The sequence below is a fragment of the Symphalangus syndactylus genome, chromosome 17, assembly GCF_028878055.3.
Source record: "Symphalangus syndactylus isolate Jambi chromosome 17, NHGRI_mSymSyn1-v2.1_pri, whole genome shotgun sequence".
Classification (NCBI taxonomy): Eukaryota; Metazoa; Chordata; class Mammalia; order Primates; family Hylobatidae; genus Symphalangus; species Symphalangus syndactylus.
The window spans coordinates 91,859,602-92,429,289 of record NC_072439.2 but is presented as its reverse complement, the minus strand read 5'-3'; the positions used below and the strand labels follow the sequence as shown (position 1 = coordinate 92,429,289).

Genomic DNA, 569,688 nt, shown 5'->3' with positions numbered 1-569,688 from the left:
AGTTAAGCCCCATATGGCTACTGTGAATGAATGAGAGATGGGAGGCAGTGGATAAACTCTTCCTTTTTCTAAAGTTCAGGGGTAATAAATACACTTTCTGCATGGTTCTTCCAAGGCACCTAGCACAATGGTTGTCCACTGTGGTGATTATCATGATAATTTGCTCTTAGATTGGCTTTCTTTTTGCTTTTTAAAAATCTTTTCCACCTTCACTTTTATCCCTTGGGATCACTTCCAAAAACAAACTATCTTTAGTAAGCCATTATTTCACACCTGATTTGGGAGGGAACTAGTCTTACCTGTCTAGTAACAGAAGAGACTGTAGACAGCGTACTATTAAGATGGGATTCTATAACTAACACACTCATCAGTCGGACAGCAGTAAGGACCGTGTTGCTGTTAGGAAGTGTGCGGTGCCAACCCCTGCATGCCATACTATTATCTTCACTAAGAGTTTTACCAGTGGAACCGGGATAAGGTACAGACAGAATGTGAAGCTTTAGCTTCTGAGGTAGTTTTAAGTGGTGGCATTTAAGTCATAAAGAGGTGACAATAATTTTATACATTGTGATTTGACCAGATTTTATTTACAGCTTCAAATCCAAGATTAAAGCAACAGACTCAGGTAATTACACTGTGAAAATAAGAAAGCCTCCATGGCAATATTTAAAAAGACCCTTTTTGGGAGGCCAAGGCGAGCAGATCACGAGGTCAAGAGATCAAGACCATCCTGGCCAACATGGTGAAACCCTGTCTCTACTAAAAATACAAAAACTAACTGGGTGTGGTTGTGTGCACCTGTAGTCCTAGCTACTCAGGAGGCTGAGGCAGGAGAATCACTTGAACCTGGGAGTCAGAGGTTGCAGTGAGATCGCACCACTGCACTCCAGCCTGGTGACAGAGAGAGATTCTGTCTCAAAAACAACAACAACAACAAAAGACCCTCATCTCTTGCAGCTACAAGGCAGAGGCCCAAGTTCTAATTAATTACAAAGGTAGCAAAGCTACAGAGGAAACTAATTGTATAACCTTCAAAGTTCTCTTATGTCAAAGACAAGGTGTGGATAGAAAAAGAATGAGACTGCAGTGGGGACATTTGACTGGATAAGCGCAGAACCTTAGACCTCTAGATTCTCCTGAGCCCTTTGGCCTAGAAGAAGCCATTTCCTCTCACTTGTAACAGAAGAGATGCCTCCAGTTCCCTGGGTTCTTGCACAGACAACTGAGGGACTTGTCTTGAAAGATCATCTTTGTTTCCATCAAGAATGCCTCTGCTTCCCTTCATTGCCTCCACGCTAATAAATACATTCAGCCTGAGCAGGTACATAAGGTATATTCTAGGAGAAAGTACACAAGAAAGAGAGAAAAGACTGATCAAGCAAATGAGATAAAATGTTAACATTAGGTGACTCTAGGGAAAAGTTATATGAATATTCTTTTAATTATTTCTTATTTTTACAACTTTTTAAGTTGAAAATTATTTCCAAATGTTTTAAATTTAAAATTATTTCCAAATATTTTAAGTTTAAAATTATTTCCAAATAAGTTTTAAGTTTAAAATTATTTCCAAATAAGTTTTAAAATTAAAATTATTTCCAAATGTTTTAAGTTTAAAATTATTTCCAAATAAGTTTTAAGTTTAAAATTATTTCCAAATTTTAAAAAAAGTACACATTTTTCAAACTTCATTTTAAACAAATGAAGAAAAGAAAGGCATTTCCTCAAGAGGCCCCTCAACGAAGGAGAGCAAGAGTTCAACATACTTTCTTTGATTAATTTAAAGGGATTTAAAAGTTTGAGGAGTTCACCCTCCTATCCCCGACCATATTTTAGGAATAAGTCTTACATGATTAGTTGCATAAGTTGCTCTTTCTATCTAATGAAACCATGTCTTTAGACATGCCAGAGCAGGAGGTTGTGAAATTGGTATGAGCTGGTTCAAAAGTAATAGAATTCTTTCTTGCATTCTACACAAGAAAGATAAAAAAAAAAATATGCCCAAGGACCAAGTTGTTCCTTAAGGCTTTGATTCTCTTTTTGACCTGTAAAAAATAGCTGAATTTAAAGAAGCAACATAATACCCATGAAGTCAAATTTTCTAAAATCATTGAAATGGAAGATGTTATTGAAATGTTCAAAATTAATCCAATCTTCTAGGTTTAGCTAAAAATTATTAGGAAAGTATTTTTGTTTCTTAAGCTTTTGATATATAACAGGAAAAGCAATTTTTAAAATCTAAGATTGTTTCATTGTGTCACCTGATCAATTATTTTCACCCATTTCTGTAATTAACACCAAATTACAAATGGTAAAAGTTTCCATTAATATATAATGTCATCCTTTTGGAAAGATTTAGGATATATAGTTGTTTATTTCTCTAAGCTGACCACTGCTTTTCTGCCTTTTCATTGCAAAATCAGCATCCTACTTGTAATGTGAAACAAAACAGGCTTTTTAAACTATTTTTTTTTTTCTGGGACAAGTCTCCTCAGGCTTGGCATACAGAAATGAAAATATATCTCCCATTGCAGAGAAGGCAATTCCTTGAGAAAGCTTCAACAGCTCTTCTTTTCTTCCTCTCACTTTCCAGAAGCAGTTTAAGACTTACATGCTTAATCATTTCAGGCCTTCATAATAAATAAACTATATGAGCAAGTTAAAAGTTGTAAGTTTTGCTAAAAATATCAGGTGATCCTTATCCTAAGGTGGACAGGCTGCGTTTATCCTTCAGTTCATATTTTCACTGCCTAAACTTTATTTTAAGCTTCTAACTTTACATAGAAATAAATGGTGTGGTCTAGACAGGAGAATAAACTTGTCCGAAGCAGAGCCAGGCCTCATGTCTCAGTCCAACCTTATTTGCACCATATTTAGAAAGAAACCTGTTTTGTTTACTCCAGATTTACCCTACTGGTGATGTCAGCTTGAACATGACCAAGAAGGCTCTAATTCTTTGAGCTGATGATATACTTGGCTGACTGTGTATCCGTTTTAAGCGAAACAGGATTGCTCCCATGTGAAGTCTATCTGGTTCTGCAGAGTTCAAATTACTTGTAACTTTTTGGTTGCTTGATGCTTGACTTTGGCTCATATCTTTTACATACACTGTTTTCACTTTTTAAAAATGGGTTTTTTTTTTTTTTTTTACTCTTTCAAGCATGAAATCTACCATTTTCTATATTTATTATTGTCATCAATCTTACTCAGAAGCCAAAACTGTGAACTGCTCCTATTTGTATAGGTCCTCACTTTGGGTTGACAACACACACACACACACACACACAAAATGTTACCAGAATCTGAACACTAAATCCCAAATCCTGATTTATAAGAAACACCCCCAGGCTCAAGAACAAAGACACCGGGATTTACGAAGTTTATATATACAGTAGTTTCCCATTTTCCATGGATTCACTTTCCAAGGTTTCAGTTACCCTACGTCAATCGTGGCCCCAAAATATTACAGTATTTTGGGAGAGAAAGAAAGTCATATTATATGCATATAAATGTTATTATAATAATTGTTCTATTTTATTATCAGTTATTGCTATTAATCTCTTACTGTGCCTACTTTATAAATTAAACTTTATCATAGGTATATATGTATATATAAGAAAAAAAAAACATGGTTTATATAGGGTTTAGTACTATCCAGGGTTTCAGGCATCTACTGAGGATCTTGGAACATATCTCTCACAGATAAGGGAGACTTATTTTTCTGGTGTTAGTAGCCATTTGTCTTAGTCTGTTTTGTACTCCTATAAAATAATACTTGAGACTGAGTAATTTGTAAAGAAAAGAGATGCATTTAGCTCACAGTTCTGCAGGCTGAGAAGTTCAAGGGCATGGCTCTGGAGTTTGACAAAGGCTTTTGTACTATGTCACTACACATTGAAGAAGGTCAAAAAGTAAGCAGATACATGTGAAGACGGGAAAACATGAGGGGCATCCTGGCTTTATAACAACCCACTCTCCATTCCCTCTAGAACCAATCCAGTCTTGACAAAGCAAGAACTCACTCACTACCTCCAGAACAGCACCAAGTGATTTATGAGGGATCTTGCTCTGTAATCAAAACACCCCCTACTAGGCCCCACCTCCCAATACCTCCCAACTGGGAATCAAATTTCAACGTGAGTTTTGGTGGGGATAAATAAATGGTATTCATTACTTGTTCTGCTCACCTATACAATTATGCATCACTTAACAACATGGATACATACTGAGAAATGCATCCTTTGACTAGTTCATCACTGGCAAACATGATAGATTGTACTTACACAAACCTGGGTGGTATAGCCTACTGCACATCTAGGTTATGTAGTATAGCCTATTTCCCTTAGGCTATAAAACTGTACAGTGTGAGGCCAGGCGCGGTGGCTCACGCCTGGAATCTCAGCACTTTGGGAGGTTGAGGCAGATCACTTGAGGTCAGGAGTTCGAGACCAGCCTGACCAATATGGAGAAACCCCATCTCTACTAAAAATACAAAAAATTAGTGGGGCATGGTGGCACACACCTGTAATCCCAGCTACTCCAGAGGCTGAGGCGGGAGAATTGCTTGAACCCGGGAGACAGAGGTTGCGGTGAGCCCAGATTGCACCACTGCACTCCAGCCTGGGCAACAGAGTGAGACTCTGTCTCAAAAAACAAAAACAAACAAACAAAAACTGTACAACGTGTTACTGCACTCAATACTGTAGGTGACTATAACACAATGATAAGTATATACTACTGTAAACTTTATAAACACTGTACAGTTGGGCTATACATTTATTTTTAAAAATATTTCATTTTTCTACAATAATAAATTGACCTTAGATTACTGTAACTTCTTTATGAACTTTTTTGTTTTTGTAACTCTTTGACACTTTCATAATAAATAATACTTAGCTTAAAACACAATCAATGTATAGCTATACAAAAGTATTTTCTTTCCTTATGTTCTTATGTATAAGTTTTTTCTGTCTTTCAAATTTTTTTAACTTTTCAAATATTTTTGTTAACTAAGACAAGAACACACACCTTAGTATAGGCCTTCATGGGGTGAGTATCATTACTATCATTGTCTTCCATCTCCACCCTGAAATGTCTTTACGGACAATAACAGGCATGGGGCTATCATCTCCTATGACAAGAATGCCTTCTTCTGAAATAGTTCTTCAAGGAAGGTTATGTCTGAGGATATATTCATATATATTATACATATATATACACACACACACATATAAGGATGTGTGCATATATATATATGCACACACATACATATACAAACACATACATATATATGTATATATGTAGAAGGAGTACACTCTAAAATAGCAATTAAAAAGTGTACTATACTAAGGTGTGTGTTCTTGTCTTAGTTAACAAAATTCACCAATACATAACTTGCAACATAGTCACTTGTTATCATTACCAAGTTTTATATACTGCACATAATTGTCTGTGATAGACTTTTATCTGACTGGAAGCACAGTAAGTTCCTTTATATCAGGATCACTACCAACATGTGAATAATGTGTTGCACTAAAGTCCTTACAACAGCTACCGCGTCACTAGGTAATAGAAATTTCTCAGCTCCATTATAATTTATGGAACCACCTTTATATATGTGGTCCATTGTTGACCAAAATGTCATTACCAAGTGTGCAATTCTATTTTAAATAGAAATTAGATCATCCAGTGTGCACCGTCCTGCAACATGCTTTTTCATGTAATAATAAACTTTGAATATCTTCCCATAGTAATATAGAGAGATCTATTTATTTTATATGCTGCATATCACTCCACTAGATAAATATAACATTCTATTTCCTTAAATTTGAAAAGGGTACTTACTTTTTAAAAATCCACAAAACAAATTTTTTAGTTGGTGAAAAAGTAAAAGATTTACAGAAGTCCATAAAATCAGGAGAAACTGCCCCCTACCCTAATCCTATTCTCTGGCGGTAATTGCTGTTAATAGCTTGATGTGTCATTCCAAAATTTTTATACAAGCACTCTAATTTAAATATATTAATATATTACTGTTGAGAATTCAGATCTAAGTTTAATCATTTTTTATGTGTATAATTTCTTTTTTATTTATATAATGAGATAATCTCCTTGCCTCTGGTATTCCATAATTTCTCCATGCTCTAAGTTAATCAGTGTTACTATTACTTTTTCCATTTGATAATAATAGTTTTTGTAAAACATAGAAGTAATACTTCATAGCGATTCTGAAAATTTAACAGCAATTTTTTATTATTGTCTCTCTCTCAAATTTTCTATGTAATCTCCTTCTGAGATATCTCCAAATAAAGGTATGTTAGACCATCTCACTCTGGTCTTCATGTCTCTTAACTTCTTTTTCACATTTTCCCATTGTTTCTCTTCGCTGTGTTTTGAATTGTCTATCGAGATCTATTTTCTAGATTTTTCTTCAGCTGTGTTTAATCTCTTATTTAACCATTCACTGGGTTTTAAATTGTATTCATTTTATATTAAATTCCATTTATAATGTTTTAAATTTTATCTACTTTTTATTTTAGACGTGTGTTTTTTGGTTGAGCATGGTGTCTTATACCTGTAATCTCAGCACTTTGGGAGGCTGAGGTTAGAGGATCCCTTGAGCCCAGGAGTTCAAGATCAGCCTGGGCAACATAGTGAGAACATGCTGCTATAGAAAGTAAAAAAGTTAGTTTGGCATGGTGGAGTGTACCTGTGATCCCAGCTACTCCAGAGGCAGAGGTGGGAGGATTGCTTGAGTTGGGATATAGAGGATGCAGTGAGCCGTGATCACGTCATTGCACTCTAGCCTGGGAGACAGAGCAAGACCCTGTCTCATATAAAAATAATAATAATTCTTAAAAAGAAGTGTTTTTTAGTTTCCTTTGTTATTACTTATACTATTTCACTTGTCCAAGCCTGTCTTTTTTATAGAAACATATTAACATATATTCTAAATATTCTGTCATATATTTTATATTCCAGTACCTGATGTAATTGCAGGCCTGACTTGTGTGGGTTTCTCTTCCCTATTGAGTCTCACTAATCGTGCCTATTTGTGTGTGTGTGTGTGTGTGTGTGTGTGTGTTTTACTTTAGGCTACAGATTTGTATTCTAAGAATATTCATATTCCAAGAAACTGTAGGAAGTTTTGAGGTCTAGGTTGAAATTGTATTTGTTTCAGAGAATTAGTGTTTGCTTTGATAGGTGACTGGGGGCACTGTCAGCCTGGGAGCATTTTGAACTAACTCTGTGCTTATGCTATGTTAGATCATGCAGATGTGTTAATCTGAATTATGTATTCACATGACAGCCAACTTGTATTTGTGAATGTTCAGGTAAATTTGTTTTCTTTCCTCAACATTCTGTTAAAGTCAAATAACGCAAGTTTTTCTTGCTACTAATTTCTGCAAATTGAGTTTTTTTTCTCACTCACACTTTTGTTAAAGATATAATCATTTTAAGTGCCAGCTTTATGTTGATGTCCCTATTTGGGTTTCCATGTAAACATCAAGAGATCTTTCTATGCAGTCTTCAAAATCTCTCTGGATAAAAGTTGTCCTTGAGCTTGCCTTTCTTTCTTTCTTTCTTTCTTTCTTTCTTTCTTTCTTTCTTTCTTTCTTTCTTTCTTCTTTCTTTCTTTTCTTTGTTTCTTTCTTTGTTTCTTTCTTTCTTTTCTTTCTTTCTCTCTTTCTTCCTTCCTTCCTCTTTCTCTTTCTTCTTTCTTCTTTCCATCCATCCTTCTTTCTTTTCTTTCTTTTCTTTCCTTTCTTTCCTTTCTTCCTTTCTTTCTTCTTTCTTTCTTTCTTTTCCTTCTTGTATCACTCTGTCTCCCAGGCTGGAATACAGTGGCACAAACACAGCTCACTGCAGCCTCAACTTCCTGGGCTTAAGAAATCCTCCTGCTTCAGCCTCCCAAGTAACAAGGACCACAGGCATGCCACAATGCCTGGCTAATTAAAAAAATTGTAGTGCCGGGCGCGGTGGCTCACGCTTGTAATCCCAGCACTTTGGGAGGCCGAGGCGGGCGGATCACGAGGTCAGGAGATCGAGACCACGGTGAAACCCCGTCTCTACTAAAAATACAAAAAATTAGCCGGGCGTGGTGGCGGGCACCTGTAGTCCCAGCTACTTGGAGAGGCTGAGGCGGGAGAATGGCGAGAACCCGGGAGGCGGAGCTTGCAGTGAGCCAGGATCGCGCCACTGCACTCCAGCCTGGGCGACAGAGCAACACTCCGTCTCAAAAAAAAAAAAAAAAAAAAAAAAAAAAAAATTGTAGAGACAAAGTCTTGCCATGTTGCTTAGGCTGGTCTTGAACACCTGGGCTGAAGCAATCCTCCAGTCTCAGCCTCTCAAAGTGCTGGAATTACAGGTGTGAGCCACAGTGCCTAGCCTGTCACTGAGCTTTCTTATCTCCTGTGTCTCCTACCCTGACTTTGGTTAGGCCTTTGATGAATTCTTACCTTATTGCAAATTTACCTAAAATTTGCATTTTAAAAGTCATTGTATGGCCAGGTGCTGTAGCTCATGCCTGTAATCTCAACACTTTGGGAGGCTGAAGTGTGAGAATTGCTTGAGTCCAGGAGTTCAAAACTAGCCTTGGCAAGACCCCACTTCTTTAAAAACAAATTTTAAAAAGGTGGGTGTGGTGGAGTACACCTATAGTCCCAGCAACTTGGGACGTTTTGGCAGGAGGATTGCTTAAGCCCAGGAATTTGAGGCTGCAATGAGCTATGATCATGCTGATGCACTCCAGCCTGGGAAACAGAGTGAGACCCTGTCTAAGACAAACAAACAAAATACTATTGTATATTTGCTTTTATTGGGAGAATCGTTAAATGTATATCTAGTTGGCTGCAAATAAAAAACCAAATTGTTTCAAACCTAGATTAGTTGGAAGTTAACGTATTCATGTATTCAATAAAGATTTACTGACTTTCCATATCATACCACATACTATTCTAGGAACTGGAGCTACAGAAGTGAATGAAAACAAAGGCTCTAACTTCATGAATCTTGACAATTCTAATGGAAAACAAATAGACAATAAAGGGTTACTTTTCCAAATCATTTACATTCAAATCTCAGCCTATCCTGAACTTTGCATGAACCCTAATGGGAGAAAGAGGGACAACAAAATAGTAAGGGAGTTGGATGTGGTAGCTTTCTTAGGGAAAAACAAAACAAAACAAACAACAACAACAAAAAAACAGAGATGAGCCAAAAAGTTAGTGATGGAAGCAATAATTCTAAAAAAAGCTTTTATTCATTTGAATAATTTTAGCCTAAGTTGTCCCACCTCTTCATTTTACCAATGAGAAGAAAAGACCAGCTAGATTACATAATTTGCTGTATTTTTTAATTAAGCAGTCAACAATCTCATTGATGGTATGCTTATATTACTCAGAACATTTTCTCCATGAGTTTGAATGGTGTATAATTAATTTCTCAAAGCTGTCTCAACTTTCTGTCTATTGCTTCATTATCCAAATACTTTAATATTCATTCTTTCTTAAAAGGATATAATACGATTATATATGTTACTCTCTCTATGTCTACTTAAATTTAGCTCTGTTACTACTATTTATAAAAATGTTTACAAAAATGGATTTCGATCGCAACTGTCAATTATAATTTAAGGTATAAAGGATACAAAATATACTAAGTATGCAGATAAAAAATCTGTTGAGTTTGAAATAATCTTGAATCAACAAAGTAGCCTGTCGTAGTTTATTTTCATATAGATAAAAAAGCATACAAAAATATTATCTTCCCTCCTTTATTGATTCAACATTCAACTAACCAACCACAGTATTAGAGATACAAAGATGTAAATTAGACAATATTTCATATTCCTAACAGCACACATTCTAATGCAGATTACCATAATGCAGGATAAATGCCATGACAGCAATATATAAAATCATTGCATGAGATGAGGTTGAAGTGACTCATTCAGTCCTGAAGGATATGGATAAGAAAGTCTCACAATGCTTCATGATGCATGTGACTATTGCACTGAAACATTTTTAAAAAAGAAAGTAAGGAAGGTCTTCTAGCATGTTTGGAAAGCAATGACATGCCGATGAGACAGGAGAAATACTAGTTTTAGAGGGATTTGAATGTCGTAGCAAGAAATTTTAAGTTTATTCTGTGTAGAAAGGGTAGCAAAACTTAACGATATGTCAGGCAGAGAAGATCACATGTGCAAAGTCTGGAAATGATGAAAGAGCAGATATTGTTGACACCAAGAAGCAGTTTTATATGAATAGACAGTGAAGTGTTTAGGGAGTGGATTTTTATGTATGTGAGGCTTGAAAAGTAAGTGGAAGTCAATTTAAAATGATTATATATAACTTGCTAAAGAGTATGGAATTTGTCCTGGAAAAAATTGCAAGCCAAAGAATATTTTTTACAAAGTGGGGTTGACATGATAATCATTTTTAGCTGATGCATGTAATGCACCAAGATCAACCTCTGCCCATCTGACTTCAGTATGATTGTGACACATAGTTCCCTGCACTTCATGTGTCCCCTATCAAGAGTCAACTTTAAAGACTCCCTCTTCTGCGTTTTGCAAGGCCAAGAAAGCTGCTCTGACATTTTCAGATACAACCTCTAAGTATAGGGGTATTAATAATGCTGAAGGAAACCCTCAACTAACACAGCAGAGGAGTTGGTGAATTGTTGTCCCCAGGGACTTTCATCCACTTTGGGGACAGTTCTGAGGTGCATTCAATCTGGTTCACCACAATTATAAAGCACCTATTAACTTCTTTATTGGCTTTTCCTTCTTCTCTGTATTACTATTCATGCTCATTTTCAATTGCTGTATGGGATTACAAGGTGTTTATTTTAGGGTCTGCTCTCAGAGAAAGTCGAACTGAGAGAATTGCAATGAAAATGGCCCTAGGAATTAGACTCTCAGGATGGAATTTGGAATTGGATCGCTCACCAATCAGATGGCCACAAGAGCTCCATTGTTGGAGATAAGAGAATGGTAATTACCCCTGACATGCTAAGACTCTACGGTGGATTCGGATAATGAAGACACGCTGACTTATGCAACAACTCCAGTCCTTGAAAGATATGAGAGTATTACCAATTTTAAGTATTATGGAGTTGGCTGACTTTTGTACATTTCTCTATAAGCCTTTAGAAAAGATAAAGGCATGATCAGGTCAGCCAAAAACCAACTCAGGAAATACTGTGAAAGCTGGAAGACCTTCCCACAGCATTTAAAGGCATCTTCACTTCTTGAACACAAAGGGTAGACTGATCTTAAAATCAAGTTCAGGATTTAATTATTAGCATGACAGAATTGTAAAAGAAACTAAATCCAAAACTATACTGAATTCCATATGCTAAAATCAAAGCTGTGATGGGAAAGAAATTTGACCTTGAAATTTGGGAATAAAATATTTGGATATATGTATTTAAGAACATAAGCTCCTAGACTCCACTGAGAAGAAGTGACCTCATTCTTCTTGCTGGAAAAGAGTATCTTTTCTCTTTCCTGGAGGCAATACGAATACCTTATATGAGGTGATGATCTTGCGAGATGGTACTTTTCTCCCAAAAATCTGTCTCTGTCTTTTTTGATGCCTGTAGACCAATAACGAGGGTCAGGTTAAACATAGGCTAGAAAGGATATACAATCTTTGCCCAGATAGTAGATAGCTCTCTTTCCAAAAGTGTTTCAAGTTCTAACTAAGTAACCTGTACAAAAAGAAACCAGGAGAGCATATGAGGGAATGGACTCTGACAGTGTTAGGCCAGGGTGGAAAGTTTGAATGTCAGGCAGCATACAGAAATGGCTACTGATACAGGAGAACTCCTCCATGATCAGGATTTAACATTATGGCAACGTTATGGCAAGGACACACAGGTATGGCCCTGAAATATTGCTGGAAAATTGTTCTTTAGATCTGGGGCATAATGAAAACGGCATAGAGTAAATGAGGTAGAAATTCAAGAATTGTTTTATCAGAATTCTGTGAAAGAAGTCAGAAGTCATGGGAAGTAGGCAAGTTATAATGGATTTAACTTGTGAAACTAGAGAGTTGATCAGTTGCCCTGTGTTCCCTGATGAGGCACACCACTGTCTTCATTAAGATGATAGGAATCCATACGTGAGGAAACTTGGACTTTATTGCGAATTTTATTGCTGATCATCCTCTCTCAGTCAAAGCTGACTATAGAAAGTAGTGCACGGACCTGGGAACCTGAGTTTCAATGGGGTTGATCAGATTCCAAAATAGGAAAGGCCAGATATTAGCACTAATCATCTAAGGCAAACTGAATTTAACTACAAAGTTGGTGTGGCAACCAGGGTGTTTAGAACATTAGAAATCTGTGGTGATGACTAACTCAGCCTGGTAAGGTAGTTGAACTATAACTGTATTAGCAGGAATTCAAATATAGGCAATCAGAAAGCCAATGTCAGCAACTGCAAAGGAGAACAGCGATCCTTCACAGTTTCTTTATATGGGACAATCTTGAGAACCAGAACTCATCAATTAAAAGGGAGGCTAAGTCTTGGAGAAAGGACCCTGCAGTGTCAGCACATGTACATAGAATAACTACTTCCCCACAGAAACCTGTATCCATTTAGAAGGTAACAGTTCACTGGAGAAGAGAAAATCTCCATATCTTTCTAGGGAAGTTTGATATAGAGTCTGAACTAACATTGGATCTAAGAGATGGACTCTGAAACACATTGTGTGTCCCCCAACCCCACCAGCAGGATGAGGACTTTTGAAGGCCATGTGATGAATGAAATTATGGTCCAAATATATCTCACTACAGGTGCAACAGGTCTGAGGGCACATACTCTGGTCATTTCCCTGATCCCAAGTGCATAATTGAGATGAATATATTAAGAAGCTGGTAGAACCCTCATTGTGACTGTGGAATAAACAATATTATATTTAAAAGGCCAAGTGAAAGCTCCTAAAACTCTTCCCTGAAACTACCAAGACAGTAAGTCGGTATCAGTATCACATCCCAAGAGGAATTCTAGAGGTCAGTGTCATCACCAAAGATATAAAGTATGCTGGAGTGATGATCTCCCACTCAGTTCAGCAATGTAGTGCCTGCAAATTCAGGTGAATCATGGCAGATAACAGAGAAATAAGGTCACTGTCATGAAATTGTGGGACTAAATGCAGCTATGGATCCTTACTGGAATAGATAAAAATGGCTACTCATACTTGTTTTTTAGCTATAGATCTGGAGAACGTATTCTCAATCCTCATTAATAAAGGAAAAATTGTTTTACATGAGACAGAGGGTAGTACAAATGTATTACTTTCACCTTGAACTGTATCAGTTCTCTTGCTTTCTATCATAATATCTGGTAGAAACTCTGATCATATTTAAATTCTGCATAATGTTGTGCTAGTCCACTGTATTAATCCACCATGCTACTGGAACATGGTAAGGAGAAAGTTGCAAGTACTTTTGAAATTTTTCTGTAAATTTTAACATTACAAAAATTTATGGCTCCAGAAAACTAATTTCATTTCTTATTATATATGTAACTCTTTATAAACATATATTTTAGTACAATTTGAGAGGTAAGATTTTCTTATAAATTTCTAAATGTTTATTCTAGACCTATTATTAAATAGGCTCCAAACTCTCTATGATTTGCAAACATCTTCTCAGATATGTTAAATTCATGTGTGGTCTATTACATTGTCTATATTCTATTTTGCACATCTATTTTATCCAGTACTGCATATTTTAATTTATAAAAATATATTTAAATGTATGTCAATTGTTTTGCTTTTAATACTCTTTGATATTCATTACTTGTTTGTTTATATTTCCAGAGGATGTTTGTTGTCTCATTACAGAGTTCCTAGAACTCTCTTCTAGAAGTTTAATTATTATATTTTTATTTTCCCATGTTAATTTATACAGTTACTACAAGAAGTGAAATTTAAGTAGTGAAATGGTACACATAGTAGTAGTAGCAGTGAAATTGTATTAACTGTATAAATTAATATGGGAAAACTGAAATATTTATAATAATTAAGCTTCTTATCCATAATAAAAGTTTCAGCACTTATTTAATATATTCAATAATTTGTTACTATTTTATATGAAATATGCATATTTATCATTGGGTTAACCACTGACTATTCTGTATTATCACTTTTATGAATGCAATTCACATTAATTAATAATTTAATAAGAAATATCAATTGATAAGGCAAGCCAGAAAATAAACCTTGGACAAAATGTACTTTGTAAGTCTGAACTTCATAAACTTAGATGTATTTTAGTCTTTGTATAAGGAGCAAAACAATAATAGTGAGATTTCTTGTCATCACATAGAGAAACAATTGAAAAGTAATGGTATTTAACCTGGATAGACTAGAAGTGGTAAGCTTTATTCCATTGGAAAGATTTTCACGTGGATAAAATTCATAAATATGTGGTTATAAGAAACACAATTACACTATGAATAGAAACTTCAAGGTAACAGATACTGACAAAATATTTTAATAAAATCATTTAAAGATAGCATAGGCTAGCCCTAGAAGATTATGAGTTATTCCCTGACCTAGAAGTTGTGCAAGGAGAGGCTGAAATCACCAGAAAAGGTATTTGTGAAACAAATGAGTTGTTAGAAAGTGATATTTGAATATCTTTCCATGATAAGTCTTTGATGATTTGGAACCTATGGTGTAGTTCATTTATTATTCACTTTGGTGCTCTCCTAATCCCACACACAACATTTATGGTTGAAATAAAATATGGTAGATCTTCATTTCCATGACAGAATGAATTCAGCCTTCGTTCACTAGGCATTTTGTTGGCAGATGTAAAATGCACCTGTAATATAGGAGATCCTTTGAGGACTCAGCCTTTATTTAAATTCCTTCAGGGTTCATTTTAAAGCTAATGGTTTCAGTAGACGTTTTATGGATTTGAATCACATTGTTAAATGCTTTAATACAAGTTGAAAAACCCAACTTTACTTTCTTTTGCATGTGAGCAGAATAAATCTCCCAAGACAAAAACCGAGAAGGATGACTGACCTAACTCAGCTTTTGTGCCTTTATTTGATGAGGAAGTCCAAAGTGCCATGAGATTGATTAAATCAAATAAATAGATTGGTGTTGATACTTTGGGTGATTTGTTCATTTCTCTTTGTTTTGTTCCCCTTCTAAGCACTGCCAAGTCTACTGCCATGCAGATACATGTGACTGTTTGCTGGTAGATTATCACTTTTTAGAAACTAACTTAAACTAGTTCCTCATTTAAAGAAATGAATGTTAAGTCTAATGTAAATACCTAACAGCCCACTCCTGTTTGTGTTTCGGTTGGGTGGTTTAAGTGGTTTATGAATTTTGTTTTCGTCACATACAAAATCAGCTGATTCTCATTTTCAGTTTCTGGCTCAAAACTAATAACTTATTCCTCTGAACACATATAGAACATTTTGACTGTCTTGGCATAGATTTCAAGAAAACATTTCTCTCTACAATTACCATATATCTATACATTTCTGAGCCTTTCTCTAGGTGGTACAGTGAGCAGAACCAAACACACATCAGCTTCTGCTCAGTAAGTTTGGGCATCTGCTGAACCCCTACTGTACTTACTCCGGGACCTAAGATGGCTTTTAGGGATAAAGAATGAATTCAATTTCTTGCATAAAGTTGCTTACAATGTAATGGGGGAGAAAAGAAGGAAGCATAATTCATGATCACTCATGAATCTAAGTGGCACAAGCCAGAGATTAAGTGCCATAAGATTTACTGAATGAGAGTTAGCACTTTTGATTTATGAGCTCATAAGTTGAACAGGTTTTGAAGCAGGAAAAAAAAAAAGAGAGAAAAAGAAAATTGAGGCCCAATAATAGATAAGTAGTGTGCTTTAACTGAAGCAAATGGACTAATGAATTTTAATAGGCCTAGGGTTTTGTCTAATGTAAGGTGAATATTGCCCTTTATAACAATTATTTTTATAACTAAATTAGGCCATCCATAAAGGCTTGGTTTTTCAGGGACACTGGAAGCGTATATCACTGTAAAATCTCCAGGGAGGTGTGACCTAATACTGCATATAATTGAGACACTCCTGTTTCCTTCAGGGAGTAAATCAGTTGATTTTCAACTCTTTTATTCAACTCTAATTTAAGTGTCCTCTTTCTAAATGGTAATTTGACCCAGAACATCTTTGAAATGTCTGAGACATTTAGTAATTCCTTAAGGGGCTTTTATACCTGTGAGCCGTGATGAATTCAGAAGGTAGAACAAGTTGATGACTTTGGAAAAAAATGTATTTGGTGTGGTAGGATTCACTTCCAGGAAACCACAGCATAAAATCTAAAGGTCAGGAAGAGAGAAAGTAGCAACAAGATTGCCAAACACCATTTCCTTTTGTGTTAAATACAGGAAAATGTCTGGGTATGTGTCATAAGAGATGCTTTTACAAATCACATCAGAAAGGCACAGGATATTCTTGAAAGAGGACTGAGTAGGAATTGGGAGAGGTGAAAGTCAGTTCTGGCTTTGACAGAAATTTCCTCTATGAGTCTAATTAAATCACTTATCCTGGAGTTCAAGATTTCTCCTGCACCTCTCTAATGAAAGGATTGGGGAAAATCACTTTAAGATCATTTCTGATTTTGATAGTGTTATCTTACCTTATCATACATTTGATCCTTTAATATTTGTATGAGTGAGAATGAAGATGGAGGTCTGATTTGGGTTGCAGGCTTGAAAAGTTTTGAAGCTATTCTAGTAGAGAACTGAGCAAAGCCAAATCATAAGGAGAACTGCATCAGGAGCAGAGCTGAGAAGACAGAAATAGGGCACCTGGCCATAAAACAGTGCCTAACAATCTAGTGTTACAAGAAATGGAATAAATTAATAAGTAACATAGTTTAAGGTTTTGCATTAAATTTGACGCTCTGTTTGAAAATCTTGAAGTGGCAGCTGCATTTGCAAAATCATAAGCCTAAAAATGACCACTAGGAAATTAGCTGAACAAATACTATAAAGTTTTTAAAAAGAATGGAGTAATTGTTCTGATTCTAATGGTAAAAATTAGGTTGATTATATTTAAATGAAGGCCTAGAAAATTGATTTAGAAACTGGAAATATAGGGGTTGGATAAGGCTTTTTAAAATATCTGGCTGACACATTCATTTTATAAATAAAGAAACTGAGGCCCTAGAGACATTTGTCTAAGGCAGTAACTAGCTAGGTAGATAGATAGTCTGTTTTCATGCTGCTGATAAAGACATACCTGAAACTGGGCAATTTACAAAAGAAAGACGTTTATTGGACTTTCAGTTCCACACGGCTGGGGAGACCTCGCAATCATGGAGGAAGGCAAAGAACAGCAAGTCACATCTTACATGGAGACCTTGTTCAGGGAGACCCCGTTTTTAAAGCCATCAGATCTAATGAGACCTATTCACTATCACGAGAACAGGACGGGAAAGACCCACCCCCATGATTCAATTATCTCCCACTGGGTTCCTCCCATGACACGTGGGAATTGTGGGAGTTACAGTTCAAGATGAGATTTGTGTGGGGACACAGCCAAACCATATCAGATAGATAGATAGATAGATAGATAGATAGATAGACAGATAGATAGATAGATAACAGATAGATAGGTGATAGATGACAGATGATAGATAGATAGATAGATAGATAGATAGATAGATAGATAGATAATCATTTTCAAAATATATTACAGAGAGTTAAATAGGTCATCATGTTTTATACTGGAGAAAAGTAAGGCCCAGTCATGTTGATAGATGCAGGAGGCAGATTAAGGAGGAGGATTTCTGGAGAATCTCCCACTGCCTGTGTGCTGGGAGAACAGGGCAGAGCCACGGGAAGTTAGCTCCTGTGCAGTGGGGAGAAGCCTGGCCTCTTCAGTTCCGGTGTGGCGGCCTGGTATTCAATCTGTGAGGTGGGGGCCTGTTAGCAGTATCCCCTCTCACTTTGCTGAGAATGTTTCTTTTTTCCTTTTCGCCCAATAAATTCCATTCCCCTCACCTTTTAATGTGTAAGCATTCCTAATCCTTCCTGGTTGTGTGACAAGAACCTGGTTTAGCTGAACTAAGGAGCAAAATTCTGCAACAATGTCATGTGGCAAAGCTGTCACGGGGATTATGACAGAGCTTTCTAGGGCAGACTACCTTCCCAAGAATTCCTTAGACAAGTATCAGCATCTACCTTCTCTTTAAGAACATGAAGCAGCTGAACTGTGACTGCCCTTAGCTCTATAATGGACCCTCTCTGTTTTCTACCAAGCTCCAATGAAAATTTTATAAATTTCAACTTTAAAAAAAATCAAAGATCAAATGTTTAAAATATACTCTTTGTGACAAATAACAGGTGATGAGATGTCATATTTTTTCAAAAAGAAAGATGGCAAGGATATAGGTCCAAATCAAGAGAGTGCTTAGCTTTGAGTGATGAAACTATATCATTTGTATTATTTCTTTCCTTAAAAATGAACTGCATTTTATGAATTTACTCCAAATGTATATTGTGCATGTATGCATGCATGTGTGTTGGAAAATGAACAGCTCATAGTACTTAGAGGAGCTACTGTTTTCATTAGGTGCCCCAGGGTTTTGGTGTTGAACCCCATGTGATCCTCTAGGCCCTACAGCCTCACCTCCTTCAGGAGACTGTTCAATAGCCTGAGCAGCAGAATTGTCAGGAGAAATCTTGTCCACAACCATGTATATTTGACAAACTGAAAGAGAAGGCCAGGGAAACATTTAGCTGCAGAAAAACAAAATCGGAAACATGATTTCTTTGATTTAAATATTAGTGATTACAGATATTTTCTTCCTGATTTGAAATTAAATAAATGCAAATATATTATAAACTCTGAAGTGTTAGCTAAATTCCAGGAGTTTTTAGCAGGTTAGCTCTTCTAAAGTTATCTGTTTTTTCAGAAAGATATTCCTGTAGTTGGAAAAACCTTACCTCATAGGACTAATAGGTTCAGAAATATGAAGTCAGTGGCAAGACTAGAAGAGCAAAAATTTTGCAATTGGGCTTTGAGTTATATTCTGAAAATTGAACTTCACCATACAGAGATAGAAACACTAATTTTGGAGAGATAATTCAGGAATGTGTCACGAATGTAGTATTGGGGATTGGTTTGCAGCCTGATTAAGACTTCATCAGGAATAAAAATGAGAAGGGGCCTCCTAAAAGGAAAGAGCAGCACGTGGCGAGGAAAAGATATTTAAGAAGCCTGATGCATTTGAAGGGCAGTGGGGAGAGGGGTTGCAGATGGTCATGTCTGCGGAGGTAAGCTGGGGCAAGAAGAAATTCATCTGCTGAGGTGTTTGGATTTTATCTTATAAGCAATGGGGTGTCAAAAGGGGTTTATAAGCATGAGAAAAGATCAAATTTGCTCCACAGGAAGACAGCCTTGGAGAAAGAGTGGAAGACCTGGTGAGAGAAAATAAGTATCTGAAAGCATATTGTTTTTGCAATAGTCCAAGTGAGAAATGTTGATTTTACCTAAGTAAATAAATAAAAGTAAAAATATTCAAGAATGCAATTCTTGACATAGAATCAAATTCTGTGTCCTTTGGATTTGGATATAGAGACATAGAAGAACAAAGGATGATCTTTAATTTTCCAGTTTGAGATTTAAGTAAATATTGTATCATTATGCAAAGCTGAGATGACTTTTTATCAACAATCACATCTGCAAGATATTTGCTCATTTTCTTTTATCAGTTTTGATTTACTTATCTTTATTCTATGTCGGTACCAACAGACCTATGGGACTGTAGCTATCTCCGCCCTCAGGAAAATTTCAATCTACTTGAGGAGATAGATATGGATATAGCCACAAAAGACAGAATATATTGAGGATTTTTAAATTAGTATAAAGGACTCTGTGAGTGCCAAGAAGAAAGACATTGATTCTGACTGCTCATGCACTTGACCTGTTTGTCTGCCACTAAATTGTGAACTCCTTGAGGTCAGGAGCTGGCTGTTGTTGAGCCTTAAACCTGTGAACTTAGCATAGCATCTGACCCTTAGCTGACTTTCAGAAAACCTTCTTTTGTAAAGAAATTAACAGAGAAGGCCATTGTCCATAAAACTTCCCTAAAGTGTACTTGATAATCCCAATTACTTTTCTTATAACCTAGTAGAGAAGCAAGGTAAGTGAAAAGTAATTTGGCCAAATACCTCATCAAAATAATATGAATAATATGAAGTTAATGTAAAAACAATCCAGGAAAGAAATGTGTTTTTGTATGGATACATCTTCTGTGAACTAAACAAACTGGTTTAACTGGGCATGTCTCTAGGGCCTTACATCAATTGGTTTGAGTCAGATATTTTGGGGGCAGGGACTTGCCTCCCCTTTTTTTATCATTTTGTTTTGTTTCGTGGGTGATCTTGATATATGCTATTTTGTTAAAAACCAGAGCCCAATATAATAACTTGGTAGGTGGGTCAGAATCACTTTCTCACTTAAAAACAAAAACACAAAGATTTACTTTCTTTATCTTCCTGGCCAGTTACTATCTAGGATATGTCTTCTTAGGTTCTGGTGATGATTCTGCCTCTTATCAACTTTAGACAAACAATCACATCCCTAGTAGTTTTTCATATAAAAACAAATTCCCTATCTATTTATGACATCTGTTATATTTTTACATTAGCTCGCATATTTAAAAAGCTCTAAAAAACTTTACGGAACAGAGCACTTCATTTTTAAAACTTAGATACCCTCAGATACATTTGCTTAGCAATCAAAAACTGGATTGCTTTTGGAAATTTAAGCTTTCTGTAAATTTTCTCTGCCCTGTTTTTGAGCTGAATCATGGCACGTAAACACATACTAGAGACGTCGGTTGCATGTGTCTGTCAACATTGCTTAATCCTGCCAAAGCCTTTCCACAGGCTCTAACCACAAACCCAGAGTAGCCGAATAGCAGTCACTGCCTCTCCAGCCATCTTTCAGAAGAAAGTTCATAATAATTAATTTCCTCATTAATATTTTTAATATCTTTAGTTATTTTGCCATTTTTTACTTATCAAGAGTCTTGAAACTGAAGTCACACATTTCAGTAGTGAAGGTTGCTCGTGAAGACAGGCTGCCAAATCCTTGGATTATAGTGACCTGACTGCATGAGCATCTAAGCAAGCAACTGACACACTCTGTTTGGCTAAGTATGGCTCAGAAGCATTGAAATGTGAACAAGCTGAGTTGTGAAAAATGCTACTCTCAGAGTTCTATGGCTCAACTTCAATTGTTCAAAATGATCAACTTCTGAGCAGGCATTGAAAAAGCCAGTGAAATTCTTTAGACTTCTAATTTAAGTTTCTGTTAAGACCTATGTTTTCACTGGGCTTGATTCTCCTTTTTTCTTTTTCTTTTTTTTTTCCATCAACTTTTATTTTACATTCTGGGTTAACATTCCATGCTCATGGGTTGGAAGAACCAATATCGTGAAAATGGCTATACTGCCCAAGGTAATTTATAGATTCAATGCCATCCCCATCAAGCTACCAATGACTTTCTTCACAGAATTGGAAAAAACTACCTTAAAGTTCATATAGAACCAAAAAAGAGCCCGCATCGCCAAGTCAATCCTAAGCCAAAAGAACAAAGCTGGAGGCATCACACTACCTGACTTCAAACTATACTACAAGGCTACAGTAACCAAAACAGCATGGTACTGGTACCACAACAGAGACATAGATCAATGGAACAGAACAGAGCCCTCAGAAATAATGCTGCATATCTACAACTATCTGATCTTTGACAAACCTGACAAAAACAAGAAATAGGGAAAGGATGCCCTATTTAATAAATGGTGCTTGGAAAACTGGCTAGCCATATGTAGAAAGCTGAAACTGGATCCCTTCCTTACACCTTATACAAAAATTCATTCAAGATGGATTAAAGACTTACATGTTAGACCTAAAACCATTAAAATCCTACAAGAAAACCTAGGCAATACCATTCAGGACATAGGCGTGGGCAAGGACTTCATGTCTAAAACAACAAAAGCAATGGCAACAAAAGCCAAAATTGAAAAATGGGATCTAATTAAACTAAAGAGGTTCTGCACAGCAAAAGAAACTACCATCAGAGTGAACAGGCAACCCACAAAATGGGAGAAAATTTTCCCAACCTACTCATCTGACAAAGGGCTAATATCCAGAATCTACAGTGAACTCAAACAAATTTCCAAGAAAAAAACAAACAACCCCATCAAAAAGTGGGTGAAGGACATGAACAGACACTTCTCAAAAGAAGACATTTATGCAGCCAAAAAACACATGAAAAAATGCTCATCATCACTGGCCATGAGAGAAATGCAAATCAAAACCACAATGAGATACCATCTCACACCAGTTAGAATGGCCATCATTAAAAAGTCAGGAAACAACAGGTGCTGGAGAGGATGTGGAGAAATAGGAACACTTTTACACTGTTGGTGGGACTGTAAACTAGTTCAACCATTGTGGAAGTCAGTGTGGCGATTCCTCAGGGATCTAGAACTAGAAATACCATTTGACCCAGCCATCCTATTACTGAGTATATACCCAAAGGACAATAAATCATGCTGCTATAAAGACACATGCACACATATGTTTATTGTGGCACTATTCACAATAGCAAAGACTTGGAACCAACCCAAATGTCCAACAACGATAGACTGGATTAAGAAAATGTGGCACATATACACCATGGAATACTATGAGCCATAAAAAATGATGAGTTCATGTCCTTTGTAGGGACATGGATGAAACCGGAAAACATCATTCTCAGTAAACTATCGCAAGGACAAAAAACCAAACACTGCATGTTCTCACTCATAGGTGGGAACTGAACAATGAGAACTCATGGACACAGGAAGGGGAACATCACACTCCGGGGACTGTTGTGGAGTGGGGGGAGGGGGGAGGGACAGCATTAGGAGATATACCTAATGCTAAACGACGAGTTAATGGGTGCAGCAAACCAGCATGGCACATGGATATATATGCAACAAACCTGCACATTGTGCACATGTACCCTAAAACCTAAAGTATAATAATAAAACAAAATAAAACAAAATAAAATAAAATGTAAGCAGAATATATATATAAAAAAATTCTGGGTTACACCTGCAGGATGTGCAGATTTGTTACACAGGTAAACATGTGCCATGGTGGTTTGCCACACCGATCAACCCATCACCTAGGTATTCTCCTTTTGAAGCTAAGGTAGTTTCGGTTCAAACAAGAAAGAGAGCTCTCTCCCTGATTATTCCTGCCTTTCCTATCCTAGCCCAATAGGTGTACATTTGTCCTGAGTCATTCTTGATATCTTTTGGATGCAAAGAGTAATTACTCTACCCCACTTCACAATATCTGAAATAAAAGATATCAAGCAAACATTTCTCTATATACAATCATCATACCCTTAGAAAACAGAAAGATTGCCTTAGGTTTAATAAATTTTGAGGGATGATCATTCTTGAAATACTGTGATATTTACATTATCAAAAATACAATTATCTTTGTAGTGATAGTGGTAGCAGTTGCAGCAGTATTATTGATTTTTAATCAAGTAAATAGTTTATATTCAGGTGGATAATTCCTTATTAAGGCAAATATTGCATTAAAAGTCCGAGTTTAAAAGTAAGTTTGTAAAATTATGAAGCTACCACAATTTCAAAACTGCTGGTATGTTATTTAGAATATTGTACAATCACCTAATTAAGGATAAACACCTGAAGGAGTTACTGTATCTTCCTCAAATTTTTTATTCTCTGCAAAGTGTCATTATCATTATCATCCCTTGAATTTGGAACTATTTAGTAGTGTATAAGTATTAATTGATAAATGCTCATTTAATATTCATGAAAATTATGTTAACTAGACATTATTATCCTTATTTTAGAGTTGGAGAACTAAAGCTCAAAGAGAACATGTGACTTACCCAATATAATGAACTATTAAGCAGTGGAGGCAGGACTAGGACATTCTATTTCTGACTTGAGAACATTTATTAAGAAGAACTTATCCAAAGCAAATAAAATTGCACAAGGGAAAAATAGGTAAATAGCATCAAGCAAAACCATCCACTTTGACCTGGTCGACTGATGCCTAAGCTGCCAAGACCATTTATTACACAGTCACTATCTATCTGTCTGTCTATCTATCTATCTATATAGAGACAAATCTATCTATCTATATAGATAGATATATAGTGATATATAGATAATAGATATATATATATAGTGATATATAGATATATAGTGATATATATATGTGCGTATATATATATATGTATATATATATATATATATATCATGAGACTCTGCAGCTCTTTATAACACTAAGGCCATTTCAACCTTACATTGTTTTACTTATGAACTTGCAGTTTTCATTCCAGGGTGAGGAACTCTTACATAGCAATCTAATGTCCCAGAATGACAGAGAAATAGCATATTGGGACCAAAGGTAGAAGGAAGAGTGCAAATTTTGTATCATGAGGAATCTCAGTATGTTATTGTTGGGAGAGGTTGTTATACAGATATTTACCCAACATCACACAAAAAGTTGTCAATAGTGCCAGGGCTTCTAATCAGATCTCCAGTCTCGGTATAGTGCTCTTTCCATTATCCTAGTATATAACTGAAACCTCCATATTATATTGATCTATAGTACCCTCAATTGTAAGACTTAGATTAAAAACAAGTTTTCTCACTTCAAACTGTGATGAGAAAAAGAAACCTCCCAGGAGAATCAGGATTGAAATTACAATTCTTTTTTCTGATTTTTATTTTTTTATAAAAAGTCATTGAAAAAATAGTTTTTTTACCATATGATTACCAACGTAAATACATCATGTATTGAAAGTGTCAATGCCCAAAAATGCTGTCTTTAAGGAAAAAAGACTACTGTGATAACACAAAGAATAAACTTACATTAACTGACAATTAGTAATTGTATCCATCACCATATTTATATTATTACAATTGGTTGCAACTACTTGGATAAAGTGAGGTCCCTGGTTTACACATTCATTATGGTTCATTATTATCAGTAAGTAAATAATAAGCTTGAATTCCACTGATTTGTTTGGAAAGCATTGATTTTATGAGTACCTTTCTAATGGAGCCCTAATCTCAATCCATCAACAATTACTGAACACCCACTTTTGGCAAAGAACAGGAACTGAAAAGAGGTAAAATTCATAAGCCCCACCCTTAAATAACTTAATAATGAAGCTGAATTAAATGGCATAGTAATACATAGTCCAGTAAATAATACTACATGATGGTACATAATATAATAATATAGACAGTTTAGGTCAATCGTATGAACTATAGGAGCTCAGAAAAGAAAGAGTCTGCTGCGAACTAAATAGAGAAAGGCTGTGAGAAAATGTCACTTTAATAAAAATCTACTAAATACAATAATATTTTATCTATGAGAATAAATTCTAAGATTTCAGTGAGAACTTGAACTTGGGCATCTGATTCCTAGTTTAGTGTTATTTCTATGATAACATTTACAGTTTTATCAGACATAAAATTACCAAAACTTTTAGGATTTTATTCTCTCAAAAATCTTTTCCTCTCCACTTTTCTCTCAATATTATTTTGTGTCTCCAGAAAGAAATTATTTTTCCTTCAGTAAACTACATTTTGTTTGCAGAGAATATTTGGGGACCATAAACATTTGAATTAAAGTTTGGAATCCTTATTAATTCCTTCATGTCACATCAACATTTTCTCCCCTAGGAAAGAATGGAGGCTACCACTTTGAAGCTGGTATTACTCCTAATGGTAGATTTGTCCTTTTCACTGCCAATCATTAGTTCAGCCATTTGCGTTTTTGTAGTGAGGGGGTACAACCTTCAGCACTAGCTCACTTCTTAATAATTATAACAGTTCTTATAGAAAATAACCTCTACAGATGTCTTCAGTGGAGATCCCCTAGGCTCATTCGATAGTCAAAGTCATAGGAGTCCTATAGGAATCTGGAAGTCCTAAGAGTTATAGGAGTCAAAGTTATTGGAGTCATGGAGAGGTCTCTAACGATCCCAGAGTTATCATTTGGAGAAGTCATTCTGATTTTAGTTGGATGAGTACACCCCTTTTTTAGAGATAACACAGTTTCCTTACCAAACAGCAAAATTTCCAAGGACAGGGATTATCTCTGCACACTTCTCGTCCGCTTGTATGTACAACGAAAAATACAGGACTTTGTATTAAGCACACTAAATGAGAGGCAATAGAGTAAACAGCAACTAAGAGCACAGACTTTAAATTAAGGCCCATTGCTACCCCTAACCAGACATAAATCATTAGTAATTGACTGCGTGGAAAGGCAGAGACAGTACGATGCCGTGGTAAGAAGATAGCCTGAGGAACCAGACTATCAGCATTTCAGTCACAACTCCACCACTTACTAGCTGAGACTTTGAGCAATTACTTAACCTTTCTTGTGCCTTTCTACTGCCTCACCTTAAAGTTGGGACTAATAATAATGCATACTCAATGGGGTTTTATTGCAGATTCAATGAGTTAATATAATATTATATTTATATTTATTTTATTATAAATATATTTATTAATATTATATTTATATTATTAAATATAATAAAACATGGCCTGACAAATAATAAACATCAGATATGTATTTTTATTGTTACTAGATTATTTGGCCACCCCACCTTTTTATTTTTAAAATGGAAAGACAGATAATATACCTATCTCATAAGATTAATATTATTACAATTAAAGAAAATAAATGTAGGTAAAGCACTTGGTACGGTGCCAGCACATAGTGGGTCAGTATATTTTATCTATAACTATGATTTTTAATAATTATATGAGGTATTGATTTTATTAAAATATGATATTTTAAAATACAACTGTTTGCCTGATGAATTTAAGTGTCTGGTTAAATAACACGCATGTCATTGAGCTCACTGTTCTCTAAAGGTCATTGGCCTCTTTCTGTAACTAAATCTGAGTCGTGGCCATCAGAGCTCCTTCTGGTAATTCTCTCTTCTGAGTGGCAAATTAGCCCGAAGTGTTATTCAGGAGATTAACTATTCTTTAATAATACACTTGGGCAAGAAATAAAAAGTTTACATTAGTCTCAAAAGATTGTCCTTACATATGTTGCCTTTCTGTTTTAAAGAATGACTCTTCTGGGTGACAGATTCATCAGGGAAAGTTCAATGAAGTCATTACTTTGTAGTGGAAATAGGTTAGGAAGTAATCCAGCAGGAAGGAAAGTGTAACAACTTGTGTGACAGGAAAGCCTGTTGGGATAAATTTGCAGGAAAAACTCCTGTTTTCTTTCAAAGGTCTTTGGGCCCTGGCAAAAAATGTCTAGAAGTAGGCTTCTGATGGCCGTGCTTCTATTTCCCCATCAGCCTTTAGGAGTAGACTTGTTCTATACAGAAATGTCCTCGGGTAGGAGGCAAAGACAAAACACAGTCTCTTGGGCTGCTTTCTGGAGTGAAAGCGCAAGGCTTTTCCAGATACTGGAAATGCTTCTATCCTGCCATAAACAGGAAATATTCAAATTTAGCCTAAGAAAAAGAACAAACTAGTTATTGCAATGTGGCTATCTCATCTAAAGAGATGACGCTTGTGCGTACAACGGGGAGTAGAACAAGAGAGAAGCAATCTAACTTGTTCTAAAAGGATTTTTGCCACTTCACTGGATTGGACACACTTGAAACCAAACAGCTGTCATGGCTTTTTGACAGCAGAGGTCAGGCAAAGAAATATAAACACTGTGTTTAGGATGTTCTAACGGCTATTATTTCTTATTATATGATTAAATGTGTGTCTAATTCATTCAGAGATCTTTAAACCAATGACAAATAATCACAGATTATACTTTTAAGTCTGTGTAAATGGATGAATTGCTGTGTTGGATTTACTGTTCCAAAAAGTTGATGAGAAGTTCTACCATTCTACCAAGAATATTAATTAGACTTTGGCAATTTTCATAAAAATACTTCCTCATGTCTCCTCCATCTATATGATTGCCTCTTGAATTAGAAAATAACTATTTTCTCCAACTTGAGTGAAATGTCCTAATGTTTCCAGTGAATTAGGTAGGCTTATGTTAACTAGAAGCTTATATGTGTGTAAATTTCAAATGTGACTTTTCCAGGTAATAAGTTAATTCCGGTACATTGACTAGTGGTACCTTAATAGGTGGATAATTTGTCTACATAGTGTTAATAACAGATCGAGATTGGCCAAAATGTGGAGCTTCATTTAACATACCCTGTTAGGTCTAACAAGTATTAATCTTTTGAGTTATTATAACTGGGACTATATATTTAGCTAGTTACTAAAGCATACTTAGACCTAATTCCCCTTCTACTTCATGGCAGAAATCAGAGAAGAGATGCTTCTCAAATGAAAGAATCAACTGATTATATCCCTGCAACAATCATCAGAGCACTTTTTAAGGAAGTTGAACATATTCTAACATCAAATGTACAGGTGGAAAAATTGAATAGATTCAACCCTATAATTTTAATACTCTTCACAAGTAGAATGGAATCTTATCTTCTTGTTTCCGAAGCAACTCTGGGAAATTACAATACTAAAATACTAATCTGAAATTGTCACCACCGACCACAGACATCAGAGTTCCCCATGAATCCCAACACATTAATAGGGGAACTGTTTGGCCTTTATATTGGCCTGTGTCAGTAATATGGCTAATACTGAATAGTTTGATTGATTACTTCAACACAATGTTTCATATTAAATGTAGAGATTTGGGTATTTTCCCCCTTTCTCTGAACCTATAAATTTTTATGTCCTTAATGAAAATTTGACATAAATAAAACAGGAATGTGTACTGTATTTCATAACAAAGGGGCTTACACGACCAAACTTTATTAAAAGGAATGCTTTCTCAAATAACATCCTTCCAACCACAAAGATGTATGCAAACATAGTCAGAGTTGTATCTTATGACAGGCAGAAAAATAAACTCGAGAACAAAGAAATACGTCTTCCTTCTTTAATCATTCAGTTAACCAGTGGAAAATAAACCTAAGCATACTTTTAGTCTTCATTGTGAGAATCAAATTCTTTACATTTTGATTCTTCATTGCTCCCTTGCCTCCTTCTTTTCTCTGTTTATGAACTCTCAAAGGATTAGTAATACCAATCTGACTGAAGAAGACGACCCAACCAAATGTCAAAATGTATTTATCTGTACAAGACTGAAGGGAAATCACCAAGTTGATAGCTTAGACAGAAAAACACAGCTGTTCCATCTTTCCAGCAGTCTAAGAAATATGAGTGTCCCCAAAAACAAACAAAATATGCTAAGGCATGTTTCCAATGAGTACTAAGTCTTCTTGGATAAAATGAAATGAAGTTAATATGAATCCTGTTTAACTATAAATTTATTAATTGAAGACCAGAAGGATTACTTAGTTATTACTATTCACCAAGCCTGTTCCTTAGGAGGATCTTTCCATTCAAAATACTTTAAGTGAAGGAACTACTGCATAGCAATGTTGGAATTCCAACAACACACTGTAGGGGGACTGGTATATGGCTAGTGTTTAGTAAGTATGTTGGATTAAATCATATTATTTAGCTCAATGTTCTGTTTTTTAATACATTGTCTGACCATAACAGGTCACTGTTGCTTAGTTATGAATGACAACAAAAATTACTACCATCCAATACCATTTGCATTTATTGTACATTCTAGGACCAGCATATAATCATTCTTGGGTACTGCTAAGATAAAATCAGTCCCAAAGGTAGAACAGAATCTCCTTGATCATAAAAGCTTGCTGCATACTTTGTTCCTAATACATAACTGTTCCGGTCTTACCATTTTCAGTCATTGAAATGTGTCAAAGCTCCTATTTGGTCTCCAGCATAAGAAGACCTCCACCATTTAAGGACGAGAAATGTGGTAAATAATCAAAAATAGTCTCACCATTCCATCTTATATACAGGTGGGGGTCAAAGAAATTCAAGAAGATAAATGAAAGCCAAGTGTCTAGCAAACACTCTGCAATGGGTGAACATCACGGTGGACTCACTCTGGGAGGAGAACAAATATGCAGAGCTCATGCTTGGCTTCGCAAGCATGGCAGAGTGTTCTTTCATAGGTTTGCTGTCTTTCTGGTTGTATGGTGCAGAATAGCAGAAGCTCCCGGTGACAACATCTCACTGTTACAGGCCCCCTTAGCCAAGCTTTCTTAGCCGAGAGTGGCCAAGAGGATAGTTTTAGGAAAGACAGTGTGGATGTGCATTGTTATCTTTGTCAAATAGGATGTCCCAGGTATGAAAGAAAGTTTTATTGAGAAAAGACAAAAATATTTTACTGAAACATATTCATCAGAAGAATAAATTCTGGGGAACTATCATATAGCATGGTGACTATAATTATAATGTGCTGTGTATTTGAAATGCTAAGAAAAATTCTACATGCTCTCATCACACACAAAAAATGATTATATGAGGTGAGGAATATGTTAATTAGCTTGAAGCCAAGCTAATTAACATAATCATTCCACACTGTGTGCATATATCAAAACATCACATTTTACCTCATACATTTTTTATTTGTCAATGAAAATAAATACACAATAATAGTAAGTAATTTTAAAGTCCTCCTCTCCCAAAACAACATATTTTAATTGGCTTGATATACTAATTATAAATACCTATTAAGTACCCGCGATATATCTGACATGGTGTTAATAATTATAGTATATACAATTTCTCAATTATAGCAACAATTCTATAGGATTCAAATGAGGAAAACAAGGCTTAGAGGGAAGTAACTTGTCCTAGTTTTACACCTAGCGAGTTAGCAAGTAGTAGGTACGTTTTCCATTTTAAATGGACTATTGAAATAGCGCCTCTCAGATGGTAATCCTGCCCCAGTTTCTTACTCTTGTCCTGTCTTCCAACACACACACACACACACACACACACACACACACACACACACACACACCCCTCCTTTTCTGTCATTATCACCAGAGTGATCACACTATAGCAGAGATACGGCTATGAACTCATTATTATTAAAAAGAAAACAGTGACCTACACTGCAACTCTTCTGCTAAATAACCATCTATGGCTTCCTACTGTTCATGGGACAGAGTGCTCTGTTTGGTACCAAGGTGCTTCATAATGTAATCCTCACACATGAACCCTTTCCTTTTCATGTATTTCATGAATCTACCAAACTTACTTTCCCTATATATCCTCAGAAGTTTCTCACATCAGGGCTTTGCTCATATGGTTTTCTAGATTTGAAGCACTCTTCACCCAATTTTAAAACGGGCATTCAAAGCCATTTATCTTTTAAGACTCAGTGGAAATGTGACTGTACTTAAGACGTAAAAGGGTTTAAGAAAGATTCAAATATTATCTTCCTTAACCCTTAAAAGATAAAGATAAATCCTCAAAGTGAACACCAAGAAAAGTTAGTGATGTTGGCCCCTGTGGATAAAAACAAACAAACAAACACACAACAAACTAAGTTACATCACAGGGTACAAATAGTAAAATCTAAAAACTGAAAAAACATAAATCCTGATTTGAGGCTTCCATTTGTCTATTTTGTTGATCATTTCTGATAAGTATAACAGTGTTGAAATAAATGTATGTGTTCTTTGAAAATTTCCATGTCTATAGATTTTTATTGGCTATTTCACTTCTTTACTCCTTCTCAGGCTTTTATCTATAGTTAAGACATCCCAGCAAATCACTAAAACTGTTTCTAGATATGTAAAATTGTATAATAATTCTTCTATGTATGCCTAACATAGTTTGTTGTGTGGATCAAATTCATTAATTCATCCAGTATACTTTTATAGCATATTTAAACATGTCAGGATTATGCTGTGAAGAAAAAAATACGCTTGAGACACTTTGTACATTATTCAATTCTTCACAATATAATCAGCAGTCGAGGTGAAAGCCCTTTGAAAACTCTAAAATCTTTCACTGTGTAAGGCATTGTTAAAATTGTGTAATGAATACTTAAAGATATATCATTCACCTTTGAGGTCAATGCCACACAACCTCCATCTGCTATCCAACAATTGTCCTTTAGAGAGAATTGTGTTAAAAAAAAAAAAAGAAAAAGAATCTGTGGAAAAAGACTCAGTGCTTATTAGTGTTATTTGGCCTTTCTTAAGTTTTTATAAACTGGTTTAGTCCTAGTTTCAACAGTGAGATTTCTCCAAAAATATAATTAGTAACATATTATTAGTAGTCAACATCTTTTAGATTTTGTAAACTATTAAATCACTGTTTAACTGTAACTACAGTTGTAGTTAAAATGTGATGGATCTAGATCCACCTATGATTTTCCTGGAGGATAGCTTTCCATGGTAATGCTGGGAGGCAAAAAGGTTCTTAACATATTAGAACGAGAAAATATTGGCATCTGACTTTCCGTAGTGCTGTCAATCACTGTAGGGTACAACCTAAACCTGTTCACTAGTGTTTGCATTCAGATTTAAGTATTGGCATTACAGGTGAGGCAATAGGCTAATCAATAGAGCTTCTTTTGTGGTTATTAATTTAATATTGGTTCATGCCCATGCTGGAGTCTGCCCTTACACACATTTACTGGCAAGTGTATATTTAGACAGCACTTTTTTTGCTTCTCATTGTTTTAGGGATGTTTCATTTTCAGGTTCTTTCAGGATAACCATTATATGACTCATCCAATGGACAATTAATCACCATGTTTTCATTTTCTGTTCTTTGCTTTCTGTGGCACTTTCAGATCACGAATCCCTCATGGCAGCTGGTATTCTTAGGAAACAGTTTAATTTCAATGTTGGAATGAAATCAAAACAAAAATATTCTTATGACGACAAATCTGAGCCTACTCAAGGAAGTTTTGATTAACAAAAATGAAAAAGTATACATTTTAAGATTCACTTTAAATTTTTGAAAAATTTTCCAGTTTTTGGCAGAAGAGGCACATCTTGTTTTATTTCATTTCACTTTATTGTGCTTGGCAGATGCTGTGTTTTTTACAAATTGAAAGTTTGTAACAACTCTGTGTGGAACAAGGCTATCTGTGCATCAGCACCATTCTTCTAACAGCAGGTGCTCAATTTTTTGCTTCTGTGTCACATATTGGTGACTCTACCAATATATCAAACTTTTTCATAATCATGATCTCTATTACGGTGATCTGTGATCAGTGATCTTTGGTGTTTTTGTTTTGGGGCACCGTGAACCACACCCATATAAGACTGAAGTAATCGATAAATGGTGTGTGTGTTCTGACTGCTCCACCAACTGGCCATTCTCTGATCTGTTTTCTTCCACTTCAGCCTCCCTATTCCCTGAGACATCCCAATATTAAAATTGGGCCAGGCCGGGCACTGTGGCTCATGCCTGTAATCCCATCACTTTGGGAGGCCAAGGCGGGCGGATCACTTGAGGTCAGGAGTTTGAGAGCAGCCTGGCCAACATGGCAAAACCGTGTCTCTATTAAAAATACAAAAATTAGCTTGGTATGGTCCCAGCTACTCAGGAGGCTGAGGCAGGAGAATCGCTTGAACCTGGGAGGCGGAAGTTGCAGTGAGCCAAGATCGCGCTACTGCACTCCAGCCTGGGTGATAGAGTGAGACTCCACCTCAAAATTAAATAAATTAAAAAAACAAACAAACAAAATAGAGCCAAATAATAACCCTAAAACGGCCTCTAAGTGTTCACATGAATGGAAGAGTCACATGCCTCTCACTTTCAATCAAAAAATAGAAACGATTACGTGAGGGGAAGCCATGTTGAAAGCTGAAATAGGCCCAAAGCTAGGTCTCTTGTTCCAAACAGTTAGCCAAATTATGATTGCAAAGGAAAATTACTGAAGGCTGTTAAAAGTCCCATTCCAGTGAACATACAAATAAAAAAGTAAATCTGCCTTATTGCTGGTATCGAGAAAATTAGAGAGGTCTGGATAAAGGATCAAAGAAGTCACAACATTCCCTTAAACCAAAGCCTAATCCAGAACAAGACCATACTATGATCCATGATACTATAAACTGAGGTGAGAAGGCTAAAGAAGAAAAGTCAGAAGCTGGCAAAAGTTTGGTTCATGAGATTTAAGCAAAGAAGTCATTTTCATAACATGAACGTGCAAGGTGAGGCAGCAAGTGCTGATATAGAAGTTGCAGCAAGTTACCCAAAAGATCTCGCTAAGATAGCTGATAAAGGTGGCTACATACTAAACAACACATTTTATTTTTTGTTTTGAGGTTTCAACTTAATATTTATTACACATTCATTGCAGATAACTGCTAAGCCCTCAAAACACACAGCTTAGTATCACACAATTTCATCTTCAAGGACTACAGAAATACACCAACTGTATATAAACAATCTTGTGGAAATATGTAGGAGAGAACAGTAATTTGAGTGAGAAAAATATGGCACTAAAGGGTTTGGGATGGATATGTTGCACAAGCAAAAAGTTCAGAGGCTTGAAAATATGGTCAACCATTAATCTCGGGCCGGGCGCGTGGCTCACGCTTGTAATCCCAGCACTTTGGGAGGCCGAGGCGGGCGGATCACGAGGTCAGGAGATCGAGACCACGGTGAAACCCCGTCTCTACCAAAAATACAAAAAATTAGCCGGGCGTGGTGGCGGGCGCCTGTAGTCCCAGCTACTCGGAGAGGCTGAGGCAGGAGAATGGCATGAACCCGGGAGGCGGAGCTTGCAGTGAGCCGAGATCGCGCCACTGCACTCCAGCCTGGGCGACAGAGCAAGACTCCGTCTCAAAAAAAAAAAAAAAAAAAAAAAAAAAAAAAAAAAAAAAAAAAAACCATTAATCTCGTATTTCACCCAGTAACCCTAGCCCTTAGTCACCATGCCCTCCATCATCTTTTTACCTCTGCCTCTTCTATTTTTGCCACTTGTCCCTTGCAGCTCTGTCAACTCCCTTACCTCTAGTTTATTCTTCTTCCCATTTACTACAGCTTAACGTTTGTGGGGGAGTATTGCACCAAGCTATTTCAAAAGCAGGAAAAGTCCAACTGCTCCAATAAGTTTACAAATAGAAATTTATACTAACAGGGACGCTTTCAAAATCTTAAATTACATAAGTGTTATTTATGTTAGCACGAAATTTTTTTAAACCTAAATACTTGACAATAGGACACTGTTGGATAATTTAACATCTTCATAAGAAATTATTAAACCATTAAAATTTGTTTTTCAAGAAATATTTCATAATAAGGTAGATAACATATGCTTTTCTAACATGGAATTATATGTCACTGCAGCTGAAGCAAAACATCCTGTTCACTGGGTAAAAGGCACACATGGACCTGCTTTATGTGTTTTTACTTCAGTGCAATTAAAAAAATACTGTAATTGTAATTTCAGAACTTCAGAATTTCACTAGGTACCAGTGTTCTTTCCTTTTTTCATATGGGAAAAGAAAATTCCTTTGAAAACCATTTGAAGCTTGGACAAAAATTCCACACCTATATTCCTCAGGATCACTTTGCAGAGTCTTCAAGACTCAGATACAGCGAAGCTTCAACTTAACCTTTCAGAGGAGACATTCTATTGATAGTTTGCATGGTCTCGTCAGCCAAGAGAATGTTGGTGGCAATCGCAGTGCAGGAGTGAAGAAGCTGTTTCTTTACACAATAGTTATCCCATACTCCTATTTCTGCTGCTACCGTTGGCTCACCTATGTTGAGGTCCACATCCACAAGCTGACTGATTCCGAATATTCTGCTTGAATTTCAACTAACGTTCTTGAAGGTCAAAAGCAGAATTCTGAGCAAGAACCTTGGGAATAATTGAGCCATGCATCAGTAAATGCTTGAACTCCAAGCTATGCACTGCCCTTTACACTGGGCTTATATTTAATCTGCCATTGCTTATATTCTGCCATTGCCACTTCCACGGCACCAGCACCTGGAACTACACAGCCATCATTAATAGCTCTTCTGATAGCCCTGAAGCCATCTCTGATGGCATCTTTGATTTGAGAGAGTGTGTGCTTATTTGGTCCTTTGATCAATAATGTGACAGAGTGAGGATTGTTACATTTCTCAGTAAAGGTGAACTTCTCTTCTCTCAATGTATACTCATGCACAAAAACTGCACGTCCCAAGCAGTCAGGATTTAGGTCATCAAAATAAATCAGACCTACCCTGACAAAAGCAAGAGTCAACCTCTCCATATTTCTACTTTTCGCTCTGCGTAGAGCTACTATGCCTTCTTTTGCAAGAACATCTAAGGAAAAGAGATTAATTCCCTTTTGATAATAACAACAAATCCTTCATCTGAATCACCACAGATTTTCCTTTTCAGTTCTACTATTTTTTTTAACTCTATGTTCAATGAAGTTTCTTTCTGATTTTATGATTTTTTTCTCTCTCTTCTTCACTCTTGTGAATAAAAAAGGCCAGAATTTACCTCCTTTTTTCTTATTCTAATGACACACTACACTTGAGGATGTATGCATCTTCCACCCTTTTCTTCATCTCAGGATGCCGTGCTCCATGGTCCAAAACAGGCCTCTAATTAAGCTTGTATCAGCCTCAGGTTTATGTTTCATCTCCATGATCTCAAATATGCAGAGATCAATAGGTTCATCTTGTTTGTTAATAGCCAAAATGGAGTCCAATACAGCCTATTTTAAGACGTCTGCAAGTTCAGCATGAGCTTTAGTACAAAGAGATGTTCTGGCCACATCTCTTAAGCGTTTCTATGTGCATCTCTCTGCTTACTTTGACTTGTTCCAAGAACTGAAGGGCCCTTACCTTTGCAACCTCAAATCCTTCAGTGATTATTCTGGGATGAAGGCCTTCAGAAATGTAGAGGTTGGCCTGTTTCAGTAGCTCTCTAATTATTAGGACATGGTAAGTCATACCATCACCGGTTATATCATCCTGAGCTGTTGCTACTTTTGCTATTAAGTTGTGGGGTGGAGGGATGGGGGAGGGATAGCATTAGGAGATACACCTAATGCTAAATGACGAGTTAATGGGTGTAGCACACCCACATGGCACACGGATACATATGTAACAAACCTGCACATTGTGCACATGTACCCTAAAACTTAAAGTACAATAATAAAAAAAAGAATGCATTTAATAGCATTTGCATTTCATGAATTTGCATTTTGTGAAGTGGCACATGGCCGTCTTTAGTACGCTTGATGTGTCCAGCACAGAAACAGGCATCCTCGTGATGCCCTTGGATCCCAGGTTGGTCCTCAGTATGTCCTGTAGCCCCTGCACCACACTGATGTTGAACACTAAAACCACCTGCACTTGGGCCACCTCAGCCTTGGGGTTCTGGGTCTTCCTGGCAGCCATGGCTGCTCAAGAGGAGGAAGAGCAAAAGACCTGTGCTGAGATCCCAGAGCCAGTATAGGCTGTAGAAGACCCGGATAGTGCCTCCCACTATCCGGGTCTTCTGCAAATTTTGAGTATACTTAAAACAACCTCATGTTGGGAGAAGACGCCATCTAGAACTTTCATAAAGAGCGGAAGTCAATTCCTAGTTTCAAAGCTGCCAAGGATAAGCTGACTCTCTTGTTAGGGGCTAATGCAGATGGTAACTTTAAGTTGAAGCCAAATCTCATTTGCCATTCTTAAAATCCTGGGTCCGTTAGAATTATGCTAAATCTGCTCCGAAGATGTGACTCTATTGCTGCAACTTCATGATAGAACTTGAATGGGTGAAGAGTTTCTTCTTATGAATGAGCCAAAAAAGGTGTTTTGTTTTTTAAAGATGGAATCTACTCCTGGTGGACATGCTGTAAATATTTTGAAATGACAGCAAAGGATTTAGAATATTATATAAACTTAGTTGATAAAGCAGTGGCAGGGTTTGGAGGACTAACTTCAATTCTGAGAGAAGTTTTACAGCATCACACACTACAGAGACATCTTTTGGGACAAGAGTGTTCTTGAGTTAATTGATAGAACAAACTTCATTATTGCTTTAAGAAATCCTCACAGCCTCCCCAACCTTCAGCAACCACCACTCTGATCAGTCAGCAACCATTAACGTCGACGTAAAATCCTACACCAGCAAAAAGATCAGGACCTGCTGAAGGCCCAGGTGATGGTTAGCATTTTTTAGCCAGAGTATTTTTATTTAAGGGGTATGTACATTGTTTTGTTGACATAATACTATTGCACACTTAATAGAATATAGTATATCATAAACATAATGTTTATATGCACAAGAAAACCCAAAATTTTGTGTGGCTCACTTTATTGCAAAATTCACTTTATTGTGGTGGTCTGGAACTGAATTGCTAATATCTCTAAGGTACACCTGTGTTGGAAAATCATTTGAAAGCCATGTTTTAGTAGAGAGCACCATTGGAATAGTAAGCCAGAAAGGTCTATAGGAATTGCCTCCATCCGATCTTTGTACCTCAGAGATAGAGGAAATGAAGTCTATGGAATCAATTCAATTTGGCTATGGTGACTCCTCAACTTAGCAGCAAAGCCCAAGACCCCAGTGCTATTTCAGCACACTTCACTGTCTCACACAAAGTGGGTTCTTAAAACCTTACTTTGTGAATGAAAAGCACATTCTCATCTGATAACATGCTTCTGACACTGTGGTTGGAAAAGTACGAGTGCACACAAGGAAAAGAATGACTTTTCAGATTCTCTAGATTCTTTTCTGATAGTTTAGCTATTACATATAGATAATCTGAAACATTAAAAGAAACAAAGAATATAATTCATCCAGGGAGTAGATTCTGCCAGACTCTTGAAAAATGAATTTAAGATAAGTTCTGAAGAATGATTATGAAGTGTCAAGCAATTGGCAGTAGTAGGAAGAGCATCCCAGGCAGAGAGAATAGTGTAAGCAAAATCCTTAAAGTAGGAAATCTCCCGGCACTTTTTCAAATGTGAAATAAAACCACTATGGTTGGAATATAGTGAGTGAAGCAAAAGTTGATGTTGAAAAAGTGGATAAACATCAGCCTATTCAGGCCTTATGGACCACGCTGAGGAATTATATTTTACCTTTTATTGTTATAGAAAAACTTTAAAACATCTTAAGCCAAGAAAGGGGATGATATAAACTTTAGAAAAGATTCTTCTCAGTTCCATATGCATTATTTGTAAGAAAAAGAGAATAATGGAGGTGAGATCATCAGGCAGGAGGTTTATTGTGATAAGCCAAGAGAATACTAGTGATTATTTGAAGACTGGAAAGGTAGCAGGGGAGTTGGAGAGGAATGCACAGACTTGAAGTTAATTTTGGAAGTAGAACTAACAGATTTTGAACAAGCTTCTCTGGTTAGACTAAAATGTTTGTTCAAAATTATATAATTGAGTAATATTGCTTATTTGATTATATAATTTGATATACCTCTTTTTTTGATTCCTTCTTCACTTACATAGACCAGAAACTGTCAGATCCTCACAAACTGTCAGAGAAGCTATTAGCTAGGCTTTATTTTGTCCCCAGGGCACACATCTTTAGTCAGTGTCTATAAAATCCGTCTTTTCCACATTCAGATTCTGATTTATCCACTCAACAGTTGTGAGAACATGGACAAGTCATAAAACTCTTTAAACTCATTTCCATGAGGAAAAGAAAACACTTCCCACTAGTCTCCCCCCATCTTAATTTGGTATTTGCTGTGAGGCTTAGTAAGATAATAGGGACATCATAGTTTCCAAAAAAATTAAAAGCCCTTTTATCACACTTCTCCCTTAAACACACACACACACAAACACACACATACACACATTTAAAACCACGAAAGAGATGTTTTAAGACACAAATATACAAGGACAATATTGGAAGAGACTTTTCTTTCAACCTTACCAGTCTAAGGAGAAAGACTAACATCATATCGAGAATTCAAGCGAGTATCCTTACGGGTAGCAAGCCAAGCCAAGCACTCAGAGAATTTAATCCACTTCTGGATCTGATTCATTAGACAAAATGGGCTGGGAGCGGTGGCTCACACCTGTAATCCCAGCAATTTGGGAGGCCAAGGCAGGTGGATCACGAGGTCAAGAGATCGAGACAATCCTGACCAACATGGTGAAACACCATCTCTGCTAAAAATACAAACATTAGCTGGCCATGGTGGTGCGTGCCTGTAGTCCCAGCTACTCGGGAGGCTGAGGCAAAAGAATCGCTTGAACCAGGGGGCGGAGGTTGCAGTGAGCCAAGGTCGTGCCACTGCACTCCAGCCCGGTGACAGAGTGAGACTCCATCTCATAAAAAAAAAAAAAAAAAGGAAATGACAACTGCCAAGGATGGACAAATACCTGAAGGTCACCTCTAATATAAAAGATATAGACAAAAATAAACAGAATAAAAAACAACTTGGACGGAACAGAGCTTGTGTGAACAGCAAACAGAAAGAACTTTAGTAAAACTATAATTTTAAAGTTCAGAGAAATAAGAAAAACATTTCAGCCGGCCATGAAACAAGAAGTGCTATAACAAAATCAAAGTACAAAAACATGTAATAGTAGAGGTGAGGAACTCAATAGAAAATTTGAAAAAAAACAGGTTCAGGAAATGATGAAAAGAGAACAGCAAGTTGAGAAAATATAACATGGGAAAAAATATTAAGAAAAACGGCGTGAGTTCAGGAGGTCCAACATATAAGTGAGAGGACCTCTAGAAACAGAACAAAAAAAGAAAGAAAAGGAAATTACTTATAAAATATAAATAAATATAGTATATAGTATATAAATAAAGTATATATTTCCAGAAACAATTTCCTGAAAAATACACTATTAACTGATATAAGTGGAATAAAACACATCCAAATTGAGGAAATACGGGAACATAGGATGCAAAGAGAAAAATCTTACAGCCTTCCAGGGAAGAGAAAATAAAATTAGATATCACATATAAGATTGAGATTCAAAGTGTCTCTGTAGTTCTCAGAGAAACAATGCTTGAGAAATGCCTTCAAAATTTTAAGCTAAATAATGAGAAACCTAAAATTTTAATCTAGACTAATTAAAAATTAAATCTGGTAATATATTGAAAACATTTTAGTTTAGTTCACAACATAAAGTTCATGAACCATTGCTCAAAAAGCTTCTGATTTTGCCTTTAACTTCAATACAGGATCTAAGGGATCTAGCAACAGAGACAAGTTAGGGGAATCCTCAGGGTCATGCTGAAGGGCAGTTCCAGATGACAGTGAAACAGACGTAAAGAGCAACCAGTTAGATTAAGCAGTGTGAACCAAGAAACAGACACGCTAACGGCTATTACTACTAAGAATCCTTCAGCTCTGGGATACCTGGCTCAGGTTACTATCAACCTGGACCACATGCTAACGAAGTCCCCACTCTTGCTTCTAGGCACTCTTGTCAGCTGAGGACATTCACTCTACCATACTGAAATTTTCTGAGAGCTGGAAGTTGGTCATGGTGAGCCTAGAAGAAAAAACAAATCAAACCATCCCACTCTCGAACCATATTCATGCCAGATATCCAGTATTCGGCTCATTTTACAGATCTGTCAGATGCCAGACTGTGGAGCTTTCTGTATCTCCTGGGGCTCATTCACTACCTTTCCCATTTAATTCTCCAAAAGAAATTCTTATAACTTCAAAAGGAAGCTGAAAAATATACTATGATCTAAAGACTCTACCTAAACTATTTTCTACTAGGATCCTTGTTCTGATGACAATGTGGCTTTTCTTACACTCTTTGGTGTTTCCCACTCAATTTTTCTATGTATAGATTTCCATATTTATTTATATATAAATAATTGAAAAATAATTTTAAAATCAGTAAGAAAAAGAGACGCAAGATGTGTGATGCTTAGCATAGTGCCTGATACATAGTGAAGTTTCAATGTATCACAAGTGCAATTGTTCAAATTTTATGTAGTCCTTAAATTTCTTGGATTTCCATGAAAGCTCCTGTTTGCCTGCTCACACCAGTGCCTAAAGGCTGAATGAGTAGTGACCTTTTCTTGGCGTTTCCAACTCCCCTCTAGACCTTCAGTTTTTCCGTTCTTATAATATTGGATGAGGTCTAGTTTTTATATTAAATCCCTTATTCACATGATACCCACAGTGGCTCTGTTTCCCTGACCAATAAAGTTGTGATAATGTGCTCTAAGGTCTCTTCCAAATCTGACATTCTATGATTCTCTTAGTTCCGTCCCATATGATATTATATGATTTACGTATATCTCAGTAAATAGCAAGAAGCAGATTCAGGCCCATTCATTCGTTTTCAGCAGACAACAAGGAAGTTCAGCCTACTATAAATTTTCCTGTACTTCCCAGAACACCAAGAACTGAGTTCTCAGATTTCAAATATATAACCAATAAAAGAGTTTACAATGACTGCATATGAATTAAATAGACACACAGGCTTACCTGCATAATAGTATATATTTACAGCACATGTGCTTAAAATAAGTTAAATAAGAAATAACAACCCCTTCTATTCATGCTGCTTAAGTATACAAAGATAAAATGCAAACTAAAGATTTGTACAATAACTAAGGCCAAGCTGTCTCCACCCATCGACTCCTTCCCATTAATCCTCAATTGTTGCAAAAATATTTAGCTTGTACCCGAAGAAGAACAATATCTCAGAAACTATTCCAAGACAATAAATCAAGAAAGCTGGCTTGTTCACATTTTTTCTTTCTTTTTTTTTTTTTTTTTTTTTTTTTGCCATTCTTGAGGTAAACCTCCCACAGAGAAAGTTATGCCATGCAATGGATGCAGCATAATGAATGAAAATATATTTGTCACCCATGGATTCTTTTCTGTGGCACAGTTCCAATCCACAATCCTGGACAGAAAAAAAGGTTGTGCTCATGTGTGTGTTTGTGTGTATGTGTGTTGTATGGTTTCTTAACTTTATAATTGCAGCTGTTCAAACATTTATCATTTTATGCTACAAAATAAGGAATTCACGGGAGTACAGAAAAGCAGCATATTCTTCCATCAGTTTAGCATTTGTTCTGGGATTTAAACAAAATAAATCAAGAATGCATGTGGTTTTCATGTAAACTAGTCTGGCTCCTCCAAATAAATTCCAAAATTATTCATTCTTTGCAACCTTCTTCTGCTGAAAGCCTTACCAATCCACCTTTACATGCCACTTTAGTTATGAAAGTTATTTTACAGTTTAAAGATGCTTTTATATACATAAAATAGGGCAGCAGAATATAGGAGGAAGAGACACTGCCTTTGGAGTCCGAAGATCCTTACCATCTGTGCAAAAAAGTGGGTGGGACAGTGGAGGTGGGAGCCTCCACTATTTTGAACCTCAAGTTTCTTGGAAAATTTCTGTCAGACTTAGATGAGATCATTCATGTGAAGGTGATTTGTGAAAGGTCTAGAATGAGACAAAGAAAGAGTATCAAATCAAGAGGCATGCAGTCAATTTGCATTTTATAGATGAGGATCAGCCATTAAACAATCCACTAAAAATTAAACAGAGGCATGTCAAAACAAGAAATACAAAGTCTTGACTCCAAGTGCAATATTCTCTCCACTCCACCTCACTGCCCCTTGTTGTTTTCCTCTCCTTTTCCTGAAATCTTTTTCTCCCCAGTATAGACTACATCATCTAAAGTAGAAATGATAAAAAAGAGCATGTGATTGGAATTTAAACTTTCTGAGTCTAAATCTGAGCTTGCTCTCTCTCTCACTTGTTTTGTGACTTTTGAGTATATTAACTTCTCTTTGCCTCAATTTTACCATCAGTAAAATTAAGATAAAATTGACATCAACATCGTAGTGCTGATTTGAAGATTATATGAGCCAGCAAATGTAAAGTACTTAGAATAATGACTGGTAGGTAGAAAATATTCAACAAATGTTAACTGTTTTTATGTAAACGATCCCATAGTGTCACCATGTTAATGTGATCTATTGTGCTGGATTTGCCATAATAGTCAAAGCAACATCACTCATACCTGGTACCCTTAAAAGCATTGGTGAATAATGCATTGCATTATTGGTGAATAATAATGCCAAAAGCATTGGCAGGAATAATATGAGCAGGATTTATTTGTGTATTTATTGTCAGAACCTGAGCAGAATATCTTAAAAGAAGTTCCAGCTTCAAAATGTACAACATCATTTAATGCTATTGCTGGAAAGTCCAGAATATATAGAACAACCATATTTGAATAAAGGCATGCTGTTTTAGTCCATTTTCTGTTGCTAAACTGAATACCTGTAATTTGTAAAGGAAAGGAATTTACTTCATAGAGTTCTGAGGGTGGGAAGTCCACGGGCAAGGAACTGCATCTGGTGAAGGGCTTCTTGCTGGTAGGACTCTGCAGCATTCCAAAACAATGCAGGGCATCACATGGTGAGGAGCCAAGTTTGCTAAATGGGCTTTTATAACAGATACACTCTTGTGATAACCCATTAATTCATTAATCCGTGAATGGATTGATCTATTCATGAAGGCAGAGTGCACATAACTCAACAACCTCTTAAAGGCCCCACCTCTTAATACTGGTACATTGGGGAATAAGTTTCAACATGAGTTTCAGAGGTGACAAGCTCAAACCATAGCAATGTACATTACTTATTTCTTTTTGATTAAAACTGTAGAATCTTTGAAAGGGCTAGGAATGACTACAAAATATACAAGATGAACTATTTTCTATGCTTAGACAGAATTATTTGGAAGCTAATTAGCAGAAGCCTCCTTTAATATATCTATAGTAAGTGGGGTACACCAGAAACACAATTCCTAAAATGTCAGGATGTAAAGGGAATCTGGGGTCACCCCTCTCCCTATTCCACTCAATAAATAACTTTCCTCTCTAGCATTTCATATAAGCAATCTGCTAGCCATTATTTAATGTTTTGAGAGACTGAAAAATTCTCAACTAACATGGAAGCCACCTTACCACCTGATAATTTAGACTTTAGAATGTTTTTCTTTACTTTGAACACAATTTTGTTTCATAGTAACTTCCATACAGGAACTAATTCCTAGTGCAAAAAGAATGATAATATTCTATAAACAATAAGGACTACGAAAAAGTACTATAAAAATAAGTTGTGGCTGGGCACAGTGGCTCATGCTGGGAATCCCAGCACTTTGGGAGGCTGAGACAGCAAGATCACTTAAGAATCTTCCAGGACTTTGAGATCAGCCTAGGCAACATAGTGAGACCACATCTCTACAAAAAATGAAAAAAAAAAAAAAAATAGCCAGGCATGGTGGCACACGCCTGTAGGCCAACCTACTTGAGAGACTGAAGTGGGAGGATTGCTTGAGCCCAGGAGGTTGAGGTTGCAATGACCTGTGATCACACTACTGTACTCTAGCCTGGGTGACAGAGTGAGACCCTGTCTTAAAAAAAGAAAAACAAGTTATTGGTAAGCATTCTAAAATAAGCTATATTTAGGTATCATGAGATGGCTCTGACCATAATACTCCTGAAATTAGACATCTCAAGCTTCTGGTCACTTTCTATCGGTTTTCACACTAAGTATGATTCATTCCCACCCTCATTTTTTGGCCAGCTACCATAGGTGAGGCGTCCATAGGACCAACTCACACTTCATCTCTGAGCCCACAGTACGTTTTGAGTAGACATTTACTCCCTAGTGATCATTCATCTATGGATGAAATATTTGCTTCTATTTTACTCCACTCTGACCTACCTTTTCATTACTATTCACACTATTTCTGGACAAATTTAGCTAAGTGTCACTTTCAAAAACAAAGTTTTTATGGCATAAGAGGGTCTTGCAGCACAGAGAAAGTTGTAAGGTGACACTTCAGTGAGAAAGATTTGATAACAAAGTAAGCCTCATTCAGTACTGGCCCCATGAACATGTTCTCGTGCTTCTTAGCTCAGTAACTTCCACCTTATCTTTAGGTATGTTGTGTCTCTCTTTTTCTTGAGTTGAATGCATAGTTGATTTACTTTCAATCACTTTTATTTTTTAATTAATGTATTTACGGCAACATAATTTCTTCTAAATATTGTGTTGGCCTAATCTTATATATTTTCATATATGCTGCTATTGTATGTTCAGCAAATAATCAACATGTCTCAGAGCTATGGCCAGCATAGCTGGCACACCATGTAATTGCCTGTAATTGTAGTCTTCAATCCCTCTTTAACCAAAGTTTTGCTTTTCAGCTGTCTTCTTTTTATATTTTCCAAGTGGATTGTCTTCATCTATCTACCCTTTTGCTGTTAATTTCTTACTATCATCACATTATAGTCAACAAATCTGATCTCTATTATTTTTCACTTTTTAAAATTTACTAAAATTTTGTATTTCTGTGAGTTGCAAAAATATCTACTTTTTTTTTGACTGGCTCTGCCTTCTAGTTTAGAAATTTAGTATTCAGCTGTGTTCATTCTGCTATTTTAGCCCATCTGTTTTTTGTTTCTGCATTTGTATTTTTATTTTTGAAGTCTTATTTTTCTTTTCAAAACAATCTGATCATTTTTATGAATGTGGTATCCTCAAAAAAATTTAAAGGACAATAATTATATCTAGTGTTTTTCTGGTTCCTAACTTAAGACTTAGAGTTTAATTATTTGCTTTTTTTGATGTACAACTTTCTTAGTTATTCATATTTGAAATCCTAATTGGCAAATATTGGCCAATGAAGAATTTTTCACCCCAATTTACATTTTTATTGCTGTAAAGATAAATCTGTACATGTAAATCATAACTCTTTGTGGCTATTAAGAAAAGGCTGGTCAGACTGAAGGTCTATTGGGAAGCTTATACCTATGGGTGTTGCCATGTCTGCATTTAAAATCTGAAACTACTGCAGCTATCTTGCAACCATGGGGACAAATCCAAGACACCAAAGATGTCAGAATGAAAAGGTTAAAAGGCTCTAGTTTTTAATGTTATTGCTGTCACTGAATAAACGACCCTTGAGATGTCCTATCTATGGATTTGTTATTAGTTATTGTAGTTTTAACACTTTTATATAGACTGTAAATTACCTTTTCCATAATTACAGCCAAATCATCCGAATTTATATACCACCTTCGCTTTCCAAAAATTAATCAAAGCTGTCTTTTAAAATAACATATCATACCATACCACTCTCCTGCTGACATTTCTCCAGTTGCTTCTCATCTTATTTACAATAAATATAAACTCTTTGTCTGGCTTTAAAAAGCTTTCATAATCTAGGTCCTTCTTCCCCCTATGACCTACTCTTTACCATCACCCCCCTAGCATTCTTTTAGATCCCCAAACATTTTAAGCCCTTGCACTGCTTTTCTGTCTCTCGGGAAAGTTTTCTTTCTGATATCTAAACAGCTAGTTCCTTCTTATTTACCTGTCGATTAAGAGATCAGTTTCTCAAAGAGCTCTTCCATAACTACCCAGATTAGAGCAGCCACCAAGTCGTTTTTCTATCACATGAACTTATCTATTATTTACATTGCATTTATCATAATCTGACATATTTCTTTTTAACAAATGGGTATTTACATTACATGCCTAGAATGGCATAATACATCCTCAGCAAATAGTTGTTGAAAAAATAAATGAATGTGCTATTTATTGTTCAGAAACTTTTCACTGCTCTGATAAAATGGTATTTTTGTCCAAGTACTCACACTGCTGTGGATGTATTTTTGTATCTATTACATCATTTCAGTAGAATTTAGGAAAAAGAGGTAGAAAAATACATATACTTAGCAATCATTTAACAGGAACAGAGACAACTTTCTAAAATGTAATCATCTTTTCCTTTGAGCTTTTCAGCGACGTGAATAACACTGTTCATCTAATAAAATAATAAGATTTTTTTACACTTAAATTTTTATAGTCTCAATTCCTAAATGGAAGCAGGGAGCCAGAAAGGAAGATCATACATGAAGCACACATACAGAAGGTTCCCATTTAGTCCTTCTTGCTTTAGAATTATTCATTTGCTTTAAATAGATACAAAAAAAAATAGGCAGTTTCAAAAGCCCGGGTACTGACTAGAAGAAAACATGTTAATGAGAATGCAACCTGGTTCTCAAGTTTTCTCACTTGAGACATGAGTATAGGTCAGTAGTTCCCAGATTTTGCATAGGATAGATAGTTATACTTTTTAAATTTAAGAACTCATTTTTATTTTGCCCAATTAAGACGTTTATAAATACTCTTAATTATTGTTTTAAAATAAAGAACATTATGACATCAAAGATTGAGGAGAATATAATCTCAAAATAAAGAATACCTCTTTGAATGAAATACTTTTAGCTTTATGAAAAATTTACTTCATTGTTCCTATTTTTCTTATTTTGCCATGGGCCAGTGGAAAACTTGCCACCAGTTCCAGGTGTAGTAAGAAATTCCTGTGACTTAAGGCTCAATTGCACACTTCACGACCTCGAAAAAATGTCCTTAACCTTCTAGAGACTCAGTTTGTTTTATCTCTTTCTACTTACATTAGTACAGAAGGGTGAAGACTGAGTGAAATAGTAATACTTGAAAACACTTTGTAAGCTGTAAATATCTCTGTGCAAGAAATAAATATTTTCCTTAAGTCATTCAGATTTTTCCAATTTGACAACATTCATCCCTCTTTCTAGATTCCTTTTCAATCTCAGCTAAATATTTCACCTTTCACATTTCCATCGCAGTGTTCCCCATCTGTGTCCTTAGTATCTCCCCCCTAACGTGTGTGTTTCTCCCATTAAAACCTGTCTGGCCTGCCCTGCTTATATATGCATAGTGAAAAAGGTTTATAATCTACATAGTCCCTCTGCCATGTTGTTAGGGGACTTGACAGTAGAGGCAAGGAGGCTATTGCCATAATCTGACAGAAAGGATGACATTTACAGCACAATTAAGTGGTGAGCATTGTTGATTCTGGATTTAATTATAGATCGGATTATGAATTTGATGTAGGTATGAGAGAGAAGAGTCAAGGATGATTCTAGCTGTAATCCAAAAAAGCAGCTGTGACCAGTCTAAGTCAATTTAAAGGTTTAGTTTGCGAACATTAAAGACCATGGCCCATGACATAGCCTCAGGAGGTCCTGAGAACATGTGCCTCAGGGTTGAGTGGTTTACCCTTGGTTTTACACCTTTTCGGTGGACAGAAGTTACAGGCAAAGACATAAAAGAGTACACTTAAGGTAAACATTGGTTTGGCCCAGAAAGACATGACTTCTCAAAGTGGGGGCTTCCAGGTCATGAGTGGATTTGGTTGGAAGAGTTAGGCATTGCCTACAGAATTTGAAGTCAGCATAAAAAATTTCTTAAGGGAAGCCATGGTTCTTGTCATATAGATGAGGTTCTGGTAGCAGGCTTCAAAGAGAATAGATAGTAAATATCTCTGATCAGACCTTAAATGGTATCAGGCTTTCCTCTCCAGAAAAGATCTAGTAAGGGAAAAAGCTTTTCTACAGAATGCAAATTTTCCCCACAAGAGATAGCTTTGCAGGACCATTTCAAAATATGTCAAACAAATATATTTTGGGGTAAAACACTATGATTTCCTTCAGAGCCTGCAATCTGTCCTGTGACACTATACCAGAGTCAGGTTGGTATTTGGTAACTTATTGCTATAAAGAGCCAGTTTTGTCAGTCTTAAGAGCTCTGTTATTAATGCTGGTCAGTTGTGCCCAGATTCCAAAAGGAGAAAGGTTTAATGAAGCACGTCTGATCCCCTCCCACACCTTCCATTTATGCCCTGAATTAGTTGCTCAGGTTTCTTTGGGATCCCTTTGGTGAAGAGGGGAGTCCATTTAGTCTGTTGGGGGCTCAGAATTTTATTTTGGTTTACATAGCCCTTTTCACACAGAAAACTACAAGCTGCTATAAACTGAGAAGGGAAAACTAAGCTTTAGAAGAAAGATCAAGTTTGGTTTTGAACATATTAAGTTTGAGAGATCTATCAGACACTCAAGTAGCGTTGTAGGCATTTGGAAACTGGAATTTGGAGTATATGGGAGAGATGCAGAGTGGAGATATAAATTTGGGAATCATTGGCCTACAGGTGGTTTTAAAAGTCATGAGGCTGGAGGATATCACCATGAAAGTGAGGCAGACCCAGAAGAAAATAGGTGCAATGTCTGATCTGGGCACGCTCCTGTTCCAACACCAGAGAGGAAAGTAAAGGAAACTGACAAGAAGTAGTCACTGATGTCCAAGGCACTCCAGGAGGGTGTAGTGCAGAAAGCCAATTGAAAACTTCTCCAGAAACATGAGGTTAGAACATCTCGATGGCCTCTGTAATTCAGGCAAGCTGAGTCTCAGTACCCATTCAGCCATACCAAGTGTAAAACCAGTCACTTAACACTGGCTTGCCAAGAATTGAGGGTAAACGGCAAAGCTATCTACATGAACAAACCACACATATGCACACTAAAACAAATTAGAATTTAAAAATACCACCCTTTCCCCACAGACTTGAAATTTGAAGAATATTGACTTGAATATTCCAAAGCATAAGAAGAGAAGGTAGAACGGAAATGTAACATGGTGCTGGGCTTTCACATGGGCACCGTTGCAAGGTGATCAGAGGAAGCATCACTGGCCCCCTAAGTAGAGGTGGTGAATAAGCTAAATGACTGTTGGCAATCTAATTCATGCTTTGTCACTGGTCCAATTGGGTGGCATATCAGTCTAGTGAATCAAGCCTCAAGTACCTTATTGATGTGTCACACTATAAATCAACTTAATAAGAAATTTGCAGGTATGTTCAAATGTTAAAGTAATATTTTGCTTTCCTAGAGGACCTTTTCCCATTTTGAAGAGACTTGCTTATGCCATCTTTTCATGGAGATCAGGTTCAAATTTTCAGAAACTCAACTGAGACCAAACTGTTAGAGAACATACTGATCAAATGATATGAGGCCCATGCAACCATAAAGCTGTAAATAAATGACAACATCAATGTTAACAGTGAGAAGGGAAAATAAAATCTAGGGCAAACACCCACCATATTTCAACAACTCTTTCTTAGACCTCAGTCTAAGTGCCAGCAAAATCTTGCTCTGAGACACGTAGTTGTAGTTTTTCGTGTTTGCCCTATTGCTGTCTGACGCTATTGCCACATCTGACCTTTATACCTTAACTTCCATGTTAAGAACTTGCTATAAACCTCCCTCACTGCTGGCTGGCAATGCCCTCCAGTGGCCATTGTCGAAAAAGAGCCTGAAAAGAAGGTCCCAATTCTAGAACGGACTACGAGAATATGAAGAGCTAACTCACGCTGATAAACTGTTGTAGGGTGTTTTAGCATTCATCAGTTTTCCTATCTTTTTACTTTTTTATTTTTTCTGAAAACCTATCTTTCTTGATAGTCTTTCCAAATGTTCTTTCTTTCTTGACTTCCTTCTAAACACATAAATCTTCATCCTATATCAATGCCAACTTGACACGGATGTATATGTTTAGAAGGAATTTATGGCATAAAGGGCAAGCAAGTGCAGACGGTGTGAGTGCTATTTTAAGCTTTCATGGATCCTAGGACAAAGCAGATTATTTGAAGAAGCTTTTAATCCTGGAAAATAAATGCAAAAACAGCATTCACCACATTCTTTTCCTAAAATATGTTGCCTAGTGACCAAATTGAATCAATTGTCAATTGATCCAGTAGGAATCTCAATGGATGGTCTGTTTGACAACCCTTCGTGAGGAAAAATAAGGATGAGCTTGTGAGGCTCTGTCTACCCAGGGGAAAGAAGTGTGTGGCAAGAAGAAATGCGAGAGAATTAGTGGAACGGAAGACAGGAAAAAGCTATGTCTGAAAAATAAGACAGGAATAGAAAGGTTCAATTTAATTTGTTAAAAAAATTCATGTAAGATATTGAAGAATATTGAAAACATACAGCAATAATAAAAGAAATATTTTTATTTCCAGGCTTTATTATAATTAATGTGCTTATTTTGAAGACAGCCATCCGACAGGGAAGCAAATATTAGTATCATCATCCTCATACCTTTGAGAAAATTGATTCAAATAAAGTTAAAGAATTTGAGCAAAGTAACAGATGGTCTGGGTCCAAAATTCATTCTCTTAGGAAAGAACATTATGAAAAAAGAAAATTAAAATGTACGAAGGAAAACATTGAAGTTTGAAAATAAGTAGTAAAGACATTAATTTAAACATTAACGTACCCATATATATTAGCTCAAGGTACCATAACAAAACACCACAGCCTGGGTGGCTTAATATGAACTTTATTTTCTCACTGTCCTGAAGGGTAGACATCTCAGTCAAGATGCCAGCTGATTCTGTTCCTGGTAAAGGAACTCTTCCTAGCTTGTGGCTAATGGACTTCTCGCTGCATTCTCACGTGGCCTTTTCCCTTTGTCAGAACTAAGAAAGAGAGAGAGCCCTGGTGTCTCTTCCTCTTTTCCTGAGGACACCAGCTCTACCAGATTACGGCCACACCCTTGTGACCTCACTCAACCTTAATTACCTCTCTGAAGGACCTGTCTCCAAATACAGTCACACTGGCAGTCAAGGGTTCCATTTATGAATTTTGAGGAACACAGTTCAGGTTATAGTACCGTATTTTACCCTAGCTAAATGAAATAAAAAGCTAAACGTGATACCAAAAATATTCTTTAATCCAATTTGTATAATACAATTAAATTTCATTCAACAGAGGGGACGTAATCAACAACAAATTCAGCACTCATTGGAAGAACAAATTAGATGTCTAAAAAGACTGTTGGCAAAAGATGACCAATCCTTAGCTCAAAGCTTCAGAAACTAGGCTTCTGGAAGCAGTCTTCAAACATGACACCAGAAAGGCCCTAAGGGCTAGACTAAACTACAATAACCTGAATAGAGTGTCTTGATCTCATCTTTCCCAAATGTGAATTCTTCATTTCCACCCCAATACCATCCCTTTCTAGTGAAAGTTTTCATCTTTTTATCCAAAACAGACACTAAGACAAATATTCAGGTTTTCCCAAGAAATGCTGGTAGGGGAGTAGGGAGGGAATGGGGAAGCAAAATAGGAAATGGAAGAATTCTAGCACAGGGGGCATTATGAAGTCATGTACCACTATTGGTAACTGGAGCTAAATCTTTCTGGGGAACCCTAGAACTCTAGTGGGACAGAGTTTATGGGTATATTATCGAGTGAGAGGAAAGTGAAGTATTGATCTGTCAGCTTCCTTTATGTCATTTGTCGAGGGTTGTTTCTGGAGCAATAACTGTTGCACTTCTAGTTTTCCCTGAGTGCAGACCCAATATGCTCCTACAGTCAGAAAAACACAAATCCACAGGCAAATAGCTGCATGTGTTCACAGTAAGATTTGAAACAAGACCATGTTTTCTAAATTGTTATCATCACGGAGATCTCCAAGCTATTTCCAAGTCTTGTTGTTTCTCTATCCTCAATATTTCTGGAATACAGCCGATTTCAATATCCATAATCCTACTATGTTAGGCATATCACCATCATTTGTCTAGACTTTTGAATATGTTTCTAGCTGGTCTTCATCCTTTCAGTATGCTTTCCTCCAGTTTATTCTACACATGGAAGCTTGACTATCGTTATAAAATCTAAATGGGATTATGTAATTTCCCTGCTTAAAACACTGTAATGTTACCCCAATGTCATCTGGATAAATCCACACTTGTTATCATACTTTGGACTTCTTAGCATGGTTCAGGAGGTTTATTTCAAGCATCAACCTCCCCTACACACAGACACATACGCACACCACTTGACATTCCTCACAGTGAGTGTCTATCGTGGCTGTAAACCTGTTCCTGCCCAAGGAAGTGGATCTTTGTAACCCTTCTCATGCTTCCTATTGCTCAGGGTAAGTAACTCAAATGAGAACTGAAATGCAGGCATATGATTCCCCTAGATGACCTTTATCTAGAATAATATAAGCTATCTCAACACACCAATATCTTTATATATAGTATTGTTTCTTGTGACATTGGTAGCCAATTCCTAACTTTCTTCACTGAACCCTGGCCAAAAAATGACTTTCCAATCCATTATTTTTTTCAAATCGGAGAGGAATTTCTGCAGAATCTTCCCAGACAAGCTTCTGTTGGTGAAGGGTTACATTTTGAGGGCAGTCTCTGATTCGGAAATGTATTTAAAACTAGGTTACAGGAAAACAAATAAAACTAGTTGGAATTGAGAAGGTTGTGGGTTAGTCACACCTCAAAAAAAAAATAACAATCTCTGCTTCTCATTTCTGGCTAGACACTGGACCTCCAATGCCTCCTATGAGACTACATACAGTGGGCGTGTTATGGGTGGCTGAAGCACAGCCCAGTACTGTTGTAATAACAGCCTCTTATGTAAGGGAGAAATTGCCGAGATTGCAGCTTTTGGTTTGAGTAAAACAGAAAAGGAGAAAATTGACCCACATGTGCCAATAAAAAAGAATATCATTTAAATAAAAGACCCGTATTAACCATTTAAAAATGTCAGGAATTAGGGAGTAGGGGAGCACACATTACCCTTTATGAACTCTGAAAAAAATCATATTGCACATAAATCAGCCCCTGGTTATTTCTAAAAATTCATTTCCTTCCTTTCTTCCTTCCTTCCTTCCGTTCTTTTCTTTCCTTCCTTACTTTTATCCTTTCTTTCTTTCTTTCTTTCTTTCATGTTTCAGACATACTTATTCCTACAGGGGCAGAAGCTCCTCATGTGCCAAAATATTGTTGATATTCACTGCAAGAATGTCTTAAAAATTATTTTTAAACTATAATTTCTAATATAGTTTGCTGCTGTACTGAACGCCTGAGATGTCTCCGTTCTTATGCTATAAGTATACAGTTGCAAAAGAATTGCAATTCAATTTTCAATTTCAGACAGTTTTTATTTAAGGCATGCAAAGAGATCCATAGTGATTTTTTTTGTTTGTTTGTTTGTTTGTTTTTGGAAGAAACTGCATAAGAATTATTATGTTGCAGGCATCCACCACGAGGTGGAGCAAGATAAAATTTTTTTCAAGCTCTTTTCCACACACAGCCTGCATCAAAAAGAAATAGGGCCAAAAACACACGTTTTTCCTTTCCTGAATTATTATTTTTTCTTTCTGGCTGTTTCCTGGTAATTCCAGTACATTCAGCTCAGTAAAGGTGGTAGCTGTTAGATTTCAGGTGCTGCAATTTTGTTTTCTTCATATCCTCCTGCAATTCTGGTATGCTTTAGTTTAAGGCTGTGCAGGTCAGAAATTAATCTAAGGTTTTCTTCCTTATTATGGTTTAAAAAAAAATGCACTCTTAGGAGAAGTACACTTTGTCAAAGATTTTAGTGTAAATACTTGCTGCCAGAGAGCGAGAGAAGCCCCAGCTCATGTCCTGGTCATGCAAGTTAGTTGTTGAGACTGGGTCACTAGGGAAAAACTGGCAGGATTTTCTAACTCAGCATAGTATCCAAGACCAGGGAGCCAGAGGTGAAGACTAACCCAAGTCCAGGGAAAACTCAGGGGCTAAAAGTACTTGATATCTCATACATTTCCATATCAGAGATCTGAAGCAGGCCACATGCAGGGTTTCAGCTGCCAAAACTGGAGAATTAGTGGAGTAGGTAGAGTATTAAGCGAAGAGGAGCCTAGGAGGCTGGGAACTGCCACAAGATTGATTCTACCATCGATCGTAAGCTTGAGCAGCTAAAGACATAAGGTCACGCAGACATTATCAGTCTCAGATTCACGAACGCCACAATTTGAAGTGTTTTAGAAGCTATATAATCGAGTTGTTTTAAACCAGGTTACGAGATTATGGCTTCAGAGAGTTTACTCAGAGAAGTGAGGGTAGCAGCAAGAGGGCTGAATAAGGCAGGCTCTGGCACTTCCTCCAGTTCAACTAAGGTAATTTGCTTTTCTTACTATGTTCCCATGAAAGAGTTCTCTTGAGAAAAATGTATTATTATATGTACCTAATTATATTTATTTTATTATATATATAATTATATGTATGTTTTTGTGTAATATCAAAGAAGAAAGATCATACTGGGATGTACAAATACAGGAAGGTACCACGCTTTGACGTTCAGTATGCTACCTGGTGAAACTACTCTCCTCAGAAGGAAATTGACTCTCCAAAAAGCGTATGATGAAACAGTGGCAGTGAAATAGATTTTGATGACTCTTGAAAACAAACCTTACCTCCCCAGGTACATCAAATAAAAAAGAACATAGAATGAAAGAGGTAATGACCCCAAAGCCAAATATTGGCCCACTTGTTACCCAAGGATAGCCTGCTCCTCTCCAACTTACACGTTAGAGCGCTTCAGACTTTCAAAGAATTTTACATCTGCTGTGGTATCAGAAACCCGTAACTCTTCGTTGGTTCTTATTTACCTTACTCTGCCTTTGGTTATCATGTTTATTAGGTATGTCCTATCACCCTCACAAGTTTGTATGTCTCATTTACATTTATGTATTTTTCTGCTTACTCCTAGCACAGTTCCTGGTTCACAGTAGATCCCATGAACTTTTGTAGAATAAAATTATATACACACATATTTTTGTACCTACTATATGCCTGTACATCCACAAAAAATATGTGTATATAATTGGTTTGGGTGAAGAATTATAATGTGAGGCAAAGCTTGTCCTTTAGCCTTCAGCAGCAAGAGTCAATTCTTTTAATCTCCTAAAGCTGGATTATCTAATATACCTGATCTAAATGTTTACTTGCATGTAGGCATAAGGCATCTATTCCTGGAACAAACTAGATTCATAAGCTTCGTGAGGGCAGTAGCTTTGCCTGGAGCACTTCACTGACATTTACTCACAGAAGGAAACCATCCCAGCATCAGAATGGACTGAGCAAGCTGTAGGTGTTGAAAATAAAGACTCCATTTGGGAAACCCACACAGCACGCACCAACAAAAATCCCCACAGCTTGTTTTAAGCTAAATGCACAGATGTGTGTGGGGAATTCCTTAAATAACAGGGACAGGTTGTAAGTTTAGACTATGATATCACAACAAAGTGCTATGGGGGTGTGGATAGGAAAAGAAACTAAACCAGAAGCACAGGATGTTTTAAGTTGGAATTATGAGAGTAGGAGGAACTGGATACCCAACATTTAGAGACTATCACACTCTTTGACTTGGCATTTGAATAGATAGACAAATGTGCGTGTGCACGTGTACACACACACAACCTATATTATGTTCCTTTTCAGTCGTCAGGCAAAATAAGCAAAGAAACAAAAAACCCAAAACCCCAAAACCAAAACCAAGCTGGATTGATTCAGATTTTCAATGCAAAAAAAAATAAATAAATAAGGAAGCAGCCACAAAGCATATGCAATTGGAAATTAAATAATGTACAATGTACTCCTCTTCCTTCGCTTTTTCTTTCAGAGGAAAGGTTAATATATAATGCTCTGTCTGGAAATATATATATTCATCTGGGAACTAAAGGAAGGAAATAAGATCCTCACCTCTCACCGTTCCTCCTCTTGGCCCCAATTACATAATTTGTAAAGCTTGTCACTGCAATCTTAGGCTTTGCCGAGTTAAGAGTTTCTGGTTCCCAGAAAAGTAAACACTTCTTCCAGAGGCCACGATAAGGTTTATCATAAACTTGAAACTATATCTACCACCTGCTCTTTTGGCTCTTAAAACAATGGATCAGCCAGCAAAGAAAGAAATTTATGTAATAAAGACCCAATCAATTTGGATTATCATGAGGAGTGATGTTTTCTGCTATTTAATGTAGGCAGGGATGATAGTATTTGGAACTGCCATGCCAATTGGCATTGATCAATTGGCATTGATCCATTGATAATAGTCAATGAACAATAGCAGCAACCACAGCTCAGAAAGATAACTAAGAACTTAGAACTTACCAGACAAGTGACACAGACCAGCCAACTGCTGGCTGAGGATAAGGGAGATCTAGAATAAGAAGTAGAGAAGGAAAATGATGGGTATCAGTTACAGCCTCAATGCTGAATGGAGCAGCAGAGACTTGAATATACATCAATAACTATCTTACCTTAAATCTTCACATCTAAGTGACTTTAAGTGGCCAATGTCTAGAAGGAGACCTGGAGACAGAGTGGACAAAAGTAAAGGCATCAGGTTCTCATAAAAATGAGACTCCATATTGGTACTTGCAGTCAGATATAATAGAATAATGAGAAATCAGAGTGATGTACTGGGTGATGTCGATAAAAAGAGTCAAACTCTGTAAAAGATGTAAAGAGGTTTATTCTAGGCCAAATATCAGTAATCAAGGCCTGAGGCACAGTTTCAAGATGTCCTGAGAACATGATGTACCCAAGGTGGTTGGGTTACAGCTTGATTCTATACATTTTAAGGGGACAGAAATTACAAGCAGATATCAACCAATACATGTAAGGTGTACACTGGTTCAGTCCAGAAAGGTGGGAAAACTTGAAGTGGGGGCTTCCAGGTCATAGGTGTATTCAAAGATTTTCTAATTCTAAGATAAGGGGTTGTTGGGACCAAGGTTCTTATTATATAGATGAAGCTTGCTACCAGCTTTTTAGGGCCATTAAAAAATATGCCAAAGAAATATATTTTGGAATAAGGTACTTCAATTTCTTTCAAGGCTTGCTGTCTAACATGTGATGCTATGCTAGAGCCACGTTGAAATTTGGTATCTTATTGCTACAAGGAGTCTGTTTTGTCAGTAGTAAGATCTCTGTTTTAATGTTAATGCTAGTCAGTTGTGTCTGAATTCCAAAGGGAAGAGGGTATAATGAATGAGGCATATCTGGCCCACCTTCCCATCATGGCCTAGATTAGTTTCTCAGGTTTACTTTGGAGTGCCCTTGGCTGAGAGGAGGGATCCATTCAGTCTGTTGGAGGGCTCAGAATTTTATTTTTGGTTTACAGTTGGCTCTATCAGGTACCGTTTATGAACCATTTTAGATTATTTTGGTCCCATCTGCTTCTTGTTGCAGTTGTAGCCATGTGGCTGCTAACTTCACACATGTATCATTTGACAGTGCCTTGTCTCACATCCATACTGTACTCTTCCTGCCTCCCATGTTGGGCCTCCCTTATCGATACTGAAGATGGAAGCTGTGAATTTCCACTTGGGCCCACATATCTGCAACTGAGAAGTGTTGGGGATTTAAAAACTTACAGGGGAAGCATTTGCCCAATAGGAGCAGAGGCTTGGGAGTTTAAACAATTTCCTTTTTCTCCGGGAAGAGACTGTGTTGATACACAGTTTGTACAGCTTTTGAGAAGATAGTCCCATGGGACTGACCAATCAGTGAACCTTGTGGTAGACTACTGGATAATAAATCTTCATATTAACTCTCCCACCTTGTTGTTTGTTTTCCCCTTGTCCATCATTGTTACTTCCTGGAATCCCTCGCCCTAGTAAAGCAATAGAGGAGACATCTTTCACATTCATCTCAGGTTCCCAAGAAAACCAGGTTAAGACACATGGACAGTGCTTTTAGTGAGTTTCCGCAGACAACAGTTAGAAGATTAGCCCATATCACCTGAAAACAGAGCTTTGAAGCCTTTAACAAGGCCACTCTTCTTGAAAACTGTTTTTCACTTTTGGTGTGCTGAAGTCCACGATTACATTAACCAAAGAAAAGTTCCTCCTTCAATTTATTTTAGAAAAATCTGCACTGAAATTACATCTGATACAGCTCCACAAAGAAGTTCCTAACACGGCTCTACCAGTTGTCCTAGTTTTAAAGCTACTTTTAAAATTTCCTATATTGAAGAGAAAATAAGATAAAGGAGCAGAGGCAGATTCAGGAGAGGAAGGAAGATGAGAGGGAGGCTACTCTTTACTGAATAGCCTAAAGGTTTGCGTGTTACATGAAACAGGGTTATTCCCTCCTTTCTGAGTCACCTGGTCAGGTAAGTACTTAAGTTACTTCAGTAGCTCTCAGACTAGATCATCACCACCATCATAGCAACAGCAACAACAACAACAGCAACAAACCCTTTAGGCCAATGGAAGAAACAAAAGAGAGTCTGTCATAGGAAAGACCCCACGAAACCTAAATTCCGTATAGATAAGATTAGTATTGTCATCATTCTCAGCCTAGAACTTCTTGGCTTCTCTCTGTGGGCTCTCCACAGGGAGGCAATAGGAGATTTCAGGAGCTATGAGATTTGAGATTGTAGAAGAGGCAGAGAATTTCAGAAGATATATATTTTGTCCTGTCTTTACCAACTTCCTTCTTGGTCTATAAACAGGTCACTTAACTGCTCTGAGCCTCAGATTCTTCATGCAGAGAATTAAAATAATAGTGACTCCTGTAATACATCCCCAAAGAGATGTTGTGAAGATCTGCAAGATAGTGTTTGTGAAAGCACTTTAACTATGAAGAGCAAGATAAATATTAGTTGCTATTAATATTATCCTCTTTCATCCTATCAAGGCATTTTCTTAGTTGAAGAGGTGTTTATTCCTCATTATATACCGCCATGTAAATTACAAATATATAATAGCCTCCTTGAGCTGTCAATAACTAGGTTGAAGTAAAAAGTTCATCTTCTGCAGATTTGCAAAATAAAAATATTTCTATAATACATTTTCACCACAGGATCTTAAGATTACCAAAGCCTTGTAAGATATCTCTAGCCCATTGAGAATAGACCTCTTTAATTGTTGGCTATTTCTTCAAGTACTAACTTCTTTATTAAATATACACACAATTGGCCGGGCGCGGTGGCTCACGCTTGTAATCCCAGCACTTTGGGAGGCCGAGGCGGGCGGATCACGAGGTCAGGAGATCGAGACCACGGTGAAACCCCGTCTCTACTAAAAAAAAAAATACAAAAAAATTAGCCGGGCGTGGTGGCGGGCGCCTATAGTCCCAGCTACTCGGAGAGGCTGAGGCAGGAGAATGGCGTGAACCCGGGAGGCGGAGCTTGCAGTGAGCCGAGATTGCGCCACTGCACTTCAGCCTGGGTGACAGAGCAAGACTCTGTCTCAAGAAAAAAAAAAAAAAATAAAAATAAATAAATAAATAAATAAATAAATAAATAAATATACACACAAAAGAGTGCACACACATTCTAATCCAGAGATGGAGTATAGCTGATTTTGAGCAAATATTTTTAACCTCTCTATATACCAACCTTGATTAGCTTGACAATATGAGTGAAAGACGTCTTGGTAGAGATTGGAAAGAGATGATGTTAGAGTGGGTATTCGGTGAAAAAATGTAGTAGAAACACTGGTCCCTCTCAAAACCTTTTCTTTCCTTTTCTTTTCCTTCCTTTTTTCTTTTCTTTTCTCCTTCCTCCCTTCCTCCCTCCTTCCCTTCCTCCCTTCATTCGTTCCTTTCCTTCCCTCCCTTCCTTCCTTCTTCTTTTCTCCTTCCTTCCTTCCTTTATTCCCTCCTTCCTTTCTTTCTCTTTTTTTTGACAGGGTCTCACTCTTTTGCCCAGACTGGAGTTCAGTGGTATAATCATAGCTCACTGTAGTCTCAAATTCCTGGGCTCAAGCAGTCCTCCTGTATCAGCCTCCCCAAGAGCTAGGACTACAGGCACTAGCCAGCACACATAGCTAATTTTTAAGTTTTTTGTAGAGACAGGGTCTCACTATGTTTGCCAGGCTCATCTCAAACCCCAAGCTTCAAGCAATCCTCCCATTCTGCCCTCCCAAGTGCTGGGATTACAGGCATGAGCCATCCAGCTCTGTCTCTCTCTCATGACGTTTTTGAAAGCACCCCAGAAAGTAACCATTTTTAAAACCTAAAGTACTTTTTTTTTTTTTTTTTTGAGATGGAGTTTCACTCTTGTAGGCCAGGCTGGGGTGCAATGGCATGATCTGGGCTTACTGCAACTTCTACCTCCCAGGTTCAAGTGATTTTCCTGCCTCAGCCTCCCAAGTAGCCTCCCAAGTAGGGATTACAGGCAAGCACCACTACACCTAGCTAATTGTTGTACTTTTATTAGAGATGGGGTTTCACAATGTTGGCCAGGCTGGTCTTGAACTCCTGATCTCAGGTGATCCACTTGACTCTGCCTCCCAAAGTGCTGGGATTACAGGCATGAACCACCGCACCTGGCCCAAAGTACCTATCTTTCAACAGGAATTTTAAACAATATTTTAATGCAATCAAAATATATACTTAAATAACTTTTTAAAGACTTGACATGTGTTTATCCTTAACCATGTTTCCATTGAAGGGGAGGGAAAATTGGCTTTCCTCCACTCTCCTATGTTCTTTGGCTGGGCTACAAATTAAATTGACATAAGACAGATTAACAGGAGAAAAACCATATTCAATTACATGCATATGCACGAGAGTCCCACAAAAATATGAGACTCCAAGAAAGGCCAGATGATTGAAGCTTATATAGCATGTTGAGCTACAAAAATAAATAGGGGATTGGGGCTTCTGGGGTTTGTAGAGACAAGTTATGGGGGAAGGTAAGGGGAGGGTATGTATTGTGAATAACAGTTGTCTTGATATACAGATAAAATGTCTCTCAGATAATAACAGTTATTTCAGAGCAGGCTTCTTCCTGATACAGATACTTTTACTAATATAGATGTCCTTTATTGAAGTACATTTCCTTTATAAAAGGCCAGCTTTTCATAGTTTCTCCTATGCCTGCAATTCCTCAAAATAACATGCTGAAAATGTGCCAAAGTAGTTTATTTTGGGGTAGCATATTCTGGCCTCCTATAATCATGTTTTGAGGTGGTGTGTCCTGAGCCTCAACTCTGTTTTAGAAAATAAAATAGCATGAGGCACAGAAGAACGGGGGAAAGAGATACAAACAGGTTTCAGTTATACTGACAATACTTCCACACAACTAAACCTGATAGATATTTTTGCAGACTTCAATTTACTTGTCTTATAATTAGCAATACCTTTAAAAAAAAAAAGTGTCCAGTTCTTTGGTTTTTGGAATACCACATTTTCCTGGATTTTTTTTCCTACTCCTATGTTTCTTTTATCTTAATCTTCTTGAATTTTTTCTTCCTTTATTTAACCTGTAAAAAGTGGATTAAGTTATGATCTGGTTTGGAGCATTCTTTTTCTTCCAACTGCGTACTTTTTAAGTGATCTCATTTTTATCCTGGGTTCTGTTAGCACTGAATTAAGATGATTCCCAGTATGCACATGAATCCAGAGCTTTCCTCTGAACTCTAGAATCTTAAAATTAGCTGCCAACTTGACATGTCTACTTGGATGTTTAAAACCTACTCCAAGCTCAACTTATCCAACACTGGACTAACAATTTTTCCAACCAGATCAAAACAAAACCACAACTTAACTTAAGCAATGTTTTATCAGCGTTATCAATGTTCCTTATCCTGGTGGGAATGTAACATCACTTATTCAGTTGTGCAACAGAAACAGGATTTATCATTTCATTCATTAATTTGACCTCCCGAGTGGCAGACAATGTTTTATATATTTAGAATAACATTATCAAAGAAAACATATAAAGATCACATCCACGTGAGGGGAAACAATTTTCTTTTGTCATATTTATCTATCTAACCATTATCTTTCAAGTCCTAACATTTTAACTATCTAATGTTTTCTTAAATCCACACAGTCTCTCAAAACATGAACATCAGCTAATCTAAGCTATTTCAACTCTCATTGGTACCACAGGAGTGAAATAGCCTCCTGTCTGGTCTTTCTTCTCGACTCTTGTTCCTCTTCATAACCATTCTTTTTTTGTGTGGCCAGAACAATTTTTACAAAATAGTAATTTCATCATGCCCTTTTCGTGTTTAAAAATCCTTTCTTAGCTCTCCATTACCCTTAAACTGAGGACCAAATTATTTTACACAGGCTGTAAGGCTCTGCATGGTCTGAGCCACTATGAATATGTCCAGACAATTTTTCTTTTTTCATTCTTTCTGCTCTAGCCACACCAACCTTTTATCATTTCCTTGAGAATACCGTTTCTCCCACTACAGCTTTTGTACATGCTGTTCCTCCTGTCAGAAAGGCAGGTAATCTCCATTCCCACCCTTCTTAAACAGTTAACTCATTGTCATTAATAATTGAAGTCCATTGTTACATGGTCAAGGAGTTCGTCTCTGAGTCCCTATACTAGTTATATTTAATTTCATAAGACTATATAGTTCATCTGAAGTACCTGAAATAACCATAATTCACGTTATAACATATCAAAATGAGAAGGAAGGGGAATATGGTTTTGATAATGATAGAGAAGACTATCAGTCTAATCTTAGTCTTGCAGATAACGACTATAAACTTTAGAAAAAATTAAGAAAAAATAATTGAAGGCACTGAAGAGTGACAAAAAATAGATAAACTGGAGGTGATTATACCCTTGAAAGAAGGGAAATGTTTTGGGTGAACTTTGTATTGATGCAGCTTTCTGCCTGAGAGAATGCCCCAGTCTGCACAGCAGAGTAGAGTTAAAAAAGTATGCACGAAGCTGTGGTTTGTAAACAAATAATATGCATAAACAAAATGAGAATATCAAAAAAGAGAAACTGTGAAGAGCCTAAGAGAACTTCTGAAACTGAAGAATACAATAACTGAATTGAAAAATTTATTAGAGACTTGAAGCAAGAATCATCGAACTCAAAAATAAGGACTTTTGAAATCACTGAGGCAGAGGAGAAAAAAGAGAATGAATAAAAATAAAGAGAGACTGGGTATTTATGGAACATCATTAAGTGGAAGAACATACATTTGGAAGTACTAGAAGGAGATGAAAGAGAAAGAGAAAGAGAACCTTCAAGAAACAGTGGCGAATAATTTCCAAATCTGAGGAAATAAATGAACATGAAAATTCAAAAAGCTCAATAAACTCCAGTTAAGATAAATCTAAAGAGACCTACGCCAAGATACGTCATAATCAAACTGTTGAAAGTCACAGATAATCTTGAAAGCAGCAAGAGAAAAATGATTCATAATATGCATAGGAATGCCTGTTATATTTGTTTTTGTTTTTTAGAGGTATTTTACCTAAAACCATATTTAATGATATTATTATTATTTTATTTATTTTTATTTATTTATTTATTTTTATTATTATACTTTAGGTTTTAGGGTACATGTGCACAATGTGCAGGTTTGTTACATATGTATCCATGTGCCATGTTGTTTTGCTGCACCCATTAACTCGTCATTTAGCATTAGGTATATCTTATCAGCAAATTTCTCATCAGGAATCTTGCTGGCTAGTAGGGAGTTGGATAATCTATTATTTGAATTGAATGATAGAAGAGAGTAAAATAAATTAATCAAAAATAGGTAGGAAGAACAAAGACAAGAACACCAATAAATTGTATAAAAATAGAAGGAATTAGTAAAGGAATAATTGCTTATTGCAAAGAATAATATAATAAACCCATAGAAGAATTAAACTATAAAAAAGAACACACAAGTTAACAATATCAGAATCAAAAGAGGGGCTATCAACACAGATCCTAAGACACTAAAATTCTAATAATTCAATATAAAAGTAGCTTTATGCCAGCAACTTTAATAACTTCGATTAATTGGCCAAATTCCTTAGTAATGCAATTCAGCAAAAGTAGCAGAAAATGAAATAGAAAATCTACAAACCACTAAATTATTAAATATATTTAATTTATCAAAATTTTTCATGCACAAAATGCTTAGGGCCATATTTTTTCCAATGGTTTATCATAACAAATATTTATATATATAATATAGATATGTATTTAATATAGTAAACACACATAATAAAAGAATATATAATACATAACGATATATATCACATGTTATATATATCTTTATGTAATATATATTTTTATAATTATATATGAGATATAGAATATATAGAATATTTTCAAGATATAAACATAAAATATTATATATTTTATATTTGAGATATATATTCTGAATTTCAAATATCTATTCTTTATATGTTAAATATTTTATATATGTTGTTTGTATATATATCTTCATGTATAATATATAATATATGCCATGTAATATAGTATTATTATGTGTGTGTTATATAATACATTATAACTAAGTATAGTTTTCCTCATCAGATTTGTTTAACATTTGAAAATCAATTTATATGATTCACCGTATTAACTGAATACAGAATAAAATCCATATTGTTTTTTCTCAGTAAGTGAAATAAAGCATTTGATAATGTTCAACATCCATTCATGATATAAGCTCTCAGTAAACTGTGAAGTAAACATAACTTCATCCTATAAGGATGTGTGTGTGTGTGTACATAAATGTGTATGAACATTTGCACATACACTTGTGGTATTCCTAACCTGCCAAATACACTTATTGGAAAAATATCAAATGACCATCCTATTCTCTCCAACATTAGAAATAAAGCAAGACTGTTTACCTTCACTAATTCATTCATTAGTGTACTGAAGTTTCTTTTTAGTGTGATAAAGCAAGAAAAATAAACAAGTTAGAAAGATTGAAAAGAAAAAACTGTATTCACGGGGTGGAGCCAAGATGGCGGAATAAGAAAAGCTCCAGTCTCCAGCTCCCAGCCCCAGCGACACAGAAGACGGGTGATTTCTGCATTTCTGCTTGAGGTACCGGTTTCATCTCACTAGGGAGTGCCTAACAGTGGGTGCAGGACAGTCGGTGAAGCACACTGTGCGCGAGCCGAAGCAGGGCGAGGCATTGCCTCACTCGGGAAGCGCAAGGGGTCAGGGAGTTCCCTTTCCTAGTCAAAGAAAGGGGAAACAGACGGCACCTGGAATATCGGGTCAGTCCCATCCTAATACTGCGCTTTTCCAACGGGCCTGGAAAACGGCACACTAGGAGATTTTGTCCCGCACCTGGCTCGGAGGCTCCTATGCCCACGGAGTCTCACTGATTGCTAGCACAGCAGTCTGAGATCAAGCTGCAAGGCGGCAGCGAGGCTGGGGGAGGGGCGCCCGCCATTGCCCAGGCGTGCTTAGGTAAACAAAGCAGCCAGGAAGCTCGAACTGGGTGGAGCCCACCACAGCTCAAGGAGGCCTGCCTGCCTCTGTAGGCTCCACCTCTGGGGGCAGGGCACAGACAAACAAAAACCCAGCAAGAACCTCCACAGACTTAAATGTCCATGTCTGACTGACAGCTTTGAAGAGAGTAGTGGTTCTCCCAGCACACAGCTGGAGATCTGAGAACGGACAGACTGCCTCCTAAAGTGGGTCCCTCACCCCTGAGCAGCCTAACTGGGAGGCACCCCCCCAGTAGGGACAGACTGACACCTCATTCAACCGGGTACTCCTCTGAGACAAAACTTTCAGAGGAACTATCAGACAGCTGAATTTGTGGTCTCACGAAAATCCGCTGTTCTGCAGCCACCGCTGCTGACACCCAGCCAAACAGGGTCTGGAGTGGACCTCTAGTAAACTCCAACAGACCTGCAGCTGAGGGTCCTGTCTGGTAGAAGGAAAACTAACAAACAGAAAGGACATCCACACCAAAAATCCATCTGTACATCACCATCATCAAAGACAAAAAGTAGATAAAACCACAAAGATGGGGAAAAAACAGACCAAAAAAACTGGAAACTCTAAAAAAACAGAGCACCTCTCCTCCTCCAAAGGAACGCAGTTCCTCACCAGCAACGGAACAAAGCTGGATGGAGGATGACTTTGATGAGTTGAGAGAAGAAGGCTTCAGACGATCAAACTACTCTGAACTACGAGAGGAAATTCAAAACAATAGCAAAGAAGTTAAAAACTTTGAAAAAAAATTAGAAGAATGGATAACTAGAATAAACAATGGAGAGAAGGGCTTCAAGGAGCTGATGGAGCTGAAAGCCAAGTTTCGAGAACTACGCGAAGAATGCAGAAGCCTCAGTAGCAGATGCGATCAACTGGAAGAAAGGGTATCGCTGATGGAAGATGAAATGAATGAAATGAAGAGAGAAGGAAAGTTTAGAGAAAAAAGAATAAAAAGAAATGAACAAAGCCTCCAAGAAATTTGGGACTATGTGAAAAGACCAAACCTACGTCTGATTGGTGTACCTGAAAATGATGGGGAGAATGGAACCAAGTTGGAAAACACTCTGCAAGATATTATCCAGGAGAACTTCCCCAATCTAGCAAGGCAGGCCAGCATTCAGATTCAGGAAATACAGAGAACGCCACAAAGATACTCCTCGAGAAGGGCAACTCCAAGACACATAACTCTCAGATTCACCAAAGTTGAAATGAAGGAAAAAATGTTAAGGGCAGCCAGAGAGAAAGGTCGGGTTACCCACAAAGGGAAGCCCATCAGACTAACAGCTGATCTCTCAGCAGAAACTCTACAAGCCAGAAGAGAGTGGGGGCCGATATTCAACATTCTTAAAGAAAAGAATTTTCAACCTAGAATTTCCTATCCCGCCAAACTAAGCTTCATAAGTGAAGGAGAAATAAAATACTTTACAGACAAGCAAACGCTGAGTGATTTTGTCACCAGCAGGCCTGCCCTAAAAGAGCTCCTGAAGGAAGCACTAAACGTGGAAAGGAACAACCGGTACCAGCCACTGCAAAAACATGCCAAACTGTAAAGACCATCAAGGCTAGGAAGAAACTATAGCATCTAATGAGCAAAATAACCAACTAACATCATAATGACAGGATCAGATTCACACATAACAATATTCACGTTAAATGTAAATGGGCTAAATGCTCCAATCAAAAGACACAGACTGGCAAACTGGATAAGGAGTCAGGACCCATCAGTGTGCTGTATTCAGGAAACCCATCTCACGTGCAGAGACACACATAGACTCAAAATAAAGGGATGGAGGAAGATCTATCAAGCAACTGGAAAACAAAAAAAGGCAGGGGTTGCAATCCTAGTCTCTGATAAAATAGACTTTAAACCAACAAAGATCAAAAGAGACAAAGAAGGCCATTACATAATGGTAAAGGGATCAATTCAATAAGAAGAGCTAACTATCCTAAATATATATGCACCCAACACAGGAGCACCCAGATTCATAAAGCAAGTCCTCAGTGACCTACAAAGGGACTTAAACTCCCATACAATAATAATGGGAGATTTTAACACCCCACTGTCAGCATTAGACAGATCAACGAGACAGAAAGTTAACAAGGATATCCAGGAATTGAACTCAGCTCTACATAAAGTGGACCTAATAGACATCTACAGAACTCTCCACCCCAAGTCAACAGAATATACATTTTTTTCAGCACCACACCACACCTATTCCAAAATTGACCACATAGTTGGAAGTAAAGCTCTCCTCAGCAAATGTAAAAGAACAGAAATTATAACAAACTGTCTCTCAGACCACAGTGCAATCAAACTAGAACTCAGGATTAAGAAACTCAGTCAAAACCGCTCAACTACATGGAAACTGAACAACCTGCTCCTGAATGACTATTGGGTACATAATGAAATGAAGGCAGAAATAAAGATGTTCTTTGAAACCAATGAGAACAAAGACACAACATACCAGAATCTCTGGAACACGTTCAAAGCAGTGTGTAGAGGGAAATTTATAGCACTAAATGCCCACAAGAGAAAGCAGGAAAGATCCAAAATTGACACCCTAACATCACAATTAAAAGAACTAGAAAAGCGAGAGCAAACACATTCAGAAGCTAGCAGAAGGCTAGAAATAACTAAAATCAGAGCAGAACTGAAGGAAATAGAGACACAAAAAACCCTTCAAAAAATTAATGAATCCAGGAGCTGGTTTTTTGAAAAGATCAACAAAATTGATGGACCGCTAGCAAGACTAATAAAGAAGAAAAGAGAGAAGAATCAAATAGATGCAATAAAAAACGAAAAAGGGGATATCACCACCGATCCCACAGAAATACAATCTACCATCAGAGAATACTACAAACACCTCTATGCAAATAAACTAGAAAATCTAGAAGAAATGGATAAATTCCTCGACAAATACACCCTCCCAAGCCTAAACCAGGAAGAAGTTGAATCTCTGAATAGACCAATAACAGGTTCTGAAATTGTGGCAATAATCAATAGCTTACCAACCAAAAAGAGTCCAGGACCTGATGGATTCACAGCTGAATTCTACCAGAGGTACAAGGAGGAACTGGTACCATTCCTTCTGAAACTATTCCAATCGATAGAAAAAGAGGGAATCCTCCCTAACACATTTTACGAAGCCAGCATCGTCCTGATACCAAAACCTGGCAGAGACATAACCAAAAAAGAGAATTTCAGACCAATATCCTTGATGAACATTGATGCAAAAATCCTCAATAAAATACTGGCAAACCGAATCCAGCAGCACATCAAAAAGCTTATCCACCATGATCAAGTGGGCTTCATCCCTGGGATGCAAGGCTGGTTCAACATACGCAAATCAATAAATGTAATCCAGCATATAAACAGAACCAAAGACAAAAACCACATGATTATCTCAATAGATGCAGAAAAGGCCTTTGACAAAATTCAACAACCATTCATGCTAAAAACTCTCAATAAATTAGGTATTGATGGGACGTATCTCAATAAGAGCTATCTACGACAAACCCACAGCCAATATCATACTGAATGGGCAAAAACTGGAAGCATTCCCTCTGAAAACTGGAACAAGGCAGGGATGCCCTTTCTCACCGCTCCTATTCAACATAGTGCTGGAAGTTCTGGCCAGAGCAATCAGGCAGGAGAAGGAAATAAAGGGTATTCAATTAGGAGAAGAGGAAGTCAAATTGTCCCTGTTTGCAGATGACATGATTGTATATCTAGAAAACCCCATTGTCTCAGCCCAAAACCTCCTTAAGCTGATTAGCAACTTCAGCAAAGTCTCAGGATACAAAATTAATGTACAAAAATCACAAGCATTCTTGTACACCAATAACAGACAAACAGAGAGCCAAATCATGAGTGAACTCCCATTCACAATTGCTTCAAAGAGAATAAAATACCTAGGAATCCAACTTACAAGGGATGTGAAGGACCTTTTCAAGGAGAACTACAAACCACTGCTCAATGAAATAAAAGAGGATACAAACAAATGGAAGAACATTCCATGCTCATGGGTTGGAAGAATCAATATTGTGAAAATGGCCATACAGCCCAAGGTAATTTATAGATTCAATGCCATCCCCATCAAGCTACCAGTGACTTTCTTCACAGAATTGGAAAAAACTACTTTAAAGTTCATATGGAACCAAAAAAGAGCCCGCATCGCCAAGTCAATCCGAAGCCAAAAGAACAAAGCTGGAGGCATCACGCTACCTGACTTCAAACTATACTACAAGGCTACAGTAGCCAAAACAGCATGGTACTGGTACCACAACAGAGACATAGATCAATGGAACAGAACAGAGCCCTCAGAAATGATGCCGCATAGCTACAACTATCTGATCTTTGACAAACCTGACAAAAACAAGAAATGGGGAAAGGATTCCCTATTTAATAAATGGTGTTGGGAAAACTGGCTAGCCATATGTAGAAAGCTGAAACTGGATCCCTTCCTTACACCTTATACAAAAATTAATTCAAGATGGATTAAAGACTTATATGTTAGACCTAAAACCATTAAAATCCTACAAGAAAACCTAGGCAATACCATTCAGGACATAGGCGTGGGCAAGGACTTCATGTCTAAAACACCAAAAGCAATGGCAACAAAAGCCAAAATCGACAAATGGGATCTCATTAAACTAAAGAGCTTCTGCACAGCAAAAGAAACTATCATCAGAGTGAACAGACAACCTACACAATGGGAGAAAATTTTTGCAACCTACTCATCTGACAAAGGGCTAATATCCAGAATCTACAATGAACTCAAACAAATTTACAAGAAAAAAACAAACAACCCCATCAAAAAGTGGGCAGAGGACATGAACAGACACTTCTCAAAAGAAGACATTTATGCAGCCAAAAAACACATGAAGAAATGCTCATCATCACTGGCCATCAGAGAAATGCAAATCAAAACCACAGTGAGATACCATCTCACACCAGTTAGAATGGCCATCATTAAAAAATCTGGAAACGACAGGTGCTGGAGAGGATGTGGAGAAATAGGAACACTTTTACACTGTTGGTGGGACTGTAAACTAGTTCAACCATTGTGGAAGTCAGTGTGGCGAATCCTCAGGGATCTCGAACTAGAAATACCATTTGACCCAGCCATCCCATTACTGGGTATATACCCAAAGGACTATAAATCATTCTGCTATAAAGACACATGCACATGTATGTTTATTGCGGCACTATTCACAATAGCAAAGAGTTGGAACCCACCCAAATGTCCAACAACGATAGACTGGATTAAGAAAATGTGGCACATATACACCATGGAATACTATGCAGCCATAAAAAATGATGAGTTCGTGTCCTTTGTAGGGACATGGATGAAACTGGAAAACATCATTCTCAGTAAACTATCACAAGGACAAAAAACCAAACACCGCATGTTCTCACTCATAGGTGGGAATTGAACAATGAGAACTCATGGACACAGGAAGGGGAACGTCACACTCTGGGGACTGTTGTGGGGTGGGGGGAGGGGGGAGGGACAGCATTAGGAGATACACCTAATGCTAAATGACGAGTTAATGGGTGCAGGAAATCAACATGGCACATGGATACATATGTAACAAACCTGCACATTGTGCACATGTACCCTAAAACCCTAAAGTATAATAAAAAAATAAAATAAAATAAGTAAATAAAGATGTAAAAAAAAGAAAAAAAAAATCAGATTTTTAATATTGACTATAAAAAAAAAAAAAAAAAAGAAAAAAAAAAAAACAAAGAGTTGGATTTTTTCCTGAAAAGTTTTTTGGTGACATCTTGTTTTTGTTGCATGGATAAAATATTTGTTCATCTCTGTGGAAAAAAAAAATAAATAAATAAACTGTATTCACAGACAACGTGTTTGCTATTAAAAAATGCAGGCCATGTATTTTACAGAGTAATTATTAAATCTGATAAATGAGTTTAGCAAGGTTGAAAGATACAAAATCAATTTACTATAATCTATCATATTTCTATATTATAGTCACATGCAGTTAAAATTATAATTTTAAAGAAAGCCATTCCACTTACAATAGCACCAAATCAAAAAAAAAAAAAAGATTAGGGAAAAATTTAACATAAGATATACAAGGATCAGCAAATTTTAAAAGACCTGAATTTTAATATAAGCTATATCACAATCATGGTCGGGAAAATTCAATCATATTAAGATGTAGTTCTCACTAAATTCATTTACATATTCCACACAAGCTCAATCATCATAGCAGCAGGCCTTTAAATTGTCATTGACAAGGTGATTCTAAAATGTATATGAAAATGCAAAACTTAGAGCAGAAAAAATAAGTCTGAAAAAGAACAAAATTGGACAACTTACACAACCTAGTATCAAGATTCAGTATATATAAAGCTACCGTAGTCAAGACAGTATGACCTTAGTGTAAAGATAGACAAATTGATCAATAGAACAGTGAGCAGAGAAAGAGACAGACCCACACTTAACACAGTCAACTGATTTTCAGTTAAAACACCAAAACAATTCAATGAAGAAAGAACAATCTTTATGACAAGTGATGTTGAGACTACTAGACATGAACTGAGGGAAAAAACAAGCCTTGGCCTTGCCTTTATGCCACACACAAACATTGCTTCAAGATGGATAATAGAACTAAACCTAAAAACAAGCTAAGAATAAAAGCTTCCAGAAGAAGCTCTGACCCAGCACAGGCAAACTTTCATAGACAAGACCTAGAAGTTGTTAGTCATAAAAGAGAAAAAAAAGTGATAAATTAGATTGTATTTAAATTCAGCCTTCTGTTTATCAAAATATCACAATAAAAAATGAATAAGCAATCTACATATTAGCAAAAAATATAACAAGAATACCTCAGAGATATTGCAGGTTCACTTGCAGACCACCACAATATAGTGAATATTGCAATAAAGTGAGTTGTGAATTTGTTGGTTTCTTACATCACATAAAAGTAATGTTTACACCATACTGTAGGTTTTTCAGTGTGTAATAACATTGTGTCTAAAATAGCAGTACATATTGTAATTAAATATATTTTATTGCTAAAAATTGCTAATGATCATCTGAGCCTTAAATGAATCACAATCTTTTTGCTGGTGGAAGTGGTCTTGCCTCGATGTTAATGGCCACCAACTAATCAGGGTGGTGGTCGTTGAAGGTTTAGGTGGCTGTGGAAATTTTTTAAAATAAAACAACAATGAAGTTTTCCTCGATGTTTGACTCTTCCTGTCATTAAAGAGTTCTTTGAAGCATGCATTGCTGTTTGATAGCATTTTACTCATAGTGGAACTTCTTTCTATATTATACAGAGGAGGAGGCTGGAGGAGATGGTGTCTGTTTTGCACAGGGCAAGGGGATTGGTTTGACCAGGCGTGTCATTCATGTAGCTTGCGAAAAAGCTGGCCCTCCCACCCTAGCCTTTTAATATGCAAATACAGGGCATCATGAGGTTCTACACACGTAGGAATAAGTGGGGGCTGCCACGTTGCCAGGAACATGTGGCACAAGGGCAAGAAGGCTGTGGGAATCACCATGTTGGGTGGACCTAGTTTCTAACGGCTGGCATTTATATATTTATTATTGTATATTTAAGGTTGCCAGCCTGGCTCTAAGAGCTGGGGCTTTACAAGAAACTTTTCCAGAGATGATTTAAAAAATGAAAACTTCCCCAGGATCCCTTTTCCTCTGTATCTGCCTAAAATAATTTCTTAATAACTCTTACCACATTCCCACCTGTGGAGATACCACACTAACTGCTGTTAGGGGGGTTTGGACAATGACTCTTTCTGGCTACTTCCTGCTGAAAGGGGGCGTCGGATGGGGAACACCAGCTAGGGCTTCTCAATCTAAGGGTCCTCAGAAGAATGGCATGTCCATGTGTGGTTCAGTTGGCAGCACCTTTTGGAGTTTGATTGCTTCTAGGCAAGAAGAAATGATTTGAGTTATAGTATTGAATATACAGGGTCCAAATATTAATACAAGACATATAAGCAATAGAGGGCTTAATAAAGGGGTTAACCAATTCCATAAAGACTGGAATTCATCAAAGAGGGGTTGTAGCCACTCAGGGCGGAAGCTGGCATTTTCCCTGAGCCTGTGAAGAATTTTGATTTCATTAAGATTTTTTAGGTTTTCCTTTGTAGATTTTCCTTCACTTTACTAGAGGTGTTAATCCAAAAGCAGCATGTTTCATTTAAAAGTGCATTACTAAACCCAATAAAAAGTCCTAGCAGACTTAGTGATAGTAAAGCTTTCATGCTTCCTTTTTGTAACTATTATCCCAGTTATAAGGATAAAAATTAAGCAAATTACAACAGCAATGGAAACTCTTTTTCCAATATTTTAGTTAGAAGGTGCTACCCTATTGCAAATAGTACCCTATTGCAAATAGTAGAGTGAGTATAGCAATTTCCACAAGTGTGGTGTAGTAGATAATTTCCATTTAAAATTTTACTTGCTAAGATACAGAATTTTCCTTTGGGGATGTCTATGACGTTTCTTGGTTTTATTTTCCCAAACAAAGAAATCTTTGGGTTATGGGCGCCCTATTCACTTTCATTACCTGGCAGAATTTGCAAGGTAATTGCCCAGAACTAGCATACTTATTCACATTTTTATGTTACCCATCCCTTTTTCTTTTTTCCAAGCTGCAGAAGAGTACCGCTTGATTCACAGGAATAGGCAGGGTTAGTCTAAAATGTGGGCAAAAAGCTTAAAAACAATTCGACTAGGATTTAACGACAAATGTATGATAAGCTTTGGAGCATGATTTTTCTCTCTAGTTCTCATTTTTGGTAAAAACAATATATGAATAAACTTTAGTCCTATACTTGGCTTGATTATTTGCGTAAAGTTGAGCAAGCATGGTTATTTCTACATAGGCCTTTTGGATTGGGTTTGATGAAACTCTGTTCCACAAGAAATTTCAGAGAAGACTTTTAAAGCCAAGCCCAGCCATGGGTTTGTATCCTCAGATACTGTGAGTTGGGTGATCCTCTCCTCTTGAGGTCCCAAGGCAAACTCAGAGCTTCCAGACCTGTTAGAAAGTGGTATTTTTTACTAATCACAGGTTAGGAACCCTGTGTGGGGACTGTGTAGACAAGGTAGGAGGCCAGTTTTCCCCAAAGGGCTTTTATTGGCTCTGCCAGGTCAAGCTTGATTCCTTAAAGGGAAACACATCATTTCAGTTAAAGCCTTGCTAAAATAACCAGTTTTTTAAATTGTATGCTGTTGACAAAGGAAAATGGATTCTTATTGCACTGATGCAGACAACTATATTACCATAAGAGTACTTACAAGTAGTCTTCAAATTTTAGAGGAATCAGGCAGAGAAAAATAAACATGCTCTGAATTTTGTCCACAGGAGTATAGCTTATCAATTATTAAAGACTGTAAATGGTTTAAAATAAGTTTCCTTGACTCTGAAGAACAAAACAAGGATCAGCAATATTCCAAGCAAAAGTTAAAAAGTTGCTTAAACTTTCTGAGTACAATTCACTTAGTTAACTGTTGTTTTGCTTGATATTTGTGAACTTTTCAGTTCATTATGAGTCCCATACATTCTTTTTCTATTCCAGTGTTACCAATTTTAAAGCTATTAAAAACCTGCATTTGAGAACACCTGTTAAAGTTCTTAATATAACTTGATTATAAACTGTTTTTTGAGAAGGAAAAAAGCAAGATAACCCTTATCTGTGAATGACAAAATTTCCAGGATAGCTACAGTTAAAAATACAACTGACAAAGAAGTTTATTTATCTTCATGGTTTACAATAACTTTACCCTTAATTAGGATTGATAGCATATATTTAGACGTCAGAATTTTAGAAATCCCATACAATTTTTGAACATCTATTAGTATTATTCACCAAAATGTAACTTAAAGAAGATTGGACATCATTTTGGCAATCTCATGTAACTAACAATGCCAAAAAACCCTGTATACCTCTTTTCTGAATGTTTCAGGGGCCCTCTGAACCATTCAAAAAGCCAGGCCTTAGGAAGGGCAATTTCCAGACTGTCATAAATTATTTTGCCAAAATGATGAATCAAAAGGCAAAAACCTTTTATTAACCTTTACTATGACATAAAAATCCTGTTCAAAGCCAAATTTTACTCTTGCATTAGTTTATTAATGTTAATCCCAATGTTTAAATGAAACCTTATAGATCATTTCATTTTATTTTAACCAATTTGACCATAAGGTGGAATTTTTACTAACCTTTTATAACCCTTTTACAAAAGGGCAAATTAATTTCTTAAGACCTCCTTGCTACGCCTTCATTTTAATTTATGAAAAGACCATCTAGATGCTATAGGAGAAGAAAGTGGAGTGCTTCTGTGATGCATTTTATAACAAGGCAACCCAAAGCCAGTTGGCTCATTTTGTAATTAGCCCATCTCTGATGGGAGTCTCATCTCCCAGTGGGAGGTGGGGATGTTTATTTATCTTCCAGGTGGCCAAGAACATGCTTCTCTGATTTATAACTACTATTAGCCATCCCTTAAAGTATATTTCCTATCTAGTTGTTACACACCAAAACTCTCTTATAACGTGAAGTAATTTCTGATACCCCCAAAGCTTAAAACCGTTGCATAACACAATGCAAAACAGAGCAGAGCCTTTGATTTTGAGAGGGATCTGTCTGCTTTCAATTCTTGGGGTTTTGTGAGGAAAACAGAGTTTTTTTCCTCAAAACAGGGTCTGTGGCACCTCCTGTTTTTTTCCCAGGCGTTACATGCTGCCAGAAGTTATCTTAGGGCCTTTCATGCATGCATTAAGAGTGGTAAGACAAAAAAAATGGAGAAAAATAACTCAGGTGACAGAAGAAAAGAGCCTTTATCCAGAAAAACAAGATTCAAGAAGAGAAAAGCATAAAGGCCTTTTAAATATACCTGTAACTTGAATATCCATTTAGCGCTCTTTAAGAATATCTTTTTAAATCCCTTGTTACTTTAGCCACATCAAGCAGTTAAGATTTTCAGCTTTTGAACTTTACAACAAATAACCTCACAGGTGAAACCAAGGAGTCTTAATTAGGTTACGACTTAACCACTAGTGTACAAAGTATTTTTAAAGGAGTGACAGGCAGCTTTTGAAACGGTAGTTGCAAAATTGTGACATTGCAAAAAGCACCCAATATTATCTATACCTTAAGACCAACAAGTTCTTTTTCATTAATTATACATTTACAGAGAACATAAACGGTGATCCTTATTATCCCTTTTACCGGTTTGCACAGGGAGAGAGAAGAAGCCAAAGAGATTTGACTGAAAAAACTACATTGTTTCCAGCCCGCAAGCTGTCCTTGCCCATCCCTGGGCGTAGGCTGAACCAACTTTGGGAGGATCCTGGTTCACAGTGTACAGTCCAAAACAAAGATGAAAACAGCTGCTTCTCAAGATAACTTCCCTCTTGCCTGGGGACCAGACCAAGAAACTAGCCACAGGTTTAGAAACCATGGCCCAGGAGCCATGCAGCTGGAGGTTACAAGATTCTGACCCTCCCTAAACTGCTCTCAAGATTAGTGCTTAAGATATTCTGTAAACCATGCCCTTGATGATCAGTGGGCACCACCCAGATTGACAAACTGGCTTATCTGATTTAGCACCAGAAGACAGCCACTATTGTAAAATAGCAGAGAATAAAACAAAGTATTGCCATGCAGTTACAGATTATGTTCCCTAGGACATGAAATGAGATGGAGGCCTGTGGCCAATTTTGTTCCTGACCATTTTGTTGGGCTGGCTTGAACAGCAGGCTTGTGGGGTCCTGGGCCTGCATCCTAACCTAAGATACCCTTTCTTTGACAGAACCATACAGAAAGTCATGCAAAGCACCCAAGATTGTCTACAGCTTAAGACTAGCCAGTTCTTTTTCATTAATTATACATTTACAGAGAACATAAACGGTGATCCTTTTTATCCCTTTTACCAGTTTGCACAGGGAGAGAGAAGCCAAAAGCCCAAAGAGTAAGAAATATTTACTCTTTTGCCAGCCTATTAGGCTTCTGGGTTCCCTTCCCCCTAGCTCAACTCTATGGCAAGCATTTTAAGGTTTGGAAAATTAACTTTTCCCAGGTTGGAAGTACATTATAAAAGAGGTAGAAGCCATTTTAAACCACAAAAGAAGGAAAGCACCATTGAAAGGAGTTCCAGTGAGGGTTGTTAAGAGGTAATACCTCTCTTCCTTTTAGGAATGTGGTTCCCCTATTTCTTTGCCTTCCCTATTTTCTCTTTTCCCTTCTGGCCTACTATAGGGGACATATTGCTCATCTCCAAAAGTTTCTTCTTCTTGCATAGCTGCCTGTTTTAGCTGCAGTGAGGGTTTGACTCAGCAGCAACATAACATCCCTCCATGTGAGGTCAAATACCTGAGTTAAATGTTGGAAAGCTTCTATATGCCTATCAGCGTCGTTAGAAAATCAGCCTCAGTTTCCCTTTACTTGCCTAAGGTCCTGCAATGAGAAGGAAACTTGAAAAGGGGTCCCAAATAAGGAGAACCCTCAGATAACTTCCCTGAAAGTTACTTTTTTTAATTTTGGGGAACTATTTTCCCTAGGCCTGCCTGATATGGCTGTAAAAGAAAATAAGCCACTTTTTATTCAAAGTTTCAAAGTTGAAGGAGTCCCAGTGCTTCAAAATACACTCCAGGGGAGTTGCATGTTGAAGATGATCTGTTACCCATCTAGAAAGAGAAGTGAGAATAAAAGCGTCCTCTTCGTCTCTTTCCTTTCAGTATGTGATCCAGGATGGAGGTGAAAACAGTAGAGGGCGTCCCCACAACTATTTTCTCTCCATCGTTCCAGGATTCCCCCTGCACCCATTTAAATGTGCCAGCCATGACTGCAGGCATGACCCTCCAAGCCATGGCACCAGAGGAACTGATGCTTTCCTGGGGCAGGGGCAAGTACCCCTCAACCCCTTCTCCTTCACCCTTAGCGGCAACTCCCGCTTTTCTAGGGGGCAAGAACCCCCAATCGCTTATTTCCTCACCCTGACCTCTTATCTCTGTGCCCTGATGCCTTATTTCCGCACCCCAACCTCTTATATCTCTGTGCCCCAATCCCTTATTTCCGTGCCCCAACCCCTTCTCTGCTTTTCTGGAGGGCAAGAACCCCCCCACCCCTTCTCCGTGTCTCTACTTTTTTCTCTGGGCTTGCCTCCTTCACTATGGGCAAGCTTCCACCTTCCATTCCTCCTCCTTCTCCCTTAGCCTGTGTCCTTAAGAACTTAAAACCTCTTCAACTTTCACCTGACCTAAAATCTAACTGTCTTATTTTCTTCTGCATTGCCGCTTGACCCCAATACAAACTCAAGAGTAGTTCCAAATAGCCGGAAAATGGCACTTTCAATTTTTCCATACTATGAGAGCTAAATAATTCTTGTCGTAAAATGGGCAAATGGTCTGAGGTGCCTGACGTCCAGGCATTCTTTTACACATCTGTCCCTTCCCAGTCTCTGTGCCCAATGCAACTCATCCCAAATTTTCCTTCTTTCCCTCCCGCCTGTCCCCTCAGTCCCAACCCCAAGCGTCGCTGAGTCTTTCTAATCTTCCTTTTCTACAGACCCTTCTGACCTCTCCCCTCCTCGCCAGGCCAAGCTAGGCCCCAATTCTTCCTCAGCCTCCGCTCCTCCACCCTGTAATCTTTTTATCACCTCCCCTCCTCACACCTGGTCCGGTTTACAGTTTCATTCTGTAAGCCGCCTGCCCAGCAATTTACTCTTAAAAAGGTGGCTAGAGCAAAAGGCATAGTCAAGATTAATGCGCCTTTTTCTTTATCCCAAATCAGATAGCGTTTAGGCTCTTTTTCATCAAATATAAAAATCCAGCCCAGTTCATGACTCATTCGGCAGCGACCCTGAGACGCTTTACAGCCCTAAACCCTAAAAGGTCAAAAGGCCATCTTATTCTCAATATACATTTTATTACCCAATCTGCTCCCAACATTAAACAAAACTCCAAACATTAGAATCTGGCCCCCAAACCCCACAACAGGACTTAATTAACCTCACCTTCAAGGTGTACAATAATAGAAAAAAGTTGCAATTCCTTGCATCCACTGTGAGACAAACCCCAGCCACATCTCCAGCACACAAGAACTTCCAAATGCCTGAACCACAGCAGCCAGGCGTTCCTCCAGGCCTGCCTCCCCCAGGAGCTTGCTACATATGCCAGAAATCTGGCCACCGGGCCAAGGAATGCCCACAACCCGGGATTCCTCCTAAGCTGCGTCCCATCTTTGTAGGACCCCACTGAAAATCGGACTGTTAGACTCACCTGGCAGCCACTCCCAGAGCCCCTGGGACTCTGGCCCAAGGCTCTCTGACTCCTTCCCAGATCTTCTCAGCTTAGCAGCTGAAGACTGACACCGCCCAATCACCTCAGAAGCCTCCTGGACATCACAGATGCTCTGGGTAACTCTCACAGTGGAGAGTAAGTCCGTCCTCTTCTTAATCAATACGGAGGCTGCCCAGTCCACATTACCTTCTTTTCAAGGGCCTGTTTCCGTTGCCTCCATAACTGTTGTGGGTATTGACAGCCAGGCTTCTAAACCTCTTAAAACTCCCCAACTCTGGTGCCAATTTAGACAATCCTCAAGCACTCCTTTTTAATTATCCCCACCTGCCCAGTTCCCTTATTAGGCCGAGACACTTTAACTAAATTATCTGCTTCCCTGACTATTCCTAGGCTACAGCTGAACCTCATTGCCACCTTTTCCCCCAGTTCAAAGCCTCCTTCACAACTTCCTCTTGTATCCCCCCACCTTAACCCACAAATATAGGATACCTCTACTCCCTCCTTGGCGACCGATCATGCACCCCTTACCATCTCATTAAAACCTAATCACCCTTACCCCACTCAATGCCAATATCCCATCCTGCAGCATGCTTTAAAAAGATTAAAGCCTGTTATCACTTGCCTGCTACAGCATGGCCTTTTAAATCCTATAAACTCTCCTTACAAGTCCCCCATTTTACCTGTCCTAAAACCAGAGAAGCCTTACAAGTTAGTTCAGGATCTGCACCTTATCAACCAAATTGTTTTGCCTATCCACCCCGTGGTGCCAAACCCATATACTCTCCTCTCCTCAATACCTCCCTCCACAACCCATTATTCTGTTCTGGATCTCAAACATGCTTTCTTTACTATTCCTTTGCACCCTTAATCCCAGCCTCTCTTAGCTTTCACTTGGACTGACCCTGACACCCATTAGGCTCAGCAAATTACCTGGGCTGTACTGCCACAAAGCTTCACAGATAGCCCCCATTACTTCAGTCAAGCCCAAATTTCATCCTCATCTGTTACCTATCTCGGCATAATTCTCATAAAAACACACGTGCTCTCCTTGTCAATCGTGTCCGACTGATCTCTCAAACCCCAGCACCTTCTACAAAACAACAACTCCTTTCCTTCCTAGGCATGGTTAGCGAGGTCAGAATTCTTACACAAGTGCCAGGACCACACCCTGTAGCCTTTCTGTCCAAACAACTTGACCTTACTGTTTTAGCCTAGCCCTCGTGTCTGCGTGCAGTGGCTGCCACTGCATTAATAGTTTTAGAAGCCCTAAAAATCACAAACTATGCTCAACTCACTCTCTACAGTTCTTATAACTTCCAAAATCTATTTTCTTCCTCATACCTGATGCATATACTTTCTGCTCCCCGGCTCCTTCAGCTGTACTCACCCTTTATTAAGTCCCACAATTACCATTGTTCCTGGCCCAGACTTCAATCCAGCCTCCCACATTATTCCTGATACCACACCTGACCCTCATGACTGTATCTCTCTGATCCACCTGACATTCACCCCATGTCCACATATTTCCTTCTTTCCTATTCCTCACCCTGATCACGCTTGATTTATTGATGGCAGTTCCACCAGGCCTAATCGCCACACACCAGCAAAGGCAGGCTATGCTATAGTACAAGCCACTAGCCCGCCTCTTAGAACCTCTCATTTTCTTTCCATCGTGGAAATCTATCCTCAAGGAAATAACTTCTCAGTGTTCCATCTGCTATTCTACTACTCCTAAGGGATTATTCAGGCCCCCTCCTTTCCCTACACATCAAGCTCGAGGATTTGCCCCCACCCAGGACTGGCAAATTAGCTTTACTCAACATGCCCCGAGTCAGGAAACTAAAATACCTCTTAGTCTAGGTAGACACTTTCACTGGATAGGTAGAGGCCTTTCCTACAGAGTCTGAGAAGTCCACCACGGTCATTTCTTCCCTTCTGTCAGACATAATTCTTCAGTTTAGCCTTGTCATTCCCTTCTGTCAGACATAATTCCTCAGTTTAGCCTTCCCACCTCTATACAGTCTGATAACGGACCAATCTTTATTAGTCAAATCAGCCAAGCATTTTTTGAAGCTCCTAGTATTCAGTGACAGACTAATGGTCTATTAAAAACACACCTCACCAAGCTCAGCCACCAACTTAAAAAGGACTGGACAATACTTTTACCACTTTCCCTTCTCAGAAGTCAGACCTGTCCTCGGAATGCTACAAGGTACAGCCCATTTAAGCTCCTGTACAGACGCTTCTTTTTATTAGGCCCCAGTCTCATTCCAGACACCAGACCAACTTAGACTGTGCCCCAAAAAACTTGTCATCCCTACTCTCTTCTGTCTAGTCATACTCCTATTCACTGTTCTCAACTACTCATACATGCCCTGCTCTTGTTTACACTGCTGGTTTACACTGTTTCTCCAAGCCATCATAGCTGATATCTCCTGGTGCTATCCCCAAATCGCCACTCTAAACTCTTGAAGTAAATAAATAATCTTTGCTGACAGGACTATGCTGAACCTCCTTAGGCACTCTCTAATCAGATGTCCTGGGTCCTCCCAATTCTTAGACCTTTTATACCTGTTTTTCTCCTTCTCTTATTCCATTTAGTTTTTCAATTCATACAAAACCGTATCCAGGCCATCACCTATAATTCTAAATGTCAAATGTTTCTTCTAACAGTCCCACAATATCACCCCTTACCACAAAATCTTCCTTCAGCTTAATCTCTCCCACTCTAGGTTCCCATGCTGACCCAATCCCGCTCGAAGCAGCCCTGAGAAACATCGCCCATTATCTCTCCATACCACCCCCAAAAAATTTTCACTGCCTCAACACTTCAACACTATTTTATTTTTCATATTAATATAAGAAGGCAGGAATGTCAGGCCTCCGAGCCGAAGCCAAGCCATCGCATCCCCTGTGACTTGCATGTATAAGCCCAGATGGCCTGAAGTAAACTGAAGAATCACAAAACAAGTGAATATGCCCTGCCCCACCTTAACTGATGACATTCCACCACCAAAGAAGTGTAAATGGCCAGTCCTTGCCTTAAGTGATGACATTACCTTGTGAAATTCCTTCTCCTGGCTCATCCTGGCTCAAAAAGCACCCCCACTGAGCACCTTTTAACCCCCACTCCTGCCCGCCAGAGAACAAACTCCCATTGACTGTAATTTTCCTTTACCTACCCAAATCCTATAAAACAGCCCCACCCTTATCTCCCTTCACTGACTCTCTTTTCGGACTCAGCCCGCCTGCACCCAGGTGAAATAAACAGCCATGTTGCTCACACAAAGCCTGTTTGGTGGTCTCTTCACAGGGACGTGCATGAAACCATGTAATTGGGCAAGGCTGTTTAAGGGGGGAGGTGTGCTAGATTGAACTCTATCCTATTATGGTCCATGCTAAAGCATTTACCCATTAAAAAAAATGGTTCTGGTTAACTTCCGGACTTAAACCCCCCTTACTAATTAAGTACTGTCTTAATAAGAGACAAAATCAATGTCTTAAAGGAACGTAGCAACCGAATGGCCATCTTTCTGCCAGTGGGACAATATCCAGACTAAAATTTGGCTATGGAAGACATCTTACTCCTGACTGTTAAAAGCAGAAACTTCCTGTTCCTAGAAGAGGCCTAGGGCCTGATTTCTACTAGGTAGCTTAGAAATACCACATGCTTGCCAGAGAAACCATAAGGAGAGAGCTATTGTGTTACTGCCTACACTAATTTGAGATCTTTTCTAACATAACTGATCCCTGAACTGTAAAGATTCCTGCACATGGGCCGATCATGAGGTCAGGAGATCGAGACCACCCTGGCCAACTGGTGAAACCCGTCTCTACCAAAAATACAAAAAAATTAGCCAGGCTTGGTGGTGGACGCCTGTAGTCCCAGCTACTTGGGAGGCTGAGGCAGGAGAATCACTTGAACCCGGGAGGCGGAGGCTTCAGTGAGCCAAGATTGTGCCACTGCACTCCAGCCTGGAAGATAGAGTGAGACTCCATCTCAAAAAAAAAAAAAAAAAAAAAAAAAATCCTGCATATTAGACACACAGAGAGAGGGTAAAAGACAGCGATTGAAAGGGAAAGAAGGTTTGGCAACAGGATAGCTGGAAGAGAGCCTTGAGATTTAAGGGCAGATTTAAAGTTGAAATCTACTCCATACTCTCTAGTCTGATGATTGAATGTCCATTCCTGGCCAAGGCACCAAAATGATATGGCTCCAATGAGTGGAGGAACACCAGGGTTCTTGGTCCTCATGCCGGTTTAGATAAAACGTCATGGACACACGTGGAGTGGTTTTAAGGAGCAGAGAGTTTAACAGGCAGGAAGGAAGGGAGAAGGCAGAAGGAAGAACATCCCTCATACAGAGATGGGGTGGGCTCCAGAGCCAAAAGAGGAAGTCCCCAGAAGATTTATTCTTAAAAGCCCCAAACTGAAATTATTCCAAAAGTTCATGAAGAGTACAATTATTTTTTAAAATATGGTATATTTTTATACTAAAATACTATTAACTAATTAAAACAGAACAAACTACTGATGCATGCCACAATATGGATGAATCTCAAAGATACTATGCTGCACAAAAGACACAGAAAAGGAACATACTGTTTCTTTCTAAAGTTTTAGAGAAGGCAAAATTAGTCTTACAGTGTGTGTGTATATATATATATATATACACACACACATACATACATATTTATATATAGAGAGAGAGTTGGCTCTTGTGTCCAGAATTGGTGGGTTCTTGGTCTCGCTGCCTTCAAGAATGAAGCTGCAGACCTTCATAGTGAGTGTTACAGCTCATAAATTCCGGTGAGTGTTATAGCTCATAAAGGCAGCACGTCTGGAGTTGTTCATTCCTCCCAGTGTTCATGGTCCCGCTGGCTTCAGGAGTGAAGCTGCAGACCTTGCAGTGAGTGTTACAGCTCATAAAGGCTGCGTAGACCCAAAGAGTGAGCTGCAGCAAGATTTATTGCAAAGAGCAAAAGAACAAGGCTTCCACAGTGTGGAAGGTGACCCGAGTGGGTTGCTGCTGCTAGCCAGCAGCCAGTTTTTATTCCCTTATTTGGCCCCACCCACATCCTGCTGATTGGTTCATTTTACAGAGTGCTCATTGGTCCGTTTTACAGAGCGCTGATTGGTCTGTTTTGACAAAGAGCTGATTGGTGCATTTACAAACCTTTAGCTAGACACAGAGTGCTGATTGGTGCATTTACAATCCTTTAGCTACAAAGAAATGTTCTCCAAGTCCCCACCTGACCCGGGAGCCCAGCCAGCTTCACCTCTCAATGACACTGGGACATGTACATAATTAACTGAAAAGGGGGTTGAGGGAGTTTCTGGAATGATGGAAATATTCTATATCTTGATTAAGTTGGTGGTTACATGGGTATACATAATGATAAAGTATCAACAATATATACACATAGCATGTGTGAATTTTAATTTATGTAAGCTTACCAAAATAAATTTATATTTTTAATGCATCCAAAGAGAAAAAAACATATTACATAGAGGCACCAGCAGTACAGATGATTGCTGACTTCTTACCAGAAATCTCTGAAGTGTTAAACAAAAGAAAGCATAATTGTCAACCTTGAATTCTATACCCCATAAAAATATCATTAAAAATTAGATAAAATATTTTCAGAAAGAAAAAATCTGACATAATTGATTTTCAGTTTACCCACACTATAAAAACTTTTTAAATGTTTAAACAAAATTATTCAGGCTGAAAAGAAATTATATTAAATAAAACCCTTGGTAAGCAGGAAGGAATGAAGAACATCAATATGGATAAATATCCAGGTGAATATAAAACGAATTATATATAAAGTTGAAACCCTTTCTCCCCATTGATATTGGTTCCGATTCTCTGGAGAACATGACTAATATAGTAATCATTTGGTCATTGAAGACAAGATTTTAGACAGCAAAGTAAAGAGATGGCAGGATTTTTTCCATCTGCACTCTTGCTTACACTGTTAAACCATTAGTCATATTTCACTGTTTTACCTGTAAATTTTTTTATATTTTTTTAATATGTTTTATATGTTTCACTGTTTTACCTCAATTTCTATTTATATGTAAATGAATAAATTTTTTATTGTTTAATTCCATTTTTAGCAAATTTCTACTATGCGTAGCCAAAGATATTATATTTGAAACAGTGAAAAATAAATATACAATTGCTAAATTAAGTAAATAATACAAGCATAATCTTGCAAATGAACTAAAAAATCAATTCTGAGGAATCTGAATGTCTCTGAGTTGTCTAGTGAGGCAATTCATTCAGTCAAAAGAAGCTTTCAGCTTTTTCTAGGACCCTCAGAGTCATGTAGATATATTTGGAAGAACATGGTTTTTCTGATAATTAAAAATGACTTTTTTTATTCTTCCTGGTTTTATGCTTTAATGGTGACTAAAATAGCCTCAGATGCATCTTGAGTCAAACAGATGGAATTAAATTCCCATTTATTCTTCAAATCACCACTCTGATGTCATTGCCTCTGAGTAAACCTCTCTCACCACATCAGTTCTGGATCTTTTCCATACACGCTGGCTTCTCTTCTTGTATTTGTTACTATGTATTGTAATTCTTTCTTTTTCCCCATTTGTCTATCATTTCATCAGTGGATAGGCTACTTGAAAGATACATTCATGTTTTATACATCTTCATACTCACCACATCTAGCTTAGTGCCTGCTTGAGTAAATGTTTGTTGAATTACATTGAATTAAGTCAAATATGATGAAATAAAATCAAATAGTTTATATATTAGTGATGATATTGATCTTTTTTCAAATCTACTATTAGAGTTTCTTGGACTTACATGTTTATGTGCAGAGTAAATTATTTTTAATGAAAAGCAGTAGAGAGTTTTTTCAAGCTACTTCAAATAAAGTGAATTTATTTTAACAACATACATGTCAGTAAACAATTAACAAGTCTTAGAGGAACGCAGGAATATTTCCTGGAAGCCCTAAGAATGGAATTATCTACTGCCATCTAGCAGAAGCGGGAGTTCAGGACCTTTACTTCAGTAATTTACTATTCATATGAGCCTACCACTTTCAATTAAAAATAGAGATATTAAAAAAAAATAAAGCACAGGACCAGGTGTGGTGGCTCACCCCTGTAGTTCCAGCTACTCCAGAGGCTGAGGAGGGAGGATTGCTTGAGCCCAAGAGGTCAAATTTGCAGTGAGCTCTGATCTTACCATTGCACTCTAGCTTGGGTGACAGAGTGAGACCCTGTCTCAAAAAATAAAAAAAAAAAAGGAAGAAAGAAGGAAGGAAGAAAGAAAGAAAGAAAGAAAGAAAGAAAGAAAGAAAGAGAGAGGGAGGGAGGGAGAGAGGAAGGGAGGGAGTGACGGAGGGAGGGAGGGAGGGAGGAAGGAAGGAAAGAAGGAAGGAAGGAAGGAAGGAAGGAAGAAAGAGAGAGAGAGGGAGGGAGGGAGAGAGGAAGGGAGGGATTGACGGAGGGGGGGAGTGACAGAGGGAGGGAGGGAAGAAGGAAGGAAGGGAGAGGGAGGGAGGGAGGGAGGAAGGGAGGGAGTGACAGAGGGAGGGAGGGAGTGACAGAGGGAGGGAGGGAGGGAGGGAGGGAGGGAGGGAGGAAGGAAGGAAGGAAGGGATAAAGAGAGAGAGAAAGAAAGAAAAAGAGGGAAAGAGAGAGGAAGAAAGAAAAAGAAAGAAAGGAAGTAAAAAAGGAAGGAAGGAAGGAGAGAGAAAGAGAGAGAAAGAAAAGAAGGAAAGAGAAATCAAAGGACAAACATGCTGTTTGAAAATACTCATGTACTCACCACCCAGAATTTACAACCGATAATCTTGTCATATTTGGTTAAAGACTTTTTTTCTAAGGGAAACAAAATGCTACAGATAAAGTTGAAACCCTTTGCCCCAATTCCCAGTTTAATTGCTCTTCCTCTTTTTGAGAAGCAATCATTGATACAAATTGGGAATATTTTGTTTTCTATATTTTTTAATTACAAACACACATACACAACATATATCCATAATTCAAAAATGTTTCCTGTATTTTAAAATTGTTCAGAGGTATTATATTATAAATATTACTAATACAGTTGAACTTATTTTTACAAGAAAAATTTGTGTTTTCTCACTTTTTTTCTTCCAGCCTTTCCTGCCCTCTGTTGGATTGATAGAATTGTCTTTTTTGTCTGTACTGTCTGTATTTTCCCTCTTTTTTTTTTTTTTTTGAGACAGAGTCTCGCTCTGTGGCCCAAGCTGGAGTGCAGTGGCATGATCTCGGCTCACTGCAACCTCCGCCTCCCAGGTTCAAGCAATTCTCTGCCTCAGCCTCCCGAGTGGCTAGGATTACAGGTGCCTGCCACCATGTCTGGCTAATTTTTGTATTTTTAGTACAGACGGGGTTTCACCATCTTGGCCAGGCTGGTCTTGAACTCCTGACCTCATGATCCACCCCCCACTTTGGCCTCCCAAAGTGATGGGATTACAGGTGTGAGCCACCACACCTGGCCTATTTTCCCTCTTTTTCTATTGCTTTTTAGTTAAATATTTATGTTATTTTAGTGGTTTCTACTGTATTTTAATATACCTATTTGATTGATATTCGTCTGATAAACTAAATAATGTTTCTATCATTCTCCCAAACAACAAAAAAACCTGAGTTTAACAACCATCTTAATTTCTCCCCTCTGGCCTTCCATATTATTATCTAGTATTTTCATTCCACAAATACTAAATAATTATTATTTTTAAAATTTACATTGAATACTTGTTTGTTTTCAATACTTTTTCTTTACTCATGTTTGCTTCTTACATATTATTCCTTCCTTCTGGCTTTACTTTCTTTCTTGCTCAAGTGTATTTCCTTTTTGTAAATATCATGGATAGTGCTTTCATTCAGCGTTTGCATTTTAGAAATGTCTTTATTTTATCGACTGATGTGAATTATAGTTTAGCTGGGTATCTAATTTGGGGACAGATTTTCTTCCCTCAACACTTTAATAATATTATTCCAGAAGCTGACTTGGTTCAATTTTTGCTGGTAAGAAGTTCACTGATGGTCAAAGCTACTTACCTTTATATTATGATCCATTCTTTATCTTTTTTATTGGTTTGATTTCTCTTTTGTTTATTTTGAGCATTATAAACACATAAAAATACTTACCTCTCTCTTTCCTGTGGTTCCATGCATATGAATTTTCCCATTTGGCAAGTCTGTTGTTTGTCTACTTCTGATATTTGTAAGAACATCTTCAGGGGTCAGCTTCTTAGGGAGTCTTATGCAAATACTGAATACTGTAAGTTTCTCCAAGGGAGCATTTTATAGTTGCCTCTGCCTAGGTCCTAAGGTGTTTGCCAGTTCTAATTTTTATGTCAGTTTTTTTCCTTACGGTTTTTCCAAATATTTCAGATAGCGTAAACTTGAGCTCCACATAGGTAAAGGACAAGTGCCTAATTATTGCTCTTTTTTTTTGTAATTTTTAATTTTATTTACTTATTTTTAACTTATTTTAACTTCAGTGGTACATGTACGGGTTTGTTATGTAGGGAACTCATGTTGTGGAGGTTTGTTATACATATTATTTTGTCACCCAGGTATTAAGCCTACTACTCATTAGTTATTTTTCCTGTAAGATCTCAGTCTCTTACTGGTGACTTTGTTCATGCCTATGACCTCAGGTTTTGTTGGTAAGCGGGCAGGGATTTTCAGAGATTTTAGGGCCCCATGTATATACAAAGCAGCACTAAGTTTGGCTTCTCATTTGTACTAAGAGCCCAGCTACAATCCTCTTTATATGTGGGAACTGAAGTTTTGGCTAGTTTTTGCATGTAGCATTAAATGTTTAAGCTACTAATGCATATACCCCTACTCTCCCAGAGGCAGTGTGGCCTCTTGCTCATTGCTGTTGCTCTGGGCTTAGTTTTCATTTATGGCCTCTGAATATTTCTCTTTCTTGCTTTATCTTTTATTTAATAGTTTTAATTTATGTTAAACATACTAGCCAGCAATGCTATGTGTCCAGCATAAGAACAAGGACTTCTGTTCTATTAAGTCTGGCATTTAACTCAGAGGTCTGGAATTCCTGTTTGCTCAGTTTCTGATTCTTTTTAAGTGTCTTCTTATTTATGCTTCTCCTGCCAAAAGCTATTTTTTGTTCTATGTTTTCCTATTCAAATTCCAAAGGGAGATGATCTAATTGGCCTTTTCAACAGCCATTGCCCCTGTGAGCAGATATTTCATACTAGACTACTTTGTATGGTAGCAGCCAGTGAATGAATTTGCTGCTCTTGGACCAGTCCAAACTAGCGAACCCACTCAAAGAACAAACTAAGTCAGCTTTTCTTAGTAGAGGTGGTAGGTTGGGATTTGAAAAGGTGTCAGGGGTGGTAGGCACTGTCATTAACATATCTAATATATCTTGTAATGTAAGGTTTGAACTAATGGAATGAGTAATAGCTTAGATATCACTTAAGAAATAAGAGTGTGTGTCACATAATAGATATGTAAATAGTACATACATCGATGAAAGAATTACCTGTGTTTTCACATGGGCTCTTCATTAATTTGATTTGAGCAAAGTTCTCTGTCCCTCAATTTCCCAAATACAAAATAGTGAGAATAATATCAGTTCTGCCTACTTCACAAGTTGTTATGAGAACAGAATCATAAGGAGGTAGACTATGTGGAAATATTTTGAAACTATAAAGTGTTATATAAATGTGATTTATTGCTATTGCCATAACATAACATTTTAATTCAAAAAAAACACACATTTTAACTCACAAGACCATTTTGATAGTCTTATAATCTGTAATGACAAAATAATACAGCTTATTAATCATCAAACAGTTCTTGATCACATTTCATCATCACAGTATGTCAATGATATAAAAATATAAACAACCACTTAAGAAACATGTTTATTTGAAATGTTATGAGGGAGTCTTATTTGTGTGGAAAATTTATTATTTTACTTTACTTATTTTATTTTATTTGTGATGGAGTTTCCCTCTGTCGCCCAGGCTGGAATGAAGTGGTGTGATCTCGGCTCACTGCAACCTCCGCCCTCCTGATTCAAGCGATTCTTCTGCCTCCCTTCCCAAGTAGCTGGGATTACAGGCGTGCGCCACCATGCCTGGTGAATTTTTGTATTTTTAGTAGAGATGGGGTTTTGACATATTGGTCAGGCTGGTCTTGAACTCCTGACCTCATGTGATCCACCTGTCTTGGCCTCCCAAAGTGCTAGAATTATAAGCGTGAGCCACCGCGCCCAGCCTGTGTGGAAAATTTAGATGTTGAAGCCGGATTTATTTGGTTTTCAAATCCTGGTTCTGCCACTTGGTATCTGTTTTATCTTGAGCAAGTTAGTTTTTCTGAATTTTGGTTTTCTCATCTATGAAATGGGGATAATTATCCTGCCTCTTGTTATCTAAATGGTATAATATATGTGAGTGAGAGTAGGTGGATCCTACTACTTTTCATCACCCTTTCTTTCTCCAGCCAGTCCCCTGCGGCCTCCCACACACAATACTTTATAGCAATGTCAAGGGTAGATAGATTGAAAAGGACTATGTAGTAGGAAGAAATATTTATTTTTAAAGGAAATCAATGTCCGTAGACACAACTATTTATAAAGTACATAGTTGTGGCTTTTTTCATTGTTTTTTATCAATTAAGCCATGTGAAATGTGCTCCAAGAGATGAGTCACTGTCTGCAGTTCTTTAAACTTGATGGCCTGTCGCTACAGCCTGTCTCACACAATTAACGTAAATCCCTGAATAGATCAATGTAATTTTTTGAATCAAATATCTAACCTACAATTTTCCAGATTAAGTTTTGCATAATAAAACAATATAGTCTGTTACGGACATGCTATTGACTATGATTTTGTTATAATTCCAGAGGAAACAGTTGTGTTATCTTCATTACTTCTCTTTTAATTCTTCAAAAGACTGTATGTTTCACAAACATAGCTAATAGGATATGTTTTCAATTTGTTTTTCAAAATATGAAAATAATTATGGGCCGGGAGCAGTGTCTCACGCCTGTAATCCAGAACTTTGAGAGGCCCAGGCAGGTGGATCATTGAGGTCAGGAGTTTTGAGACCAGCCTGGCCAACCTGGCAAAACCCCGTCTCTACTGAAAATACAAAAATTAGCTGGACGTGGTGGCTCATGCCTGTAATTCCAGCTACTCAGGAGGCTGAGGCACGAGAATCGCTTGAGCCTGGGACGCAGAGTTTGCAGTAAGCCGAGATTATGCCACTGCACTCCAGCCTGGGCAACAGAGTGAGACTGTGTCTCAAGGAAACCAAAAAAAGGAAGTAATTATGCACTGTACTTGGAAAAGTTTTCTCTGTGCCTTTTGTGTGTAACCTTTTACTTTTCTGTTCTGGATTGTTGCTGAATTAATGATAATTGATTAATTAATTGATTTATGGCTCTGAGTAAAAAATTGAAATTCCTGAATAAAATATATTGAAAGCTCTTCCTAAGGGTAATTGATTTGATAAAATATAATTGGAAGCAGATTTCCTTTGAAATATTTTGACTTTAAACTTTTCTTTGTTTCTCTCAAGGGCAGGTTTTGTCTTCAGGCTGTGTGACTTGTGTTGAATATGGGCACTGTCATAATTGAGTGAACCTTTAATTGTAGACTTTGGGTGGCTTTCAAAAGGAAGAAAAATTTCTCCCTAATTATCTTGGACTAATTATCTCTGCATTAATGGTTTGACTGCTGTTATTCATTATATGGGAAGCATAAATAGAAGGTTAGAGCTAAGGAGAACAGTTGTAGGCAAGGTCTTTTCTCACTCTCTGAGACTTACTTTTCTGTAATGGATCCAAGAGGAGCTTGGGTTTTGATTATTGGACACTGAGCTTCTGATTCCCTGATCATGTAAAGTGATTTTATTAGTTGTTATGTATTTATATGATTCTATACTTTTCCTTTTCTGACCTTGCCTTCTCCCCTCCTAAGCACTACAACACTTTGACCCAGCCCTCTAGGACTTATGGTCAGTCAAATAAAACTTTTGACATCCCCTATCTCTCCTCTGTAACTTTCCTTCTTTTCTTATTCTAATATAAACTGGTTTGCCCTTGAAGATACTGTTTCTCCTCTAGCCCTCTCAGGTAGCGACTATTTTCTTCCCACACCCCTTGCACAATTGACACGGCAGCAAAATAAATATCGTGCTTTCCCATTCTGTTTCTAGACCATTGTCATTTCCTCCTCTACAAATTTTTCCAACTTTAAATTTGATATATATCATCTATATTGCCGCCTGAATGCAATCAGGAATTGCATCTCTGAATGCAAAAAATCAGTCATCTGCTATCCCTGATCCCTTCTCCTTATTTCATGAGTTGAAAACCTTGTTTACTGACATTATCTCATTAATGTTGCCTTAATTGTTGGTGATTGAAATATTCACATAGGTTATACTTCTGATACTTTGGCATCTCAATTTCTTGATCTCCTCCCTTATAATGGTCCTGTTTTCAGTCTACCTCACTCCCTCACTGCCACTATCTTACACTTAATGTTATGATGCTAAAGAATTTCAGCTTCTTCACGATCTCAGTTTCCAGCATCCCATTCACTCCATCAACTCACCTTCCTAGCACACTTGACCTAGTACTGTAATTCCAATAATCCTTTGACATGACCAGGCCTCCAATCTATTGTTAGGACCATGTTTCACAGTTATTTCTAAACTCTCTTAAGTCCTCACTGTGCTCTTATATGGCTTAAATTCCACAGCCAATCAACACAATCATGCCTTGGCATGCATTTTGAATTCCCATCCTGGTTAAACCCACCTCTCCACCTACTCACCACCTGCATATGTGCAGACAAATGTATTAGAGAAAAACACACAACCATTCAGACTGATCTCATATCAATTATATGGCCACTGTTCTCATTTAGACTCTCATTGTTCTTCAGAAATCGTAACACATTGCCCTAGAATACTCACTCTCCGACTTTTCTAGATGACTATTTTGTACCTGTCTCATATCTGATATCCACTACATCATCTTTCATACCCACTCTAGTCTGATTATCTTGATGATATTTTTAAATTTGGAAATCAACAGAAGAGACTGCGCTCTATCATCTTTCAGTTTACTTCAGTAGCCTCTCAACTTTGTTTTGGTTTTTCTCTAGTTATTCTCTACAAAATAGACAGAGTTATCTTGCTAAACTATAAGGTAGGCCATGTTACAACTCTGCTCAGATCCCACCAAGAGATCCCAAAGCTGGTTATCTTCTGTGTCCCCTAGATCCTTTTTATTCTTCTCTACCGTTTTATGTCATAGGACACTGCACTTTTTAGGTAGCATCTGTCAGAGTTTTTGATCTCTGGATTATGGTTGGATTCAACAGTGAGGACACTAGCCAGAGATTGGTGGGCAGGAGAGTAAGACCTAGGTATTCCCCTTGCTTCTATCTGGTCAAATGTTGGCTGTATCCCTCTGTGGAAGACCACAGCTGATGCCCCATTGCCCACTCCATGAAGACATCCCTGTTTTCTTGGAACTACTGCATCCTCTTGCCACTTTAGGCCTAGGGAAGTGATGTTTCCAACTATGCTATTACTGGGTACTATACTATCTCACATTGGGTTTCCCAAACTTTGTCCACACATCTGAAACAAAATTATTGAACTATTCTTACATACATGGTATATGTATGCCATATGTTTACTGTTTACTTCTGGGGCTACAGAGATACATTTGCCACTTCATGTGGAGCTAAATGAAAGGTCCTTACCGTGGCGTACAAGGACATACATTAGTGCCACCTCACTCTGATACCTCTGACTTCATTGCCTACTCTCCCACATGATCCATGTATACTCATCACAGGATTCCTTGCGTTGGATTTTTGATGTCTTACAGCTTTTACACTTGCTATTAAGTCTGTTTCTTCTCCCCCACCCTTAAGATCTTCACTCAAAAGCCACCTTTGGAGTGGGGCCTCCTAGGATTACGATTTAAAATTGAGAGCCCTTTGCCAGCACTCCTCACGCCATGTCTCTTCTTTATCTATCATGTAACAAGCTCTATATTTTACTTATTTAGTTTGTTTATTATCTGTCTCTTGCCACTAAAATGTAAGCTTGAATAGTGCAAGGAATTTGTCTGTTTTATTCACTGATGTGTTCCTGGTTTCTATAATAGTTCTTGGCCTTGAGTAGGTACTCAATATTGTTGAATGAGTGAATGAATACAAATACAGGAAAGGCTGGGTGCGGTGCTTCACGCCTGTAATCCCAGAACTTTGGGAGACCAAGGCGGGTGGATCACCTGAGGTCAGGAGTTGAGACAAGCCTGACCAACATGGAGAAACCCCGTCTGTACTAAAAATACAAGATTAGCTGGGCGTGGTGGCATATGCCTGTAATCTCAGCTACTTGGGAGGCTGAGGCAGGAGAATTGCTGGAACTCAGGAGGTGGAGGTTGCAGTGAGCCGAGATCACACCATTGCACTCCAGCCTGGGCAACAAGAGCAAAACTCCATCTCAAAAAAATAAAAAAATAAAAATAAAAATAAAAAACACAGGAAAAATGCTATAGGGGATTTAATAGAAAAGAAAATATTTTCTGCTGGAAGTATCAGAAAAATTGTGTTTGAACTGTACCTTGAGAGTGAACGTGTGAGGTGAGTAGGAGGGTTTTCCCAGCAGTAACAGCTTGACCACGGCCACAGTGATGGAAATGTACTCAAGAAATGCCAAGTCATTTATTTGAATTGGAACGTTGAGCGCATATCTGGAAGCGCAAAGAACTAAGGTTTTGAAGATCGGCTAAGGCTAGAGAATGGAATGTCCTAAATTTGGACTAAAACAAACCAAAACAAATGTATCTTTTAGGAAGTAAGGGGACACAATCTTGGAGAGTTAAAGTATCATGGTCAGTGTGACCGTGACACCAAATCAAGAAAGATTGATTTGGTGATGGACGTACAGAGTTTGAAGGGGAAAGAATGGAGTGATTAAGGGAAACTGAAAGCTGTTTTGAGAGATTATGAGCCCTGAACTGCAGCAGTGGTGATGAGCCTGGGAAGAAGGGCTGCAGGATGTGTCATTTTGCAGGAGTTTACTGACCCATACAGGACAATATACACTATTGAAGGCATTTGGAAGAGCCGATCTCTTAATCACCAACTGTACCTAAATCAACACAGTACATTATTTTATTTTTACAATATCATTTGTATTTTAAATAAAAAACGGATTGTTTTTTTCTCTCGGAATTCACTAGCCAGAGACACTCTGTGGTACACCGTAGGTAGAGAGTATTTATCAGAGCTTAGTGTCCTGTCCTTTTGGGCCTATTTAATAGCAAGATCACAAACAGAACACCTGCCAATGAGCATGGTGCTGATTCTAGCATCAGCTGTTATGCAGATAGAGAAGAGCAGGGGTGGAAGTCCTTAATGTGAGGGTAGCAGCCAGGCCAGGGACAGCACAGCTGGGGCTCTTTTCACCCCTACTCTGTCACAGACCATCTGTCCTGAAGTAACGCCAAGGGCCAAATTTAGTGGTGCTGGATGTGGTGTTGGAAGCCTCTGGATTCCAATATTGAAATTCATTTCATACAGTAATGAGCAAAAGACTAAAATGGTGCCTTTAATAAAACATTACATCTGTGATAGAGGGGAGATGAAACAAAGAAAGATGCAAGGTTTTATTACTTAGATCCTGATGAGAGTCGCCATGATAATTAGTTTATTTAAGAAAACATTAATAGAAAAATTGCCATGTACTAATCACTATGCTAAGTGCTCAGATTAGAGATTCAATAAATAATATTTCTTCATGGGAGCTTACAGAACAACAGGTAAAACAGATATGTAGCAATTTATAACTTAACACCAGAAGTATTAGGAATAATACAAGGGTAAGAAACACCTAATTCTGCCTGGGAAAAGTTTGAAGGGTTTAAAAACATTTGGGCTGAACTTGAATCATTGTAAAAGTTCTTATGTGGAGGGGGAAAGGAGCAGGCATTCCAAGCAGAAGTAACTTTGGCAAAGCACATTGGCCATAAAAGTACTTGGCATTTGCCACAAACAGAGTGGTCATGTACATGTAGCTTATATTCTTGGGAATTCTTGAGGAGAAGTAGGGGGAGAAAACTGTGACCTTTTGAGGAAGCAATTGACTCAGGAAGAGTAGAAAAGTGGGGGCATCTGAGATTTGGTTTGATTTTGTGCAACTCAACTAGCATTTTATGCACTTATAGGGAATTCCAGCCTCTTTAGATATCTGATTTTGCACTACCTGAAAGGGGTCATGGATTGTGCCTTGATACCCACAGAAACTTCACTATTTTTACACAGACTCCTAGAATATCAGAGATGGAAAGTCACATAGAGATCCTCGAATTGTATTGATGGATAACTATGTCATATGCCTTGCTTGAGGTCCCATAAGAAAGGAATTATAGTTTGGATTAGAACTCAGGTCTCTTAACTCCTGAGATGTTACTGTTTATACACTATCTAATTTCAAAACCAGCCTCTATTTATTTATTTATTTATTTATTTATTTTTGGTATAATGAAATATATGGACATATATCACAATAGGAAGCTTGCTATAGTTTGTATGAATAAGAGATAAGGGCATAAAGCTGTTCAGAAGACAAAAGGTAACATTTCTTTTCATTCTAATTTACGAACTAGTTACCTTGGACTTGAGATTCAAACTGGTTTAGAAAAATTGGAAGCACCAGAGTTAAACTATGAATAGATCTCCTGTAAACTTAATGTATTTTCTCAGAGTTACTTGTCTCAGAGAGTGACAGAAAACAGATAAGGAAAAACAGAAGTTAGCTATTTAGCTTTACAAGTAAGAAATGCATGTAACGAGAACTAGGTCTAACAGACAGGGGTATTTATGATTCCTTTCAGAAGCCTCTCACCTTTTAAATATTCTTCCCAATATTACTAGACCCCGGTGCTGGTGTGTATGTGTATATGGAGAGGGGAGGAGGTTATTTAAGCATTACTCAGTAAGTAAAAACTATATAGAATTATAACATCCTACAGAATTCCCAGTGCAACCCCATCCATTTGGGAGACTCAAAAGCCTGACATACAGAGAGGAGAAATCACTGGTTATTAATATATAACCATTTCAGTTCAGAGCTAAGACAAGAAACTGTATTTTTTTTTTTTTTTTTCAGATAAAGCAATTACTTTTCTTTGAAAGCTCTTGCTTACTTTTGCAGTGGCTGCTTTTTAAAGTAAACACATTTTCAATCTCTCTAGAGATGAGCCCAGGATAAAAGTTATATTTCGGTACCCAGACCCCAGACCAGAACATGGGTAACAAGCCCCATCCACCCTATCCTTCTCCAGCTTCCAGAGACCGCCTTTTATCTACAGCAGAGCAAAGGAGAGGGAAAATGAGAGAAAGAGAGGAATGCCAGAAGTTTACAGTATATAACTTTCCCCCATTCTGTAGTCTTTCAACAGGCAAAAGAAATGACCTAATCCGAACGCGACAGCTCTCATTTCAGTTGTGGTACAACTGCAGGCAGTTGATTATCGTGTTAAGAATGAAGTGACGACGGGTAAGGGCCAGGTCCGCTTTTCTGGACCTCAATTTATTCAACTGGAAAATAAATGTTTGTGTATGTTACTGCAGTGACTTTAAAACATGTTAACACATTCTTTGATATTCCTCCATCCGAGAGGTGGAGCTGAATTCCCCAGATCTTGAGAATGGGTTGGACTTAGAGAATCATTTCTAACAAATAGAATACTGCAGAAGTAATAATATATCGCTTTTCAGGCTAGGTCATAAAAAGCATCTTGGCCTTGCCCTCTTGGCTCACTTGCCCTAGGGTAAGCCAGCTGATGTGTTATGTGGATACTACAGCATCCCAACAGGGAGGTTCGTACGGCCAGAAACTGAGGCTTCCTACCAGCTTCCATGTACCTGCCCTTGGGAGTGGAGCTGTCAGATGACCACAGCCCTGACCAACAATTCGACAGCCTCTTCAATTAGTAACTGAGGAAGAGCCATCCAGCGAAGCGTCTCCCAAATTTCTGATCCATATATACTGTGAGGTAATAAATATCTGCTGTTTTAAGCTTCTATAGGGCAATTTATTAATAGCAATAAGGAATAAATACAGCCTTTTTCATACTTCTTACTTTTTCAGAGACTATGACTTTTTTTGTAGTCTCCAACCCTTAGAGTAATATGAAACTATACTAAATCTTTCACACTTGAAGTTTTTAGGTGTGAAAGATTGGACCATGTGCTCTGAGAAGTAGTCCAGAATTTAACAGGTTAAGGAATTCCCCTCAGACCTCTTCATTTCCTCCACATTTCTCTTATAATAAACAACTAACGACAATAATAATACCACTACCAAGCATGTGCTTTCCAAGTTTTTGAGATTAACATTTATTATATAATTATACCCTTACAACAATCCAGTGAGGTAGATATTATATTATTCCCATTTGATATATGAGGAAACTGAGAACTTGAGAGCAAAAGTATGCTATCGAAAAGTCACACAGTCAGTACAACTAGTATTCCAATTCATACCTTCTGACTCCAATTTAATATATCAAGAGCATAATAGAAATGACCAATCAACTTTATTCCCTGACACTCACTGCACATTATAGCTATAATGGCCCGATACTAGAAAGTTTTTACACATCTCGCTGCCCTTTTACATTACTGATATTTGTAAATGAGGGAAGAACATTTTTCTATTCTCCCTTTTTTTTTTTTTTTTTGAGATGGAGTTTCACTCTTGTTGCCCAGGCGTGCAGTGGCGCGATCTTGGCTCAGTGCAACCTCCCAAAGTGCTGGGATTACAGGTGTGAACCACCGAGCCCGGCCCCTTTTCCCTTTTGGTTGTTCTTAGAAGTCATTTGTATTTGCCCAAAACCATTTCATCATAAATACTTTGTCCTGTTTAAGATGACTGATGATATGGATGTCATAAATACTGGAGTTACGGCCTCCTTTGGCTACCCAGTTCAGTCACTACACTGATTATTTCTCTCATTTTATTATCTTTATTTTGTGTTCTAATATTTTATGTAATTTCATGATAAGATATGAAAATAAATGATTCAATTCCAGTATCTGGCAATGAGTTTTAAGTTTTGTATATTAAGAAAAGGATTACTTACAATATTAGGAGTTATTTTACCTTTTAAATATATACTTATAATATAACATCATTTATTTCTCATTGAAACGTATGCAAACTTAAGACAGTTATCCTATATGAGAGCACACATCTAGATCAATATGAAAGATTCAGTAGCCTGAGATGGACCCCAGGTATGTGTAATTTTTTAAAAGATGATATTAAATTCTAGTTAAGAACCACTTGCCCAAGGTATTTCAAAACACAACGCTAAATGATAAATTAATTGCAAGCATATGACACAGTTTTTGACAATAGAAAATTAATAAGTTATATATGTCTTTGAGTTTTAAATATACATTAGATTTTTTCTTTTTAAAAAAACAAAGCAATGAAGTATTAAAATTCCCATTACCTGGGTGAATTAAGTTAAAAACAGCTCATTATCTGATTTCAAAGTTCAGTTTGAACCTTTCTTCTTTCGTCCAATAAGCTCATTTCAAAGAGTCATTTTTTTCATTTAAATATTTTGAAATGATTAAACTGTTCAAGAGAAAAACTTTATGAATTATTTTCTAAGGGATTTTGAATGTGTCAGTAATCTCCTTGCTACACTAAGAATAATAGTTTTCTTTGTTCAACATTATAACTTAGTAACATAGACCAAGACTCATTAAGCACTAATCTTTGCCAAACCGAAGAGAGCCTTTTTTCATGATCAAGTGATTCCATACACATTAGAGAAGTCATATAAAAATTCAAATCTTTAATACAAGTATAGAATCCAAATGTAGAGAGAGCAGATGCACAGACTTCATAATACTCACAGCAGTTTTTGTCTCTCCCTTCATTTGAGCTTTAGCATGTTTATTTTGAATCCCCTATTTAGCTCTTCAGATAAATGGATCAAGGGATGCTTTCTAATGACTGCGTTACATGCTCTGCTGTGTTCTAAATGTCTTCACTTCCTCTGAGACTCCTTTGATATCCAAAATGAAATGGCTCATTTACAGATAGTTTGAGCATCACATTCTTAGGGAACTAACTAAAGCTACTGAATGGAAGGTAACCAAATACAGTAACTTTCAGATTTTTAAGCATGCTTTCTCTAAGCCAGAAGCTATGATTATTACTATGCATTCCTTCAACAACTTTTCTTTGGGGAACACTTACAAACAAGGTGTACTTTTCTGCATGCTGTTTTATCTTGATACTTTGGTAAACTGAGGTGGAGTGCTGGTAGCAAAGTCCTTTTTTTTTTTCATCAGCAAAGTATGTGACATATCTCAGTTTGAAGATTTCTTACCTCTTCAGGCTTCCGTAATACGTTATTCTCATCACATTTGTAGACAAAGACGGTGGCATGTGTTCACCACGTTCATTTCATTTTTCTCTTTCGAGACATAGGAAGACTACATTTTCTACCCTTTTTTATCATTAAAGCAGGACCTCAGAGCTAGTTCTGGCTAATGAATTGTAAGTGAAAGTAATGAGTGTCACATTTCAGATTAAGCATAGCACATTTCAGAAGCCACACATTTCAGATGGCAAAGCATAAAAAAATTAAGCTCTCAGCCGGGCGCGGTGGCTCACACCTGTAATTCAAGCACTTCGGGAGGCTGAGGCAGGCAGATCATGAGGTTGAGAGATCGAGACCATCCTGGCCAACATGGTGAAACCCCGTCTCTACTAAAAATACAAAAAATTAGCTGGGTGTGGTGACGCACACCTGTAGTCCCAGCTACTCTGGAGGCTGAGGCAGGAGAATCACTTGAACCCGAGAGGTGGAGGTTGCAGTGAGCTAAGATTGTGCCACTGCACTCCAGCCTGGCGACAGAGTGAGACTCCATCTCAAAAAAAAAAAAGGAAGCTCCTATGCTGGACATGTAGCATAAACAAGAAATACGTCTTATTATATGAAGCTACTGAAATATTGGGGTTCTTTGTTAGCATGGCATAGCATATCTTATTCTGATTAATACATATGATGACTACAGCAATCCCACCAGCTTCCAAATATCACTGATTGATACTTCATATATTATAAATGCATTCTACTAATCATCTATTCAACTGTTTCCTTGTGCTGAGGCAACTTCAAGGGCTAAACATGCCCTACGTTTTCATCTATTGCCTGCAAACACCTTGTTAAGAGGATGATTTGTAGTCCTTGGCTGCAGAAAATCAGAGCCTACAAGGGTAAAAGAGGAGTTAAAGAGAGATAAAAATTAATGGTTCTTGTTTTTTTGTGTGCATTAGAATCATCTGGGAAAGTTATTCCACGTGCAGATCCGCCCTACATCAGGGATCCTCATTTAGTTAATCTTGGATGGAGTCAAAAAACATGCATCTTAATATGAGCCCCAAATGGTTCCAATGTGGATACATTAAGGAATACACATCAAGAAGGCTTGGGCAAGCTCCTCATTGAGGCTCTTTTCCCTTACAACCTGAACAATAATACAGAAAATATGGGAAGGGTTTGAAAGAGTTCTCATAGGTAGTAGTTTTCCAACATTGACCTATGAAATGCTGTATTTAATTATCAAGGGCACAATGTAAAAATACAGACTTCTAGACAATGTCCAGCACCTAATGAATTGGTCTCTCTGGGGAAGGGCCTGCCCTGGGACCTTCACTGTAACATGTCCCTCAAGTTACTCTTAGATGCACGAAAGTTTTAAACCAATGCCATATAAATTGCTTATCCTTCTGTGCATATCTTTATGAGTAGTTCAATTTATTATTCATGACTTTTTCTGAACTGAAACATTAGTTTTCCCAGCCACTTCAAATCTTCAATCTGGGAGTGAATAAATTGTTACTAGAGTTCTTAATTGTTATAGGAGAAGGTAACTCTGAAATTCAGTTTTTATCGAGCTGCCAAAGAAAATTTGTTTTTCAAGGTAAATGGTGAATATATTTTTATTTTCCACCAAGAAAAATTCAAATAATTTATTTTGAAGGCAAAAAATATAGCATTATCATAGTCTAGAGGACATTTAAAAAATTCTATCTTTTAAATGCTTTAAGAAAGTTTATAATATTTAAAAATGAAGCCATGTAAAATTGTAATATGACAAGGTATGATGACATATCAGACCCTTAATGGAACATTTAATTAGCTGTGTGTGGGTTTACATTAACTGCTTTTTTTACTTGAATGTTTTATGGCCCAGATTAAATAATTCCATTGAGGTAGCTTTGTAATAGAATTACTTCCCCTTAAATCTTACGTGGATGCTTCTAGAATTGGCACTGGATCAAGTGTCAGAGTCTGGGTTGGAGACGCAACCCTATTGATAATTGGCTGAGTGTCACTAGGAAAGTCACTTAACCTGGATAATATGTTCCTGTTCTATACTGCTTTTGGACATTTTATAAGAGTTTAAAAAAGGTGAGGCATATGAAATAAATGTATAATATATCATTTAATGCCATCAACATCCAATGAGGTTCATAATGGTATCTTTATTTTAGCTAGTAGGAGATTGAGGCTCAGAGAGACCATGTTCAAACAGATAGGAGAGAAGTAAGACTCACATCCATTTCTATTTGATTTAAAACTCATGCAACTAAGTAGACAATATTTCTTATGCAATGAAATATCCATTTACCCTACAATCCTGTTATTTCTATTATGGATATGCATGGCCAATAAAAAAAATTTCTTTCTTATTATAATTTGCTTCATTGAAATGTATGGTATTGAACATCACATTCAATTTGGCATGTCAAGTCAAGAAATAATAATAAACCTCTGATCCTTTCTCCATACAGTAGAAGTATAGTCTATTATCTTTCTGACCACTGTATAACTAATACTGAAAACTAAGACTTTTACTGCTTCCACTACACTTACATTGTCCAAGGAAATTGATACTTGCCAAAATGTAGTTTTGAGAGCACAAAAATTATTTAGCTACTCATATAATATGAGCTCATATTTAATTTTCCATGCCTCTGCCAATAGTTCTTTCATTTCTTTGTCTTCACTAAAACAGAAAATAATTTATAAATGAAAAATTTAATTTCTCATTTTTTTCCAAAGATATTTTACAATTTGAGATGCTGTGTTAATACGGAATAACACTGATAGTGGGTCAGAGAATCTTCTCCCTCCTTGAGTTTTGGAGCCACTTACATTACCCATTATTAACAGATTTGGAGAGAAACTGCTATCTGTCTTCCAACTGAAGGTCCTTGAATACACATCAAGGATGGATCACTCTTTACAAGAAGGGATGTAATACAGGACAAGGCCTTTGGGTTGTGCTAAGTCATTTTCTGCTGAATATTTAGTTAGGGTGGCCTGTCATTTTCTAATTATAAGTTTCGTTGTGAGTTCACATTTACTCTAGAGGACCCTTGTTCCCCCATCTTTGGAGTAGGAATCGTCTAGGTTTTTGTTTGTTTGTTTGTTTGTTTCGACAGAGAAAGGATCTTCTGAGAACATTTTCAAGAGGGGTGGTGAGATAAAACTGCTTTCTTTCTTTCTCCACTGCCCATTCACTGTTACTGACTGGGAGACACCAACACTCATTGGGCCACAGCTCACTAACAGCCACAGCTAATGTATTAAAGGTGAATTCTCGTGTAAGGTATGATCTCTCGCTCTTTTGGTTCTGCTCATGTTCAGGAGTAGCAGACTTCGTGCTTCTAATTTTCTGACAGTAAATAGGCAAGAAACCCCTAAAGAGTAAATGGAAGGCTCCCGATTTTCGAGATTTTTCTTTTCTAATGGAGGGTTAGGTCAGATCAGCTCAACTGTAACAGCCCAGATGTCTGCACTTTGAGGAGAGAATAAATATGCTCCACTATGTCCTTACAGCCAACCTGTGTCTTCCAGTTCCGGTATTACCAGGGACACTTAAATTCCATTTGGAGATATGTTCTTTGGCTGAATACTTTAGTTATGAAATTACAAACTAGTTGCCCTCAGGCTGACTATGACCCACAGATAATTTGTTTGGCTCTTTGTTTTTTCCTTCTTAACTTTAAGCAATCCCATAATTGACGTTATACATAAAAATCTGAATTTTTTAGATTCTTTAGAAAAAAATGGACAATATGGCAACATTGGGGCTCAATTAGTGGCAAAAATCAAATGGAACTGAGTAGAAGCTACCCATTTTTTTTTTTTTTTTAAGATGGAGTCTTGCTCTGTAACCCAGGCTGGAGTGCAGTGGCAAAATCTCGGCTCACTGCAACCTCCACCTCCTAGGTTCAAGAGTTTCTCCTGCCTTAGCCTCTTGAGTAGCTGGGATTACAGGTGCCCACCACCATGCCTGGCTAATTTTGTATTTTTGTAGAGATGGGGTTTCACCATGTTTGCCAGGCTGCTCTTGAACAATTGACCTCAGTTGATCCACCAGTCTTGACTTCCCAAAGTGCTGGGATTATAGGCGTGAGCCACCACACCCGGCCTGAAGCTGACCCTTTTTAAGAAATATGTGTTCTTCAGTTACTTAGAGGGCCAATGATCTACCTGACTTGGAAATCAAATGCCATGTTCCCTATATGAGTTTATGAAAATGTTTACAGAAAAGAAATAACTATCTGTGCCTATGTCCCTATTCATGTCAGTTCTAGATGGACAGCATGTAAAATAGGCTGGTATCTGGCCACATTTTCTCTTTTCTCTTACCTTCTGATCCTTGTAGGCACTTGAATTTACTATCCCTTCTCAGAAGCCTGAATGGGACGAAGGCACCGATTTCTACACTACATCCCTTATAATACGGAATTTTTCATCTGTCAGTTCTAAAAATATGAGATTCTTGTAAACTTCCATTTCATTTAAGTCACATTCTCCCTCTCTTTGGGTTATTTTCCACATCTCTCCCATTACATATCAGAGAGAAACAAAAAAGGCACCTTAGTTTTTCTGGTACCTAAACCAAATCTCAATTTTCTGAAATGGAATACCCTCCAGATAAGAATACAACGATCATAGGAAGTAGAAGGGTGAGAGAGATGTAAAACTTTGTTAGTACAAATAAAATGACGTAAAAATAGAGTTTTATTGATGCTAACAATGTTAGGCAGTTTAGAGAACACTAGTTTACAGTGAGACAGAGAACGCCATGTATCCCTGGGTGGGTATGTTTGGTTCTTTGAGGAAAAATGTGCTGTAGGTTTTCTGTTGAGCTTCGTCCTACAGCTTCCACCAGAACCAGCTCCTTTCCATGCTGCTCCCTGGGAATGCATACACCCTGTAAGCATCATAGCCCAAATACACCTGACTGACTTACAACATGAGGTTGATCAACTCACCGAAAAGAAACACATTTAAATTCTTAGCTCAGTTTTAAACCATTGGACAAGATAGAGGATCAGACTTTAGGCAACTTTCACATACTGACCTTCTAGGGCCCAAGAAGAGTGTGCTCTTCTGAGGCCGTTAGAGGCAATAATTCTGGATTCAGGTCCTTCAGGTCTTTTGTCTCCTAGAAATAAATAGTTTTTAAAAATCAATAAAGGGGACAGAAATCTGATAGTCCATTAGATGATAAAAATGTCAGATTTTCCCACAGGTTCATGACATACAGAGGGTTGGTAGAGATAGTAGCCACCACCCACCACACACAGTAATTATAGGATATAAAAGTCATTGTTATTGGATAAGTCCGTGAAATGGTGAAGAGCAAGGGCTGAGATCTGGGGAGCAGGGGGTTCCAATCTGGTGCCATTTTGTATCCATTGAGTTTCTGACTCTTGGGGAACAGGCTTACAGAGGTGTGTCTCCCACTGGGGCTGGTTATGAATCTCTGCCCGGCTCTTGTTCCTAAGGTGATTCTCTCCTTCACAGTAGGTGACACAACAGCGGCAGGTGGCGGAGGACTTCCCTCGGTGCTTGGACATTGTGCCTGGGGCTGGAAGGCTACCTGCAGCCCTCTCTGAGCTCTGAAGTTCTGGGGGCTCTTTCAAACGACTTCTCCTCCTTTGAACGTGGTCCAGACTGATGTCAGATTGGGAAGAGCAGCTCTCATTCCAGCCAGAACTGGCACTCAGACTTCTCAGGGGAAGAGCCAGCCGCAAAGCTTTCCAGAATTTAGAGCCAGAATGTTTGGACTTTTCTCCCTTCCAGCTCACAAAAGACACAGACTCCTTGAGCTGAAGAATGCCTGGGTGCGGGTGCTCAAGGGGACGGTACTCAACCACAATGAGCTTAGTGGCAATGGAGTTCTGGCACATGACACCCAGTTTAAACTCCAGCATGCTGATGCTCTTCTCTGTCACATAGTCAGGGCTCAGGACAACAATCATCCTTCTGCTTCTCTGAATGAAATCAAAAACTGCTTCCACTGTATCTATAGGAAAATGGAAATATAAGACAATGTATAGTGAAAACTCATATATATTCCAGTTCATTATTGTCCATCCTCCAGAGGACAGGGAGTGAACAAACACTTGAGATGACAGAATCTCAGTGCTGAATAATTTACCCAGTCAAAAAAATCTACACCCCTCTTACCAATGGTTGCTAAGAATTTACTACCTTCAAGGATGGTATGGTAGTTGAGCTCAGTCTCTCTCTCCTACTGCAAAACCCTCATTGCAGTAGTCTCCTTCTTGAATAAGTCTTTCTTAAAACACACGCGCGCACACACACACACACACACACACACACACACACGGTGGGCAATTAAGTAACTACCCTCAAAATATTAGCCACCATCAAAAGCAAGTCATTTCAGCTCTGTTTACAAATAATTTCTTGTTTTGAAATCTTCTTCCTTGCAAATTTTATCTGGTGGTCAGATCTTGAGTCTTTAAATGTTTAAAATATTTGACAACTATATCATTGTAGTATTTTCTTCTTATGTCTGGATTTTTTCAGGATATTTCTCTTATTCCATAAATGACATGGCCTCATGTCTCCTTTGCATGTTTACCATTTTCCTCTGGCTAATGTTCAGTTTCTAGATGTGTCTCCTAGGAGTAGTATTATGAACAGGAGTGAACATAACGCTCCTGACATAGTCTGATCAGCAAAGAACAACGGGAATTATCACCTCCTAAGATTCTCAGTTATATCCTTTGATACTTAACATTTTTGGACACAACATCAGACAGTTCATAGTAGTTCATAGTATTTATCTTGTTATCAATTAAATTCTTTTTCTGTGTGTGTGGTGTGTGTGTGTGTGTGTGTGTGAAGAATTGGAATTAAAGGGGCAAAAACAATGACAATGGGTAAGAATTAGTCAAGTAGCTAAGACTTCTGGCAAACCATTCAATCCTAATGATATCAAAGTGGATTTGGACAGATCCCAAGGGCAAGTTCTTCAAATAAATGTAATGCTTAACTCACTGTGAGATTCAGGAGCTTAGAACATGCCATATCCTGAAGGAAAAAAATTCAGAATTGTAAATCCTAGCCATTTATAACTTTGAAAACATGTGCCAGAGTCACGCTGTGAGGGTGAACACCTCTGCTTTTGGTCCAGGGATGAAACAGTAATGGAGTGAGTTTTCAGCCTTTGAAGACAGACTGAAAGTTTGCATTGGTCATTGTGAACTTGACAGGGAATAAGGGAGCTGTGCTTTTTACAGATTATTGGTTTTTTTTTTTTTTTCAATCAGTGGATTTAACATGAATTTGAAGGGAAATTGGAGAGACATGTGCTCAAGTTATGAGAACTTTTTATTGGTTTAAGCAAGAGTGCAAAAATGTTTTTAGAGACATTTTGTTTCATTCATTCTTAAGAGATAAATTCTCACTTATCATTAAAACCCTTCTGTGTGTATGAGTGTGTGCACATGTGCATGTGTTTTAGTAACTCCTCAGTCCCCTCTAGTCCTACTCAGAATCTTAAGAGGCTGCCTCTCATAAATCAGAGAATACAAAAGTGGGAAGACCACTGCTTCTCCTGGCTCCTGAGAAATGTGAAATAACCTTAAGGCAACATGGCTAGCTTGTCAACAAAGAGAACTCATGCAAATTGTGTGTGTGTGTGTGTGTGTGTGTGTGTGTGATGTGATGTTTCACTTCAAAATAGTCACCTTAGGAAAATGTATGTTTTTGCCAATAGGAATATTGTTGTTTAAAATACAACACTGTTCCAGATCTTAAAAAATGTCTTTTGAGTCTGTTGTTCTTTTATCTTATTATTGGTACTCCATCCAGAAAGTAAGAAAGTTTAGATTTAAAAGAGGACAATGCTAAATGCAGATAAGAGTGGTGGAATTTTAGACATTGAGAAACAAATGTAGAAGATGCTTCTCAGAAAGGTCCTGGGCTATACCGAAGGATCTTCACTGAATCCTGTAAAGGAAGTTGCATACTTTATGGCATATTTTTAAAATACTTTCTATATTGTCAAAACTTCGTATTTGAGGATAGGAGCTATTATTTTTAATGCTGAAGTTTACTTGGAGGAGTAGTAATTTAGCTCATTTATTCTGTTTGGCTCAAAAAATGAGGTATGGCCATATAATAATGAGATTAGTTTTCTTGTGTGGTACTAAATTGGCTTTGAAGTCATGTTGTATGACTGAGAACTCTTCAATACTCAAGAATACTCTTGCCTGTAAAAGTCATAATTTCCATGGAGTTCACTTAGAAGAAAACTAGGATGGTAATTTTTTTTTCTCCTCTGGATGAGTTATTAGTAGATAAAAGAGCAGCAAACCTCTGTCTTTTTCATTTTCTCTATTAAAACTTGAAGTATAGAAAAAAAGAAATATTTAACTTGGAAGATGGATGTGGTTTCAAATATTGCTTTCTCCATTTATCTCTATTTTTATCATAATATCTTTTGAGTCCTAGTTCATCCATCTATAAAATGCATATGATAAAGTAAACTCGTAGGGCTGATAAACAAATTAGATGCCTACATATAAATTTCTAGCACACAGTACACATTGCATAAATCACTTTGATTAAATTATTGTTGCTCAATGTCTAGTGAACACAATAGTAAAATAATATATGGACTAATGTTTATTGAATCTGTATCAATTATTAATGCTAACTTTAAAATATCATCTTAATATGTGGATGTATAAGAGTAATAGGGTGTAAAAGTTCTGTCTATTCAGTTTTAAATAGATGTAGATTAAAATTACCACTAAAACACTCTATCTCCTAACTCATTACTAAGGTTACTTTATATTCCTTGGGTAGAAACAGAAATAAGATAGACTAGTTGCTAAATGCGTCTCTCATACCATACTGTGCATTTACTTGCATTAAAGAGCTAGTGACATCAGTATATAATGGAAAAAAATACCTTGAGAGTTTAAGGAAGGTTAATCACAGCCAGTTGGATCATATGCAAAATGCTGAAGCTGAATCTTCCAAAGAGTCACCAGTATGTTCTAGTAGGTCACTTAATATGTTCAGGGTTGGAAACAACTTCAGACTCAAAACCACTTATCCAATGCAAAAAACTCATATACAAAATATCAATGAAAATCTATCAAATAACCACTTATATACCTCTGGTAATGGCAGACCTAGTATTTCCAAAGATAGTGAATTATATTAATGTTGAACTCTGCTTTACAGCTATTTTCTAACTGAGCAGAAATCTGTTGCCTTGTAACTTCGATCCGTTGATCCTAAGCCTACACTTTTGGGGCTGGTTTGCAAGAGGAAAATTAATTCTTCAGTAGAAGAACTTTTACTAAGCTAACCAATTCTGAGCATGTTATGGGGCTCAGTAAAATGAACAAATAGGATTTTTTTTTTTTTTTTCTGAAGTCTCGCTCTGTCGCCAGGCTGGAGTCCAGTGGTGCAATCGCAGCTCACTGCAATCTCCGCCTCCCGGGTTCAAGCGATTCCCCTGCCTTAGCCTCCCGAGTAGCTGGGACTACAGGTGTGCACCACCATGCCCAGCTAATTTTTGGTATTTTAGTAGAGGCAGAGTTTCACCATGTTTGGCCAGGATGGTCTCGATCTCCTGACTTCTTGATCCATTCGCTTTAGCCTCCCAAAGTGCTGGGATTACAGCGTGAGCCACTGTGCCCGGCCAGGAATTTAAAGCAAAAAGGCATCCCCGTCACTATGGACTTGTATTATGAACTGAAAATAAAATATGTTTCCAAATACTCATCACTGATTTATTCAAAATTTGTGACCGAAGTGCATCTTTGATTCAAATGATCATCAATTAACTAAAGTCATGGCATTTTTATTTTATCTATTTCCAAAGCAACTACCATGTGGTTGCATTAAAGCCTATTAGACGAAAAAGATTCCTGTAAACTACCTAAGTTCCAAGTTGAATAAAAAAGAATAAGCTTGTTTTCCTTTACTTTAAAATAATCTTTCTCTCCTTTTTCTCTGTCTCTCTGTATCTTTCCGTCTTTCTGATGGTCTTTCTGTCTCTCTGCACACACACACATACACACATAAACACATATACACCCACAAAATATGTCCTAGTATTCTGGAGCAATTCATTTTACTTAAGAAACTTTTACTTACATGTAAAGAAAATGTTCTTGATAAGAAGTTCCCATTTTACTCAGATTTAGCTCAGAAAGAAACTTCACTAATGTAACTTATTATATTTCTTTGTGAGTACAATAATCAAGTCTTTGTTTTCATTTACGACCAAATGTAAAAATGAAGACATAAAACACATGCACAAAATAAAATTCAAAGCTGAAAATAAATGGTTTATTTTTAACATAAGTAAATTTACAAATCAAATGAAAAATGAAAAATACAAAAGTTCATGAATGAAATAAAAAAGACACTCTCAAAATATTAAAACCTATGGAAAGAAAATAAGTAATTAGCGAATGATGTTTTTGTTTCCCAATACAATGGAGTGATTTTTTATTAGAATCCTTGGGAATCATCTAAGTTACAATACAGAAGAGAATTAAATAAATTTCATATGATTTTGTAATTAGACACTCTATATATCACAGTTCTTTCTTAACCTGGGCATGGAAGGTCCCTATAGCATATATTTAAAACCATTATGTTTTTTCTAAAAATTTGAGACATGGTTCGTTCTTGTTCTCTAAATTAGAAGTATGTTTTCCCATTTCCCTCAAATGTTCTCTATTGGCCATGTTCTGGAACATTAAAAAAAAATCTTGAAATAAATTCTCTTGCAATGATACATATCACTTAACCTTGATATGCTTTATATTACAGCATTTGTAAAATTAAGTACCAAAGGCAGGAATATAAATAGAAAAAAACATCAAGGCATTTCTAGGGGTGCCCAACAGAATTTGGGATAAATATGGAATCCAAAAGTGCAAAAGGAATGCAGCATTGGCAAGAGAATGGTCCTTTGGTGACTAGACTATTCCCTGTTTGCCTAAAGCTTATGTAAGAATTGATATTCAAAGCTTATCTGGAATAAGCTCTTTTCTGGTCTAGTAAGTGAAGGGTTAATAGAGGGAGTAATTGTGGTTTCTAATAAGGAAAAATATTAAGAAGGCTAAAAAAAAGTAGATCCAAGAATGACCTACTTTTCTACTTTTTTCACCCAAGTGAAACTTTTTTCAATTTAAAATAATCAATAACACTTATAGAGGGAAATGATTTATTATGAACTTCAATAGTGATGAAGGGCACTTAAATATAGGATATAATTTTACATTTGTTCATCAACATTCATGTTACTGGGATAAGGGCTTTCTTAAATTATGAATTATTGTGTTTCACAGGATACCAAGATTCATTTACAGTTACATTTGTTTCCTTTATCACTCAACAGTTCAAATAGTTGAGCGCTGAGGTTAACATAGCTTAGTGTCTAAATGTGTCTGCTGGGAATATAGTAGGAAATCAATTAATGCCCGATGGCTGGCTACTGCTTAGCAGTGACCATGGAAGCTCTGTGTACAGCAGATTCCACTGCAACCTAGATAAACTGTAGCAATAGTTAAGTTATTTATATAAACTTAGGGAAGGCAAGAACTATGACAACTACCATTCTGTGAGCTGTGAATTAACAAATATTATTTACATAAAACACTGACACAAAAACATTAAAGTAAAAACATAATTTAAAAACTGGACAAGAGTTCCAGTGGTTTTCAATATTGTACCCATAGCTATTGAAAGTCATATACATACACATACACACACACAAATTATATATATATATATATTTCATGTGCATGTGGATTTATATACACAGATATATGTAATGTATGTATGTGGACATGTATATATATATAATTTGTGTTTGTGGAGATATAAGATATATATCTCATATACACATGTGTGTATATATATGTATAATCTACATGTAACATAGATATTTACCACTCTGTAAACTCTGCACTTAGTTTTCCAAGTCTTAAAAACAGCAAAATATTACTGAAAACAAACAAAACAACTTTCACTGACAGTGACTTCTCATACTGACTTATTTGGAGCACGTATATTTCCTGTACTAGTGAATAGGTGACAGGAAATACAGTTAATTCTCTTAGAATATTAATGCCAAAAGCAACTCTCAAGGCCACTGTCTGACCTCCACACTTTACAATGGAGCAACAAAAACAAGTGAGAAAAAAATCACTTTCCCAGTATTCACATTAGCAAAGTTAAGACTTAAAAGACAAATTGCCAAACATCCTTTTCTGTGCTCTTTTCACGAGTCAGAAAAATGCCCTAAAAGAGTCTTTCTGTTACCTCCCTCTCTATAGCACCATTAGGAGATTTCTTTCAGACTGAACCTAGTGTGAAGCCTCCTGCAAACTCTAAACGAGCAAGGCGACATAAGCAGATAGGGAGAAGGAATGAAAAATGTGGGTTGACCTGCAGATCATCAGGAATTGACTGGAGCAAAAACAAAAATTAAGAAATATTCTTCAAGTTTACATATATTTCATAAATTACCTGAGATGAGGACAAGGGTGGTATAGAAGACAAGTCCTTTACATCAATTAAAAGAAACATTTTCAGTTACACTGCTTTGTATCATCCTAAGTGGATGTCAGTCTTGCTGTGGTTATGTATTACACAGCCACATGAGGAAAAAAGTTCATTATCCTCAGCTAAAATGTAGGCCTTGATTATCTTTTCAACGGACGAGTAAAAATAAGATAAAAAGAAAACTATACTCGGAAACTCATGACCCTGTCAACAGTGACTTATTTTAAAGGCATATTTAAATTCATAGGAAAGGCTGCTCCATATGTTAAGATTTTAAAAAGAATAGAGACATATAAAAACAGGGATAGACAATGTAGAAAGGGAAATTCGCATTGAACAAGTCTTTGCCTGCAAAGAACATAGTGGCATCAGAGACTGGTGACAGAACGTTGATAATATCATTCTAAACTTCAGTATTGCCTGAGGAAGCAGAATAGTCAGCCACACAGTCACCCTAAATTTATCCCTATCGGGAGGCTTAGACCATTATTTTTGCCTATGAAACCATAAACTGCAAATGAAGACTGGGGGGACTCTTTCTTCCTTGAGCACCCCTTGTTCTTTTTACCCTTTTCATTATTCCTTTCATACATTTTTCAAAGATGAATACGAGAGGCCCTGCTCATCACTGCTAGACCGCCTGGGACTTTTCTTCACTGGCATGGCCACCTGCAGCTGCTTCCAGAACCTGCCCTGTGGATACTTGGATTTTTCCCCTTTCCATTTAATGACCGTGAGCACCGTCTTAGCCCTCTTCAGCTCTTTCACCTTCGTTTCCTTCACAGCTTTGTACTGTACTAAAATGACGTTGATGTTGCCCCGGGAGGCCATATTTTCTAGGCCAGCCTTGAGCTCCAGGAGGGCTTGGGTTCCCTGGAGCACGTAGTTGGGGCTTAGAACAACCAGGAGGCGTCTGCTTTTCTGAATGAAGCTCAAGGTCTCATCTGTGACAACTGGGAAAGAAAACAACCATGGGGATTAGTGTTGGCCAAAAACTCCCCAAAAGCATTGGGGCTTGAGGAGCAAATGTAGGGAACTTAGACTACCAGCCTAAGAATTGAGGTGAAACTTTTTACCAGCAAAAATGTGAACAACTTAATCCTTATACCTGCAAACTCTCTTGTTAAATACCACTGTCTTCAGGGAAAACAGAAACTATATGCACATATTTCTAAAAAGAATTCCAAACAGGCATGATGCCAAAAGGTAGTGTAGTGCTGTGACCTGGATCTTCAAAAACAATACTTGAGACACAAGGAGTAGACACATTATACTGAAAGCAGTTTCTTCAAAGTGTGTGGCATCTTACGGTCTAGCCACGTCAGCTCATGAGCCCTTTCTTCACCAAAGAAACCCATGCACCATGCATAAACTCTCTAGTACCAATGGACACTCAAAAAGATATACGTTATATAATCAAAATAATAGAATTTTATTTTTTGCTAGGACAGGACAACAAAGGTAGGGACCTTCATCTTCTGAAAGTCCCTCTCTATTGTTGGATACCTCTCTGACTCTAATATCACTATGTCCTTAGACTAGAAGCTTAACAAAATCTAGCCAGCTGAATGACATTTTGGCTGGTAACACATTCTCGGGTGGGCTTTCTACTTCTTTCTGCCCTGGAGCCTAAATTAATCGCTGGATCTTTCTCCTCAAACTCCGATCATTACTATAAAGCTATGTGTTTCGGCAGCTGCTAGATGATGTGTCTACTTGCACTAACAGACAAATGCTTTCTTCAAGGAAAAAAGAAGAAAAAGCAGGAAAAATGGAAATGCAATGTAATTTTATTCTGCTTTCAAGGGCCCTGATTAGTTCCTGTCACTAAATTCTTGGAACCAATCCATCTCCTCACAGTTGCTTACCGAGGATCGCATAGTCCTTTACCTGTGCTTCAGATGGTTGCCAACTCTAGGCAACTTACTAGAATTGTGGAAACTTATATCATGTCTTGCTATATTCCTTTATGAAGTCATTTTCCCCCTTAATCTTCACAGGTTCAGAGACAGTAGGGAAAGCCTTGCGATTAAAATCTAGCATGCACAGCCTGGGGGAGAATCCAGGAATGACTGTGTGTTCCACGCAGTGGCCCTGGAGGCTGAGCATGTGTAAGCATGGAAAGAGACCCAGAGTCAAAGAAGATTGGGTAAGAGCAGCAGGGAGAATAAAAAACGAAGCAAAAGCTAACTAACAAAAGCAAGATGCAAGAGTAATTATGTAGAATGTGAATTCTTCAAAGATTATCAACCCCTATTGGAGGGTCTTACCCAGTTCCGTGGTAGATAAGTATTTATTGAATGGCTGTATGAACAAATAAATGGGTGAATAAATGATTGGGGAAATTAAGTATTAAAATGAGTGGAATTTATCCTTTAACTGAATAATTAAGTCGTAACTTCCTAGAAAAGTTATACTGAAAGAAATGTCTTATCATGGACTTTTGGATGATGATTGGGAAGATAAAATAACTGATCCAACTAAATCAAAATGAGAATAAAATTTCACCTCTATCTCAATTATCCATGCAATATTTTAAAAAAACTGTTAAATGATGAATGTAGACAGGATTTTAGAGGAATAAAATGGTTTGTCTTGCTTATGATTAGATATATGACAAGCATTTCAACAGGATAAAGTTTAACAGTGGGTTTGGGAATGTAACATATATTTATTAAAAAGACACCAATGAAAAATTACTTTGTGTGTTACTGTGTGGATCTAAATAGGAGTTGTACTTTTAACACATTCAAGAATTTAAGCATTTCCTTTCTTTTTAAACCTTCTAGTTACACTGGCTATTATAAAATTTTAAAGTAACCCTCAAATGAATAAGCTGACAGGAAGAAGAAACAGACCCAAGGAAAAGGGGAATTTGAGTAGCACTATTTTGCTTGAAAAGAAAAGTGAGGGGGAAAAAAAAGAGCAAATACCATAGGAAAATACTGTAATTATTATCAGTGAATCACATAAGGAAAAATTCTACCCACGCTCTTCTGCCACTCAGTTTTAGTAAAACCAAGTAAACCTCTGTCTTTCTAAAACCAAAATAAAACTGCTTTAAAAAAAAATTCTCAGTCTTGTAAAACAATTCTAGACAACCCAATGTAGATTAGCCTAAACCGAAAAATCTAAATGTGAATAAACAGGATGTTTAAAGCTATGGCCCTTTAATAGAGCTCTAATCCACTGTGCCTCCACGCTTTTCTGACATGCATCTTTGAAAGATTGCAAGGGAAAATATTTTAATACCATAAACTGAGTTGAATAGTATACCTCTTCCAATGTAGTCTTATTTCTAGATGAGTCTGTTACATCAAAGAGCATCGGACATTAAATATCCAAAGATGCTGTGCCATGACTCTCTCCCATAATGCAAAACTAATGATTCTCTCTGCCTTTCAAGGTAGCATCATTTGTACTCATCTGAAATACCTACTTCCCCCAGGCAGACTGTCTCGGTCAAAGATGCACAGCTTGTATCCAAATTCATTCTCCAAAACTCCACGGAGGGTCAGTAATACAAATTCTTCTTCTTCAGCATTCCTTGCATAGGATACATAAATATCATACTCTTTCCCATCTAGCAAAAGGAATACAGATACAATGTAAATTAGGAGTTTCTCAATACCATCACATTTTTCTTCAATCTAACTTCTGCATATTAGACATTTTCATTATGTGACAAACTCCAGTGCGATTTTTTACTTGCAACAAGTCTCCAGGCAAAATGACTATTTGAAGATATAATTTTGAATGCTATCTGATATATCCTTAACTCTCATCTTATAGGTTGCTTTATAGTGGAAAAAGAGTGAGGTTCGTCCCATTCAATGCAAATGAACAAAGCCAGAAGGTAAATCGTAGGTACTGGCAATTAATACTGTACAGAAAATTTCAACTTCCTGTCCAAGCCTATCACTCATTAATATATTAAAATTACAAATTGAGCAAAACTTTGTGAAACTGCCTGAATTATTTATATCTGAAAAGAACTAAAATTAAAAATATAATTAGATTTAATGGACCAATCTTTCACAAAGTTGCTTAATTAGAAAAATCACGTCTCATTAAAAACTATCAATTCCGTGTTTCTTCCATAAGCCTACTGAATTAAAATGTTTATGGGGTGGACCTATGAATTTGTATGTTTGAATGCTCTATTCTTTTCACTAGGCAAATTTGCACTAGAGCTGTGCTTTTTAAATGTTAACATACACATGAATCACTTGGGAATGTGGTTTAAAGGTAGATTCTGAGTCAGTAGGGGCTAGGTCTAAGATTCATCTTCTAATAATCTACACGTGATGTTGCTGCTGGTTCACAGATCACTATCTGAGTACAAGGAGTGTGGATCAGCACTGTCCAATACAGCAGCCATGAGCCACGGGTCTATTGCTCACTCAAAATGTGGCTGGTTTGAATTGAGATGTGTTATAAGGATAAAGCAGGATACATTTTACATTTTGAACATTTTTAGTATCAAAAAAAGACTGTAAAATATCTCATTACCTCTTTAATATTAATTGCATGCTAAAAAATAGTATTATAAATATATTTAATCAATTCATTATTTTTACTTGTTTCTTTTTACTTTTACTAATGTGGTCACTGGGAAATTTTAAGTAGGTAAGTGGCTCGCATTATATTTCTATTTGGACAGTGTTAATTTAGACCGACTCATTAATTAATCCAAGAAAATAGAATAATAATCTTTGGAAAGATTTTTAATAGCAAGGGCTGAAATTAAAGTTAATCTGCTTAAATCTTCCAGTTAATCTAGGTTTTTCAAATCAACATGTTTTTTTTTTTTTCCAACATATGCTCTAAAAATGACAGTAGAAGAGGTTTATGTCAAATTTCTGTTACTTACCTAAAATGGTTTCATCTGTTCCAAAATGAGCCCGGTAAAATAGGACCATCTCTAGCCAGTAAACATGGTAAACAACAATGAGAATCACCACTAGCAGGATTGTGGCTCCAAAACCACAAGCCAGTTCCACTGTGTATCTTGGAGCTGGCACTGGAATGAACAACAAAGAAACAGAATTGATTTCTGTGTGGTGACCACAGTGACCCATCATCCCGGCAAATAGCTGGATAAGCCAAGCAGCTTAGCTATGCACCTGCCTATGTATGAACAATCAGAGATAACATTGTAGAGATTAGCACTATTTTAAAATACTAGACCGTGTTATATTTATCTTTTTGTTTCCAGCACCTGGCATAGAAGGTGTTTTTTATTTGAATAGTCTTTGATGATATATAAATTAAAACAGAATCATAACATCAGGAAGGGCTTAGAAGGTCATCTAATTCAAGTCACAATTTGACACCTAAATCTCCTTACAAATATTTTTGAAAATTATCATGCCATCCTCGGTCCATATCTTGGGATGGAGTTCTCATTGCTACCTGCAGAAGTCCACGGTATTGGTAGAATTTTAATTGTTCACGCAGCTGATCTGAGTAAAAATCTTAATATTTTTCTACTATAGTTTCATTCTCTTGTCTAGTGTAGTATGAAAAGAATTTAATTATCTTTCTTTTCTACTTGGAAATAGGCCTCAGAAACATTATTTTCACTGTGCAAAAGCAAAGGACATCCACCAAATGCTGAATATGCTTGGCTCTGGACGTTATTTCACATGTTCACAGTTCTTCAGTACATATTCTAAAGGTGAACTTGCAATATCTGGTTGTGAACAGATTTCTGCATTATCTACTTATTTTTTATATTTTAGGCACCTTTGCAGTTTCTTTGGAAGTATCAGAAATAGAGTGAGGTAATTCTCCATTACTTAAAAACCAGATCTTCACTCATTAGCCCTATAATCAAGGTCTGTCACAACCAAATTACTAACCACCTTCCTTCCTTTCTCATTTACCATTGCTTTTTCATCAAAAACATCAGGAAGATTTAATATGATGCCCTTTTCTCATTCTGTGACTTCTGGCTGGAAGTCCTTTCTCTTTTTAGTTTCCAAGTCTATGTTCGAATATCATTATTTTATATAAGCTTTTCTAGAATAAAATTTTTATTGCAACCTGGCCCTCCCTTGTAGAAATTTTTACTCTTCCCTTTGTTTATCATTTGATTACAGCATTACTTATTATATTGTAATTTGTCTACAGACCAGCTTGTTCCCTCCCTCTCATTAACTACACCTTTACAGCCTTTCAGGTAGAGATTATGTCTTTTTCTTCCATGATATCCCTAGAACGCCGAGTATCTCAATGAACATTTCCAGATATAAGATTCTACACTTCTGGGGTATTTAGAAGTCTATTACTAAATTATGTTTCACAATTTTATTTAGTTGCTTTATTAGTTTGTGATAATGAAGTTTAAGTGTTTGAAGGAGGAACGGTATATTTACCGGGTCTGAAGCAGGAGTGGCTTAAATTGTGTATTAGCCAATTTGATTATTATTTATTGACATCTACCATTTGCCAGAAGCTTCTGGGGGATACAATGATAAATAAGATGGAAAGGGTCTCTGCCCTTTTGTGGCTAATATTCTAATTCAGGGCAGTAAATATGTAAATAAATAAATCAGCTGGTTAATTTTAAATAGTGATTAGTGATATAAGAGAAATAAACCATGATAATGTGATAGAGGTGATTGAAGGGTGGGACTGGGGCAAGGGAGGTGTACTGCATAAAGTGGTGAGGGAAGGCTTCTGTAAGCGCCTAGAACATTGTAGATGTTAAATGTTTGTTGAGACACAGCTTAGAAGAATCTCATTCAAAGCTGGGATTGCTATAGAGGCTCCCTGACTCCAAAGTGCAGGGATCTTTGAACACCATCACGATGAAGCTCAATTATTGATCATACAACAGTTGAAATAAAATCATGTTTATGAACCTTGAGAGCTTGTTTGGAGGTTCCAGCAGGGGAGCACAGCTACTCTTATACCCTTGACAAAAGACCAGTCCCCCTCTATTGAGGATGGTCGTCCTCTTCCACTGAGCGCGCTGCTTCAGGAAGGAGTCACGTGAAGCAGTGAGGGAGGAAGGCGACACCTGCCTAGCCAGCCAGATCAGCTGAATCTACCCTGGTGATCAATGGGGTGACGGACGTTGCAGCCAGATCAGCTTCACATCCAGGAAATCACTTTTTAAAAAGGTATCTATTCAAAGCAGAAAATGGAAAGCAGCCTGGAGCTGAACCTGAAGTTCTCTTATTAAAGGGCAAATCATAGAGTTTTGATTTTATTATCCTAAACTGGGGATATTAATCCTGCCACAGGTATAGCCTGGGACTTAGCAGTGCAAAATTATTATCAGGTGCTCTTGTACTCCTTCCATGAATAATGGCACCTTAACATAAGAAAACTCCATCATAAATTCCAGAAGCTATGTTAGTGCAGTTGCGGAAAATTTACTAAGATCTATTTGGATAGCTGGCATGAAAATCATTGTGTCCTTGGTATTTCTGAGTATGTTATGTTAACAGTACAATAGGGTAATTTCCACTGTTCTTTTCATTATGTGCTCAGTTATTCGGCTCCCTCTGATTGAACATTTTGTGATGGGGGTGGAGGTTGCTGTTGGCTGCACGTACCTGAAATGGATTTTTTTTTAAATGCCAATAGAGAGCTTGCTTAATGACCGAGAGATCAGTTACCCTCATAAATTTCCCTCTGCCCCATTCGTTTTACTACCGCCCATTTTATTTCTAATGGGGCACTTTAATTCTGTTTTGTGTCATACAGTCATGTGTCATATTTACAGATTGTATTTTGTAGAGCTATCTTGATAACAAGGAGTCACTAATGCTACTTAACGTATCAAACTCTTAAATAATCTACTAGCTGGATTTTCTAAATAGCTTAAGTCACATGCAAGAAGTTCTCTACAGGGCTTTCAGGTAAAGCAGTGCTGGCTTACAGGGAAAGAGTGACCCTCAGACTACATTTGCTGACTGCCTAGCTGGACCCTCAGGTGTTTTGACAAAAAGATTTCACTCCGATGCCATGCCAGACTAAAGAATTTCCTATCAGAGGCCGGGCTCAGTGGCTCATGCCTGTAATCCCAACACTTTGGGAGGCCGAGGCTGGTGGATCACCTGAGGTCGGGAGTTTGAGACCAGCCTGACCAACCTGGAGAAACCCCGTCTCTACTGAAAATACAAAATTAGCTGGGTGTGGTGGCGCATGCCTGTAATCCCAGCTACTCGGGAGGCTGAGGCAGGAGAATCGCTTGAACCCGGGAGGCGGAGGTTGCGGTGAGCCGAGATTGCACCATTGCACTCCAGCCTGGGCAACAAGAGCGAAAACTCCGTCTCAAAAAAAAAAAAAAAGAGGAATTTCTTATCAGAAAGACGTGATGCAATATGACCAAATTGGACTCCTAAACTCCTTCTCTCATTGATTTTATTAATCATCTGATTCAGGATGTAGCCAAATTTAGCTACTTGATGGTTGTTACTCCTTGAATCAGAATTTTTTCCATCCTTTTTGTAGTTCAATGTAAATAACTGGCTTCAAAGCCCAAATTTCCAGGTAACCACCTTGGTTAGCTCTTGGTATTTTCCCTGTTTTGAGTTCTTGCTCTACAATCACGTTTCTCCTAGGAAATCTGAGTGATTTCCGCCATCTTTATTATTGCTGTTGGAGCCTTGCTATCCACTGCATGTCCCAACTAAATGCCAGCTGCTTGCACTTCCAAGTGTTCCCTGCCACAGAACCCACGGCTACTCCGTGCTAAATTGTTGGGACTGACGAATAATTTTTGGAACTGTGGTAATGACCATTCTCCTGAGTTGTAAACAAAGGGAATGCTTTATTAAAATTATGATAAACCAGAGACCTATGACTAAATTGACTAGCAGATGTTACTGATTTGGCTATTATAGTGTGTTAAAACACGTGCACTTTGGACTTCAGCTTCTGTTCTTAAAGGAGTAACTAGTACTGGACTAGCCTTCCTTCCATATCTAAAATATAGTTTGTAAAAAGTTGGACAACTGGTAAGACAGGAATGTGATCTGTGAGAGAAAAGACAAAAAAAAAAGGTAAACGTTACGATCACTCTGGCTTTTTGATTAAAGGCACCTTTTAAACTGTGGCACAGAGAGGGGAAAGCCAAAATGAGAAAGTGGTCACACTGAGCTAAAGAGATAGAAATGAGAGTTCAAGGCTGCTGTTGAGTCAGATTGCATTTATAGAGAAAAGAACTATTTAGAGATGGAACTCTAGAAATCTGCACAGGATTATCTCGAGTCTTTAGCCAAATACAAAGCTACACATATTTAGGGGAACACTTTAAAAGGTTGGGCAAAGAATAGCTAGGAACAGATCAACTCTTGGAGCACATGAAGGGCTGTGAGACAGATGAGTACAGGCCACTCAGAGTGAAGAGATTTTGTTTAGCTCCCCAATATTAATTAGAGACTCCAGGTATGACATGCTTTAGAAGTAGGTCCAATCTAACCCTACAGAAAAGGCTATTTTAGACCTGCTTTGACAAAGATAAGATGCTTTTTAAAAAGCAAGCAGTTATGCAAGTAATTTAATTACCCGCTAGAACAAAATGTAACACTGTCTCACAAAATTCAGAACTCAAAATTGTAACATCCATAATATCCAGCATATAATTTTTAAAAAGCTAGATAAAAAAGCAAAAAAGTCTATATTAGCTAATAAAAAGATAGCTAATCAAAACAGAATAAAAATTGACAAAAATGGTGGAATTATCAGATAAAGACCTAAAAATGAGTATTCTACGTGTATTTGTTCAATTTTTTTTAAACCATGAACATTGTGAACAGCAAATAAAAAATATCAATAGGGACCTTTCAATGAAGATATGGAAATTCAAAAGCTGAAAAATACAATTCTGAAATAAAGAAAATGCAATAGATTAGACAGCACAAAGAAAATGGCCAGCATACATTGGAAACTACACAAACACAGAGCGGGGAAAAGGATGAAAAAGGAAGAAATAAAAATAACGAGAAGTCCAGCAACCTGTGGGACACTACTAATTGGATAGAAGTGGTCTATCCTAATTTTAACTGGAGCACTAAAAGAAGAGAAAGAGTGAGGGGGAAAGCCAGACATATTTGAAGAGAAAATGGCTGAAAATTGTTCACATTAAAGGAAAAATATAAACACATAGAACTGAGAAGTTTAATAAACTCTAAGTAAGAAACACACACACACAAATGACACCACAGGCTATCATAATTTGATTTTCAAAATCAATAAAGAAAAGGTGATCTTAAAATCTGCCAAAGAAAAACATATAACAAATACATAAAGGGCACAAAAATAAACAAGAACAACAACAACAAAAACTGCCCCGTTTGCATTTTAAATAACATTCGCCAGGAGACAATGGAATACCTTAAAGGGCTGAAAGAAAAGAAATGGATACACTTTCAACATATCCTGTGAAAATATTGACAAAGGCACCAGAGAAACATAATGAGAAAGTAAAAATCTTTCCAATTAATTGTGCTGGAACAACTGGATATCGGTATGAACACAGAAATTAATAATCATTAAAGAAGAAGTTAGTAAAGCACATCTCATAAAAAATCAGAACCTCTGCTCATTAAAATACACCACGAAAAAACAAATTGTCCTGCAACAGACTGGGGAAAAGTATTTGCAAAGCATGTGTCTGACAAAGGACTGGTATCCAGGACAGATGAAGAACTGCTAAGATTCAATAATAAAATACAAACTATTTATAAAATGAACAAAATGTTTGAACAGTCACATCACAAAAGACATACAGATGGCCAATAAGCACATGAAGAATAAGTGCTCAGTATTTTGAGACATCAGGGAAATGAAGAATGAAACTACAATAAGATACCACCATATATTCACCTATAATTGCTAAAATGAGGAAGGCTGACAACACCAAATCCTTAAGATGTAAATATGTTGATGGTGGAATATAGAATGATATAGCCACTTGGGGAAAAAAAAAAGTCTAACAGTTTCTAATAGAACTAAGTCAGTAATTCCACTCATAGGTATTCATCTCAGAGAACTAAAAGCGGTAGTCCATTACGAAACTTGGATAAGAAAGTTCACAGAAGCTTTATTCAAAAGACCCCAAAACTGGTAACAGACCAAATGTTCACCACCCAGAGAATGAATAAACAAATCATTCTGCATTCTTAAACAAAACATAAACAAAACAAAACCACTCCATGGCAAACAAAAGGAGCAAATGCCTGATACACACAACAGCATGGGTGAATATCAAGAACATTTGCTGAGTGAAGGTACAGTTATACAATAGTGCATTCTGTATGGGTCCACATACACAGAGTTCTAGAATATTAAAAAAACTATTCTAAAAAAGGAAATAAAACCAGTTGTATTGTTTGGGGAGGTGGGGAAGGTGGGGAAGAAAGGATTGACTGATAAGGGGAAGAATGTTACTCTCTGGTGATGGTAATATTCTATATCTTAATAGGATATTAGGTAATGCATATATATGCGTGTGTCAAAAATTATCAAATGGTACACTTGAATTATGTAATTTGTTACTTTACACAAATTTTACCTAGAAAAGAAACCTACAAATAAATATTAAAATATTGATAATGATAAGGAGCTTAAATGTTTACTGATGTCTGCATCTACTTTGAAATGTATCAGAAAATAAGATGGATTGATGTACTGGCAGAAGAATGAATAGACATGTGATAAAGCAAAGATAACAAAATGTTAATGGTAGAATCTAGGTAGGTTGTATTACTGCTCACTGTGTAATTCCTTAAAATCTTCCATATATTTGAAAACTTCCTTAGTAAAGTTTTGAAATATAAAAATTAAAATGAAATAAGACATTTTCAGATTAAAACAAAGCTGAGAGAATTTGTCACCAGCAGATGTACCAGAAACATTAAATAGTTCTTCCGATTAAAATGTTAGCAAGAATAGATAGTGTCAGAAATAAAAAATAAGCAAATAAATTTAAAAAATTATCAGTTCTTAACTTCTTAGAAGACAGTTATTTAAAGCCAAACTTTCACAATACCTGGTGGTACATTGTAATTCATGCAAAACCAAAATGTATGATAGCACAACACAAAGGATGGGAGGGAAGAAATGGAAATATGCCATAGTAAGTTTCTCATAAAATATGTAAAGTGATTAATTCAAGATAAACTGATAAGTTTAGGAAAAATATTATAAACTCCAGAGGAAACAAAACAAAACAAGCCCCAAACAAAAAGGAAGAGCCAAAAGCTCAAAAAAGTGATAAAATAAAATACAATGAAAATACCAACTAGTCTAGAGGAGATAAAAATAAAGACAGGTAGACAACAAATAGCAAGATGGTAAACTTAAAGGCAGTCATATTAATAATTAAAGAAAAATAGATTAAACATTCAAGTTAAAAGGCGGAAATGATCAGATTGGATCCAATACCCAATAATATGCTGTAAATAAGATATATACATTAAGTATAAAGTATAAGTATAAAAGTATAAAGACGCTGCTAGGTAAAATAAAATAATGGAAAAAACATACACGAATTATAAGAAAGCTTGCAGTGAGCCGAGATCACACCACTGCACTCCAGCCTGGGCGACAGAGCAAGACTCCGTCCCCCTACCAAAAAAATAAACAAATTAAAAAAATAAAAAAAAGAAAGCTGGAATGGCTACATTCATATTAGACACAGAGTATTAACAGAAAAAAAACGGACATTTCACAATTTAAGAGTCAATTCATGAACAAAAGACATGTCGATCCTAAATAAGCATGTATTAAATATCACAGTTCCAAAATACATGAGACAAATACTGGCAGAACTGAAGAGAGAATTGGAAAAATCCATATTATATGTAAAGATTTCAACACCATTCTCTCTTTTAATAACTGAATAACAAAGTATATTGGAAAAATCAGAAGGATATTGAAGACATGAACAACACTGACACCAATTTTCTTAGTTGACATTTACTGGACACCACACTCGAAACTACAAAATATGTGTCTTTTTCAAATGCATATCAAACATTTACCAAGATAGGCAGTCTGCAAATACTTTTTTTTTAAGTACCAATAAGCTTAAAAAGAACAAAATCATGCAAAATATGTTCTTTGGACACATCAGAATTAAATAAAAGATTAGAAATTAGAATCAAGTGTGCAGCACTGTGGCAAAGCTCTCATTCCCCATTCCCTCGGTTTTCACAGATACCCTGGAAATTGAACCTGAAGGATAAGAAAAGGAAGGCTTGTACCAGTTCATATACACAGCCAGCACTGAGTCCAGAACTTGAACCCAGGTCTGTCTAGAACAAAAACCTATGTTTCTCCACTCCATAATGTAGTTCTCTCAGGTAGTTCTAAGATGGAGACACCTGCTCCCAGACTTTTTTCCTAATTTTTTACATTAGCTATACTTAAATGACAGTATGAAATGTTACAAATAACTTTATCAAGAGTGAACATAAAGCCAACTCTAAAATTCAAATGAATTTTCGTATATAATGTAGTAAAACGATCTGGAAAATTCCAAGCGTGTTTAAATTAAGTAACACATGTCAAAATAACCCTTAGGTCACAAAGAAATGAAGACAGAAATTAGAAAGTATTTTGAACTTAATAATAACAAAAACTCAACATTTCAACATTTGTTGGATTTAGTTAAAATAATCCTGTGAGGAAAATACATAGCTCAGAATACTTATATTGGAAAAGAAGAATTACTTAAAAATCAGTGATACAGCTTATATGTTAGGATGACTGACAAAAAGAAAATGAAGTGTCAAGTATGCAAAAAGAGGAAAATAAGTATATGAATAAAGTAAATAAAACAAAATATATAAACAACAGAGAAAAATCAATAAAAATATGTTCATTGAAAAAATTAGCAAAATTGATAAACCCTTATCTTGACTGATGAAGGACAAAAAAAGGCAAAACACCATTACTAATATCAGGAGTGACAGTGGAGCATCACTAAAAATCCTGCAGACATTAAAAGGATAATAGGAAATAATCTAAAGAAAAGTATGCCAACAATGTGACAACTTAGATGAAATGGAAAAAAATGCTTTGAAAGCCAAAACTGCCACAAGAAGAAAAAGAAAATCTCAGTAACTAAAAAGGACACTGAATTCATAATTAAAAGCTTTCCCAAAAAGAAAATAACAGGCCCAGATAGTTATATGAGTAATTATTTTGAGCAAGAAATAATAACCAGTTTTACTCATAGGCTTTCACATAATCACAAAAGAGGGAACATTATCCAGCTCATGTAATGAGACCAGCATAACCCTGACATTAGTCACAGCATTACAAGAAAAGAATACTACAAACCAATATCCTTCATGAACAAAGGTATGAACAAAATTTGGTGAAACCCCATCTCTACCGAAAAAAAAAAAAAAAATTCGCCAATGTGGTGGCGGGTGCCTGTAATCCCAGCTACTCAGGAGGCTGACGCAGGAGAATCATTTGAACCCAGGAGGTGGAGGTTGCAGTGAGTTGAGATCGTGCCACTGTATCCAGCCTGGGCAACCAGAGGGAAACTCCATCTCAAAAAAAAAAAAAAAATTCTTAACATGAACAAAATCTGTGACAAAATATTAGTAAATCAAATCCAGTAATACATAAAAAGGACAATAAATCATGACAATATGAGGGTTTATTCTAGGCATGCAAAATTGGATGAACATTTCAAAATCAGTAAGTATAAATCATCACACTGAGAGATTAAAAATAAAAACATATAATTCTCTCAACAGATCCAGTTAAGAATTCAACAAAACTCAACATACTCAAAAAAAAAAAAAAAAAAAAAAAAAATTCTCAGCAAACTAAAAACAAAAAAATGGCTCATGAAAATAAAGGTCATCTCCAAAAATCCTGTCTATAAAAACCTGAATGCTTGCCCTCTAAATTTGGAAACAATGCAGAGATGGCTGCTCTCAAAACTTCTACAGAACATGGTACTGGAGGTCCAAAAGAGTGAAATGGACAGTAAAAAGTGACTAAAGTTATGAAATTTAGAAAGGAAGAAGTAAAAATCTGTTTGATTATGGGTGACACAATCAAGCATATGGAAAATCCTAAGAAGCAAAACAAACAAATACCACCCTAAAGTTCAAAAGATCAAGATCAATATATAAAAATCAATTAATTGCATTTTCAATGAACAACTGGAAAATGAAAATTTAAAAAGTGCTATTACAGGCTATATCTGATTTCATGACTTATTTTAAATTTTAAAACTATGTTAACCACGATAAACTGGTATTGGACTAAAGACAGATAAACAGATGAACAGAGCAGGGAATGCAGAAATAGATCTGTATTCATAGAATTAATTTTTGGGCTGTTTTCTGAACAATTCAACAAATAAAGGAAAGATTTTTCAGTATGATATGAGAACAACTGGTTATCTATGTGGAAAAACAAAACACTAAACATTAACCCAATACCTCAGAGTGTTAAAAAAAAAAAAAAAAAAAAGGATCATAGGCCTAACTCTAAAAGAAAAATCTACCAATCTTCCAGAAGAAAACACAGAAGGATATCTTTCTAACCTGAATACCTTTCTCACTTTAGGCAAAGATTGCTAATACCGAATTTAGAAACCACTAAGCATAGAAGAAACTGATATAATAAATGCCATCAAAGTTTTAAAGATTCTGTTTAAAAGAAAATGAATTCACAAACTGGCTGATAATATTAACAATTCATATATCTGACACAGGACTTTTATTTGAGATATATATGCATCTGTGTCTATATCCTAACATACATTAAATTTAAAAACAAATGACCAGTAACAAAAATGAGCTAAACATTTTAACAGATACTTCACAAAAAGATATATTAGCTAATGACAAATAAGGCTATGAAAAATTGTCCAACATCATTAGTATCCAATAAATGCAAATTTAAAGCACAATGTAATAACACTATGCATCCATTAGTATGGCTAAAATTTGAAAGTTTGACAGCTCCAAAAGTTGGTGAGGTAATAGAGTGCCTGGAATTTGTGTGCACTGCTAGAGGACAGGTCAAATGGTACAATCTCTTTGGAAATAGGTTTGGCAGTTTCTCACAAAGTTAAACAGATACCTTGCCTTAGTCCTTATCACGCTGTTATTATAAAACAACGGGCTGGGCGTGGTGGCTCACACCTGTAATCCCAGCACTTTGGGAGGCTGAGGCAGGAGGATCACCTGAGGTCAAGAGTTCGAGACCAGCCTGGCCACCATGGTGAAATCCTGTCTCTAGCAAAAATACAAAAATTAGCCAGGTGTGGTGGCACACGCCTGTAGTCCCAGCTACTTGGGAGGCTGAGGCAGGAGAATTGCTTGAACCCAGGAGGCAGTGGTTGCAGTGAGCTGAGATCATGCCACTGCACTCCAGCCTAGGTGACAAGAGCAAAACTCTGTCTCAAAAATAAAAAATTAATAAAAATAAATACATAAAAGAAACTGCCTCCTCTTAATACTTAGCTTTAACTGACTATAATGAAATTTTGCTGTCAATAAGATCCATATCAGTATCTTTCTCTCATTCCAGGTGTTAGTCTTTTCTTGACATCCTTTTGAGGAAGTACATAGAATGCTTTGCTAATAAATTGAGAGTAGGCCCACACATGTAACGTATGAATGTGAACTCAGATACAACCTCTGAATTTCAGCATTAGCTGGCCCAGAATAGAAGCCAAGTGAGGAAAACCACAACTCCTCTGGTACCACTCGAAATACAAAGGTATGACCAAACGGTGATTTTATATCAGCTTTCAGCACAGATCATCTAGTCTAGAGGATCCACCTGTCACTTCACATTCCTGACGCTGTCCTTATTACACCATTTAGAGCAGGGGCTTCTGTAAAAGGCGAGCTACTCCAGTAGCTCTGGGAGGCAAACTTGTGCTTCACTCCTACATTACACACTGCTTTGATTGTTTTGATCCTATTCATTTGACAATAAGTTATTAACTTATGTCACCTTCCATAATTATTCCCCAGGATACATACCTCAGAAGACGATCCCCACAAAAAGCTCCATACTTAAGAAATCTGGAGTCGAATACATATGAAAACATCCTGCCACTATAATCCAATTTCCTGCAGATATTCCTATCAAATGTTCACATATTAAATACTCGAATGGGTCCTAAATAAACTAACTTGATTGATTTTTTTAAATCCAGACATAAATGATACTTATTTGATGATAAAAGCCTTTGTCTAATAACACCTATGAAAATCTTAAGGAAATAATGAGTTAATATTTATTGAGTATTTCATATATAGGTATATATGCCAATAACTGTGCTGAGCGCTTCAAAACAACCTTATGAGGCAGTGGCATTATTGTGTCTACTTTAAATATAAGGAAATTGAGGCTCGGAGACATTTACTTTTCACAGAGTTAGGATGCGCAGAAACCAGAATTTCAACACAGGTGGTCTGACTCTAGAGTATAATAATGCACTGCAGGACAATACTGCTTCTTAGCAGTGTTCCTGAGAACTCAGTTTGGGAAACTGCCTTACATCATGTCCTTCGGTCTTTCCTTTTCACACTGGCTTCTGAGGAACAGAAGCAATGAATTACCCTGAACTGATTCACTAATACTTCATACGAGGCATATACGTTTCAGGCCGTTGCTATTTACTTTTTAAATTGTAATGAAAGTTTGAGGTGAATCCTGTTTTAGCTTTAAAAAAGCATTAAGTCTCATTGTAAAATGTAACAATTATGTGCTATTTGATTCATTTTTGAATAAATATTACACACTCTATATACACTAGGAGCCAGGATGATTCTGAATGACCTGATGGCATGTGTGATAACTCATCAGTACTTTTCTCAAGACCATTGAAAACATCCTTAAAGGGATTTTCTGGGATTCTGTGTTAGGTGAGAGACACAAAGAAAATTTTAGACACAATCTGTTTAGGAGCAGCACTTCTCACAGGAAGGCTTTGTAATTTTCATTTATTGTAGAATAATATAGTACTATCAACATAGAAATCATGTTTATATCATTTAAAATCATAACTTAAATGATTGTCATTTTAGCAATTGTGACTACTGGTATATTATAAATCTGCATAAATATTGATACATGGTGTTTAAAATAATATTATAATTATGTATTTTTTTGAAAACAAGCATTTAATACCTTAATTAATTGCATACAATTAGATGACTGCTATTAATAATGTTTTACAACTACAGATAATGCTTCTAATAATATTAAAAGATAGATAATTCTCTTTCTGTTATTTGTTCTGGAAAAATTTCAAAAGTATTAGGTCAGATGATGCAATCTTTTTTATGATTCTTGAATTCTACCAAGAATGATTTTTAAAAGGGTCTTAATAATTCACCAACAATATGTGGCTCTATCAGTTTTTTCTATCTTTGGTAGCTTTCAATATTTTGTTTTTAATTTTTCATAATTGTACAGACACAAAATTGTGTCTCATTGGAATCATGAGAATTTTTTTAGCTACACATGGGCATGACGGTTCTAACAATTTCAGAAACAATATTTTGAGTATCTTACATAGGTGAAAACTTTCATATTTTTCATTTAAGTTTGCTTCGTTACTGTGGATTAGATGCCATCGGGCTGGGTGCTGGAGCTCTCCTGTTCTCGGTCCCTCCTTTTGTCCTTATTCACCACAACGTTAACTTGGAGCTGAGAGACTCATCACTGACCGCATCTATTACCTTTCTGCTTCACCGTGGCTGCTTTGGCAACTTCGCCTTTGGCACTTCTAGCATGACAGACATAGCTGCGCTTGAGATCCTCAGAGGTAACTTTCTTGATGCTCAAAATCTGAGTTCTTGTTTCATCTTCCGTTCTACTATGACTTATACTAGAAATAGAGGGAAGAAAATCAAAGCATTTGAGAGTGACTCCAGAGCTATGGACTGTGTGTGAATCAGACAAGTAAGCAACCACAGACCCCCACTGCAGGTGAGGGCGAGGAAGGTTGATAAGCTGAGCTACCTATAATGCAGTGATGACGAAGTATGAATGGTAAGGTTCTAACACTATACTATACCATCTACACTACACGCTATCCCACTGTCTAGACCAAATCCCAACGCTGGCTTCTTTTTATAGATCTCTCTTCAAAACAAAATGTCTCTTTTGCTTAAACTTCTGAGCCAGAATGCTGTATCAGTTTAGAGAGAAGCTTCTGGGGCCAGGTCCTTTTGGGTTTTTATCCAGGATTTGTCAATTCCTGGCTATATGCTTTGGGTGAGATAACCAATCTTTCCAGGTCTTAGGTTCCTCTTTTGGAAAAGAGGGAAGTTGTAATGCCCACACAGTGCATTACATGTATTAATTTATTCAGGAATTCTGAGGACTGAATATGCTAAGGCATGAATATTAGAATAATGCCTAATAAATATTCATGTAGGTATTATTGTTATCCCATAGGAATAGCCGATGCATTTCAGTGATTCCCAAAGCATGGATTCTGAACACAGCTAGAATACTGTGGTCAGAAATCTGAAATCTCATGGTTAAATCCTAACATATAAAAAGAGGAAGCTGTTATGAACAAGTAAACTTTGTAAAAATAAATATATCCAACTCTCAGTGAATCAGAGATCAAGTGTTTTGGGTCCAAGATCAAAATTTAAAATCCCTTTGAACTCCTTTGCTCATCGCAGAGAAAAATCTCTCTGCTACAGCTGACTGCCATCTAGGTTCTCTTTTTAGCTAGGCTTACTGTCAGGTATGAGAATTTGGTTAAGGGCTCTGATTGGTTTAGCTTAAGCTTAATGCCACTGCCATCCTATGAACACGGAGTACGTTTCAACAGCAGCAAGGTGGAACAATATGACTTTCCTTATTATTTATTCATTATTATTATGAGGATGGGATGCAAAGTGTTAAAAATTCCTAAAAAAGATCAATAATTCTCCCTGTGAGCCTCCAGCCACATTACTTTGTCATGTAGCTGACCAGCTGCAAATGTTTAATTGGTGCAGTGAGCCAATTGCTGTTTCATAATGGTATGCTTCATTTGCAGTGGAACCTTCTGTCTTCAAGGACGCACACTTTCCATTTTGTCAATGGTTTAAAAAATCAGGTTTATTTAGGACTAAAATGTTATTTTATTTTAAAAGTGAGTTATATTACTACCAATCTACCTTTAAGATAAAATTTAAATTACAAAAATATATTTAGTTAATATTAAAAATTACTAATTATAAATGTAACTGTAGGTTATATGAGTTAAGAAAGAGGAGGAGAGAGGAAATGCATGCTCGCTGCAATGCAAAAAAACAAAACATAATTGCCTAAGGCACAAATACATAGGGCCAGACACTGGGATTGAGAAAAGGAAAAACACAACTACACTGATAGGTTTCCACATACCCACAACCCTTGACTGTGACCTTTTTATTCATGTAAGATATGTATTCTCTCTACTTCCATGTGGGTATCATAAATGTGTGAATCTTGCTGGGCTTAAGACAATAGGGTGCATGTCCTGTGGACAATCTGATGAAGATGCTCAGCCTCAGAACATTCTAATTCAGTTCTCCACTGGTCATCAGGCAGCATCTGTTCCTTGCATTGCTAGTCCAGTAACCCTGGTTTGGGATGCAGCCACCAAAGATTTGAAAATCTTGCTGATTTTTGTTAGTGATAGGGAAAAATGAGAATTTTTATTTTCACTGACGAGAACACACATCAGAGATCATTAAGTTGAGAAACAAAGGTTAGTCACTCCCTTGCCGGCCCCCATGATACCTTTCGTTAATGGTTACATCAATAGTGATGTCATCAGGTTTTTTTCCATCAATGGTCCACCAAACTTCATTGCGAGAATCCATCAGAAAACTAAAATAGACCGTACAGGGAATGAGTAGCTCCTCTCCTGAAAACAAAACAAAACAAAAAGCAAACAAAAAACAAAGACGAAGTTAACCCATTAGTGTTTATCCTTCACAAGGCTATATTGGTTCTACTCTCTGGCTAATCAGAAGCCACAAGTTATGTGTACCTGAAACACTGCTTATGAGTAATTCTCTAGTAGACTCCCATAAGGTAATGTACCATACTTCATTCCAAAACAAACAGGCAAAACCAAATAAAGAAGGCCATCACTTTGTATAAAATTACCAGAGTGACCATTTTTAATATAATCTAAATACATTCTAAAATGATGATATTTGTTTAAAAAGTCTCTGACAAGGCTAGGCACAGTGTCTCACACCTGTAATCCCAGCACTTTGGAAGGCTGAGGCAGGTGGATCACTTGAGGTCAGGAGTTCAAGACCAGCCTGGCCAACATGGTGAAACCCCGTCTCTACTAAAAATACAAAAATTAGCCGGGCATGGTGGCGCCCGCCTGTAATCCCAGCTATTTGGGAGGCTGAGGCAGGAGAATTGCTTGAACCCAGGAGGTGGAGGTTGCAGCGAGCCAAGACTGTGCCACTGCACTCCAGCCTGGGCAACAGAGTGAGACTCCATCTCCAAAAAAAAAAAAAAAAAAAGTCTCTGACAATATCCTTTTTAGCCCTAGACCTCCACAGACTGCTCTTCTCCTTTGTTATTCTCCTCAAGAAGGGTGACTGAGGACTGGTTCTCCATATCTTTATCTTCAGTCCTTGGCCAGGAAAGATGGAGAAATACCATCACAGAGAGATCTGGCTGAGGAGGCCTACCTTGAAATGCTCCAGCTATCAGGGTGCACTCAATAAATTTTAAAATAACTTAAAAACAGAAAACTCTGTGCTATCCCTCTGAGATGGAACATGAGGTTAGGGAGATCCCTAGGCAGAAAATGGTAGTAACAGCAGCAGCAGCAACATACTTACTAAGAACTTTGTACAAGTTATTGCACTAAATATTTATATTTATTAATGGTCATATTTAATCTTACAAAAGCACCATGAGGTGTTTTTTAAAATCTGTTTCCCAAATGTAAAAGTTGAAGCTTAAGGATGCTAAATGATATTCCTAAGTTAAATCAGTAATAAGTGAAGGGCCAGGATTTGACCTAGACTGACCTTCCATCCCAGTTTGCCCAGAACAGTCCTGTTTTATGACTGCTTTCCTGGTTACTTATATTAATAGGTAGTGGCTATGTTTACTCACAGAAAGTGCCCTGGTTTAGATGATAAATTATATCATCACCCTAATTTGAACTTAGGCTTATTTGACTGAGTGGCCATACTCTATCTACCCTCCCAATGCAACGTACTTAAGTCTTTTCCCTCCAGTTTTCCGTACCTGTATGTCACTAAGAAAGATAAAGGGAACATGGATTCAACAACCCTTCTGTCAGCATAGTTTGACAGGTAGATAAATATATTTATGTTATTAATAAGGGTTTGCCCTGACAGCAGGAAGAGTATTTCATGTGACTATATAAAGCCATACCTAATCCTAGGAAATTCAGCCTCTTACTGTGTTCTCTGTGTTTCACAAAGCAAGTCATATTTTCAAACTTACCTTGATTTTTTTGGCATCGTTCTCCATCTATGTTGATCATTATTATCTTTTTTAGAGTAAAATCAAATTTCTATGTCAACATATATAACATACAAGATCAATTGTATCTTTATTATTGTTTGTTGCTATAAATTTATTCACACCAGGAAAAATGTCATATTTAAAATTCTCAAAATAGTTTTGGCACAAGTCAAATCTCATTTTGTTAAGTCCCTGAACTCTTTTAATTGATTTATTTTTTTTCATCAGCCTCTTCCCCAGCCACCCTGGCCCGCTCTCTCCAGAATGCTTTGCTGCCTGCCCTGATGCCACAGCTACTTTTACTCCTATTCATGTTAATTCTAGATAAACATTTAATGTTACAGCCTTTCCAGCCAATTGTGCTCTGCAGAAACCATGCAGCTTCTCTGCATGAAGACTTAGCATCCCTACTCCAAAGAGACTCCACACAATTTTTCTGATGTTTATTGGCAAGAGGAACCAAATAGAAATAGTAAGAAGGATGCACAAAATGCACCCTAAGATTGCCTATAATGGTCAGTGTTTTAAGGTCTATTAAGCTTTATGCCTCCGGTGCTCACCCAAACACTGGATGGCAAAGAGGTCCACATCTATGTTCCACATCCACGTTAAACTTATTGGCAAACCAATGGTGCTTGTGCAGAATCCAGTTCAAGTCGCCAGCTGCAAAAATGCACAGCAAGCACATGAGGACCCCGCTGCAGTTTGGGTAAGGAGCACCCTCAGAAACATCACCCTCAAGTTACTGCCACTTGACCAGCCTAGCAACTGCATGCATGTCAGACAAGTTGTACTGATGGCTTAAGGAAAGTGAGCTGAAGACTTCAAGGACCCTTTAGATAGGGCCCAGAGATACACATTGGGGCTGTATGTGTCTGGTACCCACTCCGTAAACGTTTTGATTTTTTTCATTCTCTGATACATATCCTACAATCATACTCCCTACCAAACACAAAACAGGCACTGCCTGAAATAAGAGGTGTGTCAAGTGGAGGATGCATTTTGACAGTTCCTGTGTTTGTCAGCTTTCCATTAACAACTACATACCTCTTTTTCCACCTTTTTTTTTTTTCCTTACTGAATAGCATCCTCTCAGTTGTTTTCACCCATTAACAACTGACTATTATCTTTAGCACATTTTAAACAGATGCTCTTTTATACCTCTGTGAAAGCTGTCAGAGTCAAAATGGAGTCACTTGTGCCACACTCTAATGAAAAACAGTTGGGAGGTCATATAAAAGGGGCCCTCACACACACATGCCTATTATAAAAACTAGTACAAGGACTCTGAGCCCACTTATCTTGCACAAAGGCCAGCACGATTCTTACACAAATAATATTTCTGTGAGGAAGTCTGACCACCAATGGTCAGTCAAGCTTGGACTGATGTTACCCTGTTATTGGTTCTTATAACCAAGGGTAATTATTTCAAAACAACTTTATGTAACCTTCCTCACTTTGCCTTTCAAAACTGTTATGTTCCTATGCTTTCTGGGTATGGCTATGGTTCCCGCATGGGATGCCATAGCACTCATATTCCTGGATTGCTATCTGCAGTTCGTTCCTGAATAAATCCTTTTCTTTTTGGAGAGCTATTGTTTTTGTTGTTATTTAGGTTAACACCTCTCATCGGGTTTGGACTGGATTTATTATAAGTGACACTACATAGAAAATGTTAAAATTTTCTATAGTTTCCTATTCACTTAACTGTGGGAGGCTTCGAGTCAAAAGAGCAACATGTTATCCCTTATTTGGTCAGTTATCAGTGATTTTTGTCTATAATGAAAAGTTATGGAAACTAAAAGAAGAACCAAAGAGCCGCAGTAAGCATTCAATAGTGTTCTGCATCAATGTCTACTAGTTTTATCAGTTGTTACCTATCATATTCACAGTCTTGCCTTCAAGATCCACCACTGACCTTTCATAATGGAGCAGGAGCTTGAAGGATGTCTAAATCTTGTGCTCATGTTGCAGCTTTGGCAAATCAAAGCCCTGTACAAGCTAAAGTTTGCATCAAACAGAAATCACTGATCAGGAGAGGAAGATGGCTAGCAGAGGGAGAAGGGAGCTGATACCGAGAGTGAAGCAAAAAATTCTTGAGTTGCCCACAGTATCAGTGAAGTAACTGATATCCAGAGCTGCCTTGGTTTCTGACATTTCAGTTTCAATTCATGTGTTTCTTTACAAAAGTCATCTGTTCCCTTGCATTAACAAAAAATGACATTTTATTCCTTGTACTTAAGAGAATCTAAGTGAAATTCAGAGACATAGCTGTAATTACCTGGTTCTTTCTCATAGACCACATGGTCATTAGGTGAATGGATCACAGGGGGCACTGCATTTTTTGGAGAGCCTGTGGTAGAGGAAATAAAAAAGGGAGATGATGTTAAATCACATAGCCTTATTAAAAATTCTGCTCTTCTCTGAACCTTGCCTAACTTCCTGGCATAGTTTGTCAGTTGTTTTAGAGAAGGCCTATAGTCCAAGATATACTCAATTACTGCACTTCATTCATTTAAAACAAGCAAAGCATAAAATAAAGGAAATACAGATTTGACGTCTGCTCCCAGTTCCTGACATGGGCTCCTAAATCCCTTGTGATTTCCTGTGTGATAGGGGTAATAGGAGCATCTTCTGTTTTAATATTGTTCTAGTCCCAAATTCCTATCACAAGAGTTTCTAAGACCTTTGGAATCTCTGCAGTAACGAGTGGATTTTATACGCTAATGAAATGATTGGTGGCTAGGGTTCCTATATAGCTTCTGGATGAGCGCTAGTAGCCAGAAAGACCGTAGATGATTAACACAATCTCCAGCCTCTCACCTATTCCTGGAAGTTTGGGATTGTGGCTGAAATTTCCAGTCCTTTTACTCAATAATGCCCGTGTGATGGAACCTCCATAAAAACCCTAAACGATGAGGTTCGGAGAGCTTCTGGGTTGGTAAGGACATCCACAAGCTGAGAGGGTGGAGCTCTGAACTCAGGACCCTTCCAGAACTCACCCTGTGTATCTCTTCATCTGGATGTTCATTTGAATCCTTTATAATATTTTCTATAATAACCAAGTAAGGGTAAGTAAAAGGTTTTCCTGAGTTTTGTGAGCAGTTATACCAAATCACAGAACCTGAGGAGGAAGGAGTAGGACACCTTCAGTTTGTAGCTACAACTCAGAGTTGTGGGTAACGTGGGAACCTATTGCTTGTGATTGGAATCTAAAGTAGGGGGTGGGGGAGTCTTTTAGGAAGGAGTCCTTCACCTGTGGGGTCTGTGCTAACTCTAGATAACTGGTGTCAAATTGAATTAAACTGTAGGACATGCAGTTAATGTCCTCGGAAAAGGTGAGAATTACTTGGTATAGAAAAGCCACACATTTAGTGACAAAAGTGTTTTGAGCATAGAAAAAAATAGTTTTTGCTTTACAAAGAAACAAATAAAATATACTAAATACCCTCCATGCTTAAGGTCGGATTGCTTAACAAAGCTTTCCAAAGCTTACATGAGATAGATGTCTTATGTTGCATAATACCTAATTGCTTTCATGCCTTAGTCGGTTGTTTCTTCTCTCTGTATTTCTTCACAACATTATCCAAACTGTCTAGTATGGAGGCTGGTTAAATAAGTGTTACATTCATGAGTAAATAAATGGAAAATTCACAATCATGATGTTAAGGCCGGCACATTAGTCTACTTGATGACTAGTTATCAGTTTGTTTATGAGATTGCTGCTCTTTATAATATTCAATACGCCTAAATTTTAAACAATAATACATTGAATAGAGTTTTTAGTGTTGTCTTCAAAATATGAGCTCCAAAGATTTAATAACCAAGTTCTAATCCTGATTTGGCCATATATTAACCATATAAATATACGAAAGCAAAGTTACTTGTTTTTTCCTAATTTTTGAAAAGCTAATTTTTCATAACTCTAAAATGAGGATAATTAAGACTCATATCTCAGTTTCATTATGAGAAATAAACTAAGTAATATATATTAAGGATATGCTACTGGCATATAATAAATACTCAATACTTTGCAGTTTTAAAACAACAAACTTGTGTTGCTTGAAATTTGAGAAAGAAGCCCCCAGTGCCCAGATCCGTCTGTGAATTTTTAAATCTGTTAATCAGAGTGACCAAGTATGCTTATTCCCAACTTCCCCAGAATGCATACTTTTAAGTACATATATTAGAAACAACTGCCAAGATGAATATAAGGTTACATTATTCATTTGACTTCTAAAATTTAGTCTGTTTTTTTCTTATGAATTAATCCCCAACTCAGCATTATTTAGAAAGGAAGCAGAAAAAGAAGAGAAGTGATTACAACATTGTTTGAATACTATTTGCACTATAGGAAAGCCTTTTTGCTGCTAACTTACACTAAATCATGTCAGACCAGTAGAAAAAGCCCTGAACCTCTAGAGACCTGGGATTTAGAATTACTTCTTCAAGTAACTCACTGAGTGTCTCTAAACAGGTTACTTCCTGTCAGTGAGCCTAATGTTTCCATCTGTTAAAAGATGGGGTATGACAAAACAATACCCGGAGATGCTATCTTTTTTTAATACAGTGGACACAGTGGTATTTAGGGTTCATCCCCAGAAGCCATATATCCTGACACTACTTCTCTATTTCTGGGTTTGCTAGGAGTTTGTCAATTCTGTCTAAGAATTACCCTTTCCACTTTCCTAGTTTCTCACCCCCTGTTCTCTTAGTGCAAAATAATGGTTGAACATTATTGCCAGCAAATACCTTCAGCAATAGCTACAGCAGTTTTAGTATATAGAAAAATAGAGTTTACTTAATCCAAGTAAAACACTCTTTTGACAAAAGTGTTGCACTATTGCTTGCCTGAAACTGCATTAATACGATATGAATTTTTTTTAAAATATTCTCAATCAATTTTAGTTCCAGAGCACAGATAAAGACACAGACCTTGTTCAAAGTCATGTTTCTAATAAGCGGCAGTGACAGAATTTGAATGCAGATCTGTCTGGTGCTCCTTCCCCTCCCCAAACTACCCTTACTTCATTCATTTATTCACATATTCATTCAGTTGACCAATAGTTATTGAATGCTTACGATGTGCATGGAATTGTTGGAGGCTCTACAGACAGTGCTGCAAACAAAAAACATGAATCTCTTTTCTTACACAATTTACATACTAGTGTGTAATAAACTATTAAAAACCATAACAAGATTATCACATGCTTGTTGTGTGTACTGGACACTAATCATGCTTACCTACTACCTTTACAGTCAGAGTCCTGGTGAGATGAAACGTACGTCCATTTTCTGGATATGTAACAACACATGTGTAATTTCCATTATTTGAAATTAAGGCAATGAGGAAACTCAAGTTCATACCTTCAGGTATTACATTATTAAAATTCTGTATTTTATAACAGCCCTAGAAAAAGTAAAAAAAAAAAAAAGTTTACTTTTTAGATACATGCATAGAAAATATACAAACACATGCACACTCACATCTAATTTTGCACAGAACACCGAAATATTCATGCTGCAGTTTTTATAAAACTATTTTGGTCAAGTATTTGACAAGATTTCTGCAAAGAATAAATGAAACGCCTGTCATTATCTTTTCTGATCATGAGAAATTAAAATTCTAAACTAAGATGTGACTTCAAAAACACAGGCTTCCTGTCTCAGGATCAAATTCTGGGCAACCTATGTTGATAGTTAAGCAAAGTTACATTTTGAAATAATGACTAAGGAAACTTGAGCAACTGCAAGACCTGCTATTTAGAAAGCAATTCTTTTTCCTTTTGTAATATTTCCTCACTGATTATATTAATTTGGGAATCCAGTCACTCCGTCTGATAATCTAGGCCCCAATTTAGATGTCTGGTTTTGGCATTTTTAATTGCCCTGTTGTTTCCCTGTATCAGATATTTCCAAACTGCTTTGTATTTTTCTTCTACTTTATCACTTTTTTTTTTTGAGATGGGGTCTCGTCACTCTGTGACCCAGGCTGGAGTGCAGTGGCGTGATCTCAGCTCACTGCAACCTCCGTCTTCTGGGTTCAAGCAATTCTCCTGCCTCAGTCTCCTGAGTAGCTGGGACTACAGGTGCGCGCCACCATTCCTGGCTAATTTTTGTAATTTTGGTAGAGATGGGGTTATACCATTCTGTCCAGGCTGGTCTTAAACTCCTGACCTCATGATCTGCCCGCCTGGGCCTCCCAAAGTGCTAGGATTACAGGCATGAGCTACCAACTGTATCCCATTTTTATAACTGAGTATCACAGATTTCAGAAACTAAAAATAAAATATCTTCATGGGCCTGATCAAGATCTAGGAATGTATTTCTGCTCCTAATTCACATTTGCATATAACTGTTGACATTTAAAATTGAGAAACTGAACTATCTCAGTCAACAACTATCTCATTCAACATAGCCAGAATCCTGTGTCAAATTCTCAGTCTCACTCTTTGGCTAAATTATTACTTTTTGCCATTTTTGAGAAAAAAAAATCAATACACTATCTGTGACAAAAATATATATTGAACATTTACTTTTAGAAAAGCTTTTGTTTTTCTTTTAAATATCAATAAGTCACCTATGACAAAAAGATTAGGTTATCTCTAAGGCTTTTTACATCTTTAAATTTCTGGGAGTCTACTACTAGCTTGTAACTTCAATTTTTTTTATTCACATATTTCGTCTTTAATGTTTGTATGATGAAGGTTTTCCTCAATTCTGGAGCATGTATTTTGAAATATGACAGTTACACTGAGGCACATTTTGTAATGCTTTGTCACAGGAAATGTGTATTTTAAGAATAGCATTGAACTTCCATTTCATGGAAAAGATCATCAAGAGGAAGCTACTATAAGCTCGGGTAACGTATTTCTTCAACGCAGCTTCTCCTGTAAGATAAGCAATACTTGTAGACACTTGTCACATCAGCAAACGATTTCAATATCCTTAGGTTATCACAGAGGATAAGGTCTCAAAGGCCTGTATTCTTATAAGTTATGTCAGATTTGGTTTGAATTGAGTTTATAGTATCAATAGAACTATTTTATTTTTGTGATACTTTTCCTTTAAACAGTTCAAAGCTATTTCCCCCTCATTTGTTAGCTTAGCTGTTCTTAAATCCCTGTGAAGTAGACAGGTCAGACTAAATACGCTGTAATTGTATAGACGGAAAAAATGAGACAGAGATATTCTAGATAACACAGTAGAGAGCTGAAATTCAGTTTTCCAGAAAGCTGAATAACGTTCTTTCATTAGCTTCTTAACTAAGAATGAACACCTCTCCTCAGCAGTGAGTTGAGGCTATAAAAATTATACTGAGACATGCACTTAACATATACTCTGTCTCGTCTGATCCTTATTCCAAACACGTAAAGTTTGTAATGCTTTTACCTCCGTTTTATAGATGAATGAACAAGGCCTAGAAATGTTAAGTAACTGTCAACGTCACACCACTAGACAGTGTTAAAGCTGGAATTTGAATTCAGATCTACTTGTTTCAAAGTCCTTGCTTTTAATTTCACCTGATACTGTCTCTTCATTCTATACAGTAGCCCTGAACCTGTGCCATCCCTGGAGCCAGCCTGAGTGAAAAGCGTGATGTGGCTCTATCACTTAAAACAGGCTAATTCCTGCAATCAGTGGTAAACTGAAGAGGCACACTTTTGAGGATGAGAAGTCAATTATTATTACTGAACTTGTCAACAGTATTTCCTTAAGAATGTGATGGAAGAAACTTTTTATAGCTGTCTCAAAGCTATTAGGCCTAAAACATTTTAGAAATAAAGGGAATATTTTACATTCTAATATGTGTGTGAGGGTAATTCAGGGCATTGTTACACTACGAATGTCTATTAACATTAACCTGCTGTGTGTCTGGTTAGCGCTGTCTTTCTTATGAGCAACTCTATCTCTAGACCCTTCACAACACATGTACCTGAGACACATAGGATAATTTTAAACATAATAAACTACTGCTAAAAATAAAACCTGAAAATGTTATAATGATTTCAAAACCATTTATTTGGAATCCAGGAGAAAACAAACATAAAAAAAGATTTAGATTCTCCAAGAACAGAAAACATGCTTTAAAATATAAGAAATGAGTTAACAGTAAGTGAATTTCCACAATGAAGCAAACACTTGTCTGACTAGAAGACAAACAATCCTAGTTGACCCATTAGTTCCTCATTCTGAATTCAAAAGAGAGAAGTTAAATAGAAGAGTGATTTTTCAACCATGCTATGGTTGCTGTGGCAACCGACCACAACATATAGGTAAAGAACAACACAAGAAATGACTTTAGGATCTTTCAACTGAAATGAATCATGTGGGGAGGAGAAGGGTGCGGTGGAGGAATGCCATGATGAAGTAAGAACAAGTGTTTCCATTCGACAAACCAACAATGTGTAAAGAACTTTGTGAAGGCACCAAAATGGAAATGATACAATTCTAACTTACAGTTATTCATGGTCTAATGGACGATTGCAACAAACACAATAAAAGGCATTTAGGGGCACGGGGAGTGTGAAATAAAAACAAAACAATTTAGAAAAACTTAATGAAGAAGAAAGATTTGGGCTGGTTCTTAAATGATAAGTAGAATATTAACATCTGTTGAGGAAGAAGGTAGACATGGGAAGTAGACACTTCAGGCACGGGAAAAAGTGTGAAGAACTCACCTGTATTGTCTTAATTTTTTTTCCCTCACTGTTAGTACTTAAACTACATTATTAGACTGTTCTGTTTTCATGCAGGGTTCCTCCTTTGGAAAATTAACTTGTATGAGGGCCAGTGGGGGGTAATAAGTTCCATATCTGCATGGTCAGAAACCTGCTCAATACTTGGTGCTTGGTAAATTCTCGACACATTAGTGTTGCCTGATCAAAGGTATGAATGAGAGAAGCCAAGACCCAAAAGGCATGGAGTTGAGGGCTCATCGAGTGTATAAGAGCTGATGAGTATTTGGAATATAAGACATTGGATGATGGGTTGTAGGATGGAAAGGGAAAGTAGATGTAAAGATACAAATAGTTTAATTGAGATACAAGGTTTGAACTGTTAGTAGCATCTACTGAAGTTTTTGCATTCAAGATAAAGTTGGTATAAAACATATACTTTGCTATGAAGTCTTAGAAGAGTTAGATAAACTAGTCACTTCCAATTAACAGAACTAAGTCATGCAATGATTACACCACAAATATTTACAAAGTTCCTCCTATGGGCCAGGCACTGGGTTAGGAGCTGGGTATACAATTGCCAGAAAAAAAACACAAATGGCACTTATTCTCTGGAATTTTACAGGGCAGGCTAATTCATTCAATTGCTTAATTGAATATTGGCTCAGTTTTATGCTGTGTGCTTGGTATTCAAAGGAAAGAGAAAGAGACAGGAAAAGAGTGGTCATGACTTAGTACAGAAAAAAGAGAAATACAATCACTGGAATAATAAACACAAGATATGAATGAAGTGCTATCAAACTACAGAGTAGGTGATTTATATGGCCTGAAGTGGCTTTAAGACTTCATAGCTATTTGAATTTGGCTTTGTTTTTAAGTCATGAATCTTGAGTCCTCAGAGGCCCTAAACCTTATGTCAAATATTATATGTATATGCATATATGTACACATATAGAATTACATGTGTATAGCTCTGAAAGAAAATACAATAAATACTCTCTCACACTAAAGGTTTAAAATCCAATCACTATATAGGAAGTGTAGGGAAAGAAAAGAGAGAAAGAACCAATCTAAGTTGTCAAATCAAATAGGAGCAGGCATTTGAAAAATAAGGCCTACTACACAGACCTTGAACTAACTTCTCAACAATATCTCTATGCCAACAAGAAGGCCAAGCCCGGCACTTTTTCAGAAATGTTCTTTCCTGACAGCACTTGGTCTGGAAAAGCAAATATCTTCCTATTTTCCAAGAGATAGTTATAAAAAATATTTGATCAATTCTGATTAATTTCACAATAAAAATGAAAAGTGGAGTTAATATATCAATTTTAATAATCAGTATGGGTACAAGGAAAACTAGCTTTGTGGAAAGTTACATCCAGAATGATATCTATTCTGATAAATAGCAGGTGAGAGTATTTCAGCAGCTATCGTAAATATAATCTACAAAACACCCAATAAAATGGTTCCTTTGATCCTTGGTGAGAAAATTGTCTATGCTTTAATAAGTATCTCTAAAAGATAAAATTTTAAATATCAAACTATAAGGGAGAGAGTTAATACAGAAATATGAAAGTTAGGATGGCCTGCCAAAGACTCTAAATTAATCTCATTAGTAACAAAAGCAACAACAAAAGGATTGCATTACCTGTGTCTTTACTTCTATATGTTTGGAGGTTCCTATGTGAATAAACAGGCAGTCTCCCATTTATACACATAGTATATTTCAGAATTTGTTTTATAAGCCAGCCATTTGAAATTCTGTAAATCACTTACAAACTATGGTTTGCTTTCCAGACTAGTTACAAAACCTGGGTTATTCAGCAAATATTTGCTGAACATCAGTTTAACTCACAGGAGTTAAATTAGAATACCTAATGTTGAATTAGAGAATTGTGAATTCTGGGTCCTAAATGAACTAAACTCTGCTATGCAGAAAAAAAAAGAGGAGAAAGAGATGGCATGTGGAGGAGGACCATCCAATCCTACCCCATTTCTTCAGCAATTCGGAAATGTAAACATTTGGTTTTCTGTTTCCTGTAATCTCAGTTTGTCTGAGACGCCTCTGATTTCTCAGGGCCCTCTATCCGCAGGTTCGCCTGTGTCCCACAGTCCAGTCCACACCCCAGTATGTGTTCAAAAGTCACCCTGCCCTTCCAAAATGTCCTCAGCTCCAAAAGTAAAGGCTGGACCACCCTCCTTACATCAGTTCTAGAGAGTACAGTTTTTGTAATCACAAAGAACTGGCCTGAAATCCCAGACTCTCCCATTAGTAGCTGCATTGTTTTGAGTAAATTATATATGAAAATGTAAAAGTGTGGTTTCCTGACACATTACATAGGGTAGACTCTTAGCTCCTAGTTCTGTGGCCTGGCCTTGGAAATATTTCTCAACCACGCTATACCTTGGTTCCTCAACTATAACATGGGGAAAACATGACAGCCTATGTCATAAGGATGTTGACAGAATTAAGTAAAATCAAGCATTTGGAACGACATGTGTGTTCAGTAAATGTTAGCTGTTATTGTTTATCTCTCTGAATTGCCATTTCCTAATCTGTCAAAATATGGTATCTCCCTTGCAGAGCTGGTGTTATATATGAACATAAAGCACACAGCAAGGTGCCGTGTGACTTCTGAAATGTAAGAAATATTAGTTTCCTCTTTCTTTCTTAAGATTAGCAGCTTTTATCTTTCAGATAACAGGAAAGCAAATTTCCTGAAACTTATTATTATGGATCTATCTTTTAATCCTCGTAGACGTATTTGCATTACTAAAAGAGAACATCTTTACCATGTCTCTTTAGTAATGCAAATAAGTCTACTATGAGGATTAAAAGATCCATAGAGGTAGGAACCAACAGATGTAGGAACATCTGTTGATAACAACTAAAAAAGAATCGCTGAAGAAGGGCCAAGACACCTGGGTAGATGCTTGGGGATGATTGTAAAAGGCAGAAAACAGAAGGCAAAGAGAGCACTGCTGTACGGAGACAGGAGGATGCAGTGACCAAGAACCTTTGTTTTGTTTCCAAGATGGCAGAAGTCTTAGGATTAAAGGTGTCAGTTGATTACCCAAAGGTAGAGGACCAGGAAGCAACATATCAGAAATCATTAGCAAACTTCTTAATCAAATAAGAGAAAACATTACTGGTTGTTGTCTTTTTTTTTTTTTTTTTTTTGAAATGGAGTCTCCCTCCATTGCCCAGGCTGGAGTGCAGTGGCACGATCCCGGCTCACTGCAACCTCCACCTCATAGGTTCAAGCTATTCTCCTGCCACAGCCTCCCAAGTAGCTGAGACTACAGCTGTGCACCACCACACCCGGCTAGTTTTTGTATTTTTAGTAGAGATGGGGTTTCACCATATTGGCCATGTTGTTTGTCTTTTTTAGTCACCTGCACATGGTTGGATATTGGCCATGGTAATTGTTTTACAGCTGTGACTTTTTCTGTCTCCTTCTCAGAATTTATGTCTCCATTTACCCATGAATAGTATCTCCAGAGTATGGCATTAGCTCAGTTCTCTTCTCACTTTATTTAGTCTTCTTAAGTGCTTCAACTATCACATGAATGCACCCAGTTCTCTGTCTTTAGCTCTGATTTTTCTCCTAAGCTCCAGACTCATAATCATGTAACCACTACCTGCTAGTCACTGCCACCCGCCAGCTAGATGTCTCACAGACATCAGCAACTAACTTAACATGGCATTACCTAACCCATTACTTACTCCCTAAACCTGCTTCTCCTCTGTTACTTCATACCTTGGTTAATAGTACCATGTCATCCTTTCATGAAAACCAGAAATCTGGAAATCATTGGAGACGCAGAGTAAGACATTACATAGCTTTGCCCTCAAGAAATATGCTGTCTTCTAGGATACATATCTCTCTCTCCTTAAAACCAACAGTAATTTCTCCTTGTCACTCTTATGAAACTTAGAAGTTAACATTTTGATAAGAGTAGAAATTCTTCGTATTTACAAACTTATTTGTATTAAATTATGAAGTCATTTGGGACTACACAGCTCTGGGCATATATTTTATTCATTATGGTGTTCCCTCAACCCCCTGGCATACTGCATTGATCACAGGTAATTTTCAGCTAGTATACAGATATTCCTCAACTTATGATGAAAGTTACATACCAATAAACCTATCCTAAGTCAAAAATGTGGTTAAGTCAAAAATGCATTTAATGCTCGCAATGCAGCAGACGGTCCCCAACTTATGATGGTTTTATTTATGATTTTTCGACTTTATGATAATGTGAAAGTGATAAAAATTCAGTAGAAACCATAGCCCCATCATAAATCATAAGAAGCTACTTGACATACCATGAGGTTTTATCCCAATAAGCCCATGATCAAGTTGAAAAATCTTAAGTCAAACCATTGTAAATCGAGGACCATCTGTAGTCATGAATGAATGACTAGAAAAAGTAAAGTAGTGAAAAATAATATTGAAACAGGTACAAATAAACAGGAATACATGAGAGAAATATGATTTCCAGCTGGAGGGAACAAGGAACAATTAATAAAGGTGGTACAATTTGGTCTGTTCTAAAGGGAGGGCATTCCAGGCAGAGGAAATGCATGAGGAAAAAGGAGACGAGAAAACGGCAGGATGTGTATGGGAATAAAACTAAAAAATCAAATAAGGTTCGAGATTAAAACCTTGATTGCAGGGTAAATAAACTTTCTTGTTTAACTGGAAGGTATATTACACTTACTGATGTAAAATTGTTAATATTATTTTTTAACCATCTTTTAGGTTTTTTACTATGAAAAATTACAATCAGAGAGAGGACAACGAGCTCCCGTATCTTTACCAGCCTCAACAAGTATTAATTGAGACTATGTCTTATTTCATGCACAGCTACTCACTGCACCCCAAGATTATTTTGAGGCAAATCACAGACATCATATAATTTTATTTCTAAACAATATTTGAGTATCTCCAAAAGAGAAGACTCCTTCTGCAAGCATAACTACAATACCATTATCCAGTTTAAAAAGTAATAATTTATTAGTAACATTAGTATTACATGTTCAAAATTCCCTGATCTTTTCATAATTTGCTTTATAGTTTTTTTCAAATGAGAAAGATCCAACTAAAGTTGATTCATTGCAATTGGTTGTTAAATCTCTTAAATTAGTCTCTGTATCTCTTTCTCTTCCTCACTCCTTTTCTACCTTCCTTCTCTCCCTCCCTCCATCCCTCTGTCATTTTATTGTAAAATAAAGCACATACAAAAAAACCATGCAAAACGCATCTAAGAGTTAATGAGTTATTATAAAGCAAAGGCCTTTGAAACCGTCAGTCAGGTCCAGGAACTTTGCCAGTCCCTCTTGAAGGCCTTCTTCATGGCCCATGTCAATCACACCTCCTTTACTACCCTCCAAAGTCGTCACTATCTATACTTTTATAGTAAAATCACTTCCTTGTTTTTATTTATATACTTTTCACCTATATATGCATGCTTAGATGCTACAGTGCTATCTACTTTTTAAATGTCTTATATGTTTCTTTTAATCTATACAGTCCCTCTTCATGATGTTCCTTTTCTTATAATTTATCTTTTGAAAAACCCAGCACATCTGGCCCATAGAGTTTCACATAGTCTGGATTTTATTGATGACGTATCCATGCTGCAGTTCAATATATTTCTATGTTATTTATACATCTCCTGCAAAATGACAGTGGGATCCAAAGGCTTAATCGGACTCAGGTTTAATTAATTTGGTAATATGAATCAATACATAATATTTTCTTCTTTTATCAGAAGAAACATGTCTGATGGTTTTTCATCTTGTGACGTTAGCAGTCATTAATGCTTAGATGCCTAGATTTGTTAATCTATTGACAGTTGCAAGGTGAGGATAATTCTAATTGTATCATTAAATTTTCATCTGTTTTATTAGAAACACTTCACAAAACACACCTCTCTACAACACTTCATTACCCTATGTTACATGTCTTCTAGGAAAAGCAGAATGAATACTTGATTATTCTCCTTTACCAGTTTTCAAGATAATAAACTGATTTCCTATCATCATCCAAATGTAACTCATTAAATTTTGTGAAATGCCATTATAAACTTATAAATTTAAACTGACTTCATAGGATTTAAACCATTGCAATTAGGTTCAAATTATTTCGGTTAAAATAGTTCATCTTTGGCCAACAGAAGACTCTTCAAGTTGACTCTCAAACTGTATCATTAACAACTTGAGCAGAGGCAGAATTTAAAATTTTTAGCTTTTGAAATTTACAACAAACTGTGTTTGTAGAATTTTTTGTTTCTCTCTGGAGTTCTGCCAACTTTTGCTGCTTATTTTTGAAGCATTAAGCACACAAGCTTTTGCTATTTTTATGTTTCCCTGACAAAGTGATCATTTTATTATTATGAAATGTCACCTTTTCTCTGGTAATCCTCACTGTCTACTTTATCTGATATACTTACGGCCATTCTAATTTTCTTATTGTATTTGTCATTTTTTTTAATTTTAATTTTTTCTCCCTTTCACCTTCTATTAGTCTTAAGGTATTATCTATTGTGTTTTTTATTCTGTGATCTTTCTCTTAAATTAACTTCATTTCTAAAATGATTTATTTTCTAAGTTTGTATGGAGTTACGTAATTATATATAATTTTTAGATGTTTCTAATTCATATTATTCTTTCACATCTTGAATCATTTTAAAATGTTCTTTAGCTCACTTAGGAAATAGTAGTTTTTTCTGAATTTTAAAATATAAAAGGATTTTCTAACTTCAGCAAGATACCTTTTCAAAACGGTGGTGTCTTGGTCTTAAGATGTCCTGGCTTTGTTCTCCTGATCCATTTTTAACCAGTCCTTCTCTTTCCTTCCCGTATATTGTCCTCATCCAGCTTACTTTTGATTCTACTCATAGTAGCTTCTCCTCAACGTGGCTGGTCATATTTCAGAGCTGTGAGGCACTACAACTTTTCCCACCCCTTCAGAGCTTCTTTTTATGGGTCTCTTGCACTACCCCTTAATAGAGAGCAAAACCCTCTCCCAATTTCAGCTCCTGTTCTCACATTGGCTCATCACACTTTCCAGTGAGTACCTGTTGGCTCTTTTGGTGTTCTCCTATTGTCAAGTCTGACAGACACTACATTACTTCCGTCTGCTTCCTTCCCACAAACAGTGATCCCATATGGGCTTAGGCTGTTGGTGGCTTGTCTCAGTTAACTTTATCAAAAGTGGTTCTTACGGATAACTTGTCACTGAGTTATGTTATAAATTCTGTCCGTGGGGTTTTGGCTTTGGTGTATGTGGAGACTTGAAGTGATACAAAAGCTATGTTGCTGCCTTCCAACACTTTTATATTTTGACGAAACATTTTCCAAATCCCTCGGATGTGGAAAAGGCCATAGATGTACAGTGCTCACAAATGAGGGCAAAGAAAAAAACACACATAAATAATAAAATGCAGTACTGATGAATCAAGGAATTGAAATTCACAAGAATTAATAGCTTATGACTTCACTAAGCAGGAACTAGAAGTGGGCAGCATTTCTTAAAATGTATTTCACATAAAGTTAACAGAAATAAGGTAGTTTTGGTGTTCTAGTTAGAATAATTTCAGAAATAGTGGCCTGAGACAAAGTACTGTGCACCACTTCCTTTAAAATGGTACAAAATGAGGATGTGGTGAAATATTTCCATAAAGTTATTACGGAATAGATCAGATAATCTGAAGAGAAATTCCTTTGCTTATACATATAACTCAGCAAATAAGTATTATCATTTTATAAGCCATTAGAGAGAATACAATGTAGTCTAATTTTCCTTACCATATACCAAGTGATGGTCGGTTTGACACTGGAAGGAAAATATCCATCTACATTTGGACAAGTGATCCTCTGAATGCCATATTCTATATACAGTTTATGCACTGGGAGTTTCATGGGGGAATTGAAACAGCTGTCTTTTTGAACAACTTCCAAGGGAAATGCAACTTTGCTGCAATATGTGGTGTTCCTGAAAAAAGAAATATACAATGAATGGGTAGTATTTGCATTTGATTTCATATAGCAACCACATTCAAATGAACTAAGTGAAGCCATGCTACATACTGAGACATCATTTATACACGTAAGTTCATGTAGGAGATAAAATGGTAGTGGAGGCATTTCCTACACGAATTGACATCATAGGATAAAAAAACAGGCACAATTAATTAACTACTATTAATGTACTAAAGTATTTATACTTTCAGATGTGATCCTAAATGTGTGTTTGTCAGTGTATATAAACAGTCATGTGTCACACGATGACATTTCCGTTAATGATGGATTACATACGTGATGGTGGTTTCATAAAATTATAATAGAGCTCAAGAATTTCTATTGTTTATTGATGTAATCATCATTGTAATGTCGTATGACAACATATTATTCACGTTCTTGGTGATGCTGGTATAAACAAACCTATTCGCCGTCAGACAAATAAAAGTGTATAGTAATGTCCTAGTCTTTCACATTCATTCACTGCTCACTCACCTACTCTCCCAGAGCAACGTCCAGTCCCACAAACTCTATTCATGATAAGTGCCCTACATAGGTGTACTCTGTTTTTCATCTTTTATATTGTATGTTAACTGTGTCTTTTCTACATTTACATAGATTAGGTACACAAATCCTTACCACTGTGTTATAATTGCCTATAGTATTCAGTACCACAACCTGCTATACAGGTTGGTAGCCTACGAGTAACAGACTATGCCATATAGCCTGGGTGTGTAGTAGGCTCTACCATCCAAGTTCATGTAACTACACTCTGTGATGGTCATACAACGACAAAAATCAGCTAACAAAACATTTCTCAGAACATATCCCCTGTTCTGCTGTTCAACATAGCAAAATATAACTGTGTATATGCGTAACACTTAAAACATTCTCGGTAATACTCAGTGCTGGTAAGGTAGAGGCATGAATGGCATATTTATGCAGAGTCAATAATGGTATAAGCAACCTTTGAGAAAAACTATGTTTTCAGGATCATAAAAAAGCCTTTGTTTTTGCCCTAGCAATCCTGTGTCTGGATATTTTATCACATGATAGAATGATAGAAAAGGAGGTTTAGAGACAGCAAATAGTCAAAAATGCCCATCCAGAGCCATATCAGCAAGGAAAACATTAAAATCAATAGAAGAAAATGTGACAAATGGAATATTATAAAGAAACCTGTGGTACAACCATTCCAAGTTGTCATGAGAATGTATACAAACAATCAGGCATGACGGAAAAAAACAAACACATAACAATCCCTTAGGATGACTGGGGAGTTGCATTTGTGCTATAAGGTTCACACACGTTGTTCCGTCTGCCTGGAGGGCTTACTTCCCCCACCCCCTCCATTTCACATGCAGGCCTTCTCTGTTATCTTTTCCCACCTCATATCTAAATTTGATCTGTCATTTATTGAGCACCTTGGACATTTCCTTGATTAAATTTGTTACAGTTCAAAACTAGGTGGTTATGTTATAGATATGTATGCTTATCCTCTGTAAAACATAAGTCCCACAACACTATTTATGTTTTTTATTACATAAATTGCATCTAGTACAGTGTCCTAACTTTCAGAAACTGCTAAATAAATATTTGTTATTAAATAAGTGGAATGGATGTAAAACTTGTGTCTAAATGTAGGAAAACATGAAAAGAACATACAGTAATAAAAACAACTTATTTTTTAGGGTGATGAGATAAGGAGTCTATGTGTAGCCATTTTTGTGATTTTTGTCTAAATAACATTTGGGAGGCATCACATCACATATATTTGGCTTATTTGGTACCAAAATGACTTATGAATAAAGACTAAATATAGTGGAAGGGGTGGGGTATGCATTCTCAAAGAGGGAGGGAGGGGTGTTAAAGATGACTCGTGACAATACTCAGAAGGTGGCAAGGGGGAGTGGTAGGCATGACCCCTACCTACAAATAACAAAACATCTGCCACGTGGAAGACAGATTCTATAGGTGGAAGTTATAGAAGGTAAATTTAAGTTTAAGGATATATTTTCTGATTTTAAAAAATATGAAGAACAGTGATTCGACCGACTTTTTTAGCTCCCCAAGTTGAACAGTATTGGCGTAAGAATATAAATAAAATACTGAAAGATGAAACTAACTTGATGACCTTAAAGACATTCAGGCCTATGGTTCTACATGTTTCAGTTTAAAGTCATTCTCAGATTAGACATTTCCTCAGTAAAACAGGAAACCTAGTAGTGCTCCTACCAGACAATTTCAATTCTAGATTTGCTCTAGGAACATGGAAGATAAGAGAAGTAAACTGAAGAGGTGACAATCTGGAAGTTGATAAATAACATTAAAGGTATATGCAGATCTTAACAGTCATGCAGCCCTACTCCTATGATGTAAAAGAAGATTAGAAAAGTTTGTGGAAGATCTACAGGCAGGTAGTAAGTAATTAAGGAAAAAGTAAAACTGATACTGAGGCACTAAGATACACAGTGGAGACCATAGTTAAACAGAAAGCCCCTGATGACTTCTTCCCACTGGGAAATGTTAACAGATGAACAGTTATCAAAGATAAAAAGGAACTCAACAAGCATGTGTGCCAACTCTCTTCCTATGTGGACGTAGATGCCACAGCTCTCAGACATGGACAGGACTTGCCTAAGGTCACCAGCTAAGTAGTGGCAGAGTGGAAGTGATGGCCTGGTGTCTCTGTCTTCTCCTAATGCTCTTTCCACTATAATCTGCTTTAACTTCTACCAAGTTGTATTAGAACATAAATAATGAGAACATGAGTATTTCAGGATCCTCAGAAACCCATATACCAGTCTAAAGTCCACTCCAATAAAATTCAAGTGTCCGATGAAAGCCTCAGAAGGGCCTTGAGAGGCTACAGGGATCTCCCTTACCTGCAACCCCCAAGAACACAGTGAACCAAAGGCTTTTCTGTGATAGAAAAGAGATCTTTTTTCACATAATCATAACATAGATTGCATTTACCAAAGCACAGTCATAGTTTTCCATCAGGGAGTAGTTACTTTCCATGAGAGAAAAAACATTTGTGATTATTTATTGTTATGGACTGAACTGTGTCACCCCACCCCAATTTATATGCTAAAGTCCTAATTCACTGTACATTAGAATGTGACTTTATTTGAAAACAGAACATTTAAAGACATAACTGAGCTCAAATGAGGTCATAAGGGGGGTCTTTAATCCCATATGACTAGCATTCTTATCAGAAAAAGAGATTAAGCCACAAACACACAGAGGAAAGACCATGTAAAGACAAGGAGAGAAGATGGCCATATACAAGCCAAGGAGAGAGGCATCAAGAATGAAATCAACCCTGCCAACACCCTGGTCTTGGACTTCTAGCCTCCAGAACTGTGAGAAGGTAATTTTGTTTGTTAAAGTCACCCACTCTGTGGTATTTTGTCATTGCAGCCCTAGCAAAGCAATACACCTGTTAAATAGTAGGAAGTCGTTAAAATAAAAAATAATAACCCAGGCGGGAGTTTAGAAAACAAAGCCAAGCCTGGCAGCTAAAAAGTGACTGTGAGTAAAAAGTAACCAAATAATTAACCCTGAAATGGGCTATTCTGTGGAGAGGCCTCAGTTTTTAGAAGTTGTTTTTTGTTGTTGTTGTTGTTTTTCCCAAAAACAACATTAATGCAGAAAAACGTAAAAGAGGAATACTGTAGAGTAAAATACACAATCTACAAAACTTTCAAGGGAAAAAGAGTGGATTGGACAGAAATTTGACAGTCATGGTAAATTGTTTGGATTATATCCTTAGATTGCCAGATATATGGTATTCTCTTGCTTCTTAGGGGAAATTTGGTGGAAGTTTAAAAAGCATTGTCATACATACCTGTCACGCCTCCCAAAAGAATATTTGGGAGAATATTATGACAGAGAAAATTCTAAGGAGGAAATTGTAACTGAAAAGGCAAACCTTGGGCAAATGGGAGAGAGGACTCCCAGTTCGCTCTAGGTCTTCTGATTTGGGGGCTAGATCTGTAGTGTCCACTAGAAATGATAATGTGAACCACATACGTAATTTTAGACATTTCAGTTGCCACACTCAAAAAGTAAAATAATATTTGGGAGGCATCACATCACACATATTTGGGAGGCATTGTGCATCACAAAATGCACCTGAGTTTCTCTTCTGTGCCAAGTACTTTGAAAGATGCCAAGAAAAACAGATACAAATGGGCTCTATCCCCTGCCCTGTTCAACGTCTGGAGAAATGGATGTCTCAGGTGAGGCATAAAGGCAGGCAGGAACCGGTGTCATGAGAAGGGATTAATAACAAGGCTCCACTTTTGGACAACTTTGATATGTCTCGGGGTCTGGGAAGAAACTACCTCTGGAGAACATTTTAAGGGCCACAACCAATTTCTCGGCATACCTCCTTCAGCCCCGTTCAGCTAAGCTGCAGAGAATGACCTCACTAAACTCTATTTAAATGCTTCCGACTTCTCCCCAGCTTCCTAGCACACGGATCGTCTGGATAAAAGCCCAGAAATGAAAGGGAAAAGAGAAAGCCGCTGCCAAGAATCAGGCTACCTTAACATGCAGGTATAATTGCCAGTGTCATTGAGGAGAGTGGGCCGGAACCACAGCACATCTTTCTCCTTACTGATGCGGTTCTCAGGGAGGCGGAAGTTAATTGGCTCCTCAAGGTCCCGGTCCTGCCTAGTCCAATACCAGATCAGAGTAAGGCCGGCTGAATGGGCTGTGCTGTAGTTAAATTTCAAGAAGTGTTCGAAGAGCGGGCACTTGATGCGAGCTGGCTCATCTTCAAACACTTGGATTTGCCTCATGGTATCCAGTCCCCAGTCATCGCAGCGTTCTGGAATAATCAAAAAGAAAGAAAGGGCAGGTGAGTCATTTTACAACAAAGGCCTCAAAATAACACACCTTCTCCTCAGTTCACCCAGTCTTTTCCAGAACCTCTTTCTCTGGTCGTCTTCCAGCCTCCCTCTAATAATTGCACACAGTAGGCACCTTTGGTGTGAAGAAACTGCTGTTCCCCACTATTTTTTATTTTCTTGAATAATATTTGAGTATCTCTTGAATAATGATTTGATCTGACAGCTTGACCCTGTTAAGCCCTGCAAGGTATGGGAGAAAGTTTCACCTAAAAAAGACATCATGTGTTTTTTCACTTTGTGGAACAGAGAATGGTTTAAGGAGGAAATTGTAACTGAAAAGACAACCCTTGGGCGAATGGGAGAGAGGACTCCCAGTTTGCTCTAGATCTTCTGATTTATGGGCTAGATCTGCAATGTCCAATAGAAATTATAATGCAACACACATACGTAATTTTAGACATCTCAGTTGCCACACTAAAAAAGTAAAACAAAGCAGATGAAATTAATTTTAATATTTTGTTAAGCCCAATATATCCAAAATATCAAAAAAAATGAGCTATTTTACATTTGCATTCTTTTTCTGTGGTACATCTTCAAAATTCAATGTATTTTTCACTTACATCTCAATCTGGACTAGCCACATATGTCTACTCTCTACTTTATTGGACAGCAGGACAGCAGACCTCAAGATATCAAGAGATCTCAGTAATACTCCTTGGTGGAATACTCATTCAGAACTAAGGATGCTACAGTTTCAATGACAGAGTCAAATAAAAAAGGAGCTTAGTTCTACAAGGTCACTCAATTCTTTAAATTCCTTCTGAGCTGTATACCCATTTTATATTTTTATCATCAAACATTATTTTTAACGATCACTTGAAAACTCTGGAATACAGAGTCTGCAAAAACAGCCCTAGTTTTCTCTTTCCCCTATATCCACATCCTCTGCAATTTGAAACTGTGAGTTTTCCAATCAAGAGTCTGTCTTACCACCCCTCCAATCTGCGCTGTCCTTGTGAGTAATGGCTTTTATAATTTATTCTTTATAATGAAAAGTAATCACTCATCTACTCAGAAAAAAAAAAAAAAAACCTTTTTTTAAAGAACTTTTTCCTTGATTTTAAGAAAATAAGAAAAGATTTATTTTCTTAAGAGTGATATCTGAATGGAGGGCTCTAGAAGTCACCACATGAAGGGTGAACAGAAGTCGGGGTGATGGAGTCCTGCGGGCCACAAAACCATCATCTTAAAGTAGTTTTTTCCTCATGTCCCTAACATACGCACATACACATGCTTATGTATATATGTTTTAACTCTGTAATATTCCCTACATTTCCATTGATATCTAAAACTTTTCATGCCAAGTATAATCAGAAAGGATATATTTAGTGTCATAAGTAATGCCATTTTGAAAGAAAAGAGTTACATCATTCTTTTAATTACATCCAATGGAATAGTGATTTGCCATACACCAATATCCAACCTAAAAACATGTAAAAAACCTTTCTTTTAACCATTATAAATTCCATAGTTTCTTTTTTTCCTTGAACTTACATTAATTCCACTATCTCCATGTATAAATTTACCTTAATGGAATATATTCTTATGTTTGATAGTTTATTTTTTATTTTTCATCATGTTATTCTTTTGTGTAATATGTAAAGTGCTAAGTGTTAAAAGATTTTTTGAAATGTCTTATAAATTTAAATAATATGTTTTCATTTTATAAGTAATTAATGATTATAAAATGTAAAGGTTGTACTGGAAATCATTTCTTAGTAATATAGAAGGGCTATTTTTGAATGAGAGATTTTAGGTACCAGTTGAAAACTGCTTGCTTACATGTAAGAACTGGGAAAATTTGTTTATAGTAAGGAACTAAAGGAGCTTAGTTCCACAAGGTCACTCAGTTCTTTAAATTCTTTCTGAGCTGTATACCCATTTTATATTTTTATCATCAAACATTATTTTTAACGATCATTTGAAAACTCTGGAATGCAGAGTCAGCAAAAACAGCCCGAGTTTTCCCTTTCCCTTATAGCCACATCCTCTGCAATTTGAAACTGTGAGTTTTCCAATCAAGAGTCTATCTTACCAGCCATCAAATCTGGGCTGTCCTTGTGAGTTATACTGGCAAACAAAATGCAGCAAAAGTGATTGTGTGCTGTGTGACAATCTAAGCCTAAGACTTAAAAGGTTTTGCTTTTTCTCTTGGAACTCTGTTGTCACCATGAGAACAAGTCCAGAAAAGCATATTAATAAATAAGAGACAACATAGAGGACAGCTGAGACACCCCAGCTGGCAGCTGGCCCAGCTCGAGAAGTATGGCTATCTGGCTTTCCACAACTGACCAAAGGTACAAGAGCAAGCCCAGCCTGGACGAGCTGAGCCACACAAGATACAGACTCAGAAGCAAAAATACAAGTGAAATAATAAAATGAAGTTTGGTCATTTAAATTTGTGCTTTTTTGCAAGGCACCATTTTTGTAGCAGTGGATAACTGGCAAAATAACTCACTTGCCATTATTCTAATTTTGATAAAAGCAAAGAATCTGAAGCTTTCTGACTTGCAAAAGGATTTGTCACATAAGTAATAAAGCTCTGGGAAATTTAACAACTAGTTTTTTCAAGACTCGACAAATGACTATTGTTGCTATGTTTTTAGCTAGAAGCAACTTTTAAAATTCCACATACAGAGAAATAATTGGAAAAATCACAGTGTTGTTCACATCAATGCACATTTGTAATACAATATATTTTTATAAAGTATCACATTCTTTGAACATATTTGCAAAGTTGCAGAGTTCGCTTATTCAGTTTATATAAAAGTATAACCAAAGTTTTAGCTGGACGTGGTGGCTCACGCCTGTAATCCCAACACTTTAGGAGGCCGAGGCGGGCAGATCACCTGAGGTCGGGAGTCAAGACCAGCCTAGCCAACATGGCAAAACCCCATCTCTACTAAAAATACAAAAATTAGCCAGGCATGGTGGTGGGCACCTTTAATTCCAGCTGCTCGGAATGCTGAGGCAGGAGACTTGCTTGAACCCAGGAGGCAGAGGTTGCAGTGAGCTGAGATCATGCCACTGCACTCCAGCCTGGGTGAGAGAGCAAGACTCTGTCTCAAAAAAAGAAAAGAAAAGAAAAAGAAAATAATGTTTAATACATAATCCCAAGTAGCTGCAAGAGCAGGAGAAAAGACAGTAGTGATACCAACATGGACAAGTGGTAACAGGCTTAGCACACCTAAAAAGACAAATCCTAAACCAGCGGCAGAGAACTGGAGAACAAACCAGTCTGTAGTTCAGGATGCTGAAAAGACCCAGGAATTATCAGCACCAAGATAAAGAGTCATTAGTGCTGTTTACCCAATATTTATGGGTTCTCCTCTCAGTATAAGATTGTACATTTCCACACCTCTGAAGTAAGGAGCGGCCATGTGCCTTACTTTGACCAAGAAGATGTAGTCAGTGCTACTTGTGGTGGATGTTTTAAGAGATAGGGTATATTTTACAAACTTCCCTTTTCTTCTGCCTTGGCAAATATGAAAGCACAGAGACACAGGCTCCCTTAGGCTGGGTCCTTTGATGGATGGCATACTACACAACTTTATTCTTTTAAGGCAGAGATAATTTGGATTTGCTTATTACCGATATCAATAATCTATCCTGGCACATGCAGTCGGGTATCTCAAAACCGAAGATATGGGAAGAAGGGTAAAAGAAAGAAGACAGAATGACAGCTATATAAAAAAGTTACATGCTTTGTTCCAAGCCCACTCTTCTAGTACTGAACAGTTTTCTTCACTCAGCTCCAAGGATGAGGGCAGTCGGGCAGTCAGACATTTACTCTCCACAGAAGAGAAGGAAAGAATCTTCTGTGGAAAATCTGGCCAGTTTAAGAAGAAAGATATCACAATCTTACCATCAGAAGCTCTTTAGAAAATTGTGCAGCCACATCATCCAACAGAAAAGCTCAAGTTTAACGAGCATCATGGCTTCACACTCACATTTAGAATTTCCAATCAGCTTCTTAATCACTTCTTAAATCTGAGCAGATCATCTGAGAAAAACCTCTACCACAAAATGTAATGTTAGAAAAAAAAAGTAAAAGAAACTTGGAGAAAATGAAATTATTCAAGGAAAAGTATACATTTAAAAAATACTATCAACATTCTCAGAGTGATAAGGAACCCGTTTCATCCATGATGCAGGAACAAATGCTATAACAAAGCAATATTCAGAGAAAAAAAGCCCACTAAAACAAAAAACTTTAATAGATTTTTTTAGATGTTAAATTTAAAGATTTCCTAAAAAGTAGAGTAGAAAGAAAAAGAAATAGAAAATGGATAAGGAAGTTAGAAGCCCTGTCCAGGAATCTCAAACTCGCAATAAGAGGACCCTCTGCACCGCACCTCTCAAAAAAAACCCCAAAATACAAAGAAAATTCTCAATTAAATAATTCACAGAAAAAAAAACCAAATCTGAGAACTGAAATATACAACCTTCTAAGGACCTATCAATTGCCCCAGAGTAATGAATAGAAATAGACTCACACCACATAAATATTTCAAAACAATTGCAGAGAAAGAGAGGATTCTGCAAACTTCCAGGGAGTAAGAAAGGAAAGGAAAAAAAAAAGTCACTTTACAAAATATTAGGAATGAGAATGGTTTGGGAACTCCCAAACAGAAGACTGGAAACTAGAAGATAATGAAGTGATGCATCTGAAGGAAAATTATTTCCAATCCAGAACCTAAACATAACAAAACAATCCAGTGTGAAGGTGACAAATGTAGACACATAAAGACTCCACAATTTATTTACCATGTCCTCCTTATGAGGGAGCTTCGGGGGATTTGTGCCACAAAAATGAGAGAATAAAACAATAATAGAGAAAACCTAGGATTGGGAATAGGGATTCTAATTCAAGAGAGAAAAGGGATCCTCAGAATGACAGTCAACAGATCCAAGGATAAAATTTATGCGCCAGGGCTTGGTAATGACCCAGTATAGGTAGTAGGGATTGGAAACCTCCAATAAGGGAAAAAATAATCGCAACTGAAAGATTATCTGATGACATTAACAGAGTGTGAAAAATGTGAAAAATTATGCTGAAAGGCAATTGAAAGCTATAAAAATGGTTACAAAAACATACAAATTAAAATAAGCATATGAAAAGCAATGTAGTTAATAACTTCAAAAACTAAGACAGGTAATAGAATTATAGTTCATAAATATGTGAAAACGTATTAATGAAATGATTATTGATTCAACCAAATATGAAATATAGAGAAGAATAGATAGAAGGGATAGCAGTTTCAGCGAGATTATCCTCATTTACTATAATGAAAAAAGTGAAAAGATAATGCCTGGGGTTGACTACACAAAAGATAACAATGTATACAAATAGGTTAGCAAAATATAGATGGGAAATATTAGAAGAGATAAATAAGATATCCAAGTTGTTGTCTCTGAGAAGGGTAATTAGTAAAAGTGAGGATAGTTAAGGCAGAAAGAATATAATTATTTTGATTTTTTTATATATTGACCTTAAAAATCTGTGCATAATTTGCTTTCAAATTAATTAAAATAATAATTAGAATAAAAGGAAGAAAGGAAAGAAGGAAGAAAATATCCACTAGGTAATACAGTTGGCAAACCCATTCTATGTCAAACCATCCTTATCATAACTACTTTCTGTTAGAAAAATTTTTGATTTTATATTTTATTTCCAAAAATTGTGTTGTTATGTATTGGCTTGACAGTCATTTCACTTTGAATGATAAAATATACAGAAAAAAAAGAAGAAGAAAACAGTTGGATACCAAATGGAGTCTGTAATTTCATTATACTGTTTGTTGTCTAGATAAAATAAGATGTCACTGCCTTTGGTATTTCCTATAGATATTATTTATGTGTTTTGCAAAAGCATCTCCCTCAAGACTGCATTTTTTGACTGCAATTAGATGATGGTAGAGGAAAGACTATCAAATGGAAATTAGTATCTTTCCTGTAACCCCACTGTACAATGTGTACCAATTCAGATCACTCCAACTTGGGCCACAGATCACATTCTGATGTCATGATTCACTTTTAATAGAAATGTTGGTAAATTGGAGAGAAAAAGGAAGGCCTGCTGAGGTTTAATAGTGCCCTTATTAAGGAGACATTCTGACACCACTAAAATAAGTGTCATGTTGGGCCCTGAAAATCTTTATAGCCCTGGGCAATAATTAATAGTAAGATAGATGATGAGTGACATGCAGATTTTTCTTCTGTACAGTAGGAGAATGCCAATTGGGAAAGAGGAGATAAAAAAGGAGAGCTAACATAACATTTTAACTGCAAGCATATACTCAGACAGACCAATTTAGGAGGAATTATAAAACGGATTTTTAGTGATCACAAGAACAGACTGTGGTAGAGACTGTTTATATGCTCATTAATTCTGTTTTCCTTGACTCATATGAAAACTACTTATCTTTGGTAATTGGGTTGGGGCCATGTGAATTTCCTCTGGCCAATGAAATGTGGGCAGAAATGCTGTAGATCCTGAAATCCCCAGCATAATCTCTCATGCTCTCTTTCCCTGAAATGGAGGCCCTGAAGTCCAGAAACTGTTGAAAAGGTAGCATCACAGGATGGGAGGAATCTGGATTCCTGCCACTGCTCAGAGCAGAGCTGTTCAGGAATGCCACTTGACTTTCAAGGGGCTGTGACATGAGTGAAAAATAAATCTCTATTGTGTTAAGCCACTGAGATTTGTGATAGCAACTAGTACTGCCTATCTTGATTAATAAAAAAAGGAAGGTAGAATTTTCCTTCCATAACATAAGTTAATAAATCAAGACCAGACACTTTTTTAAAAAGCATTTGTGCCTTATATACTAAAATTTGGATACAAGTCAATTACCCAGATTTCTGGCCCAATCCATAGGCTTAATATGTCTTCAATTAAATTCAATACATTTTTAAAGGGAAAGGAAATAATTATACCTGCCATGTATCTCCCTTACATGATGTTTCATGGACCAAATGAATATGTTTATAAAGTGAGTCAGCCTCCTGTACCACAGAACCTGAAAATATATGTATTAGTATTCATAAACATTATTATTATTGAGCTTTTTCTTTGGGATATTTGCCCATTTGAAATTAGTTCTGTGAGTTTTTAAGTTCTCTAGACAGGCACCTGAGCGCATTTTGTCAGAGCTTTTTTAATTATTCAATGAACAAATAAAAATAAAATCTATGGCAACAGGCTGGAGTGTCATGTAATACCAAATTAATTATATGATTCACTGCAGGCACCAGCCTCAGAAAAGACAGGAAAAGGCTGTTATGCAAATACATTTGTCTCTAATAACGGCAAATGGAATTTAGCAAATTACTAGCACAAGAATTCCTTTTTTGTTTAGAATGTCCCTTCTTATTCAGTTTACTCCACAGTGGAAGTCCTCTCTAAATTGGCCTCTCAACATGGGAGAACCACAAAGTCCTCATTCCTCTCAGCCAAAAGGGTTTCTTAAGGCTGAGACTTGGTGGCACAGAGGACTAATGAAAATGTGCAAAGCTTTGCAAAGCCAAGTCACTGGAAAATCCAACCCACGCTCCTGACAGCAATTAGCATTTATATAGCAGGGTATACATTTTAACTAATTAATCTCACAACACACTCTAGGGCTTTCATGCCCATTCCCACATTACATGCCAGGAAACGGAGACAGAGAGATTAATTGACTTACTTTTGCCTGAGTGGTAGCACAAAAAAAAAAGCTGCCTGACTATAGAGCTAGGATGTTTGTCCCAAATGTATCCTCACACATTCAAAGCAGAATATTTTCCACAGAAAAGCTCTTCATATATTTGTATTCATTAAATATTTATTGAGAAACTGCTATGCGCAAAGCACTATGCTAGGTGCTGGGGTTGACAGACATATAAGTATAAAAAATCAGGAAACTCAGGTATAGAAAAGAAAGAGCAAAGATTTGAATTTTGGAAGACATAAGGTGGAATTAGTTTCCATAGTTAATTATTTTTCATGTGCCACTTAGTTGCCATATGGCCTTGGACAAAATGCTTCTCTTAAACTAGTCTCTGCATGTACACCCTGTCTATCTTACGGTGCTGTGTGAGAGTTAAAAGTCCTAGCATGCAAAAGGAGCTCAGTACGTATTAGCTGAATCTGCGTCAGAAAATTCCCATCAGGAAATTGACAATCTTCACAAAAGAAAGACATAGAAATAGAGTTAACTGAATGAAATAAACCAATTGTCATAACAGGTTTCTAAACAGAAGCAGAATAATATTAAATCCTATATTATATTGTACTACATTTTATATTAATTATATTACTGTAAACAGGGTGGAGGGTGGAGGTGATAGTCTTGAGATTTGGCTGAGATCAGAACCAGTCCCCTTTACATTCCAAACTAGAAACCAGTGCAGATCAGGCCACTTAGAAACTGTCCCATCAGCGTGTTCTAGTAGTCCTATCTAAGCCTGAGGCTAGAGACTAAGTCAAACAGGAAAGCTGGTTTGACATTAATTTTGGTAGTTTTTGCTAAAGTTTGTTTTTCTAGTGGTATGCATGGCTCCTCAGGAAATATTAACCTGGGACTGAGATAAAGAGAGAACTGAAGGTGTGAGCAAACTGGTTAGGTTGGCTAGCAACATTAAACGAATGTCATGAAGACAAGGAGTGAATCAATACGTTTAAGTGTGAGCACATTTCTGAGGCAAACACAGGAGTTCCAGAGTCTAAAACATTAGCAGAAGCCCTGATAGAGAAGGCATATAACATTAGGGTTGAAGATAACAGACATAATTCCAAGGCAGACTTTGATACCTAGTGGCATTATTCCTTCATTTAAAAAAAACTATGTACTGAGCATTCCATCATGTGCCAAATACTAAAGTGGGTGCTTGGGATGCACTGGCAAACAAAACAAAGGTCTCATGGAGCTCACCTTCTAACACTGGGAGACTGACAATAAGCAATTGACATGCTAAATAAGAAAAATATGTAGAATGTTGAAAGGTGATGAGTCAAGGGAACAAAGAACAACATAGAATCTGGTAAGAGGAATCAGGAATGAAGGAGGGAGAGAGAAGGGAGAGACAGGAATATGCAATTTTAAAGAGAGTAGTAAGGGTAGGCTTTATGATCAATGAAGTCCCTCAACCATTTTGAACCTCACTTTCCACAACCAAAAAAGAAGCTCATAATAGTGTAAAATAGTTATAAAAATGAAATAAGCCTATGACATAAAACAGCACCACACATAAACTGAGAAGGTCTATACATGTATTGGTTATAATTAATCTATGAACTGTAATTTTTCTATGTGATCTTTGGCAAACCACTTCTCGTGTCAGACATCCGCATCTGTGGCATGGACTGCTAGACGTGCCCCATTTCCATGCCTCACACGCCCCTTCCCAATAGGGTGTGGGGATTTTCAGTTGGGCACATAGCCACTCAGTTTAAAAGTAACATTTCTCAGCTTGCCTCTCACCTGGATGTGGTCAGGTGACTAGGTTCTGGCTAATAGAAAAGGCTTGAAATTGTCATGTGGTAGATCCCAGAAATCTTCCTTGAGAGACACTGGCATGTTCCTATGGTTCCCATGCACCTCCTACCATCCCATTTCTTCTGTCCTGCTGCATGGGACATAGATATGATAGCTGGCGCTACATAATGAACCGTAAGAATGAGGACCACACCCTAAAGATGGTGAAATCTGAAAATGAAAGGAGGTGGGACCTTGAATAACTTGGGGAGTTGCCTTACCAGCCCTGAACTTTCTACCTCTACATTTTATGTGATAAATAAGTTTTTATATCCTCGTTACTTAGAGTGTGGTCCTCAACCCACCAGCATCATCAGTATTCCTTGCCACCTTGTCAGAACTGCAGATTTTCAGGACCCATCCTGATGTATTGAATCACAATCTGCATTTTAACAACCCCCAGGTAATCCCTATGCTCACTAAACTTGGAAAGGAATTAGTTTAAACAGCTGTTATTTTATATGTCTACTTATGGCTGATCATTGTCTTCACTGATAACAATGGTTTTATTTCCTCTGTTCAAATAAGTGGATAGATGAACAATTCCTGAGATTTTAACCACCTTATGAGTCTATGTCTCTTTGACTTATATTATATTCTTTTTGTTCCTCAATGAAAAATTATTTTAAATATCTAGACATTTTTCTAGCACTATCCTATAATATACCACTGGTTTCCAAAAATGTCTGCAAACACCATTCACCTAGAGTATAATTCATATTATAGTGGAAGATATTTGATATGGTTTGACTGTGTCCCCACCCAAATCTCATCTTGAATTGTAGCTCCCATAATTCCCAAATGTCGTGGGAGGGACATGGTGGGAGGTAATTGAATCACGGGGGTGGGTCTTTACTGTGCTGTTCTCGTAATATGAATACGTCTCACGCGATCTGACGGTTTTATAAAGGGGAGTTCCCCTGCACACACTCTCTCTTGCCTGCTGACATGTAAGACGTGACTTTGCTCCTCATTTGCCTTCTGCCATGATTGTGAGGGCTCCCCAGCCATGTGGAACTGTCAGTCAACTAAACCTCTTTCCTTTATAAATTACCCAGTCTCACTTTTGTCTTTATTAGCAGTGTGAGAGAAGACTAATACAATATTAAAACTTAGATATGTTTATTCAGGGTTGAGCTACCCAAACAACGTCTAGAAAATGTTTCTGAAAATCCACATTCACCTACTAAGTCATTAAGAGGAGAGCAAGAAGTCAGGAGTGGAGGAGGGAGAGCTGGAGTGTCTGTGAGCATCCATCATGCATCCTCATGTTGCCGGTACTGCACACAAACCCGTGTTCATCACTGGGCAAATGGCTGCTTTCCAGGACCAGATAATTAGACATACCTTACTCCCACCAACAAAAGGAAGTTTTCTTGATTGAATAATTTGAAAAAAAATAGAAAATAGCTCTGACAGATACAAGGGATGATAACATTTGTCAGATTAGGAAAGAATGCCAAATTCAAAAAAAGAGGGTTCAGTGAGGGAGAAATCCACAGGCCACGGTTTCAGTTTCATTAGAGTTTGCTCCTAGAATAATTTTTATTCCGAATAGTGTACTACTCCTGTTTATGGCACCAGGTATTTACACTGCCCTAAAGACTGTCATTTCATATCAATTTGAAGTGGCAGTCCCAGCCAGTTAAAAAATAAAAAGTATGGACAAATCGTTACAAAGTAAACCTGAAAACAAAGGATAAAAGAAGAAAAGAAAGAGGTAAAAAAGGAAAGTGAACGCCGACAGATGAAAACAACCAAACCTACGAAGTTTAAATTCAGAATTATAATAGGCAATACTTAAAGTTATAAAATCAAATCCAAAAGAGCTGGGGTCTTTCAGAGTCTCGCATTATTAAAGGATGAATATTTTAGCATCTGTGAGCAGTTTGCAGTCAATATCTGCCATGCTAGAGTTTCATTCTTAGTTTGTAAACACGAGCGTCTCTTTCTACAAAGTTTTCCGTGTGGGAGAGCACCTGAATAAAAAACCTGGGCTTTCTAGATAATGTTAAAGCTTCCTGGTCTAATGAAGCTGCTGAAGGTCTCCAGGCTCTTTCCAGGTCTCAAATCATTTCATAACTGGCTTTTGGATTACCAGCAAAAAGACCCTGAATTATCATGTGTTTATGTCCCAGAAGGTTCCAGCAGCCACCCTTCCTGCTGCTGTGCAGAATAAGGAAGGTAATACAGTAGCATTATCTAATAGCCACCTGTAACAAGCTCTGCTTCTCTCATCAAAGTGGCACCAGGGGATAGAAGGCTACATAATGAATTCTGGGCCGAGGCAGGGCAGATCATCTGAGGTCGAGTTCCAGACTAGTCTGGCCAACATGGCGAAACCCTGTCTCTACTAAAAATAGAAAAATTAGCTGAGTGTGGTGGCGCGTGCCTGTAATTCCAGCTACTTGGGAAGCTGAGGTAAGAGAATCACTTGACCCCGGGAGGCGAATGTTTCAGTGAGCCGAGATCGCACCACTGCACTCCAGCCTGGGAGACAGAGCGAGATTCCATCTCAAAACAAACAAACAAACAAACAAAAAGAATGAATTCTGAGTATGCTTCTTCTGTACCATGGTTCATGGTTTTCTTTAAAAAAAAAATTACTGTAATGAGCAACCTCATGCTGCTGAAGGGAATGATTTTTTTTTTTGCAGGGCTGTTGTGACAATAAATAAACAGGCTTGTGTCAAGTGTGACACAGTACACTGGGGAAACGCTAAGCAGTCATTCGCTAGTTTTTGTGTGTTTTTTTTTTTTTTTCCCCTCCAAGCAATCTTTTCGAATTCACGATTAAGATGTAAAAATCCAATGATTATTTTAATATAATAATCAAACAGCCTTTGCTCTCTTTATTCTTATTATTAGATAATATTTATTCAGGATCCTTTGAGTGCTGGGGGCTATGAAGAAAATCTAGAAAAAATATAGTCTCTGTGTTGAAATTTCCATTCAAGACTGACAGCACATGAAATAAAGTTATTTCACACATTATCATCAGAGTCCCAGAAAATACGGGCCTCAGGTCTAGTTGCAGCCCTGAATTCCAGTAAGATAGCTGAAAATACCCCCATTCCATAGATGAAGTGAATGCAGTCGAGAGAGGACAAAACACATGTCTGAGAGATGGGTAAACAATATATGATAGTGGTGGGGAGGGGCCAAACCAGGGCTCTAATATCCCAAAACAACTGCTTTCCCTAAAGGGAGCATGCAATGGTAAGTCTCCAACAACCCAATTCTAAACCTCGTTACCTCGTTCTGCCACTTCCTAGCCATGTGACTATGTGCAAATAAATTAAATATTCCCATGTGTAAACAAAAACTGGTTTGAAGATTAAATGAGGCAACACTGGTAAAGCGTTCAGCAGAGAGCTGGTCACGTAATCTTTGCTATTGTTATGATTATATTTCTCTCTTTTTCACTTCCAAGCTGAGTATAGCCCATTTCAAACTGAACTGTGCTCAACAAATGTTGTTGATGTCTAAGCTCTGGAGATTCACCTGTGACAAAGTGTTTGAGAGTGTTAGACTACAAGGGAGATTTTAAAACATTTTTAAAAATTCTTCTCATTCTGCAAACGACAAGATTTTACAAACTATACCCAGAAATATAACTTGAATAACATAAGAGTTTACTTGTAGCAACTATAAAATCATTCCTCTCCAATCCAAATTCTGTGTTCTACTACATTGTCCCAGTAAAATACATATTCCAAATAAATATCTGCACAGACATTCCCACTTGGCACTTTGAATGTAAATAGTACAACAGTACACTCCTCTTCAAAACAGAGGATAAAACGGGCTAAGAATCAGACTCGGGAAGACTGGAACAGACAATGTTAACACTGACCCAAAAAAGATAACTTTGCATGTGTTCTATATGGTCAAGTCATAAAATTCCTATTTTCACCCTTCTCATTTTACAAGTGAAAAAGCTGATATGTGGGTTTGTCCTTGAGGCTGAAAGCAAGCTAAGTGGCATCGCTGCCCATAAGTGTGGCACCTGGAAAGAAGAATCCTGGCCGGGCGCGGTGGCTCATGCCTGTAATCCCAGCACTTTGGGAGGCCGAGGCAGGTGGATTGACTGATCTCAGGAGTTTGCGACTGGCCTGGGCAACATGGTGAAACCCCATCTCTACTAAAATACACAAAATTAGCCTGGCATGGTGGCGGGCGCCTGTAGTCCCAGCTACTTGGGAGGGTGAGGCAGGAGAATTGCTTGAACCCGGGAGGTAGAGGTTGCAGTGAGCCAAGATCATGCCACTGCGCTCCAGCCTGGGCGACAGAGCAAGACTCCGTCTCACCAAAAAAAAAAAAAAAAAGAAGAAGAAGAGGAATCCTGTCCTCAGTTCCCATATAGGTAACAATACATGTCACAAAATATGAAGTTAGTGCCAATCCCATAGAGCTGTTGTCAGGGGTAAATAAGATGATACACGAAAATGCCACGTGGACTCTGACACAGTAAGAACTTCATATGTTTTAGCTACCATGATGTGGATTATTACAGATGAGAAAATTGAGATCTGGAAAGAGAATCAGCAGAGAAAGGAATTATTACGTGTGTTTGATTTTGAGTTTTTATTGCCTTTTACCAGAGCCAAGGGCAAGAAACGCAAAGCTTGGATTTGAGTTATAAAATGTAGAAAGCAGTCTGAGCATGAACTCTCTTCTTAATCAGCAAAGATACATCAGTAAACACCTTTCGACTCAACAGCATGATTGGAATTTAAAGCCCACCATGTATTTAATGGGTCTCTTACCTTTCAACACCATGTCTTACACTTCCCACTTGGGGGCTCAGAGAGACTCATTCAATAAAAGTACATCGGGGCCTTCAACTTTCAATTAGGAGCTTTCTAACTTCCCCGCCTCAAGATTTGCAGCCAATATTCCACGCAAAATTACAAAGTCAAAGGAAAGTGCATCTAGCAAACCTTGTCAGCAACCTCCCCAGCAATTCTCAGGAAACTGCCTGGAGTAAAAGAACACTTATGATCTTCATCACCTGCCAGGGGAAGAGACGCAGGCGACAATCCTGCCACTGTGTTTAACAGAGGCATCACCTGCGAAACGCCGGTGCAGTCTCATTCTGTCTTAATAATGTGTCAAGCATGTAGATTTTTCTTGAAGGCTGGTAGTGACAAGCATAAAACAAAAGATTCTGAGAGAAAATTGGGTGAAGCAAGCAACAAAAGCTGAAAGCATGAGAAATGGGGTTTGGAGAAATGTCTGGCAGTGAATATGATGGGGTGACAGGAAGAATTCAAGAGGTGGGGGTGCTGACTGGCTAGGTTTTTAGTGGTCACTCACCTAGAGAACAGTATCTCCTCCCAAGGAAAGAAGCACGGTCTTGGGAAGAGTAAAGCTAAGATAAAATCCTGGTCTAAGTTTCTGAACCCTGAAGTCCCCTATAACCCACTGTGCATCTTGGAAAACCACTGCATGTTAGAGCTGGAAGGCGGATTCAAAAATCATACAGCCCCATGACACATTATACAGATCAGGCTCTGACACCAGAGGGGCTAGGGAATGCCTGAGGTGAAAGACTGGGTTAGTGGCAGAGGCAGGATAAAAGTCTGTCTGATAACCATATCATGAACATTGCTTCTGCATATAAAACCAACTGCAAAAGTAAGAGTTTATGCTGGACTTATATCAATCTTTGTTTCTCTTTTCTCCCGGTATGTCAGGGGTTAAATTTTTATACGTACTTTTATGTTGCGCTTATTGACTTACTATAATGCTAAGGTTGAGAACATTTGCCTCATATATTTATTGGCAAAGAGAAAACTACAAACCAACTTCTCTGAAATCTAGTACAAAGGAAGAAAAACAAGAGAATATACTTTTCATATGTGAAGAAAACAAACATTCTAGAAAAATCAAATTTAGAAAAATAGATGAAAGATCAGGAAAATAACTCACAGACATTTGAAGAGGGCTTTTAGGAACTGCATGGTACAACTACAACTACACACACAAACATCTTGTGTGTGTGTGTGTGTGCACACACACACGTGTGCATGTGCCTCCAGGTATATATTCCAGGACAACACTGTCAAGTCCAAGACACTCATCCCTGAGGACTTTTGGACTCCCAGTGCTGCATGTGATTCCCTGCCTATTGGAAAAATGAATAACGAAGATGGTTGCTTAGAAAGATGTAGGCTGGGCGCGGTGGCTCACGCCTGTAATCCCAGCACTTTGGGAGGCCAAGGCGGGCGGATCACAAGGTCAAGAGATCAAGACCAACCTGGCCAACATGGTGAAACCCCGTCTCTACTAAAAATACAAAAATTTGCTGGGCATGGTGGCGCATGCCTGTAGTCCCAGCTACTCAGGAGGCTAAGGAAGGAGAATTGCTTGAACCCGGGAGGCAGAGGTTGCAGTGAGCCAAGATCGCACCACTGCACTCCAGCCTGGCAACAGAGTGAGACTCCATCTCAAAAAAATAAAAAAATAAAAAAAAAAAAAAAAAAGAAAGAAAGATGTAAGAGACCTTTTTATCTCCGTATGCTTTGAGGTAGGAAAATGTTTCAAATGCATCACTTAGAAATCATTGCCTTCTTTCTCCCACCACATCCCACCAAAGACTATAAATCCAACATTGTCGACATAATCCATAGTAATGTATAGTTTAGATGGAAGTTTTAGACATATTATATCCTTTGATCCCAGATGTAGAGGCTATTGCCCCATTTTGGGGTTTGAAAGAGAGGTTCAGAGAGTGAACCGGGAAGCTCACAGAGCTATTGGGCAGCAGTTTTTCTGATTCCAGAGTCAGTCCTCTATCCACTGACCTCAGGTTCTCAGGTCTTACTCAGCCCCTTGGTCTTTATTTTGGAGATTTTATATATAATTTCTTCCCTCAAACACTCCACCCAATTTGATGCTTCATGTTGACAAACATCTCAAACCATGTTTTCTTTTCCTTCTGTGCTATAGCAAACTCGCTGCTGATCCTTTCTTTGAATATAGGAATTCATCTTCAGACAGATCACTTTAAACTTCCTCATAGCTAAATATAGTTCCTGAGATACATCTTGTAGTGTACCCTATGGAGAACAAAGACATAAGGTCAGAAGACCTGATTTATTGTCCTAATTCTGCCAGTGTAACCACCATTATAATTATAACTGCCACCACCATAGAAACTACCAGTACCATTCACTTAATAGTGAATGTTTTCTATATGCCAGGTATTAAGTGCTTTACATTTATTATCATTTTCACTCTTCATAATGACTCTTTCAGATAGCTTTATTATTGCCCTCATTTAACAAATGAGGAGCATGAAGCATAGATAAGTTAAAAGATACCCACACAATTGCACAGCAAGTAAGTAGGAGACAGGGATTCTAATGCAGATCTATCACTCTCTAGAGTCTAAAATTTAATGCTGACCGTGACCAAGTAACTTTCCTGCTTTGGGATTCAGTTTTATCATGTATAAGAAGGTAAAACCAGATGATCTGTAACCCTGTCCATCTCTATAATGTGATGGGTTTATAATCAATGCTAACTTCCAGAGTATTTTCTAGCCTGACTCTGAAAAATATAAATCAAGCCAGTTGTTCAGAGAATAGAACGGAAGTGGGTGGGCACTCATTAATAGAAAGTGGAACAAAGTGAGTAAGCAAGTGAGACTCTTTCATGAAGAACATGACATCCTTGATTAGCACCTCCCAGCATCGGAAGGCACATATCACAGTCAAGAGGCAGCGGGGCAGATCACATCTGTCTAAATTAGAGAGTGTCATTATATAGTCCTGTTTCCAGTGGAGACTCCGAAGCTACCTTCATGCTTAACTTTCCCTCATGACACCCACTTTTAAAAAGCAGAGGAGTCAGAAATGTCAGGCTGTCCTCGAAGGCAGCTCCCTGGGGCATTAGCTGCCTCTGTCTTATTAAGTATAGTCAGGCATGACTCAGCTCCTCCATCAACTGTCTGGGAAGGAGAAGATTTCATGCTGGTAGAAAATCACCTTAAGCAGAACAATGGAAGGCATTTAAGGTAGACAATTAGAGTCAGGTTGCTTATTACTCAAAATCAAATCACCCTTTTCCTATTCTAGACAGGAGGGCATAATCACGGCCAATAGGGAAACAGGGCTGCCTTTGCTTAGAACACATCAGAGCCCCCTGTCACCTCCAGTTACAACTATCAGCCACTGAGACACCTCTTCTGTCTGGGTCACAAAGCAAGGTGAACTGTGGGTTATGGCATGTCCTTCAATCAATAAACTCTCAGTGAAAACTTACCACATGCAACAGTTTATGTTAGGCTCCAATAAGGGATAAAGATACAAGGAAGATATAGACTGTGCTCTCAAAGATCTCACTGTCAAGACTGGGTGGAGAGTCAGGCAAGCCACCACAACACAAAGCAAAATGAAGCAAATGCTAAAAGGAAAAAATAAAGATGCAACGTGTCATAGGAGGGCAGAAGGCACTTTTAATTCGGACTTCAAGATGGGTGGCACTCATCGGTGCCTTCACAGAAGAGATGGCATCTGATTTAAGTCTGGAAAAAATGCATAGAATGTGCACTGACTCCTCCTCCAAGGGGAGGAGTCCAGGCTGATGTGAGCCGTGATGAGTTAGTCCATCAGTCAGCCGTGGTTGGATCACAGGGTGTGGGATGATTTTGCAAAGCATGAGAATGGTAAAGGGTCAATGAGACTAGGGTCAATCGGGTAAGAACAAACTTTATCCTTGTAGCAACTGAGAGTCACTAATGGTACTTAATGAATAAAGTGACTTTTCTTGTTTTTTTTTTTGGGGGAGATGGAGTCTCACTCTGTCACCCAGGCTGGAGGGCAGTGATGCAATCTTGGCTCACTGCAACCTCAGCCTCCCGGGTTCAAGCAATTCTCCTACCTCACCCTCCCAAGTAGCTGGGACTACAGGCACACACCACTACGCCCAGCTAATTTTTTGTATTTTAGTAGAGACAGGGTTTCACCCTGTTGCCCAGGCTGGTCTCAAACTCCTGAGCTCAGGCAGTCCACCCGCCTCGGCCTCCCAAAGTGTTAGGATTATAGGGGTGAGCCACCATGCCCAGCCTAAAGTGACACATATTAATGGTAAGTATGAACAGAAGTAAAAGGCTGAGCAGTATACTTGTGCCCTGAAGCTGTCTGATGGGTCACACACATAGGCAACTCCACATGTGTCAAGAATGGAATTTCTTTACCCATTTGTTATTAAATGAAGTCAAATGAGACAATTACAGCAAACTAGCTGAGGGGGTGGGGAGATGCAGTGAGGCTAATGGCTTCTGATGTGGTCCTTTTGCTTTACAATTGTTAGAGTGCGCACTGTGACTTATCAAGTTGAGAAAGATTGCATTGCCTGGCACCGCTCCTTTTTCATCCCCTAATGCCCATCATCATCAAAGATAATATATGAGGCTGTAGACAGGGAAGCCACTTTGTTACAGTTTGTAGGACGTAATCATCCACAGTCTTTATTGTTACTCTCTTCGGGGCCTCAAAGTATTTTAGTAACCAGAAACCTCAATGAGTGACAACACTCTGTAGTATAGCACACTATCTATACATCCCTGTGGCACTCAGGACATTATTTCATGGGTTATAAATATTTGGATACCTGGATTCTCTTTCCAGCTACTCAAAGGCTCCTTGTTAACAGGGCAATGGTCATTTTCGTCTTCCTAAATCCCCACTGTGTCTGAAAAAACCTAGAAGTTCTATAAACATACTTAGTAGATCTAAGAGACTATAGGAGATCCAGTGATAGGCCTGGGAGCAAGATTTTTAAAATAACAAGAAAATTAAAAGTTAGCAAAGACAAGCCACAAATCAGCTATTCAATACAGAACTCATTTTCAGAATATATAGAGAACTCTCAAAAGTCAAAGAAAAATATCAGGAACTTAATTAAAAAGGGACAAAATATTTTAACAGACACTTCACCAAAGGAGATATACATATGACAAAATGGCCCAAATTATTAGTCATTATATAAATGTAAATTAAAAATCACACAAGATATTACTGCAAAACTATTAGAATTGTTAGCATTTTAAAAAATGGAAAATAGCAAGTGTTCATGAAATGTGCGGCAGCTGGACTCTCATTCATTGAAGACAGGAATACAGAATTGAGTATAGCCACCTTGGAAAACAGTTTGGCAGCCTCTCATTAGGTTAAACAGGTACTTACCATATGACCTAGCAATATCAGTCCTAGGTAACAAAAACTTGTGTTGAGACAAAGCCTGTATATAGATGTTTACAGCAGCCTTAATCATAATAGCCAAAAACTTGAAGCAATCACATATCCTGCAACTAATGACTGAATAAACAACAGTGGTATATCCATACAATGGGATGTTACTCAGTAACAAGGAATGGACTTCTCATACATACGATAATATGGATGTACCTCAAATGTGTTATGCTAAGTGAAGGAAGCCAGACCAGTACAATTCTATCTATCTGATATTCTGGAAAAGGCAGAATTATAGGAGCAGAAAACGATCAGTGGTTGCTAGTGACTGGGTGTAGGGGGACGGCACAGTGGCAGCATGAGAGAAATTTGGGAAGATAATGGGACCTTCTGTACCTAAACTGTGATGGTTATTACATGGTTGTATGCATTTGTCAAAATTCACAGACTTCTTACACCAAAAAACCTCAATTTGACTATATGTAAATAAGAGTGAATAAAAATAAACATAAATTTTAAAAGGTTCATTTCCTGCCTCTTGTTTAGAGACTTGGCTTTACTTGTAACAACTGGGCAGAGGCAATTATTAAGTCATAGCCCCATTCTTCATTGCCATTTCTCACCCATCTCCAAGTAGTCAAATCACACAAGTTTTTCCATGCCGAGATTGGACATTACACCTCTGGATATAGATTGCTGCTCTCAGTTTGAAACAATTTCTCTCACTTTGAAACCACCATAGCTGTTTCTCTGAACCTCTCTTATGATACTAACCACTTTGTACCTTGCATAACTGTTATTTGAGGCTAATTCGCTGCTAGATTGTGAGCTCAAAGAGAGAGCTTTAGTCCTGCTCATCCAGCACAGTGCCCAGCACACAGAGTTTGGTGGATATTTGTTTCTAATGGGGTGGCATGAGTATTGTTTGCACTCACAGTAAAAACAGAGATCAGTAACTACATAGGAAGAAACGTCTATGCTTCTTCAGAACTCTCTGACATATATACCTTGTCATCTCATACAAACTAATCTCATAACTGATTTAAAGAATTAAGTGTTACCTATTTACTATAGCCTTTCATTCATTTGCTGAGTATTTACTGAGCACCTACTAAGTGCAAAGGCTTTGCTACACATTAAAGATACAAAAGTAAATAAATCTGCCTGTCGTCATGGAGCTTTCATTCTAGAGAAGGTCACAGACATTAATTAAGTAGTTAAATAAACAATTACACAATTAACAACAATTGCTATTGGAGTGATTATCATGAAAAAGACGTACAGAGTATAAAGTGGATCTATTAACAGGGATCTTACTTAGCCTGAGAGGTCACTGATTAGGGCAGGAGATGGGATGTTCCCAGAGAAATCGACTTTCGAGCTGAGTGAAATAGAATGAAGATGCGAGGGACGAAGTTGAGAGAAGAGTGTGTGAAGGAAGAACTTAGGTGAGAAAGGGAATAGTACATGTGAAGTTCCTGAAGAATCTCAGAAAACTTCATTGCCAGGGGCAAGAAAAACAGTGGAATATGAAGAAGCTGAAGCAACAGGTAGGAATTTGAACATACAAGAGCATATAGGCCGCTGTAAGTAACTTAAATTTAATTCTAAGAATAATGGGACATATTCCAGGGTTTTCCACAGAGGAGACACCTGATTTAATTTACCATTTGAAATAGGTAACACTGGTTGCTGTGTGAAGAATGGACTGTAGAGAGTAAAAGTGAAGGAGAAACAGCTAATTATGAAGCTACTGCAGAAAAATTTAAGAATGTGCCGGGCAGGGTGGCTCAGCCTGTAATCCCAGCACTTTGGGAGGCCAAGGCGGGTGGATCACCTGAGGTCAGGAGTTTGAGACCAGCCTGACCAACACGGTGAAACCTTATCTCTACTAAAAATACAAAATTATCCTTGGCGGTGGCACATGTGTGTAATCCCAGCTATGTGGGAGGCTGAGGCGAGACAGTTATTTGAACCCGAGAGGTGGAGGTTGCAGTGAGCCGAGATCGTGTCACTGAACTCCAGTCTGGGCAAAAACAGCAAAACTCCATCTCAAATGAAAAAAAAAAAAAAAAAAAAGAAAAGAAAAGTTCAAGAATGAGACGATGTGGCTTGGACTAGGATAATACTTAAGATGGAGAGGAGCAGATAAGAGCCACATGCAAAATGAGCAAAGATAGATTGATCAAAAATGTAAAGAAATAGAAAGGAAACTTGGTTCAGAGGCTCTTAGATCTCAAACTACGGAATGCCAGCTTGTTAGAGGCAAGAACTAAGCAAATTAACAGACGTGGAAACAGATTCTGAGAGGTTAAGTAGCTTGCCCAAATCACCCAGTAAATTAGCAACAGAACTGAACTGCAGCCTTGACATCTTTTATCCTCCTTATGTTATTCCTCATTTTATTTTTTTTAGAACCTAACTTTGACCTCCACTTTGTTTTTCATTTTTAAAACACAGTATTGGTGCCATCTATGAGTCATGGTGAATAGCAGGGATCCTGAAACAGTTGGACATAGAACACGTGAGACACAAACAAGCATGAAGAAAGGAGCAGGGACTATTTGTTCTTCATCATATCCTAATGCCTATCAAATACCTGACTCATGGAAATACCTCAAACAATGGCTGTTGAATGAGTAAAGTTTCTTTTCCCATATTCTTTGGCAAATATATTGAAAAATACGATAGAAAAATAATACAAGTTTCAACTGATTTAGAGTCATCAAAACCAGGGAAGGTGGCAGAGAATCATAGGACCATAAACTGGTTGTCAAGCAACTGATTTTGAAAAATATGCTACTATCTGCTTTTGAATTCTTAAACAATTGACACATAACTAAACCTCTGCTGGGCAAGGGTTTGCTCACATTTGGAAATATGGATTCTTGTAGGCAAGCACCCAGCTTCGAATGTAAAAAGTCTCAGTCCTAATCTCATAATACAGAGCACCAACTGGTGCTTACCTATCTGCCAAGTGTGTGGTTTCTAGGCTCATTTGACTGAGCTTCTGCTTCCTTATTTGCTTTTACTGGTTACAGAAAACTTTAGATTCATTCTCTCACTGGATCTCCAAAAGAGCTCGGTGGGGCATGCATGGCTGATATTATCAGCTTCATTTTATAGATAAGGACACTAAGAGTCATAAGGAAGCCAGGATTTGACTTGAGTCCAGGTTTTTCTTCTCTGCATTATACATTGTGAATAACCCAGGGCATGTTCTGATCCAGAACATTTTCTGAGCTCCCATAGCACTGAGATTTATATTTGTTACACTAACAAAAAAGGAAACACTCGGATGCCCCTTTACTGAATCAGAGATTAAAGGGCTGAGTCCTCTGAAGACCTCTGAATTCACAATGACCTCTTCTGCTGTTTCTTTTTTAAAAACCACTTTACTAAGGTATGATTGACATACCAAAAGCTGTATATATTTGATGTGCCTAAAGTGATGAGTTTGGAGATATATACACGGCCAAGAAACCAGCATCACAATCTATGCCATAAACATACACATAACCTCTAAAAGTTTCCTCCTGCCCTATTTATGTGTTCATTTATGTATTCATTATTTTAGTGATAAGAACATTTTACATAACATTCAATTTCTTGGTGAGTTTTTAAGTATACAATACAGAATTGTTAACCATAGGCACTAAGCTGTACAGTAGATTTCTAGGACTTACCTTGCATAACTGAAACTTTGCACCCTTTGATTAATACCTCTCCTTTTCTCCCCCTTCTCAGCCTCTGGCAACCACCATTCTACTCCCAGCTTCTATGAGTTCGACTATTTTAGATTCCTCATGTAAATAGCATCATGTAGTGTTTGTCCTTCTGTGCCTGGCTTATTTAACTTAGCATAATGTCCTCCAGGTCCATGCATATGGCAGGATTTCCTCCTTTCCTAGGGCTGACTGATACTCAATTGTATGATATAAGGCATTCTCTTTATCCATTCTGGAAAAACACTATGGAAGTTTTGCCAAATAATTAAAAATGAGAGTAGCATTTCATCCAGCAGTCCCACTTCTTGACAGATATTCATTGGAGTTGAAATCAGTTGAGCATGAGAGTTGAACATGAGATACACAAGAGCTGAAATCAGTTGAACATGAGATACTCACAGGAGATGTTCTCAGTTGAATATGAGAGTGCAAATACCTCAGATAGGTATATACTTCAAAATAGTTCAAAAACACATTTACAATGGCACAGTTACATTGGAACATAGTTGGCAGTTCTTCAAAGTGTTAAGCATAGAGTTACCATGATCCAGTAATTCAACTTACAGCTGTATACCCAAGAAAAATGAAAACATATGTCCACGCAAGAACTTGTACACATATGTTCATAGCAGCATTATTCATGATAGTCAAAATTTGGAAACCACACACAGGTGCATCAGGGATGAATAATATTTATCAATTATGATTCAATGATGAATGTTATTCATCACTAAAAAATGATGTAGTGATACATGCTATATCATAGCTGTACCTTGAAAACATTGCATTAAGTGAAAACTAAATCAATCACAAAATGCCACATATAATATCATCCCACTTATATGAAACATCCAGAATAGGCAAATCTATAGAGACAGGAAGTAGACTACTGGTTGCCTAGGGCTTGGTTGGGGGAGAATGGGTTGTGGATTGGCTGCTAATCCTCAGGGCTTCCTTTTGGGGTGATGAAATGTTCTAAAATTAGATTGTTGTGATGGCTGCACGACTAATGTGTCTGGTTTTCTTGCTTGCAATACAAGGAATCTTTAGAAAAAATATAAAATAAAAGATGTCCTTGGTAATAAAAAGGTAGGAATCCCTTGGGTCTGCCAGGAAAAAGAAGAATGGACTTGGGAACAGAGGACAAAACGTTGAGTCCTGATTCTTCTCCTTCCTATATGCAAAACTACGTCTAAACCACCTCATCTCTCTGGGCCTCTATTTCCTTATTTATGAAGTGACAATAATAATATATTTTACAATGCTATTCTAAGATCAAATAATATAAGCATTTTAATACTGTAAATACTGTATGATATCATTCATCCCTGTAATGGTTAGTGAATATAATGATAATGTGAACTGTATCTAGCACATAGTGTAAGCCCAATACAACATACGTTTATTGCGTAGAGAAATGAAGAAACGCTGATGGCTGAAGGAAGAAGTACTCACTTGTTTAACACATGCATAACCATGCCTACAGATACTGAAATGTTGACAACTAGCTTACTATATCTGTAGTACTGAGCTCTTAAAAACAAAACCAAAAACAAACAAAACAGAAAGCTGCCTGTAACGAAGAGATATGTTTAAATGAATAGATAAAGTTGGTAATAATCAGGGTATATAGACAGGTTTAGGGCTAAGTATCTGATACGGTCTGACTGTGTCCCCGCCCAAATATCATCTTGAATTGTAGCTCCCATACTCCCTACTTATCATGAGAGGGACCTAGTGTGAGGTAATTGAATCACAGGTGTGGGTTTTTCCCATGTTATTGTCGTGATAGGGAGTCTCATGAGATCTGATGGTTTTATAAAGGGCAGTTCCCCTGCACACACTCTCTGGCCTGCTGCCATGTAGGACATGCCTTTGCTCCTCCTTTTCTACCTTCCTCCATGATTTTGAGGCCTCCCCAACCACGTGGAGCTGTGAGTCCATTAAACCTCTTTTGCCTTATAAATTACCCAGTCTTGGGTATGCCTTTATTAGCAACTTGGGAACAGACTAATACAGTATCCAATATCAGTAGACTGATAGAGGAAAGTGGGGAGTTGCTAATTTCAAATTCCAAGTATTTGGGTAGCTAATGCTTATTTTCTTGACACGACCTGCTAACAAATACACAAACACAAACCATGTTTATAATGCAGGAAAATCTATGGTAATATCTATTTCCCTCACAAAGCTTCTAATTTAGTATTCTACTGAGGTCATTTCACGAATATTCAAGTTACCTCTGTGCTAGAGAAGTTATTAACATACCAATTTATAGATAGAAACAAAGATCCAAGGCTTAAACTATCATACCTGTCACAATTGCCTCTTGCTTGCCATCCCGAGGAATACAACGGCTCAGATCTATATACTTTCTTACTTCTAAAAATTAAGTTACCCTTTACTTCCAATTATAAATTTAATTAGATTGAAATACAGTCAGACAATAAGTAATTTTATTTTTGAATTATTTTTCATTTCAACTTTCATTTTAGATACGTGGGTACATACGCAGGTTAGTCACATGGGAATACTGCATAATGCTGAAGTTTGGGGTATAGATGCCCGACAGGTAGTTTTTCAACCTGTGTCCTCCTCCCTCCTCCCTCTGGTAGTTCTCTGCAGAGTCTATTGTTCCCATGTTTATGCCCACGTGTGCCCAATGCTTAGCTCCCTTTGCAGAAACACTGATGCAGTTGGAGGCCATAATCCTAAATGAATTAATGTAGTAACAGAAAATAAAGTTATTTTCAAAGGGACAGAAATAAACCCAAACATAATTCCACTTTTCAAAGATAATCACTGTTAAGTGTCGGGTGTAGGCTGGACATGGTGGCTCACACCTGTAATCCCAGTAGGCCAACACAAGAAGATGACTCAGGAGGATCTCCTGAGGCCAGGAATTCAAGACCAACCTGGGCAACATAGCGAGACCCCATCTCCACAAAAAAATTAAAAAATTCGCTGAGCCTGGTGGCATGCCCCTATAGTCCCAGCTACTTGGAAGGCTGAGGCAAGAGAACCTCTTGAGCACAGGAATTTGAGGCTGTAGTGAGCACTCTGGCCTAGGTAACAGAGCAAGATCCTGCGGGGGTGGGGGGGGGGGGAGGGAAAGGCGTGTATCTTCTGCCAAAAAGGTTTTCCACATGCTTACACATGCATGACCAGAGTGGCGTGCTGGTAAACAGCCAGGGGGTGATGATGACAAAGCCATTTTCTAGCATCGGTTTACCAATTTTCATGTGGTAAATACTCTTACCAAAGCCAACTTCAAATGACTAATTTGACAAGTGGCTCAAAAGCTTCCTAAAAATTGAATAGTTGTTTCTTACAAGCCCATACCACCTAGCTCCAGCAAACAACTGCCACAGTTGGTAAAGGTTTCACACTAGTTCCGCTATATGGTATCTGTTTTTATACAGAAACATCTATCATAAATGAATCCATCATATTCCATTGTATTGATATATACATATATATATAGATTTAAGCTCCCTTTATCATGAATATTTATAGTTTCCAATGTTACTTATTTTAACAATCCTATGAAAAATATAGTTTTTGAGTATGTCTTGATGCATTTCTCTGATTATTTTCTTACAATATAGCATGTATGGTTCATTACAAGATTAAAGGGAGGCATTTTGGTGGTATCTTTCAAACAAATAGCCCAGGTCCCCTCCACAAAGCCTATTCCAGATGAGTTCTCAACCACTGTGTGTGAGAGACCAGCATACCTGGTCATTAGATCACCATATCCTGACCAATGCTAGGTTGGATTGTTCTTTAATCTCTGCCAGACTGATGAGTGAAAAAAAATGTCATCTCATGTTGGTTTAGTCTGAATCTATTTTCTCACTCATGAACTTGAGCTTCTTTTTAGACTGATCAATTTGTGTTGATCCGTTTTTGACTGCCAGAACTGCTAGTTTCAAACCGTTGCCAATTTTTCCATTAAAATGTGTGTGTGTGTGTGTGTGTGTGTGTGTGTGTATATAGATGATAGCTCCTTGTATTCTGATGACATGAACCCTTTGCCATATACTTATGTTTTCCCAATTTTTCGTTTGTCCTTTAACTTATAATATTCTGTGCTATACTAATTTTTAAAATCTTTATGTAGTCAATTATGTCAAACTTTCTTTGCTGACCCTTACCTTTGATGACATATCTACAAATGTCTCCATCCCAACATTATAATAAATGTTTGCATGTATTTTTTCTACTACTCTTAGGATTTATTTTTTACATTTAAATATTTAATTCAACTGCTATTTGTTTTGAGGTAAAGTACAAGGTAGGAGTTTAACTTTTTTTTTTTTTTTTTTCTAAAAATTATCCAAATGTCCTTGCATTTAAATATATCTTCTTCCTCTGACTCTGGATGTTACCCTGGGCAGCCGCCAGCTGCAGAGCTGGCTTCCTTTCTTTTCTGGATTCCTGTTTTCACTTCAATTTTGGCCTCTAAGGATTTCTTACCAACTCAGCAATTCATTTTAAATGACATTTATTTTTAAATGCAGCATTTCTAGCTGCTTTACAGCAAAAGGAGTGTTTAAAGGACCTTGTCCGCCATACTGGGAAAAACAGAAATCTCTTCCAATCTTATTCCTACATAGCAGCTCACACGATCATTTAATACCTAAGGTGGATAATGTAAGGGCCCTGCCCAAATCCTTTCAATGGCCTTTTATTGCAGTTAAAGTAAATGTAACAACACCCTCCGTATGTGCTGCACTCTGCCTACCGCTTCCTCTTCATCGCATGTTTCTTTCCCCATAGTTCTCAAAGCTCCTGCAACCCAGGGCCTACATCTCATGCCACTGCCTTTGAAGGTGGCTCTTTCTCATCCCTCAATTCTCAATGAAATAGCATATTCTTTAATAGATCTTCCTTAACTATGGGATAAGGAAAGGAATATCCCATTACTTTCCATCAATATAATGCCTTATTTATAACTATGGATAACTTCTTATAAAAATATGTTTACTTAACTTATGTTCTTCAAGTAAGAAAAGACTTGAAGCCATCCCCAAGGCTGTGAATTCCACGAGGGCAAAGATAATTTTTGTTTTGGTTACCAATACAGGCAAGCACAGTGTCTAGCACATACTCACACACTACAGATGAATGAATGAATACATGCACAATGTCTTCATCTTTACCTACCCTATGTACAAGGGTCTGCACATAACAGGTGCCCAGGAGATATACGCTGAACTGGGTTTCACATCTAATCGTGAAGGACCAACCTCCCTAAATGTGGAGGTTATATAGATCTTTGACCTGTTTCTATTAAATCACAAAGGTACATATTTAAAATAGGAGGGCAATACTTATCATCCTTTTATGACAAAAATATTCCATGTTTTGAAATGAATAATCAGTCTGTTAAAAAAAAAAAAAAAAAAAAAACTCATTTCCCTAGGACCGAAGAGGCTTTGTGTATTAAATCTCCTGGGATTTCAATTCTGGAGAGTTTGCAGTAAGTGAAATAGCTTACCTATGTATGAATAGGGATTGGTTAAAATGCCCACAGCCCATACTTTTGTGTACTTGCTGAGCCCAAGTGACAGTTATTCTATCTGTTTTGTTGCCATACACACAAAAAAGTGATCGTTTCCGAGAAAGATAAAACATTCCAGCTCCACCAGAAATAAAATAGAACTTGGAGTGAGACCACAATCAAATTTCACAATTCACATCCAATCGCTGCCAAAGACTAGCAGAAAAGAACTGGCATTTGTAAACTGAAAAGAACTTTCTAGAACTCTACACTGCTGGGTACCCAAAAAAATCTCTGAGTCCCTTGACTGAGTCCCTTAACACCTAAGTGGAGGGACACAGCCTGCAGTCAGTTACTGGAAAAGGAGCAAAAGCTTGGGAGTTAGAGTTAGAATCTCTGAGTTAGCCACAGGGAAAGCCATCTGAATAATGCCAAAGCAACCTTGCAGAATACCAAAGTTAACAGCTTCCCACTGCGCTCAACCCACTGCATCTGTACCAAGCCACCTTTCCTTCATCCATCTGCAATCTTATTCCTATATAGAACTGCTTTCCTTTGAGAAAATTTGTATCAACTTGGAAAGATGTATATTATCAAAATATAGACAATTAAAATGTACTGTATATGTTTCAGGAAGACTGAAGCAAATCATCTTGAAATTTTATTTGCAACACAAAAAATCACATATTAGATTCTGTTTTGGTAACTGGTTAAACGTTTCTTTTCAAATATGTGTGTTCCATATCATCAATTATTGACAGATTTGGTTGGCATGTTTTAAAATGAAGTTTTAATTATAAATAACTCAGTGGCAGCATGGTATATTTTAAATGACAGTGCATCTTAAAGTCAAACAGCAATACAAATTTTACCACTTACTTCTATAGTGATAGTAGGTAAGTTAATTCAATTTTTTGAATTTGGAGTCCCTCACTTGTAATGATAGAAGAAAACACGTATTTCTGAATTATGAGGCTCTTCAGAAATGAATATAATATTATATGAATATAATCCTTGATTCAAAGAATGTGACTTTTCTCATCTTTCTTCCTTTCTATTACACACCTACCCAGCACTATATAGTAATTACCAATTTACAGAGAATTAAAATAAAATAGATTTAAAGCCATGTTTAGCTTAACATGGTCTTCTTTTAGTGATTAAAAACCCAATACTGTAAAATGCTTCATGGCTATTATTGTAGTCATCAATTATTACTGCATTATAAATGAGAGGAAGAACACTTTTTAAGAACAGGATATTTAGAGTCATAAAGGTGAGAGAGCTAAAAGTTTGCCTTAACGAAACAACCAGGAACAAAGACTCTGTCTTCACTTTCTTCCTGAAATTTCCCTTAGCATTTCACTAAGAATATTGCATGCAGCGGGAGGGAGAAAGTCCTCCAACACTTCCGATTACTAATTACTCCATTCACAATTTCCATGATTTCAATCAACCTCCAAGTAAAGCTACACCCTCCTCTTAGACCTGAATATAGATTGGTTGGGTTTCTACTGTGCCTCAAGAAATACACTGCTACTAGCAAAAACATTTCACAGCTCAGTGTCAATTCCAAACAACGGCAGATTGTTTCTGCCTTAGAATGTGTAAACTTGCAAAAGGGCGTCCAGAGTCTTACACTTTTGCCTGCCATCTCTTCTTCCTTCGTTATCCTGAAGGGCATGCAAAGCTTTAAGTCTCCACCATCTCTGCTGTACACATTTTTTCAGAATAAAAGTATCCTGATTAACAAAGCATTAACCCTGGAGATGATGACCACTGTCATGGCTGTAGGGGCACTAGATGTAAGGAAACTTCTGGAATATTTAAGGTTTCTATTTTCTCTCACCATTTTAATATATTAGGAAGGAGGGAAAGAGTAAGAATGTAAAACAAACAAACAAAAAACCTAGAAAAAACTAACTGTTCAAAAAGGAAACCATTCAATGCAAAGCTCAGGAAAAAAAGGGGGGAGTATTTAAATGTGGTATTAAAAATGGTTTAGTTTCTTTGGCAATCTGAAAAAAGTATATAGCTGGGTTTACATCAAAACCAGGAAATCCTGTAGGAATACTTTATCTCTATTTTTCTCTTTGCATTTTATGCCTCTCTCTCTCTTTTTCCTACTATCTCTCTTTTTTTAAAAAAGGTCTTCTCTCTCTCTTCCTCTCTCCCTCATTATTCCTCTTTTCTCTCCTTCTCTTTTTTCTTATTTTCCTTTACCTTGAGTGGACACCAGAAAATGATGAAAAGACATGTAGAATCAAGCCGTGAATGTCAAAATATCTATCATGTAAGAAATTCAGTTTTCTCTAGATGACCAGATAAATTTAAAAATTCAAAAAACATTGAAAATATAAGAATAAAATTAATGTTTTCTCTCTAAAAATCAAATATCAGTCCATTAAGCAATTTTGGGACAGTCTGAAGCCCCAAACGATCTAGAGAAGGATAGCGCATGCAGGTTAACTCAGGTGTATCAATTTAAAGCTAGTAGGTTTTTGCATCTGGTCATCAGACAAGTCTACGGCAAACAATTAAAGATTTCTCCCCCTTGAAAAAAAAGGCAAACTACAGTAAATAATAATTAATAATGGTTGGTATCCACTTGGGAACAATAATTTGTATATCTGTTTGCCTTAAAGCAGATGTGTCCAATCTTCTGGCTCTCCTGTGCCATTCTGGAAGAAGAAGAATTGTCTTGGGCCACACATAAAATAAGCTAACACTAACAATAACTGATGATCTAAAAACAAAAATCACAAAAAGTCAATAATGTTTTAAGAAAGTTTCAAAATTTGTGTTGGGCCATATTCAAAGCCGTTTTGGGCTTCATGTGGCCCACGGGCCACGGGTTGGACAAGCTTGCTTTAAAGTGATAACAGAGTGAATCTAAAGTGTTCTCACTCCAAAAATGGTAACTATGTTAGGTAATACATATGTTAATTAGCTAGATTTAGTCATTCCACAATGTATAAATACTTGAAAATATCATTTTACATATGATAAATACAATTTAATCTCTCATCTAGTAATAATAATAAAGGTCTATATTTCAACTATAGTTGTACTTTTTTTTGAGAAAGAGACAGGGCCTTGTTTTGTCGCCCAGGCTGGAGTGCAGTGGCATGATCACAGCTCATTTTAGCCTTTACTGGCCGGTCTCAAGTGATCCTCCCACCTCAGCCTCCTGAGTAGCTGGGACTACAGGTGTGCATCACCATACTCAGCTATTTTTTTAAATTATTTTGTAGAGTCAGGGTCTTATTATTTTGTGCAGGCTGGACTCAAACTTCTGGCCTCAAGCAATCTCCCCACCTCAGCCTCCCAAAGTACTGGGATTATAGGCATGAGCCAATGTGCCTGGCCCATTGTTATCCTTCTTATGCAAGTGTAAGTAATTAGGAAAAAATAAAACCCATCATAATAAATTAATAAAAAGCAATACTTAATAGAAAAAATCACACATATAAAAAATCATGATAGATGTGCCTGTTTTCTTTTTCTTTCCTCTTGAGTATCTACGCTTATGCAGTAGGTCCTGGAGAAGGTTCCACTGAGGAAACACAATTGGTAAACAGACTAAATTGGTCAGTCTTGCTAGCATTGGGTGGTAAGCCCAAATCTCAAAGAGACCATAACATTTTCTTATATAAGTGAAGGGGGAAATGCAAACAGCAGTATCTTGGTGTACATATCAAAATAAACACTACTATATACCTTAAAGAGCACTTTAAAAAATATGAAAGCAGCCCATAATTCCAGCACTTTGGGAGGCTGAGGCGGGCAGATCACCTGAGGTCAGGAGTTCGAGACCAGCCTGACCAACACGGAGAAACCCCATCTCTACAAAAAAAATACAAAATTAGTTGGGCATGGTGGCACATGCCTGTAATCCCAGCTACTCGGGAGGCTGAGGCAGGAGAATCACTTGAACCTGGGAGGTGGAGGTTGAGGTGAGCCGAGATCACACCATTGCACTCCAGCCTGGCAACAAGAGTGAAACTCCATCTCAAAAAATAAATATGAAAGTATCTCAGGAGTAAAAAAAAAATGGGCTGACGGATAAGAGCCTTAAACTACTATTTCAGACCCTACAAACACTGTGGAAAAGTGATATTTATTTCCCAGTAATGTACAGCTATACCAAGCATTTTGGTTCCTATGGTAGAAGGAGAAATGAATGTCATAAAAAACAATAGAATATGGTCTAGGTTGTTGAGGAAGTGATTATTTTATTTGTTTTCTCTCATTGTCTTAGTCGCCTTGCATTTTCATTGTTCCTACTGTCTCTAAAACACAGAAAGGCAAAGCCAGACAATTTTGTACATCAGCTTTTATAGGTTTGGATAGCAGGTACTTGAAGGTGACTGAGGTTCCCAAATTATTTGTTAAAGGTATACATTTTCTCACTGTTCCTCAAAAATAAATGAGAGACGGCAGCACTCAGTGGATTTAAAAATAGAGCAATCATTGTGTTGTTATCCTGGGTGGGTATATATTTTCTTTTCTAAAAAGTTAATCAGTTAAACAGAAAAGAAACTTTTTAAATTGTGAAAGAAAAATGGGTAGAAACTGGTCTTGGTAGTGAGTCACTGCTAAGGTGGCAATCTGGTCCCTAAAATATGGTAGAAATGAATATTCAGGGTTGGGGGAGTGAGGGAAAGGATAGCAAAAACAAAGGTAATTCAAAGGGTAGAATAAATTCTTGTAAAACAACCATTTTTTCCTACAATGATATGCAGCAGTTCCTGCAAAAATACTGGTTTCCCTTAACTAACACAGCCATGTGAAAAAGAACCAGGTCATTTTTCTAAACTTAGAATTATCACTGCGATACAGGAAGCTGTGTATTTGCAAACTCAGTATCAAGCCAATTATGTGGTACTTAAATCTCTTTTCAATCAGGCTACAGTAAATCCACCATTGGGAAATATAAGTAACTAAAATATAAGTGCGTTGCAAGCTATAAACACAGCTAAAAAAAAAAAAAAGTGAGGAGATCTGCTTCCGAGAGGCATCATTTAAACAACCACAGGGTGAAATTCTGGAATTCCAATGACCTTTAGGACTAAGAATAAAATGAAACAGTATTCTTCACACATTTTCCAAATGTTTGGACTAAATTACATAGAAATGAAGAGTGTTCAGGATGACCAGCCATGAGCCACTGGGACAGGACGCAGTGTCACAAGTATATCTGAGTATGGAGTTATTAAAGCAAAGATATTCAAATAAAATGAGGCCACTGAGGCTGGCAACAAATTGAATTCTTACCAAAAGTTGAAAGAACCATCACATAGAATTAATAATAGTGTATGTCCTTGCAAAAATAAGACAGAATTTAAAAAACGGAAAAGAAACCTAGCCAACTATAACCAAAATACATTAAATGTGGACATTCTCTTTACCTGAAGTAATTCCCGTCCTGCATAATTTGTTCCCAACCTACCTTTCCAGCTTGGCTTCTAAATGCCTTCGCACTGTCTTTTGAGTTGCCCTGAACTATTTCATTCCCAAATAAGAGATGCATGTCTTCCTAGGAAGGCGCAATGATCAAGTCTTCCCCAATATCTCCTGACAGGATTGGTAACTTTCTCTGCTCTCGCGGAATTCTATTTGGTAATTATTTTCTCCTCCTTCTCTCAAACTTTACTGTATTACTCTTAAAATAAGAAACTCCTCTTACTAACCCTGGATTCTATGGTATAAAATGGTCAAACACATGATCTTTAGAATGAAGTGAAATCATTGTTAACATTGTTATTAGAAAGAATTCAAGTAGCTAATAGGAGGAGTATACCCTGTGTGTGTCCATGATGTATAATGTCCCTTCATAAAAAACAAGAAACTGGAATTGATTGGGATCCACTGCTATTGTTTGTTAATTGTTTGGTTGGTTGGCTTGGTTTATAAATAAGGATACAGTGATAAAAAGCAATGAAATGACCTCTTTACTGTCATCAAACAAGTCACAGAGTAAAATAGAACTTAAATCTCTCAATTACTAGGAAATCACAGTGTTTTTTACTATTTATTTATTTTGCATTGTATAATTCACTCCCAATCATTGGATAGATGATTTCCATTCTCTACCAATTTTGTAAAAATATAATGGAAAAGGAATCAGAAGATCTTACTTCTAGTAGCAGAGCACAGTCCTAAAGAAAGGCAATATAGTATGGAAAAAAAAAAAAAGAGCACTGTTGCTGGAGTCAAGGCAACCTAGCTCTATTAGGTATGCCATCATGAGCACTTGGGCTACCTCCCTGGATCTTCATGTCCCAAACTATCAAACAGGTAGAAGAGTCTCTAGCCCCTACCCCTACACAATGGTTCCTGTGAAGTTAATGATAATGTGTGTGAAATCCAGCCCTGCACCTGGCACACAGTCAACTGCTGACTTTGAAATAAAATCTTTTTCAAAGATCCGTGTGTGTGCCTGCATTTTGGGGTGGCAGTGTACTCTCTTTTTCATGTGATTTGTGCAGCAAATAATTTTGATATGGTAACATTTTTTAAATTCACTATATTCTATATGGTGCTATTTTTATTACCTCCTCAACTTGAAATCACAGGTTCCAAAATTTATTTCTACCCCAAAGGCAGATTTTAACAGTTCAGCTTCCTGACACATTGCAAATGAGGCACAGCAAAAGAGACGTGTATTGAGCTGAAGTTTCCATTTCGAAGTCTTACAAACAGAACTTCTTCGAGTTTATTAGTGAAAATATTTAATATTATAATAAGCAAAAAAAGGAATATTGAGTTTGAATTTTGGATTACAATCATTTTCCTCCTGAAGAAAATGTTTCAGTGTTGTGAGGGGGCAGGATAAGGGTGTAAGGATACGCCTTACCTACAAAGCATAGAAACCTATCACAGAGTGGTTCTTCAATAGTTTGCAAAATGATTACCTGTGATCCCTTAGATCTTAATCTTTTTTTCTAAGTAATTTATATTCTAATAGACCCCAACTGGAGCATATTTAGTAAAATAATATGGATGTCAGGAATCCAGAAACTCGTTGAAGTCACAAGCATGCTAAGTATAGCTGTGTGACTTCGAGTAATACATTTAAACACTTTGATCCTAACTTGTCTTATCCAACAAAGGTAGTTACAACAGCTCTGACTACCCCATGGTTTGGGTGTGAGAATGACATTGAATATGTACAATGCAAACTGCTTTTTTAAGCAAAGGGAGCTTTATTGTTATTACTATAACTAGCACATTATAATTACAGAATCACTATTATAATTATCCAAGCTTTAATTCCTTAAAGGGAAATAAAGCTTTCTTAAAAAATCATTTGCTTTTATCATCACCTAAGATGAAAATGTTGCTCCCCCATTCCTGAGGGGATAAGGGGTGAAAACACACTGCATGGCGCTAAGTCCTTATGCTTTTATGGTTTCTTTTTTATATTTGAGGATTCTCTTAAAAGGCCCACATGGAAGGACTCAGAACAAAATAAATGTCTTACTAATATGATACGCATGTAGATTGCTTTAGGGTTTTCAGAACATTTCTGCTTTGTTCCTCCCATCAACCTGTGTTTCCGTTGAGATGGGAACCTGAGCACAGGGAGAGCCTCATGAAATACCAACAAACCTGTCAGCATCCACAGATGCCTTGTAAAAGGCAATACTTTCATGTGCAGAGAGGTTGGTTGATCCCTCAAGATACGCAATGATTTCTTTCTTCCCCCACTAGCCCAGAGCCAGTTGCTCTTTTCGTTTTTGTCAACAACATGTCCTTTTTGTTCCTCTCCCTCCAACTAGGAAGTGGCATCACTGTCAGACACAATACACCTCTTCATAAGGAAGGCAAATGAGTATGTGCCAGATGGGCTGAGGGGATTACAACATGTTTCCTGCTCCCATGGTGACGCAATGTGGCTGGTATGAGAACTTATCTTATTCAAGAAGTTAGCTTCCCCTGGCAGAATTATGAGTCACAGTTCCTGGGTAGAAAGCTCTCTTACCAACAGCACTTGAGGTGGGGGCTGGGAACTCCTTGGATGGATTACAGTAAAGGTCGTTCAGAAAAGTAACATGGCCAGGACTGCTGGGAAGGCACCAGCACTCACTAGCTTCTGGAACCTCCATGACCCTTCAGCAATGGTAACACAGTCACCTGTCCCTCTTCCTTCAGGGTGAGGGAGGACATAAAACCACATGATGAATTACTGGCATGAACCCAAACAGGTTCCATTATAAAACTGGACAGTGTAGGGGCAGGGAAAGGGATGTAAAGTAAAGGGACATGTATTCAACCATTTGACACCTATGTATTGAGCATCTGCTATGTGTCTATGTGTCAATCATTATTCTGAGTGTTTGGATAACAAACAAAAGTTCCTGAACAAGTTCCTGCCCTCAGGCAGCTTAAAATCCAAGACAGAGGGAGGGAAGGAGGAAGGAAAAGAGATGGAGAGAAAGGAAAGAAGGGAGGCAGAAAAGGAGGAAGGACAGGGAATTGAGGGAGAAAAAGAGGAAGGAAAAAGAGGAGGAAACAAGAGGAAGAGGAAGAGGGAGGAGGAGGAGAGAAGAGAAAGAAGGTTAATATAATATCATGGAATGTGAGCGTTATGAAGAAAACTAAAACAGGATAGAGGGAGAGAGAGTGACTGGTAGGGATTTTTAGTTAAGATGGTCAAGGAAGTTTCTGTGAGCAGATAGCATTCAAACATAGAACTAAATCAAATAAGAACAAACTAAAATCAAGAATTATATTTAACATATTTGAAAATCAGGACATCAAGAAACTCACCTATCAAATGGGACACCTAACCAAGCAGGACAGATGCTGGACTAAACAGCCAGGGAGCTGTCTCCTAGTGCATCCCAGCTGAATAATATCCCCGGTTATCTACAGCCATTCCTCTGTGAAGCCCCAAAGGGCCAACAAGGCTAGAAGTTACCGCTAGTTTCAGCACTGAGCTGTACTCTGTCCTACTTATACCACTCCTTTAGTACTATTTTTGGTTTCTAATACAATGTTTTATGTGGCATAGAAAAGCCGAAACGCACCCAGAAAAGATGATCAGGATGGTAGGAGGGCTCAAATCCATGTCATATGAAAAACAGTTGAAGGCATATATTGCAGAACACTGAGGTCATGGTTATATGGTAGCTAACTTAACATTTCAGAAGCCCTCTCACAAAGAAAAGGAATTAAAGCAATGATATGTAAAGTATGGTTTATGGTGTTCAGGGGAATTTTACATGAAAAGCTTTCTAAAATGAGGACCTCTAGGTTCCCATCATTACAATTATAGAACCATTGCATTAGGTTTTTGGTTGTTTTGTTTGTTTGTTTGTTTCTTTCTTTCTTTTTTTTTTTTTCAGTCCTGCAGTTGAACCAAGTTAATGTTTGGAAAGAGACAAATTTCAGTTTTAGATACTAAAATCAAAGAGACAAATTTCAGTTTTATGTACTAAAAACTTTCTAAGAATTTGATTAGTCCAAAATCATAGGCTGAAATTTAATGATTAATAGTCAGAGGTAGAGAGTGATTCTGGGCATAATTCTGGGAAGAAGAGGAGATCTGAAAAGATGGACTTTCAAATAGCAAGTCTCTTTCATCTCTAATTTCATGTGATCCAGGCCCATGATGACTGACTTTGGTTTTCAAACTCTGTAAAGGTCTTAGCTGGCTCATCTTATGAAGCAACATCCAGAGAAAGAATGAGTCTAAAGACAGATCCTTTTTTTTTTCCTATATGGAAACAATATGACAAGAACTCATTATTTTATTTAACATCTCAATGGATTATTAACACTGATACCTTTTCCACCACTGGCTCAAATTTGAAAAATAGACTGTGCTATTATCACTTCCATGTTTCCCCCATAGGACCTGAGGTAAGGGAAAAAAGCAATATTCTAGTTGGCTGAGTGTGAAGGTAATGAAAAATTTCTGTGTTTAAACACAGCGGCCCACTGCCCAATGTGTACTCTATCCCGTGAAGACTAGAGACAGCAATGGTTCTTTCCATCACCAAAATTCTATTATTCTTCTGCTTTATGATTATTCGCTACTGCAGAAGACAATGGACATGAATAACATTATGTTTATTTAAATTCATTCTCGGGAAGAGTGGACTCATTACCCTACGCATGACTTGCATTTTATTTTATTTTATTTTATTTTATTTTATTTTATTTTATTTTATTTTATTTTTTTTGAGACAGAGTCTCACTCTATCTCCCAGGCTGGAGTGCAGTGGCACAATCTCGGCTCACTGCAAGCTCCGCCTCCCAGGTTCACGCCATTCTCCTGCCTCAGCCTCTCGGAGTAGCTGGGACTACAGGCGCCCGCCACCACGCCCGGCTAATTTTTTGTATTTTTAGTAGAGACGGGGTTTCACCGTGGTCTCAATCTCCTGACCTCGTGATCCGCCCGCCTCGGCCTTCCAAAGTGCTGGGATTACAAGCGTGAGCCACCGCGCCCGGCCTGACTTGCATTTTAATACATTGTCAAAAGCCATTCACTTACCTGAGGCATCACTTTGCAGGATTCCATAAAAGTAGAGACTCACTACACACCACAGAAGTGTCATCCTGTAAACATAAATGCAAAGGTAAGGGAAATCACTTATTACTTTCAAGTGCTTAAATAATACTAACTAGCATTCATGCATGCTGACTATAGACTAGGGACTGTTCTAAGAATTTTACAATATTAACAAATTTCATTGTCAGAACCAAACAATAAGACAGGTTTTATTTTGTTTTTTTTTTTTATTGTTTGTTTTTCAATTCCCATATTACATGCAGATAAAGAAGTTTCATAGACAAGTTTAAATAACGTAACCAAGATCCTTTGGCTAGAGACAAGTTTAAATAACATAACCATGATCCTTTGGCTAGAAAGTGGTAGAGCTATGATCAAACTCCAGCTGTCTGGCTCCACAGCTCTCTCTGTTTCACTGAACTATAACTGCCTACTTAAAAAATATTCATCTGGATTTTTCGACCAGGATTTACATTTCTGGCAGATAAATTCAACCTTCTTACCCCTCTGCATTCCCTTGGTCTATTTCTAGTTGGAATACTTTACAATCCAGGCACTTTTCCCTTTTAGTGACACATAGACACATAGAAAGTCTAGAAATCCTGGATTCAGACTTTGTCTGCAATCTACCATACTCTGAATTTATATTAAGGAAAATATGTAAATCTAATTCCCTGCTGTTCATGCTCTCCTCTTCTCACTGGAAGACAGAAATGATGAGGGAGGAGGCTACTTTCTATGACCTTTAGCCTTCCTATTAATAACCAGCTGAAACAGCCAACCGGTGTGAACCACACCCTTACATTTGGTTGTGTGACGTTTAATGCCAAAGACCTGGAAATTTCACAGCTCTGTGAAGTATATCTTTTCCTACTACCCAAGACATATCTGGCCACCGGTAAAACCTCTGTGGGTTATAAATACTGAAACCTGAAGATGATGCAGAAATTCTACGCTCAAGAACTCTGCTTTCTGTGTTGAAGGTAACAGCCATATAAGAATGCTTGTAGAGGTCTTGATAACTTGTCCAGTTCGTATTTCTAGTAAGTGACAAAGATCGTATTTATATCCACATTAGGCTAACTACAAAGATTATTATCTCAAATAGCCTATGCCACAAGTTTCACAACCACAGGTATGCAGCGGCTTAAACAGATCAAAGAGGTATTTGATAAATAAGATGACCATGTAACATCGTTTAAAATGGGCCAGTTTTAAGAGCATTAAATTATAACAAAAGGTATAAACTACACAAGGAATCCAAGAGGTGTGGCCACCCTAAAGGACGATGCAAGTTTCCGACTCCCGTCACCTCTCTTGACCACACCTCTCCAAAAATCTCTGGTTCATTCTTCCTTTTTTAGCCTGGTTGTACACAAATCACAGGTGAGCTCATCATATCACAAGCTATTGTTTCATCTGATAAATAATGATATTTTCTTCCCAGCACCTCTTCCTTCCAGCTCTTATATTATGACCTTGGGGAAATCTTTTTCTCTCCATCAGTCTTTCATTTATTCAATAAAACATGTATTGAGCATTTTCTCCTTCTTTTCCAAATTTTTTAGTTTGTGTGTGTGTGTGGTTACATAGTAGATGTGTGTGTGTGTGTGTGTGTGTGTGTGTGTGTATGGACCAGATATGCTTTGTTACAGGCAAGCAATCTGAAATAAGCACATCATGGAAAATGGAATATCCATCCCCTCAAGGATTTATCCTTTGAGTTTCCAAGTTGCTATGATATAGCTACGAAGCCTCTCGTGGGCAAAATGTAGGGTCTTCTCTAAAGGCCCTTTTCCACAGTAAAGATGAACCCCCAGCAAGACACTTTAGTATCATCAACTATGTATAGAACACACATCCGTAGACACTTAGGAGATAAAAAGAGTTACCAGACAGAAATTCTAGCACTAGGCAGGGTCTAACAGAAACTTAAAATGTGCACCAAAAAAAAAAAAAAAAAAAAAACCCTGCAATACAAAGTAAAAAGTGATAAAAATAGAGAGGAACAGATAAGTGTTATTGAAGATTAGCAAAGGAAAGAGGTCACTCCAGCCAAGACAATAAAAGAAGACGAAACACAAGAGGTGACATTTGAACTGGTATGGATATTTAGACTTGAGACAGAAGGAACATGTGAGAAAAAGAAACTTTTAGTGGAGAATAATGCTCAAAGGTAGTGAAAGCATAGAACACAAATGGAAAATAGTATATAAAGAACTGAGTTTTGCTCAAGCACACGGTTTTAGAAAAAGAACTATAGAAGATTTTGTTGGAAAGCAGACAGTGGTAGAATCATAATATAGCAAAGCCTTAAATAACAGGCCAAGGGCTTGGGATTTAAAGAGCAAATAGGGAGTCACCGAAGTTTTCTGAGTAAAGAAGCAATATGACCATCAAATTGTACTTTATAGAGCACTGCCAGGCACGTATTGGATAGATTGCTGCTAAATTCTGTCTTGAAGTCATTTTGGCTCCTGAATCTGTTATCACAATAATTGCTATCTTCCTAGCTTTGTGACATCTACAAACTTGATCAGCATGCAACCTATATCCTCATCCAAGTCATTAATAAATGTAATTAATAATTCTGCATTAAACTTGCCAGCAAAGAGCAACTAGAGATTTCATTGCATTCAGGGAACCGTAACTTCAGCCCCACTTCTCAGCTATGCTAAAGCAATACGTCTTCTCAAATTGCTGTCGGCTATTTAAAAACCCCTACATACCTCTAGATTTTCCCAGTTTGCCTGTTTATAAGCTGCTGAATTCCTAAGGCAACATTTAGAAGACATTCTAATTAGTGAGATTGAGGGCCTTAATTGATATTCCCAAGAGTAACTGGATTATGCTGAAGGCAGCAAAGAGTCAGGTCACCAAGGCAAAGCTAATCTAAAGATAACCTTCCTGCAAACACACATCCAGGGCCAGTCCTGCCCTGTGATGAATTAGAATAAAGCAGACTGAAAAGGCAATGTGATTGGGCAGGCTGGTTTTGACACATTAAAGGCACCAATGTTATTGGGAGGTGCCTGGCTGATCGGCAACCTCTCAGAGAATGCTGGGTCATTCAGCATTGTCTTGTATTCAGCCTTAGAATTTTATTATCGTAAAGAGTAATACACTTTTGGTTGTTGCGTCTTAGAGTGAGAGGGCGCTGGGTCAGAGATGGAGAAACTGTCAGAAAGCAAAGGGACATGGGTAATAAACATAGTTTCTCAGTGTCCAAATTAGAGCTTAGCTTTAGATTATTGTGATGGGGCCTAACAGAACCTGCTGTTGCTTCAGATGATTCTAACCTACATATAATATATTCCCAGCCTTTCCTGCATTATCCATTTAATTTACTGCATGATAATCCTCATACTCTCTCCCTTACGTTTTGGTACATCTCTCATATTTCATCCCATTGTTTCCCAGTATATCAACTTTAATGCCTATATCATTTAGCAAGAAGATTTAAAATGTACTTAGTTCTCTGTAATCGACAACAATGTTAAAGATGTGTCTTAACATGTGCTCAGCACCTTAACATCTATTTCTGCATATGAAACTTTTTATTGTCTGCATTCTCTAGACTTGGTAATCATTAGCATCTCCTTATCTCCATCACTCTGACCACTGGATTCTCTCACCTAGCCCGCAGGTGACAGGCTCAAACTAGGTTTGCTGCCCCAAGGGTGGGATTTGCCGTGAATCACCATTTGTTCTGCCTGCCTTCTGCACAGCAGCATTTCACCAGGTCACAGGACTGGATTTGTCCCTCAGTTTCCTGATCCCATATATAACTCTATACTCAGAAAACACCCACTCAGGCCTTCAACCTGGTGCTCGTCAGCACCCTGTTCCAGGAGCCTACCTTATGTCCCTGTAAAGGCTTGCAGTCAGCTAGATAAACTTCCTATAACCATGAAACTGCTAAACCTGCTTTATTCTGCCATGGTTGACTGACATCCTTTTCTATGACCTGCCCACTGAAAACTATGACCATTCACAGTTTTGAAAACTTGGCCATTTACACCAAGGAATACACCCCAGAAGGCTATCCCCATGAAAGGTCAACCCTGTAGTCAAATCACTTCCTTGAGTCCCGATTCTGCCCTAATCCCATTCAGATCTTTCCTTTTCTTTTCTCTAAGTTACCGCAAAAAGTCTGAGTAGGTCTTGCATTCTGTGCTTACCTAAGATATAATGAACAAAGCTTTGAAGAAAACAGGAAAAGCTACTAATTATTCCATTCTACAGAAAAGGGATAGCATTTATTAAGACATGAGAGTTATTTTCATAATCAATCTTTTGTGGAGTTTATAGGGCTTTTTTTGAAAATAGGATCCTTGTGCAGAATATTTCAAATCTAATATTTATCAGTAAATGAAAGTTTTGGCAAAGTGACATGGAAGCCTCTGATATGAGGTAAAATGAAGTAAATATTCTTCATCCTGTCTTTCCCAGCGAATGCAGTTATAAAACACGAGCATATTATATGGAACAACTGTTAGAAGATTCTAAAAGTAAAAAATACTGCATTCTGCTCAATAGGACATTCACTAAGATACACTATATCATGTATCATAAAGCAAATTTTAACAAATTTAAAAGAATTCAAAGTATGTTCTCTCCCCATAGAATTAAACTAGAAATCAATAACAGAAAGATAATAGGAAAATCTCCAAACACTTCAAAGTTAAAATATATGCCTTAAAATAAAGTATATATGGGTTAAAAAGAAAGTTGTAAGGGAAATTAGAAAATATTTCTAACTTGACGAGAATAAAAATAAAACATACCAAGTGTGTGGGATGCAGCTAATGTAGTTATTAGAGGATAATTTGTAGCATTCAAGGCTTGTCTTAGAAAAGAAGAAAGATAGCAAGCCCATAATCTAATCTTCCACTTTAAGAAACTAGAGAAAGAAGAATAAATGAAACAAGCATAATAAAGGAAATTTTATAGAGTAGAAATCAAATAATTTTAAAACAGGAAATATATACATATAGAAAAATAAAGAAACCAAAAGTTAGTTCTTTGAAAAGAACAATAAAACATAAACGTCAAGCCAGGTGATACACTAAGCAAGGAAAAAAAGTACTATCACTAAAAATAGAAATGAATGACGGGACATGACTAGTGATCATGGAGACATTAAAATGGTAATAAGGCAATATTACAAACTCTAGGCTCATACATGCCACAACTTAGATAAAATGGACTAATATCTCAAAAACTACAAACTACTAAAGCTCAGCTAAGATGAAACAGATGACCTGAATAGTCCAATAACTATTAAAGGAATAGAAATATATTCATCTCAGAGTCACCAGAAAGGAACACAATACTGCTGACACCATCATTTTAGCCTTATGAAACCCTAAGCAGAGAAGCAGCTAAGCCACGTTGTTCTTGGCCTTCTGACCCACAGAAACTGTGCAACAATAAGTGGATGTCTTTTAAGCAACTAAGTTTTTGGTAATTTGTTAAAATGGTACTAGAAAATAATAGAAGAGACATACCATATTCATGAACTGAGAAACTCAACGTAGATAAGTCAATTTTCTCCAAGATGGCCTACAGATTTAGTTAATTCCAATCAAAATCCCAGAAAGATTTTTTCTAGCTACAGAGAAACTGATTCTGATATTTATATGAAAACAGAAAGCCCTAAGACATTGAGAAAAATCTTGAAAAAGAAGAATAAAGTAGGAGGAATCATATAAGAAACAACTCAATTTTAAAATGTTGAAGTCATAAGGAAACACTTCACAGAAACGATATGCAAAAGTCAAATAAACACATGAAGAGTCATTCAATGTCATTAGCCATCAGGGAAATGCAAATTAAAACCATAAGGAGATACCACAATACACCTTTCAGAATGACTAAAATTAAAAAATAAATACTGACAATACCAAGTGATGAAGAGAATGCAAAGCAAATGGAACTCTCGTACTGGTGGAATATGAAATGTCCATATACCCTCTCTGGAAAACAGCTAGCAGTTTCTTAATAAAGTTAAACATAAACATGCCATACAACCCAGTAATCTCACTCTTAGATATTTGTCCAAGGGAAATGAAAACTTACTTTCATACAAAAAGCTATACCTGCATGTTTGTAGAAGCCCTATTATGAATTGCCTAAAGCTGGAAACAATTCAATTGTCACTCTACAAGTGAATGGGTCAACAAATTCTGTGGCATCCAAAGAAATAGAATAATACTCAGCAATACTAAGCAATGAGCATTATATATGTTGATATAATAACTTGGATGAATCTCAAAGGCATTGTGCTGAATTAAATAAACCAACTTTAATAGGATGCCTATTGTATGATTCCATTTAAATAACACTCTCAGAAAGACAGAACTGGAGTGACCGAGAACTGATCAAGGGGTTAGGGATAACGGAAGAGTATGACAGCAAACGGAGGGCACATGAGAGCTGTTTGGAGAAACAGAACAGTTTTGTATCCTGTTTGTTGCAGTGGTTACTTGATTCGATACATGAGTTAATATTCACAGAGCTGTACTCCCAAAAAAGTTAATGTTACAGTGCATTAATTAGAAATATATTTTCAGTGATACGATTTTTCTTTTTAAAAACTCAACAAATGATTTATGGAGGCTTTTTGACAGTTTAAAGAAAGGTGTTTTAACCAAAATATGGTTTCTATTTTCAACATTTACTTTGAAAATAACACAGCCTTGTCATTAAGCACTGAATATTCCAGAAATGCCTAGCAGTGGAGGCACATGGAGAGATCAATGAAATGCCCCAACTTTCAGCTTACCAAGCCAGTACTGCTAACCTTTACTGATATAACAGCAGAGTCAAAGTTCATAAGGGAACATTAGCACACTCCTCTTAGATACTGCCTTCTCCCTTTTTAGGAAATAGTTTCAAAGTGCTCAGCACTCTGAGAGAACACATATACATAATATACCACCTGCCATCTTTAGAAGCTTGGAATAGAATGTGAGCAGATTGATTCCCTTTTGTGCTTTAATATTTGGAATAGCAACATGCTCTGTGGAGTGAGGGAAGAAATACCATCATGAAGTCCTGTCCCTCACAAGGGAGAACTAGAACTGGGTTTTCAGTGAGAGGAAGGTGAAAGAGCAATTTAAAAAGAGCACTGAACTTGAAGTTCCTAGTTTGTTTGACTGTGTGATACTGGAGAGCCTGAGAGAAGAGGTGAGGAATATTCACATTGACCTCTTAGGAAGATCTGTAACTAGCTCACTGTCTTGATGGTTAATTCAAGACTGATGTGTTAGGGGTTCATGGATCCTTTTAAACAAGGTAAGGAATTGCTCCGTTGTACCTTCTCTCCAGAGGACAATTTGATGATTAAGTATTTCTCTACTTAGGGACACTGAGGCTGGGGAATGATAGAAACTAATACAACTACCTCACCATTTGTTGAGAGGAAAGTCTTAATAATTGCTGTAAAGTGCTTAGCACCATCCAGGAACACAAACTGCTCTCAGCAAATGCTGTTTATCATCAACTCTTATTAAGTGAGATAATAGATGTGAAATAATCGAGGAACTATGGAGTAGTAGACAATGTGAGCTACCATTAATATTATTTACAAAAAAGAGCCCAAATTATGTGGTTCAAGTTGACCATTGAGTATTGGGCAAAACTTGCCATGCCCTACACTTTGTGTGTACTAGGTCCAAGTTTAGTGCTCTATTTTCAAAATATTTCAAAGAAGATAGTTTTAGTTGTCAAGTCTGGCTTTGACAAATTACAGAAAAGCCAAGATTATTGTGATAGGCTCTATGATGAAATTGGAAATTGGAAAAATCATGGCTCAGGAGGTTTCCCTTCTCTAGGCCCCATATCCTCATTTTTAAAATAGCAGTAAAAATCCCTGTCCTGACTATCTCATAGGGCAGATGGAGAGGATCAAAGGATGTGACATGTGAAAACATATATATGTGTGTGTGTATACATATATATATATATAATGCTACATATTATGACAATTAGTGTTTATTATGAAATAAGCTAAAGTTTTTGCTTGGTTTTGTTTAAATTTGAAAGAAACTGAAGGGGTAGAGAACTTAAATTCGATAAGGAAATATTTTATAAATTGCTTAATTTAAATCAGAAAATGAATTACCTTTGAGATATTAATGGGAGGGGCAAGAGTGAGGCTTCTAGGGCCTGCTAATGTTCTAGTTCTTAGGTGATTACATGATGATGCCTGTGTAAACAAAATGAAAAAGTTGAACACAATATTTATGTACTTCAATATGTTGTGCTTCTGTAAAAAATGTGGAAAAACTCTTTCGTTGGTTAAAGTATATTTAAGAAAACAGGAAGAGGTTACAGAAAGACAGAACTAATGATAGAAGATGGATGGATAGATAGATAGATAGATAGATAGAGCAATCTCTATCTATCTATCTATATAATTTTAAACCAAGAAAGCAAGTTAAATCCAACACAGAACGTGACAGGGAACTTCAAGGCTGGAAGGAGGAGTAATTTATGATGAGATGGTCAAACACTACTTTTAATTTACTCAGCAAATATGTATCAAGCTCTGGACAGTCTGGAGGAGGAGGGAGAGAAACTGCCCCCTTCCTCATGAAGCTTGCAATTTTTGGAGGTATTCAAACCACATACTTTTAATTATAACAATGAAAAAACATTAGACAAACCCAAAAGAGGAACATTCTACAAAACAACTGGTGTGTAAATTTCAAAAGTATCAAGGTAGGAAGTTAGTGCAAAATGGAAAGGCTCTTCCAGGCTGAAGGAAGCAAGGCAAGAGAACTAAATGCAATGCCTGATCGTGAAACGAATCTTTCGGCTATAAAAACATGTTTGGGATTATGGATCAGGAAAAAAATGCTCTTTCTGCTGTACTGTAACTTTTTCTGTATGTTTGAGATTATATGTTTCTCTTCTCACCCAACCCTCCCCCCACACAGCACAGACAACAGTGCTGCAGCAGAGGCATTTCAAAGCATGTGAGAGTAGGGAGTAGAGAAGGAAGCAGAGTAGAGAGGAGGGAGGAAGGGGCACATCACTTAGGCAATGTGATGCATTTGAAGTTCAAGTAGGAAATTAGGTGAAATTATCACCACCATAGGCACGAAACAGACTATCACCTGTGGACTAAGATCCAGTCACCTCCAGGTTAGGAAATTAATTACTTTTCCCAGCATAGAAGTTTCTTAACCATCTGAGGTTTTCTCTCCTTAAACTTCCCTTAACAACATTGCCACTAATAACCTCTCTAATTCAAAAGGATGGTCTGAAGATCACGATCCTGTCTGTGAGACTCTCGAGAGACAGGCATTTTCTACAAGCTGTTAGAAAGGCCAGAAGTAACAAAATTGTGGCTGAGTTTTCATAGATTTCTCTATAAAACCTGTAATTCCCTAGCTTCTGAATCTACGGCATCAAATTTGATTCAAATCAATGTATTTATTAAGCCCCTATTTTATACACTTTAATAGAAGTTGTGCAATATATAGAAATAAACACACTGTTCATTTATTTAATCAGGGATCTCACAGGGAGCAAAGTTAGAGACACACACACACACACACACACACTAAACAACAAGAAAGCAAATGGCCAAGTAAGATACAACTCCTCCAAAATCCGAGATGAAAATTATCATGTCCTGTGCTGAGCAATCTGCAAAAGGACTGCATGGCCAAAAAAATAAGTTTGAAAAGTAACATATCACATATCTCTTGGAGATTCACAATACACACTGGCATTTTAAAGGTTTGGAGTAATCTGCCAAGTGAATACTCTGATCCGCTTGGCTTAACACAACATTAACCAAAGTTATTTTGAGACAGCCAAATATAAAGGGTCCCCAGGAGAACCTCCGACTGGTCTGCACACTGGTTGCATGGGGTGGAGCCATGAAAGTTTGCACCATTTGCAGGAGGGAGGAGCCTGGCCTCTCCTGTTCCTGTGTAGTAACCAGGGATTCAATCTGTGAGGCCGGAAGCCTACTAGCAGGACTCCCATTTTGCTGAGAGTCCGTTTCCTTTTTTTTCCTTTTTGCCCAATAAATTCCATTTTTCTCACCCTTCTGTGTGTCTACGAGCCGAATCTTTCCTGGTTGTGTAACAAGAATCCTAAGGAGAAAGTCCTACAACATCTTTGGTGTCCAGAACATGGGGTTTGAGAAAGGGTGAGTGAGATGCAAAACAAGAAATCTCTTTCCCTCTCATTTCTAAACCTTTTCATCCTCAGACTTCTGAGGGTAGAGGAAACTGTGCCCCCACCACTGTCACGCTCAGGGGTCAGAAAAGACGGCCTCAGTCCAACCCAGCCTTTCCATGGCCTTTTCCTTCTTTTTTCCGGATGGATGGGCAAACGGTAGCTCCAGTTCCCCCTCCCATCCCGGCTGGGGCTGGGGAATGCCATGCATCCATGGCGTCTTCCCCTCCCTGGCCAAAGGGTTCAACCCCATTGGACAGCAATTAAGTTTCTCTCCCCGGTGGAGGAATGCATTTGCATAAGAATAAGAGGTTCTTCCCCAGACATTAAAAAAATTTTTTTTTCTTTCCTTTTCTCCATCAAGTCAGGAGTTGACTTTTAAGCATGGTTGTTGTTTATTTATTTATTTTTTGTTTGTGTTTTCCTTTTAGAAGACATTTTACTAGGCTAGGAATGATAAGGATCAATGTTTATATTCTCTGTAAAGTTTTAATTATGAAAAAGGATTTGTGAGGCTGGTCTTAAGTTGTAGCCAGTCTGGTGTGCTTTGCAGTCTTTCTGTATGGTCTGTAAAATACTTCGTTGCAGGCCTCCATCTTGTTGTACGTCCTTGGGGGCGTGGCATGTAACCACATGGCAAGGCTTTGTTTAGCTTACCTATGGCTGGGATTCAATCCTGGCTTAGGAAATGAGTCCTTTAGGATTTGATATCTGTATGACCTTTTGCTATTTGTTGATTCCCTTCCCCTCCACAAACTGCATTGGATTTTCCTTGCTCTGAGTCTTTAGTGAAATGTGAAAGCCAGAAATATTGGCCACTTGTTGAGTATTAAGGGAGTTAAAAGGATTTTCTTAAGGAGCGCTCAGCTTAATTAAAAGTGGATATCCAAGTTATAGTTATATTTAAAAGGCCTTTATGTTTTCCTTTTCTTGGACCTTGTTTTTCTGGAAAAGGTGGGTTTTTTTTCAGTCAACTAAATTATTTTTCTCCATTTTGCCTCACCACTTTTAATGCATGCATGAGAGGGGAAAGACCTCCGTTTTTCTCATGGAACCCCAAAAATTAAAAGCACCCAGAGGCTAATAATCCAAATATGAGATTGGAAATCTTGTTGGGACTGGGTTTTCTTCTGCATGTCTGCATAGTTGTATATGTGTTTTGTGTGTGATGTCTATAAAAAGAGCTCTAATTAATTGTCCTAAAGGAAGATAAGCACTTGGATCAAATGTTTTTAAAAGGGAAGACAAAAGCTGTGGTACCTTTCAGTTCACGTGACTTTAATCTTTGAGACAAATGTAAATTCTTGCCCAGGATTAAAGAATTATTTTAAATTAGATAAGATAAAGCTAAAAGTTCAAACAAGCAGTAGAAGGAGTGTAAAAATTAATCCTGCAAAAATCCCCTGTGTGAACATATTGACTAAATTCAAAAAGGTATTATATGGTTTTTCTGTAAATTGAGGATTGAAATAAAAGCACAACAAGGGACTGTTAAGGCACTAATTTGTTCTTTAGCAAAATTTGTAAAGGGCTATAAAAGGTTTTTTGCTTATTAAATTCCTGAGTCCTCATTTTTGTAAAATAATTTATCATAATCTGGAATTCTACTTCAGAACATCAAATGTTTTAAACCTCTAACATATTTAGCAGGCTTCCCAAAATCAAACTTTAATTACAAAATTGTCTTTCCTGACACCTGGCTTTTTGGCTACTACAAAGGGCCACTGGAGTGTCCAGAAAAGAGAGGTAAACAGGATTATTTAACATGTTTAGGTACACTGGATTGCCAAAATGATGTTCAATCTTCTTTAGGAAATATTTTGGTGAATAATGCTAATATATGTTCCAAAATTGTATGGAATTTCTAAAATTCTAATGTCTGAGTATATGCTATCAATCATAACAAGCTTGTTATGTTAAGTTATTGTAAACCACAGAGATAACCAAACTTTGTCAATTGTGTTTCTAACTGTAACTACCCTGGACATTTTGTTATTCACAGACAATTGTTGACTTGTTTTAATCCTTTTCAAAAGATTGTTTATAATGAGCTATAGAACTTTGGCAGGGGCTCTTAAATACAGGTTTATGATAACTTTGGAGATTGTAACAGTGGAATAAAAGAAAAATGTACAGGACTCATAAAGAGCTGAAGTGTTCACAAATATCAAGCAAAACAATAACTAAACAGACTGAACTGAGAAAACTAACACAATCTTTTAAACTTTTACTTGGAATATTGCTGATCCTTGTTTTATTTTTCAGGGTCAAAGAAACTTATTTTGAACTATTTACAGCCTTTAATAATTGAGTAAGGTATCCTCCTGTGAAGAAAATTTGGAGCATGTTTGTTTCTCTCTGCCTGGTTCCTCTAGAATTTGGAAGCTACCTGTGAGTATTTTTAACTTTCGGCAATATAGTCATTTGCATCAGTACAATAAGCATCCATTTTTCTTTTGCAACAGGACACAATTGCAGAAACTGTTTGTTTTACCAAGGGTTTGACTGAAGAGTATGCTCCCTTTTAAGGAGTCAAGCTCGACTTGCAAAGCCAATGAAAGCTCCTGGGGAAAAAAACTGGCTTCATACTCTTGTCTACGCAGTCCTTATACAGGGTTCCCGACCTGTGGTCAGTAGAGAATGTCACTTTCTAACAGGCCCAAGAGCTCCAAATTTATCTTGGGACCTTAAGAGGAGAGGATCACCCAATTCATAGGTATTTGAAGATACAAACCCATGGCTAGGCTCAGCTTTAAAAGGTCTTATCTGAGATTCCACCAAAGCCAATCTAAAAGGTGTATGCAGAAACAGTTATTCTTGCTGTACTTTATGCAAATAATCAGGCCAAGTATAAGACTAAAGTCTATTTTGCAAACGAGTCAGTCCTACCATGATTTTTCTTTTTAACAAAAATAAGGACTGGAGAGAAACTATGTTTCAAAACTTATCATACCTTTGTCATTAAATTCTCAACTCATTAGTTGTTTTTACGTTTTTGCCTACATTTCAGACTAATCCTGCTTGTTCCTGTGAACCAACCAGCAATCTCCGGCTGCAGCTCAAAAAGAGCAAACGGGATGGGTAATGTAGAAATCTGGATCCATATTCTAGTTCTGAGCAATGATCCTGCAAATCCTGCCAGGTGATAGGAATAAATAGTATATCCATCACCCGGAGGTTTCCTTTTTGGGAAAGTAAGACCAAGGGAGCTAACCAAAGCCAAGCACCATGCACCCAAATCTTAGCAAGCATATCTATAACCACCAGTTATCTGGAAATGTCACAAGACATCATTTTCTCTCCCTTCTTGGAGGAGGACTCAATTCCACAGCTTCACCTCAGCATTTGGCTTATGATAAGGAGTCCATGCAATTCCCCATGAGACATATTGTTGTCCCAAACTCAATTTCAAGCTTCAGGTCAAAGCCCTAGGAAAGAAAATTGGATCTAAGGGATCCAGAGGCCCATGATAACAGAGGTTAAAAGGCACAGTTGAGGTGAGAATGGCTAATTCCTGCCAATTAAGCCAAGCCTCCCATTTCATGGATAAAGGTCATGCTAGTATCTATGGCACAAATGAGGTCTAGGGAACTCCAAGGCTACTGATAGGAGGGGGAATAGAGGCATAGGTGAGAGGCGATACTTCCTATTCTCTACACCCTCACTGTTTCATGGGTGCCTGCTTTGGCAACCATGGATGGCACATGCCAAGGCTGCCGGGACTCAGAGATGCAAGGATGGAAGAGGGAAAGAGGACACTCTTCCTTCTCTCCCTCACTCACCCCAGGTATTTGTTAGGAAGAGAAAGGAACCAGGGATGCCTGCTCCCCTCTTTCTAGATGAGTAGCCGTCCATCTTCACTCTGTACCCCTTTTAAATGCATCCTGAACCCCTGTAACTCCTTTGAAAAAAAATCTTCTGTTTTCCTTTCTCCTCCTCTGCCCTCTCTTCACTGATAGGTAATTGTGTCTCCATACTACAAAACACTCCCCTTGGATGCAGCCTCCAAACTGGGAAAAGTTAATTTTCCAAACCTTAAATCAGTTGGCTTAGTATTGGGCTGGGGAGAAGGCAACCCAGAAGTCTGACATGCCAGTAAAAGGGTAAAAGTTGTTTTACCAATCAGGCTTTTGGCCTCTCTCTGACTGTGCAAACTGGTAAAAGTCCTCAGGATTTTTGTCCTCACCCCCGACTTGTTTCATTTAAATACGTGTTTTCTAATAACCCAGTCTGTCTCTTCTCACATTCAGGCCGTCAGACTCCAAACGGGCTTGCAACCGGAGCTGTGGATGATGGCCCCTTCTGCTGGGGACCCTTACATAGGCCTCTGAGGGAGCTCTGACTGTCATTTTCCCAAAACAGCACCCCCTGTCAGCAGGAAGCAGTTAAGATTGGTCTTCATCTTTATCCTTATCCTTATTCTAATGGCAGCTAAATGTACTTCTTTCAGTGGGAATGAGACAGTCAAGTATAAAGGGGCCCCTGGAGAACCTCTGACCAGCCTGCACACTGGGAGAATGGGGTGGAGCTACAGAGGTTCACACCGTTTGCAAGGGGGAGGAGCCTGGTTCCTCTTGTTCCTGGGTGGTAACCAGGGATTCAATCTGTGAGGTGGGAAACCTCCTAACAGGACTCTTGCTTTGTTGAGAGACCCTGTTTCCCTTTTTTTTCCTTTTTGCCAAATAAATCCCATTTTTCTCACCCTTCTACAAGTCTGTGAGCCTAATCTTTCCTGGTCATGTGACAAGAACCCTAAGGAGAATGTCCCACAACAATTTGACCATGAACCTCTTTTTATGCAATATACCTATTAAAGTCTCATGGAAAATACTGCCATAGTGAAAACTCTAATTGCAGAAGGGGGAGCCCAAGCCATAATTCCCAAATCAATCCTCAATCCACAAGATATAGATGTTTTTTAAAACTCCACTTGAGACCAAATTGTCTATCACTGAAAGGAAATAGGTCTTAACTTTCCCACAGCCTAATTCAAGACTCAGGTCCCTTCTGCAGCTTCTCCAGAGTCTCTCTTATCTTGCCTTTGCCTAAAAATAAACTATTCCTTTTCTAAAAACTCTGGGTAGATATCTACACCTGTCTTAGAGGCCTGAGAAACTTCTGCCCTGATCTGTTTTGTTTAGATTTTTTCTTACTACGCTCCTTTTTTGACTGGGAATCTAAGTTTGTGTCCACGGTGTATAGTCCAATTTTGTTATGCAATAAACACATATAAGTACAAGGCAACTTCTGGGTAGTAGAAAGAACATTTCTCTAGGACACAGTCAACCTCTGTTCTAGTTTGCTGTTGATTACTTTTTAACTGTGTGGCCTTGGATAACCCCTCTGAATGCTGGAATCCTTATCAATAAAATAAGGATGACATAAGGATGACATTGGATGACATAAGGATCACAATAGATCATGTTTATGATAAAGCTTAATAAATGGTGAAATATGTTACAAATATGAGATGTTGATACTTTTATGTATGGATTCACGGGCACACTGCATTCTCTAGTCAGGCCATACGTCATCCTAAGGATGGAATATTCTCAAAAGGTTGGTTCAAACAGATGTCACTGTAAGTTCTGTGACAGCCATCAAGATCCACTGCCTATGAAACGAACCTGTCTTCAGAAATTAGACTTGAATGGATCCAAGCCACCCTTGGCCTCACAATACAGTCAATTGTCCCTTCACAGAGCACTTCCTAGTATCATTCCCCCAATTCTTTCAGAAAAATGATTGGCTCAATAGAAAGCATCCAGCAGATGAAGTCCTCAGTTCCCCTCCTGTTCAGATGCCCAGAAGCCTCAGACAGGCCCCCCTTACTCCATCAGACCCTGCAACACCCAGGGGCTCCTCATTCTCCATTACACAGAGAAATGGGCAGGACAAGTCCTCTTTCCTAGTTCTGACTCTGGCATTAACAAGTGCTATAACATTGGCCACATATTTTATTGTCCCTATGCCTCAGTTTCCACAACTAGTTTTATTAGGAAGAGTTAAAGTCAAGAGTTAAATTAGAACATTCACAGCAGACTTACAGTGCACCAGGCCAACCCTTTGCCACCTGGGAGAAAGCACAGGGGCTTCAGTGCAGCCTTTACCTTCAGGTATTCTCAGTCTATAGGAGAAAACAGCCTATTAGGCATCCTCACTGCTCCAATCCCCACTCTTGTCCCTGAAACACAAAGATAATATTCCAAGTCTTCCTGGGAACTCATATAAGCCAAAAAAGTAAGCCCTAAAGAAATATCATGTTTCTGTAGCTAAAGTGTTAAAGAAAATCCCCTTATGAACTAACACTGAGGAGGTCTGTGTGAGTCTGTGTCCCTGTTGAGAAAATTCTATGGCTTCTTTCACTAATTTTTGGGCACCAGGATCATCCTGACAGATGGCAATGTGCACCCACCAGTCCCATAGTCTGGGCTGTGACCTCAGTCCACCAGATCACACTGGATCGGGGGAAGGGGCGGAGGACTATGGCCAGAGTTCTTTTCATGTGCATTGACATTTGGTGACTTTATTGAAAATAAAATAACACCATGCAATTCCCCTTTCATCAGAATGCGAATGAGCTGGAATTTTATAGTGCTATTATCTACTGATCCATAAACCACTAAAGACTCAAGTAACCCTAATTTCAACAAGTATGCCTTATCTTTCCCATACAGCTACTTACAAAAAACAGAACACTGGCCTCCCTCACAGAGAGGTGCTCGAGCAGTGCTTAATGTGAGGTTTTAAAATGCTTTGACAAGCATACTGAGCAGGAATGCAGAACATATACTAAAAAAATATTGACAGAGGACAAGGGAGGCATTTTGTGGCTACATCCTAAGCTTTCAAGGGGCAATTTTCCCAATGCAAAGCTATTTCATGTAACTGGATACCTACTATGTGGAGTCCTTATGCTAAATGTTAATAGATGACACAGATTTTCATTGCCCCAGACATCCAGGAACTCACAACCTATAGAAATCTCCAATTTGCATATGGCTCACCGTAACCTCATAGTTTAAAAGCCTATTATTTTAATTACCAATTCCTGGCTCTGCCCCCATGGTACCTATGAAATATTGGGCCAGTTACTTAATCTCTTTGTGACTTACTTCTCCCATCTGCAAAATGGGGAGAATAATAATTTCTACTTCCTAGGATTGCTGAGGGGATTATATGAGTTAACATATATAAAATACCTAAAAGTGTATTTGCCCTTATTATTTCTTTAACTCTACAAAGCTGTTTAGCTGTGTTTGCTCATGCTATTATTAAGTATACAAATCAGTCCAAGCAACATGCCAGCATGCTGTGGGGAAGGAATTACTTGCATTTTAATGTGGTAAAGAATAGGAGTTGTGGGGAGAGAAAAGGGGTTTAGACTGAGGAGTGAGGGTGGAAAGATTCCTTGGAGCTGGCACTACAGCTGGTCTCTGAAGACAGGTAGCATTCTGTGATGCAGCCATGCATAAGGAAGAAAGGCTCTTAGGGGAGAATTAAAACAAAACAAGCCATACTTTTTACCACTGATCTATAGAACAGAAAGGAAAACTTAACTGAAAAAAATGCAAATCAGATGAATATTATCTTGCAGGTTTGAAGTCCCTTAAAACCCTGGGCTGAGAACAGCAATAGGAAATAGGAATTTTATTCTGTGCATCATTTCAAGGATGTACACTGCATGGAGCTGCTAATCATACCAATGCATAGTTACTACATTCTGTGTTAGGTGATTACAGGCATTAATAGGTCATCACCCAAGCAATGGCGCCATGAAAAGTATGTTCCATTATGACTACACAGGGAATGAAAGCCATTCCCATTAGCACAAAAATATTTTTAAAACACTCTGTCATTCACAAAGTTTTTTTTCGCACATTTATACATTAAAACTTCACAACCTCGTAGGGATTCACACATATATACATACCCTAGCAGGGATGTCACACATATATACATTTCATCTCACAATCTAAAGAGATCTCCAGATCCTCAAGCTGCCAAGAGTTTGTCATTTAATTTCAATCCCATTTTAGAGAAGAACTATAGCTTCATGGATACTAAATAGTGAAGCCAGTGTTCAAACTCAAATGCCTTGACACCAAATCTCATAATATTTCCATTGTATGTTCTTGTCATTGCCTTAAAAGTTTGTGTTAGAGAGCCACTGCAACACTATTTTCTACTGGAATCTGAATGTCTATCTTCTGCTTAGCAACAATCTCAGCATTTGTCATGTCCTACAGAAAATCCCATGTTGCTTCATGTCATTGATCTGTAGCTGTCTCCAATAAAAGGACCCGAATGCCTGCTGTGGCCCTGGGAATTTTAAATAAGAAGTCAATGAGAGATGCTGGTAAGTGGTTCTGTAATTGTCTAGGGGCAGATAAAAACCTTGGTGGAATAATAATCATATCAATATGCTGGCTACATGAATGATCCTGCAGTGAATTACAACAGGGTACTTCAACTCCAAAGCCTGGGGTGGCAGATCTGCATAATTAATCTCCCTCTGCAATAACCCTGCAGGGTCAGCAACATTGGCATTCTACAGCTGAAATTAATGTCTTATTATTTCAGTCCTCTTTGGTGTTTCTTCAGATTCAGGAAAATAATATCAGATGTAGCAGCTCTGTTAACACAGACAGGGTTTGAAAGGATCTCCAGGCTATGAAAAAATATTCACGTAAATCCTGGTAGGTAAATAGAGGATGGATACAATGCATAGTCCTCATAAATGTACCTACTTAATTCGAGTCACCTGATATTTTTAAATTTCATTCTTAAATTATCTTAGACCCTCTGAAGGCCGCATATTGATCCACATTGTTCAGCTTAGGCTTTTACAGAATGATTTTGAAAAGCTATGTTTTAGTAATTCATCCTCAGTTTAGAGAAACATTAGGTTATTAATATTAGGTGAAAGAGGTTCAAAAGTTATCTTTTTCCACAGGACTTCTTTCAGGGCCTTTCAGGATGTTAATGCATGTTTTGAAACTAAATTACTTGGTAATAATATACAGTGTTTCTCAAACCTAATTGACTTTAGTAATTCTTGTTTAGTAACATCTCCAAGCATCAGGATCCTTGCCACAGTTTGGAAATGCTGAATGAAGTTCTTTCAGAAAAAAAGGGTGGAGGTGGAGTTTGACTGCGTCAGGGCCCCAGACAGTAGACCAAGCTTTGAGGAATTCCTATGAATTCTCTCACTGGGTGTATTACTCCTGCTGCAGGTAGTTTTAGAGTAAGGGTCATGAATTTTTAATTGGGAAAAAAGTAGGAAATTCAAATCAATTTTCTAATTTGCTAAACCATTCTCGTGGCAAGCTGATGGAGGCACAATGGCATAATGACTAGCTAAAATGAGATGTAAGACATGCTGGTGGATTTAACTATGATAATGCTATGCTCCACCAGTGTAGCTAATTGGAGTTGATGATAATTTCACTACTTCCAGAATTTTGGATTCTTAAAGACTGTTGCCAAATCAGAACATAAGACACCATACAGAAAAAGTCAGAAAACAGAGGGGAGCCTTTATTTTTCCAATTATAAAAGGAGTAAGCACATATGAGACTCCGCAAATAACCCTTTCACCTGTGTAACCTTAATGTTAGAAAAATTAAAAGTGCTGTTATTTTCAATTGTTCTGCTCTTTCTGAAAAAGGGAAGAAAATGCATGTATTTATTAGGGTGACCTAAAAACCAACAGTTTTTGCATGTAAATATTCTTTCCATTCTCTAATATATGAAAAACAGACTGAAATCTCCTTCTCTAAATCCAAAGGAAGAGATATTTACCACACTGCAAACAAGAAGGCTGTGAAAGCCTCAGGAAAGGGTTGAGTGCCATGGGAACACCTGTAAAGGCTGACTGATGACAAAGACCAAAGCAATTTTCTCACACATCATATCCTAGTGCCACTTCCCTGATGTCCTTCACTGACATTCTGAATCCTCCCACGATCTGGCAGCAAACTCTCTTTCCAATCCTTTGCTGTACCACCACTTCTCACATATCAAGCACTCCCACCACAGGTACAAATACAAATACTGCTACAGATCACCCCATGCCTTCTTTCCCCTTTACTCATCTCTTCTGCCTGGGATGCCCTTCATTACCCTCTCCACGTGTACAAATACCACCTGTCCTTCAGGACATATTTCCGAAACCACTTCTTTCATGAAACCTCCCTGCTTCCCTCTGTCAGATGTAATTTCTACCTTCTTCCTAAAATGTTAGCTATGCTTCCCATATAGTCTCAGTAATGTGCTTTGTTATCTTGTACTATTAATTAAGTGTGTATGTCTTCTCTCTTAAGACCTCTGCAGACAGGGTCCACTTCTGATTCAGTTTTGGCTCCCAGGGTCTAGCCTGAAGCCTGGCATATAGAAAATGCTCTGGATTATTGACTGAACGATTATGTTCTTCTAAACAGAGTGATTCTACAGGCCGTTTCTCAATCCAGGAAAATACTGTAATTCCTTTATGTGTTTTCTGCTCCTTCAGTCTCTCAACACTCATTTCTTTCTCACATCATCATGGGTGGCGGTGATTTTTCCACTAAAACATGTCAGGCAAGGCGCATTCAACAGAATACCTTTGGATTGTCACCTGCCTCTGTCAGTGTAAGCCTTGGTTATGCTGCTTTATAATACATACTTTTGCATTTATCATGTGTATGGTGACACTGAACAACAGAGGTGCTTAGTGAGCCCCAACCCAATGACCATCGAGGGAACAGCCTGGAATTACACCAAGAATTCTGTTTAATTTGGATTCACATGTCTGATTTGACATTATCACAGCTCATCTTTTTTTTTTGGCTAGGGTGAACTCCCCTGAGCCTGTTGATGCTAGCCAACAACAATGACAACAAAAAACCAACAACAACAAAAAACCGATTCCCTTAATCTTTGTGTATGTTACAGTGGATAACTCTAATTGCCATTTCTAACCCCCAAAAGCTTTCAGGAAGCAGTTCCATTTAGAAAGGAAGAGTTTTCTGTGAAAGAATATAACAGAAATTCCTTGAGCCCTTTCAGATCACTACCCAAACTCTGAGATCTGGAGTTTTTAAACTGGAAGCATAATTTGGGTAAGGAGAAGAGGATACGATCAGGAATCGGAGGAAAGCCAAGACAGGGGAGGTTATAAGCAAAGACAGGAGTATGTGTGTAGAAAAGAGAACCCTAGAAAAATTAACCTTGAGAATAACATCTGTTCATTCACTCAACAAGTATTTTCCAAATTTCTGCTACATGTTAAGTACGTTACTCAACTGAAATAATTCATGCTTTGACACTATACACGGTGCTTCTTTTCATGTCTTATTTTACTTCATATTCACACAACTTACTCAAAGGGGAATATAATTTTCCTGTTTTACAGATGATGAAATTAGGTGCAAAAAGGTGGAGTGTCTAACTCAAGATATCGTGACAATCAAATAGCAAAGCTTGATTTTAAATAAGGTTCCCTGACTGCAGCAGATTGTCTGCCCTGATTCTTTCACATTATTCTCCTTAATATCCATGACAGTTTATAAAACAAAATATATGAAGTGTTCAATATTTCGTTTGCTGTGTCCAAACGATCAATTAAGAAAGATAAAAATTCACTGGAGCAAGGGTTGTGAAAAATGCCAAATCTACATTAGTAAAATCCCTGAGTTACATGCAAAAAAATCTTTCACTAGGAGGGTATTTTATTATCAGTTTGAAAGTAATGAAGTGGCACAAATGAGACATTTCTGGGGAACTGCACAGACTTAAGTTATTTATAATTAGTGTGGCATCACTTGTATAAATGGGCGCACCACATTCAAGGTTTTAAAGTTGTTTTTCTCAGTCAGTTTCCCAAGAAAACACCTTTATCTTTAAAATCCTGGGCAAACACAATTCTCCACTTCTCATCCAGAGACAGGATATTGAAATTTCATGGACATTTTGAATAGGTTGGTTACAGTGATAATGATGGTGCTTGCCAGGGGCTGAGGGGAGGACAGACTGAGAAGTTAATGTTTAAAGGCTACAGTTTCAGTACAAAATGTGAAAAATTCTGGGGATGAATGGTGGCAATAGTTGCACAATGAAAATGTACTTAACTCCACAAAACAGTAGGCTTAAAAATGGTTAAAATGGTAAATTTTATTACAATAAAAATACAAATTAAAGAAATGCTAATGAATTTTCAAATCAGATTCCAACATGGAGGTGTATAATTTGTTACCACAAGGCCAAAGACAAATCTCAGCGGAATCTAAAACTCAGAAAAAGTAAAACTTTAATTCTGAACTGCTTAGTTAAACATAATGAAATAGGACCAATCTTCTGTCAGAATAAGTACAAATTAAAACTAAGAAGCATAATTCTTGTTGATAATAAAGGAAAAGATTCTTCACCTTCTTTCTTTCTCTCAGAGCATTTACTTTGGCCAACTTGCAATTATTGAGCACTTTTTGTACTCTTTGAAATGTATATAAATCCTTTTGAAGACTAGACAAGGCCTTTTTTCAGCTCTGTGACCTAGGAATGCCTTTTACTAGGGAGACCTGGAGGCCATCTCTTTGAAGAGTGAACATCACGGGAGATAGCACCCCTATCCCCAGTCTCTATGGGAGAGTTGGACCCTAACTTTGGTAGATAGCACCCGTATCTCCCAGTTTCTATGGGAGAGTTGGACCCTAACTTTGGTAGATAGCACCCCTATCCCCAGTTTCTATGGGAGAGTTGGACCCTAACTTTGGTAGATAGCACCCCTATCCCCAGTTTCTACGGGAGAGTTGGACCCTAACTTTGGTAGATAGCACCCCTATCCCCAGTTTCTATGGGAGAGTTGGACCCTAACTTTGGTAGATAGCACCCCTATCTCCCAGTTTCTATGGGAGAGTTGGACCCTAACTTTGGTAGATAGCACCCCTATCTCCCAGTTTCTATGGGAGAGTTGGACCCTAACTTTGGTAGATAGCACCCCTATCTCCCAGTTTCTATGGGAGAGTTGGACCCTAACTTTGGTAGATAGCACCCCTATCTCCCAGTTTCTATGGGAGAGTTGGACCCTAACTTTGGTAGATAGCACCCCTATCCCCAGTTTCTATGGGAGAGTTGGACCCTAACTTTGGTAGATAGCACCCCTATCTCCCAGTTTCTATGGGAGAGTTGGACCCTAACTTTGGTAGATAGCACCCCTATCTCCCAGTTTCTATGGGAGAGTTGGACCCTAACTTTGGTAGATAGCACCCCTATCTCCCAGTTTCTATGGGAGAGTTGGACCCTAACTTTGGTAGATAGCACCCCTATCTCCCAGTTTCTATGGGAGAGTTAGACCCTAACTTTGGTAGATAGCACCCCTATCTCCCAGTTTCTGTGGGAGAGCTGGACCCTAACTTTGGTAGATAGCACCCCTATCTCCCAGTTTCTATGGGAGAGTTGGACCCTAACTTTGGTAGATAGCACCCCTATCTCCCAGTTTCTATGGGAGAGTTGGACCCTAACTTTGGTAGATAACACCCCTATCTCCCAGTTTCTATGGGAGAGTTGGACCCTAGCTTTGGTAGATAGCACCCCTATCTCCCAGTTTCTATGGGAGAGTTGGACCCTAACTTTGGTAGATAGCACCCCTATCTCCCAGTTTCTGTGGGAGAGTTGGACCCTAACTTTGGTAGGCAACTTGTACCAAGTTAAAAAACTACCTCCTGTCATAAAGATATGAGAAGTTTGTTTTTCCTCTGGCCAAAACCAATCAGCTAACATGGATGGTCACCTCAATTACCAGGTAAAGTTAAGATGAGCTATGTGTGACAAATGGTGCTGTCAAGCTTACTTGAGGACAAGTTATTGTTTATCCTGAAAACACGTATGTAATGGGCTGTGTGACTTCATAAAAGAGTGACAGCTCTTTCTGTCTTTCCAATCTCTTAGTGGATTACCTGTGATGTACATCACATTCTGATTTAATGCTTGTTCAAGAATAAAAAATAAATTTGTTTTCTTTCTCTCTTACTTTTATAGAGAGAATTTCTCAGTTGGGAGATTTTTGTTTTAAATTTTATTTCCCCAACAGCTCCTAAACCTATAACCTCTGTAATTTTCACTAAAGTAAATTTTGTTATTAAAAAAAAATCAACACAGACACATGGAAAGACTAATTCCTGTTATTACAAACAGGTAGGAAAATCAGAAGAAAGAGCAAAATGAACTTCTTAGGAGGAAAAAAAAAAAAAGAAAAGACAAAGTTTAAAATAAAGAATAAGTATCGGTACCCATGAGAACAAATAAATGGTTCATTGCACAGCCAGGATAGGAAGAAATTTCCCTATAGACAGGTTCATGAAAAGGGTTTTGTGAAATGACTTCCAAAAAGAGAATTATCTGTCTTTGAGCCTTTGAGGCTTTCAGCTTCAGAATGGACATCATACAAACATTCATCCCCCAAAGACAAAAACGGAAGGACAAAGGGAGGGAAAGGTAATAAGACACCTTGGGAAGGAGGGAGGAAGGCAGAGAGGACGGAAGAGAGAAGAGAGAGAGGGATATGTGAATGGGAATAACAAGTAACGAGAATTCATCTAATCTGTCCCTCAATGTTCTACCAACCTTGTCATTTTTGCACATCCAAGACGTCCTAGATCTCTCTAAACAAAAACTCTATGACATTGTTTTCTCGTTATGTGGGAACATCTTATCTCCTTCATTTCATTATAAGCAACTTAAGGTTTGAAGATGAAACAAGTAGCATTATGTTTTGGTTCCTATAATTCATTTTTGTATCATTGAAATGCCACAGGGAGAGCACAGAACCATAAAATATATTTTTTTAAAAAATAGCCAATAAAAGTAGAAAGAAGTATTTAAACAATGTCTTAATCTTAATAATCTAAAAGAAATGGATGTAATGGGCATTACATATTCAAGATCTGCTTTAATAACAGAAATAAAAATGGCAAGTCCCTACTAGGTTTGTTCTTATATATGTCAAAAAAATCACCTGTTAAGTTATTTTTTACATTTTATCTTTATTTTATTTATAATTATATTACTTATATATTTCATTTTATTTTTATTTTTATTTTATCCTTATTTATTTTATTTTATATATTTATACACATCATAATTTTATTAATTATACACAACATTTTGTGAAGGATCAGGAATATCACCAGAGTTATATGATACAGATGTTTTAAGTATTGGAATGCGAGTAGAATAAGTAAGAAAACTGCAAAAGAAACATGTAGAGATGAGAGGGGAAGGCAAAAGTGACAGTAAGAAAAACAGGAATACCAGGGGAAGTGGGGAAGATAGAGATACTTGGAGAACAAATCTGAATATAAATCTGTTACAATCTGCATCACAAGATAGAAAAGCTTTTTTGAAATTATGAAGCTTTTCCTTGTCCAATTTTACAAAAGGAAATATAATAAATTAAAACAATGTTATTTTCCTAAGTTCAGATGCACCAAATTCTGATTCTGGACCCTACTCTGACCTTGTGATCAGGCTTCCAATTCTTGAACAAATATACAATTGGCACAGATACACAGATATAGTCCTATTCATAAAATATTAATACAAAGTATTTCCCTATGTTTTCAATACAATCCCCTGGACAATGAACTCACCTGAGCTTCTGAAAGCTCTAATCCTCCACATCACTGTAACTTTTTCTCAAAGAGGTGAGAGGAGAAAAGAGATTTGATAAGGTGGTAAGTCTCTCTATTAGTCTATTCTTACACTGCTAACAAAGACATATCCAAAACTGGGTAATTTTTAAAGGAAAGAGGTTTAATTGACTCACAGATCAGCATGGCTGGGGAGGCTCCAGGAAACTTACAATCATGGAGGAAGGGAAAGCAAACACATCCTTCTTCACATGGAGGTAGGAAGGAGAAGTACCGAGCAAAACAAGGGAAAGCCCCTTATAAAGCCATCAGATTTTTTGAGAACTCACTCGCTATCAAGAACAGCATCATGGGGGTAACCGTCCCCATGATTCAATTACCTCCCACTGGGTCCCTCCCATGAGACACGGGGATTATGGGAACTACAATTCAAGATGAGATTTAGGTGGGATACAGCCAAACCATATCAGTCCCTTTGTACTAGGGTCTATAAAACCCAACCACAGCAATGATGGAAACCAGACAATCTGAAAGACATCTTGCTGACAGGAATCATGGAAACACCCTGTATTTGTTTTTTCCCTCAAACACCCCTATTCATTGAAAATGCAAGCTTTTATTCAACAACACACAGTTAAGAGCTCCTGCTGTGTGCCAAGCACTCCATCCTGCCTTGCGGATGAATGCTGAAGATACAGTCTGTGATCACAAGACAGATTCTATCAGAACCCACTAACACAAAAGCAACCAAGTGAAGGCAAAGTTGGATATCTGCTCTAAGACAGTGCTTCTCAAATGGTAGTATGCATAAGGAGAATTTGGAAAACTGGGTAAAATGGAGATTCACACATTCCATAAGTCTAGGACAAGACTCAAGATTCTTCATTTCTAGTCAAGCCCCAGAGGCTGCTATTGCTGCTGCTCCTTAGACCATATGTTGAGAAGCAAGAGTATAAGGCATAAAGTGTAAATAAAGGGCTGTGGATGCTAAGTGAGCAGTCATTCTTGCTAGCTAATAGTGGTAGGGAGGGTTCATGGGGAAGATCTTGCATCTAAACAGGAAGAGGAACAGAGGTGTGTGTTTCTGTGTGGGTAGGTAGGGACCAGAAAGAATCACAGAGACAGTGCAGAGCAAAGAGAAAAGAAGGGAAGAAAAGAGAAGGTATTCCAAAAAGCAAAAATAATTTGAGTAAAGTTCTCAAAACAGAAAAGTACGTGAGATATTTAGAGGAAAACAAGAAATCTAGTAAGACTAGAGTATAACCTGCAGGTCCAAGGAATTACAGAAAACAGGCCTAGAATGACATGCCATGGAGAAATCATATACATCTTATGTAGATTTAATCCTATATTTTGGAGGGCAGGGGATATCTGATCACCAACAAGATAGGTAAATTTCAGCTGTAAAAATTAATTGCATAGAATAAAAGATCTTGAAATTCTAAAGTTATTCATATTCTACATTTTGATATGTATTACTAAATGCTCATTATTAGTCTTCAATATAATTGCCTTTCTGTAAATTATAGCCCATCTTCAAATGAATAACCTTCCTTCAAATGAGACTGTGTAAGATCAAAACAAAATATGGCCTGTTCCCACGCTCCTTAAAGTGTTCACCATTCAGCAGCCTAAAATTAAGCAGTGGCTTAGTGGAATCACAAATCATTTGTATGTACTGTCAAAAGCTGCTAATTTTCTGAAATGTTTCATAATGTAATATCCTGAAAAAGGAAACCAAATGAGGCTATAAGAGTGCATAGGTTTTCGTACAGCTGCCTGCATGTAAAGGAATAGATCTGAGTCAATGCTGTGTGGCTCTTAATATAATCATATATAACTACTAGACTCAGACTCTTTCATTTTTTCACATATAACTGTTTTTCTTTTTACAAAAATTGAATCATATGTGTATATAAAAGATGCTTATTTTATTTGGTAATGTGTCTTTCACATTTTTTCCAGATTAGCTTATGTAATTACATTTCTTTTTGTTTGTTTTTTAAATTATACTTTATTAGGCAAAGCATAGACCACGGTTGTCACCCTAATTCACACTTATGTAGCATTACGATCTATTATACATCATTTTTAATGGCTAAATATGATTACTTTGTCTAGCTTATGATAGTGTATTTAACCATGTCCCTATGGATGGCATTTTGATTATTTTTAAAAAATCTGTCATTTTCAACTGCACTTAGGCTTATGGTAATTTTCTTCAGGATTACTTAAAAATCATTAGGGTCCCTAGCATCTGCCCAGAAGATCACAGTAAAAGTACAAAATGAGTCTATTGGCCGGTGAAAACATCCAAAGAGGAGAAAAGCGAGACCCACAGAATCAGAGGCATGCAGTCATACCTCAACAGCTGGTAACTCAATTACTAGACAGTGTCAATTATCAAGTAAATACCAGTAGCCAATAGCTAGACAAACCGGGGCTGCAAATGGTAATTAAGATGCATCAACTTAAAAAAAAAATTAAAAAAAATGAATCAACTTTATTTATAGTACAGATCTTCAGATAACAACTCGGTTATCTGAGTCCTTATACCTAAGCAGAGAAGAAGTCACAAACTTGCATGAAGGACAAATGGCTTTTATAAGGAGGCATGCTGATGGCAGGTGCGAAAGTTGAGCTGCTAACACCTAACAAGAGAAGAAACCCAGCAAGCAAAAACTAGTTATATAGGGGTCTGGGGCCATTTCATGTTCGAGTCTTACGTATTTCAGTAGGTTCTGGGAACCACATTATGCACAGTGAAAAATAATTCATGTTCAAAATCATAGCCCTGAATTGTTAATGAAAGCATAATTTCTCAGGATGTTTGCTATATGATAGCAGTGTAGTATGGAATACACCTGAGAAAGACAACCTATCAAAACAGTTAAAACAAGATCCTTGATCATAGGAGACCTGAGGAAGACTTTGGGCCAACGACAGCACTTAATAGACAGAAAAACAAAAGCACAAAGGTAGCATGATTGATCCAACATCAGTGGGTTTTTGGAAATAATCTGAGCAATCAAGCCAGGATACATGAATCTTATGCCACTATGTTTGTGGCTGCTCCACAATTACAAAATTGGTCATTACAAACTGAAACTTGAGCTAGAAGACCCTCATTGTTTAGCATTCTCAGAGAACTGAAGATTTACCTTAAGAAATACTGTGATCAGAAATGTGAATGTAAGTGGCCCTGGTGGGGAGCTGAGAGTGAGTTATAAGTCATAATTAATCGTTGTTGTTGTTTGGAGGAGGTAGATTTTCTAAAACCCGAGAGAAAAAAAACAGCATTAATTGTTGGCCAGGAATAGAGCTGTACAAACAATAGCTTATGTGTAACACGTGGATAATAGGGAAACGAAGTCACACACATATGCAAAACTAGCAAATCTCCTTGTTTCTGTGTGGCTGACCACTGAACTCTATTGTTTTGAATCAACTAACTTTCAAAACATAGCTTGATTGTTTCTGTAAGTGTTCATCATTGCTAAATAAACAGAGTAGGCAGTGTACTTGAAAGCATATTGCACAAGCAGGCGGGAGACTTGAGTTCAAGTTTCAGTGTACCTCCAGAACAAGGGCCTCAGGGCTGATATGTAAAATGAGTAAACTGAACGTGATAATCTTTAAGCTTCATCAGGACTATTATTCGTGTTTCTAGTCAGCTCTTAGCAAATAGAAATTAGGCAAATACAGGAAATCCATATACCCTGCAATACACAGTACAGACTAAGATTCCTATATTTGGGACCTTTGTTGCTACAAAGGCTGTCTGAGACATATTTTAAACAGAGGACTCTTACTTTCCTAAGCCCCACACTTCACTTTGCTGGTTTTCTTTTCTTTTTTTTTTTTTTTTTGAATTGTCTTACACTTTATCTTCTTATCCAGAGGACATCTAGAAAATCAGAAAGGACCTCAGAAGTCAATAATGTTATTTGGGACACTATTTGGGAAGTAGAAGCCCAGGAAGGAGAGGTGACTTTCATGAGGTCAATAACTCACTAGTGGAAATATGAGAAGATGGCTTTTGATTCCCAGTTCAGGCCTGTCTACCAACTCTGAAAACTACTAAGAAATATAACTGCCCCCTAAAAATAACATACCATTTGTATCCATGAAAAACAGTCATGTCTGAACAGGCAATGGTCCTATATCAAAAGAAGACAGCTATTTGGGCCCAGAAGCAACTATCAGGCTGCAAAAAGAGCTGAAGTTGCTGTTCTTTTCCCATGACTTTGTTAAGATTTATGGTGTACATGGGAAATCTTGGTCCAAGGTCCTATAGGCAGCACTGGATCGGATCTCTAAGGAGTCCCTACAGCTATGAAGCTCTTAACGTCTTTATTTCCTGGGAACAGCTGGACTGACCTGACTTCAAATATCTGGTGAGTTTCTGAAGCTTTTCTGTAAGGAATGAAACTTCCTAGTTTGAAATATCCAAACATGATAGATTTGAGCAAAGCATACTGAGCTGTAACATTACATTAAAAAAAAAAATGAAGTGGGTTGGAGATTATGGAAGTCTCTGTAAATCTTGAGGGGAAAGATCATCTTATTTCAATACTGTCCATTCTTAGTTGCAGCACTGATCGGTAGGACCCACTGCCAGTTTTTGTATCTTTCATTTTATTCTTTCAAATCAAAGCTGTTAATCAGCTGCTGGAGACTTCCTAGCATTGCAACACTCTTTCCTTCAAGAACCAGAGAACTGTCTCAATCCTGACATTAAATCAAAGGATTATCATATTTGACTAGCAGAGCTTTCAGACGAGTAGTAAGCCAATTAAAAGAAAAGAAAAAAATAGAAAAAAAAAAAAAAAAAAGGAGTTTTTCACTCCTGACATCCTGGCCTGCAAGCAGCTTTCCTTTGAAACGGCAAGAAGAAACGGTTCTCAAACATACTTTCTCACATGCTGCCAACTGCAAAGGGAGTATTTTTCAGGGGATGCTTGTCTGGTCTGACTCGGACTTGTTTCAGGGTGTGTCATCATTCCTCCAAGAGGTTTGGCCTGGGCAAGTCTGCATTCATTAGGAATTATTTCAAAAATCCAGAGCTGGCAGCCAGTGGGAGGTTTTTCTACACGGATGTGCACCTCCCACGTGCTCTGGTCACAGACACGACTGGGCTGGTAAGAGGGCCTGACGGAACCGTGCCAGGCCCAGACACAAGTCTTCCATTCTGACACGGAGTGCTGCCAAGTGGGAAGGAACCACATCCTTCCTCATCCTAAGTCCCCTTCTTAAATCGAGTAGTTGTTCAGACAGGGGAAGCACAGGGGGGAGGGAGGAGGAGACATCACTAGTTGGTGTTAATTATAACAAGGGGAAACCTTTATTCCCAATATCAAGTTTCTAAGTGAATTCAAGACAGAATCTCAAGGCCGGAAAGGCCTTTAAATGTCATTTTGATTCAAACTCCTTTTTCCAATATTCAAATCTCCCTGTGACATCCTTGCCAACTAGATGTCTAGGCCCTCTTTTAATATCTCTAGTGATGGTGAACTCATTACTAATTTAGTTTTCATATGGCCCTAATTGTAATAAATGTCTCTTTATGTTGAGCTGGACCCAAATCCCTTGTCATGTCAACCTACTTATCCTGGATGAAGTCTTTTGAGCCATGTTGGGCCTATGCTTCCCTCTTTCATAGACACCTACGGGCATTCAATACAGCAGTTCCAGTATTTCAAAGCAGCATTTCCATAACTTCATGGAACTTACTTTCAAAACTAGGAGACTAGGGGTTTTCGAAAGTATTTGTTCCCTTACTCCCCTCTCCAACCCTCAAAGTGAGAAAAACATACCAAGGAAATGAGAATGTCATTAAAACAGAAAGAACTATCATCAATTGATTAAGGCATCTCCCATGCTGCCTGAGCCGAAAAAGGAAATTGAAACAGGAGAAAAGGAAGCAACAAGAGGCCAGAAACGCATATGGGCTGGCTCAGACCAAGCTGAGTTTCTAGGGAATTGTCAGACACATCAGAGTACTAACTAAACACCTGTTATAAGATGTTCAGCTGTACGTGTAAGCAAATTGGATAAAGGCCATGGGATACATGGCACGCCTCAGCACAGGGAGGCAAAGCACAGGGTTTCATCATGAGCTTTAGAGCCATATAGACCTGGGTTCAGGTCCTTCTCCACAGCTGTACAAGCTACTTAACCACACTGAGTCTCAATTTCCTTATTGGTGGACAGGGTCAGTAAAGCACCTCACAAGGAATTAGATAAGATGATTATCCCAGCACTGTGGGAGGCCGAGGCGGGCAGATCATGAGGTCAGGAGATCAAGACCATCCTGGCTAACACGGTGAAACCCCGTCTCTGCTAAAAATACAAAAAATTAGCCGGGTGTAGTGGCAGGCACCTGTAGTCCCAGCTACTCGGGAGGCTGAGGCAGAATGGCATGAACCCGGGAGGCAGAACTTGCAGTGAGCCGAGATTGCGCCACTGCACTCCAGCCTGGGCGACAGAGCAAGACTTCATCTCAAAAAAAAAAAAAAAAAAAAAAAAAAAACAAGAAAGATGATTATATGAGGTAATTTTGTAAAGCACCTGGCACACAGTAAACACTTCAATTTGTTAGCTATTATCCTTTTTTCCCCTCATTACTAGAAGGCTTGCCTTTGACTCTCCCAAACTTTCCCTACATACTGTACCAAATACTAGGAAGCAGAAAACCCACATATCTGGTAGAGAGCAATTAGGCCAAAACTCATGTGTGAGAACCAAGACAAGAGAAGCAGCATGATACCAGAAGGTGCACGATGCCAGAGCTAGAAAGCCAGTTACAGGTAGGTTTGGCTGACTTTATAAACACAGCATATTCCTCTGAGGCCTTTCTGCAAAGCCAGAGGTTTAGCCTCTTTGGCCCCAGCAATCTAGTATTCTTTGAAAACGATTACACGTACTCCATTTAATGGCAGCTGTGAGAGCTTGATTTCTTTTTTTTTTTTTTTTTTTTTTTGAGACAGAGTCTTGCTGTCGCCCAGGCTGGAGTGCAGTGGCGTGATCTCGGCTCACTGCAAGCTCCGCCTCCCGGGTTCACGCCATTCTCCTGCCTCAGCCTCCCGAGTAGCTGGGACTACAGGCACCCGCCACCACGCCCGGCTAATTTTTTGTATTTTTAGTAGAGACAGGGTTTCACTGTGATCTCGATCTCCTCCTGTTCCCCTAAGTCCATGTCTCAATATCATTAACTACAAAAACCCTAGATTCCCCACAGCAAGAAGCTGGAGTAGTCACCCGATTTCATGTGCCCTACGGATCTCTTTAGGGGGGCAAAACCCTGCAAGGGTGCATTGAATGGAGGATATATTATGGTTTCTTAATTCACTTGCTGCTGGCTGTTGAAATCTTAGGTGATACAGCACTGACTGTAAGTGTGTGTTTTAAGTAAGTCAAGACAAGTGAGTAGGTTCAGCTGTGTCTTGACAAGTAGGAAGCCAAGAGATATGGTTGGTTTTTAAACATTCAGGAGTACGTGCGGGAAGTGCTGACAGGGAAGACTTATGGAATGACCTAATTCAAAGATGTGTAGATTTCCTGAGGGTGTTAAGGTATCCACTCAGGTATGCTTTTGTAAAGAACCCTTTCCTCTTTACCCTGTGTTTGGTGTTCTGTGCTTTGAGGAAAGGCAGTAAAAATACTTCCGGAAAGTGAGGAAACAGAAGAGCTGAAATTCTAACACCTGGGTTACAAAAAGCCTCTTCTTTGGGTGGAAAGAGATCTTTAAAGTTAGAATGTCCAAAAACTATGGATGGATTTTTAAAAATTATTATTATTATTGTTACAGACAGGTTCTTGCTCTGTTACTCAGGCTAGAGTACAGTGGCACAGTCCAGACTCACTGTAACCTCAAACTTCCAGGCTCAAGGGACCCTCCCACCTCAGTTCCCCAAAGTGCTAAGATCGCAGGTGTGAGCCACAGCGCCCAGCCATGAATGGATTTAGAACAAGGACACAGCATGAACAAAGATATGTCCCAAGATTATCAGGCAGTGGTGCATAGAGTGAAATGGGAAGGTGAGCAATAGAATGGTGCCCTTTGAATATATAGAACACCGATGAGCTCTTGAATCATCAGGGGCTAAGTGGCCACTTGATGGTCATCACAACCTCTGAGCTTCAGTTTTTTCACTTGTAATAATTCAGATAAAACTGACCTTGCAGAGCTGTTATCAAATCAAATGAGATAATGAACATGTAAGTGGTTTGTAAATTGTTGGGCACTTGGATACATATAAGGGAATACTGTTGTCACCACTCAGTAAAGCCCCAAAATCTTAATTTGCTACGTAATAAGTATTTGTTTTTATAGGGTCTCTCCTCTCAGAATGATACTGACATGATTGCATAAACCAATTTCATTTAAGCCAATGTTCTAATTGCATATACACTTCTTGTTCTTCACCTACTAGAAGCAAACTTATCAGGGAGTTTTTAAGAAGAGTTATCTAGGCATACCATAAGGGCATTGGAGTCGACAATAGCAGCCATAGGTGAAATCACTTTGGCTTGTAATGTACACTAGCATTTTTAATTCTCAGAATGATCCAGAACATCTTATGATGACTCTGGGTCACCTCCTTAAGTGAGAACAGAAGAAAGTTCTGGGAATGCAAATTTTCCACCTTGCTTATTATAATAGAATCCTCATTAATTGCCCCACTTATTCCCTCTCTAAGCCAGATCTAAAATACAGATCTGATTATGCCCCTCCCTTACTCAAGAATATTCATTGTGTCTCCGTGTCTTATAGGATGAAGTATGAATTTCTTAACAGAGCATTTAAGGTCCCCAAAAAATAGTGCCTCCTTGCATTCAATGATGATGTATTCACACATCATCTCCCGGTCAAACTGGGCTCTCTCCAGGGAAGGTTCCTGTTTCCCTCCTTCACTTTATGTTTTCATTATCTTCCCTCTCTCTAAGACAAAAGTCACTTCTGTTTCTTAACTGTGCCAAAATAGTTAAACTGGAATGATGTTTCCTAGAATTCCTTACTCTCTGTGGTTCCAAGTTAGGGCTGCCCATAGAGAACTTTATTCAGAGGGTCTGTCTAGGCCTCTAGGTAGTACTGCAGCTCACACACATTGTTGCTGATCACTGGCTCACCTCCCGGATGGGGCAGCAGCCAGGCCCACTGCTCTTTCTTTTTCTTTTCTCTTTTTTTTTTTTTTTTTTTTTTTTGAGTCGGAGTCTCGCTCTGTCGCCCAGGCTGGAGTGCAATGGCACTGCGATCTTCGGCTCACTGCAACCTCCGCCTCCTGGATTCAAGCAATTCTCCTGCCTCAGCCTCCCGAGTAGCTGGGATTACAGGTGACTGGCACCACGCCCGGCTAATTTTTTTTTTTTTTTTTTTTTTGAGGCATCTTCACTCTGTCACCAGGCTGGAGTGCAGTGGCGCAATCTCAGCTCACTGCAACCTCCTCCTCCCGGGTTCAAGTGATTCTCCTGCCTCAGCCTCCCAAGGAGCTGGGACTACAGGCGTGCACCACCACGCCCAGCTAATTTTTGTATTTTTAGTAGAGAAGGGGTTTCACCATGTTGGCCAGGCTGGTCTCTTGATCAGGCTGGTCTTGAACTCCTGACTTCATGATCTGCCCGCCTCAGCCCTCCCAAAGTGCCGGGATTACAGGCTGAGCCACTGAGCCTGGCTGCCCACTGCTCTTTCAATTCCTGCCAGATGTTCCCTTTAAACTCCTCCAAGTCTGAAGCCAGGCAGATGTGAAATTCCATGGCTAAGAGCACCAATCTCTCCTGCAGAACACCTATATCATCAAACTAGAGACCCGGGAGCTCCAATCTTCCTCTTCCACGTCACATCCAGATTTCATTTCTGACTGTCTGCCTACCACAGGCAGAGGCAACAGCCTCCAACAGACTTCCTAACCAGTGCCTTCTCAGGATTTCTTAACTGTTCTCTGATCTCCCAAATATCCTGCCCTAGGCCTTCAGTGCCCAGCTTCTCCCACAATTGTAGCTCTCTCTGATAAATCGCACAATCCATATCATTCACTCACCCCTGGTCAGACCATAATTCATTTACCACTTCTTCTTACCAATCCCTCTATGTCCAACCTCTCCATCACTTCAAGATTCACTTTAAATACAACTTTCTTATAAAGCCCTTCCTGAGTTACACAATTGTCTTTCCTTTGAAATACCAAAATGTTTTATTACCTTATATATCTTTTCAAAGTACATTATGTCTTCTCATCCTATTGGAAATACTGTATACATTGTATTATAAACCCCTGTGTATGTTTCATCTTTCAGTTGGGTTTATTTGCTTTTTTAATTCTCTATATCTCACCAGTGTCTTGCCTACAGAAGTTTCTCAGAAAATGCTTATTGTCCAAAAGAGTAAATGAATTATCCCTACCAAGACTCCCTTTTTATTAACACAGGCAACTGAAACCCAGTGTTACTATGTGTGGTATCACCTCACTTATATGATGACTGTTTCTATAGCAGCCATAACTTTTAACTTCCTTACCTTGGAAAAGAGTCTCTCTAGTCCACATTCAAAGCTATGTATTCTTATTATATGCCCGGTCCAACAAATTCATTACCCAGCTCCCTAGTCTACAGTAAAGTAGAAACTGTTAATTGTATGGGGAATGGAGAGCCAGATGTGCCAAAAGCAATGAGAACTAGCAGACAATAAGAGAGAGAAAGGCCAGCAAATTGATGAAAATCAGACTACACAAATTTAACAGTATATCAGTCTGGGACCATTTAGTATACAAGTAAATGATCTCACCTCAATAAATTCCAAAGGAATTACAGTCCACTCCAATTAGCTGTCCTGCATAACTAAGATTAAGTAATGCTCCATATTTTAGAATAATCTCCTTCTGAAATTATTCTTAAAGCAAACATTTAAGAAGAAAGGTATATATTGAAACTTGCCACTTAAAAAAATCCTGCAGCAGTTCCCATTCTCAAAGACAGAAAGATGAAAAAGGAGATGCAATTCTTTTCTCATGTATTCATTCAGCAGATATATAGTGAATGCCAATTATGAATCCGGCACCATTCTCGTGTGTGTGTGTGTGTGTGTGTGTGTGTGTGTAGACTTTTCCTTAAAATAATTTATCAAATAGTGTCAGGAACATTGAAACATCTGAACTTTACTTGGAAAATGTAGAAGGATAAAAGTTACACCTTTTAAACATCCCATAACAAGAACAAAAGCAAAAAAAAAAATGTAAATAAGCACCATATTGGTTCCCTACAAAGAAGCAAACAAATGTAATCCACAAAACAGAACTCAGCTCATTGTTACCAGCTTCTTCCAGGTCAAAGTAAACTGTCAACTGGAATGAAACTTCCTGCCTTCCACATGCAACCTTTGCCTCATTTCTCTGCCAAATGTGTCTTCACTGCAAGGGAGGTCCCTGGAGACTCCAAAGGTGTTGCAACGCTGTGAAATTTGCTTTCAAAGAAAAATGTGGCAAAACACAAGAAATATTTGATTTTATCACCACAGCCCTGGAAAACACACACAGAGGCAAGCATGTCACGCATGTCACTTTATATTTTTATTTTTTAGTTGTAAATTTGGTTTAAGACTAAAATTTGTATATGGCTACAGTAAGGATTGAATGAGATAATGAAACGAAAACATTCAGCACAGCTCCTGGCACACAAGAGGCACGGGATCAATAGTAGGTCCTAAACCTCCAGCAAGTTCTGTAAATTAACCTCCTTAAGTGTTATCTGGGGCAAAACTTAGTCTTCTGCTGTTTTTTTCCTTGTCACCCAAAATGCTCTGGGATCATCGCTGGAATACAAAGTAACTTTCCAGCAAGGTGGATCCAGCCTAAGGAGATAGATAGGCAAGGGTGGAAGTGCTGCCTTTAGCTATGTCGGATGTATGAGGAAAAAAGGGTGGTCACACAGCACCTTTTGCTCTCATGTTGTTCTCCAGAACTGGCCTTCCTTCCTATAAGAGGGCCTTTCAGAATCCACACTGCATGCCCTGCTGAGGGCACAGTGCCAGAATGAGCCCTGGAACAAAATTAACATCACTGATTATATGACTGAATCTTTGGCTTTGATTTTTAAAAGAAAATTAATAAAACAAGTACAACTAAAAAATTGCCTGGTACATAATTGTAATCATGTTTGAGGAGGTTATTTTAGTTCAAAAAATAATAAAAACAGTTCAGATAGACTTAGCTCTAATTATGTTCCAGGAACCGTGCTAAGTGCTTTACATGCATACTTCATGTAATCCTCACAACAGCCCTACGTTTGTGCCAACAACATAGATGAAGAAACAGGTTTAGAGACGTTAGTAATTTTACCGTATCACAGAGGTAGTGAGTACCTTCTGCCTGCCTAGGTTGTCTCAGTCTAAAACCCACGTTTTTTATCACTATTTGCTAATGAAATGATACAACTTGAAAGAATAGATCATAGATTAATTCACTGATTCAATACACTTATTGAACTATTCCTTCATATAAGGCACCACAACGTAAGTGGGACAAATAGAGGTGAATAAATGTGCAGGTTTACTGTTTACAATCACAGAGCAGAATAGTATAACGATTAAGCTTGCTCAATTTCCAAAATTGATGCTACCACTGATCAACTCTGTGACTCCAGGTCTCAGTTTTGTCTTGTGTAAAATGGTGATTATAACTTCACCTGCCACATAGTTATTCCGAGACTTCAAAAAGAAATTATTTATAGAAAATTTGAAATAGAGTCTGGCATATGTTATCAAGCTATTTTAAACTCATATTATGAAGAGGAATATATGAGATTATATGTGCATGGGCCCAGTAAAAACATCACAGAAGAGATGACCTGTAAGCCACTTCTTGAAGAGTTAGGTACCATTTAAATTTGTAGAGTCAGAAAGAAGAAATTGATCTTGTATGGAATTTAATTTGCCTTTAACATGCTTACTCTTCACTACAACAGACTTCAGAAACTGGTAGCTGAAGTTTCATAAGGAAATAGCTCTAGGTTCAATGTTTTGGGGAATTGATTACATAAAACACCTACACAAGAACGGTAAAATTTCCAGCTGAATTGAATTGAGTAATAGTGCATACATTTCCATCCATTACTTAATGCATTTGGAAATAAGAATGGTATCATTTGAGAAAAAGCAAAGCCACGCATACATATATAGGTTTTCCCTATTTTAGCTGGGTTTTTGTTTTCCCCTTTGAAATGTTCTAATGGGAACAAGAGGCTATGAATGAAACATCAATGAAACCAAATTGTCTTTCTCATCTGTTCATAACAGCCTACATCATGAAATCAGAGCAGTTGGTCTTCTCATCTTATAAATAAGTTCTTCCATTTTCCTTCACTCTCTGTTCAAGCCTCTAAATACCTTTGACCTGGTCATCACCCTGCTTCTGTCTTTTCAGTGACTTCCTGCTACCCTTTGCGTAAAAGCCAAACTCCTCACCATAGCCTGCAAGACCAGTCTGACCTAGCCCTTGCCTATCTTAGAATCTTATTTCCAGCTCTTCACTGCCTCTTACTTGGCCCACCACCTCCGTGACGACCTCAGGCCTATCCCGGGTCCTTCTCAGGCTTTTGTCTTAGTTCAAATGTCAGTTTCTCGGAGATCACTTCTCTGACTACTCTACTTAAAAACTGTCCCTCTTCTACGTCCCTCCAATGTTGGTTGCTGTTTTAATCTTAGCCTTTCATTTCTTGTCCTGGAATCACTTCTATTTCTTCTGTTCGTCTGTTGTCTCTTGACTCATATGTACATATTTTCATCTTTCTCCTTATCGCTATAGCAACCTAACAAGTAAACACTTCAACACCTCTGTTTCCTCAGGTAGCTTTGAAAAACTCCTAAATATATAGATGAATAGACACTTATACTTATTTTTACATACACATATATACATGTACACATGCATATATACATGTACACATGCATACATATGTACATAGACATAAATTATTACTTCAATATTTAAATCTATACTCAACACTCCAAAAATACACACATACACTTATATATACATATGTATATGTATGTATGTAAGTGTGTATACATATGTGTGTATATGCGCATATATGTATGTCAAATTTTATGTCAACATTACATGTGTAATTTACTGTCTTATCAGGTTCTATCGCTTTCTACTTCTTGGGGACAAATAATCACACTAACCTCTATCCATACACTTATTTATTTATCATTGCCTCCTTATTGGCCATTTGCTATTTTCTAGAAACTATTTTAGGCACTTGGGATACAGCAATAAGCAGATCAAGTGTCCCTGTCCTTGTGGACTTTATAATCTATTGGAGGTGAAATAAAAAATAAGAAATGAGGAAAGGATTTCTTATTCAATAAATAATGCTGGGGTAACTGGCTAGCCATATGAAGAAGATTGAAATTGAACCCCTTCCTTACATCATACATAAAAATTAACTCAGGATGGATTAAAGACTTAAAACCCTGGAAGACAACCTAGGCAATGCCATTCTGGACATAGGAATGGGCAAAGATTTTTCATAATGAAGACACGAAAAGCAGTTGCAACAAAAGCAAATATTGACAAATAGGATCTAATTAAAGAGCTTGTGCACAACAAAAGAAATGATCAACAGAGCAAAGATAAAACCTATAGAATGGGAGAAAAATTTTGCAAACTATGCATCTGACAAAGGTCTAATATCCAGCATCTAGAAGGAACTTAAACAAATTTACAAGAAAAAACAACCCATTTAAAAAAAACGAGCAAAGGACATGAACAGACACTTTTCAAAAGACATACATGAAACCAGCAAGCATACTAATAAAACATCACTAATCATTAGAGAAATGCAAATCAAAACTACAATGAGATAACATCTCACACCAGTCAGAATGGCTACTATTAAAGAGTCAAAAAATAACAGATGCTGGCAAGGCTGCAGAGAAAAAGGAACACTATACACTGTTGGTGGGAGTGCAGATCAGTTCAACCACTGTGGAAAACAGTGTGGCAATTCCTCAAAGACCTACAAAGAGAAATACCACTCAGCCCAGCAATCTCATTACTGGGTATATACCCAAAGGAATATAAATTATTCTATTATAAAGACAGATGCATGTGTATGTTCACTGAGCACTATTCACGATAGCAAAGACATGAAATCAACCTAAATGCCCGTCAGTGGTACACTGGATAAAGAAAATATGGTACATATACACCATGGAATACTATGCAGCCATAAAAAGGAATGAGATTATGTCCTTTACAGAAACATGGATAGAGCTGGGGACCATTATCCTTAGCAAACTAACAGACGAACAGAAAACCTAATCCTGCATGTTCTCACTTAGAATTGGGAGCTAAATGAGAACACATGAACACATAAAGGAAAACAACACACACTGGGGCCCATTGGAGGGTGATAGGTGGGAGGAGGGAGAGAATCAGGAAAAATTACTAATGGGTGCTAGGCTTAATACCTGGGCAATGAAATAATCCGTACAACAAATCCCCACGACATAAGGTTACCTATGTAACAAACCTGCACATGTACCCCTGAACTTAAAATAAAAGTTAAATTTTAAAAATAGACTAAGTAAAATAATAAAATAGTATGTGTAAGCTTTATTCTGTGTACCAAATGCCACAGAATAAAAGAAAAATAAGAGTAGGGTAAGGGAGATCACGATTTCAGAGAGCAAGCAGCCCTATTCCTGCTTCCCCTACCCCAACCCATGCAAATTCATGCAATCCAAGTAGGCTTCCCTGAGAAGATATTGAACAAAGACTTTAAGCAAATCAAAGAGTTAGCCAAGTAGTTATCTAGGACATTTAGTCAGAAAGGAAATAAAATGTAAGTTAAACAAAGTCATGCAAGGTATTTCAAAGACTGGGTTATACAGTAAGTAAAACTGTGTTTTAGGCACTTCATATTTATTAAATTACTTCCTTCTCTCCACAACCCAATGAGTAACATAGAAAAGTTGAATAACTTCCTTAGGTTTACACTGAGGGAGCAGAATTTGAATCCAAATTCAAATCCCTGCAATATTCTGCCTCTCAGTACTGAAAATTCGAATCCACTGATTCTTAGATTTCAGTGCAGAAATCCTAGATATCCACTCATTTCAGAAGCTATCCACATGATTCTGATGTGAAAGATCCATGCACTGCAATTTATCACTGGTCTAATTGCTCCTACACATGAAAGATTCTGAGATATTTTAAGGTAAATATTACATTCATTTCCTATCCTTTGCCATCCCAATTGTTTGCCAAATTGTGGTACATTCTCTTAGACCAGCTGGGGCATCTACTTGATATACTCCCCCTCTCCATCTGAGATTCATCAAATGAGAGAGGCTTTGGGTAAACACCAGCACTGAATGAAGAGGAAGGAATGAATATTTACTGAGTGCCTTCTAGGTGCCAGCTATTAAGAGCTAGGGGCTTAATATATTTTATCTTACTTGAGCTTTACTAATAAATAGAGATAGGTAGATAGATAGATAGGAAGGAAGGAAAAGGAAAGAAGGGAAGAAGGAAGGAAGAGGAACAAAGGGAGGGAGGGAGGGAGGGAGGGAGGGAGGAAGGAAGGAAGGAAGGAAGGGAGGAAGGAAGGGAGGGAGGGAGGGAGGGCGGGCGAGCAGGCATGTTTATTTCCATGTTACAGATGAGAAAACTAAGTCTGGACAGGCTAAGCATGCAGTATCTAGAATTCAAACCCAGCCCTGATTCCGAAGCCAGCCTACTTCTTACTATCTACTCTATCCATTCAATCTGCTGCCCCCACCACTGTCTCACTCTGTAATTGGGAAACTGAAGTACAATCTTCCAGAAAAGTGCTACTTAGTGTGTATTACCATTCTCAAGTCTCCATCATTTCTATAAACAGAAACAACTCACATTTTAATGAGAGTCAAGCTTCTTCTGTGGGCACTAAAAGCTCAAAAGAAGAAAGCAGAAAATGTGTACTCATAATGCTAGAATCCAAACTAAAGCAAAATATTTTATCCTTTATTTTGTTGTAGAAAACTATGGAGATTAATGGTGATACGGAACTTGCTTTTTTTTTAAGAAAGGCTCTATTATCATTTCCCAAATCTTAAATGTACATGTGCCTAACCGAGTCATCTACTTTTTCTTCCCATCCCCAAACCTGGGTCCTGAAGGGGATGGGGCAGACGGGGAATGGTCTGTAGGTCAGAGTAATGTGGCAGAATCACATCCTTAAGGACATAAAGCGGTCTTTATGGATCTGACTCTCCATGCAGCACTCAGTGGTAATTCTCACTGAGGCCAATGAGATGCCTCCTGAGACATTGTTCTACAGTCACAGATTTATAAAACACTCTACCTTAGACATAATATTTTCCAAATTGCTCATTTTTGGGGTGAAAGCAAGGAGTCTGGAGAAGGAAACGCAACTAACCAGGACCAGGGCTGATTGACTGAGGAAAAAAACAAAACAAAACAAAACATAATTTTGGAGTTAGAAAACTAGGGTCCAAGTCCCAGTTCTACTATTTATTAGCTGCTTTGCCATAGTAAATATGTAGCCCCTTTGAGACTCAGGATGTAAAACATTAGCAACACCTGCCCTGATTACCTTAGAATTATTGTAAAAAAAAAAAGTTATATGTGTATACATCTGTATATACAATAACAAGCATTTTGAGGACTTGAAGTTCTATATAAACAAAAATTGTTATTATTTCAACCTGGATTTTTCTTTTGCTAATTTAGTATCCATCTGGGCATGCAATGGAACAATTCTCATTGCTGTTGTTAATTGTTATAGAGGTTAAAATCCCCATGCATAAGCCTCTTAACAAATGTCATGGCATATGATTGACACTCACCAAAGGCCCGACAAGATGGGTTTTATTATCCCCATTTTACAGATCATAAAAATAAGGCAAAGAGAGATCAAACAATTCAGCCAAAGTCAAACCCAGGCAGATCAGTTTGACGTCAATGTCCACGATATTATGGAAACACAATTTTAAGTTGCCATAGCATCTAACCATACTGGCGTTAAGAAACTGCTATCAACGAAAGGAACATTTCCAGACATAATGCTTATAAAATGACTGCTTCTCATTTCTGTTGCCATTAGCATTGATTGGCAGAGGAGGAAGCCATGTAATTATGAGGACTTTTGTGCCAGAAAGGTAGAAATCACAAGCATCTGCTGGATATAAATCAGACATAAAAGGTTACCTGTTCTTATTTTCAACAGAAAATAATAGTTAAACTGATGTAAATTCTTCAATGCTTTTAGAAATCTTGAGATTGAAGCTCATTGCAGCTGCCCACTTCAATGGAAACTTCCTACTTTCTCTCTGGCAATTTATTTATGACACTTGACAGTGGTCTTGCTGTCAATATATGCAAACATGCACTTCAGCATCATCCTTCACTATGTTTTCTGCAAAACGCCCTTTATTATTAGGACAGAAACAGGTTTTCCCATCATTGAGCCAGTAATGTCTAACCTTCTTGGAGCGTATGACTCCTTATCATTGTCTGATTTTGTGACCAAAAAATTAAAGGAAATTAAAACTACTTTATTAGTCTGTAGAGGCAAACTTTGACACAACTAATATTATTGATAAAGCACAAGAAATCCAGAAAGTCAATTTTGGGCCTACTGACATAATATGAACCCATCATCCATTCAATTTTGCCCTTCTTATACATGAGTCACTGGGCTAGGCACAGGGCAGAATAAACCATATCCTCAGTGGATATTTTAAGGTAAATATCACATTCATTTCCTATCCTTTACCATCCCAATTGCCTGCCAAACTGTGGCACATTCTCTTAGACCAGCTGGGGCATCTACTCAAGATACTCCCCCTCTCCATCTGAGATTCATTAAATGAGTAATGATTTGGGTAAACAGCAGTGCTGAATGATGAGGAGGGAATGAATATTTACCAAGTCCCTTCTAGGTGCCAACTATTAAGAGCTAGGGGCTTAATATGCTCTATCTTTCTTTAATTTCACTAATAAATAGAGGTAGATAGAAAGATGATTGACACACAGATTAGACAGATAGAGACATTTGTAAGTCTCTCAGCTGATGGCATGGCTTATTCTGTCCTGTGCCCAATGGGGATGAACAAAAACAAAAGCACAAATTACAAATTCCTGGACCACAGTAAAAAAAAATAATAATAACAATAGAGATAGAAGATGTTATATGCATTTAAATGGGTTTTGAGAGCTGGAAAGAATCAAGAAAGGATTGGAGCAGTATGTTTGGAAAGGAAAGAGTAGAAGAAGAGGAGAAGACAGAAGCTAAGGTAGTATGATGTGAGGATACAGAGATGGGGCATTTACGAATCTGGTTATATGAGTTTCCAGATTTCATGGTGTGGTATCTAGTAAATATGCTGTAGTGGACCAAAAGGCTTTGCACTCAGGCACACTCAGGTTCCAATCTTTACTAATTGGGAAAACTTGGGCAAGTCTATAAGTCTCTCTGAGCCTCAGTTCTTTCATTTGTAAAAGGCAAATAATAATATATATCTGAGAGTTATTTTTATGTTTAAATGAAATGACAAAAGTACATGTGCTGATGAAATGCTGATTTCTCTTGCTCATCTTTGTTTGTTCATAAAAATACATCTCCAGGGAATAAAACAATAAGAGTATTTTCTTTTTACTCCCCTTTCTCCATTTTAGCTTTAACTTTTGCAAATAGATGTGATTACAGAATCTCAAAGTTGAAAGGAATCTTAAAGATACACAATGCATTATAGCCGAAGAAATTTAGAGATCATCTAGTTCAGCTCTCCCACATTTTAGTCCAAAGGTAAAGATATTTCTCAGTCACAGGCAAGGTAGTACCAGGATGAGGATGTAGGATGATGATTGGGTAGGTCATTGGTCTTAGTCTAAGTCCTCAGTTCTAGTCCAGAGGCGGGAAAATTGGAAGTTCTTCCTAACTCTAGAATAAAATGTGTAGATGAGTCTCAGCATCATGTCTTGCTTTGTGCTGTTACACAGGCTGATATGGTTTGGCTCTGTGTCCCCACCCAAATCTCATCTTGTAGCTCCCATAATTCCCACATGTTGTGGGAGGGACCCAGTGGGAGATGATTGAATCATGTGGGGTAGGTCTGTCCCATGCTATTCTCGTGATAGTGAATGGGTCTCACAAGATCAGATGGTTTTAAAAATGAGAGTTTCTCTGCACAAGTTCTCTTTTTTGGCCTGCTGCCATCCATGTAAGATGTGACTTGCTCCTCCTTGCCTTCCACCATGATTGTCAGGCCTCCCCAGCCATGTGGAATTATAAGTCCAATGAACCTCTTTCTTCTGCAAATTGCCTAGTCTTGGGTATGTCTTTATCAGCAGCATGAACACAGACTAATACATAGGCCATGCTACGTAACTCTATGAGCCTCGGTTTCCTAAAAAAATACACAGGATTATTGTGAGGATTGAATGAGATGATATATTTAAGATACTCAGCACAAATAATGATGGAGACAAGTAAAGAGTAGCTGTTAAATTATGATTATCGTAATTTGACAGACTAATACATTGAAGGAGTTGTCGGCAGAAGACAGAATCAGTGTTTATTAAATGTTTTCTATGAATAAGATGTTGAAATAAATAGGGACTTAAGCTTCTAAGCAGGCGTCAGTGTCCCTATTTCCTAGCTGCAGAGCCAAAAGATCATCTCTATAGAATAATTTGCCTCAGATTTCAGCTAGACTCTCAAAATCCACACTACCACAGCTGCTAGAGAGAGTTAGAATAAAGTCAGACCAAAGGGATGTCTCCTAACAACCCTATCAGTGTAAACCATGCATTATCATTTAAAAAAAAAAAAAGGCAGCAAATGAATGGATAACCTGAATTTACCCACCGAAATATCACTTACCAAATGTTCTGTAACCTTCCTATTCTTTGGTGTTTCTTTTTTCTTTTCTTCTTCTTTTTTTTCTACCACAGAACAATTTCCAAAATGGGCAAAGAGCACAGTAGGTGGCTCTCTTTAATATTTCACGGGCAAGGCAACAGTGACTCACCAGATCCTACATCTGTGTCACCAGCAAAAGCCTGATGAAGTTGAGCAACAAAAGAAGCTGTGTATAGGCTGGAGATAATCTTTGTTTTTTCTACATCCTCTGATTTCCTCAAGCCACATTCTGCTTTCCTAACTGTGCCAGGTAGGATGATGCTAACTGCTTACCTATGGGAGCAAACATATGCTCCAAAATGCCAAAAGCAAGGAGCAAAATGTTTCTTCTACAACTGCGTTTGCAAGTCTGTGTGCTTGCTACAAAGAAGAGGGATCTAATGGCCTATGAGAAGTCTCAGTAGATGAACAGCCCCACTGCCTGGGCCAGAAACAGATCCCTTCATCTTCCAACACGAGCCTCCAGCCATCACTTTCCACAAGGAGGACTGAAACTCCAGACAAGTAATCAGCACTACCAGGAAGCAGTGGTCTCTTTCTGCAAATGCCACCTTTGCACATTGTTCTGTCTACTCTACTCAGTACCCACAAAATTGTCAAAAAAAAAAAAAGTTGAATAATGCCATGGACACTCATAACATTTGTTGCTCCATCTTCTTCCCAGGCTTTGAATTAGCATAAGGACGGCAGAGGGAAGAAACCACTCACAACAGGAAGAAAAGAGTGATGTAATTCTGTACTTTATGTCTTCTTAGTTAGTACCCTTTCTCTTAGGAATCAGAGGTGTATTACATCAAACACAGGAGAGTAGGAAGGTTGTCTTAGAGACCATTGCTTTAAATACCCTCTTAGGACAGTCGGCCCCACTAAACTCTACAGAACTGTGCTGAAGGATTGTTCTCTTAGCAAGGAAATACCCACTTTTCAACAAAAAAGATATTCTGAAATAACCAGACAAATAAGGTCAACCTTATAACTGAAGTAAATTGTTAAATATCTCATTGGTGAGGAAACAGAGTGTGATGGGAAGTGCCCTAAACTAGACATGAGAAGGTGTAAACTGTATTCCCAGAGTTGAAACATACTAACACATGACCTCTAGCAACTTTTCATTTCTCTGAGTCTCATTCCAGATATGTTCTAAATAAATTGAGACTAGCTAAGAAGAGATATCATTTAATAAGCACCTATTCACTACATGTACTTGACATTATTCTATTGAATTTATTCTTTATACAGATTTTTAAGGTAAGCATTTTTTTTTCCATTTTAGAACTGGATAAAACAGAAACTTCAAATGATTAAATAAACTGCTCAATATCACCCAACTACTCAGGCATGAGAGCTGGAATTTGAAATCAAGTAGGTCTGACCACAAAACCTGGGCTCCTTCCTCTATTAATATTCTTGCCATGTCCTCCCAGGGCTATTGCAAGTAACAAGGAGTATCATATATGCAGAATGCACTATGGAAATTTTAAAGTTCTATACATATATATGGTTTTGGTAACAAGTAATAATCTGTATAAAGATATGGGTATAATTGACAAAGCTTTCTTTGAAGAATCAGAACCAAAGGAATTAGCTTTTAATCTCCCTTCCATCCTCATGATCTGACCTTATTTTGAACATTTTCCTTTTCCCCCACAAGGCCCCTGTCTCTCAGGCACACATTCAGTCATATCCCAGCCAGCTCACCATAATGCATGTACATGGAACAAGCTGATGGAAGCAGGTGATCCCATCCTTTACTAATGTTTGGTGCAGGAGGTACCTAAGTGGGCACCACTGGGCTCTTATCTTCCATCAAGATGTATCACACTCTGTTCTCAAGCACTTATCAATACTGCATGCAAATGCTATGGACTGTGAAGGAGGCAGCCAACTACAAATGCTGGACACTCAATTTAAGGACTCATGGGAAAGCCAGTAGGTAGTAGTAAATCATTGCATGAAGTCCATCAGAATAAAATCAATTGTCATGAGGAGGGTAAGGGTGTAGGAGGGAATTCATTTAATTTTAAAATACCAATAATACAGGAAGACTAGTGTGGGCATGTGAATGTCTGTGTGTTCGTGTTTAAATAAGGTAAGTTTGCGTCCAGAAGAGTCTGCATTTAGCAGCATCTCTGTACAATCCAAAAGAAATATATGAGAATTTTGTTTGTTTTCTGATACTAGATGAAAAATGTAAGGTTGCTCAACTGACCTAAGGGAGCAAGGATAGAAGGCTTAGAATAATCTGTAACATAGCTGCAACTTCCAACTTTCTCTTCTTGTCTTTCTGCCTCTCATCCATTTCAAGACCCTCTTTGTCAATAAAGGATGTCTCAGATCAGGGCAGTTCACAGGCCTGAGGTTTGACCTAAAAACTAGTAGGAAATTCATATCACCGAGAAACATCAATTTTACATTTCGAGATAAGCATCCATGATCCACATCACATATGGACAACATTCAGAAAATTCTTACTATAAAAGAGCTGCTCAAATTCAAAAGAAGAAAGACACCACATGTACAGATTGTTTTAAAAGCCTCTGTAAGGTAGTATGAAATCACCTTTCTGAAAACCCACTGTCTGCAAGGTTACTATGTAACAATATTTACAATAGTTGCCATTAGTTTTGAACCAACCAGATGCCAGGCCAGGCACTGTGCTAAACATGCTACTTGAATGATCCCATTTCATCCTCCCAACTACCCAAAGGGCTCATTGTGACCATTATAAATCTCCATTTTTCGGCTGAGAAAAAAGAAAAGAAAGGAAGAAAGAAAGAAAAGAAAAACCCGGTATCAGAAAGGTGAGATAACTTGCCCAAGTTCACACAGCTAATACATGGCAGAGCTGGAGTCAAAACTCAAGTCCTCTTTCTCATCCAGTAGCTAAACCAGGGATCTGTACAGCAGAGCAGCAGAATGCTTCGCGTGGCGCCCTGGTTCACAATTTCACAACCAGAAGGTGGAGGGAAGACAGGCTGTGGGCTAGCTCTTAAAGGAAACAGCAGAAGTTTGCTTTTATGTTTGTGATTTTCTCTTTAACTCAGCTTCCTTGCTCTCTCCCAGTATTTGGAAGAGGGAAGGGGCTCTATGGTTCCATGAAGCCAGCTCTTTCAAGTAAGGGGCACCCTGCGCCCCACCGGGCCACTAGCTCCGCTTCCTCCGGGGCTGGGAAGAAACAGTACCATAGGAGGTCACTGGCGCCCGGGCCTCCCTCCTCTCTCCCCGTGCTCCTCCAGAAGCTGGTCCGACACCCTCGGCAGGGGCATCTTTCTGAGAAAGCAGGTCAGGGGAAGAGGGACTGAGGCTGCAAGCAGCATTTTCCCAGGCTGTCACAGCTCCGGGCTGAGAGCGACGTGATACCGAGTGGGCATGCTGGGACACACCGCTTCCTTCTGTCCTCAGCGCTTCCAGCAGCGGTCTGGAGAAACCAAGGAAGAGATGGGGGCGGGGGGTGGTAGCGGGGAGAGGGCGGTGAGGAGGAAAACAAGGGTAGACCTCTCAAAGGGCTGAGGATGGGGGCGGCAACGAGCAGACGTCCCACACCTGCGTTACTTAAATCCCTGCAAAGCAAAGGTGGGTCTCCGAACGTTTGGGTTCGAATCCGGGCTACAGTCCTAACTAGCAGTATGACCTACCCCAGCCGCTGCCTCGTTCTGTGCCTCAGTTTCCTCTTCTGTAAAGTAGGAGGGTTTAACGATAGGATCTCTAAGAATCCATCCACCCTGAGATTCTGCGGCTTGGTGACTTCTGAGCCCTCACGGCGGCGCGAGACTCACCTTTCTTGGGAAGCTGAGAGGGCGCAGCAAAAGCAGCCGGGATGGGTGCAGTGTCGCCGGGCACTGCTTCTTTCCGCGCCTCTGGCCAAAGCGGACGCTGGAGACCTGGATCCCGGCAGTCTTCCCCAGTGAGCCTCTTACTTTCCGCCGCACTTTCTTTTCCCCCTTTGGGGCTCCTCCCCCGGAGCGGCGCGATTGGCCACGGCCTCACGGCTCAGGCTCCACCCGCCGCCTTGGCTCGCGATCCACCCGCGCTCTGGGCTTCCAGGAGCTGCGGCCGCCGGGCGGCGCCCTGAACTGTCCCGCCCGCCGCGAGGAGGAGCGGCGCCGGGCCCGCCTGCGGACAGATGCAAGGCTGCGCTCGGCCCCTTCGGCTCCCTGCCACCGCCTGTGCGGGCTTGAGCGCGCTGGGAAAGGGGAGGGTTAGTCCTGTAGCGCAGCTTGACACGCTGCCAGGCGCTGTGGGAAGCTACGCCCCTCACTACACACCGAGGCGCACACATGCGCTCATTGCAAGATCGTGCTCTCGCCGTTGAGATCGGTGCCACCCTGCCCTTTCTTCCTGTCTCGACGTATTTAGCAATCATGCTGCAAGGCCTTGAATCAATTCAGACTACGTGATTTTCGCAACCACCCTGTGCCGGCACAGAGCGCGACAGGATGTAGATGCGATCTCCGCAGTCCTGAGCTCTTGCTATCTTGAACTGACATTCATATGAGCAAGCAACAGGACATGACAGCAAGACTAAATCTATATTGTCCACTGGTAATATACCCATTGCCTAGCACAGTGCCTGGCACAAAGTAGGCACTCAATGCATGTATGGTGAACGAATAAAAGAACTAATAGGTTACATAGATGGAAATCATCTCAAAACAAATATTTGCCTTCATTCATTTCCATTTCCCCAAGTTTTTGCAACAGGCTTCCTTCAGCTGCCCTCTGCCACTCTAGATGGTAGTCTGTAATATATCCCGAGAAGCGTTATAAAGGTTTTCATTAAGTCATCTCTCCTGTTCAGGCACCTTCTGCTGTGTTCCTACTGCTAGTGCCTCATGATTTTTCCTGACTGGCAAGGCCCTTCATGACCTGTCCCCATTTCTGAAACCACCTAACCAAAGCCACCTACCACACTGACGAGTCTTCACACATACCTTGCTCATCACATCTTTTCTCCTCCTCCTACCTAACTGAATCTTACTAATTTATTTTCAAGAATCAAGATTCAGAGAAAGCATTTAAGGAAAAGGAGAAAAAAGATGTGAAATAAGAAAAGGGCCCAGGTGAGTGGGAAGGAAATGAAACCAGCAAATGCCCGTGCTGCTAAAGGTGCACAGCAGTACGAAACTCAGAGGCTGCCCCTGCCCTGGCGGAGCTTCAGTTCCTAAGGTGAAATATCAGTGTAATTGCAGCCATAGAAATGTTCATGATACTTTACTTCTTGATATCACTTATGAAAATTAATTGCTCAAAATTTTTTATTTATCTCTGGATACCTGGGATCCAGCACCTGCTCACAACATTGCCACTGAACCAAAGAGAAAATAATCTAAAAGAATTTAAAATGTTACCTGTATGAAGCAACAATAAAACTTTTTCTGATTTATTATTCATTCCTTAAACATATTCTGGGCACAGACTTTTTATATATGTAGTACACTTAAGCTTTGTACACAGTGCTTACAAAATAAAAAGGTGCAATCATAAGGACTTTGTGTATATTAACTCAGGTAACCGTCAATACAACCTGGAGGGTGCTATTATTATCTCCAGTTCATAAAGGAGATAAAGGGAATTTAAGTTACTTGACCAAGGCTACAGGCCTACAAGTGGAGAATACAAAATGAGACTAGAGACACTCGACGTTCATGCTCTCAGCCGCTACACAGTCTCATGTACTACCTAGAAGCCAAACAGATGCTAGTAATTCAGAATTGAACCAGATGTAGTCCTGAACATTGAAGGGCTACTCATAGCTTAAGGAAGATAACATTAAGATGAATAATCATATAGACAAATATTCATAGTATATTGTAGTTTGAACACAATATAAATGGTTGGAAATGAAAATGATTAGTTAACCAATGCTCTCTACTCACACAAAAAAATATTTGCATCATAACTATCATATTATGGAAACATGTCTACAAAGAAAAAGGCTTACAAAATAATAAGGTTGAGTAAAAGTTGTGGAGAGATCAACTCCAATTGAAAGGAATGTGAAAAACTGTTGATATGTTAGGATTATGGAAATAATATAAACATCTCTTTTTCCTTTTACGTTTAAGTGAAATAAACCAAGCACAGAAAGACAAATTTTGCAAATTCTCACTCACACGTGGGAGCTAAAAATTAAAACAATTGAACTGAGATATGAGAGTAGAATGATGGTTACCAGAGGCTGGGAAGAGTAGCAGAGGCAAGGGAGTTGTGGGGAAGGGGGATGGTTAATGGTTGCAAAAATATAATTAGCTGGAATGAATAAGACCTAGCATTTGATAGCATAACAGAGTGACTACAGTCAACAATAATTCATTATGCATTTTAAAATAAGTAAGAGTGAAATTGGAATGTTCCTCAAAGAAGTGGCAAATGGTCAAGGTGACGGATACTCTGTTGTCATTACCCTGATGTGATTATTACACATTGTATGCATGTATCAAAACATCACATGTCACCCATACATATATACACCTATTATGTACCCATAATAATTAAAAATCAAAAAATGTTATTCTAACAATTGAGAAAAATATTTTAAAGCAATACCCATTAAATATCCATCACATACTAAACATTTGATGAATAATAGTTGCCTAAATGAATAAATGAAGCTACAAATTCATTGATGTTAGTGACTAATACCGCTGGATGTGTAGAAGACACACAACAAAATATTTTGCAATTGATTGAAGTGTTTGGAAAGGTATTATTATTGTCTTCTTCTCCCAGCTTTTACCCTCCACCTTTTTTTTTAGGTTATCTTTAATTATCTTGCTGTAGCTATACGAGGCATCAGGAGTTTGCTAGTCTCTTGAACCCAATCCATTCAGACTTTTGTCTCTGCCACTCCGCAGTCAGCATCTGTAATGATCTTCACTTTGCCAAATGTGATGGTCAATTCTCTGTCTTCATTGTACATGTATTAGCAGCATTAGACACAGTTAATCTGTTGCTCTTTCACACTGTCTCATACTTGACTCTTTGTTTTTCATGTATTTCATCTGCTGGTCCTTATCAGATTCTTATTGAATCCTTTACCTCTTCATGATCTCTGAAGGTTCCAGTGTCCTAGAGCTCAATCCTTATATTCTCTACCTAGGGGAACTCAGACAGACACATAGCCTTCTAAAATATCAATATGATAATAACTTGCAAATATAAATCTACAGCCCAAACCCCAGACTTTGTATACCATATTGCCTCCTTCGTATCTCCTTCTTGGATGTTTTAAATACATCTCAAACTTTACATGTTCAAATTCAAACTTTATGTCTACCCCACACCAAACCAGAGCTTTGCAAGAAACACTATCTTTTACCCAGTTGCTCAGGTCAAAAAGTTGGAGTATCACTCTCTCTCATTGCCTGTATACATTATATCCACAAACCTTCTGCTTCCTCTACATTCAAAACACATCTCAAATTCAACGACATTATTCCTCTTCTCCATCACAACCACCACGGTTCAAGTCATTGCCATCTCTCCCCTCACTGGTGTCCCTGCTTAAACTCTTACCCAAAGAGTCTATTGCCCTTACTTCAGAGACCCTTATTAATGAAAACAGAATAAATACAGGCTAGTGATTGAGGTCAAAGAATCTGAAGTCAGACTACCTGGGATCAAGTTTACATAATGTGGTCAAGTTACTTAATTGCTTTTTTTCACAGTTTTGTTCTCTGAAAAATATGAATAACAATGACAATAATATACATTATAGTGCTGTTTTTAAATTAAATGAGATTATATAAGTAAAACACTTGGAACGGGGATTGGCACATACAAATGCAATATAAATATTCTTTATTCTTTTACAAGAAATATGTCATGCTCTGCTTTCAAATACTCCGTGATTTCTCATCATGATCCGATAAATTTCCGTAGTCATTATGGCCTAAAAGTCCTTGCCTGGCCCTACATGATCCAGCACTGAGTTGCTTCTTTAAATCTCCCATAGCATGCTCCGTGCTGTCAACCAAACACACTAACATGTTCCCATACTAGGGTGTTTGCACTTGCTGTTCCCCTTGCTGGACCGCTGTTCCCCTGTTGCTTGCCCTCTCCTCCTACTCACATCTTCATTAATGTCCCTGCTCCACTATTACTTTCCCAACAAAGCCTTTCTTGACAACCAAGTCAAATAATACATTACATAACATTTTAATTAATTTACTTATTGAATGCTTTTTTCACTAGAATGCTAACTCCAGGAGGGTAATATAATGTTTCCCTGGCAAACAGACAATATTTTGCACATAATACTCATTTAATAAACATTTGTTGAGTTACAAATTCAGTCCAAAACTCTCATGGTTAAACTTTGATACAAAGATATTAAGTGACTTATATATTGCCCCCTTCCTTTGATTTACATTTTTTTGGGAGACCAGAATAATTGGAAGACAAAAACGAAAACAACACATTTTATATACATATATATATACACACACACACACACACATATATACGTATATATATACACACGTATATATATATATATATACGTGTGTACATATATATATAATAGTGGAGCAGGGACATTAATGAAGATGTAAGAGGAGAGAGCAAGCAACAGGCGAACAGTGGTCCATATATATACATATGTATGTGTGTGTATATATATATACGTGTGTATATATATGTATATATTTGGCTGGGTACAGAGTAAAGAAAGCACATTATAGAGACATTTTATTTTGAGATTTTGGAAGGAAGGTGAAGGGCAGGAGCCAAGAGGAAAAAAAAAAAAAAAACGTGGAAAAAGGAAAAAGTAATTCTATCACCTTCCAAACCCTTTTATGTTTCCACCTTTTATACCCCTCAGCTCTCTTTTCCTCCATCCCCAGCTGACCGTTGTACCTGTTCTCTGGCTGTTCACATTTCCCTTAGCAGCACTTAGTTATGCCTGCCCCCCACTTCGTCTGTGGTGCCCTGGGTTTCCAAGTCAGGTATCCCTCTTCCTTTTTATTGCATCTGTTTCTGATAAAAGCCTCTCTTCCTGCAGTTTGATTTGGCTAGGTGTAGGGAAATAAGCAGATTAAACAGTAATGATAAGGTGTTGATTACTAAGAGCTCAACTCTACCTTGTTGGAGAGATATGCTAATTTGTTCAAACACATATACCCAACTATTGAAATTCAAGTTGTTTGGAAGAGGAAATTGGAAATTTGACTGTGTAGTGGGAGGCTTCACTCATTTCTTTTCTTTTCCTTTTTCGTTTTTTTTTTTTTTTAGACTGAGTCTCGCTCTGTCGCCCAGGCTAGAGTGCAGTGGCATGATCTTGGCTCACTGCAACCTGTGCTTCCCAGGTTCAAGTGATTCTCCTCCCTCAGCCTCCAGAGTACCTGAGACTACAGGTGCCCACCACCACTCCCAGCTAATTTTTCTATTTTTAGTAGAGACCGGGGTTTCACTATATTGGCCAGGCTGGTCTCGAATAATTCCTGACATCAGGTGATCCACCCACCTCGGCCTCCCAAAGTGCTGGGATTACATGCTTGAGCCACCGCGCCTAGCCAGCTTCACTCATTTCTGTCCCTCAGCCTCACTACCTGGGTTACATGCAGTCCTGAAAGAAAAGAGGGGAAAGGGGAACTTCTGGATCCCTTCCAATCTCTATTTAGCTGCATAGGGATGAAGCTGACTCCCATCTCACGTACAGGTGTCAAAGAGAAACACTGCCTGACGTTAGTTAAAGCCATGAAAACAGATTTTATTTAGTAACTATTGATAGCAGAGGAAACAGCTGAGCTTCATTCCTGTTTGTGTAGAGGTTGTTTGTCCTTTTAAATGGAGAATGAGGGAGGTAGCAGAGCAGGATCTCAGTAGAGCCTGAGAAGTGAAATATTACTAAGGGTTTGATCAGCGCAAATGACTAGCTGTGCTAACTGTGACTGCTGGCTGGCACTTACTGAAGTTAGAATTCTGTTCTCCCACAGAGACTGGGAGACAGAAGCCCTATCCTTCCCGGTTATTACATTTAAAGGAACAGCGCACAGGTCCCTGAGAGAAACACTACTGAGTTGTAGAACATAAGCATTCCCAAATGTAAGCCTTTCTAAGTTGATTCTCTAAGAATAGAAGGTCAAGAGCCTATCATCGGGTATTGGCTAGAGCAAACAGCAACCTCCTAGGAGAGCTGAGTTTTCTCAAGTAGGCATTTTAATGGGGAGCTGTGGTCATCCTAGGGACATGACCTCATGCTGCTAGAAGGTATGCTAGAGTTTGGTCAAATCACATAATGCAGGGCTTTGGATAAAGTTAATATGTTCTGAGAGTTCTGTAGTTCTCAGAGGTCAGTAGGTACTTGTAGTAGCAGAATCAGAATCCTATTCTCTGAGTTGCTTCTCCTTTAATGTCTGACTTCCTGGTGATGCTCCTCCAGTGCCACCACAGGGCAATATCAGTGAAGGTGACAGGCAAAGGCATGTTTTCCAAAAGACAGCCTGTCTTCCTGGCCTATGGCCTAAAGCTCCTGGAGGCTGTTAGAAAGGACCTACTTTTCTCTCCTTGCTTTTCTTCTTCTAAACAGAAGCTTTGAAGCAAAGGTCAGGATTTTAATAAAGTCTTGGAGGATGGTTATTATGCATTGTTGACACTTTACTACATCAGGAAATCTAAAGGCAAGAACTTTGCATGCAGAAAGGGAAACTTACCTTTATAGTTCTAACTTGGCCTTGTAAGTAGTTAAGAAAATTTATCAGCTTCTAGCCTCCAACATCTGATCTAAATGGAAAGAATGTTCTTCAGATAAACTACTACAGTATTTAAGGGCAGACCTAATCTAAATTGGTCACAATCTGGTGAATAACAACCAGTTGGTGCCAGGTAAAATTGTGCTCATATGTGCTTGTTCTTACGGCAGTATGAGTGAACTGCGCCATTCAGTTCTATTTTTTTGTGCAGCAGCAGGAAGACTGAATGATCCTCTAGCAGGGAAGCGCTTATATTATTCACCTTTGGAGAATAATTTTCAAGTACTCATATGAGATGCAGAGACTTTGTATGATCTTCTTTCTCTGCCACCAACATTGAGAAATTTATTTTATCTTTTATTCATCCATCTTTTCAAACGTGTTGAACATTTGCTCTATATGGGCAATGTGAGCAAGGCTGAGATACAGTAGACATGGTTCCTTCATTATAGGCCAGAAGAGGAGAGAAGAGAAGAAGATGAAATGTCTACATGGATTATACAATACAAGGTTGAAATAATATTTCGTCCTCATTGAGCAATTGGCATTGAGCATGTGACAAGCCATTTAAACATCAATTACTTCTAAACCTCACAATATCCTTAAAAGGTAGAAATTGGTTCTCTACTTTTAGCAATGAGAAAATGGAGTCAGAGAAGCTGATTTATCTAAGGCCACCCAGCTAGTTAATGTTAAAGCCAGGAGCAAACCCCAGGTCTAACAGATTCTAAAGGCCATACTTTTCCGATGCTACACTAAGGTCAATAAGAAAGTTAAAATTTAGTAGTATTGGAGTATTGAAGGAGTATTTTTTTTTTTTTTTTTGAGGGAGTCTTGCTCTGTCGCCCAGGCTGGAGTGCAGTGCTGTGATCTCGGCTTACTGCAACCTCCACCTCCTGGGTTCAAGCAATTCTCCTTCTTCAGCCTCTCTAGTAGCTGGGATTACAGGTGCCTGCCATCATGCCTGGCTAACTTTGTATTTTTAGTAGCGATGGGGTTCACCATGTTGGCCAGGCTGGTCTCTAACTCCTGACCTCAGGTGATTGATCCAACTTGGCCTCCCAAAGTGCTGGGATTACAGTTGTGAGCCACCACTCCTGGCCGGAAGGAGTACTTCTATTTAGAGCATATCAAGGAAAGAAACAGAGAGGGTATCACAAGAAGAGATTAGAAGGAGAGATAGAATTAAGGTTTATGGTGACAAAGGAGGAAGGCATGAGACATAATGGGGCAGGGGAAGAGCATGCATCCATTCATCCATTCAAGTACTATTTCTTATAAAAATTAAAATAACTGCAGCATGACATGGTGAGTGCTTTATGAAAGATGGTATGGTACTCCATGTAAGCCCAGAGGAAGGTGTTTCACACACCACTGAGAGGAGGGAAGAGTGAAGCAGGGTCAATCCTCCTACTCTAACCAGAGAACATGTGTCAGATGTTGGGAGCAATGGTTAGAAAACTATACTTGAATCAGGCATTGGAAGAAAAGGGGTGGGGGGGGGAGATATTACTTATGCTACTCAAAAAGCAAAACTGTAACTTATCTATTTGCCTTTGTGTTCCAGAATGGTGTTTGACAGAAAGAATGCTGGAACAAACAAATGAGAACAAATAAATGAGTTACTGATTTCTGCTAAGAGACAGGTGCTCTTTAAGTCTGTGCTTTTTGTTTAACCAATGTTATGTTATCACAATAGGATCTTCATGAACTGAGTATTTATTTTTTCTATTTAGGAGATATAGGAAAATCTGAGGCTCTGGAAGGTAATATGGCTTGCCCAACATTGCAGAGGTAGGAATTCAGAAAACTGGATTTTAAAGTGTGACAACATTAAACTATTTGACGTGGTTGTCAGGTATAATTTCTTGTAATTACTTTCCACTCTCTGCCTTGTTCTAAATGACAAACTAAGGCAGTGCTATGTTATTATTATTTTTTATTATATTAAATAAACATGTTATTGAGGTGTAACATGAATACATAAAACTGTACTAATCATATGTGTAGAGCTTGATGCCTCTTAACAAAGGAAGCACAACCATGTAACTAGCATTCAGATCAAGAAAATCATACTGCTACAGGCTGCATACTTTTGACTTAATATAATAGTCAATATCTTTATTCCTGTTGGCATTAAATACTTCCCCTTGTAGCTTTTATTCATGCACACACTATTCCTGGAAACTCATGAGCTATTGAGTCATAACTTGCCTAGAAAATGAGCGTGTTGGTGAATGATAGCTTCTCTTTGGGGAACATGTGTGCTCCCTCAACTGAGAGGTTGTCTTTATTAAGTAAGAGCACAAGAGGTAAACCTTGAGAATATTGGGCCTGAGGCAAATTTGGCTGACTGAATTCCAAGCAGCAAAAGAAAAGCAGCAGTGAGACTTCTGCATCGAATTTTTTAAATGATCTATAATTAACATACTGGTTTGTAATATATTTATAATTGTAACCTGCAGAAGTTAAAATAGCCAGTCAGATAGGCCAGATATAGAACCCTGGAGATGATAAGTAGGGGTGGAGATGTAGAGAACAAAGGGGTCTAACTGCTAATTCACCTAACTGCTGCTAGATGGCCTCAGTTCCAGTCTAGGTTTGGCTGCACAATCCCTGTCTGTTCTCGACACAATCATTTCTGCTTTCTGAGCTTCTGCTTCCTAACCTTTAAAATGGTCTGAACTGCGGTATTGTCCTAGAACAGTAGTCATCAGCCCTTGCTAAACATCCAAATCACCTCTGTTTTTCAAATTTCCTTTTATAGGTTTTTGTATGGTTAGTTTGTATTTAATAATAGAGATGCCCAATCCCTATCACGACTCTTAAAACTGAAATTTGACAGAAGGAATGACAAGACTTGCTGATTCCTTAGTGGTCTTCCAGGATGATATACTTTGAATATTTTTCCCCACCCAAATTTCATGTTGAATTTGTATTCCTCAATGCTGGAGGTCAGGTCTGATGGGAGGTGTTTGAATCATGGAGTCAGATCCCTCATGGCTTGGTGCTGTCTTTTTGATAGTGAGTTCTAGTGAGATCTGGTTACTCAAGAGTGTGTGGCACCTCCACCCCCGCTACCCCCTCCCCACTCCCTCCCTCTCGCTTGCTCCTGCCTTCACCCCGTGGAGTACCTGTTCCCCATTCACTTTCCTCCATGAGTGTAAGCTTCCGAAGGTCCTCACCAGGAGCCAACCAGGTGCTGATGACATGCTCTTACAGCCTGCAGAACCATGATCCAATCAAACCTCTTTTCTTATAAGTTACCCAGTCTCAGGTATTGCTTTACAACAATGCAAGAACGGCCTAATACACAGGACAGTCTTTCTAAGATCAGTTGGGCACAGTGGCTCATGCCTGTAGTCCCAGCTACTTGGGTGCCTGAGGCTCAAGAATCGCTTGAACCCGGGAGGCAGAGGTTGGGTAAGACAAGATCATGCCACTGCACTGCAGCCTGGGTAATAGAGTAAGACCTTGTCTCAAATAAATAAAGAAAGAAAGTTTAAAAAATGTATTTATCAGAGAGAATAATGCCACAATTTTTGTCACAAGAGGTGATGAAATTTAAAGTACATTTGATAAAACTTGCACATATATAGTATTGAATATAACCAAAATCCCACAGGAAAGAAAAATTAAGAGATGACTGTGTTTGTGTATACTTATTAGCCTCAAGCGAACTATATATTCTTTCCTTTTTCAGACCTTTTACATTCAGATAGGCTATTATATGAAAATAAAGATTAAAACAATCCAGAATTTAAAACAGTAAATGCAAAATCCTCTATTGTGTTCCACAGGAAATGCAACGTACACTTAAAAAGGTCAATTTCTAAAACGAAAGCTATGACAACTATAGACATTCACATTTATACTGTGGAATACAACACGACTTCCAGCTGAGAAATCAAGGAAAGGTTCCATGGAGTTGATATTTAGGATCAGTATCGAGAGACAGATAGGATTTTTCTAGAAGACAGGAAGGTGTGAGTCACTTAGACAGTAGAAACAACAGGGGTATAGGCAAAGTGCATGAATTTGCACAGAAAGGGAACAGAAAATGGTCTAGTTTTTTTGACTGAATCTCAATTCCTGAGAGTAGGTATAGATAAGGTAGGAAAGACTGATTGCAGGCTAGTTATGAGGGGCCTGGCTATATTAAAGAATTGTTTTGTTTTCTGAAACCATGAGAGATTCTTGAAAGTTGATGAGGGAGAATTGCTTAAGGTCACACGGGTAATAAGAACTAGAAGAGTTGGACTGGAAATCAGATTGTATAAAGTTATTTGTATCTCCCTCAACAACCCAAACGTGGGCGGTAGGGTCATGGAAGAATATCTATGCCAAATACACCACACTTAAAGATCCTTAGACTTTTCTATAATAGCCTACATGTTTGGAAGTGGGATTCTTTAGAAGTGAAAGACAGAAATGACATTTATAATAAATTTTTCCCTGGTGGCTTCAAGGCCTCCTTCAGGCTAGAGGTCAACAGTTACTTACCAATGCAGAGCAGCAGCATGCAGTAGGTTGGCATCGGGAAGCACAGAAGGGGACTGCATTAGAAACTGCGCAGGGAATTTTAAATTGGCCGAATGTAATTACCCATGTTGGAATTTGGCCAAGGTCTCAAGATTTAATATCACCACTCATTCTGGTCCCTGTAAAGACCCTTCATGGTCGCAGACCTTAATTTTTTTGTTCCTTTAAAATTCATGGGACAGCATTCCTCAGCCTTTCCCCCCACCGAAGCCAGGATCCTTTACTTTCTTTACTTGGCCATGTTGCTTCCAATATGGCTTTGATTGCTGCTGCTGACACCAAGACACTTTCATTGCCCCTGAAGGCCATTTTATTTATTGGTGCTGTGTTTCCAAAAGATGCATTTTCCTCTGCCAATATGTTCAGCTGGCCACATAATAGCGTAGACTGACATTTTGGTGACCATTCAGGAGAGCAGCAGATTGTGTAAATTTCACAGCTCCCGTATGTCAATTCTGAGGTTCCTTGGAAAAACTGTACAGGTTGACCTTGCTTTAAAAAAATGAATCATAGAAAATATAGCAGGAGGAACAATCTAGTACCACACTTCAAAAGTTAGAAATATGTAATTAATGATTATGCACATGCACACATAGCTTTATATGATAAAAACTAAAATATAACTAAAATTAAAAATATGCATAGAGGCAATATTGCAGTATATTTGTTATGTAATGAGACAAATATCCAAATTCTAATAATTAAATACACAAGTATGTGATCAAACCATGAATAAATAAGGGAAGGTCGTCACACGAAAAACACACGGAACAGTATTCAACTTTAAAATTGTGCCAGTAATCAAAGACATGCAAATGCAGATAAGGGAGAACATTTTTACATGTGTTATTGAAAAAAATTAAAATTAATTTCACTAATACAATTCTGGGATTACAGTTATGCTGTTACATTTCCATAATGCTAAAGTTATTAGACACAATTCTTTGAAGAAGGAATTTGGCAAATAAGTCAAGATCTTCAAAACATTATATTTTTCAAACCAGAAATTACAATCCTGGCAATGTACTTAAAATAATAATTCAAACCAAGAGGAAAATGTATTAACATAGACATTCACTGCAAAAACAATGTTGACAAAGTGCCAATAACCAGATATATAAAGAACTCCCATAACTTAACAGCACAAATACAAATAACTTGATTAAACAATGGGCGAAGGACTTGAACAGACTTAGTGTTTTCAAAAAAAAACCAACCACCCAAACAAACAAACAAAAACATGGCAATAGCCAATAAGCATGTGAAAAGAAGCTCAATATCATGAATCATTAGGGAAATGCAAATTAAAAACATGATGAGACACTACTTCATACTCAATACAATTGTTAATATTTGAAAAATAAAAGAAAAAGAAATAAAATAACAAGTATTGTTGACAATGTGAAGAAATTGGGACCCTTGTGCACTGTTCGTGGTACACAAAATGGTGTAGCCTCTAAGGAAAAGGGTATGGTAATTCCTCTAAAAATTGAAAATAGAATTACTATATGCTTCATCAATTTTGGTTCTAAGGAAATACTCAAAAAATTGAAAGCAAGTTCTCAAAGAGATATCGGTACACCCATGTTCATAGCAGGATTATTTCCAATAGGCGAAATTAGAGACAACCCAAGTGTTCATCAGCAGAAGAATGGATAAACAAATTGTGGTACATACATACAATGGAATATTATTCAACCTTTACAAGGGAGGAGATTCTGACACATGTTACAATGCGGATGAACTTTGAAAACATCATACTAAATGAAATAAGCCCGTCACAAACAGACAAATATTGTTTGGTTCCAATTATATGAGGTACCTAGAGTAGTGAAATTCATACAGACAGAAAATGGAGTGGTGATTGCCAAGGGCTTGGGGAAGCAGGAAATGAGAATTTATTGTCCAGTGGATAGGGTTGCAAGATGAAAAGAGTTCTAAAGATTGATTGTACAACAATGTGAATGTAGACAAGAAATAATATTTTTACATGTATTATTGAAAAAAACTTAAAATGAATTTAAACTTACCAAACTGTACACTTAAAAATGGTTAAGATAGCAAATTTTATTCTATGTGTATTTTACCACAATTTTAAAAAATCATAATCTGATTTTGTTAGAAAGTAGAAAAATGATTTAGTCAATTTGGGACATCATGTGATAGAGTATTATACAACAATTAGAAATTATAATTATGCATATAAAAATTCTTATATTTAAACTTTAAAATAAAATTCAAGACCCTTATATTTATAGCCATGCAGCTAAATATAAAAATGATAAGGAGTAAAATGTTAAGATGGTAGGACTGTATGTAAATTCTGTGATGTTTTATTTTTATATTATTCTACAATAATGTTATTTATAAAAGAAAGAAAATTGGCAGTACACATCCATAAAGGGAGTTTGAATATCTTTTCTCTTATGGGAAAGCATTAAGTATAAATATTCTTCTTTTTTTTTTTTTTTTTTTTGAGACGGAGTCTCGCTCTGTCGCCCAGGCTGGAGTGCAGTGGCGCAATCTCGGCTCACTGCAAGCTCCGCCTCCCGGGTTCACGCCATTCTCCTGCCTCAGCCTCTCCGAGTAGCTGGGACTACAGGCGCCCGCCACCACGCCTGGCTAATTTTTTGTATTTTTAGTAGAGACGGGGTTTCATCGTGGTCTCGATCTCCTGACCTCGTGATCCGCCCGCCTCGGCCTCCCAAAGTGCTGGGATTACAAGCGTGAGCCACCGCGCCTGGCCAAATATTCTTTTCTCCACAGAAAAGTGAAACAATAAGTAATTTGTTACATATTTGAAAAGAAAAATCAAAACACAGTATTTAGTTTGGGATAAAAACAAAGCAATAAACTAAAAGCTAAACCATGAGCTATCGGTATAGAAAATCACAAAGATAGAAAATGAAGGGTATTTATGATTTTCTGTTTTAGCATTTCTAATTTGTGATTTGTTTTTAATATTATTATTAATGCTTTACAGATGAGTTTTTTCTTCTAGATGTGAGATTTTATGAGGTTAGTAATTTTCTTTTGTATGTGTTCATATCTAATGCTGCAAAAAGTATTTTCTGTTGGAATGTATCTCCAATTTTGTAATGGACATCAACAGAAAAATATGATTTGATATCTATAGTCTTTGTAATAAGTAATTTTTAGAGAATATTAATACATGCTTTGAGTATTTATTCATTCAATAAATGCTCATTTATTTTTTTTCGCTAAGTAATTTGTGATAACTGATATTTAAATCTGATCTTAACAAAATGTGTTATATGTTTCTGATATGTTATTTAACATTTCTCAATTTGTCAAACTGTAAAAATTATGAAAGGGTTCTCATTCCCTTTGTGATATCAAATATTCTATGAGGATAAATGAGATCGTATGAAACCACCACATACAAAGCAACATTTAAATGGAGAATTTATTGTGAAGCAAACTACTGGATAAAGAGAGAGAGGAAAGGAGGGGAGAAAACGGTGGGGAGGGTGTGCTGGGGGCGGTGGAGAGAGACAGAGAGAAAGCAGAGTTGTGGAAGACGTGGAAGTGAAGCCACAGAAAACAGAAGAGGAAGGGATTGCTCCCATGAGGCCCTGCCATACTCAGACAGCCTTTCCCATCATTTGGTCATGCTCTGGCTTGGGTTGAATTTCCAGCTTTCTGATGGATTAGCTGTGGGTTCTGGAATATGTCATTTCACTTCTCTCTATGGCTCAGTGTCCATACATGAAAAATGGAGATTTAAAAACCTCTATCTCAAAAGGTAAGTTATTATAAATGGAATAATACATTTAAAGCACATACATAGCGTCCAGTGCATTATATGGAAACAAAACGAAAGTTCCTGCCCCACCTCCTCAAATTAACATGAATTTCTAACTTGTCTCCTGTACTTGAAAAACCATAGGCACTTTAAGGGACTGGTAGAAAATACTGATTCTTATTCTCTACAAATCAAACACAATTTTTAGCATGTGATAGGTATTTGATATATATTTATTGATTAGCACAGGCACTCAACAAACACTTTTTGATGGATCAGCGTTGCAGCAGAGAACATATGTTTTTAAAATGCTTTCCTGATTTATTGTGAGAAGTCTGAGGAACCAGGTGAAGAGAAGCTATGGAGTCGGCTTCCACATTAATATTTAAGAATAGGGAAAGGTTTGTTCATGAAGTTGTTGTAATAATTACAATTCTTTATGTTGATGTACTTCAATATGCCTTACAAAGCATTATCACCTGTATAATGACCCTCAAAACTATTATGTAAGAAAGGTAAAAAGGCAGAAATTATTATTCTCATTTTAAGGTGAAGCTCAGATTGAGTGATGTGACTTTCCTGAGGGCAAATACATATAGCAATTGTCAGCAACGGAAGCTGAATCTAGGAGTGCCACACTAGGTTCTCATCATGATGTTGCTTCAGTGTAGTCTTGTTCTGTCACAAGCCTGCACGTAGCCTTGCAGTTTTGGCTTTGTTATTTGCTTATATACATGTAATACAGAGATAGTATCTTTATTACTAGACTTCAAAATGTTAACTCTGAGCCTCTACCTAATATTGCGTTAAGGTTTAATTAGACAAGCTGACTTTCCCTTGAGAAAGACACAAAAAGACAATTTTATTTAAATTACTGTAATCATTTTTTCACGTGGGTTATGCCACTAATGCTTTTCATACTCCATGTATATTAAATAATCAACACTTTTTAAAGCTAGTTACCTTTGAAGACCCACAACTCAAAGCTGAGGATTTGAAAAGAGCCTCAGTGTATAAAACGATTGGGTGAAATTGCCTTGTCTGAAAGCTAATTAAATGGAGTTGGCATCTCAAGAGGGAGACTGCCAGCATCTTTCACAGGAATGTTGACGGCAGCTGCCTGACATGAGCACCAACACCATGTGACTTGGTTCCATCAGGCCAGCCCTGCTAATACAACGAGCCAATGTCTTTTCACCTAAGAAGCCCTTGTGCATTTGGCAACATTAAATCATGTGGCTGTCTTTCTCAACCCGTTGGCATGTCTTCCTTTAAGAACTAGGGACAAAATTGATTCTCTGAAACTGATTGACAACACTATGCAGGGATACAGAAACCACACATTATAAATCCATGTACCCTTAAAAACATATGTATACATAATTAATATATAAAACATAATGTGCCTTGCATCCTTTGTCATGCCTGCAGCCAATCAATCCTCACTTACTGGACATCTACTATGTATAAAGGGCTGTGAAAAGCATTATGAAGAAGAATGTTCTGAATCAGACCCACTCTCTGCCCGCGATAAATTTTTGAAATCTCACAGGAGGTAAGAGCTCACAAATAGATATCACAGAAGGAAGATGGGATGAGAGCCATTGACAGAGTGCAAAGAAGTTTAGAGAAGTTTAAAAAAAAATCACTCCATTGGTTCAATCTGGCAAATTGTCTTCTCCATCTATATTTCTTGGTTTTAAACAATTCTGTTAAAACCTAAAATACCATACTGTTCTTTTGTATCTTATGTTGGTTCTTTATAAAAAAAAAATGAAGGTCTCTTTTTGACTCTTCCATCCAACCTCTTTGCTTTAGGGAGAAGGAGGCTAGTTCTGCTTATTAAGTTACTTAAGCAATGTTATTTTAAGTTATGTTTTATTTTTTGCTTATGGAAGTCTTGCATGCATATAGCTTAATTTGCAAAGGGGATTTTAAAAGGAAGTTGTTGTCCAATTGTCTGGACACAAGCTCATGACTTCTGACTTAGGACCATCTCTTACAAAGGACATTGGAGAAGAGACAACATCTGACAGAAAAACGTGCAGCCCATTACTGAGACTTTTAAAGGTCAGATTGCAAGTGACCTGCTTTTATATGTGAATTTCACAATGACTAAAGAACAAATGTTCTGAAGAGATTAGCTGGAAAAAATGACTATTATAAACTCACCATTTATGTATGTCGGGACAAATGGAGCACTGTAATAGCATTTTTTTCTGAATTTCTTTGAGGTATGACAGAGAAAATTAATTTGAGACTAGAGAATAGGAAGGGAGAGTTATAAATTTGGAGTTTGACAAATAAGGCATGCTTATACAATGTGCCAAGTCTGAAATAAAAAATGAACGTGTTAGAAAATCTCGAGTCTTTGTGAGAAAGTCTCTTCTCTTAAAAATTTTGCCAGTAAACCCTTTAATTATTTTTTGTTGTTGTTGTTCTTTCTGTTTTTATTGTGTCTCCAAAATCTTGAGCCGTGTTTAGATTATCGCCACTATCATCATCATGAGAAACATATATACAAAGCATGTATAATTTTTTTGAGTTATGTACAAGCAGACTATAAACACTTTAAGCTTCACAGTCACAGGGGATAAAATTTAAGGAACCTACTAAAATTACACAATAGCATTTATATGCATATATTTACATATACATGATATGCATATAGGACAACTAGAAATTTATGGTGCTGATTTTTCATATGCATACACACACACACCAGTCAGTACTCTTACTATATACAAACACACATGTACAACACTTCATAAAGCACTTTGTGCATCTGTTTAAGAAGTTTTCCTTATATTCCCTTCAATTAGAGTTAAATCCGAGTGTGTCTTTCCCATTTAGGATACAAATGAACCTATCTTTTTACTTCTGCCCAGCACATAGGATATAGTGCCCTAAACACAGCAAGAAGTAAATAAATATTGTTTGAGTTAAATTGTATTGAATGAAGAACACCACAAATAATTAATTGAATCAATACAATTAATTCAATTGTGTTAATAGGATGTGTAACAAAAGCACAATGAAACTTGATTTAAGATCGATAAGCAGAATTGTTCAAGACCTGGAGTTTTGAAATACTGTAGGGTAGTAAAGACAACATAGCCAGGTGTGGTAGTCATAGAGTTTATGAGTAAATTTCTGCTCTGTCACTAAATAGCTATGTGATGGCCGGGATGTGGGGGGATGGGATGGGGGAGGTGACTTGTTTCACATCTCAAACAAAACCCATCTAGTTTTTTTTTTTTTGTTTTTTTTTTTTTTTTGAGACAGAGTCTCACTCTGTCGCCCAGGCTGGAGCGCAATCTCGGCTCACTGCAAGCTCCGCCTCCCGGGTTCACGCCATTCTCCCGCCTCAGCCTCTCCGAGTAGCTGGGACTACAGGCGCCCGCCACCACACCCGGCTAATTTTTTGTATTTTTAGTAGAAACGGGGTTTCACCGTGGTCTCGATCTCCTGACCTCGTGATCCACCCGCCTCGGCCTCCCAAAGTGCTGGGATTAGTTTTAAAACCTTAAGCTAATAACATGTAAGTGCAACTTGTACACTGCAAGTACTTGATATATGTTAGTTTTTTTCCTTTTCTATTCTGATTAAATGTTAGCTGTTTATTATTTTGAAATAATAGCTTTGTCTTTTATAAATTTTAAATATGCAGCTCCTTTTCCACTTAAAGGAATACTAAATGCTTTAAAATTATTCAAACTTTGAATTAGTTCTGTTACAGTATCCATTCTTTTATTCAACAAACATGTATTTTTCCACGTAAAAGTTAACTATGAAGTGTCCATTTGTGTGCAAATGTGTTAACATTAATGGAACCCTGTTGGTAGACAGCAGTGAGGCTGACATCTAAACTTAGTCCTGTGTGACCACGAACAGATTATGTTACTCCTTGGGCCACAATTTCTCTCTCTTTAAAATGAAGGAGTTAAACCATACTTTAGGAATATTTTAAGAGTTTTGTGCATTCAGAAAGAGACTGTTGTTTACTAGAATTTATGGAAAACAACAGAAACAAGTGGGGGAGAAAAGGTGGTTATTTAGCATTAGTTGGAAGAATGACTTCATTTTTAAGAATTTTTTCTGACTCTTAAGTGTTCAAAATTGAAGCACACTCTTTTTCAGGCAATTGTTCTATAGTTAAAAAGCTTAGATCTTTGATTATGCCTGCAGTGGAATTTGAATTATTATTGCTTCAATGACAGTTAATATTATTCTCATATTTGCTCTTTGTGCTACTCATCATTTTATCCACTTGCTGAGCACTTCCTGTGTGTTAGCTCCCTTGGTGCTTTGGGCACTAAACAAAATAAGACATGATTCTTTTCAAGCTATTCAAAGCCTAATGAGAGACAGCAAGAGGCAGACAACTAAAGATAAAAAAATCTATATGTACTTAATTAGGGAATGAGAAAATGGAAAGTATTGAGTAGACAGTGATTGATTCTGACTAAACAGGCAAAGCTTATAATTTTAAAATAAACAAATTGTGAGTTTTCATACACTTTTCTTGGGATGATTGCTCCCCAAATAGTAACATTTGAGAGGGAAGCAAATTCAGGTTCTGCAATAGTGCCCATGAAAGGGTTTATCCTGAAGTACTGGATCCCACTTGCCATGATGAGAGGAAAGTCAGATACGGGGAGGGACTTTTGACACTAACTGCCCTATCCATTACCCTTGCTTCCAATTTATTAATTTATCCATTCAATAAATATTTATGGAATAACCCTATTATGCTAGGTAATGTTCTGGGTGCTGGAGAGATAGAAATAATTTGATTGACAAAGATTCACTGCTACCTCAGAAAAATGGCTGATTTTAGGACTGGGGCAGGAAATACAATGAGCCTGGAACATCTTGCAACACCAGAAAGTTAGAAAACACTAAAAAAAGGAAAAGAAAAATTAATGGAGATATATTAAATGGGTATAAGGGCAACTGAAAGTGCTCCTAATGGCCAAAGTTGGAACAACTGAAGCCACAAAATATAGTAGTATTGGATTATTACCAGAATAAATATCCATGAGTTTATACTGATAAAAAATTGAATAAATTGACAAATAGGTGAGAAGAGACAAATCTCCATGGAGTAGAATTTCAAATAATTTACATAGATACTGTTCCTTCCAGGAATTAGAGCTTCTTAAGTGGTAGCTGTGCATAGTGACTTCCTCTTCCTAAGAACACAGTAAGAAAAAGAGGGGGGAAAGGAACATTGCAGTGGAGAAATCTGACAAACACTATCTCAGCCAGGTGATCACAGTCAGCATCATCAGTCATAATTTATATTGATAGTAAGACTCTTGATGTAACAAAAATGGCGCTTTCCCTCCGTGAACTTTGTCTCCCAAACCTATAACCTCAGTCTAATCACAAGAAAAACATCAGAAAATGTCCAACAGAGCAGCATCCTACAATACCTCTGACGAGTGCTCCTCCAGGTTGTCAAGGTCAGTAAAAACAGGAAAAAGTCAGAGAAATTGTCATAGCCAAGAGGAGCCTAAAGGAGACACTACAACTTAATTGAATGAATATTCTAGAAGGAATCCTGGATTAGAAAAGAGACATTAGACAAAAGCTAAATTAATCTGAATAAACAATGGATTTTAGCTTGTAATAATGTATCATTATGGGTTCCTTAATTATGATAAACGTATCATGCTAAAGTAAAATATTAATAATAAGAGAAACTGGGTGTCAGGTATGGAGGAATGCTCTGTGCTATCTCCTCAATTTTTCCGAAAACATCAAGCTGTTCTAAAAATTAAAGTGTATTTAAAAAATTTCACCATTCAAGGAAGCTTACTAAAACTCTATTTTCCACATTTATGGAAAATAAATTACAGAATATATAGTATGTCAGATGCAATAAGTTTTATTGAGAAGAATAAGGCAAAAAAAAAGAGAAGAGTGCTGGGGATAGTGCAATTTTGTATGTGGTCAGAGGTGGTCTACTTCAGAAGGTGACATTTGAACAAAGACTTAAATTAGGCAAGACAGTAAATCATGCAGTTAACTGGAGAAAGAGATTCCAGAAAGATAAAATAGCAACTGCAAGTGTCCTGAGGTAGGAGCAAACTGGTCGTGTTTGAGGAACAGCAAAGACATCAGTGTGGCTGAAACGGAGTGGACAAGGGGAGGAGGAGAAGTCGATTTGTTTTGGCCAACAGAGGTTGGCCAGAGATACAAAAGGTTGGCCTTTTAGCTGTTGTAAGGTATTTTTTCTCATGCCTAAAGTGGGATAGGAAACTGCTGGAGGAATTTGGGCAGGGGATTACCGTAATCTGATCCATTTTTAATGGATCTCTTTGAGTGTTTGGGGAATCATTGACTGCGGGCAGAAAGGCAGAGCCATTGCAACAATCTGGGTGAGAAATGATGGTGGCTTGGGCTAAGGATTTAGAAGTAAAGTTTGCAAGAAGCTCTTGATACTGGATGTATTTTAATTGTAGAGGCAATGGATTGCCCACCTATTACTTCTCACAGCCCCCCACACTCACCCCAGCCTCACCCAAATATTTTCAGGAACTGATGCTTCTGCCTGACTCCTTCCTGGTCTTTGCATGTAGGCCTCAGAAAGTCTTCCTCTTTGTAACCTACTTAAAATTAACTCCCTTTCTCTTTGCTATTCTTTCTTAGCAACATGTTTATTTCTTATCACGATTTGTCATTTTGGCGCTTCTGTTTTTTTTTGTCTGTCTTTCCGTTTACTCTGTAGGCACTATGAAATCAGGGACCAAATTTGTTTAGTCCAATAATTTATTCCAACTGCCTAATGCAGTACCTTAAACATAGTAGGTGCTCAACCAATACTTGATGTCTGTATTTATGAGTTTTTCCAATCATTATGTCAATAACTACCTTGGGCAGGCCCTTGGTCTAAATTTCACACTCTTGCCCCAGATGCCTTGCTATGGATTCCACAGAGAAACACTGATACATTTTTAAACTGCAGTAGCTGTTTCATCACTAGTCTCAATGATAGAAGCTCATTGAGTGGGTCTCTATTCTGCTCAAGTGGAGTAAAAATAGGCACTGCTTAGCAACCAGCATTTTGTACTGTGCTTTCTCCTCTGAGAAAGGCAGAGCAATGCTAGGAAAGTCAGAGCAATGCTAGGACTCAAAGAGTGAAGGGATTTAGGAATGGGTAAGTATATGAAGCAATTGGATAAAAGTGTCTTTGAGAAAACGCTCCAAATGGTTGCTCCAGAAAGAGTAAGAACATAACATGCTAATGATGAAAAGATCCCCTCGGACAGAAAACCTTTGCATTTCCCAAATTAGATCGTGCACTCAGGTCATAGCATGGAAGGTTCTTAACATAAACCAAAATGGACTAATTGCACACAAGTGATTGTTCTTATAGCTATACTCACCAGTTGTGGAAATAAAGTTAAAACAAAACTAGAAAGTGGTTTTGTGTGTTAGTCTGTGACTTTGGTTTTGATTTTTAATCTTAACCTGCCAGCCATTGTATCCAAACCTCAATTTTGTTTCTGCCACTACACCTTTGTATAAATGTGGGAAAGTCCTTTTTGCTCAAGACTCACTTTTCTCAACTGTCAAGGAAGGTGATTCAGTGACCTCCAAAGCCACCTACAGATCTAAAAATAACCACCTGTTCAGACTGTCTGGATAAGCCCAAGTGGCTAGTAGCCTGGAGAGTCATGTGCCCAGTAGCCTGGAGAGTCATGTGCCCAGCGTGACTTTATCTGCAAGCTTGTTCCCATTATCTGTCAGTACCAGGACTCTGAATACACGGCCTCAACACAGGTTGCCAATCACCTACAGCTTACCTGCTCCCTAGAGAGTTGCCTATTGTTTGCCCTATAACTGCAGACCAGCTCTGGCCATCTCTGCTAACCTATGGCAGAGGTCTGAATGCCTTCCAATTTTATCCCTTCTTTGGTACTCCCTCCACCCTAGGGTACCATACTTTCCTTATATCTGATAGTTACTCTTTTGTCATCATTAATAATTGTTTATATTCAGCTTCCTCTGTTTAACCAACTAAGTGTTTCCTATCTGTCTTCTGAGTAAACCTAGACTATTGGATCATTTGAATTAAGTTTGTAATACATTTTAATGGAGTTATTTATTAGAGAAAGGGTGAATCTCAATCATGGGGGAAAAGTAGCATTTTAGAGAATATTATACTTTGGAGAAGATAATTTTTAATAAACATTGATCTCAGACTCCTCCTAATTGACTTAACGAAGCAAGAAAGGAAAACTGACAAAGGCATAGCAACTAACTTTAAGGAGGAATTAAGTAGCAATTTGAGTCACTGGAAAGTGTGTACTCAATTTTGGTTTGAAATTCTGTCCCTTCTCCCCCTGTTTTGAATACTATGAATCCACTTGGAATTAAAATAGAAGAGTAGGAAATGTCAATACAATAGAGAGTAAAATTGTCCTGTTACGATCCTTAGGAAATAATTGTCTGGACAGGTCTGTCCCTTAGGAGCTTGTATATTATCCATCTCAACTTGGAGAGAAGTTTGATGGGCAAGACAGGATTTTGTTTTATGCATAATTTGATTCAATGTTTTCGCTACCGGGTAAAAACAAATGAGATGATTTATAGCTACATAGTAAAGAACCACAAGATCTGTATAGGACTGAAGCTAAAGGCTGTAGTTTAACAGAACTAAATGAAAGTTGGGTCTTCAGTAGATTTATATTTCAAGACAAGTTCCTAAAATGTTACAGCTCTCCCCAAAGGAGAGAAGGTTCACTATTTTCTCGACAAAAGTTATGTGTATTGCTTGTCTCTGCTGATTTCTCTTGGTGAAAGTAGAATCCTTAATGAATTTTCAGAGAGATTAATAAATACAGAGGATTTGTTTTCTTAATCTTGCTTTTTCCTAACAGCGCCTAAGGATCTGCCATGAGCTGTGCCTACAAAAAGCCATAAATCTGGCCAATTCATCTTGAAAAGATGAATCCAGTCAAGTGAGTGAGAAATAAATTAAAAAGGATGTTAGCTATAAAACAGCTCCATGCATGATTCAATTTATCAGTTTGCAAATGTCAATAAGTGTCTTATACAGTATTATAAATAACCACAGACAATATGACATGCGTTTACAAAAGCTATAAGCATATATTATCATCAGCACATAATCAAAAATAAGCTACCATATTAATATACATAACATATATACACATATACACGTGTCTTAACTTCACTTTAAAAGATTTATAATAAACAATTACAGTATGATAGTAAAAGTATCTAATAATTATTGAGAGCATTCTACTTGCCAAGTACTGTTGTAAATATTTTACTTATATTAGAGATTAAGTAACTTGTTTCAGGTCATACAGCCAAGAAAACTGGAATTGTTATATTTGAATCCTGCTGTGTCTGACTCCAGAACCATTTTTATGCACAACCAAGGTTGAAAGGAGACTGGAGATCATTTAGTGTACACCCTGTGTTGTTGGGTAAAAGTGACTGAGAATAGAAATGACTTGTAAAACATGGACTCACACAATCAAAACTTAAACCTATACTTTCTGGTTCCTTGTCGGTTGTTTTCCATTGCATGAAGCCCATAGGAATATTAAATTCTACCTGGTGCTGTGAGTATGTGTTTCTGACTCTGACTGTGTGAAAGGAGGTGGAAGGAGCAGTAGTTTCATTAGTTTAAGGCTGAGGGTATGGGATTTGCAATGTTCCAGTATAGATAATCAGTTCAATACCTATTTACTGATGCTTGCTATGGAAGAGTTACTATGCCAGGTGCTACTGGAGAACAATAAATCAATCACATATAATTCTTCCCTTCAAAAACTCATAGTATAGATGGGGAAATGTATAAGTCTGTAAAGTAGTTTAATATATGGCAGCCCTGTTTAAATCCATATAAGTTTTTTTTTAAAGGAGTAATGGCTTGGGTAATTAACTACTGTGTCTACATCAGATTATAATTTCCATGGCACGTTGGTTAAGAGCTCAGTCTTTGAATTTACACTCCCTCTTGAGTCTGAATCTGAGATACACTGTCAGTTAATCGGATGACATTTGGCAGGTTGCTAATTTGCCTGAGCTTCATTCAACCTGTATTTAAATGGGCATGGGACAATAAAAGTAGTCACCTGCTAGGGTAAGATCAAATTAGATCAGAGAGAAGGAAGGAAGAAAAGAGGAAGGAAGGAAGGGAGGGATGAAGGGAGGGGGAAGGGGTGGAGGGGGGAGGGAAGGAAGGAAGGAAGGAAGAGAGGAAGGAAGGAAGGAAGGGAGGGAGGGAACGCTGTCAGATATAGAGGAGATATCAATTAATTTCATTAAGTGAAGTAGTTATTGGCTCCATGAAAGTCACAGAAGGTATCTGAGCTAAACTTTGAAGACTTTGTAGAGTTTCAGTATGGAATAGGATAATTTATCCAACTTCAAATTCTGTCTTATTTTCAGAGTTGTAAGAAATTTATAAAAATGAAAAGCTATTTTAAAACATGCCTCTTTACCTCCCTTTTCACCATTCTTGATGGATAAGCAAGACTTTGTATCCTAAAGTCTAAGACAGGGGTTGCGGACTTGCAGCCTGTGGGCCAAATTTAGCCATACACATGTTTTGACTCATCCATGAAGGTTTTTCTAGACATTTAATATTGTTTACCAACCTTTAAGAAAATTGTATAAAAGTGGCATTTCCTTTATCTTCAGGACTGGTAGGAGCAGCCATGAATAAGTAAGATTGAGAAACTCTTTTCCAAGGTTTCTGGGCTCTGCAAGCCCTCCAGTTTCCTGCATGACTCAGAAGGAGTGGGGAGACCCCTTTACCCCTTCATGATGGCTGAGATCAGGCAAATCTACATATATTTGATTCAGGGTAACAAAAAATGTGAGTTTTTTGCATATAAACAACATGTATCATTTTCACAAATATAGTTATATGGGGAAAAAAGGCATTCTAGGTTGAGAGAAAAGGCAAAAAACAAAGTATGCTCAGGGAAGGTAAAATGTGAAGAAATAGTTGTGTGGGGTGGAGTGAGGTGGTGATGAAGAGAGAGGAATAAAGTGGGAAATGTAAAAAGAGAGATGTAGTCAGATCATAGAAAGTCTTGAATGCCAAACTAGGCAGTACCTCTTAAGCTCTTTCCTCATTCCTATTTCCCTTTGAAAAAGTTTTAAAACTCTTAAACACATATACCAACCTAAATAAAAATTAAAATGAAAGAAAAAATATTCAACCATAATCCCACTCGATTGCAATAGCTTTTTTCCCCGTATTCCTCTTGAGTTCTTGTTAATTATTTATTACATTCCTTAAATATTTTCTAAAACATAGTTGTAAGAGGGATGCAATGTGAATAAATGATTTGGTCCCATAACCACCTCTCAGTCCAATAGTGCTTTAATGCTTGATTTTACCATGTGCTTCGATACATATTATTATTCAAATCCCACAACAACTCTAAAAGTGGCTGAAATGATATTGTATTATGTTGAACAACCCTAGATGTGGCCGCTCCAGTAGCGGATGGCCTGAATATCAAGTCACAACACCAAGAAGTGAAGCTAAAACAGCAAGCTGGGGCACATTAGCTGCCAGGGCCCATAGAGTTGCCTTAGATGAGGATCCATTCTTAAAACACTAAGTTCCAGCTAGCAGGTGGGGATCACCAACCTCTACTATCTAGAATAGGAGACTGAGAGAGCACAGCTTGACCTACCTCCCCAGGCACTGTTTGATGATGGTTGTGATGAAGAAGACTCCCAATTCAGCACGCCAGAACTCCTCAGAGATCCACAAGCCATGCAGAACCATTCTGAAGTAATAATTTCATAGACCTATACTTTCCAATCGGGCTCTCAAATCTTTGCAGAAAATTTGAAGTCCATCGTTTTAGACCCTGCCTGGGTCAGTGGGAAATAATAACTACTAGATTTTTATTGTTTTAAAACCGGCAGTAAATTTGGAAGCAGAGCTCAGCTTCTGTAGCCTGCCCAAGAGAGCTGAAAATAGGACTTGCTGGCAGAGAATGTCATCTGCTGTGTTAGAGATTAAAACAAAAGCCAGATGGGCTCCAAAGACAGAAGAAGAGATGGGGCAGATGGGAAATGCCCACCATGGGCTATATAAAGTACAGAATGAAAAACTGGTTTGTTTTTTACCCTTTTGAACCAAAAAGATGTTAGGGAAGAATTCACCTGGAGATGAAGTTGGAAGCTGTCTAAGAAGCATGATATTGAGGCTGCCGAGAAGTTCCTGAATGGCTCCACTTCTGAGAAATTCTGGAGCTTAAAACATATGCTTACAGAGTTAGCTCTTTGATATGATGCAATCATAGCACGAAGGATATTATTTAAAAGAAAAACACATAATCAGCTCCTATAATAAGAGTGAAGTAAACCCATAAAAGATTAGTGCTGAAAGGACTTAAAGAGTTAATCTAGACAGCCCCATCCTCACCATTCCCAGTTCAGGTCCATTTCATAAATGTGAGAAAGCAATTAAAGAAAGATAAATGTCCTTCCCAAGACAGACATGCTAAAAGTTAAGGAAAGGGTCAGATATGTTTTAGTCAAAAAGAAAAAAAAAAAAAGTTGCTAAAGCAATGTGGGATTTGAATTTACAAATGCTGGGATTCTCCTCTTCTAAATAGAGTGGCTTCAAAAGTCTCCTCACACCCACATCCATGCCTATTCTTATGCAGCATCCATAGGCTGAGGTGTAGTGGGAGGCAGTAAGTCCCCAATGCCATCTGTGCTGCTAGGATGCCCTGGTATTTACACCCTCCACCCCCTACATCTTATCTCCACCCCTATGTTGTTTTTCCTTTAGAAAAATCTGTAATAAATGAAGAGAACTGTTTGATCTCATTCTTCTCCCTCTTTCCACTGCCCCCACACCCGGCCCCTCCTCTCATAAATACACATTTCTTGCTTGAGTCAGTTTGTCAAACCTTTTGTTATTTACCCTTTAGCGTTACAAATAAGTCTGGTCTTGCCAACATTAACCACATTGCAGTATTATTTGTATAGCGGCAATTGCTTCCTACATCTGTGATTATAACCTAGGGAAAGAACTAGAGCACCGGCTGGTCTCTCAAGTGTTTCCTTTCTGCTTAAGTCATTAACGTTCCAAAATTCGGTGCAGGTTTTCTACCATGGCTTTTAGCCACTAAACTAATGTTACATTAAAGTGATAAATGATGCTATAAAAATGAGGAACCCCAGCTGAGGGATTAATGTGAGGTGCCCTTTAAAAAGGATTTAGATTGTGTGTTTTGAAGGTATTTGTTATGGGATTCCTTGAGCATTTTAGTAATACACCAGCCTTAAACCCCTGCATTCTGATGTTGCTTGTTTAAACAATGTCAGATCATCTCTCTCTACATAGGCACCAAAGATAAATCTTCTCATTAAATGAAGCTTCTTTGGTCCTATCCAAATAGAAGCCCATGGTAGCCGAATGATTAAGCGGCTCCTCGGAACTCATTACCATTCATTTGGTCCACTGCCTTCTTCCTCCTGATCCCTTCCTTTCTTTTCACCTTCACAAGAATCACTCTGTTTTTTCACACCAAAAGGGTGAAGCCCTGCTCTGACATCCTAACATACAAAGACTGTTTGGCAGTGGATAAAATCTTCATTACTAAGAACGGTGCTACTGAGACTTCTCCCTAAAACAAGGACGGTTTTATGTTATCATTCAGTTGTTCCAGGCCACTTAGGAATACGTTAAGGAAAAGCTCAAACATTTGCCCAGTTGTATATATGTAGATTTATTTTATTTTACTTTTTACTTTTGTGGGAAGCTTTACAACTGAAACTCTTTCTCAACCAGTCTTGCAAGTACCAGCTTTTAAAAGTCATTACCTCATAAGGCATATGTGCTAATATTTACTATGAAGATAATTACCTTTCAATTGACTAGAATACTGACATTAAATTAATCCTTAATGTTACCTTTAGTGACTAGATATTTTTTTCATCATGTCTTTAATCTTATGTCACTATTCTCCTTTACTAACACTGAAAAACACATTTGATAAAGGGTGACTTAAGTTTAAGAGGTGTCATCGGCAAAGAGGAGAAGCTATAATTATTCTGCATGCTATCAAGATAGCAGTTTGGCTTTGCCGGCAGTTATGTTCTTTTTTCTTTTTCTTTCTTTCCTTTTTTTTTAAGAGTGTACTTCCTTTTCAAGTTAAGGCAATTAGAAGTCTGTGCAGATTGGCCATTACATGGTGCCTTCAAAAGCACATCTGAGCACAGTTATTCAGCTTCTTATTTGCAATAGAAATAATACAGATTGGTGTAAAGAAAAGTGGGAAACTAAGGGAATTATATTGCTAATTCAAACCAAAATGCTTTGGGGGATTCGTCTGTGCCTTTTATTTTATCATTAAATTCCTGACCAAATAACTGGAAGTCTTCTGAAACTTATCAAGTCTTCTTATTCTCTAGTTCTCTTTCTTCACTTTTCAAGAATTAATTCACAACTTGATAGATTATGTATCTTTGGACACATTCAGAGACACAGAGAAATGGTTTCTGGTTCTTAAAATCAAAACCCCAAAGTAAATCATAGTGATAATTCAAATATCACTTTCTGTTGATGGCTAACAAGTAAAATCAGTTTCCTGTTTTAAAGGCCCCAAACCAAAACACATTTAATATGTAAGAATGCAGTAGAAACACTGGAGTCTGGGCTTTACTTCACCCAGGCCACCATTTTCAACTCCCTGTCACTCATAGGCTGCCAAAGTCATGTGTTAGTTTCTTGCTATTTAAAATAAAAAAGATTTCTATTGTAGGTAAATCTTCATTGTAAAACTACTTGTGCCTGGTTCATAGATTTCTTATTGCATCTTTTTTTAGGATTCATTTATCAGAAACTTGTAAGGTGCCTTTATGAATATCTATGTGGCACATCCAACATAGATGATATGATGGGCGAAAATTTTGTGTATTGCTCCCTATTTTTATAACTCCAAGGGTATTAGTTCTAATAGGGGTATTATCAATATTTTGAATGTTTGCACAGATGCAAATATTTAACAAATACATCTTTGTTCATCATACACAAGTTTAAAATGTATGTATTACCACCTCCATTTTACCCTCCTTATCTATTTTCTACCATATAATAGTTTTAAGTCACACTTAATGATATAAATGATTTCTTAGCTTTAAGATATATACCTCTATATTATCGTATCTTCTTCATTCTGGCTAAACCTATATAGTCCTTCAGGAGTTTCTTAGCAATCTCCTAAACTAATTTTGGTGAAATGAACTAGTCCTCAGATCCATCGTGAGAAATATGCTCAATTGCATTGGAATAGACAAGCCACAGATAGAAAATAAAGGAGAAAGGAGAAAGGTAAGCAAATACAGATGAGAAACTAAGATGGTATGCATAGTTTTCATTGTAATAGATAAATATTATTAAAGGTTATTTGTTTTATCAACAGACAGGTTTTTTCCCACAATTACTTATGTCCCATCTATAATATTTAATAAGTTACTTCTTGGTCTCTCTCCTTCTTTGCATCATTGCCCTGATTCTATCTTACAGTTTTTCTCCGTATATTCTCTTCTAGTTTTATCTTCCACTGAAACATTGTACATCTAAGTTTATACAATCAGGAGTCTGATTAGCTTTTTTTGCCAAGCCAACGTATAGGTTTTAGGCCAGCTTGTGAAGTAGCTGACTTCTAATCCAATGAAGGAAAACTGGAGACAAGGACATGTGGTCATAATCATGTCTATCTAAGAGAAGGCCATGAGTGAGGGCTCGATGCATGAGTGTTCTCAAAGAAGAGGCTGTGTATAGGGGAAGCACTGCAATCAGTAAGCCAACTGCACCTCCACCTTCTCCCCCTCACACTAAATATACACAGCCGGCATAATTGTCTTAACTAAAATCCATTCTAGACTTTCCTATTTCTCTGCCTTTGTGTGTATATTTCAACCTGAAATGGCCTACTTTCCTCATCTATGTTTGAAGTCTTATGATTCCTTCAAGATCCTTTCTCAGTTTCATGAGATTTCCTGAGCTACCTAAATAGAATTAAATTCTTTGTAATCTATTTTCTCAATGCCTCTTGTAAAAGGTCTTCATTTATACTGATGTATGTTTTTTCCTGTAAAGTCTATAGTGTTTGTCTACACCTAATGTCCCTTTGATAGTGGAATCACCAGAGGTTGGAAATCTTGTTAAATTCATTTCATTGCTCCTCTAGAGGATTAGGCACGTTACCTATGACAAGCATCAAAACAGTGTTTTTGAATTTTATTTAATGATGTGACTAATCAAAAATTATAAATTTCAAATCATTATTTTTGACTTTGGATGTGATTTAGTGTAGTATCATATTCAGTATGGTTGAATCTTATGTAATGTCAAAATTTAGATGTTAGATGAAAGAGTACACAAAAGAATACTATATTAGTCTACTCTCATGCTGCTATGAAAAACTACCAGAGACTGCATAATTTATAAAGAAAAGAGGTTTATTGACTCACAGTTTCACATGGCTGGGGAGGCCTCAGGAAACTTACAATCATGGCAGAAGGCACCTCTTCACAGGGTGGCAGGAGAGAGAATGAGTGCAAGCAGGGGAAAAGCCAGATGCTTATAAACCCATCAGATCTCTTGAGAACTCACTCACTATGACAAGAACAGCATAGGGGAAACCAGCCCCATGATCCAATCACTTACCACTGAGTCCCTCCCATGACACGTGGGGATTATGGAAACTGCAAGTCAAGATGAGATTTGGGTGGGGACACAGCCAAACCCTATCAAATACCTATGTGTTCCTTCATAAAACAAGGAGATTCCAAGATGTATTATATGTTTTATGGTTTATCTGATGATAAATAAATCAACATTAAAAATATCAAGGCTTATTACGTTAGCTTCTCTGGGCCTTACTTTCTCATGAAAAAATAAAAGAGTTGGTCTAAATGGTCTGGATGCTCTATAAAATAACTTTCACTTCTGACATCCTGTAATCTTAGGGGATTTTTGTGCCATTACCAATATCATTCACCCTCCCTGTCATTTTTCTCTTTATTTCCCAACCATGAAAAATTTTTGCCCTATTTTTCCTTCGTCATCTTTAAAGATATAAATTAGGCATTTAAATTGATTGAATTTGCATTAGTCAGACTTAACTTGCTCACCACCTTGGATTTATAATGGGCTTTTCACACTGACCCTATTTCTTCTATTTGGAGCTGTACTGAAAGTAATGCTCTACATCTCCTATCTTTTGTAGTTTAATTTCCTGGAATCTAATTTAATTAAGATGTTTAGAATATTTTATGTAACTGCACAACCTAATTGTCATGACAAAATGCATAGAGAGTTCCAGGAAGTTTGTTGGAGCACATGCACTGGGGATTCTCTCTGCTCCTGTCTCTGCTCAGGGAGCCCCAGCTGGTGAGTCAGGGCTATGCTGGCAGAACTTGTGGAAGATCCTGGAAAATAAGATTCTGTAGAAAAGCAGATTATTCTTCTCTGTGGAAAATGCCAGGTTGTAAAAACAGAGGCTGAATGACTTAATTTACAGTGATAATTATCTCAGAATGATAATTAACTTTTTTTCTTCAAGTTTTCAGAGATCTAAATGCCACCTACATTGCTGTAACTGTATCTGTTTTAGTATGAGTGTGTTTGTATCTTCTTTTTGGATTACAGAGAATGATTGCTAACTTGTTTTTCTTTTCCCTCTTAAGGTATTTTGCACTCATCCCCCACTTAGTCTCACGGTCTATGATAAAAATTGCTTTGGTGTAGATATTTCATTCCAATTAAAATGATCATGAATGAATATACAAATTTTTAGATATTAGCATCAACATATTTTTAACATATTGAAATAGTTAACATTTCAACCTACTTGGCAATAGATGATTTGGGGTCTAGTTTCGTTTTTAATACACAGTGTTGTGCCAAGGATGGGATGGTGGGAGAAGTGTACCCCAGGTGCAAGCAATAAGAAGGTACATTGTTGGTCGATAATTCATGAACAAGAATAAAACTAACTAAAAATCTGATTTTTATTATCCTTGTGTGTAGGCACTTCTAAGAAATATCAGTAATAAAATGTTCCTTCTTGAAAAAAATTTTTTTGGTCTACGTTCTAAACCAGTGGTTTTCAAAATGTGACCTCCAGACCACTGGGAGTCTTAGAGACCCTTTCAGAGGGGCCATGAGGTCAAAACTATTTCTATAATAGTACTAAAATGTGATTTACCCTTTTAAAAATATTCTCTCATGAGTGTATGATGAAGTTCCAAAATCTGAATGAACTGATAGTATGACACTTTGGATACAGAAGCAAACAGACATATTCTGTATTAGTCAAAATATAAAGAAATACTTCATGCTAATTTTACATAGAGTGCAGTTTTTTTATTAGAAATAAATTTAGCATGTAATATGTTCATTATTGTTATTCTAAAATTTATGAGAAATATGTATTTTTTCATTCTAATTTCTAATATGGTAAGTATCACCAGATATAAGGCACAAAAACAAAAGATGTTTGAGATTCTCAATGACTTTTAATACTTTATGGGGTCCTGAAACTAGAAAGTTTGAAAACCACTCTTCTAACAATTGCTGGGGTTAATTTTCTTTTTGATTGTTGCATAGTATTTCTCTGAAAGGATGGACTATAATATATTTAACAAATTAATCTACTGATGGGCATTATTTCTTATCTTTCCTATTATAAGCAGTGCCACAATTAATATCCTCACATAGAATTACTTTCATCATTACTTATAAAGTGTCTATATATCATCTAAATGAGGGCATCTGGTGAGATGAAAGAGTAGAAGTATTAGTAATTATGTTAGACAGACAAGTGTAAACAAGGACTATATCCCAGGACAAAGGGGATGCACGATCACTCTACTTCTATAGCACTTATTATGTGCTAAGCATTTTACATATGATATCTTGTTTAATATTTATGGTAACCTTATGAGATAGTTGCTATTATTATGCTCGTCTTATGGATTAGAAAACTCTGGAATAAGAGATATTAAATAATTTTTCCCAGTACCACACCATTAGTAAATGCAGAACGAGAATTCAAACCCATACATGTGGCTCCAGCATCTATGGTTTTAAAAATACATTATATTTCATTTTTATTCACTTTTTAAAATGCCATTCTGAAATATGAAAATAATATCTCTATGTATTTACCTTCTCCTATTATGACTGTAATTGAATATATTTTTATATGTTTGAGAGTTGCATATACTTCCATTTCTATTTGTAATTGTTACACTTTTTCAGTTGTGTTGTTTATCTTTTCCTTATTCATTTGTGGAGACACTTTACGTATAATGGAAATCAGGCCTATTGTCTGTCACATATGTCACAAATATCATCCCTCTTCACTGTGTTAATATTACTTTGCCATGAAGACTTTTTTAAATTATAGAATGGAATTCAACAATTTTTTATTTCATGCCCTCTGAATTTTCTTATTGATGCATAATAGATACACATAGTTTCAGGGCACATGTGATAATTTAATACATTTACATAAGTTGTTAAGATCAATCAGTGTACTTGGATATCTATTAAATACTTATTTTCTTATTAATGCTAGAACCATTCACATTCTTATCTTCCAGCCATTATGAAATATATAATAGATTATTGTAAAATACAGTGACTCTACTGATCTAACACTAGATCTCATTTCTTCTATGAAATTGCATATTTTTATCCATGAATCAACTTCTCTTCATCCTACCTGCTACCCTTCCAGGCCTCTTGTAACCACCATTCTACCTTCTATCTTCATGAGATCCACTTTTTTAGTTTCCACATATGAGTGAGAACATGCAATAATTGCCTTTAGTGCTGGGCTTACTTCACTTAATATAATGATCTCCAGTTCCATCCACGTTGCTACAAATAACAGGATTTTATTCTTTTTAAAGGATGAATCACATTACATGATGTGTATATATCACATTTTCTTTATCCATTCATTCATAAATGGGAACTTAGGTTGATTCCATATTTTGGCTATTGTGAATAGTGCTGCAATAAACATGGAAGTGTAAATGTCTTTTTAATATATTGATTTACTTCCTTTTGGGTATATGCCCAGAAGTAAAATTGCTAGATCACATGGGAGTTCTACTTTCAGTTTTTTGAGAAATCTCCATTCAGTTTTCCATAGTGGCTGTACTGATTTACATTCCCACCAGCAGTGTCCTTTTTCTGCATCCTTGCTAGATCTGTTATTACCTGTCTTTTTGATAAAAGCCATTTTATCTGGCATGAGATGTCTCATTGTAGTTTTGATTTGCATTTTTCTGATGGTTACTGATGTTGAGCATTTTTTCATACATCGGTTGGCCATTCGTATGTCTTCTTTTGAGAAATGTCTATTTAGAACTTTTGCCCATTTTTAAATGGAATGATTTGTCTTTTTGCTGTGGAGTTGTGTGAGCTCTTTAAATATTCTGGTTATTAATCTTTTGTCAAGTAGTTAGTTTGAAAATATTTTCTGCTATTCTGTATGCTGTCTCTTCACTTTATTGATAGTTTCCTTTGCTGTGCAGAAGCTTTTTAGCTTGATGTAATCCCATTTGTCTATTTTTGTTTTTGTTGCCTGTGCTTTTATGATCTTACCCAAAAATCTTTGCTCAGAACAATGTCTTTGGGAATTTCTCCAATGTTTTCTTCTATAGTTTCATAGTTTGAGGTCTTAGATTTAAGTTTTTAAGCCATTTGATTTCGTTTTTGTATATCGTAAGAGATAGAGGTCCAGTTTCATTCTTCAAGGAGTTATTCAGTTTTCCCAACACCATTTATTGAAGAGACTCTTTTTCCCTATTGAATGTTCTTGGTGCCTTTGTCAAAGACTAGTTGGCAGTAAATGGTTGGATTTATTTCTGGGATCTCCATTTTGTTGCATTGGTCTATGTCTTTTTTTGTGACCGTATCATCCTAATTTTGTTACTGTAGTTTTGTGTGAATTTTGGAGTCAGGTAGTGTGACGCCTCCAGCTTTGTTTTTTTGCTCAGGATTGCTTTGGCTCTTTCATATAAAATTTAGAATTTTTTTTCTATTTCTGTGAAGAACATTATTCATATTTTGGTAGGGATTGAGTTGAGTCTGTAAATTGCTTTGGGTAGTATTTTCATTTCAATGATATTAACTTTTCCAATCCATGAGCATGGAATATCTTTTTTTAATGTGTCCTCTTCAGTTTCTTTCATCAGTATTTTACAGTTTTCCTCGTATAGATCTTTCATTTCTTTGGATAAATTGATTCCTAGCTGTTGTATATTCCTTATACCTCTTGTAGATGGGATTACTTTGTGATTTCTTTTGCAGATTGTTTGCTGTTCATGTATATAAATGCTGCTAATTTTCATATGTTTATTTTGTATCCTGCAACTTTACTGAATCTGTTCATCAGGTGTAACAGGTTTTTTTTGGGGGGGTGGGGAGAGTCTTTAGGCTTTTCCAAATGTAAGATCATATCATCTGCAAACAAGGATAATTTGACTTCTTTCTTTCAGTTTGGATGTCCTTTATTTTTTTCTCTTGTTTGATTATTTCAGCTAGGCCTTCAAATACTATTAGGTTGCTGCAAAAGTGACTATGGTTTTTGACATTTTTTTAATGGCAAAAACCACAGTTATGTTGCAGCAGCCTAATATGTTGATAACAGTGGTGAAAGTGGACATCTTTGTCATGTTCCAGATCTTAGAGGAAAGACTTTCAGTTTTCCCTATTCAGTATGATAATGGCTATGGGTCTGCCATATAGGGCTTTTATTATGTTTAGGTATGTTCCCTCTATCTCAGTTTTTGAGGGTTTTTATCATGAAGGAATGTTGAATTTTGCCAAATGTTTTTTCAGCATCAATTGAAAGGATCACATGGATTTTGTCCTTCATTCTGTTGATATAATGTATCACATTGATTGATTTGTTTATATTAAACCATCCTTGTATCCCTGGGATGAATCCCACTTGATCAAGGTGAATAATCTTTTTACATGTTCTTGAATTCAGTTTCTTAGTATTTTGTTGAGAATTTTTGCATTTATGCTCCTCTATGATACTGGCCTATAGTTTTCTTCTTTTGTTTTGTCCTTATCTGGTTTTAGTATCAAGATAATGCTTGTCTTGTAGAATGAGTTTGCAAGTATTCCCTCCTGTGTTATTCAGTTTTTGCATTACTATGAAAGAAAATCTGAGACTGGGTAATTTATAAAGAAAAGGTGTTTAATTGGCTCATGATTCTGCAGGGTGTACTGCATGGCATCAACATTTGCTTAGTTTCTGCTGAGGGCCTTAGGAAGTTGACAGTCACGGTGGAAGGTAAAGAGGGAGCCGGCACATCCCATAGCAAGAGCAGAAGACAAAGAGGGGGAGGTGCCAATACTTTTAAACAACCAAATCTCACATGAACTAACTGGGTGACAACTCACTTATCACCATGGGGATGATGCCAAGCTATTCGTGGGGGATCCATCCACATGATTCAATCAATTCCTATGAGGCGCCACCTCCAATAATGGGAATCACATTTTAACAATAAACATCCAAACCATATCACCTTCTCTCTCTTTTTTTTTTTTTTGGAAAAATTTGGCTAGAATTGGTATTACTTCTTTTAAATGTTTGGCATAATTCAGCATTGAATCCATAAGGTCCTGGATTTTCTGTGATGGGCAAATTTGTATTATGGCTTCAATCTTGTGACTTATCATTGGCTTACTAAGGTTTTCTGGTTTTTCATTGTTCAATCTTGGTTAAGTTGTATGTTTCTAGGAATTTATCCGTTTTTTCAAGATTTTCCAATTTGCTGGTCCATAGTTGTTTATAATAGTCTCTAATAATTCTTTGTATCCCTGTGGTCTCAATTATGTCTTCTTTTTTATTTCTGATATTATTTATTTAGGTCTCTTTTTTGTCTTAGTTTAGCCAAAAGTTTGTCAATTTTCTTTACCTTTTCAAAAACCCAACTTCTTGTTTTGTTGGTCTTCTGTGCTCTTTTTAGTCACAATTTATCTCTGTTCTGATATTTATTATTTATTTTCTTCTACTAATTTTGTGTTTGGTTTGTTCTTGCTTTTCTAGTTCCTTGAGGCACATTATTAAGTTGCTTATTTGAAGGCTTTCTACTTTACAATTTAGGTATTTCTCAGTATAAACTTCTCTTTAAGCACTGCTTTTGGTGCATCCATAGATTTTGGTATGTTGTACTTCCCTTTTCATTTTTATCAAAAAATTTTAAAATTGTGTTCATAGTTTCATCATTGACCCATTAGTTATTCAGAATCTTATTGTTTTCTCTCCAGGTGCTTGTGAAATTTGCAAGGTTTCTCTTGTTAGTGATGTCTACTTTTCTTCTGTTGTGGTCAAAAACTGTACTTGATAAAATTCCCTAATTTTTAAATTTGTTTAAACTTTTGATGGACTAATTTGTGTTCTGTTCTGGAAAGCATTCCACATGCTAATGAAAAGAATGTGTATTTGGATTAAATATTCTGTAAATATTAGTTAGGCCTCTTAGGCCTAATGTGTAGTTTAACACCAATGTTTCTTGGTCTTTTTTTCTGTCTGGATGATCTGCCCATTATTGAGAGTAGAGTGTTAAAATTCTCTATGATTATTGTATTGTTGTATATCTTACCCTTTAAATTTATTAAAGTTTGCTTTATGTACTTGGGAGCTATGATGTTGGGCACATAGATATGTAAAATTGTTATGTTCTTTTGCTGATTTAACACCTTTATCATTATATAGTAACCTTATTTGTCTCTTTTTACAGTCTTTGATTTATAGACTATTTTATCTGATATAAATATAGTTGCACCTACTTTATTTTGGTTTCCAGTTACATGGAATATCATTTGACATCCTTTCACTAACACTTTCTATGTACCTTTATAGGTGAAGGTAATTTCTTGTAGGCAGTGTATAGTTGGGTCTTGATTCTTTAACCATTCAGCCACTCTATGCCTTTTAATTGAATAATTGAGTTAATTTATAGCCATTATTACTATTGACAAGTACAGACTTATATTGCCATTTTGTTAGTTTTTAAAAATTTGTTTTATAACTCTGCCTTTCTTCCTGTCTCCCCTTGTAGCTAAGTAATTTTCCCTGGTAGTGTGTTTTACTTTGTTGCTTTTTATTGTTAGTAAAATCATTATAGATTTTTGTGTTATGGTTACTATGAGGCTTATAAAAACACTTCATGGGTATTACAAGTTATTTTAAGGAGATAACAACTAATCTTAGATCACAAAGAATATAAACAATCAAAAAGAAAAAGAAAAACCTCTACACTGTAACTGTGACCTCCACAACTTTTGACTTTTAGCTGTCTCGATTCATTATTTTTATATTACCCATCTCGTATCACATTGCCGTGTCTATTACTATTGTTGACAGATTTGTCTTTAGCACTTCACACTAGATCTATGAATAGATTTTGCACCATAACTTCAGTTGTTAGAGTATTGTCGGATTGTCTATGTACTTAATTTTACCAGTGGGTTTTACACTTTCTTTATACCTTCAAATTTTTGTTGTTGTTTATTTCAGATTGAAGAATTTCCTTTAGCATTTCTTGTGATATGTGTCTGCTTGTGGTGAATTAAGCTTTTGCTTAAGAAAAGGTTTACCTGTCATTCATCTGTGAAAGATAACCTTATTGGATACAATTTTCTTGGAAGGCAGTTTTTTTTCTTTCAGAACTTTGAAAATATAAAGTTATTGAACTCTATCCTGGCCTGTGTGGTTTCTGTTGAGAAGTCTGTTGCCAGAAAAATCGGAGCTCCTTTATATGTTATCTGATTCTTTTCTCTTCATGTTTCAGGATTCTCTCCTTTTCCTTGACCTTTGAGAGTTAGATTATTATATGTCTTGGGGTAATCTTCATTGGACAGATCTGTTTGGTGTTCTTTGAGCTGTCTGTACCTGGATTTTTATATCTTTCTCAAGTTTTGGAAAGTTTTCTGTTATTGTTTCTTTGAAATAATCTTTCTACCACTTGCTCTTGCTCAATTCCCACTTGAACATCAGTAATTCATAGGGTTGGCCTTTTGAGGTGATCTTCTATATCTTCCAGAAAATCTGCATTGCATTTCATTCTTTTTTTCTTCTCTATGCATTTTTTAAGTATCTTGTCTTTCAGCTCACTGGTTCTTTTCTTTGCTTGATTCTTTCAGCAGTTGAGAGCCTCTAACTAATTTTTCAGTTCAGAAAATGTATTTCTTTGTTTCAAAATTTCAGCTTTTATTATTTAACTCTCTTTGTTAAATTTCTCTGATAAATTTCTAATATCCTTTTATTTGTTATCTTGTAGATCATTGAGTTTCATTAAAATTACCATTTTGAATTCTTAGAGAACTCACATATTGCCATCTCTTTAGGGTCAGCAACTGGTTTCTTGCTTTATTCATTTAGGGAGATCATGGTTCTCTGTTTTCTGTTGTTTATTGTGGATGGATGCCTATGTCTTTGCATTGAAGGATTATTTATTTATTCCAGTCTCCTCTGCCTGGTTTGTTTTGGTTTTTATTGAATACATTTGTTTAGAATAACCCATATATTAAGTTTTTTACCACTAGGTCACTGCCTCCTTTTCAGCTGTAGGTGATACCTTAAGCCAGGTTTGTCTTAGCTCTTGTAAATGATGAAACTGCTGTCCTTCTTGAATGAAAAAAATGAAAGAGGCTCCAAAGAAGATATCCCAGCAGTGTGGGAAAGCTAGCCAAAGATTTATGCCCAGGAGACCTGTGGGATATACCTCTGACAGTATGGTGCTGCTGAACAGCTATTCTGATTTGGTATCTCCTTTGGCCAATTATACAGCAGAGTTCTCTGGGCTGGGGATGGTGGTCCCACCTCCCTGCTTTGTCTCTGCCTGTTCTCAAGGATATTTCTTTCTTTGGTTATTAGCAATGCTTCCCGTGGGTTAAGGCAGAAATGGCTCTTTTGCCAAGAAACCTAGGATGGTGAGGAAGCTGGTTGTCCACCTCCATCTTAATTTTGCTAGTGTAGAAACAGTGATTTAGGGGGAAAACTTTCCACGTGTTTGGTTTCAGGCAGAATTGGGGATGGGGTGCTACAGATATGGAAGTCCAATTCTCTTGCCATCTGCGTGAAGTTTTTTTCACTTCTCCGTAGTCCCAGGAACCAGTGTCTCATCTTCATATTTGAGTTCTGAGATATTTCTGATGATTATCTTTGTACTATAATTTTGCTATTTTTTTTTTTTTTTCGGGAAGATAGAGAGTGAAGCCAACTTGCTTCTCTATCACCATTTTGGAGCCATAAATTCACCCCTGTTCCTGAGTTTTGTTTTATACCCAGAAAAAACAGCCCCACTTCATTTATGAATGTCTGTGTTTCTTCATGCGCATGTGTATAACTCTAATGATAATGTTTTTGGTATTTTGTGGCTTAATTTTTAAATTCTAACCTCTAAATAACTTGTCTTTTTAATATAGAAAGTTGGATAGGTACTCACTTTAATTTTATTTTCCAATATATATTTTAGATTATTATATTGTCATAATAGGCTTTATATTTAGTAGTACTAGTCATCTCTTATTTCTCTACTTTTTCAAACTTTCCTGAATATTCTTTCTCATATAATTTTCTATATGAATATTAGAATCAGTTAATCTAGTTATTATACCAAAATTATATTCATATCTTTTAAAATAAAGGAGTAGAACAAAATAAATAAGCAAAGTATATTCCTCTGTTTTCACATTGCTATAAATATACTACCTAAGACTGGGTAATTTATAAAGGAAAGAGGCTTCCTTGACTCACAGTTCTGCATGGCTGGAGAGGCCTCAGGAAACTTACAATCGTGGTGGAAGGTGAAGGGGAAACAAGCACCTTCTTCACAAGGTGGCAGGAGAGAGAAGAGAACGCAAAGGGAGAAGAGCCCCTTATAAAACCATCAGATCGCATGAGAATTCACTCACTCTCACGAGAACAGCATGGGGAAACCACTCCAATGATTCAGTCTCCACCTACCAGGTCCCTCCCTGACACATGGGGATTATGCAGATTACAATTCAAGATGATATTTGAATGGATAAACAGCCAAACTATATCACAAAAGTTACGTCCAGAGGCAGGTAAAGACTAATGTTCCAAATCAAGGCAGTCAAGCAAGAAGAGCTAACACTGATAATTAAAAATAAAGCTAAGGAAAACTTCACAGAAAAACAATACTATAATCAAAGCCCTCAGAGACATTAGAGAAAATATTTCATTAATAAAATAAAAACAAAATGCTATGGAAAAGGTAAAATGAGTACAAGACAGAGCTCTTGGGATTTAAAAATAATTGCTGAAATATACAATTCAAGGCAAGTTTTGAAAGATTAAAAATCTCCTGTTTTATGCAAATCTAATATAATTCTGCATCTTGGAAGGAAATAATTTTGTTAGCATTAATGTAGACACTACAGTTTTAGTGTGTTTTGATTTACTTTATGAAATCTCCTTAGTTCCTCCAGACCAAATAAAACACACTTTCAAAGTAGTTTGTGATGTGTAGAAAGAGGGTGTTCATTGTTCGTTTTTTTACTGATTCTGATAGTTAATTTTATGTGTCAACTTGATTGAAACACGGGATGACCAGATATTTGGTCAAACAATATTCTGAGCATGACCATAACAGCGTTTCTGAATGAGATTAACATTTGAATCCCTAGAATAAGGAAAGCAGATTGCCCTCACTGATGTGGATGGACCTCATTCAATCAATTGAAGACATGAGCAGCCCAAAAGTCTGAGCAAAAGGGAACTCCTCCTGTTGACTGTCTTGAGTTGGAACATTAGTCTTTACCTGCCCCTGGATGTAAACTCAAACATTAGCTCTTACTGGGCCTTCAGTCTGCAGCTATTTAGAACAGATCTACACCATTGGTTCTCTTGTGCCTCTGTCTTATTGACTACAGATCTTAGGATTGTTGGCCTACACAATTACATAAGCCAACTCTTTATAACAATGCTCTGTGTAAACACACACACACGCACACACACACACAAATACACACAATGTTGGTTCTGTTTCTCTGGAGAACAGAATTTGGTAAAATGTAATATAATTTGGTAAGACCCTTCAGCAATGAAGGTTGAAGAAGGGCAATGGGTTATAATGGAAATAAATAGAAAGAAACCTGAGTTCCAGTTTAGGCTCTGCTAGGAACTCTCTGAGACACTGTCAATCACTTTACCTATCTAGAACTCAATTTCCATTGTCGATAAAATTTGGAGTTTAAGTAGATGAACCCCAAGGTAATTTTCTGCTTTATATTTCTATGACTTTTTGAATTATTTTTCTTTCTTCAAATTCTAACTCACTGCCATTTCTTAGGTAAAGCTTTCTCCTCTAAGCCAAATTAGTCTCCATTTATTTTGGCTTCTTTTTGCATAATTTTCCTCTCATATTTTTGTTTAAGTATGTACTGTATTGTACTATAAATTATCCATTTGTACATTTCTCTCACTCTTACACTAGAAATTTGTAGAGGATAAAGACTACCTGTTTATACTTTTTAACACAAATTCTAAGGAAATTCATAGTACACAAGATATAGTGGTCACTCAGGATTGCTGTTGAATGAAAATTCAGTTAAACAAATGCTGATTTAAGCAAACACAATGCTGCATATTCTACATATGGAATCCAAGATGAGTAAGACACAATCCAAGATGCTTATAATATAACTAAAAGGAAAGAAGCTAAAAATTCCAAAAAAACATATTATACACAAAAGCAGAATTTCTCATTCTTAACCACATCACTGTTGACATTTTGGGCCAGATAGTTGTTTGTTGTAGAGACTCTCCTGTGCATTGTAGGATATTTAGCATCATCTCTGGCCTCCACTTATCGTAAAATCCCCCAATTTGTGACAACCAAAAATATCTCCAGACACTAACAAATGTCTCCTGGTGGGCATAGTCATCCCTGGTTGCGACCTCTGAGTTGAAGTAAGGAGATTGCTGAACTAGCAAAAACAAAGTGATTTAGGGGTTCAAAATAGGGAGAGACACACCTAAGTGAAAAGATCAGGAAAGTTTTTGTGGAAGAGATGTTTGAGAGTGGCCATCCTTAGCACTATGTCTAAAGCACATTTGAAATTCTGGCTAAAATGCTTATCTCTGGAGCTCCAAGCAAGCTTAATTTGTGAGTTTTGAGCGTGAGTGTCAGCAAAAGAAATTTATAAAGCTAGAGAAAAATTATGCTGTTAATATTTTCTAGTATATAAATATGAATAAGAGAATATTATTATTTGGTAAGTTCTTTTTATATTTTCCAAATAAGTCTTTTGATTTATAAATTTTTGCTATCATTTTGAAAGTACAATTTGCTAGCCTTAACTACATTCTTGATAAATTGTTCCAATTTTCAAGATTTAATAACCCTCTTAATTCTTAATAATACATTTTGCCTTAATGTCTTTTGCCTATTATTAATATAGATAAACTAAGCATTCCTTTGGTTAGAAGTTGTTTTGTATTTTTTCTCACTTCTATACTTATATAAATATTTTTATTATTATTTCTTTTTTTGTAAATTGCATATTTAGTTGCTACTTTTTAAAAGTCCTTTCAGAAAGTCTTTTAAAAGATAACTTTATACTTTTATATTTAATAGGCAAATTTAGCTGTTTTACATTTATTATTATCACTGATATAGTTAGACTTACTTCATCATGTTAATTTTGTATATAGAAGATTTATAGTGGTAAAAGATAGGACTCTAAAGCCAGACTTACTGAGTTTACCACTTACCAGATGTGTGAATTTGGGCAAACTATTTAATCATTTGCATGTCAATTTCCTCATCTTAAAAATTAATTATATTTCTTATTTGACATCATTATAAAAATTCAATGAGAGCACATCTAACACAATTATACTACTGCCTAATTTTACTGTATGCACTCAATAACTTTATAGCATAGAAACTAGGATGCAGGCCCCCAGGGCACCTGAGGCTGCCCTGTAAGTAGACATGACCAGGCTAAAGCCCTTGGAGAGGCCAGCAGACCAAGGGGTGGTCAGATCAGATTGGCTCCTTCTGATGGGCAAAACGGTTCTATAGAGTTCAGATCCAACAGTTCCCCTAGGGCTAAAGCTCCAATGGGAGTAAGTTGAGTTTAGTGGGATGGCTGTCCCTGGCCATGCTCTACTACAGACACACCTGCACCAAACCCTCTGGGCTCCATATCAGCTGGCTTGCTGCCCTTACCACTTCTCTAAGTAGCTCTTCCTGCCAATTCCAATGTCCATGGTGGTTGAGGGGTCTCCTCCTGCTGTGATTCCAGAGGCCTATGGCCACAGCAGGTTGCTGCTTGCTAGTTCCACTCACCTATTCTTCCAAAGCCACTGGGTGCCAGGAACAAGTCCCAGTGCACAGTAGCCCTGTGCAGGATTTCCAGATTCCTCCCCTGTGAGTCCAGCTCCCATGTCTTCCCTCTATCCACTCTCTATCCTTCCCTCTGAAGATCTTTTAGGAGTGTACTAGTCATCTGGTCCCTTGGTGGTAGCTGTTTCACCAGTCTGTGTCTAGTTGGTCATTTTGCCCCATATATGTTTATTTAATTTTCTCATACCATTCTTTCCCCTTTGCTATTTTTACACTTTCATTAGATTAACTTTAGTGTAATATAATGTATCACCTTTTTTTGGAAAAGCATACTTTACTTTTTTTTGACACTATCTAGGTAAGTTTTCAAAATTGACAAGTCTTCACTACAGGGATAGATACTTTTAATATACTTCCACTTGGATTGGTATCTAAGAGGAATCTATCTCCTTTTTTTGCCACTACGAATTTTAAACTTTTACATTTTCATTTACATATGTTTTGTGCTTAAATTTAACTTCAGATTGATGTAAACTTCAATCGATAACTTTATCTTTCAAACAAAGAACATGAAGATAATAAGAATGCTTCAATGTTTATATTTTCTCACACATTTCTTAATATTTTGCTCACCATTGCTTCTTATTTCCATTTATTTCAGGATGTAAAACCCGTCTTCCTGAATACAAGCCCTACTGGGGAAAAGCCTCTCAGTCTTCATCTGAAATTTTCTTTATGACCCTTACTCTTTATAGATTAGCTGGATAGAGAATTTTAGGTTAGCAGTTATTTTGTTTTCAAACTGAAGGTGTTTCAAAATCTTGACCTTCATTGTTTTCATTGCATTATCTATAGTCTAACCTTAGTACTTTAAATACATAATCTATATTTTCTATTTAGTTGTATTTTGCATATCTCTTTGACTTGACATTCTGAAGTTGCACTAAAATGTGTCTAAGTGTAGACTTATTTATTCTTTATATGACTTTTAAATGTTATATAAAAAGTATGTAGAATTTTAATTTGAATTTGTAGCTTTTGAATACGTAGAGTTTTAGTTCTGAAAAATTTCAACCATGATCTCTTAAACTGTAGACTCCCTCATTTTCTATTTTGTGTTCTGGAACTCTTATCAAATATATGTTGGGCATTCCTGTTCTATTCTCCCTGTCTCAGAACCTGTCTTCCACTTTTTATCTTATTGTCTCTGCTGAATTATAGATAATGTCATTTAATTTATTTTTTAATTCTCTAATTCATCTTTTAGTTCTTGCTAATTTCTGGTAATCTACTTTTATTGTGATATTTTTCAAAAGGCCTTCTTCTGTAATATTTCCTTGTGACCTGAATTGTAGAATGTCTCTTGAGAGTTATTTTATATTTGTTTTTGTTAGGCACACACTGGTTTGTGATCAATTTTTATCTTAATGATTGAGACAAGGATTTCTACATCTTGCAGTTTTGGGCAATTAAGACTCTAACATTCGGACTTGAGTTTAGATTTACAGATTCTTCTATTTTTTTGTTTCGATACAGAATCTAGATGGATAGAAATTTCATTCTTTTCTGTCTGCTTCCAATGTCAATGTGTAGATTTTATTTGTTTACCCTTTCACTGAGGTTTCAACCCTCTTAGGGCCCAAGCCCTAGGCATCAATCACTTTTACAACTTTTTTCTTGAGCAAGCTAAATTTACACCATTAAAATCCAAGTGCTAGAAAGACAGTCTGCTACTCAACTGTTCCATTTACTCTATTCCATGGTTTCCAGAGATTCAGCCCATGAATATATTACTCTTCATTTCTAGCACTTAGAGATTCTTTTCCATCCTGTTAGTTCAGCTACACCCTGTTTTCTATTAAATCAATCTTTAGTTGTCCATATGGGGAGGAATTTTATACTGCTTAGCTCACCATTTAACCTAACTAAGATAAGCTGTAACTGTTTATCAACATCAATGACTTATATATCGAAATATTAGCATGCACAAGAAATCATGGGAGAATGAAATGACACTTTTCAAAGAGTTTTATTTCAAACTTCTGTTGTGGTAATGGAACAAGATTTCTCTATTTAGAAGTGGTTGGAAAGCAAGGGGTTACTTGGTTTATCAAAAAATCATTCAACAAAACTCAGAGAAGACACCCAGAAACTTCTTCTAGCTTTACGTCTAGGGTCTTCCTATATATCACACAATTTGAAAGAGCAGAAACAAATATTCAGGACATCATAACACAACAAATCATTATCATAGTTCCAGAGATTTTACTTATGAAAGAATTATAGGAAAAAATAAAGAGACTGAAATTATGTTAAAGTGAGCATTATGGACAAGTTCTTTGAAAATCTAAAATGAAAAAGAAAATAAATTATTCACAGTCATTAAAATTCTGAGGTTCTCAACAATCATTTTTGATATTTATCAGGCTGCATTCAAATATACCACCCAAATGTAAAATTTCAAATACAGTACTCATGAACTATCTGATAAAATACCTTTAAGCAGAATATATTTCAGTATTCATTGCTAAATGGTTTTGCCAAGGAAATTGACTTGATAATGCTTCATGAAAAGTGCTGGTTATTATCATATAATTTCAAAGTCCAGTCTAAAACTATATCAATCTATCAAAAGGGAATAAAAATTACAACTTTTATATTTTAAAAAGTTATTTGCTTTCCTTCTGTCCTTTACTTAACAAGATTAAATGAAATTTAAGACTTGAAATCTCAAATAACTTATTTTTGTCAGAGGTTTTTATCTGTATGCCAGTTACAAGTAACAGCTGGATACAAATTCTAATAAACAAATGGGCATGCTGTGGAAGGGAGAAATAAAAGTAACTGGATGAAGGATCACATGTAATTTAAAAATTATTCCTTACCCCTTTACTGAAGACTAAAAAGCTTATTAAGACAAAAATTATAGTCACAGTGGTTTTCATCTTAAATCTTTAAATTTCAGTTGTATTTTATTGCATAGCTATTCTTCTAAGTGATGAGGACCATAAAGAGCGTTCAAACAGTGTATTTTTCTGGGTTCATCATATTTTTAATCGCCTTCATTAAAAAATGAAACAGACCGATAAGTTAATAATCAGATAAGATAATTTCTAATTTAGATCCTTAATTCCAAGCCTGCCTGAAATCTTGGCAAAGAAAAATATGCTTAGAGCATGATAGATCAGCAGATGATGATTACTTTAGCTTTAACTGTGGGGGTGGCAACAATGTAGATAAAAGCTAGTTCCTATATGCTTCTTAGTTTCCTCTTTTAGCTTTTCAAAATGGATGCATTAATGCTACAGTGCTTCTTAGTAATCAGAAATAGTAAGTAAAATCTGTTGAGATAGCTGTTCAGGATTGCGAGTGTAATAATCCTGAATTTTCTATAAAAGTCTGGAGTTCATAAAGATTTTCCACAGGAGGTTTGATAATATAACCCCAAGTAAACTGAGGTGCTTAGAAGCAAAATCCCTTTTCCAAGTACAAACAACTAGATAACTTCAACTTCGACTGAAACTCAGACTTTCCTTCCCGTGTACTTTGAACCTCTTCATGTACTAGAAGTGTAGGATAAATAATTGAATACAACTTCTTTTGTCACAATTCTTTCTCCTTTCCTATAATCCAAAATGTAATATCTTATGGAACACATGACCAAAAAATAAAATAGAACATATTACAAAAAGAAAGCAGTGCAAGTTCCAGCTCTAGTATTGTGTGAGCCCCTAATAGTCCCACTATCCTACTGATAACAATTATAAATGCTACACAAAATAAGACAACGGCCTTTTGCTTAGTCGGGATAGTAAACCAAAATAAATAGACCATGGAATGGAGTCAAAATGTGGAGAAGAAACAAGAATGGGGATGGGTCGTCAGGTTTTGTTTTTCCTTTGGTGGTACTTGAAAATGAACCACAGCTACAGAGTAGCACCATGTTGTCAGCCAAGGCTCCAACAACCCAGGTTTTTGTTGTGGCCAGAGGAAACAAGGAAAGGAACTGAGATGGAGTAGGATTGTGGCTGGAGGGAAGAGAGCAATAGAAATAACCCTTAATTATGGGAATGAACCCATAGAAGTCTGAGTCTAACTACCTATACCAGACTGACCCAGAATTATAGCCAGAACCCAAAGTATAGAACAAAAAGTTGGAGAAAGGGTGAATTATGTCTTTCTTTTGGAGCTGGGACTTTCATCTCCTCTCCTTTTACATTGGAGCTTTCCTGGTTTTCATGGCTTTGGACTCCGGGGCTTATACCAGCATCCACCCACCTCCTTCCCAGGCTCTCAGGCCTGTGGGCTGAGATTAAGAATTACATTATTGGCCCCCTTAGGTCTCAGTCCTTCTGGCGCCGACTGAATTATACTACTGGCTTTCCTGGTTCTCCCGTTTGCAGATGGCATATTGTGGGACTTCGTAGTCTCCATAATTGCATAAACTAATTCCCATAAGAAATCCTCTCTTATATATCTATATACAGATGGTCACTGACTTACAATGGTTCAATTTACAATTTTTCAATTTTATGATAGTGTGAAAGTAATATGCATTCAGTAGAAACTGTACTTTGAGTATCTTTGTGATTATCTGGTTTTTCACTTTCTGCATAGCATTCAACAAATTATATGAGGTATTCAACATTTTGTTATAAAATAGGTTTTGTTTTGTGTTGCGTTAGATGATTTTGGCCAACTATAGGTTAATGTTAGTTTTTAAAGCGTGTTTAAGGTAGGCTAGGCTAAGCTATGATGTGGTATAGGTTACGTGTATGAAGTGCAATTTTCAACTATTCATATTTTCAGCTTACAATTGGTTTATCAAGAAGTAACCCCATTGTAAGTCATGGAACATCTGCATATCCTATTCATTCTGTTTCTCTGGAGAACCATAACTAATATACCACCAAATGTCATACAGACATTAAAAAGATAATGAGAAAATATTAAGAACATCTTGATGCCAACAAATTTGACAATTAGACAAAATTTGCAGGAAAAAAACACAATAACGAAACCTGACTCAAAAGAACAAAAAAAAACTTTATGTCACTTATACAGATTAAACTCATAGTTAAAACATTTTCTTAAAACAATCCCAGGCCCATGAGGCTCATAAAATTTGAGGATTTATTGGTAAATTCTGTCAAATCTTCAAGTCACATTTATCATGAGTTTTACACATAATTTTGCAAAAAAAAAAGTAAATATCCAAAGAAGATATATGAATGGCCAATAAGAACAAGAAAAGTTGCTAAGATCATTAGTTATCAGGAACATGTTAATCAAAACCACAATAAGATTCAACTTTATACCCACACCTGGACTGGCTATAATTTTAGAACGTCAATAATAAGTATTAACAATGATGTGGAGAAGTCAGAACCCTCATACACTCCTGGTGGGAGTGTAAATTGGTACAGTTGCTTTGGACAAGAGTCTGGAATTTCCTCAAAAAAACTAAATATAAAGTTACCATTTGACCCAGCAATGTGAATTATTTATATACATATATGAGATATGTAATTGTTTCATAAATATATTTGTTTTTGACTCTACATATGATATACATCTATATGATATATGTGGAAAGAAATAAACATTTGTCCACACAAGAACTTGTACATCAATGGTCATAACATTATTCATAAAAGTTAAAAGGTGAAAACAACCCAAATGTCCGTCAACTGATGAGCACAGAAACACAATGTGGCAAATCCATACAATGGAATATTATTTAACCACAAAAAGGAGTGAAGTGATAATACATGACACAGTATGGATGAACCTTGAACACGTCATGTGAAGCAAAAGAAGGCTTTAAGTAGAATATATTTTAGTATTCATTGCTAAATGGTTTTGCAAAGATTTTCCTATTTGCATATGTAACGCAAATGAAATCATACAATATGCGATCCCAGAGATCACATATTGTATGAATTCATTTGCGTTATGTATGCAAAATAGGAAAATCTATGGTGATAGAAAGTAGCTTAGTAGCATTTAGGGATGGGGAGGATAGAGAGTTGGGAGGGCGGATGATAGCTAAAGGGTACAGGGTTTCTTTTAGAGATGATAAAAATATTCCAAAATGATGATGTAGCACGGCTCTGAGAATATATTAAAATCATTGAATTGTACACTTTAAATGGTAACTAGTATGATACCTGAATTATACACATCTCCGTAAAGTTGTTACTAAAAATAAGATCGTATGTTAAGACCAATTCCTATCTTAAGAAAGCAGGGAGGTAGAATTTGTGTGTTGTGGTGGGGGTGAGAGCAGGCAATGAGAATGATGGTATAAAGGGGTAACTGTGTTTCTTCTTTGAGTGATGGGGTGGATAGAGATGATGTATTCAAGTTGAGGATAGATTTAGCTGGAAGGATATGTGAAACTTCCAAGTAGCTGTGTCTGTGAGACAGTTAAATACACAGGTCTGCAGTTCAAAACATTTTTTTATCTAGAGATATAAATCTGGAAACATTTAGCATACTAATGGTAGCTGAAGATAAAGGGCAGAATGAAGTCATCTAGTGTATCTTTAGAGAACATGGTAAAAGGATAAGCTACTGGGAACATTGATGGTAAAGGGGTTGGTTAGTAAAAGAAAAAGAATCAAAAGAAAATGAAAGAAAATCTGAGATGCAGGAAGAAAACCAGAAGAGAGAAATGTCTCAGAAACTCGAAGAGGAGAAAATTGAAAAGATGAAATGGCCAACATTTTCAAATGTCAATTTGGGATGGCCACATTTTAGTTGTAGCAACTAAAGTGTTTAATCCAGAGAAGTGAAGACGATAGGATAGAAGCAGAAATAAGTGCAGAGTGAGTTACCTGATATCTGAAGACTAATCATATATAAACTGGAATAGATTTGTCTTTTTGTGGCTCTAAATGCCAGAAACAACATATCCATTTCCTCAGTAGCTCATTGTTTCTTTGTGGTGAAAACACTTAAAATCCATTATTTTAGCTATTTTGAAATATACAATACATTATTAGCTATACACTCCATATTGTGTAGCAAATTACTAGAGCCCATTTCTCCTTTGTACCCTTGGCCAACATCTCCCCTTTCTTCATCCATGTCCCCAACCACAATTTCACTTGATAGTTACAAATTAAATAAGACAACATTTATTAAAAATACTTTAAAAATCCAGAATTAAAACCAATGTGTGGGAAAAAATTCAGTTCCATTAAGGGAGAAAAGTTATGTATTTTGTGAGAATTACCCAAAGATAAAATAGACTGCTCCAGTGGGTTTTTCATACTAGAGTGATAAAAGCGTCCATGTTCAGAGATATCATATATCTATCATCATCTAGAAGTACTTAATAAATAGTAGGTTGAATCATACATAATTAAGAGTATTAAATCATTTTACCAACAAAATATAATTTTATATGGTTCAATCTAATAAGTATTGAATGAACAAAGGAATAAATGAATATTAAATTAGGAAATCATTTTAATTTTCAGTAGATAAAAATATAACCCTTTAAAAAACAGTTTTAGTAGGACAAAAAAAAAAATAAAAACACAAATTTAATGCAGAGCTTGCCAGAAAAAAATAATCTTTTCTTTCACTGTGTGGTAAACATTTTTGAAGAGGTCTAAAGCAGTATCTTAGTTAAGTATTGCGTGTATATTTATTTACTGGAGTAGATTTACTCAGAAACATCACATTGAAAATCCATTGTGCATTTTATGTACTGATAAGCAAAATTCTTATTTTACTATTTATTATTATTATGAATAATGCCAAAAAATGAAAAAAGCTACCTAAAAAATGTATGTGACAGAAAATATAATAGCAAGATATTTTTTTCATTTAAAAGGAAAAGGCCTTATCCTTTAATTCAGCTTATATAACTTATATGATTCAATATTTGTTGTTTTTTGTCATCTTTGCACAAGAATCTTAAGCTTCACAGAAAGAAAGAAGTTGCTAGTTTTGAATTTTTTTTTCAAGATTCTAAGTTACTCTGAATATAATTTTCTTGTGTTGTCAGGGAGTCATGAATGTCACCATGAGTGCAATTTTTTGTTCTTATTTTGATTTCCATTAACTAAGCTTTTCCCTTTTCAGCCACTTAGTGTCACCCTATCACAACCCAAATTGCAGTCTAAATTACAGAGACAAAGTGCTCCTGTCCTCAGCCATAGTGGAATGCAGACTCCATGGAGCAGAAATTCTCCCTAGGGCATTCACTGGTCAATCTCTCCTTTTTTTTTACATTCCTCATTCAAGGGAATTTCTGGCAAAATTATGTGATGGGAAAATGAATGTTTGGTTTCCTTGACATTTTGGTACATTTAAAGCCTAAATTACTTTCATCACTCTGTTAAAAATCTGATCAATTATTAACATGTTTAACACCTGAATAAAAACTAAGACATGATTAATTATTAATAATATGCTGAAGTACATGCAACCATTTTGTGGTTTAGATGGTAATAGTAGCAAGCATGTCACTTGACATTTTCTCCAGCCAGAATGATCTCTAAATGAGATACTAATCACGGTGTCACCTTGCTTAAAAATCCTCGAAGCAATTTCATTTCCTCAAGGGAAAGAGTTGTGCAGTCTCCTTATTCCGATAATCAAACCTCCACGGTATGTCCCTGCATTCCTGTTTCTAGCTTCATTGAAGTCCCTTGTTGCCATACCCCAAGTATGCCTTACACATTCTTGACTCCGTACCTTTGCTCATCTGTTATCTGCCATCTAAGATGCTCATAACATTCACTTTTGTTGTATGCATACTTAATGATTTATCTCTAATAATGTCTCCTCCATGAAACTTGCTATGAAATAGACACAAGGTTATAACACAAAGAATTCAGAGTCAGAAAGTTTCATCATCCTCCAGTTAATATTTTATAAGGGTGGAGAAATGTTTCTATAATCCAAATTCCCCATAGTATATTTCTTCTCCTGTCTCATTATCTAACACTGGACACATCGAAACTAATATCATGCCGAAACTAACTGTTAACAAAGTGAATGAATGTATACCACAAATGGTTGAGCCTTCCACGGGGATAAAACCTACGCTACATGGAAGAGGAGTAAATGGTTCAATAAAACCATTGCTATAAGAAAAGAGGAATTGATTTTGATTAGGCAGTCATTATTGTTTTTAGCTCTTTCCAATGCAAAACTAATTGCTATCTCTTTAAATCCAAATTGCATTTTCTTTACACAGTTATTAAAGAAATCATATTCCGGTTTTCTGTGTGTTTGACATGAGAAACAGACTTGAGACTTCATCTCTGTATCCCCAGTATCGGGCACACAGTGAGTACCAACAAAGGTCTGTGGAAGCAAATGCCATGAAGTGTATTCATGAATAACAGAATGATGACTCTGTATGTACTTCATGTCTAGACAGCAATACATTGAAGTTAAAGGGAGAAGAGGAGCATTTGTGTACACCTGCTGCTGGCAGTCGTGGTAGTTTCTCTTTCCAATTCCTCTTCTCTCACTTCCTAGCTATATGAATGTTGGCAAGGTACACAAGTTCTATTGTTTTGCCATCTCCATCTGTAAAATGGAATGACTTTACATGAAAATAAGTTACGGTGAGGCTTAAGCAATCACTAATTGTAAATTGCTTAGCCCAGTGTCAGAGACTTGGTAAATAGTAGCTACAGTTAGTACGATCTGCTTAGATCAGAAAATTGTGGCTATTTTGGTCAGTGTGATATGTGGAAATAAAAGAAGCTTCCAGGAGCTTGTATTCTCTCCACAAACCAAACAGAGCCAATTTTCATAGTGATGGATAGGCCTAACAAGTCACATTTGTCCTTTACTAACTGTCATGGAAACAGAAAAATTGATAAATTCTGAATTCTCTCATCACTTCTTCTGGATTTAAAACAACAAAACAAACAGCTCAAAAAGTATTCTTGATTATTATTTTTAATATAACACTGACTCTAATATTTATGTACAAAGTGAGAAAACCTGGCAGCCCAAAATTAAAGTAGGAAGGGAGATATGTAAAGTGAGATATAAAAGAAGAACTAAGAGTATTTATTCTTCATGCATTCACAAAGGTTTGGGTAATACTTTGCATAACCAATTTTGAAAGTTAGAATTCTAAACTTTTAATATTTTATGATGAAGAAAATTCCGGTAAAATGTGTGAAAGGAACTATGGAATAGAGTTTAATATCTGCCACATTGTATTTAGCAGACCAGTAAACTCACCTATTAAACAACTGCAATGTTTATTCAATGACTTTAAAAACAAACCAGAATTTGCAATTTATCAGGAATTCGATAATGTCGTCAGTTAATAAAACAACTCCTACCCTTACACACATCTAACCTAAGCACGGTTTGTCAATTATTACCATAAACAGTGCCACTTATAGCAAATGTTTAACTCCAAGTTATGTCAAAGCACTTTTCAGAGTGATATAATTTGTGTTAAATTTGCAAAGGACTACACTTAATGGTCCATTTCAGACATGGCCACTTAGTTGCTGGTACACTCTAGTAATGAATGTAGAACGAGCCAATGTCGAGTTTTTCTATTCAAAAAGCTGTACAGATACTATTTCCTCAACCTGGCCTTAGATTCATCTACCGACTGTGCCTTTGTAGCAACATTGATTGTCTTCTTTCCTCTTCATATTTTCTGGTTAACAGTTTCTTATATTCACATGACGGTAGCTTAATCAGTAACATTCTAGCAAAAGTGACCTAAGCAGCTTACTTTCTAGTTAGCCAACTGTTATGATGATTTTTAACCAGCCTCTAGGCCAGGTCATTTAAACATTACTTAGTTAATCAACTAGTTCATCTATTCATCAAATATTTATTGAGGATATAGTATGTGAAAGGTTCTATTTTAGGTACTGGAGATACACAGTGAATAAAAGAGGCAAAATTCCCTTTCTTCACGAAGTTTACATTCCAAACGGTGGGGAAAAACAATAAACGAATATTGTATATGTAGTATTACAAATGAGCATTTTCCAAAATTTTTTTTGAAAACATAAATTACAAACAAAGAATAGACAGTGTTGGCTGGGGAGGAGATTGTTGTGGTATCTATTATAGCAGCTGAGGAAAACATCAATGAGAATGTGGCATTTAAGCAAAGACCTTAAGGAACTGAGGAGGTAAGCCATATGGAAAATGTGAGAGGTGCATTTCAGACAAAGGGAAGATCATAGGAAGCGCCCGAGGCAGGAGAATGCCTGGGAAGTTTGTAGAAAAGCAAGAAGGCCAGAGTGCCCAGAACAGACTGAGTTGAGAGGAGATTACCAGGCCAGAAAGAGAAGGGAGAACAGACCTTGTGAGGCCTTCTAAGCCATTATAAAAACATCGTCATTTCACTTTGTGGTAATTAAGAAGTTACTTGAGAGTTTTGTATGGAGAAGTGACAAGATCTGACATAATTAAGAACATCATGGCTGGGCACGTCTGTAATCTCAGCGCTTTGGGAGGCTGAGGCAGGTGGATCACCTGAGATCAGGAGTTCGAGACCTGCCTGGCCATCTTGGTGAAACCCAGTCTCTACTAATTATACAAAAATTAGCCAGGCATGGTGGTGGGCACCTGTAATCCCAGTTACTTGGGAGGCTGAGGCAGGAGAATCGCTTGAACCCGGAAGGTGGAGGTTGCAGTGAGCCAAGATTACACCACTGCACTCTCCAGCCTGGGTGACAGAGGGATACTCTGTCTCAAAAAAAAAACAAAAAAAAACAACAAAAAAAAACATCATTCTGGTTGCTATATTGAGGGTATACTGTAGATGGGCAAGTGGAAAAACAGAAGTACCTGATAAGAACCTATTGGCAGTAATTTTGGTAACATATGAAGGTGGTTGGTGAGTAAGTTAGGTAAAAAGTTGTTAGTCAAGGTAGTAAAAAGTGCTGGGGGTCTGTATATATTTTGAAATTTGAGACTAGAGGATTTACTGATACATTAGATATGGCATATGAAAGAGAGAACTAAAAAATATTTATAAGATTTTTGGTCTGAAAAAACAGAAAAGGCTTTAACATCTGATAGAGGAAATATTTGGAGAAAACACAAAGGATAGAGAAGAGATATGAAAAATGGGAAGCTAGGTTTGGGTTAAGTTTACTTGCAGAAGTCTAATATGTCCAGTGATGATATGGACGTTATGTGACATGTGATGTTCTCCTCAGCTGCCATCACAACACTCTCCTCCCCAGCCAACTGAGAGTCTCCGTTCAACTCCATCTGTTCTAGGCACACTCTGCCTTCTTGCTTTTCCACACACTTCCCAGGCATTCTTCTGCCTCAGGGGGCTTTGCATTTGATCTTTCCTTTGTCTGAAATGCACCTCTCACATTTTCCACGTGGCTTACTTCCTCACTTCCTTAAGGTCATTGCTGAAATGCCACATTCTCAGTAATGTTTTCCTCAGCTGCTATATTAAATATCACAACAATCTCCTCCCCAGCCAACTGATATGGAGTTGACAGTTAATCACATGAGTTCAGGGGAAATATCTAGATTGAAGACACAAATCTCAGAGTTGTCACTTTATGGATGATAATCTGTAAGACTGATGGAGATTCTTGAGAGAGTGGATATATATGTAGAAGAAAAAGAGGTCTGAGAACTGAATCTCAGTGCATCCCTAACACGTCAGGTCTAGAGAGTTGAATAGAAATGGTCAGTAAACTGGGAGGCAAACAAAAACGATATTGTTCTGGAAGCCAAGTGAGGAAGGTAAAGGAGCAAGAAGTCATTAACTGTATCAAATGTTGTCCGTTACTTAAAGTAAGATGACTAAAAGTTGACCATTGATTTGGCAATGTAATCAATATTTTCTTTCACTAGGGAGAAGAAGCAAATGGAGAAACTAGAGACTCTGACAGCTTGCTGCCTCATTTTATGTCCTCCTTATGTTACTTCAACTCCTGTTGTTTCCATGGATCTCTGAATTAATTTTGAAATTCTCATTTATTTTATTTTATTTTGTTGTGTTTTATGCTCCAGTAATCAACATCTTACATCTGTGCAATATCTGATTTCATGTTGATATTTTCAATGTGATCTTCAATGAAATTATTTGAGAAAGATAATTCAATATTCTTATCATTATTTTAGAAAATGCAGTTTTTAAAATAACTGTTTATTGTCACACTGCTGAATATTAGCGACCAAGACTTCCTAACTCCTAGAACCTTAACTTGCGCCTTTAATTTTAATAAAGAGAGTAGCTCGTGATCCCTTGCTTGCTCTTTGGACCTTCCTTTATGCATGCCCACTTTTATTCATACCTTTTATTTATTCTTGCTTAATTCCTTGAATTTTGGTCCTCAATCCTTTCGAACAGCTGCATGCCATGACCTTTAAAGACAAATATTGATATGACTTCAGAGCTTCAGGGAATTTTGACCTATGTCAGGCTCCAAATCCAGAGGATAGTTTTCATATTTCTTGAACTCCAGCCATTTCGGGAGGATTAATTCCTTCTCACAAAGAAAAGAGATAGGCCAATAACCAGAATTGTGAAGTTGAATATATGTGTGCCCATTCTTTTGTCACAAAGATGTAGATAAAAGGTCCACCATCCAAGTACTGGGTGAATTTTATACACTATCACAGTGCATGTCCTCTTTCTTCTTCTACAGATTCTTTTCAAGTTTTGCTTACTTCTACTCTTATAATCAAACATACAAAGTCCCTAGAATCTTAGTGATCTAAGAGACCATACTGCTATGTATAGCAGTCATCCATCTTCAGCTTGACTTTCCAGTGATGACAATTCACTACAAGTTCACGTACATAAGGATGTAGTTGGACTTACAAAGTTAATCACACATTTTAAGTGATAAAATTTCACATGTACCCCATAAATATGAATGACTATTATGTACATATAAATTTTTTTTTAATCATGCAGATGGTGGATTGTCTCCATGTCAATTTTCTGGTTGTGTTACTGTATAACAGTTATGTAAGATGCTACCACTGGGGTAAACTAAATGAAGAGTATATGGGATCTCTGTAGTAGTTCTTAAGACTGCATATGAATTTAAATTTATCACAAAACAAGCTCTTTTAATTTTAAGTATCTATTTCGCTCATGGTCAGATTTTTGTATTCCACGACCACCAAGTGGTCATGATGCTAGGAAGGAAATGTACTAGAAAAACTACTGTCTTAGAAACTATTATGCTGGACTTTGGAAGTGGTGTGGGAAAGTCACAGAAGTAAATGGATAAATGGCAATTTGGAAACGGCAAGGTGGAAATGAATATAAATTTTGATTTTGGAACCAAATATAATAGTGGTGTTTGCGTTACTATTATGACTATAGACTCCATCTCCATTCAGCTGCCATACTCCTAATCAGGCAGCTGCTGCAGAATCATGCCTTTTTTTTGACAATGATTACTTAATCCATGTATCTAGTTGGTCATTATTGCAGTTTCTGAAGCAAAACCAAATACGCTGCCCTTATTTCCATTTTATCTCTTTTCTAGTCATCTGGCCTCTTCCTTTCCCAGAAATTCTTAAGATCATTGACTCCACTGACGGAAGTCAGGCTTCTGACTGCCTAATAAATAAGTTCACCAGTGAAAAGCCTATTTTTCATTCTGTTTAATTACAGGCTTCAGAGACACTCAAAATGGAGGGTGTCTTAGGGATAAATAATACTGCAGGTTTGGTTTACTTTTCTGCTATTGGCATTGGCACCAAGCCCTTCCTCTGCTTTGAAATTCATGGCTGCGACTGCGGCTGCATACTAAACAGAGCGTGGGGACCACACAGACGGCTTCGCCCATCCAGATGCAGCTCAACTAGTCCATATACCGTGATGGCCAACTGTGTGCAGTAGTTTAGATAACTAACACTGCTGGTTTGTTTCTAGAGCAATCTACAAGTGTGATCATAAATGGGTTCATATATTACAATTTGAATTGGATTTGGTGAACTACACTGGAGCTTGAATTATAATATTCTCATTCTGCATTGTGGATCATTGCCTTCAAAATTGGCTCTTAGAGGTGAATATATGTGTAAAATAATTAGATGACATATAGACATTGTAAAAAATATCAAAAATACAAGGAAGTAACAGTGAAAAGTAAATTTCCTTCCCACTCTGGTCTTCTTAGTTTGCAATTTCCCTTTTACGGTGGTTGCTCAGAGACATCCTATGCATATATAAGTATATATGCATAAGTTTTGTGTATGGAGAGAATACTATAGCTCTACCTTCCTATTTTTGCATACAAATGTAACATGATGTACACAATATTCTGTGATTTTTGTTCCTTTTACTCAATAACTATTAGAGACCTCTCTATATCAGCATCTGTGATCTGTCTCTACATTTTAAAACAGATTCCTAGTATTCTGTTGAATTTATATAACCATTTTGTACTAGTCTGTCCATTTTCAAGAATATTTGCTGTTTCCAATATTTTGTTAACACCAACAATGCTTTGATGAACATCATTGCATATAATAATTTGTGCCATGTGTAAGGGGTACATTCCTGTATCTTGCAAGGAGAATTCTTGCTCTAAGGGCGTATTTATTTTTTATGTTGATGTATATTGCTTACTTGTTTTCCAAATAAGCTGTACAGTTTTCCCAACCATATATGAGAGTATTTGTTTCCCTGTATTTATCCTTCCTCCCTATATTGTCAATTTTTTGAACTTGCCAATCTCATTATAATTCTAAGGTATGTTTAATTATGACTGAGGGTAAGCATCTTAACAATCGTTTGTTGCATTCCTTCCACATAACCACTTAGTTCTTCATTATACCCTGAAATATATCCATCTTCTCTCCACTAGTTTCAAATGGAAGCTTAAATAAATTTGTTTATTTGAGTCTAAACTCTCCATTTCTAAACTCTCTATTCTTTTACATTTACCTTATTATTTACATGTATCAGTACTAACTTTTGTAAAATGCATAGATTAAGATATTTTCATGTACAATAGGTCAGTGCCTCTTCTTTTTCTCAGAATTTCGCTAGGTATTCTTGCTTTATTTTTCAGTGGTAGTGATGGAGTTGTTTCATAAAATAAACATTGAAATACACCTTGTTTAAAAGAGGGGTATTATCACAATAAAACAGGGAAAGCTTTATGCCTAAGGTTGGGTTAGACGTGGAACTGAAAGTAGTGTGTAGGAGAACAAAGAGAACCAACAAAGGGAAGAAAATGGAATAAATGTTCCGAAAATGAGATACTATTAGAAACCCAGAAGTTCCCTGGAATAAAACATGCACTTGAATGTGGAAAGTTATTAAGTAGCCAGCTAGCTCTGTAGGTCAGCATTTATAACCCCTACTTTTAAAGGCCTTGACAAACAGTGCTACAGTTCTGACCTTAAACTTAAATTCCTTGGGCTCTTAGTACCTGTAAACATGTACCCAACAGTCCTCCCCCTAGCATGCACTTCACCAGTCACAAGGAGCCATTATTAATGCACGTCCTGGTAGGAAGCATAACTTATAGAGAAGCTAGTAAGTTCTGAGAAAGAAGAAAATAAACACAGGTACCAAACCACTATCCTAAGCTGATTGTCCTTTAAATATGTCAAAATCCAGACTTTTCAGTGTCACTTCAGTGATCTCAACAATAGGAATCCTGTGTTTGCTGCTATTCCAGGTAACTACCTCTCTTTCTGGGTTAAGGTTTTCAGAGGTACTCTGAGGTACTCTGAGGACTTGATTTGCTATAGATTTATACGTGAGCAACTTAACTGCTTCTACATTTAAAAGATTTCCTTCAAGCGTTACTAGCGTCTTATGATTTCTTGTATTCACCAGTCAGAGGGACAAAACAAAATGTCCATGGCATTAGTCTTATTTCTCCTTTAATTAGTTCTATTGCTACTGAAATAAAGTGATTGCAAAGTTAACCTTTGTTTAACTTTGCTATGCTGTTAATTTTTTTTTAATTCAAAATGCTATTGACACAGAACAAAATGCTATGGCTGGATTAATTTAAGACATGTTTACTATTGCCTGCAACCATACTTGATGCTTGACAGTTTTTCAATGCTGAGTGATGTAGACAGAACCATTTTAGGATTTATTTCAGTTCCTCTGCTCTAGCATCCCTTTCTGACTAATAACGTGCATCTCTATATCTGTGTGACTTCAATGCAAGGTATCTGAAAGATTTAGATCTAAAGTAAATTATAGCTTTTCTTACCTCTTCATAGTAACTGGAAGTTTGACAGCTAATGTGTTGGCAGTGAGGTGCTAATAATTCAATACTGTGTACTATTGCTAGGGTACAACACACAGAAAAGACATGGAAGTGACTTGAAAGTGAAATGCTGGTTTTATTTGTTTATCTGTTAAGCTGGATCCCAAACGATTTCATCTACTCATAAATAAACTTTCTTTATGGACAAAATGTGAATGTTCATTTTCCTTTCACTTAGTATGCAAATCTATTTGCAGCATTCTAGCAAAAAAGAATGCAACTCATTTTCTGTGCTTATAAATTGTTCATTACCACGCTCTCTGATGGCCAATTCATGGCTCCATCTGCAACTCCACCAATCTCTTTGCTCAGATAAACTTGGTGGAGTAAATACAAGGTGCTGAAGAAGATGCGTTTGGGATTAAGGGGGGAAAAGACATATCTCACACAGAACTCCCAAGTCTATCACTTTAAATTTTGTAACTTCTTACTTGTACTTTTATTTGCATGTTAGAATCCAGGAAATAAATACTTCAACTGACCTCATCAACTAAGTATTTAGAGCTACATATAAATGCTGTTTAAAGACTTTCTCATTGTACAGGGAAGGAGTCCTGGTGCAAAGGATCAAGCAAGCAAATAGATAGTAAGATCTTTAGAAAGAAGTGCCATTTTCCTTGTGATTTAGTGTATGAGATGTTGTAACCTATGACACTCAGTGCAGAGAACTAAGAGCATTATTTTAGAATGCTTACAGTATTGGACTCTTCAAACAAAGCAACCAAGATGATTACTTTTTTTCTCTTCCCTGCTAAAGAGAAGACTGTAAATCTCAACTGGAATGTCATGTGTCATGTGATCTTAAATGGACCTTACCCTTAGGGCAGGTTAAAGTCACCCTTTCATGAATATATATTTAATGCCCATTAATGCTAATAGGCTTAACTTCTGTTTCCATGTATGTACTTGGAACTTTTTTTTTTTTTTGCATGAAAATAATACTCACTAATAATGAACCTCTGACCTCTAGCTAAAACATGAAAACAAAAAATGCAAGGTGCACAAAAGCTCTTTAGAGCAAGCAAAATCTGCTTATAGAAAAAGCAAAAATTGTTGTAAAGTCCATTTCTATTGGTATGTAGAAACGGAATCTGGTTCACAATATATATCTTCTGCCACTGCTGAGCTTAAGAATCCACCCAGAGATTTTTTTCAATTAAAAATTCTGTGTAGCAACAATAAACTCTGCTACAGAGCTTTTAATTAAAAAAGCAAACGAAATGATATAAACCCACATTGTCTCTAGGCGCTGCTTGTCTTAAAGGATTAGGCTGATGAGATGTTTGGGTTTTATTGTTCTAAACATGTGTTTCAGTTGGTGCCCTCGGATCTACCATGTGAAGAAGACAAAATGTAAGTAAACAGCGAAAAACTCCATGTTTTTATTTAGCATTTAAAAAATTCAAAGCATAAAAAAGGCTCAAGCCATTAGAAAGAGCCCAGTTGAGTTTCAAATGATCATTATAATCAGAAGAAAAGTACATGGTTGGTAAATGCAGATGGCTCGATTTTTTTTTCTGAAAACAGCAAAGGTAATTTTCATTACGATCAGCTTTGTTAAAGAAATAAGAGGCCTAGTTGATTTCTAGATATTTTTGCACACTGAATTTATCTTCCTCAAGGTTTCAAGGGTACTTTAAGTTCATAAAAGAATCACGATGTTATCTATGGCTGCATCCACACTCAAAAATCACAGTGACCAAAGGAGGCAGTTTTCTGTATAACTCAGTTTAAAATACAAGCAAACTAACCAAAGTTCTAAACTGCAATGTGTGTATATTTCAAAGTGCTTGTGATATGAATTATGTGAACAATTGACTCAATTTTTTCACTTTTTGTGCTATAGACTTAATGGTTCTCAGAATTCTATTCAGCAGATGAAGAGAAGGTGCCATTAATAATGATACTGATAATTAATATCTGTAATTCATTGTGACATAGTGTCAGAAAAGCACTTCCACCCAGCACTGTCTCCTCCTGGTTGCAGCCCTTACTGTTAGCCAGCTGTTTTCAGTTTTCATTGCCTGTTACCCTCAAAGCCATGCTGTCTGTATAGCAGGAAGCTATGATTGTATCATACAGCAGGAATTGGGACCATTCACCTGTTTCTGGTGGATCATCTTATTGTTAAGAATCTGCTTATTAAATTTGTGCTGCTCTTTCAGCTTTTGCATGGCTCTCGATTGCTATTTCTTTACGTTAATTTTGGAACTGCTTTTTCACTCTGTCATATGCTGCTTGTGATGTAACAGAGTATTTGATTGTTTGCACGTTTATCTGACTCAGGATTTCCTGGCTGCCCTTATCTTATCTCCTCATCTGCCTTTGACCCAGACTAACAAAATAAAGAAGTTCAGAATTGGAAAGGATCTTAAATGTTGAATCTAACTCTAATCAACGTGACAGAAAAATATGGTATTAAGAAAGTTTTTATGCTGACTTTAGAGCTACTGAGGCTACCGCTCTCCCTTTTAGGTGAAGGGATTGAAACCTAAGAGAAATAGTAAATTAGTAGGTAGGTTTCAACTGGTACTTAGGTGTCACATTCTTTGGCTACATCCTTTTGCATCTAAGTGTCTATAATGGTTATCATTATTTAATACAATTGCTTTTGAGTAAAAACAAAAAAAAAACCCTCAAATAAAATGTAAATTGGTAGAAAATAAAAACAAAAAAGAGAGTGGCTGGGAATGTAGGGTGGTCGTATAAGGTAAGTAAATGTATTGAAGATGTGCGCAATATCTCAAGTCTTTTGTTATCACAAGACAGTGTCAGTGGAATGAATCTATAAGGAAAGTCATGCTGTTTTCTGAGGGAGTAAAAAGTCTCCTCCAACAAAATCCTCTTTCTCTAAGTATATTTATAGAAGAGATTTCAGTTTCGAATCACTTCTTTGATCTGAGACATTATCTCCTGTTCAAATACACTACCCAGCCAAGAGACCATATTCATCCACTTACCAGCCCTGCTATAAGAGGGTAACACACAAACACGGCAGATTACAGTGAAAAGGACTGTAAAGCTGGCCTACTCCGAATGTCTTTTAGAAAATGAGAAACATAAAAGGACAGTAGCTTGTCCGAAGTTCACATGCAAAATGGACACAGGAAAGGGAGATTTTGATTGGAATGCAAGGGAGCATCAAGGTAAAAACATGAAACATGGATCGCCTAGATAGAGGCCCTGGTGGAGGAGGTGCTGATTAGCTAGAAATAAAAACATTTGTATTAATCAACTACTATGTTCCAAGGATTGTGCAAAACAATTTGCATATATTTTCCATTAAAAACAAAACAAAACCAAACAAAAAACTGGTCGACCGGGCGCCGTGGCTAACCGTGTAATCCTAGACTTTGGGAGCCAAAGTGGGTGAATCACCTGAGGTGGGGAGTTCGAGACCAGCCTGGCCAACATGGTGAAACCCCATCTCTACTGAAAATACAAAAATTAGCCGGGCGTGGTGGCACACACCTGTAATCCCAGCTACTCAAGAGGCTGAGGCAGGAGTATCGTTTGAACCTGGGAGATGGAGGTTGCAGTGAGCCGAGATTGCACCACTGCACTCCAGCCTGGGTAACAGAGCGAGACTCCATCTCAAACAGCAACAACAACACTGGTCTATTTTATTATTCCCTATTTAAATTTGTTTTCAAACACCAGGGTATGTTTTTCTGATCCAATCCAATTATTTTACTTTTCTAACTGTATTTTTAACATAAACAAAACATTGCTGTGCTGTCTTTTCATAAAATTTAAATGCTGTAAGTAATTTATTTTATGAAATAAAACATGACAGAGCCCCTCTTATCATACTTCTGACTTAGTCCTCTTTTGATTAATAGCCAAGGACACTGACGTGCATGAATGCACAAAAATAGATTGATTTATGAAACAAATATGACTATATGTATAAAAGATTCTGTAAATTAACAGCATTGATAGATTTTCTAATGATATACCACATCTTGCTTGGCTTGATAAAGTGAAATAGTTTACACAAGAGTAGGAAAGCAAGTTAAAAGGCAGAGCTTGGACTTGGATATGGGACTGAATCCTGAGCCCAGAATTTCAACCACGAAGTTATATTGTATATCCAACATTTAATCAATTATACATCTGGTGAAATGCCTGAGAGATACATAGTCCATTCATTCTTTGAGATACTATACAATTTACTACCAGTTTCTGGGTAATATGATTTGTGACTCATCCATCCCTCAAATTACTGTAGCTGAATTACACTTAGGCCTATGTTGAGGAATGACTTTTTAAAAATAAAAAAAAATCGTGAAATTTGTTATTGAATTTATTCTGAGAATACTATGGAAAACATTGTTCTTATGTTAACAGTGTTCTCTTTATGAGGCCTCATAGCTTGAATTTTTCTCTGGTTTCGATGCCAGGAATAGTTGTGCATCTGGTGAGTAATGCTGTTCATTTTGTTAATTTTAGAGGACACTATATAACCAATAGTCTCTCTCTTTATGTTAGCTGCTAGGAAGCTTAAGTCAGATCTACAGTTCAATTCAAATTTTATATATGGTATTTACTATATTCAGTTTACAAACTGATGTCACTATTGGCCTATTCTCTTTGTCTGATCCTCACCAGGCTCTCATTTCTATTTTTTTTTTTAAATTTTCAATATTTCCTTAAAGCATTTGGAACACAGGATATTGGATTCATTCAGGCAATATTCCACACAGTAATATGAGGTTAGAGCTGGCTATTACTGTTCCCAGTTGCACCACTACATGGTGCTAAGAGACATGGACTCTGCAGCCAGAACATCTGGGTTTAAAACCTACTTCTACCACTTCCAGCTATGCTAATTTGGGCAAGTTACTTAATGTCTCTGTGACTGAGTTTTCTCAGTTGTAAAAGGAGAATTATAATAGTATGACCCTACCGCATAGTGGTGTAAGTTTGAGAGTCCGTTGTTTCACATGAAGTTACGCATCTGGTTTTAGAAGACTGTCTGCCCTAGAAAATGCCGAGTAATGTAACAGAGAAACCAATGAAGCAACTCTGCATATTTCTTCCTGAATTTATCAAATTCATAAATGCATAGTTAATCTAAGGTCCACAGATTCTCAGCACAGAGAAGAAGAATAAAAATCAACTCCTCTAACCATTTGTATAGCGCAGAAATCATCTCCATGACATCAAAGTAACAAAAGGAAATGGTTCTGATAAGGACAGAAATTATCTCCCTCAACAACGAATTCTAGATAGTACTTATTCCAAATGTCTTTCTTACACATTATAGTCAGCTCTCACTTCCCCCGATGATTAATTTTCTTTTTAGCAAAATCATACCAATTTGACCAATCCCTGAGGAATAATTTCATTTTCAAAAATATAACCTTTCCTATACTGACTATCTTGGAAGTAATATTTGAGTAATTAGAATACTCTTACTTTTTTAGGAACTGAAAAAGTTTCTGTTTAAAACTTGAATTTAAGAGAGAAATGGAAGTAATGGTTTGAGGAGGGGAGCATATGGAGCCAGAAGACACAAGTTGCAGTGTAGTTCTCTGACTAGGTAGTGACCTCCCCTCTTCCTTTCTCCACCTGGAGTCTCAGTGGTACACTGTGCAAAATCCCAAAGGTCAACAAATGATCTCAAAGGTGCCTGCAATTTGGAACTTACATGATTACTGCATTTCTCCAGCCAACTGCTTCCTAGCCATGTTATTTCTTATCAGAAGCTCCACCAGAGGGTGCACCAGCTAAGAAAAAAAAAGTGAAATAAAGTCGGTTTGGAAAATTGTTAGCCCAGGAAGAAAAAAAATAGAGGGCCTTAAAAATTAGATTTAAGAAACACAATGAGGTGGCTAATATTTAGAATTGAGTTTGACTATAAGTAAAGGGGCTATTTTAAAATAGAAAAAAAGTAAAAGAAGAGGAGGGAGATGAAATAATCCATACTCCTGACCATGAGCTTAGATGTCACAATTCAAAAAAAAACCAAAAAAAAAAAAAAAACAGCAACAACAAAAACTTTCTGCTTTTTTAATTGGGTCAGGACACCAAGAGAATTTTCCCACATCTGCCTCTTAAAAAATCTATATTTTTAAGGTTTTAATTTTTTAATATAATATTTTAAAGTTCTTTTTACTACAAAGTGATTCATATACATTACAATAATTCAAACAATATGAAAGGGATAGAGTTCTTCATAATGCCATCTTCAAGAGAAGTGGGCACTTCAATAGTCTGGTGTATATTTATGTCTGGTAGTAATTTTGGTGAAATCATTGTACTTGTGGAAAATAATATATACAAAGTAAGATTGAAGTCTCTATACTATTTTACTTAGCAAGACTTATTTATAAACGTGTCTACATTATTTTTGATGATTGAATAATATTCCTATGTAAGTAGGTCCCATTAATTATTTTTCACATCTTTTATTGATGGTCATTTGTCTTAGGATGCTTTTTAAAGTCACACTTCAGTTGCCATTTTTTTTTCCAGCCATACCTGTGAATTTTGCTGAACACTCTGGGCGCTCAAAAGAACAAAGAGCAAACAAACAGAAAACAGAAAAAAAAAGACGCAGAGATTTATATGTGGAGGGGAATGAAATAATCTGTAGGCTGGGTGATTGGTTTTTGTCTTAAATGTTTGTGATAAAATTTTTAAATGGACACTTCACATATGTTAAAAGTCATTTCTGACTGGTATGATGATGAGATGACACACTGCCTCCTCAGGGAAGCTAGATGCAATAAATTAACTGACATTTATGAATGTCTTCAAACTGAAATAAACTGAGTTATTTTAACAATGGCTGAAGAAGATATGATTAAGTATAGTGTCTTCCCAGAAGTGTATCTGACTGTGAATAACAGATTTCCACTGTTCAAGCTCAGCTCAGAATACCTTAAAAGTAGCTTGTATATTGAGGTAGGAAAAAAGTCCATCAGCTCACTTACATTTAGTGTGCCATGTTAGGCATAGCGAGGGACTCTATACCTACAGAGTTATACCTCCCAAAAATCACTCTGTGAACTTTGTCTGTCTGTGATCTTTTAAAACTTGTCTCAAGAAAGATTGAGTGTGGCCAGACACACACAGGAGGGTCAACTTCCTGACTGAAGGAGTCAACTTCTAACTCCTTGGTAAATGGTAGGTATGGCCACGTTCATTCATTTTCCTCCTAGCCTAATTTCTTTCCTCACCGATTGTATAACAAGAGGGCAAACAGTTGTCCAGTGCCTCCTATTCTCTACCAAGATATTCTTCCCTGGAGAATTTGAGTTTTATGTGACTGTAGCTCTCTAGATGAACAGAATATAGCTGTAGTGGTTATCTACCTAATACCAAACACCTGTGATTTGTTGTTCCTGAAGAGTTAGTCACTGCCTTCTCAAAGCTTAACAGTATTTGTAACTCTAGAATCAAACCCATTATAATGCATTTATCTGTTTATCTATCAGTCTGATAATTTCATATTTACTTGTATTCTCAGTGCCTTGAATTGAGTGGGCATAAACATTTGCATAATTGTGCTGGGTGAGGGAAGGTGTGGGCTGGTATGGGAATATGTAGGTGATTGTTCTGGAGAAACAGGTGTGATCAATGCCAATTTTGTTGGGTGAAAGAAATAGGCTTTGGCTATCTAGAGTTCCAGGACTAACGCTCTTCCTTTATCACCAGGTGTGTAAATTATAATGACCAACACCCTAATGACTGGTATATCTGGTAAGGAATCTTCCATTTGTTTTATATGACAGTTGGTGGTATATACGCTCTTTGTCCTAAATAATTTGAGATGGTACATGAAATCATACAGCTTAAGGAAAGATTAGGGGTCATGCAAATGAATATAGAAACATCACTTTCAGATTGTTGGCCAATGTTTATATAAACACTTCTTGTGACAAAGGGACTCACTATTTTAAAAAATAAGTTTATTTTAGAGCTGAAAATCTTTAACAGCAAAATAATTGTTATTTGTCTTGAAATCTCCCTAAATGACCCTCCACTGATATTAGTTCTGGCCTTAAAAGCCATTCCAAATGACCACTGTCTCTTGTATGAGATAATCCTTCAGATTTTTTTTTTTCTGAGATACAGTTTTGCTCTGTCGCCAGGCTGCAGTGCAGTGGCGCAATCTCGGCTCACCGCAACCTCTGCCTCCTGGGTTCAAGAGATTCCCCTGCCTCAGCCTCCTGAGTAGCTGGGACTACAGGCGTGCACCACCACACCCAGCTAATTTTTTGTATTTTAGTAGAGATGGGGTTTCACCATGTTGGCCAGGATGGTCTCGATCTCCTGACCTAATGATCTGCCTGCCTCGGACTCCCAAAGTGTTGGGATTACAGGTGTGAGCCACTGCGCCCGGCCCCTTCAGAAATTTTAACCTCTTAAATCTTGACATTTGTATATTCTAAACTTAACATTGTCAGTTCACTCAGTTAGCTGGTTAGCTCCTTAAAGGCAAAGATCCTCTCTGCCTACTTTTGAATTTCTATCCCCAGTATCTAAAGTGTGTGTAGCTACTTAAATACTAACTGAATGGATGGATGGACGAATGGATGGATGGATGGATGGATGGATGGATGGATGGATGCATGGATGGATGAATGGGTGGATGGATGTCTGAAAGGAAGAATGGATGAATGAATTAAGACACTGCCTTTCAGAATAACCCTCCAATTTCTAAGGAGAAAATGATCATTACCACCTGGAAAGATCAACCCTTTCTGAGGCCAAAGAATATTTCCAGTTCAGTGGAAATGTATGGGTGGTGGTAGGAAATTGCTTAAGGAATTCAGTGTCCCACATTGCTTGCGGCCAGTCTAGCTGAGTCTTCACCCCACTTCTAGGTAGTAGTGGAAGCTCTTAACTTCCCTGCATGCTCTACCTCATTCTTTTCTCGGTTACTTTTGGAGTCAGGATCCTGCTGCTGGTTCTGGTGGCAGCTCTTCTCTGTGGAGCCGTGGTCCTCTGCCTCCAGTGCTGGCTGAGGAGACCCCGAATTGATTTTCACAGGCGCACCACGGCCGTCTTTGCTGTTGGAGACTTGGACTCCATTTATGGTGAGTTGTCTGCACACTTCTGGACTCTTTTTTGATACTTTGTGGTTTTGTGGTTAATTGAAAAACTGTTCTCCCAAAAGCAGATCTGGGAACTTAGAAAAAGATGTGGCTTATTGCAGACACCAAGGACTGCATTGAGAAGAGTTTAAGGGAGTAAATTTCATAAGAAAGAAAATGTGTCTCGGGAACTGACCCACAGTTAAGTATAAGGAAAGCAACTAAATATTTTGTTGTTCAATAAACAGAAGAGAAGAAGTATGCAGGGCTGGGCAGTCCAGGTGAATGGTAGGGTTTAGGGTACCGAAAAGCACCTCCGAGCTTTTATTGTCAACCTATCTTAACTGGTATTTATAATTTCATTTACTGAGCTTTCTATGCTTTACAGAACTCATCTGAAGTAACATTGAACGACACTTACCAGATTGTCTGCGGTCAATGCAGAATCTGAAATTCCATGGAATGGTCAGGGGAATGTCAATTTTCATGCCCTTTCATCTCAGCGTTCTGATCCTGTCAGCTCCCAACCCCCCTCCCAAAACCATGCCCTTCCCTTCATTTTCTAGTTTGCACGAGGAAGTAAAGAAGGGAAGAAATTAAGGGCTTAGTTATTTGCAGCTGCCAGCCTTAGCCGTGAGTAGAAAAAAACAACCTACTGATTTCTGGGAGGCCATAATTGATAGCTATTTCTTCATCTTAAGTATCGTCTCAAGCAGGGCCTGTTGTGAGACTTTATTCTAAGGTACTGCATTACACACTACAGTTACCTCGAGAGTGCTTAACAGAGATAATAGCCAAAGCCATCTTTCAGAAACTGGGCCACCATGAAATTTGCAATAGATGGAGCAGGGTGTGCCCTGGGGAAAACTAACAGCAAGATGAAAAGTGGGGTAAAAATAAACAAAAATGTGTTAACATCAAACTTAGTTTTCTAAGATAATGATTATATTCACCTCCAGCTTTTTTTTTTTCCTTCAAAGGGTATTACTTAACAGAGGCAATGCATTATCAGTTTGGGAAATGGTTCTTTTAGGAAAGATAATTAAAGTCACCAAAACAATAGTTCTTCCTCCTAAAATCAAAAGCACCTTCCACAGGGCATAGAGGGAAATAGGGTTATTGATCTTTTAACAAAATATGTTAGTCAAAGGAGTCAATATGCTAACATTGGACTACTTTTCTTAACCTCGAGGTATTTAATAAGTAAATGCAATTATGCTTCTTTTATCTGAACTTAAGTTTCTAAAAAGAAAAATGCAGCCTAGTACTTTCAGCTCTTCTCTCACTTTGAGAAAGACCTTTTACTCGACTATCTTGAATCTTAAAAGAATTTTGATTTTAATTTTAAGTATATTATTAAGCTAGACAGTTATACTGTTAAAAATTTTTAAAGCAGTTTATGTGCCATGGTTATACACTTCTTTATCTAATGTTTTTATATTTCTTGCATGGCAGTTTCCATATGTGCTCTTGAACTTGCCTGAACGTCATGGGTGTGAAGGAAGTGTCAAGGCTGATGTACTGCTTTAGCAATCTGCATGTGCTAGCACTGTGACGGGCAAGAGACTCACATTCTCTATGTTACTCTGAAATCATTCAGAACAGGCAAAAAAAAAAAAATCCTTGGGGATAAATTGCTTTTTTTTTTAAAAAAAAAAAAGAAGGTCACAATTTGTTTTACATCTGTCAAATGCTAAGCAGTAATTTGCGGATTTTCAGATATTATCTCTAAATCCTAAATATCAACTTGGTAAAGTGACTATTATTTATCTTAGAGGATGTTATTTACTTCTCTCATTCTCAAAGGGAAACATACATGCATAGATGTTTACTGCAAGTCAACTAATCGAGTTTAAACTGCCCAGAATTGGGGTTAGGGAACCAGTGAAAATGTGGGTTGGTCACTCTCAGCCCCGCCCATCCCTGGACACTAAGTACAGCCTCACTATTTGAACACCTCCAGTTTTCAATAGAGAAGCTTTTCAGTGGTAAGACTTGTGCTCCAGGATCTTCATGCCCATCCTCACTCTATTCTTTCCTCCCAACTCCACTGGTTTAACTTCTGGATCTTATTTTGCTCAAGAAACATTTAAACTCTTCCATCCTGAGTTGCACTGCAGATCTCTCTACTATTGATTCCCATTAGTTACTCTGTCCTATTTATCTTTTTTTTTTTTTGCCTACGCTGGATTGATTGTTAGGTTGTTCCACCCACTGCCCATGTTCCGTCTTGTCCCAGGGATGCTCAGGACGGCAAGACAGGCAGGGAACAGCCATTCAGACAGTCTTTGATGTGGATAAGGTACCCAGAGCTGTACTTTTTGGCATTCCTGTTTCTCTTCTCCAAAACAAAATACAAAAGGGTAAATTAGGAAAGGGTGATCTCCCATCTCTAGTGACTTCTTATCTAGTAATTTCTGGAAGTAAATTTCAGACAGTCAATATTTTAAGACAGTCTGAAACCTGGACCCATGCTAAATTTACGTTCCTCACTGGATCTTCATGATACCTTCACTTCTCCATACAAATGATTCTTCCCACCTAATATTTCTATAAAAAGAAGCTACTCTCCAAAAGGGAACTTAAAGAATCGCTTGCTTTTGTGGCTACAGAAGGAGGTGAGGGTCAAAACCACAGCATCTACCTCCACAGCTCCCACAGAGTATATACTCACAGCTGAGAACTGAATCCAGCTGCCACAGGATTCAAACGCCCACACCAAGGTTATGGGACTGTGCTTCTGAATTTCCCTGACAGTCCCTGTTCAGAAGAGAAACAGAAAAATGAGAAATCTCTGGAATGACACTGGTGACATGTTAGAATATAAAATAAGCTTTCTGGACTCCCTGCCATTTCTTGAGCACAAAGGTGAAGATGGGATGTTCCCAGCTGAATACAGAATGTGGGAAATGGGTCATTTGAAACATTTTAATAGAGAGACTAGATTTGATATATTCACCTTGGGTTCCTCCCGGAACTTAATTTTTTAAATTTTTACCAAAGCTTATTTTACTTAATTATCACCATTTGTTGAATATATTAATTGAAATAGCTCGGCTCTTCTGACCTGTGGGGCAAAGGTTTGACTCACAGGATCTCCGGGAAGCTGCCCTCAACTGAGCAGAACTCAGAGGAAACTTTTGACTGAAAAACTGAGGTGGACAAATTGTGCTAATGTTAAAATACATAAAATAGAGAATTCCTTTCAATCAGAACTACTGACAGTATTACATGGTGCAGGTTGCCAGTTATTCTGATTAGAAATACTAAACAGAAAAAAGAAAACACTTGGCTTGGATCCTTATGAGAGGTATGTAAGGAGAGTGTTGCCAACACAGCCCATCCCAATGTCTGGTGGAATTTCCTGCCTGGGAGAGGTCTGTGGGTTCTCACCCAAACACCACAGACCACAGTAGCGTTTCCTGGGCTAATGTTCCTGTCTTTTCACAGTACTCTGCTGATTCAGTCTTTAGATAACTGGTCTTCCTTCCTCTTCATAGGATCTATACCCCTGAAGTGTGGATCCCAGACTCAGGGCCTTCTCAAAAGTCTTTGGATTCAGTAGAAGAGACTCTGGCACTTACTGTGCACTCAAAGATCACTCTCCATGTCCACAATGTGTTAGGAAGATCTTTACCCTTCAGAAAGGGAAAAATATTCCCTCTGATGCCCCCTGTTGTGGGCTGAACTGTGTCCCACTCAATTTCATATGTTCAAATTCTTACCCCAGTATCTCAGAATATGACTATATTTGAAGATAGAGTCTTTAAAAAGACAAAGGCAATGAAATTAAGATGAAGTAATTGGGATGAACCTTAATTCGATATGACCAGCTTTCTTATAAGAAGATATTAGCACACAGACAGACAGGCACAAACTAAAGACCATGTAGAGACACAAGGAGAAGGGTGGCCACCTGCAATCCAAGGAGAGAGGCCTCAGAAGAAACCTACCCTGCTGACACCTTGGTCGTGGACGTCTAGACTCCACAATTGTGAGAAAATAAATTTATACACCTTGGTCGTGGACATCTAGACTCCACAATTGTGAGAAAATAAATTTATGTTATTTAAGTGATCCAGTCTGTGGTACTTTGTTATGACAGCCCTAGTAAACTAATACAACTCCTCTCTTGGGGAGTGAGGGGGAGGAAGAGGGGCTGTCAGAGAAAGAAGAAGAGGAGAAGATCAGAAGAAAGTCAAGATGGCAGAGAAGGAGAAGATGCAGAGCAAGAGAAAGAGGAAGAAGAGAAGAAACAGTATAAAATCAGAGATATTTTAAGGGCTAAAATTTAAACCTATTTATTTTATACAGACTCTAAATTCTTCTGTTTTTCTTCAGCCCCACTTCCTCTTCCTGGTCCCAGCTCCAGAATCTCCTCCTCTTTCTTCTCTCCTTATTATGCTCCCCTGAACTTCACTCATCTTCTGGATCCGGTTCTCCTTCCCCATCTCTGCTACAACCCAGAGAGCGTCCGATCAACGCCCTCATGTCTTCTCAAATGGCATCATCCATGCCATAGCTTCTGAGACCTTCTTAGTTCCTTCTGTAAATTGTCAAAGATGAATAATTCTAGTATTATGTGGGTGTGTTTTGTTCAGTATCTGTGTTGAGATAATTTTTTTTCATTCGTTTTGATGTTTTCCTATCTTAGTGTATTAGTCCAGTTTCATACTGCTGATAAAGACATACCCAAAACTGAGCAATTTACAAAAGAAATAGGTTTAATTGGACTTACAGTTCCATGTGGCTGGGGAAGCCTCACAATCATGGTAGAAAGCAAGGAAGAGCAAGTCACATCTTAGATGGATGGCAGCAGGCAAAGAGAGAGTAAGGAAGATGCAAAAGTGGAAACCCCTGATAAAACCATTAGATCTTATGAGACCTATTCACTACCACAAGAACAATATGGGGGAAACTGCCCCACCATGCAATTGTCTTCCACCAGATCCCTCCCACAACAAGTGGGAATTATGGGAGTACAAATCAAGATGAGATTTGGGTGGGGACACAGCCAAATCACGTCACTCGGTATCTTACCTAATTTAATAATGCCTTCAGAATATCTCCTAAGTGATAATACAACTGAAAACACAGGAGACTTCCTGTATTAGTCCATTCTCACATTACTATAAATAAATACCTGAGACTGGGTAATTTATGAAAAAAAAAGTTTAAATTGGCTCATGGTTCTGCAGGCTGTACAGGAAGCATCATGCTGGCATCTGCTTGGCTTCTGGGGAGGCCTCAGGGAACTTAAGTCATGGCAGAAGTCAAAAAGGGAGCAAGCACTTCACATGGCTGGGCCAGGAGGAAGAGAGTGGGAGGCAGGAGGTGTTACACACTTTTATACAACCAGATCTCATGAGAACTCACTATCATGAGAACAGCACCAATGGTATGGTGCTAAATCATTCATGAGAAACCATTCCCATGATCCAGTCAACTCCCACCAGGCCCCATCTTCAACACTGGGGATTACAATTCAACATTGGATTTGGGTGGGGAAACCGATCCAAATCATATCAATCTGCAAAACCAGTTTTCTCCCCCTTCTCAAATGCGGAAATGGGAAGTGAAAACACACATTGAGCCACAGACAGTGATTTTTTAAAAGGAATGTATGCAAATTTTTAGTAAAGATTGAGAAAAAAGAAGAAAAAAATCATTAAAATCTTCACATGACCACCTGTATCCCAAATCTCTATTGTTTGTGATCATTGCTCAGCAGTTCATAAATCCAAGGACTATAATTATGATGGGATAAAACAGATATTAAAAAGTTTTTTTAAAAAAAGATAAGGATTTTGGTTTAGTTAATTAGGTGAATTGTTTTGTTTTATTTTTTAAATTTGTATATTAAAAGTAGGCAATGTCATAGGAGTTTTGGAGTTTATTAAAAATGAAAGATTGTTTTTATTTTAATTTACTAAAAATAAGGATGACAATAAGGTTTTATTAAAAATAAAGTTGTGATGCTGAATAAAAGCCCATCTTAATGAGAAAGCAAAATATTTAAAGATAATTAATGGAACATGGAGTTTTGGAGGCGGGAAAAGAACAAATAGAGCTTGAGGCAGAAAAACAATTGACTAGGCATTAGAAAAGAGAGAATTTGAGAGCATAGGAGAGGGACCCCCACAATTGTTTGTCCATGTTTTTAATAAAACATAATCAATTACATAACATTCAAATAAGGGTCCCTTTGCCTTTATGCCATGAGGTCTGTGGATTGGAGCTGGGTTCCCTCAGGCTTGACAAGGCTTCCTAATTAGGTTCCCTGCCTTTCCTGAGCTGATCTCAAGGTGAAGCTCGAGGTGACACCCCTCCTAGGGACACTCATCCTGGCTTAGCTTCTCATTGGGGCTGATTGCTTATATTAGTTGAAGTTTGCAACCATACATGTAAAATAATACAATTTAGAAAGTGATATTTTAATTTTTCTAATGCAACTTACATTTCCCATGTTGGGAGCATTAGCTGAAATGCCATTAGTGTTGAGGAATCCTGTTCTATGATCTACAAAAGAGGATATTCCTTCTAGTTTCAGCTGCTAAATTGTAAATCCTTCGTGATGGGTTAGACAATGATGATTTCATCAGTTCAGGCAAGCAATTTTTTTTTTTTTTTTTTTTTTTTGCTGTGGTGAGTAAACCTTCACTGCAAAGATCAAGATAGTTGTAATTTTTTTCCCATAGATACAGATAATTTTCTGTTGCTTCAGTGATCCAAGCGATGCCAGAGTTTATTGGGCAGTTCATGTACTTATGTTTTATGCTCACTAGAAAGATTACAAGTCTTCATCTTTCTCTTTCCAGGGACAGAAGCAGCTGTGAGTCCAACTGTTGGAATTCACCTTCAGACTCAAACCCCTGACCTCCATCCTGTCCCTGCTCCATGTTTTGGCCCTTTAGGCTCCCCACCTCCATATGAAGAAATTGTAAAAACAAGCTGATTTTAGGTGTGGATTATCAATTTAAAGTATTAACGACATCTGTAATTCCAAAACATCACATTTAGGAATAGTTATTTCAGTTGTCGGAAATGTCCAGAGATCTATTCATATAGTCTGAGGAAGGACAATTCGACAAAAGAATGGATGTTGGAAAAAATTTTGGTCATGGAGATATTTAAATAGTAAAGTAGCAGGCTCTTGATGTGTCACTGCTGTATCATACTTTTATGCTACACAACCAAATTAATGCTTCTCCACTAGTACCCAAATAGGCAACAGTTAGGTGCTGGAAGTTGTTTCCATCACATTTAGGACTCCACTGCAGTATACATCACACCATTTTCTGCTTTAAACTCTTTCCTAGCATGGAGTCCATAAAAATTATTATAATTTAACAATAGCCCAAGCCTAGAATCCAACATGTCCAGAACCAGAACCAGAAAGATAATATTTGAATGAAGGTGAGGGGAGACAGTAGGAAAAAGAAAAGTTTGTAGTTGAAGGGTAAAGGATAAATGAAGAGGAAAAGGAAAAGATTACAAGTCTCAGTCCACGAGGTTTTATGCCTCAACCTGAAGGGGAAGAAATTGTAGATAGAAGGTGAAGGAGACTGCTGAAGATATGGAGCACATATAATGCCAATACGGGGAGAAAAGAAAAGTTCCCCTTTTACAGGAATGAAAGTGGCCTCCATAGTCCATAGCGTTTCTCTGGAGCCTCAAGGCTTGGCATTTATTGCAGCACCATGTTAAGAACCTTCGGCATAGGTATCTGTTCTCATGAGGACTGCAGAAGTAGCAATGAGACATCTTCAAGTGGCATTTTGGCAGTGGCTATCAGCAGGGGGAGGAAAAAATATATCCATTGCAGATGTCATATAATCTTCAGCTGACAAATTTGTTGAACAAAACAATAAACATCAGTAGATATCTAAAATTTAGCTTGACCAAACTTATTTCCTAATCTTCTTTTTCCAGATCTGTTTTATCCAAATCTTCCCCATCTCAGTTAACTGCAACTGTTGCTCAGGCCAAAAAATACTTGGAGCCATAGAAGCTAGGGTTATCCTTTTTAATAAACTATTTTTAGAGCAGTTTTAGGTCCACAGGAATATTGAGCAGAAGGTAGAGAGATTTCTTATATACACCCTGCTTTGACACTTACATAACCTCCCCCATTACCAGCATTTCTTGCCAGATTGATACACTTCTTACAATTGATGTGCCTATACTGACACCATTATCATCCAAAGTCCATAGTTTATATTATGATTTACTCTTGGTGTTGTATATTCTGTAGGTCTGACAAATTTAGAATGGCATGTACCTACCATTATAGTGCCACACAAAGTAATTTCACCACCCCTGAAAGTCATCTGTGCTCTGCCTATCTATCCATTCTTCCCTCCCTTCTAAATCCAAACAACCACTGATCTTTTTATTTTCTCCACAGCTTTGCATTTTTAGAATGCCCTATAGTTGGAATCATACAGTATGTAGCCTTTTCAGGTTAGCTTCTTTAACTTAGTAATATGCACGTAAGTTTCCTCTATGTCTTTTCATAGCTTGATAGCTCATTTGTTTTGAGGGTTAAATAAAAGCCATTGTCTGGTTTACCAAAGTTTATGTATGCCTTCACCTGCTGAAGGATATCTTGGTTGCTTCCAAGTATTGGCAATTATGCATAAGGCTACTGTCAATATCCATATGCAAGATTTTGTGGAGACATAAGTTTGTAACTCCTTTGGGTAAAAACCAAGGGCATGTTTGTTGGATTGTATGTTTAGTTTTGCAACAAAACCACTAACCTGTCTTTCAAAGTGTCTGTACCATTTTGGAGTTCTAGCAGCAATGAATGAGAGTTCCTGTTGCTCCACATCCTCACCAGCATTTGATGTTGTCAGTCTTCTGAATTTTGGCCACTCTAATAGATGGCAGTGGTATTCCATTGTTGTTTTAATTTGCAATTCCCTAATGATATATGATGTAAAGAAACTTTCGATATGTGGAGTGATCTTTTTACAATATAAGGAGCATCATGTACTTTAACTAAACTCTAACTGAGGCACTCCACCTCAGTCAAGGAAAATGTCAAATTCCTTGACACATGGCTCTATATGATCTGTACTCCTTCCCCATCTCCATTCTTGTGACTTTCCCTTTTATTCATTTGTTCCAGAAACATTGTCCTCAAACGTATCAGGTACTAGCCTAAACCCATATTGCAGTTATTTTTGTCCATAACATTCTTCCACCAGATATCAACATTGCTTCACCAACTCACCTACTTGAATTCTTTGTTCGAAAGTCACCTTCTCAATTAGGCCCAACCTTTCTATTCTACTTTAAATCGCAGCCTCTCCCAACCCTGAAACCCTCAACCTCCTTATACTAGAAACACTTTTCACTTTTTCGTAGCACTTACCCTCTTCTACTGTGCTATACAGCTGAATTCTACTGGTAATCTGGTACGTTTCTTCCAGGGCTAGAATGTAAATCCACAAGTGAAGGAACTCATTGCCTGGTACTAAGACTAAGTTTTAAAGTAATGTTTCCTAGTTCTGGCAATTCCCAAAAAACTGGATGAGGATTTAATGGGGATAAGGCCTTATGAAAGTGAGGGTGAGTAAAAGCCAGAGACAGCTGACTTAGTGCTGTTAATATAATCTCACTTATATCTGCTGATGAAAAAGATCTGAAGAAGCATGTGTTTATGTACTGCAATAATCCCTGGTGTGTGTGTAGGGCTTTATAGTGAACAAACTGCTTTCATATACGCTATCAGATTTTATTCTAATGACAATTTTGTGACCTGGCTATTCCTAACTTCAAGTTAAACATGGTAGAATGAAGACATGTATTCTCTTCAGAAACCTACTAAGATTATAGGAAAGAAATTAAAATGTTTTTAATTCACAGAGACAGAGGTAAGAAGATGATAGTAAGAAGAAAGTTAATCATAAGATTTTAGTAGTTGGAAAGATGAATGAGATGGACACAGATGGTTGTCATGATTCACTGAGATTTTGAGTTTCTCCACTTTGCTAAGTTTCAGGGAAGAAACAGAGTGATTAAGCTAATATTTGCTACGGCAATCCAGAAATGTCCAAGAATTAGAGGCAAAGAAGTGAATTCTGAAAATGATAATGAAGTTAGTCTATAGGAAGACAGCATTGCAGCAGCCCCAAGAAGAGCCAGTTCCAACCAGAACATAACAGCAATGAGCTACAGGAAACAAGAGGAATCATTAAAGAAAAATATATATGTAGCTTTAATGTTAAATTAGCAGTAAGTGGAAAACAGAAGAAGTGAAAAAAACAAGGCATTTATTAAATCCATGAAAAACAAAAATTGGATTAACTATAAAATGGTTAAGCTACGAAAATTATGAATAATTAGTACTGTTAAAAATGATTAAGCTATGAATAATGTAAGTAATTAATATTTAAATTAATTAAAATTTTTAAATTAATATTTTAAATATGTATTATTTATATTAACAAGATAGGCAAAGGGAAAAGGTTTGTGAAGGAAGGTGGCAGGATACAGTAAGAAACCTAAATGCTAATCTCAGATTGTGAAAATTTAACTTATTAAAGGAAAAACCAAATGATGCCAAAACACATCATTTTAGAATTAGATCATAAATATTTGTAACAAAATACTTAAAGAGTTGAAAATTGTTGTCTCAAGAAATTGGACTCAGAGATAATGTGTGGATTAGGTATGGCAGAAAAGTACTGATTTCTATTACGGTTCTATAGTACTACTTGACTTTTAAAATTAAGTTAATTTATTACTTAAATAGGAAGAAATATAAAATTAAACAAGTACATGATTTGGCAGTGTTATAGCTTGTAATTCCAAGCCAACAAAGGAAGTCATACTATAAAGAAGTAAAAAATGTGAAACATATCTTCAGATAATTGGGCTACAGGTGATTTTATTTTTTATGTTTCTCGATTTTCTAATTATTTCATTAGACTTCCAAAGTATATATATACTTTTAGAGTTGAAAAGCTCACAAATTCTGTTTTTAAAAATAGACAAAAAGTTATCTATCTATCTATCTATCTATCTATCTATCATCTGTCTATCATCTATCTATCTATCTATCTATCTATCTATCAATCATCTATCTATCTATCTATCTATGCATGTATGTCTGCTTTCATTTAATAGATGAGAAAGTGTGGACCCTGGAAGAGGATTTGACTTGCCCAAGTTATATAGCTAATTAGCATAAGAAACAAAATTAGAGACTAGGTATTGTCATCTTTCAGTTCCTATTTCAGGTATTTTTCCACTATGATCTTCTAACTTTAAAAGTGACTATAATAAGTAAACATCAGAGAACGATCAATATAACTACATTGATCTCAAATGAGTGACTCTAAGAAAAAGTTTTTGCTTGTATCCTATGAGCTACGTATGCTACACCCCATTGCATTTACAGAGCAGGCCGTGGTTATAATTAACCCTTAGAAAAGCATAAGCGCATCTAGAAACAGAGCTACTGATTTAGCAGCTAATTTGCCTAAGACACTAGTGAAAGCCGGAGTTGAAGTAATTGGAATTTATTTTAAAGTTAATTGCGTTTATGAGTCAGTACACTTCAAACAAAAGTACCTGTTTGGTGTTGATTGGCTGATTGGTTTATTTCTGTTTGTGATAGGATTGAATTTTTTTTCTTCCCATGTTAAAGAATGTATTTATTTATTTATTTATTTATTTATTTATTTATTTATTTATTTTTGGAGACAGAGTCTCACTCTGTCGCCCGGGCTGCAGTGCACTGCAAACTCCGCCTTCCAGGTTCAAGCGATTCGCCTCCCTCAGACTCCACGCCCACCACAACGTCTGGCTAACTTTATGTGTGTGTGTGTATTTTTAGTAGAGATGGGGTTTCACCAGGCTGGTCTCATCAAACTCCTGACCTCAGGTCATCCGCCCACATCGGCCTCCCTGGTATTACAGGCAGAGCCACAGCGCCAGGCCTATAATGTTTATTTTTTTAAATGAGGGGTTTTGGTTTTTTTTTTGTTTTTACCAATGATTGTAGCAATTTCTCTGAGCATCCACCAGAGGGCATGAAAGCCAATCTATGATTCCGGCCCACTGGCTAGATTCGATTTAATGGCTAGATGAAACTATGAAGCTGAGTTACTACTGATATCAAAATTTTGACAGACCCTAGTAGAATGAAATAATAATGAGGTTGACATTTGCAAAAAGGAATCTGGTTTCTTTCACAAAAAAAGCTGAGCATCAGGTGAAATACCTGGCATCAGAATGCAGAAAATTTGAAATAGAAACCATCTTTCTGAGGATAAGGCCTATGAGTTTGAGGTGTCTACAAAGGTAGGCTAATTTGTGCATGTAATGCCCACGTGGTATGCAACATCTATAACACTGGCCTTATAGGTCTAGCGTATATCATTTTTACCTGACTGCAAGCTCCTTTTTAATTTTCAGTTTTGTAGTTCCAAATTTGTTTCATTTACGTTAGGATCACAACATTATAAGAGACAACTTTAAAATTCAATGCCTTTCACAAAAATGAAATAGAGCTGGGATAGAGTTAAAATAGCATTCGTGTGGACAATGAAATGAAACTCACCCAGAATATTATATTTAAGGCAAAATGTGAAATTCTTCAGAATTGTCTAAGAGAAAATGAAATAATGAAAATGTGTTGGCTATAAAACCATTCCGTCGAGAGTGATTTAAAAAAAAAAAAGGAGAAAAGAAATAGACTACACATTCCAAGGGAATCTTTTACTTTCAAATTAATTTTGCTTTGTGATTTTGTGCAAAATAATCCTAAGCAGGCATTTTTGAATGTTTAATATTAATGCTAATAAAAAGTACCATTTTTGTTATTCACAGAACTATAGCTAATTCTGTGAAAATGAAATAAAAGTAATGCCCCCTTCACAAAATGGAATAGGTTAATAATAAACAAAATGAAATTTGTATTTGTGCATTTGGAAAATAATAATTTATTCTCTGAAATTATGCCAATTTATACCTGTGATCTAACTCATGAAGAAAATAATCTGTATCAATCAAAATGCTAGATTTTTATATTATTAAGATAAAAATGGCATTGCTCAGAATTACTGACACTGTTGATGAATGCAGTTTGCTTAATTTCACTATTATGTGTGTTTGGGAGGGTTTCCTCTTTGGAAAATCTGTTTTGGGACATAATAAGAAAAAGTAATATGAGTTCCCTTTTTCTAATAATTAATGTAATAATGTCTCTCTTTATATTTAAAAAATAGCCAACTTTTTTCCATGAGATAGGAAAACTGGCCATACAAAATGAAGTCATATCAACTTAGATTATTCTCTCTTTTATATACCTAAATCCAGGTAAACTTATAATGTTAGAAGAATCTTGGGTACTACTAATTGTCTTCTACATTTAGAAGAGCTAGAGCTATTATCTTGTTTTGAAGAGGATTGAAAGGTGCAAAGAAATTTTTAAAAAGCCTAGATATTTATTAGAAATAACCAGTGGACAATTGCATATTATCTAATATTCTGTGGACTGCTTTGCCACCTGTGACATGGTCAAAAACTATATTAATGCTATATGAAGACAGTTGAAGTAAGAGATGTAATGCCAATCTCTTAAGAGTGGCAAAGCATTGCTGGAATGTTAAGTATCTCCAATAATGCAAGATTTCTTCCATCTTTATTTTTTCTGCTTTTAGCAAAGGTTTATTGGCTGCTTCAGTTTCTGCTATATTAACTAAATTAACTTACATGGTTCCTATTTACAAAATTTGAAGATTTCCCTTTCTCCTGCAGAGATCCTCTCTAACACCCTCCTCTAATCAATACTTCCCATTCAATAGCTTTTAAAAAAACACACAGTATAATATTTATTTTAATTTACAAAAAGGAAAACTACCATTTGAAACTAAGGGATTCCTCAATCCCTTTTCCCAATTCGCTTAGTTACATGGGCTTAACTTTGCACACAATGACCTGATTTAGAAAACAGCAGAAAAATTTGATGATTTTAACAACTATTTTCTATCTATTTTTTCTAGCTGACTTAGGATGGCAATTAAAGGGATCAAGGTTACGTTGCTTAGTCTCACTTCATCTGCACTTTATTAGATATAAAGTCTTCCTTACAAAAGCATCCCCTTTACTTTATTTTTGCTTCTATTTTTCTTTTCAACTCCAATTTTGTTTTTTTCCCCCAATTATCGTCAACAAATATTTAAGCTGCTGGTTTTGTGAAGGCAGTCTAATTTCTGCAAAAGAAATCTTATAGTATTTCACATCTTTCAAAAATCTCCCAAGCCCTGATGTAAATAAAAGCTACAGAAATTAAAATTACAGTACTTAGGCATGACATCAACCCCAAAGTGTGAAACATTCTCGTTGTTGAATTGTGGATCCAATTGAAATGGAGATCTTACAGACAACTGCAACAAAATAAACTTTGAGAAAATTCATATTAAGGAATTGTTAATTGTTAATCTTGTTGAATGTGATACTGTATTGTGGCTATGTTGATAAAGTCTTTATCATATAACTATAATGAAGTTCTTATGAGTGGAATTATATGACTTCTAAGATGTTTTAAATAAACAAATATTTTTACTTTCTTATTTTTTGGTTGTGGATAAAGCCTATACATTGAATGTAAACATATATCAATTTATATTTGCTAACTCTGATACTATACTATTCTATTTATACTTGCTAACTCTGATACTATTATGGCTATGCTTTGCATAAGCAATGAAACTTAATAAGCTATCTTTCCTCTTGCTTACAGTATATTTAATGGTGAGAATAATATATTGATTAACCCAGTATGTACCAAAATTCAGTTACCCACATCAGACTGAAAAGTATTTCTACTTATTTTATTTAATGTATTTTAAAGTCAAATTAGTTTCGAACTGAAAGGTTTTTTAAATTGAATCTTTAAATTATATTACAAATAGAAAAGTGACTTTTTTCCAAGTAGACATAAATATAATGACTATAAAATAAAAATATTCCATGTACTACCTAAATATGTTTCAAATGCCATTTGTAGTAAGTATGTCACTCTTTGAGAAATTTATTAATATATGCTACCAAATTGGAGACACAACATAAGATGAACTAGGAACAAGAATAATATATTTACAATTCCCCATTTTCAGAAATACACGTCCAGTTAGTGAAAATAGAAAAAGTTGCTCAATTGGTTCCATTTTGCTCAATCTAATTAAATAAATGTATATCAAAACAGCAATATAATATTGTTTATCCATAAGATTGGAAATATTAAAGATGGTTAATATCTTGCTTTGGCAAGAGTATGGGGAAGCAAGCACTTTTATACAGTGTTAGTGGATGTATAACATAGTGCAGCCTTTTTTAAAGGCCAATTTGGCTATGTGTACCTAAAATTTTGATGGATATTAACATGCTGTCAACATTCCTACTTTCAGACACAGTCAGATATTAATTCTACAGCTATAATGATATAAGAAGGCAAAGATGTTTCTAAAAGTATATTCACTGCAACATTGTTTATAGTAGCAAAATCTATCAATAGCGGTGATGCTTAAAGGGACATTTTAGACAAATATTAGTACATTGGTACAATGAACTATGTAGCTATTAAAAAGAAGAAGGTCATATAGAACAAATATCAATGAATAATTAATTCTAGTCATCTTGCTATACAGTACGTCTCTTAAATTTATTCTTTCTGTCTACATGTAATTATGCATCCTTTGACCAAGATCTCTCTACCCTTCTTCCAACTAACCAAGGATCCAGGCTCTGGTGACAACCACTCCACTCTCTATTTTTTTTGTGTTTTTTAATTTTTTTTTTTTTAGACAGAGTTTCCCTCTTATTGCCCAGACTGGAGTGCAGCGGGGCGATCTCGGCTCACTGCAACCTCTGCCTCCCAGGTTCAAGTGATTCTCCTGCCTCAGCCTCCCAAGTAGCTGGAATTACAGGTATGCATCACCACGCCTGGGTAATTTTTGTATTTTTAGTAGAGATGGGGTTTCTCCATGTTGGTCAGGCTGGTCTCGAACTCCTGACCTCAGGTGATCTGCCCACCTTGGCCTCCCAAAGTGCACAATTTTAGACTCCACGTAAGTGAGACCATGTGGTATGTGTCTTTCTGTGCCTGGCTTATTTCACTTAATGTAATGTCCTCCAGGTTCATCCATATTGTCATAAATGACAGAATTTCCTTTTTTATGGCTGAATAGTATTTATTGTGTATAGATTCTTATAGACTTAGACATAGGATTATTACATATTATACCATTATTTTTAAAGCCTCTATATTTTTATTACATTATTATAAAAATGATTGAAAGTAAGCACCTTTGTAGAAAGAAGTGGTTAAACATGACCTCAAAAACTTGTCCTAGGGCTAAATCGGTATTATTATATACATCTAAATCACTAATATAGTGATTTTCTCCTAGCTTTAAATTTTTTCTTTTACATTTAAAAATTTTGAAAGAAAATAGCTATATTCATTAATGTCACAGCATGAGTGTATAAATTTCTAGTTCTGTGAAGAATTAGCTAAGACACTCTGTGGCAATTAGAGTTCCATTTCTGTATTTATCTCTTTCTAAAGTTAGATTTAAATGAAAATAAATTGATTTGGATAATTAAACCAGTAAATGTCACCATAGAAGACTGCTTTGTAAATAAAGCAATAATCTAAATAAAATTCTCTTCTTTCTATACTGTTTTAAGCATGTTTTGCATTTTTAGAAAATTTTCTACAATATCTTTATCATCGTCTTCTTTATTTCTTTCTATATTTTATATTTTATATAGTATCAAATTTTCAATAAGAGGCACTGAAAAGAAGTTAATTATCTTAACATTTACTGGTTGGGGTAATTGTCAAATCAAAACTACTTTTTCAGGAACCCAGTTGAGTTTTCTGTGAAAAAAAATGCTAAATAAACTACTTTTATAAGAAGTATGTTAAAGCCAATACATCTTCTTATAGGAGGCATGTATAAGTAATTTTTTAATGACTCTTTTATTGGCAAATGAAATGACGGCTATTGCAATCATTCATTTTATTTCTTAAAATATATTTCTTCAAAAATATTTAGATTCATATATAAATTGAGCAGCAACTCAATTTCTAAAGTGAGTAAGTGGTAGAGATTTCTACTGTACTTAAAAAGAAACAGTTGTTCCTGCTTTCAAATTAAATTTTGAGCCTTTATGACATCTCAAGCACTCATAAAATAAAACTTATGTTTAGAGGAAATCAAAGAAATACTCCTTGACTTTATAGTCTAAATAGACTACTTGATTTTAATCCCAATAAGGATCGTGTGTGTGTGTGTGTTACCTTTGGATGTGTGTGTATAGTCAATCAATTATTTTTAGTAATGTGTCTATATGTAAGCTAATATTGATCATTATGTTTTAATTCAATATATTTAATAAGTTTAAAGTTTGTGGTACTATAAACAAGAAAATTGGCCGGGCGCGGTGGCTCACACCTGTAATCCCAGCACATTGGGAGGCTGAGGAGGGTGGATCATGAGGTCAAGAGATCAAGGCCATCCTGGCCAACATGGTGAAACCCCATCTCTACTATTTCATAACATAATATTGATTGTAAAGGTATATTCACATTGTAAGAATCTATCTAGCTATAAACTTGTAATATTCTACATATACTTCAACATTAAGATCACTGAAAAAAATATTAATAGGCCTGTGTCAAGAACACATAGGAGCTAGCTTAAGAAGTCTCTATTGATCAAAAATTTAATAATTTGAGTATCAAAACAATAATGATTAGAGTGGATTAAACATTGAATTAAAGAAAACCTATAATTCTATAATAATACTCAGAAATGGAAAACTAGTAAAAAATTGTACACATAACTCTTACTGAGAGAGTGACTGTATGGCCTTGCTTTCTGAGGAACATCCTGACTTCATGATTAATGGCACTCACTTTTGTTCTCAAAAGTGTACCAATTTGGAAAATAAATTATATATCATATCACTAACAAGCTTCTTAGTCTGTATTAGTAAATTGGTGAATAGAGGGAAAGAACTGAATATTCATCCTACCCTTTCAGGCTAACTTGAACAGACTCCAATGAAGGGGCAAAGGCTTATTTTACAGAAGAATTTCTACAAAAGATGCAGATGCAATAGAATTAGAAAGTTCTGTTTCTACAAATCATTATGAAAGCATTAGCTCAGATAAGAATTATCAATTGTTAAAACTATCATATATATGGTTGATGAGGAATATGGTATTCCCATAGTTTCACAATAACACTACATTGGTTACTTGTTTTTTTATGAAATATATATATATATGTATTTCTTTACTATGGATTAATATATGAATATATAAAATACTGCCATTTGAAATGGTAGATCCACTGACAGCTTGCACCCATGTGCCTGGAAAAGCTGCAGACACTCAATGCAACCCTGGATATATAAACTCCACCTATTAATCCATATTAAATCCATATATTATATATCCATATATTATATATATATCCATTTATATATATTCCATATATACGTGTATATATTCTCTGTGTATACATATATACACACACACACACACACACAGAAAAATTGAGGGGTCAGCTCACCAACTTTCTAATCCAGTGAACAATTTTAGCATTTAAACTAAGAGCAAATCAACCACGTATTAGGTCTCCAGGTATGCTGTCATGTCATCTATGGTGTATTCTACAAACTATTTAGCTTGATTCCATCTAGTCTTTAGATTTAAACTTCAATTACTGAAAATATAAGGCATTGAGAAATTAAGCTAAATGACATCCCCACACAAATCCAGAAGGTGGAACAACAAAGTGTACAAAAACTGGTCCTGCTGTTTTAACAAGTCAAGATCAGTGGGAAAAAAATGTGACTTGATTAAAAGAGACTTAAGGGACATAACAAAATGAAAGGCAGATCCTTGTTTTGACAAAGTAGCTGTGTACAATGGTTTTAAATGTTTGAGGAAATTTAAACATAGACCAGGTATTAAATATGAAATGTATTGCTACCGTAAATCAGAGGTAGTTAAATAAGAAAAAAAGTAAATATAAAGCAACATATGAAATGATCTCTTCAAAAAGGAGATACATATTTATATGAATGTCTTTATGGGTATGTGCATAAATGGAGAATATCTGGGAAGCTGTGTTGAGATTCAATAAAGTTTTAGGAGTAGTGATGTCCCAGGTAGAGAGAATATGGTGGTAATGTTGCCTTGGTATTTAAATAAGATATATTTTTGAATCTTTGTGTTTTTTACACAAAGATTTTACAATGCACATGTACAGATTTTATATTAATGAAAGGCTAATTTTAATTTAAAAATTTGATCTTAGAAAGAAAGTAGTTAATGAAGGGGTGGATAAATAGCATTGCCCAATTTTTAAAATTTTTTCTTTTCTTATATTGCAATTAAAAGGCAGGCCTAAATAGTAGTACCCAGTATTTAGTGAGCTATTTTAATGTTTCAATCTAATAATCTTACTTGTATATGCTTTTGGATTATGTCTTTTTTTCTTTCTTGCCATGTTACATCACAACCTGTCAATTATTACAGCTTCATCATTTCATATTTGTTTTGTTGTTCACTAGTTGCCATACAAAGCATAGTCTTCTTTATGCTTTATTTTGGGAAGCATCATGAATTAGAAACAAATGTTTCAAATAAATTTAAAAAAAAATCTTGACATTCCTCCCATTACATACAAAATGTTTTAATTGAGAAAAAAATTCAAAACAGTCACACATATCCATTATCGTCATGGTTCTCTGAAATATTTTCTTATACAAACAAAATATTTAAAATGAAAAAATTACATTTTTAAAATCTAATTAACTAATGATTTTTGTCCTGCCTTTCCCCACAAGGATTTCAAGAGACTTATTGGAATATATAAAGCATGACAGACAAGAGAGTATAAAATAAAAATGAGAATAGATGTTAAAAACAAATATTGAGGGGAACAACACAAATTAATTTTAAAATGCATAGAATAATGATCAAATAACTAGTGAGTATGATTTACAAATATTTTTAATGTCAATAACACAGTTAATAAAAATGAGATAGTTAAATCAATTGCTGTTAATTCTCCAACTAGATTGGAACTGCTTCATAGAATACTGTTAAAGATACTGTGGGAAGTAATAAACAGCAATCTCGAAACGTTAATTCATGTAGTAGGAATCAGAATCTCATTTTCACATCATTCTTTGTTCTTTAAATTTGAAACACTTATTTTAAGGTCTTTAGAAATTCACAACTTAATGTCTTTTTTTTCAAAGAACTAATTTCTGGGTGAGTTGATATTCTTTTCAGGTATTGCAAGGGTACCGTAAGGGTACTAATGTTATTAATGTGAATGACAAGTAATTAGAAAACTGGAGATTAAATTTTACAAACATTTTTAAGAATGCTACCATTAAAAAAATTCAAGATGATTATGTTATGAATATGAATGAAATTTCATTAGCAACTTCTTTAAATGTATATGTAATTCTATATTTTCCCCCAAACCCACATTTTATGAGGAATATTAATTAATTAATTTATTTATTTATTTTTGTTTTTTGAGATGGAGTCTCACTCTGCTGCCAGGCTGGAGTGCAATGGCACAATCTCCGCTCACCGCAACCTCCACCTCCCAGGTTCAAACGATTCTCCTGCGTCAGCCTCCCGAGTAGCTGGGATTACAGGCGCCGCCACCACGCCCGGCTGATTTTTGTATTTTTAGTAGAGACGGGGTTTCACCGTGTTAGCCAGGCTGGTCTGGGTCTCTTGACCTCGTGATCCGCCCGCCTTGGCCTCCCAAAGTGCGGGGATTACAGGCGCCAGCTACCGTGCCCAGCCGCAGCACTGATTTTTTTAGTAAAGTCGTGAACCTTTATTTATTTAAATCAACGTATATTTGTTGAATTTGGCCATATGTCTAATATTTTGTTTGGTGCTGATGATTCAGTGGTGTGTGGGCACTTGAATTGGTGAATTCTAACATAGTACATTGCAATAGTATTTGGATGTTTAATCGATAAATGAGTAAATTCTCTGGTCGAGCTATTCTGTAGTCTAATCATCTGGCAATACATCAGCAAAGCTAGAATAGTGGTGAAATAATACACAGATCCCTTATGTTGTTAGTGAGGTAGAAAGTCACCACGAGCTCCAGTATCAATTTAGCATTTGCCTTCGACATTTGGGGGCGAGGGGCAGCTCTTGTCTTTAACTCTCACCAGTGGCTGCTATGCAAAGTTGTATTTCCTTTTTCTGTTTTAATACAATCAGAGTAATGGTAGGCATTGATAGACTAGTTTGAATTTAAAAGAATAATCTTCTCAAAATTATCAAATAATTCACCCACTTGTTAAAAGTACAAAAAGTGAACCAAAAGCCATGGAGAAAAGTAAGTTTGTCCATCTTTTTAAAGATTAGGGTTCCTGGCCTCTTTTGAAATTGCCTCCTGTTTAAGTATCATTTCATTTTAATATTACTATGTCATAATCTCTAATAGCTATATAGAAATCACAAACAAACATTTCTATATGCTAGCAGACTTATCTTAAAATATAGGGAAAGTGTGTGCATAAGAAGGAAGGTTAGCAGAGAGAATGAGAGAAAAATATGAGAGTAATAGAAAAAGTATAGGAGAATGAAACATTTTGATTAAGCTAGCAATTAATTTAATTCAATATGAGTTCTAAATAACTGTTCCTGGATTGACTTACTATTTTATCAATGTAACCATATTGATTGATTAAATCATATGCAAGCACACGCTGAGATGTGCGTTCTACACCCTTGTGTCTACAGCATACATTTTGGCCGTCTCTGTGCGAGGGGCTGAGTATGACTTGGCCATGGAAACGCCCGCGGTTGAATAGGCTTTCCTCAAGGAAGAAGGATAGTTTCTCTCAGGTCCAACATCTGTTTGAAAGAGATATAAAAATAAGTAGGACTCAGTGAACTTGGGAAAATTATAAAACACCATTTTATATGTTCTTCCTCAAAAGGAGCAAGAATATAGATAGTCAAAGAAGGTATCATTTTGGAACTCTAAGAAGAATCCTAGAAAACAATCTAACATTTTCATTCTGAAAGTTACTTTTAGGTTTAAAATTCAGGCAAGTAGATTTCCTGTCATTTTTTTTTTCTTCATCAGGAGAGATATTCCCTTAGTTTTTTAGGTGGTATTTTTAGAAACCCAACATAACACATCAACTTCTTTAAAAAGAAATATTTGGCTGGATCTTAGTCCACTTCTCCGTTTAACACTAAATATACATTTAGTTGAGTGGGTGAAGATACATATGTATGTATAATTGTAATACATCAAAATATATATACATATATATACATGCATATATAGAAAATTCACAACTACAACCATGTCCAATATTCAAATGTATAAGTTATTTTAATGTATTACGATTATATGTATATCTACATATATGCATACAATTATAAAGGTATAATTGTATATATACATATATACACATATGTATAATTCTAATATACATATACATGTGTGTATACACACATATACATATACATGTGTGTATATATGCATACATATACATACACGTGTGTATATACATACATATATGTGTGTATATATGCATACATATACGTGTGTATATACATACATATACATATACACGTGTGTATATACATACATATACGTGTGTGTATATACATACATATACATATACACGTGTGTATATACATACATATACGTGTGTGTATATACATACATATATGTGTGTGTATATACATACATATACGTGTGTGTATATACATACATATACGTGTGTGTATATACATACATATACATATATGTATTCCTACCTGTTACCATTAAAAATTCCAATTACCATTAAAAACTCCAATTGTTCAAGGACAAATGAATTATAATACTCAAACATTATTACCAAGTTAGTGTTATATTAGTTGAAAAAATCCACAACCACAACTATGTCTAATATTCAAATGTATAATAGTTATTTTGATGTATTACAATTATACATATACATATACATATATGTATACATATGTGTATACATACATGTATATATACATATACGTATGTGTATATGTGTATGTATACGTAATATGTATACATATATACATGGGTATATATACAGTATGTATATATATGTATATATGTATATATGTATAATTGTAATACATCAAGATAACTATTATACATTTGAATATTGGACATGCTTGTAATTGTGGATTTTTTCAATTAATATAGCACTAACTGGGTAATAATGTTTGAGTATTACAATTCAGTTGCCCTTGAACAATTGGAATTTTTCATGGTAATAGGTAGGAATTCAAATAAGTAGCATTTTTTTTTTCTTGTGAAATTTGTTTCCACTGGATTGGGAAAAATGAGAGTGGAGGCAAGGAAGTTTGCTATTTTATTTTATTCTTACCTTTAAAAAGATATAAGCAGCAGGTGAGAACAGCTCCAGCCAAAAAGCAACCCAGAGACCCAGCCATTCCGAGCCAACAGGACCAACCAAATTTATATTGGATACCAAGAAATATATTGTGCAAAACCAAAGTAGAACGTTCCACATAGACATCAACAGCATACCACACAGAGCCAATGATTCCTGGGGTACCTGAAAGGAAGGGAGGATGCGACAAATAATAGGGGACATTTTCTGAATTTAAATCCAAAAATACCTGCTTAATACCCAAAATGGCTGGCATTATTCAGAGAGGTAAAAACAGTAACATGGATTCATGGGCGACCCAAACTTTGGACACTTCTGCTGTCTCTTCCTTTTGCCTTCCATCTTGTATCTTTTTAAAATTTTATCTCAGTTTATATATAAAGAAAATACAAAAATGAAATAATGCAGTGCTCATCTGTTTGTGTAAATCGAAATTCATCGTTATGGTTTTCTTTGATTTTCCTGTCTTTCCAATGCCATGTTAGTATTGTATAGAGGAAAATACTACAACAAAACCAAAAAAACAGAAAAAGAATGTAGTCTAACACTAACAACATAGAGCATATGTTCATTCCATAATGATTTTTAAATTGTGAGTAAATATCATTATGAGTAATGCTCCCTGTACCCCCTTTTGAAGCTATGCCAGCTACGTAATCAGCACCCATGTGAAAACTGTTTTTAAAGTCACTGATTTCAGTGTCTTGAGGTCAAACACAAATAACTGAAGTAAAAAATATTTTTATTTTCAAATAAATCTTTATCTACTACCCCCACACCATATAAGAATGGACCAAAAAATGTTATTCCCTTCAAATACATCTCCACAGATTAGCCTTTCTGACAATTAACTGGTTTAAATGACGCCACTAGAGTCCTGTTATTTTAAAAGTATAAATTGCATGTTGAAGCCTAGATGCAATGAAGAAATGTGGTGAGTTGGAGGACAAAACACTGTATTAAGAGAGTATTTTTAAAATATGTAGTCTCCACACGCTCGATGCCTAGCAGAAGGCAATTAGAAGAAATCGGTAATCTATATGTTGTCTAAGTCTGCTTGAGTTGGGTTTTCAGTTATTTACTTCTAAATGTATGCTTACTGATATCCTGAAGCTGTATCAACATTAGTGCTAAGATCAAGATCTTGCCCACCAACACCCAAACAACTGGATCCTGCTTTTCCTTCATTTCAAAGTTCTGCTACTCTGTGCTAAATTAGATGCATGTGTTCACAAAGAATCTCTTCAGATTACTTTCCAGAGTTGTTTTACTGTCTAATGAGATAAATATTTGTCTTTCCCAAACCTAAAAAATTAAATAAAATATGTAGTCTCCAAAAAATTTTACATTTTTTCCCCTAGAGAGTCTGTGATATCTAAATCACTATTTAACTGTATTCTTCTCCTAACTGTTTAATGTATGAACTTTAAGAAGGACCAGATAGGCCAGGCGCTGTGGCTCACGCCTAATCCCAGGACTTTGGGAGGCCGAGGCGGGAGGATCACGAGGTCAAGAGACCGAGACCATCCTGGCCAACATGGTGAAACCCCATCTCTATTAAAAATACAAAAAGTAGCCGGGCGCGGTGGCAGGCGCCTGTAGTCCCAGCTACTCGAGAGGCTGAGACAGGAGAATGGCGTGAACCCGGGAGGTGGAGCTTGCAGTGAGCCGAGATCCCGCCACTGCACTCTAGCCTGGGCGACAGAGCGAGACTCCGTCTCAAAAAAAAAAAAGCCAGATAATAAAAACATAACCTTTAGAAAACGCAGTATATATTGCGATAGCGCTGCTATAATTCCATTATCTGCAGTTTTCAGTTAGAAATTCCTTTTCTAAAACTTCAAAACAGATTATAGACTTTAAAAAATAAATTTTATAGCACACTAATTCCAAATAATGTTTCCAAAGCTTAGGACATATTTGTCTTTCAATTTAGTTATTTCTTCAGTCATTCCTATCAGGATTTTCTTCAGTGACTTATTTTTTAAATATTATTTGTTTTGTTGTTTTACGTAAGATGGGTTATTTACTGATGATGCCTCAAAAATATTCTGGAACAATATTGTATAACTGTAAATAATTAGGTTAAATAATATTTAAATCTGTAAAATGAAATACATTGTATATTAAAAAGTTCTATACTGTCAGTAGGTGGGATAATGAAATAAATGACTTACAGAAGGGAAGAATTCTAAATTTTTGCAACTTTATAATACAATCTGAGGATTATTAGGAAGTTGACTTAACATTTCTGTGTCAAAAATCAGGGAGGCCCAAGTTCCAAGCATATAAAGGTTTAGGCAGTCAGCTAAGAGTTTGCTGTGACCACATTGCATCTTCACCATAGCAATTAAGGCCACATGTTACTACCTTAGCTTCATGCTCCTTTGCAGATCAGGAAACAGAGATATGGGTGAAGACATCACACATACATATCTCCAAGTGTTTTTAGTTCCAAACTCCATACCGATTTACTACCCCACACGGCCTGGTCAGGCTCCCACTTATATCCACTTTGTTAGCAGACAAGAGTTTTCCTGCTAACAGACAAGAAGAAGACATTATGTTGTAAAACAAGAGGACTAAGCTTTGAAGTTGAAGACAGACCTGAATGAAGTATCATTTTGCTGTCTCACTAATAAATACTACTTAAAGTGCTTTTTGATGCGTTATTAGTCAAGCTTGACTAATAAATATGCTTGACTAGTCTTCAGAACTTCAATTCTTTATCTGCATCTTAAGTGGAGATAACAATATGATCTGTTTATTGTTACATTTATGAATAAATGGGTTAGCACATGGGACAAGCTTAACATGGGACTTGGCACAATTGTTAGTTTATTGTTAAAAAGAATTGGTGGAGTTGGTGGTGGTGGGTACAGGTAAGGAGGTAGAAGTTTGGGGCTTACTTTAGGATTTTAACTTTAGTAATAATCACAAGATAAATTATTTTAAAAATTGAAGTTATGTAACTTTTTAAATGGCTAAAACATAGCTTTTTTTTTTCTTTATTTCTTTTTTTTTTTCCCTGAGACGGAGTCTTGCTCTGTTGCCCAGGCTGGAGTGCAGTGGTGTGATCTCTGCTCACTGTAACCTCCACCTCCTGGGTTCAAGTGATTCTCCTGCCTCAGCCCCCCGAGTAGCTGGAACTACAGGCGTGCACCACCATGCCTGGATTTGTATTTTTTGTGGAGATGGGGTTTCACCATGATGGCCAGCTGGTTTCGAACTCCTGGCCTCAGGTGATCTGCCTGCCTTGGCCTCCCAAAGTGCTGGGATTATAGGCATGAGCCACCACACCCAGCCTGAGAGCTTCATATTTTGTTCTGAGATATTAACAAAAGACTAATTACCTGACTTCAAAGCTAAAGTAAGCAGGGCTGGTAGATGTGACCTTTAGTTTTTCAATCTAGAAAAGGAAGCCACATATAATCCAAAAATGAGCAGCTTCAGCACAACACTCTCCTTCACCTCAAGTCTTTAGCAGAGTCTCCCTACCCCTGTTGCTAGTCCAGCCAGACCAGTACCTGCTATTAGTAATGTGGTTCCAGCAACAAAGCAGATGCGGACTTTAATGTACGGCTCATCAGGGAGGAATTTCACGCAGTGAAGACCAAGGAGCAGGGTGAGAAATCCAAACCCAGCTAGAATATCTGCAGTAATCATCAACGCTCGAGTTACCACCAGCTTCACTGGAAGACCAGGGCATATGGTTAAAGCAGCGTCAGAGGAAGGAACCATATTAACTCACAGACATAGCAAAAAAACCATACAAGTAGGTAACATTAACACAACCCGCTGGTAAAAGTCAGACTTTGTATGAACTTGAACATGAGTACCCCTAATGTTTTCATAAAACTAAAAAATACGAGATGATTCACATTATTGCTTGTTTAACCACAGTTCACTACTTAGTTTTGTTGTTGGTATACTAGCAGAGAGCATCCTGGTAGATAGTGGAGACTAAAGAAATGTTTTCCTTTTTGCCTGCTGCCCTGGAAAATGTCTCATTCACAAATATCGTAGCCGATTGTCGAATCGAAGGTAACGTATCTGTCCTACAAAAATTTCTTAATAAATATTGAATAAATAATCACTTTAATTGCTTAAAATTTTATTAAAAAATAATAATTGGCTAAAATTTGACACAGGGAAGAAGAAGAAAACATTTCAAGATTTCTTTTTGCCAGTTCAGGATAGAAGAAGCCGTAAGGAGAGCTTTAGAAGAAGGAGAGTTAGTTTGTGCTATTAAGTAGAAGGTAATTTCTGGAAATTAGATCATTTTCTCTTTCAGCTATTTAAATCATGACTCTTTTTGGCCAATATTACATATTAAGCCTTCAATCTTGCATTGTCAAATGACCATATTTTAAAGCTACAGACAATAAGAATATATGGTAGACAGTCCAGGAAAGAAAAGATCAGGAAGATGAAAGTGGAATAGTAGCAATCATCTTCTGCAGTAGAAGCATCTTCAACTGTGAAAGCCTCCAGAACTCTGAGTTATAGTTATGCTGAGCTCAACTTAGGGAAATCAGATCTCAAATAGAAGACTAATTAACTGAAATCAGAACTATTACTGTTCTAGCTGGCTGATGGATAACAGTAATAAAATTTATTCCTTTTATGGTACAGCAATTATGTTTTATCTTCATTTTGATCTGGGGTTTCCTTGTATTTTAAGTAATTTTTATCCAATGGTAGGTAACCTTAGGGCTTATTTGGAAATATGTTGCTTGCAAAAATGCAGCCAATATTCCTTAACTTAAAATAAAAATATTATGACTCATCTGAGAGAGAAAATCAATGCATAAAATCAGCCCCTACCTCATTAGTAGGTAAACATACTATCTGTAATTATCTTAATATATATGAATATTTGTCTCTAAAACGCAATTCCTCAGATCTCAAAATTTAGCATTATTTCAGAAAATTTAAATGTTCCAAATCTAAGACTCATTTTTCTCAAAATTTAGGAAAGATAAAAATAGGTAACCTATTAGATAGTACCACTATTTCAAGGTCTCTTCTTGATCACTAAATAGCACGTACAAGTAGGCCTGCTACTCAGGGCCCTAAGCCAAGAAGTTCTTGTTCTTTGGATGACCTCCCTTGAAATTTTCCAAGTACCCTTTTGAAACCTAGGACTACCTGGGACCAGCTATACCATCAGGATAGGGTGGTCTGAACTCATGCAAACTCTCGTGGGCCTAAACCTTCTTCCATCTGGAACTCTCCAACTCCCATCCCACATGTAGGGTCTCTGAAGAGCCTATGGGGTGGACCAGGGGCCCCGTGGCCAGCCTGGCTCCGGGAGGGGAGTTCTGAAAGCAGATAGGTCATGCTGGCCAGTGAGAAATTTCTTTTTCTGGGATTATGTGAGATTTGACTGCCAGAATGGTGTTAATATGCTGATTTGTGGGGACTCAAATTATCTATATCAACTGGAGCCATGACAAACATATTTGTCTGGATTAAACACCCAGTGGGAAGAGTTATCTAATTGTAGTTGTATGAAAGATAGCAAAAAGTAAAAATAAAATCCTACTTCCTCATATGTAACATCCTAACCAAGAGGGTATAGCTATGTCATTTTCCTAGAGTACATTTTTATCTCTGCTGTCTTTAAACATGATAGGATTTTTTAAAGAAAAATAATGGGTCTTTAGTGTATTATTTGAAAGTAATAGGTTAAAAAAGGGAAAAATGTGATAACACAGGTCAAAGATGAAAAAGGAATATATTAAATATAAACAGTGGTTTTCTCTATGTAGTGAGCTTATGAGTGATTATATTTTCTTCTTGCATGAATGTATATAACACTATTTAAAAGTTTGAAATATTTAATTTTTCATTTTCTTATCAGCTTATGAATTAAAATCCATTTTAATGAATTTTTAGAATAGACTAAATGTCCATTCCTATTCAGCAAATAGTGTTTCTTTGTAGGTAGAACTAGGTTAGCATAGAGAGGGGAAAAGAAAAAGAACTAAGAAAATCCTTTTTAACAAAAATAAAACAAAGGTCTTATGAAATATGTTTTTAAAAATGTTCCAGGCACCCAACTTTTAAATAGCAGATGAAGAATTTTAGAGTGCTGCTGTTTTTAAGTGCTTTCCTCTGGACTAAAATAGAGGTTCAGGGGAAAAGTCACATTCCAAGGGTTTAATTTTTTATTTATCTTGAGTAACGAAGTTGCTTTATGGTGCCATCACCCATCATTTGCTTTGAAAGAGACTAAAACCTCTTTGCTTTCATAACAGAACAGATGTTTCTTAGCAGGGTTCAATGTTCTTATAAATAAACAAATAAACACTGTGGAGAAGGATTGAGAGAATCAACAATAAGATTTTTAAATTTAAGAGATTTCTTTATTCATAGCAACATGGGCTCTGCTAACATGTATCTATAATTTATGTATTTATTATTTTATTTTTGAGATGGAGTCTTGCTCTGTCTCCCAGGCTGGAGTGCAGTGGTGCAGTCTCGGCTCACTGTAACCTCTGCCTTCCGGGTTCAAGTGATTCTCCTGCCTCAGTCTCCCGACTAGCTGGAACTACAGGCTCCCACCACCATGATGAGCTAACTTTTTTTGGTAATTTTATTAGGGATGGGGTTTCACCATGTTGGCCAGGCTGGTTTCGAACCCCTGACCTCAAGTGATGCACCCGCCTCGGCCTCCCAAAGTGCTAGGATTACAAGTATGAGCCACTGCACCTGGCTTTTACTATAATTTAAAGCTAAAAGTAAGGAAGATAAGGGAGTCAGCTTTAATATTGCCTGTAACGGTGTGTCACGTGTTGGTTTTTTCTTCCACTGATCCCCATAGTCTATGTCTCTCTCTCTGGCTGTCTACCTCTTTCCGCCTCTGCCACTCTCTCTTTCTTAGCAAACCTTCAATTGCAATAACTGTAAACTTTCTATTTGAACTAAGTCATAGCTTAAAACATCTCTGAAATGCTTTCCACTTAACCTGTCCAATCTAATAATGAAACTACAGCACCCCAAAGAATTCATTTCGATTAAAAAACCATTTACTGTTAGGCTGCTGTGTATGAAGCACTATGCCTGGCCTTTGAGGGACAGCAGAGATGAATAAGATAATATTTTTCCCTCAAGGAATTTACAAATATAGAGAAAAGAGAAAATGTGCTGAAGTATATATTTCAATTCACATTTCCGAGATGAGCTCAATTTCTAACCATTTCAAACTGGATCGAGCCTTAATATAGTACAATAGAAAACAAAGCACAAAATGGAAACCTGAACTCAGTTTTCTGTCCCTTTCCCTTCCTGGCATGCAGTGAGATCTAAGGCATACGTACAGGGATGTTCTGCCAGTATGGAATCGTACTCATCACAGGTGCGAATCCCATCAAAAGCATTTGTGACACATTCCCACCAGAGGCCTCGGCATTTTGTGCTCACCTAGATGTCAGAGAAGACACTGTGTGAAACAATTCATGCAGGCACAGTTCAGTTCCCCTTGATCAAAAAGAGAAGTTGGTGGTTGTGTCTGATAGCAAAGTAAGCGGTTACACGCATAATCAGAATTTCATTTACAACAAACAATGCATATTAGAATATTTTCCCTTAAGCACTGACAGTTGAAGCCTTTCTGGGCCAGGAAATGAATCCACTTCCTCATGTAGGGTGGGGGTAGGGAAATAAGTCATGTCTAGAAGAGATAAAAACAGAACTAAATATATTTAAATATCTATGGCTGCTTCCACCATTGAGCTATGGTTATGGAAAAACATCATTTCATGTCTCTGTGCTGACATTTACTCACCAAAAAAAAAAAAAAAACAAACCATATAACAATAGATGATAACTGTTGACACCTTGAGTCTATTAAAAATATATATTGTTTCTTTATCACAAATACTGAGTTCCATGAAGAAAAATATTATCTTTATATATGAAGTTTATAAATGTAATCAGCAAAGAAAACCAATAAATGAAAAGATGCCAATAAATAAAATATATAAAGGCCCCAAGTCTTATTTGTTGCTCCAATGATGTATTATACATGCTTAAGCTATGTAATGGATGTAAGCAAATTGAGCATTAATTTTGTACAACTTGACAACTGTAAACCATTTTTACTTGGAAATGATGTGCAGATGACTCTAAGAATCCACTTGGAGCTAAAAGGTACCAGTTCCCTGAACCTTCTCATGCTTTATCAACAAAGTGTAAGTCACAATGGATTTCTTAGAATCATAAACATGCCAAGAGAAAATAGTTTCAGGTGTTCTTGATAGGGCTCACGCATATGGAACAGAGCTAACACAATTGTTTCCTCTGACTCGGTTATGGATTCAAATTACCATGTGTATCTGGGAATAGTTTAGTAAAGTTTAACTATGAATTATCTTGGAAAATAAAAACTTAATTTTTTCCCCAAGAAAGAATAAATAACAGAGCAGGGTGGGATGAGGAATGCAAAGGAAGGAGGTTAAATTGCTGTGGAGAGAAAAAAAAAAACACAAAAACACTTTGATTTGGAAAATAAAATAATATTCAGGAATACATGCACTATGAAACTCTCTGCCCCATGCTATTTTTTGAGGCCGTGTTATGTGCCAAATAAAATTCTACTGCCTGCAACTTCATTGCAATCCTGAATGTTTTACCTCTATTACTGCTCTATATGTAAAATACTTATAATTGGTAATAATTATTCAGTACAGTCTATACCATAAAGCAGTTACGATTTAGCATATTATTATTTTTCTTATTTCTTAAGGGACCTTAAGAGATATTATTTATCATCCATTTTACAACTGAGGAAATTGGGGCACAGGAAAGTTAAGTGATAATCCCAAGAAAGCATAGTTAATGGAGGAGACAGGACTCAAACACAGCAGTGTGTGGGTGTGCTCCTAAGCATTGCAGTGTATTTAAAACCCATTCTTTATGATCCAACAAATCTCACTACTGGGCACTTATTCAAAGGAAAGGAAATCAGTATGTGTGCACCTCCATGCTCTTTGTGGCACTATTCACAATAGCCAAGACATGGAATCAGCCTAGATATCCAACAACAGAGCAATGGATAAATACAATATGGTATATATACACAATGGAATACTATTTAGCAATTTAAAAAATGAAATTCTTTTATTCAAGTCAGCATGGATGGAACTGAAGGACACAATGTTAAATGAAATAAGCCAGGAATAGAAAGTTAAACATTACATAAACATTTATTCATATATGGAAGCTATAAAAAGTTGATCTCGGCCAGGCACGGTGGCTCACGCCTGTAATCCCAGCACTTTGGGAGGCTGAGACGGATGGATCACGAGGTCAGGAGATCGGGATCATCCTGGCTAACATGGTGAAACCCCGTCTCTACTAAAAATACAAAAATTAGCTAGGCGTGGTGGTGCGCGCCCGTAATCCCAGCCACTCGGGAGGCTGAGGCAGGAGCATCGCTTGAACCAGGGAGCTGGATGTTGCACTGAGCCGAGATCGCGCCACTGCACTGCAGCCTGGCGACAGAGCAAGATTCCGTCTAAACAAACAAACAGAAAAAAAAAAAAAAAAAAAAAAACAGGAGGTAAAAATTAAGACAGAGGATACGGAAGGCTGGGAAGGGTAGGGGCCAGGGAGCAAGGAGAGATTTGTTAAGAGATACAAAATTGCAGCTAGATAAGAGGAATAAGTTCTAGTGTTCTATACCAGTGGTCCTCAACCTTTTTGGCACCAGGGACGGGTTTCATGCAAGACAATTTTTCCATGGAACCAGTGGGTAGGGGGTTGGGGATTCTCTTGGATGAAACTGTTCCAGCTCAGATCATCAGGCATTAGGTGCTTACAAGGAGCATGCAACCTAGATCCCTCTCAGGTGCAGTTCACAACAGGGTTTGCACTCCTATGAGAATCGAATACTGCCGCTGATCTGACAGAAGGTGGAGCTTTTTCCCACCCTTACGCGGTAATGCTCGCTTGCCCACTGCTCACCTCCCACTGCACAGCCCAGTTACTAACAGGCCACGGACTAGTACTGGTCTGTGGCCTGGGGGTTGTGGACCCCTGTTCTATAACACTCTAGGATGGCTACTGTTAATAATGATATAATTTCAAATAGCTAGAAAAAGGATATTTAATATTTCCAACAAAAAAAATAAATGTTTGAGATGATGGGTATGCTAATTACCCTAATCTGATCACTATACATTATATGTATCAAAACATTACTATGTACCCCATTTAAAAAGATGCGTATGTGCTAAAAAATTGTTTAAACAGTTACAAATGTTTAAAAACAATTTTTTTTGAGGTGGAGTCTCACTGTTTTCCCCAGGCTGGAGTGCAATGGTGCGATCGGCTCACGGCAACCTCCACCTTCTGGTTTCAAGTGATTCTCCTGCCTCAGCCTCCCGAGTAGCTGGGATAACAGGTATGCGCCACCACGCTAGGCTAATTTTTTTTTTTTTTTTTTAGTATTTTTAGTAGACACGGGGTTTCCCCATGTTGGTCAGGCTGGTCTCGAACTCCTGACCTCAGGTGATCCACCCACCTCGGCCTCCCAAAGTGCTGGGATTACAGGCATGAGGCACCGTGCCCAGCCTAACAACATTTTTTTAAAAAGAATTCCAAATCCATTTTAAGATAAAGTAATCCAGAATTGGGTATTGGATGATAGCTTTGGGTGAAGTAAGCCCTAACTTGGATCTCATCCCAAGGCTATTATTCTGCGAACTTCACCTTGGCATGCTCCTCCTTAGGTTTAAGTTGGAAACAATTCTTGGACTTTCTGGAGGATTATCTGACCCTGTGTAACACAGAGATAAAAAAATCTAACGATAAACAGCTATCTTGTGAAATTCAACACATAAATTTCTAAATAATGTGGACATCTAAATTTATATGTGCATTACACAGAAATTACATTTATATATGCATTAAATATTAAATATAGATTGACACTCTTACTATCTATGTTGTAACCTTGGGGAAGATCTTACCTTTTTTGATCCTCAATCTCCTTATCTGTATATGGGAGATAATGATACGATGGTTAAAAGAATTAAAAATTACAAATACACATACAATATACATGATATGCTCAATAAATAAAAACAGTGGTAGTAAAGTGCTTAAACATCATAATGACTTGAGTAGTGGCTGTGTCAGGCTTTACTAACTAACCACAGTGAAGGTGGAGAAAGATGGTGGCCCTCAGAAAGATATGTCCACATTCTTACCACCAGTATATGGCCTTATTTGGAAAAAGCATCTTTGAAAATGCAACTGAGGACCTTGAGATCATATTGGGTTACACAGATGGGCTGAAAAATTTCATTATAAGAGACACATGCAGGAGAGAAACAGACAGAAAAGAAAGATGCAATGTGACCTCTGAGGCAGAGACATTGGAGGGATACAGCCACAAGTCAAGGAATGCCTACAGCCACCAGAAGCTGGAAGAGGCTAAGAACGGATTCTTCCAGAAATTTCAGGGGCAGCGCAGCCTTGCCAACTTCTTGATTGTAAGCTTCCAGCCTCCAGAACTGTGAGAGAATAAAGTTATCTTTTGTTAAGCCACCGAGTTTATGGTCATTTGTTAAGGCAGCTGTAGGAAACTAGTATATTAGAGACAGTTTGTACAGAACTGCCATATCATAACAGAAAACAGATCTTCTCAAAGCTGACTGCCCCGCAGTGTCTTAATTAACAGGAACACGCTGCATCCAGTTCACTTTAGCTGGAGCTAGGTGACACAAGTTTGAAGCCACTGTGCTGTAAATCAGACAGCGACTGTCCACGATTTCTTACTGTCTAAGCCAGCCACTGAAACAAACTAGCCTCCTGTGGTCATTCCTGTCACACATGACATTATTTAGAAAGTGATCTGAAATGCATATTCAAAAATTCTTATTTTACACTAATAAGAGTATTTCCATCTTGCCAAAATAATTCAGTAGTGGTATCAGTTTCAAGGCTATTGATCATTTACCTGCAATGACCATATTTAGAAAAGCAATGAGCTCATTAGAGAAAACAAGGAATCCACTTTCATTAGGTATTAATGCTCAGGGGCACACTATTAGATGGCTTGGCATTCACTCTCAGTTAAGGTACGTGAGAATAGTGGCTGTAATTAACTAAACTTCTGTGTTAATATAGCACTTACTGGAGACAACCTTAAAGGTGCCTTTGTGCACAAAAGACAAGGTTAAAATTTTTCATGTTTTTTATTATATTTAGGAATGCTCTCTGGTATAATTTATCATCTTCATTTACTTATTCCTCTGTTGTAAAATGGCTTATTAGAAACTAAAAAGCAAGCAAATCTAAATTCTTGAAAATTTTAAGACGGGGTTCTTAGAAAGCAGGCTGATGTTTAAAATATTGTAGTTAACCTCTCTTAAAGGGTAAAAAATGCAAATGTTAAGTAATAACTTTTAATCTGACAGAGTTGTCTGTAATAGAGGATTCTAAATTTAAAATTTCTTCTAACGTGCAACTTATATATTAATAAATAACATTAAAACAATGCTAATTTGTATATTATTTCAATGAATATCTATTGTTCCTAAAAGTCAGGAATGGGTTATCTCCTAAATGGAGAGAAGTAGGTTTATTTAAAGTATGGCAATAAAGCAGAAGTCACAAGCATGAGGAAAGCAAAAAAATCTCTTAATTAGTTGCCAACAATGTGTAGAGATTTTACAGAACAGTTGAGATTTCAGGGTTCCCTTAGAAACTTGGTCAGTCTGGGTACCTGAACTCACCAGTCTCACAAAGCAGCAATTGGCAAGAAAGGAGTGGCTGCTCCCATTTATGTGGGGCTTGGGCTCACCAGGTTCCCCACAGATCCTACCCAACCTGCCTCTCTCGTGAACTCTGGCTACTTGGTTCCTTAAGGCATTTGAGTTTTCTCTTCCTGGTATATACTAATTATACTAATGAGACTAACTCTCCTTGCTCTCAACCTGTCAAACTTCTACTTATTATTCAAGCCCCATTTTAAAGACTTCTGCTTTTTCATTAGCCTCCCCACCACCCAAGTCTCTCTAGCTGGCATTTATCACTTTCTACCCTGAAATCGCACAGGAATTTGTCCATATTATTATAGGACTTAAAATATTGCATTATCTTTTGTATGTGCAATTATAGGCCATCTGTCATTCTTCAAACTATATTTATTAAATGCCTGTCATTTACTAGTCAACATGCTGACTATATTAATTCTGGAGATAACAGCGATGATAAAGACAAAAATGGCAGCTGGCTTCAAGGAGCATACAGTCTCTTACTCTTGGTACATAATAGGTGCTTAATAAATGTTTATTGAGGATAAGAAAATCTCAATTTTTCAATCAATTCATATACTCTCATTGGAAGTTTGGAGCAGAAAATGGTTATTATATGCACAGTTGCTACTTAATACGTGCAATTTCTACTCGACTAAATAACAAAAACAGCTAAATCCAGAAGCCAAAGAATTATGATTTAGACTGAAGAGCTTATATTGATTCAGTGTCATTCGGGACCTGTTTACTCAAATGGCTCTGGAAAGTGTTTACTACAGTACTAAAAATGAGTAGGATGTCACTTAAAAGTGTTAGGAAACCATAGAGATGATGACTCTTCCCAGTTGAGTTACAGTAGCATAATTAGTTCCTTAATCCTGGGATTTCTTATTCTGGACTCTATAGCAGTCTCCCATTAAGACTTCTCTATCCTAGTCTTTCCCGGTTTCTCTTTTCTTATCAGTCTTGAAATACAAGCAGCAACAATTTTGTCTGCCTTGTCTTTTTATATATCTTTTGAGAATTAGAAACATTAAAAAATACTTGAGAATTAGAGACATTCAACAATGTTCGGCATTTATCTCTTCTCTAGTAACATAGGAAATTATGTCTGTGTGTGTATCTATCATCTATCTATCTATCTATCTATCTATCTATCTATCTATCTATCTATCTATAGAGAGAGAGAGTAAATATACACAGCAGATTTTGTAAATGTTTATTGTTGGTTAACCACTATCAAACAAGATTATTTTTTGTCAATATGCATTAAGATTATAAATGTACGGACAACTAAAAGAAAATAAGCTATTAAGATATATTATTTTAAAAAACCACCCTGAATATACAAATTATAAGAATTTATAATTTTCACACCACTTTACCATCCATGTGTTAATATATTTTAACATTGAAGATGTGACTTTCCTACTTAGATAGCTACTTAGTACTTACTTAGGTATATTTATTAAGATGCAAAAGTTTTATTAATATTGTAGTAAATAACATTTGACTACTAAAACTGGAAACATTTTCAATTTTAACATAAAATGCATTTAAATTTTTCAATCAAGATTCTGAACATTTTACTTTTACATTTTATTTTATATTTTCTACTATCCCAGGGCCTAAATACAGGCCTTAATAAAGATGAGGGAGCAAGACTAAAATAATCATAATCAATGTTGCCTTTTCTTTTTACTTTATATCCAATATTTATAAGATACGAAAGAAAAACATGACTTTATTTGCTAAAATTTATTTGTTTTAGTTCGGGTTATTTGTGGAGCACTGGGTAAAGGTATAAATCATAAGAAATGGGGTAATGCCAACTTAGGAGAAAAATAAAATTTTGTGTTCTTCGCAGATATATGACCTACGTTATCTGTCTGAACTTTCTAAATATTTTCATTTTAACATTTTTAAATGGTTACATACATTAAAATGTTTTCCTTTTAAAAGTATGGCATTACAACTTTGTAATGATTATTGCCCAGTGATAAAGATCACAATTTATGTTGAGTAAATTATTACAAACTATCAATTTCTTTTTTCTTTCTTTTTTTTTATTTCTCTCTTTAAAGCACCAAGCAAAAAGCCACATTCTCTAGCCCAGAATATACTCTTCATCAACTTTATTAGATATCCCAAGAATCAGATTTTCATTCCAATTTTATTTTTAAAAATGAACCAAATACATATCCTGAAAATATTTAAATTGTAGCATGATATAAAATCTTGCTTTAAAAAAATCATCATTTCATTACAGACATACTTCTTATTTAAGGTTCAATGTGATATTTTCAATAATCACCTCATATTACAGGTATGCTAAGTATGTTACTAGGTGCTCTATCAACTCATGTGAGCAAATGCATCATGAGTTCACATTAATGTACATCAGTGCTAGGTACTTAGGAAACCATGAGACAAATAAGAGAATATTTGTATCCTCAAACATCTGCTGAAAGAGTTTGAAATCAATTGGAAAGTTAAAACAATGTATATAATCAAAGGGCATGCTGGATATAATAATTTTATTATTTACTTTATGTTTAAAAGAATTGTAATATTAATGCAAATAGAAATCCCAGAAGAGAACCTGATTATACAGATAAAATAAATACTAATGTGAGGAACTTTGTTTTGAGGTAATAAAATTTTAATCATACTAGTGCTCAGTATATAGCAGGTTCTCAGTAATTAACAAAGATGAACTGAAAATGAAATCTTCTTGTGAAAACACTTTTTCCTTTTTATAATTGAGAGATCAGTAACTACTGTGTGAGGAAACTATCTATTTCAGTGTAAATAATTAAGAGTTACATATCTTGTAGTTAACATATTAACAATGTTATTATCTCATAATTTATTTTCTTTGTCAAATGTGAGCATTTGATAAATAATCTTCACTATTTGACTTATTGTCTGTCTTATTTCCCTGGTCAGACAAAAAGGAAATAGATGTAAATATAAAAATGGGCGGCCAGGCATGTTGGCTCACACCTGTAATCCCAGCACTTTGGGAGGATGAGGTGGGCAGATCTCCTGAGGTCAGGAGTTCAAGACCAGCCTGACCAACATGGTGAAACCCTGTCTCTACAAAAAATACAAAAACATTAGCCAGGCATGGTGGCGCTTGCCTGTAGTCCCGGCTACTCAGGAGGCTGAGCAGGAGCATTGCTTGAACTCAGGAGGTGGAGGCTGCAGTGACCCAAGATCATGCCACTGCACTCCAGCTTGGGCGACAGAAAGAGATTCTGATATATATATATATAAAAAAAAAAAAGGCAAATGACAGCTTTAGAGAAGTAAACAAAATTTCTCCAAGAGAAGCAATACCAAAAATAGGAATAGAATTTAAATCTTATATTTCTCTGTTCAGCAAACATTATGCAAAATGTCCTCTCCTTCTCCAGAACAAAAACAAACCAATAAACTGCAAATAGACAATAATATATCTAATATTTATTGGCTGATTCATATCTGCCTGCTACTGTGGCAAATGCTTTAGATACACAAGCTCATTTAATGCTCACAAGAAACTTACGATGTGTGTATTATTATTCTCTCATTACTGAACAGGAAATGTGGTTTATAGCTATTTAAGAGTCTGTCTAAATTCATACAGCCACTGCCTGGTAACGTAGGATTTAACCTCAGGTCCCTCTGATATAAAGTTAAATCTATAAACTTCTCCACTGTAAAGAACTGTGTTCCTGGCCGGGCGCAGTGGCTCACACTTGTAATCCCAGCACTTTGGGAGACCGAGGCAGGCAGATCACGAGGCCAGCAGATCGAGACCATGGTGAAACCCCGTCTCTACTAAAAATACAAAAAATTAGCCGGGCGTGGTGGCGGGCGCCTGTAGTCCCAGCTACTCGGGAGGCTGAGGCAGGAGAATGGTGTGAGCCCGGGAAGCGGAGCTTGCAGTGAGCCGAGATTGCGCCACTGCACTCCAGCCTGGGCAACAGAGCGAGACTCTGTCTCAAAAAAAAAAAAAAAAAAAAAAAAAAAAAAAGAATTGTGTTCCTACCTCTAAGTATTATGTAATAAGCTAAGCAGAAAAAAACAGTAGGATGGTTCGGGGACATTGCTCCATGAAGATTTCTGTATAGATACTAATTTTCATTCATTTAAATTCTTGCTGAGTAACATCACCACCCCTCCAATCACCCCAGATCAGAAAGGCAGATTTCAACTTTGACTGTGTCTCTTCATCACCTGCTTCCCCACATGCAGTCAGTTATAACTCTCATCAATTTGACATTTTTAGAGTCTCCCATATTTCATATTTCCTCATGCTTGCTGCCACTCAAGTTCAGACCACTATTGTTTCCCTTCTGGTCTATAACAAAAGTCTCCTAGTTGTTCTCCCCATACCTCATTTTACCCTTCCAATCTCTCCCCACAGATAGCCAGAATGATTCATCTTTCTAAAATACACGTACATATTGCTTACAGTGACAAACACTTGCCTATGGTGTAAGATCTATATTCTACATGCTACGCAAAACTCTTAATGACCCAACCCCTGTATTCTTTTCTCTAAACTGGAAATTCTTACTCTGATGAAATATACAAAATACCGCAAACATACAATGCGCTTGTACCTTGATCTCAGTTCCTGCCATTTCTTGAGCTTGGAATACTCCCTACTTCTCCGCTTCACTCACCTGTTCTTCAAGTCCTAGTTTAGATATTTCTTCTTTTGGGTAGCTTTCACTAGTTATCCAAGACGGAGTGAGCCACCCGCTTACGGTTTTCATTATCATAGTGTGTGCTGCATGGTGCTATAACTGTCGGTTCACCTATTTGTCCCACTCACTACACTGGGAGCAGCCTAGGGGGGGCTCCAGGTCTCATCCTACTTCATAACCATGAATCCGCCATGGTGCCAAGTATACAGAAGTTGTCAAAGATTATTTGTGAAATGACAAAAGGTAGAAAGAAAAGAGAGAGAAACGAAGAGATAAAGAGATGAAGGAGAAATGGAAAGAAAGAAAAAGAAGGATCTAGGAGGGAAAGAGAAGGAGGTAAGAAAAGGGAGGAAAAGAGAGAGGGGAAATAAGAGGAAGAAAAGAACAAGGAAATGAAGCAAAAAGAGAAAAAAGTTGGAATGAAGGAAGGGAGAGTGTATGAAGTTACAGAAAAATGGAGTATACTCCCACTAGATTCCCGATGGAAATGCCTGGAGAAGCACCAGACACCACCAGTCCATTAGTGAGTGCCCAACTCTCTGAAGTTTCAGACAGACATGGAGACCTGATGTTAAAAAAAAAAAAAAAGACTGAAAAGGATCTTAGAAACAACTGAGTTCAACTATATAATTGAAAAAACTGAGCCAAAGACAAGAAATGTGACTTGCTTAATAGAAGGCAGTTAATAAGGGTTAAGATGAAAACACATGCTTGAAAAATCTCAAAACCCAAATTCTCTTCTCCCCATCAGTCTTCTCAGAGACACAAATGAATTAATAATGACAAGAGCAGGATGGTAGCTGAGGGCCTCTAGTCACGGATTTAGGGTTGTGCACATCGTAATTCTGTGTGCTATTTTCTTTCCTAACATTTTTCCCTAATACAAAGAACTTCACTGGAGATAGGTAGAGCGTGGTAGGCAAAAAGAATATCTGAGCTTTCTCTACGTCCTGTTTTGTGTTACCTACTTTACTCCTCTAACAAGTGCTGAGCTTTTCCTCACTTTGCACTTTTGCAACTTTGTCCCCTTATCTGAAAGGCCCCTGCTGCCATTTCTACAATTTGAAACGCTTTACATTGTTTCAAGGCTTTGCTCAAATGCCTTTTCTTTCATAAGACCTGCTTCCATGTCCCTGATAGGAAGTAATCATTGCATATTTTCTTCCCCAATGATACTTCGCTTATTTCTTGCTCAAAATATGAACTTATTTATGCTTTTTATTATAGTTTCATGTGTATCTTTGTTTTCCCCTCATTAAATGTGCACTCCTGAGAGGCAGGAGCAATTTTTGCTTTATCTTTGTCTCTTCTAGTAGGAGTAGCATCATTCCTTTTATATGATATAATTGTATATATTTTTTATACTGAATGGAACCATAAAACTCTTCTTCTAACTCCTGTGCCAACATCATCCAAAAATACTAAAAAATAAATAAATAAATAAATAAATGAAAAAAAAACTGGAAAAGTATAATACTCCTTCTTATTTAAATTGTCTATTAGTATTCCCTTTTTTTTTTTCTTAAGAAATCAAAACAAAACAAAACACTGGTTTCGTTGACTTTTGTCCAACAATTGATTAAAGTGAACTGTTGTGGTGGTTCACTCCTATAATCCCAGTACTTTAGGAGGCCGAGGCAAGAGGATCACTTGAGGCCTGGAGTTGGAGACCAGCCTAGAGAACAGAGAAAGTCCTTGTTCTTACAAAAAATTTTTAAAATTAGCCAGTTGGGACATGCACCTGCAGTCCTAGCTACTAGGGAGGCTGAGGTGGTAGGATGACTTGAGCCTAGAAGTTTGAATCTGCAGTGAGATATGATTGCACCAGTACACTCTATCCTGGGTGACAGCGTGAGACCATATCTATAAAAAAATAAAATAAAGACATAAAGTGAGTTGTTATATGGACCAAAGGTGATATATAAATGAGGATGGGGGCAAGAAAAGAGAAGAGCAATTGAGCTAGTATCAGAACCTTCAAATTTGTGGATAATATAACTTTCTATCCTGGCCTGTTGAAGTAGCAATTATTATAAGAGATTTTTGTCTCTTTAAAAATATTGACAACTAAAGAGATTGTTGAAAGAGAAGGGGGCCGGATTTGTTACAGGGTTCTTCTTCTTCTTCTTCTTTGTTTTTTTTTAGACGGAGTCTCGCTCTGTCGCCAGGCTGGAGCGCAGTGGCACAATCTCGGCTCAGTGCAACCTCCTTCTCCCTAGTTCAAGCGATTCTCTTGCCTCAGCCTTCTGAGTAGCTGGGACTACAGGTGCCTGCCACCACGACCAGCTAATTTTTGTATTTTTGTTAGAGATGGGGTTTCACTATGTTGGCCAGGATGGTCTCAATCTCTTGACCTTGTGATCTGCCCGCCTCGGCCTCCCAAAGTATTGGGATTACAGGCATGAGCCACCATGCCCAGCCTCTTCCTTTAAATGTGAAGGCTTCTTGGGAATATTATAACAATACATTTTAAGTATGGGAAATAAGATGGAAGCTAAGAAATATTAACTATTTTTCAAGGTTAGCAAGGGTTTACTTGAGGTGTGTAACCTGAACTGCTCATTCCATTCGTTTTAACTAGAAGTATTATTTCATGGGACAGATGGCAAATTGGTTGGTTATACTAAAATTAAAGAAGACATTTTAAATTCCAGGACTCTCAATCTCTCTCTCAGCAAGGTTTGACCCTTTCTAAAACTATTTCTTACCAAATGAAGTTAGCAATTATGTCAGCTTAAGCAGAAAGACTTTTAAATTGTTTTAGAAAATATTTTAACAATGCCCCTAGATGGGATTTTACATTGTTTTGCATTTTAAAAAACATAATTATAATTATGCTCAAGTTCAACATATTTCTGTATTCATCACCTACCACTGGCCGTCTAGATAATGGCAAACTAATGACAGCAGAGCGTTGTATCTGCACTTTTCCCTGAGCACTGTTCAAAAGGCATTTATTTCATTCTCTCCATATATTCATGGCCAGATAAAATGCATCACTGGGCTCACTTATAGCAGACATCCTTTACAGTAGTTCAATTCTATCACAATTTTTGGAAATGTAATTTTCTAGCATTAAAGAGGTATTCATAACTCCATTGGTTTTGAAATGCCATGTTCAAGTCAGAGGAAAATTAAAAGCAAGAAAAAGTGAGCAGCAAAAATAATGCACAGCAAAATAGAATGATTATTACTTTCCATTTGGAACTCCAATTTGAGAGTTTAATAAAGAAAATTAGAAGAAAAATATATAAACTCACTTGAGTATCTTTCCTAAACTTTATAGAGGTGACATTATAGCATTTGCCAGGGTAAATTGTTCCCTTCAGGATGCACATTAAAAGGCAAATTGTTTTGCTATACACTCTTTTTTTTGAGCTCTTGAAATATTGTTTCTTTTTCTTACCTGTATTTTCCTAAGCCTCATTAATGAACAGCAGCTAATTCTGAAGATTTGATTTTTTACTCAATTCTGCCTCTCTCAGATTCCTATGGCCACAGGTAATGCTTTTGAACTTCAAAATTACTTCTTTCTGAGCTTCTCCAGTGACAAAAATAAAATCCTCAAATGTGAACCCACTCACTCATCTTTTGCATAGCAGTCAGTTTCCTAGAGCAACTCATTTTAAGGGGGGATTTAAGTCCATGCCTGTCCCCTGTACATTGGGATGCACTGGAAAGACATTTTCTCGCTCAAAATATTTTCTTTTACTTGGAAATCATTAAGATAATGTTTTTCCTATTGCATGTTAATTGGGTAGGTTTTGCATGCCTTGCATTTTCTTCCTCAATGTTTTAGATTATTAATACTCCTTAAAAAAAGTTATCACACTATTCTTGATGCTGTCATCAAGAGTAACAAATTTATCTTAGAAAAAAGGGTGGTACTGAAATGTTCTTCAATTTGATATGTGCAGCAATGGAAGATGTGAATTTCTGAAGGTCTCGGTAGCAGAGATCATTTAATTGCACTTGTGTAAATTTATCCTTATGAAAGAAAGAGGAACTATTTAGTAACTTCATCTGTTTAATGGGATAACAACACCTACCTCATAAATTAACTATGAGGATTAAATGAGCTGATAATGTAAAGACTCAATAAATAGTCAGTCCATGTTGCCTATTTTTGCTATCATTAGCCTTAGTAAAGGTACTGAATGTTGTATATGGCAGTTAGGACTTAGCGAGAATTTGGGCTGGCCTGGGTCACGAAAAGAATTTGCTATCTTCTTACCTCCAGAGAGTCATCAGCATTCACCATCCAACAGTCAGTCCAGGTGGCCACAATCAAAAACCCAGTAGAGAAAAAGGCAAAGAAGCAAGCAATGTATTGAAGAAGGTCCCTCATTGTGGTAAGCAGCCCGTCCAGATGGCAACATGGGCAGACACCAGCCCCGGCCCCACTTAGGTGGCGGCTGTCAGTCTTCTGTGTTGCTGATACCTGGCAACGTGAAAATACTGGTCTTTTACTTTTTCTCACACCCTGCTGCAGGTGTCTTGAGTTGCGGTCAGAATAATACAAACAGGCTGTAACCAACAGTGGGGTCCTGGAGGTTATTATCCGAAGCAACCAGCCTCCAATCAGAAGGCAGGTCAGTGCAAGGGCTGAGTGTGTTTCGGGTGGGGGAGAGAGGAGTTCTGTAACGTTTACTGACCCAACTGTGGGCTAGTGGTGGTCACCAGACCAAGTGCCAGTGCCAAGACGGGGGAAGGAGGAAGGGTCCCACCCCATGCTGGAACCTGTAAACTGATCTTTCTTAGGCCCTCTAGGGAGAGTGAGCTATTCTCCTCCCCCTCAGAAGAAGGCTACACGGTTGACTGAGTGTTATTTTATTGTTAGGACTATTTTAATATTCGCCGACTACCTTAGACAGACAGGCCAGTGGCGAAACTATGCTAAACGAGTGCTTGCTCAAGGGAGTCTGCATTCCAAAGTGTTGCGTAGAACAGCCCCGTGAAGGACTTGTAGCACCTGGGCACTAGGGACAGCCAAGGCTCCTAACCTTTCAGCATCGCAGAATGGGAACAAGTGTGCATTTTAATGCAGACAGCTCTGGGTGGAAATCCTTGCTCTGAATTTACGGTCTGAGAGCCCTTGGGCTGTAGTTTCTGAAAATGCATGTATTAATATTTTCTTTATATAATGTTTGTTCTTCATATGAGGAATAAAAGATACTGTGCCTCTAAGTCACTTAGAATGGCGTCTGTCAGTAATAGCTAAATGGAAAATATTAACATGACTAAGAATTGCCTATATTATTACTTTTCCCTCATGGACCAATGTTTGAAAACGTGTCTAATGAAGGAAAAAAAAACTGTTATATTAGGAAGAAAGTTTGTTTCTCTTTTTAAAAAAAAAAAGTTTTTAATATATAACGGGAAACTGGAATTTTACCTGTATCTGAATAGGTATCATTACTGGGTCTAAAAATTCCATAACTAATACTCTTTAATATGCTTTAAAAAGCACATATATCAACATTTTCTCTTCATCAGGTAGACTTCTATACACTAAAATAAAAAATTTGGAATGAGAACAGTAAAAACAAAGTGGTGATTCTTAATGTAGGATAGAATGTCAAAGGGGAGACAGAATGAGAGAAAGAAATTGGGAGGGAGAGAAAGAAAGGAGCAGAGAAAAGGCCAGAAATAGGTAATTACTCTGGAATGAATCAGCTACTAAGATACTTATTTTACCAACAGCTCATAAAAGTATTACTTTTTTCCATCTGAAAATTATTTGATCACAATATACAGTATAAAGGGCTAAAATCAGTATTGATAAACCATTTTTCAAAAACATATTACAATAATAAACTTTTTGTGACTAATCTCTGTTTTTTCTAATTTTAATTCATTTTATTCAAGTATATAAAACGTAAATTTAAATGTAAAAGCTGCATGGAAAGCCATAGGTGGAATATAAGCTTAATTATTTCTATACATAGGGTCTACAGTACCACCCCTGCTACCCAGAGTTTCCCTTTTGGGGTTTCAGTTATCAGTGGTTAATCACGGTCTGCAAAAATTACATGGAAAATTTCATAGATAAACAATTCATCAGTGGTAAATTGAGCACTGTTCTGAATAGCGTGATGAAATCTCAAGCCATCCCACTCCACATGGGATATGAATCAGCCCTTTGGCCAGCATTTCCACATTGTATGCACTACCCACCCCTTAGTCACTTAATAGCTGCCTGGGTGATCTGACCTACTGTTGCGTATAGAATGTGTAGGATCCAGTACTGTCCTTCGTTTCTGACATCCACTGAGGGTCTTTGAAAATATTCCTCAAGGAGAAGGGGTGATTACTGTACACATTAGCAATCGTTATAACTAGTCTGTGAGGTACATTACAGAGGCTTTTATTTTACTTATTTCGTTTAACAGTTGGAAAAAAAAAATACCTGTTTTTTAAGTGCTCATTCAAAGAATGTCATTGCCCATGGAATACACACATCCACACATGCTGCTTTGGTGAGTCACAGAGAATCTTTCCCTGGGCCCTAAAATCTGAAATGCTATTAAGATTGACTCTGTTGATCTGGGAGAGCAAACCAATTCCAAAAGCACATGCCCTTTGCAGGAAAGTCCTGGACTTGTTGCTGGCGTTTCACGCAGGGACTTTTCACAGTGTACTTTACCTGCTAACAGTGCACTCCAAGGCAGTAGTTCTTCAACCTGAGAGTACACTGGACTCTGTAAGGCCACTTGTTATAAATGCAGACCCAGGAATTCCACTCCCAGACATTTGGATTCAGGAAATTGGGAGTGGAAGCCAGGAATTCATATTTTACATGTGTTTTGTATAAAATTCTGATTTTGAAACAGATGGCCATACTTTGAGAGATGAGTTTAGAACAACAAAAGAAAAACAATTTTTTTAGAGTTATATACTACAAATCATGACAAAGTTTTAGCAAAGAGGGTATCAGAATTCCATCTTTGCTACAAACTCTTCCCTAACTAGCACCAATAGGTCCCAGATCCAAATATCAGAACTTAATGGAGAGAAATAAAGACCAAACAATGCTAAGCATATGCATTCTCATACGCAAACACACACAGCTGTATACATATCTCTGGAAATCATAGATTCTTTCACAAAAAAAAAAATCTAGACTATAACATTCATTCGCTCCTAATGGTCACTGAACATTGTATGTGATAGGCAGTGGGGAATTATTCAGGTGGCTATAGAATTGTTCCTGAATTTAAGTTTACTACTCTTAGAGAATAACATAAAACATTCAGGCTTGCATGTTAATTTCTGTGAGTGAGGCCATAATATAATAGGAGATACAAGAAAGGAGAGTCATGCAGACTGATAGAGCAGTAAACACTTCATGGATGGGATGTGAGTGCACTTCTAAGAAACGTGTAGGGAGTTGTGAGGATGGAGGGCACAGATGCAAATAAACTGCTCACCAATCTATATAGACACATCTCTTTTGCCCTCTGACCGTCCCCAGGCTTCAACATTTTGGCTTATCAACTCTTTTATAGTTTAATTCCATTCCATCCAGCACACATTTATGAACAGTGTACTCTGACTCTAGTACTTTTTCTTGGGACACAGAGAAAATAAACGGTTGGAAGAACTCATCCTAGTCCTTGAGAGGTTTACTCTTCAGTGAGTGGACCAGAAGCAGGAAGCAAAGAACTCCATTCAGGTAATTCTGACAACAGTCTTAAGCTATAATACCACTCCCAATTAGAGTACATAGGCATATTAGTTAGAAATATGATGCGTTTTCCAATTTATTATAAACATGAAGAAAAGTTATTACTGTGTGTTGCTCAATAAGGTTTACAAAATATTTTCAGATATATTATCTCATCTAAGCTCCACGAAGACAGACATCTTTTGTTCACCAGTGCATCCCACATGCTTAAAATTCTACCTGGCACATGGTAGGCTCTCAACAAATGTATAATAATTTAATTCTCAGAGCCCCCACATTTTACAGAAGAGGGAGTAATATTGGACTTTCCCCTTCTGAAACATTCAGGGTCCTCCAGGATGGACACTAGGCTGGCAAAAGTGTCCTAATCATCTTTGCAGCTCCAGGGCTATTCATTCTGCAAGATCTCTAAGATCAACATTTTGGTCAATTCACTATGCACCATGTCCCTACTCACCCAGTGCTTGCACTACTCCTGGATGAGGCTTTAGAGCCACCCGGTGATCAGTCGAGTGGCACCCTTAATCTAGCACCCTGGCTGTTGGTCTCTTAAAGGAAGTAATTGTAGAACTGGAAGTATTGCAATTGTCCTTTTGGTCTGCAGGTGGAAGCAGCCTTGCATTTTCAGTTGAACAGAACAGCAAGTTCTTGTGTCAAGAACAGCATGTTTTTGTGTTAGTTCTGTTGTTTCCATTAATGTCACAAAATGTTCCCTCTATATTTATTGTGATAATGAGTTCTTAGAAGGAGTAAACTGACTTATACCATATCCTATAAATAGTCTTCTCACTCCCTTTGAAATTTCCAGTGCTCATTGGAAAAATCTAAACAATAAAATCAGTTGCTGTTCTCAAATGCCATGCTAGCTATAACTAAGTAAAATAAAGCGGTGGTTAAAAGCTTAGACCTCAGAGTCAGGCAGGCTCGAGTTTAGGCTAAGCCCATTTATATATGACAGATCTTGAGCAAGCTAGTTAACATTTCTGAGGCTGCCTTCTTGTCAATAAAATGAGAATTATGAATTTTGTCCCATAAAATGGCTGTGAGAAATGAATAACTTTTGTAAAGGTCTTAATGCAGTGCATAGAACTCAATAAACAAGCAATAAATTGTAGCTAGTATGATTTTTATAAGTTTGTTGTTTTACATATGTGCCATGCATATACATATGTATGTATGTTTGTGTGTACATACATGTATGTGTGTGTATGTATATCTATATTTATCCATCTATATCTATATATAAAACAACTTAGTAAATTGAAGACACAGGAAAGAAAAAGTAAAATCATAAAACAATTTCATTTTTGTCTCCTATGGTGCTTTCAAATCTGTTTGGTCTAGGCCTCCTATTCTTCCCCTGACCCTTGAATAAAATATAGGGCAAGTTTTATGACATTTATGTCATTTTCAGGTAACATAATGTATTTTAGTCATTTCAAAGCACAAAGATACCACTTCATTCCAGTGATATGAATATCTGTACCCCTGTACACAGGCCAAATCTCTTTACAGCCACTCCTCCATCATGCAGTCATCCTCCATCATGTAGGCAATCTGTCTGCTAGAACTTTTGTTCCTTAGATTTCTTAGCTGGAGAAGTGCAGAGGCTTACTGTGTTTCTCTAGATCCAGGGAGCAAATACCAAGTGTTCAGAGTAGATGAACTGAAGCCTTGTTCTTTACACTTAAAGTGAGATTCAAGAACTCCCAGTGTCTGCCCCCTCAATGGTGACATAAAAGTGGTACTCAGTACATATCAATAGCTCCCTCCAAAAATTATCTCCTAATCTCTAACTCCTTTCTTGGGGTTAATTTTATTTGTTTGTTTGCTTGTTTTGAAGGGGAGAGAGATAGCTGGTCCACTAGGGGCTGCAAAACTGCTTCTCAGACACCATTTTTGCAACTCCGTCCTGGGTCTCCTGTTTCATTTTGGAACTTCGTCTTTGTTGTCTAGTGGATTCAGTAAAAACTGAGTCAGAAATGATTCTAATTTAAAATCCTATTACACTGGCTTATGTGATGTTGTAATGGAAGTCCAGTGTTCATTTTGGGCAGACCACACCTGGATTTGCTGTGTTTATTCTTGGGTACCACCATTTAACATAAAACCCAACTAGAGAAGGTTCCAGTTGGTGAGATTAATGAGGAGATCGGCAACTATCTGGCAAATATCTCACATGAGGCGTGACTGAAGGAAATTGGGACTAAAAGAGTATTTTGAATTTTTTTAAAAAGGGAGCAGAGCAAACGTGACAGTGGGTTTTAAATAATGGGTGGATGGCCCAAAGGAATTATGATCTTTCCAGCAGGCTTCAGAGAACATAACTAGAAAATATTGTAAAAGCACAGAGAAGCAGAATTATGCTCAATTAAGAAGGGACTTTCCAACAATTAGAACTGACTGAAAGGGAAATGGTTTGGTTTGGTGGGGGTTCAAATAGTGGTAGGATCACCATTGGTACAAATGTTACCTAAAAAATTCATGAGTCAGTTCATGATGGGAATAATTGACATCTCCGATGTGAAGAATGCTTGGGCAAGCATGGAGCCCTGAAAATAGTATGCTCTTTATGTATCTGTTTTCTTACATAGAATTTGAGTTTTACTTAAGCCAAAACTCAGCAATGACCCAGTGAGTCATTCATCAAAAATCAACCTCAAATTCAGTAGCAAGGCATATGTTGTTACTTATTCTGTAACTTATTTCAGCTGGAAAAACAAGATGTTCGTCATGGTACAGCATGATTAAGCAATGAGGGGTGTTTTGAGTGAACCAGGTTGGAATAAACCTAATGTGAAAGGTTAACATTTTACTCCCTTTGAGTTAGTAGGCAACTCATGAAGTCATCCTGGCATAAAAGCTTTCTCTTGAGTGCCCTACACCCTTCCACATATATCCTATGTTCATTATGAAATAGGACATAATATGAATCCATCTGAATTGGGCTTAGTCTCACAAATTGAGGCTTTTTTTTTTCTTTTGACTCAAACACATTCAATTGGTCATTATTAATATCCTTTCATCATTTTGTATTTCCTTCTTCTTGTTTTCTCTCCAAATATTTAAGTATTCTCGCATGAAGAGCTCTCAATGTCAGCTCTTCTTTGTAAATCAAAAAGACTATGCAAATGGTAAGATTTCAGTGTGTACTTAATACATGGTGGGCAAGGAAGCACTGAAATTGCCAGGAAATGTGGGATACTCTCTATAAACTGTTAGGTTGAGTCCTTATCACTGCACTCATGCCAACCTTCCCAGTTCAGTTAGCTTAACTGGTGTGTGCTTAACTCAGCACATCTGTTCTCACTTAAACATTCTGGAGTGACAAATATACAAAAGGAGTCCCTACCTAACACAGTAGATGACTAACTTTCTATTTTATTCCAATACACTGGTGCTAAATCACATCAGGGATAGAAACAATGTTATCAAGGGCCTAGAGGCAGTAGGACAAAGTATCAAATTAAGAAGCAGTGAGTGAGTACTTTGGTATGTCCAGAGTTTAGCATATGTTTAGGCCAGCATAAGAAAATGAAGCTGGAGTGGCAAGTTATGGTAACCTTGTGGAAGATCTTCAGTTCCAGATGAAGGAGCATGAATAAATTTGAACTTATCTTTGAGAGTAACTGATGGTTTTAGACAAGAGAGTAACAGTGATCAAGCAACAGACAGATTAGGTAGCATCCTTTTTTACTGCTACCTGTAAACTTAAGCTTCTATCTACTTACACTTTTAAATCAGAGTAAACTCCCGCCAACCAGGTATGCGGAAGCTAATAAAAACAAGTTCTAATCAATTGTATTTTAGGAAATTACCAAGAGTTATCTCCCTTTACTTTTTTTTTTGCTGTTTGCACTGCACCTGCATCACCTCCCTATCTTCTAATGGCTTCCTGAATCTGCAGCCTTTGTAGTTTATTTGTCATTTATATTCCAGTGATGACCTTTGGACTTGAGAATTGACCTTGGGTTCCCCATCTTTTACACTTAGTATTCCTTAGGGTACAACTTGTACTCACACTTGTTCATCTGAATAACCTCCATCCTGTCCTATTTAGCTCTGGTACCTGGAACCCTACCTTGCATCAGTTAATTTTATAGAACCATTTCCATTGCCTTCTTCTCAACAAGGGGAAGCAACTTCAGGCTTTGATTGTCCTGATTTCTTGACATACAACTAAAAATTCTACTTATTTATTTATTTTTATTTTTATTTTTATTTTTTATTTTTATTTTTTTTGAGACGGAGTTTTACTCTTGTCACCCAGGCTGGAGTGCAATGGCGTGATCTCAGCTCACTGCAACCTCTGCCTCCTGGGTTCAAGCAATTCTCAACCTTTGTCAGATGCATAATAAATTGTAAAAATTTTCTCCCATCCTGTAGGTTGTCTGTTTACTCTGTTGATGGTTTCTTTTGTTGTTCAAAAGCCCTTTAGTTTAATTAGATCTCATTTGTCAATTTTATGCTTTCTTCTTAACCCATGAATACTTCAGTTTCTCAACACGTTTATGCAATTTCTTTTGCCTAAAATGCTTTTTTATTTTCCCTACCATTTATCATAATCCTAATCATCCCTCAGGAATAAATATTAACTTTGTGAAGCCCAAATTGATATCTTCAGTTCACTCTCCTTTCTTTTTGTTGAACTTAGAATCAGTAACTGGATAGTTTAGTATGTCACAATTAAGCTTTCTATATATTTGATGCCTCTAGATGATGTTTATTGGTCTATAACCAAAAAACAGAAGGAAGGAAGGAAGGAAAGATGGAAGGAAGGAAGGAAGGAAGGAAGGAAGGAAGGAAGGAAGGAAGGAAGGACAGAAGGAAAGATGGAAGGAAGGAAGGAAGGAAGGAAGGAAGGAAGGAAGGAAGGAAGGAAAGACGGAAGGAAGGAAGGGAGGGAGGGAGGGAGGGAAGGAAGAAAAGGGAAGGAAGGGAGGGAGGAAGGAAGGAAAGGGAAGGAAGGGAGGGAGGGCGGGAAGGAAGAAAAGGAAGAAAAGGAAGGAAGGAAGGCGATTTCACCAAGTAGCAAATATGTCAGGCTCAGGTCAGGTACTTAGTAACTATAGATTAATAGAATGCCTTTCAAGAAGCTTGCAGGCAAATAGAAGTTTAGATAGATAGGTAGATAGATAGATAGATAGATAGATAGATAGATAGATAGATAGATAGAGTTGATAGATATAGATAGATCAATCTAGATCTACAATGTTGAAATATATGTTTCCACAAAATGTTATAGGACCATAAATGAGGAATTGATTAATGCCTCTGGAAACTCATTACAAAAGGCTTCATGGAAAAGATAAGGGTTGATGTAGTTCTGAAATAAGAATTTGTTAGAAAAGAAGGGAGTGTTCCTAAAGGGAAATATCTTGAACAAAGACAAAGACTTGTGAATGTGCATCACTTTATTAAGAAATGTGTTTGTGAGAAGCATCTTATAAACGACTTAGGAGCACAGATGCTTTCTTTTGCCTGTGCTTGTAAATGCACAACAATACCAAGTGCAGTAAATAGATCATTGTAGATGACCACATGACGACATTGTTTGTTTGTTTGTTGAAGCCCAATGAGAATAAAGATTGTGTGACTAGCTTTATTAAATTCTGGGTCTTAATACATATATGTTGAGTGAATTAATAAATGAACAAATGAATTCTATGTACCATACATTGTGCTAGGCACTAGAAATTAATCAGTGAACAAGATATTCTAGTCAGGGGAGGGTACCCAATAGTATTTAGGCTCTCGATAGGTTTTTGCTATCTTTCTATCAGATGAGATATTTTACTGTGAGCATTCTAAAGAGATCCTTCTAAGGTGACTCTGTAATAGTGTAGTTTATTTTGGAATACATTTTACATTCAAGAGGCTAATCATTTTAACAGAAAAATGAACTGGAATTACAGAAACTTGGTTTCAGTCCAAGGTACACTTCAGAATTTTTTAGCTTATATTATATTGAAATGAAGGAGGTGAAATTATGAAAATTGTTCAATCAATCTGACCATCATAGAAAGCCAATCTATGTAACCGAGGCTCAACAACAACAAATCAAGTACATTTCTTTGCTTATGCCTCAAATTAGCAAAGGTCTATAGCCCAGTTTTTGAAGAATTAATGGAAATAACTATCATTATTCCTCATTTTAGTCATATTCAATTGGAGTATATAAACATTTGTGTTTATTTTTATTTTGTACTACAAGGCATCATATCACCATTTTATAGATGACGAAAATGAGGACTATATATTAAGTGACTTATTCAACCTGACACAGCTAGACAGTGGCAGAATTAGAGTTTGGATCCAAGACAAGCAAAGTAGAACACAGGCAAACGTCCACTGGAAATTATGAAAGCCAAGTAGATGAGTCAGGGAGATGGAAGTCCTCCCGAGGAGAATGAGGCCTACTCAAAACTGGCACTTATTCAGGAACAAGCTTCCATTTTACCTGTTACTTGTCCAAACCCTTACTCATCAGGATCCGACAGCAGGATTCATATGTAAGAACTCATCTACCATTGAATAGGATGGAATCAGGGCCTGGCACCCATGATATTTGGACTGTCATCCTGGTTTCATGAAAGCTCTCTGCTGAAACGATGAAACAAGTCACTTCATTCCCTTGAATTTATCAGTGAAGTAGTTTCAATCATGAGTGATCATGAGTGATCAGCCCTCAGGGAAGCATCACTCATGAAAGGTAGAAGGTTCTATTGTACTGTATATCCTGTTCTCTACATGTGTGAAAACCTTGTGAGTTTTACCTTCCTTTAGAAAGAACTTCTCTCATTTTCATCTCTTCTCTCTTGTCTGCTGATTCTACCTACTGAGACCCTCCTCCATCTTCAAGGATCTTCTCAATTGCTGTCTTCCTATAAGTGCATTGTGAGCCCTCATTCCTATGTGACCTTTTCTTTGAATTATTATTATTAGCTCTTTGCTTGTTGTAATAATAATTATATAAGAAGTAGTCACTATTACAAACATGTGTTTAATGGACAAGGAAACAGATGACTGGGGTGGTAACTTATCCCAGTTTTTACAATAAGTAAATAATGGAGCCAGGATTTAAACCCAGGTTTGACTGACTCCAGAGAACATGGTCCTAAATAACACTATGCAATATAGACTTCTACTTTGTTATCCCCATATCTTTCTCTACTAGATATCTGGAAACCCCTAGTTGAAACTGGAAAGGACTTTGGAGATACTCTTGTTCAGCAATTCATTTTACAGATGAATAAATGAAGGTTGCAGGCAAGTATTTTACCCAAGATGACAGCTGTTAATGAGACATATAAGACTCAAACCCTCTTTACTTTACACTTTTAGCTCTACCTGTAAGATTAGTAAGGGCAGAGAGGGTGCCTGCTCACCCTCTTATCACTCACAGAATTTACACATATATCTTGCTCGTAGTAAGGGCTTAAAGAACTATATTTCATTGGAATTTTTTGGCAACCAAAGATCACTAATCAGAAAACAGAGATTTTAGAGCTTATCATAGTGATTAATAACATACACTGAATACAAACCAGTAACTGTTACTTATTTGCACATCTAAGGAGACTTTAAACAGAGAATCTCAAAATACAGAGTTGTTTTGTTTTGTTTTGTTTTGTCAGGGACAAAGCTCAACTAAACTTATTTGCAGAGATTAAACTAATGGAGCCCCAAATGGAACTCAAGAGTACAAACTCTTATGATAGAAGGATAATCACCATGTGACCTCCATTTTCAGTAAAATGTTTCAACCCAAGAATTTAAACAGAAGTGAAAAAAAATTATTTGGATATCAAAGGCATTAGCAGCAGCATTTGCTTGGTGCTTCCTTTACCACATTCCTATCTTTTTAAAGATTCTCATCAATAGCAGAGTAAAATGCAAAGTATTTAGCACAAGATGCAAGATCTTTCCCAAGCTGGTTCTTCTTCTCCTCTCTAGATTCACTTCTTATGCATCCCTAATATGTACCCTGTTTTCTTGCTATTCTGAAATGCATGCAGTTCCTTTGAACCCAATGACATTTTCTCTGGCATCCAGAAAAAGCTCTTCCCTTTGCCTGGGAAATTTCTGTCCTTCGCCTTTTCCTCACCCCTTCAGCACTTAACTAGCTTCACTGCCTCAGCCTAGACTCAGGTTTCATCATCCGATAGGTAGTTGATTCTAAAGCCTGTTTGATCACCAGAGTCACCTGGGAATTGCTATTAAATATCAGATGCCCAGATAAATAGTGATTTACAGGCATTGTCATTTCTTAAAATTGAATCACCAGGAGATTCTGAGAAAGAACTGCCTGAGATAACTTCTCTGAGTCTACCTCTTCCTGTTATGTCACTTATCAAACTGTAATTCTCTGTGTCTCTTCTCCTTACCAGGTTGGGAATTCTTTATGGGCAGATAAATGCCTTACATTTCTCTCATGGCAGCATTAGATCAGTGATTAAGTTTGGATACCTAAATGAATACATTAGGTTGGCAAATCATTAGCTTATTTACTCAAATTGTTTCCTCTGCCTACAATATGACCATGTACACCCCTTTATATTCCCGTAACTTTTTCAGACTCTTTTGGTTAAAATTACTCTCTCCTTGCTGTATATTCCTATGGAAGATACTTTTGTTGATTTTTCTCTCATAACACTTTATAGTTTTACTTAAATTTATGTGTTTGTGTATCTCTCCCACCAAGTTCTCAGCTCCCGAAGGTCGGAGTCTAAGATGTTTTTTTTTTCAATTTTGTGACTTCTTCAGTAATCATCAACATACCTCTCATTTCTGTTGTTGAATTATCAAAATTTTATATTTCTTTAATTTTCTAATCTTTCATATCATTAATATTCTCAGAATAAAATCCTTATGACCATTTAATATTCCTCAGAAATGCGGTTCTGCTGCACAAGTGCTGGGGAAAGTCTTATGTGCTCAAATTGGGTACAGGATTCTTAATAATAAATCTGTAATCGATAGTTTCAGCACAACTGATTCTGAAGTCAATGATGTGGATTCCTTTGAGAATTGTGCCTCAAACATCCAACCCTATTGTTCTTTCAGTTCCAAGCTATACCTAGTAGTACCTGCCACTAAAACAAACAAAAACTACAAGAGAATAATTGTGCTGCTTGGCAAAAATGGAGGGGGTTACTGGAATTATTCTGCCAGAAATGATCTGAGATCAAGATACTGGCACAGCAGAGACATATGTTTGAAGCCAGGTGACTAATCAGGGTGTTTTTTTTGGAGGGGGGATGTGAATGTTTAACTGAGAGGCAAGGGTGAAGAGATGAACAAGAATCAGTGAAAGAAGATGACCAGAGGAAAGTAACAATTTAGTTGAAGAAGCCAAATCTTCTAAAAATGGAAAACTTGTGAGGCACTCATTTTGCATTAACCCACAAAAACCTTGCTGGATAGAGGGGAGACTCAAAGGAAATAAACTGGGATCAACAGTAAATGTTTAATAAAGAGATAAGTGAAGAACAAGCAAATGCATTAATGAATATCTGGTTTTACTTACATCTAAAATTTCAAGTAGTACCATAACAACCTGTATTTTAACCCCCTGCTATCTGCTTTGTGTACCAATGTCTAAATCTCTCAAGTGTAACTAGGATCAAACATAAAACAAATTGGTTTCTTCCTGCATGACACATGGTCATGTATGAGGTACTTCCTCTTAATTCCAGCGTGTGATCTTTTTCATCTGAGTTCCTGCAATGGCCAATAGCTTTCTCTAGATCTATAGCCATTCTACACTTGCAACCTTGCCATTCCAAAGAGCCTAGAGGCTGAAGCAAACTTAAATACCAAGTTTGGAAAACAAAATGAAACAGCCTAAATCCCCTTGGTCAGTTAACATTTGCAAAAATGCTGTCAGTAAGTTATTAAACAAAGATTATTTCTTTGACCTTAAGGAATTATACATGAAAGAAAAAAGTAGGGTTATCTTATCACTTCTCCTAAAGTGCATCGCACCAACTGGAGTATAAACACCCCTTCTGAATAAATAAAAATGAGAGGGTGAAGTGCAGGAAAGAGATAAATAAAAAGATAATTCCTTGCAATAACACACAAGGTACCTTTAAAAGTTTTATAAGTGTATGCCTCTTTTTATAAGAAAATATAGTATAGATATAAATCCAAGATACTTGTAAATCTAATGCCATGTAAACTTATTTAACTGTTCCCTATTCTCTACTTTTATTTTTAAGATGTCAAGTCCTATTTACTCTCTGCTTATATTCTCATTAGTAATACTTAAAACTAGACCAAAAATAATAATAATAATCAGCACACAATACATGTAGAATTTTTGAAATATTGTTTTAGGTTTAGTAGCCTTGGTCTTTTTAAAAACAAACTTTCTGTTTTGTTTATTTTAACTAACAAGTGGTGTTGTTCTTTTTGAAAATAAATGATGGAAAACTGAAGAATTAAGATTGATAAATGACATGCCTGGACCCATCTAGAAAGCTAATGTCTAGATGTGGGAAAAAACTGAAAACTTAACATGCTGACCTTCACATGCTGTATGTGTTAGGTCCAACCACAAGAGGATGGTTTTCCAAACAGGTGGCCAACAACGAGTTCAGTCCTGCAGAGTGATAAAGAATGGATTGTTTAAGGGTGTTAGAGTAGGAAAGGGAAGCAAACACTTAGCTTGCCACTCCCTTCAATGGTATCCTTTATGAACTTTGGCATCCTTTGTAAACTTTTTCTGGTCAAAAGCAATTCATGGAACTTGTTGATAACTTACACATTCGGCCCTGTGCAAATTAAAGGTCTCTGACTCTGCTTCAGGGAAAACCACACACACACACACACATACACATACACAGACACACACACACACACACACACACACACAATGTTTTTCAGGGCTGGAAGGAAAACAGAGAAACCTAATGCCTCCACAGATTGATGATTCCATTACTTATATGGTGGACCATTCTGGATTCTTGGAATCTGGAGATTTTTACCTGCGTTTTGATCTCTCCAAAACCTTTGTATGACTGAGTTCTATGATTATATGACATAAAACCTAACGAGCTAAAATTTTGCTGCTTAAAATTCCTACTCAATTTTTTTAATCATTCAGAAGAAAATGAAAGCATTTGGGGCTAAATTTCAGCCACTGAGAAGTTTCTTCCATCCAAATGGAGAAAAAGGGGAATTCAGAAGCTTCCTAACAAGTAAGATGAGTCTTTTACTTGCAAGGGAAATGTATAAGGATCTCTCAGGTCTCTTGCCAGACCACCAAAAAATACTGATCTGTTTTCTTTTTTTTTTTTTAAGTATGGGCACATTATAGGCAATTTAAAATATATACCACTGTCATCTATATTTCCTACATCATTGACTAGCTCTGAAGAATTTATTCATGCAATAAAAATGCATCCTGAGCACTGGACTAGCTACTGGATAATCAGTGATGACTAAGACCTGTTCTCTAAGAGTTCACAATCTATCTTGATAGATTAAATAATCTTATCTTAAATAATGCACAATAACATTATTTAAGGCAATATAATTTAGTTAAATGCAATGTATTATAACTATATTTGAGGCCTAACCATTCAAACTATACTTAAAAAGTTTAGTAAAGAACGGTCTTTCTTAGAGCCTTTATGCTAAAAAAAGCATTAAGTCAAAATTTCTTTGCAGCTTTTCAAGAAGATTGAGAATTAGAGAACAAAGGTATTTGTTCTAAATGAGTTACTCATCAAATTATATGTTCTTAGCTTGTATGATTAATGAAACTGTTAATAAAATGCTGCTGCGGTCATAGGTGTGAAGTAAGAATTTGCTGGCTAATAAGCTCAGTGACTTCCTGAGGATGAATGAGGGATAGGGAACAGATCGGGTGAGTCAATGGATGAAGCCTCTGGAAACCCTGGCTTCAACCCCAACTGAAACAGATACTTATTATATTAGAAAAATCATATCACTGCCTTGAGCCTCATTTTCAAAGTATAAGGAGAAAGGGAAGGGACTTCTCAGCTGTTAAAATTCTTGTTCTAAATTGGATTTCCTAAATGCTACAAATGTCAGAAAAAGAACACTTGAAAGACAGAGCAGGTTGGCTATGTCAGGGATTGGAAGGCAGAACAAACAAAGGGGCTGCCCTTTGAAGAGTCAGGCAGATTATCAGCATGTACAGTAAGGATTCCGACACAGGCAGAAATGCTAGAAGGAAGAGAAAGATGAGGGGTTCAATGGCTGGGGTCAATAGTCAGGAAACAGGAACTGGGCTGTAAGGAGCTAAAGATTCAGGCTCAGATAAGCAGATCAGATACAGGTACAAGCGCCCCGTGTTGGGAAGACCTTGGTACTTAAAGAAGGCCTTTGACAAATGCCTGCTTTTATGTTTTCCTTTAAGGAAAGGATTAAAGGAAAGCTAATTTGAATGAAATTGCTGGAGACCAAGGGCCACATTACACACATTCACAAATATTAGCTCATTTTTGTTTAATTTTAATTCATTTATTTATTTATTTAGAGGCCTAGTCTTGCTCTGTCACCAAGGCTGGAGGGCAGTAGCACATTCACAGCTCACTGCAGCCTCAAACTCTTAGGCTCAATTGATCCTCCCACCTCAGCCTCCAAAGTAGCTGGAACTACAGGTGTGTGCGACAAACACAACTAAATTATTTTTATTTTCTGGGGGGGAGGTCTCAACATGTTTCCCAGCCTTGTCTCAAACTCCTGGCCTCAAGTGATACTACAGCATCAGCCTCTTGAGTATCTGGGTAAACAGGTAGGGTCCACTGTGCCAGGCTTAATACTAGCTCTAATTTTGGTTTGTTTTTGAGGAAACTGCAGTTCAGAGAGCAGCAGTAAATTTCCCCACTCTCAGGGATACGAAGGAGCTGGGTGTCTATCCTGAAACTGTTGGTAATGAGGCTGACGGTGGTGTCTCCCTCTGTTTGCAAAGCTTTCCAAGTCTTGGGTTGAAAAAAAATAATTTCCAAATGCTTTCCAAATGCAAGATTCATCCTTAGCCAGCCTCAAGTACAGGTAATACTGCTGGGATGTGACCTAAATGGGAAGTGAGAAAGACTGTCAGATAGGGCATGGGACCTGAGATAAAACACATTTTATACTGGAGCAGGTGCTCAGAGCCAGACTAAGACACCCTTATACGTGAGGACAAATAGCTCAAGAAAGAGAGCATAGATGCAAAAACTTATGGTGGCCAAGCGCAGTCCAAAGCCCAGCTAGGTAGATGTTCAGTGACCTTGGACAGCAGATATGTGGGCTTCAGTGTCAGGGAATCTGGTGTCTCTCAATTTACATAACCAAGGAAAATGGCAGAAACTTTGGCAGACTGAGCATCTGACTTGGAACTGGGGTCAGGAATGAGCAAATTACCAGCTGCCAGTTGAATTGGACAGAATATTTATTAATGAACTGCTTCAACAAATATTTATTGGTCACCTCCTAATTCAAGGCTTTCCTCCAGCCTGGGATTATATCAGTGAAAAAATAGACAAAACTCACTACTTCATAGAACTGACTTTTTGTTTGAAGGAAACCAGCAAATAATTTGGGTACCAAGGAACAGGCTGGGAACATAATTTTAAGAGCAGGCATTAGTGGGAAAATTGAGAACATCAGAGTCTGACCTGATTCCTTCTGCCTGGACTATTAGTCTATGACTTATTAAGTTCCTTCTTAATAGAGACGCACTTGTTCCCATATCCTGGCATGGCAGTGAACCTACGAAGTATAGGGTTCGGAAGCGTGAGACAGCAGGAAAGTCAGAGAAACTAAAAAGAAATTATCATGAGCAAGCATAACCCTCACATATGTATGACTCATGTATATCTATCTGATTGCCTATATGAGATGTTTAACTGTTGTATTAGTCACGGTTCTCTAAAGGGACAGAACTAATATGATAAATATGTATATATTATACTATATAAATGTGTTAACTCATATGATCACAAGATCCCACAATAGGCCGTCTGCAAAGAACAGAACTAATAAGATAGTCTATAGAGGGACAGAACTAATAGGATAAATAGATACATATTATACCCTATATATATTTATGTATATATTTATACATAAATGTATATGTTTATATAAATTTATATATGTGTGTGTATATATATAAAGGTATTAACTCACATGATAACTAGATCCCACAGTAGTTTGTCTGCAAGCTGAGGAGCAAGAAAGCCAGTCTGAGTATCAAAACTCAAGAACTTGGAGTCCAATGTTTGAGGGCAGGAATCATCTAGCACGGAGAAAGATGTAGGCTGGGAGGCTAAGCCAGTCTAGCCTTTTCACATTTTTCTGCCTGCTTTATATTCTGGCCACACTGGCAGCTGATTAGATGGTGCCCACCCAGATTGAGGGTGGGTCTGCCTTCCCCAGCCCACTGACTCAAATGTTAATCTCCTTTGACAACACCCTCACAGACACACCAGGAATCAATACTTTGCATCCTTCAATCCAGTCAAGTTGACACTCAGTATTAACCATCACAACGGTCACGGGTACACTTAAAATCAAAACAGTTTTTTTGCAGGTTGCACATGACATAGGTTTAGCTCATCATTCAGATCATAGTCATATGAATTACACCCCTGCAGGTAAGTTATGCACAACAAGCATGGCCACATTTAGAAACTCTAGATTTTTACAACCAAGCTGTAATGACTGATACTAACTTGGTAGTGATGTTAACCAAGATGTATGACACTAAAATCATTCACTAAAATTTGTTTGGAAAATACTAAGTTTAAGTTAAGGAGTATGCTCATAAAGTAGGTAGCTAAAGATACAACATAAATTGAGGAAATATTTACTTTACTGTCTTTCTTCTGGAGAATGGAGGAACTTTCAGGATTATATGGCAATAGCTAAAGAAGCAAAACATACACCTAACTGATTCACCACATCGTTCAATCCAATCTTAGAGACTTAAAATAGCAGAGCTAGAATACTTCTAAGATATTTCTTAAAAGCAAAGAGACCTTCTCAAGGTTCCAGAAATGCTAGTGACAATTCCAGTTTCAGAGCCCAGGTTTCCTAATGGCACATTTAGTGCTCTTGCCCTTCTACTACGTTATCATACCAGTCACATAAAAGAATGTCAGCTATTTATGGTAAAAACAAACGTCCTCTGTATGTCTCAGCCTTTCTGGGAATACAAAATTCTCATTAAGGCTTTTTGCCAATTCTCAGTTCGTGAAAACATCACAGGTTTCATCTACTCACACCTTTTACTCAAGCAAGGGAAAATAATATTTAGTTCCTCCCTGCAACAAACAAGTCTAAACAGAGCCAAGGCTGGTTTAGTCAGTTTTTCAGCCATTCTTTCGTAAGATTTTGTTTATGATCATTAACCTGAGTCACTGTTTTCCCTAAAGACAGGTACAAAGAAATATATGAGAAAGTGGTTATAAGGACACAAGACTCAATAAACAAATAAACATATTTATGTTTGTTGACATAGAACAATGTTTATAACATACTTTTAAATGATATAAAACTAATACTAGTAAAGATTCATTTTTCTAAGATGTACATACAATTTCTATTAGAAAAAGACTAGGATAATATACATCAAATTTATGGAGACATTTCAGATTATTTTCACTGGTGGAGTGGTTTGCTTATCTAGATTTTCTATTCTATGATGAATATTTATTGTGTAATAAAAATGACATGATAATCAAATTATAGCAATTTCTCACTGCATCTTCTCTTATGAGCAGCTTCTCTAAACCAGATCAATAAACAATTTCATCTGAGCCCTATAATAGCTTTATGAATCAGTTAAAAGATATGCTAGAACTGGGATCTTAATGGTAATCATTACAGAGGAAAGAAAAGACATGGTTGGGTACAATGGGCCAGTGAAAGTTACCTTGCTTTATTCTGTCTCCTTGGAGGCAGTGACTTTCTGAGTAAGGGGTCTAAATTGGTCTTGCATATGGCAGCAGGATTTAATAGTCAGTAGAGATGAATTAAATAAGTTGAATAACAGTGATATGTCAAAAAAAATCTGTCTTTCAAGGAGCATGACACAAGACTGCAGAACCCAGAACAATGGAAAGGAGGGATAATTAGGTTAAGATCTATGACTACCTGTTTGAGATCCCAGGCTGGAGGATGTTTTACAGGACTACCATTTTTGGTCTAATAACACATTATGAACTAAGATGCTTGTTAACATTTGGGCCTCTACCTGTGTATACACTGGGATGGTCTTTAGTAGCAAGCAACAGAAAATAAAAATCAAACAAGTCTAAACAATAAAAGGGTTTGGCTAGCTTAGAAAAGGGAAAAAATACAGAGGAAAGATGGAATTGTAAGCATTTGTAACCAATTATTTATGCTCTACCCTCTTCAGAATGACAGCTTTGTCTTCATGCTGGTTTTCCTTGTCCTGACAGAATGACTCTGGCCTCCTCATACACACATTTAATCATCCAGGAAATAGGAGACTATCCATGTACAAGAATTCCCTTCAAAGCCCTGAAAGTCATTCTGAATTGACCAACTTGAGTCACCTGTCCACTTTTATTCCTATCACTGTTTCAAGAAGAATGAAACACACTGATTCATTTAGTCAAAATCACTGTATTAGACATCTATTTCTGTGTAACAAATTACCCCCAAAACTTAGCAGTTTAAAACAACAAACATTTCTATGGATCATTTCTTTCTATGGATCATGTTAGTTGTGTGGTTCTGACTCAGGATCTCTCAAGAGGTTGCAGTCAAGCTGTTGGCTAAGGCTATAGTCTCATCTGAAGGCGCAATTGGGGAAAGATTTGCTTCTACTCCGTCATTGTTGGCAGGCCTCAGTGCCTCACCAGTTATTGTCTGATCATCAGTTCCCTGTCATTTGAGCCCCTTCATAGGCTTCCCACAGAGTGTTCAGGGGGACAGAGTGTGCTTTCAAGATGAAAGCCACAGTCTTCTGATAACCTAATCTCAGAAGCAACAGATCATCAATTCTGCTGAATTCTGTTGATCACACAGGGCTATCCCAGGATGTGGGATCGAACTGTACAGGGTATGAATACCAGAAGGGGACAGAGAGCATTGAGGGCTATCTTGAAGGCTGCCTACCACAGCCAGGTATGCCACTCTGCAGCCAGGAGCAGTATTGGCTTCCCCAACACATCAGAACTCAACATAAATCAGATTACAGAGACTTCTGGGAAGGATAAAGGGAGGAAAGATTATGGGAATGTAATCAAAATGCAGATTGCAGAGAATTTTGGGAAGGAAAGGGGGAGGAAAGATTACGGGAATGTAAGCAAAATGTATCTACTGCAGCCCACAGCTTTATATTTCATATTAATTAATATAATTGTTTCTGGCCCCACCTTACTGCCACTAAAAATTTTCAAGAATGAAATGGAGCCAAAAGTGCATAAAACATATTCTACTAATTCTAATAAATTACACGGAGTTCCACAATAAAGTAGGCTCTGTGGCCAGAGAGTTAAGGCAACAAAACAGAAAAGGTTTCATTTTCCATAATAAAGCCATTTCAAAACAATGAATTTTGCAGACCCTATGTTCTGTGTAATACTCTTTGACAAATAATAAATTGGATACTTGGGCAACACGTTCACATTGATTCTCCTGTAATCCTAATATATTATATATTCCTTCCTTATTCAACAGGCAGGTATTGAATTTCCCCACTGAAGAAATTCACCCTGGAGAAGTAGTATTGAGTCACTAGTTCACAGGCCAAATTTCTCTGTTTGATGGCTTTCATATGGTGTGTTAGTAAATTCCAGGGGGAAGATAATTTATGCCTATAATTTCGAGTATTAAGTATCAATTATCTAAAAGGTCACAAAATAGAAGGGTTGTTTCATGAAGTAATGATATAGATTATCTTGCTTTCTATCACATTTAAAGTGTCACTATGCACTTTAATACCTACGGTCAAATACAAACCTTTGGAGTTATCAGAGTAGATAGTATTATCCTATCATAAAATAAAAAAGAAAAGAATATTCATTTCTTTCAGAATGACAAATGAATGTCTCTAATCAAAGGGGAGCAAGATATGAAAAACAGTGTCGACTAAAGATAAAAAGGATTTCAAAGTAACCCGTGGTTTAAAATGTTGTGCTAAAATTAAAATCTTGAATGTTTTTATGTATCTTGTTCTTTGAACACTCTCACATGCTGCTTTGGGGCAATTTTAAGGCCTTTGTGTACATCAGACATTCTTAATTTTGGAGATCTCAACTCATATTATATCAAACAAAGCAGAAGCTATGGTATGTTTCTGAAACTCCTCTGCAAGAATAAGATACTCACTCCCCAAAGCTGCTGGGAGACTTAGATGCCGATTGCTCAAAACTGAGATCCTCTCTAGCGACTGCTCTGTTATAGGGAGTTTCTTTCCTAAGGATACCCTCCCCCCTGGAAAGCAGCCCACATCTCAGGATGTAGCAAACAGAGCCATAGCTCTTTCCCCCATTTTGGGTCAACTCTGAAGGGTCATCCCAAACACAGAGCTCCATGGGGGACTGGCCAAGGTGTTTTTGTAACTGTATCGAAGTTTAACTTTTCTCTCTGTCCAGTCTTACTCTCAACCTCTTACAGGTGTGTTTGGATGAGCACTGGTTAGTAAATCTCCTGCTTCTAAGTCTCCAGCTGAGAGTCTGTTTCTCCAGGGAATGTGACTTCAGACCACTGGTATCAGGAGTGGGCCTAAGATACAATCTTTAAAATGAGTTTTTTTAAAAAGCTAGATCACTTACTAACCAGCTGGAAATGAAGACCCTGTCCCCGGAGTAGATGGATTACTCATAGCATTGGCATGCTGTGTCAGTGACATTGTTAAAAGTTTCACTGGTGATGAACTTGGCTGGCATAATGTTGGAAAGTAATACGTGGATGGTGCAACATGTCATACATTTTGAGAAAGAAAGAAAATGAAAGGCTAAAAGCTATAAATCCTAATTTAAATTACCAATTTAAGGTAAATGTCAGAGGCGGCATACAAAATACTCTCATTTCCCACAGCTGCAGGGACAATAAAAACAGGCCCAGGACTTAAGAGCTCCAGAAAGCATTGATTGAGAAGAAGTAGGATCTTTAAACTTGAGAAGGCAATATCTGGGCTGATGTACTTACAAACCTTGCCTTCTGAACATGAATCCTCTCTGATTGTAAGAGTGGCCCATTTCTTTAAGCTAAAGACTAGTGCTCCCTGGCCGGGCGCAGTGGCTCACGCCTGTAATTCCAGCACTTTGGGAGGCCGAGGCGGGCGGATCACGAGGTCAGGAGACCGAGACCATCCTGGCTAACATGGTGAAACCCTGTCTCTACTAAAAATACAAAAAATTAGTCGGGTGTGGTGGCGGGCGCCTGTAGTCCCAGCTACTTGGAGGCTGCGGCAGAAGAATGGCGTGAACCTGGGAGGCGGAGCTTGCAGTGAGCAGAGACAGCGCCACTGCACTCCAGCCTGGGCAACAGAGCAAGACTCCGTCTCAAAATAAATAAATACATAAATAAATAAATTAATTAAATAAAAATAAATACTAGTGCTCCCCCTTGCTTAAGAATTATGTAGAGGCCTGTGCCTTGCAAGGCAACATATACCCTCTCTGACTTTGAATATACCCATGCTTCTCCTCTAGACCAATAAGCAGGGTTAAGTCACAACATACCTGGCTGAAAAGAACTGGGTCTGCTAGGGGAGGAATGGGACACAATGGTGAATAAATTGCCAGACCTAGACAAAATAGATTGGCGAATCTGGGAGAGTATGTATAATACTGGACCCTAAGAGTTCTAAGGGTGCTAAACAAAAGGAGATTAGTAAAACACAAAGATATCTAATGGAGAGTTGCTTGATTTCAGATCATTCTTCTGTGATACAAGATTTAATACTTGATCAAGGATCCTGGAAAATAGTATTAATGAGCTGTGAGGCTGGTTCTTGGAAGTTTGGGAAAAATGATGGCTCATACTAGGTGAAGTAGAAATACTAGAACTTTCATAGAAGATGGTGACCAAAAAATATCAAAAGGCTCCAAGAAGTGTGCATAGCAAAATGGTCATACCACCTAAGGCTGGAAGCCCGCTATCCAACTATATTCTATGGAAGAATCCAAAAGACACTTCATTGGCTGATACAACAAAGAGTGCACTGGTGGATGGAGCATCAGAATAGCTGAAAAGATTAGTGGTGGTTATCCTTAGAAGGCCAGGACTGATGGCAGGGAAGGCTGTTACAGAATGAGCTCTCTGGTAACAATGGAGAATCCCAAAAGAACATAGGCCAGTGGTGCTGATCAATCATCTGATGCAAGGACATATAATGGTTGTAAAGTTCAGAGTGGCAGCCAGGAAACATGAGACCTATGAAGATAGTTAATAGACCATAGTGTTCTTAAGAAGAGATAAAGAGCCAAAAAGAGTGTTACTTAGTGCATATAACCAAAACAAGTTAAGGGTGGATAAACAGGAGGCTGAGAGCAAATTCCCAGTAAAATTTCTAGTTTTCAGATCTGAGCCAGTTCTCAAGACAAGTATCCATTGACTAAAGAAAAAAAGAAGAGACAGATCCCAGTGAAGAGAAGCACTAAAATACTCAGGGGTCTGCCATATCAGTGAAGTTTTGAGGGGCTCTGTGATATGGGGCATGCCGATATAATCACCTCGAAAAAAAAAAAAAGACAACACTCAGCTCCCCTCTTTGAGACAGCATATTCCAAATTTGGGAATATGTCTTTGACTTATTTACAAAGTGACATTCAAGACTGGCAGCTTTGAGTGGACCCAGCACGATAAAGGGCTCTTCGAAAGTTCTAGACTGCAGTGCAGGCAGCCTTACCACTTGAGCCAGACAGATCCTAATGCTACTAGAAGTGTAAGTTGCAATTAGAGAACCACAATAGAAATCCCTAGGGCCCTAAAACAAGGCCAGTCATACCATCGGCAGCAGAGAAGTAAACACCATTTGAAAAGTAGTCCTTGTTATGCAGCTGGGATCTGGTAGAGATGGAGGATCTACCCGTGGGACAATAGGAACCATTTGGCCAGAGCTACCCATCAGCAGCTCATCATGAGCTATGTTCTGTCAGAACTGCAAAGTCATAAGATCAGCCAGATCTATAGCAATTTATTGTTAGAAAAGGTACATCCAGGATGGCATGTACAGGACAAGAGCTACATGAACAGGTGATCCAGACTCCCAAGCCATACCCCACTGCAATACTGCTACAGCTCCCTCAACTAAACTATATTCACATGTGGGTGTCCTATTATCTGGCCCAGACTCCCAAGCCATATACCACTGCAATACTGCTACAGCTCCCTCAACCAAACTATACTCACATGTGGGTGTCCTATTATCTGGCTGAAGGACGAGGAAAAAGGATAAGCTTGGTTCACAAACGTATTGGTTTGGCTTAATTTATAGTGCAATCCAAAAAAAATAAAAAGGACTATTCTGCACTACAGCCTCACTCAGGATAACACTAAAAGATAGTAGTGAGAAGACAATCTCCAATTAGGCAGGCAGAATTCTTCAGGCAATACAATCGATACTTCACCTTTTGTGTTAAGAGAAATATTTCCTGGTAAGAATATACACACATTCGAGGATAGTGGAAAATGATCAGGAGTCTGGAGGAAGATTAGATTTGAGAAAAAAGAGAATAGGAAAGAGACATGTGGATGAATCTATCCTGGTAGGTGCAAAATATGATCTTTGGATCACATGTTAATGCCCATCAGAGAAAACCCCCTGTGTAAAAGGCACTAAACAACCAAACAGGCCATTAACATCAATAGTAAGTACAATTTATCTACAGCTACAGCTGCAGCTCAACTCAACTCTTGTAAGTAACTGATTGATGTATATCTCACCCTAATTGCCAAACAGGAGAAAGAAAAAAAATATATATATATGTGTATATATATACACACAGCAACTGGAATATAATAAAAAATTATTATACCGTCAATGAAGCAGAAATGTGTGACCAACAATCAAAAGAAAACAGTTTGTAGAAGCAGTCCTACATATAAACCAGACCTATTTATTGGAATTAGAAGTCTAAGACTTTAAAATAACAATTAAAAATGTGGTAAAGCATTTACAGGTAAAGACAGATTGAATGAATGAAAAGATAGACCAGTTTAAAGAGATAAATGGGAGTTTTAGAAAAACAACCAACTAGAATGCCTGTAACTAAGAGATGCAATACTTGAAATCAGAAAATTCATTGAATGGTGTCAATAGCAAATTGAACAGTCAAAAAGAAAAAAATAATGACCTAGAAAACAGGGCAATAAAAATGACCTAAACTACAATGGAAAATAAATATTTTTTTTATTTTTAAAATAATTGCTTGAAAAAAATTTTCAGTTTGATTTTTTGAAGTTCAATAAACCCAATAAATACAAAGAAAAGTACGCATATTCAATTACTTGCCCAAAACCAAAACTAAATTGAGCGTCTTAAAAGAGGCCACAGACAAAGGAAAAAATAAAGACAACAAAAAAGAAAAACATATCATGTATAGGGAGATAGAGATACAAATACAGTAGCCTACCCTTATTAACAGTTTTGCTTTTCAAAGTTTCAGTTATCTGCAGTCAACTGTGGTCTGAAAATAGATTCATTTTGAAATGAAGCTAATTAAAACAAAAAGTCAACTTGCAATTTTTTTATTTAAATAGTCTTCAAAAAATGAAGGTGAACTAATGTAACTGCCCAACGGGTTCACCTTGCCTGCTGTCTAGACAGAGCCAATTTATCAAGACACGGGAATTGCAATGGAGAAAGAGTAATTCAAACAGAGCCGGCTATGCGGGATACTGGAGTTTTATTATTACTCAAATCGGTCTCCCTGAGCATTTGAGGATCGGAGTTTTTAAAGATAATTTGGCAGGTAGGGGTTCAGGAAGTGGGGAGTGCTTAGTCAGGTTGAAGGTGGAATCATAGAGTGGGTTGAAGTGAAGTTTTCTTGCTGTCTTCTGTTCCTGGGTGGGATCGCAGAGCTGATTGAGTCAGATGACTGGCTTGGGTGGTGTCAGGTGTTCCATGGAATGAGGGTCTGCAAAATACCTCAAGCACTGATCTTAGGTGGTGTTGAAATGGCCTCATTGTCTGGAGTAGCACCCAGGGTTCTTTCTTTCACAGCCATGGAGAACAAGAACATGGACACACAAAGAGTGAGGTTGAGAGCAGAGGTTTAATAGGTGAAAAAGAGGAGTCCCAGAAAAATGGGTCTTCAAATGCAAGGGGTTTTATAGATAAGCTGGTGAGGAGGTGCTGTCTGATTTACACAGGGCGCAAAAGACTGGTTAGACCAGGTGTGCCATTTGCATAGGGCACAAATCCCTGTTAGCCCCCACCCTTATCTTTTATTATGCAGGTGGGTTCTCTGAGCTGTGCCATATTGCCCATTTCTTTATTACAGTACACGTGGTAACAAAAAAGGAAAGATGGAGCCCCCAGTTGAACATGTCTGGCCCCCAGCTAGCCCTTTTCTGTTGGCACAGCTGCTGGAATTCCCATGTGCAAGTTTCCAGCTTGCCTATCTATGTGTGCAGCTCAATTTTTCAGGCTGCTCTTTGTTAGGGAAAAAAAAAAAAATTCTTGGGCTGCTTTTTGTTAGAAGGGAAGCTCTGCCGAGGACTCTTTTGCGCTCACTTTCTGCCTAAATAATTTCTATCTACCTCCTGTATCAATGTTATCTCCAGGAGCAATTTGGGGGCATTCAGACTTTTGCAGCCAGAGGCAGCATGACCCCTAAACCATAATTTCTAATCTTGTAGCTAATTTGTTAGTCCTACAAAGGCCGACTGGTGCCAAGTCAAGAAGGGAGTGTTTTCAGGGAAGGACTATTATCAATTTTGTTTCAGAGTCAAACCATAAACTAAATTCCTTTCTTTGGTTAGTTCAGCCTACGCTCAGGAATGAACAAGAACAGCTTACAGGTTAAAGGCAAGATGGAGTCGGTTATGTCTGATCCTTTTCACTGTCATAATTTCCTCAGTTACAGTTTTTGCAAAGGCACTTTCACTAAGGACTAACTGAGATAATGCAATAGTTAAAGCCAATTGCTAACGGGCATTTACAAACAGTATAAAGACTGTGAGCTCTCAGTGCCTATTGAGTGACTAGCACATAGTGGGTGCTGGGTAATTACTGACTCAATGAAAGAATGAAATCATATTATTACATTGAAGGGTTCAAGTTTCTTTGCTCTTTATTTTCAAAAGCTAAAATAAAGACATTTTAACATAAATAAAATTGCAGGAATTAGTTCCCAGCAAACCTACACTAAATATAATTTCTTAAATTCTTAAAAAATAATTTTATGGTTTAAAGCAAGTACAGTAACAATGTATTATGGAGTTTATCACATTTAATAATAGCACAAAGAACAGTGGGGGTAAATATGTGTATATTTTTATAAAGTTCTTTGTAAGTGAGGTACTATAGTATTATTCCAAAGGTGACAATACTAATTTAAGAATGTATATTCTTAAATATGCACTAGAGCAACCACATAAAAATAAAATAAAAGTCAAAACAAGAAGAAATAGACAAAATGGTGGTAGAGGAAACTAAATGAACTCTACGGAGAGAAAAAAAAAAATTAATCCAAGAAAAGCAGGAGAGGAGGAAAAAGAGAACAAAGAATAGAATGGGAAAAAAATAAAAGAATACCAATATGCTGGCTGATGTTCAACCAAATAATTACATTATAATTAATAATGTAATGGAATATAATATAAATGGACTGAACACTCTAGCTACATTTTGTTCTTATCACACTCATCCTCCCTATTTCAACTCTGCTATTACACCAGTCGAGTTTCTTATTATCTCTCATTTTGATGATTGAGAAGACTTCCTAAAATGGTCTTCCTGCCTCCACTCCCTCACATGTCACACCAGATAAATCTTTCTAAAACCCAAACCTTGACATGAAACTCAGCTTGTGCAATCCTTATGCTTTATTAGTTTCTCTCCCACCTAAATGTGAGGTTTCAGGCCTCCTCTCAATAAAAGAAGGACTGGGGCTGAATATTGGAACCTTAGGAAATGTCCCTATTATCCTCCCTGGAAACAGTTTATACTATTTTAGAGAATTTTGTACATCTTCTGCCTTGGACTAGACTTCTACTGTTTGTTGTATTTCTTTGGGCATCTATACTTGGTTTTCAAAGTTTCTTTGTTTCTTGCCTACTTTGCTCTAAATAACATAGTTTCTTTTTTGTTCTACAGTTTAAAGATCAAGGGTCAGCCAAGCCTCAGTCTCAGCTCAGCCCAACCCAACATAGCTTCAACCAGCCCAGTTAAGAATCCCAGCCCTAGCCAGAGTGTCATCTTGGCCAAGATAAGCATTCAAATACCTTTCAGTGACAAAACTCGAAATCCATGTTTCTTCACATCGAGCCTCATAGCTCCTTTTAGGCCACAAGTTCTAGTCACATCAAATTTCAGAAGTTTCTGAACATTTCTTTCTCTTTGTTTGCATCTTTAGACCTACCTTTCTTCCTTATGAAATATTCTAACCATTTTCTCTGCTTTGGGAATTTATCCTCTAAGACCTGGTTCAAGTCTTTAAAACACTCTGTGAAACATTTCCCAAGCAGAATTAGTCTGCCCCTTCTTCTTCAGTGCTCCCATGCTACTTTGAACAAGCGCAGATCACATTAGTTGTAAATATTACCTGTCTGACTCAACCATTGGACTGTAAGGAATGGGATTTTATTTAACATTGTTTATCCTCTTTGTACTTAGTACTAATGCTAACATTTAAAAGCTTTTCACTAAGTGATAGTTGAGTAAAGATACAGTTTTTTACAAAGTAGGATAAGAAACATCAAAAAATGAAGCGTTATATTCATTTACCTTTAGAAACAACTGTAGGATTGCAATAAAGCTGCACTGGATTCAACTCATTTAATTCAATTATTTACTCAACACTTAGAGCTAGAACTCAAACATATGTGGAAGAAACTGAGTGACAACACTGCATAGGCATTAAGAGAGTCAAATTTGGAAGTCCTTCATGCAAGGTGTGTAATGTCTGAATGTAAATGTTAAGGTCATTTGTCCAGGAGCAAAATAGATGATAATTTTTATTCATCAAAACTTTTGCCAGAAATAAGACAAATTATAATGCAAACAAGATTGCAATTGCAGGAGGTGCTTAAAACACTTGAATGACCAAATTGTAGCATTTTCCAATCATTCACTTATAAACAGAAAACAAATGCCCCGATTACAAATCATACTGTGCTATAAGAAAAGTTTATTAACTTGAGTAAATATCTGTATCAAAACAATAGAATATCAGAAATCCCAGAATGAAGTCTTCTGCAATTTGAATAATTTTATTCTTTAAAAAAATAATAAATTAGCTTTCAGTAATGTCCTGAACTATGAATATTTTTCAAAGGAAAGGCCATAAGGCCTCTTATTTAGGAAAATTTACCCATTAAATTGTATTATATCTTTCAGTAACTACTGATGTCCTTCCAAGGGTAACAATGGGAAGAAACATGGTCTGCAGCAGAATTGGATTTAATGAAAAAACTATGTCCATTGAATTTCAATTTAGGCAGACTGGTATGATGGGTTAGGTCATCATTAGTTGTCTAATACAATATTAGCTTGTTGAAGTCCTGAGCAATAAACTTTTTTTTTTTATTTTGCAGGAAAAGTTTACTGTGAAGATTAATTATGAAATCTTGGGAATAAACAGCCAGCTCTTATTGCAAAATCCTACACAATTTGCAATCATCCTACAATTGCTGTTATCCCTAGCGATGCTTTGGCTTTCCAGTCTACCCTCTGTGTGTGGTAGAGAATTCACAGAGTGAATGTTTCTGTCTGACTGATCCGTGTGTTTGTACTCAGGAGGGATGAGTCTGATTTTTATTCCTCTTGAAGCATTCAGTCCTATGTGGCATTCCTACTTGAAAGTTGCTGAATTGGAGAAACGAATGCACTCATGATTAGATATTCTTTTTAAATTATTAGAGAAGACATGCTTTACAATGCATGCTTTATTTCTGGTATCCTTGTAGTAACTCTCAGCGGCCCTTACTATGACATAAAATTCACAGAGTCACACTCTGGGCTTACAGAAATTTGAGGCAAAAAGAAAAAAAAAACATTTCTCCTAAATCACAAAGCAAATTATATTTATTCTTATTTGTAGAAGAAACATAAAGAGGAAAGAGACCAGAGTTTAAGATCCAGATTCTTTTTTTTTTTTTTTTGTAATACTGCTTATCCACCAATACGTGCCAGTCTGATATTTAGAATCCTATTCTATATATACGTATTGAAGTCCTACTACCAGACCTCTGTGCTAGTTCCCATGATCCAGGGGAATACAAAAACATGGAAGTAAAACAAACAATCTCTCCCGTGAAGGAATTTAGAAATTGTGGCGAAAGACACTTATGCAATATAAATTAACGTGTAACAAGGACCATGAGACTAGCCTGAAGTGCTGAGGGATTGTGGAGAAGAAAATGTAACTGATACAGACTCAAAGATGGCTTTAGGCAGGCTGTGGTTTGATTTTACAAGCATAGAAAGATTTAGCAACAGCAAGAAAGAGGTACATTTGCAATCTGGGCTGATGGGAAACCACGAGTAAAGCACCAACCTGTGAAAGAGGAAAAACACAGTCAACATACCAAGTGTGCAGGGTGTGGTGTAGGAATGAGAAAGGTAAGCTTAAATTATTTTGGGAAGAACTTTCAGTATCATACTGAGGAACTGGACTTTAGTGTTTGGAAAATTGGAATTCCTTAGCGGTCATGTTTGAAGTTTAGAAAGATCCCTCAAGAGCAGAGCCGAGATTGTGCCACGGCACTCCAGCCTGGGCGACAGAGCGAGACTCTGTCTCAAAAAAAAAAAAATAAAATAAAATAAAGAGCAGAGGTGAAGCACAGAAGAGGAACTAGAATGAGGAAAGGAAAATGAATGAAGGTGAAAGAAGAGTTAAAGAGTTGTTACGTTAATCCAGGCAAAAATAAAGAGTGTTTGAACCAAAGTATTGGCTATAAGGAGAGAGGATACAATGAATATGAGAAAATTTTCAAACCAAAATTACGAGTTCTCAGTTAGGGAAGGGTCTGGCTTAATGATCAGGTAGATTCAAGGTTATGTTTTTCTAATCCCAGATCTGCATAGTTTTAGAGAAGTTTTATATTTTACAAGCACATCTACAGAATTCTGCCAAAATTCTGTATTAGGACATACTCATAGGAGGATATTAATTCTGTATGAACATTCCCTGTAAAAATGAACACAATTTCTTTTTGAGTTCCAAAAATAAGGACTGTGATTAATTTGAGTACCTTTAAAGCTTTAAAGTGGATATAATGACATATACTTTGAATATATCAGGTAATAATCCATAGGATTTTTAACAGTGAACATTAATTTTCATCTTTTGAGAATGTAAAATGCAAGGCTGTGTATAATATACATAGCGAATTATATGCCAACCACATTAGAATCTTTGTATAGTAATTCACATGGGATAATTTTGCAATTTGAAGGCAATATTACATAACTTTTAATAATCAAATAATAAAATATTTTCAACCTAAATAATGAATATGATATCTGAAGTCATTATGTTTCAAAATTATATAACTTATCCATAGTTGTAATAATAATTCTTTCTTTTATAGCATGGAATATTTATTTCAGTAAGACGTTATGGTATAAGGGAAAGATAAAACTTTATTTCTTCAAAATAGAGCTATCTCAATATCACTCATTGAATATTATATCCCTACTGCTTTTAAATGCCAGCTTTATTACAAAGTAAATTATTTTATATGTTTTAGTATGAATAACTTTGGGTTTTAAATCAGATTGAGGAAGGGCTATCTAATCATTTTAGATAAACATGCCTTTGGTTTACCACAGACAGGTAATTTACCACAGTGGTATTTTGGCCTGGCAGTTCAAAAATTTTCCATCAACATGCACATTAGTCTGAAAATCTACAGATTTGTCCAGACATGCATATGTATGCTTCGTGTATATAAGGTTTTGTTACAAGCAAGAATCATCTAAATTTGAAACTTATGACTTTCAGATCTTATCACACTTATTATAGCAGTATTTTTTCAGAAATTAATCAGGATAGTCTGAAAAAAATGTAGAGACATATTCAAGCTTGTTTTTTGTTAACTCCATAAAATGCAGGATAAAAATAATCTAAAGATGTCATTACTAATATATTACTTACACTTTCTTGGTATAGGAACCTGAAAAAAAAAAAAGATTGTGTGTGCTTAGCCTACCAAAATGATGGCTTTTATTCTTTTCAGCAAAAATCATATTGATTTTCCTCAACTTCCTCTCCACTCTGAATTTCAAGAGGAAATTTCAAGAGGAAATTAAGAGTCACCAAATCTGAACTGCACCTAAAATAATTTTAGGCTCAGTTCAGTTTTTAGCGACCCTGACTTTCTTCATGTTGAAGACTCTAAAAAGTAAAAATTGACCAATTCAGGTATATTTCATAGGAAGTTAAAAAAAACAAAAACAAAAGAACCAACCAAAAAACAAAAAAACCCCACAGAAATGAGAAATCAAACTATGGATCTAAAAAATGCTTCATTTTTTTCCTGATCTAAGCTATATCAATAATTATATTGCTATTTTTCTTTTATATGGGTAATCTGGCATTGGCTATGTTCATACCACTAGAATCTCAATGCATGTGAATATTCCATTAAAATGCCCTATATTGGTTCTCACAAGATTGCAAGGAAATTTTTCTTCTAAAAACATGGTGACAACATGAATGTTTACTACTAGAATTATTAGAGAATGACATGTAAAGTCCATAAATCACACATTTTTCTAATAATCTGAGATCTGATGTTTTGTTTTAAATTCTTATGAAGTTTAAATTATCCTAGAGAAAAGGTGGGTCTTTCTACAAAATTGTTTCTCAAGTAGTTTTAATTAGAAAGTTTTCAAAAAAGAAAAATAGAGTCGATGGAATCTTACTTTTGTAGTCCAAAATCAAAAATGTGAAGAGAAAAGAAGAGGACATGGGGATTTTTAACAGGCCAATAATTTTTAAGTATTTGGCTAAGGTGGAGGTAAAGAAAAGTCACAGAAATCAATACTTTGGTGCGAATTAGAATATATTAAAAAACAAAGTTAAAGACATCAACAACTAAAAAACAAATGACTCTTAGTCTAGCCACGACAAACCCTGTTTATCACAGACATTTAATTATATCTAAAAGTATATAATAATGGTGTGAGAAAGAGAGACCAGATTACCAGGAGAGTTTGTTGTGTGTAAGTGTAATTTGAACAAAAAGGAGCTCTAAACATAACTTTGAAATGCTTTGTGTGTGTTAGACATTTTTTTTTTTTTTTGAGACGGAGTCTCGCTCTGTCACCCAGGCTGGAGTGCAGTGGTGTGATCTCCGCTTGCTGCAAGCTCCGCCTCCCGGGTTCACGCCATTCTCCTGCCTCAGCCTCCGGAGTAGCTGGGACTACAGGCGCCCGCCACCACGCCCGGAGAATTTTTTGTATTTTTAGTAGAGATGGGGTTTCACCGTGTTAGCCAGGATGGTCTCGATCTCCTGACCTCGTGATCCACCCACCTCGGCATCCACCCACCTCGGCCTCCCAAAGTGCTGGAATTACAGGCGTGAGCCTCCGCGCCCGGCCTGTTAGACATTTTTTAGTTACTTTTCTTCAGATGAATATAACAGTGCCAAGAACAGACCATTAGAATACTGTTAATTTATTGAACTAATACTTTGACCTTTTCTGTGAGCCAAACCACTTGTTAGGCACTTGACATGGTAAGGTGTATAAAAACACAGTTACTCTGAGCAAAAGGAAAGATTTTATGACATCACATAAAAAAAGCAGAGGTATCAGAAAGGACAGGAATAGATCTAATCTCAGCAACATCTAAGTTCAGGGTATTCAACCTTTTAGGGTTTCCCATCTCTTCTCTCTGCTTCTCGCTAGCTGTTTGCTTCATTCTTTAACGGCAGAAAAGCTATAAAACCTGAAACTATAAGGTTTCAAGTAGTCCTAGGCTTGGCTCTGAATCTCTTCTTGTGAAATATTCCCCATAATCTCACAACCAATGAAAACAAAATTTTGCCCAATTTGCACCACTTTTAAAAAGTAGAAATGTCCCTTATTGGCCAGACTGGATCACGTGCCATCTCAGACTGTGGTCCAGGCATCAGGATACGATGATTGGTTCACCTGTCTTGCCATCAAGAGAACAAGAGGACAACACAAGAGTGTCATAAAGAAAAGAGTGCGTCTTCAGAATCCCTTTTTATATAAAATAATTAAAAATGAAATCCATCATATGACAGTTCCACCCCCGTGCAAGGGGAAATAAATATACAAGGTAGGCACACCAGGAAGTGAAATCTTGGAAATCATCTCAGAATTCTACCTATTACACCTTTATTAAACATTCCTGCAAAGAAATTGTGGTTGACAAAATAATAGTTCCCTAAAAGATATTTGCATCCCTATTCCTGAAACCTCTGAGTGTTGATATTATATGCCAAAAAAATGACTCTGCAACTATGATTATTAAGATGAGACCTAAATGCAGTCCCCCGTATCTTTATAAAAGAGAGAGAGAGAGAGATTCAATACAGACATAGGAGAAGGCAACATAACTATAACTGGCAGAGATTAGAGTGATATAGTCAAAAGCCAAGGAATGCTGGCAGCCAGCAGAAGCTAGAAAAGGCAAAGAAAGGTTTCCTTAGACCCTCTACAGCAAGTGCAGTCCTCAAACACCTTGATTTCAGCCCAGTGAAACTGATTTGACTTATGGCCCTCAGAATTGGGAGCGAACAAATTTCCATTCCTTTAAAACACCAAGTTAGTGGTAATTTGGTACAACAGCCACAGGAAACTAGTACAGAAACCATGAGTTGAAGGTAAGATGAATAATGTTAAGAACAGGCAAACTCCATGAGACGAGGAGGGCTATCACTTTTACTACTAGAACCAGCTCTTTGTCAGCAACTTATCAATAAAAATGATGATACAGAAAGGTCTGGCAAAGCCAACTATAGATAACTAAATGAATTAAATGTCAAGAGGATGATTTAATATCTCAATTGTTTGAATGACTCTTGTGTATATTGTGCCTTGAATGTTAAAATAGAGCCATGTAAGAAGACCTTTAAAGTAGCGTTTGTTTCATCTTGATCACAACTTCATTTAAGATTTAATAACACAAATTTGTGGTCCATAGACATAACTAAATAATCAAATATACATATTCCTGGGGTACATGCTTTATTCATTTATTTATGTTTTTATTAGGATTGGGTGACCAAATGACTTTGAAAGCCATTGCCATAAACAATGGATGGGAAGCTATTGGAGGCTGGGTGAACTCATCATGATAAAATTTATATTTTAGACATAATAACTTTGGTAGGGTGTGGAAAGTAAGTTGAAGAGAAGAAACTGAAAGCACAGAGATCAGTTAAGGGGTTGTGAAAGTAAACTGCTCACAGCAGGTCACTCTGAATTTTGGATGAAGGTGGCAGAGTCTTACAGTTAATAATATAATAAGCAGCTTACAGGATTGCTGACTGAGTGGCAGTCCCTGTGACTTTGTATTAATGCTCATGATAACTCTTTGGAGTAGGTACTATGTTTATCCAATTTTACAAAATCACTTACTCAGCAAATATTAATGAACATTTACTATTGGTTGAGTATTTTATTAAGAACTGAGGAGGAAATTAAATTGTAGTTAAAGGCCATAAAGCTTCTAGATACTGAGCTGGGATAACATTCAAGTCTGTTTGACACCTATTTCTGAAGGGTGGAAGAATGAGGAAAGGGAAATATGAAATAATTTAGCACTATCATAATTGTTTAAAACCAGTGATCTACTCACTGCTTATACAGTTGATGTAAGAGAAGAGGTTCTTTTATTCTTTTTTTTTTTTTTTTTTCCTGAGAAAACAACAGAGCCCTGATAAATTCTATGAGATTCTCATCGGAGGCCCCGAACTACTCTGAAAGCAACTGCAATATTTCAAAGACCTTTTGATGTTCTAGAATAGTAGCTTTTGCTTATACAAATGAGACACGGAGAAAAAGAAAATCGTCACATTCAAACACAGCAGTTTTCTGTGCTACTTTTTGCAACCATGGCTACTTTGATTTCTAATTACATGATTAGTAGTTAACTTGATTAGCTCTGCCTGGGATACAAAATTCAAATAGCACTTTGCTACAGAAAGTGGAATTTACTGTTAGAATAAACATTTCAAAATAGTGTCATAAATAGTCCTAAAGCTGGAAATGACCTGGAATGTTAATCTTGTTTATCCTTCTACTTTACGGCAGGTCTAAATAAAGACGATTCCAATCACATATTCTGTTTCTGAGCTATTCCAATATAATTAAATACAACAAATATTTACTGAGAATTTATATGTACCAGGCACAATACCCAGAAAAAGAAAAACTAAGTTCACTTGGCAAACTTTTCTTACTCTTTAAAATTGTTAATTATGTTTGGAGTTGTAAAGAAGCTATCCTGAACTCCCTTCCTTTTTTATTGTCTTACTAATTTATTTGTCTTTTTTTCATCATCACTGGCCATCAGAGAAATGCAAATCAAAACCACAGTGAGATACCATCTCACACCAGTTAGAATGGCCATCATTAAAAAATCAGGAAACAACAGGTGCTGGAGAGGATGTGGAGAAATAGGAACACTTTTACACTGTTGGTGGGACTGTAAACTAGTTCAACCGTTGTGGAAGTCAGTGTGGCGATTCCTCAGGGATCTAGAACTAGAAATACCATTTGACCCAGCCATCCCATTACTGGGTATACACCCAAAGGACTATAAATCATGCTGCTATAAAGACACATGCACACATATGTTTATTGCGGCACTATTCACAATAGCAAAGAGTTGGAACCAACCCAAATGTCCAACAACAATAGACTGGATCAAGAAAATGTGGCACATATACACCATGGAATACTATGCAGCCATAAAAAAGGATGAGTTCATATCCTTTGTAGGGACATGGATGAAACTGGAAAACATCATTCTCAGTAAACTATCGCAAGGACAAAAAACCAAACACCGCATGTTCTCACTCATAGGTGGGAATTGAACAATGAGAACTCATGGACACAGGAAGGGGAACATCACACTCCAGGGACTGTTGTGGGGTCGGGGGAGGGGGGAGGGACAGCATTAGGAGATATACCTAATGCTAAATGACGAGTTAATGGGTGCAGGAAATCAACGTGGCACATGGATACATATGTAACAAACCTTCACATTGTGCACATGTACCCTAAAACCTAAAGTATAATTAAAAAAAAAAACCAAAATTAGCAATTCTTAGTTGCTTTTCAAAATACACATTGACTCTTTTTAACATTAAGTCATTTTTAATATCTTTAATATGATAAGTAACAATACAATCCAACATCTATAATAAAGTATATATATATATATCATTATGAACTATGATTCTTAAACTTCAAGTACTGCTTTTATGTAGAAAAGCTTTATCATTTCACACCAGACTTTGGGCTAATTTGAAGAGCTTTACGCAGGGAATAAAATGAATCATGTCTCAAAAACCTGTTCCTTTTTCATACAAATTTGAAAATATTTCTACTGGATTCTACTGGATTCTTAGAATCTTCATGCGATATTAAGATGTACTTAGCTGTGGGAGGGAGGTGGTTAAATTCTTGTCTCCATGCCCTGCCCTGTGCCCTGGTCCACTCATCTATTCCTCATTTTCCCATACCTTGTTTTCTCAGGTCATCCCCTCAAAAGATTAGTATGTCAGTCATTTCTGTGTACCAAACCACCCCAAATTCAATGGTTTTAAGACCAATCCTTCATTATCGTAGCTACCATGCTTGTGAGTTGACTGGGCTAATCAAGGCTGACCCAATCTGAACTCACTTATATACCTACAGTTTGACTGGGGTTCTGCCCTAGGATAGGCTTGGCTGGGGCAGCACAGCTGGGAAATCTTTCATTTTCCTTTTTCACCTTGGGTCTAGCTCAGGCATGTTCTTCTCATGGTAATGGCAGGAGGGCAAGTGTATAAAAGGAACACGCAAAGCCTCTTGTGACCTGCATGCAGAACTGGCACACTATCATTTTCACCCCATGTCAATGGATAACACAAGTCACAGAGTCAAACTATGCGAGTCAACGGTTAGGAAACAATACTATATTCCTTTTATAGACGAAAACAGTGAAGTCACACACAAAATGATGTGGACTCAGGAAAAGTAAAGACATGACCATTGATGAAACATACCATGAATGGGGGTCTGTATTAGTCTGTTCTCACACTGCTATAAATACCTACCTGAGTCTGATTAATTTATAAAGAAAAGAAGTTTGACTGACAGCTCCTCAGGCTGCACAGGAAGAAGCATGGCTGGGAGGCCTCAGGAAACTTACAATCATGGCAGAAGGGCCAAGGGGAAGCAAGCATGTCTTCGTGTGGTGGTGGGAGAGAAGGAGTGAAGGGGGAAGTTCTACACAAGTTTAAACAACCAGCTCTTATGAGAACTCACTCACTAACATGAGAACAACAAGGGGAAATCCACCCCCACGATCCAGTCGCCTCCCACCAGGTCCCTCCCCCAACATTGGGGATTACAACTGAACAACTGGATTTGAGTGGGGACAAAAAAACCATATCAGGGTCTTACCTTACTATTTCCTTTCATCTATTTGGAATCGATTCATCAAACTTAATGCTCATCAATGACAGACTGGATAAAGAAAATGTGGTACATATACACACTGGAATATTATGCAGCCATAAAAAAGAATGAGATTACATCCTTTGCAGAGACATGGAAGGAGCTGGAGACTATTATCTTTAGCAAACTAACACAGAAACAGAAAACCAGATACCACATGTTCTCACTTTTAAGTGGGAAACAACACACACTGGGATCTTTCGGAGGGTGGAGGGTGGTAAGAGAAAGAGGATCAAGGAAAACAACTAATGGGTACTAGGCTTAGTACCTGGGTGATGAAATAATCTGTACAACAAACCCCCATGACACAAGTTTACCTACGTAACAGACCTGCACATGTACCCCTGACCTTAAAATAAAACTTAAAAAATGAATTCATTAAATATTTATTGACACAATTTCATAAAAGAAAGTTTGCTTAGCAATGGGGCATGGTTTTTATTTTAATGGGATAAACAGACATGAAAGCATATGATTTTCTTTCTTCTGGTCTGACCACATTTATCCAGGAGACTTAAGTGACTGCAGGCCTGTGTTGTAGGCTTTTGTTTTCCTTCACTCTGCACAGTCTCTCTAAGCAGTATCTTCTATTCCCACGGCTTTAAATAAACAAAAACCAGTGTGGGTGTGTATATCTTTGTAAGAAACATAATCTTCCAAAGACACACACACCACACACACACACACACACACTGCAGTCTTGCCATCTTCCTTGACGTCGTGGTCTCATCTTTTTTTTTTTTTTTAATTTATTCATTTTTTTTTTGAGACGGAGTTTCTCTCTGTCGCCAGGCTGGAGTGCAGTGGCGCCATCTCAGCTCACTCCAACTTCTGCCTCCCAGGTTCGAGCAATTCTCCCGCCTCAGCCTCCCGAGTAGCTGGGATTACAAGCACGTGCCACCGTGCCCGGCTAATTTTTTTTTTTTTTTTTTTTTTTTGTATTTTTAGAAGAGGCGGGGTTTCACTGTGTTAGCCAGGATGGTCACAATCTCCTGACCTCGTGATCCACCTGTCTTGGTCTCCTAAAATGCTGGGATTACAGATGTGAGCCACTGTGCCCAGCCCATGGTTTCATCTTCTACTGATGCCTCGCCCTGTACCACCGCTAGGTTCCCTATGCTCCAGCCACAGACTTTTTTTTTCTGTTCCTCACAAACTAGAAGATCACCACTGCTTCTGGGCTTTCGTACACTTAGATCCCTGAAATCACTTCATATCATGCAGGTCTCAGCTCATTTGTCACCACTGCAGAGAAGCCTACTTTCATCCTCCAAACTGAAGAAAGGTAGTCTTTACCAATCGTTGACTTTCATATCACCCCTTTTCATTGTCTACACAGCAGACATGCCTAGTTGAAATTGTCTTATTTATTTTTGTTGTTTATTATCTGTCTCCCCCATCAAGAATGACATTTCCATGAGGGCAGGAACTTGCCTCTCTTATTCACAACTGTGTCCCTGATACCTAAGATAATAATTGACATGTAGTAGACACTCATAAGTATTTAGTAATGATGAATGAATGCTTAAGTTTTCTGATGGTCTAACGCAGACCTTTCTTTTGAGTGTCAGACCATTATATCCATTTATAACTATATGTTCCATGGGCGCTTCAAACTTAGCACTGGCATCTCTGAATTTTTCTCCTTTCTCTCTAAAACTACCCTTTGTCCAGTGTTTTCTAGCACTACAAATAGGAGGTCTACGCAGGTGCTCAGGCCAGAAAACTAGTAGTTTTTCTTGACTCCTCCCTACTTTCTCTTCATATCAAAATTATTAACAAATGTTATTGAGTCTACTCTAAAAATATTTATCAGAATCATCTATACGTTGCCATCCCCATTGCCACCATCATCATGGCTCTGCAATCGTTTCCTAGCTGGTCTCCCTGTCAATCGGCTCTGCCACATTTTAGCTTTGTGACATTGGACATATTTTTAAACTTCATAGTGCCTCAGTTTCCTCCCTCACCTCTCCAGTTAGGCAAACATCTTACAGTTACAGCATGAGGATAAAGAGTATCCCCCAAAATAATCATAGTGTTCTCCAAAGTGTCCCCCCACCCAAATCTCAGCATGTGACCTTATTGGAAATAGGAGCTTTTCAGAAGTAATAAGGTAATACTGGATTAGGGTGAGCCATACAATAACTGATGTCCTTATAAAGAGAGAACAATTTGGACACAGAAACATGGGCAGAGAGAAGGCAATGTGAGACTCAGGGGAGGATGTCATGTGGAAAGGCAGAGGCTGGGGTGATGGATCTGCAAGCCAAGCCACACCAAGGATTGTGAGTAACCACTGCAAGCTAGGAAAAGGCAGGGAAGGATGCTCCCCAAGATCCCCTTCAGACAAAGCATATGACCTTGCGGGTATCTTGATCTCAGACTTCTGGCTTCCAGAGCAACGAGGGAATGAATTTCTTTTAAGCCCACCCAGTTTGTGATAATTTGTTGCCGCACCCCTAAGAAACTAGCATAGTTGTTGTAGAGAATAACTAGGACAACTTACATAAAGAATGTACAGTTTTGGCTATAGTAAGCACAAAATAAAATTTAGTGATTATTTTAATTTCAGCGTCCTTATGAATCTAGATCAAAACTGTTAAAATGCAAATATGACCAGGTCACAACCCTGCTTAAAATTGCCAGAGGAATTTATTGTTCATAGAATAGAGACCAAAACTTTAAAACAGTTCAAAATTCCCTGTAGCAAAATCTGGTCACACACCCACCTCTCTACACGGTACTTCTTTTTCCTTCATTTTTTTTTTCCTTCCTTAAGCAAACAGAACTTCTTTCAAATTTTTATTCTCTCTCACCTCCAGGCATTCTAACATGTGGTTCCCTCTGTCTAAAACACTTTCTTTTCTGTTTCTTTCCTTCGGTCTCTGTGTAAATTCTTTCTTTAAGGGAGTTCCTTCCTGGTTAAGGAAGATCCCTCTGTCTTACGTGCCATAGGACCCTTCAGTTCTGTCCTTGGCTACTTCCATCACACTTCTGAATGTTCATGTGTATTATCACTTACACTGTAAGACCTAAAAGGACTGGTTACAAGAGTCTTGCTATTTGTGTTTAGTTCAGTCCCTGGCATATACTCAGCACTACCTCCATAAATATTATATATATTACATAAATAAATGAATAAGATTATTTCAATACAATGTAATCAATACAGTAATAAACATACAGTTATTACTTTAAAGGAGAGAAGAGATGGATAGACTGGAAGATTACCTGGGACAAACTAAAAGTCAGAATTTTATGAGAAGGAAGGAAAGCTGCCAAAGCATGTTTGTTTTAGCCTTTTCCAGTATTTCATGAATGAATAACTGGAAGCCCAGTGAGGTAAAGCATTTAAACAAAGCTGAACACCTGTCAATGGCAAAACTAGAACCAGAATTCCTTTTCCTCATCAAAGAGTCTTTCTAGATAGCATTATACTGCTTATGATAAAGAGAGACAGAGCTAGGCCTGTAAAAAATAAATATGAGATTAACACAACTGAAAGAAGAGGCTCTGGAAAAACACTACGCTTGTTTACAGAGGAAAAATAATAGTGATGAGATGAGAGCATTTTCAAATAATTCCAGGATTGCCAAATAGGGTGATTCAAACCTGATAGGAAGTAACTCAAATTCCGTAAGTGCAGTGAGAGAATGTGTAACTAAGGGAGGAGAAGTCAAATTCCTGAGGTGCACTGAGTGTGAGATATGAAGAGGAGAAGAGAAAGTCCCTAAACTGAGAAATATCACAAAATGAACAAAGAGGTTGTGAAAGACCTTTTATCTGGTAGTATCCATCTGAGCCAAAATCCTGCCTGCCTGCCCCTAGAAGCTCTTGCCAGCTATCTCCCTGGTTACTACCAAAGCTGGTAAGACAACAAGAACCAGGAACTTAAACTGTAGCTTAATACAGAGTTCACTAGCAGCACTGTGTGTGTCAGGTGGAGAGAGGTGTCTTTAGTCAAATTACTTTACCCTTTAAATCTACAAATTTCAGTGTTAACACTGGTATTAGCTTAACTCTTCCTCTGTCTCTGAATTTTGTCTATTTTCCCCATACTCTTCTAAGTAAACGTCCAATCTTCTTATTCATTCATTTACACTTCTGGGTAAATAGAACTATTTCCTCTGAATCAATCTGTCTGAAAATACAGCTACCTAACCCTTCTCTGCCAATATTCAATGTGTCCCTAAATCCCAACCAACTTCCTAGCATGAGCAAGAAGACCCCCTTTTACAGCTTGGCCTATGTTAATTTTTGCAACTCTTTCTCCAGACATTTATCCTCCTTTATTCTATAACCTAATCACATGATTATCTGGAATCCTTAGTTATTTTTTTATATTTCCACAGCTTTCCTTATGCTACTTTTTTATGGAAAACAAGGAAAATTTAGTGATTTAATTCTTAATGTTTTGCCAAAATAAAAGTGTTGGCTAAAATTATACATACATATAAATTTTAATATTTAATATATTTTCACATTTATACAAATGCATTTACAGAATGCATAGTATATAATACAGTATGTACTATGTATAATTATGAATTATATATAATATACATTATTCACTACTCTATACTTATATGAAAATTAAGAACAATTTATATGCACATTAAATCTATTAAATATTAATGACTGTTTAAATAATATTTAATAACAATTTATCTGTAGTACTTTTAATACCAGTAGTGAATATGATTAAGATAATTAAAGCTTCTGGGAGGTACATGCATAAAAATCCACATATGGCTTTTCTGGGAATTCTAAGAAGTTATTCAGAGATGTTTAGGTAATATAAGCAATTTCTTTGAAGATCTTATTTAGTTACAGAAATTTGGCAGCTCTGTATTTTATCATGGTAGACTGATGGCTATTCTTCATATGTGCTTTCAAAGACTTTTTCAAAATTATTTTTTATATTTCATTTCATTAAAAAATGTATTGTGCACATTTAAGTTATACAACATGATGTTATGATACATGTATATAGTAAAATGGTTACTGTAGTGAAACAAAATAGCATATCCATCATCTTACATAGTTATTCATTTTTCACCCTATCACATGTGAAGATATAATCTACCCATTTAGCAAAAATCTTGACTACAATACATTATTATTTACTGTAGTCTCTATTTGTACATTAGATCTTTCAACTTGTTCACCCTACGTTGCTACTTTGTATCCTCTGGCCTATATCTTCCCATTTTCTCACCCAAACCTGAACTCTCATAACCACTGTTTTATTTTCTATCTCTTTTTATTGATTTGACTCCCCTGCCATTTTTTTAAGATTCCACATATAAGTGAAGTCATGTGATATTTTTCTTTCTGTGTCTGTCTTATTTCACGTAGCATAATGCCCTTCAGAGTCATATATGTCATGGCAAATGGCAGAATATCTTTGTACTTAAGGCTGAATAATATTTCTTTGTATGTATACACCACAGTTTTTTTATCCATTCATCCACTGATGTACACCTAGGTTGTTTCTGTATCTTAGGTATTGTATGAACAATGCTGCAATGAATATGAGAGTGCAGATATCTTTATGAGGCAGTGATTTTATCTCCTTTGAGTATATACCCAAAAGAGATATTGCTGGATCATATAGTAGCTATATTTTTAATTTCTTTAGGAACTTCTATACTTTTTTATGGCTGTACCAATCTACATTCCCAAAAGTGTACAAGGCTTCCCTTTCTTCCACACCCTGACCAACATTTTTTATCTCTTGTCTTTTTGATACCAGCTATCCTAACAGGCGTGAGGTGGTATTTTATAGTAGCTTATGATGTATTTTCCTGATTATTAGTAATGTTGAGCTCTTTTTCATACACTTGTTGGCAACTTTTATGTCATCTTTGGAGAAATACCTATTTCAGTCCTCACCCAGTTGTAAGTGGGTTATAAATTTTCTCATTGTTGAGTTGTATGAGATCTTTATAAATCTTTTATATTAACCCTTTCTCTGATATATGATTTGCAAATATTTTTTCCAATCTGTAGGTTATCTTTTCATTTTGTTGATTGTTTTCTTTGCTATGCAAAAGCTTTTTGATTTGATATAGTCATACTTATTTACTTTTGCTTTTGTGGCTAAAACTTTTGGTGTGATATTCAAGAAATCATTGCCAAGGCCAATGTCAAGGAGTTTTTCCCCTGCGTTTTTTTCCAGGAGTTTTATGGCTTCATTTCTTATTTTTAAGTCTTTAATCCATTCTAAATTAATTTTTGTGTGTGCTGTAAGGGTCTAATTTATTTCCTTTGCGTGTGGAAATCCAGGTTTCTGAGCACCACTTATTGAAAACACTATCTTTTTCCCATTGTGTCATGTTGGTATCTATGGTGAAAATTAGTTAACTGTAAATGTTTGGATTTATTTTGGGACTCTCCCTTCTGTTCCACTGGCCGATGTGCCTCTTTTGTGCCAGTACCATGCTGTTTTGTTTACTATAGCTTTGTATCTTTTTCAATTTCTTTCATCAATGTCTTACAATTTTCAGTGGACAGGTCTTTCACCTCTTTGGTTAAATTTATTCCTAAGAATTTCAATTTTTTATGCTATTGTAAATCAGATTGTCTTTTTGCTTTCTGTTTCACCTAGGTCATTATTTGCATATATAAATCCCACAGATTTTTGTATGTTGATTTTATATCCTGCAACTTTACCAAATTCTACCACCATGGGAGATGTGCTTTTCACCTTCTGCCATGATTGTGATGCCTCCCCAGCCATGTGGAACTGTAAGTCCAATAAACCTCTTTCTTTTGTAAATTGCCCAGTCTCAGGCATGTCCTTATCAGCAGCATGAAAATGAACTCATACAGTAAATTGGTACCAGCAGAGGGGGGTGCTGCTGAAAAGATACCTGAAAATGTGGAAGCAACTTTGAAACTGCGTAACAGGCAGAGTTTGGAACAGTTTGGAGGGCTCAGAAGAAGACAGGAAGATGTGGGAAAGTTTGGAACTTCCTAGAGACTTGTTGAATGGCTTTGCCAAAAATGCTGATAGTGATATAGGAAATAAAGTCCAGGCTCAGGTGGTTTCAGATGGAAATGAGGACCTTGTGGGGAACCAGAGCAAAGGTGACTCTTGTTATGTTTTAGCAAAGAGACTGGCAGCATTTTGTCCCTGCCCTAGAGATTTGTGGATCTTTGAACTTGAGAGAGATGATTTGGGGTATCTGGTGAAAGAAATTTTTAAGCAGCAAAGCATTCAAGAGGTGACTTGAGTGCTGTTAAATGCATTCAGTTTTAAAAGGGAAACAGAGTGTCAAAGTTCAGAAAATCTGCAGCCTGACAATGGGATAGAAAAGAAAATCTCATTCTGGAGGGAGAAATCCAAGCTGGCTGTAGAAATTTGCATAACTAATAAGAAGCCGAATATTAATCACCAAGTCAATGGAAAAAAAGTCTCCAGGGCACGTGAGAGACCTTTGTGGCAGCCCCTCCCATCCCAGACCTGGAGGCCTAGGAGGAAAAAATTGTTTAGTGGGCCAGGCCCAGGGTTCCTCTGCTGTATGCAGCCTAGGGACTTGGTACCCTGCATCCCAGCTGCTCCAGCCATGGCCAAAAGGGGCCAACATAGAGCTCAGGCCATGACTTCAGAGGGTGCAATTCCCAAACCTTGGCAGCTTCCACCTGGTGTTGAGCCTGCAAGTGCACAGAAGTCAAGACTTGGGATTTGGGAGCCTCTGCCTAGATTTCAGAGGATGTATGGGAATGCCTCAATATCCATGCAGCCATTTGCTACAGGGGTGGGGTCCTCATACAGAACCTCTGCTAGGGCAGTGTGGAAGAGAAATTTGGGGTTGGAGCCCCCACATAGAGTCCCTACTGGGGCACCACCTAGTCGAGCTATGAGAAGAGGGCCATCATCCTCTAGACCCCAGAATGGTAGATCCACTGACAGCTTGCATTGTGTACCTGGAAAAGCTGCAGACACTCAATGCCAGCCCATGAAAGCAGCTGGAGGAAAAGCTCTACCCTGCAAAGCCACAGGAGCAGAGCTGCCCAAGACCATGGGAACCCACCTCTTGCATCAGTATGACCTGGTTGTGTGACCTGGAGTCAAAGGAGATCATTTTGGAGCTTTAAGATTTGACTGCCCTGCTGGATTTCCAACTTGCATGGGGCCTGTAACCCCTTTGTTTTGGCCAATTTCTCTCATTTGGAATGGCTGTTTTTACCCAATTCCTGTACCCCCATTGTATCTAGGAAGTAACTAACTTGATTTTGATTTTACACAGGCTCATAGACAGAAGGGGCTTGCCTTGTCTCAGATGAGACTTTGGACTTTTGAGTTAATGCTGAAATGAGTTAAGATTTTGGGGTACTGTTGGGAAGTCATGATTGGTTTTGAAATGCTAGAACAAGATTGGGAGTCAACCAAGGGCAGAATGATATGGTTTGGTTGTGCCCCCACCCAAATCTCATCTTGATTTGTAACTCCCACGATTCCCACGTGTTGTGGGAGGGACCTGGTGGGAGGTAATTGAATCATGGGTGGGATGTCTTTCCTGTGCTACCCTCTCATGATAGTGAGTAAGTCTCAGAGATTTGATGGTTTTAAAAAATGGGAGCTCCCCTGCACAAGCTCTTGTCTGCCACCATGTGAGACATTCCTTTCATCTCTGCCATGATGGTGATTGTGAGGCCTCCCCGCCACATGGAACTTTAAGTCCAATAAACCTCTTTCTTTTGTAAATTGTTCAGTCTCAGGTATGTTTTCATCAGCGGGATGAAAATGGACTAATACAGTAGGCATCCTTGTCTTATACCAGATCTCAGAGGAAATGCTGTCAGTTTCTTCCCACTGTTTATGTTAGCTGTGGGATTTCCATAAATAGCCCTTATTACATTGAGGAACTTTCCTTCTATACCTAAAGTGTTAGAAGTTTTTATCAAGAAAGGATGTTCAACTTTGTCAAATACTTTCTCTGTGTCAATAGATATGATCATGTGGCTTTTTGACTTTATGTCTGTTAATATGATATATCACCAACTGATTTGCTTATATTAAATCAACCTTTTATTCCAGGGATAAGTCCCACTTGATTATGATGTATAATCTTTCTGATATCCTGTTGAATCTGATTTGCTGATATTTAACTGCTGACTTTTGCATCAATGTTCATTGGAAATATTATCCTGTAGTTTTTCTTGGTTTCACACCCTTTTGCTTATAATTCTAGTATAATATTTATTTTTTGACTTTTATAACAACTACCAAGATAGTCATTATTCACTATTAAGACTACAAGCTCCTCAGGAGTAGAAGTAATTGTTTTTACATATGTAGCAGAACAATAATTGTTGAATGAGTTTATAAGGCAGTATATGTGGTTTCAATTCTCATAGGACGTTAGGACATATTGATCCTTACATCAATTTTACTGCTGACCTATCTTACAAGTTTACCTAATGTATGCTATTTCCAATGATTATTAAACTTCTAGCCCTTTTCAATTATTTTTTAGATTATTACCATAATCTAGGAAATTATATTTTTGCAGCTAGACTTGCCTCTCATACATCCTGTCCTCAACACTGCTGCCAGATTGAGCTTTCTAAATGTGAATCAAATCATATTACTCCCTGCTTGCTTCTGCTTCATTAGTCAGGATTGTGACAGGAAACCAATGTCACACACAAATGAAGAATAATGCATATACAGGAAATGACCACTAGGTAAGACTGTGGTTCTCCATAGAGAAACACAGCCATTGCCACATGTAATTGAGTTAGGCCCAGAAGCCTAGAAGCAGAGTATTAGAGAGTCTTGTGCAGGTGATTTCTTGAAGGAATACTCTTAGAAGTCTTTAAGGAAGCAAGAAGAGCAGGAAAAGGTGAAGGATGGGTGCAGTTAGGCAAGAATATGATTTCAGGAGAAGTTTAGTCTCAATCTAATCCCCTAGTTAGCTGTCTAGAACATAGATTATAATCAGATATTTTCTTGGCCAGAGAAAAGAGAGCTGCACTGTCTTATCCCTGCACTTGTCAGTCTTTGGAGAGAGAACAGTGTCACTTCTCAGGCATTTCTGGGTGAGGTAGCTTCAATCAGCTGAGGACAACACTACAGTGAAATGTGCCAACTTGAGCAGTTATCAGCCAAGACCTGCAGGGGTATGGGTGTACCAATCCAGTCAAGGAGATCTGGAGAAGTGCCAAGAGCCACTTCCAAGTCTACCACTCGCACTTCTCAAATCCATTCACTTCTCACAATGAGTTCTTCCTATCTGGTCTTAGCTTCTTCAGAATTTGAATTGGTCTCAATTTCTAGGAAAACTTGTAAGAGGAGCATTCATAGGATGAATTACAGCCTTCTTTGCTGCAACTGATCTCAAGGCTGTCAATAATATACATTATCCCTGTCAGCTACAATTATAGATTCCTTTTACACTCAGCTAGGACTTCAGTTCATCTAGGTGGCTTGTCTGGTGGGATGTCTCAGACACTCATCCCTGAGAGCCTTGATTCCCTAGTTACCATGCACTTGCCAGGCAATAATAGCTATACTTGTCAATTTATAATTAAACTTGGGCATGAGGGTACCAAGAGATAACCTGCAGTTCACGTAGGTATGAAAAGTATTTCTCCATGCCCCTATTAAGTAACAGCAGCCCTTTTCCTTAGGTAATCAGGCTAAAATACCCCAGTACACATTCAAATATCCTAGTGTACAGAATCTTGGCAGTATAATAATTCCTTTTCTTGCTTGTTGGTCCACTTGAAGAACTAGAAGTGATCACGTATCAGCTGTATCTTTAAGTTTTATGAGACTCTTGCTGTGTCCCTGAGTGAAAGCATATCTTCTCTGGGACCTCTGGATCCACAGGCTCTAAAGTTGAGTAGACAGGCAATACAACGTCTCCTAGTCAATTCTTGGAGTGGCGGTGAAGTAGGGCTACTATTTCCTCCATCTTTTGGTTACTGAACTCATGTACTCTACCTGCTGGGGACCCTGGAACCATTAGGATGAATGTACATCTTTCTGAAGTATAGTGTCCCCATCTATGGGCATCATCTCCAAGGTGGCACTACAGCTATACTTTAAAAGGGGGCTTCCTATGCTCTATAGGGTCAGCTGCCACTAATGGGTTCAATGTATCATAGGAATAGAGTATATCTTTGCCATGTTCCCACTACCATGCTTCCTTTACCATAAAGGGGTTCTCTTGATCTGAAGTGATATTGTATGAGATGCCGTCCAGCATATCTCTCTGTGAGCCTTTCCATATAATGCTGACTGAAACACTACTGGTAGAAAAAGCAAACACATCATTGGAATGTGTGTCACTACTACTCAGGATTAATTGTTGCTTTTGTCAGGATGAGAGGAGTCCAGTTTTATCAGCTTGCCACCAAAATGTCTGGCAGGTTCTGTCAAAGAACGTTATCATATAAGGAGCTCAGCGCAGAAATGTGTTCGTTGATAGGTTGGACACGGCATCGGGTATATGAGCTTTGGTGAGAGGAGAACGCATTCTTATAGGTCCACATGTTGTCTCCATCTACACTGCCATGACTACTACATTCATGAGCCCTTTCAGCTAGCTAAGTTGGCTTCTAATCTATTGGGCCATTCTCCACACTTGGTTGCTTTGTGTCTCTAACTTGATGAGGGTTAAAACATAATGGCAAGTTCTTCTTAGTTTCTGCCCATTTCCATATGTTCATCCACATGCTTCTTTCTTGGATCTTCTTGTCCCTAATATGAAAACATTGCTTTGTTCAGGCCAAGCTATCCACCAATGCCCATGTGTATAGCCTTCTTTTAAGCCATTTGTCACTCAACAAAATTGGACTACAAGTAACACTAACCCAAATCCTGCCTCCTGTTTGTATTTTCCCATGAATACTGTCTTCCAGGACTTACCAAGTGGGGCTATATTATAACAGCAGTCCATTGTCCACACCAACATACTGAGCTGAAAAATCCATGGACCAAGCCTGTGTTGTTTTCTTCCTCTATTAGCTGCTCATAAGGATTCTCCCATGAGGTTACAAGTACTAGCTGATTGAGTGGTGTCAGGTGAGACTCTGCTGGTGACAAAGAAATCTGGAATATTTGTTCATCCAGCTTACATATGCCCTTTGGACATTTTAAGGGCGATCCATTCTGTAACACTTCTATTTTATAAGTAATTGCTGCTGGGGCTGCTGTAGTTTATTACTTGGTCTGCCAGCCCTCAGTTCATGGCGAACGGCTTTTGTCTCATGTCTTGATGCAACTGCATTTTAAATCACATGCTCTGCTGCAGATGGCATGGCCTTGCTCCCGAATCTCAGCAGTCTGTTATGAAACCCTTCTGTTGGGGCTCGTCAGAGACTCCACACAAAATCTTTATCTCCTAGAGATAATTTTTATGCCACTATAGGCTCTGTTGGGCCACATAAGTCATGTGGTAGGACAGCTTGTACTATATGGCCTGGACATGCCCTTTCTTCCTCAGGGCTTCACTGAAAACTGGGAACTTTCCACAGCACTTGCTAAATCATTCAGTGCAGTATTCCCAGGTGTTGTATCTGCTGTGCTTTACTTCTTTTTTAATGGTAGGATACAAAAGATGCCATAACTTTGCCCTTTACCTTGAAAGGGATGTCCGAGTATGCACCAGACCACTGGATCCCTAAAAGCATCATATATGTGGCAAGCCACTGAATCTGCATGGCTTAACTCCCACTCTCTGAAGCACATCTGCCTTATGATGGCATCCAGAGTCTTACCTAGGCATGAATTTAGGCTTTTCTGAAGTTCTGCTGTTGTCACAACTAAGGCCTATGCTTTACCGGCTCAACATGCTCCCAAGCTGCAAGTGAGAAGAATCTCTTTAAAGACTTCCAAAAATAACCTCTGACTTTTGCACTTAGTTTTAAATTAATGATTAGTCATTTTTTTTCTCCTGAGTAACCAAAAGGCACACAACAACTAACACCAAATTCCACATTCCATAATCTTATTATTTCCCCTACTTCTCTCAAATGCCAAAGACACTGTAAAAGCTACGGCATCTCCAACACTTTAGCAATTGTACTGTTTAGAACATTGAAGAAACTATAAATACTCTACTTACCACTAGGTTTGGGGGTCATCATTATTACCAAGCTGGAGTCTGATTCAACTCCAGAATTAAATCTTTAGAGTCTGCTTTATGGGACAATTCCTAGCAATAACTATCATTTATATTGAGCTCCCTACAAGCTGTGTTCTCTAGAATCAGTGTCTGAGACACATAATTTTATGCAAGTCATTTATTTAGGGCATGCCCTTAGGATAAACTTTTTTTTTTTTTTTTTTTGATGGAGTCTTGCTCTGTCACTAGGCTGGAGTGCAGTGGCATGATCTCGGCTCATTGCAACCTCCACCTCCCAGGTTCAAGTGATTCCCCTGCCTGAGCCTCCCCAGTAGCTGGGGCTACAGGCATGCACTACCATGCCCAAATATTTTTTTGTATTTTCGTAGAGACAGGGTTTCACCATGTTGGCCAGGATGGTCTTGATCTCCTGACCTCGTGATCCACCCATTTCGGCCTCCCAAAGTGCTGGGATTACAGGCGTGAGCCACTGCACCCAGCCAGGATAAACCTTTAAAGAGGCAAGAGAAGCAGAAGAGTACAAAGGAAGAAGCTAGATAAAGATGTGATTTCAGAAGAATTCATCCTCAGAGCCAGGCGCAGTGGCTCACATCTGTAATCCTAGTACTTTCGGAGGCTGAGGCAAGAGGATCACCTGAGGTCAAGAGTTCGAGACCAGCCTGGCCAACATGGTGAAACTCCATCCCTACTAAAACTACAAAAATTAGCTGGGCATGGTGGCGGGTGCCTGTAATCTCAGCTACTAGGGAGGCTGTGGCAGGAGAATCACTTGAACCTGGGAGCCAGAGGTTGCAGTGAGTCAAGATCGTGCCACTGCACTCTAGCCTGGGCAACAGAGCAAAACTCCATCTCAGAAACACACAAACAAACAAAACAAACAGAAAAAAAAAGAAAGAAAAGAAAAGAAAAATAAAAGAATTCATCTTTAAACTGAACCCACAATGAGCTCTTGAGTATAAATTGTTTACAGAGATTCTACTGCCTAGATGCAAGGGGGCAAGGCTGTTACACCATTGCATAGGTCAACCACCGGTTACCAGCCACTGGTGAAGAGGAGAGCTGCATACCTTCCCAGGCATCTCTAAGTCAGATGGCTCTCACTAGCCAAGGGCTTTCCTCATTGCTGCTAACAATACAATTTGCTAGTAACCAATACCTGTAGCACCTGGGAGACGGGTTATCCTCCTAACAAAGAAGATGACGTGGTGGTTACCAACAACATCTACCATTCCAGTTTCACTTTTCTCCTGTGCTCTGACTTTCTAAAGGTGCTTCTCTTTGGCCAAAGCCAGAGAGCAAGAGAGACTATGAATGCAAGTGGAAAGATTCAGTTGCTGGGGAACAGACTGAGTGGAAAAGATTGCAGAATGGATATAGAGGAGCACACACAAAAAATTGTCCAGTGCTTGTCCACAAATCATTCAGTGCTTGCACATAACGTAAGAGATGAAGCACAAAGTCTTTAGCATAGTGGGCCCTTCTCAGTCTCTTTATTCCATTTTGCAGCTTCATATTCCATGGCTCCCTACCTCATATAGCATATACTCCAGTCAAATTTCTTATCCTTCCACTTCTCAAATACTTTTCCTCTTATCTGATATTGCTCTCCCTCATCTGAGTACATCCTTCTGCTAGCCCACTACAACTTCCCTCATTGTGCTAAACACACACGTATAGTTTTATCCTAACAACAATCACTCTGTACTCTAGTTTGTTACAAGTTATTTCTCAAATAGATTTTTAATTACTTGAGCACAGGACTGGCTTTGTTTTTGCATCATTTTGGCAGAGTAGCAATAAATGAATGAATGGGAGAAATCATGAATGATTCATTCATGTTCTTCAAGATTCCACTTTAAGCAATATCTTTTTAATGGCAACTCTAGCCCCTCCTCCTTGTCTCAAATTTTAGATGCCACTCTACCCTGATTCCATAATACTCTTTACCTAAAATTTTCATAAAATTTACATGGTTCTGTGACAGTGCTTCTGTCAGTTGCATGTTACCCCTCACCCCATTGAAGTATGTGCCTTTTATCACAGTATTTCCAGTGCCTTGCAAATAATACACCTTTGAAGAATATGAAAGATTAATAAATGATTGAATGAGTAAATGTGTGTAATAGAGAGTGAAAAACCACAGAATTTCAAGGAGGGACAGCATACTTTTCTTTTTCATTATCAGAGAAAACTCCACATTATGATAAGATTTTACTAAGTGTGGCATGCACAATGGGCTGCTGAACATTACGCAGAATATCATAGAAAGATGAAAGATCAGTAGATTTATAGAAAGATGATAGATAGATAGATGGATAGATAGATGATAGATGGATAGATAGATAGACAGATAGATAGATGATAGATTGATGATAATTGTTTTAGCTACATAGTGTTTAATCCCTATAAGGGAAAATATCCTACTGGTATTATATAAAATTTTATCCATAGTTTTTGAGTAATACTGCATATACTTAAAGTACTTTAAGGCACTCAACATGGGTAATTTGTTAACATACTTAGAGTGCCATTGGCCCAAATATTCCAAGAATCTGAGTAAGTCTTAGAATTAATACCCTTTTAAGAAAAATAAATTATTTTAACACACCTTGATCTGGAAGTTGTGGATCCTCAGAGTTCCTAAACCTGAGGTCTATTTCATTTAAAAAGCTTCTAGTTACCTAATTTTATTGAGAAAATGCCTTTGTCTCACTCTTTGAGTTACTGCATAACGCACATGCTAATGTCTACAACAAAAAGAGTCTTGGTTGTTTATCAACCTTGTTGGGTGTAAAGGTTTATTTACGTAGGGTCTGATAGCTTTTGACAGAGATGTGGCTCTTCTAATGGCAGTAATAGTCTCCTTTTTCCCTAAACACCTGACTACAATAAAGCAGGGGGATAAAAAGTTGCTTAATCATGTGTACGACTAATAATTAATGTCAGTTTAACCCAACTGGAAATACAATGTTCCCTTCCTACTCCTCCTTCAATCTCAATCCTTAATGAAGCAAAGTGTATGCCATCAGTTTCTGGGCTCAGTTTGACTATTTTTATTCAGTTTCTTTACTGTCCAGTCTCTTAAGCCATAGTATGTCTTGCAACAAAAAAGTAACATCATGCTCTGCTATACCTGATTAAACAGTCTTTCTTTAGTCTTCCAAGACGTATTATCTCGCTTAATTTTCCAATAATACGCGGCAATTCCGTATTACTCAATATTGTGCTTTTGCATAATCTTATCTTTCTGCTAACTTAATTAATAGTGGAAAAAGTTAAGTGTTTGAGAAGACCTTAGAGATCATTTTAATCTGTTCTCCTTTTATCTACCTGAAAAATTTAAATCCATAGAAATTGCACAGGTGAGTAAGTGGCTATGCCAGGAAGAGAACCCCATTCTCCCAATTAAGATTCCATGTCTTCATTTACCCACACTCCTACTTAAGGTGTTATTAATGTCTCTCTTTACTCAACCGTGAGTTCATGCATATAAGCTCTTAAAATCTTAGCCTTTACTGTCTGCTGCATATTAAGTAACCTATTAATATCTTATTTTTATTAATTCATGTCATTATATATAATCAGAACTTTTGTTAAATTCAGAAATATGTGAATAATTATCTGCAATATATTTACATAGCCTCTTTCTACAAGGAAAATCAATGTACTTCATACAATATTTACTCATGATGGTAGGTAGAATAATAACCTCCCTCTGCTAAAGATATCCATGTCTTTATTCTTCAAACTCAGAAATATGTTATATTACATGGCACGATGGGAATTAAGATTGCTCATCAATTGATCTTGAGATGTGGAGATTATCTTGGATTATCTGAATGAGCCCAATGTTATCACAAGAGTCCTTATAAATGTCAGAAGGAGGTAAAGAGAGCGAACCAGAGACACGGCTTTATGAAAAGCATTTGGCCCATACTTGCTGGCTTTGAAGACGGAGGAAGATGGCCATGAGCCAAGGGCTGTAGATCACTCTAGAATATACCAGGACAAGGAATGGAGACTCCAGAAAAGTACATAGGCTAGTGGACACTTAAATTATAGCCCAGTGAGATACATTTCGGTTTTCTCAATGACAGAACTGCAAATAACAAATTTGCTGTTTTAAGCTACTAAATTTGTGATAATTCATTACAGTAACCACAGAAAACTAATAGACTAATTTTTAGAGAGATATTTTAAAAATTTCAACAGAGACTATCTGTGTAGTCAAATCCATTTTAGAACTGTGACAAGAACACTCTAGTAGTGATGAACAACATAAGTATGTGAGGTGGCAGAATGCTCTATATCTGCATTACCAGTATGTAGTTACTTGAAATTGTCAAGTACAACAGAGGAACTGAATTTTTAATTTTTGTTAATTAAAATTTAAATAGCCATGTGCGACTGGTGGCTATCAAGTTGGACAACACAGTTAGTGCCTAGATTATAACTAAATGCTTCTTTCTGTATCCTGCCTAGGATTCCAAAGACAATTTTTACCAAATAATACTGTAGCAAATAATAAATAAGCCTTTGGCTGTTCTAAATCCTGGAGCTGTGTTTAGTAAACTGTGTACTCAGTAAATATTTGATAAAGCTTGTGGGAATATGGTGGCAGCCACCATTAATGTCAACAGTAGAGGAAGAAAGTTGCTTGGGAGAAGACATCCACTGTTTGCAGTCAAATTCTAGCCAGGATGGTCTCTGCAGCACTAAGGGCAGGCATAATCAGACAGCAGATCATGCTCATTTGTTGACCCTAACCTCACATAGGTATGGTAGCAAAGGTCAGAGTAACAGAAAATCAGTTTCAAATTCATTCCTGACTGTGGGACTTTTGCAATGTTGCACTCTCTCCACTTTCTATTTCTCACGTTTACTCACTGATTCAGGTTATACCTGGTTTAACCTCTACCTTGTGCAACTGTCACAGAATAAGCAGTTGTTTCTGAGGCTTTCTTAGGTAGGAGAGAAAACAGGATAAGGCTGAAAGAGTAGCAGATTTTATTTTAAGAGTTTAGTTTTAAATTTGAAGGTTAAAAGTTACATGGACACATTCATGCCTTTGGAAAATTAATTTTACTTTTGATTATTTTTCTAGTGGTTATGGCATGTTAATTATTTATAATTCATCTTATGACACAATAAGGCAGCTTGCTCCATTGTAAAATCTCTCACTTCACCCCATTCTCTATCCTTAGGGTCATGTACTGGTTCCGATTCTCACATCTTCCTCCTATGCCAGTTATTATAAGAGATAAGATTTTTTGAGCAGCTAACATGTGCTGGGCTCTTTTCTAAATAAGTTATATGTAATAACCCACCCTTTACCACCACCAGATGATGAAAGTAGTACTAGTATTCTTATTTTGCAAGTAAAAAAAATAAAGCATCCAGAGGATGATAAGTAACTTATCTAATATCACACAGCGAGCAACCGGCAAAGCCAAGATTGGAATGCATCAATCTGAAGCTACAGCCCATGCTTCTTGCCATTTTTACCATATTGACTGAAACAACTTCATTATGACACACAGAGAGTGAGCCTCAGTTAGAACATGGATCACAATTAGTTACTATTATTATAAAACAGCATAATTTAGTATTTTAATAGTTTATTCCTTAGAACCAATATTTCACAATGAAACAATAGTGTTTCAGTAAACAAAAGGTAATTCAAGTTTCTGCCTCGAAAATCTCAGGCAGAACGCTTAGAATAGTGAGCATACAGTTGGAACTCAGAATATTAGGTACTATATTCTCAATTTTGGAAACGTTTCTAGCTAGCAAAGCTGAAATTGCATATAATCTTGTATTCGGTCATGTATATGATTAAGTGACGCTGGGGGTGAAAGGTTGAGATATTTCTTCCACAATATTTCAATAGTCCCCAAATTAGTCAGCTAACTGGTCTCCAGTACACTAAGAATCCAACCCCATCATACTTTTTCAACTGTTTCTTTTCCTGTTTTTCTTTCAATTCAGACTTCAGTTCTGAACTCCATTCCTCACCTAGATAATACTAACATCCTTCTAACTGGAATACACTGCTATGCCTCTCCAAGATCCCTCTCCCCAAACCATTCTTCACTCATCAGAGTAATGTTCAAATGCAAGTCTTATCAGGTAGTGTTCCTCCTTTAAACCATTGTATGTCTTTCTATTCCCCTGAGAAAACAATTTAAATAACCACAGGTTAAGTTAATGATTTTCATGAGCATATTAATTAAAACTAATGTCTAATACCCACTTTTCCTCAACAATCTTCCTGGTTCCAAGTCTTACTATCCCCCCTAAGACAATGCAGACAAATTGCATCCTACAGGCTAAAATCATGCATAATATTATTGTTCTTGAAAATCCCTCAGGAGAGAGCCATAATAAAGATTGACATACTGTATAAATCCAAAAGGTTGAGCTTCTCCTTCATCTCTGAAATGGCTTAAACTGAGATAGGGAATAAGAGTCATTCTTCCTATCCAATGTTTGATCTCCTTTAGGAACACAAGTAATTTCTCTGTCCTGTGTTGACTGGGTAAAATCCCCAGAAGTTTTTGAAATTGTCATGGCTCTTAGCTCAGAATAGATACGAAATCACATAAAGGTATAAATATTCACTTTCACCCATCTCTGGTAGGTAGACTCATCTCTCTATCTGCAATGTCCCGCCTTTGACATAGTTCAAACCCTCTCACCGACCCATCCCTAAACTATTCAGCTTGTTCATTAAATTAACTTATATCTCTTCCTTCGTCCTCCCCACAAAAAAATAACAAAGTTGCTCAAGTGTCTTTTGGAAATTCTGTGATTGCTCCTTATTGACTACTATGTGATCAAGTCCACACTTAGCTTGGCATGCAAACCCTGTAAATTAAACTATTTACGTTGTGCACTACCTATGCATATATTGCACCAAATGCCTACAGGGCCCAGAGAAGTAACATAAATGAACAAAGTAGAAATAGCAGATACTATGGAGAAATCAGAAACCATAGAGCTGCATAGTATTGCCATCTCGTTTGATTACTCTAAACAAAAGAGAATCTAGATTTTTAGGGAAATCTTTCAATTTTTCAAAGTTACAAGCTAATTTAGTTTTTGGAAAATTGCTGAGCAGTTCAAACAAAATCCATACTCAGGTCAAACTTGAGATGCACCTCACCAGTTTGTAACACTGCTCTATACTTATATATAAGTTCTTTTTTTTAAATCTAGAATGTTCTCTCCCTTATGTAGCTGGGAGTTTAGTTCAAATATTTTGTTCAGCATGATCAAGTCACAGCCAGCCTACCACACTCTATTCCTTGCTAATGGAATATTTACCCATGTTCTCACAGTACTGCTATCATTTTTCAAACACTTTCCAAGTTCCAGATATAGGATTTAGCATTATCCATAAGTTACTTCAATCAATGTTATTTCCTTCTCACAACACTGAGAGATACGCATATTTCTTTTCTTTTACAGATGGAGAAAATGAAGCATAGAAAGATTAATTAACTTGTCTAACATCATATCTAACGGAGAGAGAAAGTAGTATCATATCCTAGATTCTGTCTTATCCCAAAGATCAAGGTATTAAAAATTAAGATATTTTGTGTGTGTGTGACAGGTCTCACTCTGTCACCCAGGCAGGAGTGCAGTGGCATGATCACAGCTCACTATAGCTGCCATCTCTCGAGCCCAAGTGATTCTCCTACCTCAGCCTCCCGAGATGCTGGGACTATAGGTGCGTGCCACCCATGTCTAGCTATTTTTTTTTTTTTTTTTTTTTTGTAGAGATGGAATCTCACTATGTTGCCCAGGCTGGTCTCGAGCTCCTGCAATCAAGTAATTCTCTCACCTTGGCCTCCCAAGCTGTTGGGATTATAGGGATGAGCCACCATACCTGTCCAAAAAATTATGATCTTCATTGCATTGCTACTTATTTCTGCTTTGATATGTTCTCCAAACACACACACAAAAAAGATCTACTTGTGAGTCAAAACTGTTTTTATTCACTAAAGTGTTGCTAGTGCCTTGGATTATAATAAAGATTAGAGAGTCTTCCTCTATCAGTCCATCCATCTGTTCACTAATTCAGTTAGTTACCCCTCACTTACTGAGTACTTCCTATTCACTCTGATATGACTCTGATTTGGAGGCTTGATGAAGATGCAGTCTTTGGGTATCACTGTACTAGGTAGTGGTAACTTTGGAGAGTTACAAAGGAGGTAAATGATAAATATTTGCTTCAGGTGTGGGATAGCACACCACATAAGCTTTCTGGATCAAGAGCCAGAACAACTGAGTTTGGAGGCCAAATCTGCTTTTTTGCTAGCTGTGTAACTTGGGATAAACTACTTTACTTATTCACACCCCACTTTTCTCATCTGTATTGATAGTTATCTAATTCAATGGCTTTTTTGAGCAGTAAGGAAGTTTATACAATAAAGCCCTTAGAATCTAAATGATCAGTAAGTGTTAGTGAGTGTGATGGTTGATTTTATGTGTCCACTTGGCTAGGCTACGGTGTCCACATGTTAGGTTAATACCAGCCCAGATGTGGCTGTATTCTTTAGTTGTGATCCCGTTTACATCAGTAGACTTTGAATAAAATGTATTACCCTCCGTAATTTGATGAGCTTAATTCAATCAAGGAAATACTGAGGTTTCCCAGAAAAGCAGGAATTCTGAAGACTAAAAAATTTCAGACTCTAGACTGCAAAATCAACTCTTATTCAAGTCTTCAGCCTGCGGGAACGCTCTACCAATGTTGAATTTGGCAGCTCCCACAACTGAATGAGCCAATTTCTTATAATAAATCTCTGTCTCTCCCTTCCTCTCTCTCTCTCTCCTCTCTCTCCGCAGACACACAAATACACACATATAGTCTATTCTTTGGAGAACCCCCACCAATAAAGCTAGTGTCATATTAAAGAGATCACAAGTAAAATATTAGCAATTTGACCTTGACTCTTGTTCAGATCAGTTGACTGATTCTAGTATCTCTAAGACAAAAAAGATCTTCCCCAAATGACACATTGAAAGGATAAAACGAACAGTCCTTCACCAACTTGTTTCAAGGTAACCTTTTATGACTGAAATAGAAGATTTTATGGCTAAAATTTCATCCCCTCCCAAATTCTCTGGAGAGATGGACCTGCTAGGCTAGGAGTTAAGGGGGGAATCTATGGGGGAAGTTTCATGTTCCTGAAAACAAGGGAGATGCTTGATAATAAAAATATCAAACTGAGGTTTTGTTTGTTTTTCTCTCATTACCCTCTACAGATTCTTGCAGATCTGTGAGAGTCATTTGACATCACATCGCCATTCTCCCTCTTGGCCAACCCCTCCTCAGAAGAAGCCCTCAGGCATTAGTCCTAACCAGGAAAACTATCCAGGGCTAGGAGGGAAAACATTGCAAGGCTTGGAGAGGGGACCTAGGAATCTCATTTAAAGCTCATATCCCTGCCATTGCTGCCATTGTGTCTTCTTTCTAGAGAAACTGCGTATCTTTTCACTACCATTTAACTATGACATTAAGTGGGATTGTAACAGAATTGAAGCATGAAAGAGTCCTTCTGGACAAACGTAATCATTTGCAAATGTCAGGATTAAAAATTGAATGTATCTGATCTGCTTGAAATAATAAATACCAGTTCATGTATGCTTGCTCTATACCAGCTACTATTTTAAATAATGTGCATGTCTGAACTTGTTTAATGTTCATAACAGCACTAGGGTTTGAGCCATTCAAAAGAAGAAAAAAATGTGAGTCACAAGGGTGTTATGCAAATTTCTTTTTTTTTTTTGTGGTAATCACTAAGTAATTTTATTTTTTTTTTATTATAATTTAGGTTTTAGGGTATATGTGCACAATGTGCAGGTTTGTTACATATGTATCCATGTGCCATGTTGATTTCCTGTACCCAATAACTTGTCATTTAGCATTAGGTATATCTCCTAATGCTATTTCTCAAGGTTACTTTAAGTGGCAGAGATAGGATTCAAAAGGTTTGTGCTTTTAACTACTACCACTCACTACCCTCTCAAAGACTCCAGGGAGTTTCAAAGGCCATTTTAAAAGGTTGTGTCAGTCACACAGCAGTGTATTTTTAGTAATCTAAATGTTTTAATACTAAAATTCATGTTAAATGTATACAGTATTTGTACTCTGATCCTTTTCTCAAGCCCTAAATAATTACACAGCAGATTGCTTACTTAGTAATGTGTTCACTGGTTCTGCTTTTACCACTCAAGAAGCTCTGAAAAGTCAACATTAACATATATTAACACTAAGCAAAAAAACTTACATCTCAACGGCTTTCTTACTCTCATCATTAACCATTTCTGAGAATCTGCCATGCTGCCTCTTAGAGGCTTGGTTCTTTGTTTACACTCTCTTCTGACACTCGTAGTCTTACCTTTGCTTCTAACCTTTTTGTGTATATCTCTTCTACTTATTACTGGTTCTCAAGATCGTGGCTAAGCCCAAACATCAGTCACACAAGCACATGGAACATACCAGTAGGCTATTTGCTGTTTTTACACATATCTTCCTCCTCAACAGCAACAACTTTCTGCCACATGATTCTAAATCCCCAGGGTATAAAACCTCAGTGGGCTACAACAGATATTAAGAAGAGGCAGTCACAGAGTAGAATATCTTGCCACTGCCTGGAGCAAGAAACGCATGATAAGTATGTCTAAGCTCTTCCAAAGAAGAAAAAAAATTGTCCTCAATTGATTTGGGTGAAAACACAGAGAAATACTATAGGACAGCAGTTAAAGGTATGGGCCCCAGGGTCAAATTATATAGTTTGGAATTCCAGCACTGTCATATGCAATATGACCTCGGATAAGCAGCCCGACTTCTCTGTGTCTGTTACCTGCACGTAGAGGTAGCGTATAAAACTCTGACCTCAACACTTGATGAAAATATACAGCAACAAGTGCCAGCTGTCATTACTTAGCGTCATAAAGCTTTAGAGTTGGGTGACTTTCAGAAATTAACCCCGTAACTTTTATTGGTAGGGAAACTGAGGAAGAAAAGAAGTCATTTGTCTGAGGGTACTTAGCAGATTTTACTACTCAACAGGCTAGGACACTTACCATACCATTGCCAGACTTTCTAGAGCCTTCTTGGTCTCAGTGCTGCCTTTACTGTTTATGTTTCAGATATGAAAGGCCAGTGTTTGTAAGCTGTTTTTCCTCTTAAGTTGATAGATTTATGCTGAGCCATTATCTCACCTGTCCTCTGCACTGAAGCTAGGAGCGGAAAACTAGACAGGATTAAGGATGCCTAGAGATGGGCCTGAATCACAGTGAAGCAAACAGCATTCACCTCAGCCTCACAAACATGGTTGTGGGCAGTGACATAATCAGCCTCACACAGACCCGAAATACAAAACAAAAACACGGGACCCTGCTGACCACCGAACTCATCCCTCCAATTCCCCGCTAATTGTAGGTTGATAGAAACCAGTCCTAATGCAGATTAAAAGGGCCTGTGCACAAACATATTTACTGAACTCAGATAATGTCATTTATTTGTTTTATTTATTTATTTATTTGTCGAGATGGGGTCTTGGTCTGTTGCCCAGGCTGGAGTGCAGTGGCACGATCTTGGCTCACTGCCACCTCCACCTCCCGGGTTCAAGCAATTCTCCTGCCTCAGCCTCCCAAGTAGCTGGAATTACAGGCGCCCACCACCATGCCCGCCTAATTTTCATATTGTTAGTAGAGACAGGGTTTCACCATGTTGGCCAGGCTGATCTCGAACTCCTGATCTCAAGTGATCCGCCTGCCTCAGCCTCCCAAAGCGTTGGGATTACAGGCCTGAGCCACTGCGCCTGGCCTGGGCCATTGTGCCCGGGTGTTTAATAATAGTTTTAATTCTTAAATGTTTGGAACAAAAAAAAAGAAAATGAGATTATATGATTCACATGGTACTGCTGTAGTCCTGCAGCAAATTCCAGTGCCTTCTCTGATCAGGGAATTTTTACAAAATCAAATGTGATTGATACATCTTCCTCCACACTGACAGGCACCCACAGAACATCCACCGAGACCTAGAAAGTAGTACTGACTGCAGGCCCAAACCCTGGGATACAACACAGACACGGTCTTGCCCTAAACAGCTGATAGGAGAAAGACAGTATTCACTGTGTTAATCTCAGTCCAAATTAATTGTCTTCATCTAGCTCCTGTCTTACGTTCTTCATTGCTTGTCCCTGAATCCTAGCATGGCCAAGTCCTTTAGCTGTAAGCCTACATGAAAGGCATCCAGGGAGGGCCAGGTGGAAAGGAAGGTGGTGGGGCTTGGCCTTTCCTCCCATTCCCACCTTGAGCATTTGCACCTTTCTTTGTCATCCAGCAGCAGTTGCCATGGTATATAAGGGTATATCTTGTTTTCTCCTAATATGTTTATTTCTGTTTCCAAGGTGCTTCTGTTTTTACTAAAACCATAGAAGCTTCCCCTCCCACCACACTCGCATCACACACAAAAAGCAGTTAGAAAAACATTTCAATTATTCCTAACCACAACAGCACTTCTGACTAACTACAAAGAAGGAAGCTTTAGAGAAGCAGAGAGGGAAACTAAAGTCCCAGCGATACGAAACCAGAGGGGTGACATAGCCAGTCACAGTAAACGCTGGAACCAGAGCCCAGACTTCCTCAACTCCAGCCCAGTCCTTTTTCCACTGGGGAAACGCTGCTTACGTGTCCTCACCTGTGACGAACATTTGATAACTGACAAAATTAACACCTTTCAGGGAGAGCGGGGCACTGGCCAGGTCCCTCTGATAATGAATTGCTGCTCTAAGACATACCTGCTGTGGGGGGAGGTTGGTGTTTGGCGGGGAAGGGCTGCTAGGCTGCATTTTCGTAAGGACAATAATACATCAAAAAGGACAATCATAGATCAAAGGGGATATTTTTGGGTCAACTTGATATGTAGTGGAAAGCAGATTGGGAGGGGAGCCAAGTACTGGATATGCTCCGTGCGTGTGTGTGTGTGTGTGTGTGTGCGTGTGTCTATGTGTGTGTGTGTATGTGTGCGTATGCGTGTGTGTGTGTCTGTGTGTGTGTCTATGTATGTGCATGTGTGTGTGTGTGCGTCTACGTGTGTGTGTGTCTGTGTGTGTGTGTCTATGTGTGTGTGCGTTTGTGTCTATGTGTGTGTGCGTGTGTGTATCTATGTGTGTGTAAATCACGTTGCTCTCTGGGTGTTTCCCCATCCGTAGAGTGTAAAGATCTCTGAAGGCCCTTGCAGAGAGAAGTGGTGGAACGACCTTGACAGAAGAGAGCAGAGAGAGGAAAGAAGGGCGAGGAAGCTAAGCAAAGGAGAGAGAAATGTGTGTGATGGGGGGAGGAGATGCGGAGTTGGGTAGAAATGCCTTTTAATAAGACATTGGGAAAAAAATATTAAACCTAAAACTGCAGCTCTTGAGGGATCATTTTTTCATCTTTGTTGTTAGGATTTACAGGTACAGGGCATAGTAATTTTTGGATAATTGGAGTGAATGATTGAAAAGCGTGAAACGCCTCACAGGAGCGAGAAGATCCACGAGAGAAAACGAGCAGGGACGCAGCTCTGGTGCCTGGTCCTGCGGGGTGGTCCCCACGCCGCCAGCCGCGCGTTCCCCAACCGGGCGCTCCCGGCGCCCTCTCGGTGAGCCGCCCTGAAACCGCCAGGGGGCGCTCCCCGGCTGCCGGGGCTGAGGCGGGCGGAGCTGCTTTAAATCGCGGCGCCCAGCGGTTCGGCGTCTCAGTTCCTGAGCCTGGGAGCAACCGCAGCTTCTAGTATCCAGACTCCAGCGCCGCCCCGGGCCCGGACCCCAACCCCGACCCAGAGCTTCTCCAGCGGCGGCGCAGCGAGCAGGGCTCCCCGCCTTAACTTCCTCCGCGGGGCCCAGCCACCTTCGAGAGTCCGGGTTGCGCACCTGCAAACTCTACGCCTTCTGCACCTGCCACCTCCGAGCCAGCGCGGGCGCCCGAGCGAGTCATGGCCAATGCGGGGCTGCAGCTGTTGGGCTTCATTCTCGCCTTCCTGGGATGGATCGGCGCCATCGTCAGCACTGCCCTGCCCCAGTGGAGGATTTACTCCTATGCCGGCGACAACATCGTGACCGCCCAGGCCATGTACGAGGGGCTGTGGATGTCCTGCGTGTCGCAGAGCACCGGGCAGATCCAGTGCAAAGTCTTTGACTCCTTGCTGAATCTGAGCAGTGAGTGCACCCCCACCTCACAGCCGCCGTCCAGAGGCCCCAGTCCCCCTGCAGCTCCCTTATGGGCTCATACTGTTGTGTGATTGATTCCATGGTTATCAGTCTTCAGTTGATCAAGTCTTCCGATCATGTGCTCTGTCATAAGGAAATGAAGAGAATCCTGGTTTGAGAAAAGGGACGCCCAGGCATAAGCTCTAGTTTTGCCTCTAACTCCCTAGGTGACACTTCTGCCACTCTAGGTGTGGCTTCATCCTAAATTCCTATGCTGGTGGGTCGAGTTGAGGGAGTGAAGGCCAAACTTGAACTTGAGCTCTTAGACCTCTCCTAGGCATTCTGAGATTTGGGGTAAATTGAGGATTGCTAGGGTTCAGACAACAAAATGGGATGACTTAAAAAGTTTGAAGCCTGGTAACTTCTCAAGTGTGCACGCTTAAATAAATAATCCTCAAGTATTAGATATAATCTTTTTAACCTTTACTATGATTTTTCGTAGTAAAAGTTACATTCCTACTGAAAATGTCCTATCTAAGTGTCTTCTGCTTATGCTTGAGATTGATTCCTTTAATTTTTAAGATCCAGTTAGTGCAGGGAGGCCTCTTGCAAGACTCTTTGGAGAAGCCGCTTGAGATTCCCCCAAAGTTTTAATTTTCAGACCCAAGGTCTTCTGTAGAGGCTGATGGTGTAGCGCTATCTTGGAAAGAGAAGGTTGCTGGCAGGTGGGGAAAGGCTGACAAGAAAGGTACTAAATAACCTGCCCAACATAATACAAAGGAAAAAGTAAAGGCACTGAAGGGAAATGCAGCAAAATAGTCATAGCTGATGAAATCAGAGGTCAGCTGGGAGTGGAAGGCAGTGAGAGAGAAAGAAGAGCTGGGTCTTCCTTAGGTTTCCATCTTCCACAAAGGAATTTCTGTGTAATGGATGTTCAGTGACCCCCTTGTAACGTTGGAAAGGATTGTATAGAGAGACATATTTCTAAGGATGGTGGGAAGAAGGATAATAGGATAATTTTTTTACTTTTTTTTAAAGGTTTCGAGTGCCTTGTCAGAAAAGTCATTAAATTCCCATTTACTTAGATAATAATGATTCACGGCTGGAGTATCTTCCTTGAGAAATCACATTAATTGTCTTATATCATGTGTCTGTTATGCCCTTTAATTCACTTGAAGAAAAGGTCCCTTAGTCTTTGCCTAGATAAACGTGACTGCCCACTGGCCCCCACTGTGTGCTAAGGGTGAAAAGTGTTGACATTGTTCAAATTTACTTAACTTGTTTTGTCTACCTCGTATCAAAGGACAACTTTTAATAGTGTATATCAAAAGCCATATAGTTTAGAGTTATTAAAGCTCTTCCAAATCTATTTGAACACCTTGAATATCTGTGGCATTTGCTCAGTCAATGTGCATGGCTGTTTTGAGTGTTATTATTTCAGCTTTTGAAGGTTCTCATATTAGGACTTCTTTACACCAAAATCAATCCGTAAGTTTAGTAATTATGTGTTGCTCATTGCCCTCAGGGGTTATATTTGTACTTACAAAGTGAAAAATTTGGTAATAATTATTGAATTTCTCCATGGAAAGGTAAATATATTTAAGGAAACTGTCAGGCATTTTAGGTACCATGTTAAGGAATTGGCAGCTGGAGGTTTCTAAGGACAATTCCAGAGAGGTCTCACTGTCAGTTTTATTCCTCTGATCAAAATAGTTCCTTTTCAACATCTTTAAATAGGTTTTCTTTTAACTTCCTGAAATGACCAAATGAAATCAGATTGATCCATGTTGTAAATACTCAAACGGATCGTCCTTACACATGATAATGTGTTAAAATGTTTTACTTTCATTTTTTGGTTAATGTAGTTATTACAGTTTTTAAAACTGGGGTGAAAGGACTAAATACCTACCACCCCCCACACACTTTAGAGATGTCTTCCTATTTTTTTAAAACTCCAGATCAGAATCCACTTTTGTTTTACTTAAAGCCGTAGTTTATCCAAGGTGTGGCTTAGGCCTTTCTCTCAAAACCCATTCTCAGAAGAGGGACCCTTGACTCACAGGTTTTCTCTTCGAACCTGCCATGACTCACGGGATGCTTTTGGACGGAGCCCAGGAAATCTTACTTCATCTCTCTGCCTGAGCAGTGGTGTTTGCGCCCACCAGCTGTAGAGATCTGGGATGGTGATTCATTGGCTGGTTTTGGTACAGTTTTGTTACATGTAGAGATGAAAAGGGTTATGTGTGTATATTTAAGCAGTATCCCTCATAAAAAAGCTGCATTTCATTAAGTGTGTTTAGGTGAAAAGCTTAGCTGTGGGTTTCCTGAAATTGTACCTTGCTGTCTTTCCCAGTAGAGCACACTTGATGTCTTCGAGTCCAGATGCAGGGCTTTGCCAAGCCTTTAGCACTGGAAGTATTAAAATCTCTTGTTTCCCTGCTTTATGTAGGGTAGGTCGTAAAAAGCATATGACCTTCATAAAGTATCTGAAGGAATACAGTGTGCTAATAGTGTATACAGTAAATACAAAATGAGATACAGCAAGGCTTCTTCTTTTAGGTAGTTCTTGCCAAGCAGTTTATGAAAATGTAACTGAGGAACTTCCTGGGGAAACAAATGTCACATTGTGTACTGTAGTTTTACAATGGCTGATACAATTTCCATTTCATCCAAAGTATGTGATTTTATTGACCCTGGGCATTCTTGTAGCTGAAAGTTGGAATATACAGAAAGTGCCAGATACAGTTGCAGTAGACTTTTCTTGATTCACCTGTACCTCTTGCCTTGTTTTCATCTAATTCTCAAACTTTTAGGAAGCTAGCGCCAATTTTATGTGCTTGATTAATTGCTTCTTCTTACTTGACTTTAATAGCTAGAGCTGTCCAAAGATTGGGTTGCTGTAGGAGGCTGCATGGTGGGAGGTGTGCAAGCAGAGAATAAATAAGCATTTTGAAGGAATGTTGTAGGGAAGATCCAAGCACCAGACAAATGGGAGGTTAGGCTAGACTCTCTCTCAATCTCACTGAACGCTGAGATTCTGTAATTTGTTTATAAGCTCCTCTAGCCTGTTTAACTTGCTTTGCATGAATCCACATGTGTGTAGGTGTGCTTAATGAGTATTGGTGGCTGTGAGGTTTCCCAGCACTCTCACCATGATGTCAGGCTCAATCAGAGAGACAAAATCACTGACTTGGACAGTCTTTGAAGCCTAAGTGGAGAGGAGGGCACCTATTTATGCTTCTCCAGATGCTTTATGCCTGCTGAACCGAGGGTACTCGAAGGGCCATTGGTGTTCAGATATACTTCATAAATTAGTTCTGACTCTAAGAATAATGGAAGTTGAAGCAAAAATCCAGGCTTGAGATCAGAAGTTCTCTATTCTTACTGTGGTTTGGCACTAAGTAGACAAGTGTATAATGGTGAACCACTTGATCTCCCTGGTTTAGTTACCCCACTTGTAAAATAGGGCAGAGTGGGAGGAATGGGGAGATGAATCTATGATTCATTTATCCATTCAACAGATGCAAGCCAGGCCCTATTCTTGCTGCTAAGGATGGTGCAGCTAAGATGATTTCTAAGATTCCTTCCAGTGCCAGCATTCTTTGTTATTACTTCAGTGATTGAAGTGGAAGAGGCAAGTCACACAGCTTAGGTTTCCTTAATTGGAGTGATTAAGGAAATGTATTGGAGGTAATATAGAGGCATCAACTTAATTCTGAGAAAATTTCTTGAGGAAACACACAAACAAGAAAGGTAGCAAAACTTCTGAGGACATCCTGAAAAGTGGTACATCCTGCCTCATCCAGGATCATTTTCACTCGTGATTTTGCTTATGTTCTGAGGTCACATCTGGTGATCACCACCTCATGCACCAATAAGAGGGAAATGCTAACGATTAGGACTTTTATGAAACTTTGAACTTCAGTAAAAGTAAAAGATTTAATGTGGGGAAAAGCCAGGGGAGTACACTTCTGTGACGGTCTGTGTTGAGCTTATTTAACTGCAGGGGAGAAGAAAGTACAGTATTTTTGTTCTAGTCACCCAATCATCAGTTCATTTATTCACTTAATACTTATTAAGCAACTACAGATGCAAAGGGAGACTATGAGGGAATAGAGGTAGAATTGGAATCTGCAGTCAACATTTGAACAACACAGGTTTGAACGGCAAGGGTCCACTTACAGGTGGATTTCTTTCAACCAATACCGATCAAGAGTATAGGATCTGAGGGTCCGAAGCCTGCATGTAGGGAGGGTTGACTTTCTGTATACAAGGCCTCCACAGCATCAACTGTAGGACTTGAGCATGTGCAGATTTAGTTACCTGTGGGTGGTCCTGGCACCAATCACCCCTGTATACCAAGAGACGACTGTATTTTGTTTATGATATATAGAACCTAAGGTAATATGGCTAGAAAATAGCATCAGCAATGTCTGGTATTGATAGTAGATTCTGCTGCTTGTGTAGCAAGACTTTAAAGCTCTAGAAAAATTCCATTTATGTCTGTCTTTCTACACATTTGTTGACGAACCTAACTGTAGTAGGTCAGTAACTTCCAACTCACTTCTTGTCTTATAAGTGGAGATCTTTGTAAGTATTTACTTTTAATTATACTTTCAGGTTGAAAATGATGAGAACTCCTTAGGGGGTCTTTAATCTCAAGATTGTCAGTCTAGCTAAATATAATTAGAAGACTGCCTTCTCTGTTTACTGCTGAATAATGATGAGAAAAAATAGTGTAATTTTTTTAATGTTTGCTAACCAGGTTCTCCATAGACAACTTTAGTCAGTGGTCGTAATATTGCAGAGTTAGCTGCAAATTTAAGAGGCGAGAAAAGGAATATGTTTGTTCCTAGGTTTGTTCTCATCAGACCAATTCAAAGTTAATATTGCAAGCCTATACTACATCTATCTCATCCAAAATGTTGTTTTATAGCTTTCAAACATCCCTTTTAACTTCTCTGCTCTGCCGCTCATCATTCCATTAAGGCAAAACAAAACAAAATTTCAGCTTTGAAGCTCATTAGATGCATACTCTAAAAAACAGATCAAAATAAGCAGAAAGTACAATTTATATTATCTGCATGAGTTTCTAGTTTTTAGTGACCTAAGCTAAGTCTGGCTTTTAGTAGTAAGATTTTAGCATACCAGGCTCTTAAGGGAGGTGTTTCTCAGTATTATTTCAAAAATTAAGCTAAACACAAGAGAATAAGTATTTTTACCTATCATATTGGTACAGTTTTTTAAAGGATAAAGACATGTTCTAATTTAAATTTATTGATATTTGATAAATCCATGTGACTTTTCAAGTACTGTGCTTGGTGCTTTAGATGGAAATAGGAATAAATATCTGACTCAAATCATGCGGGACTTCACAATTACATACTGTACAACTCTGATTTAAAACACTTCTATGATGTGAAGGTATTCATCTGGTTCCAGCTTAAAACTGTGCAATTTAGATTTGATCTGCACATAAAACACTTGTAACTTGTAACACAACAGTTGCTTACTTTGACTTGTAGTCTATCATTACCTATGCCTTGCTTGTGAGTTTTCATGCTGTTTTAATTCTCAGCGTTTTGTGCGTGACTGCATGTGTATATTATTTTTGCATTTTCCTCACATATCACTATACTTAAGAATTTATCCAAATGTCTCCAATGAAGCAAAGTAAGATTTTGGGTTTGATGCAAATCTAATATTGGAACATACAAATACATTTTATAAGTCAATAGTTGCCAGGATGTAAGTGAAAATATTACTTTGCAAAATGACAGTTTAAAAAACAAAGCAGGATCTCATTTCTATGGTTTATGCAATTTTTAAATATTGTGTTTGCCATTTTCTCCATTACTTTTTGTGTATTATGCAAATAACATATTATCCTATAGAGAAAGGAAACCTGATAGGTTTGTTAGCAATCATAGAGCAGAATATCAGTCCCCAGCTCCTTGGAAAGAACACTTTGCAGATGAAGTGGCAAGATAGATTTGACATGAATCAAATGTGTTTTCTTTGAGAACTTAATGGGCAAATCTTAGAGATTAAAAATGTGAACATTAGATCATTCCAGGTGGGTGCAGTAAGGGCCCTGGAGTAGTTTATGCACGTGTGTGCCTTGCCTGGGAGATCAGGGGTTTTACACAGTCTGACTCATGAGATTGATGCCCAGTTAGACTTCTCTTGAAGACTACCCTGTGATCTAAGTGCTCAGACCTGCTGGGCAAGTGACCTTCTGTTTTTACTTGAAGAAAAGATCAGTGTGATTATTATATAAACTGAGTCCAGTTTGGGGCCCCACAACTTGAACAAAGAGAAAAACTTGGAGCAAGATCAGAGAAAACTTCTAAAATGATTAATAAAAGGTTGAAAGAGAGGATTTATGAAAAAATAAAATGGAGGAGGCTGTGAAATGTAAGACGCTATAGATGCTTGAAGTACTGTCATAGAAATATTTATTGATTGTGTGATCTCTATGCTGACAGTAAAAATCATGTCGCCCATTTCTCAAGATAATCACATGACTTCTGATTATACTTAGAATAGAATCCATCTTCTTACTCTAATTTGCAAAGCTCTGCATGACATATGCCTTCTGCCCACCTTGCTAAACTTCGTTTTACTTTGCACATCCTATCATCCTACATTAGGGTGACCAGCTTTCCCAATTTCTTCAGGATTGAGGGCCTTCTAAGGATGTAGGACTTTAAACTTTAAAGCTAGGACTGTTCCAGGCAAACTGAGATATGTGGTTTCCCTATCCTCCAGACATGGGTCATCTTTGTTACTTTCAGCATCTCCTCTTCCAGCATATCTCTGCCTGAAATACTTTCCTTCCAAGTGTAATCTTAGGACCACGTCTGAAATCTGCGTTACGTATGGGTTTAGTTATTTTATTTGTTATTTTTCAATAATGATAGCCTTTGCAAAAACCATCCATCAGAAAGAGGACATACCTTAACCGTGGAGTCCTTGGTACTTTCCTCTTCATACCACAGTATGGCTTGTGATTCCAAGGAAGAAGTTGTGTAATAACCTTACAAGCAGCTTCAGTTCCTTCCTGGTAAACCTGTGGCCCGTGGAACATGTGCTTTGATCCAGCAGTTCCTCTGACACCTGGAATCTTGAGATAAGTGTGTGGGTCAGTGTGCCTGTGTGCCCATACGTGCTTATGAGGAGGTCAATGTGTGAGGGGAATCAGGAAGTCTCTTTTTTATTTTTAAATGAAATCAAGTAAAACTTTACCTTGGCTTCCAAACTCTCTCTCAAATAGTGTAAACAATACCTTTGATACTTCTTAGAAAGAGATTACGGCCAGGCGCGGTGGCTCATGCCTGTAATCCCAGAACTTTAGGAGGCCAAGGTGGGCGGACCACCTGAACTCAGGACTTCAAGACCATCCTGGGCAACATGGTGAAACCTATCTCTACTAAAATACCAAAAAAAAAAAAAAAAATATTAGCCAGGCATGGTGGCTCGTACCTGAGGTCCCGTCTACTCAGGAGGCTGTGAGATGAGAATCACTTGAGCCCCGGAGGCAGAGGTCACAGTGAGCCGAGATTGCACCGCTGCACTCCAGCCTGGGCAACAGAGCGAGACCCTGTCTCAAAAAAAGAAAAAAAAGAAAAAAGAAAAAGAAAGAGATTACTATAATTTTATCATAGATTGTCTGGTTATAGCAAAGACAGAAAATCAGTAAATCAAGATTTAATGAAGTTTTAGAAATATTTAGCTTCAATTATGATTGGTAACCTAAGTTCTCAATCTTGACGATATTAAGGCTAAGCCTAGGCCTAATTAGATACTGAGATACAAAACCTTTCCAACATCTCAGCCACTTTTAAAGACCACGAAGGAGTCAATTGTTCCAATCCACTGGATAAAGATATAATTTACATTTTACTTATATAACTGAAATATTATTCCAAACAATACTAAGTTTCTTGCTCAAGATAGCATAGTTTGTTAAAGCTAAAAAATACTTACATATGCAAAAGGTACTTGTCGCATATTATCACTGTCAATGATATAGTGATCTTTAATTAAAGGAGGACATAAATCTAGAATTTAAACAAAATCTTCTAACCAGCATAGTTTCAGTTCATAATTAAAAGTCTGTGCCTTCATGCCACAATGATGGCATCAAGCTTTTACTCTGTAAGAAATATATTGATAATCTCTCAAACTTGGCCCTGTTTATTTGATCATGAGTTAGTACACCAAAAATAATAATGGAAAATTAGAAAAAATGGAATCCTGAGAAACACTACATTGAATTATCATGTGTGCTATTTTACAACATGACAGCTTAAATAGTTTTAAAAACTAGTGATGTCTTTGAATATGAATCTACTACTATGTTCCAAGGTAACATCTCAAAGGTTATTTTGTTTAGTTTTAAGAAAATGACTTCTATATTCTCCCCCACTCCTCCTATTCACATCACTGGAGATACAAATGCTGCTTATCCAGCCATGATAATCTATAAAACATTTATTTTTTATCTTCCAATTCATCCAGTTTTTCTGAAGCTTGCTGATTGGGGTGTAAAGCTGGTTACTAATATCAAAGATATACTATAAACCATTTTGATTACAAATAGTTAACATCCAGGATAGTATATATGATTGTTACTTAAAATTGAAATTATCTTAGCAAGGATTAAAATCCCTTAGTAAAAAATAAGTATGTATTAGTTCAGCTAACCCTATTCAATTAGATCATTAATTATTTTTCCAGTTGATTTTGAATTTAATGTTGAAAACATAAGATGTTGGAGTGGAGGGATCTCTTTTTCATCATCCAGCCCGGCATTTGTTTTTCTGGAGAAGATACTGTATGTTGGGTTACCAGTGGAAACATCAGTATGACTGGGGTCTCTAGATTCCTAGTCCAGTTTTCTCTCTTCCATACAACAGTGACATATACTTGGTCTTCTTCCATTTTTCTCTTGTTGGTCCCAGCGTATTTTTACATGTTTTGAAATGTTTTCTGCCAGGCACATTGCAAGCAACCCGTGCCTTGATGGTGGTTGGCATCCTCCTGGGAGTGATAGCAATCTTTGTGGCCACCGTTGGCATGAAGTGTATGAAGTGCTTGGAAGACGATGAGGTGCAGAAGATGAGGATGGCTGTCATTGGGGGCGTGATATTTCTTCTTGCAGGTAATAGAGGCTGTGCCCCCCTTTCATCTTACTAACCTGTTCCTGGTATGATTTGAAATCTATTACATTGGATTCATTACACTTGATTTCAGTCTCTAAGGCAAACTGCAAACATAGACCTGAAGTCCAGTTGACTTTCATGTTCTCAAACACAAACTAAATGAAAATGTGAGAGCTCTACTCACATCTGACAGGTCTATTGGTTGAAGTTTCAAGTGGCAACTGGTTTGTTAGAACCAGTCTCTTCCAGTGAAGAAAGTTGTTCACCGTTTAGCAAACACTAAGGAGGAAGTTCATGTAATTCGGAAAATTCCTATGGTGTCTCCACAGATACTATGTGGAAAAGATGGGGAGTAGTGAGAGAAAACACAAGAATATGTGAATCCTTGGGGTCTGTGAGGGATGGAAGGATTGGGATTATTGGAGAAAAATAAGGACAGCATTCCAGCTGGGCAGATCTAATTCGAGAATAAACAGGATGTGCCTATAGATCAGTGAAAAGAAAGGCCAACTGGAGTAGAGGTGGCCTGTTGGAATGGTCAGTTTAAAGCAGTTAGGAAAAAAAAAATACAGAAATACCTTTAAATTTTTTTGGTAAAATAATGATATTATATTTTGCATTGAAAATAAATATGTGTTTTTTAGGCCAGGTGTGATGGTTCACGCCTGTAATCTCAGCACTTTTGGAGGCTGAGGAGGGTGGATCACCTGAGGTTGGGAGTTCAAGACCAGCCTGGCCAACATGGTGAAACTCTGTCTCTACTGAAAATACAAAAATTAGCTGGGTGTTGTGGTGCATGCCTGTAATCCCATATACTCCAGAGGCTGAGGCATGAGAGTCACCTCAACTCGGGAGCCAAGATCACGCCACTGCACTCCAGCCTAAGCAACAGAAGACTCTGTCTCAAAAAAAAAAAAAAAAAAGAAAGAAAAAAAATAAATATCTGTTTTTTTATTCAAGTGTTGATTGATAAGTTACATTATGTGTCATTTAAGAAAATCAAAGTCAGAAAACATGGACAGCATTATTTCAAAGCTTTATAATAATGCTTATTTAAAAAATTATAGTGTATGTATATTTACGTGTGTGTATATGTACATACATATACACTCTCTCTGTGTGTATATATATCTTTATATCTATACACTGTAATATGTATATAATCTCCATATATATTATACAGCTATAATAATAGACTACTGTATGTTCTCTATATTAGGTATTATATGCATATATGTAGTATATTATAGTATATTTTTTTTAAATAACAGATATAATTAATGATATAAATCTACTAATAGAAAAAACTAGAATAGACTTTATTTTCTTATTTTCTTTTTGACAGAAGACTTGTAGGGGCTTTTGCTCCAGTATAATATGTCAGTTTAACCAGTAACTGAGGAAGATATGGTTAGTTTAAAATGACCAGTCTCTCAGTTTACCCAAATACAAATTGACTCCTGTCTGAAAAGGCATGGATAGTGTTTTATTCCTAATAATTTAATCTTATATCAAAGGCTGTGAATAGTAATCTTTGTGGCCATCGTTGGCATGAAGTGTATGAAGTGCTTGGAAGGTGCCGAGGATGAAATGCATTGCAGTATTCCTTTGCTTGCCTTCTTGTAACTCCCACAGGTGACTACATCACTCCTATTCCAGTTTCAGGGACTTCTCTTAGCAGTTAAGCGTCACAAATTCAAGACCATTCGCATGGTCTATTTGAGCAGCCAAAAGCAATAGTGTTTTCTGTCACGTCTGGAGGCAATTACATTGGACCATGTTTTTGGTTGGGGAGAGAGAGTAGCACAGAAACATCTAATCCGTCTATATTGATGAATGCTTAGAATTACTACAAAAAAAGTTATTTAACTTTTTTGATAAGAAAAAAAGAGGTATTTCGTACATCTTATAAATGATTAAGTGAATGATTTTGACTAAATGATTTCTCTGCTATCATTGAATATAAAATGCCATGGGAAATTGAGATTGGGTTGCATAAATTGATCTAATGTGGCACCCTCAACAAATCTCAGGTCAATCTATACCTATGTCAGGTATTCCCTTGGCCAACGGGGCAGTAGTAATGCAGGTATTCTGGTCCATTCTGAGACATGTCCTAATCTCACTGCTATCTAGCTGCTTGCATTCCTTTTGACTCTGCAGAAATGTAAATTTTGAGTTTGATCAAGAACATAGAAGAGTTTTCATCTTCCCCTTTTGCAAGTAATTCTGTCTGTACTAATAATGACAATAGTTTTATCAAATGTAGTATAGTACCCTAATGTATAACATTATATTCAAAAGAGATTTTGTATAACATACACCTGCCTAATTGTTTCCAAAAAAGGATTATTTGTACCAAGATATCATAAAAAAAGTATAAATTTTGTCTAATGCCAACCTAGTATTTTTTATATTTTAATAGATACTTGGAATAAATCATATCTGGACTTCTAATCTCCCTAATACCAAAATAAAAATGTCAACACTATTGATGAGATTTAATTCTTGCAAAATACGTTTTGGTTTAACAGGCTGTGTATTTAGGCTCAGTGTTCCATGGTGATTAACAGTCTTTTGTTCTGAATTTCTGTAGGTCTGGCTATTTTAGTTGCCACAGCATGGTATGGCAATAGAATCGTTCAAGAATTCTATGACCCCATGACACCAGTCAATGCCAGGTAATGCTATTCATGCATAAAATAGTTTGTTTTCTGAGAAAATGCCCTTTTTATATTCTACAAAGTTCTGCTAGTGCCATCTTTTCCCAGATTTGCTTTCAAGAATTTTATGTCAAACCTACAAACAATTTAAGTGATCTCTGACTTATGTTAAAATGAGTTTGATAATTGCTTTAACACCCTGTATTGATGACAAAATACCTTCCAAAGTTGGAACGTTTCAAGCTCTATACTTTTCAACTGTATACTGGACTTCTTTTTTCCTTTTTTCAAGTATTAATAAAGATGTTAATATATTTGAAATTTCCTTTTTGAAGTGTATTCTGATGTTTACAACACCTACCTATGATTATTTGTAACTAATGCACAGTTTATGATTGATTGAGAAAAATTGTACTTCTATAGGGGTTAATGAATAATACTTCATTCCCAACAGTTCATTTTTACACATAGAGTTATGATGTATGTTTTTAGTATGTTCAGATACCACCTTGAAATTTTTTGTTCTTTCACAACTGTAAATTGTGAAATTTACAATAAACTGTAAATTAAATAAACTGTAAATTACAAAGGTCATCTTTCTTAATACTGCAAGTTGTGCAGGTTGAGCTGATTCTTACCTCTCATGTAACAACATTCTTTAATCAGAGATGAGGCTCTTCATCTCACTGTCTTCACATCTTTAACACCTAATAACTACATTCGGTCAGGATGTTAAAAAATAATTATTGTTTGTCGAGTGCTTAGGTGAATGGATGAAAAACCTCAGTGTTTGGAGAGATAAGATGTGTTTCTTTTTATATAATCACCCACATATGGGAGAACACATCCTGCAATGGTTGTGTTGGACCCCATCCCATAAGATTTACAGTGTAAGAACAGAAACTGCTAGAGGTCAGTAGGCTAAAACTTCACCAAGTTAATAACACCAGTAATGCACAGGAAAGCACTTTATAAACTGCCAGGCATTTTGCAATTGTTATTTACATTATTGCGTGTGATCCTAAAAGCAGTCTATTGAGGCAGGTGGGATTATCCTGCTTTGAGAGGAGGAGAAACTGAGGCTGAGAGGTGAAGTTGCTATCCCAGAATTGCAGCAGTTGAGAGTCTGCATCAGGATTCAGACTTGGCCTTAAAACTTATAGTACCAACCCTTCTCTACTCTTCTGTATTGTCCATAATCACTCAGAGATACCCCACCCTAAGTGTCTGCTTTAATACATCTGCCTGGATCAGCTTAATCCAGAATGGTTCATAGACTGCTTAGAACTTTTCTTTACAAAACCATAAAATTTGGATTTCAGATTATATAGGTGCCTGGGATCAATGGATCATCTGTTCAAAACTCTGATTATCTCCATTATGCTCTTCAGTTTCTTTATAGAATATGATTACTACTTAGTGATAAAGCTTCCTTTGCTAAGTTTCAGCCTAGGAACCATGATCCAAATGCTACTTCTAAAACATATAAACATGCTTTACAAGTATCCTACATATGGAAGAGTCTTTGCAATTATTTGTGTAATTAACCTGGTATTACATGTGTTATTTCCTGATCTACTATTGCAAATTGTCAATAATTGCAATATAAACATTGTTTTGTTTATATGTTCAGAAATCTTAAAGTACTTCCCAAGGGATATCGAGGGGTTATTTTCAATGAAAAAATATGTATATAATGAGTATTGATTTTTTTTCCCCTTTATTGTATTAGAAAAGTTGCCAATAATTCAAATAATTCACTGATTAACAAGCACATGGGTTTTTCCTTTCAGGTACGAATTTGGTCAGGCTCTCTTCACTGGCTGGGCTGCTGCTTCTCTCTGCCTTCTGGGAGGTGGCCTACTTTGCTGTTCCTGTCCCCGAAAAACAACCTCTTACCCAACACCAAGGCCCTATCCAAAACCTGCACCTTCCAGTGGGAAAGACTACGTGTGACACAGAGGCAAAAGGAGAAAATCATGTTGGAACAAACCGAAAATGGACACTGAGATACTATCATTAATGTTAGGACCTTAGACTTTTGAGTATTGTAATCTGAAGTATGGTATTACAAAACAAACAAACAAACAAAAAACCCATGTGTTAAAAATACTCAGTGCTAGACATGGCTTAGTCTTATTTTATCTTCTTTCCTCAATACAGGAGGGAAGATTTTCCCATTTGTATTACTGCTTCCCATTGAGTAATCATACTCAAATGGGGGAAGGGGTGCTCCTTAAATATATATAGATATGTATATATACATGTTTTTCTATTAAAAATAGACAGTAAAATACTCTTCTCATTATGTTGATACTAGCATACTTAAAATCTCTAAAATAGGTAAATGTATTTAATGCCATATTGATGAAAATGTTTATTGGTATATTTTCTTTTTTGTCTATATATACATATATAATAGTCAAATATCATTTACTCTTCTTCATTAGCTTTTAGTGCCTTTGCCGCAAGACCTAGCCTAATTTACCAAGAATGAATTCTTTCAATTCTTCATGTGTGCCCTTTTACATATATACTTATTTTATTTTTTACCATGATCTTACAGCACTTGCATCGTTATTAAGCCCTTATTTGTTTTGTGTTTCACTGGTCTCTATCTCCTGAATCTAACACATTTCATAGCCTACATTTTAGTTTCTAAAGCCAATAAGAATTTGTTGCAAATCAGAACTTTGGAGGCAAATCTTTCTGCATGACCAAAGTGATAAATTCCTGTTGACCTTCCCACACAATCCCTGTACTCTGACCCATAGCACTCTTGTTTGCTTTGAAAATATTTGTCCAATTGAGTAGCTGCATGCTGTTCACCCAGGTGTTGTAACACAATTTCATTGATTGAATTTTTAAGCTACTTATTCATAGTTGTATATCCCCCCTAAACTACCTTTTTGTTCCCCATTCCTTAATTGTATTGTTTTCCCACATGTAATTATCATGTAGTTTATATCTTCCTAATAAGGTGTGGTCTGTTCGTCTGAACAAAGTGCCAGGCTTTCTGGAGTGATAATCTGGTGACAAATATTCTCTCTGTAGCTGTAAGCAAGTCACTTAATCTTTCTACCTCTTTTTTCTGTCTGCCAAATTGAGATAATAATACTTAACCAGTTAGAAGAGGTAGTGTGAATATTAATTAGTTTATATTACTCTCATTCTTTGAACATGAACTATGCCTATGTAGTGTCTTTATTTGCTCAGTTGGCTGAGTCACTGAAGAAGTCACTGAACAAAACCTGCACACACACCTTCGTGTGGTTCAGTGCCTTCCCCTCTCTACCAGTCCATTTCCACTGAACAAAACCTACACACACACCTTCATGTGGTTCAGTCCCTTCCTCTCTCTACCAGTCTATTTCCACTGAACAAAACCTACACACACACCTTCATGTGGTTCAGTCCCTTCCTCTCTCTACCAGTCCATTTCCATTCTTTCAGCTGTGTCTGACGTGTTGTTTGTGCTCTGTTCCATTTTAACAACTGCTCTTACTTTTCCAGTCTGTACAGAATGCTATTTCACTTGAGCAAGATGATGTAATGGAAAGGGTGTTGGCACTGGTGTCTGGAGACCTGGATTTGAGTCTCGGTGCTATCAATCACCGTCTGTGTTTGAGCAAGGCATTTGGCTGCTGTAAGTTTATTGCTTCATCTGTAACAGGTGGTTTGTAATTCCTGATCTGCCCACCTCACAGTGATGTTGTGGGGATCCAGTGAGATAGAATACATGTAAGTGTGGTTTTCTAATTTAAAAAGTGCTATACTAAGGGAAAGAATTGAGGAATTAACTGCATATGTTTTGGTGTTGCTTTTCAAATGTTTGAAAAGAAAAAAAATTAAGAAATGGGTTTCTTGCCTTAACCAGTCTCTCAAGTGATGAGACAGTGAAGTAAAATGGAGCGCACTAAACGAATAAGATTCTAAGGAAGTCTTATCTTCTGCAGTGAGTATGGCCCAATGCTGTTTGTGGCTCAACAGATGTAATGGGAAGAAATAAAAGCCTAAGTGTTGGTAAATCCAACAGCAAGGGAGATTTTTAAATCATAATAACTCATAAGGTGCTATCTGTTAAGTGATGCCTTCAGAGCTCTTGCTGTTAGCTGGCAGCTGACGCTGCTAGGATAGTTAGTTTGGAAATGGTACTTCACAATAAACTACACAAGGAAAGTCAGCCACCGTGTCTTATGATGAATTGGACCTAATAAATTTTAGTATGCCTTCCAAACCTGAGAATATATGCTTTTGGAAATTAAAATATAAATGGCTTTTGCCACATACATAGATCTTCATGATGTGTGAGTGTAATTCCATGTGGATATCAGTTACCAAACATTACAAAAAAAATTTATGGCCCAAAATGACCAACAAAATTGTCACAATGGAATTTATCCAGTTTCGATATTTTTATATTCTTCTACCACACCTGGAAACAGACCAATAGATATTTTGGGGTTTTATAATGGGAATTTGTATAAAGCATTAGTCTTTTTCAATAAATTGTTTTTTTAATTCAGAAAAAGGATTATTGGCTTGTTTTCTAATCATTTAGTGTAAGATTGCCATTCTTGGTAGAGGAGGTGGCTTGGGATAGCATCTGACTCACCATGTTCCTGGGAAAGAACTATGATGCCTCTGGCCCATCTATCAAATTTGAGTGGCTCCACCCACTAGAATGCCCTATTTCTCTCAAATTGAGTTCCTCATCAAGGGTGGTAATAGAAGAGGATGCCAGGAGATGTTACTTAATACTTTTTCTCATCTATAAAAAAGGGGACATACAATAATAAATGATAAGATATGAAGATATTTTGTGAACTGTAAAGCACTGTGCAAACTTCAGTGGCTTTGTTCCTCACAAAGGTGGAAGAGTGAAAGACAGCTGCTGGAAACCCATTATGGTGTCTGTAATGATGATGATCAAAACTACCCCATAAGGATGTGACGGAACACTCATTCACTTATTATCTTAAAGTATCAATAACTGACACAACCTTAAGTGTGGCCTGTTCCTGGACAATGTTCACATTGGGACCAGGCTTGTCAGTAAAGGCTTGCAGCTCTAATATGGAGTCTCACACATTAGCATGATGGGTGAGGTGCAAAGATCATTGCCAGTCAAGTTGACTTGAATTCTCCTTAAATTAAGCAGATGCATCAGAATTCTCACTCTGTTTCTATAGAATTTAAATATCTGAAGATAAGGCCAAGGCCAGCGAAGTTTGAAAGGCAATAAAGTACCTTGGTGCTCCTCAAAAGAACTAAAGGAAAACTTGGATTGTGAATCATACCAAGTAGATAGCACCTCTGTGTGAGCTCATCCTTATCTGAATGTCATTGTTCTTCAAACCTTTCTTCCTCTTGTTTAGCACTTTCCATATTTGCCCAGATCAAGGGAAAACTTCACTTTGTCCCCATATTCCCACATTTTTCAGCCTGTTATTATTCCTAGTATGATCTGGTTGTGTATATTTCCTTCATTTTACATGTGGCTCAGGCGTAACATCTCTGAATTTCCTTCTTTCCTCATTTCCCACAAACCCCATTTACCCCCAGCCTGCCCTAAAATCTCTTCATTTAGCTGGTACCATGCAACTTTGATAGAAGTCATTGCAGCTTCTAGGGTTATGTGGGGATGGCTCGTTGAGTCCTAAAAATAGGCAATCAGAGAGTTTCTCAATGCTGAACCTCTGGAAATCCCTTGGCAGTTTGCATACTCCACTTCTATTGATAAGTTTTCCAATATGGTCATTATCAGCAATTGAAAACTAGATATGAATTTATTTAATTAATATTTACCGAATACCTATCACAGGGCCAGCCTCATTAAATGCAGGCAGGGTAAAGTAGCTATGAAATGAGTAAGACCTTGTCCTGGGCTGAAGCAGCATAAAGGATGTTAGGTGGAAAAAGAAGTAAACTCGAAACATAGCACTGGTTCTGCCACTGATGAGCCAGGTGAGCCATAGAGATCTCCACCCACTGTTTCTTCATTCATAAAATGAAGGCGTTAGACCCGTGCAGTGGCTCTTAGCCATAACAGCATGTTAGAATCACCTGGGAGCTTTTGAAACTTCCCAATTCCAAGTCCCCACCCAAATCTAAGGAATCAGAACCTCTAGAGGAGAGTCCTAGCAGGAACTTCCCAGAGGATTTCAACATACTGTATGGATTGCAAACCACTGGCCTATGTCATCTCTCAGGACCAACCTTGTCCCAAACATTTTCTGAGTAACACACATCCAGGCACTTAATAGATTTGCTGTCAGTTCACCCTTTCCCTAATGTTGTTGCTTTATTTTCTGGTTCAGGATTGGGGTTTTCTGTTTGTGTTTTGTGGGGAAAAGGAGGAGTTAAAAGCAGGTGGTCCTTCGGATGCTTTTGTCATGTTTCTTTGGCAAATGACTTTCTTTCTTGCGATTCTCTATTATTTTTCATTTACCTCCGAAGAATAGTCAATAATACAAAGTAAATACTCTTTAAAAGAACAGGCTTCTTTTTAACAAACAATGTGAGTTCAAAAGGATAAGTGGTTATTTGTAAAGTGGAGCCTGAGTTATTCTCTTCAATATTCAATTTTCAGGAGAGTCCTTAGCTAAACCTTAAGCTTGCTTCATTTATTTTTAATTGAATAGCATTTCTGTGATTTTAGTTCACTTATTTCATTATTTTTGTAATTTATTGCTTTGTTTCCCTTTTCCAAAACAGAAAAAAAAGTGAACACACACCCACACACCCACACACCCCAATTTAGGAAAGATAAAGTTTGAAAACTGTGCTCAGATCTCTTAACTGAGCTGACCTGGGATAGAACACATTGCTATGCTAAAGAGGCTTTTACTTCTTTATGGAAACGCCATTCTCCTGCCTCAGCCTCTCCGAGTAGCTGGGACTACAGGCGCCCGCCACCACGCCCGGCTAATTTTTTTTGTATTTTTAGTAGAGATGGGGTTTCACCGTGGTCTCGATCTCCTGACCTCGTGATCCGCCCGCCTCGGCCTCCCAAAGTGCTGGGATTACAAGCGTGAGCCACTGCGCCCGGCCAATGCTGTGCTTTTTCTAAGTGTCTATTGCTGCTGCTTGACTCTATTTAAAAAATCCAACAGCCTATAGGTGATCTGAGTCAAGCAGACATCTAGATCAAGGGTGAGGAATAGCAGAGAATATTTGCTGGAAGATGAGAGTGAAATACAGCAAAGATATATGAGCTTCAATGCAGCAAGGGCAGTGGTTTTTTAATTATTTTTTGTGATAACTTTTTACCACAATATGTATTTATTTGATAATAAAATTAAAACTTATTAATGAAGAAAGTAGAAAAATATAGAAAAGTGGAAATAATTATTTTAAATATTATAATAGTCATATTACCCAAAGGTAGAACTTTCTAATAATTTGATGTGATTTCTCTAGCCCTTTTTCCTTTCCCAGAGATAGGCTTTGGGGTTTATTCTTATTTTTTATTTTTTTAACATAGCATCATGTAAAAATAATTTTGATTTGTGCATTATTTTCCATTTCAGTATATAGTAATATACTCTTACCATACATACTTTCTAAACATAGATTGATTGATTGATTCATATATACGTGTGTGTGTATATATATATAATTTTTTTTTTTTTGAGACAGGGTTTCACTCCTGTTGCTCAGGCTGGAGTGCAGTGACATGATCTCATTTCACTGCAACCTCCACCTCCCAGGCTCAAGCAATTCTCCTGCCTAAGCCTCTCAAGTAGCTGTGATTACCCACACATGCCACATGCCCAGCTAATTTTTGTATTTTTTCTAGAGATGAGGTTTCTCCATATTGCCTAGGCTGGTCTCAAACTCTTGAGCTCAAGTGATCCACCCACCTGAGCCTCCCAAATTGCAGGATTATAGGTGTGAGCCACCACACTGACCTCACATAATATTTTTAAGAATCTAACATTTGCAATGTATTTTCTGCAATAATGGAAATGGTATGTCTGGAGTTGTGCAACTCAGCAGCCATGAATAAAATAGACAAAAAATCCTTTCTTCCAGGAAGTTACATTCTAGGTAAGGAATGCAGATAATAAAATGGATATACTAATTATATAGCTTATTAAACAGTGATAAACCTAAACTAAATAGTCAAGAAATATTCAGAAGGTTAGAGGAAGGTAACAGTTTAAAATAACATGGCAATGGAAGTCCTCAATGAGAAGATGAAGTTTAAGAAATAATTTAAAAGAGATGAAGCAAATCAAGTGGTACCTGGTAGGAAAGTATTCCGGAAATAGCATATGCAAGTTCCCTAAGGTAGAATCGTGTACAAAATGTTCAAAAAAGAGCAAAAGGGCCAGTGCAGATGCAATGAAGTAAGCTAAGAAGATAGTATTTTAAAATGAAAGCATAAAGGGAAAGAGATTTCAAATGTATAGGATATGACAGACCATTATAAAGACTTCCTCTTTTACTTTGAATGAAAGCGAAAGATATTAAGTTTTGATCAAAGGAAACAGAGATCTAAATTGAGACATAGTAAGAATATTCTTCCTGTTGTGTTGAAAAATAGACCATAAGTGGATAAAGAGAGAAACTATGAGTTCATATAGAAGGTTATTACAATAATCCAGGCAAGAGATGGCTTGGTGATTGCAGTCTGTTGTAGGAGGAAGTGGTTAGAATCTGGATATTACTTTAAAGTAGAGCCAACTGGTTTTGCTGATTGACTAGATGTGAGGTATGAAAGTAAAAGACTAGTCAAAAATGGTTCCAAAGCTTTTTGCCTAAGAAATTGATAGGATGGAGCAGACATAAACCAAAAGTGGAAAGACTGAGAGTGAGCAGGTTTGAAAAAGAAAGTCAGAAATTTCATTTTGGACATGGTAATAATTTCTCCTTCTCCTTCTCCTTCCTCTTCCTCTTCTTCCTCTTTCTCTTCTTCTTCTTCTTCTTCTTCTTCTTCTTCTTCTTCTTCTTCTTCTTCCTCTTCCTCTTCTTCTTATTTTTTATTTATTTATTCATTTTTTTTGAGATAGAGTCTTGTTCTGTCGCCCAGGCTAGAGTGCACTGGTGCGATCTTGGCTCACTGCAACCTCCACCACCCGGGTTCAAGAGATTCTCCCACCTCAGCCTCTGGAGTAGCTGGGACTACAGGCATAAGCCACCATACCCGGCTAATTTTTGTATTTTTGGTAGAGACTGGGATTCACCATGTTGGCCAGGCTGGTCTCGAACTCCTGACCTCAGGTGATCCATCCACCTCAGTCTCCCAAAGTGCTGGGATTACAGGCATGAGTCGCCATGCCCAACCTGGACATAGTCGTCTTAACATGCCTATTGTGCATCCAAGTAGAGATGTCCAGTAAGCAGCAGAAAAACGGGCATATGAAGAACTAGAATGGAGAAAAGGATTTCAAGAAAAGAGAGTAACAAAACATCAGTTTCACAGGATTGAGTCAAGTTGAAAATACGCCCCAGTCTTTGGATATTTAGATTGATTGTTACATATCACTAGGCTAGCTGGTTAATAATGGCAGAAACCAAATTTATTTTTCTCATTACCGAATCCATCTTTTATTATCTCTCAAATTTTTCATTCTTTTTTTCTCTGTGAGAGTATCATCAAAGAAATCTGGTATGTTAGGGTCACAGACCAGCCCTGGATTCTGATCCCGAATCTGCCTTTTTAATAATTGCATCTTTATAATTTAATGTGATAGAAACCAAACGTGTCAGTTTAAGTGTTCTGGGAAGGAGGATGCCAAGACAGAGTTAGACTTGCAAAAACATGATGGCTTATGCCTGTGGAGAAAAAAAAATAGGAAAAGGCAGCAGGAGTAGATAGGAAAAGTCTTTTCCAGGGATCGGAGGGATCAGCAAACTTTTTCTGTAAATGGCCAGATAGCAAATATTTCAGGCTTTGTGGGTCACATAAATTGTCTATCATATATTCCTAATATTTTGTCTCTTGTATCATTCTTTGAAATATGTAAATCAGTCTTAGTTTGTGGGCCATACAAAAAACAGGCTGTGGACCCGATTTAGCCTATGGGCTATAGTTAACAAATACAGCCTGGTCTGACACCTGTGAATGGATAATAGGAAAGCAGGAGAATTGTGTCAGAAAAACTTCAGGCTGTTGAGTGTTCTTATAAAGCCTTGTGGCCAGCCCATGGGGAGTTCTTGTTTAATGGATGTCCATAAGGTAGTCCTGCACTGGGCAGCAATGGTCACTTCCTAATACCCCCACTGTATTTACTCATTATCTGTGAGCTGTTGAAAGTGTGGCTTTAACTAGAAAGTTGCAGCAGCTGCCAACAGCACTGCAGCGAAAAGCTGTCAACAAACTGCCAGCCCCCACACCCCTTCAACTCCCGCTCCGTGGAAGATTCTTACTTGAAGAGCAGCATACCTCCTGAATGTCACATGAAACTACAGAGAATTAGCCAATAGACCTTTGGTTTTCTCACATTCCAAGTTGTCCCAAGGTAGGTAGTAGAGAGATGCTTTGATGAATTTGTAAAATTATTGCTCAGTCATCATCTTCTCTCTTTGTCATTCTTAGTGAATGGCTTCCGTCCTCATGGCTATTTGGGTTCCAGGAAGGTTACTCTACCTTCACTCTTATCACTTTATTCAAGTCAAGAAGATGAAGAAGCCAAAGAAGAATAAGGCAAAAAAGAGAAAGGAGTGGTACTTATAAATCAGAAAATCAAAACTTTTTCATAAATCCTCAGTGGGTGGAAAACTGAATAGTGGGATAGAATAGAGAGTACAAATAGACCTAAGCATGTGTGGAATCGTGACATAAGACATGGTAGTATTACAGATCAACAGAGAAATGAGGGATGCTTCAATATATGCTGTGGGGCAAGTGGATATTTACAGGGGAAACAAACAAACAAAGATGGTCTCTAACCCGTACCATACACAAAAATTAATTTTACGTAGGTTAAAGACTAAAATATAAAAAAATTCAGAAAAAATACAGAAGAATAAATTTCTTACCATAAATTAAAGAATTTTTCTAATTAAGACAGAAAACCAAACCTTAAAAAATAGTTATATACAACTATGTTAAAATAAAGGACTCTGTTCATCGAAGACATAATAGAAACATCAGAACGCAATCCAAAATTAGGAAGAATAACCACTACATAGTATATAATAAACAGACTTAATATTAAGAATATTTTTAAAAACCAATAGATCAATTATAACAAACACAATCAAGTGGAAAAAAGCTAAATTCATGCAAAGGCATTTTGCAAAAGATAAACGATATAAGCTTATTAAAATATGAAAATATGTTCAATCTTATTAATAACTTTAATAATAAAACCTTATTAATAAAATTAATGAAAAATACAATTTTAAACCAGACTTACATGTCCACCAGATTGACAAAATGTAAGATGTCTGATATGCATCCAAGTGTTGTAGGTTATGTGGATTAATGATGGTCTCCAACTGATCGAACAAATTTTGAAAGGAATACTAACATTATACTGTAAATTTAAACATCCTACTTCATATTAAAATGCACTAATAAGCATATACTTTTGAGAAACTCAGATGTATATCAGGGTACATATATAGGAATGACAATTATAGCTACAGTAGGAAAACTGGAAACCTTTAAAATTTTCACTGGTTTAATGATAATTTGTGGTGTGTTTACACATTGAAACATCTTATAGCAGTATGAAAAAAATAAATAGATACAGTTATATGTAAGATGAATATTTTCTTAGAAACAATTTTGAGTCAAAAAAGCAACTCCCAGGCTCACGCCTGTAATCCCAGCACTTTGGGAGGCTAAGGCGGGAGGATCACCTGAGGTCCGGAACCCATTTCTACTAAAAATACAGAATTAGCCGGGCTGGTGGCACATGCCTGTAATTCCAGCTACTTGGGAGGCTGAGGAAGGAGAATCACTTGAACCCAGGAGGCGGAGGTTGCCGTGAGCAGAGATCATGCCATTGCACTCCAGCCTGGGCAACAAGAGCCAAACTCGGTCTCAAAAAAAAAAAAAAGCAACTCCCAGAAGGACACATTGCATGTGATATCATTTTCAACTCATAACCAGCAAAGCTCAATAATATATTGTTAAGGTGTGTGTGTGTGTGTATAATACACATGTGACATCAAACTATTGTAAAGAAAAGACATGGACATGAATAACAAAATTTAGTATAATGTTTTCTTTGAAAGAAGACAAGCAGCGGGATGGTAAAGAAGTTACAAGTATATAGTTATTGTTGGTAAAGTTCTAGTCCTTGGGTTAGGTAGTGGGTTTATAGGTATTCATTATATAATTATTATTCTTTAAGACTTACATATATTACATACGTATTCTTTTTTGTTTATATCAGATAGTATACGGAAAATACAATAAAGAAATATGTTTTAAAACAAATAAATCCCTTTATTTTTATGTCTCATTGGATAGAATGGTTGTCCATGGTCATATTCAGCAGCAAGTGAATTAGGGTATTTAGTTTCATAGATGGCCACGTTGCTGCCCATCAAAACCAGCTTTTGCCTACTTCATTAGCTATGTAGCCTTGACCAACTTATCTTTCAGTCTCAGTCATGACATGTGTCCAACTTAACTCACAGGCTTTCAGTGGAAGTCAAATGACATATGTGAATGTCCTTTGTAAATGAGAAATACTGGATAAATGTAAAGGGTTTTTTTTTTAGGATGTATATATGTGTGTGTATATGTATATATACACCTGAAAATTAAAAATATATGTAATATATATTTTTTACATTTATATATTAATGCCTACATATCTATATATAGATATTATATATTATATAATATATATTAATATATAGATATATAATATATAATATATATTAATATATAGATATATAATATATAATATATATTAATATATAGATATATAATATATAATATATATTAATATATAGATATATAATATATAATATATATTAATATATAGATATATAATGTAGATATATAATATATAGATAATATAATATAATTAATATAATACATATATTTACATATGTATGTAAATTATATATGTATGTAAAATGAAAGCCTATATCTTGCAATTTCAAGCACACATTTGGGTAGAGTCCTTTCCCTGTTTTCAAATATCATCCTGCCTCATGTCTGTCTGTCAGAATAATATATGGACTCAGCACTGAGAATTCCATATTACAGAAGTAAGGACATTTTCTACTGATGTGACTTTTTATTTAAAAAGAATAAACCGAAAAATGAGTCTAAATGCAGCCACTTTGCTATTTTAGTTCTTCTTAAGATACTGGAAGCAAAGCAATTTTACTGAAATGTTATCAGTGAAACTACTCACTCTACAATGAAACATTTGTGTTTAATTTTGTGTTTATTTATTTTGTATTTAATATGTGTCAAATCTTTATCCAAACAGAAATGGTATAAAGAGATGAGTAAGACATAGTCTGTGGCTCAGGGCTACTTTGCTGTAAGAACCCAGAGTGACACCATTCTCACTGTGGTCCTACTGTTTATTCTGTATCTAGCAGCAAGATCTTTGGAAGACATAAGTTAGATAATTATCTTATCACTCTACTGTTCACAATCCTCCAAGATTTACAGATCACTTAAAATTAAATCTGGGCCAGGCGTGGTGGCTCACGCCTGTAATCCCAGCACTTTGGGAGGCCGAGACGGGCGGATCACAAGGTCAGGAGATCGAGACCGCGGTGAAACCCCGTCTCTACTAAAAATACAAAAAATTAGCTGGGCGTGGTGGCGGGCACCTGTAGTCCCAGCTACTCGGGAGGCTGAGGCAGGAGAATGGCGTGAACCCGGGAGGCGGAGCCGGCAGTGAGCCAAGATGGCGCCACTGCACTCCAGCCTGGGTGACAGAGCGAGACTCCATCTCAAAAAAAAAAAAAAAAAAAAATTAAATCTGACATTAGCTACATTCCCATCCTTATACGTTATTACTCTCCTCCTAGACCATCTTGACCTGGCCATACTAGTCTCCTTGCTATTTCTGAGATGCAGCAAGTGCACATCTTAAACTTACTGCTTTTTTCGCAGCATCAGTTTTCTCCCAGAAGAATTTTCTTATCAGAAAAGACCTCTCTGATCACCCTATATAAAGTAGCCACCTATGACACTCTATTCTCTTTCCCTGCTTTATTTTTCTTTGTAACATGACAAGAATGACAGAATATTATATTTTTATTCATGCATTACTGTATTGCCTGTTTCATGAGAATGAATGTTTTACAAAAGCAGCCATTTTATATGTTCATGTGTATTATGTTCATCATTGTGCCACAAATGTTTAGAACAGTGCCTATCACATAGTAGAGCTCAAATAGTAACTAGTAAATGAATTAATAAACTAATGAATAATGATTAAGGCAGAGTACATGACTCAAGTCAGATCAATGAGGCTCCATTTCAGATCTTTTATTATAATTATCAGGGAAGAAAACTCTTTCTCTAGAAGATGAAATAAAAAACCCTAGAGCCAATAAAAAAATCAAATGAATGTAACTCTATGAAAAGAGCAGAACTGAGACTGGAGAGGAGAAATGCCTGACTACATAAATCAAGCCTCTTGATCCAGCCCCACGTAGAGTGAGTTATAAGCCTGGAATTTTCAGTTTTATGCACATATACATTTCATATTTTCTTAATGTATTTTGACTTGTATTTCTATCATTTACTTCTGACAGAGTCCTGACTAATACATTCACTGATCTCCTTTTATACGAATAGTTAGATTGAGACCTGGAAAAAAGAAGAGTTTTGCCCAAACTCACAAAAACAATGGAGCTAAGATGTAAACATGGATCTTCTGAGTTCAAGTACTGATCTTTTTCTTCTGTACAAGCAGCTTCCAACGCTCCCTGATCTCAGGTTGTACATTTACAAAACAGCCTAGTATTCCAGCCAGGAATCCTAGGAAATTAAGTAGGTTGAGATTAAGTTTCCTATGCTGTTTAATCGTTTTAAGTCTAAACTGCCACCTCACTGTGAGGGAGTCCAACTCCGAAAAAAGAAGAGAAATCCCGCAAAGAAAATCTTAGGGTTAATCCTTTCTATCCAACCTAAGCCATAGGTTTGTTAAGGAAAGAAAATTTGCTTTTAGAAAGATTCTCTTTTCCTCTAAAACGGGTACCATTCATGCTTTTTTTCTCTGAGTTGATTACAGGTCATAGATATTTTAAATCACTGCATCACGATGAATGTAATCAGTTATTGTTTCTGTGTATTATTGCGTACCTGACAACCACATAATCTCATCTTAAGACTGTCAGAGAAATGAGAAAGTATCTTGCTTGGTACCTGGCACTTAGTAGGTATCTGATAACTTATATTCATTAAATATGAACATGAGTGTGTCTTGTCCATAATACTGTAAAAATTTATAGGGAAATTGTCTTAATTTTTATAATTTTCAAGCCCTGAGATAATTCCTCTATTGAATTCCCATGTTTTCAGTTTATTATTTGTTAGAACATGATTAAAGTAAAGCTAGAAAAGACTAATAGTCTCCACATTATATTTTGAGTTTACTGGAGAAGACAACAATAAAATGTGGTGATAACTTCATATTTTAATCCTCATATTTATTACTTTCTTACTGAGTTTGCTAGACATTTTCAAAAGCGCTTTTTAATCCAGTTTTTCTAAGTCATGTGGTTTATAGTTTAAATTAAACTATTTAATATAGTAAGAACAATGTAAATGTAAATTGTTAGAATCAATAATATGGCTCTATGGAAAAGATTAGGGTAAAAATGTTCTTCAGAAGAAATTGTTTTTAAATTAAAATATAAAAGTTTTGTTTATTGAATATATTAATAATTTGTGTAAAATGATAATTTCAAACTTTTGAAGAAAGTTTATTTTGTTAATTGTTTAAACAGGACATGTTTTGAAGCTTGTTTTTATTATTAATGGCTTTTAAAACTCTCCTTATTTAAAAAAAGTAAGTAAAAGCATGCACTGTCCAGAAAATTTAAAAATTAAATTAATTTACATTCAATATTAAAATTTTAGACAATGCTTATTCACTTTGACTATTAATACATTGTCTTTCAATGCCAATCAGCCTCTCATTCAACCAAAAGTATGAATTAAGTGCCCACAGCTATCAACTACATGTGGTGCGCTCTGAAAACTTATTTAATAATAGCAGCTTAAATTGTTCCTTTTTTTAGTTGAATTAAGTGTCTACTTTGACAAAGTCATGAGGTCAGAACTTAGCTGTGTAAAGATTATGAGACACGGTTGAGATTTGAAGTAGTTTAGAAGGAAGCGTTTTAAGTTAAATACAAGCACAAAACTCTGCCCTAGCTGAAAAATCCCCCAGATTAGGGTAAATCCCAACAGGAAGCAATTCTCAGGACAATAGACAGCCTCTGGTTTCTCCTTCCTGACATTCTGTCAGGTCTTTTCAACCAAACCCATCTAAAACTGTCACAAATTTAAAACTCCAGACTCATTTGTTTATTGAACTCCACACTTGTTATACAGTACTTGCTCAGTATTTCCACTAAAATGTCTGATAGGAATCTCAAACAAAACATGAACAAAACCAAATTATTGATCCCATTTCTCTCCCTCTGTCCTCCCTCTTTTAGCCCCTTTGTCCCCTGCCAACAGCAAACAAAACAAAAACCTGAGATTCTACTCTTCTCAGTTTAACCGTTTCTCTGTTTCTTTAGACAGTGAGCCAAGGTCTTGACAATACTCTTGAATACATTCTTTGTCTCATACACTATGTCCAATCCATTATTAAATCCTGTTAGCTGTAGTTTACAGTTTACCCCAAATCTGATCCCTGCTCACTTCTCAATTGGATATTAGTCCAAACCCCATAGTCTCTCATTTGGACTATTGATATTTTATTGGACCTTTTCATTGGTCACTGGACTTTAATCCTTGTCCACTGATGGTCTAATATCCAGACAGCAACAGGATTATCTTACAACTCAATTTATAATTGTGTTTCCCTTCTGCTCAAAACCATCTAAGGCTTTTACACTTGGAATAAAATTCAAATTCTACACCTTGGAGTATGCTCTACAAGGTCCTATATATAACATGGCCTGATATGGTTTGGCTTTGTGTTCCCACCCAAATATCATCTCAAATAGTAATCACCAGGTGTTGAGGGAGGGACGTGGTGGGAGATGATTGGATCATGAGGGTGGTTCCCCCATACTGTTCTTGTGATAGTGAGTGTTCTCATGAGATCCAATGGTTTCATAAGGTGCTCTTCCCCCTTCACTTCCTTCACACATTCTCTTGCCTGCTGCCATGTAAGACATGCCTGTTCCCCCTTCCACCATTATTATAAGTTTTCTAAGGCCTCCCCAGCCATGTGGAACTGTGAGTCCAATAAACATCTTTTCTTTAAAATGTGTAGTTCTTTGTAGCAGTCTTAAAATAGACTAATACAGTAAATTGGTACTCAGGCAATGAGGTACTGCTATAAAGATGCAGAAAATGTGGAAGCAACTTTGGAACTGGGTAACAGGCAGAGGTTGGAACAGTTTGGAGGCCTCAGAAGAAGACAGGAAGATGTGGGAAAGTTTGGAACTTCCTAGAGACTTGTTGAAATGTTTTGACCAAAATGCTGATAGTGATGTGGACAATGAAGTCCAGGCTGAGGTGGTCTCAGATGGAGATGAGGAACTTACTGGGAACTGGAATGAAGATCACTTTTGCTATGCTTTAGCAAAGAGACTGGTGGCATTTTGCCTCTTCCCTAGAGATATGTGGAACTTTAAACTTGAGACAGATGATCTGAAATTGGAACTTATGTTTAAAAGGGAAGCAGAGCATAAAAGTTTAGAAAATTTGCAGCCTGATGATGCAATAGAAAAAGAAAAACCCATTTTCTGGGGAGAAATTCAAGCCGGCTGCAGAAATTTGCATAAGTAATAAGGAGTCAAACATTAATAGCCAAGACAATGGGGAAAATATCTCCAGGGCATGTCAGAGATCTTTGAGGCAGCCCCTTCCATCACAGGCCCAGAGACCTAGGAGGAAAAACTGGTTTCATGGGCTGGGCTCAGGGCCACACTGCTGTATACAGCCTTGAAACTTGATGCCATGCATTCCAGCTGTGGCTAAAAGGGGCCAAGGTACAGCTTGGGCCATTGCTTCAGAAGGTGCAAGTTCCAAGCCTTGGTGGCTTCCACATGCTGTTGTGCCTGTGAGTCCACAGAAGTCAAGAATTGATGTTGGGGAACCTCCACCTAAATGTCAGAGGATGTATGAAAATGCCTGGATGTCCAGGCATAAGTCTGCTGCAGGAGCAGAGCCCTCATGGAGAACCTCTGCTAGGGTGGTGCAGAAGGGAAATAAATGTGGGGTTGGAGGCCCCACACAGAGTCCTCACTGGGTCACTGCCTAGTGAAACTGTGAGAAGAGGGCCGCCAACCTCCAGACCCCAGAATGTTGGATCCACCAACAGCTTGCAATGTACACCTGGAAAAGCCACAGGCCACTCAATACCAGCCCATGAAGGAGTTTCCCAAGGCTGTGGGGGCCCACCCCCTTAATCAGTGTGCCCTGGATGTGAGACATGGAGTCAAGGGGATTATTTTGAAGCTTTAAGATTTAATAACTGCCCTATTGGATTATGGACTTGCATGGGGCCTGTAGCACCTTTGTTTTGGCCAATTTCTTCCATTTGAAATAAGTGTATTTACCCAATGCCTGTATCCCCATTGTATCTTAGAAGGAACTAACATTTTATTATTATTATTTTACAGGCTCCTAGGTGGAAGGGACTTGACTTGTCTCAGATAATTAGTTTTGAAATGTGAAAGATGTGATATTTCAGAGGGACCAGAGGCAAAATAATATGGTTTTGCTTTGTGTTTCTACCCAAATACATCTCAAATTGTAATCCCCAGGTGTTGAGGGAGGGACCTGGTGGGAGGTGATTGGATCATGGAGGTGGTTTCCCCCATGCTGTTCTCATGATAGTGAGTGAGTTCTCATGAGATCTGATGGTTTCATAGGGGGCTCCTCTCCTTTCGCTTCTGTTACACACTCTCTTGCCTGTGGCCATATAAGACGTGACTGCCTCCCCTTCCACCATGATTATAAGTTTCCCGAGGTCTCCCCAGCTGTGTGGAGCTGTGAGTCAATTAAGCCTCTTTTAAAATAATTTACCCAGTCTTGGGGAGTTCTTTATAGCAGTATGAGAACCGACTAATACATGGCCCTTTGTTTCTCTGATACCATCGCCTCTCCTTGACACATTCTTCAACAACCACATTGATCTCCTTGCTCTTACTCAGATATCAAAGGAATAGTCCCACTGCAGGCCATTTACATTTGCTGTACTCTGAGCCTAGATTGTTTTTCTCTGGATATCCACATGCTATGGTTCCTCATAGCATTTATTATGCTCAAATGTCACCTCATCCAAGAAGCTTCCCATGACATCATATAGAAAATAGTACATAACCCAGCCCCTCATTACTCTCTAACGTCCTACTTGTTTTTTCTTCATAATTCTTATCACCAACTGACACATAGTTATTGGCTTACATGCACATTTTTTATATTCCCACAGATATGTAGAATTTTTTTGTTTTCATTTACTGCTATATCTCATTTCTGGAACTGTGCCTTGCCCAAAGCTAGCATTTAATAAATAACTGAAAAGCAATTAACTCCTCTTCATTTCTCTCACTACTTTGATACAATTTTCTTTCACATATCCCTAATAAATTAGAATTGTAATAATTATTTATCTCTGATTTTCCTACATCCTTTCTGCAAGATAAAGCTTGTATTACCCCTCTATTTTAAGATACTTATTGCTAAGCAGGTGAGATAGTTGGCAAAAGAAGATAAATTGCTTTTATCAGTCACCTCTTTGTAGAATTTCAGAGATGAGCTGATGAAAGGAGGACAATTTATGGAAACGAAAATGATGAGGTGTGAAAGAGTAGGGTTTTTTTTTTTCCATAAAATTGTCTTCCACCTAGGACTGAAAGAGATCCTGGAGGTCAAATGATACAATTTAGACTAAACCTAATTCTTTTTCAAGTATCCTCGACAAGTGGCCATCCTTTTAGCCTCCACAGACAAAAGCTCTCTAAAACGCAAGGTGGCAGATGTTATAATTCAGAGACTTCCCCCAAATAAGCCCCGCCCTTTGGAGAATCTTTCAGCACATCATTAGACTTTATTCAATTTATCACTAGAGGATATTTTTTCTGTAAAGTCCCCAAAAAAGCACCTTTCAGATTCTCTGTCTTGATGCTAAACAACTGTGAAAACTGTCATAATTGCTGAAGGTCACCATCAGGCCCTGCTGAAAGACTGTCAGCCTTTCTGTAACAATGATTCAGTTCACAGAACCCAGCAAACAGACATCTGTGTCTAAAGACCTTTCAAAAGAGACTTTTGTCATGAACTTACACCAGTGTTAGATTATGTGACAAGCTTGTCAGTGTTGATAAACAGTAATGCCAGCTATAGTTGTAACAATAGGGAGCCACCTACTTTGACATGAACAATCTCAACTCTTTCTGTAACCAGTTTGTGAATTCACTGTGACACTTGAATAGCCTCATGATTAAGTACCCTTCCACTTACTACCTCTGTGACCTTGATGAGGTCATTAATCCTCCATAATTTTCGATTTATTCAGTTTCAGTTGAGTAATAACAATGAGTACATAGTTATTTTAATGATTAATGTTGAATTATTGATCATTCAAATCAAATTTTAATAAAATATCTTAAATATACACTGTTTTAATAATAATCAGATACTTTAAGATTTCCTGCTCAATAACTAAGAAAATAAATGAATAAAACGTTTTTATTGAGTTGTCCATAGAATTTGATAGTTCAAATTTACATTCATCTTTTTTGGTATTATTTTCAACATGCAACCTCCATGGCAACAGTGGGTCTCTCAGATACAGTGAGATTAAATTTGTTGGACAAATGAGACAATCTTATAAATATGATAAAGAGAATCATAGAAGGACTGATGTCACCAAAATGGTAAAATAGAAGGTAATCTGCTAATACCCCCTAAAAACCTAGAGTCAAAAGTCTCTCTGTGAGAGCCTCAGGATTCAGGTAGGAGTCTGTGAAACCCTGGTAGAGCTCAAGTCCTTGGAAGATTGCTTCAAAAGTGCAGATCAACATCCAGGTAGCTGATCTGCTGAGCTTGCTTCTAGATTCAAGTCCAGTAATAGTTCAGTCCCCCAAGGGGCTTGGCTACAGCCCTGTTTGGCTTTGAACCTGCACCCAAAATCAGCTGCCATGTGGTCCTGAAGAAATTGAGCACCCCAGTCCCTTGGCAGAAAGTCTGGTCTGCTCACTAACATTGATCTTGGCAGTAGAACCCGAAAGCTGCCCTGTGGTGCTGCTCCAGCCTTCTTCAGGTGACCTCCCAGCTCAGAGCTGCTCACACAATGACTCAGAGGAGACTTGCCCATATTTCCCAGCCTGGGAATCTAACCCTCCTAGATAGGCACACCAGCCAACTTCTTTTCCACAGCAGATCCCAAAGAGGCTCAGTGTTAGATCTGGTCCCTCTCACTACAAACAGGAATCTTTCCCACCTGTACAAGGACTTGCGGAGAACTATGTACCTGTCTGGACCAAAGAGATGGTCTCTTCAGCCTGTCCCATAGCAGATCCCAAGGGGGCCTAGTCCCATCTTCAGCTTTTCTTGTTGTAGTTGGCAACCATTCCTGCCTGTGCAAATACCTACTGGGGGGCACACCTATCTATGCCACTGGGATAACCTTCTAGACTCAGGTACCTGGGCAGCATTCCCACACAGACTTAGTACCCTACTTAGATCTTCCTCAGGTCTATATAGGCTGGAAAGCCATGTCAACCTCTGAGCCTTTGTGAGACTCTTTTCAAACCTGGACTTAGAGAATACAATAAGGCTAACATGACTACCGTGGTCACAGGCTCAGGAAACAGAACAATCAGTCAGTTTAGAATCTCCAGATGGCCCTCTGAAGGACAGGCACATAAAAAGCCAGCCTGTGAAGACTAAAATACTTACCTAAGCACTCAATGTATAGACAATATCACACTCCACAAGCATCAAGAACAATCAGGAAAATATGACTTCATCAATCAGGCAAAATAAGGCACCAAAAACTAGCCCTAAAGTAATGGAGATGTGTAATCCCTCAGACAAATAATTCAACAAAGCTATTTTAAGAAAATAGGCCGGGCGCGGTGGCTCACGCTTATAATCCCAGCACTTTGGGAGGCCGAGGCGGGCGGATCACAAGGTCAGGAGATCGAGACCACGGTGAAACCCCGTCTCTACTAAAAATACAAAAAAATTAGCCGGGCGTGGTGGTGGGCGCCTGTAGTCCCAGCTACTCGGAGAGGCTGAGGCAGGAGAATGGCGTGAACCCGGGAGGCAGAGCTTGCAGTGAGCCGAGATCGCGCCACTGCACTCCAGCCTGGGTGACAGAGCAAGACTCCATCTAAAAAAAAAAAAAAAAAAAAGAAAAGAAACGTCAAGAAAACAAAGAGAATCAATTTGGAATTTATCAGAGAAACTTAACAGAGAGATGAAATAACCAAAACAAAACAAAACAAAAAACAAACCCCCAGAAATCCTGGAACTGAAAAATACAATGAATGAAATAAAAAATGCAACAGAGTATCAACAGCTGAATTGATGAAAAAAAAAGAGAAGAATCAGTGATCTTGAAGACAGACTATTTGAAAATATATAGTCAGAAGAAGAAAATGAAAAAAGAATATAAAGAAAAAAACAAAGCTTATGTGATCTATTGGATGACATAAAAAGAGCAATATTTAGGTTACTGGAGTTAAAGAGGGAACTGAGAAAGACAAAATGGTTGGAAGGAACCATAGAAACCATAGAAAACTTTTCATACCTGCAGAAAGATATAAATAGTCAGGTAAAGGAAGGTCTAAGGTCACCAATCAGATTCAACCCAAATAAAAGTACCCCAAGAAATATTACAGTCAAATTCTAAAAGGTGGTAGGCAAAGAGAGGATCCTGAAAGCAGTGAGAGAAAAGAAGGAAAAAACATAAAGGAAGATCTAATATGCCTGGCAACAGGCATTCAGCTGAAACCTTACAGGCCAGGAGAGAATGGGACAATATATTCAGAGTTCTGAGGAGAAAAAATTGTTAAACAAGAACACTGTGTCCAGTGAACTTATCCTTCAGAAATGAAGAAGAGATAAAGACTTTCCCAGACAACAAAAGCTGAGAGAATTTATCACTACCAGACCTATTCTACAAGAAATGCTAAAGGCAGTTCTTCAAACTGGAAGAAAAGGATGCTAATGTAATTTTAATATTAATATTGTAATTGTAGTGTTTACAGCACTTGTGTCTTTAGTAAGAATATCAAACCACAAAACTATTAAAGTGAGAATAACTACAAAAATTTGTAAAGCCATAAGAAATATGAAAATGTGAATTGTCACACAAAAAATTCAAAATGTAGAGGAAGAAGGGAATTAATTCACAATGTATACCAGGTTTTTGTCCTGCAAGTTGTTTGATTTCTTTTTTTGTTGTGGTTGCATTCATAGTTAAGTCAGTATTAGTTTTAAATATTTGTTATAAGTATAGAGTGATTCTTTTTTTCCTTTTGAGACAGAGTTTCACTCTTCTCGCCCAGACTGGAGCACAATGGCATGATCTCGGCTTACTGCAACATCCACCTCCTGGATTAAAGTGATTCTTCTGCCTCAGCCTCCCAAGTAGCTAAGATTACAGGTGCCTACCACCATACCCGGTTAATTTTTTGTATTTTTAGTAGAGACAGGGTTTCACCAATTTGGCCAGGCTGGTCTTGAACTTCTGACCTCAGGTGATCCACACACCTCAGTCTTCCAAAGTGCTGGGATTACAGGCGTGAGCCACTGTGCTCAGCCACTACAGCATGATTTTAGTAAGTTTCATGGTAACAAAAAAGCAAAAATGTATAAGACACTCAAAAGTTGAAAAACAACAATTTAAAATATAGTACCAAAGAAAATCACTTAATCACGTGTAAAGACAGTAATAAAGGAAGACAGGAAATAAATTAAAAATAAAACCTAACTAGGCTGCCTACAAGAAAATCACTTCATATATAAAGACATACACAGACTGAAGGTAAAGGGATGGAAAAAGATACTACATGGAGATGGAAACCAAAAAAGATCAGAAGTAGCTGTACTTACATTGGATAAAAGAGACTTTAAGTCAAAAACAAACAAATGACAAAGAAGGTCATTATATAATGATAAAGGTCATTATATAAGCATTATATAATGATTCATTAAGAGGATCTAACAATAATAAATGTATTTTCTACTCAATACAAGAGCACCCAGATATATAAAGCAAATACCAATAGATCTAAAGGGGAGAACAGATTACAATACAAAAACAGTAGGAGACTTCAATACTCCACTTTGGATAATGAACAGATCATCTAAGCAGGAAATCAATGAAGAAACATTGGAGTTAAACTATACTCTAGGCCACATGGCCCTAAGAGACATTTACAGAACATTTCATCTGACTGCTACAGAATATATATTTTTCTTCTCAGCATTTCCACCGTGTAGACCATATGTTAGGCCACAATACAAGACAAAAAATTTTAAAAATTCTAAATCATATCAAGTATATTTTCTCACCATAATAAAGTAAAAACAGAAATAAATAACAAAAGTACTTTGGAAACTGAACAAATACTGAGAAATAAAGCAACAAGTTTATGAACAACCAATGGGTCAATGAAGAAATTAAGAAGAAAATTTAAAAACTTTTGGAAACAAATAAAAATAGGAACACAACATAACAGAAACTATGGGATACAGCAAAAGCAGTACTAAGAGGAAAGTTTATAGCAATAAATGCCTATATGAAAAATAAATGGAAAGACTCCAAATAAACAACCTAATGATAATCTTGAAGAACTTGAAATGCAAAAACAAAGCAACCCAAAATAGTAGAAGAAAAGAAATAATTAAGTTCAGAGTAGAAACAAATAAAATTGAGACTGAGAAAAAGATCAACAAAACAAAAACTTATTTTATCAAAAAGATAACCAACACCGACGAACTTTTATCTCCCTAGACTAAGAAAAAAAGAGAGAAGAACAAAATATATAAAAAGGGAAAAGGAAACATTTCTACTGACACCACAGTAATACAGAGAATCAATAGAGACAATTATGAACAAATAGATGCCAACAAAATTGAAAGCCTAGAAAAAATGGATAAACGTCTGGAAACATAAAACCTACCAAGATTGAACCATGAAGAATTAGAAAACCTGAACAGATAAATAAGTCATAAAATCAAAGCAGTAATAAAAAGAATCCCATCAAAGAAAAGCCTAGGAACTGACAGATTCACTGCAGAATTCTTCTAAACATTTAAAGAACTAATACCAATTATACACAACGTATTTCAAAAAAAGAAATAAATGAAGAGGAGGGAATACTTCTGAACTTATCTATAAGGCCAGCATTACCATAATACCAAAACCAGATAAAGACACAACCACCAAAGAAAATCTTATTCCTACCCCCATAGAATTGGTATATGCACCTAGTCATAGTCAGTGAAGTTGGAAAATGTCAGGAGCGCTCTGCAAGGGACAGGTCTGTCCCAGAAGCCTTACCCATAGAAGGATGCTGGAGCAAAGGCAAAAATGCCTGCAGCCTGTGTCTTCAAGGCCCAGAAAAGAGAAAAGGCAAGGATATAGATGTGCAGTGACCCCTTCCCCCAAACTCACCAATCGGATTAGACTTCTCTCCACCTATGTATAGAAGAGAGCGAGAAAAATAGAGAAAAGGCAGACTTTGTTCCCACAAAATTAAAAATAAAAACGTTCCTTTGATACATAAAAGCAAGACAATAGAAAAAAGTGACTCTCCATCATACCTTTCAGTGTCTATCCATGCACAGATAATTTTTTATTACTCTAACCAGAATATATATATACATGTATATACCCTTAATTTAGTGAATTTAGTTGTTCTCATTCAACATTTTTATATTAACATATTTATGGTGCTGCTTAGTAGTTGTAATTATTATTTTACTACATAGGCAATAGTCCATTAAATAGATAAGATCTATTTTACTGAAATATTGCCTTATAATTGAACATTTTAATTAATTTAATTTGATAATAATCTTCTTGCATACAGCCCCTTTCTTTCTTTTACATTGTCTTTGGCACTTTTCAATAAATGGGATTACTAAATTTTTTATGGCATTTCATATGTATTGTCAAATTGCTAACCAAAGGATGATGTCACGCTGCACTGCCATCCGTAATGTTTGAGTTTATAATAATCAAATGAGTCTTATATTTAACTGTTTTGTTAATATAGTCCATATAAATTTTTCTATTTAAAATTCCATGTTTTTTCATCATTAAGTTTTATTTTCCTAAAAACACAATTGTGTTTCTGTATGGAATACAGATGCTTCTTGACTTAAAAATGGAATTGCATCTTGATAAACTCATCATAAGTTGAAAATATCATAAATTTAAAATATATGGCTGACGGGGAACTGTGACTCACTGCCACTGCCCAGCATTGCAAGAGAAATACAATTTCTACTGAATGGGTATTACTTTTTTGCCATTGTTAAGTTGAATAATTGTAAGTCAAACCATCAGAAGTTGGGGATTATCTGTGCATGCATTCCTTAGGGGTTCGACTTTTGGCAAATTGTAAACTTGTGAGCCAGTATACTACCCTTAGTCAAAAGGATGATTCCAAATTTTTCCCTTCAGAATTCTGAATTTTCACATATTAATAGTCATTGAGTAGCTGATGTCCACAATGTAAGGTGATAGTCTACTTTGTAAGAGATAGAGAGGCTAAAGTCTAATAAGACAGGAAGTACACACTCAGCACCCATAATGACCACATGGCCAGTACTCAGTGCAACTAAGTTGATTTTGTTGTCATGCTTTCCTACAGTTGGAAACACCACTCAGTCATCCATGACTCCAACTTATTTCTGGGCACAGGAAGCCACTCTTCAACACAAAATATAAGTAGAAGATTAATTCCCATCAGACGTACCAGGCTTTGGTCTAACACCGGCAATTATAGAGCTCCAACTTCCAAAAAAATGATTTTTAAAGAGTCCTCTCCCAAACCAGTAAATACTCCACAACTTCCTTTGTGTCATTCTTATTCCCTCTATCAACCAGATGAGCAAAGCTTCAGAACAGATGCCTTCCCTTGGCAGTCTATGGAGTTGAATGAAGCTGAAAACTCAAGGTCAAGGTCAAGTTCAGGGAACCGTTCAGTGAGGGAGAATTGCAGAACACTCTCAGTGTGTTCAGTAGCCCTACCATTTCCTTTTTCCCTCGGATCCTGTCTCACTGCAAAGTAAATTCTTTCAATTTGAGTCCCTGCTTCTTGTTTAGGATGCCAAAATTTCTGATTGGACCCTAAAAGTAGGTATCAAGTATCTTAGGCAAGGGCCTGGTTTTATCTCTAAGGCTTTCCATTGTCTTCCAATGTGATTCTACTGTTTCTGTAATGTAGAATTAAAGTTGGAAGTTAATTACCTCCACAAAATCAAAGATCACAATTTCAACAGTTTGGTCAACTTGCCTTTCATACAGTTTCTCTCAAGACATTGACATCTTGCTCTTTAGTTTTCTATCTCTGGCAAGTCACCTGATTGTTTCCTTCCTTGATTATTTTTTAAATTATTTTTCTATGAAAAACACCTGATTATAATCTAATTCCTGGCACAAAAATGTATCTTCTAGAATTATTTTGTTGATCCTCAGAGATTGTGTGCTTGTCAGAGTGGCATTCTGAGGCTTTTCCAAAACAAACTACCTGTTTAATAATGCTTTTGTCTTCCTCAAACACTTCATTTCATTCTTATTTGATAATGTGCACAGGATCTTTTCAAATCCTATGGCTTTTACACATACACATTAACTTTTCTGATCCATAAAACAGATTTTCTTTCACATGAATTTAGATTGAGGTTTTATTATATGTGAGATAGTAGTAGTTATCTAGTAGGTGGATACTAGTAGGTGGATTTGCTTGGAATTCAGTGTTGCTAGAGCTAATGAATTGTGTTACTAAAATTAAAAATGAAAGATTCTTGCTGCATCTGTGCTGAAATGTGCTCTGTATTTCTTTGTAGCCCTTTAAGAAACTAGCACAAAGCCGTGCATATGTTAGGCACTTAATTAATGTCTCATTGAGCCATGGAAGTAGTGTATCATCATATAGCTGGGTTATTACTGACAAAATTGCTTTAGCTATCTTTTGCTTACATTATTACTAAAGTTAAAAATGTGTAAATTATCATAAGTGGAAGCATATTGTGTCAAGGTCCTGACTCTCCCCTGAGGACTTACCAAGCAAAAGCTGTTGAGAACAGGTCTAATGAGCTCTCTTGTCCATTCCACCTCACCCTCTTAAATGCAGTTGCAAATGCACAGGATAAGTTGGCAGCCATTCATGTTTTGGCCCATGGATTCTTCTATGCCACAGCTTCATCTTCACCTTTGTTCTGATGCTTTGAGAGACTTATTTTTTGGACTACCTACAGGGCTCTTTGTAGAAATTCTCAAGGTATTTTTCAACTATGTCACCACACACACACACACACACACACACACAAACACACACGCACTGCCCTAGCATTTATTATCATATCTGGTATGGTATCTTTTAAATTTCTGAAGTGAGTTGGTTTTTATCATCAGTCAAAGAGATATCTGGGAGATCTATTAATATTATTCTGTAAATCCTCTGTTCCTCAGTTAACAGAACTTGCTGTTCTCTCCTGTGCCTCCTGATGACAATAACAAATGTTTCCATGGCAGCAGCCAATCTCCCTCTTTCCTGCTGCATGACATCTAGCCAATTGCTGGCTACCCTTTCTTATTATAACTTGGAGTAGCAATCTGGTTAAACGCTCAGGGATTATTTTTGAGTGGCAATTTTATAGTTCTGCAGGAACCACAAAACTGACCTAATCAAAGAAAATAGTTGAAATTTTTTATTCTTCCTATTTCCTTAATTCTCAAATTTAATCTGTCACCAAGTCTTACTGATTTTTTCTTTTCAATATATCTTAAATATACTTCTCCCCATTTTCTCTGCCACTAGTTTAGTCTAAGCTGCTGAATTATTTCAATACCTCCAAATATGCACCACCAACCTCACCATTCACTCCTGCTCTTTCTGCTAGTTCTGAACCTATTAGCCCTTAGATCAGACCCTCATTCTTCCTGCGTGCTGCCTGACACTGTAGGGAGATTAACCATGGCACACTTTGATAACCCAGGTATGTGTCAGCTGGCTTCCTGATGATTCTGCCAATGAGAGATAGTGGCAGGAGATTGGAGGATGATAGGGACAAGCCAGCTATTTTCATGCCCCTCTCTACCCTAGGCAGCATTTCTGGCACTGTTTCTATCTTTTCTGTGATATAGCTCTTACCTTTTATGATTCCAGCTTCCATTAGAAAACTGTGGGCCCTGGACACCAGTCTGCTACCTCTTTCCTTTCCCCTTCCAGTCTGGGCATGTTAGGGACTTCAAGCTGCTGCTAACTCCGGTTTACCTCACTTTGACTTTTTAATCCACTTCATAAACTAGATAGCTAATTCCCTGAATTTAATACTTTGAGTCATTTCTGTAATCTTAGTTACAAACTGACAATTCATTCTCTATTTTCCTGCAACCAAAGGCATCTTTTCAAAATAGAAGTCGAAGCAAGTATCCTCATCTTTAAAATATTTAATATCCTTCTATTCTTTTAGGATAGAGACAAATATTCTTAGTGTTAACTTGCATTGTTTGGTCTCTACCTATTTTTCCAACATCATATGTTTCCATGCTTATTTTTTCCTGGTACTCTAGCTGCACTGGTCTTCTTTTTGTTTCTTGAATGGGTCATACATATTCCTACCAACAGGTGTATGCACATGTTCTTCTTTCTGTTTGAAAGCTCTTGCCACAAAAACAGACACATAGGCCAGTGGATTAGAACAGAGGCCCAGAAATAAGGTCACACACCTACAATCATCTGATCTTTGACAAAGGTGAAGTTTTTTTTTCCCCAATGGGGAAAGGACTCCCTATTCAATAAATGATGCTGCGATAAATGGCTAGCTATATGTGGAAGATTGAAATTTGAACCTTTCCTCACATCATACATAAAAATCGACTCAAGGTGAATTAAAACTTAAATGTCAAACCCAAAGCTATAAAAATCCTGGAAGGCAACCTAGGCAATAGCATGCTGGACATAGAAACAGGCAAGGGTTTCATGATGAAGATGTCAAAAGCAATTGCAACAAGAGCAAAAATTGACAAATGAGATCTAATTAAACTTAAGTGCTTATGAGCAGCAACATAAACTATCAACAGAGTAAACAGACAACCTACAGAATGGGAAAACATTTTTGCAAATTATGCATCTGACAAAGGTCTAACCAGTATGTAGAAGGAACTTAAATAAATTTATAAGAAAAAAATTAAAATGGGCAAGTACATGAACAGACACTTTTCTAAAGAAGACATCATGTAGCCAACAATCATATGAAAAAAAAGCTCAACATCACTGATCATTAGAGAAACACAAATAAAAATCACAATGAGATACCATCTCACAATAGTCAGAATGGCTATTACTAAAAAGTCAAAAAATAACATATGCTGGAGAGGTTGTGCAGAAAAAGGAAAAATTATACACTGTTGGTGGGAGTGAAAATTAGTTCAGCCATTGTGGAAAATAGTGTAGCAATTCCTCAAAGACATAAAAAGAGAAATACCACTCAATCCAGCAATCTCATTGCTGAGTATATACCCAAAGGAATATAAATCATTCTGTCATAAAGACACATCCATGTGTATGTTCACTGCAGCACTCTTCACAATAGCAAAGACATGGAATCAACCTAAATGCCCATCAATGACAGATTGGATAAGGAAAATGTGGTACATATACACCGTGGAATACCATGCATCCATACAGAGGAATGAGATCATGCCCTTTGCAGGGACATAGATGGAGCTGAAGATCATTATCCTCAGCAAACCAATGCAGCAACGGAAAACAAAATACCACATGATCTCACTTGTAAGTGGGAACTAAATAATGTGAATATATGGACCCATAGAAGGGAACAACATACACTGGGGCCTACTGCAAAGTGGAGAGTTGGAGAAGGGAGTGAATCACAAAAAATAACCAATGGATACTAGGCTAAATTCCTGGCTGATTAAATAATCTGTACAAAACAAATCCCTGTGACATAAGTTTACCTATATATTATAACAAACCTGCACATGTACCCCTGAACTTAATAAAGTTTTTAAAAAAGAACCTTTTTCTTTAAACTTAATTAACTTTTATATTTCCTCAGATTTCTACTCCCTCATTACTTCTTAAGGAAAGCCTTCTCTTCTCCCTATTATATGCTCTGAAACTATCTTCCACCTCTTTCTAGAGCATTTATCAAAGTTTAACTTGATCTTTGTTTATATGATTTTGCATGAATTTCCATCTCTGCCACTAGACCTAAACTCTATGAGAGCAGGAAAACTTTTTTCTAAAATTGAATATAATGCTTAGCAGTTCCTGAAACAGTGGCATAGTGCCAACTATTTGGCTGAATGAATGTCTGACTAAATTAGTGAAAAAAAAAGAGGGCAAATTAGGAAGAAAGGAGAAAAGGAAGAAGGAAGCAAAGAGGAAGGAGAAAAAGAATGAAGTAACCAACCGGAAATTGAAGGGAAGGAGAAAAGCCTGTCACAGAGGTTATAGTTTTTATATTTATTATTTTAACCCAGATAGAGTTGTGATATCTCATTGTCAGACTGGCAGCCCTGAGAATCTTTCTTGGCTGAGCTCTGCAGAACTTAGTCTGGGCGTCCTCATACCCACATAGTTGTGGAAAGAATGGGGGATGTTCTGTGAGATGCTGATATTTCTGTTATCCATGAGCTCAAAACCAGCTCTGTCTAATGCTAAGTGGTCTTCCAAGTATAAGAAGTATCATTTTAGCTAACTATAAAGTATATTTGGATTAAATAAAAGAAATAATTATTATTTTGGCAAACACATAAGAGAAAAACTCACCAAGACAAGAGTGGCTTGACTATGTCACATTGTAAGGATAAGAGAGAAGTAGACAGGCGGAAATGGAAGGGCAACAGGCTAAGTAGATTCTTCCTCTATGGGTGAAGGCTAGGGAGTGCCAACACACACTCTTTAAGTCCTTGGCCTCACTTAATAGTTAATGTCAATGAATTAGTGCCTAATGAATAGATATTATAGATTAAATTTGTATGTTTCTCCCAAAATTCATAGCTTCACATCTGTTCTCCAATGTGGAAATATTTGAAAGTAAGGCCTTTGAAAATTGATGAGGTCATGAGTGCAAAGCCTCCACCAATGGAATTAGTGCTCTGACATAAGAGACACCAGAAAACCCCTCATCCTTTCTACCATATGAGGGTATAACATGAAGACAGCCATCTATGAACCAGAAAGCTAGCCCTCACCAAATCTACTGGTGCCTTATCTTAGACTTTGCAGGCACCAGACCTGAAAGAAATAAACACCTGTTGTTTATAAGCCACCCAATTTATGATATTTTATTATAGCAACCAAAACAGACTAATACGCTTGGCAACCTTGATGTTAGCTGTTAGCTTAGACATCCAGCCCAAACTTAGCATCTTGGAGGACTCCTCTGCTGGTATCATCTTGTTAGTTCTATACGTCTTTGGCTGCCAAAATTCAGTTTCTTTGGAATCTCGTGCATGATTTGATGTACTTAAGAACAGCCCCAAACTTAACCTCTTCTTTTTTACTCTTTCCCATTTACTCCAGGCAAATCCTTCACCCTCCTCTCAATCAGTCACATTTTTCCCCAATCTTCCTTTCTTTCTTCATCAGCTCACATCTTCTCATTTCTCCTTTCCTATCTCTTTAGTTCCAAACAATTTTTTTCCATTTAATTATAGTCAGGGTAATTATACTCATGACATTATGTACAAGGATAGACATATTTTCAAGAAAACAGCCCAGCTAACAGCAACATGTATAAAGCTGGAAGCCACTATTCTAAGTGAAATAACTCAGAAAGAAAATCAAGTGTCACATGTTCTCAGTTGTAAGTACTAGTCTATGTATCACAATGTTTCCATACATGTGTATGGTAATTCACAATATACAATGTATTTGTGTACACATTATAGAGAAAGCATCCAGCAAAATGCTTGCCATATACGTTGTATTCACTAACATTTTATAACATTGCCTTGAATTGTGTTGTAAGTTCTCCTAAAATTTTGTGATATAGACAAACGAGACCTTATAATACAATTATATAAAAGAAGAAATTGCTGTTCACAGAAGTGACCTGATTTGTGTAGGATCATACCTCTTTTAATAGGAAAAACTAAGATAAAAACCTAATTCCACAAATTTCAGGTACATTACTTTTACCTTGAACACTACATTTCAGTTCTGTTTTTACTGGTTATATTAATACGTTATTTCTCAGATGTCATTGCATAATAATACATCGATATAGTCTCATTTTTAAATTTCATAACTGCCTGTTTTGACAACACTGTATACCAAAACAAAGCCTCGATAAACCTCATATTGTTTCTTAAACCTCTATAAAGCAAGATAAAATTAAGCTGTAGCCTTCCTTAATTTTTATCCTTTTCAGTTAAATAATTCCACTGTACTCCAATCTATATGAACAATAGCAATGGATTATCTGTCACACCTGAGTAGGGCTTACAGGGGCTGAATGCCATTTTAAAGAAAAGGACCTTTCTAAGCTGCAGTCTCTGCCAGACTTTGTAAAGAAGTGACTGGAATAAGCAGGCCTGTGCCCATGGGGTTGGACAGTAGCTGGCCTGAATTTTTCTGAAAGGACATTAACAACGTGGCAAGCTGTAATATGCTAAACAAAGACTTCCATAATTTCATGCACTATAATTTCTATAGATCAGGTATGCATGCAATAGTTTTCTAAAAGTGATGAGGTAAGGAAAACCCTTGGTGATATGAATATTAGCTAACTTCAGTACTACTACATGTTAAAAGTATAAACAGGTAGATAGTCCCTTGGGAATATTTAAAGACATAGAAAGCCTCTTTCTTTGTAGTTTATCACTGTTTTTAAAAACCAACTTACCTTTGACAACTGGTCAGATAAATAGAGAAATTTTAGCTCTGGAAAGAATGATAAAATTGAAAATTTTCAAAGCATTCTAATTGTCACTAATGCTGAGTGCATAGTGCTTAGCTCTACTATAATAGCATTTCCTAAAATACCCTCCAGGAAATACTAAATGTTATTTAAAAACAGATGAAAGCAACATTTTTCATTTATAATTTAATTTTGATGCTATATTAATAATATATCAAATATATTTTGTGTCTTTTATTGTTTAGAAAATGTAATGTACTCTATGTATGCTTTGAACAACCAAACTATACAAAACAAATTCTGTGGTTAAGAGGGGAAAAAATTGAGGTTCTCATATTGTGACCAAACGAAATAAGCAAAAATCCAGTGAAATTAAAACAACCACAACCTCAAAGTAAAATTAAATAGCAACAGCCATTGTTTTAAAAACTAGCGGTAGAGATGGTGAGGATCTTTCCAGGATGTAAGCATGAATGACGTTTGGAATAGCTTAATTCAAGACCATCTGCTTAGTTACTGTGTAGTTCATTTGCTCCTCTTTATTACAATGGATATGTATAAAATAGGTTTTTCACATTAAGTGGCAATCAAAATAAATTACAAAACCTTATTATGTAATAAACTTTTGTTTATTACATTTTCTGTTGCGTTTCTATTAATATATTATAACCTTAAAAGTATCCCTGGCCAGGCGCGGTGACTCACGTCTGTAATCCCAGCACTTTGGGAGGCCAAAGAGGGTGGATCACCTGAGGTCAGGAGTTTGAGACTAGCCTGACAAACATTGCAAAACCCTGTCTCTACTAAAAATACAAAAATTAGCCAGGCGTGGTGGTGCATGCCTGTAGTCCCAGCTACTCAGGAGGCTGAGGCAGGAGAATTGCTTGAAGCCAGGAGGTGCAGATTGAAGTGAGCCAAGATCGTGCCATTGCACTCCAGCCTGGGCAAAAGAGTGAAACTCTGTCCCAAAAAATAAAGTATCCCTGTAGTCTGATAAGCTAGGAAAATGCCCTGAAATACCGGGGGGTATTTACATATTGGAGGGAAAGAGGCAAATAAAAGCATGTATGTTGGAATCAGACAGCCCTAGATTTAAATCTTAGGTCTTCCACTTACTAATTATATGACACTAGGAAAATGTATGAATTTATCCAAGGACTTTTGTCTTTGGAGGAACACAGAGATGTTACAACTAGCAACGTAGACATGGATTCTCAGGATAGAAAGGATCATCAATATGGTGACTCCAGTACTTTGGTGTTTGAATTTTTTTTTATAATATCCACATTTCAAGCAATGCTGCTTGTAGTTCACTGGTTGACACTTGTCAAGCATCTATTAAATTGGAAGAGGTGTAAAGAGGAAAGAACAATTATGTGTCAAACAGTGAGATAGATATCAAATATATCATAATATTATCCAACTATCACAAAAATGATATGAAATATATTTTGTTATTATATCCCGAAGTTCAGGAAAGCCAGATGACAAAAATCACAAAAGTAAGACGCTGAATATACAAATGAACAATGGCTGGAGGAAATATAAAAATAGAACCTTGACCCACAATTTGCAGCAACCTGCCCAGAAAATCCACCCCCTTATGTACAGTAAATAGGCCAGGAAGCCAGCCTGCTATAAGGAAGCAAGATTGAAGCAAGATTGCTATCTTTAGTATCAATCCAAAAAGCTCAAAACTAACTTTTGTAACAATCAGCCCTAAATGGGCAGTACTTGATTAATAACTGACAGTTTCCCTAATTTTTTTCACCACTTTCAACTTAGGACCAACCAGACAAAGCTAAATATATACCCCTAATAAACTACATAGGATGTCCCACTTCTAGTTAGCCCATCTACAGCTGCTCTACGACAACAGCCTTCCATCAGAGCACATTTGAAGTCTTCCCCTTTTCCACTATAACGCTTTTCTGTTCCTCTACCTGACTTTGAGTCTCTGCCACTCTGATGGTGGCTGACTTCCTTGGTATAGTAATCTCTGAATAAACAGCTTTTGCTTTTCTCATGGAGTTGGTCTTTGAAAAGCTAATAAAGAATAAGACTTCAATTTATTGCAAGTTTGCAATAGGCTATATGTACAAGACTATTCACTGGTACATAGTTTATGATAAATAATTGCTCCTCAATAAAAGACAGATATTTAAATTGTGGTATTGTCACACAGTGGAAAGTCTTACAACAAAAAGCGAACAAACCACATTATAGACAGCAATATAAATAAATGTGACTAACATAATATTGTGTAAAAAAAGCAATCCCAAAATATATACAATTTTAATCAATTTTAATAAAGTTTAGTAATAACAAAATTTAATTATATCTTAGGGGCATATATTTACATGGCAAAACTGTGAAGAAAACAAGGAAATAATTATCCCATAAGTTACATAGAAATTACCTTTCAGGGAGAGGGTATTTGTGGTTATCAGACAGGAGCATACAGAGAACTTGTATCATGCCAGCCTGTGGTATTTATTGATCTGATTGGAGATTACATTAGTCTTTGGTGATTCACAATCTAGAGTCTTTTGAAATAATATATTCCTTTCCTAGAATAAAAATCACCAATATTTTTTCAACTTGAAGTGTGAGTGCAAAAGGCATTGGACATTTCCAACTTCTGTGGGATTGGTCTTGCTTTATAGTGAGAAAAATCTCTCCCCTGGAAGAATAAACTCCCTTTAAAATTTGCTCCTAAATTGCTTCCTCAAGCCAGTTTTTTGCATTTCCTACAGTTACAGCCAGACTTTTGCCTTCCACAGCCACTGGGAATGAATGACTGCTTAGCATACGTTTTCTGGGACTTTACTGGATTCCTGATGGAATTCTAGCCCATGAATGCTTCAGGGATGGAGTGAGGGGTCATATCTTAGATTCCGTCCAAGTGTCTTCTTTCTATTGATGGATTTAGGACATGCTATCCCCAAAAATGGTACCTTGGCATTTAAGAAAACAGCAAACGCAGGAAGGTCTCTCTGACCTTCTCATGCCCTTCTTCCCAGAAGCAGGTCATAAAAGAATAATCTGACCTTTCTCTAAAGTAACATATAAGACACTCATTTAACAGGTACCCTCCTAATACCCAAAGGGAAGGAATGTTATCTCTGAAGACGCAGGGACATGGAAGAATCTTGACAAACAGGCCTTACTAAGTTCCTCCCCAAATTTATCACCATTACATCATACCCTCTTTGTCCAATCATACTTCTGCATGACGGTCCACTTTTCATCAAGCCTAAGCATAAAATTACACAGGTCTCCCTATTTCTTTGGGTATTAATTTCTGAACATCCATGTGTCACATAAAACTTAAATACAGTTGTGTGTTTCTTTTTTTTTTTTTGATCCAAATATCTTTTTTTTTTTCTTTTTTTTTTTTTATTATACTTTAGGGTTTTAGGGTACACGTGCACAATGTGCAGGTTTGTTACATATGTATCCATGTGCCATGTTGATTTCCTGCACCCATTAACCCGTCATTTAGCATTAGGTGTATCTCCTAATGCTGTCCCTCCCCCCTTCCCCCACCCCACAACAGTCCCCGGAGTGTGATGTTCCCCTTCCTGTGTCCATGAGTTCTCATTGTTCAATTCCCACCTATGAGTGAGAACATGCGGTGTTTGGTTTTTTGTCCTTGCGATAGTTTACTGAGAATGATGTTTTCCAGTTTCATCCATGTCCCTACAAAGGACACGAACTCATCACTCCAGAATCTACAATGAACTCAAACAAATTTACAAGAAAAAAACAAACAACCCCATCAAAAAGTGAGCAGAGGACATGAACAGACACTTCTCAAAAGAAGACATTTCTGCAGCCAAAAAACACATGAAGAAATGCTCATCATCACTGGCCATCAGAGAAATGCAAATCAAAACCACAGTGAGATACCATCTCACACCAGTTAGAATGGCCATCATTAAAAAATCTGGAAACAACAGGTGCTGGAGAGGATGTGGAGAAATAGGAACACTTTTACACTGTTGGTGGGACTGTAAACTAGTTCAACCATTGTGGAAGTCAGTGTGGCGATTCCTCAGGGATCTCGAACTAGAAATACCATTTGACCCAGCCATCCCATTACTGGGTATATACCCAAAGGACTATAAATCATGCTGCTATAAAGACACATGCACACGTATGTTTATTGCGGCACTATTCACAATAGCAAAGAGTTGGAACCAACCCAAATGTCCAACAACGATAGACTGGATTAAGAAAATGTGGCACATATACACCACGGAATACTATGCAGCCATACAGTTGTGTGTTTCTATCTTGTTAATCTGTCTTTTGTTATAAGTGCCTCTGCCATGAGCCTAGCAATGGGTAAGGAAAGAAATCTTTTCATCATTCTACCATAAAGACACATGCCCACATATGTTTATTGCAGCACTATTTACAATAGCAAAGACTTGGAACCAACCCAAATTCCCATCAATGATAGACTGGATAAAGAAAATGTGGCACATATACACCATGGAACACCACGCAGCCATAAAAAAGAATGAGTTCATGTCCTTTGCATGGATGAAGCTGGAAACCATCATTCTCAGCAAATGAACACAGGAACAGAAAACCAAACACCGCATGTTCTCACTCATAAGTGGGAGTTGAACAAGGAGAACACATGGACACAGGAAGGGGAATATGACACTCCAGGGCCTGCCAGTGAAGTGGGGAAAGGGGAGGGAGAGCATTAGAACAAATACCTAATGCATGCGGGGCTTAAAACCTAGATGACAGGTTGATGGGTGCAGCAAACCACCACGGCACATGTATACCTATGTAACAAACCTGCACGTTCTGCAGAACTTAAAGTATAGTAATAATAAAAGGAAGAAATCTTTTCTCCCCTACACTATCTACACTGTTTCTTGACCTATCTGTTAAAAATCAGAATAATAACTCTGAAAGTATATTATAAATTTAATCTTAGTATGAAATTTTTTCTTTCTCAGACATCATTCTCACCATCAAATTCTATGTTCCCTGAACACTCAGAAATGTATGATCTTGAATACTTAAAGTTGGAATGAACTGGGTTAAGATCTGTTTCCTTTCTCATGATCTTGGCAGCATCTAGGATGTCCTCTGCCAAAATTTCAGGCAGCTGTATAAAATCTGGTGCTTGGGAACGAGCAGACGTATGAAGTAGGTGTGTGGGTGCTATTGTTTGTTGAAAATTTATAGGTTTCCCTTTTAAGTTTCAGATTTATAAGCAGTGTGAATAATTACCTGCTGTGTCTAAGGCTGTAATTTTATTCAAGAATGCAGGCACACACATCTAACGCTGGAAAATATTATTATGCTTTTTAAATTTTACAAGTCTCTTCTATAATTTATGCAATTAGTATACTTAGAAATCTTTACTGATTGTGCTGATTAACTGAAGTGTACCAGTTTTCTGATGTGTGAGACAGTTTGTCTTTTTCTGTTGACTCAACACTAATGCTTTGCAGTATATTGAGCCTTAACTCTATTCTGCCCATCCCAGAGCTGAATGTAAGGTTAAATAAGATACAGCCCATATATTTCTCATTCTTATGCCATTCCACATCCAACAATGTTAGACTAATCAAGAGGGATTCAGAGTACTTTTGGTTTCAACTCTGACAATGTGAAGAGCGTAGAAGTCATCACTCCTGCCCCTACAACAAGAAAAAGTTGAACAAGTTGAAAATCAATGACTTTTTTTAGATCTAGTAGAGAAGTGAGACTGTGGACAAAACTTTACATTACCCTGAAGAGACAAATGAATTCAGGGAGACACAGCCAAGATCAACTTACCTGGGGCAGAAGCTACTACAGCTATAAATGGATAGGAACAATTAAATGGGAATTTTGATGAATTGCTGGAAGCTGAGTAGCTCTTCATATTGTCATAGTTGAAACCCAAAGTACTCTGAAAAAATTTTGGGGACTTTAGTCAAGAGTATCCCCACACTTCTGTGGATTTTACCTTCAGGAACCCCACGAGGTTCTTAAATTGAAGAACCTCTCATGGCTGTGGCAGAGAGAGGAAAAGAGTGATCATTTGAAATACACAAGCATTCTGCATCGAAGTGAGAGGTAAGTTTGAAAAAGGTGAGGAAGCAGTTGTGAAAAGCCACATGAGTGACATATTTCATTATGATGGCATGGACAAGAACAAGCCAGTGGAGATGCTTGCACGACATCAAGCACCAATGCGAAGGATGAGTGAGAGGGGAGAGGCTGGAGGTAGACACAAAAAGCCTTTGCAGGATCTCAGACGTGCAGTGAAGAGGACTACCGCCAGATGGGGGAAACAGGGAAGTTAGAGAGGAGTTCACACTGGTCATGGGCACATGACACATATTTCTACACCTCCGTTTCTCATCGTAAGAAGCCTAGTACTTGAAATTGCAATAATTTAACAAGTACTTATTGAGCACATATAAAATATTAGACACTGTTTTATATGACACTAAAATGAACCAAATATCAATCTTTCCTTCTAGAACCTCAAATCTAGTTGGAAAGACAGACCCATATGAATAAATCAAATGTAAGGCAGAGCATGAAACAATTTTTATTAGTAATAGGCTCCAGATGTTCCCTCCTGAGACTTCAAGTCTTGTCTTCTTTTAGCCCATTCTAACAATGGTCATTCAAATACTAGAATAGATAAAGATAAAAAGAGGAGAAAGAAACCTCAAAGTAGTCAGAGAAAATGTCCACCTATAATTTATTTATTTATTTATTTATTTTTGAGACGGAGGTTTGCTCTTGTTGCCCAGGCTGGGGTGCAATGGTGTGATCTCCGCTCACTGCAACCTCCGCCTCCTGGGTTCAAGTGATTCTCCTCTCTCAGACTCTAGAGTAGCTGGGATTACAGGCATGTGCCACCATGCCTGGCTAATTTTTGTATTTTTAGTAGAGACGGGGTTTCACCATGTTGGTCAGGTTGGCCTCAAACTCCTGACCTCAAGTGATCCACCTCTTTGGCTTCCCAAAGTGCTGGGATTACAGGCATGAGCCACCACATCGGGCCTGATCATTTAAATACTGATGGTTGAATATTAAGTTTGAATGCTAGTTTTTAGCTTGAACCATTAGAAATATGGTAACAAAAATGATAGAAATGTATAGTTGCCAAGGACATTAGAAAAATTGTGAATTTCATTTGAGAGAATCTTTTACTCTGAACTTAAAAGCTTCATTGAATTTCTAAATAATTTCTGCTACCATCCAAGTCAATTCATGAAAAATTGAGATGCAGACCAAAGGAGAGACTTTCCAAATTTGTGCATGTGGTATGCAAGAGCAAGACAAGGCAATGAGCTGATGACAGAGCATCTACAAAAAGGTGTCTTGCAAACATTCGGAAAACTGAAACTGAAGTAGAGGCAGGGATAGACATGGATGGACATGGTCACTTCTCGAACACTGATGTAGTTAAAGTCTTGAGAATAGATTGAATTACTAAAGGGGAAATTGTTTAGAGAGAAGAAATAAGGGCCAAACACTGAGCCATGTGGTAAATAATCATGTCTTGGTGACAGGAGAAAGAAACCTCAAAGTAGTCAGAGAAAACGTCCACCTATAAAGTAGAGTACCAGGAGATAATGTTCTCATAGAACATAAGGGATTTGAGATTTCAGAAAGAGAGCAACGGTCAGCAAATACTAATGATCTAGATAGATCAGGGAAATTGTTGACTGAGAATTGGCTAAATATGCCCCCTAATACAATTTGGAAGATACGGTTTTAGAAGAAGCCAGAATTCCATGTACTTCAGTTAGGGATTGAGTCTTGCTTTTCATACTAGGAAGTGTTATCATTTATCTCTTTGGGCAGGGTAACTAGAAAGACTGGAGTGGTGTCCTTGTCTTGCTGCCAGCAGTGATGCCTCCTCTTTGGCTCAAGAAGAGAGCTTCAGCATTGAAAGAGCTTCATGCTACTCTGAGCTCTGTCTACCAGGTTTCACAGTAGTCCTATATTACAGTATCTCTGATTATTGTCCTTAAAGTTAATGTATATTCATTTTCCCAGAAGTTTAGAGTAGGACGTGGATTTTCTACCACTAACTGGCAATATTTTTTGAACCCGAGATACTTTTTAATCTGTGCTACTGTACTCAGTTAATAGCCTTATGCTGAGTTGTATGCAATGACATTGTTTGTCATTAAAGATACAGAAAAATGAGACCTATTTCCTGCCTCATGGTGAAAGAGATGCAACACAGATCTGATGAGTTGTACAGAGGAAGGCAAAGTATTGAAAGATCACATGAGGTGGAGCCTAACAGACTGAAAGTTTGTTGACAGAAATATTTTCTGCCAAGAAGCTCCCAGTCTCAGTCCTCTTACTCCCTCCTCCTTCCCCTCTTCTATCCACATCATGCTTAATTAGTTTGTGGACAGCAAGTGTTGTATCTTTGCAGGCGGAAAGACGTCACTTCAGTAGTGTGCCTGGTTCTCTTGACTTGCCAGTTAATGCCCCATCTGACTCACGGTGCCACAGGTATTTATTGCTAAACAGGCCAGGTGTGATAGCTCTGGGAGAGCCAAATCCCACAGCCATAATGAAGGCTAGAATTTTCATTTAGTAAACAACTTGGTCCATAATTTTGGCTTTGTTTTCTTACTTGATTGCGCTGTTGCCTGAAAAATACAGGTTTGTAAAACTACCTATTTTACTTTGAATTTATTTCTAGAAAGTGTGTCAGTTCAATAGCAAAATTTAGAAGAATTTTTTCATCTCTATTTTTTTGAATGTTTCATTTGATTTTTTTTTTAGAATCATCCCACATCTGAATAGAAGGAAACCTTAAAAACGATCTGATCTGGGACTTCTACCTGATTCTTGAATCAGGTAATTCCTCCTGCCATGTGCACATGAGCTTTTCAGTTACCCAACAGATGGTGGCATGTAACTATACTTATCATCAGTCCAAAACAACGAAACTTCTTTATGAGATGGCCTATTATTTCTTTAGGGTGTTATCTTTTCTGGCTTTCAGAACAGAGGCCTCATAACAATTCTATTATCTGCAGTGTTGTACAATTTTCAAATTGCTTTCACTTGCATTTCCTCATCTGAGTCTTACATTCCTGTGGGAAAACAAAGACAGAACTGCAGAGCTGGTATTGGCCCTGGACACCAGAACAGACACTCAGATGGCTGGGTTATATTCACTAGCTCATATTATGGTGACTGTCACTATCTTTTTCAACACGTCTACATGACTGCCTCAAAAACCTTTATTGGCACTGAACTTATGAAACTACAGATTCCTGAAGGACAAATATCCCATGTCCTAGTGTTCAAATTAAATTTCTGTTCTTCAATGTAGTAGTTGTAGTTGATGGGGAAAAAAAAACTCATTATATCATTGTGCTTTGCCGTTATTGTCAGGAAAATAATGCCATTATTATTTTTTTAATTTAGGAATAAATTTAGAGACTTCAAGATGTCAAATCTTGTAAGAGATGTGACAGTTTATGCTTCAAGTTATATCAAATAATACTCATCATGGATTTTGGACCTATTATGTGGCAGTCACAGAGCCAAGCTCTCTATATACCTAGTGCCCTTAAAACTTACACCACCACTCTGAGGTGTCACTATTCCCATTTTATAGTTGAAAAAAAATGTCGAATAAAATTTGTAGGAGGCCATTGATTTGGACTAAGTTCCTGTACTAGGCCCAACAGATCAAAACAATATGGAGTCCTTCATGCTAATAAAACCAATTAACTTGGGAGGATACTCGTATATGGGTAGCTGGATTCTGGTTAGTTCCAGTAACTGAGCTTTCCTCAATTGTAGGGGACCAGCTAATTCAAATAAACTGTAACAATTAAGTTGTCCTTTTTGCCTCACTTCTATTTTCTATGCATAAAAACTGCCTAAACACGTTGCAGATAAGGAGTTCTTAGAACCTTTTGGTTCTGAGGGCTGCCTGATTTGTGAATCATTTTTGTTTGTTTGTTGAATGCTTTCCTTTTCTCCTCAAATAAACTCAGTTAAATTTAAACTTGTCTGGGTTTTTTTTTTTTCTTTTAGCAAAACTAAGGCTTAAGCAGGTAGGACAACTCGCCAAATGGTTAAGATCAGAGAATCACAGGCTTTTGGATTTAAAATTTTGGATTAAATTTATATTTTTCCGACTTGAAATCCTGAGCTCCTAGATCTCATGCTAGTATCTTTTCTTTTCTTTCTTTTCTTTTTTTTTTCTTTTCCCTTCCCTTCCCTTCCCTTCCGTTTCCTTTTCTTTCTGTCTTTCTTTCTTTCTTTTGAGTGTTTTTCCATTTTTTTATTTCAATAGTTTTTGGAGTACAGGTAGTTTTTGGTTACATGGACAAGTTTTTTGGTGATGATTTCTGAGATTTTAGTGCACCTGTCACCTGAGCAGTGTACACAGTATCCATTATGTCATCTTTTATCCCTCACCTGCCCCCCAATCTCCCCACCTCCCAAGTCCCCAAGATCCATTATATCACTCATGCCTTTGCGTCCTCATAGTTTAGCTCCCACTTATAAGTAAGAACATATGGTATTTGGTTTTCTATGCCTGAGCTACTTCACTTAGAATAATGGTTTTCAGCTCAGTCCAAGTTGCTGCAATGACATTATTTTGTTCCTTTTTATAACTGAGTGGTATTCCTTAAAGCATGATGTCCAGACTATCTGCATTAGATTTACCTGGGATACGTATTAATAAATCAGTTTCCTAGAACTTTCCCCAAGGCTACAAAAAAAAAAAATTCTGGCGATAGGGTGCAGGCATCTTTATTTGGAACAAGTTTTCATTTGGATCACTAAGGTGTGAGAACCACTACACTCTGCCACCACCCTCCCTCTCAACCACTTTTACAAGAGCGAGGGAAGGGTGTGGAAAAGCTTTAGGCTTCATTGCATACCAATGGTACCACCACATGAGGATGATTAAAACCAGTGTTTACTGGGGCTTATAGCCATCATGGGGAATGAACCTGGCTATTTTGATATGCTTGGGCCATGTTTTATGCAGAATTGAAAAATGGAGACTTTTTGCTATCTTCCACTTTTTTGTTTAGAGATAGTGATGGTAAGTGAAGACTTAAAATCTCAGAACCTTGTGGAGAAAGGCTGTATATGTTTCTAAATAGCACTTCTTCTCCCTGTTTCGAGGTCTCTGCAGGTAAGCTATTACCATTCTTTTTGGCTATTCTTGCCATAATACTTTCTTCAAAAGTGGGATAGGGGGAAATAATAAATCTCATGAGCCATTGAGGACTGTTTATTGGAGAGAGACATGCCAGGATGAAACTTGCCACTTTGATCTGTGTGGAAGAGTGTGCAATGTAGGAACCATGAATGCTCAAAAACTCCTCTGAAATATGTACAAGGAGGTGTTTATGGGGAGAATCATGGGAGGATATATTGTCTTCAGGGTTTCAAAATGAGCCCAATATCAGACATGAGGAATCTTCACGCTTAAATATCAATATGAGTTTGTACATTAATATTGCTTCATCCTGCCTGATTCTTGTGTGGATGTCCTGCCTCTCCAGCTAGTCTGCCATACTTCTTTGCAACTACTCCAAGCTCTAGTGTGGTGAAAAATACTTATTTGGTTACTCTGTTGATGTTGAGTATGAAAATCCAATTGCAATTTGGGTAAGGTGTTCTGTAGAGAGTCCTGGTTTTCTAAAGTAGAAGAAAAATAAGTTATTACGCTTCTGTTTCTGTGAGATTCTTCATGACTTTTGCAAAATAAACATGATAGTACCGTCTAATTTTTCCCATTTTTCAGTTTATCAAAGTGTGATATAAATATATGATTAATCAATCATGAGGGCTGCCCTGTGTAGACAGTAGTCACCCCACCCTCATTTTTACTGAAGAGAAAATACGACTCCAGAAGTAAAGGTAATTGTACAAAATGATAGAGCTAATGCCAGAGTCAAAACAGTAATTTAAGTCACTCCGAACCAAGGGCATTTTCCTCCTCAAGACACCTCCGTGGGAAAAACTTCTTCAAAGAGGGATAAAAAGTATAAATTACTATTGTTATTACCATACACTATTGATATTATTATGCTTCATGTAGGTTGAGCTTTACTTCTTTCAGAATGCTGGTGCCTGTTCCAAGGGCTTCATGACAATAAACTGTAAAATATTTCCTGCTTCTGAATGTTTTGCGATGATAAGTGCAAAACCTGCTTGAAGGGCTAGATGTTGTTTTCATTTATTTTCTTTGTGGGTGGTCTGCTGTGATTCCCAAGACCACCACCATTGTAGAGCTGGAACACTGGCTGATGATACCCTGGGGAATTTAGAGCTGTTGTTTTGCCTCCCAAAACAACAGCTGAGCTAGCCAAGCCCAGGTCAGCACACTCACGCACACATACACACTCACACACCTGCATAAAGAGATTAGCCTCCAGCCTCAACTCCACCCACTCAATCCCTTCATCTAAGTGTTCCTCTTGCCTTTCCAAAGCATCCACTCCCACCCACAGACATCCAGAGATCTAGGCATGCAGATCTCAAGATCCTAGGGAAAGCCTTCCCAATCCAGTGATTCAGCTTTCTCAAACAGCAACGTGAGCATTCGGTCAGGAAATTCTTATCTCAGTGTGTGTCTCACCTTGAAAATGCATCTACCTCAGCATCAGTTTCCTTCTCTCTGTCCTGAGGCTCCCTGCGTGCGTTAAAAGTAAAAAGCAATTCCACCACCCGTAATGTTATGCTTCTTTCTGGCCATTTGACACGTGTCAGGTGTATTCCGTAAATCAGATGCAGGCCTGGGATCTGCCCAGTCTCTGCCTTCTAACTTTTGTATTTCAGCCAATAGTCTGTGCTACTCTTTAGAAAACAGTGGTACCTGAAACTACCTATAGAAGTTTTGAAGTGTGCCACTTTAAGGCAATTCTCTTGGTAAATAATACGCCAGATTGATTGCGGGAGTTAGCCACATTTCAAGTGAGGAATAAATAACCAAAGACTGGTTGAAGGTACTTCTGACCTGTTGGTTTTAGACAACATTGAATAGAAAAGAAATGCAGTTGTATTTCCTTTATTTGCCCCAGTGAACTTTTGTTCCACCAGAACTGTTCTTTCTTTGGAATCTGGCGTCTGCTGCTCAAACCACCCCCTCATGCTCAGACATGTTTATAAACTTTTCTCAGAAAATTCTGATATTACCTCTCTGGGAAATTTTTTTCAGAAGCTTTTCCCTGTGGCCAAACTTTATGAATTCACAACTATTATTCTAGCCAGCAGGGCTCCCTCAGACAAAGCAGTACTAGAGGCTAAATCAGTCAACCTTAGCTTAGAGAGAGGGGACAAAAATGATCTCAAAATGATCAGACTAGTGCTCATTTCAAGGATGGTCTCCCATGAAAGGTGCAGCTCAGGGTGACATAACCTCATCCTAAGTTGTGGAAATTCCCCCAGAAATAGGCAGAAGAGGTGAGAACTCCAAAAATCATAATAGGAGGTTATGGGGAAAGATAAAGTTAGACAAGATCATAGCAAAGAGAGAAAGAAATGAATGTTTGAAAAAGAAAGTTAGCAATAGCGATTGCATCATACAAAGTCAAGGAAACTCATGTCTGTTAAATACCTGTTGTATCTTAGATAATCCATAAAACGCTTTAAGTATATAATCTCATCTAATCCTTACCCTATACAGAAGATGTTATGAGTGAAATTGTGCTCTTCCAAAATTCATATATTGAAGTCCTAACCCGCAGTAGCTCAGAATGTGAGCTTATTTGGACATGGAGTTGTTGTTGATGTAGTTAATTAAGATGAGGTCAGACCAGAGTAGGGTGGATTCAATCCAATATGACCAGTGTTCTCATATAAAAGGGAAATGTGGATAATGAGAAAGACACACATAGAGGGAAGATACTGTAAATTGACACAGGGAGAAGATAGCCATCTACAAGCCAAGGAGAATGACCTGCAACAGGTTCCTCCCTCACAGCCCTAAGGAAGAACCAACCCTGCCAACACCTTGATTGTGGACTTTCAGCCTCCAAAACTGTGGGACAATAAATTCCTGTTGTTTAAGTCACTTAGTTTGTGGTATTTTGTTATGGAAGCCCTAGCAAACTAAAACAGAAAGTATTATTATTGTCACTTCATAGCAGAGGAAACCAGGGCTCCGAGAGGGTACACAGCTTCATTCATAGCCAGGGAGCTGTGGCCTTCTCACAGACCTGCCTGATTGCAAAGTTTAGTGCCCTTTCCTGCCATCTCTTTAAAGCTTATGGCTGTAATTCAATATCTTCCCTCTTGAAAAGAACACGATAATTCTGTCATTTTCAAACATTTTGGCTAGAGATTCCTTTGTTCACAATGTAGTGAGGCTGAGTGTGGTGGCTCGTGCCTGTAGGTCCTGCTACTGACGAGGCTGAGGCAGGATTGCTTGAGGCCAGGAGTTCGAGACTAACCTGGACAATATTGTGAGACTCCCTTAGCTCTACAAAATAATTTAAAATAAAAATTAGCCATATGTGGTGATGCACATCTGTAGTCCTAGCTACTTGGGAGGGTCATGTGGGAGGATCACTTGAGCCCAGGAGCTCGAGGCTGCAGTGAGTTATGATCACACCATTGCACTTCAGCCTGGTGACAGAGTGACACTCCACCTCTAAAAAACAAACAAACAAGCAACAACAACAAAACAATACAATGAAAAAGTTCAATAGGTAAAACAGAAGGAAGTAGAGATGTTGCAGCTGGAGCAGGAATGAAGTCTATAGCTTGACTTATTCCTCCCTCTTCCTCTAACCACACTGATGGTCTCAACAGGCCCGTGAGAAACTTCCAGTCTTCTACAGAACAGTGAAACCCACTGCACATAAAAGGAAACTAGATAGGCACTAGCATAGTACCTACCTTATGCATAACACAAGGGAGCCAGAGTCATTATTAAATGTTATTAAATCCATTTCATAAAAGCAGAAATTATACCCCTTCCTCCAGAGTACATAAAAGATGCAAAGCCTTAAAAATATTTTCCCCACTGTCAAGTTGATGGATTATGGCAGGGGAGAAAGAACACTGGTTGGGGGTAAAGGTGTCACTTCCTAGCCATGTGTTTCAGGCCAAGCTCTCCCCTCTCTGACATTTTTTCATCTCTAAGGCCTAAGTCATCATATATGTCCTGCATATCTCACAGGCTCGGTTAGCTGCTAAATGGAATAAGGGATGTGAAAAGCCCTTGAAAAATCATGGAACAAAGTCCTACAAAACGATAAAGGTTATTCTCTTACTAAGTTCTTGTGCATAAGAAAAAAATTACAGGAAGATATTCAGTTAAACCTGCTGAGAAATCAAGGGAGGGACGTTGGAGTGAAGGCTCCTAATTCCTCAGCCAAACCAGCAAAAGTCAGGCTGAGCACAGTGTCTGGGAGAATCAGCACACTGTGAAATTATGAAGTGTGATCACTAACTGGGCCATTCTGCGCAGGCCTTCATCTCTGCATTCAGCCTTCTCTTTGAAGTCCATGACCTTCTCTGTGTCACTGAACTGCTGAATAACTACTCTGAACTGAATTGAGCATCCCAGCCCACCCTGCTGATGTAATCAGACAAGGCTCACCCTGCACAGCTGGAGTCGCTGATTAGCATTCAGTTCAGCAATTGGAGTGGAGCACTTGGGAGCCAGTAAGGCACATAAGGCCGGCATTCAGGCATAAACCATGTCAACTTCAGGAAGAAGAATGAGTAACCTGTGGTTCATTTTTGTCCTGTTGGTCCTGTTGGAAACTTGTAAAGACTTGTTTGTTTTTAATAGGGAGTTCAACTAATACTTTGCTAATAACAATGAAAGGACACTATTCATTTTATAGCTAGATTTCATAAAACGCCGGAGTATAAGAACAGAAGGAGAACCTGGAGGTCACTAGGTCTGACCCTCTAATTTTATAGATGGGAGAAGTAAAACTCAGAGAGGGATATTGACTTTTCAAGGTTTACTCAAAGTGTTAGTGGCAGAGCAGGTGTTAGAACTCAGACCAATTATCTTACAACTTTGTGTTTTACTTACTGATTGTCAAAAAATGGATATATTAGCATTAAAGGAATGCTGGGGAGGTTGAAGAGATGGGATCTATTTGTTACTAACATATTTTGAAGCATCAGGAACAACAAAGACACATAAAGTGCCTCATTGTGTGGTTCTGCGCTACGCATAGATGAAGGTTACATTAGCTATAGATATCTGTGAAATAATACTGGAATACACATACATGTCAGGTGGATGTGTATGTTAACAAAGTTTACTATTAAACAGCTTGGTATCTGCGTGTATACTTTCAATGTAAATCAAACTTCGATAAAACACATGGGTATGGCCTCTAGGTTATTACAGGCATTCTACATAAACATGATAAAAATGTTTCCTTCTTGGCATTTATAATAGGTTCCGTCTATCTCTATAGTCCTTAAAAACATCTTTATAAAATAAATTTATATTTTTTCGCATTTTATTTCAAGAAACTGAGAATTGAGATGACTTATCATACACACTAGCTGCATAACTGCACGCAGATTACTTAACTAGTCTGTGCCTCAATTTCTTCCTCTGTGAAATGGGGGTGGTAGCACTATCTGCCTTATAGGACTGTGGTGCTAAGTGAAATAATATATGTAAAGCACTGAAATATTCACTTCTATTATCATCATTCATAAATTCACACAGATAAGAAACTGCGAAGCTGGGGCAAGAATCTGTGGTTTCTAACTCCAGTTTCTTTGCCCTGTTTTTCTTCCATTCTGCTCTTTGGTCTTTGCCCCACTGGAATGTTTTAAATTCTCAGTACTGGCCGGGCACGGTGGCTCATGCTTGTAATCCCAGCACTTTGGGAGGCCGAGGCGGGTGGATCACCTGAGGCCAGGAGTTCGAGACCACCTTGACCAACATGGAGAAACCCAGTCTCTACTAAAAATACAAAATTAGCCAGGCGTGGTGGCAGGCACCTGTAATCCCAAATACTCGGGAGGCTGAGGCAGGAGAATCACTTGAACCCAGGAGGTGGAGGTTGCAGTGAGCTGAGATTGTGCCATTGCACTCCATCCTGGGCAACAAGAGCAAAATTCTGTCTCAAAAAAAATTAAAATAAAATAAAATAAAATATTCTCAGTATTTTGTGGGTATATCTTTCCTCAAAGAATTTCTTTTCCTCAATTTGATGCATCAATTCCTTTCCATTTCCCTTTTATCCCTTTTATTTTAAACTTGACTATATTTTAGGAACAATTTGATAATTGTACCAATAATTAAATTTAGGTATTTCCCAGACTGACTTTGCAGTTATGAATCAATAATCTGAACTTTCACTGCTAAAAAGAAAATAATGTCTTACACTTTTAGAACACATTGCCAATATAAGAGATGCTTTTATATCCATTATTTAATGTGAGACCCTGTGAGCTCGTCACATCCTACATTTTATGACTGAGTGCCTGAGGCTCAGAGAAATTAAATGATAGAAAAATACCAAAAAATCATAAGTGACAAAACGAAGACTGGAATCTAGTTTATGTGTTATGAACTCGAATACCTATAAAGACCAGAAAGGAGCAAACAACAGGCAGTGGCAAAACCTATGGAAAAGTAGAGAGCTCCAAAAGCAAAAATGCTGGCCCAATACTACCTAGCCTTCCTGCTACTTAAGAGAGGCCAAAAGTATTTTTGTGTGAAATATCCTAATTTTTAACACATTTTAAATTCTAAACAAAACATACTCTTGAACCACCTGTTTACAGCTTTTGATCTAGACTAATGAATTTACTCTGCATGTGGCCAAGAGGCCGCATATATCTCTTTTGACTGTCCAACCTGCATTTATTTCAGGAGAAATTATGCTCAGCAAAATGTTTAATTTCATCTTTTCCTTTGCTAAACCAAGGCAACTTTTTCTAAACTTAAAACCTAGACTCTGACGTCTAACAAGCAACTCAAAGTTAACATAGCTAAAACAGAATCATTGATTCCTCCCTTTCTTCCTTCTCCTTCAAAGCTACTTCTTCCTAAGGCTTCTTTATCTCAGTAAATGCCACCACCACCCACCCTGTTGCTCAGGCCAAGATCCTAGGAGTTCTTCTTGATTTCTCTCCTACCCTCACATCCCACATCCAACACATCCGAATGTCCCCTTTAAAATTAAATCCTAATCCAACTATGTCTTACCACACCACCACTACAACCTTAATCCAAGCCACTATGAGTTCTTGCCTATTTTATAACAGCAACATCATAATGGATCTCTTTGCCTCACTTTTGCCCCCTCATAATCCATCTTTTGTACAGCACAGTGATCATTTAAAACTGAAAACCAGATAATATAACTCTTTTGCTTAAAAACCTCAAATAAAATCTTACACAGCCCTGCATAATCAGGATCCCGCCTACATTTCCTGATTCCATTTCCTCCTTGAGAGGCCACATTATCCTTCTTTTGGTCTTTCAAATGCGCCAGGTTCCTTTCTCCACTAAAGCCTCTGCAATTTCTGTTTCTTCTTTAGGAATATACTGCTCCCTAGATTGTTGAGTGATGATATGGCATAACAGGGCAGGTTCTGGAGCTAGGCTTCTTAGTTCAAATCCAAGCTCCATCATACCTGGGGAATGATCTACTGTTTCTGTGCTTCAGTTTTCTCATCTGTAATATGGAAACAATAAATAATAGTACCTCCATCATAGAGTTGCAGGAAAGCTTAAATTAGCTAATAAAAGTAGGGAGCCCACAAGTCTGGCACATAGTAAGTAGTCAGGATCTTTTGATGTTTCCATGTATTACTGAGTCCCTCTTCTTCGGGTCTCAATTAAAATATCTTCTTAAATTAACCTTAACTGACCACTCCCTAAAATAGCCTCCCCCAGGCTCTTTCATAGTTCTGCAGTTTTGTAAAAATAGCACTTCTCAGTAGCTAACGTGTTTCTGATTTACCTACATATCTACACATTTACAGACCATCTCCTCCCATTATAAAATAAACTCTGAGAGCAGAGGGATTCTATTCTGATCACCACTGAAACACTGACTATAAAATGCTCCCCTGCTGACAAGAGTGCCTGACACACAGTGGCTAGCCAATAAGTATGTGTTTTGCAGATTCCCCATACAGAGCTGATACACAGGAGGTGCTTAGTGAGGATTTGCTCAAATAAATGACATCAAGTCTTTTATAGCGTGCTTTTCCACCTCCTGAGGAAGCTTCTGTATGCCTTGAGAACTGTGTGTTTGTTTGTTTGTGTTTCTGAGACGGAGTCTCACTCTGTTGTCCAGGCTGGAGTGTAGTAGCGTGATCTGGCTCACTGCAACCTCCGCCTCCTGGGTTCAAGTGATTCTCGTGCCTCAGCCTCCTGAGTACCTGGGATTACAGGCACGCACCACCATGCCTAGCTAATTTTTGTATTTTTAGTAGAGACGGGGTTTCACCATGTTGGTCAGGCTGGTCTCAAACTCCGGAACTCATGATCCGCCCGCCTCGGCCTCCCAAAGTGCTGGGATTACAGGTGTGAGCCACCACACCCGGCCACCTTGAGAACTTTATAGCAACCTGTTCTTGATTCCCTGATGAAGCACAATGGGCCTATTAGAACTGTACCTTTACATCACTGTCTGCAATACAACAAAGTGTTAAGTTTTTTCATATTTCAGACCTGATTGCACCCTCAGTGTTTTCTACTCTGAAGAATTTTACATAAGAAATGATGCAAAGGCATAAAAACAACATAATGGACTTTGGGGACTGGGGTGGAGGAAAGAATGGGAGGGGGATGAGGGACAAAAGATTGCATATCTGGTAGTGTACAATGCTCAGGTGATGGGTGCCCTAAAATGTCAGAAATCACCACTAAATAAGTTATTTTTGTAACAAATAACCACCTGTACTCCAAAAACTATTGAAATAAATATTTTTTAAAAGAGAAATTTGTTCTCAGGCTTGCTACTTTTGGCTACAGGATTCTAGTCCTCCACAAACTTCAAAGAAAAATCAGAACATATTCATTATTGAAATCTGAGCAATAAAAAATATTTGCCAAAAAACTTCTTCATGCACTTTTACCATCACCCAGAGATGTCCTAAATCACACTTGGGCACAATATTTTGCTGTTAGAATTGGCAGGTGCTGTAATTGTTGAGTGAAGATATGACCTAAGAGGGCAGGCTCTAGAGCTAGGGTTCCCAGTTCAAGTTCCAGCTCTGTCACACCAGCCGAGTGGTCTATCATCTCCGTGCGTCAGTTTTCTCATCTGTAATATGAGCTAATAAAATTGTGGATAAAGACAGTCACCACAGGCTCACAGCAAGAACCACCTTGTTCTAACCCCTCATTTTGTATAGGAGGCAGCTGAGGCCTTGAGAGGGGATGATTCAGGGTCAAAACCAGGCTCATGTGGTTTTATTTCCATTGTGGAATTTTCTCCACTATATAATCTGCCTTCATATATTCACTTCATTTTTCTTCTTACTATCCTATTTTTTACTATAGAAAATTTCAAGCAAAAGAAAAAAGAAAACAATGTGACGTGCACTTATGGCCATAATTTAGATTGAACGATTGTTAACACTTTGGTATATTTGCATCATCTATTTTTTGACTAAAGTAACTTGAAGACAATTACAGATCACATTGTGTTTTGTCCTTGTTATGCAGTTTTTAAAAATAAATATATTTCCCTTATCTCATCACGATACTGTTACCAAACCTTAAAAAATGCAAATGGATCCTTAACATCATCTAATACCTAAACCGTGTTCAAATTCTATTACTGTAATCACTTCATTTTAGGCTGGTTTGTTCAACTGGGATCTAACCAAGGCCCATATATTGCCTCTGATTGTAACATCTCTCAAATCTCTTTTAATTTAAAACATTCTCCCTTTTAATGCCATAACGTATTATTTCATTTCATGTATTATTTTGTTTATATAGTAATGACTTCTTGAAGACATAGGCAAATTATTCTATAAAATGTCCACTTTATAGATTAGTCTGAGTCCTGGCTTATGGGTGCTTAATTTTTTCTCTATCTTCCATATTTCCTGTGAACTGGAAGTTAGACCTAAAGGCCTGATTATGTTAACATCAAAGTTCCTCTATTTTTGATGATAGACATTTGCAGCCATTTCCATATCATATCAATAATTAATTGAAGAAAGCCCTAAAAATTAGTTGGATTTTGAGTACGTTACAAGAGATAGTAGAGAGAATAAAGGAAAGACCAGCATCTGGGAGGTGGAGGAGGAGAATATCCCAATTATACAATTGTACTCCAGGATCTGATATTTATCTGTGGTCCTCAGAACTAGTTTGCTCAGGACCCCCAGAACTTGAATGGATTTAAGAGACACAAAAAAAGAATATGAAATTTGAACCAGAATATTAATTTTTAAAATGTATAATGAGGAACATAGACATTAAACCGACTGGAATGTTAGAATTGATAAGACTAGTGCATTTTCTCCCACAGGCCAATGGTTTCCAAACCTAGTTGCATATTAGAATCATTTGAGAATCAGAAAACACCACCCCCAGAGATTCTGCTTAATTGTTGTGGATGGGGACTGGGCATTGGTATTTTTTTAAAGCTCCCCAGGTGGTTCAAATATGTTACTAGAGGTGAGAAACACTGCTGTAGGTAAGTATAAACCAGAAGCCAATTTATCTCCAGAAATTTGTTTTGGAAACATGAAACTAGAATTCGGAATGTTAGTGATATAAACAAAGAAAGTCTGAGGCGTCCACACCAGTCAGTGGTATTCAAATATCTGTGTATACAAGAGTCACAGGGTACGTTTACTTAAAAAATAAAAGTAGAACTCTGGATCCCTGTTTTCCACTACACTCTCACCTTCTTCGTCCCTTTAGAAATTTTGATTAAGAAGTTCCAGGGGCTGGGCGCAGTGGCTCAGACTGTAATCCCAGCACTTTGGGAGGCCGAGGTGGGCGGATCACGAGAGGTCAGGAGATCGAGACCATCCTGGCTAACACAGTGAAACCCTGTCTCTACTAAAAATATAAAAAATTAGCCGGGCATGGTGGCGAGCACCTGTAGTCCCAGCTACTGGGGAGGCTGAGGCAGGAGAATGGCGTGAACCTGGGAGGCGGAGCTTGCAGTGAGCCAAGATGGCGCCACTGCACTCCAGCCTGGGCAACAGAGCAAGACTCCGTCTCAAAAAAAAAAAAAAGTTCCAGGGTGCACCATTAGATGTTTCTTTAATATACAACAATAGTGATTCTGGTATAGATTATCCATGGGTCTCTACACTAAGCAATACTAATTTATATCCTCTGAGATGCACTTGCCTGAGAAATAGATAAGACCAATTTTGTTCTCCAACTTTAGTTGCATCAGAACAGCTGTAAGACTTGTGAAAGCACAGATTGCTAAATCCCTCCCTACTGAGTTTCTGATTCAGTAGGTTTGGGGTGGAGCCTCATGCTTTGCATTTCTAACACTTTCCAAGGCAGTAGTCCCAGCCAAGGGAGATTTTGCCTCCCAGGGAACATTTGGCAATATCTGGGGACATTTTTAGTTGTCACAACTAGGATGTGGGGTTGGTACTGGCATCTAATGGATAAAGGTCCAGGGATGCTGCTGAATATCCTAAAACAGTTTGGACTAGTATTACCACATTCAGCAAATGAAGACACAGGACACACAGATAAGTTTAAATTTCAGATAAGCAATAACTGATTTCTTTCATATAAATATGTCCCAAATATTGCATGTGTGTTAGGCCATTTTTGCATTGCTATAAAGGAATGCCTGAGACTGGATAATTTTAAAAGAAAAGTGGTTCATTTTGGTTCATGTTTCTGCAGGCTGTGCAGGAAGCATGGCGCTGGTATCTGCTTCTTTTGAGGGTCTCAGGAAGCTTTCAATCACAGTGGAAGGCGAAGGGGGAACAGGACCATCACATGGTGAGAGTGGGAGAAAGACAGAGGGGGGAGGTGCCACACTCTTTTAAATAGCCAGATTTCATATGAACTCAGAGCAAGAACTCACTGCTTACTTGGAGGAGGGCACCAAGCCATTCATGAAGGATTTTTCTTTCCTCATGACCCAAACACCTACCAGTAAGCCTCATCTCCAACACTGGGGATTACATTTTATTTTATTTTAGATTTTGGTTTTTTTTTTTTTTTTTTTTGAGGCAGAGTCTCACTCTGTCACCCAGGCTGGAGTGCAGTGGCACGATCTCAGCTCACTGCAACCTCCACCTCCCGGGTTGAAGTTATTCTCCAACTTCGGCCTCCTGAGTAGCTGGGGTTACAGATGTGCACCACTATGCCCAGCTAATTGTTTTGATTTTTTTTTTTTTTTTGGAGAGACAGGGTTTCACCATCTTGGTCAGGTCAGGGCAGTCTTCAACTCCTGACCTCAAATGGTCTCCCCACCTCAGCCTCCCAAAGTGCTGGGATTACAGGCATGAGCCACAGCGCCCAACCAGGGATTGCATTTTAACATGAGATTTGGGGGAGACCCACAACCGAATCATATCTGCATGAAATACATTTATGCTAAGCAAAAGTATCCATTTTTATCTGAAATTCAAATTTAGCAGGTGTGATGGTTAATACTGAGTGTCAATTTGATTGGATTGAAGGATAAAAGTATTGATCCTGGGTGTGTCTGTGAGGGTGTTGCCAAAAGAGATTAACATTTGAGTCAGTGTGTTGGGGAGGGCAGATCCACCCTTAATCTGGTGGGCACAATCCAGTCAGCTGCCAATGAATGTAAAGCAGACAGAAAACTATGAAAAAGAGAGACTGGCCTAGCCTCCCAGCTTACATCTTTCCCCCACGTTGGATGCTTCCTGCTTTCGAACACTGGACTACAAGTTCTTGAGTTTTGGTACTCAGACTGGCTCTTCTTGCTTCTCAGCTTGCAGACAGCCTATTGTGGGACCTTGTGATCATGTAAGTTAATACTTAATAAACTTCCCTTTATATAAATATATATATATATATCCTAGTTTATATATATATATACATCCTATTATATATATATGTATGTGTGTGTGTATATATATATATATATCCTATTAGCTCTACCCATCTGAAGAACCCTGACTAATAAAGATTTTGGTACCAGGAGTGGTTCTAAGGAACAGAATATTAAGGATGAAGTTCTCTCATTGGTTTTGGGGTTTCTGGAGTAGGCTGCTTGATAAGATTAGAACCCAAAATGCTAAGGACTCTACTTCTAATAGTATAGAGAATACTGATAGTTCTCGGCATGAATTGTTTAGAGAGTTATGCAAAATAAATGCATTTGACACTCCTGATTCACCACTTGTGAGAGGTAAGGAGTTTAGTGACTCCAAACATAATACGACCATATGTGGAGAACCAAGGAACGTAATGAAGCTGGTTGGTTGCTCCTAAGTTCAATGGACGAAGTGATGAAAGAAAATGATGAACTTAGGATTCTGTCTCCCAGCTTCAGAAGCAGATACTGAGCCTCACCTCTGCTAAGACTGCCCTGAGTGAGAGTCTTATCTACTGTAGAGAAAGAGCTGAAACTGTGGAAAAGCAGACACAGGCTCTTATCATGTGAGGGGCTGATCTGCAACGAAAGATGCATGCACAGCCTCACCAGGTGTTTACTGTTAAAGTGAGGGCATTGACTGGAAAATAATGGGACCATAAAACTTAGGATGGGGATGTGTGGGAAGACCCTGATGGAGCTGGGGACAATAAGATTTGTAATCTCTGATGAACCTTTTTAGCCAGAAGGAACAGCTTCCCCATCTCCAGTAGAGGCAACATCCCCTCCCCGACCCATGCTGCCATCAGCCTTTCCATCTTTATCTGAGGAGATAAAACCTGCACTGCCTGACGCAACAGTGATGGCCTCCCCTGAGGCAGTTGCCAGGCAAGATACTATTGATTTTTCTCAGGAGGCACCCCAACACATCTGTTTGTCTCTAGACCTATAACTAAACTAAAGTCCTGGCGGGCCCCTAGTGGTGAGGTTCAGAGTGTGACCCATAAGGAGGTGTGCTACACTTGAAAAGAACTGTTTGAGTTCTCTAATTAACGTAAACAGAAATCTGGGGAACAGGCATGGGAATGGATATTAAGGGTATGGGAAAATGGTGGAAGGAACATAGAGTTGGGTCAGGCTGAATTTATTGATTTGGGCCCACTAAGTAGGGACTCTGCATAGAAAGAGCCTGTATAGCCAAAGCAAGACTAAGCAAAAAGAACAAATCTGGAGGCATCACACTACCTGATTTCAAACTATACTATAAGGCCATAGTCACCAAAACAGCATGGTACTGGTATAAAAATAGACACATAGACCAATGGAACAGCATAGAGAGCCCAGAAATAAACCCAAACACTTACAGCCAACTGATCTTCAACAAAGCAAACAAAAACATAAAGTGGGAAAAGGACACCCGTTTCAACAAATGTTGCTGGGATAATTGGCTAGCCACATGTAGGTGAATGAGAATGAAACTGGATCCTCATCTCTCACCTAATAATAAAATTAACTCAAGGTGGATTAAGGACTTAAATCTAAAACCTGAAACTATAAAAATTCTAAAAGATAACATTGGAAAAACCCTTCTAGATGTTGGCTTAGGTAAGGATTTCATGATCAAGAACCCAAAAACAAATGCAATAAAAACACAGATAAATAGTTGGGACCTAATTAAACCAAAGAGCTTTTGCACGGCAAAAGGGAACAGTCAGCAAAGTAAACAGACAACCTACAGAGTGGGGAAAATCCTCAAAATCTATACATCTGACAAAGGGCTAATATTCAGAATCTACAATGAACTCAAACAAGTAAGAAAAAAGCAAACAATCCCATCAAAAAGTGGGCTAAGGCCATAAATAGAGAGTTCTCAAAAGAAGATATACAAATGGCCAACGATCATATGAAAAAATGCTCAACACCACTAATGACCAGGGAAATGTAAATCAAAACTACAATGCCATACCACCTTACTCCTGCAAGAATGGGCATAATCAAAAAAACAAAAAACTGTAGATGTGGGCATGGATGTGGTGATCAGGGAACACTTCTACACTGCTGGTGGGAATGTAAACTAGTACAGCCACTATGAATAACAATGTGGAGATTCCTTAAAGAACTAAAAGTAGAACTACCATTTGACCCAGCAATCCTACTACTGGGTATCTACACAGAGGAAAAGAAGTCATTATACAAAAAAGATACTTGCACATGTATGTTTTTAGCAGCACAATTCACAATTGCAAAATCATGGAACCAACCCAAATGCCCATCAATCAATAAGTGGATAAAGAAACTGTCATATACATATATATATATATATTCTATTGTGTGTATATATATATGTATATATGTGTGTGTGTGTATATATATATACACATATAGATTATGTATCTCTCTCTCTCTATATATATATATATACACACATACACACAATGGAATACTACTCAGCCATAAAAAGGAATGAATTAACACCATTTGCAGCAAACTGGATGAGATTAGAAACTATTATTCTAAGTGAAGTAATTCTGGAATGGAAAACCAAACATTGTTATGTTCTCACTGATATGTGGGAGCTAAGCTATGAGGATGCAAAGTCATAAGAATAATACAATGGACTGTGGGAACTTGGGGGAAGAGTGGAGGGGCGGCTACGAATAAAAGACTACAAATATGGTACAGTGTATACTACTTGGGTGATGGGTGCACCAAAATCTCACAAATAACCACTAAGGAACTTACTCATATAACCAAATACCACCTGTACCCCAATAACTTATGGAAAATAATTGCATTAATTCAAAAAAAGATAGCTCCTAGAAACATTTTCAAGAAGATAAAATTGGTAGACTATGTAATGTGTTTGATCACATTGAAGGAAAATGTATAATACTTAAAATGCAGTGCCAAATGAATAATAAATAATTAGAAAAAAAGACAATTATTAATTCCCCAAAGAGAGAATGATAAGTATTATTTCTCCCAAGCAAAAAAGGCAATTATTAATTATAGGAAAAAGTAACAAGTGCATAGAAAAGGAAAAAGTGATCACAATTTGTACTAAAGGTACACAGTTATAACAGTGTAAGAACTGAATATAGATCTCAACACCCTTGTGATATGCCTGTACTGGGCAGATGGCGAGATCATTTGCTGTAAAGGGGTGATGTGGAGTAGGAGTAAAGGTCAGCTAAGTCCTGATCCTCCCTAATCAGGAAGCAGTAAATAATATCCCAAATGACAGGAAAAAAAATCTTTAGGTAGTTGATATGGTTTGGCTCTCTGTCCCCACCCATATCTGATCTTGTTGCGCCCATAATTTTCACAGGTTGTGGGAGGGACCCAGTGAAAGATGACTGGATTATGAGGGTGCATCTTTCCCCTGCTGTTCCCATGATAGTGAATGGGTCTCATGAGATATGATGGTTTTAAAAATGGGAGTTTCCCTGCACAACCCCTCTTTGCCTGCTGCCAATTACATAAGATGTGACTTGCTCCTCCTTGCCTTTCATCATGATTGTGAGGCCTCCCCAGCCATGTGGAGCTGTAAGTTCAGTAAACCTCTTTCTTTTGTAAATTGCCCAGTCTTGGGTATGTCTTTATCAGCAGTGTGGGAACAGACTAATACAGTAAACTGGTACCAGTAGAGTGGGGCACTGAGATATATCTGCCCTTCTGTTGACCCCCTAGATTCTGCTCAGGAAAATTTGTGCTCAGTCAAAATTATTACAAAGTTTAGCTAGGCGCTTCCTTCACTCTGTGGCCCCTCCCAGTTTCACTGGCTGCCTTCCCTTCTCCAAGGATGCCTGCAAGATATGGCCAGGAATGGCTTTCCTAGGCTCAAGCTGAGGACTGGGAGTGCCTGCAGGGATCTTCCTGCTGCTTCTCCTGCTTTTATATTTCAGTTGGCTCCCTAAATTTGTTTCAGCTCTGGGCAAGGTTAAATCCTCTCCGGTGATCTGGATTTTCAGGTTCCCCAGTGGGGATGTGTTTCCAGAGATGGACTTTTCTCCATCTCACACTTCGGGAACTCAGTTTTTCAGCTGTCTCAGAGTTTGCACCAGCAAGCCTCTTCTTTCAAAGTCTCTGTGAATTCTTTAGGTTTTCCTGGTATGTTCCTGTGGCAGTTGTTGCAGCAAAAGTTCACAATGTGAATCTCCATATGCTGTTCTTTCCATCCAAGTGGGAGCTGCACGTTAGTCCTGTCTCCTCCTGCTGCTTTCCTGGAAAGTCTGCGGTATTTCTTTATAGTGACACAAGAACAAACTAACACAGATATCTTCAGTAGGCCTGTATGTTAGACCATGGTATGACCCATATTTCATGTTTTCCATGAGTTATTAAAGATGTCTTGAGGGAAGAATGAAAGTTCTGCAACCTGTAGAGGAACCATAATGCCCTAACTCATTCATTTGTAATATGTGTCTAAATAAACCCAGTTAAGGAGATATGTGAATTACATTATTCACTTTGGAGCTCTATAAGGTTCTTGCAAAATATTAACAATAATACTATATCAACTCTAAGACACATTTTTTCACATTTTAATATCTCTAAAATTAGAATTCCTCTTATAGTGTCATTTTATATTTAATTAGCAACATAATATGTTGTACATAAAACAATGATGTGGTTTTTGATCAATGTCATCTTAAATTTGATTAAAAAGCAAAATAAAAAACACAGGTGACAACAGTAGCATCTGCACTTCTAACCAAAGTAGGCGATCTTCGTCAAGCACCTTGTGATAGAGAAACATTTATGATTGTAGGAGACCAAATATATGCTCTCCTAAAATATGATAATAAGAAACTATAATACCCCACTTCAAAGTATGCCTGTTTGGTATAAGCATTATTTTGAGGTGATTATTTTGGGAGACTGTGGACACAGAAGAAGCTCTGAAAACATGAGTAGCTGTAGCAGAAATTTATATCTATGAAGAAATTTCCATTTGTAAAGGTGTCTCCCTCTCTACAAGAGACAGAAAGATGATCTAACTCACCGATACGCTTATATTTATAGAAGTCGCACCAACCTAAATGTAACTTTAGATTTATATCTGCCTTAATTCTACCTACTAACTTAAAAAATCTTATTCTGTTTACCTCACTTTTCCTAGATGCTTCTTCATAACTGGCCTTCTCCCACACCATTCTTTCTTTGTTTCACCTGGAGATAAAACCTAAGCCTGAACTCAAAGCCATTTCTTCGAGATTTACTCATTTCTCTGGGAGCTCCTACGTATACATGAGATACACGTTATTAAACTTCTGTACATTTTTCTCTTGTTAATCTTTCTTTTGTTACAAGGGTTCATTCCAACTAAGAAGTGTAAAGAGCAGAGAGAAAACTATTTCTTTTCTCTTACATCATCTTATTATAACTGACAAGCCAAAAATAGGATATCACAGTAGAGAACTTGATATATAAACTTAACTTTCACTATTTTTGGTAGTAGACATTGCCCAAAGTGTACAATGCGTCTTGAGATATTAACTGGTGATAGTATGGAACCATCATGTTTAGAAAGTGTCAAAAGACAAAGTTACAACAAATTTAGCTTAAAGATCTTAATTGGCTTAATTGCAAATGTCAGATCAAGCAACACTTCATTCCATAAAACAGAATGAGTGTTCTGACGAGCTAAGCAGAGGACTTTTCTTTTAAAGCCAGAAAAGGGCTGAGAAAAGCAGAAACAGAATACAAAAAGTGGGTTGGTCATTTCAAAGTTACTTTTTTTGTAAAAGATAAACAAAGGAGACTTTTTTAAAATCATGCTGGCTAAAACTGGCCTGTTTGGGGATTTGGCTATTATCTCCCTCTGTCTCCTGACTTCTAAGAAGTTCTGATAGAAAACTTAGTTTCAGTTTGGTGATGTGGAACTTCAGCATGAGTGACTCCATTTTGGTCTGGGGCCTGGTGCAGCAGCTCAGTTCAAATCAATGGCCCCTTATAAATTTTATTTAATAGAAGAAATTAAATACTAAGCATATATAAAATGAAAATATTCCGTATACTTTTTCTTTCAGTGATTGGGAAATGCATGTATGTTAAAGGCAATGAATTCTTGACCTGGTACTTTACGAAGTTTCATTCTATTTAATAATACTGATTGTGGCCTCTTTTGATGAATCTTAGTATTGTACCACAGAAGCATATTTAAATGTTTTACTTCTAGGATGTACAATCAAAGACGTTGGAGACTGCTGATCTAGGTAATACTGCCATACTCTTCAATTCACAGTTTCTCTAAACATGACAAGCAATCACTTAGGTTTCTGCTTACTAAAATTACAATTACGTTTTCACACTGCCTCTCTACAATAGAACATGGATCACCTAGACTGGAGTTTGAAACATTGCTAAAACTTTGAGCCACTCAGTTATACACATGGCTGATCACATCAATTTTTATAAGTTATATCCGCCAGAAAAGCCTCATTTTCACGCTGAAAATTCTGTCTCCTAACAAATAGCTTATATCAAGTGATGTTATCCTGCCTCTGACCTTGGGGAACCTTGTTTTTGTGTTCACTCCACATTAAGGCCTGCATAAGAGAGCACTGGCCATAGTAGATCCTACTCCATAGCAATGAACATACTTAGTACCCAGAACTTGATTATTAACACAATTTCCCACTAAATTAAACCAGAGCTACTAAGAGACATGGCTGATTTCAGGGCTAGGACAGTGTCAGTGTCAGTGTGAGAGATGAGTCTGGAACATCTTATTGTATCATAATTCTTAAAGTTCTAGAAAGGAAGAAAGAAGAGAGAGGAAAAGAGAAAAAAAATAAAGAAAAAGAGACAAAGAAAAAGAGAGGGGAGAGAGGCAAAAAGAAAGGAAGAAAGATCTTGCATGTTACAGGTACACAGGAACCAAACCGAAGGAGTTCCCAATGGCCAGCCATGAAACAATTTTGAGCACCAAAATAAATAAGAACAATAATAAATTATAAATCTTTAAAATTAATATTTAAGATTCTGTGTTAAAAATAGAGTAATTAATTGATTAACAAGGGATGGATTCCTTGCCTACAGTGGAATAACAAAGGTGAACCGGTAAATGTGCAGCAAGTGCTGGAGTCGCACATTCACATCACAAAATACACGATTCTGTTTACGTACACATTCATGAGAAGACCGAAAAAGAATACATGCAAATTGCTTCACATACATTTATTTATTTAATAGGTTGAGAGCTTTTAGATTTTCCTTTATGCATTTTATGTTTCTATATATTCCAAATTCTGTATAATGAGCATTATATGAAACAAGATTTTACAGCCATCATGGTCAAGATTAGCTCAGGCAGGAATCCTGAATGAATGCTAAATCTAGGGGAAAATTTTTGACAAGAAATGGGATATTTGCACAGTCTTAAAGTGTCTCCCTACAGATTGCTGATTAGTTACAAGTGAGAAAACATAAACAGTAATTATACAGTGGAGAAATCAACAGCATCATTACCATAAGACCAACTTTAACATCACCTATGACAGAAAGTTGGATATAATATGCCTCCATATGTGTGAAGAAAAACACGGTATCACATATGCTGCATTCTCGCTGAGAATCTATAGCCTGAATCTAATCATGAGGAAAGACGACAAACACAAAATGAGTAACATTCTATTAAAACCAACAAAAAAGATGGAGCAGACAATAACTTCAAAAATGTCAATTGTCATAAAAGGCTGTAAAACGTTCTAAATTAAAGAAAGCTAGAAAGTGTTCTTTATATTAACTCATAATTTGCATTCTTCTAGTTTCTACTCATGTGTTTAATTACTAAAAATTTCTTCCTCCTATCTTTCCCTCTGGAGACAAATATACGAAGTCTAGATTTTCACAAGTCTGGCTTGTCTTAAAATATTTATTGACAGAATAAAAAGGAAACCAAAGAGAACATATCCGTTTCCTCTTAACTTTACAACATGCACCTCGAGCAGGGACCATCATCACATTAGAATTAGTTGGGGCTGGAGAGCAATGGTGCCATCTTGGCTCACTTCAACCTCTGCCTCCTGGGTTCAAGCAATTCTTGTGTCTCAGCCATCTAGTAGCTGGGATTAAAGGCATGCGCCACCACGCCCAACTAATTTTTTTTTTTTATTTTTAATAGATACAGGGTTTCATCATGTTGGACAGGCTGGTCTCAAACTCCTGACCTCAAGTGATCGGCCTGCTTCAGTCTCCCAAATTTAGTTAAGTCTTTAGAGTGCCTTTGAATATGACTATCGCAAAAGCCCTTTTATTTTGTGAAGTATTATATTAGATTCTGTAGTCCTCAAAGTAGTCATCTTTAGTCTCACTACAATATTTTGTCATTAAAAGCTCCTCTTTCCAATTTTCTTTACCTCCCTTTTAAATTTGCCATTTCTGCCCCATCAGAACCCTTTACAGAATCTTTTTATGTTTTTTAGCACCTGCTCTTTCAAGCCATCTTTCTTGTAACAGCCTCGGTTATGAAATAATTACTAGTTTTTGTCAGAATTGTTTGAATTCTTTTTTCTGCATAGCAATATAGAGAAAAGCTTAAAATATAGACTTGTAGATAAAATGAGATTTATAAAACTACCCATTCTTTTAATTTTTTATAACGTGTCACAAATATTAATTTCTAAAAGATAAAGAAAACTTCTTGGAGTCTACTATATATATCATGTTGTATTATAGCAAAGCATTAGGTTTTGTGAAATAGGGAAGGGTGGAACTACTTTTGAAGTAAAGAACTCTTTTTCATGGAGGCCAGACGGCAAATCCTGCTGGTTTGGTTACACCCCCTGGATACAGTGGCAACCTCAAAGGACCACAGGGTTTGAGGGTTATGACCATGGATTGTCTACTCCACAGTGGAGGAGTGGTCTCGAACTCCTGACCTCAGATGATCCACCTGACATTTTTGGGGGAGCATGGCCTGACATTTTTTTCTTAATTTTAAGAGAAACGTTCCCCAGTCAAATGGCGATTTATTATTGCACCCATCTGTTTTAGAATGTGTGATAAATTGGTATTATAAGAGCTTGTAAAGTCACACAAACAAGTAAAACAATCTAGTAAAACAGATTGATATGTGGCGGGCAAGACAGACTAACAATGACACAAAAAACTCTAAAACAGGCAGAACATCCAAGTGCTCTAGGAAACACGTAAGCTATGAATTTGGTGCTAGATTTAATATTAGTAACCAAGGAAGGCTTCAGAGAAGAATTGCATTGAAAGGTTCCTGGGATTTAGAAAGGCAAAGCTCGTGAAGAACATTCAGGCTGAAAGAATCCCATAAGCAAAGATCTGTGGGCATCTGTAGATAGGAATAATAATAGTGCAACAGTTAAATGCATTTTATAAGGTGGCTGGGGCTCCAGGGATGGCTAGAAAGACTTGGTGGGGAATAAAATGACGTTTCTCACTGTAATGCACTAAACAGAGACAATCATCTGGGTACTTGTTCTCATTTTGTGAGTGGGGACTTGTTCTCATTTTGTGAGTGACTCTGAGTCTATCTACTTATTGAGGATTTCCATAGGTATCTTACCTTAAAGCTCTCTTGAACTTGTGGGTGTCTTCTGTGCTACATCCTAGGGATAGAGAGGAAGGAGGTGAGATATTTTAGGACCATTGGTCTCCATCTGGAAAGCCAATTGAGCTAACTCATGAGGATTTTAAGGGACATGATATGTACCTCATCGTTAAATAAAACTAAGGTTGGCACATCTGGCAAGCCAGGAAGCTTCAGGGTATAACCATAGTATTTTTATTATCCTGTGGATGTTTCATTTTTTTGGTTTGTATTTTTTTTTTTTTTTTGCCCATATACAGTATGTATTTTACATTAAGTGGGATGTGGTTAATCCCACAGTTCTCTGCTGTAAGAAATCACTGATGATACAGTTTTGTCAACCACTGTCTGTTTACTGCTATCACAAACATATTTTCTGTGATAAGCTGGGAATCTGTTAAGAAAGAGAAAGATGAAGGACATCCAGCAGCATATTTCAAGCACTTGTAGTAAGCAACTGAATCAGGCCTTCACCTAAGAACAGAAATAGACTCTTTGCTCCAAGTGGCCCTTCAAGTGGATGCCTTGAAGCATCCTGAAGAAGTCTAGTCAGCTGCTGGGCTTGAGCAATTCCAGGGGCGGTACCTTATAATAGTGGCATTCTGATGATGAGATCAGCCAAGAATTAATTCACAGAAAGACCTCAGAAAGTCTGACATCATTTAAGGTCCTCAATTATCCAAGCAAAAGAAGAAGAATGTGAAATGGGAACTTCCCCTGACATCTTGGCACAAACCCAAAGAGTCTGAATGTCCCACAAAAGGAAGCAGTTCTTCCTCTGCTTCTGTGATTTTTTACTGAGTCATGAGATAGGGTTATGTAAGTAGGGTATCTTAAATAAATTAGTGGATCTTAAAGTCAGAAAGGATTACTGGAGGTCACATCTGGTTTCAAGGTAGGTCCTCATAATGTAATATCCAAGAGAGATGAATGGAACAGAAGACAACTGTAGTGGGAAAAACAGGCTTTAGAGTCAGAAAGTGTCTTTTTTTTTTTTTTTTGAGACAGTGACTTGCTCTGTGACCCAGGCTGGAATGCAGTGGTGCAGTCTCACTCAGCTCACTGCAACCTCAGCCTCCTAGGTTCAAGTGATTCTTGTGCCTCACTGAGTAGCTGAGATTACAGACACGTGCCACCACACCCAAATAATTTTTGTATTTTTAGTAGAAATGGGGTTTCACCATATTGGCCAGGCTGGCCTCGAACGCCTGACCTCAAGTATCTGCCCACTTTGCCCTCCCAAGGTGCTGAGATTATAGGTGTGAGCCACCACACCTGGCAGAAAGTCTACTTTTAAATCCTTCAGCTACCGCACCTGGCCACGTGGAGGGCAAGGTATTAACAATATTGTTTTTAATAAAATAGTCTTAAGAAGTAAGTGGCGTTATGTAGCTGGATGTACCTCATAGGCCAGCGAATGTCAAACTTGAATAGGCTGGGCATACAAATTACAAGAAGATCTTGTTAAAATACAAACTATAATTTGGTAGGTCTCGAGCAGGGCCTGGTAATGTGAACTTCTAACGAGCTCCCAATGGTGGCCCATGCACAAGGCACGTTTTGAATAGCATGGTGGTAGAGAGTAAAATGTCACACAGAATTGGTTATTATTTGCTTATTTTAACAGGTTTTCAGGAAACAATATTCTTTAGCCTTTAGGTTTTAATTTTCCCCCTCCTTCACTGACTTCTACCCTAACCCTCCACAGCAAACCATCTATCTGGTAAGAATGCTCGTGCTCACCTAGCATAGTGAGCTCCACTCAAAACAACAAGCAACAATTTCATAGAAGAGCAGGCTTTGAAGAAAGCGACTCTTTTTCACCAGTTTTTGCATACAATACTTTCACAATTATCTGTGTATATATCAGAAATTTGGGAATTACGCTGAGGCAAAGATATTTTTAAAGGAGACGCTTGCTGAATTGCAAGCGAGAATGGAAGGGGTTTTGTAAGAAGAATCCCTTGGAAATCATATATCATGAAAAATGAATCAGGTGTATTTGTACATCTGTGTAATGTTTTTTATATTTTATGATTTTCAGGGCATTTTCACATATGGCTTTTCATTCATTCTTTAAGAAAAAGGTAGGCTAGGCAGGTATCATTAGCCCCATTTTACAGGTGATGAAACTGGAATGTGGGGAGATGAAGTGAGTTGCTCAAAGTTATACTCATCCAGTTGCTACAACATGAAGACAAAATCCACTTCTGAATTCTAATCCACTGCCCTTTTCTTTGTCTCCTCTTTCACCATGATTTCCATAATGGCTCAGAAAAAGTTATGGTTTGGTTTCTCAAACTCTGGTTATGAGTGAGGCAGCCAGTAGAAGAATGTAAAAGGTGGCAGATATCCCAGATCCAGTTACTGTGGGATACTCCGTCAGCAGGGAGCCCATTAATGTAGATATCTCTCATTCTAATCAGATGAAAACCTACTCCAACCTTGCATTTTTAGATGATTCATTTGTTTGTTTTATTTCCAGCCAAGAATTCAATATCCTATTCCTTTTGGCATGTTTACAGATGAGAGTTAGAGCCTGGAGGTGGAGCGCAACTTGATTATTACAATCATCCAAAATGGGCGGCTGGTTTTCTACTCTCTAAAAATATTCTTGCCTCTCTTCTTCCCTACTCTACAATATGTCCCTGACCACTTCCACTCACAGTGATCTCAATCTAGTTCCCCGTTCACGTTTCACTCGACTGTGTGTGTGTGTGTGTGTGTGTGTGTGTGTGTGTGTTTCATGACCAGTGAAATTGGGAATTCCTTGTGGGCAGGAGCAAACATGTTTCAGTTTCATTTTACATTGAATGATTGAAATGAGAAAAAAAAAAGATGCAGAGTAAAAAGTATATTTCATTTGGAGTCAGATGATCTGGATCAACTACTTGTTAGCCATGTTACCCCAAACCACTTAAACTCTGAGCTTTTGTTGTCTCATCTAGAAAATGAGAATAGTAGTACCTACATCACAGTATTGTTATGAAAAGTGAATGGCATATGCGTGAAATTATTTCACAAACTCATAAGAGCTGTATCTGTGTAAAGAAGGTATTTCTATTTATTTTAAAAATAATGTACATTAAATGAGAGGAGTCTGCTTGTAGCATCAGTCATAAATGTATTTACTCCTCTCAAAAGCAGTTTGCATTTCTATGTTCCGCTATGCAAAGAACTATAGACACATGAAACAATACTATTAAAATTTGATTTTCTCAATGTGGAAAAGATAAAAGTTCTAGGATATGCTGCAATAAGATATAATCCAGATGCTGAAAATGTTCACTACAAGCTGTCAACACTAGTTGCATGAAAGTCAGATACTAGGATTAAGGTTTTGGCCTAAGAATTTTCCTTTTAAATTCTCAGTGTTCTTCAGAAATCTTAAGTCAATACCCCGAAAGAATAAAAATGATTCATTTTTCAGACTGAGAATTCCGATATAAGGAGAACACACATGCCTCCTACCTCCTCTGGAAGTGATTCTAAAAACCCAAACTCACCTATCCCTTCCTACTTACTCACTTTCTGTTGGTACCACATCAGATGCTTCCCGTTCTTGGTCTTGAGACCATTCCATAGCTTTTCTCTCCTCTCTCTTACTATAAATGAGCCCCCATCACACACATAACAATAGCTGTCACATGTTGAATAACTATGGGGTGTCAGCAGCTCTATTGGTAATTTTGATTGTATTGGTAATATTGATATACATATTGATAATATTGATCTACATCTGACAAGAAGTTTATTCTTGTCCCGGTGTTATAGAAACCAAGACCCCAAGAATCTACGTACATTGTTTAAAGTCTTTCTGTGGATTGGAGAGGACCAGGATTTATCTGAGTCCCCGTGATACTTTGCTCTCCTCTTACCATTAAACAGCATTGTCTGTCTGTCAAAGCCGCACCTTTTTTCTTTCAAAAATATTTTACTTACATGAACTGTTTTTTTAAACTGGTTTTAATCATTTGGATCTATTTATGCACTCTTTCAAATGAAATGAAACATCTTCCAGACAAATTTTTTCTGAATCAAATTGAAAACAACAAATAATATATAAATAAAGGTTTTAATAATGTTGAAAGAGTACAGCATTACCTGTATGTAACAAAATATTTCTTTTTTAAGGAGAAGGGAGAAGCTGAATTTTTTAAAAAGTCACTCAATTATGAAGCAAAGCCTCAAGTTCTTGTCATTGCCCTGTAACTAACTTCTTGTGTGATCCTGGGTAATTGTCTTCTCCAGACCTCAGATATTTCACTTACATATTGAGGAAGTTCTATGAAACGCCACTTGCATATGGGCTGCCACCTTGTGATATTAGCTTTTCTAGTTTCATTCTCCATCTTTCCACACTCACATCCCCATCATTCCTCTCCTTGTCTTCCAATTTATCCTTATTTGGCGATTAGTATCTTGCTCAGGCATGTTTGATGTGTTTTCCAATGCAATATCCACACTATTTTTAACTTATCCATGTACATGTAAAATAGCATACATGTAAAATAGCGTCTATCACCACTTGTAAACAAACCACACTTTGAGGAAACCAGGTTTCCTGTTTGGAGCTGTTTAGAGTTCACGAGGAAGCCATCCTCATAATAGGGAACGTGAATGAAGACCAACCAAGGAAAAGTCCAGCTGAGAATGGAGCCACAGGCTTAGCTGTCCTCATTCCCCAGCCTTTAGGTTGCTCCTGGTTGAACCTGTCCAGTTCACTAAGTCTTCCAGTCCAGGAACTGCTTCTGTCACTATCTGGGACCACCTTTCTGAGGCCTGTTCTATGTTGACCGATGCGTGGACAAATTCATTTTCACCACCAAGTTGACACCTTATTAGAAAATTGATGGAAAATATAAACCAAACACAAAAGATAAAGAAGCACATTAAGTGGTGAGGTAAAATGGCACAAACTTCTAATTGTGCCCCAGTCCACCTTCTCGAGGAAGAAGATAATTTCCTTTCTGGACTGCATATTCATCTTCTGAATATCAGAACACCCTAAACTGCTTGGCATTGTCCATTTAATCACTCCGAGAAGTCATTCTGACACTGGGTCCCTGGGCAGCATGGTGTAAAGTAAGACCTGGTTTTTCTGTCTAGTTTCCTGATTATGTAGAGAAACAAGCACACTTGCAAATCAGACTGAACTGATTGCAGCCCTAGATCTACTACTGCCAGTTGTGTGGCATGAATAACTGAATTAACAGATCTATGTCTCAGTTAACTTATATGTACTATGGGAAAACAATAGTTTCCTTCAGTGGGTTTTGTGAGATTTAAATAAAATTGCATGGGTGAAATATCCAGTACATTATCCGGTAGAGTTCTATTTCCATTTTCAGTATATGAAACATGCTTACAAGCCAGCCATTATGGTTGGAAGTATATGGTTTCTTTAGTTATACTTAAATGATATTTCTATCTGTGCCAGTGAGAGGAACTATCCAATGGGTACTTTTCTACTTCCTGTCAGCTCCTTTGGCAAGACATTCATATCAAAAACCTGACTCTCACTATGTTCCTGCTTCTGGTCTGTGGGGAGCCAGTTTGAAAGCAGAACTGATCTAACTTGCCTGGAATATTTAAACCCATCCTGGCTTAAAAATATACCTTTCAAATGATTCCTGTCTGATAATCTGTTCAATTACACGTCATCAGCAGAAGCCTAAATAATTCCTATGTTTAGTGGCAATAATACCCATTCAAATATTTGGTAAAATATTGAAATTTATCAGAAGGTAAGTAATAGGCACAGAGAGGCTCATTATACTGTTTTACTTTGGTGTAGGTTTTAAAATTTCTGTAATAAAATGTAACAGGAAAGTTTTTTTGTAGGATTCCAAATTGCTACTTAAGTCATTATAAAACATTAGTTCCTCTCACCTTCATTACTTTGTTCAAAACATTTTGCCTCATGTTGTCCCAACTCATACCCTGTACTCTCACTAGAAACATTATTTACCTTCCTTTGTAAATGAGAAGCTGATTCGTCTCTAGAGCTGAGCTATGGTCCTTCACTTTAGCACAGGACACTGGCCATGCAAACTCTGGACCTTCCATTCAAATTCATCAGGCTTTGCTGTCAATGAGTTGAACCCTTTTTTCCTGAACGCCGCGAGTCACCTCTCATAACTAGCCTTCCATAAAGGCATTTAACTTGAGTGTATAAATTGAGTCTATCTCAGGGCAACCGCAATTGTATAAGGCTGTGTGCTGTGTTTCCAGGAGAATCTTTGGGTCCTTATGTCTTTCCAATGGGGTTGGTTCCACCTTCACTTTAATGATCCTCAAGAACAAAGACAATGTGTTCTACTTCCACAATAATTTGCCACAAATACATATGCAATATCTTTTGCAATATGAACCCTCAGGATGTCAATTCAGGTATTTTTCTTTTTTGTATTCTGACTTCTCTAGGAAACTAAAGTGACACATTTCAGGTAAGTAAGGCCAAGACTTAAGTGATATTGGGATCCTAAAGTCTAGACAGCTTAAATGACAAAGGCCATTTTCTAATGCCCTCCCTCTTTTTAGTCTAAGTATGTAGATTTCTTTTTATTTTCTCTAATTCCTTAAGCTATCGTTTGTTCCTATCACATTTCTCAGTGGTGTCAGCTCATTATTTATGCTGCTGCTACTTTAATAGCTACTAGAAGAAAAAAACTGTTAAAGACAAATGCCCAACATGAATTGCTTATACCTTGAATGTGCTTAAAAAGTATTTGTTGAGCAAATAATTGAATTACAATCATTATAACCCTACCCTCCAATTATTATTTTTTCTTTGAGGAAAGGTGAGCAGCTTGTGAGATAATTAGCATTGAGGAATAGTGCTATGATGTTTAGTATTCTTACTATGGAGAGGAAAACACTCTCTTGATGGGACAGAAAGCAGCCAACTTATTTTGTAAAAAGGAGAGAAAGAAAAATAATTTTTTCAAGGTTCCGGCTATATACCTAGTCAAATTGGAAAGCAAGATTTTTGTAGGACCCTGAAATCCCTAAGACTCTGGTCCTAGTAACACATGCAGAAGGGACTAGACTAGAACATCACCAAAAACACCTCAAAATATAAAATTCTCATTCTGACAATTTGGTAGTAAAATAACATATATTTATGTGATTTTTTAATTAAGAAAGGAGAAAAGAAAAAGAATGAACAAATGAGAAAGAAAACAATGAAAGAAAAATAAATAACAAAAAATGATAGAAATTGTCTTCTTGGGAAAGAAAGAAAAGAAGGAAAGAAAGAAGGAAAGAAGAAAAGAAAGAAAGAAAGAAAGAAAGAAAGAAAGAAAGAAAGAAAGAAAGGGAAAGAAAGAAAGAGAAAGAAAGGAAAGAAAGAAAGAGGAAGGGAGGGAGGGAGGGAGGAAGGAAGGAAGGAGGGAGGGAAAGAAGGGGAAACAAAACAAGAGAAAGATGTATCTGCTTGAGTGATGATTTGAGATTAAATAACTTAGTAAATTATTTTAAAATTGTATTCATGTGGCTCCATCTATTGGTGGAAAGATTATCTTTCACATCCTTTTTCATTGAGGCCTTTCAAGTGGCAGTTGGTTTCTAAGTGACAGGTCAGGCCGTGGAATAAAGCTGAGAGAACTATATTCTTCCATGAAAATGTGTTCCACTCTGCCCTGAATAATGAGATGAACTACTTAGCTTGTAAATATTGGAGTTCTGTAAAATTACTACTGATTTTATTTTTAAGAGCTACATTAAGGACCCTCTATAGTTGAGACATGGCAATAAAAATTTAACAAGACCACACACTTCACGGGTCATATTAAAATCCAATTTTGCTATGATTACTTTGGAGTCTATTTTCAGCTATGCTGAAATATGTGACTCTTGTCCTTAAGTAGATTAGCTGGGCTGAAAATAGACAATAACCATAAATATTTACAACAAAATAATGTCTTTTATAGAATATACATCTTATGAAGCCATTTTTATTAGTTAATCCTTCTAATAGGGTAGAATTAAAGCATTGCTCACCTCTCAATTGGATCGATGTCAAAACCGAGACAGAAAAAAGGACCTCAGAGTAATTTGAATGCAAATCAGTGGCTGAGGTTCAGGGATCACATTGACACAGAGCTGAAAGATTTGCGGTTCAAGAATCAATCCCCTTAGTACTGCATAAGAATGCCTGAAATGTTTTCCTGGCATTTTGGCCTCTAAAAATTATGATGACACATCAAGTTACATCCCTTCCATCGATGTTTCTCTGATTTTCAGAGCCGAGAAGTGCTCTTTTTCTATTCTGTATGCCAAACACATTTCACTTGTCCATCTTTAAGGTCCTTTTAAAATTTATATATGATAATTATTGAGTTTATATCCATACTGTGATCTACTTGAGGACAAGTGCCACATATTTCTTTTCTTTCTTATATTTATTTATTTATTTATTTATTGCTGTCCCTAATTTTCACTGGAATGAGGAGGGGTATAATAAACTAGCTATGTGTACAAAAATATACACTACCTGGTATCAACACCAAACATGGTAAAAACCCAAATAATTGTTTTTAGATTCATGAATTGAATTGAGTAACTGCTGATGAGTGAATAAATAAATTCATGAAAGAATAAACTCAGCAAAGTTCAAACAACAAGTCTGTACCTCCCTGGGACAAAGCTTGCTGGGACAATGAGCAATTGGAAATAATCATAGTTAATATTTTCATGGTCATACCTGTAGAGAGTTGAGAGCATAGTTTCTGTAGCAAGAAACATTAAGGCTTGAACACTGGCTCTTTCATTTCTGAACTGCACAAATTCAGGTAAGCTACCTAAATTGACAAATTCTGTTTCTTAACCTGTAAAATATGATTGCAAATAGAGTTTATATAAAATTAAATAAATTAATGCATGTTAGTAATTTAGGGGGAGTGGCCAAGATGGCCTAATGGAAGCAGCTAGTGTGTGTGGCTCTCACGGAGAGGAACAGAAACGGCGAGTAAATACAACACCTTCAACTGAAACATCCAGGTACTTGCATTGGGATTAATCAAAAAAACAACTTGACCCACAGAGAATGAAGAAAAGCAAGATGGGACAATGGCCCACCTTGGAGCAACACAGAGCCAGAGGATCTTCCCCTGCCCAGGGAAGCGGCGACCAGGAAACCATGCTTCTGTCACAGATTTTTGCAACCCTCTGGTCAGGAGATCTCCTTAGGCACTCATTCCACCAGGGCCTTCAGTCTTCAGTCTGACGGACAGAGCTACTTGGAGCCTCAGCCACCCAGGCATGTGTGGAGACCCTGGAGCTTTAGATACTTGGGCTTTCCTGCAAAAACAGCTGCAGCTCTGGCAAAGTAGGATATTAGACTCCTGTACATACCCCTAGGAAGGTGCTGAGCAGCAACAGCTCACAGGCCACACTTTAGGGCACCTCAGAAGATAAGACCCACTGGCTTGGAATTCCAGCCAACTACTGGTAGCAGTGTTACACCTCCCTAAGAAGGATCTCCCAGCAGGAGGGACAGCTGCCACCTTTGATGTTTGGGTGCCTTAGCCATTCCAGCCTTCTGGCTTTGGAGAGTCTGAGCCAACCCAGGGAGAAAGGGATCCCTCAGCACAGCACTGCAAGGCTGTGCTACCAAAATGTGGCCAGACTGCTGCTTTAAGCAGGTGTCTGATCCTATTCCTCCTTGCTGGACAGGGCCTCCCAACTGGGGCCTCCAGCCACCCCTACCCAAGCTCTCCAGCTGACAGTAACCTGAATTCCCCCTAGGACAATGCTCCCAGAAGTAGGGGTGGGCCAGGATCTTTACTATTTTGGTGACTTGCCCATTCTAGCCTTTGGGCTTCGGAGTGTCTGAGGCAACCAGAAGCTGAAGTGAATCCCCAGCACAGCACAGATGCTCTATCAAAACGTGGGAAAACTGCTTTTTTAAGTGGTCCCAACCTTATTCCCCCTCATTGGGAGGGACCTCTCAACCAGGGTGTCCAGCTACTTCCTACAGGTACCTCTAGGCCAGCAACAGGTCCGTGCCTCCCTGGGACAAAGCTTACAGAGGGAGGAACAGGCTGCCATCTTTGCCGTTTCACAGCCTTCACTAGTGACACCTCCAGGTCCTGGAAAATCCGGGGTGACGAGGGACTTGAGCAGGTCCCAAGCATATTGCAGCAGCCCTGCAGAAAAGGGGCCAGACTATTACATGCGTGCCCTTTGCCATATCTCATCTGCAGGCAAGTCCTACAGTTCTGGGCCTCCAGCTACCCCATGTCAGAACTACTGAGCCACTAACAACTCAGCAGTTCCCTGAACAGAGCCTCTAGGGACAACTGAAAGCCTCTCTACCACTGCCTCTGCAATGGAGCTGCCTTTGCCACTCTCAGACTAAGGAAAAAGCAAAGATCCTAAGTGCCTTCTCCATAACTCCAAGCTGCAAGTTGACCCAAGGAAAGGAGGCTAGTCTGTCTCCCATAGGTCTCACCCCAGCCCCCCACCCCCCAACACACACACATGCGCACACACACACGCACGCGCGCACACACACACACACACACACAGCTTGTCACCAGACAAGGAACCCCTGGCTTGGACCCACAGCACAAACCCTCCATCCTGGGCTGAATGCACTGAGTGATTGCTGACCTGCATCTCTCTGGGGTGGAGCCTCTAGAAGTCAAGCAAATGATCCTTGGCCACAGCCACCACTAAGACTTTTTACTCTGCTGCCTCTAAGCTAGGGAAGGAACATAAATACAGTGCACAGCCCAAGAGTCCTAAGTAATGAACTACTGCCACCACTCAAGGGGCAGAGGAACCCCCACTTTCAGAGCACTGAGAGGGAACACGACTACAACCGTGAGGAAACACAGGAGAGACACACAACCAAGCAAGCATCTACCAACTGTCAACTGCTGGATCATACCCTAAAGCTCCAATGCCAAAACACCTTACTAACATAGCCCCCACTGAAACCAGAGACAAAAAGTCAGCTTCAAATAAAGACCCTACACAAAGCGTTGGCCCAGTGAAAACATCCAGACAGGAAGTATATTAAGTGGACTCAATCTACACTGCAGTAAAAGGAACACTCACATACAGAGATGAGAAAGAACCATCGTAAGAACTCTGCTAACTCAAATGGCCAGAGTGTCACATGTCCTCCAAACAACAGCACCAGTTCTCTGACAAGAGTTCTTAACCAGGCCAAACTGGCTAGAATGACAGAAATATAATTCAGAATATAGATAGGAACGAAGATCATTGAGATTCAGGAGGATGACAAAACACAATCCAATGAAAATAAGAATCACAATAAAATGATACAGTATCTGAAGGACAAAATAGCTAGTATAAAAAAATAACCTAATGGGTCTAGCAGAGCTGAAAAACACAATACAAGAATTTTACAATGCAATTACAATAATTAACAGCAGAATAAACTAAGCTGAAGAAATAATCTCAGAACTTGAAGACTGGATCTCTGAAATAAGACAATCAGACAAAAATAAAGAAAAAAGAATTTAAAAAAATGAACAAAACCTCCAAGTATAAGATTATGTAAAGAGGCCACATCTATGAATCATTGGCATCCCTGAAAGGGAAGAGAAGAAAGCAAACCACTGGGAAAATGTATTTTAGGATATCATCCATGAACACTTCCCCAACCTTGCTAGGGAGACCAACAGTCAAATTCAGAAAATACAGGGAACTCCTGCAAGAATCTACACAAGAGTATCTCCAAGACACATAATCATCAGACTTTCCAAGGTTGAAATGAAAGAAAGAATGTTAAAGGCAGCTAGACAGAAAGGGCAAGTCACCAAAATGGGATCCCCCATCAGGCTAATGGCAGACCTCTCAGCTGAAACCCTATAAGCTAGAAGACATTGAGGGCCTATATTCAACATTTTTAAAGAAAAAAATCTTCAGCCAAGAATTTTGTATCAAGCCAAATTAAGCTATGTGAAGGAGAAATAAGATTATTTTCAGATAAGAAAATGTTGAGGGATTTTATTACCACCAGACCTGCCTTAAACAGATCTTGAAAGGAGCACTAACTACAGAAAGGAAAGACTGCTACCAGCTAATAAAAAAAAAAAAAAAAAAAAAAAAAACACTTCAACATACAGACCAGTGTCACTGTAAAGCAACCACGCAAACATTCCAACACAATAACCAGCTAACAGCACAATGACAGGATTAAATCCACACATATCAACAGTAACCTTGAATGTAAACAAGCTAAATGCCTCAGTTAAAAGACACAGAGTGGCAAGCTGGATAAAAATGCAAGACCCAATGATAAGCTGTCCTTTGAGAGACCCATATCATGCATAATGACACTCAAAGGCTCAAAATAAAGGGATGGAGGAAAATCTACCAAGCAAATGGAAAACAGAAAGAAGCAGGGGTTGAAATTCTAATTTCAAAAAAAAAAAAAACAGATTTCAAACCAACAAAAATCAAAAAGACAAGGAAGGGTATTATGTAATGGTAAAGGGTTCAATTCAACAAGAAGACTTAAGTATCCTAAGTACATATGCACCCAACACAGGAGCACTCAGATTCATAAAGCAAGTTCTTAGAGACCTACAAAGAGACGTAGGCTCCCACACAATAATAATGGGAGACTTCAACACACCACTGATGGTATTAGACAGATCATTGAGGCAGAAAATTAACAAACATATTTAGAACATAAACTCAACATTGGATCAAATGGATTTAATATACCTTTACATAAGTCTTCACACAAAAACAACAGAATATACGTTCTTCTCATTGTCACATGGCAAATACTCTAAAATAAATCACATAATTGGACATAAAACAATTCTCAACAAATTTAAAAGAACCGAAATTATACCAAACACACTCTTAGATCAAAGCACAATAAAAATAGAAGTTAACACAGTGAAAATTGCTCAAAGCCATACATGCAAATTAAATGACATGCTCCTGAATGACATTTGGGTAAATAATGAAATTAAGGCAGAAGTCAAGAAGTTCTTTGGAAATAATAATAACAAAGATATAACATACCAGAATCTCTGGAACCTGTACAGCTAAGGCAGTGTTAACATAAAAATTCATAGCACTAAATGCCTTCATCAAAAAGTTAGAAAGACCTCGAATTAACAACCTAACCACACAACTGAAAGAATTAGAGAAGCAAGAACAAATCAACCCCAAAGCTAGTAGAAGACAAGAAATAACAAAAATCAGAGCTGAACCAAAGGAAATCAAGACACAAAAAGCCATTTAAAAGATCAACAAATCCAGGAGTTTGTCTTTTAGAAAAAATTAATAAGATAGATAGGCTACCAGCTAGACTAGTTAGGAAGAAAAGGGAGAAGATCCAAATAAGCACAATCAGAAATGATGAAGGGAATGTTACTACTGACCCCACAGAAACAAAAACAACCATAGGAAACTACCACATACACCTCTACACACACAAATTAGAAAACTCAGAAGAGATGGATAAATTCCTGGACACGTGCACCCTCTCAAGACTGAGCCAGGAAGAAATTGATTCCCTGAACATACCAATAATGAGCTCTGAAATTGAATTGGTAACAAATAGCCTACCAACCAAAAACAAAAACAAAAACAAAACAAAACAACAATAAAAACCCAGGACCTGAAAAATTCATAGCTGAATTCTACTAGATGTACAAAGAACAGTTGATACCATTCCGAAAAACTGAGAAGGAGGGAGTTCTCCCCAACTCTTCTAAAAGGCCAGCATCATCTTGATACCAAAACCTGGCACAGACACAACAACAAAAAAAGAAATCTTCAGGCCAATATCCCTGATAAATGCTGATGCAAAAATTCTTAACAGAATACTTGAAAACTGAATCCAGCAGCACAGCAAAAAGTTAATCCACTATAATCAAGTAGGTCTCATCCCTGGGATGCAAGGTTAGTTCAAAATACAAAAATCAATAAATGTGATTCATCACATAAACAGAACTAAAGGCAAAAACCACATGATTACCTCAATAGATGCAGAAAAGGCTTTTGATAAAATTCAACATTCCTTCATGTTAAAAACTCTCAATAAACTAGGTTTTGAAGGAACACATCTCAAAATAATAAGAGCCTTCTATGACAAACTCACAGCCAGCATTATACTGAATAAGCAAAAGCCGTAAGCGTTCCCCTTGAAAAGGCGTGAGACAAGGATTCTCTCTCATCACTTCTATTCAACATAGTATTGGAAGTCCTATCCAGAGCAATCAAGCAAGAGAAAGAAAGAAAGAAAGAGCATCCAAATAGGAAGAAAGGAAGTCAAATTATCTCAGTTTACAGATGACATGATTTCACGATTTTACATCTAGAAAACCCCACAGTCTTCACCCAAAAGTTCCTTCAGCTGGTAAATAACTTCAGCAGAGTTGCAGGATATAAAATCAATGTACAAAACTCCCTAGCATTCCTATACACCACCAACAACCAAACTGAGAGCCAAATCAGAAGGAAATCCCATTCACAATTGCCACACACAAAAAATTAAATACGTAGGAGCTAATGAGGAAGGTAAAAGATCTCTACAATGAGAATTACAAAAGACTGTTCAAAGAAATCAGAGAAGATACAAATAGAAAAACATCTCATTCTCATGGATAGGAGGAATCAAGTTCCTTGAAGAACTTGGCAAACTACTTTGTGGAGATTTTGTTATATCAGTCCCCTTTGTTCTTGGCAAGAGCAGCAATTTGTCCTTACTGGAGTTGACATTTCTTCTGGCTCTGGTTTTGCTTTCCCCAACCATAGTGATTGCCATGGAATAAATTGTGCCCCACTCGTCAAATTCATATGTTGAAACCCTAATTCCCAATGTGACTGTATTTGGAGATGAGGCTTTTAGGAGTAATTTAGGTTAAGTGAGGTCATAAGGATGGGGCCCTAATATGGTAGGTTTGATGGCCTTTATAAGAAGAGAAAGAACTCTGTCTGTCTATTTCCTTTAGTGAGTACACAATGAGAAGGTGGTAATCTGCAAGCCAGGAAGAGAATCATCACCCGAAATTGATTCTATTGGACTTTCATCTTGGATTTCTAAACTTCAGAACTATGAGAAAATAAATTTCTAATGTTTAAGTTGCCCAGTCCGTGGTATTATATATATACATAAACATATGCCCATATAACAAAAATTACAATTCTGCTTTTCTCTTTGACAAATGTATCTGTTGAGATGACTCTCTCTCTCTCTGATATGTTATTAAAATATTTTAAGAACTAGCTAAAGGCTTGTTTAAATACCTTATAAAGCATAATTTAATAAATAATATTTAAGCTATTAAAGAAGAAACACCCAATCTCAGTCTTTGTTTTTAAACATCTTTTTTTTTTTTTTTGAGATGGAGTCTCACTCTGTCACCCAGGCTGGAGTGCAGTGGCGTGATCTTAGCTCACTGCAACCTCCACCTGCTGGGTTCAAGCAATTCTCCTGCCTCAGCCTCCCAAGTAGCTGGGACTACAGGCATGCACCACCATGCCCAGCTAATTTTTTGTATTTTTAGTAGAGACAGGGTTTCACCATGCTGGCCAGGCTGGTCTCAAACTCCTGACCTCGTGATCCACCTGCCTTGGCCTCCCAAAGTGCTGGGATTACAGGCGTGAGCCACCGCGCCCAGCCTTAAACATCTTTTAAACTTCAAATAGCACATTAGAAGCACTATTAGAAGAGCCGTTGGCTAACCATTAAAGTTATCTATGGATCTTCATGCTGCTAGGTAAATAATTATAATCTAATGGTTATGGTATCTATGACTGTGAATTTAGAAATAGGTTTTTTGTCTATGTGGACTTCTACTTCCCCATGTGTAAGCTGAGTCTATTTTTTACTCATGGCTCTTCACCACAAAATAGAGAAGAAAAGTGAGATAATGTCTGTAAATGTATTAAAATGTCTAGAACGTACTATCCAATAACTGTAGAATAGAACATTAAGAAGCAAGATAAAACAAAATTCATCTGTTAAATCAAGGAGACAAAGAAGAAAACAGGTACAAGCCATTCACTCCATTAATGTATTCACTCATTAATTCCATCAAAAATTCATTGTAATCCAACTGTGCCCCAGGCATTGTGTGAAGTATGGGGATTGCAAAGTTGGAAAAGATACATTCCTTTAAGGAGCATGCTGTCTAGTGAGGGAGACAAATACAGGCACAGAGAACTGTAATAGAGCACATGATAAAATAACTATCAAGTAAAAGTAAAAGAAAAATACCCAATGTAAAAAGGAAAGAGGGAAGTAAGAGTTTCTCGCAACTGATTTTCACTTTTGTAAAGCTATTGGTAACGTTTACATGCTGCCCTAAGAAAATATTTTAAAAGTTGTTATCAACACTACAATATCAGAATCTGCTAAATTTTTTTCTTAGTTGATTTTTATTTAATCTTAATTTTTCTTAACTAATATGTGTCATTTTAAAAAATAACTTAAAATATGAAAAGGTAACTGAGAAAATTGTGAATCTCTCTTTCCATGTCCTCCAACCCATTCTTGGAGATACCCACTATCGATGGCTTTTTATGTCTGCTTGACTTCCCTTCTATGAACTGACATACGGGTGCATGTAGATTAAAAACATATTTCAAAGATAAATGGGAAGCATTGTTATGCCACTTGCTTTTGTCAATTAAAATTGTTTCTTACCAATGTTCATGTAATGACATACAGATATACCCTTTATTTATTCTTGTTGCATAGAATTCCAGTTTATTTTTAGAACAGGTTGTGAGTGCCTGAGTATCCAGAGCTGCTCCTAGACTTTCAAGGATTATATGGGAGTGAAAATTTGTCAAGATCTTCAACTTTCAAATTTACTTCTCTTTAAAATTGATTTGCTTGAGAACGCTCTTGTGGTCTGACTGCTCTGCTTTTCTCCGTCCGCTTTTACAATCAGTCAGTCACCATTGCAGATGAAAAGCACACCTCTCACCAATCCTTAATATGACCTATGAGGCAATTGCTTGAGGTGTAAAAGATTTCAAAGGGCAAATCAAGGGACAGTGGAGAATGCATAGCTCCTGGGGGAAAGGACCAAGAAGAGCAAGGCACATACAGTTTTAACATATTCGGAGGTGACATTTATTTCACTCAGGCAATAGAAATAGCTTAGATTTGGAATTTAGATGTGAGATGGTTGCCACTGAAACCCATATTTATTTGAATTGAAAATGAAGTCAAATTTGTCTGATGCAAAGTTAGAACTATCTTTGCTGTTTAGATTATATGGCATTTCCATAAATTGAGTAAGTAAATGTACAGCACCTAGGTTTTGATGAAAATATATTTAAAGAATGTGTAAATATTAAAAACATCAGAAGTCACACATTCTACAATAGAGCATTGAAATTAAAATAAAGTAAATGTCATACATTCACAAAAGTCTTACAAGGAATATGTGAACAAAATTTTAAAGATCATTGTGTTATGATACTCTCCTAGTGACAAACTTGTATTATTCTTTCACTCAGCATATACTTACTGAGCACCTAATGTGTTCCAAACAACTGTTTTAAGAATGGGAGGTACATTAATAAACAATAGTAAACAAAAACCAGCCAATCAAACAAACGAAAAAAACCTAGCCAAAAGAATATTCAGTTTGAGGAGACAGAAAATAAACGCACAGGCCGGGTGCTGTGGCTCACGCTTGTAATCCCAGCACTTTGGGAGGCTGAGGCGGGCGGATCACGAGGTCAGGAGATCGAGACCACGGTGAAACCCCGTCTCTACTAAAAATACAAAAAAATTAGCCGGGCATGGTGGCGGGCGCCTGTAGACCCAGCTACTCAGAGAGGCTGAGGCAGGAGAATGGCGTGAACCCAGGAAGCGGAGCTTGCAGTGAGCCGAGATCGCGCCACTGCACTCCAGCCTGGGTGACAGCAAGACTCCGTCTCAAAAAAAAAAAAAAAAAAAAAAGGATTGATTTCAGAAGTAGAATTGCTATGTCAAAAATAAGTGCACTTTAAAATTTTATAGTTTCTGTCGAACTGCCTTCCAAAAATGCTTCACCAATTCATTACTATACAAGAGTATTTGAGGGTGCCTATTTTCCCATAGTATCATACACTCAATATTACGAACTTTAAAAACAAATAAATATCTTACTTTGATTTTAATCTACATTTCTTATCAGTATTAACATTGAACATCTTTTATCAGTTTTTGGGCCATTTGTACTTCTTCAGTGAATCACAGTCAAAATAATTTGCCCATCTTCTATTGATTTCTTTTCTTATTGATGTGTAGAACCACTTTTGTATTCTGAATGTCATTTCCAGTCTGTCATTTGTTGTTAACTTTGTTTGTGGTGTCTTTCATCACAGAGAATTGAAGATTTGTGCGTAGTTAAGTGTGTTAAACCTTTTCTTTATGGCTCTAGGGCTGTGTTTTCCTTAGGCTCTCCAACTATATGGTTATAAAAATTATTCTGCATTTTCTCCTTAACACTTTGTATTAGTTTGTTCTCATGCTGCTAATAAAGACATACTCAAGACTGGGTAATTTATGCAGAAAAAATGTTTAGTGGACTCACAGTGCCATATGGTTGGGGAGGCCACACAATCATGGCAGAAGACAAAAGACACAACTAACTTGGTGGCAGACAAGAAGAGAATGAGACCCAAGTGAAAGGGGTTTCCCCTTATGAACCCATCAGATCTCATGAGACTTATTTACTACCATGAGAGCAATATGGGGCAAACTGCTCCCATGATTCAATTACCCCCAACCGGGTCCCTCCTATAACACATGGGAATTACGGAAGTTATAATTCAAGATGAGATTTGGGTGGGGACACAGCCAAACCACATCATTCCACCCCTAGCCCTTCACAAATCTCACATTTCAAAAGCAATCATGCCTTCCCAACAGTCCTTCGAAGTCTTAACTCATTTCAGCATTAACTCAAATGTCCACCATCCAAAGTCTCATCTGAGACAAGGCAAGTCCCTTCCACCCATGAGCCTGTAAAATCAAAAGCAAGTTAGTTACTTCCTAAATACGATGGGCATATAGGCATTGGATAAATACACCCATTCCAAACAGGAGAAATTGGCCAAGATGAAGGGGCTAAAACTCCATGCAAGTCCAAAATCCAGTGGGGCAGTCAAATCTTAAAGCTCCAGAATGACCTCCTTTGACTCCAGGTCTCACATCCAGGTCACGCTGATGCAAGAGACAGGCTCTCATGGTCTTGGGCAGCTCTGCCTCTGTGGCTTTACAGGGTACAGTCTCCCTCCTGGCTGCTTTCATGGGCTGGTGTTGAGTGTCGGTGGCTTTTCCAGGTGCACGATGCCAGCTGTCAGTGGATCTACCATTCTGGGATCTGGCAGATAGTGGCCCTCTTCTCACAGCTCCACTAGGGAGTGTCTCAGTGGGAATTCTGTGTGGCAGCTTCAACCCCACATTTCCCTTCAACACTGCCCTAGAAGAGGTCCTCAATGAGCACCCTGCCCCTGCAGCAAACTTCTGGCTGGACATACAGGCTTTTCCATACATCCTGCGAAATATAGGCAAAGGTTCCCAAACCTCAATTCTTGATTTCTGAGAACCCACAGGCCCAACACCTCCTGGAAGCTGCCAGTGCTTTGGCCTTGCACCCTCTGAAGCCATGGTCTGCGCTGTATCTTGGCCCCTTTTAGTCATGGCTAGAGTGGCTAGGACGCAGGGCATCAAGTCTCTGGGCTGCACAGAGCAGAGGGGTCCTGGACCAAGCTCAGGAAATCATTTTTTCCTCTTAGGCCTCTGGACCTGTGACAGAAGGGGCTGCTGCAAAGGTCTCTGACATGCCCTGGAGATATTTTCCCCATTGTTTTAGAGATTAACATTTGTCTCCTGATTACTTATGCAAATTTCTGCAGCTGGCTTGAATTTCTCTTCAGAAAATGGATTTTTCTTTTCTATCACATCATCAGGCTGCAAATTATCCAAACTTTTATGCTCTGTTTCCCTTTTAAAATTGAATGCTTTTAACAGAACCCAAGTCACATCTTGAAGGCTTTGCTGCTTAGAAATTTCTTCTGCCAGATACCCTAAATCATCTCCCTCAATTTCAAAGTTCTGCAAATCTCTAGGGCAGTGGCAAAATGCCAACAGTCTCCTTGCTAAAACATAGCGAGAGTCACCTTTACTCCAGTTCTCAACAAATTCCTCATCTCCGTCTGAGACGACCTCAGCCTGAATTTCATTGTCCATATCATTATCAGCATTTCAGTCAAAGCCATTCAACATGTTTCCAGGAAGTTCCAAACTTTCCCACATTTTCCTGTGTTCTTCTGAGCCCTCCAAACTGTTCCAACCCCTGCTTGTTACCCAGTTCCAACGCCACTTCCACATTTTTGGGTATCTTTACAGCAGCACCCCAGTCTACCAGTACCAATTTAATGTATTAGTCTGTTCTCATGCTGCTGATAAAGACATACCCAAGACTGGACAATTTACAAAGAAAAAAAGAGGTTTAATAGACTCACAGTTCCACTTGGCTAGGGAGGCCTCACACTCACAGCAGAAGGTGAAAGGTACATCTTACGTGGTAGCAGTCAAGGAGAGAATGAAGCCAAGCAAAAGGGGTTATCCCTTATAAAACCATCAGATCTTGTGGCACTTATTCACTACCATGAGAACAGTATGGGGGAACTGCCCCCATGATTCAATTACCTTCTACCAGGTCCCTCCCACAATATATGAGAATTATGGGAGCTACAATTCAAGATGAGATTTGGGTGGGGACACAGCCAAACCATATCACACTTACATAGACCTTTTTTTTTTTCACATCTACCTCTCTAAACATAAGAAATTCATATTGGTATATAGCTTAAAGTTGAAAATAACTCTATTTTTTCCTAATGCATGGTAAATTTTTAAAACATCATTCATGAAATACTTGCTCTCTTTTTCCCCCACCAACTTAAAATGTCACGTAGAATATCAGCTGAGTGTCAATACTTCTCATGAGTTTCTTCCTGGACTCTGTATGCTATTCAGCTGGCCTACTTGTTTAGTTTTGCATATCTTGTGTCTTTTAATGACTGTTATGTTATGGTGCATTTTATATCTTAAGCAAGCCCTTTTTCTTCCCCTCTTTCCTTTTCATTTTTCTTTTGTTATTGTTTCACATTTTCTCTTACATTTGAACTATACTACCAAGTTATAATGTTCAAATATACAAACAACATTCTTTGGGGGTTTTGCCTGGGACATTTTCGGACTTGTAGCTTACTTTGGAAGGTGTATGCATATTATAATAATAAATCTTCTTTTAACAATTACAATATATCCCTTCATTATTCTATATGTTCCTTAGTAGGGTTCCATAATTTTCCTTATAAATATCTTGTTCATTTCATGTTAGGCTTATTCCTACTTATGATTTTATTTCCTAGAACTTTACAAGAAGGAATATTCTGAACGGATGCCCAATATCAACCTTAAGAGGAGGATATAACTCATATTTTTATTTTCCTAGCTCTATTGCCTGGCCACCAATATACACTTAGTATGTACTATAATTAAAATATACCTTCGGGTAAATTTTGGTTTGGTTTTCTTTTAACCCATTACTTCTCAATGTATAGTGATAACATAATAAAACAAGCCACAAGATGGCACAATAAGCCATCTTTCCTGGACTTATAGGAACATTTTTAGACAAGAAACTGATCACGACTTGCTCATGGAGAAGAATAAATTATTTTATACTCCATAATGAACCAGCATACGGACAATAGTCTTAATCTTTTTCTTTTTCTTTTTTTTTTTTGAGACGGAGTCTCGCTCTGTCACCCAAGATGGAGTGCAGTGGCGAGATCTCGGCTCACTGCAAGCTCCGCCTCCCTGGTTCACGCCATTCTCCTGCCTCAGCTTCCCGAGTAGCTGGGACTACAGGCGCCCGCCACTATGCACGGCTAATTTTTACTATTTTTAATAGAGATGGGGTTTCACCGTTTTAGCCAGGATGGTCTCGATCTCCTGACCTCGTGATCCGCCCGCCTCGGCCTCCCAAAGTGCTGGGATTACAGGCATGAGCCACCGCGCCCGGCCAATAGTATTAATCTTCAAACAAAAACTTCAATATAAAATAAAGAAAATATTTCTGACTCTAAAAACGATTATCCTAAATGATACTTTACTAAATCCTTCATTCATATACATATACAAATACTATATATATAATGTACTTTCTCTAATGCCTCTTCTTTACTCCACTGCAGAACTGTGGGTACTCAGTAGAGTTTAATTTTTCATCTTCTGCTTTACTCTATTCTTTTTGTTTTTCTCTCTTCAAATAACTTATCTACTCTGATGTCAAACATCACCTCTGTGCCCATATCCGCCAAACTGTATTCATGGCCCTAAACTCAATTTCATTCTAAAGCCTTTTTTATTTATTTATTTAAAGTTACATGTGCAGGATGTGCAGGTTTGTTACATAGGTAAACGTGTGCCATGGTGGTTTGCTGCACCTGTCAACCTATCACCTAGGTATTAAGCCCAGCATGCAATAGCTATTTTTCCTGATGCTCTCCCTTCTACTATCACCCCACCCCCGACAGGCCCGGCTGTGTGTTATTCCCTGACCCCTTGCGCTTCCCGAGTGAGGCAATGCCTCGCCCTGCTTCGGCTCGCGCACAGTGCGCTTCACCGACTGTCCCGCACCCACTGTTTGGCACTCCCTAGTGAGATGAAACCGGTACCTCAAACAGAAATGCAGAAATCACCCGTCTTCTGTGTCGCTCAGGCTGTGAGCTTAGACCGGAGCTGTTCCTATTCGGCCATCTTGGCTCCACCCCCTTTCCCGTTCTTCTTAAAGATGTAGACCAGGCAACTCTTTTATTGAGAAATGACTGGCCAGGTGCGGTCGCTCACGCCTGTAATCCCAGCACTTTGGGAGGCCGAGGCAGGCAGATCACAAGGTCAGGAGATCGAGATCATCCTGGCTAACATGGTGGAACCCCCGTCTCTACTAAAAATACAAAAAATTAGCTGGGCGCGGTGGCGGGAGCCTGTAGTCCCAGCTGCTGGGGAGGCTGAGGCAGGAGAATGGCGTTAATCCAGGAGGCGGAGCTTGCAGTGAGCTGAGATGGTGCCACTGCACTCCATCCTGGGTGACAGAGCAAGACTCTGTCGCAAAAAAAAAAAAAAAAAAAAAAAAAAAAATGACTCCTGCTTGCTCCTATTCCTGAGGAGATATATATAGATATATATTCAGACTACTGTTGCCCTTGTTGCCCAGGCTGGAGCTGGAGTGCAGTGGCACAATCGCAGCTCACTGCAACCTCCGCCTCCGGGGTTCAAGTGATTCTCCTGCCTCAGCCTCCCAGGTAGCTGGGATTACAGGTGTGCCCACCACGCACGGCCAATTTTTGTATTTTTAATAGGGACAGGGTTTCGCCATGTTGGCCAGGCTGGTCTCAAACCCCTGACCTCAGGTGATCCACCCACCTCGGCCTCCGAAAGTGTTGGAATTACAGATCTGAGCCACCACGCCTGGCCCAGACCTCATACTTTTAACAATCATCTAACACGGCCTGTCCATTACCTGAGTCCTTCTCTTCCTCTAGGGCACGTAGATTATCAGCATTTACCTCTGTTAATGTTTCTTCAGCCAATACTTTTGAAAGAGTAAGTTATGGCCCATTACTGAGTTGTGAAACCAATTTAGTTCATTGCATCCAGCAATATAAAAAAATAGAATACAATATGGTAGTAAAATGTCAGAGTTTAATAATACAGTGAGGGCAAATATTACTTCTGTGAGATATTGTTTCAGCCAAATATATGCATCTATATGTATACTGAGTTGCAATAAAAATGTATTTCATACTGCAGGTCACACTCAAAAAAGTTTGAAGAAGAAAAAAGAAATATTCTAGAATCTCTCAGACTCTCTTGCCTATTGTAATGGAGGATTGATCACCATAACAGATATAATAACAATTAAAAAGTTTGAAAAATTGCAATAATAACCAAAATGTGAAACAGAGAAATGAAGTGAGTGCTGTCAAAAACATGATACCAGTAGACTTGCTTGATGCAAGGTTGCCACAAACCTTCAATTTATTAAAAAAAAAAAAGCAATATGTGCAAAACACAATAAAGCAAAGCACAATAAAAAGTAAAATAAGGTATGTAAGGTATGTTAAGGTATGTTGTATTAACAATATAATCTTTCTGTTAATTACTTAGAATTGAAATCTCAAAACCAGTATTAGATTAGATGTTGGGAGCATTCACTTTGGACTCAGAAGAATCTGGCTTTGAATATCTGCCTTACCATATTTTTTTCTCTGCCTTTATGCAAGTAACTTAGCATCTGTAATTCTCAGACTTTCTCATTTATAAAATGTATTTATGATAATGTCTACATGACAGAGTTATCAAGATGAACGCTACAATACTTTCAAACACTTAACACAACGTCAGGCAAATACTAAGAACACAATAAACAGTAATTACTGTTTTCAATAGTGGTAGCAATCTTGAAAGAAGTCAAGGGAACTTGCCAAGTGTTTTGGTATGATCTGGATTCTTCTGAGCTTTTTCACCTCCATTGTACTTGGCTTAATGTGTAGTGCACAGAGTAACAGGATGTAGATGTGGCAAATTGTCTATCTTAATGTTCTCTAATTGCTCATTTTAATAATTTTACTAATCTTTTAATAATAGTAGCCTTCTGTTTGCCTTTTTACATCAAAGAATTAGTTTTTTTTTTTTTTCAAAAATTCTCTTTATCCTCCATCATTTTGTAGTAAAAATTGTAAGGTATTAGTGTTGCTCCCTTAAAAAAAGAAGAGAAACATGTATTTGTGCTTTGCTTATATAGAGAAGAGATTAATAAAATCCACTTTTTCTCATGATGAAATTCACGTTTGAAATATAAAATTGGCAGACTTACAGCCTAAATGTTACAAAGCTACCATAACAGAGAATTGGAGGTCTCTTCTCCCAAATATTTGATGTATTTTAGAAAATTTAAATTATCTGATTTCTTGACATTCTCAAGAAATTCTGGCAGGAATATATCTTCAGTGTAGTAGAAAAAGAAATATGATCTTTGAAATACTTTGTTCCCTACTCTATCTGTTTTCCTAAAGAACTACCTGGCATGGTGTTCAGCAACATTTATTGAGGGAAGGAACAAATGAATTGAAAGAATCAAATCCTGACTTTGCTAATTAATATTCTGACCCTAGTCAAGTTCTTTACCTGTGAACTTAATTTTACCTTTCCTTAAATGGAGATAGGCTACTTTCTAGCTCTGTCATCGTGTAAAAGTAGAACTGTATGAAAATCTGTGGCAGATAGCAAGTTTATTATTAGTTTCCTTCTCCGTATTATTGATGGTATAATAAAACATCTTTCTAAATGCCTACATTAGCCTTATGACGAGAGGTTTTGTTGTTTTGGTAAGGTCGTAACTGCGCAGGATAGACTGTAATTAAAGACTGCCTTTTAAGCATTGCACACCACTGCGTTAGCCCTAGAAAGGATTTGAGGCTGCCTAATTCCCTGGTTTCATTTTATAGACCAGAAAACCAAGGCACAGAGAATAGTAACTTGCTTAATTTTTCACAGCAAATTAGAGGCTGCAATTGAACTACATTTCAATTGTCTTAATTCTCAGCAGGACGCAAGATAGTTTTCTATCTCGCTCCCTTTCCCCTTCTTTCTCCCCTTCTTTATCTCCGCTCTCTTTCCTATTTCTAATCCCCCACTCTCCCTCCCTTTCTCTTTCTCTTTTTGTTTCTCTTGGTCTCCCTCCCTTGACTCTACCAGGAAGCTTTCCAAAGTTAAAGTTAGATGATCATTGGCCAATAGGGACCCACCAGAGAAGACAGTCAGACAGCAGGCAAAGCTAAGACACAGCATCTGTTAATGTTTTCTTCTCCTGTTAAACATCAACTAGAGACTTAGGAAGAGCGCTCTGGGGTGGCCAGACTTGTGCCACACAGATGCAACACATTTCATCCACCCTGGTCTTTCAGACTCGGGGGCACTAACAGACAAGCTAGAAAGAAATGCAATAGTCAGCACATAATTGAAGGGCAAATTTGGGATATGCATGAGGAACTGGGCCCCTCTCCTGAACAATCAGATGGTGAAACCTAACTGGTCCCACTCTGCTATGTATCACTGGGGCCTCTGTTTAATAAATATTTAGCCCTTGCATTTGTTAACCACTTAGCATTTCATTAGGTGTTTTTTCCCCCAAACTATTTATTCATGTTTAAGTTTATTTTTAAACTATGCGTCCTCAGCTAATATGTTAAAACTTGCACTTTTGATACATAAAAATAGAATTTACTAAGAAACAAGCAATTACATCTGTTCATTTAAAAGATTTTTTTCTTGTAATTGTATTAAATTTTTATTTGAAATATGCTCTGCTTATTTAACCAGCTTCTCCTTTAGATTATTTCAGAAAAAGTGTGTCATCTGGTAAAAAGATGTTTGTAAAAATTTTGCAGAAGGAGTTTATTAACTTGAGAATTGACATCATCTCCAAATGCTAACTTTTTGTTTTAAAATAATCAATATATTATTTATCTTTCATTGATTTTGAATGAGTGGATAAAATACATGTCATGTTTTGGATAATCTTTAGTTTCAACTGGAACTGAAATTCGTGAGAGTCGAAGAAGTAGAAGTGATTTTATTTAGAGATGTAAGTCACTCATTCATTCAATTAATTGATTATTGAGCATTTCCCATTTTCCAGGCCATGCTAGCTCATTTCTTACTGTGTACTTGTTACAAAAAGGCTGAATAGTAGGTATTAATATTATCACTCTCATATTCCAGATGCGTTAACTGAGTTTAAAGTGGCTTAGGTCTCATGATAATAAGAAGCAATGCTGGGATTCAAATTCCCGGCATCGGTGCATCTTGCATTGTCCATAAAGTCTGAATAAACTAACAATATTTTATATTTATTTAGCAGTGACCTTCAGCTAGATGTCATTACAGATATTGTCTGTTCTCATGCCAACTCACACAGGTAGGTATTATAACAATCTGAAACAGAATTTTGGAAAGCTCACATTAATGCAGTGTAGAAGGATGGTGATATTTGAATCTCAATCTGTTTGATTTTAAAATCCCAAACTTTCAGAGACATGAGGAAAGAATTCTACTCCACTAACCTGGATCAGGAAAAAAAAAGTATTACTGTATGCTAATATTTAACTAAAATTTAGCATTTTCTTTAACTATGAATGATGGCAAAAAATCACAGTAGTACTGGAGGGCCAAGGCAGCCAAAGGTGACCAGCATATAAAAATATTTAAAATTCAAAAACTCCTAAACTCTTTACTGCCTTAAAGAAACATCAAATCTTTATGAGGTGCCTGGCACTGGGGGTTTATACTTTAAAAGAAAAAATTACCCTTAGTGAGACCAGAGACTTGTGGAATAAATAGATGTGTGAATATCAAATATAAACATAGCATTTAAAGGCCGTAGAAGAGGAGGTGAGATGAAAGAGAAAATTATCAATGTTACTTCAAACAACCCCTCAGGAATAGGAGCAAGCAAGAGTCATTTCTTAAAAGAAGAGTTGCCTGGCCTACATCTTTAAGAAGAATGGGAACTCACCTTGCAAACACAGTTCAAGTAATAAAGGAGAATTCTTGGTAAAAAGAACAACGTGGGCCAGGCACAGTGGCTCACACCTGTAATCCCAGCACTTTGGGAGGCCAAGGTGGGCGGATCGCTTGAGGTCAGGAGTTTGAGACCAGCCTGGCCAAAATGTCGAAACCCTGTCTCAACTAAAAATGTAAAAGATTAGCTGGGCATGGTGGCAGGCGCCTGTAATCCCAGCTACTGGGGAGGCTGAGGCAGAAGGATTGCTTGAGCCCAGGAGGTGGAGGTTGCAGTGAGCCAAGATCGCGCCACTGCCCTCCAGCCTGGGTGACAAGAGCGAGACTTTGTCTCAAAAAAAAAAAGAACAACTTACAACTTGTGCAAAAGTACTAAAATATGACAGGCAAGGTGCATTTGAAGGACTCAAAATATTTTAGGATAAGTGGGTTGTAAGGTGTATATGAGGGAATGTTAGAGCCTGAAGCTGCAAAGCCCGGCAGCAGCCAGGTTACAAAAACCATCCTGCCTCAACATGGAAGAGGGGGGAAAGGTTCGAGAAGTATTATCTATAATAGTAACATCTATCTAGTAATTTCTATCTCCTAGGAGAATTAGCAATGTGCTTAACAACTAAGTGACCTAGGCTGATAGTTACAAACTTTAATTATTCCTTATCTACAAGTGCTGGTTTTGGTCTTAAAACTGCTTTAGGAATTGAGTGGTTGATTTCTTAGAGTAGAGGTACAGTAGAGACAGCTGAGGCTAACTGAGATGCCCCAGATGCAGGGCCCGGAGGAGACTCTTGGTGTGGGGTCCTGGGCTCTGGAATTTCAACCATATGTTCTGACAGAGCCCGAGTTTGATTTCCCTTTGAGTGTACTTTTCACTTCATTCTGTTAACTGACTGCTACAGCTGGCTATGGAGGCTGGAAAGGAGAGGGCTTGCATTGCATGGGTTCTAGGAGACATGAAAGGAGGAAGATGAAAGTGATGGCACTTCAAATCTTTGCGTCTATTCCAGAGATTAATGCAAATCTTTCTGCACTGTTCCAATAGAACTTTACAGCTTCAACTAGAAAAAACAAATGCCATTTTCTTATGGGCTTGTGTACTAATAGGGATCAGAGATAAAATGTATTACAATAACAGTCATTGGGTCCTTTCGAGGGTGTGAGGAACTATGCTAAACATTGTATTATACAAACGTTAGCTCACTCCTTGAGGTAGGAATTACTTTGCCTATTTTACCAATTAGAAATGTGTAGTAGTGAGGCTAAGTGGTTTCTCAGGCTTCACCTACAGTCCACCTGTGTAAGAGCCAAGTTTTATATCAAAATCTGGCTGACTCCAAAGCCTGCACTCTATAAAGAGACGGTTTTATGTAATGAAAAGAGCACTTTATAAGGAGTCAGATAATCTGGATCTAACTTCTTTCTCTGCCACTTATTTGCTGTGAAATCTGCATTGTCATTTAATCTCTGTCTACTGACTTGCTTACATGTAAAATTGGATTTATAATACATTTATTTACTACAAGGGATTTTCAGTAGAAATCAAAGGAATTCATATACATAAGAGCTTTTCACGCCCTATTCTATGTAAAATGTAATTACTATTTGTATTTCTTTCAGAGTCTCCATTTTCTCGCTTATAAATTTGGGATAATACTGGTCCTGCATAGCTCACATGGATGTTGGAAGAAACAATCAAGATCCTCTAGGGATGATCACTCTATAAACTGGAGACTTGATGTACAAATGAGGTAGTATGCACACAATCACCTTAGATAGTAGCCCTCCTTATCCACAGCGGATATGTTCCAAGACTCCCAGTCGGTTCTTGAAACCTCAGCACCAAGCCCTATATATATTGTTTTTTTCCTATACATACAAACCTACAATAAAATTTAATTTATAAACTAGGTAAACACAACAATAATCCAATGGCACAACTATAACAATAGGCCAGCATCACTACCCTTGCGCTTTGGAACCATTATTAAGTAAAATTGGGGTCATTTGAATACAAGCACCTGACACTGTGACAATCTGATAACCAAAAGGGTGAAGTGACTAGAGAGCATGTAGCATACACGGCATGGATACCCTTGACAAAAGGATGACTCACGCCCTGGGTGGGATGGTGTGAGATTTTTGTCATGCTACTCAGAACAGCTTGCAATTTTAAACTTATGCATTGTTTATTTCTAGAATTTTGTATTTATTATTTCTGGACTGTGGGTAACTGAAAGCATGGAAAGCAAAACCACAGGTAAGAGGGAACTACTGGAATTCTAATATGCTGTAAGGGGCTATAGTGATTACTGTTAATTCCTCTGAGACTAGTAACATGTATCACTTTTTAATATCCTTCAAATTTATTAGGTTCCCTCAATTGCTTGTAGCTTATATTTTCCAAATGACTTGGCATAGAACTTCCTCCTAGCCGGCTCTCCTCCGCCCATCCCCTCTGCCACTATAAAACAAGATGATGCCATTATGAAAGTAGCAGCATGTTCTCAGAGTGACCTGCCCAAGTCAGGGCCTCATGTATTACATATCCTAAGATCTGCACATGCATTAATACTATAAAAGAGGTTTTGTGAGAGAGACAAATACAAACACCATGAGGTCACTTCTTCCAGAGTATAACAGGATGCAGACTCTTGGAAGAAATTGTATAAATGTTCTCTTGGAAAATTTTGTCTCTGAGTACAGAGCACATTATAAATTTTTCCAAAGCTTTCCAACATACAGTACATCAAACAGTGTGCCTTTTCTTTTCTTTCCTTTTTCTCTCATACACCCTCTCTCTTTTTTTAAATACTTCTATTTTCAGAGAAAAGAGGAAAAGCTGGGAGGAGCTTTCGGTTACTAATTATTTCCAGCATCAATGTGTGCTCTTAAAGCCATAGTTCGTTGGTAGAGAGGACAATGTAATGGGTCCAGAAATCTAGGTCCTAGTCCTACTTGCCCAGTTGGGTGAACAGTTCAATTGTTTCAGCCACCTTCATGTGCCAAGGAGGACAGTAGGACATGCAGTTACATGAACACTGAAGTGGAAATCAGGAGACCCGAAATCTATTAAACAATTCTACAAATAATGGTAATGTAATGAAATAACCACTTTCAATCAAGTGTGCTAGTTTCCTGGTGCCCTGTGGTGGAGGCTCCATAAACAGTTGTTGAACGAATGACTAGGTAAACAATTATAAATACGTAAATGCATAGTATATATCATAGTCAATCAACAGTGAGCAGAATTTCGAGGAGGCATTGTGATCATTGTACTTACAGGCTGCAGGGAGTACTGATGGAAGTGTGTAACTTGTGGGAACAAAGAGATGACTCCAGGGGAAATGTAAAGGCTATGAGTTAACTCAGGTCTGTTGCTGCTACTAAATTATGCTGCCTGCTATTGTGAGTGAATCGCCCTCTCTGAGCCCCAGTTTCTCTACCTATAAATGAAGTGCTTGTTCTAGATAATCTCTAAGAACCATTCCATCTCTGTAGGTTTACTTGTATAGTGCAGCACATAACAACTTAAGAACCCTAGACTTAGAATTTTCAGTTAACACTCAAAGCTAAGTCCTCATGCCAGGAAGAAGATATCAAACACCTAAGAAACTGTACAGCCTGGTGCAGTGGTTCACACCTGTAATCCCAGCACTTTGGGAGGCCAAGGCAAGTGGATCAACTGAGGTTGGGAGTTTGAGACCAGCCTGACCAACATGGAGAAACCCCTTCTCTACTAAAAATACAAAAAAATTAGCTGGGCACGGTGGCGCATGCCTATAATCCCAGCTACTCAGGAGGCTGAGGCAGGAGAATTGCTTGGACCCGGGAGGCAGAGGTTTCAATGAGCCGAGATTGCGCCATTGCACTCTAGCCTGGGCAACAGGAGCGAAATGCCATCCCAAAAAATAAATAAATAAATATTTAAAAAAATAAATTGTACAGTTTTTTTCTCATACACAGTAGTGCTATATTTCCTTTGGTGTTTTAATCAAGGGTTTGGCTGCTTGGTTAACTATTGATTCAATTTCCAGAAATACTATATTTATTTGAGATCTTTGACTTTATCTACCATCTTGATAATTAATTTTCTTTCATTAAGAGCCTCAAAGACTGTCATTGTTGGCCTTCAGTCTTTATTTTTGACCAACAGTTTTCATTCATGACTGCACATGAATGTCATCTGTGCAGCTTTTAAAACTCATCCAGGCTCTATTCTCTGAGATTCTGATTTAATTGGAGTGGAGTCTAGACATCACTTGTTTGTTTGTTTTTTAATGCTATTCAGGCGATTCTACTCCATATTCAGGACTGATTACTACCACTCTAGAACAGTGCTTCTTAAATTATTGTGTGCAAATGGGCCAGCTAAGAATCTTGTTAAAATGAAGATTCTGATTCGGTAGGTCTGAACTCAGGGTCTGAGGTTCTATATTTGTAATAAACTCCCAGGTTACATTGGTGCTCTGACCTCTGCTCCTAGAAGTGTGGTCCATGGACCAAGATCATCCGGAAGGTAGATAGAATGCAGAATCTCAGGTACCACCCCAGAAGTACTGGATTAATCAGGGTTCTCCAAAGAATTGGCTCACAAAATTATGGAGTCTGACAAGTCCCAAAATATGCTGTCAGCAGGCTGGAGACCCAAGAGAGCCAATAGTATAGTTTCAGTGTGAAGGGCTATAGGCTCAAGACCCAAGATGCTTCAGTTTTAGTTCAAAGGAATACATCAATTGATATGCCAGCTCAAGACAGTTAGGCAGGAGGAAATTCACTCCTGCTCATGAAAGGTTCAGCCTTCTGTTCTACTGAGGTCTTCAACTGATTCAATGTGCCCCATTCATGTTAGAGGGCAACCTGCTTTATTCAGTTCAATTATTCAAATGTTAATCTCATCCAAAAGCACCCTCATGGACACACCCAAAATAATGTTTGATCAAATATCTGGGTACCCCAGTGTGCTAGTCAAGTTGACATAAAATGAACCATCACACCTAGAGAATCAGCATGTGGTTTAACATATTATACATATGCAGAAATTTAATACACATACTAAAGTTTAAGAAGCACTGCACTATAATAACTATTCTCAAACTTTTTGTTCTCTTGACCTCCTTATAGTCTTGAAAATATTGAGGATTCTAAGTGCTTCTGTTTATGTGGGTTACATCTATTGCTATTTCCTATATTAGAAATGAAAACTGGGGAATTTCCTAATTATTTATTTATGTATTTAATAAATCCATTATATGTTAACATAAATCACATATTTATAAACAATAACTGTTTTTTTTTTTTTTTTTTTTTTGAGATCAAGTGTCATTCTGTTGCCCAGGCTGGTGTGCAGTGGTGCGATCTCAGCTCACTGCAACCTCTGCCTCCCGGACTCAAGCGATTCTCCTGCCTCAGCCTCCTGAGTGACTGGAATTACAGGCACTCACCGCGACTGGCTAATTTTTTGTATTTTTAGTAAAGACACGGTTTCACCACGTTGGTCAAGCTGATTTTTAACTCCTGACCTCATGTGATCCACCTGCCTTGGCCTCCCAGAATGCTGGGATTACAGGCATGAGCCACCGTGCCTGGCTGAAAAATAATTATATTTTTATAAAATAAAAAATTGTGAGAAGAGTGACGTTGTTATACATTTTTGCAAATCTCTTTTATGTCTGGCTTAATAGAAAGCAGCTGGATGCTCATACTGGCTTCTGAATTTAATTTGCTGCAATATTGCAAATCATGTTGACTCTGGAAAACTTTGTTCTAATCTCATAAAAAAATAAAAGTGAAACAGCATTCTAATATTATTGCAAAAATGTTTTAATTTTTAATACTCCCTAAAAGTGTTTCAGGATGCTTTAAGGGTGACTGGATCTCTTTGAGACTGCTGTTCTAGACTAAAGTTGAGAATCTATATAATTCATTCTAAAAATTCAGCCTCAAATCTCCCCAGCAAATTTGTCACAATTCTACTAAAATTTGGAGCAAAAGCACTTTGTGGAGGAGTCAGCCCTTTCTTCCATCAGCATATTGCATAGTACTGCTAGCAATTTCAAAGACCAGTGCTTAGAATGCCAGTTCAAAAGTTTGCTGTACCCTCAGTGTAGACCAATAATTCTCAACCTCAGCACTATTGACATATTGGGTCAGAATATGTGTATATTTGTTCATATATAATTCATTAAACAACATAATATATGGCTGCATTTATTAAAAGTATCTTTCTTTGCATTTCAATCATACCAGGAGAGGCAATATGGCCATGGTGAAGCTTTGAAACCCACTTTCTAATCTCAGACCTGTAACTTTCTAGCAATATGGCATTTCTTTCCTGAGTTTTCACTTTCTTCTTTTGCAAAATGGGAATCAGTTATTGTAAAGACTATGGAGATGCCTGTGCAAATGTAGACTCTTATTAATAACCAGGCTATTATTCTGCCAAGTCAAAGGGTCAACATGAGTATAGACATGAAATGTGAATGCAAAGGCATATTCAAATGAAGCACATAATCCATATTATCTGACAGAGCCTTGGGGTTTAATGGAAGATGGAACTAATGACAGAGTTTGAGCTGCATGGTAGTGGGTCTTAAATCCAGAGGGAGAAATTCCTACTGAATTTAATAAATTTAATAGTCAGTTCATCTCATTGTAAATCATTACTATTCATTGCTTTATACTGGAGCAACAGCCAATATATTCGGGGAACTCTTAGGAACTGGCAGTATCAATGAAGCCTTAATAAATACATACATCTTATGTCTTATTATTTTCACAACTAATTCAGAGGCAATTTAAATGTTTTTGCTATTTCCAAGATGCTTGATTTGAAGTTGGGCTCCAGAAAGCTATTTAGCAGATGCAGTAATATTTGTAGGGTACAGAAAGAGGAAAAAACTTAGGTTCCATTTAGAAATATCTTAGGATTTTCGAGAATTTACAATTTTTAGTTTCAATTATCCAACCAAATAGCTTGTGTGTGCTTGAGGGGGTAGAGGAAAAAGCAGTCAAGAAAAACAGAGAGATGTTACCAGGATAAAAATGTGGGCTTGAGGAGGTTGCACTGATGTAGCACAGGACCAAGTTGAATGCCAGTGATGATCTTGAGAAAGTAATTATGAATCAAGAGTGTCCAAAGGGAATACTCTTATAGGCCCAGATGAAATAGTTGAGGTATAAACAACAAAGAAGCCTGCCCAACGGTCACCCAGATAGGCAATAACAAAGCCAGGACTCAAGTCTCAATTCTATGAAACAAATCATGGGATTTTTTTTCCTTCAAAACATCATCTTCAAATCAAAGTAGGATAATAGATCATTAAACAGAAGATTATATAGAACCAGTGGCCAAAAGCTTAGATATGCAGCAGCAATGTATGAAAAGTGTTCTGCATTTCTAAGCCCAAAGCAAGGTTTTCTTAGGTTAACATATTACCTGTTTTTAAATATGTAGAAGGAATATTCTCCCTGAGCTTGAGATGGGATGGCAAACGCACAATTTACAAAAATTCAGGGGCTGGGCACCGTGGCTCATGCCTGTAATCCCAGCACTTTGAGAGGCTGAGATAGGAGGATTGCTTGAGCCCAGGAGTTTGAGACCAACCTGGGCGACACAGAGAGACTCTACCTCTATAATTTTTTTTGTTTTAGTTAGCTAGATGGCGTGTCATGTGCCTATAGACCCAGCTACTCGGGAAGCTGAGGTAGGAGGAATGTTTGAGCCTAGCAACTCAGGGCTGCAGTGAGTTGCGATTGCACCACTGCACTCCAGCCTGGGTGACAGGGCAAGACTCTATATCAAAAAATATAAACAAACAAACAAAAAAAAGTAAAATTCAGGGCTTGTGGCTTCAGAATAGTTCCAGAATGATTAAGTTTTGCAGATTAGGATTTTTTAAAAAAATTAAGTTGTGCAAGTTTGCTGTTAGGCATCTATAATCAAATTCAACTTTTAGGATGTTTTATATTTACTTTAATTAAAAAGTTTTTAGGTCTGCTGTGAAAAGTTAATATTTCTCCCACTCCACAAACTAAAAAATTAAAATGCAGGTTATAGAGCAACACAAGAGCAGAGTCTTTGGTCTTCAATCTTTTCCTTGGCTCACTGAACTGGATAGTGGGACAAAAAGCGATTTTACTGCTAAGCCTCACCTTTGATCCAGAGTGCTCAGCACGCCCTTGTTCTGTGCAATGAAGCATATTCATTCAGAAATAGCATGGAAATTCAGAGAACTGGTAGTTTCACAGTGTGTGTGTATGTGTGTGTGTGTGTGTGTGTGTGTGTGTGTGTGGTTTGTTGTTGTTTGAGACAGAGTCTCGCTCTGTCGCCCAGCCTGGAGCGCACTGGCTCAATCTCGGCTCACTGCAACCTCCGCCTTCCAGGTTCAAGCAATTCTCTTGCCTCCTCCTGAGTAGCTGGGATTACAGGCACCTGCCACCACGTCCGGCTCATTTTTTTGTATTTTCAGTAGTGACGGGGTTTCGCCATGTTGGCCAGGCTGGTTTCGAACTCCTGACTTCACGTGCTCTGCCTGCCTCGGCCTCCCAAAGTGCTGGGATTATAGGCATGAGCCACCACACCGGCCCACAGTGTGCTTCTGGAGAGCAACGGGCTTACAGCTTTCAAATATGCTCTCACTTTGGGGTTAAAGCAGGTCACTTAGTCATCGCTGTCTCAAAACTCCTGTCCTCTCCAACCCTGGATCCCCACTGCACTACAACTCTTGAATTCCCTATCTCAGTGAACCCATACCCACTGTTTTACCCAAGGTTGAACTTAGGTACCACCTTAGATTCAACATCCAGTATACCATTAAGCTGTTGCTTCTTAGTACTTACCCTCTTGAGTCCACCTCTCTTCCTTCTCCATTGCAACTTAGTTCAAGTCACCATGGTTCTATGTGGCCTCCCCGCCTCCAGTCTTGTCCCATTCCAATGTTACGCACATTGTAGCCAGACTACTTCTACAGCAGAAATAGACTGTAGCTATTTCACCACTTTAAAACCTTTCAGTTCTTTCTGGCTGATGGCCACCCACCCACTCTAATCTCCTTCATTCCTTCTCCAGGACAAATATGGTTTAGAAGACTTTATTGTGGTTTAGGACACTTTCACAACTTGGTTCTGTATCTCACCACCATCATTTCTCCTCACTCCATTTTGTACTCTGTTTTGTCCAGTATGAACGACCTACAGTCCCATGAAGGCACCTTACTGCGGTTCCCACCCTGTTTTCTGGCTTACATAAATGTAATATCTTTTACATGCAACATCCTTTCACTGTATTCCCCACTTCATTCCTTCTCCTTGCACCCATCGCCTAAATAATTCCTACTAATGCTACTGGCCTCAACTAACATACTAATTTTTCCAGGAAGCCTCTCTGAGCCGTCTAAACTGGGTTAGTGTTCATGTGCTGGGCTGTTTGACAGCTGGTATTTACTCCTAGTTAACACAAATGGCATTGTTTTAAAATTGCATGTTCACTGTGTGTTACCTCCATTACACTGTCAGCAATTTAACTGTGAAGTCTGTGTCTTTTACTTATTTGTGTAACACCACAATAGTTAGCATACAGATTACACATCATTGGCTCTCAATAAATATTAGTGGAAATAATAAATGATCTAATTAGTGAATAAAGGATTGATATTATAAAGGTTCCTATACAATAAAATTATATTTTCTGTGAGGCTTAACATATTAACACCCTCCTAGCCATTGCCTAACACGCAGCAATACTGTACTACAGGGGAGTTTCATTATATTGTGTGAACTTAGCAAGTGTTGATTTTTGCTGTTTTTCATTGGGAGTGCAGCAGAACACTACAGTTGGAACCATCATAAGCAAAGCGACTTTAACAATTCTTGGCTTTTGTCCCACCTTTGCCAATACTCAGGCTTTATCTTGGCTATGTCTTAAGATTCTACCAACTAATGGAATCCCCAGCCTTGGTGTTTTGGCACTGGTTAAACAACCACATTTTTATTAAATGAAACATGAGTCAGCATCTTCCCAGAATCTATAAGTTAGTTCCTGGTAATGGTTTAGGAATGTGCCTCTCAAACTTTAGCATGCATAACAATTCTGGAGACTTTTGGAGATTTCCTAATTCCCACTCTTGAAGATACTTGGCATCCTGGGCCACATAGCTAGACCCCCATCTCTACAAAAAATAATATAATTAGGCTGGGCATGGTGGTCCACGCCTGTAATCCCAGCACTTTGGGAGGCTGAGGTGGATGGATCACCTGAGGTCAGGAGTCTGAGACCAGCCTGACCGACATGGAGAAACCCCATCTCTACTAAAAATACAAAAATCAGCTGGGAGTGATGGTGCACACCTGTAATCGCAGCTACTCAGGAGGCTGAGACAGGAGAATTGCTTGAGCCTGGGAGGTGGAGGCTGCAGTAAGCCAAGACTGGGCCATTGCAGTCCAGCCTGGGCAACAAAAGTGAAACTGTCTCAAAAATAGAATAATAAAATAATTAGCTGAGTGTGGTGGTGTGCACCTGGTAGTCCTTGCTACTCGGGAGGCTGAGGCAGGAGGATCTCTTGAGCCCAGGGGGTTGAGGTTATAGTGAGCTATGATGACACCACTGTATTCCAGCACTCCAGCCTGAGTGACAGAGCAAGACTCTGACAAAAAAGAAGAAAAAGAAAAAAAAAAACTTAGATCAAGTCTCAAGAATTTGCATTTCTAACAAGTTCCTAGATCAAGCCGATGCTAGCAGTTCAAAGATCATACTAGTTTAGACAACAATCAGCAGCACTAGTTTAGACAACAGACAGCAGTTATTTATTGAGAGCTTGCAGTGTGAGAGACAAAACAGGTAGGGAGAGATCCTGCTAAAAGAGCAACCAATCAATTCCACAAACACAGTGCCTACTGTGCCACCAAGTGCAGCTTTACCACGAGGACTCGGAGATATATAAGGAGTCATCTCTGCTCTCCAAGAGCTCTTGGTTTGGTGACAGAAACTGACAACTCAGATTGCAATAGGGATTATAGCTGTTAAGTAGCTTGCCTCCTTTAAAACATAGACTAGGCCTAGTGCCGTGGCTCATGCCTGTAATCCCAGCACTTTGGGAGGCTGAGGAGGGGACCTGTCTTCAGGCCAAGAGTTCGAGACCAGCCTGGCCAACATGGCAAAACTCTGTCTCTACTAAAGTTACAAAAATTAGCCTGGCGTGGTGGTGCACACCTGTAGTCTTAGGTACTCAGGAGGCTGAGGCACAAGAATCGCCTGAATTCAGGAGGTGGAGGCTGCAGCGAGCCACGATCACGCCACTGTACTCCAGCCTGGGCGACAGAGCGAGACTCCGTCTCAAAAAAAAAAAAAAAAGAAAAAAAAAGAAAAACAACAACAACAACAAAGCATAGACTAATACATGTATACATGTGATGGATGACAATAAGACAGGGGATTTCAGGCTGACAACGGGAGCCTTTCAATTTCATCTTAAGAAATTTCTACTTGCTTTTGTGTGTCCCAGGGACAATAAGACTTTTGAAAAGAAGAATGATATTGACAGTTTCTTTTTTTTTTTTTTTTTTTTTTTTTTTTTTGAGACGGAGTCTCGCTCTGTCGCCCAGGCCGGAGTGCAGTGGCGCAATCTCGGCTCACTGCAAGCTCCGCCTCCCAGGTTCACGCCATTCTCCTGCCTCAGCCTCTCCGAGTAGCTGGGACTACAGGCGCCCGCCACCACGCCCGGCTAATTTTTTTGTATTTTTAGTAGAGACGGGGTTTCACCATGGTCTCGATCTCCTGACCTCGTGATCCGCCCGCCTCGGCCTCCCAAAGTGCTGGGATTACAAGCGTGAGCCACCGCGCCCGGCCGCCTTAATCTTGATATTGACAGTTTCTGAAAACACTGATAACAATTTCTGATAGCAATTTGCGTGGTTATATGAAGACTGACAGTGGGAACAAGGAGACTGGTGAAGAGCTGACTGTTACCATTCCAGCAAGAGATAATGAGAGTATAAGGTAGAGAATGGCAGTAAAGTTGCAATTTTAATACAAATGTATATCCCCTTTCAGGCATAGCAAAAGAACTCCTGGAGTGTTCTTACTCCCCAGGCGATATTTGAGGCCTGTGAAGGCCAGATAAATCCATTTGTTGGCTCTTCCTTCACGTTGAAATGAAGGCAGGCATCAAGTCTGTTTTGTTTACTAATGTTTTCCCAGGACATAATAAAATTCCGGGCACATAGTGAGTGTTAAATAAATATATATTTATTGATTGCCACACTAGCAAAGGCCATAGGTGTTATCTAATCTTATTCCTTCATTATTTGTTCACAAGCAGAGACACTGAGGCCAAAAACAGGAGGAACTGACTAAAACCATATATCAAGTTGCCACTAACACTAGGACTGGAACCCACGTCTTGACTGCCAGTCCAGTGCTTTTCAACATCACACCAAGCTGGGTTGTCAGGCTTCTATTTTTGGGTTCAGCGTAATGAGCTACTTCTGCATGACCTCATTGGTTTCTATTTGTCTGCCACATGCTGTGGTCTGGCAGACAGCAACTCATTTACGTTTTCTTCCAGCCAATGGCGTCCTTGACTAAGACAATAAAGTGTGTTTTCCTCTAGTCTGTATCCCATTTCTAGTGGTTTGTTTGTCTCTACTCTGTATTACACTACAAGTGGATCACAGCTTAATTCCACAAGCCTTTCAAATGAAGAAAATAAAAGAGCTTAACAAGCAGTGACTGCTGGGAGATAATCCTCCAATCACATCTTCAGCTGAAAAATGTATCACATGGAAAATGTACCAGCACTTCTTGGCCAAACCTCTCTACTGAAAAGTTCCTGAATGTGTCCCCAGTAAAGTCCCTCAATAAACACATTGTCTTGGCCTCAGAATGTGTGCCCTGGAGAAAATAAAGAGGAAGAGAGCAGTAGTACTAGAACTTCTAAAGGGAAATTAGACAGGTTCCTACCATTTGCACTGCTCCATCTGTGTAATGCCTTGGTTATATACATGCTTCACAGTAATATAGAGCTTCTTGTGCCGGAGACAAGACAGAACACTGAGTTATAATTCCAAAGTCACGATGTTGGTCACTTTGGCATTATAATTCAGTGTCCTTTCTTTTCTCCGGGCAAGAATCTCTGTATTACTGTGACCTCAAAGCCACTTTAACTCTCTGAGTTAATTTCTTCAAATGTAAAAGAAAACATTAATACCTTACTGATTCACTGCTAGCATTTAGAGAGTAAATGTTTGTGAAAGTACTCAGGATTTCTGACATAGTCATGTGTGTAAACATATACTAAGAATAATAAATGTTCACCTGAGTCATTCCTGCCTACACTTACAGCCACATTGTAGGGTAGGAATGTGAAAGATACTTCTCAGTAACATATCCAAGGCGATTTCAGGCCATCATGTCTATCTTTATGTTTCCTTCAGATACAATAACTTTTATTTATTGAGCTCTTACCATATGCTAGACACCTTAAGTGTAACACATGAATGTTAATACTTAACAGTTATGAAATGTAGAGATGATCTCCATTCCACGGATGAAGAAAACAGTTTCAAGAAATAAATGACCAGCCGGGTGAGGTGGCTCACGCCTGTAATCCCAGCACTTTGGGAGGCCAAGACGGGCAGATCACGAGGTCAGGAGATCCAGACCATCCTGGTTAACACGGTGAAACCCCATCTCTAACTAAAAATACAAAAAATTAGCCAGGCGTGGTGGCAGGCGCCTGTAGTCCCCGCTACTCGGGAGGCAGAGGCAGGAGAATGGCGTGAACCCGGGAGGCGGAGCTTGCTGTGAGCCGAGATCATGCCACTGCACTCCAGCCTGGGCAACAGAGGGAGACTCCATCTCAAAAAAAAAAAAAAAAAAAAAAAAAAGAGATAAATGACCTTGTTCAAATGCAAAAACTTAGAAATGGTAGTGCAGAAATTCAATCACAGTGTGTCTAATTATAAAGTCTAGTATCTTTCTTATATCACATGGGTGTCAGCTTAAACCTTACATTTTATTTCAGGTCAGAAAAATGTGGGTGTTTTAATTTTTCCATGGAGAGAACAAATTTACTGCATTATCTGGGAGAGACAGAGAAATAACATACTAAAATATTTAAATATTTTCAATTATCATATCAGGGATAAGGTTAGTATTGCTTTCTGAGACAATAAAATGTATAATATAGAACAAAACAAAGGCATAATGGTGTGACATTCTAATTACATATCTTCATTGTTCTGAGAACCAAGATATTTGACATGTTAAAGAAGATAAAGATGTTAAAAGGGAATAGTTAAAAATCCCATATTTCTGAATTTTATTTCTTTATTTTTATGTACTTTTTTATTTTTACTTTTTTTTATATATATTTTTTGAGATGGAGTCTCGTTCTGTCACCCAGGCTGGCATGCAGTGACACCATCTCGGCTCACTGCAACCTCTGCCTCCAGGATTCAAGCAATTCTCCCGCCTCAGCCTCCCAAGTAGCTGTGATTACAGGCGCCCACCACCATGCCCGGCTAATTTTTGTATTTTTGTAGAGGAGAGGTTTCACCATGTTGGCCAGGCTTGTCTTGAACTACTGACCTCAGGTGACCTGCCTGCCTCAGGTGACCTGCCTGCCTCAGCCTCCCAAGGTGCTGGGATTACAGGCGTGAGCCACCACGCCCAACCTATAGCTCTGAATTTTATTTTGGAAGTATGAACATGAACTCATGAGGTGTTTTACCTTAAAATAAATAAATTTAAATGTGTATATAATATATATATATATATATATATTTTTTTTTTTTTTTTTTTTTTGAGACGGAGTCTCGCTCCGTCCCCCAGGCTGGAGTGCAGTGGCGCGATCTGGGCTCACTGCAAGCTCCGCCTCCCGGGTTCATGCCATTCTCCTGCCTCAGCCTCCCGAGTAGCTGGGACTACAGGCGCCCACCACCACGCCCGGCTAATTTTTTGTATTTTTAGTAGAGACAGGGTTTCACCGTGTAAGCCAGGATGGTCTCGATCTCCTGACCTCGTGATCCGCCCGCCTCGGCCTCCCAAAGTGCTGGGATTACAGGCTTGAGCCACCGTGCCCGGCCAAATAGATATATTTTTTCTTGTATTGTTCTTGTCAAGATCTGGTATCAGGATAATTCTATCCTCAAGGGATTTTTCTGTTTCAACTATGTTAACTAAGGTATTGTAGAGTTATACATTCTCTTTTCATTCTTTTATTCTTTGTAAAATCTGTAGTGATATCATCTCTCTCCCCACTAATACTGGTAATTTTGTTCATCATCTTTTTTTTCTCTCTGATCAGTCAGGCTAGATGTTTATAAATTTTATTAATCATCTAAAATAAATAGTTTTGCTTTCATTAACTTTCATTACAGTTGTAAGTGCTTTTTATTTCATTAATTTCTGTTCTCTTTATTATTTTATCTTTTCTGCTCAATTTGGGTTAAAAGTACTGTACTTAATTTTAGTTTCTAAGGGTTAAAGTGGAAGTCATTGATTTAAGACTTTTCTAATGTAGGTTTAGTGCTATAAAATTCCCTTTAAAGATTGCTTATGTGGCATCCTACTAATTTTGACTATGTATTTATTTTAGTTAGTTCAAAATACTGTCTACTTTACTTTTTGAAATTTCCTTTGACTCATAGCCTATTCAGAAGTGTATCATTTAGTTTCCAAATATGAGGGACTTTTTCAGATGTCTGTCACTGACTAATATCTAATTTAAGCCCACTGTGGTCACATAACATACACTGTACAATTAAATCCTTTAAAATTTGTTGAGACTTGCTGTATGGCACAGAATATGGTATATCTGGGTAAATTTTCTGTATACACTTAGAAAGAATGTGCATTCTCTCCTCATTAAGTACAGTGTTATATAAATGTCAATTGGTTCACTTTGGTTATTAGTATTGTTCAAGTCTTTTGTATAGTCACTGATTTTCTGTCTACTTGTTTGGTCAATTATTGAGAGGGTTGTTAAAATTTCCAGCTAATTGTGAGTTTGTCTATTTCTACTTGCATTTGTATCTGCATTTCTTAGGTTTTTTTTTTTATTTTGAAACTCTTGTTAGGTGTATACATTAATAGCATTGTTATGCCCTCTTGATTAATTGAACCCTTTATCATTATGAAATGGGCTTCATTACCCCTCATACTTTTCCCTTGAAAAGTATACTACTGTGTAACCATAGCTAGAGGGAAGTTTTTCTTTATGGAAGCATTTGTACTATTATATTAAGGTGTAAGTGAATTAAAATCTTCCAATCTTTCACCCTCTAATAAATTAAAGGACCCAGGCATTGATCATTAATGACTGTTAATATCACAAAGAGTCACAAGGAGACATTATATGTCTGCTGATAGAGGAAAACAATATTTATTAGAATCAGGAAATAATTACTAGTTACCAAATATTTATTTATTTATTTTGAGATAGAGTCTCTCTCTGCCACCCAGGCTAGGGTACAGTGGTGAGATCTCGGCTCATGACAGCCTCAAACTCCCAAGCTCAAGCAATCCTCCCACCTCCGCCTCCCAAATAGCTGGGACTACAGATGTGCGCCACCATACCCAGCTAATTTTATTTATTTTTTGTAGATGAGAGGTTTTACTACATTGCCCAGGCTGGTCTCAAACTCCTGGACACAGGTGATCCTCCAATCCCAGCCTCCTAAAGTGCTGGGATTACCATGCCTGGCCAATTTTTTTAAAGCTGACAAACAGCACAAATGTAAAAAAAAAAAAAAAAAAAAAATGCAGAAAATTACATAAGATTTCTCATTACTTAACTATCTGATACTCTATAATCTTTTTTTCCTATACTTTCGGCTCCATATAGTTTGACTCTCTTCATAAGATAATAATGTTGTGATATTGTATTCTACATACAATATAAGGATAATTCAATATTTGCTTTAGCGTGATTGATCAAAGTTTTTTCATTCTTGAGTTTAAAAGAGTTTCTTTCAACTTTATAACTCACTATTCGATATGCCATAGACAGGAACAATTCAAATGCTTTTGAAATTGTCTGACATGGTGTACTGGGTTACCTAATTGTATGATCAAGTAATTACATGAATTGAATCATTGATAGAAAATGTAGGAACACTTTTTTTCTTCAGACCATTTTGCTGTGTCAAAAGCAATTTTGCATGCTGTTTTATCTGAAAGCTCCAGACTTGTCAGGGCAAGGTAAAAGCAGATATGTGCAGACATGATCCCATATGTTGGGATGTATAAGATACAAATTTTCACTCACAGATGTACTCATTATTATAGCATTACTTCACAGTTGGCCCCATCAAACACAGATATTACAATACATTCTATTTTGCATAGTTTCTAACCAAATTTTGAAATAAAGATTATGTTTATAATTGCATACCCCATAATACCAATTATATTTCTATGAGAAGAGATCTTCTTCTGGATTAGGAGCTAATAAGAACTTAAATGTCAGTTATTACAGCTGATAGTTAGAAAAAGTTCCTACACATTATCTTCTAAATTAATGCATTTTAAACTGTGGTTTTTTTTTTCTTTCTACTAGCCTATATTTTGTGTGCTGAGTCATACAGGACCCATTTTTATCACACTATGACCTCTGGCTCTGCATCTCGAGGTCACATCACTGGATAAGTGGATACAGTGGCCATAGGAGTATTCCTGAAAATCATTCCTGCACAGGAGAAATTAGCAATAACCTACTTAAAAAAAAATTTGAAAATAACCTCAAACTTACAAGAGTTTTTGAAAATAAACACAGTGAAAGAATAACTGTATAGAGCTTTAGGCAGATTTGCCTATAGCTAATATTTTAATCCATTCGCCACATTATTGCGCGTGTTTTCTTTTCCTCCAGTTACTTACTAGTTTATTCATTTATTATCATGTGGATTCATAAATTTCTATTCATTCAATAATTTATAATTCATTACTGTATCTAATTTTTTGGTCATCAAACTGTCTCATACATGGCCATTGGGAGCCCCTTCAAGCTGGCTCCCGAGTCTCTGTACATGTTCTTATATTTCTGAGCACTTTATGTTCTTGATTAACAAGTTATTCAGCAGGCTTACTTTATATCTGCCCCAACCCTGGTACCATCCATAAGTCCCAAAAGCCCTGATTCCTTTAGGCAGAGATGGTTTGTGTGCTAGATCTGCGTGCTCATTGCTACTAATGTATAGCACTCAAATACTTTCATATTCAGTAAATGCAAGCCACATAAACATATTGCAGTGAACTCAAACTAAATGTGTTCCCAACTCATTTTCCCTATGGCCACTCCATGGGCACACTTCATTAATAGAAGAGTAACAAAAAGGAAGTTTAAAGGATAAGAATGTTTTGTAAACTTTATAACAACATAGGACCACACAGTTGGAAAAGGGATCCTCCCAGGCCTTCGGGAAGAGTCTGTAGAAATTTACGTCCATCAGCTCCATGGTAAATCTGCACTGGTCTGCTGACAAGTTGATACCATTCTATAGACCGTTTATCATATTGAGGGAGAAGTATCAATAACAATAGCCCTTGCAAATCAACAAAATAAGTTAATCAACTAGGATTTTCTTATGGAATTTTTTGATTCTACCCTTGTTGGTTTCTTTAAGCTCTTGATCAGGTTCTTAGTGTCCACTATCTTGACTTTTTCCAGTGGGCCACTATTTATTCTAACTTCTTATTGACTACTGTGTATTTGAAATTACTGAAAGAAGATAAGTGATTTGAAATTATTCCTTATTAACTCAACTATTAAAAAACTGTTTTTCTGGTGTTTCTTGGTGACAAGAGCACAGACTTTGGGATTAACAGGCCTTTGAATAATTATTAAATGACTACAACTAATTGGTCTGAAGCCTAGTGTGCTTAAGATATCCATCTATTTGCCCTCTACAGCCTTCAAAGTGATAGGATTTGCTATTGTTATAGAAATGAAAGAGAATTCATTCTACTTTAACAGAAAGGCATTGCCCATTGAGGTGAAGTAATCCCTGGTTCAATTAAGAATGAGTCAGACTTATCTTTGCTTTCCTGGAATTCTGTGCACATTGTAAAAATTCACACACTGCTAAGCATGACGGTAAGTTTCTATCATGCTCTATGTATTATAATTGAGGTATCTTTTTTATATATATATATTATGTCTATTTAATAGCTTGGGTACTTTGAAATCATTTATAGAATTTTTTTCCTTTGGAAAATTACAAAGTAAGTTAGAAATATACTACTCAGAAACTGACATTTAGATCATTAATATATCAATGTATTGGTAATTTAGAAACTGACTAAATACTTATAGTATATATACTTTAATGAGTGTATGCTAGAATGTATACAATATAATTAACTTCATTTTTCTAATTTAACAATCGGTAACATGCAGGTCAAGAAGTAGAGCTTGACTGGGTAATCTAAGAGTTTAGATATTTTCTGCATGCAGACTTGTCTGTGGAGCTGTTTCATTTTTCAAAAATCTTCTGATATTTAATGACATTTATAAAAATTAACAGTGTCAGATAGTCTATTTCCCAGGGAAGATTTAATTAAAAAGGCAAAACCAGTGCTGTCAGTTTGAATATCAGTCTGTGTCCAGAAATTTTCTTTAAAAGAAAGTTCTGGGCACAGTCTCATGCCTATAATCCTAGCACTTTAGGAGTCCAAAGTGGGTGGATCACCTGAGGTCAGGAGTTTGAGACCAGCCTGGCAACATGGAAAAACCCTGTCTCTACAAAAATACAAAAATCAGCAGGGCATGGTGATGTGCACTACTCGAGAGGCTGAGGCAGGAGAATCTCTTGAGCCCACGAGGCAGAGGTTGCAGTGAGCTGAGATCGTGCTACTGCACTGTAGTCTGGGTGACAGAGTGAGACTCCATCAAAAAAAAAGGAAGAAAGAGAGAGAAAGGAAGGAGGGAGGGAGGGAAGGAAGGAAGAGAGAGAGAGAGAGAGAGAGAAAGAAAGAAAAGAAAGAAAAGAAAGAAAGAAAGAAAGAAAGAAAGAAAGAAAGAAAGAAAGAAAGAAAAAGAAAGAGAGAAAGAAAAGAGAGAGAAAAATAAAGAAGGGAGGGAGGGAAGGAAGGAGGGAAGGAAGGAATGAAGGAAGGAAGGGAAAAAGAAAGAGAAAGAAAGAAAAAAGAAAGAAAGAAAAAAGAAAGAAAGAGAGAAAGAAAGAAAGGAAGAAAGAAAGAAAAAAGGAAAGAAAAAGGAAAAAGAAATGCATAAATCACATGGACTTGCTATGCTTTGAATTCCCAGGCAAAGTCAAAATTTAAAATGATTATACAGGCATCCATATTAATTATTTTACAGAGTTAATGCTTCTAATTTTTAAATAAAAGTATAAAATTTGTATTAAAAATGCTCAAAGTACTTTTTTGTCTGTCAAATTTTCTGAGGGAAGTGTCCAGGAACTCAACACCTACATGTTTTGGAATTTACACAAGAGTGAAAACCAATTTGAACTCTGGCAGTGACTTGCACAGGTGCCTGAATTTGAGTCTTCTAGGCTGTCCTTACATCTTCATTAAGAGTTAGTAGTTGAGGCAGCCTGCTCTACCACAAAGTACTTTGGCCTATGCATTGAAGGTCATAAAATCACGCCCTACTTCTGCCAGCAATCGTCTCTGCAATTTTGAGGGAAACATTAGTCCTCCAGGAGTCTCAGGGACACCATATATTAAATGAGGGAAACCAACTGTATTACTACTATTCAACATATGACCCGCAGAATGATGCCAGTTTTGAAAATTTTTGTTACTGATATGAGATTAAATGAGTACAGAAAGTGAGTGCAAATGTTGAAAAACCTTTCACAGCATTCTGACGGAGTAATTTTATTTCTGCTGAATTTAATAAAACATGGGGCTTAATTTTTAGTATATTTTAATCTAATAACTCATTATTTTATTTTTTTTCCAAAAGCATTCATGTCTCACAGATTGGGGAAAAATACAACCAAAATCTAGTTATTTCCACAGAAACACAGGATGAAATTTATCCTCAGAGAGCCTTTTTTTTTGGTTGTTCTACTATACTCTACCATTTTATGATTTTAAGAAACTTCATTAGAAAACAAGCAATTGTACAACTCTCAGTTTCCTCTAAGCTAGACAATTAATAACAGCACAGGAAAACACAGTTTTAGCCAAAGGTCTTACCATTTGCCAACCAATTTTGATTATGAAAGGCTGTCTGGGCTAGTCATGTAGTAGCTAATTTGAACTTATCCAGACAAAATCAGAAAGGAATTATAAGGCTGGCTTTGATGTGAAGCAATAAACAGAACACACGCTGTTTCCAGTTGTTTGAGGAGAAAACTTTTTCTAATTCTAGTTCAGGACAAAATGCCAAATTTCCAAAGGAATCTACTCATTAATGTTTAGTGCAGAAATAGTGGAAAGATATTCTTGACTAAATATAATAGACAAAGATGCTCACATGCTTTAGCATTCAAGAAATGAAAAATAAATTTTAGATATTTGTACATTTTTGGTACTTGCTCTGAAATCCATAGAAAATAATCCTGACTAGAAATATTGTGTAGATTTCTAGTTGGCCTAGATATTATTTAACAGAAAAATCACACAGGTTAGACATATGTTGAATGAGAGAATTAAACAGATACATCAAAAATGCCTCATTTCCAACAATCTGCATTCCAATATAATCTTGTTTTCTGGTTCTAAAACAGATAACATGTAATCCTCATTTTTACTAGACATGAGCAAATGATTGACTTTTGAGCCATTAGAAAACCAGCATTGCTTTAAACAAAAAGGTTTTATTCTTTTATTTTTTAATGTTTTAGACTTTGAAGCCCAAGATTAGAATACCTAAAAATGGCTCATATTTGTTAGTAATGATGATGTTACTCGCCATTGCTCACAGGCTGGCTACATGCTCTTTTTCATAGTAGGAATTGGGTTTAGGCTAATCAAGTTATATTTCTTCACCTCTTTCCTTTGTTATCAACAGTTTGGATTAATTCAGATGTGGAATAACAATGAAACAAAACCACCTAAGCGAAAAAAGAGGATTTATCTCAAATTTAGATTTGTGGAACAAGGTGATTGATATCGCTGGACAAAAATTCTACATCTATGTATAGAAGGTGTTGGAATGTGTTTCTTTTTCTACTATTGTGATTAGTATTGCTACATTTTGAGTGATGATATTGTATTTGGAAAATCATGAAGGGAACCTATATCACAATACCCACCTGCTGAAATTAAGAAAGCAACAATGACAATATGTTTTGGTTTATGTAAAATTATCTTTTAAAAATGATTAATTATATACCTATATTGGAATGAACTATAAGATATTTCAATAGATTTTCAAACTGGCCAATGTCTGTGGACCTGCTGCATCAGAATTCTTTGGTGAAATGTTAGAAAATATAGACCATTTCTCTCTGCAACTCCCTTCCCTCATTTTCAAAATTCCTATTGGTAGAATCAAGAAGTAGGGTCTAGAAATTTGTATTTTTTTAAAAGCCACACAAATTATCCTGAGGTCACTAATTTGTGGAACTTCAAATCTGAAGATTAAATTAGCTGTGTTACCCATTCATCCATGGATGTTCGGTGTGCCTGGTTCTTTACTCTCTGCCTGAACTCTCCCACAGGTGGAGAATGCTTTTGTAGTCAGCATTGGGTCTGTTAGAGTATAGTTTCTCAGCATATGTGTGACAAATTATTGAATATACTGAGGAAGAAAAGAGGAAGGAGAGAAACAAGAGAGGGATGGCAGAAGGAAGAGAAGAAAGAAAGAAGGAAGGAAGCAAAAAATGGTTGGTAGAATGGAACAAAACTATCTCAAATTATCAATCAAGACTATATCATATTCGGCCTGTTCTCTATATGTTAGATGGTTCTTTTTGTTGTTCTTCTCCATAATTTTCATTCTTTTTAATTTTTTTTAATTTTTGTAGATACATAGTAGATGTATATATATTTATGGGGTACATGAGATGTTTTGATACAGGTATGCAATGTGAAATCGCACAGCATGGAGAATGGGGTAGCCATCCCCTCAAGCATTTATCCTTTGAGTTACAAACAATACAATTACACTCTTAGAAACATACAATTAAGTTATTATTGACTATAGTCAGCCTGTTGTGCTATCAAATACTAGGTCTTATTCATTCTTTCTATTTTTGTTTTATTCATTAACCATTCCCACCTCCCCCACACCCTCACTACCTTTCCCAGCCTCTGATAATCATCCTTCCACTCTCTATGTCCATGAGTTCAATTGTTTTGATTTTTAGCTCCTACAAATAAGTGAGAACATGAAGTGTTTGCCTTTCTGTGCCTGGCCTATTTCATTTAACATAAATATGATCCAGCAATCCCACTGCTAGGTATATATATATATATATACTCAAAAGAAAGGAAATCAGTATCAGTATATCAAAGACATAACTGCATTCTTAGGTTTGTTGTAGCACTGTTTACAATAATCAAGATTTGGAAGCAACCTATGTGTCCATCAACAAATGACTGGATAAAGAAAATGTGTTAGGCCGGGCGCAGTGGCTCACGCTTGTAATCCCAGCACTTTGGGAGGCCGAGGCGGGCGGATCATGAGGTCAGGAGATCGAGACCACGGTGAAACCCTGTCTCTACTAAAAATACAAAAAAAAAAATTAGCCGGGCGTGGTGGCGGGCGCCTGTAGTCCCAGCTACTCGGAGAGGCTGAGGCAGGAGAATGGTGTGAACCCGGGAGGCGGAGCTTGCAGTGAGCCGAGATCGCGCCACTGCACTCCAGCCTGGGTGAGAGAGCGAGACTCCGTCTCAAAAAAAAAAAAAAAAAAAAAAAAGAAAATGTGTTACATATACACAATGGAGTACTATTTAGCCATAAAAAAGAATGAGATCCAGTCATATGAAACAACATGGATGGAACCAGAGATCACATACTCTTTTTATACTATGCAATAAATAAATTTTTAAGTGATGTGGAATTTTTTACGTATAGTTTTTTGTTGTTTTTGTTTTTGTTTTGAGAAGGAGTCTTGCTCTGTCGCCCAGGCTGGAGTGCAGTGGTGCAATCTTGGCTTACTGCAAGCTCCGCCTCCCGGGTTCATGCCATTCTCCTGCCTCAGCCTCCCAAGTAGCTGGGACTACAGGCACCCGCCACCACGCTGGCTAATTTTTTTTGTTTTTTTTTTGTAGTTTTTAATAGTGACAAGGTTTCACCGTGTTAGCCAGGATGGTCTCAATCTCCTGACCTCGTGATCTGCTCGCCTCGGCCTCCCAAAGTGCTGGGATTACAGGTATAAGCCACCGTGCCCAGACTATGTATAGTTTTGTATCTGTTTTCTCATTAAAACATTATAAAGAAATATTATGCACATATTACAGAAGAAAATGGAGGCTGCTCAGAGATCAAAATATATTGCCCAAGATTACAGATAATCAGAGAGTAACAGAGCTAAGACCAGAAGATTAACGTTCTCTCTACAAATAATTAGAACTAATGTATATGTAACATTTATTATATGCCAGGCACGTGTCTAAGATTTTTATTGGTGTTAACTCCATAAAACATTACATTATCTCCATAAGATAAAGGCGCTATTATTATTTTTCCCTTTATGCATGAGAAAACCAAGGCACAATGAGGTTAATTGACTCATCAGATGTCACTGAGCTAATAAGTGACTAATTTTGCATTATTAACTTCTAAGCATGGTATTCTGCTTTCCAAAATACATATGCTGCCTCAGGTGTAGAGATAAAAACATTTTAAAATGACAGCCATTGAAACTATAAATGGTAGTAAAATCAAAAATTATAATGCTATATTAATAACATTTGTTAATATGTTTTTCTTACTGCCGTCAACTCTCTTAAGACGATATTACCATTCTCCATCACCTGATATTCTGGCCAAGAACAATTAACACACAATGATCCTTCTTTCAAGTATATTACCATATGAGGTAATTGAACATTTAGTCCTAGTTAATAAAGACATAACTGATACTTTGCTCTCTAGAAACTAGGAGTATAATTCTTCACAATAGTCACTTATGATCCTTTGTGCTTCTGAGGTATCAGTTGTATCATCTTCTCTTTCATTTTCAGTTTCATTTATTCGAGGCTTCTCTCTTCTTTCTTGGTTAGTCTAGCTAAAGGTTTGATAATTTTGTTTATTTCCAAAGAAACCAACTCAGTTTTGTTGATTTTTAAATTGTTTTTGAAGATGCCAATAAAGGACTTTTCCTGCATGTTTGTTTGTTGCATTTGAATTACACAATATACGGAGTAAAGTATACAACAAATAAAGCCCCCAGCATCAAACAAACAAACAAAACACAATACCGGCATCACATATTTCCTCTAAATTCACATTACAAAAGCAAATTACAGAGATGATGAAGCAGGGAATAAGCAATGGCATATTTTCTTCTTCCTTAAAGAAAGTTCACAACAGTCATTAATATTTATTCTCCTGCGAAGTTCATTGTTCTTATTTCCATTTTCAAAGGGGAAGTTCTGTTCAGGAGGACACCGAAAATTATACTATTATGTGGCAGCATCAGCAGCATCATCAGAACTGGGAGAAAAAAACAAGTAACTTGTTCTTTGTAAAAAGTTGTTGCTCCATTTCCAGGCCTCCTGCACGTGCCTCATCCAGTGAGGTTCTGAGGTCAGTAGTGTCACAGGTGAGCAGGGCCCGGGCACTTCTAAGTAGGAAGGCATGACAGTATGAAAGAAGTTTCAGATGAACTAGAAGTTGCCCAGAAGAAAATAAAGCTCAGTTATGATAGCTTCATCTTGCTCAATCGTTATTTTTCAGTGCTGCTTCAACTATTAAACTCCAAAAAGCTAAAGAGTAGAAAAATGACTCGCATCTCTAGGATTTGAGATTCCAATCTTTCATTCACTGGGCAGATGGATAATGAAACCTGCTAGGTGTGAGGCTTTTCGCCTTCCCTGTCTTTGGGAGTTGGCCCAATGGCTTTAGTAAGATTAAGCTGGCAGCTGTAGCATAAACATTTGCTTAACCTTATTTAACATTTTCCTTTTTTAAACTGTAGATTCAGGTCTGACTATGGAATTGCACAATTCTAAGTATGTTTTTTATTCTGCAATTCAAACCCTTCATCTGGGGTGGTATAGATATGAAATTGAAATTACAAAAAAGCAAACTATTCTATTTTCATTAGAAATTTAATTTCAGTCCAGTTTCTATCACAGAACTATTTTCACAAACCCTAAAACTATTTTACGAACAGCTATTTCTAGTCTTTCATTTTACCAGTTGGTAGAACTTCCACAAAATTTTAACCAGTTTTTATTGTAAAGCTATGACTAATTATTTGAGAGTACCACTTTTAGTTAAACTTCATACAAAAGGACAAGAAGAGGAAAAGTATAAGAAAACAGACCCCTTTTCTGCTTAAATCCACAAATGGCAGATTCACAGTGGGCTGGAACAAAGAGCAGGGCTCTTCAGAAACTCCAGAGTTTTTTTTTTTAAGATGAGCTCTCCTTGTTTCTCCCAAGCTGGTCTCAAAGTCCTGGGCTCAAGCGACCCTCCTGCCACAGCATCCCAAGTAGATGGGATTACAGAGCATGTGCCACTGTGTCCCACTCAGATCTTTTGATTAAACTATCAATAAAGGCTGAGAGCATTCAGACTTATAAATTTCTTGAATGAGACCCCTCATTATCTGTGGTTTTCTCATTTCAAAGCAGCATGATGTTATCTCTGAAGTTGTTCCTGAAGATAAAGAGGTGGCAGACGGCCCGGGCTAGGGTATGATTCACAAAAGGCTAAGTGAACGTGTGTAACCTGTAAAACAGCAATTCTCTACCTTTGGTGGGCATCAGAAATACCTGCACACCTTTCTAAACATACACGGGCTTGGACCTCACTCCCTAGCTCCAAAGGTGGAGCTCTAGGCAGATAAGTCTTGCCAAAGTTTATTCAGCCATTCTGATGTGTGCCATAGAAAACTAACTATTGGTGCAATGTTTCTGCCAGGCAAATTCACAATCATTATTTTGCATAACTGGAGATGATTTATCAATGGTGCATTTTACAAGATCACCACCGTAAGAGTTCCTTCCTTTGTCTACCCTGACTCCTGATTAGCCAGCAACAGGCATCCATAAAATGTCAATTCCCTTCATAACCAAAGTTAGAATTTTAAATGAACTTTTGCTTTTCATGCTCTGTTTCTTTTATGTGGTAGAGTTGAATGTACTTTTTTACTTCTTATTTGTGGCTAGTTTCACTGAAAATTCTTCTGGTTTTACTGTGCTGCTAATCTCTTGGTTTAAAGATAAAGAGATTTGTACATTCTAAAAAAACCAAAACATATGGAAAACATTCATCTTAGCAACTTCTAATAAAAGTAAATCCTGATTTTAACCTACCACTGATTTTTACTAAACTTTTAAGCTTTATTTTATGCAACAGAATCACAATTTCTTTCCCTCATTACTAACACCCAGATTGTTTCAAATCCCCAAAAGGGAAGTCCAAAACATCATGTTGCAGAATTCCTGTGCCTTAGCTTCTGCAGTGTTTCTCTGCAAAGGGGCAGGATAATCCCAACATTCCTGTCTTCGCTGTCGGAGCTGTATGAATTATGCTTTTCAATGTATTATTGGACAAGATCTGGTGCCAAATAGCAAATGCTCTGGTCCCTTCTGAGGATTCTCCAGATTTTTGTGAATGAGATCTCATTAGTCATCCATTCATTCACCATGTGAATGTTGCTCTGGTGTTTCCACAACACATCAGATTCGTATATGAATTTCTGAGCATCATTTCCAATTTAATCTGAATTTTCCATAATATATATCAAGTAATACATATGAGCTCATAATCTGCCACGATTTGGATGGTATCTTCACTCTTCCACAAACTGAGAACACCAAAGACTCCAGTATATCTACCCCCACACAGCAGATGGACCTTTGGCACACATTTCATTTTGGCTCTAGGGGATTCCTTTTGATCAGAATCTTGTCTTTGCTCAGTCCACTTCCTCTTTTATCCAGGCCTTCCTAGTGTAGGTGAGTTCTGCTGGTGATCACAGTTACTGTCCTTCAGTTTCTCTTGATGGTGCCTTAGCACTTTAACAGTCTCTATCCACTCCTTCTGAAGACTTTCCCATGTATCAACTTCTACCCATTTGGAATTCTGGGTGGCAAGTTCTGCCATGATGACCCGGTGATGGGTAGGAATGAGTCCATTCTTCTTGTATGCATCGCCAACAAGAGAGATTACGCCTTCGACAACTCTATGTCTTCCTGTTCCATTCATGTAATCCTTGGCCAGCTCAAACAACCTGAGGTGCCTGTTGGTGATAGAATTAAAGGAACCACAAGCAAAGAGAACCACTTCTGTCTTCTCTGAATTTTCCATGGCGAGAACTTAAAGTTGTTGCTCTAAATGGGAAACTGTGACACCTCCCTTGCTGTTTTTACAAAGGAAATTCTTTGAATCTGAAGTGTCTTGCAAGGGAGGCTATTGGAACCATTTCAACTCGTGTGGCAACAGTCTTCTCTAAGGTGGGCTAGGAAAATGGTTTTATATCCAAATTATAATTAACACCCTCACTGCCCACCAGCTTGAGTGTTTCTGGAGACTAAATTGTTTTCTAATCTCTGTTTCATTTATTTCTGCTCTAATTTTTACTTCCTTCTTCTTGTCAATTTTAGATTCATATTTTCTCTATTTTTCTATTTTCTTGAGGTATAAAGTAAGGTTGTTCCTTTCTTTCTTTCTACCTTTCTTTCTTTCTACCTTTCTTTTTCATGACGTAGGCATTTATCACTGTAAATTTCCCCCATAGAGAATGAAGCTTTTTGCTGCATTCCATAAGTTTTGATATGTTGTAAGTCTATTTTCATTGTCTTTTGATTTCTTCTCTGACCAGAAAAAGTAATTTGGTTATTGAGGAGTACGTTTAATTTCCACGTATGTTTTAATTTTCCAAAGTTCCTCCTGTTATTGATTTTTAGTTTCATAACATTGTGGTTGGAAAAGATACTTGATATGATTTCAATCTTCCTAAATTTGTTAAGACTTGTTTTGTAGCCTAACATATTATCTATCCTGGAGAATGTTCCATGTAAGCTTGAGAAGAATGTTTACTCTGCTGCTATTGGATGTAATGTTTTTTATTTATCAGCTAGGATATTTGATCTATTGTGGTATTCGAGTCTGCTGTTTCCTTGCTGATTTTCTGAGTGAATAACTTATCCATTGTTGACAGCGGGGTACTGAAGTCTTCTACTATTGTATTGCTATCTACTTCTCCCTTAAGTTCTGTTAAATTTGATTTACGTATGTAGGTGCTCTGAAGTTGGATGCTTATATATTTATAATAGTTATACACTCTTGATGAATTGACCTCTTTATATAGTGACTTTCTTCATCTGTTTTGACTGAAAGTCTATTTTGTCTACTGTAAGTACAGCCATTTCTGCTCTCTTTTGGTTGTCATTTGCATGGAATATCTTATGCCATCCCTTCACTTTCAGGCCTTGTTTTTCCTTGAGGCTAAAATGAGTCTCTTGCAGGAATTACATTGTTGTAAATTGCT

General features: G+C 37.5%; 4 protein-coding genes and 2 pseudogenes across 13 annotated transcripts; 2 read left to right on the top strand and 4 right to left on the bottom strand.

Annotated features, from left to right (window-relative positions):
• Window positions 1–35,557: 35,557 nt before the first annotated feature.
• Window positions 35,558–37,348, bottom strand: LOC134733346 (T-complex protein 1 subunit zeta-like; annotated as a pseudogene).
• A 63,516-nt stretch (window positions 37,349–100,864) lies between these two features.
• On the bottom strand, window positions 100,865–317,036 carry IL1RAP (interleukin 1 receptor accessory protein). 7 transcript variants are annotated; one of them, XM_063620542.1, is made up of 11 exons: window positions 249,223–249,383; window positions 198,675–198,739; window positions 158,849–159,134; window positions 154,085–154,271; window positions 142,832–142,997; window positions 139,869–139,940; window positions 135,860–135,986; window positions 133,813–133,961; window positions 119,991–120,140; window positions 118,557–118,700; window positions 100,865–108,569 (listed from the first exon to the last, which is right to left on the bottom strand). In XM_063620542.1, exons 2-11 carry the CDS (start codon window positions 198,736–198,738, stop codon window positions 107,851–107,853), a joined length of 2,064 nt encoding a protein of 687 aa, XP_063476612.1. In that variant the 5' UTR covers window position 198,739; window positions 249,223–249,383; the 3' UTR covers window positions 100,865–107,850. The 7 variants fall into 7 exon arrangements, with proteins under 7 accessions (XP_063476612.1, XP_063476611.1, XP_063476613.1 ...); XM_063620541.1 differs by lacking the exon at window positions 249,223–249,383 and adding an exon at window positions 316,994–317,036 and having other exon boundaries at window positions 107,225–108,569; XM_063620543.1 differs by lacking the exon at window positions 249,223–249,383 and adding an exon at window positions 276,145–276,165 and having other exon boundaries at window positions 107,225–108,569.
• Window positions 311,312–329,022, top strand: TMEM207 (transmembrane protein 207). Of its 3 annotated transcripts, XM_063620548.1 has the most exons (5): window positions 311,312–311,478; window positions 313,400–313,437; window positions 319,750–319,794; window positions 320,992–321,134; window positions 327,950–329,022. In XM_063620548.1, exons 1-5 carry the CDS (start codon window positions 311,404–311,406, stop codon window positions 328,084–328,086), a joined length of 438 nt encoding a protein of 145 aa, XP_063476618.1. In that variant the 5' UTR covers window positions 311,312–311,403; the 3' UTR covers window positions 328,087–329,022. The 3 variants fall into 3 exon arrangements, 1 of the variants encoding a protein (XP_063476618.1); XR_010116508.1 differs by lacking the exons at window positions 311,312–311,478; window positions 313,400–313,437; window positions 319,750–319,794; window positions 320,992–321,134 and adding an exon at window positions 321,658–321,764 and having other exon boundaries at window positions 327,950–328,055; XR_010116509.1 differs by lacking the exons at window positions 311,312–311,478; window positions 313,400–313,437; window positions 319,750–319,794; window positions 320,992–321,134 and adding an exon at window positions 321,771–321,873 and having other exon boundaries at window positions 327,950–328,057.
• Window positions 329,023–340,845: 11,823 nt separating this feature from the next.
• On the bottom strand, window positions 340,846–464,823 carry CLDN16 (claudin 16). Of its 2 annotated transcripts, XM_063620538.1 has the most exons (9): window positions 464,589–464,823; window positions 439,851–440,017; window positions 383,915–384,023; window positions 380,297–380,372; window positions 366,314–366,520; window positions 351,935–352,037; window positions 348,137–348,301; window positions 344,583–344,774; window positions 340,846–343,068 (listed from the first exon to the last, which is right to left on the bottom strand). In XM_063620538.1, exons 5-9 carry the CDS (start codon window positions 366,425–366,427, stop codon window positions 342,935–342,937), a joined length of 708 nt encoding a protein of 235 aa, XP_063476608.1. In that variant the 5' UTR covers window positions 366,428–366,520; window positions 380,297–380,372; window positions 383,915–384,023; window positions 439,851–440,017; window positions 464,589–464,823; the 3' UTR covers window positions 340,846–342,934. The 2 variants fall into 2 exon arrangements, with proteins under 2 accessions (XP_063476608.1, XP_063476609.1); XM_063620539.1 differs by lacking the exon at window positions 439,851–440,017.
• On the top strand, window positions 432,321–449,252 carry CLDN1 (claudin 1). Its single transcript, XM_063620540.1, has 4 exons — window positions 432,321–432,900; window positions 441,893–442,057; window positions 444,655–444,739; window positions 446,515–449,252. The coding sequence occupies exons 1-4, from the start codon at window positions 432,678–432,680 to the stop codon at window positions 446,675–446,677; spliced, it is 636 nt and encodes a 211-aa protein (XP_063476610.1). The 5' UTR covers window positions 432,321–432,677; the 3' UTR covers window positions 446,678–449,252.
• Window positions 464,824–563,665: 98,842 nt separating the features above from the next.
• On the bottom strand, window positions 563,666–568,505 carry LOC134733345 (nicotinamide/nicotinic acid mononucleotide adenylyltransferase 1-like; annotated as a pseudogene).
• Between the last annotated feature and the right edge of the window lie 1,183 nt (window positions 568,506–569,688).

What these genes read in the sequence shown, in the direction of transcription:
- CLDN16 (XM_063620538.1), bottom strand. Translation starts at nt 366,427, where the DNA reads ATGAGGGACCTTCTTCAATACATTGCTTGCTTCTTTGCCTTTTTCTCT. An exon ending in AACCACATTACTAATAGCAG is followed by an intron (nt 344,775 to 348,136) that starts GTACTGGTCTGG and finishes CCTTCCTTTCAG; the next exon opens with GTACCCCAGGAATCATTGGC. An exon ending in CTGCTTATATCTTTTTAAAG is followed by an intron (nt 343,069 to 344,582) that starts GTAAGAATAAAA and finishes TCTTTCAAACAG; the next exon opens with ATGTTGGACCTGAGAGAAAC.
- CLDN1 (XM_063620540.1), top strand. Translation starts at nt 432,678, where the DNA reads ATGGCCAATGCGGGGCTGCAGCTGTTGGGCTTCATTCTCGCCTTCCTG. An exon ending in CGTGATATTTCTTCTTGCAG is followed by an intron (nt 442,058 to 444,654) that starts GTAATAGAGGCT and finishes GAATTTCTGTAG; the next exon opens with GTCTGGCTATTTTAGTTGCC. An exon ending in ATGACACCAGTCAATGCCAG is followed by an intron (nt 444,740 to 446,514) that starts GTAATGCTATTC and finishes TTTTCCTTTCAG; the next exon opens with GTACGAATTTGGTCAGGCTC.
- IL1RAP (XM_063620541.1), bottom strand. An exon ending in TCTGACTGTAAAGGTAGTAG is followed by an intron (nt 139,941 to 142,831) that starts GTAAGCATGATT and finishes CCTCTACCACAG; the next exon opens with GCTCTCCAAAAAATGCAGTG. An exon ending in AGACAGTCTGCCTGGGGGAA is followed by an intron (nt 108,570 to 118,556) that starts GTAGGTATTTCA and finishes ATTTTCCTATAG; the next exon opens with ATACAGTGGAAGCAGTTTTT.
- TMEM207 (XM_063620548.1), top strand. Translation starts at nt 311,404, where the DNA reads ATGTCAAAATCCAGACTTTTCAGTGTCACTTCAGTGATCTCAACAATA. An exon ending in CCATGTGAAGAAGACAAAAT is followed by an intron (nt 313,438 to 319,749) that starts GTAAGTAAACAG and finishes CTTTATCACCAG; the next exon opens with GTGTGTAAATTATAATGACC. An exon ending in CCTAATGACTGGTATATCTG is followed by an intron (nt 319,795 to 320,991) that starts GTAAGGAATCTT and finishes TTTTGGAGTCAG; the next exon opens with GATCCTGCTGCTGGTTCTGG.